This window comes from Tachypleus tridentatus, chromosome 13 (genome assembly GCF_004210375.1).
Source record: "Tachypleus tridentatus isolate NWPU-2018 chromosome 13, ASM421037v1, whole genome shotgun sequence".
NCBI lineage: Eukaryota > Metazoa > Arthropoda > Merostomata > Xiphosura > Limulidae > Tachypleus > Tachypleus tridentatus.
This window is the reverse complement of record NC_134837.1, coordinates 223,936,125-224,451,146: the sequence shown is the minus strand read 5'-3', so window position 1 is coordinate 224,451,146 and position 515,022 is coordinate 223,936,125. Positions and strand designations below refer to the sequence as shown.

At 33.1% G+C, this 515,022-nt stretch overlaps 5 protein-coding genes, 1 long non-coding RNA gene and 3 other non-coding genes across 35 annotated transcripts; 5 read left to right on the top strand and 4 right to left on the bottom strand.

Annotated features, from left to right (window-relative positions):
- Nucleotides 1–463: 463 nt before the first annotated feature.
- Nucleotides 464–536, top strand: TRNAV-UAC (transfer RNA valine (anticodon UAC)). Its single transcript has one exon. It is a non-coding gene; the product is annotated as a tRNA-Val (tRNA).
- Nucleotides 537–2,395: 1,859 nt separating this feature from the next.
- TRNAV-UAC (transfer RNA valine (anticodon UAC)) lies at nucleotides 2,396–2,468 on the top strand. The gene has a single exon. It is a non-coding gene; the product is annotated as a tRNA-Val (tRNA).
- A 41,154-nt stretch (nucleotides 2,469–43,622) lies between these two features.
- On the top strand, nucleotides 43,623–43,695 carry TRNAV-UAC (transfer RNA valine (anticodon UAC)). The gene has a single exon. It is a non-coding gene; the product is annotated as a tRNA-Val (tRNA).
- On the top strand, nucleotides 43,683–106,267 carry LOC143238524 (uncharacterized). 4 transcript variants are annotated; one of them, XR_013020623.1, is made up of 5 exons: nucleotides 43,683–44,627; nucleotides 70,394–70,446; nucleotides 70,550–70,711; nucleotides 94,490–94,675; nucleotides 105,280–106,266. It is a non-coding gene; the product is annotated as an uncharacterized LOC143238524 (long non-coding RNA). The 4 variants fall into 4 exon arrangements; XR_013020625.1 differs by having other exon boundaries at nucleotides 43,683–44,607; nucleotides 105,280–106,265; XR_013020622.1 differs by lacking the exon at nucleotides 70,550–70,711 and having other exon boundaries at nucleotides 43,683–44,607; nucleotides 105,280–106,267.
- LOC143238522 (uncharacterized) lies at nucleotides 46,948–74,224 on the bottom strand. Of its 3 annotated transcripts, XM_076478815.1 has the most exons (5): nucleotides 73,953–74,030; nucleotides 71,907–71,970; nucleotides 57,928–58,255; nucleotides 49,256–49,487; nucleotides 46,948–49,079 (listed from the first exon to the last, which is right to left on the bottom strand). In XM_076478815.1, exons 3-5 carry the CDS (start codon nucleotides 58,169–58,171, stop codon nucleotides 47,078–47,080), a joined length of 2,478 nt encoding a protein of 825 aa, XP_076334930.1. In that variant the 5' UTR covers nucleotides 58,172–58,255; nucleotides 71,907–71,970; nucleotides 73,953–74,030; the 3' UTR covers nucleotides 46,948–47,077. The 3 variants fall into 3 exon arrangements, with proteins under 3 accessions (XP_076334930.1, XP_076334931.1, XP_076334929.1); XM_076478816.1 differs by lacking the exon at nucleotides 71,907–71,970 and having other exon boundaries at nucleotides 73,949–74,224; XM_076478814.1 differs by lacking the exon at nucleotides 71,907–71,970 and having other exon boundaries at nucleotides 73,953–74,224.
- Nucleotides 90,054–166,352, bottom strand: Pgi (glucose-6-phosphate isomerase). Its single transcript, XM_076478817.1, has 17 exons — nucleotides 165,915–166,352; nucleotides 161,998–162,091; nucleotides 161,017–161,154; nucleotides 159,831–159,965; nucleotides 137,587–137,730; nucleotides 135,029–135,100; nucleotides 130,508–130,552; nucleotides 129,269–129,322; nucleotides 126,813–126,873; nucleotides 126,154–126,233; nucleotides 125,836–125,919; nucleotides 124,483–124,645; nucleotides 113,080–113,156; nucleotides 104,125–104,253; nucleotides 97,146–97,221; nucleotides 95,734–95,800; nucleotides 90,054–90,951 (listed from the first exon to the last, which is right to left on the bottom strand). Exons 1-17 carry the CDS (start codon nucleotides 166,052–166,054, stop codon nucleotides 90,831–90,833), a joined length of 1,680 nt encoding a protein of 559 aa, XP_076334932.1. The 5' UTR covers nucleotides 166,055–166,352; the 3' UTR covers nucleotides 90,054–90,830.
- An 11,661-nt stretch (nucleotides 166,353–178,013) lies between these two features.
- Tango6 (transport and golgi organization 6) lies at nucleotides 178,014–289,580 on the bottom strand. Of its 5 annotated transcripts, none has more exons than XM_076478809.1 (19): nucleotides 289,422–289,579; nucleotides 277,806–278,410; nucleotides 264,685–264,796; nucleotides 258,081–258,241; nucleotides 255,792–255,957; nucleotides 242,316–242,342; nucleotides 228,163–228,296; nucleotides 218,429–218,591; nucleotides 209,424–209,503; nucleotides 208,822–208,934; nucleotides 206,583–206,774; nucleotides 196,884–196,998; nucleotides 195,399–195,620; nucleotides 193,363–193,485; nucleotides 188,523–189,116; nucleotides 186,470–186,665; nucleotides 184,684–184,835; nucleotides 179,778–179,891; nucleotides 178,014–178,344 (listed from the first exon to the last, which is right to left on the bottom strand). In XM_076478809.1, the coding sequence occupies exons 1-19, from the start codon at nucleotides 289,498–289,500 to the stop codon at nucleotides 178,195–178,197; spliced, it is 3,498 nt and encodes a 1,165-aa protein (XP_076334924.1). In that variant the 5' UTR covers nucleotides 289,501–289,579; the 3' UTR covers nucleotides 178,014–178,194. The 5 variants fall into 5 exon arrangements, 4 of the variants coding, with proteins under 4 accessions (XP_076334924.1, XP_076334925.1, XP_076334926.1 ...); XM_076478810.1 differs by lacking the exon at nucleotides 289,422–289,579 and adding an exon at nucleotides 279,729–280,609; XM_076478811.1 differs by lacking the exon at nucleotides 242,316–242,342.
- Nucleotides 289,581–313,376: 23,796 nt separating this feature from the next.
- On the bottom strand, nucleotides 313,377–385,188 carry LOC143240860 (uncharacterized). Of its 12 annotated transcripts, none has more exons than XM_076484058.1 (13): nucleotides 385,021–385,067; nucleotides 384,752–384,822; nucleotides 371,495–371,968; nucleotides 364,416–365,687; nucleotides 355,940–356,078; nucleotides 338,665–338,819; nucleotides 329,117–329,233; nucleotides 328,196–328,319; nucleotides 327,680–327,844; nucleotides 325,014–325,209; nucleotides 321,619–321,806; nucleotides 321,090–321,232; nucleotides 313,377–313,685 (listed from the first exon to the last, which is right to left on the bottom strand). In XM_076484058.1, the coding sequence occupies exons 4-13, from the start codon at nucleotides 365,653–365,655 to the stop codon at nucleotides 313,609–313,611; spliced, it is 2,544 nt and encodes an 847-aa protein (XP_076340173.1). In that variant the 5' UTR covers nucleotides 365,656–365,687; nucleotides 371,495–371,968; nucleotides 384,752–384,822; nucleotides 385,021–385,067; the 3' UTR covers nucleotides 313,377–313,608. The 12 variants fall into 12 exon arrangements, with proteins under 12 accessions (XP_076340173.1, XP_076340174.1, XP_076340166.1 ...); XM_076484059.1 differs by lacking the exon at nucleotides 371,495–371,968 and adding an exon at nucleotides 382,361–382,498 and having other exon boundaries at nucleotides 384,988–385,022; XM_076484051.1 differs by lacking the exon at nucleotides 371,495–371,968 and having other exon boundaries at nucleotides 385,021–385,188.
- Nucleotides 385,189–420,690: 35,502 nt separating this feature from the next.
- Wwox (WW domain-containing oxidoreductase) lies at nucleotides 420,691–460,435 on the top strand. 7 transcript variants are annotated; one of them, XM_076483559.1, is made up of 10 exons: nucleotides 420,691–420,926; nucleotides 433,173–433,313; nucleotides 433,583–433,647; nucleotides 441,054–441,111; nucleotides 444,006–444,184; nucleotides 451,518–451,624; nucleotides 451,806–451,894; nucleotides 455,410–455,595; nucleotides 459,212–459,473; nucleotides 460,185–460,435. In XM_076483559.1, exons 2-10 carry the CDS (start codon nucleotides 433,219–433,221, stop codon nucleotides 460,392–460,394), a joined length of 1,251 nt encoding a protein of 416 aa, XP_076339674.1. In that variant the 5' UTR covers nucleotides 420,691–420,926; nucleotides 433,173–433,218; the 3' UTR covers nucleotides 460,395–460,435. The 7 variants fall into 7 exon arrangements, with proteins under 7 accessions (XP_076339674.1, XP_076339672.1, XP_076339673.1 ...); XM_076483557.1 differs by having other exon boundaries at nucleotides 420,773–420,926; nucleotides 433,195–433,313; XM_076483558.1 differs by lacking the exon at nucleotides 420,691–420,926 and adding an exon at nucleotides 421,235–421,386 and having other exon boundaries at nucleotides 433,195–433,313.
- Nucleotides 460,436–515,022: the final 54,587 nt, after the last annotated feature.

Sequence of the window (515,022 nt, the reverse complement as noted above, 5' to 3'; positions counted from 1 at the left end):
GAGACATCACCCAGAGTGCGATCATCTAATTGGTCGCAAGATAAGAAATATGAAATATTTTTCGCAGGAATCCATAAGCATATTGAAGGATTTAAAAGACGTATTAAATCGCTTATTACGTTTTCGTGTAATAATTGTGATAAAAAAATTAAAGTTATGAAATTCTTCTGTTCAGTTTCTACTAGAAAGAGAAAAGAACGAGTAAATTAAATTGCACGTTTAAAGGCAATTGAGAGAGGGGTGAAAACGTTGAATACTGTAGGCTCGATGATGTCGTTTGAAGACACGTTAGCACATTATGAAATTACTTTTGGCTTTCGTAGACAAGGAAGAGTGTTATTTTATTTACGGTTATATGTAAAGCTGTCATTATATTTGTGTTTGTTTAGTTTGCGAAATGAGATATTTGAAACGTTAATGATTTATTTTGAAAACAGTAAAAAGGAAGAAAACAGGAAGTGACGTGCTTGTGGTGTAGTGGTTATCACATCCGCTTTACACGCGGAAGGTCCCAGGTTCGAACCCTGGCAGGCACATATTTAAATCGTTTCTTTCCTTTTAATTCAGTTGGGAAGAACGTGGAACGAAATTTTCATCATAAATTCAGTGTCAGAGCGTGAGACGGTTCTGAGATGTCACAGGATTTACACACTTTTTTTTCCTTTTCTTGTAACCACCTTCCGAAATTCGTATAAATGTTGTTTAATAAACCGAAAAAGAATCGCTATTGGTTTTGCATATAATGCGTGCACGGCTGCGAAATTTCACGTTTTCAATTGGCCTTCGTATTATCATATAACATTCGACGAAGCATCTGACCAGCAATTTAGAACTCCTGTTCCATGGAAAGGGTTCCTCTATGTTCTTTTTTCCAATTCAAATGCGTGAAGAGTTTGAAATGTCGATTCACGCGACCTTATTTTAAGTTTAGGTAACGTACCTTCTCAGTTGTACAGGTAATGTTTAAAGATCACGATTCCGTCAGTTTTTGTTGAGAACAACTATTCAAGCTGTGACAGCTGATCAACCTATATGTTTCGTTCTTTAACCTTTTGCTTTAAATAGCGGTTAGAACTATTGCATGGATATGCGAGTTATCATCTGCAACTTACTAGTGACGGAAAAGAGTTAAGGCAATTCTTCAAAGTCGTTCACCACCGACTGTTTGATGTACTTTATTTTTACCGATCGGTGGAATTGGCGATAATATCGTAAATTCCACTACGTCTGACAATGCATACATGTTATTTGATTGGAATTGGAAATAAACGAACCTCAGATAGCGACTCAAAGGTTCTAAACGCCATGTCTTGCCACTCTTACAGGGAAGAGAAGCGACCGCCTATAGAGATCATTGTTTTCTTGAAGACTCCTTGTTCTGTTTATCAATTTTTGTCTGATTTCTTTATTTTTCCAGAATGTCTTCACTTAGTAAAGGCTATTTGCGATGCTTAATATCTTATTGTTGTTATCGAATCTTTTGTTTTACGTACTTATTTAAAAATTGTATTTCTTTCACTTGAATATAGTGAAGATTAAAAAGGTACGAGGAAATTACGATGCCACGACAGCAGAATATACATTATTCTGAAGTGTTTCCTGCTTCCAGGTGCAGCTGGTTCTGGTAAACGTTTTTGTTGAACAAGATTCTATGTTTTGGTAAAGTCATTTTCAACGAGAACAACGATATATAACCTTGAGAGACGACGTTAGTCGCCAAGAGTAGATGGTTTTTGAAGAGAGTGTTTTCAAAACAGATGAGACCTCTTCTGCACATTAGACGTTTTCCCACCGATGTGATATCCTACAACCCGCGACTGTCAACGTACTGTTAAAACAAGAGCGCCTTTACAAAATTATCATTTTAGGAGCTTGAGAGTCACCATGAAACTTTGTCGTATTGAACACCTTGAAGAAGTTGGGTGCGAGAACGAGACATCACCCAGAGTGCGATAATCTAATTGGTCGCAAGATAAGAAATATGAAATATTTTTCGCAGGAATCCATAAGCATATTGAAGGATTTAAAAGACGTATTAAATCGCTTATTACGTTTTCGTGTAATAATTGTGATAAAAAAATTAAAGTTATGAAATTCTTCTGTTCAGTTTCTACTAGAAAGAGAAAAGAACGAGTAAATTAAATTGCACGTTTAAAGGCAATTGAGAGAGGGGTGAAAACGTTGAATACTGTAGGCTCGATGATGTCGTTTGAAGACACGTTAGCACATTATGAAATTACTTTTGGCTTTCGTAGACAAGGAAGAGTGTTATTTTATTTACGGTTATATGTAAAGCTGTCATTATATTTGTGTTTGTTTAGTTTGCGAAATGAGATATTTGAAACGTTAATGATTAATTTTGAAAACAGTAAAAAGGAAGAAAACAGGAAGTGACGTGCTTGTGGTGTAGTGGTTATCACATCCGCTTTACACGCGGAAGGTCCCAGGTTCGAACCCTGGCAGGCACATATTTAAATCGTTTCTTTCCTTTTAATTCAGTTGGGAAGAACGTGGAACGAAATTTTCATCATAAATTCAGTGTCAGAGCGTGAGACGGTTCTGAGATGTCACAGGATTTACACACTTTTTTCCTTTTCTTGTAACCACCTTCCGAAATTCGTATAAATGTTGTTTAATAAACAGAAAAAGAATCGCTATTGGTTTTGGATATAATGCGTGCACGGCTGCGAAATTTCACGTTTTCAATAGGCCTTCGTGTAATCATATAACATTCGACGAAGAATCTGACCAGCAATTTAGAACTCCTGTTCCATGGAAAGGGTTCCTCTATGTTCTTTTTTCCAATTCAAATGCGTGAAGAGTTTGAAATGTCGATTCACGCGACCTTATTTTAAGTTTAGGTAACGTACCTTCTCAGTTGTACAGGTAATGTTTAAAGATCACGATTCCGTCAGTTTTTGTTGAGAACAACTATTCAAGCTGTGACAGCTGATCAACCTATATGTTTCGTTCTTTAACCTTTTGCTTTAAATAGCGGTTAGAACTATTGCATGGATATGCGAGTTATCATCTGCAACTTACTAGTGACGGAAAAGAGTTAAGGCAATTCTTCAAAGTCGTTCACCACCGACTGTTTGATGTACTTTATTTTTACCGATCGGTGGAATTGGCGATAATATCGTAAATTCCACTACGTCTGACAATGCATACATGTTATTTGATTGGAATTGGAAATAAACGAACCTCAGATAGCGACTCAAAGGTCCTAAACGCCATGTCTTGCCACTCTTACAGGGAAGAGAAGCGACCGCCTATAGAGATCATTGTTTTCTTGAAGACTCCTTGTTCTGTTTATCAATTTTGTCTGATTTCTTTATTTTTCCAGAATGTCTTCACTTAGTAAAGGCTATTTGCGATGCTTAATATCTTATTGTTGTTATCGAATCTCCTGTTTTACGTACTTATTTAAAAATTGTATTTCTTTCACTTGAATATAGTGAAGATTAAAAAGGTACGAGGAAATTACGATGCCACGACAGCAGAATATACATTATTCTGAAGTGTTTCCTGCTTCCAGGTGCAGCTGGTTCTGGTAAACGTTTTTGTTGAACAAGATTCTATGTTTTGGTAAAGTCATTTTCAACGAGAACAACGATATATAACCTTGAGAGACGACGTTAGTCGCCAAGAGTAGATGGTTTTTGAAGAGAGTGTTTTCAAAACAGATGAGACCTCTTCTGCACATTAGACGTTTTCCCACCGATGTGATATCCTACAACCCGCGACTGTCAACGTACTGTTAAAACAAGAGCGCCTTTACAAAATTATCATTTTAGGAGCTTGAGAGTCACCATGAAACTTTGTCGTATTGAACACCTTGAAGAAGTTGAGTGCGAGAACGAGACATCACCCAGAGTGCGATAATCTAATTGGTCGCAAGATAAGAAATATGAAATATTTTTCGCAGGAATCCATAAGCATATTGAAGGATTTAAAAGACGTATTAAATCGCTTATTACGTTTTCGTGTAATAATTGTGATAAAAAAATTAAAGTTATTAAATTCGTCTGTTCAGTTTCTACTAGAAAGAGAAAAGAACGAGTAAATTAAATTGCACGTTTAAAGGCAATTGAGAGAGGGGTGAAAACGTTGAATACTGTAGGCTCGATGATGTCGTTTGAAGACACGTTAGCACATTATGAAATTACTTTTGGCTTTCGTAGACAAGGAAGAGTGTTATTTTATTTACGGTTATATGTAAAGCTGTCATTATATTTGTGTTTGTTTAGTTTGCGAAATGAGATATTTGAAACGTTAATGATTTATTTTGAAAACAGTAAAAAGGAAGAAAACAGGAAGTGACGTGTAGTGGTTATCACATCCGCTTTACACGCGGAAGGTCCCAGGTTCGAACCCTGGCAGGCACATATTTAAATCGTTTCTTTCATTTTAATTCAGTTGGGAAGAACGTGGAACGAAATTTTCATCATAAATTCAGTGTCAGAGCGTGAGACGGTTCTGAGATGTCACAGGATTTACACACTTTTTTCCTTTTCTTGTAACCACCTTCCGAAATTCGTATAAATGTTGTTTAATAAACAGAAAAAGAATCGCTATTGGTTTTGGATATAATGCGTGCACGGCTGCGAAATTTCACGTTTTCAATAGGCCTTCGTGTAATCATATAACATTCGACGAAGAATCTGACCAGCAATTTAGAACTCCTGTTCCATGGAAAGGGTTCCTCTATGTTTTTTTTTCTACTTCAAATGCGTGAAGAGTTTGAAATGTCGATTCACGCGACCTTATTTTAAGTTTGGGTAACGTACCTTCTTAGTTGTACAGGTAATGTTTAAAGATCACGACTCCGTCAGTGTTTGTTGAGAACAACTATTCAAGCTGTGACAGCTAATCAACCTATATGTTTCGTTCTTTAACCTTTTGTTTTAAATAGCGGTTAGAACTATTGCATGGATATGCGAGTTATCATCTGCAACTTACTAGTGACGGAAAAGAGTTAAGGCAATTCTTCAAAGTCGTTCACCACCGACTGTTTGATGTACTTTATTTTTACCGATCGGTGGAATTGGCGATAATATCGTAAATTCCACTACGTCTGACAATGCATACATGTTATTTGATTGGAATTGGAAATAAGCGAACCACAGATAGCAACTCAAAGGTCCTAAACGCCATGTCTTGCCACTCTTACAGGGAAGAGAAGCGACCGCCTATAGAGATCATTGTTTTCTTGAAGACTCCTTGTTCTGTTTATCAATTTTTGTCTGATTTCTTTATTTTTCCAGAATGTCTTCACTTAGTAAAGGCTATTTGCGATGCTTAATATCTTATTGTTGTTATCGAATCTCCTGTTTTACGTACTTATTTAAAATTGTATTTCTTTCACCTGAATATAGTGAAGATTAAAAAGGTACGAGGAAATTACGATGCCACGACAGCAGAATATACATTATTCTGAAGTGTTTCCTGCTTCCAGGTGCAGCTGGTTCTGGTAAACGTTTTTGTTGAACAAGATTCTATGTTTTGGTAAAGTCATTTTCAACGAGAACAACGATATATAACCTTGAGAGACGACGTTAGTCGCCAAGAGTAGATGGTTTTTGAAGAGAGTGTTTTCAAAACAGATGAGACCTCTTCTGCACATTAGACGTTTTCCCACCGATGTGATATCCTACAACCCGCGACTGTCAACGTACTGTTAAAACAAGAGCGCCTTTACAAAATTATCATTTTAGGAGCTTGAGAGTCACCATGAAACTTTGTCGTATTGAACACCTTGAAGAAGATGGGTGCGAGAACGAGACATCAGCCAGAGTGCGATAATCTAATTGGTCGCAAGATAAGAAATATGAAATATTTCTGGGAGGATCCACAAGCATATTGAAGGATTTAAAAGACGTATTAAATCGTTTATTACGTTTTCGTGTAATAATTGTGATAAAAAAATTAAAGTTATGAAATTCTTCTGTTCAGTTTCTGCTAGAAAGAGAAAAGAATGAGTAAATTAAATTGCACGTTTAAGGGCAATTGAGCGAGGTGTGAAAACGTTGAATACTGTAGGCTCGAGGATGTCGTTTGAAGACACGTTAGCACATTATCAAATTACTTTTGGCTTTGGTAGACAAGGTAGAGTGTTTTTTTTATTTACGGTTATATGTAAAGCTGTCATTATATTTGAGTTTGTTTAGTTTGCGAAATTAGATATTTTGAAACGTTGATGATTAATTTTGAAAACAGTAAAAAGGAAGAAAACAGGAAGTGACGTGCTTGTGGTGTAGTGGTTATCACACCCGCTTAACACGCGGAAGGTCCCACGTTCGATCCCTGGCAGGTACATATTATTTGTTGGACAGCGCCGGTTCTCGTCAACGAGTACAGACGTGTTTTCGAGCTCTAATTGCCTTAGTGTAAATTTAACAGCTAAGCCTAGTGAGCGTGTAGTTCTTTTTTTGCTAGATTTTTTATTTTTCCAAGTTGTTTGACGATGTCTTCATCAACTAAGAAGGTCATGGAAGTTATGCGTCGTACAGTTTTTGTGGAAACGACAACTTCAAGCCATGGGGACGTTATCCATTCTGTTATTTCTACGTTTGGTGCTGCTTCGGTCACTGCTGTAGTTCCTCGCCCGGGTGGATATGAGGTAACTTTTGTTCTTCCCGACGATGTGGACCTGGCTATAGATGCCGGTCGAACTGTAAATGGTGTGCACTGTTCGGCTAATGGTGTAAATAAACGTACTATTACTGTGTCATTTATGGACGTACCCGAATATATCGACGATGATATTATACTAAATAAACTTAAAGATTATGATTGTGAAGTGAAAAGCCCTATTGTGTGGAAGAGGGACCAGGGCATATACTTAGGTATACGCCATGTTCGTGTGTGTTTTAGTGAGAAGTGTATCTCTTTGCCGTACGTAGTAAAAGTTTTTGATCCTTTGGGCAAGGCGGTAATGGTAAAAGTGAAGCATGATCGCCAGTCAAAAGTATGTAATTTATGTTTGGGGGCGGATCATCTATATCGCGATTGCCCCCAGTTTATATGCCGACATTGTCATATGAAGGGTCACGTCCGTCAACGTTGTCCCAAGCTTGTTGTTCCTCGAACTTCCTCTAGTGACGACGCTTAAGTGGCCACGCCTACTACTTCTCGTGACGCCGCTGAAGTAGACACGGCTGCTCCCTCTCGTGCAGTGCCTCATGATGTTGACACCATTTCTGTTTGTCCACGCGTTGATTCGGAGGTTCCCCTTTCAAAGAAGGCTGCAGCTACCCATCGGGTGGTGGACGATGTTTCTGCCCGACGATCGACGGTTTCTGGTGGGGCCAAACTAAACTAAACTAACGTGGCAGGGGTTCAGTTTAGAGAGAGAAAATCCGAAGAGTTCTCTCTCAACTGGGGTGTTCAGGAACTTTGTAGTTCCTTTCGTGGATTGTTATTAGGATTAAGTGGTGGTTTGTTTTTTTTATTATTATTTTAATAAATTAATTATCGTTATTATTCTTGACTTTTTGGGTGGGGAATGTCTCATTAAATGGTCTTTTGGGTGGAGGCAAAGGTAGCAGTGGAAAGAAGGAAAGGTCGGGACCTGTCTCGAAAAGAAAAAGTTGGGTAGATGTGAACATGAATGTAATTCATTCAAGTTCAGATCAAATCAAACGGTCCGATTCTGGGTCTGGCAAAAAGGTTGCCTTGGCTGGGATCTAGAAATCCAATGCCTGAAGATTTTGATGCGGGGAAACAGGAGTACCCCGAGAAACCCACTTTCACGACGGGCGCCGAAAGTTTTGCCTGTCGTGTGCCCTGTACCTGAAAAAAAAAAGGAATTCATGTTAATAACATAGTTTTTATGTATTTAAACTCTTTGTTGAGTGGATTGTGATTCTTGAAATATGTTGTATGGTGATATGTATTTTGTTGGTGCACTTGATAATTTGTGTAGTGATGCCGTTAGTTTGTTTCTGTTTTCTGCTTTTCGATAATATTTCAGAGAAAGTTCTGTTATTCTATCTCTTATAGTTGGTAAATTACTAATTTGGTGTAGATAATTTGTTGGTGTAAAGATGGTAAACTGAATGCGGATTTTAATATTTTGTTTTGTTGCACTTGGATTTTTTTGGAGTGTGTTGTTTGACATGTTGTATGTTACTTGACATCCGTACTCTATTAGTGGACGGATGTAAGCCTATTATATTTGTATAATGGTGTTCGGTGCGCATTTTGATTGTTTACCAGTTATAGTCTTTAGATATGAAATCCTTTTCTTATTGATGAGTGTATATTGTTTATGTGTTTTTCCATGTTAGTTTTGTGTCGAAAGTGACGCCAAGGAATGTGATGTTTTGCTCATGTTGATGGTTGTGTTTCCAAGTGATAGATTTATTTTTCTAGATTTTTTCTTTGCTTCTTTAGTTTTCTATAGAAGGTGATTGCTTGTGTTTTTGTCGGATTTAACACGACCCTCCACTTGTTGCTCCATGTTGAGACGTTGTTTAGTGATTCTTGTACGCGAGACATGGCCATTACTGGGTTTCTGGAGGTGCTCCAGATTGCGATGTCATCTGCGTATTGTGAATTGTGTGTGTATGTTAGATTTGGAAAAGGTATGTCACTGACGAAAATTATGTAAAGAAGTGGAGAGGACTGATCCTTGGGGCACTCCTGCCGTTATATTAAACAATTTGGATATGGTTTTATTGACTTTTACTTGTGCTGTTCTATTGGTTAAAAAATTTGAAATCCATTTGACTATCGTAGGATTTATTTGTAGGTGGTTTAGTTTGTATATGATGGCATTGTGCCAAACGCTGTCGAATGCTTTTTTTGACATCTAGGAATACCCCGATGGTTACTTGATTGTTGTTGTAAGCTTTGTATATTGATTCGGTGAGTCGTGTGAGGTGATCTGTTGTTTGTCTATTTTTTCTGGAGGCATTTTGAGATTCTGGAAGGATGTTGTTTGATTCGCAAAAATGGAGAAGACGGTTGGAGATAATTCTCTCCATCAGTTTGCCAAGGCAGCTTAACAGACTGATGGGGCGGAAATTATCTGGATTTGTTCTGTTAGTTTGTTTCTTGGGGATCGTTGTTATGATGGCTTTTTTCCACGTGTCAGGGTAATACCCTGTCGCTAATGAAATGTTCATGATGTTTGTGAGGTGTTGTAGTAGGAGAGTGGAACTTTTTTTGAGAATAATATTTGGTCATGTCCGGGGGAAGTGTTCTTCAAGTTTTTGATATTAATCTTTAGTTCGGTTATGGTTATTTTTCTATCGATTGAATTTGAGTATGCTTCTAGTGTCTCTCCGGGAAATCCTGGTGAGAATGAAGCTTGGTTTGCATTTATGTAGTTGTTGACATGGTGTTGGTGTTGTGTGTCGAAATCTACTGAGTTTAAATCGCTAAAAGCGGATTTGTAATAGTCAGCTAATAAGTCAGCTTTCTCTTCGTCCGTCCTTGCGATTTTATTGTTGTGTGTGATGTGTTGTAACATGTGATTTGTGTTTTGTCTGACGCAATACTCTTGAATTTTTCCAGAATTCTTTTGGATTTTTCTTGGTTTTCTAAGTTCTTGCAGAAGTTATGCCAATTGTTTTCTCTGACTTTTTTAATTTCTTGTTTAATTTTTGTATTTGTTCTATTGATTTCTGTTTTAATGTGTGGATCACGTGTGATGTAGTGTATTCGTCGTAATTGTCTACGTTTGATTATTAGTGCGTGAATTTCTGGTGTTAGAGTCCATTGAATAAGTGATTGTTTTCTTTTTGATTTAGGAATTGTGTTTCTTGTGGCTTTCTTTATGGCTTCTGTAATTTGATCAACATATTTGTCTAGTTCTGTTTTGTTGTTTACATGTTCGATTGGGTGGGGTAGGTATGAGTGCAGAGAGGCATTAAAAGTGAGCCAGTCTGTTTCAGTGTAGGTGTATGCGGAAGGAGTCACGTACGCCACAGCCGGGTGGCGCGGATGAATCATACATGACACGGGGAAGTGGTCACTGGTGATTTCATCATGCACTTTAAAGTTAGATATTCTATTAACCATGTCCTTGGGTGCGATGATGAAATCGAGTACATCATATGAGCCGTTATCGGCTGAGAAGTGTGTAGGTGTATTGTCATTAATTAAGTGCATTTTATTGCTAGAAATAAAATTTTTTATGCAGGATCCTCTGCGTGTGTCTCTGTTACCCCTTAATTCTGTGTGCGGTGAATTAAAGTCTCCAATAATAATTGGTTTGGGTTTTCGATTAACACATTTTTGAAGGAAGTTAATGTCGATATTTTTGGTTGGTGAGCAATATATGGCTAGAATCGGAATAGTTAGCCGGTTGTTAAAGTGTATATTACAAAAAATGGTCTCATTAATGTCAGATTTAAATGAATCTTCTATCGAGATTAGATGCGATATTTTGTACTAAAGTAAGTTATTATACCTCTGTTGTTTTCTGAGTGAGGTATGTTGTGTGAGATGAATCCGGGATTGTGGTGTTTTGTTTCTCTGTGCAAAGTGTTTCTGAAATGATGATTATGTTGGCGTTTATATGTTTGTTTATGTTGTATATTTCTATCCTTTTGTCTTTAAGATTTCCTTGGCAGTTGATGTGTAAGATTTTAATGTGTTGTATCATTGTGTTGTTTTATTTCCCTCGCGTGAATTTTGAGTGAAAGATGGTGTGGTTTCAGGTGAGGGAGGTTAAAATAGTGACTTGCAAGGCTGCAAACAGCCTTGAGTGACTCGTGCCTCGATTCGAATGAAGGAGATCACTCAATTCTATCAGCATTGCTAGCAAGTTTGTGGTGAAATCTGTTGGGTTAAATGCTTGTGTTGTTTTGGGCGTGTTACGTCCGCGTAAGTACGTGTTGGTTGAGGTTGAGCGTGTTTGATTTGTGAGTCGGTTGGAGTTGGTAGTAAAGGTTGTTTGGTGTTGTTTTGGTAGCCGTGGGTTTGATTATTGTTGTTCGTGGTTTTGAAAAGGAATCTGTTACGTATTTGGGGCAGCCTTTGTAACTGGCTGCGTGGGGTTCTGACAGTTGGCGCATCTAACTTGGTTACGCTCGTTAGGACACTGAGCGACCTCGTGAGATCCGCCACATCTGACACATCTATCCTTGGCCATACAATTAGTTTTGTGTGTCCGAACCGTTGACATTTGTAGCATTGGATTATTGGTTTTTGGTGTGTCTTTTGAAAAATAAAAAGCAACCGTTTTTTAATAATTTGTCCTGATCGTCTTTTTTGTTGACGGTTACCTTGATCAGTGGCGTTTTTTGTTTCGTTCTGAATGAGATGATTCTGTTCGATGATGCAATGTCAAAGCCTTGAGTTGTTAATTCTTCAGTGATTTCATGATCTTCAATGTCGAAATCGACACCTCTGATTATGACTGTTAGTTTTGGTGTGTTTGTTTTGGTGTTGTGATAGTGGCTTGAACACCGAAGGCATCCTTGGGCCAGTGGGCCAAAATATGAGCAAACTCTTGAGGTTCGGTACATTTAATCATGATTCTTCCATTAGGAAGACGTTTGATGTCTTTAAACTGAATGCCCGGGTAATAGGACCTCAGTTGATTGACAATCTGTGGAATGCGTGTTGTTTTGTTTACTCCTTCGATGAACAGAGTTGGGATTCTGTAGTTAGGAGAATTGTGTGTTTGTGTGACAGTGATGGTGTTCTCAGAATTAGTGGCGATGGTGGTGTTGTTTGTATTCAAGTAATTATTGTTAGAGCAAGTGGCTTTGTCTTCGTTAACATGGGTTATGTTATTAATACTTTGATTTTTAGAACTATTATTAGCGTCGTTAAGGTTAGGGTTAGTAGAATAGTCAGAAACTATACTTACCATGTCCTTTTTCTTCTTCTTCTTCAGCCTCCTCTTGTTTGATGTCTCGTTTGTTTCATGGGATTCTGGTCTTCGTGATTCTTCAGCTCCTGAGTTTTCACCTTCGGAACTCTCAGTCGAACTACTCAGTGATTCAGAGGCTGGTCCTTCAATAGCTCTATTCAGCATATCCATGATCTCGTCGTTGGAAAGGGCTTTTCCGTTGGATCTTGTCACTATCTTCTTTCTCTTCATACTGTTTTACTAGTCCTGATAAGGACTAAGGAATAACCTTTTTTAGTAAAACTTTATGCACTTCACAGGATAATTTAGTCTTCAATGCACTTGTCTCGCAGCTCTTGACTTGCACGTCTGCTCTGCTTGACGGCGACCTTGAAACTCCACCGACCGCCACTTCCGGTTAGTGGTGAGAGTACCGCCGGCGATGTGGAGGTGCCTCTTCCTCGTCGTTGGAGGTATGCTAGTGTGGTGGCAATGTCTCCTGGTGACACTTCTAAGAAAAGTGGACGAAAACGGGTGTCGGACGTGCCAATACTACGGATATCTCGGGCGAAGGCGGTGTCTCAGCCTTAAATGAGTTTGTTGTGCCAGTTTGTTTGTTTCAGTTAGTGTAAGACTGTCATTTATTGTTATTTGTACTTTGTGCATATGTGCTTAGATCTTTACATTTATTCTTGTTATTTTTTGGTGTGTGACAGTTTCCTTTCAATTCTTCTACCTTTACTTTCTCTTTAGCATGTACATTTACTAAGGGTGGGAGTTTTGAATAGTAATAGGTTGCGTAATATTAGTAAGCTGGCTTATTACCTGGATTACTTTGTTACTAATTTTGATGTTGTTTGTTTACAGGAAACGTTTTCACTGATAATTTTATGATGTCGTTCTGAAATTTTGGCCAGGTGAAGTTTTTTTAATAATTCTACTTCTGGCCGACAAGGGGTTGCCATCTTGATACAGCAGTTTTGTGTGATAATGTTACATTCGTTTCTTCTGATGGGGTGGGTAGGGTTCTGACAGTCAAATTCAGTTTCGAGTCTTTGTCTTATCTGTTATCATCTGTGTACGCTCCTCGCGTTATCTCCGAGCGACGGGAATTTTTCCAAAACTTGGAGTATTGTTTGGATGGATGCACGGGATTGCTTGTTGTGGGAGATTTTAATTGTGTGGTGGATGTGGCACGCGATCGATTTCCGGTCCGTTTCTACCGTGACGCCAGCCGTTCGGCTTTGTCCAGTTTCTTAATAGGTTTGATTTGCTTGATGCGCATTCACTCATATCGCCGACTACACCTGGTTTCACATGGAAGCGTTTTGTTAATGGTGAAATGATGTCGTCTCGTATTGACAGGGTTTTGCTTTCTTCTACCTTGCAGGGGACTGTCCAACGTTTCCGTACGTTGTGGTTTCCTGCTACAGATCACGCTTTATTGGGCTTCGACCTTACTCTGCGACCAATTGTCAGAGGTCCTAATTTCTGGCACTTCAATAACCAGTTATTGAGGGATGCCGAATATGTGAAAGCCATTAAGCTGTTGATCGCCAGAAGTCGTAGTTGGTCAGTCTATGGGACTGATAAAATTAAGTGGTATGAACAATTGAAATGCGCGTTCCGTTTACTTACCGAGCGTTATTCGATTCTTCGTGCGCGGGCATCCCGTTCTCGCAAATGTCAGCTTGAGTCGTCCATCAATCGTGAGCTTCGAAAACTGTCCCGTTTCCTGGTAGGTCTAAGGTCAAATTGTATGAACTTGAAGATGCATTGGAGACTTTGGATCACGATACCATAGAGGGGGCGAGGATTCGATCTCATATTCGTTGGTTTGAGGAGGGTGAGAGATCTACGTCTTACTTTCTTCGTATGGAAAAGGTCCGTCAAAGCAGAATTGAGTTTCGATCCATGCTCACTGATAGGGGTGTGGAGGTGTCCGGTGTGGAAGATATCGCTATGGTTTTACATCGGTATTATTCCGCACTGTACTCTAAGGATATCGTTCTGCAGGCAGACATAAATTTAGTTCTCTCATTTGTTGATCGAACTCTTTCCAGTGAACAAGCTAATATTTGTGATGCTCCATTCACGGTTCCGGAAGTTATCGCTGCTTTAAACAGTTTACCGCTGGGCAAATCTCCTGGTTTGGATGGGTTTACCTCCGAATTTTACAAATATTTTCTTCCTCTTTTTGTTGACGACTTTTTATCTGTCTTGTCTCAACTGTTCCACTCTCCACAGTTGCTCCGTACAATGTGTTCTGGGGTAATTGTTCCTATCCCGAAAGGAGGGGGATCGACGGTTGGCGGCTAACAGTCGGCCTTTGACATTGCTTTGTACTGACTATAAGCTTTTGGCCAAAGTGCTGGCTCGTCGCCTTTCGTCTGTGATCTCCAGTTTAGTTTCAGATGACCAATCCGGGTGTATACCTGGACGGGACGTTGCTGATACTCCGTTAACACTCGTTTTGCTATTGCAGTCTTTAGCACGTACCGGCCAGGGTGGAATCTTTTTTGAAGCTCGATCAGATGCAAGCCTTTAATCGGGTGGCCTATGACTATCTATTTCAACTTCTTCTGCGTATGGGTTTTGGTTCTACTTTTGTTCATTGGGTTCGTCTTTGCTATACTTCTATTTCTAGTTGTGTAAAGTTTAATGAATTTCTCACTAATGATTTTGCTATTACTCGGGGTATTCGTCAAGGATGCCCAATGTCTGCTCTACTTTACGTTCTCAGTGTCGAACCGTTACGAAATATGTTAGTCCATAATGTACATATTACTGGTATTGGTGGTGATGTGCTACTCACCACGCCTTCACTTACTTATCAGCATGCTGATGATACCACCTTAACCTTTCGAGACGCCGAATCTTTGCCGCATGTGTTGGATGTCTGCCAAACTTTGGCAAAGCTACTGGTGGGAAGATCAACTGGACCAAGAGTCAGGGTTTGTGGGTTGGGTGTTTGGCCTCTTCTGCAGACTTCGTCCTTGGTGAGTTGAGAATTTCCCAGGATCCTATTCGGATTTTGGGAATAGTTTTCCACTCTAATTTCGATGTCATGCTGCAAGATACGTGGCAGGGTGTATTGCGCAGGGTATCTCGTGTCTTGGTGTCGTGGCGATTTCGTTCTTTGTCGCTAAAGGGTAAATCTCTTGTGGTGAACTCCTTGGTGGCATCGGTGTTATGGTACCCGTTGAATATACTCCCGTTGCCAAGACAGTTTGAGGCTCGATTTCGCAAATGTATACTGGATTTTATTTGGCGGGGAGGTATACATAAAGTGGCATACGGTATTCTGATTCGGAGTTATGATTGTGGAGGTATCAACTTGGTTGATGTTAACACTCGTAAACTCGCATTCCGTTTGAAGTTGTTGCAGCGTTGTTTGGATGCTTCTTGTCCTTCCACCTTGCGACAACTTCTTTCTGGATTTTTTCTTGTTATGGTAATCTCTCTTTAAGCTTTCGGATTCTTCAATGCCGTATTTTGCCACGTTTTGTGAAATCGTTACCTTTCTATATTCAGGAAATGTTTCATGCCTGGAAGGTTCTTCTTGGGGATAAAGGATTGTCCCAGCTCCTCTTTCCCCAAATTTTGATGAACCTTTGTTTTTCAATCCGGCTATTGTTGATGTTCGCCACCGAACATTTCATTTTCCTGAATTTATTAATGCAGGTTTGGTTCAGGTCCGCCATATAATGTACGAGGTGCTCCCTGCTTTTCTTCCGGTGGGGGCAGTGATTGAAATGTGTACGGACGCTGACCCGTTGGCCAATGCCCGCACAATTTTTTCACATTTTCATATGCTCAAGGAGGCGTTGCCTGTGGAGTGGTTGCCGATTTTGTCTACCCAGCCGGCTCCTCTTCCGTCGTCCACATGTGTTGTGGATTTATATTTTCTGGACCACTCCGATAATCGAGTTCATTTTCAAGGTTTATCTGTGCGGCAACTGGTGGGATATTTACAGTTTTCACTCGCTACTAATTTCCCTGCTCCATTCTACTGGGGGGATATTGTTCCTCCTGGAGACTGGAAACGCATTCGTAAAAACGCTTATTCTTCTTTTGTGGGTTTTTTTGTTTGTGATGTGGATTATTTACTCTGGTTGCGGGCGATTACCACAAATGTCAAGCTGATACATATGGACAGACATCCCACAGGGTTGTGCACTTTCTGTTCCCAGGCGCCGGAAACCATAGACCATCTGTTTTTCCAATGTCCTTTGTACAGCCCTTGTGGTCATATGTATATAAATTATTGGCATTTTATTTTGGATGTCCCATATCAAACTGGGTATGGAGGAGATGCCTCTTAGTGGGATCTCATCCTTCGTTACCCAGGAGATGCTGGAACATATTCCGTTTAATTACAAGTTTGGCACGTCAGGTTATATGTTCTGCTCGTTCAGTTTCTTTGGCACGAAATCGCGTCATTCATTTAATTTCCATGCTTAAAGTGCGTGTACGGAGACATATATATCTTCATTATCATAGATCTTTGTTACATAACTCATTAAATGTTTTTTTATTCTGTGTATTCTTATGTTGGTAGCTTGGTAACCCAAGGTGCCCAAGGTTATTTCTTGTGTACGTTGTTAAGATAAGTTGTTATTTCATTATATTTTTGTTACCAATGCAAGATCCATTGATTTCTTTTTTGTTAATGTTCATTATAATGTTTGTTGGATTACCTGCTGTTCCAATTACCTCTTTTATTTCTTTTTCCTTAATTTTATTAACTTTGTGGTAATTTTCAGCATGGTAATCTATAGAGCTATTGTTACATGCTAATTCATTAACTTGTGTTTTATTTGTTGTATTTCTGTGTATACCCCCTCGTTGAGGTGGGATAAATAAAGAGAAAAAAAAAAACATCCGCTTTACAGGCGGAATGTCCCAGGTTCGATCCCTGGCAGGCATACATTTATTATTTAAATCGTTTGTTTCCTTTAATTTAGCTGGTAATAACGTGGAACGAAATTTTCATCATTAATTCAGTGTCAGAACGTTAGACGGCTGTAAGATGTCACAGGATTCACACACTTTTTTCCTATACTTGTAACCACCTTCCGAAATTCGTATAAATGTTGTTTAATAAACCGAAAAAGAATCGCTATTGGTTTTGGATACAATGCGTGCACGGCTGCGAAATTTCACGTTTTCAATAGGCCTTCGTCTAATCGTATAACATTCGACGAAGAATCTGACCAGCAATTTAGAACTCCTGTTGCATGGAAAGGGTTCCTTTATGTTTTTTTTTCTATATCAAATGCGTGATGAGTTTGAAATGTCGATTCACGCGACCTTATTTTAAGTTTAGGTAACGTACCTTCTTAGTTGTACAGGTAATGTTTAAAGATCACGACTCCGTCAGTGTTTGTTAAGAACAACTATTCAAAATGTGACAGATAATCAACCTACATGTTTCGTTCTTTAACCTTTTGTTTTAAATAGCGGTTAGAACTATTGCATGGATATGCGAGTTCTCATCTGCAACTTACTAGTGACGGAAAAGAGTTAAGGCAATTCTTCAAAGTCGTTCATCACCGACTGTTTGATGTACTTTATTTTTACCGATCGGTGGAATTGGCGATAATATCGTAACTTCCCCTACTTCTGACAATGCATACATGTTATTTGATTGGAATTGGAAATAAACGAACCACAGATAGCGACTAAAGGTCCTAAACGCCATGTCTTGCCACTCTTACAGGGAAGAGAAGCGACAAGCTATAGAGATCATTCTTTTCTTGAAGACTCCTTGTTTTGTTTATCAATTTTTGTCTGATTTCTTTATTTTTCCAGAATGTCTTCACTTAGTAAAGGCTCTTTGCGATGCTTAATATCTCATTGTTCTTATCGAATCTCCTGTTTTACGTACTTATTTAAAAATTGTATTTCTTTTACTTGAATATAGTGAAGATTAAATAGGTACGAGGAAATTACGATGCCACGAGAGCAGAATATTCATTATTCTGAAGTGTTTCCTGCTTCCAGGTGCAGCTGGTTCTTGTAAACGTTTTTGTTGAACAAGATTCTATGTTTTGGTAAAGTCATTTTCAACGAGAACAACGATATATAACCTTGAGATACGACGTAAGTCGCCAAGAGTGGAATGTTTTTGAAGAGAGTGTTTTTAAAACTTTTGAGACCTCTTCTGCACATTAGACGTTTTCCCACCGATGTGATATCCTACAACCCGCGACTGTCAACGTACTGTTAAAAAAAAGAGGGCCTTTACAAAATTATCATTTTAGGAGCTTGAAAGTCACCATGAAACTTTGTCGTATTGAACACCTTGAAGAAGTTGTGTGCGAGAACGAGACATCAGCCAGAGTGCGATCATCTAATTGGTCGCAAGATAAGAAATATGAAATATTTTTCGGAGGATCCATAAGCATATTGAAGGATTTAAAAGACGTATTAAATCGCTTATTACGTTTTCGTTTAATAATTGTGATAAAAAAATTAAAGTTATGAAATTCTTCTGTTCAGTTTCTGCTAGAAAGAGAAAAGAATGAGTAAATTAAATTGCACGTTTAAGGGCAATTGCCCCCAGTTTATATGCCGACATTGTCATATGCAGGGACACGTCCGTCAACGTTGTCCCAAGCTTGTTGCTCCTCGAACTTCCTCTGGTAACGACGCTGAAGTGGCCACGCCTACTACTTCTCGTGACGCCGCTGAAGTAGACACGGCTGCTCCCTCTCGTGCAGTGCTTCATGATGTTGACACCATTTCTGTTTGTCCACGCGTTGATTCGGAGGTTCCCCTTTCAGAGGAGGCTGCAGCTACCCATCGGGTGGTGGACGATGTTTCTGCCCGACGATCGACGGTTTCTGGTGGGGCCAGGGAACGGGCTAGTAGTCACCCCCCTGCTGCAGGACGCAATTTTGATCGTCACTTCCCTACACTTCCGGTTAGTGGTGAGAGTATCGCCGGCGATGTGGAGGTGCCTCTTCCTCGTCGTTGGGAGGTATGCTAGTGTGGTGGCAATGTCTCCTGGTGACACTTCTAAAAGGGCAGTGGACGAAAGCGGGTGTCGGACGTGCCAATACTACGGATATCTCGGGCGAAGGCGAAGGCGGTGTCGCAGCCTTAAATGTGTTTTTTGTGACAGTTTGTTTGTTTCAGTTCGTGTAAGACTGTCATTTATTGTTATTTGTACTTTGTGAATAGTTGCTTAGATCTTTACATTTATTCTTGTTATTTTGTGTTTTGTGCCAGTTTCCTTCAATTCTTTTACCTTTACTTTCTCTTTAGCATGGACATTTACAAAGGGTGGGAGTTTTGAATTGTAATGGGTTGCGTAATGTTAGTAAGCTGGCTTATTATCTGGATTACTTTGTTACTAATTTTGATGTTGTTTGTTTACAGGAAACGTTTTTTACTGATGATTTTCATGATGTCGTACTGAAATTTTGGCCAAGTGTAGCTTTTTTTAATAATTCTTCTTCTGGCCGACAAGGGGTTGCCATCTTGTTACAGCAGTTTTTGTGTGATAATGTTACATTCGTTTCTTCTGATGGGGTGGGTAGGGTTCTGACAGTCAAATTCAGTTTCGAGTCTTTGTCTTATCTGTTATCATCTGTGTACGCTCCTCGCGATATCTCCGAGCGACGGGAATTTTTCCAAAACTTGGAGTATTGTTTGGATGGTTGCACGAGATTGCTTGTTGTGGGAGATTTTAATTGTGTGGTGGATGTGGCACGCGATCGATTTCCGGTCCGTTTCTACCGTGACGCCAGCCGTTCGGCTTTTGTCCAGTTTCTTAAAATAGGTTCGATTTACTTGATGCGCATTCACTCATATCGCCGACTACACCTGGTTTCACATGGAAGCGTTTTGTTAATGGTGAGATGATGTCGTCTCGTATTGACAGGGTTTTGCTTTCTTCTACCTTGCAGGGGACTGTCCAACGTTTCCGTACGTTGTGGTTTCCTGCGACAGATCACACTTTATTGGGCTTCGACCTTACTCTGCGGCCCGTTGTCAGAGGTCCTAATTTCTGGCACTTCAATAACCAGTTATTGAGGGATGCCGAATATGTCAAAGCCATTAAGCTGTTGATCGCCAGAAGTCGTAGTTGGTCAGTCTATGGGACTGATAAAATTAAGTGGTATGAACAATTGAAATGCGCGTTCCGTTTACTTACCGAGCGTTATTCGATTCTTCGTGCGCGGGCATCCCGTTTTCGCAAATGTCAGCTTGAGTCGTCCATCAATCGTGAGCTTCGAAAACTGTCCCGTTTCCCTGGTAGGTCTAAGGTCAAATTGTATGAACTTGAAGATGCATTGGAGACTTTGGATCACGATACCATAGAGGGAGCGAGGATTCGATCTCATATTCGTTGGTTTGAGGAGGGTGAGAGATCTACGTCTTACTTTCTTCGTATGGAAAAGGTTCGTCAAAGCAGAATTGAGTTTCGATCCATGCTCACTGATAGGGGTGTGGAGGTGTCCGGTGTGGAAGATATCGCTGCTGTTTTACATCAGTATTATTCCGCACTGTACTCTATGGATATCGTTCTGCAGGCAGACATAGATTTCGTTATCTCATTTGTTGATCGAACTCTTTCCCGTAAACAAGCTCATATTTGTGATGCTCCATTCACGGTTCCGGAAGTTATCGCAGCTCTAGACAGTTTACCGCTGGGCAAATCTCCTGGTTTGGATGGTTTTACCTCCGAATTCTACAAATATTTTCTCTCTCTCTTTTTGTTGACGACTTTTTATCTGTCTTGTCGAAACTGTTCCACTCTCCACAATTGCTCCGTACAATGTGTTCTGGGGTAATTGTTCCTATCCCGAAAGGCGGGGATCGACGGTTGGCGGCTAACAGTCGGCCTTTGACATTGCTTTGTACTGACTATAAGCTTTTGGCCAAAGTGCTGGCTCGTCGCCTTTCGTCTGTGATCTCCAGTTTAGTTTCAGATGACCAATCCGGGTGTATACCTGGACGGGGACGTTGCTGATACTCCGTTAACACTCGTTTTGCTATTGCAGTCTTTAGCACGTACCGGCCAGGGTGGAATCTTTTTGAAGCTCGATCAGATGCAAGCCTTTAATCGGGTGGCCTATGACTATCTATTTCAACTTCTTCTGCGTATGGGTTTTGGTTCTACTTTTGTTCATTGGGTTCGTCTTTGCTATACTTCTATTTCTAGTTGTGTAAAGTTTAATGAATTTCTCACTAATGATTTTGCTATTACTCGGGGTATTCGTCAAGGATGCCCAATGTCTGCTCTACTTTACGTTCTCAGTGTCGAACCGTTACGAAATATGTTAGTCCATAATGTACATATTACTGGTATTGGTGGTGATGTGCTACTCACCACGCCTTCACTTACTTATCAGCATGCTGATGATACCACCTTAACCTTTCGAGACGCCGAATCTTTGCCGCATGTGTTGGATGTCTGCCAAACTTTTGGCAAAGCTACTGGTGGGAAGATCAACTGGACCAAGAGTCAGGGTTTGTGGGTTGGGTGTTTGGCCTCTTCTGCAGACTTCGTCCTTGGTGAGTTGAGAATTTCCCAGGATCCTATTCGGATTTTGGGAATAGTTTTCCACTCTAATTTCGATGTCATGCTGCAAGATACGTGGCAGGGTGTATTGCGCAGGGTATCTCGTGTCTTGGTGTCGTGGCGATTTCGTTCTTTGTCGCTAAAGGGTAAATCTCTTGTGGTGAACTCCTTGGTGGCATCGGTGTTATGGTACCCGTTGAATATACTCCCGTTGCCAAGACAGTTTGAGGCTCGATTTCGCAAATGTATACTGGATTTTATTTGGCGGGGAGGTATACATAAAGTGGCATACGGTATTCTGATTCGGAGTTATGATTGTGGAGGTATCAACTTGGTTGATGTTAACACTCGTAAACTCGCATTCCGTTTGAAGTTGTTGCAGCGTTGTTTGGATGCTTCTTGTCCTTCCACCTTGCGACAACTTCTTTCTGGATTTTTTTCTTGTTATGGTAATCTCTCTTTAAGCTTTCGGATTCTTCAATGCCGTATTTTGCCACGTTTTGTGAAATCGTTACCTTTCTATATTCAGGAAATGTTTCATGCCTGGAAGGTTCTTCTTGGGGATAAAGGATTGTCCCAGCTCCTCTTTCCCCCCAAATTTTTGATGAACCTTTGTTTTTCAATCCGGCTATTGTTGATGTTCGCCACCGAACATTTCATTTTCCTGAATTTATTAATGCAGGTTTGGTTCAGGTCCGCCATATAATGTACGAGGTGCTCCCTGCTTTTCTTCCGGTGGGGGCAGTGATTGAAATGTGTACGGACGCTGACCCGTTGGCCAATGCCCGCACAATTTTTTTCACATTTTCATATGCTCAAGGAGGCGTTGCCTGTGGAGTGGTTGCCGATTTTGTCTACCCAGCCGGCTCCTCTTCCGTCGTCCACATGTGTTGTGGATTTATATTTTCTGGACCACTCCGATAATCGAGTTCATTTTCAAGGTTTATCTGTGCGGCAACTGGTGGGATATTTACAGTTTTCACTCGCTACTAATTTCCTGCTCCATTCTACTGGGGGGATATTGTTCCTCCTGGAGACTGGAAACGCATTCGTAAAAACGCTTATTCTTCTTTTGTGGATTTTTATGTTTGTGATGTGGATTATTTACTGTGGTTGCGGGCGATTACCACTAATGTCAAGCTGATACATATGGACAGACATCCCACAGGGTTGTGCACTTTCTGTTCCCAGGCGCGGGAAACCATAGACCATCTATTTTTCCAATGTCCTTTTGTACAGCCCTTGTGGTCATATGTATATAAATTATTGGCATTTTATTTTGGATGTCCCATATCAAACTGGGTATGGAGGAGATGCCTCTTAGTGGGATCTCATCCTTCGTTACCCAGGAGATGCTGGAACATATTCCGTTTGTTTACTTGTTTGGCACGTCAGGTTATATGTTCTGCTTGTTCAGTTTCTTTGGCACGAAATCGCGTCATTCATTTCATTTCCATGTTTAAAATGCGTGTACGGAGACATCTTCATCTTCATTATCATAGATCTTTGTTACATAATCCATTAAATGTATTTTATTCTGTGTATTCTTATGTTGGTAGCTTGGTAACCAAAGGTGCCCAAGGTTATTTCTTGTGTACGTTGTTAAGATAAGTTGTTATTTCATTATAATTTTGTTACCAATGAAAGATCCATTGATTTCTTGTTTGTTAATGTTCAATATAATGTTTATTGGATTACCTGCTGTTCCAATTACCTCTTTTATTTCTTTTTCCTTAATTTTATTAACTTTGTGGTAATTTTCAGCATGGTAATCTATAGAGTTATTGTTACATGCTAATTCATTAACTTGTGTTTTATTTGTTGTATTTCTGTGTATACCCCCTCGTTGAGGTGGGATAAATAAAGAGAAAAAAAAACAAAAAAACATCCGCTTAACACGCGGAAGGTCCCAGGTTCGATACCTGGCAGGCACATATTTATTATATAAATCGTTTTTTTCCTTTTAATTCAGTTGGTAAGAACGTGGAACGAAATTTTCATCATAAATTCAGTGTTAGAGAGTGAGACGGCTGTGAGTTGTTACAGGATTTACACACTTTTTTCCTATACTTGTAACCACCTTCCGAAATTCGTATAAATGTTGTTTATTAAACCGAAAAAGAATCGCTATTGGTTTTGGATATAATGCGTGCAAGGCTGCGAAATTTCACGTTTTCAATAGGCCTTCGTTTAATCGTATAACGTTCGACGAAGAATCTGACCAGCAATTTTGAACTCCTGTTCCATGGAAAGGGTTCATGAGGTTTTCTTTCTATTTCAAATGCGTGAAGAGTGTGAAACGTCGATTCACGCAACCTTATTTTAAGTTTAGGTAACGTACCTTCTTAGTTGTACAGGTAATGTTTAAAGATCACGACTCCGTCAGTGCTTGTTGAGAACAACTATTCAAGCTGTGACAGCTAATCAACCTATATGTTTCGTTCTTTAACCTTTTGTTTTAAATAGCGGTTAGAACTATTGCATGGATATGCGAGTTATCATCTGCAACTTACTAGTGACGGAAAAGAGTTAAGGCAATTCTTCAAAGTCGTTCACCACCGACTGTTTGATGTACTTTATTTTTACCGATCGGTGGAATTGGCGATAATATCGTAAATTCCACTACGTCTCACAATGCATACATGTTATTTGATTGGAATTGGAAATAAACGAACCTCAGATAGCGACTTAAAGGTCCTAAACGCCATGTCTTGCCACTCTTACAGGGAAGAGAAGCGACCGCCTATATAGATCATTGTTTTCTTGAAGACTCCTTGTTCTGTTTATCAATTTTTGTCTGATTTCTTTATTTTTCCAGAATGTCTTCACTTAGTAAAGGCTATTTGCGATGCTTAATATCTTATTGTTGTTATCGAATCTCCTGTTTTACGTACTTATTTAAAAATTGTATTTCTTTCACTTGAATATAGTGAAGATTAAAAAGGTACGAGGAAATTACGATGCCACGACAGCAGAATATACATTATTCTGAAGTGTTTCCTGCTTCCAGGTGCAGCTGGTTCTGGTAAACGTTTTTGTTGAACAAGATTCTATGTTTTGGTAAAGTCATTTTCAACGAGAACAACGATATATAACCTTGAGAGACGACGTTAGTCGCCAAGAGTAGATGGTTTTTGAAGAGAGTGTTTTCAAAACAGATGAGACCTCTTCTGCACATTAGACGTTTTCCCACCGATGTGATATCCTACAATCCGCGACTGTCAACGTACTGTTAAAACAAGAGCGCCTTTACAAAATTATCATTTTAGGAGCTTGAGAGTCACCATGAAACTTTGTCGTATTGAACACCTTGAAGAAGTTGAGTGCGAGAACGAGACATCACCCAGAGTGCGATAATCTAATTGGTCGCAAGATAAGAAATATGAAATATTTTTCGCAGGAATCCATAAGCATATTGAAGGATTTAAAAGACGTATTAAATCGCTTATTACGTTTTCGTGTAATAATTGTGATAAAAAAATTAAAGTTATTAAATTCGTCTGTTCAGTTTCTACTAGAAAGAGAAAAGAACGAGTAAATTAAATTGCACGTTTAAAGGCAATTGAGGGAGGGGTGAAAACGTTGAATACTGTAGGCTCGATGATGACGTTTGAAGACACGTTAGCACATTATGAAATTACTTTTGGCTTTCGTAGACAAGGAAGAGTGTTATTTTATTTACGGTTATATGTAAAGCTGTCATTATATTTGTGTTTGTTTAGTTTGCGAAATGAGATATTTGAAACGTTAATGATTTATTTTGAAAACAGTAAAAAGGAAGAAAAAAGGGAATGACGTGTAGTGAGTTATCACATCCGCTTTACACGCGGAAGGTCCCAGGTTCGAACCCTGGCAGGCACATATTTAAATCGTTTCTTTCATTTTAATTCAGTTGGGAAGAACGTGGAACGAAATTTTCATCATAAATTCAGTGTCAGAGCGTGAGACGGTTCTGAGATGTCACAGGATTTACACACTTTTTTCCTTTTCTTGTAACCACCTTCCGAAATTCGTATAAATGTTGTTTAATAAACAGAAAAAGAATCGCTATTGGTTTTGGATATAATGCGTGCACGGCTGCGAAATTTCACGTTTTCAAAAGGCCTTCGTGTAATCATATAACATTCGACGAAGAATCTGACCAGCAATTTAGAACTCCTGTTCCATGGAAAGGGTTCCTCTATGTTTTTTTTTCTACTTCAAATGCGTGAAGAGTTTGAAATGTCGATTCACGCGACCCTATTTTAAGTTTGGGTAACGTACCTTCTTAGTTGTACAGGTAATGTTTAAAGATCACGACTCCGTCAGTGTTTGTTGAGAACAACTATTCAAGCTGTGACAGCTAATCAACCTATATGTTTCGTTCTTTAACCTTTTGTTTTAAATAGCGGTTAGAACTATTGCATGGATATGCGAGTTATCATCTGCAACTTACTAGTGACGGAAAAGAGTTAAGGCAATTCTTCAAAGTCGTTCACCACCGACTGTTTGATGTACTTTATTTTTACCGATCGGTGGAATTGGCGATAATATCGTAAATTCCACTACGTCTGACAATGCATACATGTTATTTGATTGGAATTGGAAATAAGCGAACCACAGATAGCAACTCAAAGGTCCTAAACGCCATGTCTTGCCACTCTTACAGGGAAGAGAAGCGACCGCCTATAGAGATCATTGTTTTCTTGAAGACTCCTTGTTCTGTTTATCAATTTTTGTCTGATTTCTTTATTTTTCCAGAATGTCTTCACTTAGTAAAGGCTATTTGCGATGCTTAATATCTTATTGTTGTTATCGAATCTCCTGTTTTACGTACTTATTTAAAAATTGTATTTCTTTCACCTGAATATAGTGAAGATTAAAAAGGTACGAGGAAATTACGATGCCACGACAGCAGAATATACATTATTCTGAAGTGTTTCCTGCTTCCAGGTGCAGCTGGTTCTGGTAAACGTTTTGTTGAACAAGATTCTATGTTTTGGTAAAGTCATTTTCAACGAGAACAACGATATATAACCTTGAGAGACGACGTTAGTCGCCAAGAGTAGATGGTTTTTGAAGAGAGTGTTTTCAAAACAGATGAGACCTCTTCTGCACATTAGACGTTTTCCCACCGATGTGATATCCTACAACCCGCGACTGTCAACGTACTGTTAAAACAAGAGCGCCTTTACAAAATTATCATTTTAGGAGCTTGAGAGTCACCATGAAACTTTGTCGTATTGAACACCTTGAAGAAGATGGGTGCGAGAACGAGACATCAGCCAGAGTGCGATAATCTAATTGGTCGCAAGATAAGAAATATGAAATATTTCTGGGAGGATCCACAAGCATATTGAAGGATTTAAAAGACGTATTAAATCGTTTATTACGTTTTCGTGTAATAATTGTGATAAAAAAATTAAAGTTATGAAATTCTTCTGTTCAGTTTCTGCTAGAAAGAGAAAAGAATGAGTAAATTAAATTGCACGTTTAAGGGCAATTGAGCGAGGTGTGAAAACGTTGAATACTGTAGGCTCGAGGATGTCGTTTGAAGACACGTTAGCACATTATCAAATTACTTTTGGCTTTGGTAGACAAGGTAGAGTGTTTTTTTTATTTACGGTTATATGTAAAGCTGTCATTATATTTGAGTTTGTTTAGTTTGCGAAATTAGATATTTTGAAACGTTGATGATTAATTTTGAAAACAGTAAAAAGGAAGAAAACAGGAAGTGACGTGCTTGTGGTGTAGTGGTTATCACACCCGCTTAACACGCGGAAGGTCCCACGTTCGATCCCTGGCAGGTACATATTATTTGTTGGACAGCGCCGGTTCTCGTCAACGAGTACAGACGTGTTTTTCGAGCTCCTAATTGCCTTAGTGTAAATTTAACAGCTAAGCCTAGTGAGCGTGTAGTTCTTTTTTTGCTAGATTTTTTATTTTTCCAAGTTGTTTGACGATGTCTTCATCAACTAAGAAGGTCATGGAAGTTATGCGTCGTACAGTTTTTGTGGAAACGACAACTTCAAGCCATGGGGACGTTATCCATTCTGTTATTTCTACGTTTGGTGCTGCTTCGGTCACTGCTGTAGTTCCTCGCCCGGGTGGATATGAGGTAACTTTGTTCTTCCCGACGATGTGGACCTGGCTATAGATGCCGGTCGAACTGTAAATGGTGTGCACTGTTCGGCTAATGGTGTAAATAAACGTACTATTACTGTGTCATTTATGGACGTACCCGAATATATCGACGATGATATTATACTAAATAAACTTAAAGATTATGATTGTGAAGTGAAAAGCCCTATTGTGTGGAAGAGGGACCAGGGCATATACTTAGGTATACGCCATGTTCGTGTGTGTTTTAGTGAGAAGTGTATCTCTTTGCCGTACGTAGTAAAAAGTTTTTGATCCTTTGGGCAAGGCGGTAATGGTAAAAGTGAAGCATGATCGCCAGTCAAAAGTATGTAATTTATGTTTGGGGGCGGATCATCTATATCGCGATTGCCCCCAGTTTATATGCCGACATTGTCATATGAAGGGTCACGTCCGTCAACGTTGTCCCAAGCTTGTTGTTCCTCGAACTTCCTCTAGTGACGACGCTTAAGTGGCCACGCCTACTACTTCTCGTGACGCCGCTGAAGTAGACACGGCTGCTCCCTCTCGTGCAGTGCCTCATGATGTTGACACCATTTCTGTTTGTCCACGCGTTGATTCGGAGGTTCCCCTTTCAAAGAAGGCTGCAGCTACCCATCGGGTGGTGGACGATGTTTCTGCCCGACGATCGACGGTTTCTGGTGGGGCCAAACTAAACTAAACTAACGTGGCAGGGGTTCAGTTTAGAGAGAGAGAAATCCGAAGAGTTCTCTCTCCAACTGGGGTGTTCAGGAACTTTGTAGTTCCTCTTCGTCCCCTTTCGTGGATTGTTATTAGGATTAAGTGGTGGTTTGTTTTTTTTATTATTATTTTAATAAATTAATTATCGTTATTATTCTTGACTTTTTGGGTGGGGAATGTCTCATTAAATGGTCTTTTGGGTGGAGGCAAAGGTAGCAGTGGAAAGAAGGAAAGGTCGGGACCTGTCTCGAAAAGAAAAAGTTGGGTAGATGTGAACATGAATGTAATTCATTCAAGTTCAGATCAAATCAAACGGTCCGATTCTGGGTCTGGCAAAAAGGTTGCCTTGGCTGGGATCTAGAAATCCAATGCCTGAAGATTTTGATGCGGGGGGAAACGGGAGTACCCCGAGAAAACCCACTTTCACACGACGGGCGCCGAAAGTTTTGCCTGTCGTGTGCCCTGTACCTGAAAAAAAAAGGAATTCATGTTAATAACATAGTTTTTATGTATTTAAACTCTTTGTTGAGTGGATTGTGATTCTTGAAATATGTTGTATGGTGATATGTATTTTGTTGGTGCACTTGATAATTTGTGTAGTGATGCCGTTAGTTTGTTTCTGTTTTCTGCTTTTCGATAATATTTCAGAGAAAGTTCTGTTATTCTATCTCTTATAGTTGGTAAATTACTAATTTGGTGTAGATAATTTGTTGGTGTAAAAGATGGTAAACTGAATGCGGATTTTAATATTTTGTTTTGTTGCACTTGGATTTTTTGGAGTGTGTTGTTTGACATGTTGTATGTTACTTGACATCCGTACTCTATTAGTGGACGGATGTAAGCCTGGTATATTTGTATAATGGTGTTCGGTGCGCATTTTGATTGTTTACCAGTTATAGTCTTTAGATATGAAATCCTTTTTCTTATTGATGAGTGTATATTGTTTATGTGTTTTTTCCATGTTAGTTTTGTGTCGAAAGTGACGCCAAGGAATGTGATGTTTTTGCTCATGTTGATGGTTGTGTTTCCAAGTGATAGATTTATTTTTTCTAGATTTTTTCTTTGCTTCTTTAGTTTTCTATAGAAGGTGATTGCTTGTGTTTTTGTCGGATTTAACACGACCCTCCACTTGTTGCTCCATGTTGAGACGTTGTTTAGTGATTCTTGTACGCGAGACATGGCCATTACTGGGTTTCTGGAGGTGCTCCAGATTGCGATGTCATCTGCGTATTGTGAATTGTGTGTGTATGTTAGATTTGGAAAAGGTATGTCACTGACGAAAATTATGTAAAGAAGTGGAGAGGACTGATCCTTGGGGCACTCCTGCCGTTATATTAAACAATTTGGATATGGTTTTATTGACTTTTACTTGTGCTGTTCTATTGGTTAAAAAATTTGAAATCCATTTGACTATCGTAGGATTTATTTGTAGGTGGTTTAGTTTGTATATGATGGCATTGTGCCAAACGCTGTCGAATGCTTTTTTGACATCTAGGAATACCCCGATGGTTACTTGATTGTTGTTGTAAGCTTTGTATATTGATTCGGTGAGTCGTGTGAGGTGATCTGTTGTTTGTCTATTTTTCTGGAGGCATTTTGAGATTCTGGAAGGATGTTGTTTGATTCGCAAAAATGGAGAAGACGGTTGAGATAATTCTCTCCATCAGTTTGCCAAGGCAGCTTAACAGACTGATGGGGCGGAAATTATCTGGATTTGTTCTGTTAGTTTGTTTCTTGGGGATCGTTGTTATGATGGCTTTTTTCCACGTGTCAGGGTAATACCCTGTCGCTAATGAAATGTTCATGATGTTTGTGAGGTGTTGTAGTAGGAGAGTGGAACTTTTTTGAGAATAATATTTGGTATTTGGTCATGTCCGGGGAAGTGTTCTTCAAGTTTTGATATTAATCTTTAGTTCGGTTATGGTTATTTTTCTATCGATTGAATTTGAGTATGCTTCTAGTGTCTCTCCGGGAAATCCTGGTGAGAATGAAGCTTGGTTTGCATTTATGTAGTTGTTGACATGGTGTTGGTGTTGTGTGTCGAAATCTACTGAGTTTAAATCGCTAAAAGCGGATTTGTAATAGTCAGCTAATAAGTCAGCTTTCTCTTCGTCCGTCCTTGCGATTTTATTGTTGTGTGTGATGTGTTGTAACATGTGATTTGTGTTTTGTCTGACGCAATACTCTTGAATTTTTCCAGAATTCTTTTGGATTTTTCTTGGTTTTTCTAAGTTCTTGCAGAAGTTATGCCAATTGTTTTCTCTGACTTTTTAATTTCTTGTTTAATTTTGTATTTGTTCTATTGATTTCTGTTTTAATGTGTGGATCACGTGTGATGTAGTGTATTCGTCGTAATTGTCTACGTTTGATTATTAGTGCGTGAATTTCTGGTGTTAGAGTCCATTGAATAAGTGATTGTTTTCTTTTTGATTTAGGAATTGTGTTTCTTGTGGCTTTCTTTATGGCTTCTGTAATTTGATCAACATATTTGTCTAGTTCTGTTTTGTTGTTTACATGTTCGATTGGGTGGGGTAGGTATGAGTGCAGAGAGGCATTAAAAGTGAGCCAGTCTGTTTCAGTGTAGGTGTATGCGGAAGGAGTCACGTACGCCACAGCCGGGTGGCGCGGATGAATCATACATGACACGGGAAGTGGTCACTGGTGATTTCATCATGCACTTTAAAGTTAGATATTCTATTAACCATGTCCTTGGGTGCGATGATGAAATCGAGTACATCATATGAGCCGTTATCGGCTGAGAAGTGTGTAGGTGTATTGTCATTAATTAAGTGCATTTTATTGCTAGAAATAAAATTTTTTATGCAGGATCCTCTGCGTGTGTCTCTGTTACCCCTTAATTCTGTGTGCGGTGAATTAAAGTCTCCAATAATAATTGGTTTGGGTTTTCGATTAACACATTTTGAAGGAAGTTAATGTCGATATTTTTGGTTGGTGAGCAATATATGGCTAGAATCGGAATAGTTAGCCGGTTGTTAAAGTGTATATTACAAAAAATGGTCTCATTAATGTCAGATTTAAATGAATCTTCTATCGAGATTAGATGCGATATTTTTGTACTAAAGTAAGTTATTATACCTCTGTTGTTTTCTGAGTGAGGTATGTTGTGTGAGATGAACTGGGATTGTGGTGTTTTGTTTCTCTGTGCAAAGTGTTTCTGAAATGATGATTATGTTGGCGTTTATATGTTTGTTTATGTTGTATATTTCTATCCTTTTGTCTTTAAGATTTCCTTGGCAGTTGATGTGTAAGATTTTAATGTGTTGTATCATTGTGTTGTTTTATTTCCCTCGCGTGAATTTTGAGTGAAAGATGGTGTGGTTTCAGGTGAGGGAGGTTAAAATAGTGACTTGCAAGGCTGCAAACAGCCTTGAGTGACTCGTGCCTCGATTCGAATGAAGGGAGATCACTCAATTCTATCAGCATTGCTAGCAAGTTTGTGGTGAAATCTGTTGGGTTAAATGCTTGTGTTGTTTTTGGGCGTGTTACGTCCGCGTAAGTACGTGTTGGTTGAGGTTGAGCGTGTTTGATTTGTGAGTCGGTTGGAGTTGGTAGTAAAGGTTGTTTGGTGTTGTTTTGGTAGCCGTGGGTTTGATTATTGTTGTTCGTGGTTTTGAAAAGGAATCTGTTACGTATTTGGGGCAGCCTTTGTAACTGGCTGCGTGGGGTTTCTGACAGTTGGCGCATCTAACTTGGTTACGCTCGTTAGGACACTGAGCGACCTCGTGAGATCCGCCACATCTGACACATCTATCCTTGGCCATACAATTAGTTTTTGTGTGTCCGAACCGTTGACATTTGTAGCATTGGATTATTGGTTTTTGGTGTGTCTTTTGAAAAATAAAAAGCAACCGTTTTTTAATAATTTGTCCTGATCGTCTTTTTTGTTGACGGTTACCTTGATCAGTGGCGTTTTTGTTTCGTTCTGAATGAGATGATTCTGTTCGATGATGCAATGTCAAAGCCTTGAGTTGTTAATTCTTCAGTGATTTCATGATCTTCAATGTCGAAATCGACACCTCTGATTATGACTGTTAGTTTTGGTGTGTTTGTTTTTGGTGTTGTGATAGTGGCTTGAACACCGAAGGCATCCTTGGGCCAGTGGGCCAAAATATGAGCAAACTCTTGAGGTTCGGTACATTTAATCATGATTCTTCCATTAGGAAGACGTTTGATGTCTTTAAACTGAATGCCCGGGTAATAGGACCTCAGTTGATTGACAATCTGTGGAATGCGTGTTGTTTTGTTTACTCCTTCGATGAACAGAGTTGGGATTCTGTAGTTAGGAGAATTGTGTGTTTGTGTGACAGTGATGGTGTTCTCAGAATTAGTGGCGATGGTGGTGTTGTTTGTATTCAAGTAATTATTGTTAGAGCAAGTGGCTTTGTCTTCGTTAACATGGGTTATGTTATTAATACTTTGATTTTAGAACTATTATTAGCGTCGTTAAGGTTAGGGTTAGTAGAATAGTCAGAAACTATACTTACCATGTCCTTTTCTTCTTCTTCTTCAGCCTCCTCTTGTTTGATGTCTCGTTTGTTTCATGGGATTCTGGTCTTCGTGATTCTTCAGCTCCTGAGTTTTCACCTTCGGAACTCTCAGTCGAACTACTCAGTGATTCAGAGGCTGGTCCTTCAATAGCTCTATTCAGCATATCCATGATCTCGTCGTTGGAAAGGGCTTTTCCGTTGGATCTTGTCACTATCTTCTTTCTCTTCATACTGTTTTACTAGTCCTGATAAGGACTAAGGAATAACCTTTTAGTAAAACTTTATGCACTTCACAGGATAATTTAGTCTTCAATGCACTTGTCTCGCAGCTCTTGACTTGCACGTCTGCTCTGCTTGACGGCGACCTTGAAACTCCACCGACCGCCACTTCCGGTTAGTGGTGAGAGTACCGCCGGCGATGTGGAGGTGCCTCTTCCTCGTCGTTGGAGGTATGCTAGTGTGGTGGCAATGTCTCCTGGTGACACTTCTAAGAAAAGTGGACGAAAACGGGTGTCGGACGTGCCAATACTACGGATATCTCGGGCGAAGGCGGTGTCTCAGCCTTAAATGAGTTTGTTGTGCCAGTTTGTTTGTTTCAGTTAGTGTAAGACTGTCATTTATTGTTATTTGTACTTTGTGCATATGTGCTTAGATCTTTACATTTATTCTTGTTATTTTTTGGTGTGTGACAGTTTCCTTTCAATTCTTCTACCTTTACTTTCTCTTTAGCATGTACATTTACTAAGGGTGGGAGTTTTGAATAGTAATAGGTTGCGTAATATTAGTAAGCTGGCTTATTACCTGGATTACTTTGTTACTAATTTTGATGTTGTTTGTTTACAGGAAACGTTTTTCACTGATAATTTTTTATGATGTCGTTCTGAAATTTTGGCCAGGTGAAGTTTTTTTTAATAATTCTACTTCTGGCCGACAAGGGGTTGCCATCTTGATACAGCAGTTTTTGTGTGATAATGTTACATTCGTTTCTTCTGATGGGGTGGGTAGGGTTCTGACAGTCAAATTCAGTTTCGAGTCTTTGTCTTATCTGTTATCATCTGTGTACGCTCCTCGCGTTATCTCCGAGCGACGGGAATTTTTCCAAAACTTGGAGTATTGTTTGGATGGATGCACGGGATTGCTTGTTGTGGGAGATTTTAATTGTGTGGTGGATGTGGCACGCGATCGATTTCCGGTCCGTTTCTACCGTGACGCCAGCCGTTCGGCTTTTTTGTCCAGTTTCTTAATAGGTTTGATTTGCTTGATGCGCATTCACTCATATCGCCGACTACACCTGGTTTCACATGGAAGCGTTTTGTTAATGGTGAAATGATGTCGTCTCGTATTGACAGGGTTTTGCTTTCTTCTACCTTGCAGGGGACTGTCCAACGTTTCCGTACGTTGTGGTTTCCTGCTACAGATCACGCTTTATTGGGCTTCGACCTTACTCTGCGACCAATTGTCAGAGGTCCTAATTTCTGGCACTTCAATAACCAGTTATTGAGGGATGCCGAATATGTGAAAGCCATTAAGCTGTTGATCGCCAGAAGTCGTAGTTGGTCAGTCTATGGGACTGATAAAATTAAGTGGTATGAACAATTGAAATGCGCGTTCCGTTTACTTACCGAGCGTTATTCGATTCTTCGTGCGCGGGCATCCCGTTCTCGCAAATGTCAGCTTGAGTCGTCCATCAATCGTGAGCTTCGAAAACTGTCCCGTTTCCCTGGTAGGTCTAAGGTCAAATTGTATGAACTTGAAGATGCATTGGAGACTTTGGATCACGATACCATAGAGGGGGCGAGGATTCGATCTCATATTCGTTGGTTTGAGGAGGGTGAGAGATCTACGTCTTACTTTCTTCGTATGGAAAAGGTCCGTCAAAGCAGAATTGAGTTTCGATCCATGCTCACTGATAGGGGTGTGGAGGTGTCCGGTGTGGAAGATATCGCTATGGTTTTACATCGGTATTATTCCGCACTGTACTCTAAGGATATCGTTCTGCAGGCAGACATAAATTTAGTTCTCTCATTTGTTGATCGAACTCTTTCCAGTGAACAAGCTAATATTTGTGATGCTCCATTCACGGTTCCGGAAGTTATCGCTGCTTTAAACAGTTTACCGCTGGGCAAATCTCCTGGTTTGGATGGGTTTACCTCCGAATTTTACAAATATTTTCTTCCTCTTTTTGTTGACGACTTTTTTATCTGTCTTGTCTCAACTGTTCCACTCTCCACAGTTGCTCCGTACAATGTGTTCTGGGGTAATTGTTCCTATCCCGAAAGGAGGGGATCGACGGTTGGCGGCTAACAGTCGGCCTTTGACATTGCTTTGTACTGACTATAAGCTTTTGGCCAAAGTGCTGGCTCGTCGCCTTTCGTCTGTGATCTCCAGTTTAGTTTCAGATGACCAATCCGGGTGTATACCTGGACGGGACGTTGCTGATACTCCATTAACACTCGTTTTGCTATTGCAATCTTTAGCACGTACCGGCCAGGGTGGAATCTTTTTGAAGCTCGATCAGATGCAAGCTTTTGATCGGGTGGCCTATGACTATCTATTTCAACTTCTTCTGCGTATGGGTTTTGGTTCTACTTTTGTTCATTGGGTTCGTCTTTGCTATACTTCTATTTCTAGTTGTGTAAAGTTTAATGGATTTCTCACTAATGATTTTGCTATTACTCGGGGTATTCGTCAAGGATGCCCCATGTCTGCTCTACTTTACGTTCTCAGTGTCGAACCGTTACGAAATATGTTAGTCCATAATGTACATATTACTGGTATTGGTGGTGATGTGCTACTCCCCACGCCTTCACTTACTTATCAGCATGCTGATGATACCACCTTAACCTTACGAGACGCCGAATCTTTGCCGCATGTGTTGGATGTCTGCCGAACTTTGGCAAAGCTACTGGTGGAAGATCAACTGGACCAAGAGTCAGGGTTTGTGGGTTGGGTGTTTGGCCTCTTCTGCAGACTTCGTCCTTGGTGAGTTGAGAATTTCCCAGGATCCTATTCGGATTTTGGGAATAGTTTTCCACTCTAATTTCGATGTCATGCTGCAAGATACGTGGCAGGGTGTATTGCGCAGGGTATCTCGTGTCTTGGTGTCGTGGCGATTTCGTTCTTTGTCGCTAAAGGGTAAATCTCTTGTGGTGAACTCCTTGGTGGCATCGGTGTTATGGTACCCGTTGAATATACTCCCGTTGCCAAGACAGTTTGAGGCTAGATTTCGCAAATGTATACTGGATTTTATTTGGCGGGAGGTATACATAAAGTGGCATACGGTATTCTGATTCGGAGTTATGATTGTGGAGGTATCAACTTGGTTGATGTTCACACTCGTAAACTCGCATTCCGTTTGAAGTTGTTGCAGCGTTGTTTGGATGCTTCTTGTCCTTCCACCTTGCGACAACTTCTTTCTGGATTTTTTCTTGTTATGGCAATCTCTCTTTAAGCTTTCGGATTCTTCAATGCCGTATTTTGCCACGTTTTGTGAAATCGTTACCTTTCTATATTCAGGAAATGTTTCATGCCTGGAAGGTTCTTCTTGGGGATAAAGGATTGTCCCAGCTCCTCTTTCCCCAAATTTTGATGAACCTTTGTTTTTCAATCCGGCTATTGTTGATGTTCGCCACCGAACATTTCATTTTCCTGAATTTATTAACGCAGGTTTGGTTCAGGTCCGTCATTTAATGTACGAGGTGCTCCTGCTTTTCTTCCGGTGGGGGCAGTGATTGAAATGTGTACGGACGCTGACCCGTTGGCCAATGCCCGCACAATTTTTTCACATTTTCATATGCTCAAGGAGGCGTTGCCTGTGGAGTGGTTGCCGATTTTGTCTACCCAGCCGGCTCCTCCTCCGTCGTCCACATGTGTTATGGATTTATATTTTCTGGACCACTCCGATAATCGAGTTCATTTTCAAGGTTTATCTCTGCGGCAACTGGTGGGATATATACAGTTTTCACTCGCTAATAACTTCCCTGCTCCATTCTACTGGGGATATTGTTCCTCCTGGAGACTGGAAACGCATTCGTAAAACGCTTATTCTTCTTTTGTTGGTTTTTTGTTTGTGATGTGGATTATTTACTCTGGTTGCGGGCGATTACCACAAATGTCAAGCTGATACATATGGACAGACATCCCACAGGGTTGTGCACTTTCTGTTCCCAGGCGCCAGAAACCATAGACCATCTGTTTTTCCAATGTCCTTTTGTACAGCCATTGTGGTCATATGTATATAAATTATTGGCATTTTATTTTGATGTCCCATATCAAACTGGGTATGGAGGAGATGCCTCTTAGTGGGATCTCATCCTTCGTTACCCAGGAGATGCTGGAACATATTCCGTTTAATTACAAGTTTGGCACGTCAGGTTATATGTTCTGCTCGTTCAGTTTCTTTGGCACGAAATCGCGTCATTCATTTAATTTCCATGTTTAAAGTGCGTGTACGGAGACATATATATCTTCATTATCATAGATCTTTGTTACATAACTCATTAAATGTTTTTTATTCTGTGTATTCTTATGTTGGTAGCTTGGTAACCCAAGGTGCCCAAGGTTATTTCTTGTGTACGTTGTTAAGATAAGTTGTTATTTCATTATATTTTTGTTACCAATGCAAGATCCATTGATTTCTTGTTTGTTAATGTTCATTATAATGTTTGTTGGATTACCTGCTGTTCCAATTACCTCTTTTATTTCTTTTTTCCTTAATTTTATTAACTTTGTGGTAATTTTCAGCATGGTAATCTACAGAGTTATTGTTACATGCTAATTCATTAACTTGTGTTTTATTTGTTGTATTTCTGTGTATACCCCCTCGTTGAGGTGGGATAAATAAAGAGAAAAAAAAAAAAAAAAAAACATCCGCTTTACACGCGGAAGGTCCCAGGTTCGAACCCTGGCAGGCACATATTTAAATCGTTTGTTTCCTTTTAATTCAGTTGGTAAGAACGTGGAACGAAATTTTCATCATAAATTCAGTGTCAGAGCGTGAGACGGTTCTGAGATGTCACAGGATATACACACTTTTTTCCTTTTTTTGTAACCACCTTCCGAAATTCGTATAAATGTTGTTTAATAAACCGAAAAAGAATCGCTATTGGTTTTGGATATAATGCGTGCACGGCTGCGAAATTTCACGTTTTCTATAGGCCTTCGTGTAATCATATAACATTCGACGAAGAATCTGACCAGCAATTTAGAACTCCTGTTCCATGGAAAGGGTTTCATTATGGGTTTTTTTCTATTTCAAATGCGTGAAGAGTTTAAAATGTCGATTCACGCGACCTTATTTTAAGTTTAGGTAACGTACCTTCTTAGTTGTACAGGTAATGTTTAAAGATCACGACTCCGTCAGTGTTTGTTGAGAACAACTATTCTAGCTGTGACAGCTAATCAACCTATATGTTTCGTTCTTTAACCTTTTGTTTTAAATAGCGGTTAGAACTATTGCATGGATATGCGAGTTATCATCTGCAACTTACTAGTGACGGAAAAGAGTTAAGGCAATTCTTCAAAGTCGTTCAACACCGACTGTTTGATGTACTTTATTTTTACCGATCGGTGGAATTGGCGATAATATCGTAAATTCCACTACGTCTGACAATGCATACATGTTATTTGATTGGAATTGGAAATAAACGAACCACAGATAGCGACTCAAAGGTCCTAAACGCCATGTCTTGCCCCTCTTACAGGGAAGAGAAGCGACAAGCTATAGAGATCATTGTTTTCTTGAAGACTCCTTGTTCTGTTTATCAATTTTTGTCTGATTTCTTTATTTTTCCAGAATGTCTTCACTTAGTAAAGGCTTTTTGCCGTGCTTAATATCTTATTGCTCTTATCGAATCTCCTCTTTTACGTACTTATTTAAAAAATTGTATTTGTTTCACTTGAATATAGTGAAGATTAAATAGGTACGAGGGAATTACGATGCCACGACTGCAGAATATACTTCATTCTGAAGTGTTTCCTGCTTCCAGGTGCAGCTGGTTCTTGTAAACGTTTTTGTTGAACAAGATTCTGTGTTTTGGTAAAGTCATTTTCAACGAGAACAACGATATATAACCTTGAAAGACGACGTTAGTCGCCAAGAGTAGATGGTTTTTGAAGAGAGTGTTTTCAAAACAGTTGAGACCTCTTCTGCACATTAGACGTTTTCCCACCGATGTGATATCCTACAACCCGCGACTGTCAACGTACTGTTAAAACAAGAGCGCCTTTACAAAATTATCATTTTGGGAGCTTGAGAGTCACCATGAAACTTTGTCGTATTGAACACCTTGAAGAAGTTGGGTGCGAGAACGAGACATCAGCCAGAGTGCGATCATCTAATTGGTCGCAAGATAAGAAATATGAAATATTTTTCGCAGGAATCCATAAGCATATTGAAGGACTTAAAAGACGTATTAAATCGCTTATTACGTTTTCGTGTAATAATTGTGATAAAAAAATTAAAGTTATGAAATTCTTCTGTTCAGTTTCTACTAGAAAGAGAAAAGAACGAGTAAATTAAATTGCACGTTTAAGGGCAATTGAGCGAGGTGTGAAAACGTTGAATACCGTAGGCTCGTTGATGTCGTTTGAAGACACGTTAGCACATTGTGAAATTACTTTTGGCTTTCGTAGACAAGGAAAAGGGTTATATTATTTACGGTTATATGTAAAGCTGTCATTATATTTGTGTTTGTTTAGTTTGCGAAATGAGATATTTGAAACGTTAATGATTAATTTTGAAAACAGTAAAAAGGAAGAAAACAGGAAGTGACGTGCTACTTTTTCCTTTCGGGACAGGTCCCGGCCTTTCTTTCCACTGCAGCCTTTGCCTCCACCCAAAAGAACATTTAGTGAGACATTCCCCACCCAAAAAGTCAAGAATAATAACGATAATTAATTTATTAAAATAATAATAAAAAAAACAAAAAACCCACCACTTAATCTTAATAACAATCCACGAAAGGGGACGAAGAGGAACTACAAAGTTCCTGAACACCCCGGTTGGAGAGAGAACTCTTCTGATTTCTCTCTCTCTAAACTGAACCCCTGCCACGTTAGTTTAGTTTAGTTTAGTGTTAGCGACGGGCTTGTGGTGTAGTGCTTATCACATCCGCTATACACGCGGAAGGTCCCAGGTTCGAACCATGGCAGGCACATATTTATTATTTAAATCGTTTGTTTCCTTTTAATTCAGTTGGTAAGAACGTGGAACGAAATTTTCATCATAAATTCAGTGTCAGAGCGTGAGACGGTTCTGAGATGTCACAGGATATACACACTTTTTTTCCTTTTCTTGTAACCACCTTCCGAAATTCGTATAAATGTTGTTTAATAAACCGAAAAAGAATCGCTATTGGATTTGGATATAATGCGTGCACGGCTGCGAAATTTCACGTTTTCAATAGGCCTTCGTGTAATCATATAACATTCGACGAAGAATCTGACCAGCAATTTAGAACTCCTGTTCCATGGAAAGGGTTTCATTATGGGTTTTTTTCTATTTCAAATGCGTGAAGAGTTTAAAATGTCGATTCACGCGACCTTATTTTAAGTTTAGGTAACGTACCTTCTTTGTTGTACAGGTAATGTTTAAAGATCACGACTCCGTCAGTGTTTGTTAAGAACAACTATTCAAAATGTGACAGATAATCAACCTATATGTTTCGTTCTTTAACCTTTTGTTTTAAATAGCGGTTAGAACTATTGCATGGATATGCGAGTTATCATCTGCAACTTACTAGTGACGGAAAAGAGTTAAGGCAATTCTTCAAAGTCGTTCAACACCGACTGTTTGATGTACTTTATTTTTACCGATCGGTGGAATTGGCGATAATATCGTAAATTCCACTACGTCTGACAATGCATACATGTTATTTGATTGGAATTGGAAATAAACGAACCACAGATAGCGACTCAAAGGTCCTAAACGCCATGTCTTGCCACTCTTACAGGGAAGAGAAGCGACAAGCTATAGAGATCATTGTTTTCTTGAAGACTCCTTGTTCTGTTTATCAATTTTTGTCTGATTTCTTTATTTTTCCAGAATGTCTTCACTTAGTAAAGGCTATTTGCGATGCTTAATATCTTATTGTTGTTATCGAATCTCCTCTTTTACGTACTTATTTAAAAATTGTATTTATTTCACTTGAATATAGTTAAGATTAAATAGGTACGAGGAAATTACGATGCCACGACAGCAGAATATACATTATTCTGAAATGTTTCCTGCTTCTAGGTGCAGCTGGTTCTGGTAAACGTTTTTTTTGAACAAGATTCTATGTTTTGGTAAAGTCATTTTCAACGAGAACAACGATATATAACCTTGAAAGACGACGTTAGTCGCCAAGAGTAGATGGTTTTTGAAGAGAGTGTTTTCAAAACAGTTGAGACCTCTTCTGCACATTAGACGTTTTCCCACCGATGTGATATCCTACAACCTGCGACTGTCAACGTACTGTTAAAACAAGAGCGCCTTTACAAAATTATCATTTTAGGAGCTTGATAGTCACCATGAAACTTTGTCGTATTGAACACCTTGAAGAAGTTGGGTGCGAGAACGAGACATCAGCCAGAGTGCGATCATCTAATTGGTCGCAAGATAAGAAATATGAAATATTTTTCGCAGGAATCCATAAGCATATTGAAGGATTTAAAAGACGTATTAAATCGCTTATTACATTTTCGTGTAATAATTGTTATAAAAAAATTAAAGTTATGAAATTCTTCTGTTCAGTTTCTACTAGAAAGAGAAAAGAACGAGTAAATTAAATTGCACGTTTAAAGGCAATTGAGCGAGGGGTGAAAACTTTGAATACTGTAGGCTCGATTATGTCGTTTGAAGACACGTTAGCACATTATGAAATTACTTTTGGCTTTCGTAGACAAGGAAGAGCGTTATTTTATTTACGGTTATATGTAAAGCTGTCATTATATTTGTGTTTGTTTAGTTTGCGAAATGAGATATTTGAAACGTTAATGATTAATTTTGAAAACAGTAAAAAGGAAGAAAACAGGAAGTGACGTACTTGTGGTGTAGTGGTTATCATATCCGCTTTACACTCAGAAGGTCCCAGGTTCGAACCATAGTAGGCACATATTTAAATCGTTTGTTTCCTTTTAATTCAGTTGGTAAGAACGTGGAACGAAATTTTCATCATAAATTCAGGGTCAGAGCGTGAGACGGTTCTGAGATGTCACAGGATTTACACACTTTTTTCCTTTTCTTGTAACCACCTTCCGAAATTCGTATAAATGTTGTTTAATAAACCGAAAAAGAATCGCTATTGGTTTTGGATATAATGCGTGTACGGCTGCGAAATTTCACGTTTTCAATAGGCCTTCGTGTAATCATATAACATTCGACAAAGAATCTGACCAGCAATTTAGAACTCCTGTTCCATGGAAAGGGTTCCTTTATGTTTTTTTTCTATTTCAAATGCGTGAAGAGTTTGAAATGTCGATTCACGCGACCTTAATTTAAGTTTAGGTAACGTACCTTCTTTGTTGTACAGGTAATGTTTAAAGATCACGACTCCGTCAGTGTTTGTTAAGAACAACTATTCAAAATGTGACAGATAATCAACCTATATGTTTCGTTCTTTAACCTTTTGTTTTAAATAGCTGTTAGAACTATTGCATGGATATGCGAGTTATCATCTGCAACTTACTAGTGACGGAAAAGAGTTAAGGCAATTCTTCAAAGTCGTTCAACACCGACTGTTTGATGTACTTTATTTTTACCGATCGGTGGAATTGGCGATAATATCGTAAATTCCACTACGTCTGACAATGCATACATGTTATTTGATTGGAATTGGAAATAAACGAACCACAGATAGCGACTCAAAAGGTCCTAAACGCCATGTCTTACCACTCTTACAGGGAAGAGAAGCGACCGCCTAGAGAGATCATTGTTTTCTTGAAGACTCCTTGTTCTGTTTATCAATTTTTGTCTGATTTCTTTATTTTTCCAGAATGTCTTCACTTAGTAAAGGCTATTTGCGATGCTTAATATCTTATTGTTGTTATCGAATCTCCTCTTTTACGTACTTATTTAAAAATTGTATTTATTTCACTTGAATATAGTTAAGATTAAATAGGTACGAGGAAATTACGATGCCACGACAGCAGAATATACATTATTCTGAAATGTTTCCTGCTTCTAGGTGCAGCTGGTTCTGGTAAACGTTTTTTTTGAACAAGATTCTATGTTTTGGTAAAGTCATTTTCAACGAGAACAACGATATATAACCTTGAGAGACGACGTTAGTCGCCAAGAGTAGATGGTTTCTGAAGAGAGTGTTTTCAAAACAGATGAGACCTCTTCTGCACATTAGACGTTTTCCCACCGATGTGATATCCTACAACCCGCGACTGTCAACGTATTGTTAAAACAAGAGCGCCTTTACAAAATTATCATTTTAGGAGCTTGATAGTCACCATGAAACTTTGTCGTATTGAACACCTTGAAGAAGTTGGGTGCGAGAACGAGACATCAGCCAGAGTGCGATCATCTAATTGGTCGCAAGATAAGAAATATGAAATATTTTTCGCAGGAATCCATAAGCATATTGAAGGATTTAAAAGACGTATTAAATCGCTTATTACATTTTCGTGTAATAATTGTTATAAAAAAATTAAAGTTATGAAATTCTTCTGTTCAGTTTCTACTAGAAAGAGAAAAGAACGAGTAAATTAAATTGCACGTTTAAGGGCAATTGAGCGAGGTGTGAAAACGTTGAATACCGTAGGCTCGATGATGTCGTTTGAAGACACGTTAGCACATTATGAAATTACTTTTGGCTTTCGTAGACAAGGAAGAGTGTTATTTTATTTACGGTTATATGTAAAGCTGTCATTATATTTGTGTTTGTTTAGTTTGCGAAATGAGATATTTGAAACGTTAATGATTAATTTTGAAAAGAGTAAAAGGAAAAAAACAGGTAGTGACGTGCTTGTGGTGTAGTGGTTATCACATCCGCTTTACACGCGGAAGGTCCCAGGTTCGATTCCTGGCAGGCACATATTTATTATTTAAATCGTTTGTTTCCTTTTAATTCAGTTGGTAAGAACGTGGAACGAAATTTTCATCATAAAATCAGTGTCAGAGCGTGAGACGGTTCTGAGATGTCACAGGATTTACACACTTTTTTCCTTTTCTTGTAACCACCTTCCGAAATTCGTATAAATGTTGTTTAATAAACCGAAAAAGAATCGCTATTGGTTTTGGATATAATGCGTTCACGGCTGCGAAATTTCACGTTTTCAATAGGCCTTCGTGTAATTATATAAAGATTCTTCGACGAAGAATCTGACCAAAAATTTAGAACTCCTGTTCCATTGAAAGGGTTCATGAGGTTTTTTTTCTATTTCAAATGTGTGAAGAGTGTGAAACATCGATTCACGCGACCTTATTTTAAGTTTAGGTAACGTACCTTCTTAGTTGTACAGGTAATGTTTAAAGATCACGACTCCGTCAGTGTTTGTTGAGAACAACTATTCAATCTGTGACAGCTGATCACCCTATGTTACAGTTAAATGGTTTGGATTGGTAATATGTCTTGAAGAATCATAATTCATTAAAATCTCAATTTCAAAAAATGTGTGTGGTAAAAAGTCAATTAATTTGGAATTATTTGAATTGAATGTAATATTTTATTGTTGTTTTTTACTGGATTTTGAAGAGGTTATAGCTCTGTGTCTCTTGTTTCTGGAGTAAAATAAAAAATCATAGAAAAGGTAAATATGTATAGGTGTCACTCTGATTTTTTTAAGGACATTTTTGTTGATTTGTATAATTTTGTTAAACCCTTAAATTTCTTTGTTTATACTGTAATGCAATTTTTGTTTTATTATGTTTTTACCACAAAGGAGAAAAGTTATTATTCAAAATTTTATCATCCAGCAATAGAAGCATGGCTGAAGAAGAGAGTGAGGTAATGGTAGTGGAGGAAGTGTAAGACAATTTATTTTTTTTTTACTGAACCTCAACATGTGTATTTTTATCATATAGAGAAATAATGTGTTTAAGCTTTTTACCGTACATATTCAGAACATAGCATAGTTTCTTTGTACGTCTTTTACTTTGAAAATAGTTTAATACCAATTAATGTCTTTTCCAGCTCAATTAAGAAAACATTGAAATTATTTCAATTTTAATCATTTTACTGTTATGTGTTAATAGTATTTAAAAAAACAGAAATCAATCACTGTTCATCTAAAAATGTACAGTTTGTTACATGAAGTTTGTATAAAGCATCTTAAAGATAACATACTTTATTGAGAAATAACTATTACCTTCTCTATAATAAGATCATCTTGTAGTTGAAAATAAGTCAACACAAGTGTGTTTGTGCTTTAGAACTTTATTGAGTTTTTGAACCATTATTCATGTATAAAAAATAATGTTAAACATATAAGTAATAAATTTTAAAAAATCCAAATAATGAAAGAGAGCCAAACATTGTATAGTTAAATAAGTAGCTTAAGAAAATAATGAATTTTAGAGAATATTTAAATAGTATTTGTAATTTAAAATAATCAAAAATTAAAAGTACTCCAAACATGTATGAGATTTGTTTCTCTAGTATGTTTCTAATCTTTACATGAAACATAAATGTAGAGATTTCTGATTGATGACAAACCTATATTAATAAAACTACTTGAAAATTGCCACAGTTAAAGTTCATGTACAGCTATGAAATTGAATTTTTATTTGGTCTATTGTTCACCATTTATGATACATGGGGAGCTTTAGATAGATACTGGTTTAAACATAACATTTTAAAAACATGGAAAATGAAAAATATATATATGATTAACACAATATCTTAGCAAGAATCCGATTGAGCTACTACATATCTATGGAATGAGAAAATACATTTGTGTGTTAAGTCTGTTGTTAACATAACCAACTTTACCTGCATAAAAGGTATTCTAAAATATTATCAATTCATCCTCAACAGAATTTTGATGCACTGAATAAAATCAAGTTATTGCCAAAGAAGTGAATTTTTCAGTAAATATTTTAAGAATGTAAAATTGGTATTAAAGTGCTACTTCTATATATCAGTTCAGTGTATTTAGAAAGACTTATTTGAGACATTTACTGCACGAATTATGTGGATATCCCTTGTTGCTTAGTATGTAGATAAGAGGCTAAGTAGTTGTTTCTAGTTGCTTAGTCTCTTAAATTTTGGTACATTTTTTTGAATACTGATGAATTCTGTTGCATTGTAGTTATTACTGGAAGGTTTAGCCAGCCATAATCTTGTGAAATTATATATATTTGTTATAAAATGATCAGTTTCAATTCATTTTCTGAAAGCACAGAATGAGAAAAAACATGGTAAGAAGACATGTTATGTAAAGTTGCAGTAAACCTCTGAAGTAGATTCTTAGCAAAGACCTTTTTCATTAAAATTTTACAAAATAGGTAAATTAAATATCGTAATAATTTTTTGATGTATAAGATGCCATTTTCAAACATATGTTTCACTTGAAATACTTATAAACAACCTGTACAGAGTTTATACAAGAAAAACACTGTGATATAGCTGAAATTAATTTAAAAGAAAATAACTTATTTTAAGAGTAATGTATTAAATTTGGTTTAAAAGATTGCCAACCAAAACTAAAAAAGTATAACAGTATAATTAAAATAAAGATAAAAAGTATAAAGAAGTTTACCTAGCTTTCAGTATAAGACGGATTTCCAGACTGTCATTCACCAGAACATTGTATTTTTTTTAGTTGTCTTAAAATATTTGAATGTTTATTTTGAACTTTGTAATTTTCTCATTTGTAGTGATATATCTGTGTTAATATTGACACATAATGTGTGTTTTATTATTTTGAAGTTGGATTTGGTGAAGTTCTATGTAATGGGACATTTTTATAAATCAAAGTGTTTTCACTCATCTCAAGCATTCAAGAAATATATTATTAGGATAATAATTTGAAATTTCAGATTGATGACATTATGAAATAATATGACTAATCTTTATTAGGAAAGATTTAATAAGCACTTTTTTACATATGAAGACCCTATAACTATATTAAGAATTGATCTTGGAAAAATATAAAATTTGAAAGAGTTCGAATTTTTTAATATTATTCCCCTGGATCTCAACATATTTCTAAAATTTAATCTCTGAGAATGGCATAAATGCTCCATAATTTATTCTTATTATTGAGGTAGACTTAACAACACATTTTGAAAAACTGATAATTTTTTACTTAAAATGTAAATGGGTAATCGTAATTCTTTCTTTGAATGTTCTCAAGTACCTTTTAAATTTATTATATGAACTTCTTGAATTTCACATATTAAAACTGTTTTAGTTTATTACTAAGATGTACTGTCTTTGCTTCTAGTGGAGGTGAAGTTTGCAAAGTATTGATTACTCATTTCATTGCTATATATCCATTTTCATCTGGTTGATCTTGACGTCTGCTATTAGACCAAGAATCGGTGTGTTTACTTTTGGCTGTATAAAGGTATGTGACCTTGTAATTTTCAACTAATGGAAGCATGTAACAATAGTCCTGATTAGCTACAAGACTTGAATAATTTGAAAATCCACCAATAGGCTCACCTGGACCCTCTGGAGATGAGACAAATTGATTCATTTTAACTGTTGGAAGATTGTGAAAGATATTAGACTGTGTTTTAACAAAGACTTCTGAAGAATTCTTGTCTAGCATATGCTTGTGAGCTTTGTTTGACAGTGTTCCACAGGAGGGCCAATTTTGGTTTTGAAGAAATTTACCTAAATCTTTATGCTTTGGTTCCAGACAGTCTAACTCTGATAAAAGGGATGGCACCAATTGAATTTGTTGGACTTTAGGTGAAGTGTTAAAACGTGGACGAAAATAAAAAGGCCAAGAATTTTCTTTACAAAGCTCTCTCTCCTGTGCCTCTTGTGATTTGCATTTGTTTGAGGCATGCACAGAATTATAACTTGGCAGCATTGAAAATTGTAAATTGTTACATTGACACTTTTCAACTGCTGAACTTATATCTCCCTCTGAAAAATGATTTTTGAATGATAACAACTTAAAGTGATCTTTTTCTAGATGGTGAATGTTTGATTTTCCATTTCCATTACTGTCTGATGTACCTTTTCTTTTTTTATGAGTGTCTAGTTTTATTTTGTTGGGCAAAATGTTACATTTAGGAATTGTTGCATTCATCATAGCTTCTTCCATTTCAGTTTTGGAACTGTTGCCCCAAATAGATTCTGGAACAATAACTTCTTGACAAAATGAAATGCCATTTCCTGTATTTGAGCAATCATTTCTAGAAATTACCTTGGGTGGTAGAGGAGGTTTTTCAATATCAACATTATCTTTATCTGATAGTCTGTTGAACAGCTCTTCTCTCAATTCTTCTAGGTCCTCATAAATTCCCTCTTTTGCAATGCTAGGACGTTTTGATGATAACCCTGATCCAATTTCTGCATATGTGTGAGAACTTTGGGAAACTAAAGACGTCCTTCTAGACCAGTCTGGGTCTACAAAAGCAGATGTTGTCAAGAAGCTCTGATTTTCTTCTAAAGATGACTCTGAAAGTGCTCTTTGTAGTTCATTTGATGGGAAAGAATATCTGCTGTGATTAAGAAAAATGTTTTCATATGACCTCTGTCTCTTAAGTTCACAATAAACTTTAAATTTTTCTGTAAAATACTTATTTTGGATGTTGGTATTGAGATTATATGTTGGATGTGTAATATTCATTTTGGTTTTAGAATTTCCATATAGAAAATTGTTTGTGTTTTGTTGTTCTTTACTAAATAAATCAGCTATTCCCAGCTGACTATTTGTTGCTTTGATGTCATGAAAAATATTTTTCATTAAAACATCTTCTGATGACTCGTGAAAGATATCTTCTGGTATAACTGGTATAGAAGAAATACTAGAGGACTCACTGCTGTAATCCTCATTATCATAATGTTCACTTAGAAGTGAAGTTAAACTGCAGTTCAAGATTTCTGGAAATTTTTGTTCAGTTGTGTGATTAGAAGAAAGGCTCCAACCTAGTTGATCTGAGCAACCTGAAATTCCAGAATCTGAGTATGTTGACAGAGATATCCAAGATAATGTGTTAGGTCTGTCCTTACTGTGGGTTCTCAAACTGTTTTCCTTAAAGGTGTGGTCAGTAGGTGTGAGTGACTTGTTGAAAATAAAATTAGGACAATCTAAAATGCTGCGTGTTACAGAATTGGGTCTCCTGTAGTAATCTTCAGCTTCCCATGTTTGAACTATTCCTTGAAGATCTTGACTGTCTTTTGTTTTCTCTGTGATTGATCTTTCCAATTGTTGCTGAATAACAGTATTAACTTTTTGAAGAATCTCTTTCGCTTGAGTACTGTAGAAAAACATTCGACCACTACCAGTGGAACTTTCTCTAAAAGTGTTACAGTATAACTTAATTAGTCATAAAATAATAATAATTAGTATTAGGTCTCAATTAGTAAAATACTGTGAAAAGGTTAGTAAGCAAATCTATCATATAAATGTACATTTTAGATGATACAACTCTTCACAATTTGATAACTTTTCCACAAAAAAGGTTCTACTTACTTGTTCATATCTATGGAAAATATTTTCCCTGTGTCATCTTTCTGTCCTTGATCCACCAGTGCAAAGCGATGTAAGGTGTTAAAGTACCATTCCTGGATCACATCACCTGTTTTTGGATTTGTCAACACAAGCTTTTTGTCAGTGACTGCAAGATAACCAAAGGCTCCAAGTAGGCCTGCTCTGTGTGCATACTCATCATCAATGACTGATACTTCATATTTGGTCGATAGAGCTGAAATAGAATAAAGAAAGAACATTAGATTAACTGAAAAGGATTTAATTGTCAGAAGTTAATATTAATTCTTAAATACTAGTTTTACTGGGTTTTTTTCAAAAATTATACTTGATAATATTGCAGTGGTCTGATGAAGCTGGATCTTGTCATGTTTGAAAGCCACAAAATTGGAACTAATTGAATATTTCTGATTTATTTACCAATATTAAATTAAGCAATAAAATTACATGAACCAATGATATCACACAATACTATTTATCAATGCTTTTGACAGTTATTGTGAAAATGAACAAATATAATTATATTGGAAAACTGTACAAAACATTTTAACAATATTACAGATACTTAAATAACTTGAACTGTACTATCTTTAAATTGTGTACCTTTAGCATTGTTATTTTGTATTATAAATTTACTTTCAAGATTACTTTGATTAATTATTAGTGTCTATGTACATGCCTGTATTTTCATTTTGGTATGCTTTAAACTGATATTGTTACTTTTCCTGAATGTTCTTAACTTTCATTATCAGACCTTAGAAATTGTTATTCATAACTATAAGTAAAGGGAATGGATTTTATCTGAGAGCTCTGGACTGGTTTACTTTTTAAAGGAGTCTAGTAGTAAAAATGTGTAATTTAAATATTGGATATGCAATTTGGAGGAGAAGGTTGAGATTATTCCAAATAGAAGCAATAAATAAAAAGAAGGACAAACTGTGGGAAGTAGCAAAAGGATTTGAAAGGAACTCAGCTTTTGCTTGTGAAAGATTCAGTAGTTACTAATAGTTGTTAGAAACAGTATCATTATGGCTAGCAATAGAGAATCTAATTGTATTAAGGAGATGAGAGACTGAGAGAGAGAAGACAGACAAAAATGGAAGTATAAAGAGGAGAATTATAAAAATATTATAATTAGAAGTAATTCTTTAATATGGAGGGTATACAGAATAGGCTGTGGTGCAAAGAAGCAGCAAAAAAAGTTGCATTAATCTATTCAGGTACAGTAGTAAAAAATATAACTCACAGAGCAAGTGACATACTAGTGATGCCATCTTTATAGTGAAAATAGGGGCTAATGATATATGAAAGGGTAAGTCAGAAGAGATAACTGATGAGCATAAGAAATTGATAAATCCTTTTTATAGAAAAGAACTTGAATAATTTAAGTCTTTCAGGTCTATTACTAATATTTAACTGTGGGGTTTAAATTATAAGTAGGTCATTAAAGCTAAAATGTTAGATTAAGGTTATGAAAGCACTTTCTTAGCTATTTCAAAGCCATTAATCCTGGGTCTCAGCTTGTGAATTATTTATCTATTCAGAATTTTTTATCATCATTTGTCCAATCAAAATGGACAATAATGTCACATTTTGCTGGTCCCAGGGCATTTTCAAATACATCTGGCTTAATAGGGGATCTTAGATTAGCATGATCTTTTACTTGCATTAACAATTTTCTTTCATGAGAACTGATATAATCTTGGTGACAGCAAAAAGAATAAAATTATTAACTACAAATCCTGGCTGTAAAATTCTATCATTAAATCTAAAATAAAACATAGGCGACAATTAGTTTTAAATACGCATCTCAACTGCATTTGTGGATACACTCTTCTAATTACATTTTAAACTGATTTGTTATAATGAACACCTTTGACAACAGAATACTTAGAAGACTTAAGTATACATGATGTTCTAATACTTAGCTTATTTATTTATTATTCAGGAATGCTGAAAGATTACATTTAACATTTAAAAAAGTAAATTGCATATCATTTTTCTCTATGACTGTAAATGTTTAAAATTCTTTCATTGACTAAAAATTCATAGCTCTTTAGTTTTTTCACTATATACAGTGTAATAAAACTGGAACATTTAATTTTGACATTACCCAAAAACCAGTTACTTAAATCTTTTTCAAGACAGGCCATGGAGGCACTTAAGTTATTGGAGAACCAAGTACGTTGTTTGGATTTTGTACACTTGACTTTACAAGTTACAAAATACAATATTCTTTTTATGATTGTTTGTTTGCTGGAGGTTAAGCACAAAACTACACAACAGGCTATCTATTCTGTGTTTGCTACAAGTATTGAAGCCTGGTTTTTACTTCTAAAGATTAAAGAAAAATAACATTAAGTTGAACAGTTCAAGCAACAGTTAGGTAGAAATTCATTCATATAAATACATGATAATGCTATTTTCAATCATTTGGATTTATGTTGAAAAGAGTTTTTGCTCATGGTTTGAAATTTAACACTCATTATAAGCATAAGTTTGAGAATAACTTTCTACAGTTTGGATAGTACTTGTAGCTGTTGTCATATCAACATACTTGGTTAAACCTAATCAATGTTGTTATAGAATACTGGTACTCAGATCATTATCATAGCTGTTATTGCTTTAAATAATTTTAAGCGTGATTATAAAAGAAAGCTGTTAATTTAAGTCCTGAGGTTTTACAGTTTTAAATAGTTTAAGTAAAAATGAAAGTGTTCTCATTTCAAGTCTCATAAAGAAACAGCATTGTAATATTAGAAAAAGACAAATGTATAAATAAAGCTGAAGATATTTTAATGGAAGTTAAGTTGTAAAGAAAACCAATGAAATTTAAGAACTAAAATATTCTTAAAGAAAGATGGTATTTTAACATTAGAAGAACAGGTAATCATTCAGAATGTTTTTATGTACTACCAAAAATTCATAAAAAAGGATATCTGTTGTGACCTATACTTTTTAATATTGGAATGTATAAACATACTTTAGCTGGTTTTTCAGTCAAATTTCTGAAGACATTTACCACCAGTAATGGACCTTAGAGGATATCATTAAATTATTTCATGAAATACAGCAGTTAAGTCTGAAGGCTAACACTTCTAAAAACGTTTTAATCCTCGTTGTGGGCACAGCACAAATAGCACAATGTATAGCTTTGTGCATTACAACTAATAATAGCAGATGAAGTTTTATAGTTACATGCATTGTGCTAATTTTGGTGTTTTATCATTATATAAGAATATACATTTAAAAAAGATCATACAGTAGGGCTAGTTTGGTTTACAACAATATTTTCAATAATTTGACTTCCTAAATCAGTTTTTCTGAATTTAATGAACTTAGCCACTCTTGAATTTCACTTTCTTTTGAAAGGAAATCTTTATAGTTGGATTGATGGTGTTGCTATGGCTACAAGATTGGCACCTTGTGCTTTCAAGAAAAATGATGGTTACAAAAATGCCCATAGATATGTTGATGATAATTTATCATCTTTAATAATTCTGATCAAGCTTCCCAATTTCTTCAATATTTGCATGGTAGACATTAGAATATAATGGTTAGAAAGACAATAAACTTTCATTACTTTAAATGTTAGTCACAATAATGGTAACTTAAAATGTGAAATTAACCAAGAAGTTGCAGTTTTGGTTCTGTACTTTAATGTTGGAAATTTTATTCCTAATTTGTTATTAGAAAGGTGTATCCACAGGTAAGGTTGAAATATGTGTTTAAAACTAATTGTTGCCTGCAATTTTTATCCTTTAACTTTTTTTTTTTTTAATTAGTATTGTTATTTTTATAGATGAGGAAACAGATGTGGGTATGATGTATCTAGATTTTTCAGAAAGCACTTTAAGAGGTGCCACATAAAAAGCTTGTTCAAAATTATTCATAGGTATGGAAGAAAGCAGTGTTGTTATATATGTAGTTTAGTCAAACTGTATTAATATGACAAGTGGAGAACTTCAATAGACTATGTAAATTTGCTGATGATATTAAAGTTTTGGGTGATTCTGACTGTAAGCATTATTTGGTGAGTTGGCCAAATAAGTGGTAGATGGCTATTAATTAGGCAAAGTAATACATGTAGTATATCGTAATCTGAAGTATGAATATAATTATGTTGGGAAAACCTTTAACAGTTTTAAATTATATACATAAGAATAAAATTGAGGTGTACTAAGTTTTTTATCATAGCAACAGAGATTGAACTGTCAGAAATAGTTCACAAGAAGGCCACTATAATGATTCTTGGAATGAAGAGATTGTTGTACAAGGACCAGATAACATTTGTGTAAGTGTTCTCTCAAAGAAACAAAAGAGAAGATTGGAGTGAATGTAACTGAGGTGCTTAATATTAAGGAAATTGACTGTGTTCTTGCATCATCTGTTTTTTTTCCTTTGGTAGAATAATATAACTAGTGGACATAAATATAAATTTTGGCAAAGTAAGAGTCATCTTTAGCTAAGAAAGCTTTGTTTCTAATTGGATAGCTGATCGTTTGAATGGGTTACCTTCAAATGTGGTGCATGCAGTTAACTTAAATAGTTTCAGGGAAGGCTTGAAAGATATTTGAATAATAAGGGTAGGCTTTAGTTTAGTTCAGTAGTTGGGACTATAGAAAAGGACAAAATGCTCTCTGTACTAACGAAGTGTCTTTTATTAGCTTTTGTATTTTACACAAGTTGGCTCAGTGTATTACAATAGTTAATATAAATTGCATATCAATTAGGGACACATATTTGAGAAACTAGATGTAAATCTAGAAACTATTGTAATCCTTCATGTATGTATGCAAAATATTTTGCCTATATATTATGTGGTTTGCTCTACAAAATGTTCCATATACCTATACTGAATTTACAACTACCTTGTCCTTTAAGGAGTAAATAAGTAAATGATGTTTTGAAAACAAAATATTCCTAAATACTAGTGTGTGTGTGTGTGTATATATATATATATATATTAAGAGCACATACACTTTTTAATGTACAGTCGTATGAAAAAATTAGGACACCCTATGAAAGCCTGTGTATGTTTATAACAATTTTTGATAAATGGATATATAAACTCAATTGTAACAATACTGAGAGATTAAAGTAATATAACTAAACAATTAAAACTGAAGAAAAGACTTTTCAAGATCTACTGTAAAATGTAATTCTAAAAAAATGCATATTCTAACTGAGGAAAAAGTTAGGACATTCCCACATTTATACCCACTTAAAATGGCTCAACTCCCACACAGGTGTATTACACCAGGTGCACATGATTAGAAGATCATTACTCAGCATTGTGAATGAGGCTTGCTTGCTTGCAGACATTTAATTTGGTGTGATCCTGACTGTTGAAGTGAGAGTAAGCAACATGGTGAGAGCAAAAGAGCTGTCTGAGGCCTTCAGAAAGAAAATTGTAGCAGCTTATGAATCTAGTAAGGGATTTAAAAAGATCTCAAAAGATTTTGAAATCAGCCATTCCACTGTCTGGAAAATAGTCAACATGCCCAGGTCTGGTTGTCCAAGCAAGTTCACTGTGAGAGCAGACTGCAAGATGCTTAAAGAGGTCTCCAAAGACCCTAAAATGTCATCATGAGACCTACAGCAGGCTCTGGCTACTGTTGATGTGAAAGTGCATGCCTCTACAATCAGAAAAAGACTGCACAAGTTTAACTTGCATGGGAGGTGTGCAAGGAGGAAACCTTTGCTCTCTAAGAGAAACATCAAGGACAGACTAAGTTTGCCAGAGAGAATGTAGACAAAGACCAGGACTTCTGGAATAATGTTCTTTGGACAGATGAGTCCAAAACTGAATTATTTTGACACCAGAACAGAGGACATGTTTGGCATAAACCAAATACAGCATTCCAGGAAAAGAACCTCATACCAACTGTGAAGCATGGAGGTGGAAGTGTCATGGTTTGGGGCTGCTTTGCTACAACAGGACCTGGACAGCTCACAATCATAGAATCCATCATGAATTCTACTGTGTATCAGATGGTGCTTGAGGAACATGTGAGTCCATCTGTAAGAAAATTAAAGCTGAAGTAGAACTGGACCCTGCAACACAACAATGACCCAAAACATACCAGTAAATCCACCAAGGACTGGCTGAAAACTAAGAAATGGAGAGTCCTGGAATGGCTGAGTTAAAGCCCAGATCTTTATTCCATTGAGATGCTGTGTGGTGACTTGAAACAGGCTGTACATGCAAGAAACCCCTCAAACATCTCACAGCTGAAAGAATTCTGCATTGAGGAGTGAAGCATACTTTCTTCAGACCAATGTCAGAGACTGGTAGATGGCTACAAGAAGTATCTCACTGCAATTATCTCAGCCAAAGGGGGTAACACTAGCGATAAGGGGGTAGGGTGTCCTAACTTTTTTCTCAGTTAGAATATGCATTTTTGTAGAATTACATTTACAGAAGATCTTGAAAAGTCTTTTCTTCAGTTTTAATTGTTTAATTATATTCCTATAATCTCCCAGTATTGTTAAACTTGAGATCAAATATCTATATATCCAACATTGTTACAAAACACACAGGCTTTCATAGGGTGTCCTAATTTTTCATTGTGACTGTAAATGAATGCCACTTTTTTTTAAATTTCAACTCGGGCAGTATTAAAATGTAGTATGCAGGCATACCATGTGTTTATATCTTCTTATTTTAATGTAGAATTTTTCAAAATCTGTCATTTATTCTAAATATATGCAGTTTTCATATAAGACTTGGTGCAGAAAGTCATTAAGTTGTTTTTGTTCCAGCTACATTTGTTCATTTATTATTTGATATTACCTGCTCTGTTCATTGTGGGTATTGTTGTAACACTGTAGATTTAGAACAGGTTAGATAAGTTCACTGCCTGGTCAAGTGATATGTCGAGGTTACAGCTTATTCTATATTAAATGAGAATAACCAATTATGTAGTTTGCAATAGTCACTATGGGTAAAACTGAAGTTTCTTTTCAAGCTAAAATCATTAGATTTAAGCAGTTTGTGTAGCATCTTTGGAGAATAATCTTTTTTTAAAACTAATTCACAAGTTTAGTAAAAGATCTTCATCTTGCATCCAGTGCAAGTATGCAATTATTTTGTGTCTTTATAAAGTGGACCCACCTAAAAATACTGTAATAGCCCATGCTACAGGGATAATGAAATTATACAGTTTTATCACATCAGCAGTTTGTATTTCTATTAACAACAAAGCAATAATTATAAAAGCACAACTGAATTTAGCACTTAACACAAAAGTTTACACAAAGAATAACCTTAAATGTCATTGCACAACAATGTGTGTGTGTGTGTTTATATTTGTAACACTGGTTGTATGCACTATTAAGGCTCATTGCACATACACTCACTCACACACACAAATTTTGGAATACCGCTTTTAATAGTTATAAACAACAACAACTGAAAGAGAGTATGCATGCCATTATGAAAACTGTGATTATTGACTACTAGTGACTGAAGATGAAATGATCAGATAGATTTGATTCCTTTAATAACATTTAGTATTTCACTGTGTCCAACCATCCCATGTAAAAAAAACAACAACAAAATTACAGTAACTGTCATGGACCAGCTGAAAATTAGTTCAAAAGTTACATAAAGAGGAAAACGCTTTTTCTTTGGTACTTGGAACTCAAACTGTGTATGATGAATGGCTGGAAGCATGCAGTAGCCTAATGAATCATTTCTCCATTTTAATTTACTGTGGTAGAGTGAAAAAAATAATTTGAGGCATTTAGCCTTTTTTATACTGTTCACACAATGCAGGCTTCTAAAAGTGGTGCAATAAGTGTTAAAAACGTTTTTGTGGCAGAAATTGGGTATTTTTATAGCTTTAGAAAGGTAAAATTTTCAACTATTTTATTGCCCATTCCCTAATGCTACTTTTCCACTATGATAAACAAGGGATTTTTTATTGTAATAGTGCTAAATATCTCGTGCATATTAGAATTGGTTTGAAAGATACAGCAATCTCATTGGCTATCTTCTTGGTCAACATAACTAATAGATCTCAGTCTAATTAGGAATCTATGGAATTAGTTTGAACATTGCATTCCTTATGGTTATCCTCAGTTGAGACCTGAGAACTATTCCTCTATGAATGAATTGCAATTAAAGAAGGTACAGCTTGTCATTTCATAGAATCTATAACACACATAGCAAAGTCTAAGTTTTTGTCATGGTGAAGAGTGGTTGAGCACATGGGAATCCCATTAAAGAGGGGTTTTTGATATAAAGTAATTGTATAATTACTTGACATGTTTGCAAGTATACTGAACAATCATCATAAAGTTCAATGGGTCTTTATTTTTCAGGATATTTAAGTTTATCCTTGAAGAAGAAAGGCCCATGTTTCAAAAGCACTTTGGTTGAAGAATTTCATATCTTTGTATTAAATTGATTTCTTCAATCTACGTGTTTTCCTAACATCATGTTTATAAAGTTTGGCTTATTTTTAGGTAAATATTCCACCACAAAACAATTAAAGGTAATTAAATCTTAGAAAACAAAAAATATTAATTTAAAACAATATTTGTCATAGTTTCTTTAACCATCTTGATTTAACTAAGCTCTGAAAAGAATAAAGCAATGAAAATGTCAACCTAAAGGAAACCAATTAATTTTACAGACAAATTTTACACACCTGCTTCTAATTCAAATATAGGTGAGTGTGGCCACAGAGATGCCCTTAAGGTAGCCATCCATGTTTGACTTTCAGTTTCACTATTTCCAGCTAAGTGAAGTAGAGGTTTATCATGTTTGGACACAACGAAAGCATATTTATGGGTTCGAGAGTGACATCTGAACACTACAGTATCCTCTGATGTTAGTTCTAAGTACAAGTTAGACTTCTCTGATGTGCCGTGAATCCATGGGCCTGCCACCATTAACACCTGAATATAAACTTTTAGAGATTCTTTATCTTCAGGTTGTAAACTGGAACTAAGTCGCACCAATCGATGTCGCCAAGGCTATAAATTGTGATTTATACACGTATTAAAAAGGAAGAAATTTGTAGAATCTTCAATTACTATAATTAAATGTAGCAACAATGATTCAAATCTCAACTATTAAGATAAATGAATCTAAATGCATCACTAGAGTTTACATTTTCTGCAATAATAGCATTACTACTACTATGGTATTAGTAAAAAAAAAGTAATAGAGTACATTAAAGTGTTTATCTACACAAGTGATGTATGTGAAATATGTTGGACTCTTCCACTGCAGTAGCCTTCATCAGTAAACAAAATTGATGAATTTTATCTGTTTTATTTCAAATACATACATGTATAACAGTTTATTTCAGAATTCATTTGGTAGAAAATCAGAAATTTCTAAATGCCGAAGGAGCCTCAGAAGTAGAGTAAGTATTCAGTGGTATACATACACACACATTTATTACTCACATAAGAGTAAGTATATTCAGTGATATACATACAGTCATGTGAAAAAGTTAGGACACCCTATGAAAGCCTGTGTATATTTGTAATATTTTTGGATATATAGATATTTGATTTCAATTTTAACAATACTGATAGATTATAGGAATATAACTAAACAATTACAACTGAAGAAAAGACTTTTCAAGATCTTCTGTAAATGTAATGCTACAAAATTGCATATTCTAACTGAGGAAAAAGTTAGGACACCCTACCCCCTAATAGCTAGTGTTACCCCCTTTGGCTGAAATAACTGCAGTGAGATACTTCTTGTAGCCATCCACCAGGCTCTGACATCAGTCTGAAGAGAGTTTGCCCCATTCCTCAATGCAGAATTCATTCAGCTGTGAGATGTTTGAGGGGTTTCTTGCATGTACAGCCTGTTTCAAGTCACCACACAGCATCTCAATGGGATTAAGATCTGGGCTTTAACTCAGCCATTCCAGGACTCTCCATTTCTTAGTTTTCAGCCAGTCCTTGGTGGATTTACTGGTATGTTTTGGGTCATTGTCGTGTTGCAGAGTCCAGTTCCGCTTCAGCTTTAATTTTATTACAGATGGACTCGCATGTTCCTCAAGCACCCTCTGATACACAATAGAATTCATGATGGATTCTATGATTGTGAGCTGTCCAGGTCCTGCTGCAGCAAAGCAGCCCCAAACCATGACACTTCCACCTCCATGCTTCACAGTTGGTATGAGGTTCTTTTCCTGGAATACTGTATTTGGTTTACACCAAACATGTCCTCTGTTCTGGTGTTCAAATAATTCAATTTTGGACTCATCTGTCCAAAGAACATTATTCCAGAAGTCCTGGTCTTTGTCTACATTCTCTCTGGCAAACTTCAGTCTGGCCTTGATGTTTCTCTTAGAGAGCAAAGGTTTCCTCCTTGCACACCTCCCATGCGAGTTAAACTTGTGCAGTCTCTTTCTGATTGTAGAGGCATGCACTTTCACACCAACAGTACCCAGAGCCTGCTGTAGGTCCTGTGATGACATTTTAGGGTGTTTGGAGACCTCTTTTTGCATCTTGCAGTCTGCTCTCGGGGTGAACTTGCTTGGATGACCAGACCTGGGCATGTTGGCAGCTGTTTTGAAAGCCATCCACTTGTTGACTATTTTCCAGACAGTGGAATGGCTAATTTCAAAATCTTTTGAGATATTTTTAAATCCCTTACCAGACTCATAAGCTTCTACAATTTTCTTTTTGAAGGCCTCAGACAGCTCTTTTGCACTCATTTTGAATTTATTCACAACAAAGAAAACAGGACAGAAAGGCAAGACGTGAAATATAAACAAGGAAAAAAAAACATTAATATGTACAAAAGAAAAAAACATGAAATATATACAAACATGAATATTTACAAATGAAAAAAACCCAACAAGAAAAAACACAAGCTAGAGTGGAGGCACCATTGCACAAAGGGGTGAGACGTCTGGCTGCCAGAAATGGTAAAATGTTCCACAACCCAGGCGCTGATAATATGCCTCCAGATGGAGTAACAGCCGATATCTGGCCCTGCCCAGTATTGAAAAGTATGACCCTGGAGCCTGCTCGAAGACCCAGTTGTTCCGAGCAAGCCAGATGACGTACTTGAAGATGGTAATAGTGTACTGAAAGGTAGAGGCCAGGTGGCTGGGAACAGGGACAGGTACAGGATGGTCTCCGCCGAGAGCGACTGGACCTGGAAAAGGCCCGCAACCCTTTCCCAGATCTCGGCCGATGTCGGACAGAGGACTAACCTGTGCAAGACAGACTCCACCTGGGTGTGACATATGGGACACAACTCAATTGTACTTCATCCGTGATGTAATGGAACAAGCCCCTGAGAAGCACCAGATTTTGTTAGATACTTCTGCCCCGCACGCCACAAGTCTGAGTACAGCAGACCAACGAAGGCATTACCACACCCAAACGGGCACACAGGACCTTAGAAATGATCTTTGCATCGACGTTCAGGAGAGAAATGGGTCGCCACGAGGAAAGATCTTCAGACTGGCTGGGGTCCTTACAGATAAGTGTAATTAGCACGTCTAGCGTTCCCGGCGGCAGAGACCCCGCAGCCAGACAGTTGTCAAAAAGTCGGACAAAGGAGGGCAAAAACCGAGTAATGTCGTCCTACAACCCCTCGTCCACGGGTGAAGCCGAAAACAAACGGCGATAATAGCCGAGGCACGGGTCCAGAATGTCGGAGATGTCAGATGACGATTGACCATTCTCCAACACCAGACTGGAGATGTGTCTGGTCTTAGCCATCTCCCGTGCCTTGCACAACGGAATTCTGGTGGCACTTCTGGGATCGAGTGACTCGATAATACTAGAGACGCTCGCCGCACAGAACGGTTTGGAATAATCTAAATCAATTTCCCGACGGAGTGTCTCAATGTTCGAGAGAACGCAGCGATCCGTCAGTCCGCCACGAAGCAAGGCAGCCAAGGTGTCCTCCTTGCCCTGCAAGGCCAGGCGGCGGGCCCGTAAAAGCCGCATACCAGCTTTCCTCAGCAAGGAGGCACAGGCTTCCTTGACACCCGCCCACCAAGACCCGGTGACAGACTCGACAGAACAGAGCTCCAGAACAATGGCAAGCAAAGCGTCTCCCAACCTCATCCTCGGCAAGGAGGGAGACGTTGAGCTTCCACACACCAGGGCCCCGAAAAACGGGGACAAAATCCCGGAATGTGGTGAGAAACGCCAGATGGTCAGACACGTAAAAATCTGGGCGGGCGAGACGCGATCCTCCTCAGGGGACCGCGACACACCCTCCCCGGACAAGCGCCCCCTCGAGGACCCCACCCATAGTCACTGCAGACAATGCAGGAGGAGGAGCTGTCGCCCCCGCCCTCTTCGCCCTTACCCTTTTGGGGCCACGCAACCGACGGCGGCCCCACAGCCACCATGGCATATGTCGCCACACGCCTCGGGCATCGCGAGGGCATGTGGCCACCACTACAAATACTGTATGATACTGCATGTATCTTCAACATGTCCATACACCAGACATATCCCGCATTGCGGGGACTGGCACTGTGCCAGAAGGTGGCCCTCCAGGTCACAGTGGCGATACAGACAACGCATGCCCGGGTAATTACACGTCACTCGGAAACCATTTACTACACTGAAGTTAGGGACCGGCGTCCGCATGTCCATATAGTCACGCCTGTTCCCTGTGCACACCTTGGGTCGATACTGCTGCGCCTCGTGTTCGATTTTGCGTATAGTCCCATACGCTGACAATACGTCCTTGACGACGTCATGGGACATTTCATGAGGGGCCGACCAGAGGGTGATCAACGTAATGTTTTGCCTGGCCGGCTCAACAGGCACATGCTGGTCCCCCAAGGAAAAGTCTCCCTGGTCCAACAAGCGACGTTCACGGCGTCTATAACCGCCGAAGGTAGCGTGGCCGCGGGCACCACGAAGCGGATAGACCGCGGCCGAATAGAGTATGGCCGATGGCCATACAGACCTACACTGCACAGCATACACACACTCACGAAACGGCTGCCAAACAGCGCCGACACAACACAACGACTCGAAGTGATGCACACTCTCACTTCAACAGTCAGGAGCACAACAAACGAAATATCTGAGGTTTAAATAGGGCAAGCCTCATTCAAAATGCTGAGTAACGATCTTCTAATCATGTGCACCTGGTGTGATACACCTGTGTGTGAGTTGAGCCATTTTATGTGGGAATAAATGTGGGGGTGTCCCAACTTTTTCTTCAGTTAGAATATGCATTTTTGTAGAATTACTTTTACAGAAGATCTTGAAAAGTCGTTTCTTTAGTTTTAATTGTTTAGTTATATTCCTATAATCTCTCAGTATTGTTAAAATTGCAATTACATATCTATATATCCAAAAATGTTACAAAACTACACAGGCTTTCATAGGGTGTCCTAACTTTTTCACATGACTGTACATATATATATTCATTGTTCATATATATGTCATCTAAGTCAGTGGTTCCTGACATTTTCCTCCTGCATAGCCCCCAGTCAGATGTTTGATTCAGTGGCATGCCCCCGAGGTTTATAATTTATTAACAAAACGTAAGAATGGTTTATGTTTAAAATAAAAATATAAAGAAATAATTTGAGGATGAGTGAACAATATGGTAATTTTGGATGTTGGTTAATGAAATATGTTTGTAACTCACAAAGTCCATCTCTCAGTTTTGGTGTATGGGGTCATTTTCTTGTTAATGCTTTTCAAAGGTCTCTGTGTTGTGTTGGTTATCACTGGTTAAGAGTTAGAGTCACAAAAAATAGTAACAATGATGATATCCAATTAATGAATCAATGCATTCTAATCATTATAAATTAGCTATATTGCAGAGCTAATGTTTGGTTTTCATTTACATGAGTGATCATAAATTAACAATATTTATTATATAAGTTATGCTATCAAAGTTATTTCTGTAAACAGAGATAATTTGTAGTAAAAGTATTGTCTCTCAAAATCTTATATAGTCAAGGACTTGCTCAAGTATGTAAGATGCTTAAAGAATCAACAGACCTATTATTACATATTTTTTGACAAGTTGTTTGTCACTGTTGCCTCTTATTTTTATTCTTTACAAGGATTCAGTTGTATATGTAAACAAGGAGTCCTACACCAAACATTCAATAATTTTTTTTTCATCATGACATGTTAAATGTGAAACAATTAAGGTAGGTGGTTCATTCTGATAGAAACCCCATATAAAGTTTAGGTAATGCAACAGATTAAAAACAATTAACACCATGTTTAAAACTCAGATGCATGTGGTGTCTCAAAGTCCATCCTCATGGCCATTGTAATAGTTATAACTGTTTTTTTTTTTTAGTTAGTTTTTAGAAAAATGAAAATATTTATAATGGATGAGTAGAGTGTGTATACAAGGGGATAGCATGCAATTTGAATAATTGCTAAAATAAAAGGTTACAGTGGATTTTTCCTATGAGTACAGAACTTTGAGACATTCTGTATTTGTCTCAAGCCATATAAGATATTTTGTTTTAGGAAATAAATCCTGGATTTTATCATCATAAATCCATAAACTTACCACTGATCTTAAAATGGTTAAGAGTGATAAAGTTGTTTATCAATTATTTCTTAAAGTATCTCATAGTCATGTTTTGTGGATTGTTGAACACTAAGAACTATCTTTCTAATAATGAAATAATTCATTCAGTTATTTCTCTCATGTAAGTTTGAGACTGAATAAATATATATATATATATATATATATATATGCATGTTTGTTTATTTTTAGGGCAATATAATTTTTACTTTTTATAATAATTTCAGACAGTCACAAAATTAAAAATATTTGCTAGAGTTGTTTTTATGTCAAAACTTGTAGTGAAACTAGATGGATATGAAATTCACTGTTGCATTGAATTAAGATATTTGTACAAGTTAATATTTAAAATGATGTTACTTCTTCAAAGCAATTAATTATATTTCTTTCATTACCATATGAATTTATGGAAGCCCTCGTTGGCTCAGCAGTAAGTATGAAAACATTTGCTAAAAACCAGGTTTTGATACCTGTGGTAGGCAGAACACAGCTTGCTTATCATGTAGTTTTTTGTTTAACAACAAACAAATAAAACAATCATGTATCTCAGAATGGCTGGTATGGGTATTAAAACTTTCATTGATAAGGAGAGAACAATGTTTCAACCTTCCTAGATCATCTTAACCTGAAGATGATCTAGGAAGGTTTGATTGTTCTCTCCATATCAAGTGTTGATACCCATACTAGTCATTCTGAGACACATTTTTATTTCAAGTTAAGTTTCTGGTCATCAAGAAATAAAACAATTAATATAAAACATTGTAAAAATATTTTAGATTATTGTATATTTGAATTTCACATTGAAATGTAATGGAACAGAAGTAAGATATAAAATTGGTTTAAATCAAGGTAAAATTGTTTTGATAATGCAAGAAAAAGAGATTTTAAGATTTGTGGTGTGAAACCCACCTGAAGTAACAATGTATCTCAAGATGGCTGGTATGGGTATTAAAACTTTTATTAAAATAAAGTAGAGAACAATATTTTGAAGGCTGAAATGTTGTTTTATACTTTATTTTCATAAAAGTTTTAATACCCATACTGGCTGTTTGAGATACAGATTTTAAGATTAATAATTGTCACATATATTCGGATTTATTTGAATAACAAATGATGAAACACTTTCAAGCACTATTCTTCAGGACAAAATTAAGGGTAGGTGTGTGGTCTATTTAATCTCCACCTGTTACCACTACTGCTCACCTACTACTTTAGGGGCTACTTGGATTATTTCAATTACACTACTCTTTCATGTTATTTTCCAATGTCATGTCTTCATGCAAGTGTTGATGATTATGACTATTAATTTTTTTCAGTTCCAGATGTTCTTCAACAATTTTGTGTAGTTATTCAAGGCTCCTAATCATTTTGAGAATGTATCAAACATGTGTATTTTTTTTATTTCCTTTGCTTATCTTTCCTTCTATCTTATTGTTTGTTACTATGTGCTGCTTGCTTTTGTTCATCACATGGTCTATGAACTCAGCTTGTCTCTTTTTTTATCGTTTAGATAATGTTGTTGTTGTATAGTTTGTACCAGTTCTTGTTCATTACTTTTCTTCCTAGTCCATGCTACTTGCAGCATTCTTCTTCAGAACCATGTTTTGGTTACTTCAAGTTTTCTCTCTACTTGTATACATAAATATATGTTTGATGTAACATTATTAGTTATTTTTCCTTACTCCTACTGGTATATTTTTGTTTGTCAGTATAGCTTTGTTAATTTGTAAGATATTCATATTCTTCTTTTATCCCCTTCTTTGCATTACTGTCTGATATTATTGATGAGCCTAGATTGTTAAAACGGTGAATTTTATTTTTGTCCCACCAATTGTAATTATACATTTTATGATATTATTTCAGTTCTCTTGTTGTTGAATGTTAGTACTTTTGTCTTACATTCACCAGTAACTCTACTTAACATTTCTTGAAGCTCTTTTTTTCACTTTTAGCAGTTAACACTATCATTTGCATATAAATCTAGTTGTTGATGTTGTGTCCTCTAACTTTAAGTCCTATTTTCTAATCCTCTGAAATCATTTTTCATTATTGATGGTCCTTCCATATTTCTCTGTATTATTGATTTTTACTTCTGCCATCACCATCAGTAATATGCAAAGAACATTAAAAGGGCAGAGGCTAATTGACAGGATAGGCACTTTTCAAATATAACAAGGCATGACCTTCGAGGGTGGTGGAATGGGAGTTCAGGAGGATTATGGTGCCAATGGTACATAAAGAGTAATCATTCATGTGTTTTTGTACTTTTGTGCATTTTGCATGACTCAGAAAAGGGTACTTTGAGATATAAAAGTAGAAAGGCAGAGACTCAATTCCACCCATCCACTAGCTTGTACAAGTCATTGATGTATTAATGTATTCTGGCCATCTTTCTAAGACTTTTGGTTTTTCATAACAATGCTTATGCTCCTCCATTTAAAGAGCATGACATTTTTCCAGTCACGTCTCTTATCCTTTTATGCATGCTTTTTATGTCTTGTTTATATTTAAACATAATTTCAGTATATTGTGTTATAAGCCATTCTTTCTTTGCTTATTGCATTTAACTCTGTCTCCTTGTCAACTTTTTTATACTTTTATTATTAGCCTTTGCTTGTCGTCTTCTTGCCACCATGTCTTTCTTCTTTGTTAAACATTTATTTCTACATTTTTCTTTTCTTTTCTTTTTTTGCAGTGGTTTCTTGTGTTTACTTAGAGATTGAAACTTTTGATTGTTCTCATTGAGATTCTAATTGTTTTATATTTCACAAAACAAGTACATGGTTTGAACCTATTTTTACTTCTGCCATCATCATCAAATAAGTGGTTTGAACTACTTTTCCTTTTATGATTGTCAGATTATAATAGGTCCATATCTAAATAAGCTTTTACTGCTTATGTTTTTTCAGTTTCACTTGAAATGTATCACATACTAGTATGTGATCACTTTTACATTTAACACTTCAATACATTTCTGAACCTCTTGTTTATTACAATGTAATAAATGTTATTTCTAGTACAATCACCTGGGCTTTTCTGTGTTCACAAACTCCTTTAATACTACTGGAACCATGTATTTCCAATTGTCATCTCTTGGGTATTTGCCTATTTTATCATACTTCCCCTTTTATATTTCTGGTCCTATGATATCATTTACTAAACCTTTTTCAACAATTATATTTAAGCTTTCTTTTATAATTATAATGTTTAGATTTACAATAAGATTGACTTATTCTAGTTCTGAATAAGATATTTCATGATCTTCTTGTGGTCAATGTGTTGTTGATGCATAAAACTGTATGATGTTGACACTAATTGGCATATTCTTTAATTTCAGAAACAAAATTCGATTGGAGATAGTCCAGTATTCTAGTATATATTTTACTCTACCTTGATTCAAGGTTACATCAACTCCCCTTTCATGCTTATCTCTGCCAAAGAATATGATTTTGTTTGTTTTGTTATTAATCCTGCTCCAGCTCATGTCAGTTATTCCCAGTATTTTTATTTTTAAACTTTACATTTCTTGTTCCATACTAACAATTTTCTTTTTGAAACATCTTTCTTATATTTTATGTCACTATTTTAATTTTGGTGTTAATGGAAACGGTAGCTTTATGAAACTGGTTATCACCTGTTGCAACTAACAGCACATCCTTTACACTGCTACATTTATGATCTTCATGACAAACACAATGGTGTTTTTCCATTAGGTTTATTTAAGTTTTACTCCAGCATGGCCAGTTGATCAGGGCATTCAACTTATAATCCTAGGGTTGCAAGTTTGAATCCCCGTTACACCAAACAGTGGGTGGGTAATGACAAACTGCCTTCCCTCTATTCTTTCACTGCTAAATTAAGGATGGCTAGTGTGGATAGCCCTTGTGTGGCTTTATGCAAAATTTGAAACAAACAAACCATTACTGCCGTTAAATATGATGTCATGTTACAAAAAATTAATGATAGCTCCAAAAGTTGTTATCAGAGGACGTGTCATTAGGGGCGCATTGCTAGGCAACCATGATGTATGATCACGTAATAATTCCATAAGTATATGGTATAACATACAGTTATCATGTCAATATTTAATCATTAATTCACTTAAAATTAAATTATCATTAAAATGGACAGTAAATGTTAATTCATTTGTTCTATCTAACAAAGGATGTTAAACATTAATTAATTAAATAATTTATAATTAGTTAATTAAGTCACTTACAATTAATCATCCTTGTATAGCTTTGTGTGAAATTCAGAAAACAAATTAATAAACCTTCTTTTCTTGTCACATTACTCATATTCCATGGTGTGGTTGGAGTTTGTTGGTGGTGTTTTTTTTTAATGAATATGCTACACTAGCAAGCTAGCTCAATTGAGAAAACAACAATTTATAATAGAAGGTACCATAGGAGGCATATCAGGGTTAATTCAAAATTATGTCTAAAGGGATTGAATTGAACAATAAATGCCAAGTTATTTATTTTATTGCTTATTTAAAAGGACCAACTTCATTTACATTAAGCAATCTTCCGATCGAGAACAATAACAGCTATCAGACATTAGTAGCTACTCTATCAAACAGAATTGGAGTGTCACAAGACATTAATAAAATTTGCTGAAATTGTGGAAAGACTTGTTCAGTTATCTTATTTTGATGTTCCACATGAAATAATGGATTTGTTGGCATATAGCATATTCATAAATGCTGCAGTAAATGGGGATATTTAAGTTAGGCTAAAGCAAGGTAGGTGCACATCTTTAAAGTAAGTTTTCCAATTTGTCAATGGAATTTTAATCAGTTAAAGCCACAGTTAAACAACTGAAGATACTCTTTAGGGACAATGAATGTATTGCAGAATATAATGTGAAAATATCAATTCTATCTAGAAGAATTTGAAGGATTAGTTAGACAACTGATTACTCACAATGAATAAAGTAAACCATAGGACAGAAGTGGTTTCAATTGCACATGAAAAGAACGTATAACTCAGAATTGCAGACAAAATTGTTTAGGAAAGAAAAACCACTAACAGAAGATGATAGGAAAATGTTACTGGCATGAAAAACGAACATTCTATTTGAGACTGTGATGAATCAACTGTTAACAATAAACAAAGGATATAATATCTTGGGAATGAGATTACTTTAACTGTCCTGTAACTTACTGTATGCTACTCAATCATTAAAACATCAGAGAATTAAATTTTAGTAACAAGTATGGAAACAAAATTAGAAAACCAATCTATAAGGCAACAGAGCAGAATCTAGAAAAAAAATAGTAGTATAAATCACAGGTCACCATAATTGTCTTCAGAAATATTCTGGCAGGAGAACATAAAAATGATTAGTTTTAGAGAAGACCACCAAAAGTAAATCTACCTGCTAAAAAGTTACCTTTTTTTAATTACAAAACTCCAAGTTTAATGTACTGTGGTTTTCTTTGAGTAATAGAAGTGTTAAAGGATACCACAATTCATAGAGGGGCAGTATAGTAAGCTATGATTTTTAATTTAGACAGGTCTTTTTGGGGGTGGAACTAAAAGTAGTTTTTATATCACATGATGAGCATGTAGCTTAATGACTAGAGCTTTCTGGAAAGTGTAGGAAATGAGCTAAATTATACAAACTAGCCTGTTGATGAAATAGTTCACACTTATTGGGATTCAGCTTAACGTTCTCTTTCCTCAAACAATACAGAAATTTCCTTAGCTTATCATAAACAATATCAAAGATCTTCTCGTGTTATTACGCCATTTAAGTAGATGAATACAACATCCCACCATAGTTTCGAGAGATCACATTACACTAATTGTTCAAATGTAACAGGTACATCACATAATTTAAGAGGTAACATAATAAATTGCCACGATTCATTTCGTGCAGTAAAAGTTGTATTTTCTATAGTTGTTTTTTGACTTGCAGTATCCAAGGGTCTTAACCATTTTGTTTCAGATGAATCATCTATAGTGGAGTTAATCCTTAGCATTCAATGTAAAATTATTCTTGATAAGTCCTGGTATGATGATTTCACTTCTTTGTGGTATAGTAACTGCCATTTTTGTTATCAATGAAAACTTTGCCTCTACCTTATAGTGTATATATGGATTTCCTCTTCAAAGACTGTGAAGCTTTTTGAAGCTAATCTCATATTTCACACATTTTTCCACTTGAAGTTAGTTCTAATTATTCACTATTTCTTAGTGTCAATTACTGCACATTATATGGTGTGTAGAAGCTTTCTACAGTAAGTGTATCTTTTACCATTTATTTTGCTGGAGCTATAACATGTCAATTTACCAGCCTTTATTACCAAATTGGGTTAAACAGGTGTAGCTGTAGAACCAGCATCAGTCAACATACTGCAGTGCTTTAAGTCAATATATCCATTGGCTAATGGATTGGTTCCTTTAAATAATGAGCTTATCAACTTATCTGGGGCAGATGAAATAATATAAACCGAATATTTTCTCACAATTTCACTTAATTACTTTTTCCAATGCCTTTGTTTTTTCTGGTTTGGTAGTACTCAAAGATTCATTAACAGCTGATGATTCTTCACAGCCATTTTCTCAGATTTCTAATAGTTCTTTTTTTTTTTTCAGAGAACCATTGGGAGGAAGTTTTTTTCCCTGCAGGCTTTTGTCTACTGTTCCTGGTAATATATTCAGATAAAGTCTAAAGCATGATTATGTGTGTGTGTGTTTATGTGTGTGTATTTATATATATTGAATTAATAAAAAAAGAAGTATGTTTGTCAGTCTATAAGGTGCAATTGCCCCCTACTCTGTGCACACCGATGTCTCTAAGGTTATCTGGCTCAGACTTGGAAGGCTCTTTCAGTAGAATGAGAAATAATATTCTAAATGAGAAGGGCTAATAGAAAAACCACCACTTTCTCTGTTATGGAGGCTCCAGTAGAGGTAAGAAGCTAGGGATTCCCTTGCTCATGTATATTGTTATTTCTTTAAAATTTGTTTTATATATCACACTGTATATACTTTGTATAGATGTAAATAAGTGTACATTTCCTTTATCATAATTTATACATGTGTCATATATGTGTTGTATATAATGTGAACACTTTTATACATATGTATAGAATTAATTAATGGTTATTTTATGTGATGTTTTTATGGTTGGTTTGTATTTTTTTTAAAAGGGCTATTTTTTGTGTTGTGTATTTTAGTTTTTATCCAATATTTGTTACTAAAGGGCTAAGTTTTGGACTTTTTGTTTTATATTTTACAAAACTCCAAATTTTATATTTATTTAAATTCTATAACCACAGCATACAGATTCACCTTGTGTACTGTCACTGATATAAATTCAAAATAATTTTCTTTTTTTTACCATCCTACAATTACAAACAAATCGACTTTTTCATTTTTTAAACTCGCTAATTAATATGTAGATGTTTTCAAAAATTCCATCCATGTTGTATTGAACATGTGTTCATAACATAAAAAGTCCCTTGTTACTCACAAAGATAAGTCATAGAGTTTAAGTATCATATTAAAATAAACGTGGAAAGGTTTTTGTATTATATTGCATAGTGTAAAGAAGGCTACACTCTAATCTTTTCCACTAGAAAGTAAGGTAATGCTTCAGGGATACAAAATCTTTTGTTTTGTAATGAGAATCAGTCATGTGAGTGATGTTTCATCCTTATATAAAAAAACAAAAACACACACACACACACACACAAATCGGTATTATCGTTTTCCTGTATAAGTGTCATGTATTCTCAGTCTGGAACAAATTATTGGGAGTAACATTGTTCTGATTAATGCAGATAGTGATGTAATGTACAAAAAGAAATCTAATAAAGATAGCAAAATACATTTGTTCTTAAAAGTTTTGACTGTTGTTTTTGAGCATTTGAATAAAGATTGTTTCAATGTATGGTATATTGCACTCAGTCTTCTCTGTTCCTTACTCTGTCAAGGTTAAAATAATTCAGATTTTATCCCATAAAAGAACTTATGACAAACTTGGTTATTCCTATCCAGTTACTCTCTGAGATGGTTTAAATCTGAAAATACCACAAAAGTATAGAAATGAAGTTTTTTTAATATACACACAGATAGTGTGTGTGTTTTTTTATAGCAAACTTACCTCAGGCTATCTGCTTTATCCAGCAAGGGGAATCGAACCCCTGAAAGAGTCTCTTACTGCTGTCCTTCGAGGGACCAGACAGAAAGTGAGAGAGTTAGATCCAGAAGATTATTTGATGACAACAACAATGTAGAAACTGATCATTAAGCTAGAAATAACTTCCTAATTGAAACACTATACTCTTAGATATTTCATTTACTGCCAACAAGCATGCGTCATTCTACAAACAAAATTATAATTTTAATTGCAGAGTATCAAACATTAAATTTTAGTAGTATAAGTTCTTAAACTTATCACTCCCCGACAGATTTTTAATTATACTCATTAGTAAATTACTCGAAACTACTTTATACCACAATCGTATTTATGGTGATAACCAAGAAAATATTTGTACTCAGATTAATTCTTTAATTTTGCCAGTTTGTCAATCAAAAACGAGAACAAGCCAGTTATAAACATACATTAGATTCCAAACAACAACAGCAAGGAATTTAAGAATCATTTACAAACTGCAATGCATTTTTGTTTAACGTCATCTGCTGTTATTTTCGAAGTCGAGAATATCATTTTTTCTACAATAAAGCATGTAAGAAACTTAAGTCGGATCAACTAAGGTACCACCCTGAACTGGACAAAATATGTTATCTAGATTTTGAAAACTTAATGCATCAATTTTCAAAACTAAAAAAAATATTGAAAGAAAACAGTTTTATCAGTAATTGTAACACTGTAAAATACTTCTGGCATATTTCACCGTTATTTTTTAATGGTTCATGTAGTTATTATTATTGAAGAACGTCTGTTGTTATTTTTTACATTTCCTTTTTTTTTGTTGTTGTTTTTGAAAAACTTTTGTGGATATCGGAAGGATTTAGACGTTTCTACGATGTCTTTTACTCCTCAGAAAGTAAATGTGTTTTTAACTTTGTTGCCAAAATTTATTTGTTTTGTCATCAATAGCGCGAAGCTGCACAATATGCAACTAAGATTCAAAACTAGATATTCAAAGTGAAAACTACACAGGCGAACTGTTGGGCTAGTGGAAACTATTTATACAATTAAAAATCATTCGAATTCAAAGGACCCTGCATTTCGAACAACAAATATCCAGTATTTTAAAGTGATACAATAATGACAATTTTATTTACAATTACTTAACTTCATGTACAATCCTCCTTTAAAACAGAGAACAGTTGTGGGTGAGCACCGTATATATTTTATTTAAGTAACAGCATTATCGACGTCATTTCTAAATCCTAACACAAAAATTATAACTCTTCAGTTTCAAATTTATAAAGTGGGTAAATTAATGACACAATATAACAATTATATTTTTATTATATATTCAGTATTGAAGAAGCTACTAAGATCTATAACTCTATTGTGCTCAGCAGGGCCAGGTGGTTAAGACACTCGACTCGTAATCTGAGGATCGTGAGTTCGAATCCCCGTCATACCACACATGCTCTTTCAGGTGTGGGGACGTTATATTGTACGGTCAATCCCACTATTCGTTGGTAAAAGAGTTGGCGGTGGGTGGTGATGACTGACTGTCTTCCCTCTAGTCTTACACTGCAAAATTAGGGATGGCTAGTGCAGGTAGCCCGCGTGTAGCTTTGCACGAAATTCAAAAAACCAAACAAGCTATAACTATTGTAGTTGAAACCCGTATTATAAATACACCATGATTATAATTCACTACATTGTATTTTAGCTTGATTTAACGACATGTATTGTTTCCATAATTACCTTTGCATTTGTTGCAGTATTTTTTTTATTAGTTATTGTTACGTTTTAGATTGATGAGAACCACAAAAGTGGAGTTAGCAACTTGTTTACTATATTTATTGATATGAAAATGAAAACTGAACAATTCGTGTTTTTTTATCGTTGTCAAATTTTACATTAACATTTCCATTATATATTTATGTTACCTTTTTTGTTTAATTTTCGATAGGCGTTTCGGGCTTTTATATTTGGACTTTTATATTGCAGTTTTCCTACTTCTTGCACTTATTTACATTCTATCGTTACTAACTTACTTACTTTGAAAGGAGTAAATCCACGGTCTTTAGCAGGGATCTTAACATCCAAGTAACCTTCACGAATCATCATTGCCAAGTCTATTCTGTCAACTACTTTGTTTTCTTGAATTGGAATTTAACTGATACGTTAGAACAAATAAATATTTTCATCTAACATTGATCACACCGAACAATGTTATTCTACAATTATCACCAACCTTTGAGCGAAAGATACAGTTTTGTTAAATTATCAAAAATGCACAAAGCACCTATTGTTTTCAGTTTACTTCATCGTGAGCGCAACATGAACTTTAACATTGTACAAAAAATGTACAAGCCACATGCAGAAAACAATTACTATATTGCCAGTGAAGTCAAACTTTGTTCTGTTATTTAAAATCAAACAGCGGAATACAGACAGAAGGAAAACAATGTTGTGCTAATCATGATTTATATTTTATGTTCAAAAGATATGATCGAAGAAGGAAAAGTCATTATTGCATCTCTATAAATATAGTAGTACTGTCAGTTTTATGTCCATGTAACTGCTTCAATGGGTGTAGATGAACCTTCACCAAAGGGTACATACAAATTTTCAGTTTTGTGTTTTGCGCTATTACTTCACTTCCTGTAGATGAATCTTCGGTTTGGTTGGTTTTTTGAATTTCGCACAAAGCTACTCGAGGGCTATCTGTGCTAGCCGTCCCTAATTTTGCAGTGTAAGACTAGAAGGAAGGCAGCTAGTCATCATCACCCACCGCCAACTCTGGGGCTACTCTTTTACCAACGAATAGTGGGATTGACCGTAACATTATAACGCCCCCACGGCTGGGAGGGCGAGCATGTTTGGCGCGAACCCGCGACCTTCGGATTACGAGTCGCACGTCTTACGCGCTTGGCTATGCCAGGCCCAGATGGATCTTCCCCAAATTTGTCATAGTTGTTGAATAGGTTGTTGAAAACATAAATACAAACTTTTATTCTTGCGTTTTGTGGTTTTTATCAGTGATTTCGCGTTTTTACCATTACTTCGTCTGCTGTTAATAGATCTTTACCAAATTTGCATGAACATGTTAAGATAGTGCAAATTTGCGGTTTTACATTTTGTGTTTAGCAATTTTTATAGACATTTTTACAATTACATATAAGAGAAGCAACTTTTTGTGTCCTAAGATAAACTTTTATTAATCATGAATTTATATTTCATTCTTTTTATTTTATACAAATTCGTTTAAATTTATAGTAAATCTCAAAATGCTTAAGTGAAGAGCCTAATTAGCAAATTCAAACGTTTTTCGAACACAAAAAGGTAGTCGTAAAGTTATTTAGAGAACTCGCGAGATCATAAAAATATTGTGATAACGGATATTTTAAAATAAGTTATAGACTAAAATAGTTAATGTGGGGGGGGGGCAAAAACGTTTGTAAACCCCTAAGCTACCTGATTCCTCAGTTGTTGTCTCTTTCTGAAATCACATAGATTTCACAGCTTAATGTTTCTAATACTCTAGCAAACGCCCGAGCGTAACACACTTTTGTTTCACCGGCATATTTAATATAGTCCTGAATTTATTCACTGTTAGTAATATTAATATTTATTAACTATTTCATACCTTAACTTTATAAAATTATTAAATTTATGATTTTCTAATCATGATTATGCATTACTTGACTTAAATTGGTTGTTATTCTATCTGTTTCAGTATGTTTATGACTAACTAAGAAATTTAGATTTATTGACAAATATAATGCAATTTATATTTAAATTATGTAAGTTTGACAGTTACATTAAAGTGATGATGTATATGACTTACTTGTATTGATTTTTATAATGAATATGTAATAGCTTCCTGATTGTTCATTAGTAAATATTTAGACTTGTAATGCTCAAATTTGGATTTTGATCTCTTCAGTGGTCACAGAATGCATAACACTATGTACCACAAACTTTGTTCCCAGATAGTTTGTATTATTTCTTAATTGCTTATGTTGTAAAAGTACAGAAAATGCCATTATTCCTTTAAAACTTTGCTTTTGTGATCGGGATACTGAAATTTAGAAATATTATTTTCTGTGTAAAAATGGGCAAATTTGCACATTTTCATTTACATAAGGTGTGGATAAAACAACATATGAATCAAGATTTACATGTATTCATACTAAAGTTATACAAAAATGTTTAGAAGTGAGAAGTTTTTCGAGATTTGCGGCTGTAATGTAAATCGCTTTCATGTATCAGCCTCCAAATGTAGTCTCCCATCATGTTTTCGTCATACGCTCCTTGGTAACGGAGTTCAAATTCCAGTATATCTTGATGGAAGCGCTTGCCTTACTCCTCTGAGTATGCTCTCATGTTCTACTTGAACTTATCAAGATGAGTGTCAAGGATATGGACTTTCAGGGACAACCTGCAGCTCATTTTTCTGTAGTTCTTCGCCAAAGCCTTAACCAGTTCCACATAATTTTCGGCCTTGTGATTGCCCAAGAAGCCCTGAAGCACTGCAACAAAGCTTTCCCAAGCTATTTTTCCCTTCCTACTGAGCTTCTTGGGAAATTTTGTGCACTCCAGGGCCTTCTTTATTTGTGGTTCAACGAAGACACCAGCTTTGACCTTTGTCTCAGACAGCTTAAGGAAGAGGTCTCGAAGGTACTTGAAGGCTGCAGATTCCTTGTTAGGAGCTGTGACAAATTGTTTCATAAGGCCCATTTTTATGGGCAATAGTGGGAACAACAATTTCTGGAGGTCCACTAGTGGCTTACACTTAACATTGTGCCTCCCCACAGAGAACTTGGTCTGTTGTGACCAGTGTTTCCTGTTTTAGTGCGCTGCGGTGTCCAGAAAAGAGACGGTGTTATAAGCTATATTCATAATGTTGTAATTTGTTTAATTTAGATATAAATTAGTGGGCTCATGACGTTAAGGCTCAGCAAGTCTTAGAATTACGATTTCAAGTATTTCTAAAATAAGTGTAGATTATAAATACAAAGTTTCCTGGAAAGAGAGCTGAAGAGATTTTTTGACAAGATAGTATGTAAGCTTGGAGAGTGAACCGGTCAGTGAGTTTCTTTGTTTGATCTTTATTAATGAGCTGCCTTTCCTTTAGTCTTACACTAAATTAGGGACAGCTAGCGCAGATAGCCTTCGTGTAGCTTTGCGCGAAATTCAAAAACAAAAACAAAAATCTAGTTCCTTTGTGTAATCAAGTTGGTATGTTTTATGCCAGTTAATGTTTTGCAACGTAGGCCTATAGCAATTTACAATAATGTACAACATTGCGGAAGTGTTAAAGAAATAAATAAACTTGTTCTTTGCAGTTTACGTGGGCTTGGTTTTGAATTATTTTTATCAAAAATAACGTCGCAAACAAAATGCAGAACTATTCACATAGGTCACAAATTAAAAATAATTTGTGCAGATTTTCAATTACAGTCCAACTTTTATTACATTTATTACTCCTCGCAAAATAGTATGAATCCATATGACCACGAAATTACATTAACTAAGTCGAATTCACACAAAAAGGATTTTAAAAATTAAGTAACCGTTCATCACTCATCTGTGTTACAGGAAACTGGGCCTGGGTGCCTGATTAAACAGCATTTTAAAATTATTGTGTTTTTTTTCCTTCAAAGTTGGTCGATCCGGAATTTTCCTGGTGTCGTGACAATCTAATCATAGTGGGGTAGTGGGAGCTAGGCTAATATTGATTGGCTGCCTTTCTCTTTGGTCGGTAATCCAAAATTAGGAGCGATGGCAGGCAGCCTTAGTAGCGTTTTCATAAATACAAAATACCAATACCAGATAAACTTGCTTGTTTCATTACTAACAAACTTTAGTGTTTTTGTTTTTCTCCTTCAATTTATTAATTGTTCTCAAAATGAGCGCTAGATTACCTTTTCTTAAGACTTAGCTTTCATTAAATACTTCATTTCATTTTTAATACTTTAAATTCAGCAATTACCCAAGGGTCATATTTCACATTCTGCCTTATTCTAATCTTCAACAATGTTGGATCTTGTAACGCGTTATTTCTTAACTTAGTTGCAAGTTTGCGATAAAACTTACGTAAACTACAGATTTTTTCTTCCATTTCCTTTTAATTCGTTTATTTTGGATTCAAAATCAGAGGCATGTATATGTAAAAAAATCAAGCATGATAAAAAGATAGATCTGAAACGCTATCATAACACGCTTTTGAGTTTGGATATGAACTTGACAAATGAAAAGGAATGTAAGAAAAAAAGAGACGTGCACTCAGAGGGATTTTTATAACAAATTTCAGGTCTATGGTTTTTAGTGCTTCGCCAGTTTTGGACCTTTAAACCGAAAAATAAAAGGTTAGTTTTCAAACTTAAGTTATTTATATTTTTTATGAAGAAAGATGTGGGAGTAAATTTCAGTAAAAAATCTATTTGTCAGCCTTTGGTCTATAATACTTCGTATTTTACAAAATTCATGTACTACGTTATTGTCTCCAGTTTTTAACTAACTATTTTATACGCTTGCAACGACATTTTACTGAGTTACTTACTACCAAAAAACTTCGATGTTATTATGACTGTCAGTTCTTCAGAGGATATAATCTCAAAACTCAATATGCGAATTTCGACTATTGTTTGTTTGTTTTAGTGCAAAACTATTTGCTACGCAATAGGCTATGTGCGATCTGTGCTAACCAGGAATTTTAAAAGTCTGTAAGCTTACAGATGGCTAACTACAGAATGAATTTCAACGACAAATATAATAAAACGTAAGGTTGATAAACGATTAATGTTTTTACATCAAGGCTTTTATTGCCCCTGATGGAGTTATATTCATGTGATTGTCAGTATATGTGTTAGTCATTTAAATGATTTGGATAATAATAGAAAAAGCAAGTGTCAAGCAGTAAGCATATAACTACTTTTTAGTAAAATTAAGCAAGGGATCAATCTTATAAAAATAAAAATTAATATTTCCATCAAGATTTTTTGTATTATATCCTCTTGTTTACGTTCTATTATTGTTTGTGTAAATAGTATGCCATAAGTATTTTTCAGTGTTTTTTACTGCAACATATAGCTTATCTTTAAAGATATACAAACATATTTATTTGTAAACAAGTTTCACTGATAATTCGTTTATTGGGTAAAAATTATCTGTCGTAGCTTAACTTACTGCATTCACTTGTAAACAAGTTCGTGTATCTAATGCACATTAGGATCTTATGTATAATATTTGTACAATTTACTGATTCAGTGGTTCATAATTTCTGGGTATTGCCTAATGCAAGATGCTGTTTATTGGAGTAAATCCTTCTAGAAGTATAGCTATTTGTATAATGAAGATATTATTAAAACTAGAGGCTGAATTCTTTACAGTAAGAGTCTGTGATTTGTTGGTAATAAATTTCAACAATAAACAAACAGTACACAGCTCACTTGTTTTAAAATAGTATATCAGAACAAGTTAAAGGTACGTACAAATGTGTTACACTGTTGGCTATTAAAATTGTATCCAGAGCTTTAAATAATTGTCACTTTTCGATTCAGTTACTTTAGAACACACTACGACGAGAAAAATAATTTATTTCAACTCTCTTATTACAATATAGTCTGTGATACTTTCACTTTAAAGAAGTTAAGCTTTTACTTAGTACATAACCGATACTGCTAAAAGTACCATAGCTGATTTATTTCAAAATAAATTAAAAAATAAATCATTTTATGAATGTTTCACTAAAGTAATGTTTATGTACTAGGTAAAAATGTTTGCTCTTTTCCTCTAACAAATAGTTTTTTCTCTAAAAACTAACAAATACCTCAGATAGTAGCGTCTTCGTATTTTTATTGTATTATGATTAATTTTTACAAGGTTTTTGCCTGATGTTTTTGTAAAATTTGTTTTGTTATTCATACACTTGTGTGTATGTGACGCCTTTTTCCGCCCACTGCTAGTGCGGCGGTAAATCTACGGATTTACAACACTAAAATCAGGAGTTCGATTCCCCTCGGTGGGCTTAGCAGATAGCCCAATGTGGCTTTGCTATAAAAACACACACGCGCTTTTCATTTTATATTTTTTGTGTGTGCAGAGCTTCATGTATGTTTTCTGAAAGTTCTTCACATTCTTGAAGACTTGTATACAATTCTATATATCAGTTTATATAACTTACATATTTTTGCAGTTTTTTTATGCATTTATGCGTACGGTTCCCTCTTAAGTGTGCATTTTGTAAAATGAAAATATATTTATATAGTTATGTGAAATATGTGTATGTAGATTTGCATTCATTTATAACTTCTGTGTACAACATTATGTATGTATTTTGGAAAGTTGATCACATTTTTTAACAGTTTTGTATATAATTTGTTGAAGGAAGTGAACAATTTTCTCTAATTTTACATTTGTTTCAGTTTTTGAATGTGCATTTTGAGTAAATATTTGGATACATTTATATACACGAGTTTTACCACTTTTACGGTATCTTTCTAAGTAGAAGTTGTAAAGTTTCTAATGATTCATCATTTTGTTTTATTTTTTATTGGTTTAGATAATTACAAAAACAAAAGCTCAGTATGTCTAACTGCATAGCCAACAAAATACAAATCTAATTGTGATGCCAATATTTTGCAAATTACACTGATAATTAAATTACCGACTTTTACCGTACAGTACATATAAATGCTAAAATGTTAGTTATTTTTCTTAAAACATAGACTAATAAATATAAATTATATCGAAAAACTGATTTTAGTACCTTTACGAAGTTACAGTGATAAAAACTATTTTCCTCTCTTGTTAGATATAAAATACCGAGTTTGTATATACTTTTGCAAACGTAAATATTTACACTATAATTTTTAATACAATAAATATATAATCACAAGTTTGATAGAATTTTAGGAAACATTACAAGTCCTTCGTATACAAGAAATCAGATTTTTTAAATGTAGTATTTTTACTAAAGATTTTTTGTGAATATAATGAGTCTGTTTCGTTACTAGTTCGGGTAAACAGTGATTTTTCATGTTATGATTAAAAATACTTCTTCACTCCATAAATCTAAAATTTAATTTATTCAATCTCAAAAGCCTCTTAGATAAGTATTAAACTTGTTCTGTTTTTATGGTTAAACTATATATTTTTTATGTTATTACATTAACTGTAATGTTATACTTGATTGTGCAGCCTCTAGACGAGTCATCAAAATATAATAGAAAAAAAATTGTAAAACTTTTGTTTGTTTGTTTTGGAATTTCGCACAAAGCTACTCGAGGGCTATCTGTGCTAGCCATCCCTAATTTAGCAGTGTAAGACTAGAGGGAAGGCAGCTAGTCATCACCACCCACCGCCAACTCTTGGGCTACTCTTTTACCAACAAATAGTGGGATTGACCGTAACATTATACACCCCCACGGCTGGGAGGGCGAGCATGTTTAGCGCGACGCGGGCGCGAACCCGCAACCCTCAGATTACGAGTCGCACGCCTTACGCGCTTGGCCATGCCAGGCCTTGTAAAACTTAAGATAAAATGAGTAGCTTTGTCCAATAATCTTTGTTGTTCCCTTTTTCGATACAATCTGTCAAACAGTTCCATAAAATCTGAAGCAGTGTGTGTTTCTGCATAAGTTATTTCACGAAAACGTTAATATTCTTTTTTTAATGATAGTGAGAAATTATTCTATTGTTATAGAATTTACTACTTTGAATAGACCTTTACTCTTCTGTTATTGTTACTTTACTGGGTCTATAAAATTTACTTTACAAATTTAAATACAGGCCTTGTATTCAGAAGTTATCTCTTTTGCTATAAAATTTTTATTGATAACGATTTGTTTATTTGTATTATTCCGCAAAAAAGAATTGAATCCCAGTCCATTTAATGATAACAGAAGCGTATATTCCTTCAACTTTGTGTTCTATAAGACTGCATAACATTCCGTGATAGATTTCAGAGTAGATAATAATGTAATAGTTTTTCTAATTTTGATTTTTAGTTTAATTAGATTATTTATTCATTGTGGTAGTGGGTAGACAAAAGTCACCAACATGAATCGCCTCACCAGTTAGTGAAATAGCAAAACCTCGGGGAAACGATTCACTACCGTGTAAGAGGTATATACCCTCTCCAAAAAGAGAGGTTGCTGACTGCCAAATCTGCCGTCACAGGTAAGAGGCTGTTGGTTGGTGAAAGCACCTTCAATTCCGTATTGTTAGAAGACGAGCCAAAAAGCCTCTGCCAAAGATTCTGCCGACTGATTAGTCAGAACACCTCTCCAAAAAGAGATTTTACAGGCTATCTTACAGACAAGAAAGAAGGTGTCACCAGCAGACAAAGCCTGCTTGAGCAATTTGTGTCATTGTGTGGCAATACAGTATGTGTTACCCCCTTATGAAGTGGAGGAGAATTCACAAGCTGCTGCACAATCAAGGAAACTGAGGAGGGATTTTGAAGAATCTACTGATGGGACATACTTGGTATCTCACTATTTAGCCACTCTGAGATCTCTAGTCAATGTTTATCTGAAGGCATAGCTCCTAAATCCTGAGAACATAACTTGCCATAAAGTTAAATTGTTTAGTATGAGATGAATCAAGAGGCATTAAACAAAAAGACACATCTAAGCCATGCAAACACATCATGGGTCATTGTTTGTAGGACTCTGAGTTTGATTCAACTACGGAGTCAATGAAAAGGGACATATTTACTTCTGCAATTGTTGGCTGAGTGTCAACTCAAACATCCTGATTGTTTGTTTGAGATAACGAGCCAGTGAGAACAGCTGATTATCTGAGAGTTCTGATGACTGAAAGGGAGTTGCACATCCTTGCTTTTGGATATAGAGTATCCGTGTTATTATACAAGTAAAAATCATCACCCTTCTCAGTGTAGTGGTGGGTTCTTTCAAATGTTCTGCATGATTTCTCTTGAATGGATATAAACAAAGATGATCAGGGAGAGTATCTTAGTGGGCTCCCTCTGGTACTTAGACATGTTGACTTTCTGAATCGTAGTATATAGTGTTCATGTATTCTGTAATCATATGGTATAAATGATCCTCTAACTCTATGATAAAACATGATGAGTTTGAGATCGAGACTGCACACCAGTTGGGACAGTCATGTAGTTGAAGAGGGTGTCGTGAACCTTACTTTCTGAGCCCCTGAATGGAAAAAATGTATAAACAAATGTCTGTAGTTGCCATTCTTGTAACAGCTAAGATAGTCATTGGTTGTTCTATTGATGACTGAAAGGGCTTAGAAACCTACGTTTTGTGAGCTTCTAAGTGGTAAAATAACACCTTCTCCGTTATCACATAATAGCTAGAACAGCTGTTTGGTTGAGACACTAATAAATGAAAATTGTGTTGCCCCCATTTTTATTCCAATAACCTGGCGATTTTCTGCATAAAGATCGTCACTGTTATCCGAGTAACAGCAGTTCGTCTGAATAAACTCCTGGATCCTCCAGAAGGTGAAAGCTGTACTGTATGTCACTCTTACATACAAATCAAAGGTGCTGTGTTCTTTGCAATCACAGCTTTAAAGTAGGTGATAGGTTAAATGGAATAGGTTTCTTTTCATTGAAGTTACCACTGCACTATGCTACGGTGCCAGCTAAAAGTGGATGAACATATGTAAAGCCTTACTATATCCCATTGGTCTGTAATTAGTGGTTTGTGCAAACAGCAACTGAACATTAGCTGTTGGCAATCGTAATTAGAAAGTGTGTTGATGTGCAATGTAGAACACCTCGAAATGTTAGTTGAAAAGTAGTTCAGCTAAATTATAATAGGACATTTGAAAAGTTGGGAAAATCTATTGATTCTCACCCTCGCAGTTGACAGCGTTTTGCCAAAATATAACTATTTGCTAAAAGTGTATTGAATTAACTTAAGGTGTTCATTTTGGTAAAGGTGCATATGGCCGAAGCAATCTGTCAGATGCTACTAATGTATGAAATACTATATGAGTAAGTTGAATGCTTATGTGTACGAGAGTATATACATTTGTGTGTGTAAGGTGTGACACATGTATATGAAACTATAAAACGTCATTCATATTTGTTCTTCAACATACTGAGAATGTGACTTGAGGCCAACCATTTTTTTGGAATACCAGAGTTTGTTCAGGATCTTAAGACTATGAAATATGATCTTAGAATAGTTGTCTGTGATACTGCTAGTTTCAGTAACGGAAGAATGAGATGTTTCAGTTTATAGATTGAAATGTCTCACATGTAGTGAATTTTGTCAGCAGAGATAAAAATAACTTGGGTTCACGCAACACATCTATAACACCACATTTTTAAAAGTTTGACTAGTAGTATTTTAGTCAAGCTCAACTGAAGTGTAAGAGATCAAGACGAAATTACCTGTAAAAAAACATGAATAATATATCTTACATGATGAATGTAAAGTTGTGGTGACCCATTATTTTATTTGTTATTCAAAAATATTTTGATAATGCAGACTGAAATATTTTCCGGAACACAGTCTTTTGAATATTATTCTCAAGATATATCAGTGCAACCCCAGTTCTGCATGAAAATATTCGGTATGACATTGGAGGTGAAATATTAGTCTCTAGTGGCGATACTCTCAGACCCCCATTTTTTCCCACCAATTCTGGGCCATATTTTTCAACAATCAGGTGGTAGGAGGAATAACTATAGACCATTGTTATACCTCTGACGACCTCCTAGAGTAAGAACTATAGTCAATTTCTAGACTCTAGATTGCCTGCATCGACTGCAGTCCACAGGTAGTAGGGATTTTGTTCTAAGGGATGGATATATGCGAGTACACATAATATGCAGATACGGAGGTCGTCCACAGCGAAACTATGGATTTTTTGTTCTTTATCCTTGTCTTAAATTAGCGACGGCTAGCGCAGGTAGCCCTTGAGTAGCTTTGCACGAAATTAAAAAAACAAACGACATAATTTTCATTCCACTTATTTCATCTGTATGCGAGTAATGCTTGATTAGTTTTTGTAGTTCCAAAAAGAATTGGCTCGGCATGGCCAGGCGGTTAAGGCACTCGACTCGTAATCCGAGGGTTGCGGGTTCGAATCCTCGTCACACCAAATATGCTCCACATTTTAAACGTGTGGGCGTTATAATGTAACGGTCAATCCCAATAGTCGTTGTTAAAAGAGTAACCCAAAGTTGGCGGTGGGTGGTGATGACTAGCTGTTTTCCCTCTAGTTTTACACTACTACATTAAAGACGGCTAGCGCAGAAAGTCTGATTTTCTTTAGGCAACTGGCCTAAAAGCAAGAAAGCATTGTCATCTGATGGCCATAATGAACTCCAAACACTATTGGACCACTCTGGTGCTCTGCTAGAACCTAAGGGTTTCAACATTGCAGCTGATATTTGCCAAGCTGACTTACACGAGATACTGCTCAAAGCCACAAGGTTTGCCAAATCAGATGAGTCCCTGGCTAGTTGTGCAAGTGGATTGTGGCCTACAAATGCCTTCAGATTTGACAAGCATTAAATTCATCCTGTACATGGACATACTCTTGGCATTTCTGCCTGTTTTGACATCCCTTAAGCCTCAAAATGCAAGACAATTCTGCTACTGTGAACATTGTTTCTGACAAACTCGCTGTTTGCAAAGAGAAGCTGTGCAATCTGAATCATGTTGAGAGATCCCAGAAAATTGTTAAAGAGCTCACAACGTGAACAAACTGACAAGTGGTTACTTAGAGGAAAGGTGATTGCTATTAGTGGTCAGACAAGGGCCAGAGGCTCAAAAAGTACCACAAAAGAGACAGTTGCACAGCTTGTGGCTGAAGAAACTGCCATCTTCATAAATAAAATTGTCACATATCTGAATGAGAGATTTGAAGAATTTGATAAGGACTTTATTGGTGCCTTTCAAATTTTTGAACCAAGCAACTGGCCTAAAAGCAAGGAAGCATTGTCATCTTATGGCCATAATGAACTCCAAACACTATTGGACCACTTTGGTGCTCTGCTAGAAGCTAAGGGTTTCAACATTGCAGCTGATATTTGCCAAGCTCACTTACACGAGATACTGCTCAAAGCCACAAGGTTTGCCAAATCAGATGAGTCCCTGGCTAGTTGTGCAAGTGGATTGTGGCCTACATGTTAAGTCAAATTACTGTTGAGGACGGTAAACCTTTCCCTGGATCAACAGTGTTGGCCTTGGTATGCCTCATGCAGGTGATTTCCGTGTCATCTGCTGAACCAGAACATGGATTTTCCCAGATGGCAGTTACTAAAGATGACTGACTGTCCAAACTAATAAATTATTCTCTTAATGACTTGATGACAATAAAATTAGTTAAGAATAAGACCTGTGATCTTGCAAGCACAGAATTACTGTGCAAGTCTGTAGAATCCTGGTGGAAGGACAGTAAAAAAAAAAAAAAAAAACAGACGATTTGCGAGTCCACATGGAACTCGCACGCGTAGAGACAATGGAGATACTGAGTCTACATCAGCTGATGTCTTAGTGCTGGATGACTAAATCTATGAGTTTGAATGATGTGTCATTTTTAATGGATACAAGGCTTGTTGCCACTTGCTTTGAAATAATGTTTCAGTGCCATAAATAAAATGATTCTGTTTTATATAATTGTCTCTACTTGATTTCTTGTTTTCGGTAATGTCCGGTGACAATTTTGAGGTGTCCTGCTAAAATTTCAAATGTCTGGCAAATTTCACTGTCCAGCAGGACACGTGTCCTGCTGAAAATTTAGAATATTTCTACCCCTGGATGCATCGGAAGGGCAAACGTCACCAAGTATTTAGTCTGACTGTTTGAACAAGCAGACTTTGGTTTCTTTTATTCAAAAGCACCTCCTTGTTTGTTTGTTTTTTAATGTTGGTCACTTATCAGACTTGTTTCAGCATGGTCAATCTCATGCCTATAGTGTATTGCAACAGGATGCATGCAGCCTTTTCTTTCCATTTTGTGGTAAGTGCAATTTGTTTCAAGTAAAATGTATAATATTGACAATTTTATTACTTATTTGGACTTCAATAAGAAATTATAAATACAGATTTTATAAATTAACATCATAAATGTATTTGAAACATTTTAAGAGCCATCAAAATGTCATCAGTAAATAAACCTTACTAGATCCCTCTTCCAATTGCTTCTTTCCAACTACAATCTACTATACAAGTTCTGTTTCCAGTGAATTTGCTTTATTAAACTTACATGTTCAAAATTCAGTCATTATTCTTTTACCACCATATATTTTACCTTACACTACACCTATTGCTGCTTTCATCTGATCACTTTTCAACTTAAGCTCACATACATTTATTCTTAGTGATCTTAAATCCAAACGTCAGGATTTAAACTACAGAACAAATAATGATAATGTTATTTGTATCACACTTGTAAATCATGACATCCTTTTAGCTCTTAACAACTACACTTTCACTGACACTCACTATAATGGTTACCGAAACGTTATAATCTTAGCTATATAACCCCTACTGTCATTTATCTTACCTCTAATTTTGCAGTACCAGTATCTAACAAGTATAACAATTTCATGCTTAAAAAATAACATCAGGCAAGAATGTTTCAGTCACAGCATATGATCATTGCTCTGACTTCTTGCATTGTCTTAAGCATTTAGAATTTGTACAATCTTGCTGATTCAAAGGCAGTGGAACGTGGAGGAATGTAGTTGAAAACTTCTAATAGTTTTACAGTAACCTGGAGGAAAATGATCACGTGTGGCACTAAGAATAACAGTAATGTTTAGTTTGATACAAATGACATCTCTGATTGGAGTTTTTTGTTTGACATTTATCTGTGTAGTCACAATTACATACTTCAGATATATACCATATGAAGTACACACTTCATACAACATATTACTTTTTAGCCATGACTAAAGAAAAAGACTGACAACATATTTTCTGTATAAGCCTTTCAAACCAATCAGTAAGATGTGATAAAATTACTGCTCAAGTGTTTTGCTTTCAATGAATAAGAAGTTTCAAATCTGTTGACTGCTAAGTAGGTGTATGTAAGTTTATTGCACATTTGTTCAGTGGTTAATTTTTGTATTTTGTATACTTGCATCACAAAACACAAGGCTTAAAAACCTCGTAATATGAAAAATGATGTAACTCAATACTTATGCATAAAAATTCTTTATAACAAAATACCCAGTACCATCCTTTAATTACTATCACTATTTAATAACCTACTTCATAATGATAAACGTGCTGAAGACAAATTGTTTAAAGCTGACATTCACAGATACAAATTAGAAAAAGATTACCTTAAACCAAGCAAAGTGTATAAGTGGCCTTGTTGTAAATATGCACATGGTTGTTCCATTATAGCTGAAACAACTAACATAGTAAATGTTTTTTTGGTCATTACAAGTATTATAACTTCTTACATAATAGACCCTTGTTCTCTGTATTACTACAAACATCTTTGCAAGAATTAAACAAATTTATTTTGTCAAGTTACTTTTGTCAGTATACGGATATTCCTTTAGTATTACACACAGTGAAGTTTATTTTATATTGAACTAAAACCTGTTAAGATCAGCAAAATACATGAACATAATACATAAAATATATATTTCTTTAGCCCAAAGATCCTACAACTTAGATATTTTCATTGTTAAATATGATACATATTAATATAACTTACAAATACTTTAAACAATATGCTAACCAGTGTTGTTTATGTTAAAGTTGTTTCTTAGTAAAATTACTTGAGTATTAGTTTTTGAAACATTTCAACAAAATTTAATTTTTGTGCATTCTTTTTAAATAAATATATATAATTTCATGTCTCTTTCGAGCAAGTCTTCCAGGAATTTGTTTTAAATATTCATCCGAGACTATACAAAGGCTTTATTAAATTATGAGCCAACAAACTGAAGGAAAGGAAGCTAATAAATAGCATCTACTACCAACTTATAAGCTACTATAAATGAATAATAAGACTTCATTATCACTCTCATTCAACACCTACCCCAAAGTGCAATTTTCTGGCATCAGGGGGTACTAATCATAGACTCTTGTATCCATAGTCCTGCACACAAGCCATTAGGCCACGCTTTGTTTTGTTCACTTTCAGATAGAGAATATTCATGTTAAAGGTTTTTTGCAATCATCAGATTTATGAAATATGCTCATAACAGTACTGTTAATGAAGGACAAAACATTTTTAAATGTTTATTTCATGTACTAAAAGATTTTTGTTGTCCATATGGCTTTCTGGAGATTATATGAATCAATTATGTGAAAAACAGATTACAGGCAATGAAACTTTTAACACAGTTTCTCAGCAAAACATAAACCCAGCAGCCCCCACTATTTTAAATATTTATATACTTTCATGTATTTTTACCTTTTTTTGTACTACAGATATCTCAAATTTAATCTAGTTAGCAGCAATGGTTATAACCTTTAACAAACATGTACATGCACTTTTCGTCACCAAAATGTACAATTTCAGTGAAGAAAACAAACAATAAGTGGTATGGAGGCCTAATCTATTCTTTGATTTGCTATTCTACCTGCAGCAGACTATTTTTTGTCAAATTCACAGCTCATTAGTGCTGCTTGGATGAAATAAGCAAATAAATATTAGGCCTTATATTATAGTAAAATGTAAACAACTAAGTTTTGATGGAATAGTCATTACCCACCACTAATAACCTAAAACATTTTATATGTTTGAATAACATTTAACTATACTGTCATATTAAATTATTAATTTTTCAGTGAACTAGCTGAATTTTTTTTCTTTACCAAACTGTGTAATTCTTTACTAAAATTACACAATTTGGTGAAAAATTAACAATTTAGAAATAAAATATCAGTTGGTCTGGTGAATAACTAATTGCAATGGTTTGGTTACTTTTATTTAAACACCTAATGTTTCTTAGATTATTTGTGGTGACTAAAGAATATATAAAAACCTACATCATAAGAAGTTAATCCTACATATAAATGTATTTTAAACCCAGGCTTCTATTTTGTGTCTATACTTTATGGATTGTACTTTCACACTGCTAGTAAATCAAAATTCAATCATAAAAACATTGTTGCATTAAATTGAATACTTAACATGGTCATTTGTTCTGGACAAATGCAAAAACACAAAAACCAATATGTCATATTCTGCAATGTATTTATTCACTTTATAACCAGTTTTTTTAAACAACATTAAAACAGAGAAAAACCATGAAACTTAACTTGATACAGGCAATATCAATTGATAACATCCGTTTATTACATCTTGGATAAAATTAGAAAGAAAAAGTCAAAACAAATGTATGGAAAACTTCAATTAAAAGGGGTATTTTTACAACAATTTTTTTACTAGACATGTTTAAAACAGTTTGATTAATTAAAAATAACAGGTTTTTAACAATATTTTTTTAGATGTAGAAATGGAACTTAAGGAACTTCATAATAAATTATTTAAAGCACACGTGAACTTCATATAGGTAGAAGGAAACTAAGAATACCAAAGATGGAAAATAAATTGAGTAATAAAGAAGTCATAAAGTCATGCCAAAATTTAAATACTAACAAATAATGTCTTTTTTTTTTTAAAAAAATTATAGTAAACCTCAATTTCAAACATTTAATGGAACAATCATACCAATGTTAGTAAAATAACATATTTTAGATAAACACTAACAATTTGATTCCTATAAGGTTTCTGAATGGTTTAGTTTCAAGTAAGTCTAGCTTAATGATAATCTATAATTATTAAGCAACTAAATGACAAGAATACTGACAATATTCACTTCTTTTTACATTATTACTGGGGTGTTCATAATTATCAGCAGTACATTTTTCAAACTTTCCACTTTGTATTTTGGACAATATGTATCCTAACCATTCACCTGTTTCTCTCTATAAGCAGGAAAGTTAGTAACTTATTAGTTGAAACTTTTGATGAAATTTATAAGACCATTTGTTGATGAATCATGTGTTGACACAGGGTCTTTCCCCTTCAGTTCAGGATGTATCACCTTAGCCAGCTGCTTTCCAAGCTCCACACTGATGGAATATATGGTTGTAAAATTATTTATATATTTGAATGCACTACTCTAAAACTACTGTTCATTTATGGAAATGTGTACTAATTTATCAAATTGAGGGGGAGGAAAGACATAGAAACAGCATATTTACTTCTGTAAATATGCTAATCCTATAACAATCTAAAATCTTATTGTGACTGGTGTAAAGGTAACTAATTTAAAAATAATACAGAACTACTTGTAAAACTGTAAATCACAGTTGTAAACATAATGATTAGTATCACCAAAAAACATGACAAGTAACCTGAAGATTACCAATGTAGGAAATCACAGTAGAAAGATCAAGTTGTATTTCCTTTTAAACCCATGAACACAGATCGGGGTGAGAGGGCACATCAACACATTTATAGATATATTCAAAATTTTATTTAACCATTTTATAAATGATTGTCAATAAATCTGACATCCAATTGTAGATTATAATTTAAATTTTAATATTATATATTAGTTAATTTCTTAGTTTGAAAGTAAGCAGTAAAAAAAGAAAGAGAGGTTAACTATTGATTTCTGTATAATTTAGACAATTTTTGTTGTAAATACTGTAATGTAAAGAAGCTAATAAATTCTACCCCACTGTGTTCTTGGAGCTTGGATTTCAATAGACTGTAGGAAACATCCTCTTATCAACTTAATGGATTGGCCTGCACTTTCTAAAGTCATGACAAAAATTTTACGATATCCACAATACAGTGACTACAGTTCCTTGCAACCTAAAAACACAAATTTCCGATGCTGACTGCTAGAAAATAAAATAAGAACTCGCACTTTTCCATTTGCCGAGATATTTTAAAACTTAGTGAATACACCACATTGGTTGCATCCACCACTTCATTTGAGAACACTTGTACTTTTGCATACCAATACGTTTATAGTCAATGGAAAACTCTACATTTCTTTAATGTAATTCTGTCACTCTTCCAAAGTTATTTAGGAGAAAAAAAGCTTTTATATCATTGAAAAACTTGAAGTATTGCAATCAAAGTTATTTACTGAACAGAAATTGGATGTTTTTTAAAACCCAGATGCTATTTAATTAGGAAGCCTGGTAAATTACAGTGAAGTTTTGGGGTATTGGTATAGTATTTTATAATTGTTTAGTATTGCAAAATGAATATACAAATTCTACAAAATTTTTTTTTTTTTCCAATTGCACATGTGAGTTTCGACAAGTGTTAGTAAGTATGATTTAAGTACAAATAAGTACCTTGTAACATTGTAAGTAGTAAAGATCGTTATTTTCCAAATCTTTTTTATTTACCATTATATGTTTTAAGAAAATAACTGACATTTAAGTATTTATTTGAAAATAGTAATAATATATATGCATATAAATCCCAATCACCCAGGAGGCTAACTAATGCCTAAATACTTAACATATTTATTGGATTGTATACAAATTTGTACACAGCCATATCAAATATTTTCTCTCACTTCTATAAAGTAATTTAGAATTCTTGTTGCAACAACTGTACTGTAAAGAAGCTGATATATTCTACCTCACTGTGTGCTCAGAGCTCTTAACAATACAATTACAATAGAAAATAAGTGTGAAAAGGTGAGAACCCTAAACTCTGACCATAAGTTTTTGAAACTATGTGAACACTATACATTTCATTTTGCACTTTGAAACTTTTATTTTCTTTATACTTTGATTACTTGTCTTACAACCTTGAGAATCAAGTTTAATGTTACAATACAGAAAATGAGATAAAATACGAAACTTTACTGAAAAATGTTTGATATATAATTATTAGATTTTTATCTTTCATTTATTTTATTTATTATAAAAGTAACTAAATTGTAAAAACAAATAAGAGCATATTATGTAAGATAACAAAAAATAAAATAAATATCTTAATAAGGTATACTAGCAAGCAGCTTGTGCATTACACTATTCAATACAGTAATGTAATGCACCATGTAAATTTCAACTTTTTTGGAGTATTTCTTGTCATACACAGTTCAGAGGGCAATAAAACAAAAAATTAATAAATATAAATAGATGTATACTGTTATGAAATTAAGCTATTTAGAATAAACATTTGTGATTTTTTTATTACCATTTTAAGTTATTGTAGAACAAAAGAAAGGATAATTTACATTTCCTACTCTTGTGTTAATTATTATGAGGTATATCCTTGATTTGCAATACTTAAGCGTGCTGAAACAAAATTTGGTAACAGTATCAAAACTGTATACATATCCAAGACGTACTTTCACTGGCTCTGCCATATGCTGAAGACTATGGGTCTTAGTTGCATATCCAGTTTATGTTCTTTTAATAAACCATACAATTCTGGAATGTGAATATTATATGATATAAATTCATCTAAAAGCTTCACATGGATGTTAGATGTTTTTTTTTACAAGTTCACTTACAATCTCTTTAGTTTTCATCTCAATTTTCTCTGGGTATTCTTCTTTTTTAGGTGATCAATTATTTTTTGTATGTAAAGGTTTTTGCTAATAACTACAAAACCTTTATATTTGTTCAGTTCTTTAATGATGATGTTATCTTTTTCAAGCTTTTTATGGGCTAATTATTTTTGGGAATGTAAGTTAGGCTTTCCTATTCTTCTTTCTCACATCACAAGACTTTCAAAACATTGTGGTCTACACTTGTGTCTCCACAACAGGTAGTTGCCTTCTATTCTATGAAATTTTATCACAAATACTCTGCCTAAATAATCTATCAACGTACAAAACTTCAAATGGTTTAAGTAATAAATTCTAATCGAATATATAGTGTGCAATCCTACAACACGTGTTTCACATATTAAGTATTAAAAATTATTATTCAAATAGTTGTATTGTTAGAATATTTATCCCTATAGTGCCTGTCACTATTTTTAAATTTCTTTCTGCATATTGTACTATGTTACATTCAAAAATTAATTAAATAACTTTACCATCAATATATGTCAATGAAATTAACATTATAATGTATGTTAAAATTTGAATTTTCTTGTCCAAGTTTGTTACTTTGTTTCAAAAGAAAATGTAAATAAAGTGCTTAAACTGTAGTTTTCATATCACATGATTTATAAGCTATAAAAAATTTCCACTTTAGGAGTAGTCCACTCTCAGCTTCATAAGCTGGTAATGCCAATAAACATCTAGATGCTAATATACTTTGCCTTGAGGTCTACAACACACAAGTTATCTAACACACACACGAGAAATAGCTTAATTTATGCTATACTCCACAGATGATTAATTTGAAATCTGCACACATTTTTTGTATTGAAGTAAATTCCATTAGTATTGTTTTCTGCTTGATTGACTGAAGAATGTATGTGGTTTCTTACCTAATTATACTTTTTGTAAAGAGACAGTTAAATTGGTATTTAGGTCTTACTTTTACATCTCAGTTATGTATTGTGTGTGTTTTACAAATCATATTTGAACAGTTTAATGATTTTTATAAGTGTAACTTGTCACCTGGATTGTAAAAAGTTATAAACAAGATGACACTTGTACATTCTATCTTGTTTAAGCAACACATCTCCCAGGGGAATCTACTGAAGCAACTTCATAAAGCCCCATGGACATCAGTTGATGTATTAGCATCAAAGAAAAATTTACAAGGAAATTTAAAAGTTAAATTGAAAAGATAAAGAAGCAAAATTACTCATATAAGGAAAATATGACTATTTCAGTGGATTTCTACAAAGAGTTGAAAGGTATATACATATTTCCATTTGTTAATTTTAAACATTTCATTGCATTGTATGTTGATGAGGATAGATAGCAATATCATAGAGAAAATGCAAAATGAAGTATAAACATTAATCTAAATTTAAAAATTTTTGATATTCATTTATGAGGTCCTACAAATTATGCAAATGAAATGTGAAAACTATAAGATTAAAAATAGTATTTTTATACTTAATATAAAAATCTCCTTGGAGTGAACTATTCAGAGTCCAAGTGCAAATAACTAAATGAAATTATAAATTTTTATTAAAAATAGTAAAGAAAAAGGAGTAAAAAGTAAGTTTTTTTTAAAACTAGATTATTTTGGGAAAGTTTTGTCAAATTTCAAACAATTTCACCCATTAGTTTTAATTTTGTAATGAAATGTGATGAGAGGAATGTTACCTTTTCTCTGACAGTAAATTCAGGCACATAGAGCTAATTCCTACAAAAATTCTATCCAGGTTACAAACTGAGATAAGAAAAGATAAAATAATTAAAATTGTAGGCACCATCCTTTGTCCTTATTCATCTGTGATTGTAGTTGTTTGAAGAAAAGAGCTTTATTGAAATATATTTATTGTGATAAATCATTATAAAACAAAACGAATAGATTATTAAGGCTGTGGTTTATAATTCGTGGTTAATGTGTTTGTTTAAAACTGCACATAACATTTTTCAATATTTTCTTTAATTTTATACTTGTTTTATGTTTTTAGCATTATAACTAGGTAAATACTAAATTTTCTGCCATTTTGATTTGTTACTTAAAAGTTTAAAATATCTTCCTCCTGACAAACAGAAGTTCGGTTACTTTTCTGCCATTAGCTATTGTGTATTTATGGTTAAAATTCAGGCAAATGCTTTTAAATAACTGTTGAGGAGTAATAACTTCTTATGACCATTGGGTCATTCTTGTTGGAGGTCATGGTACCATTTTACAAAACAACTGAATCTTTTTTAATTGTGCCATTTTTACTAGCAAAATAAAATGCTAAAAGATGTGATGTGTTCTTAATGAACAAACAAAAAGTAACACACTTACCCCCATTGATCAAATGAATTGATGTCCCAGATAATTCCTTGAGTGAAAATTTTTTGTTCATACATTGCTGTTTAAGGAAACACAAAGAACAATCATGAGAAAAAAATGTTTTTACACAACTGACATTTTCTTAACTTCAAGCTGTTTGAAGTGTTAATGTAATTCTTACAAATAATCTGAGAAACTAAGCAATAATTAAAAAATTAATTAAAATACATCATGAGAAGTTTGAAATTCTTTACAATGAAAAAGAAATCAAGAAAACATCCTTTTGCACAGATTTATTTACTAATATATCACCATTATTCATTTCAATATGGATACAACTGAACTATAATCTTATCCAAAATAAGGAATTGACATATCTGAAAACTATAATTAATTATGAGTTCAGTAGGTTAAATTTTTGGGATTTTTTTAACCAATGTGAGAGACAGTTTTCAACATTAAATGAAGAAAATTTGACAGTTTCATTCTGAGTTTACTTACTAATTGCAAGTATTATTGTTTTTACAGTTAGAAAGGATATCTAAAACAAGTACAGTCTCTCGATTACTGATGAAATCATTCTCAAGAACAAATTTTAATGATAAAGAAGGTTTTAGTATTTGAATCTATGTTCAATGACTTCAAATGTCAAAACTTTCTTTACTGATAATAATCTCACCAGTGATCAAAAAATTGTACTTATTTTAAATATAATCTTCCTTACTGTAAAAGCTGTAACTTGTACTAAAATTGTTCGAACAATTTTCCTAACTTGAAATTACATTTTTTTTACTACTAGTTCAAAAATAATTCTCAATTTCATGCTTCTTCTACATATGGAAATGGGTATTAGTGTCTTGATGATCTATCCAACGTATTTTATGAGCATTATGATATTAAGCTGAAATTACTTGGGTGTTATTAAATATACACACAGAAAAATAACTTGTAGCTACAGAAGCCTGACTATAACACAGCTGTAGGGAATGTTATTTTTCTAACACTAAGCAGATATCAAATTAATTTCATTCTTAATTTTTTGACATTAAAAAAATATAATTTTAACATTTGAATAACTTTATAGTCATTTTAAGTTACAATATATTCTTCTAATTTACCAAAAATATTTTCAATGTGATGAAAAATCTCAACACACTTAAAGAATTATAACCCAATTAGTCAATGAGCTTGAATAATGAGAAAAGGGCCTTTTGAAAAGCAATGTAAAATATATATGCATGTAGTTGAAATACTAAATTCGTGTTGGACCTAAAAACTTGTCATTTCATAAAATCTCATTTGGTGAAAGAGTGATATTGTCAACAAAGAATGAATGAGTCAATAACAACTTACTAAACAATATCTTCTAATAGTTAAATAGGTAAAGAAAAAATTAAACTTTAAATAAACATTTCATTTCTTACCAATAAGAGCACCAAGATTAAATGGAGTTAGGCTTGGAATCACAATTGAGTTAGTGGGCTTGTTTCCTTCAAAAACCTAAGAAAAATTCAGAAAGTCAAAAATTTGCAGATGAGAGAAATACAATGTTTTTAGGAAAAACATTTTTCTATGGCTTTGGCAATTATCAAACAGCAGAAATCAACAAAATACATGTTACATTGGGAAGAGTGAACATTCACCAACTCAACATGTGTAGAATTAAACAGCACTACTTTTTATAAAAGTATAATTCTAAAATAATTTCTAGATGTGTAAAATTAAATTAACAATACCATTACTACTTACATGTAATATACTTCTAACAGAATATCTAGATATATAAAATTAAATTCAGCAGCACTAATACTAGAAACCATACAATTAATAATGCAAGTCTTCAAAGGTAAGCAAATACTCACATTTATCAATTATATGCACACTTCATGTGTCCTGTTGTGAAAGTGCATGGCTATTTACATGCACTATGCACCTACTACACACATTAAGAAATGAGGTTACTAAAAACATGAAGAATCAGGAGAGAAATAAACCATAAATCTGTGGTTTACTTCTCTCCTGCTTTCACTGACATAAGTATTCATATGAATTGCATGAAATTTTGTAGATGTTTCCACTGTTTTTATTTTCTGTGGGGTAACCATCAATAACCATGTGCTAAATTTCAGTACCTAGTTTTTATATGATTATTGATGTTGTGTTTCTTCACAAGTCATTTTCGTAACTGAATTGGAAGTTTTCTGATGTGTTCGATATAATTAATTGTAATGTTAATAAAGCTGAAGTTATTTCATCTTTTTCACTTTCTACTGGAGTATTGATTATCGTTTTAACAACTTCTAGAAAGACGTTTCCTTGAATAAAGATTTCAGAAAGTATTTGTTGCTCATTGTCTACACTGTTTACAGAGCCTAAACTCAGTGCTGTTTTCCAAATACTCTTCAAATTTTTAGTTTCTGTTGTACAGAGACCAATTAACTTTATGGAAACATGTGACCAGTCTTCTTATGGGCATGGATGAAAGGCTGTGTCATTGCAATCACAGACTTATTTTTATAATATAATATAATAAATATAATATAATATATAATATATATAATATAATATAATACATGTCATTAAGTTTGATATCAAAATGTTGATTATAATTCAAATTTCAGTATTATACAGTAGGTACTTTCTTAAATTAAAGATAAATATAAAAACAAATCTTAAATATCAATTACCATGTGTCACATGGTATATTCAATGCATCATTGGTTCAAATGAGATATTTGCTGCATCCAAATACAAAGTTGATAGTTTCTTACAAATTATAAACTCAAATTACCAATCCTGAAAGGTGAGAATACAAGATAAGAAATTCCTATCTCTTCATTTTCTGAGATATTAACTTTATTTAATGAATCAACCAAGGTACCTCTCCCAACCTTTCATTTTTGAAAATACTTGTTTACATACAACTAATTCACCCAATGATATGCACGTAAAACCAACTGAAAGTTCAGAATGTCATCCTTTTGGTTTCTCAGGATCTCCAAAGTACTTTCATGGCAAGCTCTTTATTTTTGTGCTAAAATTCATGTGATAATGCAAAATGTTACTGAGCTAGAAAAAATCATATTTTTGAGACCTAAATACAGCTTATTTACTAAGCCTGACAAATTACAGTGGAATTATATGGTATTCACATAGTAATTCATGATTTTTTGTTATTTCAAAATGCATATATAAAACAAAAAAATTATTTTATTTTACATCTTCCACCTGCAAATTTGATAAGGCTTAGGAAATTATGGCAAGCAGTAAACATGTACAAAGTTTGTAGCTCTAGAAGATAACTGTTCTCCATACGTTTTTATTTGCTGTTCTATGTTTCAAGAAAAATAATTGAAATTTAAGTTATTATTAGTGAATAGTAATAATGTATATACATATACAAGGTATTACAACTGAAACAGCCAGACAGGTCACTTTGTAAATGCCAGTTTTATATTTTTGGATATGGGTGTCATAAGTTATTCAATTTCTGTAATGTTAGGCAAACACTGTTGAAAGGTCAATATAATAAAAATAATAAATATACATGTATAATGTTGATAATTAACCCTTAAACAGCAGCCATCATTAACTGATGCTGTTACCTATAACATTGCTGTTGTTTAAGGGTTAAATTATAATTTTAGTCATTTTTCTTTATGTTTTTTTAGTGGTTACAAAGTCAGTCAAACCCATACAGGCATACAACAGTAAAAATAACATATTACATAGAAAGTTCCCTCCCCTCCCCCAAAAAAACATGTTTGATAATTACATTAAGGTCATTAGAAGGTTCCAGACACTTTGTATGCAAAATTTGACAACTTTGATGCATAAAGGTATTTTTAATCTTAAAATCAAAATTACTTTGCACGTTGGATAATTAACATTCAAAAATAAAAAATGCACGAGTAAATAATTAACTGAAAAATGTTGAAACTTAATTTAAAATTCTTATACTTTGTGTACAAATTCCTTGTAATGGTTACTAATAATATTCAAAATTTTGTGAAGACACTTATAAATTTCAAAAAGTTGCAATATAACTGTTTTATAGCTTCTTTGGGAATACAAGTTGGGTGGAATCTACCCAGTGGTATTAGGAGGGTTAAGGTACTCTTCCAAGTTTCTTACTTTTCTATGAAAAATCCTGTTGTTATTTTTATTATGATGGAAATTTTTAAAACTAACAAAGAAATATCCTTTGTTTTCAATTCTGAAACAACTTGATGAAATCTGAGATTTTTGTTTTAAAAGCTAAAACCACAGAAAATGTTGATATATTTCTACAAGGGGCTTAGAGATTGCTGTGTTTAAAGTTTTCTATTCAAGCTGAATTAAATTTTTTTCAGCAATACTTGGAGATGTTAAAAAAAAAGCAAAGATCCTTTAAAACAGTCCTTAAGTCTGGGGTTAATTCTTCTCCTGGTTTTACAGTTATCTAAGTAAATGCTAAAGAGATATCCCCCCTTTCCAAATTTGAATTAATATTTTGTCAGTTTCATTCTAATAAAAAGCCAATTTAGTGCCACATCAAAATACAGTAGTGTACTACTCAAACAAACTAACTTGGAGGAGACACTGTATGTTATTAACAGGAGCAACAGTTTTAGCAATTTTCCACTTTTTGTAGCTCAGACTGAAAATTCAAACTATCACATATTTTCAGTGGATACACTGTTTTGGACTTTTACTTTAGATACCAAATGTAAAGACAATCCCACTGAGAAATGTATGAGATACATTAACTTTGATTTTTTAACCCCTTTCAACAAAAGTATAAGAATTTTATTTGATGTAAAAACATCTTTCAGTGTACAAAATTTGAAAAAGATCCATGAAAGATCTTTCAGCCCACAATCAGGTGTCAAATTTGGTCTAAATGTAAGTAAGATGTGCAAAGTTTTTCACCAAAATCTGCTCAATTCTAATTGAAAGTTTTGTTCACACCAAGCAAAAAGTCACATGAGCTATCAGTTTGAAATTTTACTACAGCTTCACCTATGATAAAGGTGAACAGTTATTAGGCTTTTGTCATTCAGCACAAAGATGGTTGATCTAGAACAAAAAAACTATAGAGTGAAAGCATATCCAGATATATAAATATTGGTTAGACCAAACAAACTTGGTTAGCAGTTTGTTGCTGAAGTTCTCAAAAAAATCATACAGATAAACAGTTATTATTCATTGCAAACTTTAAAGCACAAATCTGTTAAATCTTATGAAAATTCTTCTATTAAAGAGTGTTTAGCTTTAAGTGATATTAGTTTAAGTAATTAGCATAAATAATGATGCTTGATAGGACTGTACCAAGTGTATTCAGTCGATAACAAGAAACTGCATTTTAGTTTCCATGGCATCACTATGAACAAACTTAATAACACTGTTTTAGACAGGAAAAACTACCCCCAATATATTTTAATGGCTCTACACTTCTCAAATTAACATCAAAAATGGATATGTATATCATTAGTCAGTTTGTGCTTGTATAAGTATTGTACAATGGTGGTTTCTTGTAAATATATTAAGTTACATTTAACATTATAATGGGGTTGTGTTCCTAATGTTAATGTTGATTACTATCAAGTGTCACTTTCTTACATACTATGGTTTGTTTGTATGTTTTGAGAAAAAATTATATATTATCAAAAACACCACTGGTGTGAAAAAAAAAAGTCAGACCAAAAAGAATATTCAGTGTGCAACTTAAGGGAAGGAAATCAAAACTGGTGTCCAAGCTTGTAGCTACACTTATAGCATTGATAAACATTTTACAGTAAATATTCATTCATTAGTTGTCCAGGTCAAGTTTTTGTTCAACATGGGGCACAATGGTGGTTAAAATAAAAGTGGCCACACTCAATCTTTTTTGGCCACATCTAAGTTTTTTTTATTGGAAAGGAACTCATCCTCTCTATCATGAGTCTGCATTTTATTATGGACTTTAAATGCTCTTTGAACATAACTTTTACCTGATGATGACCCAATACAAATAAGCCAAGATATTAACAATAAAATCAGAACTTACCTACTGTAAAATGAGTAATTTTATATTAATTCCTTCAACACAGGGTCAGTCTATGCTACTGACCATGACCTCTTTGTACTCGTTTAAAGTCTTTGTAGGTTCAATACTTCTAACTTTCAATATTGTGTGTATATCTTCACAAAATTTGGTAGTATTTCACTAATATCATAAGTCTTTAACATTCAAAAAATTATATTTTTTAGTAAAGTATTTCTAATAAAATAAAATAAAGATTTGTCTGTAAATATATTGAGTATTTGTTCTGAATAGGCTATGTACAAAATAATTTTCATGTTAAAATTAAAAATACTTTTCCTTTTCTCAAAAATTTGAACTTCTTTGTAATCCCAAAGATCTCCTAAAAACATTTCAAGCATTTTTTTCCAGTAAAACTTGATAGTTTACATGTTATTTTCTCTAACGTAACTCAAAACAGCTATGGTAAGTCTGACTGGCCTCCTAACCATAAAAACACAAAATAGATCTAAATATCTTTTTTTCTTTCTAGAATGACTTCATATTTTAGGATAAACAAAAGTAATTTTATATTAAGTGTCTCTAAGTTTATAAAAGTATACATCTATTTTTAATTAAATTTTATTACCCTTTGAACCATCACTAACTACTGTCCACATGCTTATAGGTAGTAAATCATTTGAGGAATGTGCAGCTCATGTTATACTATTGAATTACATTACCCACAAGCTACCACAACTAGCACAAGCACCTCTCATGCATGCCTTGTGAAACATTTTAATTTTATTATAATTAGTTATTTTACTTAATCTTTAGTTAGGTTACATATAGGTTGCTTTTATAATTATATATAAAGAATACAGATGAAAAAAAAATAAATACTTCTCATTTTTTTCTTGCTTTTGGTTGTCAAAGAGAGTCAACCCTAATTTTTTTTGTACTACTCATAGTATTGCAATTAATTTTTATTTAATCAAATAATGCTCTAAACAATATAGAATAATGATATACAAAAAGTAGACAACTTATCTTAACTCTCAAATATTTTCTCACTTTCTAACTCTGTGAAAACAGTCGTTACAAATTCATCCAAGCTAGTTATTAACTTTTTCATGGGAATGCTGTTTGTGCTAGGAGTGAAATTGACATTTAACTATTCAGAACATAATGTTATACAGCATGTCATTTGAGAAATGAAAGCCTCGACTCTCTACTGATTATAAGTAATATATAATTAAACATAATAGTAAACTATTAACAAATTATGAAAGAGGATGTGATAGGTTGGTGTGGCAATATGAGTCTGATTTTCAATTCAATAGCTCTGAATTTTTAATCTATGAGTTGCATTTCCCAAAGAGAAGTTTTCATGAATCTGAGATGAACACACCGGTACACCATGATATCAATAAAACCAGGGTATATGGGAGCAATGTGGTTACTTTCAAGAACTTTTTCAGGACCTCTTGATAAAATACAAACACTTCCAGTACTGATACTTTAGTAATAAAATTCCATGACTTGTGTAAACCTTGCTAGTCACCATTTCAGGTGCAGATTATCTCTTTTAGTTATACCAGCAATTTTCAATGTAATTTATTTGATTTACTTTTATCTAAATACAGTTCTTCCTTTCTTTCTATTTTAATTACAAACAACAACAACAATCTTCTACTTCTGAACAAATGGCTGTTTTCTCAACCATCCTTTGTTTTTTTTACCTTCACACTGAGTCTTGTCGTTTAACCGATGACACCTTACTTCCATGTGCTAAGAATCATTCTTTTGGTCATCAGGTAACTATGCTCTGCCATTTTGAACCTTCAAATTCCACACTCTTTTACTGATAAACAGGTTCAGATCTTAAGGTTTACAAACAAATAAGGTGCTTAATATAATATTGCTTGTCCACAAGAATCACATTTACTTCAACAATATATTTAATTGGGATTTGACCATCTAACTGTGTGACCTTTCATGGGTACATTCAGAGCAGATTTTATCCTTATGCAGAAATTACCCATGTCATACTTCCAGGATAATGATGAAATACACTGAACAAGAAACCATGCAAGTCTTGGTGACCATACTTACTAAACCACCATGAACATCCGTGTCAGAGAATCATCACAAGAAATTAATGGTAAAAAAATTTGCATTACATACTTTGGCTGCTCACTAATGCAAAATGTGCATCATATTTGTTTTTGCCAAGTTTATTGTTTCAGACTAGTTGATAAAGTTACAATAATTTTACTTTAATAATGAAATATGAAACTTAACTTTCTTAAAATACAACCTCACAGTAACCTACAGCCTAAAATAATGTCTAGTATTAAGCAACCAGACTTTTAATGAAAATTAATTAAAAATACAGATATTAATAACTGATACTGTACTTTGTGTGGAAGAATCTTCTGAAGTTGTTCTCCATGTAGTCCAGCCTTGGTAAGTTCAATCTCAGCTTCTTCCTTGGTCTTTCCCCTCATTAGAGCTTCTGTTTGTGCCAAAAAGTTAGCTAGAAGAATCTGACAAACAATAAAAATTATAAACAAATTTTTCCACTGAACAATAAAAACAAACAAATACTTTTAAAATTAAAAGAACTCATAGATTAATATATTTAAATAATTCTGAGACTAACTGAATGTGTGGCAAATAAAAATTTCCAGCAAAACACTGCCTATTATCTCAGAAAACTAACTTATTTTTGTTGAGAGTACAAACATTATGCAGCAATAAGCAAGAAAAATAAACACTAATTATGATTTTTTAAAAACTTAATATTAATTATTATGGCTAAGTAGGTTTAAGTTTGAACTATTGTCATTAATGATAAAATAGTTGTAGAGTTCCCAACTTAAAAAATAGGAAAGATGAACAATTTGGCAATTTGATCACTTTATGGATTGTTATACTAGCAATGGTTTCTTGTCTTGTTTTGGGGCTGGTTTGGTATAGGAACAAATGAAAGCAAGAGAGAATCATCTTTAAAAGTAAAACCCTGTCACTTTTGACAGCTTAGCATACATATTTGAGTTGTGTCTATTGAGTACCTTTGGCCATCCCTATATATAGCCTATTAAACTCTACAATACATTCAAAAATCAAATATATTTATTCATATAATTGAGTTTATGATAACAGCTCTAATTTAATACAAATATAGGACTTATGACATTAATGCTAAATTTTGATTTTTTTATCACTAGCACTTGCAGATTTTTTTTCTTTTTTGGGTTTTTCTCTATACTCAATATTTAAACATTTTTAGTTTATTTTACGTTTTTCATGTTCTTTGAATCTGGTTATTTTCATATCTATTTTTCCTATACAGAAACTTCATAGTCTAAACATTCTATTTGATGCACTGTGCCATTGCTATATTTTTATTAATACAACTTTGGGAAGAAAACTTTTAATATTACTTCCTGATTTAGTTATGATTCTAGTTTTTACAATTACTTAATTTGTATCATAAGTTGACTAATTTGTAACTAACAACACTTATAAGTGGTACTGATCTATAAATACATTTATTTTCTTTTTCTTAGTGTTATTAACTGAGATGGTCAGGGAATTCTGCAAAGATGTTACTTTTATCTATTTGATCTACAATGAAAATATAGAATTGGAAGCACTCATTCACAGATATAAGAGAATGTGATTATTGAATGTAAGGAAAGAAAGTATAATTTGATATTGTCAGGGGTGCTGCCATGAGTTAATTGTGTTTTGTCTATGGCAAAGCTACTAAGGCTATTTTCTACTGATCCTAATTTTGAATTGCTGACAAGAATGAAGGAAACTGGTTGGGAGTACCCACTATAACTCAAGGCTAATTGTTCAGTGAATAGTTGGAATGGCCATCACATTACAGTACCTACACAGCAGAACAGATAAGCATGTTTGGCACTGAATTTCAATCCTGTGGCCAGAACAGTTGAGCACTTTAACCACCAGGCCATGCAGGTCTATGAAGTTAAATACACACATGAAGACTGTAGTATGGAATAGTTTGGATGGATGGATCTTATGAATCAGTTAGTTTAGGAAAAGAAGCACCTTGAAATGAATAGGACATAACATTTTTATTATACAGATAGCTTAAAATAAATATTAAGCAGTGATGAAGATTTGATGTTAATATGAACTACAGTGATCAAACAGTAGGTTAGAAAAGCTGTTGGGTGGAAGTATGTGGACAATAAGTGAGAAACAAATGCACAATTGCAATAAATATTATGACATTTCCACAGCACGTTTTGCCTCCTTCAAGAAAAAAATAGATGTGCTTTGTCTGAGCACACAAAAAATTTTTCCAAAAACTGGGAGACTATATTCACAATGGTTCTTCTCTTTGTAACTGACTGATTAGAAACAAATAACAAGCACCTCTGCTTCATGCAACAGAAATAAAAAACATTTATATTCCAGGTAAAGTAGAATACAATCTCAATTATTCTTTCAAACAGTCAATGTATCTTGTTACCAGACTAACTATAGAAAGTAATGCCTAAGGCTAAATGTAGCACATCAATTTGTTCCAAATCATAACTCAGAAGAATTTGAAAATTTCATTAATGTGAAATATATACTATGAGAGAAAGTTACATACATAGTACTTGCACATAAAACAGCCTGATAGCCTACTTGATCATACAGAATATACTGGAAACTTCTGAATGAGGTCACAAATGTTTCTTATGAGATAAATTTTCATGGGAAACTAATCTTAATCATGCTTATTGACAGTTTTTGGGGTCTAACAAGTAGGGCGAGTTGTTTTCGAAACATTTTCTTCACAGTATAGTTAAAGGAACAACTAGAGAATGTTGTGCTCAACTTATTGTTAATGTCTATTTAGAACATAATTACTGGTAATTAGATGGTTGGTTTGGTGTTTTATGGCACAAGGCAACTAAGCTATCTGTGCAAAACATCCAGTAAAAAGTTTAAATTAAAGTAAAACAAAAAAAAAGTTTAATTTTTGAATTACAAACCTAAATAGCATTAAATCCAATTTTTATATTTAGTTTACAGCAATAGGAGAAAAACTACAGTAATACAAGATGTAAAGAACTTTCTGTAGCATAACTAATTATCATAACTCACCAGAATGACTAATGGGTAAGTTCAAAAATCAGCAATAGTAACCTGAAGTTGGCCTTTCCAGTCCTGGTTTCGAGTTATTTGACATTACAGCAGTTTTCAGAAAGTAAAGTAATATAAGTTGTAAAGGACTTTCTGCAGCACAATTGTAATTATCATTACTCGCCAAGTTGACTAATGAGTAGTCCAAACATCAGCATCAGACACCTGAAGTTGGCCTTTCCAGTTATTTGACATTACAGCTATTTTATAATTTCATATTGAACCAGATGTACTTTAATTCTCAAAAGGGAATCGCATTAATAACGGTCTAATGTATGAATCAAAAAAACTTAAATAGCATTAAAATGATTAATGGATTTTAAAAAATTAAAAACATTTGTAAAGTGGACAGTGTCACCATCACCAATGACACTGTCTAATGTTATGGATAAACCATGGGACAAAACACGTTTAAAATAGTGTCACTGTTGAGTCATAATGACAGCAAGACAGTAAAATGTAGCTTTTTGTGACCCGAGTGTCACATAGACAACACACTGGTGCATCAGCCCCAGATAAAAGAAAACAACAGTTAAAAAATTGTGACCAATGAGTAGTCTAATTAGAACAACTTCCTCTCTTTGATCCTTATGGAAGCAAGGTGGCCAAAGTCTAATAGAGGGTTTTATTTGGAAAAATCTTTTTTTCACAATGTTCACCCCAAGACAGCTGCCAACTAACACTGAGCTGAGCCTTGAATGCAGGACCATAGTCCATGTATGGAACAGGCACAGCAGTGATAGTGCCAGAGCAGAAAGATTTAGCTGCAGTGTTGGCGAGCTTGTTCCCACATACCAAAGAGACCTGGTATCTAGAAAAACTGGATAGAAGTAGATGTTAAAGAGAAACAGGCAAGTCAGTTTTGAATATCAGTGAGAACTAACATGACATGATTCCAGGGCCAGTAGAGAACTAAGCAAGTCAGTATAAATAGTTCAATTTGAGTTCTGCTTAGTTACTATGTGATCCAGGACAAGAGAACAGGCATACAGCTCAGCAGTGAACACAGAAACTGTAGGGGAGATTCTGTGCACAACCACTGAACCACAACAAACCACGGCAGAGCCCACAGAGTCACCTGATTTCACACCATCTGTATAAATAGGAATGGAAGGATGTTTCAAAAGACGTTCAGCAAATAACAGATAATACTTAAAATTGAAAGTATCTGCTTTTCTCAAATGACTTAAAAGAAAGGTCATATTTGGGGATTGTAATAAGCCATGGTGGGATGGGATCACCAATGAATACAGCAATGTTGTCCATGGAGTGACCCAAATCATCCAACTGCACCTGGATTAAAAGGCCAAAAGGTAGAATGGCAAATCATCTGTTCTGAAAAGGCATGACCCACCAAGGAAGGAAAACACAACCCCAAGTGGAATGTTTTGGTAAGGATCGAAGTTTTGAAGCACAGAGTAAAGACAGGTGCAAATGGCAGAGGTGTATAGGACATTCAAGAGACTGTGTATAAGCTCTGGACTGGAGAAGTGCAGAAACATTTCTCCATAAGATATGGAACCAATATGTTGACTGCTCCAAATGCAAAGTAATTCTCATGCTAAGATTAAAAACACTATTCTTCATCTGAAACTTTTCAAATTTATGTGATTTATAAAAACCTCCTGGATAAATTTCAAATGTTTTCTTTCAGTAAAACTTTGTATATGATATTTTCTCCACACTATCATCAAACTAATTTGGTCAAATGACCTTGTTACCAGTATAAAAAAAATATGAATATAATCTAAATTATCCTTTTCTCTCTTTCCACAATGACTGCAAATTGTAATAGAAAACTACATTTTTCATCCTAAACAGAATAAAGCCCATAGCAGTATACATCTTTTTACACATACATTTTATTGTTTTAAAACCCTTTGAACTGTGTCTAACTAATAATCCTGACATATGAATTGCAACTTACTCTGCAAACATGCAGCCAACATTAATCTGCTGAATTATGTAATGCACAAGGTACAACTGAGAATGCCTCTTGAAAAATGTTTGTTATTATTTTTCTTTACCTTATTCAACCTAATATGTTTCTCATTTTTCACATTTTAGTTACCATTATTATAATAAAGAATACACATGAAGAACACACAAGAAATGCAGTACACATACGAGTCTTATTTTGTGCTGTCAATGAAGCTTAACACATACTATAAAAATCGTGCATTGCCTGAGTAATATTATAATGAGTAACTTAGGTTAAATTCCATACTTCTCAAATGAGTAGTACAGAAATTAAAGATGGAACCTCCTAGAGAGCATGTGTCACAATTTTCAAATTAAAGCACTTCAAGAAATTTTTAAACATTTCCTTATAAAATTAAAAACTTAGGATTTAATAATATTAAAAACTGATTTATTAACTATTTTGATACCACACTTACTCATATATCATGATAAAATTTGAATGCAATTAAAAGTCATAACATGCACTTTAACCTGCCCTTGGCAAGAGGGTCGAACAACTTTATCATCAATATGTGCCAATAAACTTGGCATCAAAACTTAATTTGTAAATCCTATTTTTTTTTTATATTACCTTAGTTTTAATTTCTTATTTTAAAAATTCTCAATCAAGAGTTCTCTGTCATACAGCTTTTCAGTGTTCAACTAATTAGATACATAAATTTTACATACTAGTTGCAACACATCAATCTCTTCAGTATTTCTAGTTATACTATGTGTTAGATATACACAACTATTTTAAGTTAATGCGAGTGTTATGATTTATAGTTATAGAACACAAATGGGAAATTTAGTCATTTTTAGAAGTGATAGTTTATCACAGGTTTGTTTATGTAACTCTCTTCAAATTATACATTGTGTAATAGTTCATTAGTTGGTGACTGTTGTATCATTCAGTCTTGTTACTAGAACCTTCAAAGTTTTCCTTGTAGTTTTCATTGAGTATTATTGAAGCATGATATCTCGTAGCGTGTAGAAGATTCTAGGCCTCGGTCAGGCTATAAATACATGAAATGTAGTTTGAGAGATAGACATATCTGGACTGAATGATTTATTTTTGCCATAAAAGCATATAGTGGCAATTTCAAAAGAGAAATAAGCATACCTTGTATTGCAATAACAGTGTAGAGAAAAATAATTTGCCTTGTTAATTGTGTTTTAAAGTAAGTGAACCAGACTGTGTGGATTTTGATGCAAACGAAACAATCATTTAAATCTAGCCCATATATAAAAACCTGACATGTATAATTTCATGGTTACAAGGTAAGTCAAACTGACCAAACCCATACACAGAAAGTTCATGCAATTGTGACATAGACATGCTATTTTGTTTTTATTTTTTTTCATTTTTGCAGCATTCTTGTCTACTTTAGACTTCATTTGTGATCCTTGCAAAAATTAATATTTTTAAGATAATATCAACTGATAAAACCACCAACTGCAACTCAGCAAATCTCAAAAGCAGAGTTATATTTAGTAACTATTCTTTCCATTCACATTCAAAAACAAATGCGTACTATAATATGAGACCACCTGATTTTGTTTGATTGTTCGACAAAAACAGTATTCATCCAATATGGCCCATAAAAAAAAAAAAAAAGATGATGTGGCACATCATTAGCCTCAGATAAAATCCAAATAAGCCTCTATTAATTCTCTTAACAAGGACTTAGTCAAATTCCCCAAACATGTGACCACTTTGTACTTTTTATAGTTTAGATACTACTTGTTTCTAATATAGTATGTGTATCTCACATTCTCAAAAAACATTACAATTCTTTCACTTAGAAAAATTACAATTGTTTATCTTAAGTAGCTTTAAACTTTTAACATTATACATTTATATATACACTTAAAGTTTATTGTTTTATTGCCCTTTGGACCATGTACAACTGCTATTCATGCCTTAATAAACTGTAAATCACTTGAAGAACACTCTGCTCACATTAAACTATCAAATTACATCACCCATAAGTTACTCTATGCTACTTACATGTGTGTTTTATGAATATATTTTACTACATTTTAGATACTTTTATCATAATACACATGAAAAACAAGTAAAATACTTACCTAGTCCATTTTTTTTCTCTGTTGATTATCAATGACACTCAACCCTAACTTTTTTTATTTTATACTAATAGTAGCAGTGCACCAAATTTGTATTTAATTAAATAATGCACCAAAGAACACACAATATTAACAAAAAAACATATCTCATAAATATTGCAGTTTTTCTGGCTTTCGAATTATGCAACAAGAATCATTAGAAATTCATTAAAGCTAGTCAATCTGTTTCCTGTGGGAATTAAGCTTGTACTGACAGAGAAATTGATGGTGCTTTGCACAGAAAATGTAAAATATGTCATTTCATAAATGAAAACTTGAGCTTTCTAATGTTTATAAATAATATTGTATTAAACGTAACAGAAAACTATTGATAACTTCTGAAAGAAAGAACATAACAGGTGGATGTGGCAAGAGAGGTTGTATTTTGTATTTGATGGCACTGTAACCTAACATGAATTAAAGGCTGTGAAAATTATGCTTTACCTAAATTCTAATAATAATAGAGTAATTTATACTAAATTATGTAATTACTGGAGGAGTGGTAAATAAAATACAGAGGAGGAGATGTTCAAAGAAAAAATGTCATTTCCTTACACTTGAGAAAATTCAGAATTTTTCTTTTGATATTATCTTATAAAATTAAGAGCTCAAAAGTCATATACTACTAAAATATAAATTATTAGCTACAATTCTGTATTAGATGAATAAAATGTAATTTAATTAACTTTTGAATGCAACTCACTGAAAACTTTGTTACATGCACAGTGAAAGATACCAGTGTATATTCACAACATTTGGCAGACTTAGTATACAATTCTTTTGTACACAAAAAATCTTTTTTTTTTTTTATAATGAAACATTTTTACTAAAGTTTGTCCACGAATATATATACATATATAGTTTGTTTTTTTTTCACTATTCCAAGTGCAAAGTGATTTCCACATTTAAAATTAAAAATACTTTTCTTCATCCCAAAAACCTAAAATATTACTTGTGTAATCTCTACAACTTCCTAAATAAATTTCAGATGTTTTTCAAGTAAAACTATATTTTGTTATTTTCTCTACCTTAACTCTACACAAGATTAGTCAATTTGACCAACTTAATAATCACCATAAAAAAAAAGAAAAATTTAAATTACTCCTTTTCTCTTTTCAGAATGACTTTAAATTATACAGGGTGTTCAGAAAATCACTGTGCAGTTTTGTAATTATATTTTATTCAGTCTATTTCAAGCCAGCAACTGATAGCGGTGTTCACAAAATAAGAAAGGTTTCAGGCCTTAATGATGCCAACAGAGGGTTAATTTCAATATTGTTTATAATTGTCATTCATATTTACCTCCTGTATTCTATATGGAAACATGTCTGTTAATAAATATACAAGTGCACAGTGACTTTCCGAACACCCTGTAATATGAATGTACTTTTATTTATCCTAAGTAAATTCAAACTTGTAATAGTATACATTTATTTATACTTCTATTTTATTGTTTTATCACCTTTTGAACTGTCTAACTATTATTCACACCATTATAAATTGTAAATCACTTGGCTAATGTGCAGCTTACATTATACTATAAAATTATGTTACACACAAGCTACTCATGAGCATTCTTTGTGAAATGTTTTTTTATTATTATTTTTCTATTCAATAAATATACACAGGAAAACCAAGAAATGCTATATTTAATTACATACCACAAAAAGTAATTAAATTTTGAATGTAACTCACTAAAACCTCATCACATGCATAAAAAAAATGCCTTTGAAGAAAGAGTTAAGCAAATAGCTGAAGTAACATAGTGCTGAATATTCCCTGTTTCACTATGTTCATTGGTGAAATTAAGAACTGATGTTAATGAAAATTTGTGTGTAACCACATGGTTAATAGAATCTATGTATAAAGGAGTACAAGTTTTAAAGTAGTAAAAACTTTTTTCTTGTTTCAAATATTGCTCTGGTTTAAAGAACTAATACTTTAATGATGTCTAGTGGTCTGTCACCACACTTACTGGTCTTGATCACATATAACTTTGCATAATATTTATCTCACATAAAGTACAATATTTTTGTGTAAAATCTACACTCACATGATCACTAAAAGTAAAGCTATTTTGATTAAATTAAAGAAAACCAGCTCACACTAACCTCATGATGGATTCCATCACTGATACGATTCAGTGTCTTAACAGGAGCAATGAAATCACATGGAATCAGCCTGGTGCCTGAAAAGTAAAACAGAAAAAATATAAAAATGATTCTACATTAATTTTAGGATTGGTAGAGGATAAGAAATTACATCACATAATGGTAACTTATATTTTTTGTAAATATAAAAACATTTTTATATGCAAAACCGGCTCGTTTGGGTTGAGAAAATATTTTACATAGAAGAGCGAACAACGTTTCGACCTTCTTCGGTCATCGTCAGGTTCACAAAGAAAGAGGTAACTGACCGGAAGCTGACCACATGTTTGAAAGGGGTTGTGTAACTGTGTGTCGAAATGTAGAGGGCGGTATTAGATGTTTGAATATATAATTTTATTTATTTTATTATATTAATATAGGTATAAAGACATTCCTTTATATTGGTTTATTTTGGGTTTAAGTTGTTGTATAAGTAAGGCTTCTTTAATTTTGCATTTGTTTATGTTTGTTTCTTTATTTAGTATTTGAGTGTTTTCCATGGTTATGTTGTGTTTATTTGACTTGCAGTGTTCAAAACGTGTGAAGGTGACTTTTATGTTCTTTGAATCTGGTTTCCATTTTTCTACTTGTTTCTCCAATATAGAAGTCGTGGCAATTATCACATTGTATTTTATAAATAATATTGGTGTGGTGTTTGTCAGTGTAGTTTTACATAGTATAGACCTCAGTTTTGTGCGGGTTTTGAATAAATTTGGTATTAACTGGAATGTCATATTTTGTTACTAATTTTGCCAAATGTTGGTTATTTGTTTGCTGATGTCAGGAATATATGGTATACAGCAGTATATGGTTTCGTGGTTTTTTTGATTCAGTGAGCTGTATTTACTTTAGTTGGTTGATTTTGCTTTCTGTCTAGGTGTGTGCGTATAATGTTTTCTACGGTTTGTGGAGGAAACTTATTGATGTTGATGAAGTATTGTTTTATTTTGTCTAATTCATCGTTAATTTTATCTGGTGAGCATAGTTTTATGGCTGTGTTTATTTGGTTTCTTAGTATGTTGAGTTTTGTTTTGTTTCATGTGCTGAGTCCCAAGGAATGTATAGTCCAGTATGGGTGATTTTTCGATGGATTTCTGTTTTGAATTGTGTGTCAGTTCTTGTAATTTTGAGGTTAAGAAATGATATTTGATTGCTTTCTTCCTGTTCACATGTGAAGTTAATGTTGGGATGTATAGAGTTAATGTGATTGAAAAAATTAAGTATGTGTTCTGTAGATTTGAATCCAAGAACCGTGTCATCTACATATCTGTACCAGTATAGTGGTGGATGTAATGCTGTGTTAATTGCTTGTGTTTCAACTTGTGTCATAAAAATATTGGCTAGAACTGGTGATACTGGGTTGCCCATGCTTAGGCCATTTGTTTTTATATAGTTTTGGTTGTTGAACATGAAGTTTGTCTTTATCGTGGTGAATTCTATGAGGGTTGCTAACTGGTTACTGGGAATTTCTATAGTTGGGTTAGGGTCTCGAATATAGAGTTCTAAGGCTATCTTGCAGGCTTCAGTGGTTGGAACTTCTGTAAAGAGGGATATAACATCGAAACTGGCCATTAAGGCTTTATGATTAAGTTGATTTAGATTAGACTTGAAATTAAAAGAGTCTTTGATGAATGAGCTGGCTGATGTTACATATTTGGAGAATGCCCATGCTATGTATTTACCAAGATTGTAATTAAACGATTCATATGTGGACATTATTCTGACCACAGAAACTTCGATTTCAACAGCAGGAGCATAAAAAGCATTGTTACATGCTGGCAAAGGTGTGTTAAAGCAAACGGTGCTTACTTTGATTAAAGCATGTTTTACAACATTGGTTTATACTTTCCAAACTTTGCAGTTCAAAAACAGCATTTATTTCTGGACAAACTAATACAATCTCTGTAAATATCTATCACTATTCAAAATTTTAATGAATAAGAATTAATTTGTAATATCAAATTATAACACTGCTTTTTAAACTTTCATATGAAAATTGTAATACTACTACAATCTGAAAATGAATTTAAGATTAATTTTTTGTGTAATCTCATTGATAAAAAGGGAAAAATTAAAAGTTGACTATGTACTGAATTATTGTAATGAGTTTGAAATACCTACACATAATAGTTTTACATATATACTAACATGACTAAAATAATTTTGTATTAAGATAATCCAGCAGAAACTAAATTAATTCTAATCACAATAAAAACTAATCCATTAGTATATAAATAGTTGTGTTTGTCTAAACTATTTTACTGGCCAATATATCAAGGTTAAGTTTGTATTCTACTGAAACTATCTCATTAATTAATTCACTGGTCGCTAGTACTATATACATATACAATATAAATAACTGTACTGTGACTTTACATTACAGAATACTAGTATACTGAAACACAGCCAAGACAGTCACTTTGTAAAGACCAAAGGTCAGTTTTTTATAACTAGATACAGTAATACAAGTGAATGTGTGATATATCATTATAACTTCTGTATTGTTAACAAGGCACAGCTGGAAGGTCAATATAATAAAAATAATGTGTGTGTGTGTGTGTGTGTGTATATTAGTTTGTTATAACCAAAAACAAGCCAAAACAAAAAGAAAAACACTGCATTAACTGAAAGGATTCCAAGGTACAAAATATAATGTGGTATATATAAAATATACCCAAGGTTTTGGAGGTGACTAAAGAAGTAGGACCCACTTTGTGGTGGAGGTACACCATCTGTCAGTCTTAACCTCAATTCATCAGTCTCACAAAAAGAAATAAAATAAAGTATATGAATAGCAATAGAAAGTAAAATAATAGATACACAAATAGAAATTAGGAGAGCAAAATGTGAGTGCTCAAGTTCACAACATCCCACATCTATGCCATCCTTCACTGCCTCCAGATAGTTGTGGGAAGGTGACTGCTCTCCAAAGTAAAGAAGAAAATTGTGTGTGTGTGCATTGTTATGAGATTTAAGTTATTCAGCCTAAACATTTATGTTTAAGTTATAATCTGTTGTCATTCTAGAATGAAGAAATATTATTTATTTATTTATTTATTTATTTATTTACTCTTTGTTTTTATAGTGGTTACAAGACTGGTCAAATCAACCAAACATGTACAGAGATTCATTAGTGAAAACAGCAGACAAAGTATAAAGTTTTCTTGAAACATTTGATAACCACTAGGACATTACAAAGATTTCACACACAAATTCTGAAAACTTTCTGATGCATAAGAATATTTTTTGATCTTAAAATAAAAATTACTTTGCATGTTGGATAGGTAACATAGAAAAAGAAAAACATTGCTTAACAAACTTTTAAAACTTAATCCAAAAAAATGTCATTTTGTATATGAAAGCATTGTAATGTTTACTGATAATCTGACAAATTTTGTTAACATACACTTACTAATTTAAAAATTATGGCATAAAAACTATAACAAGCACAAAATAGTTATGAAGTTGGTCCAAGGAACCAAGCTCATGCTGAAAGAGTTGAAGCTAATTAATCAAAGTGAAGTTTGTATTCTACTGAAACTATTTCACAAGTAATTCCCTGTTACTGAATTTTTCATGGATTAGACAACTTTTTATTGCTTAAAGCATTTCAATTATTCATACACTATGTTCATTTCCTGTGCCACCTGCATAATAAGTATCTGTAGGTCTGTCATGTAACTCCTCTTAAACCACTGGTTGCACAGAATTCTAACTGGTACCAAACAAATTGTTTTGGTCATGAGGTTTGGAAAAATGCAAAATTTTTCATCCCACTCCTTGAAAAACTTAGGAAATCCCCCAAATTCCTACTCCTAAACTTCTAGACTCTACAACTTCTATATAGTGCCAAATGAATTGTCTCAATTTCACAAAAATAAAACTTCTTACCAAACTCCTTAACGAATCCAGATATTTTGCAAAAATACTGTCCCAGAGATTCCCTTAAAGCAGACCCCAAATTTAGCACTGATTTACATTATAGCACATAAATAAGTAGGCTACTAATCACCATTCCTGACTGAGTTAAAAATAATTTAACTTGTATTATAACAATCATTGTTAAACTGTGTCAGGGTTTTTTATGTATATGCAAAAATAGTGTCCCAGAGATTCCCTTAAAGCAGACCCCAAATTTAGCACTGATTTACATTATAGCACATAAATAAGTAGGCTACTAATTACCATTCCTGACTGAGTTAAAAATAATTTAACTTGTATTATAACAATCATTGTTAAACTGTGTCAGGGTTTTTTATGTATATGCAAAAATAGTGTCCCAGAGATTCCCTTAAAGCAGACCAAATTTAGCACTGATTTACATTATAGCACATAAATAAGTAGGCTACTAATTACCATTCCTGACTGAGTTAAAAATAATTTAACTTGTATTATAACAATCATTGTTAAACTGTGTCAGGGTTTTTTTATGTATATAAGTGAGCCGAGATTTTCTGACTGAGCTTGACTTTTTCTCTACTTTCTCTATTTAAATTGTACTCGTGAGCTATCTCTAAGGCTTTGAATGTTGGACAAACTGCATAAGCAGAGCTGTAATGCAAAAATATTCAGTTAAGGTAACAAGAAATACCAAAGATTTGAGTAACGTAACACAAACAACATTAGTCAAGCCTAGAAAACAATGTAATTGCGAGCACAGCATATAATTCTTGCTGAGTTATGAAACAAAAATTGTCAACTAACACATTTTAAAATAAATCATCTTAAACACTTCTGTCTTAAAAACTAAACAATCAATAAATATCAAGTTACAAAATAAACCAAATAATAACAAAACACAGTCTTCTATACCCAACACACTGAAAAAGTGCAAAATAGTAGTTCAAGCATTACCACTTGCATTATAACAGCCCTATAAACAGCCCATAGACCCAAGAGTTTGATAGTTAGTTTATAGGTTACAGCTTTCAAACTATTCAATGTATCAAAAATGAAATACAATTTTTATTAGAGGCATTCATTAGTTATTGTAATATTTGCCTTATAACAAAATTAATTTGCTAAATAAACATATTTTACTCAACAATTAGGCTATCTTTGGCTTATTCTTTATTGCCAGTTTATCTTGTCACTTTTTAGTTGAGGTAATAAATATTCTATATATGCAGCTTTTTATGTGAGGTGTGAAGAGACTTGAATGTTTTTGTTGTTGACATTACCTAAAAACCATTATATTTATATGTTTACAAAGTTAAATTCCAAAACACAAAAAAAACCTAATTTAGATTTTTGTCACCATGGTTTAATTTCCCACTTCATGTTTCATCTGCAGTTTAACTTCTTCCAAGGAGATTTTCTTAAACTACTCTACTATTTTCACTCCTTTTAGAGAATTCCCTACTTTTTATTCAACTTACTTTTGATGAGTTTCTCTCATAAGACTGTTAAACTATTCTCACTCCTGTCAGGGAGTTTCCTCTTTCAAAACTTTATGATATATTATTCTTCTAAGCCTAATTTCAGAAATGAACATTTTCTTGCATGAAAATGTATTTCCAATAGGTACTTTACCTCACTCACCCAAAGCTATTTCAATCTTAATTTGTCTTTAAAGCACTGTTAAAAATTTTGTTGCTAATAGTGTACCAGTCTATTATACCACTTTATTTTCACACCATTTCAGAACATGTACATTTCTCCATCGACTCTCCATCAATCACACTGCACCATCCACACTAGTGCCTTCCTCAACTATTCTATCACAATCCTTACTTCTAAGAATTGGCAGTTACAAACTTAAACACTGGCATTACAATGGAAGGAAGGGTGGGAAGTTGAGGAAAGGATGTAAACACTTACTAGAAACACATTTTCAGTGTAGTAAATGTTAACTTCTGAAACAGTACTATCTCCTCTCACCTAAAGATAGAACCACAAGATTGAATAGATGGAGGGGACAATGACAACATGACAGTATTCAAATAAACATAAAACAACTGCCTGAAAAGAACAGCTGTGCCAGAAAAAGAAAAAAAGGCATACTTCTGGAGTATAACTATACTTCCAGAAAATATATGCTCCAAACCAAGTAACAAAACAGTAATATGTACAGGGTGGAATGTATGAAGTACATACTTAAGTACATACTTAAGAAAAATATGTCAGTGCAATATAACTGACATTAATCAGCATAGAGTGGAGATATGAAATGTCCAGCAGGTAATCTGAAAACAGACCCAAAGAATTATGTGTCAAGGGATGAGTCATGAGACACATTGGTACAAGTCCACTAATTTTATGTCAAGGATATTGACAGCAACAAGAGCAATCTTCCTCTTGAAAAATAAAATAAAAATACCAGGAGAAGCATCATAGTACCATGATGAAATTTTGTCTGATAATTCAGAATCGCCTTACTGTCAGCAGAGAGTGCAATATTCATCCACAAACATAATCGGTCACAATATGTTTTATAGATTGAAGTAGTTAGGGTTAAAGGACTGTAAACTGTGTATAAATAGGCCAAGTACAGTCCACCTGGGGAAAAACATCCAGGGGAAGCTCCTTGAGAAATGTCAAATTATGCTAAGTTCAGTCCATCTGAAGCAGAAGCACCTTGCACAACATTTTGAATATCAACAAGTGCAGGCCAGCAGGTGAAGCACCTTGGGTATATAATACGATGGTCAAGCGAGGTCTGCCCATGCAAAAAATATCAAGGGTAAGCACCATGAGATTCTATTCAGTAAGTCAAGAGCAGTCCAACTGGGCAGAAACATCCAGTGAAAGCACCTTGCAGAAGCATGTATATTATAATGAACAAGTGCAATCAGCCCAGGACAACACATCTGGGAAGAGCACCTTGGATCCAGAATAGTATGTTATTGCCTATTTAATAAATATAGCAATGACAGTCCTCTTCTCACTGAGTGAGTTACGAGTTTAATTTCATTCATTGTACAATCCCCTTCAGCAGGAAACCTTCATGGTCCATCACTCCAGTGACTGGAGAACAGAGAGGTAAGGACTACAATGCTCCACTGCACAAAAGGGGGGAAAATACATGTAGGGAAGTCCTCAGGAACAACACAATGGTGACTCTGTATTGGGTGTCTGAAATTCCCTATTTTCAAAAGCAGAAAAATCTAGAAAGTAAGAATCACAATCAGTGCAGATAGAGAAAAATTCCCATCTGCTTTACTAATGAAATCCATGATTGATGGTCCATTGTCTATGTAGGTAAAATAGTAATGTCTGTTGTCTGTCTGTGTAATTGCTTAGCAAGGTGTGAATGGATCTTCACCAAAATTGGTATTGAGGTTCATTAGGTCCATACAAATTTTTAGTATTGCATTACACAGTTATTATGCATTTTGTTACACCTACTTTGCTCCCTGTAGTTGAATCTTTACCAAATTTGGTAAGGGGGACACTGGGTCCATGGGGAGATACTTACAATTTTTTCTGTTTTTTTTTCTTTTGTGGTTTAAGGTTTATTTCCATTTTTTACCACTACTTTGCTCTCTGTTGATGAAACTTCACCTAATTAGGCATAAAGGTGTATTTGGTTTATGCAGAGATACATACAAATTTATGGTTTTAAATTTTATGTTTTGAAGCTTTTATTGATATTTTTCACAATTAGATACAAGGGAAGCAACTTTTCTCGTCTGGACATAGCCTTTCGTTAATCATGAACTTGCACGACTTACTCCAAAGGTCGACAGATTTCAGCAGCAAAAGACTTTGTTAATCCTATCATGACAGGCATTCTTCACTACATACCATGAAATTTCAGTAACTTTCATTAAAATTTTATTAATTACATTATATTCTGCCATTAAGTTGTTGTTTGACATTATATGGCACAAAGCAACTGGGCTATCTGCACCAAAGAACTGGTAAAAAATATGAAATAGCAGTGGAAATATTACAAAGTGTAAATGAAAATTAAATTAAAACAAAAATAGTGGCCCTTTGTCAGATAAAATCTTAAATAGAATTTTAAAAAGGCTAAAGGTCCTTAAAAATTAAAAAAAGATTTGTAAGGTGGACAGTATCACCATCACCAATAAGACTGTCATTGTCAAGTGTAAATCCATGTCTAAAATGGTGCCTTTGCTCAAAGTTGTGATGATGGCATAATAGTAAAATGTAAGATATTGTGACTTGACTATTACATAGACCACACATTGGTGCAACCAGAGATAAAAGAAAATGAAGAGTTAACAAACTGTGACCAATACGTAGTCTAGTTAGGACAACTTCCTCCTTCCAATCATTATAGAAACAAGACGGCCAAAGTCTAATGAAAGGTTTTATTTAGAAAAGCTTGTTATTGAGTTGCTCACTCCAAGTCAACTACCAATTGGTGAGGAGCTGAACCTTTAATACAGGGCCAGAGTCCATCAATGGAACAGGTAGCCAGACTTAGCTGTAGTGTCAGCGAACTCGTTTCCATGAATACCAATGTGGCTTGGTATCCATAAAACCTGGATAGAAGTAGATGATAAAGAGAAATGGGCCAGTTGGTTTTGAATATTGGTGAGAATAGGATGAAAACTAATGTGAAGTGATTCCAGGTCCAGTAGAGAGTTAAGCAAGTTAGTATTAGTAGTACAGTTCATGTACTTCATAGCTTCTGCATGATCCAGGGCAAGAGAAATGGTGTACAATTCGACAATGAATCCAGAAATTGTAGAGTGGATCCTGTGTGAAACCACTGAATCACAACAAAACATGACAAAGACAAGAAATTCATCTGATTTCAAACCACCTGTATAAAAGGAAATGGAAGGATAGTTCAAAAGATATTTGGGAAATAGAAGATGGTACTCCAATCAGGAGTATTCACCTTCTTCAGATGACTCAAAGAAAGGTCACTCTTTAGTATGGTAATAAGCCATGGTGGGATGGGTTGACCTGTGGAGACAGCATCATCATCAAAGGACAGACCCAATTTAACCAACTGCATTTGGATACAAAGAACAAAAAGAACAATGGCAGACCATCTATTCTGAAAAAGCATGGTCAACTGAGAAAGGAAAACATAACCCCAGGTGGGATGTGGTAGTAAGGATAGAAGTTTTGAAGCATATAATAAAGACAGTTGCAAATGTCAGACATGTAAAGGAGGTTTATGAGGCTCAGTGTACAAACACTGGACAAGAAAAGTGCATAAACCCCCCTATGCAGAGCTGAAGTCCCAGATGGTAGATGGTGAGAGGGATCCAACACTTTCAAGGTTGATGTCCTGGCAGAGCCATAAACCAGAGACCCATAGTCCAGTTTTGATCGAATGAGGGCACAATAGATCTTAAGCATAGAACATCGATCCACTTCCCAAGAGGTGGAAGAGAGGACACAGAGCATGTTCAGTTCCCTTTTACACTTGATGCATAGCTGCTTGATGTGTGGAATGAAAGTGAGCTTACAGTCAAATATAAGGCCTGAAAACATTACCTCAGGGACCACAGGAAGCTCTAGATCAGGGTGAATACCGTATTAGCAGCAAAAATGCATGCAGACAGTTTTAGAGAGAGAAAAAATAAAAGCGTATTCTGTGGTCCACTTTAATAAACAATGGAGGGCAGTCTGTAACAGCTGTTCAATAAACCTCATGATCAATGACTGACTTGAGATGTGGAAGTCATCGACATAGAGTTCATTTGCAACTGTAGGGGGAGTTATCTAGTAATGGCATTAATCTTTTGAATGAAAAATAGACACTCAAAACACAGCCCTGAGGGACTCCAAGTTCTTGTGAGAAAGAAGAAATTGGAATTACTGGTCCATTAAAAAATGTTGATAAAAATGGGCAAATGGCCACACATGTAAAAGTTTAAGCTCCTCTTGAAGTCCTGTTGTCATTTTCCACACTTTATACTTCCCTTTATCGACTTCCTCAACTTTAGGACAGTCTCCAATCTGCAAACTATATATATATAAATTGAACATCCTCACTCCTAGCTTCCTTAGAAGTGCACAGTACTCTAGAGTTCCCAAATAAAACCCGTTCGTTGCACCTACCATACCTAACAAACTGGGAATGCATGGTGACGAAAACTGGGAATTTAACCATTGTATTACTTGTAAAAATAAAATAAACACTCAATTATATGATTAAATACCAGTAGCCTGTTGTTAACACTATTAAGCCTACATTTGACAATTAACTGGTTTTCAGACTATTTGTTAAATAAAAAATAGTATTTAATTTGTCTTACAATCTCACTGTAAGTTGAATTATAACCAAGTCTAAAATAGTATTTTTTTAGTAGTTTCCTTGATCAGTTGGTGAAGAAATCCATCTCGAACATATAGGCCTACGACTATTAAACCTAAATTAAAAGTTTATATCTATTATTTTAGTCCCCAAATTTCTAAAGATTAAAATAAAACCAAATAACATTAAAAAATGCACAATATTATAATAATTTAGCTTTCTAACATCTTTTTAAATTATGGAAGAATTCTTTGAAAAATATAAACAAAAATTCAAAAGCAAACTCTTAGTTTAAACTGATGAACGACTGAAATGCAATCAGAACAAAAAAGCAAGCACATGGAACAAAGTAAACATACGTCTATACAACAATGTCAATCCAGAAAGTAGTGAGTGAGCTAAAATAGTTCAAGGAGCTACCTGCCCCAGTAGAGATGGTGCAGTATGATTGGTGGTGGGTAGTCACATGATATGCACATTCTGAAATGGCACAAAAGTAAAGGGGTATAATTGACTAGTATACTATCAGTGATAAAGTTTTTAACAATGCATAGAGGGCAAATCAAGGTCAAGAAAGCTTTGGAACTCTGATGTTTGAAACTTGCCTTGTTTTTTTGTTTTTTTCAACATTAGGCTCCACATTACCCATTAAGGTTAACTAAACTTGTAAGAATGATACTCCAGGTCTCATGTTGTTATCCATCCTCGATCATGCTTAGTCTGATGAGAATGATTACACACTAATCAAATAGTTTCCACTAAATGAAACATGATGTTATATCAAAGGAACAAACAACTAGGGCATTTTTAACAAAATCATGTTAGTGTTGTACCTTGTAAAATTCTTAATTTTATTATAAAACATTGATTTAAGAAGAAAAGTGATCAAAACAATCTAATATTTATGAAGTAGTTTTCTGTACGTGTTTTTCAAAGAACAAACTAAAATCACTGCTTAATGAAACAGTCACTGAGACAATTAAATAAAAAACAAACTAACACAAATTGTTAATTTACACTTGCCTACAGTGAAGTTCAAAATTAATTAGATAAAGATAATATCAAAAAATCATGTCATACATAAATTTTAACCTAATAAAATAATCTCATTACACCAGACATACACTATTCCTGACAGATTAGTTGATAAGAGACATGTTGTTTAACTATAAACTCACCTTGATGGATTAGTTGGTAAAATGCATGTTGCCCATTTGTTCCTGGTTCACCCCATACAATAGGGCCTGTAGTGTAGTTCACTTTCGCACCACTACGAGTTACATACTTTCCATTAGATTCCATGTCACCTTGTTGGAAGTAGGCAGCAAACCTGTGAAGGTACTGGCCAGTAGTAGGAAAAGATGTTATTGAATGCCTAAATTATGAAATACTAACACAGTATAGTTACAACAAAAATATTCTGCTTATATAGTACTTACAAAAGTGTTAGGACAAGGGCATGTCATAAGGGTTCTGCTTGAATAAACATACTAATCAAACTTAGAGTCTGAAATAGTTGTCATGGTACCCCATGCAGTATCTTAACTATACAAAAAGAAGCTAGCAAATGGCACCTGTATGTGCTAGTGAGGCATTGCTAAGTATGTGGGTGCTCTGCATGATTAAATGTAGCAACAAACAGAGAAAGATGCCATACAAGTAAACATTTTACAAAAATAACGTTTAGAAAATAAGAATATTTAAAAGAAACATATCGATAAACATGTTGCCTTGTGAGTGATCTGAAAGTGCAGTGTAAGTAAACATATTTTTTAAAGCAATAATGTTTACAGACAAAACAACGATATCTCAAGCAAACATGGAGAGACGTGTCACAGTACAATTAACCTGTTGATGAATAACTGATTGCTACCAAAGATCAAACAAATAGAGGCATCACTTATAACATTACTTCAGAGATACACACCAAGGGACTTCAGTTATGTGTTTAGATTGAACAAATAGGCACTCTCAGAGTTAGAGGAGGTTACTGAAACTATAAACTAAAATTGAGGGAATGTCTAATGAATGTTGGACTAAATAAGCAGACATCAGTGAGCTTGTAAGGGAGATATACAAACTTAGATGTTGAACCTCAAGACTTCAATTAATGAGATGATGCTATAATCAGATCATTGTTCTTGGATGGTGGAGGTAATACTTTACATGTATACAGAAGAGGCCATGTGGTCAGTTAAATCAACCAAGTCAAGTGACTAAGAAAATACATAATAAATCCCAGTAAAATCTCAGAATTATAAGATGGTTAAGTCATATGATAAAGAATATACATAGCACATTCCAGTGAAAATTCTTGGCATTATCAGATGATTAGCCACATAACAGAGAATGTACATGATAAATCTCAGTAAAAACTTAGCATTATCACATGGTGAGTAACATAATGAATAATGTACATGATCAATCAGCTAATGTTTTACCAAAATGTGAAACTTATGTGGTGGAAAAAGATGTTTAAAAATTCACAAATATTTATCATTGCAATATTCAATATACACTTCTGGGCTTACTTGATCATAAGGTAGAAGTGCATGGGTTTCAGCTCCAAAGAAGTTGCTATACCAAATTCCTAATAAGGCCAGTAACACAGGAACCTGAAAGTAATATTTTTTTACCAAAATATTAGTTTCCTGATATTTTTAATAGCTATAGATAATCACCAGTGAAAATTCCTATGACTTTGTTCACAATCTTTTCAAACAAAGGGCAAGTATTATTCATCATGGTAAAAATGATAAATATAACTTAAGTCATCAGCTCTGCTCTAAAAACTGAACAAATAAACACTAGTTTTAGTTGTTAAGTAAAAGTACACATTGATAACTTACATTTCTTTCCAGAGGCATATTTTTGAAATGTTGATCCATGAAGTGAGCTCCTGTGAGAAGTTGTTCAAAATTGTCCATTCCTAAAGAAAATACAACAGTTCACACAAACCCTTCTTGTTGCATATATGCAAAAATTAACTTTAACATTGTAATGATTTTTTCTGCCACATTTTTATGCATTTAAGTTTCACAACGTATGCAGGTATATCAATAAAATTAACTTTTGGATGGAACATCCATTATTAGTTTAAGAATTTATAAATAGTAACAAACATGAATGCCCAAATTCTTATAGTTTGGTAGAGCTTGCTTTCCTGAAATATACACCAGAAAATAAAAGAACAGGAATACTAAATGACACTTCACATGCGACTTTTTGACATTTTTCATAATATACTTAAGAAGTAGTTTACCTTTTTTCAATCCATACAAAAGTGTGCTTCATAATGTAAATTTCTTACATGCAACTGCATGAATATAAAAGACTTGGTTTTTGCACATATATAATAAACTTAAGGAATAAGAGTGTAATACATCTTTCAAATATTATTAACAAAATTAAATTAAAGTTGAAACATTGTTTTATATGGTTTCTGGTATTTTGCTTTAGAGTAGTCTTTTTACAAGTGCAAATGATTTGGTTAAATACTTTAACTTACCAATATGCAAAGCAATGGACAAGCCAATTGCTGACCACAAAGAGTACCTTCCTCCAACCCACTGTAACCAGAAAGGTCATTATTATGATCTGCTTCTGAATAAATGTGATTTTCTTTTTCACTTCAATTATTAAATTTTGCAAACTTGTTAAAAACTTTCTATACTTTTAATATATGTTTAAGACCAACATTTTTTAGTCCAACATTTTCAGTTACCAATAGTTCTAAGTTCAGTTTTTTACTCATCATTAATTAAAATTCTCTGATGTATTTAGTCCAATGTATCATACAGTACATTGTTAGGTCTGTTTCATCACTTACAAAAATAATCCTTTATTTCAAGATTTAGTTCAACACTACTGTCTTAATTTTCATTAATCTAGAAACCATGAATTTATATTATCACAGACTTTCAACCTGTTTTAATTACTGTCACTCCAAAAGTCCTTATCACTAATCAAAGTCTTGTCTTCTCACTAATTTTAAAATTTTGAATTTTACAGCTAATCAAAGAACAGTCTTAATTATCCTGTTTGTTCAATAAATCTTCCATTTTTATTTAAATTACGTCTAATCCAGTAGTTAGCCAGCAGTTAGGTATTTAAAATACTAGTCAAACTGTCCTGTATTTTAATAATCACTAATCAAACAGTCATGTGTATATTTTATTTTTTATTGGAATAGTCCAAGTCCAACATTTCCACTCCACATCTCAATTTTGCTGACTTTTAATAACCTAAAGTCCAGTAGTCTTGTAGTTTCACTAGCCAGTAGCCCTAGTTTAACAGAATATAATGGTCCTGAACTTCAGTAAACACTAATCAAAATAACACAAACATAATATTAGCACTAATAGTTCTGTATTTTATTAATCACTAATGTATTATTCCTATACCTGATTATTCTTAGTTAAGAATCCATGCTGTAATGGTCTTTAATTCATTAGTTATAATTTAAATATGGATAGTCAAATTATCCTTTAACTTAACAAGTATTAACTCACTGATACTGTTTTATTTTTAGTTTAAACCTAATCTCTTCTAACATTCTTTGATAGATTGTATAGGCAGAGTATTCATGATGAAACTTTTTAGAATGGACAGCAACTGCTTGTTGTGGAGACACAAGTGTAAAGGACGATGATTTGAAAGTCTTCCGCCTTTTGTCTTCAAGTCAATGTGCTAGTAGATGTTGTCAGTCTTTTATGGTGTCCTGGTGGATTGCGGAGAGCATGTTATGATTGGTTGGATTATCACTGTTTCTGATTGGAGGAAAGACTTCCTGTAGATTCAACTAACGGCAGCCACAGGATACTCACCTCTAATCTGAAATCTGTTTAGTGAAGATTTAATAGTATTAATATAAAATGATTCTTTGATTTTTCTTGTCTTTCTGAATTTGTCTGTGTTGATGATTTTAGTTTTCTCCCAGTTTCTTGTGTCCAGTTGATGTGGAGTGCTCTGCAATGGCTGAATTTTGTGTTTTCATGAGTATTGTACTATCTTTGTGTTCTTTTATTCTTGTTACAAGTTTTCTTCCCATTTCTCCAATGTATGTATCAGAAACAGTGATAATCCAACCAATCATGCCATGCCCTCCACAATCCACTAGGACACTATAAAAGACTGACAACACCTGTATACACACAGACTTGAAGACGAAAGGCTGAAGTCTTTCAAAACGTCATCCTCTACACTTGCGTCTCCACAACAGGCAGTTGCCGTCCATTCTACAAAGTTTCATCATGTTCTAACATCATTTGACTCCTCTTGGATATTCAATGTCATTAACTGAACAGCCATGAACAATTTTACATTTTAAAGAGCTGTATTCATTTCAATCATGTCTGAAGTTAATTAAAATGTATGTATCCCAAAATCCTTTATTACTCCCAGGTACACAACCTGTATACCCTTGAACAAGTGATCTTATACTGGAGCCACAATAAAGTATTGGGGAAGGGGGGGGACATAGCAAATGTACAGAAGCCTGTTAAGATACTTTATATGTATAAATTCAATAGGTAGAAAGCCTCAGTCAGGATATAGAATATTGTAGGAACCTTGTTCTGAGAAGGTTTGATTGCCAGTGCTCTTCAGGTTCATGAAGAAAGAAGAGGGAAGACTGATAATCTGAACATCAGGGGTAAAACTAAAAAATGCTTTTATGATGCAATAGACATGTACTTTCATCTAAAAACAACATGATGGTTTCATGAAGAGAAATCTGGATATATTTTATTATTTAAGGGGATGGAAACAAGTCTGACAAGTATCTTTTTGTTCCTTTGAGGATTTATAAGAAATTACTGTATTTTGAATAGCTGTACTTTTACTTCAGCACTTTTAATGCAGAGTGAAGATTCAAAATACATGTTTAAAAAAACTGCTTGCTTTCATGAAACTCGTACCAAAATGTACATACTACAAGGCAAATGTTTTATTAAAACTACTTACATCCCAAAACTCAAACATGTTCTTTTCATCAATCCCAAATTCTTTCACCTTTTGCTGAATATAAAAAAAAAGATGTACATCCTTTAACCAATCACTTTTTCTTGTTCTCAAAATCATATTACACACACAAAAAATATTATTAACAAGAGAGATTGTTAAAATAAGTTAAGCTTCTTGTAACTGAGTCATTTTCAACAAAGTGCTACATGAAATAAAACAGTTTAGTTAAAGTAAAAATAAACTGCTCAAGTTAGTAATCTTCAAAAAATAAAATAAAAACTTCATTAATAGCATATAATATCCTTTAGTTTAAATGTTTGGTAAACGTATACATTGATTTTTCTTGTCATGCAATTACTTAATATTTTAAATAATGAATATCAAATGAATTGCCAATTCAACTTTCAAAGGAATTATTTAATAACTTTAATGAAAAATATGTATGACAATTTTAGGAGTTGTACGTTCTTTATAAAAAAAAAAAACTATTTCCATAGAATATTATGCACAAATTAGGAGTAAAAAAGAATTTTTTACCTATTTGTATTTCTTACATGTTTATTTAACGCATCTATACTGGATCAAATCAAAATATTTTTTTTTGAAACTTCAGATATCAGCTGGTTCTGTACATTTTATTTTATATTGTAATATAAACAATTAAATAAACAATTTTTGTTTACAGTAATATTCAAAAATCTTAAATGCTATTATAGTTGATATTTCAGTTACAAAATAATTTGTGTAATTCCATTCAAAATGTGAAATTAAATAAAGTTTGAAATGACTTATCATAAAAAAGTAAAGTAAAAATGACTTATTATAGCTTCAACTTAATAACATTTCATGTAAATAAAAACTATAGCTGAGCAGAGTATTTTTGTCTGCCTTTATCTTGCCAGAAAATTATTTTCAAGAATACTATGGTATTTGTTACACAACTTATTAATTTTATTTATAGAATTAACACATTTATATATCTGAGTATAACTATATATTTTTGATGCTTCCTAATACACAATACTGAAGATTAAAACATATAAATTAAATTACAAAAGTCTGCCGCTTTGAAGTTCGCATTTTTATTTCACGAGTTTATAATATTTGGATAAAATTAAAGAAACAAATTTAATAATGTGAATGCTTTTTCTTTCATAAAAATAAGCACTTGAATACCTTTAAACATCCTAAATCACTGATAATCACTTAAACAAAGAAAACAAATCACATTTGACTTACTTCATTGGTTGACAAAGCAACAAAATGCTTAGCTACTGCAGTGTCCTACAATTAAAACATAACATATCATAACAGTACTGAGCTACTGTAATATTACAAAGCACAAACAATAAGATACATAAATACTTTAATACCATAATGCTTTCAATAAAGAACAGCTTAATAACTAGCAACTACAGTGTCCTATAATATAGCAATGTATTAAGTTGAAATTATTGAATAACATGTCCTGGGCATTTTTTCTTTACCACTGCAGTTATCATTTTGTGACAACTTTCCTAATCTAATTCCTACAGTACATGATATGAAAGCATAACACTATTCTTACAGAGAGAGCAATTACTGTAATAAATTAATCAGGGCTTGTACTTATGTTATTTTAGTAGCTAGCAAAACCACCTAGACATGTCTTTATGGTCTCCAGACAGCAGTTTAGGTGGCCAATGCATGTTTTTTTTTTTTTAGTTCTTAATGAAGCAACCCTTAAATAAATGAATCATACTATGACTTGTAGATCCTTCTTAACTGTAGTACTAACAAAATTTCTTTGAAAGATAAAATATCAAAAAAGAATTTAAATAAGAAAGTAAAATCCTACTAAAAAAGGAATGAGAAATAAATAATATTGCAAAATGGTGTTGACATCTAGTATGTTACATATAGAGGTGTAAAATGAGTTTGGTTGTTCAGTTTCATCAAATAAATACAATGAAAACGTATGATCTATTGATGACAGCTGCATACAAATAATCAAAGGCAGCAAGTACATTATTTTTTTTTCAGTCTTTCAGCATAAAAACTGTCATCTCACACCTGGCAAGTCCAAAGCTTCCATTATAGAAGAAATTGCAAAAAACAAAACCAACAAGTTACAAAGTCCTAGCCATGTACTTATAATAAAACAGAAGTTTGGAATTACAATCAATGGAAGACAATACAGTGTAACACTCAAAGTTAGCCGAGGTCATTCGGTGCTGGATAAGGTACAAATATTTTTTTTTATAATAAATGAAAAACTATACAGAATGTTTTACTACAAAACCATAAACTCCTTTAACCCTGTTATTACAATGTCATTTTTAAACCCCTTGTGTACATGTTACTGAGTTGCATTCATATTTAATTAAACCACCTTAATATGAATGTATTTTAATGAAATTACTATTATCAAATATGTTGTAACTTAAAGTTTGATATTATTTGAGTTATATTCCTTTATTTTAAAAAGAAACATTTTAAACCTGCAGGTTTTGTTAACATGTGATACACTTGTGGTTACTAGTCTAAACTTTATGAGCTATTATACACAATACTGTGAGGAATAGAAAAAGAGACTCTCAACATACAAGGTCAAATTAAAGTTCAACCTGTCTTTTGTTAAAATCTGAAAAATTTCAGAGAATTTATTGATTGGGGTTTAACATTCTAATACCTCTAAGCTCAAGATCAGCCATGCTCACTTGCAAAGTCACAACTCAGTTGCCAGAGGACAGTTTAAAGTTAAATGAAATGCTTAAAACCAATAAAAAGAGGAGATTTCACACTATTCATTTATAGCCTGAAGAAATATCCATCAGTGTATTTGTATCATGAGAAGGGAAAACAAGCTGAGTCCATTGTTGTGTTGAAGTGTACTTAGTGCTTGGCAAGTGTTTCTACACTTAGATGTATTACTTTGTTAAATAGTTAAACTGCATTTAGTTTTCCTTTATATTTTAATTAGTTATGTATCATTTGTGTTTCTAAATCCACACACACACTAAAAGGCCACAGAACAAACAAAGACCAATAGTGACAACCCATGTAATAAACCAGGATAATCCACAGATTAATGCTCCGATGATTCAAATAATTCAGACTCCATCTGAGTGAACAGTCATGGTCCTGATGACATATGTGGAAAGTGGTTAGCACTTTGATATGTTTTGTAATTTTTCTTTCTTTTTTTCCACATTAATACCAGATTTTTTAACTTATTTATTTGTCATATCTATAGTCTTCATTTTCCAAACCATGCCCTACTATGAATACCCTTGGATCCACATGTCCTTTACTGATTTTCATACCACCAAAACACAAATTCAAAATCTTGCTTTATCCAACACTCCTCATACACACACACACACACACACACACACACCTAAGTTAGGGGCCAGTGGTACCTACATATATGCCTGTGCCTAAATTTCAGAACAATCCCTTTCCCTTGAAAAACCATAAATTTTTTTATTCTCCTTTTGTGGACTTTTTCAAGTTATTTAAAAATCTTACTCATTATGAATAGATTCTGACAATTTCAAGGCCCTTTTGTTCAATTTCTCAGGAACAGGACTTTAAATATTCTTGTTTGCAACATTTTTTGGGATTAGATGATTTGCAAAATATACACCTTTTTACCCAATAATATCAAAAAGTGCTTGCAGCCATTCAGAGACTGGAGTGTGGTCAGGATCCATCACATACATCTTACTATGTGCAACTGAAGTTTCATTGGTGTTTGCAAAGTTCACAGCACATACTTCAAACACACTGGAAGATATACAGTATACAGTTGGAGCTGGGCTGAGTGCGAGCTCCAATAAGGTCTCAGTCCCCACTCATCACTGCTAATATGTCCAATCCTTTAGATAACAGAGCAAAAGTCACTCATTATTTGAGAATAACATTGCAAATAATATTCAGGATAACTTTGATGTTCTCAAACTTGTCTTATGACATAACCATTATTTATCTTGTAGAGAAAATAATTGGTAATTTTCAAGTACACATGCACTCACCCACAAAAATCTTTGGGATGGTCCACTGGCATTTTTTATGACCAATGGTAAATGGACCACTATTAATTCCAAGCTGTGTTAAAACCTAGCTAATACAGCATTTCTACAGTAAGGTAGAACAAATATATAATGCTGTTACTTAAGTACTGTAGTCTTATCGTGTTCTAAAATAAAGTACAACAAATACATAACACTGTTACTTAGCTAAGGCAGTGTTCTAGATTAAAATATAACACAGCACTGTTGTTTAGATATTCTGATTAAAATTTAAAAGAGATAACAAATTGGATAGGTTTCTTTCGTTGTTTTCTGTTAAAAAGCAATATTTATATTCACATAATTTAGAATTTTTTGTTAAACACAAAGAAGATATGATTACAAAAACTTTAATTTACTGGAAACCTGAAGAAAAAAATTTTATGAAACCACAACTACCAAACACAAATGTCTGGAAGTATCAAACAAATAATGGTACTAAATAAATCATTGACAAAGATGTTAATAGCAGTTACATATTTTCACTTTCTTTACATACCATTTATCAAGATTATTAACAAATAAACAACACAGAATGTTCATTAACTTGTTTCAAACAAACATGTCCAAATTAAAATAACATATACAATGGGTTTTTTTACATTCTTGACATTCCTGAAGCAAATAACAGAGTAAACTATAGATAAAAAGAAACATAACAATATAAAGATGTAATAATGAGGAATTAAATTTAAAAAGACATGATTATTATCAATACAGAAAGCTATAATAAATATAATATATGAGAACAGAATAATGACACTGATATAAATATCAAGGTCACATTTGGGCAAGACATCTTAATAAAAATAAATTATGCATTATAATTAGGAGGAATATCAATGATGCAACATAAAGTCAGATTTCTATCTCAATAGAATCTTTTAATGAATATGAGTTCAAGATAAAATATGATCATGGACATGCATGGTAATCTGAACACACATATAATAATAGAGAAATTAAAAATGCATCTCAAGAGGGCTGGGTATGCGTATTAAAACTTTTATTAAAATAAAGTAGAGAGCAATGTTTCAACCTTATTAAGTCATCTTCAGGTTAACTATACTTATATTTTAATTTCATTACAGCTTCAAACCTGTCTATAAGGCATTATGGGAACAACTGTGCATCAAATATAAAGTCTCGAAGTTTTTTTTTTGACTACATCAACCATTCCTGCCCATACTGTTGGTTGTAAGCAGGAATTCAGCCAAATAAAGAGGGTGAAGAATGACTGAGAAACAGATTAAGGACTGATGTCTAAATCAGCACTCTCATGATTCTACTGGGATAAAGAGTTGGACCCTACGCACAGCACAGCAAAGTAAAGGCACACATTTCCAAAGAGCCAATGAGGACCAAAAACGTCCTCCCTCAAACAAAAACAAAAAAAAGTGTTGATCTTAAATACCTGATCTCAATCAGATATTTCGTATAACCTTGTTAATCATGTGCTTGTCAGGTGCATGTATCCTGACATTTTTGTTTGTTTGTTTACTTGTGAAAGGAAAACCTCTTTTATGCAGCAGTCTGATTAATGACTGTCCATTGAACAATCATTCAAAATGCCTTAAACTTGTCCACTGAAACTAATTAGCTCATATAGTGTTCTGATGGCAATTTAAATATCCTAAAATAAACTAGAATGAATCAATTAAAATTAAGAAATTTAAAAAAGCATGAATAATAAAAAAAGAATACTTACATCCTTGGCATGCTGTAAGAACCAAGTTTTAGCTGATTGTGCATTGGTAATAGTTTCCTGCGTTGTAAATGTCTGTAGGTAAGAGGCAGAATACTAAGTTTAGTGGAAAAATTCAACTGTAAAAATGAAGTAAGATGTCAAGCAGCATACATATTAAATACCTGTAATAGGAACAAAAATCATAAATTAACCATTTGCTTAACAAAAATAAGCTTAGAGTTGGAATATTATTTGAGTATTATATATTTTGTTTGCAAACCATTTCTACTGACTGATTGACAGGAATCAAGTACAAAGTTACACAATGAGTTATCTGTACTCTGCCCACCACAGGTATCAAAAAGCTGGTTTCTATAGGTGTGATTGGTTTGTTTTGAATTTCACGCTAAACTATATGAGGGCTATCTGTGCTAGCCATCCCCAATTAGCAGTATAAGATTAGAGAGAAGGCAGCTAGTCATCACCACCTACCGCCAACTCTTGGGCTACTCTTTTACCAATAAATAGTGGGACTGACCGTCACATTATAATGCCCCCACAGCTAAAAGGGCAAGTATGTTTGGTGTGACCAGGATTCGAACCCGCAACCCTCAGATTACAAGTCAAGTGCCTTAACCACCTGGCCATGCCAGGCCCTATAGGTGTGAATCTACAAACATACCAATGTGCTGCTTTTATTATCCACAATGTTTCTGCAGGTTTACTCACTGTTGTCTAGTTTAATACTGGTGCATGAATAAATTAAAATTTGATTCCTTTTCTATTTACTATTTGATACTTATTGTTTGTGACATGGTTATTTTATTCAATTACTCTAATCAATTAGGACCATACCATAACTTTTCATGGATATTATTTAGTCTGAAATAACAATAGAGCTATTTTCATCATGTATATCCTTTATTCAGAAATAATAATATAACTATATGTTTTACTTAAAGATCATAACAACACTATATTTCTCCACACGTTCTCTTAGATGACAAGGCTAATTTTTCAGGCAGAAGTTGAACAAGATAACCCCAAAGTGCACTAAGAAAATGGTATGCTAAGTAAAACAATTTTAAGATGTTTTTACTTACTTAGCTCACTTTAGAGAGTTAAAAAAAGATTAAGTAAAACTACTTTCATTTCTAATGCAATTATAGACAACAAACTTATTCTTTGTAACACTTGTTAAAACTGAATTTAATTAAATAAAATCTGTGTATTTATTAATTATAATTTATTTTAAGGCACCAAATCATACTTAATCACAAACACATCTGTCTTTAGTTAAACATTTTGCATTTTTTAATATATTTAAAACTTTTGAAAATCCTAGTTGTTTTTTGTACTTTGGGCAAATGCAAACAAAGATGAAACATACTGTTAGAATGGAGATAATAAATTTCATTATTTACATTTATTATCTGATGACTTATTTATTTGATTAGAAATTCATATAATGCTCTAAAACTTAATTTTCTTTAAAGATGATTATAGTAGTTGAAAATACTTTTTCAACATCATCAGACAGATATATTGTACTTCAAAAACTACAGTAACCACCAGAAATTTATTTAATTCAGTAACATATGCATTTATAACTTAGATCATTGGCTGTAAAAGCTTTTTAGTCCAGTTTTCAAAAGCAATAATGCACATGCCAAAGTATCTATGATGTGTATTTTTGGAGTTATTTTGGTATATTCAACTACCTCTTTTATGCACCAAATAAATGGAATCTCTCAATTTTGCCGAGATCAATTTTATAGGCATGTGACTTTCATTAATTCTGTTGTAGCACAATCAAAAGGGCTTTAAAAATGTTGTTCACTGAATTTAAGAAATGCCAAGTTCATTTTATGAAATGTTCACATACATGCAAGACGCACTGACATTAAATTTCATAACCATGTACTAGATTTTGTTCAAAGTCCAAACCAACAAAAAACAAGCTTAATTAAAATTGAAAATTGACTTACTGACATTGGCATGTAGTTTTTAGAGCTGTTTGTTTCATGAAATTTATGCTAATAGTTTTCATTCAATTTCAAAAATATTACTTCATTTAACCATTTAAAATAAAATTCTACAAAGTAGTAGAACTCTTAATATTTATATTTCTAAACTGGAATTTAAATTTCAATAAAGTAAATACCAAAAAGTGAGATTTGGGTTCCATCAATTGTACAACTTGTTTTCCAATTTATGTAAAACAAAATTCTTGGTACTAAATTGCAAAATAAGTAACTATATATAACCTTGAATTATATTTTTTGCATATAGCTGAAATATTCATTATCAGGCTTTTACTATGAAAGAACCACCAAGTGTTGAGTGTTCTGCATTATCCCTTTCCAGTGCATAAATGGTTAAGGTGCACCTTACTTCATTACTGTACCCCTCTCTAATTTTTGTATGTCCTATGAATGCAATATGAGTTTTCCTCCAATTATATTTCTTTTGTATCTATGATGCAAATCTTCACATTTTTTTGACTACTGTTTGATCACACAAAAATAAAAACTCCTTAGATCAGAGAACTTATTCAAAAATAAATTAAAATTCACTACCTTAGAGGCAATAATAAAAAGAGAAGTTTCTGGGTTCAGACGTTTCAATGTTTCTGCTAAGTGAGTACCATCAATATTTGAAACAAAATGAACATTTGGCCCACAGCGATATGCCTTCAGTGCTTCAGTCACCATCAAAGGTCCCTAAATGGATACCAGTAGTATATACCATCATTATTCAAAACAAAGTGCACAAAGTACAACAACAGCAATAAGTTTTAAATGCTTCTGTTACAAACAAAGGTTCCTCTGTGTATTAGTAATGAATGCTACCAATATTTGGAACAGCACATTTAAATTCTCAAAATTAACAACAGCATAGAGCAAAGTAACAGCATTTATGATAAATGTCAAGAACAATGACAAAAAAAATTCTTGAAAAAGCCCTCAATCTTCAAATATCTTGAGAAACAACTTCAATAATTATGATTTTATTAAAAATTAAATAAAACTGCTGGCAAATAATTAAAATATTTAATGATACAAACATCTCTCCTTGCCTATTTTGAGATTTCAGTTACAACTAAATATAAAGAACTGTTGCTATAATAGGAAACCCTAAAACAGTTTAATTCAGAAGTTTCATGATACTGTATTATAACCAAAAGTAAAAAAAAAAATTTCAGTTAAGCCTTACATCAAGTTTATGTATTAGATTTAATGCTTAAATTAGACTACAAATAAACCTATTATTACTAATGTTATAGAGTCAGTGTGCAAGTTCTTTTTAGTGGTGAATAAATGTTAATAAATATTTTTTGGTATTTTAACACACATTTAATAGGTACTTGCCCTTAAAATATAAATAAAAATGATTATTGCTACTAAAAATCTTTTATCCTTTCTACATTCAACAAAGTTGAAAATTTATGTTGGGATGTCCCCATTATATTTTCTACTTCCTGACCTACAATACAGAGAAAAGGTTCAAGAGTGCAATTTAAATCTCTTTCAGAGTGCACACGTACTTTTGTTCACATGTCATTTTTCTGCTTAGTTTTTACTAACAATGTGGTGATTAAAGAATTATTTCAAGACTGATAAAAAGAATGAACATACCCATCAAACTGGGGCATGCAAATGGCAGCAACCCCTGAAAATCTGCTAAACATGCTGCCCCAACCAGCAAATCGATTAAACAAATACTTTTGACAAATCCATTTCTCCACATTATTCTTCAGGATATAGACAGAAACAAGATTAATTATGCAAGACTGTGACATTCAACTTTTCAGCTTACTCAAGGCAGAAAATGATATTTCAGCAATACATGTAGTTACTGGGGCCACACAGTGATTTTGAGCATGGGGAAAACTGAAGAACATTATTGGTCATAATGGACAAGCTGGTTTATGAGGTTTGGGGATGCCGTATATTTGTGGTGTGCGAGTCGGTTTGACGTAGGTAGGAATAAAGTGTTTGTGAAATTGTGTTGGCTTTTTTCATTTGTAGTAGTAATTTGTTCAGTTGCGTCTTGTGCATCTTTGTTGGATTTGTGTGTATTGGTTTAAATTTGTTCGTGTCTGATAGGATGTTCTTCATTTTTTGGGTGTATTCATTCGTGTTCATTATGACTATAGTGTTACCTTTATCTGCTTTTAGAATTTTTATGTTTTTGTCTTGTTTTAGGTTTTTAATGGAATTAATGTCTCTTTTTGTAAGGTTGTTTTTTAGTTTACTGTTTTGTGAAATTATGTTGATAGTTTTGTGAGAAAATTCTTTGAAAAAATAATTTAAGATGTTGTTTTTAGGTGTTTCTAGAAAATATAAATTTGTAATTTTACCTGGGAAGTTTGAATGTTGGATGTCAATAAAATTATCTAAGTTGTCTTCCTTCTGTTGGTTGTTTCCTTGTTTTTGTTTTCTGTAGAAAGTATCACAAGTATCCTGGCTAGATCTTCTAAACATGTTTTGATTTCTATGGTTGGAATGTACCTAGGTGCTATTGCGAAGTTGAGTCCTTTGTTAAGTAAATGTATCTCGTCTGTGTTTAATTGTCGGTCGGATCTGTTAATTATGAGGTTAGTCAATGGTTTGTCACGTTGATGTCTTTTCTGTTGTTTGCATCTTAATTTTTCTAGTTTTTTGTTGTGGCAGATCTTTTTGTCTCTGTTGTTCTTAGTATTGATTTGGTTTATGTTTTGTTGTATAAGTCCGTAAATCTCTGGTTTAATGCAGCATGCCAGTTGATGGTCTAGGTTCATTTTTTGTAAGTCATGTAGTTCTTGTATTTTGTGTTCAACATGGCTTTAAGTAGTTTTTTATGTAAATTTTGAATAATGTTTGTGTATTTATTAAAATTTTTTGAAGGTTTTACATTTACAAAATTAGGGGTTAGTTGTTCCTTTCTACATTGTTGAATAAAATAGATGTCATTTCTTCTATTGATAATTCGTTGGTTTAATTTACTTAGTTTCTTAACGATCGTGTGAGGGTGTACTGTTAATAGTGGTGTACGGTATGCTAGTTCAGACATAATGGTAACAGGTAAGTACAAATACACTGAGAAAAACACAAAGACTTACACTTCTCTTACAATCGCTGTGATGAAATAATAATCAGTGATTATTATCATAAACCAGATTGTCGATTACGACCAATAATGTCCACATATGAATCATTTAATTACAATCTTGGTAAATACATAGCATGGGCATTCTCCAAATATGTAGCATCAGCCAGCTCATTCATTTCAAGTCTAATCTAAATCAACTTAATCAAAAAGCCTTAATGGCCAGTTTCGATGTTATATCCCTCTTTACAGAAGTTCCAACCACTGAAGCCTGCAAGATAGCCTTAGAACTCTACATCCGAGACCCTAACCCAACTATAGACATACCCAGTAACCAATTAGCAACCCTCATAGAATTCACCACGATAAAGACAAACTTCATGTTCAACGACCAAAACTATATAAAAAACAAATGGCCTAAGCATGGGCAACCCAGTATCACCAGTTCTAGCCAATATTTTTATGACACAAGTTGAAACACAAGCAATTAACACAGCATTACATCCACCACTATACTGGTATAGATATGTAGATGACACGGTTGTGGGATTCAAATCTGCAGAACACATAATTTTTTCAATCACATTAACTCTATACATCCCAACATTAACTTCACATGTGAACAGGAAGAAAGCAATCAAATATCATTTCTTAACCTCAAAATTACAAGAACTGACACACAATTCAAAACAGAAATCCACCGAAAAATCACCCATACTGGACTATACATTTCTTGGGACTCAGCACATGAAACAAAACAAAAACTCAACATACTAAGAAACCAAATAAACACAGCCATAAAACTATGCTCACCAGATAAAATTAACAATGAATTAGACAAAATAAAACAATACTTCATCAACATCAATAAGCTTCCTCCACAAACCATAGAAAACATTATATGCACACACCTAGACAGAAAGCAAAATCAACCAACTAAAGTAAATACATCTCACCAATCAAAAAATCACGAAACCATATACTGCTGCATACCATATATTCTCGACATCAGCAGAAAAATAACCAACATTTGGCAAAAACTAGTAACAAAATATGACATTCCAGTTAATACCAAATTATTCAAAAACCAGGCACAAAACTAAGGTCTATACTATGTAAAGACTACACTGACAAACACCACACCAACATTGTTTATAAAATACAATGTGATAACTGCCATGACTTCTGTATTGGAGAAACAAGTAGAAAAATGGAAACCAGATTCAAAGAACATAAAAAGTCACCTTCACACGTTTTCGAACACTGCAAGTCAAACACAACATAACCATAGAAAACACTCAAATACTAAATAAAGAAACAAACATAAACTCAAAATTAAAGGAGCCTTACTTATACAACTTAAACCCAAAATAAACCAATATAAAGGAACGCCTTTATACCTATATTAATATAATAAAATAAATAAAATTATATATTCAAACATCTAACACTGACCTCTACATTCCAACACTCAGTTACACAACCCCTTTCAAACATGTGGTCAGCTTCCGGTCAGTTACCTCTTTCTTTGTGAACCTGACGATGACCGAAGAAGGTCAAAACGTTGTTTGCTCTTCTATGTAAAATATTTTCTCAACCCAAACGAGCTGTTTTTGCATATATATTTCCCAACTTTGTATCTCAGTATTTTCTATGGTTATGTTGTGTTTATTTGAGTTACAGTGTTCAAAAATGTGTAAAAGTGTTTTTTTTTTGTTCTTTGAATCTAGTTTCCATTTTTCTACTTGCTTCTCCAATATAGAAGTTGTGGCAGTTGTTCATTGTATTTTACAAATTATGGTGGTGGTGTGTTTGTCAGTGTAGTTTTTACATAGTTTGACTTTAGTTTTGTACCTGGTTTTTGAATAAATTTGGTGTTTACTAGAATGTTGTGTTTTGTTACAAGTTTTTCAAAATGTTGGTTATGTTTTCAATGATGTTCTTGGGATTTATTATTGTTTGTTTGTTGTTGGTCTAGGTGTGTGTGTACAATGTTTTCAATTGTTTTTGGAGAAAATTTGTTGATGTTCATGAAGTGTTGTTTCATTTTCTTGATTGCAACATTAATTTTATCAGGTGAGCATAGTTTTGTGGCTGTGTTTATTTGGTTTCTTAATGAGTTTTTGTTTTGTTTCATGTGCTGAGTCCCAGGGAATGTATAATCCAGTATGGGTGATTTTTCTGTGGATTTCTGTTTTGAATTGTTTATCAGTTCCAGTGATCTTGAGGTTAAGAAATGTTATGTGGTTAGTTTTTTTCTGTTCACAGGTGAACTTAATGTTGGTGTGTACAGAGTTAACATGGTTGAAAAAACTAAGTGTTCTGTAGATGTGAATCCAGCAACTGAATAATCAACATACATGTGCCAGTATAGTGATGGGTGTAAAGCTGAATTGATTCTGCAAGATTCAATCTGTGTCACAAAAATGTTGGTAAGAACTGGTGACACAAGATTTCCCATATTTAGGCCATTTATTTGTAGGCAGTTTTGGTTACTGAACATGAAGTTAGTTGTGGTGAATTCTATAAGGGTTGCTAATTGGTTGCTGGGGGTGTTTATACTCTCGTCCCTAAGATGTGCTCGGCAACAGTGGGTTGCAAACTCTTTCTTTGTTGACATGAAGATGATCTAGGAAGGTCAAAATGTTGTTCTCTGCTCTATTAGTAAAAGTGTTAATACCCATACATACCAGTAAAACCTATCCAACACTTGGTAAAATAAAACAGCAAAAACCAACTTACAAAAAGCAAAAGTTTTCAAAGAGCAATTAAAAAAAACAATTAAATCATGATGAACCAGATATGAACACCCATTGTTTTCACACAGTAAATCAGTGCATTAAGTAAAATAAACACATTTATACTTACTCCCAAATTTCTTTGTGGATTCTATTAACCATCAAAATTCAGAACAAACAAATAACCTTTTGGCAAATTCAATTACAAAAATAATAATAGTTATATCCATAAAAAATATGAAAAACAAAAAAAAAGGTGAAGTTAACACACAAGCTATTCTTGACATCCAAAAGACACCCAGAAATTGATAATCTAACAGCATTATTTAGCCAACCCCTAAATTCATGTTATATCTCAGCCTGTTGAAAGCAAAGAATTGTTATTATGTTTCTAATGGAAGAAAAACCAGTGAACAAACCAGGAACCCACAGACCAATCACTTTAAAAAGCTGTAATAAACAAAATTTTGGAAAGAATAATTAGCAAAAGACTTAACATTCCTAGACATAACATCAAAGTTACCTTAAGTGCAAAATGATTTTAGAAAATTCTGGAAAACTAAATATCAGTTAGTTAGGCTAACTAACACCATAACAGATAGCTTTAACAAATAACTATGCACTGTCACCTGTTTTCTCAATACAGAGTAAGCATTTGACACTGTATAGCACATAGGACTTCTGTAGATATTGAATGATAAAGAAACTATTTACAGGTATTATTCATTGGTTATTTCTAACATTTTAGATAACAGAGAAAAAAGTGTGAAAGTGGAGAAAACCTACTCTGAATACTTTACTCCCAAAGCAGGTATCCCCCAAGGAGAGGTAGTTAGCCCTATCCTTTTCATTAGGTGGCATACGAGGGCTGTTCAAAAAAATATGCGGACTGACGTCATAAAACAAAATGTACTTTATTTAGAAGTTACAGGTCTGGGACCCCTTCAAAGTATTCTCCTCCCCAACGCACACACTTATCCCAACGGTTTTTCCACTTGTTGAAACAGTCCTGGTATGCTTCTTTTGTAATGTCCTCCAGCACCTTCGTCGCATTTGCCTTAATCTCGGGAATCGTCTCAAATCGTCTTCCTTTCAAGGGTCTTTTGAGTTTGGGGAACAAGAAAAAATCGCGAGGAGCAAGATCAGGTGAGTAGGGGGGTGGGGAAAAACAGTGATCGAGTGTTTGGCCCAAAACTCACGAGTTCTGAGGCACAAATTTCGCAGCAACGCAGTGCATCTTCAATTTTTCGGTCAAAATCTCGTAACAAGATCCAACTGATATCCCACACTCTTCAGCAAGCTCCCTGACAGTCAGACGTCGATTTGCCCACGCCAGGGTGTTGATTTTGTAGAAAGGGGGGATCGTCAGTAGACGTGGAAGGACGTCCAGGACGCTCATCATCTTCAATGGACTGTCGACCATCCTTAAAACGTTCATGCCACTTGAAACATGCCGTACACTTCATAGCAACATCACCGTAAGCCGTGTTAAGCATAGAAAAAGTTTCAATCGCAGATTTTCCAAGTTTAACACAAAATTTCACAGCAAGTCGTTGCTCCTTCAGGTCATTCATTCTGAAATCCACCAAACAAAACAATCACACTTCACTTAAAACCACGTAGCTAATACACAAATAAAGATATCTGCAATCGGGAATTGGCGTTGTAATCAGCTGATCTATGCAAACCTAGCGACACCAAGCGGATTCCCCTGGAACCAACTGGAGCCACGTAATTCAAACAGTCCGCGTATTTTTTTAACAGACCTCGTACATTAACAGATCCAAATGTTTGTGTAACATCTCAATTTGCAGATGATGTGGTGATGCAAAATGTTCCACAACCCCCTCAATAGCAGCCCCAATTCACAATTAGTTCTAAATCAAATAGTGGAATATTGCCAGAAACACAAATTAAAATAAACAAACCAAAGACAAGTATGGTAGTATTATATAGAGAAAAAAATATAAGAATGCACAGGCATAAACCAGAACTACATCTATACTAACCTCTTCCAAAAACTGCCCCATTGGCAAAATAACTTGGTCAAACATGATTTGAAATTAGTATATAAAAATCATATTAACAAATTTACAAATAAGGTATGGCAATTAGTAAACTATACACTGGAAAATGTCTTTCTTTTGGTTAAGTAACAAATATAAATAGAGAACTGCAGAAACATCAACTGCATTCAAGATCACAATGCTTTGATAGATTGATTAGGTAGAATATTCATGATGAAACTGTGTAGAATGGACAGCAACTAGGACACTTACAGTCTCCACAATAGGCAGCTGCTGTCCATTCTAAAGTTTCATCACAATGCTCCTGTTGATAAAAACCTGTACCAACTGCTTTGTTAAGAAAAAGTAATTACATTATCAGGATGAGGTGCTTATATACAGCTTCTAGATACAGAACACATTGAAGTTGGTGTAGAAATTTACAAATTATAATTTGCCTGAGGCATTTGAGTTGGGTACAAAAGACTGGAGCAAGTGTTCTCAAGGGCCAGACAGGCAAAGAGTGGAATTCCTGGAGGTCAAGAAATAGCTATGGTGTTAGCAGATTGTATATTTTTGAATTCAAGGAATTTACAAGAACATTCCTTAATCTACATCTAAAGTAAATGAAAAAGAACAAGTCTTAACAGTGAGTCTCAAGGTACTCTCACTTGTGATATTACTCCAATTTGACTTAACTACATTTACAGTCCTCTTCTTTCTTTCAACCAGTTTCTGATCCAACAAAATTATCCCCCAAAACTAGAAATTAAGCCTTCTTTTAGGTACCTTATAAAATGCTTTATAAAAATTCAGATATACAAAATCCACACATCATTTTAGAGCATTTTTTTCATATTTACATGTCAACTGTTTCCCTTTTTACAAACAGTTTAATTTCATGGTTTTATAACCTGGTTCATGTTTACCAATGTAAAGAGCAAACCTTTTAAACTAAAAATGTCAGATGATTAGAAAGACAAGATTTTCAAATAGTGAAACTATGTTGATCACCCAACTCTGCTAACACTTTCTTAATGGGTTGGCCATTTTGCATGACCTTGCATGTTAGATACTATAAGCATTCTGAATTTACTCACTGTACCTTCTAGAAATGTAGCAAGCTTTCAATAAATATAACAAATATGCTGCATGCAGACAGTTAGTAATGATCTTTATGCCTATTTATGAAGCTCTTATCAACTCAATATGAGTGGAAGGTGATTTTGCATGCTAAAAATAATGATTCCATTTTACAGTTTTAAAATTCATTTGCATTACCTCCTAAATGAATAACAAGTTTTCTAAAGTAGAACTTTATACTTTATCTGTTATTTCCTCTACCCTAACACTAACTGTAGATAAGTCATCAATGTGTGATAAAAACAAAATTTTGTAAATTATAAAATAAAATGAACAATACCACTTTATTTCAATCACATCCATCATATCAGAATTTTTTTACATTCACATGTAAACCTTTTCCCTTTTACAAACAGCTTATTTTAATTTTATGGTTTTCTTCCCTGGTTTACAACCCATACAATTTATTTAACCCGTAATCACAACACAAATGCATGAGCAGATTCTCATTCACCAGTATGGTATGGTGTGAAACTGTGCATTCAAACACAGCTAAAATTTGTGAAGTTTCCACATAAGCAATTTAGAATACAAACACACAACTCACTAAAATAATGTTTAAAAACAGCTATACGTTAACTAGATTTCTAACAATGTAATAAGTAGGTTTAAAGATATCATTAACACTATGAGCATTAGCTTTGCTCATTCAAATACACACACATACATCAATCACTGCTTATGGATTTATGACTAATTCCATCAAATTCAAAGTAGAAAACAAGTTCTATCTAATGGTTATAAACATATGTACAAAATAAAAAATAGACAGATTTCAAAACTATCTTGAAAGTTAAGGATAGATGGATGTGCTTCTGTTGCAAGCTGGTCAAATTTATTGATATCTCAGCAAATGGAGAAGCTGAGGTACGACCTTTTCAATATTTGGAGGTTGTGTTTAGATTACTTACAATATTAATTTTATACTATCAAAATTATACAAACTAAAAAAAGGAAAACGATACCCAATGTATATTACTTAATGAAAGTAAAGACAGCTTAAAATATTCTTTTGAAATTGTAAAATTAAAATTTAAGAAAATAAATAAAAATTTAAATTATAAACTACATTCTGATTTTATTGACATGCATTGATAACAAAGTTTTGAATTAAATTCCGAATATAACAAACATTATGACACATGCAAAAGGGTTAAATGACTTTGCATAGCATTTTTTAGCATTTTCAAAAGGTTTTCTTACCATTGATGTAAGCCTAATAGATCTAGCTATAAATAATGAGATGTTTTTATCACCTTCCTTGAAATGAGAAGTTACATTAATCAATTTTCAATTTTTTGACACCTACCTACTATTCAACAACTTACAAAAAAGCACTAACAGCTGGCTTACAGTCACACTCAACTGCATAAATATTGAACAATGCTTTGAACTGGAGTAATGATTACTATACTACTAATTTTTTATTTATAGATAACCTTTTCATAAAAGTATGAACATTAGAGGTAAAGGGAAAATAAATTAAAATGGGTTGATTTTTATAATTCTGTATTAATTTGGATAATATTAGTATTCTTCCTAAAATAAGAAAATTAACTAATATACAAAAAAATTTGATTTTTGAAACAATTATGCAAAGCATTATTTTTAGATGTCATAAAATATTGATAAAAGTCAATGGTATCTCAAGTTTTGAAAAAGAGAAACTGCAAGTTAACCCATCTTTGGTATTTTAAGCAAAGTTTCAATGACTTGCAGATTTCTATAATTATTCACAATCTACAAAAATATTTTCTCATAAAAACTTAAAGCCTATCCTTACTTATAAATATGAAATTCCAATTGGTCCACTATTATATAATTATAAAAGTTGTTTTTTACCAACCTAAATGTTGATGAAGTTAATAACTGACCTTTTGAGTGTGAAAATAGTTTAATTATTGATACTTTTCATAAACATGTTGTTGCTGGTAACTTGGAAATTATAAAAGATAAACTACACGTGAAATACTTAAAAAAGGATCTAAATACAGAAGAGAGACAAAATGTCATAAGCAAAATGTTATAAAATCTATTGAAAACAATACTGATTAATATATTTTGAAATTTAACTATATTACATCCTATCCATCTAGATGTTTTTATGGATGGAGGTTTCAGGTATTTAAAAAAATAAAATTATCCCTTATAAAATTAGATACACTATCATTTCATCAATTAAGAAACAAAATCAAGAATTACAAGAAAAATATGATACAGTTCCCATTGATAAAGATAACTATAATTTTTAGGTACTTGCATATTAATAGGGAGCCTTTTTTTATTATCAGATTTATTATAAATGTGATTAAATTTAACATAAATTTTTTTTTAATTATCTAGTTAAGCCACATTTTATCCTCACCCCAAAGATAATGAAAGTTTGCAATCTACCCAAAAATGAAGAAAAAAGTCTATTTTGTGCAAGGCAAAAGAATTCTCCCTGTTAAACATACATGTAAAAAATGTCAAAAGATGAAGATATACTATGAGGAAAGATTCAATGGTGCTATAATATTAGAAATTGCTGTACTAAAATAAACATGCACATGGTAACTAGTTTGTGAGATCACAACTTCCTTCTGTAACAAGTCTTCATTTTATTTACTGCTGGACATTTGAAATTACTTTGATAGATTAGTGCCATCAATAATTAGACATGATGAACAAAACTCCTAAAGATTGGAATAATTACTTCAGAAGTATGTGCACATGTTCTACTAGTTCAGTCTCCTAAGAAAATTGGAGGTCATAACTTAATTGTAGAGATCATCAAAAGCCTGTTAAGTAAATGAAAGAATAATGCCAGCTGTCAACTTCCATAGCAATGGATATTTAGAGGCATTTGTCTTTAAATTAACAAATGCTTTCTAGTTCAATTTCCTGATCTTACTTCTACTACTATAATGGAAGCTATACAAAAAAATATCCCTCAGGGATCAATAATTTACTCAGATTCATGACTGTCATACAATTCAGAACTTCTACTGGAGTCAGGATTTCAACACTTTAAAGTTGACCACAAGTACAATTTCACCGACCCAGAAACTGGTACACAACAGATAATGTTCTGGGGATCAGCTAAGTGGAGAAATAAAAAGCATTAAGGCACTGCACATCATCATCTAATCATATTTAGCTGAATTTATGTGGAGACAGATGCTACATGATCAAGATCCATTCAATTCTATTCTCAATGCAATCAAAAAGTTTTGGTCTCCAGAAAAAATTTTCTTCTGAGTAGTATGTACAAGTCTAATGTGAAGTTGTTGTTGTTGTTGTTGTTGTTGTTGTGAAAAACAAAAACAAATTAAATACACCATATACATTTAATACTGTATTAGTGTTTTAAATTTCTCATACATTTAAGTGATTTTAATGCCCCCCCAACACTATGCAAGTACCAATTTTCATTTCATTTGTAAAAGATTTTATGTATTAATTATGATAACAGAAATTATTAATACACAAACATTTAAACATGTTAACCAATCTGAGGATATAGTAAATAATAATTTAATTAAAGCTTATAAAAAACTTTATCCTAAGCCAAATTCATATGTAGATTTACCTTTTATATATGCTATTCCTTAATTTGACATCTCTGACTAACCCTTTCACTACAGGCTCAATATAATATACATATTTGTCTACACATCTGCAAATGCTATGTATTTGCACTATAACATTTGATAAAGCAGGCTTATCTTTAAAAATCTGGTAGAATTTTAGTGAAGCTTACAAGTATATTGTATATTTTAATGACATTTTTTCTAAACATTTGTTTGTGAAAATAGTCTATTTTATTAGTAGTCTGAGTGCAAAGTAATTTCATGTTATGGTTAAAAAATATTCTTAATCCCAAGAATCTCAATTATTATTTTTTGTAATCTATAAAACTTCCTAAATACATTTTAGAATATTTTCTATATTCCAACTATGTGGGGTCTGTCACTTGATCAAACTTGTAAACGTAACAAAATTAGGAAATATAAATTATGTTCTTTTCATACTAGAATGACTACAAATTATAATACAAAATTACAAATATTTTGTCTTAGCAGCTTAAGTCTCAAAATGCTATATATTTACAGATATATTCATTATTTTTTATTATATTGACCTTCAAGTTATACCTAGCTAATATTACATAACCTGCATTGATGTGGTCCAGGTGTATACATGTTACATATCCAGTATTATAAAACTGACCTTTAGTCCTCCCTGTCTTGGCAATGTTTCAGTGGACTAGTATTTTGTAAAATACAGTCACATTTCAATTATTATACATTATGTATATGTATATAGATTATCAGTATTTAGAATTAAATTATTAAACTTATTTTTCTTATAATATAGAACAATAATTTAAGAAGTAAAGCAAACAATTATCTTTTCTCACTGTAACCTTTGTACTCAGTTGTTGTTGGACATAGGTTGCTAAGCCTTTTAAAATTTCGCACATGAAGGATATCAATTTTTTTTAGGTTTTATATATATATAGATGAATTGTCAAAAAGGAACCATAAATAACTAAACTGATACCACAGAGTTCCACCATAATTTATCGATTTTAGTAACTCAGATGTATTTACATTTCAAAAAATAAGAAACTTTACATTAAACACAACCTACCTCATTGAAATCTAGGATCAAAAGAATATGGTGGCATTTTCAAAGATTACAATAGCTGAAAAAAAACACTCTGAGAGCATTCTAAGCTGTTGATTGGTTATTCACACATCATAAGTTGAGGTAAATGTATATAACAAACCATTTCCAAAACAGGACCAATGTGTTTGATTCAGTATGTAACCCATATCTCAGCAAAGTATATAGATATGAGGTTCTTATTTTATATTCTAGCTTGATAAAATATTAGTAGTTTGAGTTCCTAAATTATACAAAACCACAAACTTATGATTTTGACATCACAAATATCTAATTTGAACCAGTGCTACATTCAACATACCACATGGTTCACTAAAATCTATATTTGGATGTGTTCTTCTTAATTTTTATTTTTAATTTAAAAAATTAACTCATATATAATATCAAAGTTTATAATCCACAATTTTGTATTCCAAACTTGTTGACATGTAATCATAAAATAGTAGTTCAATAAAATTTTGAATGCAAGTCAACAAACATGATGACATGGTCTTTGACCTGTGACTCAAAAGCATTAAATTTAGATTTATTTCTAGCTCAATAAGAAAATTTATTAAATAACCAGCCATTTTATTAGATAAATTAATCAAATTATTTGATAAAATTAAAAATGTAGGTGTTAATAATAAAAAACGTATTTTTGGATAATAGAAAATAATCAATCCATTTTAGAATATCTAAGAAATTTTGAACAAGTAAATAATATTCAAACATTTCATTTGAACACATGTACACTACAATTCATTAAAAGACAATCTTGTTACAAATTCATTAATAAAAGAGTTCTTATATCCTTTAACAGAACTGGAAGAAAATTTAGCTCCAAAAACAGAGATCAAGTTTGTGCATTTATAATAATTACAAATTTTTAATAAATAGGTTTTTAAACAAGAAATTGGAGTTCCAATGGGAGCTACTTATTCTACTTGTATTGCAAATTTATATCTTTATTCTTATGAGAAGAGGTTTATTAAAAATTACATGTTATTGTTTGGCCTTTTATGGTGCAAAGCAACTGGGCTATATGCACCAAACTGGTATAAAAAAACAAAAAACAGTAAAATTATAATAAAGTGTATAAGGAAATTAAGTGAAAACAAAAACAGCTGGATAAAAACTTAAATACAATTAAAAAGGCCAAATTCCTTAAAGAATTACAAACATTTGTAAGGTGCACAGTGTCACAATTGCCAATGACACTGTCCAATATCAAGGGTAAAGCTGCAATAAAAACACGTCTAAAATAGTGCAGTCAAAGTTATAACAACAGCACTACAGTAAACTGGGGCTATTGCAACTTGAGTGTCACACAGACCACACATTGGTGCATCAGTCCCAGCTGTAAGAAAATGATGAGTTTAAAAACTGACCAATGGGTAGCCTAGTTAGAACAACTTCATCCTTCCAATCCTCTCACGAAAAGACAGTAAAAGTCAAATGAAAGGTTTTATCTAGAAAAGCTTGTTATCACATTGCTAACTCCAAGTCAACTGCCAACTGGTGTGAAACCAAGCACTGAATGCAGGGCCATAGTCCATGTGTAGAACATCCAAGCTGTGATAGCACAACAACAGACAGACTTAGCTGCAGTATCAGTGAGCTCATTCCCATGAATATCAATTTGACCTGGTATCCAGAAGAACTGGATAGATGTAGATGTTAAATGGAAATGGGCCAGTTGGTTTTGAATACTGGTGAGATCGGGTGAGAACTATCATGAAGCAATTTCAGAACCAGTAGGGAGCTTAACGACTCAGTTTAAATAGTACAATTCATGTGCTGCATAGCTTCTATGTGATACAGAGCAAAATAAATCGAGTACGATTCAGCAGTGAATGCAAAAACTGTAGAGGGGAGCCTGTGAGCAACCACCAAATGACAACAAACCTGATTTCAGACAATCCAAATAAATGGAAACAGAAGGATGGTTTGAAAGATGTTCAGCAAATAGAAGACAATACTTTCAATCTGAAGTATCCACCTTCTTCAGGTGATTTAAAGAAAGGTAATAAGCCAAGGTGGGATACGCTGTGGAGACAGTAATGTCATCAAAGGACAGACCTAATTCAGCCAATTACACCTGGATGCAAAAGCCAAAAGGAACAGTGGCAGACAACCTATTCTGAAAAAGCATAACCCACTGAGGAAGGAAAACACAACCCTAGGTGGGATGCTGTGGTAAGGACCACAGTTTTGAAGTATGCAGTAAAGACAGCTGCAAAAAGTGGGGGTGTAAAGGAGACTCACGAGACTCAGTGTACAAACTATGAACATGAGATGTGCAGAAAGCCCCCATGCAGAGCCAAAGCCCCAGATGGTAGACAGGGTCCAACATCTTGAAGGCTGAAGTTCTGGCAGAGCCATAGATTACAGACCCATAGCCCAGTTTCGACTGAATGAATACATGATAGATCTTCAGCACAGAACATTGATCTGCTCCCAGAAAGGTGGAAGAGAAGACAAGGAGTATGTTAAGTGCCCTTATACAATTGACACAGTTGTTTGATATGTGAAATAAAGGTCAGCTTGTGGTTAAAGAACTTTGCCTCAGGAACCAGTGGAAGCACAACTTCACCAAGACAGAGTTCAGAGTAAGGGTGAATACCCCATTATTAGCAAATGTGCATGCAAACAGTTTTAGGAAGAGAAAAGATAAAACCATTTGCTGTGATCCCCTTCAGTAAACTGATGGCAGTCGGTAGCTGCCGTTCAATAAACCTGCTGCTCAACAACTGACATGAGATGTGGAAGTCATCAATATAACAGTCCATTTCAAAATGTAGTAGAGAGTTGTCCAGTAATGACATTAATCTTTATAATGAAAAGTGTGACACTGACAACACAGCCCTGAGGAACTACTAGTTTCTGCAGGAAAGAATGGAAAAGTATCAAACCCACACAAACTTGGAATCAACAGTCAATTAAAATTTTTTTACAAAAATCGGAAAATGCCATACCTCCACATAGTATCATGTAAAAAAAAGGAAACAAGATGTTGCTTGAGAATGGATTTTCTGATTGACATTTCAAGTTGAATCACATTGTCCACAGTGAAGTGCTATCATCAAAACCCAAACTGGGTGGGCAAGAGAAGGTTGTTGGATTTGAGGAGCAAAACAAGATGAGCATTAATCATACTCTCTAAGATTTTACAGAGACAGCTCATCAAAGCAAGTGAACAGTAGTTTGAAGGAATCTTGGGATCTTTCCTAGGCTTAGATAAAGGGAGGACAACAGCTTGGTGCCATGCATCAGGAAAAGCATTCTTCTGTCAGATCCAGTTACAGAAGAATAGCAAGAGAAGGAGAGAGAGCAGCATCTTATAATGTATATCATCAGAACTGACCAATGTACTGCCAGACTGATGAAGAGCAAGCTCGAGTTCCACCAGTGTAAAGGGGTGATTATAGCCATAGACACAATAAGCCTGAAAGGAAAGAGGTGATAGCTCTGCCCGAGTCTTAATGGCTAAGAAAGTGAAGGATGAAGCATAAGTGCTAGATACCCAGCAAAAGCTTTCATAAAGAGTATCAGTGATGCTCTGGGCATCAGATCTTATCCCATATGACTTTGGAACTGGTGGTAGAAGAGATGCTGGTTGTGAATTTAATCCAAGATTCCTTCTGGTTTTAACATCTTACCTGCCAAGCATGTGCACATGCCCACTGAAAAGTGATGCTGTTCAAAAGAGTGGGATACATACAAAAGGCATCCCAAGCCCATTTTTGAGCCTTCCATGCCATGTGGGAGGTAAATTCCACCAAGGACAAGGATACCATGGAAAACATGTCAAGATTATAGGAATACATTGAGCAGCTGCCTTGAGAATACAGTCAGTCACTGATTCCACAGTCATCTATCTATAGATGGGTTGCAGACAATGGAAAGAGCAAGTTCTGAGAGAGCAGTGGAAGAGGGACAGTTGGCCTAGTCCAGCTTCCGTCAAGACATGTGGGTTGGGTAGCATCAACCATCGCAAGTCTCTCTCAAAATGATAGGAAAATGATCACTGCCTAAGTGGTCACTGTCAACCCTCTATGAAAAGAGGAAGGGAGCAAATAGAGAGATCAATAGCAGTAAAAGATTGACTAGGTGCATGAAAATAATTATAAGAACCATTACTGAAAAGAGAAAGGTTGTGATCCAAGAGCATACACTCTATGGAACAACCCCTCCCAGGAATAAAAAGAGAGATGGTAACTGTTAAATGAGGACATCAAGGTCTTATTAATTATAGGTCTCTACAGGAGATATGTACAGTGAACAAATAGTGACGGTAAGACTCAGGAAACACAGACAGCTATGGCCTCCAAGGCTGTATCAAGTGGCAAAGACAGGGCAGGCACAAACAAATTGGCTAGCAGTGCCACACCTCTATGCACTCATCCATCACACAACCTATCATTTCTATACAAAGGGAACTGCCAAAGGGTGACTGCATTGCCAGGCTTCAGAAACTTTACCTGTAAAGGGAGAAACACAAAATGATGGGAATCAATGAAATCCTTAATGTCATCTATATCTGAAAACCTCGACAGTTCAACTGTATCAAAGTGTTCATTTTTATTTAGATAGGGGAGATTTGGGCAAAGAGCCTTTCTCTTTTCTACCACATTTTTTTTCTTTATATTGACCTCCACAGATCCTGCCCCAGGTCATGTAGGATTCTGTCTGTGGACAAAGGTTCCAGCAACTGAGGGCATGAGAACAATTGTTCTGAACCTTAGATCCAGAAAAGAAGATGGACCTGAGGAAATGCCTGAACCTGGAACCATAAAAAATGGACCAGGGAAGCCACCAGAAGGAGTGTCAGGGACAGAGATGGGAGTAGACATAGACTCATCAATTCTTTTAACCATGGAGGGCAAAAAATTCTTCAGATGCTTTGCAAATGACTCTGATGGAGGCATGGAGATATTCGTCTGCAATCCCACTGTAGCAGTGGAACAGAGTGCATCAGTATATGACCTAGATGATGTAGGAGACAATAACTTCCAAGCCTCTGAGTAGAATAAAAGCAGGATAATTCTGTCTTTACAAGTGGAGATTCAGCACACTGCAGAAACACCCTGGTTGGAAAAAAAAAATCAGTGAGGATCTCCAACTCTGGAATTTTCTTCAAATCCCTCTCAACACTAGCTCCTCATGAGGAACTCAGAGTAGCATGGAGAGTAACCCTTGTAGGTATATCCCCAACGTTCTTTGAATTCAAGAGGAGTTTTAGTCTCCAGAATGTAACTTTCTTACTGACTTAGGGAGCCAGCAAGCCCTTCTAATCTTTTTCAAATAAAAAAGGAAGCCATCTGTCCAAAGATTTTCAGATAATTGCAAAATGAGAAAGCTAGTTACAGAAACAGACTCTGATGCTAACTGCTGAACAAAGTTATCCATTAGTGGCCATTTACCAATTATCATTTTCTTTAAACAATTTTTATTCATTTTTTCATGAATGGGGGTATCCACAATCAAATAAGAACTATTCAGTGCCCACTGTCCCAACCCATCACAGAGTCCTACAAGAGAACACACTGCAATGCCAAAGAAAGACACTACAGCAATTCCATGGTTTTGTGAGCACTCTACCCAAACACCAGCATCAGACACAATGTTCACAACACCTTCTGAAAATGTCTAACATTGGTACTTGGTTGACCCTAGCCCACCTGTTTACAGGAATTCAAAGCCAAAGTGGTATGCTAGGCTCAGATTCCTCAACCACCAGAGTCCTATCCTCTCCTTATAGGTCTCCACACACAGCAAATACATAGGAGGCTCTTCAGATCTTAGAGGAAGTAAACTGAAAGAACCTTCTCTGGGAGGTCCCCTCATCACATACAGGAATCCACCTCGAGATGAAAAATAACATAAACCCAAATATTTTTGCTTTAACTTAGATATATATATGATTTAGTTGTTATAAATAATGCAGAAATAAATAATGTTATTAACATTTTTTATTCAGTAGAACTAGAAATTGAAATTACTTCAATATCTAATGTAGAGACACATTCTTTAAATTTAAAAATTAAACTGACGATGATATCAATATAAATATTTTTAATAAAAAAATTTTGCATTTCCAATACAAGGTTTACCCTCTTTTACTAATAATGCACCATACCCATCTGTCATAAACATTAAAGTACAATTTGTAATAAATTACAATATTTTATTATTAAATGTAGTAATATTGATACAAAAATTAATATTTAATGGATTTAACAAAGAAACTTTAAATAAAATTATTAAAATATTCTGTGACAAATATAAAAATGTATTAAATAAATAAAAAGAAGTGAAAATTAAAGAAATTTTATTAAAATCTCTAGTAACCATTTTCAGTTGTAAATAAGGCAATTTAAACACCACTTTATGATGATAAACACCTTAATGCATATAAAGACTTGTTTATTGATATTTGATAGTCACAGTAGATTTCATGGGTGGTGGTTGGGATTCTTCATACTAGTATAATTCATCTACTGAGCTATTAATTAGTGCCTTACCACCATAATGGGAGCTGTAATGCCAACTTCAGGTGGTAAGTTTATTTAATTTACTTACCCCAAGTAGTAGAACATTATAATTATCAGTTTTTATTTAATTCTTCTTTAATTTTTTTTATTTTCTCATTTCTTATTTTACTTGACTTTGGAGAGTAACCACCTTCCCACAACTGTCTGCAAGCAGTGAAGGGTGATATAAATATGGGACATTATGGCTTGAGCATCCACATCTCACTCTCCCAGTTTCTATTTCTATTTCTTTCATTATTTTATTATTTTATTATTCTTTGTGTGAGTCTTATAGGCAGTGTATCCCTAGTGCAATGGAGTTTCTACTTCTTCAGTCACCCCCAAAACCTAGGATATATTTTATAATCCCTCATTGTAGCTTGTACCTTAGGATCTTTTTAAAAAATGCAGCATATTTTGTTTAATTTTGTCTTAAAAATTTATGATTATAATATGATTAATCAGAGGTTGGGATTTGCTATTTTTAACACAGTCCTTCCTAATGATTTTGTTTACTTATTTAATTTCATTTAAATGTAATTATTTAATTTTAATAAAATATACACATTAATTGTTTGGTCCTTCACTCCAAAAAAGACAACTAAAACTATGTGCCATTCAAAGTATTTTCAGCTGGCCCAAGACAATTGCACCATTATCCATGAAAACCACAGAATGAGCACTGAAAATGATAAAATACTTCAACCAGCCAGTAGTTTATACACCCAAAGAAACTGTCCCAGCCCTATAAAATGTCAGTGACAGACCCAAGTACACGTACTTAAATGTAAACAAAGGTTAATCATTATTTTGATTCAATAGTTACAATTATATCATTTTATTCAGAAATTTAGAACAACTGAAACTATGCTTGTCTTCATGTAACAAAACAACAGTCTGGCAATGTATTACCACTCACATTATTTTATTTACCTGTCCATCAAATTAGCTTTTCTGACAGCAGTTATTAGCTCCACTACATTAAAGTTCAGTCTTATTCATGGTTAAATCCTAATTTTCATGTTTCTCACAAATTTTAGTACAATTTATAAAAGAACTATCAAGAAAACAAGTGGAATTCATATACCACTCAAACAGGCTTACTGACTGACCAAGTACTGAATTGTGAAGCATGCTGTTCCACTGTTGGGACCACATCAATACCAGCACTGCTACATTTTGCAAACAATCTTCCATAACATAAAACTATTTCACAGTATAATTGTTATAATTATAAAAGCAATGATTACCTTAATTACAATTAAGTACCTTAATTAAATAAGTTTCCAGTTATTCCAAAAATTGGTCAATCAAAATTACAAACAAACTGAAAGACAAAAATAATCATTTGATATTAGGGGTTATGATTATTGCTACTTTTTACTATTTCAAGTACTCAAAATGTGTTGTTTGTTGTTAAGCACAAAGCTCTACAATGGAGTATCTGTACTCTACCAATTTTAGCCTTTAACTTTTTTCTGTACTTCAAGTTTTTTTTTTTGTTTTTTTTGTTGTTTTTTTTTTTTGGGGGTTAATCATTAAGAAGTTTTGAATTCATTTCCCATCCAGTGCCACCAGACTTTAGCACCCTGTCTTTGTTTGTTATGACAAAGATACTAAAATTAACTGCTAGCATCACTACTTTTAAACTGCTGACTAGAGCAAATGTAAAAGGCTAGAGCACCAACCACCAACCTTTTTCTCTTGCTATATATCATGGTTTAAGGAATACTGCACTATTAAACTAGCAAAAATCATTAATCACCAAGATCTCCTTCATATTATTTTGTTTAATCTTAATCAAATGTTTAAAAAAATTGTAGATTAAAAAAAGGCTCAACCAGATACATGACACGTAGTGAAGAAATAATGGTTATAGAGAAATGATAAAGTGTTGATAAGAAAAAAGAAGTTGTAAAGAATGTGACAAAACAAACTGGTACATTATTACATTAATCTCATTAAGAAAACAGTTTTAGTCATCACTGAGAACCTGTGCACATAACTGGTACAAATTATAAAACAATAACAAGAACTAGTTTACGTTATCACGTTCAATCATGGTCAAAAATGTAAGGAAAAAAGTATTTAATTAAGTCCATTGAATAAAACCAACACCAGATCATCTAGATAAGAGACCTAAAAGCCAACAGGCGATATCTGCAAGTTTTATGTCCTACTTTCCACAAAGTTTCACTAGAAACACAACAAGCAAGAAGGAATGAGGGAACAAGTTCTTGAAAAATAAACCTGTCCTGTCAGAAAAATGAATAAACTCACTACTGCAAATAATATACATTTATTCAGTTAAACCGAACATTGATAGGAGTATTACTAATTTATAAATTTCTAAAATATTTTATTTACAATTCATAAATTCACAATAAATAATCTTCATAACTACACAGTTTACAATATCTTCAATAACTAAAGAACTCTAGTCACCATTGTAAAAGAATGACTAATGGCTGGTCTATGAAGTGTTACATTCATGTTTAAAATATACAAGCTATCATAATTAAAAATAATAATTTTGTTTTGTGCATAGTTGTATAAATTTAACCATCGATTAAGTGCTAAGCAAACCGTACTTAACAAGATTAACAGAAAACAGAGCATCATTATCTAAACTAATATCAGTATTCTCTTCATGATTTACCAGATCAGAGCCTCCAATTCCAATGTTGACAACATCAGTGATTGGTTTTCCAGTATATCCTTTCCATTCTCCTTTCCTAACAAGATCCGTAAAATCCCGCATGTGGTTAAGGACTCTCATAACACCTGGCATTACCTACCACATGAAAAAGACATTAACGTAATAATATGAAACATTTGAATAAAGCACATTTGTTCATAATCAATTATAAACTACTTCCACACTTAAAAATTGTGATGTATTTTAGTTGCATTATTCATTCAGGAAAACGAGTCTTTAAATATATGAAAATTGAGTTATCTTTAATTTAAATATTAAATAATTCAGTCATATTGAAATCATTAGTTGAATAGTCTTATAAGGTTGAATATATCAAAATGGTTCTAAATTTACAAATCAGCAATTTGCATCATAAACACAGCCAACATAAAGTCACAGTGGAATAGCAGGTATCAGAGCTTAAAGTTTCATAGGTAGTGTGATAGCACCAAAAACTGATCACTTTTTGGAAAAGTATGTAACAACTTTTTCAATGCACAATATTCATAAACACAGATCGTAAAGATGTCTTCAGATCACAGATTTACAATTTCCAACACAGGTATATCCTTTGTATGTGATGACATTAGAAAACAAGTGAAATTGGATCAACTCAAGGCACCAACATCACACAGTAAAAAGACCTGCAACAGGTTGTACTCCAGTCATGGTAACCAAATATAATACAACTTCATACAACACATTTAAAATGATCAACAAAATCTCCTTCTTTCATCTTATTTCCAAATTTCCTCACAGCTTCTCCTGGTCTTGAAATAATTCTATTAGCTAAGCCAATATCAAGATTATTTTCCCTCATTATCTAAAATTCTCCCAAATCAGATGTTAATCTTAAATCACATGGTAGGGTAAAGAAAAACTGAAGTTCCTGGCCACCCCTTGTTATATTTCATTCCCCATATAGGAATGAAATATATATTAACAGCAGCTCCCACCATATATGGCTTAGATTAGAATATAAAGTCCCCTTATATCAGCTGTGGTTTTTCAAGTGACTTCAAGAGTTGCATGTATGACATTGCTTTAATAAAACATTTAACCCATTGTGTATATAATCATTTCAGTTTAAGAATATACATTCATCTCAATTTTACTTGAATTATTTTAAGAAGTTTAAGTGACTTACATCTTGACCATCTACAATAATTGAAGTGCCTGCCATATTTCTAAGAGCAATGTGTAGTACAGCACGATTCTCAGTGAAGTTTATTATTTCTCCTGAAAACATGGCATCTCTTGCAGCTTCAACTTTTCGAGACTTCGCCTATAAATACAGAAGTAAATTTAACAACTATATAAACACTAATAAAGATGCTAAAAAATCAATAACTTATCCAAACAATTTATTAAAACTAACTTCATATTTTCAACAATATCCTGAGCTGGCCTCACTTGACTTTAATCAATCTTTGGTTGCTTTGGAATAACTGCTATTTAGAGTATATACTTAATGTTCATATGTCCATTTTCTTGTTTTTACAATTTCCAAAAATATTCAAGACAGATCCATGTCCTTGCAATTTTTCATCAAGTTTTGAGAATCATTATTATTCACTTTAAAAAAAAAAAGTGACAGCTCATTAGAATTATGTAGTTCTAAATACAAAAAATAACTTTGCAGCTAAGAAATACTGTCTCAAATACTTTATTTTTTAATCAGTAATATTCAAACCAAAAACTATTTGAAATAGAAACATTACACAATTTGGGCATCAGATTATAATCCTGTCACAGCAAAAATTTAAAAAATGTAGGCATGTATATGATAGTCACAACACAAAAGAACTTAGTTACTATGAGGCACAATCCCAAAATATTTGCTAAACACAGATATGTAGTAAAAAATCATAATAAAGACACAAAATGTTAATATCTCATACACCAATTATTGAATTACTTATCACAACTAAAATGAAGAAGTTTCTGTCACACATTGCTAACTACAGCAACAATCATCAACTTCAGTGATAATTGTTCTATTACAGTTACCACAATAGCATCAAAAAAGGTATTAATTACTACATATGCATTATACTGTCACAAATTCAGACTTTACATTACATAAGCACAAGTTACAAGAACAAGAAATACACTTTCAAATTCTTACCAATTCTAAAAGTAACTGTAGAACTTCATCATTGATCAAATTCTTGGAAAAGTCAAACAAAATCTCTTCTCCCATAGCAGTCTTAACATTGAGGCTTAAAGTATAGAAAAATTAACTTTCAAAACAAACTTAAGGAAACAAGTTAAACCACATATTTCACTACATGCATAAACATACACAAATGTTTTCACAACTACATCTTGCTGATCCCTGTATAGTATACTGTATGGACATTAACTTATTTTCATAAGTTACAAAAGTTTTTAGATGAATTATAGGAATTACTTTCTCAAAGCTTAAAAAAATATATTCCTCTTTTCATGTGTTATGGTAGAACTTAATCAGACACAAATGATACTACACAAACCCAAAATGAAATATTAAAATTTAATGACTTGCATGAAAAGATAAAGTAGTTGTTATGTACAAAAAAGGCACTAAAAGTGTGATATCTTACAAGCTCTGAATAGATTCTTCCTTTAGACAAAAAGTGCTTTAAAATTAATGCTTAACATTAAGTCGATATAACTGTTAAATCACTTCAGGCTATAAAAAGCAACAAAAAAGGCTACCCACTTCTGTTATTAGCTCAATGTACTATTTCATTTCTGTAGATAACTTGAAACATGCATTTTTGAAATTACTAAAACCTAAACAATCCAACAAACAACCTTCTAGATATACAAGTAGAATTAATTTTTTTAGTGATCACCTTATTATTTTTCCATTTTATTAGAGAACAGTAGTATTTTGACTAAGTTTGTCTAGTTGCAAGTGCCAAAGTCTCCCTATGTTTTACACATTGTGCACCTGTTTGAATTATAATTAACTGTATCATATTGAACAGATCTTCACTTAGTATTTACATACTCAAACACTCGTAACTGATCATGTTAACAATTGTGGTTATAAATTTCTGTTTTAATACAATTCTGCACTGTAATAAGGTTAATGAATTCAAGTAAATAAACTTAATGTAACAATAGTTTTCCTTTAGGAACACAAAAATTGTATGTTTCCTACCATCTTGAATTTTATTGATCAAAAAACAATAACTAATCCAACAAAATGTAGCCTACCTATTTCTGTGAATATTATACATACCCATATGATGTATAACATTCAGTGAAGAATCATATGAAAGGATATATTAACACTAAGTAAAGCTGAACAACATGCAAGTTGAAATTGGTCTAAATTATGAAGTAGTTTTGTATTACAAATTTATTTAACATCCTCATCTATATTCAACTTCAATGTTCATGACATGTACCTTTCAAATCAAGCACCAAACCTTAATCCTAAACCACTAATTAACTGGTACACAAGTGGGAGGGCATATGAAGTCATGTAATGAGGAAGAAAGGATTCTTGAAATGATTCAGGATGGTTTTCCATACTACATTATCAGGGTGCTAGCTACAGGGTATATAATTCTAGATTTGTTGTTAACTAAATAAATAGTTTAGAGAGTAAAAACCTGGGAACATCCAAGTGTAAATGATCATTGGTCAATTAGGTTTGATGTTTTATGGCATTTGCAGGTCAGGAATGATGATATTTTGGTTAAAGATTTTGCAAAAACAAATTTTGAAAGGATGCAACAAGAATTATCTGTCATTTGCCAACTAAAATAATAAACTCTTCTACGTCAGCTGGTTGGAATTCAGGAAATAAACAAATTATGCTTTTATTGTTCTACAATAAATTATGACAAATTATAGCATGAAACCACAAAGTTTTAAACAAAATACATTCATCTCAATTTTACTTGGATAATTTCAAAACGTTTAAGGGACTTACATCTTGACCATCTACAATATTCGAAGCTAGCTATATAAATACACTGAATAATGATGTTATTTCTCTTAAAAATATGACATCTCTTGCAGCATGATACCATAGCAAACTTACCAAAAAAAAGCAATAACTTTGAGCTTAATAATTTGGACTGATTGAAGTTTGCACTTCACTTCATGAAGTGAAGTAGATGTCCAGTAAAACTGATACAAAGTTATGTAGTTATATACCTGTTGGTATACAGTATTTTTTAGGTCAAATATATACATCTTGAAATAAAAAAATCTTATATTAGTGTATCAATATCACAGAATACCACTATAATTTATCAGGCTTAGTAACAAAGTACACTTGGGTCCAAGAAACATGATTTTTCAAACTTCATAATGTCTTATCACTTGGATTCTAGCATAAAAAGAAAGTGTTTTCTTAGTAAACATTTTGCAGAGCCTGAGAAAATCACATGGAAGAATATTCTGAACTATATATGTGTATATATATATAACAGGTCTTCACAGTTCTTAATATTTCTCCTGTTTTAAAAGGGGTATTAAGAGTTGAGCTGGAAATTATAGAACAGCTAACACAGCTAACTAAAAAAAAAATCTTGCCTAAATATTCTGCTAACTTTCACTTTCTTTCTAAAAATGTTACCTGTTAACTGGATGGTAGGTATGTAGAATTGATGTACTCTGATTTTCAAAAAGCTTTCAATAATGTGTCACAAAAAAAATTAGCAATAGAAAATGAAGAAAAACTAGTTAAAAGAACTGAAGGTTAGACAGATGAAATAATGCAATATGTTATTAATGAAGTCCAGTCAAAATGGACCCTTTTTATTAGTGAAGTACCTCATAGGTCAGTGCTTTTACCTTTTATTTTTTTTCCATTAATGATACAGATAGTAACACAATTAATACATTTGTAATGTTTGCTTATGACATGCACTACAGTTTTGAATATTTCTGGTCCTATTGATGAAGTACTAAAGAATGACTCAAATTACTTATTACATGTGAAAAATGACTTATAGTAAGTGTAATATAGTACAAAGGGTCATAATAAATTGGATCACATGTTTTATATATTTGAAAAACAACTCAACATTACTGAAAAAAATGGATCATGGTCAACTAGTATGTTGACTTGCTAAATTAGTTACCATTAATGGAAATGGAGACTAGTACCTTATAGTAGGTTAGAAAAATAAGAAATTGTGATTTCTTGAAAACTTAAGAGGTTGGTTTAACGTTTTGCTTTTCTAAAAGGTTGGTTTATAACTGCCTTGAAGAAGAGAATGGTTCCTTATTGTCTGTCAGTTATGTTATAAATATCGAAGGCCGTTAACCCATTTAGTGATGTCGAGAAACCCACTTGTAGAGAAATTTATATTTTGTGAACCTGACGATGACCGAAGAAGGTCGAAACGTTGTTCGCTCTTCTATGTAAAATATTTTCGTTAACCCATTTGCTATGGTCAAAAGCCATGTTATCTCTTTTGTTGACTTGCATTTAAAATGTTATTGAACTACTATTTTATGAATACATTTTAATGTTTGGAATTAAACTGTACACTATAATTACAATTTTTATATTATATACGAGTTAATTTCATTTTTATATTTTATAGAAAATACGCGTGCAATAAGCATGTTTGAACACGTTATAGGTTTACGACATGATTTTCTTATATTTCATTTATAAATTCAATGTTTTAATGAGTTCTGAGAATTATGTTACTAAGTGCAAAAACTTTTGGAGACAGTGTTGTAAAGTCGTTCTACTATTAATAGGTGCTTTAAAAAAAAGGAAAAAAGGAGAGACAGACGAATAGTTTAAACCTTTGAAAGTTATGTTGAGTATGCAGAGTAATTAGTAACAACATTTCTGGGGACAGTTTTTAAGTTTTAAAATAACTTTTGAAAAGAACATATCTTACTTGACCAAATATTTTATTTTTGTAGTTAGATAATAATGCAAATTAAGCGAAATACCACAACTCTAAAATATTTAGCAGAATTTTGACACATTATTCGAGTAGACAAACGTTGAATGCTTGAAGGTCACACAAAGGACACAAATAATTATTTCTTTTGCTGCATGTAGATTTTTCTTACCTAAACTTCTTAAATCGGTCTGGGTCCTCATTGAACATTTGCAACATACTGATTTTAGATCCATTTTTGTCATAATAATCTTGTAATTTTTTAAATGCTGGATCATCTCGTAACAAACAATCTTGCTGAAACGAAGCCATTCTATGATTCACGTTCTATCCTTCCAAGTATCAACAGTAAACTGACCACTTTAACCGTTCCGCACCGGCAACCGGTTCTTGTTAATACCAGAGGGCAAATTAGTTCTGAAATTGTGCCACGCATTGTTACGAAGAACACCAGTGAAAATTAAAAGAAAACATGTACGGTTCGTTTTATCATTTCATTTATCTTTTGAAAATTAGAAATTATTCGTTATCTTATCTTGTTGTATTTAGAGATCATATAAATAGAAAAACTGATCAAATGTAACAGACGTTATATTTATTCCAATGTGTGCTACAGGAATTGCTTTTCACGATCCCCGCTTGGTACTGCTCACAGCAGGGAGGAGGTCTCACAGTTAAGTTTAATTAACTTTAACTTAATATACAATAGTTCGTCAATCAAGTGGCTAAATTATGTCATACGAGTGCCATTCAGATAACAGAGGTTAAAAGATATCATTGGAAAGCTCTGCTATTGAGTTCATATTTGTTATTAGCATTTCCGCTCCCGCGTCACTCACATATGAGTCATGCACAATATGTTGTTAAATCCACGTCACAAAAATTTAACTCACAATTTGTTTGTTTTTTGAATTTCGCACAAAGTTACTCGAGAACTATCTGTTCTAGCCGTCCCTAATTTAGCATTGTAAGACCAGAGAGAGGCAGCTAGTCATCACCACCCACCGCCAACTCTTGGGCTACTCTTTTACCAACAAATAGTGGGATTGATCGTATGATTATAACGTCCCCACGGCTGAAAGGTGGAGCATGTTTAGTGCGACAGGGATTCGAACCCGCGACCCTCAGATTACGAGTCGAACGCCTTAACCCACCTGGCCATACCAGGCCATTGACTCACAATAATTTTAATTTGTAAAGGGCTATTTGAATCTGCTTCATAAGGCTTATTATTGAGCTTTTGTTATGGTTTTAAAATAATATTTACGCAGAAAAACACAAACTTGTATAAACATGTATTAGATCACAATACAAAAAGTGATTAGTTATTTGTGAGAATACAAAAATGGTGAGAATATGAGATATTACACAGAAACAAAGTAAGCATACATATTTAAAGGAAGCTCTGCAGTTGGCAATGTAACTTGAATTAAAGTTTCAGATAAATAACCAAAGACAATATTTAGAAGGTATGGTATCATAAGATTAACTGGTACTGATCACCAATCGCATGGTGGTGATAGTTTAGAATGACTGAAAGGAGTATTGGCAAAACCAGTTATAAATTCACAAACCTGTGTGAACACCCCATAATACCAGCTTGTATCTATCCCACTGAACTGATTTCCACATATTACCTTGACAGTATTTTTCAACCCCTAGTACACATCACCCCAACATTTGTTAAGGATAATACTCATGTCCTTAATCTCTTAAACAAGTTTGTTGTCGTTTGATTGGTTTGGTTTGTTTTGAATTTCGCGCAAAGCTACATGAGAGCTATTTGCACTAGCCGTCCTTAATGTAGTTGTGTAAAACTAGAGGGAAAACAGCTAGTCATCACCACCCACTGCCAACTTTGGGCTACTCTTTTACCAACGAATAGTGGGATTCACCGTTACATTATAATGGCACTTGCCTCGTAATCCGAAGGTTGCAGGTTCGAACCCCCGTCACACCAAATATGCAACAACTCGGATTACGAGTCAAGTGCCTTAACCACCTGGCCATACTGGGCATCATTTGGATGTATGTATGTATGTATATATATATTACAAAACTAACATTTTAATTTCAAATCCTTGTTGAAAATAATTTTTTTTTTTTTTTCACAACTGGGTTATTTATTACAAAAACAAAATATATCTTTCGTTAGAACAAAAGGGGTGTGAGTGTGTGTTCTTATAGCGGAACTTCATCGGGCTATCTGTTATGTCCAATGAGGGGAATCGAAGCCCTAATTTTAGCGTTGTAAATCCTTAGACTTGCCGCTGCCCTGGCGGGGGACACGATGTAAGTGACATAGTCCTAGAAGTAAATGGATTTTTATAAAGGCCCACATCACTCATTTTTGGAAATTAACAAAAACCATATATATACACCTAAAAAGACCAAATTTGACAAATACATTACTTTTCGGTATTAAAAAAAATGAAGTTGACCCAAAGCGAAATTCCAGAAATATGACCTTGGGAATGAACGTGTTAAGATCTATAAAGGAAGTTGAAGATGGTTGGCCGTCATTTTTCAATGAAACTACCAGAATTTGACATTATATAGTGAATTATGTACTTATATTTACCATTTAATAGCGTGAAAATGACATCAAATCTCATTAACTATAAGTAGCTTTGTTTGCAAATCAATCTGTTTCAGAATAGTTATGATTTTGTTAATTTTTATTGAAGAAATTTTCTTCACTTATATGTGTTTAAAATCTAAAATCAATAAACTGTTATTGAAAGTTATATACTTCAATCGTTACAACAAAATTTAAAACCAAAACATATTTTACCTTATTTTGGGCATTAATTTTGTTTTCTGAAACATAGCTCCAAAAATTGTTCATGTTTTGATCAAATTTCAATGACACTCATTTCCAGATTGAACAAGCGATTAATATGCAATTTCTGAATGTTTAGTTTGTGTCTTCTGGAGTCAAATATGGAATGTCCCAATAAGCAATATATAATTCACACCTATAATTTTCATCCAAATACATAATGTATGAAAGCAATTTATATAAATTAATGTTCTTGTGTGTTTCAGTTAACTGGTGAGGACAAGAGACATGTAATTTCTCTTTCAGTGTTAAAATCTTTGGTTTCGTCTTGCGTCACTCTGACGTCTTCAGATTGTAGTGGCTTATAGAGATTTGTGCACTTCAAGCTGTTGACAATACATGAACAAATAGGAATGATACATGACCGTTTGCAGTGACAAGCCATCAAGTCCAAAACTGTACCTAGAGCAGGTGACCCATCCATCAAAATGAAGCGGGTCTGTCATTACCTTCATCTATTTTCCGGCTGTGACCAGTTGATTAAGGTACACAAGAATGGTTTATAAAACTTCTCTTCCAATTTGCTTGGAACACTTTCTTTAGCAGTCCATCGTCACAAAGTGGCACAAAACAAGCGATACTGCAGTTCGTGATTCATGAATACAGTCAGCATGTGAAGATTTAAAGTTGGTTGAATAACGATGTTAATACGGTCCATTATTTTCCCAGGTCATTTTATGCTTGCTGAAATTCTTTCGAATACTGGCTTTCCTTGACCCGTCAAAGTGCTTACTCAGTCACAGACAGTGAAAGCATGCATATCAGTGAGATATATTCATACAGTCACCAATTATATTGACTAGTTTTGTTACGTTAATATATTTTACTTTTGCTTTGGTGCCACTTTTGATGCATATAAAAGCATCTATGTTTGTGAAGAAAGCCAAATAAAGACAGTGTCACTGACTACAAGTAAGATATATCAGTATCTAGTACTCGTGGCTTAAGTCGTGTGCAGAATGAGACGAATATTGACTTCTTCTTGTACGTAACTGAGTTCTTCCTGGCTGATCAGATGTCAATTGTTCCTGATTGTAACATACATGATTTTGTCTTTCAACTTGTATTTGTATATAGGTTTCTTCCATTCCTGTGCTAGAAACTGGATGAAACTTGTGTTGTTGGGTGTTAAGAAGAGGAATGTTCTCCCTTGCACAAATTCCCGCTAGGCTGTGATATTTTTTCTATTGGATATACTTTATTGAAGCAGATTTGGTTTCTTTTTCAACATCTTTTATTGAGTGACAATATCCAATCGAGATGAACAAGAAGCTTCATTCACGACCTTTGAGAGGATGAGAGATGTTATATCATTATATCTTTCGTGATCTATATTTACATTTGCTATCCCATCGATCATACATGCAGGACTCTGAGACATTTTGTCCATCAAAGTCATATTATTCTTTAGTTCTTTTACAAGGGTTGATTTACTTGTTTTTCGCAGTAAGTCTTAATGAGTAGCGTAATCAAGCTTCTCAACAGATGACTCACACGTCCTGCAGTCTGTCTTGTTTATGCCATCATCAACATATTGCCAAACAAGCTATTTGTTGTGCTAAAAATCACCTCTTCGCCACTAGATTTGACTTTTGTTTTCCTGGTTGTATTGGCTAATATTTTCAAATTCAGTTGAGAGTCGATCATGAAATTCTATGAGTGGTGGGTCTGTTTTCAATCATGTTTTTTTAACGTCTCATATGCCGAATCGCCTTGTATTTTACGTCTCTGCTACGTTGGGTGGAGCAATTGCAGCGCCTCAAATGTTGAGAAGATCTGAGTCTTTGAATGGATTGACAAGATCTTTCATCACAAAGGCTATAACTGATACCACTTTCTTATCTTGGAGAACAAGTTATTTTTGAAGCCCAATGAGAACCACATTCGTTTGTCAGAAGTATACCTCGAAAAAATCGGATGTAGTGCTCCAATACTCTTCTTCCATATGTCACAATGATGACATTCAAGGTGAATCTTTGTTTACTGTTTTCTAAGTTGTCTGGTCAAGTTATATTCTCCGACTAAATGTATTAGTGGATCCAAGTTGTACAGAAAACTGCTCTTAGAAATGGTGGTGGATTGTTGGTCACTCCTCTGGAAATGGTGACATCTCAGTATAATATACACTTGCATAGCAAAGGTAATTTATCATTTCATATACTAAGCACCATCGTATACAGTGTCGGACACAAGCCAAATGTAACTCCCAGTTTTCTTCTCTCTGTACACGAGAAAAGTAACTGAAAAAAAATAGCTGTTTAATTAAGTATACTAATTATAGAATTTGAAATTATGGGCATTGAGAACAGATTGGATTGAACTCAGGCTATTTATCTAAAATGAACCTGATGCTCTCTTTGCTTGTTTGTTTTGAATTTCGTGCAAAGTTACACCAGGGCTATCTGCGCTAGCCATCCCTAATTTAACAGTGAGCCACTCTTTCACCAATGAATAGTGAGATTGACCGTGACTGAATAATGGCCCCACAATTGAAAGAACGAGCATGTTTGGTGTGACAAGAATTCGAACTCGCGATTCTCAGATTACGAGTTGACCGTCCTAACCACCTGGCCATACCTCATCCCTGTTGCTCTTCAATACATTATATTTTTTATCTAAGAAATGTTAGGGTTTGAGTATTAATACACATAATCACTTTGAACTATTCTTATGACACCTACTGTTTTTTTTTTCTGGCTTATTCCTTAAAACCTCCCTCAACTTGATGCAGTCAGTGTTAAATCTCTGCGAAACATTTTCATTAATGCAAGTTAACAGTGCACAATGGAGATATACACTCTACCAAATTGTTAATTATCTGGAACTCGTTGATCTAGAAACAAAACCAATCATAACATGATTTGATGTCATTTTCGTGCTCCAAAATCTTACGTACATTGTTCACTAAATAGTATCAAATGCTGGTAATTTTATTGAAAAATGTGAGCTAACCTCCTGAGAAGTTTAAGGTGCTGAACTGATACTTCCCAACAAAAATTAACTCCCCAATATATAGTTCAAATTATACAACTGAACTTTTTCCATCCTGAATCGTATCGACCGTTCTGTTCTCTCTGCCTGAAAGACTATAATGGGTGTGGGGACAAAACTGAAACTGCTTCGTTCTTGAGCTGAAGTTGAAACTTGAATACGTATTTCCGTTTTCCAAATCTTAATTTAAAGTACATTATTAGCGTTAAACAAGTAAAATATGCAAAAAGTCTTCGTACTAATTATTCTATGTATGTACAATGTCGAACTGGTAGATTTAAACTGGCAGAAGGTCAAACTGTCTAAAATTTTAAAATGATTTTTTGTTCTTAAAGTTTGCACAAAGTAACACGAGGGCTTTGTATTATACTGTAATTGAAGCAAGTGGAAAAGCAGTATTTCCAACTAATAAAATAATTATACAAATTCAGCAAGAAAAGGAAAGAGCAATTAAATTCTTGTCCTGAGTAGTTTCTATTTTTATATCATTAGAATTACTTTCCCTCTCTGACATTTTGTCTTTTTATATTTGCTTAAAAATATAACCATCTCAGGCAGTGGTTCACAACCTGTTTTATGCCCCGCACCCCTAAAAAAATTTAATATGTTCTCGCACCCCTCACAGTAATTATTTATTTAGGAATAAACGTGAAGGTGGCCAAAACAAATGTTATCTCGCACTCCAAGGTTGGGAACCGCTGATCTAAGGTTAGATTTAATGGACAAAAGTATCATGTGTCAGACTTAATACATCTTATTGCCATTGTTACCTCAGTCACCTTCGGTAGCGAAGGTTATGTTTTCATTGCTGGGTGTGACAGTTGTTTGTCTGAAATATTTCTAAAAAATAACTGAATGGATTCGGATGAAAATTGGTATACACTTTGCTGTTACCAAACTTAGAAGTGATTAGCGTTATGGAACGCGAAGGCCAAAGTCACTAAAATAATAAAAAAAAAACTTATCTGTTACCATAGGGACCGATTTTCCACTCAATATATGCTCTGCAACTCAGTGAAAAATGACCGAATTTTGTTTAAACTTAGGAATAATAGTTTATCTCACTGTCCTGTAAAAAAATGGTTCGTGCCTATCGGTAACGAGGATCACATGGACATGTTTTTAGGGTCGAATATCATTAATGCTCATAGCGAAGGTATGCGCTCTAGTGGATTACTTTTTTAACTGCATAGAATACTCACAAATCTGTATGCAAGCGCTTTGTTTTCAAGCGTTATGACCCGGCATGGCCAGGTGGGTTGAGACGTTCGTCTCGTAATCTGCGGGTCGCGGGTTCGAATTACGGTTGCACCAAACATGCTCGCCCTTTCAGCCGCGGTGGCGTTATAATGTACGGTCAATTCTACTATTCGTTGGTAAAAGAGTAGCACAAGAGTCGGCGGTGAGTGGTGATGACTAGCTGCCCTCCCTCTAGTCTTACACTGCAAAATTAGGGATGGTTAGCGCAGATTAGCCCTCGTAGCTTTGCGCGAAATTTAAAAAAACAAAAACAATTCAAGCGTTATTTCCAGTAGATCATGAAGTTGGTAATAAACACCTAGTTTATCTTTAAATATTATACAAATTATGTGCAATTAAAAAGAGAAACCATTAAATTTGACATTAAGATATTATGTCTGAAACTAGATTTGATATATGAATATTTTGTTCCGTAAAGAGAATTTTTACATTGTAGAGTAACTGTGCGACGTCCAGAACTTTCATTTGTTTGTTTTCGCTCACAAAGCTACATAATGGTGTATCTGCACTGTTCCAACAACGAATATTGAAACTCGGTTTTTAGAATTATAAACCATCAGACTTTTGCTGGGGGACAATCATTTCATGAAAATTTAAGTTTTTGGGAGTCAAGAATTTTCGAGATGTAGAAGAACGCTAGACTAAACGAATTAGGATAGTTAACCAGTTTAGTGCCAGTTAGAGAGTTTAGGTGAATTAGACAATGAGAGTTTGTAATACTGATTCTGTGCTTGTCTATTATCCAGTAAGCAATGTGTTTGTTATTGAGAGATCAATGACGAATTTGTGCAGGTACGTAAGTTACGTGAGCTAAATATGCGAGTTGGTCAGACATTAATTTTTGATTTCTTGTTGAAAAGTGTTTGTGAAGTTGGACTTACCAATGAGCTTAGCCCGTATAAAATATTACTGAAAAAGAAACAACAAAAATGACTGAACTTTGTATTAAGTTACCGAATAAACCAAAAGGAATTAGCCAACAATCGAATACGTTACAATAATTATATCGTAAGTGGAATTACTTTCACAGAAATCAAGTCGAACTTTGAATAAACCTTGAGATTACAATACCAATATAAATCAAATTTGATAATTTACTGGAGATAATGAAACAGGGCAAATAAGAACAAATAAAAATGAAATTAAAAGAATATTAAGAAGAAACAAACGTAAAATTAAGTAAGAACAAGAAGAGAGAGAGAAATCTGAGAGGCAAGAAAAAAAAGGAATTTGAGAGAGAAGTTAAAAGATAATACTAGTTAAAAAATAAATTAAGAACAAAAATAAATTTCAAGACAAGGTTAATAAAGCTATTGGATATTTGCAAAGGGATCGAAGACACAATATTAAAGAAGTACAGAAAGACTGATGACAAAACTGAAGCTCAAAAAGAAATCAACGAAGTACAGAAAAATCATATCAAGAACACTGAAGTACAATCGAATGTAAATGGTGAAATAAAACAGTCAGAAAATGATTTAGTGAATTAAAAAAATCAAACCAGCCACACTTCTTTCTATTTTTGCCCTTAAAGTCAAACCTAAAATATCATTTTTTGTAGAATATGAGATTGTAGACACTACTTGGTGTACACCTTTACCACAACTACTGTACCATCTGTGACTAAAGAATCTTCCTAGAGTACTCTAGCTGTACAGCCACCTATTCTATTTTCAAAACTTTAACTGGCCTGTTCAATAACACCACTCAATCAAAAGCTAATGGATTATGGTGAAAAGGTATACTGCAGGCATATCAAGCTCACTTTGAAATGCTTTCTAACGTAAAAAAGATGAAGTAGCAAACAAACTATTAATTAAACTGCCCATTTAAAAGGGCCAGCTTCAATGAAATTTACTAAACAACCACATGGATTACAGCCATAACAACTCCTAAGAATTGGTAGCTGCTTCATCAAACAGATTTGGTAGAAATAAGTTTACAACATATTTTAAGAGCAGAGTACCTCTGTCCAAGCAAAATATTTGGAATTGATTGTCCAATTATCTTATCTAGATGCTCCATGCAAAATGTTAGACTCATTGGCAAATCACTAATTCACAAAAGCCAAAAATGGTGAGGATATGAGATATTACACAGAAACAAAGTAAGCATACATATTTACAGGAAGCTCTGCAGTTGGCAATGTAACTTGAATTAAAGTTTCAGATAAATAACCAAAGACAATATTTAGAAGGTATGGTATCATAAGATTAACTGGTACTGATCACCAATCGCATGGTGGTGATAGTTTAGAATGACTGAAAGGAGTATTGGCAAAACTAGTTATAAATTCACAAACCTGTGTGAACACCCCATAATACCAGCTTGTATCTATCCCACTGAACTGATTTCCACATACTACCTTGACAGTATTTTTCAACCCCTAGTACACATCACCCCAACATTTGTTAAGGATAATACTCATGTCCTTAATCTCTTAAACAAGTTTGTTGTCGTTTGATTGGTTTGGTTTGTTTTGAATTTCGCGCAAAGCTACATGAGAGCTATTTGCACTAGCCGTCCTTAATGTAGTTGTGTAAAACTAGAGGGAAAACAGCTAGTCATCACCACCCACTGCCAACTTTGGGCTACTCTTTTACCAACGAATAGTGGGATTCACCGTTACATTATAATGCTCACACGTCTAAAAGGGAGAGCATATTTGGTGTGACGGAGGTTCGAACCTGCAACCCTCGGATAACCACCTGGCCATACTGGGCCTCATTTGTGTGTATGTATGTGTATATATATTACAAAACTAACATTTTAATTTCAAATCCTTGTTGAAAATAATTTATTTTTTTTTATTTCGCAACTGGATTATTTATTACAAAAACAAAATATATCTTTCGTTAGAACAAAAAGGGTGCGAGTGTGTGTTCTTATAATGGAACTTCATTGGGCTATCTGCTGTGTCCCCTGAAGGGAATCGAACCCCTGATTTTAGCGTTGTAAATCCTTAGACTTACCGCTGTCCTAGCAGGGGACACGATGTGAGTGACGTAGTTCTAGAAATAAATGCATTTTTATAACGGCCCAGAACCCCATAATGATAAAGCTCCTTCAGTTCTTACATACCATCTTTTAACCTGACAGATCAGGAGAATTGTCCAATGCAACTTTACCTTACTAACAAGAGACAACACATCTCATGACATTTTTACCACTTCACCTTTAACTTCTTTCAGACATGAGAAATTTGAAAGGCTGTCTATTATATATCAAATTATAGACTGATTCATCTATCTTTATGTGCACAAATTAAATGAACTCCTCCTTACATATGATTATATCATGAACTTACTGGCTCTGTCAAGTTCTACTTCTACCTATCAGATAAAAGGCCATCTTACCCGTACATCAGAGTGCATTATGTATTGTATTTGCTGGGTTAAATGCAAACAACTCTACACTAGGGAAAATATATCCAGATAAGGTGACAGAGGATATCTGACTTATAAGCAACAGCAGCATCAACCAAACAGTTCGCAAAGACTTCAATTCCCTGGATCATAACGGAATTAATGATGAGTGTTATTATTTTATTACACGCCCCATAACAAGTATGGTCATGAAAGCCTACAACATAGACTTATATTTAAAATCAATTCTCTTTCACCACACAGAGTTAACTTTTTCGGTGCCATAAATTATTATTTTTAACTAATGATGATTGCCACATTCTTTATCCCTGTTAGTACTGAATAGGGGTGCATTACATAAAATTTTTATAACCTCATTGCAAATGAACATATAAAAATGAAGTTTTTAGAGTTTGTTTGCAACATGCATAGTTGGGTAGCCAGTTCTGTCCAAACATCTCCATTTCTTCCAGAGTTTCCCGCTGTCACTGTGTATCCTGTTCTGAACTGGTTGACAGTTTGGGTTCAGGTGGAGATGGGATTTACCAGTGGTGAAGTTTCTGAACTGCTTCCTTGGACCCTTCCTCAAACTGCAGTTGCTCTTCTCCATGATTTCGCTGACCTTCCCCTGGTAGTGGAACTACACCCCCTCGAAGTTTTATATATGCCTATTCCCTTGGTTGCTTCCTATTTGCTTTGTGTGTTTGGTTTACTTTCTTCATCATTGTCTTCCAAGCTTTCACACTCAAAACATTCACTCCCCGAGTTCAATTCTTGCTGTATTATTTCGAAAAATTGAGCTGCAGTGAATGATAAACGTCTGCACAAAGCTATCTTGGAAACTTTGTTAAATTCTTACCTTTTTTCGTGCCCCGGAAATGGTACTAATCACGTGACCAGGTTTATGAATATGTAAATAGTTCAAGATAAACATCTAAGACTTATGAATATTAAGATGGAGCTTTGTATATGCCTGTAAAGTGCTGCTATCTACTGAATAAAGAAGACACTATAAAAATTTGACTACAGTCACAAATGGCATAAAGCCGTAGGATCAACTATAGATGAAGCTCCACAGGTCTGTGGTAAGTGGTTTAAGATTGGAACTGTGTTCTCAACTTTGTACACTGAGTGTTTATTAAGGTGGGTGGGTGTAATGCTTATTTGTTAATGGTAGATGGCTAGAGGTTAAATATGGGTTCACCAATATGCATACTGCTTATTTGAACATGAGCTTGGAACTATGTTGCATTATTTGCACTTTAACTTATTTGTTAAGGTAGATGGGTTGAGGATGAAATTGTATTGTACACTATGTATAATTACTTGCTATGTGAGGTGGCTTAAGACTTAAATTGTGTTCTACAACATACAAAGATTACTCATTATGGCAGAAGGTCTGACATTGGAAATGTTTTATCCACTTTATACATTGCATATTTATTATGGTAGTTGGCTCAATACTGGAATTATATTTTCCACTATGTGTACTGTAACTTGAGGAAGAAACTGTGTTCTTTACTTTGCACTCTTGTTTTTTACTTCAGGTTGGGTATTTATTTTTCAACTGTATGTTACTTTCTTGTTGTGATAAATGGCTTGAGGGAAGAATTGTCTTTTCAACTGTGTGTAATACTTGTTTTTAAAAAGTGTTCCAAGGCTCAATAAATACTTGTTCAGAATAATGCATCTCATATTTATAAATATTCCACATTGTGTGTGCTTTATAGTTTATAAATCTATACCTATTAAGCAGCACCTGCTAATTCAATATGATTTTTGAATTGCTTCAAATATTAAACACATTAAACTATTACTTATAAAATGTACAATTTAATTTCTTGCAATTCTTTACATTTATCAGTATTTTAAACTAACTTCAGAATATCACATTTTTCAGTGTCCTGATTTTATGGTGAATTATAAAAAGTTTAGTTTTATATACAATGACATTAAGACATCTGTAAATTATTGAAGAATTCTTAGTTCTTTTGTTAGAGTTTGTTGTGGAGAAAATATTTGCGAGTAACTTCATCGACTTCTTCTAATGCCAGTTGTGCATGTAACTTTGTAACTTCATCCTGCTCCGTGTGATAGATATGTCTCAAGTGTCTGTAAAGATCTCTCATTTCAGACCCTAATATCTGTAAAAGTAACAGAAATTGATATAGTCATCTATCATTGATTATGCTTTTAAATATAAACATTGTTACTGATTGTAAAAAGAATAATCATATTCCACTGTTTATAAATATATTCTTCATTAAAATAATATAAAAATAATTTTGTACTACAGACGAAGCTTTTATTAACTCTTTCTTTATGGTGGTCAGTCAATGTGACCAACCTTGTAACCTCAAAGTAACCACCAGTTTTCATATTATAAATTTCAATATTTTTTTATTTCATGAATTTTGGTAAACTTTCAGTGAACATTACAAATATTTTTGTACAAGTAAAATGGGGTTTTTAAGCAAGTATTTTTACTAAATTTCTTCTTTCACAGAGTTTATATCCTAAAATTCCAGGTTATTTTAATAATTTCAGTTTCTCTTTAGAATTTTGCATAATGATATTTTGGATCTATTAACTTTTTTTTCCTGTGGGTCACTAGGAGTTTTGGAGCATTGTAAAGGGTGTGTCATGGAGGATAAAGATCATGTTCACATATTATTTTTTAAAAAAACAGACACATTACTGTTTTATTACAGGTAAGTATTGTTTCATTTGAAAATTTCATTAACTTGCATACTTAAAGATAACATTAATATTTTTATACAATGAAAGATCAGCTTTTGCAGATAAATTTATTTAAATCAAAGGGTTTGTACAATTTACTTTGGATTGTGAAACTTCCACACATTGACCTACCAAACATGAGACTGTCTCTGGTTTGTAAAAAGGTCTATTGGAAACACAAGTTAATGTGGACCACATGTAATATTCATAAAACTGTTCATTTCCTTTATTTTCAGTATTTCATGCATCTAGTTCATCAGAATGTTGGTTAATTTTCAAAACTATGCATAAAATCTTTACAAGATATAACAATAATGCAAGGCAGCCACAGTGTAACTTAACTTTGAAAAGTAATCAATCTTTTGTGTTAATGTTAACATAATTTCTTAAGTATGATTTAATAAACGGGATATGATTTCTTGTAGGTTTTCAGTGTTAATATAACATTTTCTAAAGAAATAAATATCAAACTAGAAGCTTTGGAAATATGCATCTTTATCAAGTGGCAAGATATTTTAGTAAAGTGTCCTGAAAGTAAACCTTCTGTGGATTATCATATTAGTTACTGTGGTAATTTTGCTGCTTGTTTATACAGTCTATTTATGATATATAAGCACTTCATTCTTCATAAAATAAACTGTTGTAATAGCAATTACCCTAATCTTTGACAAACCGATGTTCTCTAAGAAGGTCATGCTTGAAACACATAACACAGTAACCAGCAGAATGACTCTTAACTCAGTCTATAGTATATTCAAAATCAGTAAAGAACACAATTATTTCAGATTTCAAAATCTGACTTCTAAGAAAAGGTATCACTAAAATAAAAGTAGCTTACTTCAAATGATTCTTTTCCAAATCCTTGTAAAAGGAGAAATATCACTAGCACAGCTGCTCGTCTAGCTTCCTTTGACTTGTCTGTTTGTATCACACTTCTCAGGCAGAAAAAGACCTACATTTATAACCATATGAGGGAATCAAGCATGCACTTTAAAGACATATAATGACATTTCCTATGTTCAGATCTGTAACATTTCTAACAATACATATAAACAGCCACAAACTGTAAAATGTACTGTGGGCTTTGTTAAACTCCAACCTTTTGGCTATGATTTTACAATTACTTAATTCTCCCTGTATTCTAAACAATAGCAATGTCAATTATTTTATTCTTATCAAATAACAGCTTAAGAAAATAATCAGGTCAGTATTTTATTTTATGACAAAATTCATCTTATCCACCAACAACAGAGAAATGAGGACTAACTAAATATTAAAATTTAGTTGTATCCCTAGTTATCTAAGTGAAGTTGCACACAGAACTGCATCACTGTCAGTCTTGCATATAAGTTGAAGTACAAAGTAACAATAAAAAATGCCAAGTAGTAATTAGCTAGTATTCAATTCATGAACTTTTAACAATAAAATTTCACTTCACAGCACAATGCCTACAGATCTCCTTATTTATTCAAAAATCTAAACAAATAATTATAACTTAATATAGATAATATCTCATGTATACAACTCTTAAGCTCAGGAAACAGTCATTTTAAAGAAAAAAACAGACTAAAGAAATAGGCTATAACATGAAAAATTTAAGTTTTTATAGGTTCAATGGTTAGAAAAGTATGGTTTTCTGCCTAATTTCTTTGGCAAAAACACTTTTCCAGTTGGAACCACTGAAAAATCATAATGTTATTTAGATTAAAACCAGTTTGCTTATATTTTCTCAAATAATACCTACCAAGTTAACAGCCTTTTGTTATAGGTTTTGTTTACTGTTACAGTGAAGAACTTTATCCTTTTTTCCAAAGATATATTTCTAACATGTTGGCTGCTGCAATGTTATAAATTTGTTATTACAGCTGTGCCATCAGCATTATAAAGCAATTAGGCTTACATACTTTAATTTTGTGGTCTTATGTGATACTTTTTGACTACCCTAGACTTTTAGTATATATATATATTTATACTGTGACCTGCCAGCAGGTCATGCTGAAATTCATCATATATTTTCTATAGCAGTTTCATCAACTCACTGTTCGTTTCTTTTTAGATTGCAACATCTAATAGAATATATGAAAACTGAATTCTCAATGAACACATGAAGAACCTCATTTAAATCTAATTCATTTTATGGATTATCTTCTTAACAAGGTTCAGAGTCATTTAGTTCTTTTTCAGATACAGTAAGTTATGCACCATCTAAACCTGACTCTAATAAATTCACTATGTCAAATGATCATAGTCAATTCTCAGTTATGTCAGATGCCTACAGTCAAATGGAATCTCCTAGTCATAGTGACAATACTGACAACAAAAGTGATGATGCCACACTCCCTACCAATGCTTGGCACAAACAGATGGAAAACATCACAAAAGCTTTCCTTTCATGGGCAACCCAAGCATACCAGGAATATTCCATTTAAAAGATATGATGAGAAAATTACAAGTGGTAAAAGATGAGACATTCCTGATGTTCTGTATGACATTGGAAATGATTTCACACTACATGCCAATGAGAAAATTAGAACTGAAATTAGCAGGTGGTGTGGCCTGTGAATGGGTTACATGGCACATCATTGCAAATTTGGTGTGACCCACTGGCAAGTCACACAGCAGCCATGTTAAATTTATGAAAACATAAAAATACATGTATTGTGCAGGTCATTTAAAAGTATAAGTTTATATCATGTTATTTTCACAACAAATAGAACTACTTTTAAAATATGGGTTCTAAGAATTGTTTAGCTAACTGACAGGCCTGAAAAAAATATAAATTTAATATCAACAGAATTTAACTCATGCTTCATACTATTCTTGATAAATAGGAAAACAGTAAATGTTTTTTTTTTTGTTTTGTTTTTACTTTTAATCACAAGTCAGGCTTGTGACTAATCTTCTAAAAAGAAAAGTTTTAAACTAAATCTATGGTGGATAACAAAACATGCACTAGAGCAGTTTTTCTATTTTCTATTTAAAATATCCTATGTCTCTTATTCTGTATGAAATCTTAATGACAGGAACTGCTGTACTTTATCAAGAACTAAGGATCATCAGGGTTGGTGATATCTCAACTGGTACCATGGGAAGAAATTAACAATGCACCTCTATATACACTGGAGATCCCAAAAAGTTGCTACTCTAGGCAGTCACTTATTATGCCCAGTGCTGAGGATAATGGCCATACAGATATTTTCAATAAATACTAATAAAAATGTTCAGAAATAATTACTGAAGTTTATTTCTGTTCTCTACTTTATTTCATTTGAAAATGTAGTAGTAACAAGCACAGGTGTCTTTAAAATAGTCAAGATTGAAAGGGCTTTTCAATTTTAGAAACAAAAAATGTTTACTGAATACTTCACTTCTGATATATAAGAGTTTACATGCTTGAGATTCAACTGGGTATATACAAGATCAACTATTCGAAAGTTCTGCATTCAAATACAGGAAGAGTGTAATACTAAAACCAGCAATACTAGTAGTATTACCAGTTACTGTCTAAAGTAATATGATGCTGTTTTTACTTCCTGTTCTCTACACATCATTCTCCATTCCTAGGAAAAATTCCCTCAAAGAATACTAGAATCTAATCAAAAATACCTTAAAAAAGGATTCAGAATGTTGTTTAAAGGAATGAAACCAAAACTACACTTGTAGCATCAATAAGAATTTTTCAGTAAAATATTCATTCATAAGTTAGCCAGGTCCATTTTTTTTTTTGTTCAATTGTGGTCATGATGGTGTGTAAAACAAAATACATGGCCTGGCTAACTAATGAATGAATATTTGCTGTGGAGCTACCAGTTTCACTGATATTTTTTATTTCATTACATTAAATTTCATGCTGAATCTTTTTAGGCTGCACTTTTTTTTTCATACTCAAGGTGTTTTTGATTAGGTATCATGACTTTCTGACAATATATAATAGTGATACTCGATAGTAACCTCTATTACTTTTAGGACTGCAACCTTATTATTCAGATCAGACTTCTACTTCACAGAATCAACCAGTTTCTTTAAAATATATGGTGGTAGTTTCTTCTTTCTAAAACAGTGTTAGTAGCTTTCTTTATGCTAATGCAATGGAATTTAGATTAACATTAACAGTTTTTTTTTGTTATCACCTCCATTCAATCAGTACAACCATATCAAGCATCATTATATATGCTAATTGCTTAAGCTAGTATCATGTAATGCTAAACTCTTTAATTAAGATAATTTGTTAACATTTTAAAATTGTGCTTAAAAGGTGGCAATGAATAATGAATAATAACCATCTACCTGTATGATTCTTTCAAAAACTTGAGCAATAAACTGCCAGTTTGCTTGGCCTAACCCATACTTACATATTTGCATGTCCTTTCACCTCTTAGTTTTTTGCTCGAAATAATCTGTCTTGAAACCAAAAGACAAAAACTAAAAATTGCCTGCTTTTTCTGTTAGGTAAAACTGTACTAAAAACATTAAACCAATTGCTCATTTGATTTTCTGAATACATGTGTTCAAAAAAATTTCTTTAAGTTTGAGTGGTTTTTGTTGAATAGCTTTGCACACCTGACTTATATTTAAAACAAATGAGATTCCTAACTGTAGGTTGTAAAGATCTATCACTGTCCCATATTTGAAAAAAATCCATAAAAAATAAGTATGTTTTTCTATCAAATATAATTTCCATACTGTTAGTGACAAAAAACAAAACTGAATCAAAATTCAATATGTTATATCTAAGATATTTCTTAATGAATTGCTTTGAAATTTTGTATTTTAAGCAAGAGTCCAGTATAACACATCCACTAAAAATATGTGATAGTTTCACTTACTACAGTCCAAGTTAATAACACACAATTTGTCCTGGTGTTTTTGTCCTTTTTTGCATGTAGGACAAACCTCTTATCTAGAAGACGTGAATACTACAATTACATCTTTAACCGTGAAAATGTAAAGAAAGTAAATAACACAAAATTTAATTTTTGAATGTAAGGTAGACCAACAACTGGTAATCATATGATAATAATCATGTTTATCTAGTAACTGAAGATCAAGTACATTAAATGTTCAATGGCATCAAGTCTGAAATAAAGCATTAACCTAAAAGTCATGGTGCTTTGTAAGTTGTACTAAATAAAAAAGAAAAAGAGGATGTAAGGAATAAAGAAATATATTAACAGTAGGTGGGTTATCACACATTACTGTACAAAATTATAAAAACTTATTTACATTACAATAACGTACCTCCTGTGTATAAGTGGGTTATCACACAGTACTGTACAAAATTATAACTTATTTACATTACAATAACGTACCTCATGTGTATAAGTGGGTTATCACACAGTACTGTACAAAATTATAACTTATTTACATTACAATAACGTACCTCCTGTGTATAAGTGGGTTATCACACAGTACTGTACAAAATTATAACTTATTTATATTACAATAAGGTACCTCCTGTGTATATGTGGGTTATCACACAGTACTGTACAAAATTATAACTTATTTACATTACAATAACGTACCTCCTGTGTATAAGTGGGTTATCACACAGTACTGTACAAAATTATAACAACTTATTTATATTACAATAAGGTACTTCCTGTGTATATGTGGGTTATCACGCAGTACTGTACAAAATTATAACAACTTATTTATATTACAATAACGTACCTCCTGTGTATAAGTGGGTTATCACACAGTATTGTACAAAATTATAACAACTTATTTACATTACAATAACATACCTCCTGTGTATAAGGTCCCAGGGAAAACTTCAGCAACTTACAGATCTCCCCTAGGTTAGATAAACAGGATGTTCTCAACAGATAATCTGGACTGCGAACTCCGATCAGGAACGTGGGGAGAAGGGTATCTCGATATTTGGGAGCAACAGTTCCTGAGAGAAACATACACCATGATTAATGAGTAGTTTCATGATGATGAGAAAAACCCACTTGGAGTTAAAATGTATTCTAAAGACAGCTAGTATGGGTATTAAAACTTTAATTAAAATAAAATATAGAACAATGTTTCAACCTTCTTAGTTCATCTTCAGGTTAATAAAAGTAGTTTTTTGAGGTTAGAGACATAAAGCAACAAGAGTTTGTAAATAAAAGCAATATAAAGAAATAATCATTTGATATTTTTCAAAATGACTTAGTGCTACCTGTATATAGAGAGAATGTGTGTGTGTCTGTCTATATATAAGAGTGAAATTAAATAATTATATCTAAATGAAGTTAAATGAATGAACAAATTCATGAGAAAGGACTGTGTTAAACACAGCAAATCCCAACCTCTGATTAATTATATTATAATCATAAATTTTTAAAGTTATAAACCAAAACACATTAACATGAAATTTTTAAAAATATGCTGCACATTTTTAAAAAAGGGATCCTAGGGTACAAGCTACAATGTGGGATTAAAACACGTATCTTAGGTTTTGGAGGTGACTGTGGAAGTAGGACCCACATTGCAGTGGGGATATACCACCTATCAGTCTTAGCCTCCAATTTTCTAGTCTCATATAAGAAAATTAGAAATTAGGAGAGTGAGATGTGAGTGCTTCAAGCCTACAACATCCTACGTCTATATCACCCTTCACTGTCTACAGACAGTTGTGGGAAAGTGACTGCTCTCCCAAGTTAAAATACGAATAAAAAAAAAGATGAAAAATAATAAATAAAAAATGAAAATAAGGTACTACTATTTGGGAGTAAGTAAGATAAAACTTACCTTTTGAAGTTAGCATTCCTGTCCCCAATATATATACACACAAACAGATATATGTATGTAAATATCAAAATAAGGTAGAGTATAATAATTAGCAAAGTTTTTTTGTTTTTTTTTTCATTTTCTGCTTGAAAGGAGTCTTCCAAACCTCATTAGTGAAAGATTCACAGTGACATCATGTCCAGCAGTGTATTTAGTAAAGAGTGCAGGTCTTGATGTTAGGTGGGTTTATCCTTGTGTACTTTGGTGCTTTGAAGGGATTTTGTATGCTTGCTGCATTTCTTGCAATAAACCTAGATGTATTAATTCTATTGTCAAATAAAGTATCTAAACCAACCTTCACTTTAACAAGACCAGGTTCTGTAACAGCAGTAAATCTAATAAACAATTATCTTTATTGAAAGAAATGCAATGAGTGCACAAAATCTCTTTTTGAACACCATAATAGACAAGGGTAAATTCACTTATAACATCTGTAGCTGTGGGAAGAGATGTGCCCTTGTAAAAAAATACTGCTGGAAATGGTGTTGCTGTAAAGATGCTACTAATAAGAGCTGGAAGACTCTTTTTAAGCAGAAAAAGAAACATTTAGCTAGTTATTGTACTGCACCTTATTTTTTAAAATATATGATAAATAATAGTTCTTGAATAATACTGTTCCACTGTTTTCAAAGTATTAAAATATATCAGATTTTTTCTTAACTTTTTGAAGTGTAAATTATAAAGAGGACAGTAAATATGTATATTACAAAATAAGCACCACTATGAATAAAAAAATATGATCACTCTACTTACCCAGGTTTTTGCACACATTTGTTAACACTTCACCCAAAATAACTGTGGTATGAACTGGATGAATAGATGTATTGATGCTGTTCAAGAACTCTCTGGTGAGAACCGGAAGGATGTTATCTGTGTCATGAATCACCAGAGCAGCAAGGCCTTGTACAGCAGATAAATAAATATAGGTATCATCATTTCTTAGATGCTCCTATAATGCAATGAAAATATTATATCATCTTTATTTTTTGTGTATATTATATTGTATAATTAAGACAGATAAGACAAAAGGACACAAAAAATAATTTTGGTTAGAATTTCTTTTACTGCAATTTTTAGTGAAACTTACAATGAGGTTATAAGACATTCTGATCTACAAGATCAAGTTTTCTATCATTATTTACAGGATGTAAAACATTTTTTGATGCATCAGACATAACAAAATGAATTAGACCTAAATAAAATTCTGCTAGCTCTACAATTTTCTTTCACTTTAATGACTAAATTATTACACATTGCAAATATATATCTATATTCACTGGAATAACTTCTTCCATAGCATATGCAATGCAGATGTAAAATACATGGGTAGATTAATCAGTGTATGTATGTAATAGAACAGCATTTCCAATGTATTGAAAATGACACAATTTCATTCAGAATATATAAAAACCTAAAATTCTCTGAAAACGTTATTCAGTACACATATAAGACACAACCATAACAACTACACAACAGTCCAATATTTAGAACATCATGCCTTCTCCTATTGTACCAAGGAAAAATCTGCAGAATTCAGAGTGGACAGTCCAAGTCATTTTGCTCAATCACAGCTGTTTCACTTTGAATAATAAAATTTTCCATTAAAAAGAACTATCCTAATTCCAGCAAAAAATTAATCTCATAGATTAAAAATGTTATAAATACAAAATGAAATAACTCTACATATAAGTCAGTAAGTGAGTTATGTATATTTGTTTCCATATCAGCTAGCCTATTCTATTATTCATGTTGTATGTTTGTTTGTTGGTCTGTAATCTTTAACAGTTTTGTTTTGGAGTTAGCACAACCAAGTGTGGCAGATAGACCTTGTGTGCTCAAAGAGACAATGAAGAAGCTTAATAGGTATATTGAGGACTATGAATAATGAGGGGGGAGGGTCTTTGAATTCTGCAGCATAATGTGGGAATTTTATGCAATTCATACATAAACACACTAACAATTTTACAAAACTACTGATTTTAGGAGGTATTTGATGATTTGAAAGAAAAACTAACAATAGTTAGATTTTCTGTAAATTTGAATAATTATCTATAAAGCTGTATTTTAGGAACATGCATATATTTCATGACATCAGAAACACTAGCTCTAGGCTAGTACATACACAATTTATGGTATTCTAAACTCAAATGTGGTGGACTTGGAAATTAGTCTAGCAGACTTTTACATTTCTGGACTTGGTTTGATAGATGTTTTATATCAAAATGAGAGCAAAAAAATTACCAACTATATTTTACATAATATACATATGATAACCTCAAACTTTTAAGTTCAAGAAATGTTGCTTCTTATGTAATAAGCTCAACAACTTGAAATCTTAATGGCAGATAATTGATTAAGCTACTTTAAGACCATATTCAGAACAATTTCTTAGCATATTTAAACAAGAATTAATCACATCAAATCAAATACCAGTTTGTAAGGTTAATTAGCTTAATTTTGAAAAATCTAGTTTAATAACAAAGTCATTTTGAAAAACTGCAAATTTTTTTACTCCATTTTAGAATACTCTATGCTATCATATTTTTAAAAAAATCCATAAACAAAACACAAAAATATTATGTAATATCTTTGCAATATTAGATTGCTATAACAGAAACAAGTTTTCTAGCAACTGCTCCTTCATATCTTTGAAAGGTTAACAAATGTATTGAAATGCTCATAATGCATAAGAACAGAAACTTTTTTGTTTAAAATGAATACATTTAAAAAATAAAAACAAAATAAGAGAATAATAATAGTTATGAGATCTTAATGTTATACATGTAGAACCAAAGCAAAACTGTACCTGGAACTGTCCAAGAAGTTTTTCTTTATTTTCCAGTGTCTCAGGGTCTTTACTAAGAATGAGATTTTTCAATGTTATTAATGAGTGGCCAATGACAGGCAATAAAGGATCATGAAGTTCTTGCCATGCTCTCTTAAAAGGTGTTAAGCTGTTGTTTTGACTTTTTGTCTCTCTGACACCACACAACACTTCACCATGCAGCCAACTGTTATTATTAACACCAGAATACTTTGCATCTGAAACATACTGCTTCTTCTCATTGTCACCACAAAAGCCTGGGTTTTCAAACCCAACAGTTATAATATTCTCTTTCAAATCACTATTTTGCTTTGAATTATCTGTAAGTACACATTGGTCTCTCTTATTTTCTGAATCATTATGAAATATATCTTTCTGGTCTTTTCTACCCGCAATTATTTTCTGTGAATACTGACTTTTCTTCCCACAGATGGGCAACCCTGCTGCTCCATGAGTTCCAATATTTATATTCAATTCCTCAGCTAACTTTTGGATATGCTCCACTGGATGATGCTCTGCTATTTTCTGTAAATTGTGTTGACATTTCTTGAGTGTAGCCCAGTCTTCTGTTTTTAACTATAATGCAATTTATACACAAAACATAAAAGGGAGTTACAGGATTTCAATAACTGTAATTTACCTATAGAGAATCCATTACAAACTGAAATAAAAACTCGAAATAAAGTGAAATGGCAATTAATGTGATATTCATTTCCTTTGTTATAACAACAAATTTTTGAAAAAACAAAACAAATATTTATACTAGTGGAAGGATGCCACTTTGTAAAATATGGAACAAACTGATCTTGCCAGATTAGATACAACAATGAATCATTATTAAGTGTAGAGTTGCTTATGACAAAAAAGAACACATCTAGTATTTATTTAGTAATTTTGACATTTTGAAACATAATCAAAAACCAGATTTCTAAAATACATAATAAAGAGTTATAAAATCATAAACAGTACAACTTGTAAATAAATGTAAACAACTACAAACAACCACACAATTACTGGTTCTGCACAATGACTAAGAACCAATAGGAATTGTTAAATCATCTATTCAAGTCAGATGTCACAATACCTTTCACACTTTTAATTAGACTGCAAAATATAAAGCTTATTTAAAATTTTCAGAGCTATACTTAAAAACCATGAATATGTCATAATACATCAAATAGCACCCTGCTTGTGATGCTTCAAGTCCAGTTGTTGCTAAATGTGTGGAAAGGAAAATTGACCTATGTGGAATAGTAATACAGTTGAATAATAGGAAACCACTTCTTTCATAGCTATCAATATCACAAGACTTTAGAAAGAACTTCCATTGTTCATCCCAATGTCTTACAACTCTTATTTAATCATTTCTTAACAAGGCGACTTGACTTTTTGATGCATATGTTTCAAAGTTCTTTTGTTTAATGCAGTTGAAACAAGAAATAAATTTTGTTAACCCCAACAAGTGTCATGCCCACCTTCTATAGTTAACTTTGAGCTTTAGAAGTTACATCTACTTTCAACACGTGTTTATAGTCATTAGGAAAACTTCATCTTACACTATAGTCAAACAACAGTTATTTTGAAATTGATACCAAGTTGTTTTCATTGGGTAGGTCAACTGCTTGTATTTTTGTTGGCTGCTTTGTTCATGATAGCACTAGTTGTTTCATATGTAAATATGTTATAGTTAGTGAGATAATTAAATGTATTTAGGTTTTACTTTTATATTTTAGTCATTTATTCATTATTTGCATTTTAAAATTCAAAATTGAAAAGTTTAATAGTTTTCTGAATATCTTCTAATGTAACCTTTGATCCATGTCTCAGAATACAAAGTGTATTCAAATCAGTTTTACTGGAGGCTGATGTTGCTCTGCCATTCATACCATTCCATCACCCATTAATGTTCATAAACATAAAAAACTAATAGTAAACAACAGAAAAGGAAAATATAACATTAAAATTAGAATATTAGTAGAAAAGTAAACACATGAAATTACACATAGGTAGGAGGACATTGAAAAATTAAACTTTTAAAGATTTCTGAAAGTTATTTAATATGTATATAATTTGCAGTAAACTGAGTTATATAGCACAATAATAACTGGATATAGTAATTGTGGTGAATAAAAGTAAGATGGTAAATGTTTTAACTTAAAGTTTAGTGGTGTAAATTTGACTACTGCATTGAAATAAGCTTAGTACAGGTAATGGTACTTTAGGATATGTATATTTCAACCAAATTTCAAACCATAAAGCAGATACACTGTTTTGTTAAATAAATACAATCTAAAACTATTTTATTGTCTCTTAGCATTTTAAATTCAACTTATACCATTGTAACACAAAAGTAGGTTATAAATCAGGCTAAATACACTTTATTATTAAAGTTACATATATTGTTAGTTTTAATAAATTATTAAGTTCTGTTTCTAAGTTCCATATAATGAAAGATAAACTTTAGTATGAAACAAAGTAATGTTTAGAAAATTAATATTATTGGTTCTTAAGTGTTAGGCTCAACAGTATAAAAGTATCAACAAATGCCTACAGGTATTTGGTATAAAGTATTTATTTTCAAGCTGTAAGTATAAATACAATGGTTAAGACTAATGTAGAAGTTAAGCATTCACAGTTTATTACATGTAATGTGCAGTGAGTTAATTTTATTTAGGAAACCAGGACTACCATGTACTTTAAAGGAATGTAGTAATGAAGATGTGCAATTTTTATGCAGATTTTGTAGTTTGGAAGAGAAGTTAGAAGCTATCCTAATTAAAGTAGAGACAAGATATAAAGAGAAACATAGACTGAGAAACAGCAACAGGTTTTAAGGAGGAGCTTAAGCATTTACATACAAATGATATGTCTGCTAACAATGACATTCAGGAAGTTAGAAAGAGTACTTTTAGAGAAAAAGTAGTGAATTAAATTATAATGAGCCTATTCTGATGAGCAACAAATTTTAGCCCTTGACTTCTGCAGATGAGGGAATTATTGGAGGAAAGAAAAACAGAAGAGTCAAAGAAGGATGTATATGACACAGAGGTTATAGTTACAAGTGATTCCTTGACAAGGCATGTGGATGAAGTTATAAGCAGGCCATTAGGTTAGTATGTAAAGATGAGAAGATAAGCTGGTTGGACTTGAGGGATCAATTCAGCAGAAGAAAACAACTGTTTGGAATGGATGGTTTACATTTAAATAGGGCAAGGGCTGACTTGTTTGTTAAAGCTATTAACTCAGTTGTAAGGTAAGTTTTAGTCTAGGAGTAGACAGTTGTGTAGATCAGGAAGAACTAAATGGAAAAAGAATAACAGGAAGAGAAAAGTTTAGCACAGGAAATGAGTATAGAAGTAGTTTTAAGAGTAGGCTTAATTGTTGCTATTCTAATACAAGAAGTATAATATATAAAACAGATGACTTTAGATCATCAGTATTAATGGAGGATTTTGATGACAATTTCTTTTTAAATACAGGGTTAAAGACTATTGAATAGAGATAGAATATTAAGAGGAGAGAGGAGTGGCATTATATGTAAAATGTGTGTTACATCCTATTGAAGTTGAGAATATCAAAGATAATAAGAAGATTTAATCTATTTGTATTTCTATCAGTGAATATAAAAGAAAAATGCTTTTTGGGAATTTGTGAAGGACCACCAAATGATGATGAAATTAGTGAGTAACTTTATAATGAGATTAAGATTTCACCTGTTAATTATGAATGATTTTAATTTCAGACATACAGACTGGAAGATGCTAAAGTTAAACCACAAGGGAGAAAGATTATTCAAAACTGTTCAGGATGGCTTCTTTTAACAATTAATCAAAGAAACAACTACAAACAACACTACTTTAGGGTAGAAACTGGGAAACACGTGGGTGCAAGTTATTGTATAATTTTGTATAAGGTATGATGTTTTGCTGCATATGGAGATAAACAATGATATTTCGGTCTATGTGATGGCAAATAACGAAACTGTATCCAATTAATTCAAAACATGTTGTCAGAACATCTAGATTCATAGTGAATTCAGTAAATTAAAGCTTCTCTTTTTACTGATAAATAATCCAATAACAAATGTCAAAGAGAATTACTGACATTTTTTGAAATGTTAATAATACAAGGAGTGTGGCAAGTGAGTTTCACTTTAATGTTTCTGTCTCAACAAAGCAAAAAGACTGAAGGCTATAGATTTGCATCATTGCTTAACAATATCTATGCTGAGTGTGTGTAATTTGTGCAAAACTCAAGAGATCATATAAAGGTAGACTGAGAATCTAAAATGGGCAACTCTGATCAAGGAAGTGTTATGTGAAAGAAAAAATAAAGATTATGAACTTATTTAAATACTTCCTTTTAATACAAAGAAAACAAAAACTTCTATAATATCTAAGCTTGAATTATAAATTATATTTTGATGATAAATTCATTGAAAATACATTTGTTTGTTTAAATTTTGAATTTAACTCTGTAGTAAGGTCATGACATGTAACTTCTACTTCCCTGCCATAAGGTTACTATTATTAATAGACTATAAGATAAAGTAACAATGATTAAATTATCCTTTTGTACTCTAAATATGGCTGATACAAGTACTGCATTTTAATTAAAATAATGTACAAAACAACATTTTGACCTTCTCATGTTATCTTCAGATTAACAAAGATATAGCATAAGGCCAAAATGCTGTTCTGCACTTTATTTTAATTAAAGTTTTAATACCCATATAATATAATTTTACTTTAAATATGTTTCTCATAATCATAAAGAATTAACCCTTTTTTTAATATGTAAAATTATAAAAATACAAAGTTACCTGTTCTGGATGGTCTACTAACATTGCTAGAGCTCCCAGTGCCATCACAATACTTTCCATTTCCAGCTCTTTATCTTCTTTTCTTTCCATTAAATGAAACTGAGCACTGTGTTCTAGAATAACCTGAAGTCCACAAACAAAAACCTTTTGGTTATCTTAAGTAGGTTAAAATCACTTGTAGCATTTATTTTGATATAAATATAAGTTATACTGCAGCAAATGTTTATCAAAATTGTGTGTATATATCATAAACAGTTAGTGCAAACTTTGGCTTAGCCATTCCAGGACATTCACATTCTTCTTTTTAAAACTATTTTGGTGTGACTTAGGCTTTGTGCTTCTGGTCATTGTTCTGCCAAAATGCGAGTTTTCAACCCAGTTTTAGATTTTTGCCTGACTCAAGCAAGTTTCCCTCTAGGATTTGCCTGTAGTTTGCACCACCCACCTCCCCTCAATCCTGACAAGTTTCCCAGTCCCTGCTGATGATAAGCATCCCCATAACATGATGCTGCCACTGCCATGCTTGATGGTTGAGTGGTGTTGACTGGGTGATGTGCTTGTCACAGATGCAATGCTTTGAATTTAGACCAAAAAAAGCTCAATTTTTGTCTCATCTTACCATAAAACCTTTTGCCACATGTCTGCAGTATCACTAACATGCTTTATTGTAAACTCCATACGAGATTTAAGATGATTGTTTTTTAATAATGGCTTCTTCCTTGCCACTACTCCAAACATTTGGAGGGGTGAACTCTGAAAATCTTTCAAACTCACTGCTAGTTTCAAAATGGCATTCCCAAACATTTTCTTGCTTGTCCACCTACTAATTTGGAAAAGCAATCTGATTTGGGTAGTGACTAGATGGTGTGAAGCACATTCTACTTCTTACTGATGGACTTCATCATATTCAAAAGGATAATCACTGATTTTGAAATTTTCCTGTAACCTTCTCCTGATCTGTACTTCTGTACCATTTTACTCCTGATTTGTTTGGAAAACTCCTCTGTCTTCATGGTTAGTTTGCAGTATCACTATGCGAGTTGTGGCTTGAACAGATGCATTTACTGTGAAGTCAAGTTAAACCACACTGATTACACACAGACAGAGACTATTACACTAATTTTGTTACCTTTAAAAACAATAATTGAACACTGATGCAATTGGGAATGTTTTAAATTTCTTTAACAATCTTACTTACACAATATCAGCATTTCCTTAGCTTTCTTAGTTTGTTGCAGATTGTGTAGATTCTAAATATAAAGTCCAATTTCAAAGTTTCAATATTGGAAGCTCAAAAGGGCAACAAAATGTGAAGACTTTGCAGGGGGTAAATATTTTTGCAAAGCACTGTATATAAAGAAACTACACCCAACACATTTTGTTGATAGATGAAAGCATGCATAAACACAGTTTAAGAAATGTGAGAATGGGGGTGAGAAAGGATGATAAATATGCCAATATCAATTCAGACTTTTTCTTTAAATACAAAAAACTAATTTAAACATACTATGCTACTGTTGTGCTACAATATGGTTTTTACAGTTTCCATACAAACAATCAGTTCAAAAATCTTTAATATTTCAAAATTACAAACACACACAGTTATCTCTTGATACTATAACAAACAGTTTTTAATTATGTTGATGACTGTGTTTTTTCATGCTTTTCTTGTATGTTCACAAGGTATATGCTTAGATACAGAATTACTTTCTTTCTCCATGAAGTACATTTTCATCTCAAAAGAAGTTTAACATGTTATTTTTGTGACTTTTATTTGGTTTATCAAAACATATTTCAGAGAACATGACTTCCTTGTTGGCCAATGAGTTTACTTTCTTCTGTAGAAGATTAAAAATAAATAAGGTTAATTAAAAGAAAACTGAAAAATAAGAGAGATGCTGCTGGTACTTTCAAATTTACACCAAGATATCTAATCATTTGAATAAGGAGTAATTATCTCTAAAAATTTAGAAATTCTAATGGGTAATACCAAAATGTCAGAACATTCCAACAGAGTAGGAGGTCTTGTTACAAACCTTTACAAATTCTATAACTTGACTTCGATTTTCTAAAAGATGATCACCAACACTTTCTATTAGTCCTTGAAGAAGTTGTAGTAGAATAAGGCTGTTACGAAACCTTTGTGTGTCTACTTTATTCTGTTCTTCAGTTTCTAAGAGAACTTTAGAGATACTGTTATCTTTTTTCTCCACATAAGCTTTTTTTTGTGTATTATGTTCAACAACTTCAATCAGTTTCTGTAAAAATCAAAAACTGTTACTAACAGTAATTAGAAAACCTGAAAAATTCACAATTGCAAGTAGAAATTATCACAAAAACTAAAGATATTATCTGCAATTTCACTTCATTAAGCAGTTTAAATTCTGTATAAAGTTATATTTTTGTAATTTTTCAATTAATTCCAGATTCTTTCAGCAATTAGAAAAGTATGATTAAACTATTTATATACTTTTCAGACTTTAAATGATTGAACTATGGTACAAAGTTCAGATTTAAAAAAAAAGTGATACAATTTTTACACAGTCTCACATTTTCCAAAACCCATGCAAAACAAGTAGATAAAACTTTTAATTTTTACACTTAAATTAAAAATTCTATGTTATTATTAATTCAAGGACATAAGGAAAGGTAAGGTAGCCAAATGTTTAATAATCATGACACATGGAATACATTCATACATTATTTCTTCAAAATAATAACATTTTACAAAAGAATTCCTTTAAATATAAAGATATAAACAAACAAAATAAATTATCAATATGTATCAAAATACAATAACAAATTGAACTTGTCAACAACAAAAACAATAAAATGCTAACAACTATAACTAAAAATATGATGACAGATTTCTAAATTGTTTTAATATAAAATATTCAAAATATAATATATTACAATCACAGAATAAATTTAAAAATTTGTTAAAATGAAAGAAAATGTAAAAATTTGATAAAAAAAATTAAAGAACTAATTCTGGAAACAAAAGAACCATGACACTAAAAAAAATCTCAGTTCTTCTTAAGAACTGCATTAAAAATGCTACAATTAATTTTTCATATAAAAATCAAAGTTGTAGGTAATAAAAATACAATACTTTCAGTAAATTTTCATGACCTACCAAAAAAAAATCACAAACCTATCATAAAATAGTTAACAATCTATTACAGAAACAGAGGCTATTTGCAAGCACAAAATAAAATCAAGTGTCATTAAAAAAATTAATGTATGAAATAATATACACAGAAAGAGAAAATCACTTTTACAATTCATGAGTGGAATACATAATATTAAATAACAATGAGGTATTTTTATTTCACAAATGTGTTTTTTATTGTTTAATACATTTAACAGGTGTATCTAAACAACTGTTGCTCCTTAGTCACAAACATTAGAAGAAATGCATCTTACAAAAAATATTATTAAATACATATAACTTAGTGACAAAAATGCATTTTGATATAAGTATAAATCCTAGCAACATTAAATGTGAATGGTATACCAACCTCAAGTAAACTCAGAAAGAACTGAACTTCAAGAGTCTTGTTATCCAATTTTTCCAGTACTCCCAAAATGCACTGAACTTTATTTTGATCACTGATCAACCAGGTATCCAAATCACTGTTAAATATGTGTTTACAGCTTATTGAAAAATATACTTGTCAAAAAGGAATAAGACAACCAACATCTAATAAAAAAAAATTCTTATTTGTTAAGGAATTGTATACTGGATCAAAAGTGTAAAGTTTCTAATCATAGACAAAGATAAGAATTTCTTTTTGTGGTTAGGTATTTTTTCTCATTTCCAAAATTTAATCCTATAATTAACATTGTATCCTAACACACTTTTAATAAGAAGCTTAATTGGATTCTTAAACTTTTCACCCTCTGTTTTCATCTCCATATAAAATATTTTAAAACTGACCATGAACAAGTTATAATTCATATAATTTTCATTTGATTCATAAATCTAAATATTACTAACATTAAAGGCTGAACAACAATTAAACTTTTCTTGGAAAAAATTAGTCTAAACTTACAATTCTTTTATATTCAATTTTTCTTTTGGTTTTTAAACTATAAAATATTTAGATAACTAAACTGTATACACAATAAGTATACAAAGTGTGTAACCCAAAACATGAAGGGTAATAAAAGTAAAAAAGAAATCACAACAAAGAGTGTTTTTGTTTTTTATCAATGTGAACTGTAATTTCCAATTTAACACAACATTGTTGACAACTTCCAATGGTGATCATGTATCTCTGACAGACATCTCTTCTACATAATAGCTTTCCTTAATTTGTGCTGCACTCTATACATACAATTTTCATTTTCCACTAATCTTGAAGCACCCACTCAACTTCACATAATTACATGTGGTATAGTTGCATTGTAGCATGCAAAAACCCTCCATCAACAGGAGTGTGACACACTCTCCTAGTGCAGATGACTCTATATTACAGATCTCACTCATCACTTCAAGATCAGACAAGAAAAAAAGTATTGGAAGTGAAGAGAATAGGTGGGATGGGAATTACAAGTGAACTACTTATCAGAAATAATTTTTTTTCAGTTGGAAAATGTTAACTTCCGATACAATACCTTACTTCCAATCACACATATATAACTAGAATCCTACACTGACGTGATGGAGGGACTGATGCATAATCTACCTATATGAGCTCCCTTTAAAGGCACTTGAACAGAAACTATGAAGTGTGACATCCAAAAACACATCGGGTCACACCCATGAAAGAATACATTTGATCTGCACCAGGATATACAAAAGTACATGTTACCACACTGGGAGGAAAGGATGCAAATCCTCTTTTGGAAATGGATGCATTAGAGCAAAGTAGCTAGGGTGCATCAAACATACTCAATAGGTCAACTCCAGTCCTAAACTAGGTAGCACTGAGTATGTGTCTCCTGGTCCACAGTACAAAGAGAGTTCTAATTATCTTCATCTGAAGACCAGGAAGCAGAAGGGAAAAGCAACTTCTGTTCCAGCAATGTTGGCAACATACATGTAGGCAAACATAGAATATACTAATGTCTGACCTGCAGTGCAGATTGAAATTGGGAGGTTCTCAAAGATGAATAGTCCAAATTGTTGAGGGACTTCACCTGAGGAGAGCCTGTTTCCCATTACATTAGTGGGTGTCACTCTCTCATGCTTTTTCCAATTTTTTTATTACTCTCAATACTGTTATTAGAACTGTTAAAAAAAAAGAGTTTGGAATGTAATGGAAACACCTAAACACAGATGTGATGTCAGGAAGAAAAGAATGCTAAAATATAGCAATGTTACAGATTACTAGTCTACCACTCCTTCATTTTATCTACCTTGGCTTTCTTCAATATTTTCCACAGAAAACTTCCTAATTATCATTTGCTTCCTGCATTTCAATGATAATACTGATTATCTATCTAGAACTAATGCTACTTATGATAAACTCTTCAAAGTCAGGCCTGTGCTCAGTTGTCTACTAACAGTTTTTCCAGCTCACTAAAACCATTTTAGGTGACTATTTATTTATGAATAAATGCTGGGAACAAAGGACAAACTTGTATGAAAACAATATCTACCTACTAAGTGAGGAATCAAATAATGGGTTTTGGCCATAACCATGATTGGATAGAGCCTAAATTTTTTAGTATACTTTGATAAAGAGAGATCTGTACTTTTTAACCTTTTGACAGCTCACACAGTTGTAACAACTCAGGTTTAAAGTATCTTGGACGGTAACATTCTTTCTTCACTGATAACTTTTAATCTTCTCTAATTTTGTTTGATAAGTTGCTTTAACTTGACACTTATGCTTAGGGCACTTGTAGGAAGACAGAGCATACTTCCCAGATATGGTCTTACGTAAATTAAAAACAAAAAAGCTCAGTTTTTAGCTGTATCTCAATGACTGTTGTGAAGTGGAATGATAAAAAAAATAAAAAGATATTTATGATCCTTTTACAGTGCACAGTATCATAGTAATGTAAGTGAGAAGAAGACAGGGTAGTGCGATTAGCAAGCCGCTAATCATGGCTTACAACAAGTTCATGGGAGGAGTTGATCTGACCCTAAGATGACCTAAGAAGATCAAAACGTTGTTCTGTATCCTATTTAAAGTTTTTAATACCCATACCAACCATCTTGAGAATACAGAAAAATAATATAGCATGATTTTTGGTGCTACAGGAAAATAATAGTCACATACTTTCCTTGAAGTTATTTTCAAAAGTGATATGACAAAGGACTATGGTTCTAAATTAAATATAGTCTCAAAATAAAATTGTAAGTTTTATAATAAACACCACACATTTTCTATTTTAAAATACAGCACACAATATTTTGCCATATTCTTTGCTTAACATCATGTGATTTGCCAAATGTGAAATACAGTGTAATGAATGAGATGGTACTGAAATTAACATCCTATATAACTAGGACTGATAAAAAATTTTATGACTAAGGTTAAACTTACCCAAAAACACTGTTTGATGAAGAAAAAACCCTAGAACAATTTTAAATACTGATCATAAATTGGCAGAGCAAATGCAAAGGATATTTATAAAATATTTTAACCTTAGAGGGAGCTTATTTTCAGTTTAAACTTACTGTGGAACTTTTGTTTGTTAAATTTGTCTTCAAACTTCACAGGTTCAATAATGGTACACATATGGTGCTGCCTCATACATGAGGACATAAGAGATGTAAGAAGAACAGCAATAAAGTTGGAAATAAAATTCAACAGTCAAAACTAACCACCTTACAGCTTCATAGTAGACTGGTAAATGATGACTGAAGGGAGGCAAAAACAAGAGGCACATATAATACCCAATAATTTAAGTAATATAAGATGAATAAGTTAGGTGTAGTCCACATACCAGCTTGTAAGTTATCCTCTTAAAGGTTGGTGGCAAAAAGGAAATAAAAAGGTAGTGATACACTGAACCTGTTGGGATTTTAAATGAAAAAGTGTATGGTTAGACTCATCCAAAGAGGAAAATAATAGTTAAATCAAAGCAGGGGAGACATGAGATGAGGAGTCATGCCCTAATAAAAACAGATGATGGCAGTTTCTAGGAAAAGGGGCAGTTGAAGGAAGATAGTAATGTACAGTCCAAACAAGACAGAAAAGATGATAAGAATAAGAAAATTACAGATTATGAAAACAGAATGAAAGGAGATGGGATAAAGCATTAAATCTTCCAAGTCTTAGGAATGAGAAATCAGTCATGAGACAACAACAGCTGATCACTCTTATATATAGTACAGGAGATGACTAAGGCATAAATATCTGAACAACAAGGACCATAAGCAAGGAGAAGAAATAAATGTTTTATGAAATTGACCCAAAAACAGAAGGCCAATGGCTCAAAAGGAAAGCATGTAAGAACCCAAAGGACCACACCAAAGCCTCATTTGGGATGAGAGAGTAAAAGAAGAGTAAGATGGAAAAAAAAAAGGCTTCAAGTAGGTATGTGAAAATAGGCAAAAGGAAAGGATTAGAGCCTGGTAAGAGGTTGAAAATTGTGGACAATGCTATTCAGTAACCCACAGTAGTTGGAACAGACAGACCATTCTAAAAAAGCCAGGTAAAAAAGGAAATAAGATGTGAAAGAGTTGGACAACCTGGTGGAAGAAAACAACAGAAGGACCAGTGGTATTAGACAATCCATGTATGTTAATAGACGATGAGAAGGTCAACAATAATCAGAGAGAAAACAGACTACCCTGAAGAAAATTCCAATTAATTTCATACACACACTGAACAAACCTCACTTGCTTAGACAGAGAACAACATAGGTTGGAGAAGGAGGGACCCCCAAAGAAGAAGAGAAAAGATTCTTCAGGGGTTAAAAGTCAAGCAAAAATGGAAACTACAAATGAGCCAGCCACAAAGAAATATTCAGAAAACTTTGCAATGGGTGTTTCAAATGATAGAGAGAAGCTAGGAAAAAAAGGTAACAAGGAAAATAGGTATAAAGAAAGCAGTAGGATCAATCTTGGTTAAAGATTGAACTGAAGACAGGTGACCAAAAAGGGAGAAGTTTTGATTGAGAAGAGTCACAAAAACATCAGTGAGTGAGTTCCAGAAATAGCGCCAAATCCACTGAAAAACTTAAGAATGCAAGGACCACACTATCAGATAGATCCTATCCAGTCAGACAACTGACTCACCACCAGAGTCAAAACTTCCAGGTCATGACATACTGCAAACTGAATAATATAATAATCATAAACTCAATAAAGAATTCCATATGAAATTACCAAAAGGTTGGAATGCTGTTAAAATGAGGCCTGGAGAAGCTAGTCATCCCTACAGTAATGGAAATAAAGGTCCAGAAGATAAATGCACCATGCAAAGGATCTCATGATTTAGTTATAAACAAAGCAAAGAGCATGTAAGTGAACTATTCAAAATCCCGAGGAAATGATATGATATGGGGCAAATAAGATTGTGAATGATGGCATCCCAAACATCTACCTTGATCATCTACAGTCTGGAAGAGAGGGCCCAATTCAGACTCAGAAAGTGATCCCTTCAGAGTCAAGGAAAAACAAGAAAAAGACTAAGAGATAACAGTTCGATGACAGTTGCCCATACTTTCAACCTTTGTGGGGATGGTGAAGAGTTAGAAATAAAAGCCCCTATGTATGGTGACAGAAAGGTTCTATAGCTTCTAATGCCAATATAGAAATCATCATATCCTGAAGACACTGATATTGTAGAGGATTGGAGGAAAAATATTAGAAAAGAGTAGGTGAAGTATAATGCCATAGTATAGAGAAACAGACCATGAGAGAAGGGAGACAACAGGCGAGAAAAGTGAGAGAGAGGAGCATCAATAGAACCAGAGCACATGATCAGCTCCAAACAAGCTATTGCTGACAGCTGTGGCAGCTAGCTCTATAGGAGGAGGGGGCAGAGAACAGTAGAGACTTAATAAAGCAAAAGAAAGGAGTTAACCCAATGTGACTTATGATGATAGGTACAAGATTAAGGTACCTGAGAGTAAGGAGTCAGTGACATCCCTAAAGAAAATGGTCAAGACAAAGATCATGGAAATAAGGGAGAAGAGCACCTAAAAGAAAAGCATCCTAACAGAGGAGATTGCAAAAAAAACAAGAAGAAGAAAAGGTCAAAAGAGAAAGATATTAGAGGAAGAAATAAAAGCCCCAGTGGCAAACATATAACAAAAGATGTCCCCAGTAAATTAATTAAAGCACTGGTGATGAGGAAAAGGGTGAATATGTACTGAAGAAACTGGGTAAAGGTAACATGAAGATAGTATAGATTTTTGGAAAGAAACAAACAAAGGAGAAGCACCCCAAATGCAGAGAAGAGACTGGAGTTCCTGAAAAATAAAAAGGTCAGGACCATAGGCTATATCAAAAGTGTCACAAATTGGATAAGAAAGATATTGATCAATGAGAAGATTGGACAGAGAGGCCTTAGTTTAGGCACAAATGTTGGAGGGATTACCTGATGAAAGTCCATGAAGGAATCAAAGAGCCTTCAGGATTTAAAGGTGAAAAGTATGTAAAATGTCATATACCCGAGTAATAAATATAGCAAATAATGAGGGACAAGGCACCTGTTCATTAGCAAAAGAACCAGATGCAAAGGTTTGAGGAAGAAAAAAAAAACCTGGTTAAAATCATCCAAAGACAAGGCATACATTACAGCAGATAATGAAACAGAAGAATGAGGGCCAGAACAGAAGAAGAATCATGCAGAAAAACTTTCCACCTGGTCTACAATAGATTATGTGCCTTCAGTGAGAGGGAACATCAAAACTTTGTCATAAAAGCAACATGGATTTGAAAATTCATAATAAGGAGGTGATATGAAAAGCATTTTATTTTGTTTTGTTTTATATAGTGGAAAAAAAAAACAATATGGTAACCCAAAAACAAATAAAAGTGCAATCAGGTGGCTGTAACAAAATTGCAAATAGTACCAAAACAGCTACAGCTAGCAAAACTAAACACACAAGAAAAACATGCCTGAATACAAATATTGCTGTGGAAAAAATGAGCCATTGATAATTTGTTCGTGTTCACAAGGATTACTGCACATGAAGATTGTGACATTCTTCTGCTGGAAGAGGACTACAGCATTATGATAGTTGGTACAAGATTTACAATATTCACAGGAAATTCCACAGCAGTTGCACATGAGGCAATAGCTCTTATTAAAACAAATACTTTACCTACTTTAGGGCATTGAAATGCAGTTTGAATCATTAACCTTTCTGGGCCTAAAGGGTGTCTCTGATAATCTTTGCTTTCCACTTCTCACAATGGAATTATTTAACCAAAGTGCATAAAACTTATATCAAACTTACTAAATATTAATTAGTTTCAGTTAAAAAAATTTATATAATTTGATTTAACTTTTCCATAATACTTGGCTTGGAATGGCCAGGTGGTTAAGGCACTCAACTCGTAATCCTAGGGTCATGAGTTTGAGTCCTTGTCACGCCAAACATGCTCGCCCTTTCAGCTGTGGGGGCATTATAATGTGGAATGGTCAATCCCACTATTCATTGGTAAAATAGTAGCCCAAGAGTTGGCAGGGGGTGGTGATGACTAGCTGCCTTTCTTCTCGTCTTACACTGCTAAATTAGGGACAGCTACTGCAGATAGCTCTTGAGTAGCTTTGCGCAAAATTCAAAAAACAAACCACAATACTTTAGATTGTGAAATTTCAAAATTTTGTTGTTATACTGTTTTGAAAAAAACAACAACAAAAAACATTAAAAGTACTTCATCTTAGAATTTCAATTTTTATCATTATAAATCAGGAAATTCCATTTTATCTAATCCATCAGTTGCAACTTGATTGACATTCATCAACAATTTTTTATATTTATTTTTCCAACTGTAATAGTCACAAAATCAAGATAAAATCAAACATGTACAGCCAATCTGACAAACATTTATCAGTGAGATAGAACATGATTTTTCAAAATTATATTATAACTATTAACTTTTTCAGCAGGACAGAAACATTTTTAGTCTTGGTTACATTATATCTAATAAAGTTCAGTTATTTTCCATAAAAAATAAATTCTTATTTTAATGTACACTGTTAAATTTTGATAAACTTAACAATATTAAATACTAACAAAATTTATAAAACAAAGTGCAATAATTGTCCAAAATTCTACATGGGAGAAACCAGAAGAAAATTGAAAACCAAATTCGCCAAACATTATAATAAACCCTCCCGTGTTTACCACCACTGCAACAAAAAAACAACAACAACAAAAAATTACATCTAAACAAAACACTCTAATTTTAAAGACTCTATCAAACATCACTAAAAGCAAACAGAGAAAGCTAATTTAATTAAACAAAACAGTCCTACCCTAAACCAATACTTTGGAGTGTTAGGATACCTTTAATAAGCTGTTAATTCTATCACAATAAAGTCAGTTGATTCAATTAATCTCATAATCATTTTGGCCTTGTTATAGTTTCCATATTATAACTTTTTATACACTAGATGTATCTTTACAAAATTGGACAGATTCTAAGTAAACATTGCCAGTCTTTCTTACGCAAAAGATCAGATTTTTTTAATGAAGTATTTTTACTACACACACACACTTTTTTTATTACTAGCCCAAGTGCAGTGATTTCCACATTATGATTAAAAATGCATTTCTTTGTCCCAAAAATTTCAAATTTTGTTTGTGTAATCACTAAAACATCCTAAATAAGTTTCAGATATTTTTTTCAGTAAAACTTTTATCCAAGTTCCTTTACCACAACTCTATACAAGGTTGTTAAATTTAAATGAGTTCATAACTATTAAAAAAATAACCTCAAATTTTAATATGAAACTACGTTCATTTATTCTAAATAACATTATATTTGTAACAATATACACCAAAATGTATACTTAAATTTTGTTGTTTTATTTCCCTTTGAACCATACCTATCTACTGTTCATGCCATTATAAATTTCAAATCACTTGGCAAATGTGCAGCTCATGTTATTCTGTGGAATTACATTTAGCATGAACTACTCATGAACATACCTTGTGAAAAATGTTTATTTATTTCTCCTAATTTAACCTTAACTTACCTGAAAAGTTTTCTATTCCTGCATTTTACAATAGTAAGTAAATAATACACATGAAAAACAGGAAATAAAGTATTTACATGAATCTTCAGTTTTCAGTTAATGACACTTAACCCTGCTTTTTTCATACTAATGGTACTACTGCACTAAATAATTTTTATTTAATTAAATAATGTTCCAAAGAACACAGAATAATAACATACAAAAAGCAGAATTTGTCTCATAACTGACAAAATTTTTATGGCTTTCTAACCATGCAACAAACTCATTGATGTGTTTCTCATGGGAATAAAACTTGAATATCAGAGATAATTACTGGCAGTTTCTGTAAAGATGTTATAGGTGGGCATGGCAAGAAGGGTTTGACTTTCTCTTTAATGGCTCTGTAACTAAATAAGGCTGAAGACTATAAAATTATGCTTTGCTTTACTAGTGAAAACATTATAATGAGCAATTTACATTAAATTTTGTACTTCTTTAAGAGGTGATAAATAAGTTAGAGAAGAGGGGATGTCTAGAAGAAAATATCAAAATTCTTATACTAAGGAAAATTCAGGTTTGTTTTTAATATTGACTTATAAAATTAAGAACTTAAAAGTAAAAAAAATAATTAAAATATAGATAATTGGCTATGTTTTTATGTTACATTTATTGGAATATGATGATAAAAAAGTTTTAATTAAATTTCAAATGAAGCTCACTAAAACCCGTGATATGCACACAAAAGGATGCTTGTGATGAGAGGGTCAAGTAATCTCCAGTTATATTACCTCTGTTTTTTCCATACTGTGTATGTATTCATGTATTTCTGTATGTAAATTACTTGTACCTGATTATGAAATATTCTTGTTTAAATGTACATTTATGATAAATTTTTTTACCACCCATTCAAGCTGCCTCCAAACTTTTTGTTAATACCTGTATTATGCGAAGCACACAAACAAAGATATTGATATTCAGTAGTAAAAAGGGGATGAAGATCAAAATACTATATCAACCAAAAATGATCAGTAAAGATTAACAACATTTATCACTAACTATAACAAATGAACACAATAATACAACAAATTTCAAAACTTAGTAATTCAATACAGAGCATCTTACATTTTTTGATTACTGACGTATTCTTCTTCATCATGAATAACCATTATTCCTCCTTCTGGTGCATTCACAAACCTCAGCTTCTTATCCATGAAGAAAGCTTCTGATTCAAAAACATAAGTATGAAGTAGTCTTACACTCACAGATGATTCATTCCACTTGAAAATATTGAGCATGAGATCTTCAGTTTTTGATCTACAAATTTGCAGTTACAGGATAAAATAGTTGAGGCAAAATATTTTAATAATAAAAAATTAAACAAAAATTATTAAGGCAAAAAAAAAGGTGTATCAAGTTTCCTCCTATAACAACTTCTTTCCTTTTTGTTTCTTTCAGTTCTATTCTTACATAATTACAACACCATCTTGTACTGGCTATGTAATGTTAAGACAGAATGTTTAAACTTGGGAGTATAATAATCTTACTCAGACAATATGTGATGGTTGACATCATAAAATTTTGTAACATAGGTCTCTTTATTAGTGTATAGAAGTAAAAAAAAGTATTAAAATTTCAATATATAATACATCATATTGTCCTCATAACTCATTCCTCTGAATCATCCTCTGTTCTGTCTTTGAGATAATTATGTTTTAAATGCTTATTTCATCAATATGTCAGTAACACTACTGTTTCTCTGATCAGAAAATTTGTATAAAGCAGGAACAATCATGTGCAAAACAACGTATAATTTATTTACGTACAAGTTCTTTTGAGAATAAATAATTGTTAAATTGTTAACCCAATGCCTTACTATATGTTCCTTAAAATTTTGATTAATTTATACTATTGTTTGCAAATAATGAACAACTCATAATACATAATGCAAAATGATAGGTTGTATGTACTCAAAATGGCTAGGCACAACTTTTAAAATAGGTTTAACAAATGATATAAATTTGTATTGATATGAAAGATATTGAAACATATAAACATATGTACTATGACTTAACATTTTTCATATTCCCATAGACTGGAACTTTTGATTCATTTTGCAGCATACACTTTAAATTATCTGGAGGGGATTTTACTTCGACAGGATTAGGTGAGATATTTCTCGGCAAGTATCTCCAAAAAACTGCCTGTAGCATCATAGGTGTCTCACCCTTTGGTCTTCCCTGTCTGCTGTATACTGATATGTATAATTTCTAACATTTATTCACTTATGGCTACACAGAAACCATTGACAAATAGAACTTCTTACAGTCACTTTCTTGTACAAAACATATGAATTTCACAATGTCTCATCTAAGAGATAAAATATGAGTTTCATGTACACTTTACTATTATGAATGAATAGAGCTGTTGCTCCATAACAATTCCATTCGTGTTATTGTTATAATCCAGGAAGGTCTTTGGTTTTAAAACAGGCTTTTTGGTCTTTCAGTTGACATATTCTGTATCAGTCAGGTCTGCATCACTGTCATTATGGACACCACAGATTACTTACCAACCCATGTTACTATTATCCTGTTATGGCTATAACATACAGCATAGTCACCTTTCTTCAAATTTTGTTTTCAAAAATCATCAGGAATGTTCTTCATATTTAGTCTAACTGTTCCAAGTGCATTTTGTGTTTTGATGAGCACTCTCAAGAAATGGGATGTTGATATGTAGCAGTTATTCACAAGAAGACTATAACTTTGATCAAGTCAAAAATTATTTAATCATGAGACAAAAAATCTCGATCACTGACTTTTCGACCAGTGAAAATTTGAAACTAAAGAATGATGTGTAAAACTTGTAAAATTTTACTTCAAATCTTGCTTGTTTTAAAATACTTTTTCTATAAATGCCAACTTTTCTCAACTTTTCATCAAACATTCATTAATAGCTATGCCCTTCTTCAGAGTGTATAGATGAAACAACATGACAAATGTCCTAAAGTGTGCATTCTCTCATCTGAGGCTTAAATTAAGTGATTACCTCATGGCTTTAGTAACTTGAGGCCTGTGATGTTATTTGTAGTCACAGGAATGCATTAATATACAAAATCATCAAATCAATGTTGAGATAAGGCAAATAAGTGTAGTACTAAACCACTGATTCAATAACAAGGTAATGCAATGGTTTAACAAAAAGCATTATAATCACTGAAACTCTGACATTTTCTCTTTTTTGTTATACTTTATTTCATCACAAGCCATGAAAACATTGCACTATAACTTCTACAAAATAGACTTAATAGTACTTCAATACATTAAGACATAAAGTAAGCAAATAATACTGTTTGTCTTACCTTATATGTGATATACCATTTTGTGATGAGCACATTAGTTGAAAAAGTGGGAGAAAAATGACTAACAGTTCCTTCTTTAGGACCTCACTTACAACAGGACCACAAACATACAACTGCAAAACAAAATTTAGCAAAATTAATACAAATATTTTATTTAATTATTTTTACAATCATATTTGATATGTTTTCAGAGTTAAACAAAAATTTAATAACTCTGCACTGATACAAATTACACTCATAAAGAAATTCTTTAGTCTTGCACTATCCTCATAAAAACAGTATAAAATAATTATGTTAATAAAATATTCCACTAAAGTTCCTCAAAAGTCGAAACAAAACAAAAGCAGAAATCACAGAAAACAGTTAAAAATATTTAAATGGTGAATGTATGAGTTTTTAATGTTAAGGTTATAATTTTGAAGTATGATACATCTAGCTTCCCACAGAACAGAAAACTACTTATTATAAAAGCATGAAACAAGGAACTTCAAAATGTCAAAGAGTAAAAGAAAGCAGTGACTGAAACACACAGTATAGATTCCAGGGCTGAAACATTATGTGATTCACATAATAATGATAACTGAACTAAACTTCATAGTTACTTTGTAAAGTTGTTCCACACAATCTTCTACTTCACTTTCAGGAACAATAACATTGTCATTTAATTTCAATTGTTCCCTGTCTAAATGTTAAAACAAGAGCCAATTACAATAACATAGTTGTAATATACATCATAATCTTAAAGAAGTAAATGAAAAATAGGAATTAAAAAAAAAGGTTTAATCACAAGATAAGTCATTCTTTAAGTGTCAAGCACACTAAGAAAATTATAAGTAATGTCAAAAGGTAATGATAACACAACTGAATTTTAAAACTAAAATTTCACACACTTTATACTAACTTTAATTACAGAATCATTTAAACATCAGTTTAAGTCTAACACAATACCTAGTTAAAAAAAAATCTAAAGATATAACCAGTTTCAAAAATCAGGTATTTTAATCATACAAGTTTCATATCTAAATGCCCAAATAAGTATATAATTACTAATAATTTCAAGTTGAAATTATATACCCTACAAAATGCTTTAGATGGTAAATACTCCTTGAATGTTAAGCAATGGCTATATAAAACATCAATTTGTCTTGTGAAAGATATCCTTAAATCTTTTCCCCTTAATAGCAATAAAAACTCAGATTTGCATTACTACTATCTGAGACTGTTTGAAATAACAGATATAACTACTACTATTTGGCTACAGAAATTGTGTACTGAACCTGGTGATTTAAATGCCTGTGCCACAGACTGTAGTTCTTTCACCATGACATAGCAACTTATATTTTGAAAAACACTCACTGCTCTGTTGTAAATAAATAGAAAAGAGAATAAGAATTCAAACTGAGAATAAAGAAAAGGAGAGGCAGAAAATAGAGAGAATAAGTGCACAAGAAAAGAAAGAAGTTGAAACTGGAAATACAGAGAGAGAATAAGATCACAAACTGAGATAGCCAAGAAAGATGAAAGACCCAAAAATGATAACAGGGTCAAGGCCAGACAACTCAAGAATCCCCAAGTCTAATGAACAAAAAGACAATACAAATGCTTTTCTGGATAGGTAAAAAAGATTTGTCCAAAATAAAACTGGGCAATCTGTTTCAGTCCATATCTCACAAATAAAAGTCTACAGGTGCATATAGGCATGACTGCAGAAGATCACCTGGACTATGACAAGTTAAAGGTGGCCTTGCTAAAATGCTATGAACTCATTGAGGATGGTTTTCACTGAAAGTTTAGAGAAGTCAATCTTGACACTGGAAAAACTGTATTTAGTGTGGCACATCCATGGCAAAAGGTGGACTGACTAAGCCAAGTGTTTTGAAAAACTGAAAGATCTACTAATATATGAACAATTCATGATCACATACTTCATTTATATTTCACTGTTACTAAAACAGTGAGTATCAAAGGATGTGAATGAGATGGTCAAGCTGGCAAAACAGTATATTAAAGCACACAGAGGAAATATAACTGGCAAGTCCAAAATAATCAGTTAAACCGGAAGGTGACAAGAATCAACAGATGCTATTCTTGTTATAAAATGAGGCACATTCAGAGTGAGTGTGAATCTGTTACCAACAAGGAATTATAAAAATCTCAACATAAAACAGCTGCAGCTAACTATAAAGATGATGCTAGCAAGAAACAAAAAAAAAGGAGTTTCACCACAGATGCTATTGCTAGAAGAAACAGAATATAAATAATTCATTAAATTTACCACAAGAATGAAGTGTTACCACCATGATTAAACAGTGTATTATTGAAAGTTGGCTCAAATTATCAAGCAGGCAAACAGTACTAGTGATGATTGGAACAAGTGACAAATATGAAGAGGTATAAAAAAACTACAACATGCCAGTAGGTGAAGGCTATATTGTCAGAGACCAGAATGTTCTACAAGATATTGGGTAAAATAATGAAAATGTTTAGCGTCTGATGACCAGATGACAAACAAGGTATTCTTTCATGCACTGATTGATGGAACAGTGAGAAAGTTTCCCCTAGCAAGAATGAAACTGGACACTCCATACTAGGTGTGAAACCTCAAGGCTAACTGTATGAAGGCATTCATGTATGACACGATTACTGGCAATATACCAAGTTCTAAAAGATTGGATGAACCATGCAGAATCAAAACTTGTGAGGCATTTGCAGTCACTACAAGAGATCAATAGAAGAAGGGTAAGTAAGACATCAAGCCTATGCCATTCTTGAAAACTTACAACTTGAATGTGTGTTTATGAGAACTGAAGGAAGCACAGAAACTTGGGAACAGTGCTTGAGAGAAAGCTCAGGGGGACAGAGAGAACAGAGGAGCAGAGGGGAGTATTGTAAAAGATCCATCAAGATAGTTCTATGGAGGAAATTAAACAACTCATAGTACCAACAGAATACCAGACTCATATAATGAAGTTGGCTCACAAGTCAATTATGAGAAGACATTTCGGAGCAAAAAAGACAGCAGACAGAATCACCAACAGCTTCCACTTTCTCAGGGGCCATTGGAGATGTGCTTAGATTTCTAGAGGGAAGGTAAGCAATGTGCTGCTGCATAAGATGCCTCTAACAGAAGAACTATTCAGCAGATTAGCTGTGGACTTGATCAGACCACTAGCACCTGCATCCAACAAAGGTAACTGGTATGTGCTGATAGCAGTAGACCATGCAACATGTTATCCAGAAGCTACAGTATTGACAAAGACAAAGATGGAAAGAGTTTTGCTAATTAGACTTATGATAAGAAGTCTTGAGTGAGAGAAGGGCTCAGTTTACATCAGAACTGCTGCAAGATTTGTGCAGATTGTATGAGCAGACTTTGTGAATGAACTGAAAAGAGTCTTTGTATATTCTAAAAATGTTGTAAATCTTACTGTTAGATATACATGACTATTTCTGTTTAAGTACAGTGCAATTGTTAAATTTAGTTGTTTTTTACAAATGATAATTTATTGCAGAATTGTTTATGTATGACTCGTACACTGTGGTTCAACTGTTGTGACTTGGCACTTTTTGTATTGTTGTGTCATGTTACTAGAACCTTCTAAGTATTCTCATTTCAATTGAGTATTATTGCATTATGTTATTTCTAGTGCGTAGAATATTCTTGGCCTTTGTCAGTCTGTAAATATGTGTACAAAATGTAGTTCAAATATGATACACCATCAGACTGCTAGAGCGAGAGTGTGTGTTTGTGAGTTTAGCCATAAAAAGCATATAGTAGTGCTTTTTTTAAAAGCAAAATTATCATAGACTGTATTGTAACAATAGAGTAAAGAAAAATAATTTGGCTTGTCATTTGTGTTCTAAAGTAACTGAACAAACCTGCATCGACTTTAAACAAAAAAAGAAAATTATTTAAATATTTGGATATAACAGTGGTAACCAAACAATAGTGTAACATACGTCAAATTACCACTAACTGTATTGTAGCAACAGAGAAGAGAAGAATAATTTATCTTGTCAATTGTGCTCTAAAATAACTGAAACAACCTGTGTGGCTTTCAATAAAAAAAGAGACAAGAAGAAATAAATGGGCTGTGAATGCATTAGAGAGCCCAAAAGAACATTAACTCTCATAACAATGCAATAAGAGGTCACAAAACCTTATTTTGTAAAGCAGACCACACCAATTTATTCAATTAAGGCATGATAGGGATGGGCAAACTGTACTCTTCAGCTTTACCCATGAAGCCTATGGGTTGTATGGTTTGGGATAGACCAACTTATAAAGCAAATATTGTGAAGTTATTCATCTACAAGTGATCTTGTAAAACACCCCATCTCATAGGAGAGAGTGCACAGCCACTGAAAGGAAAGAATTAGTCAACCTGACATACAGTGTGTGGACTTAAAGAGTTAAATAATACCTGGTTAAGCACCATTTACCACAAAGCAGGAACAAAAATCTGATATACATCCACAGGTGGAAGCTAGAGGATGCCAAAACCATGATAAGAGATGAACATGTTGGGGTCTGATGAGAGGTAATGCAAGACAAAGGACATGGGAAAGGGACAAGGAGAAATGATGAACCAGCTTGGCAATGGTAAAAGGGGAAGAGATCTCTAGACAAAAAGAAAAATTTACCCTCATGTGCTACCAAGGATTTTGGAAAGAAAAAATGATCAAGATAAAGAAGAAGATAGGTATGGTGGTAAAGTGTGCATGTAATGTCATTAGTGAAGAAATCAGAGTGCCAACACCCACAGACTAAAAGGAAAAGAAAATATGCTTTACACAACAGATAAAGAATATGAGGAAATATGTTCAAATGAAGGCAAAGTTAGCGAATGGAGGACACATTAATGTCTCAATCTGAAATGGCAGGTCATCAAGTAGGTCAATGAATTCAAATGGAATATAATAACATAGTAATTATAGGTGAGAGAAAAACCTTGTGATAATATGAAAGATGAAAGGTATGGGATAAAGCTGCCCAATAACCAGATATCAAGGAAGTTGAAGATTCATGGACAAAAAACCACCTGTGAAACTCAAAGACACAAGCAACAGTAAGATTAGCAGCAGGAAATCTCCAAGCTTGGACACATATGTGAAATACCTTCCATTTTCCATGAAACATTTAATTGGAGGAAGGATGGATCAACTGAACCAAATCAAAAGGTACATGATGGGAAGAACCAAATTTCCTTGCAAAGGATTGGATGAATGCCAGGCAAGAAGTGCAGAATGCAAACCAGTGAATGGGTTGACAAAGGAGATTGGGAAGTGTTACAAGAGAGAATTATTGGAGTAAATGAGGCAACCATGGTTGAGCTGGGTAGTAGGGAGCTACAGAATGATCCAGAATGGAATAAGATGGATAAGGGAAACTACCTAATAAAGCAATCAGAGAGGAGGATAAACATATAGGAGTTTATGTGGCCAATCCTGACTGAAAGCATCTACACCAAAAGACTGAGGATGGAGTATCAGGGACCAAAAGGAGGGTAATTTGTGATTTAGGGTGGTGGTAAATGTATCAATATAAATAAAACCATATACACTGAGAAGCTACTGAAAATGAGAGAATGGAGGGACCACTCCATTTGATAAATCTTGTCAGGGTGGGAAAAACAACCTGCCACAAGGTTGAAAGCACCTGGGGGGTGAACAAATTAAGTGAGGTAGGACAGACTGATGACTGATTTCCAGTTCATGGTCTTTATGGGAACCACAAACAGAAGGGGAAAAAAACCTCAGTAAATGAAGTGGAACAGATTTCATAGCCTGTTGAATGATAAAGTCTTGTACCACCTATGATAGATGCTGGAAAATTATGGAGTTCTAAGGAGAAAGGAAGAAAATAGTATGTGGGGCAAGAAATAAAATTATGATGCTCTCTGACAAAACCTAAAAGACCCAAACATCTGTGATGATGCCACCAACAAATGAAGATTGCAAGTCAAGCTCCTACCAAGCCTGAACCCATCAGGTAGCCTCTGGAACTTTAGGCAGTGTACTGTGTCAAGAAAAACAAATATCTGTGGCACTGAGAGAAGGGACAGATAAGGGTTAAGAAGGGAGAAGACAGAAAACCAGAACTGGCACCACACTCAGCTCTGGCTGAGATAAACTGGCTACTAGATGGGAAAGAGTAGATTGTTGCTGGACAGATGCCATCCAAAACTCCAAGGGTTGTGGGATCATATCAAAGACAAAAAGTCTTAAAAATAGAGCTATACACAAATCCTGAAAATAATGAGCAGATAAATGGGTTCTAGATAAACCAGCATCATGACCTAAAAGGTTCCAATGACAGAAAAAAATCACATTAGTAAAACAAGAGCCAAAAATGACAAAAGAGACAATATAAGGAGGTATAAAGGGAAAGGATATACCCAGAAAACCCCTTAGGATTTCAGACAAGAGATAGATTGTGAAAAGGTACTAAAAAAAGAGTTGTGAAGGTGAGATGAAGGTGGAAAATATGAACATGAATGAGACTAATAGGAAATTTGGGGCCCACCCACAAAACAAGTAAAATGAAACCCAAAATGTGTTGGCCAAGATATGGACTGTCAGCCATATGATATGTGAGAGCAGATTGACCCAAATCCCATGAAAAGCAAGCATACTAGCATATTATTAAGCATGGACTCAAAATGTCAGAGGAAAATGAAATAGGGTTGAAAAATATACTCATGCAGTAATGAAGGATACAGATCATAAGATACAACAGCAAGAGATAAAACATTACATACCTGAGAAATAAAGTAAAAAAAGCAACAACCATGAAAGGGTATGGAAAAGCATGGTAAATTCAGGAGGTGGAAACAGGAGATGAATGTCTGCATCAGTCTGCCCAGGATCCACATGGAATAAATGAAGACATCTACCAACAGGTTGCCAGCAACTGAGGCTTGTGGATAAGCACCTGTCTAATGTGCGACACCTGAGTTGGTGACATTAGCTTTGGAATTCATGTTTTATCACTCAGAAAAAGAGTTTGAAATAAAAAACAAATGAAATTGAATAAAGATAATTGATCCTCAATCTTTAAAAAAAGAAAGGAAAAAAGGAGTATATCATATTAAAAACCAATCAAGATAAAAAGAAAAAAGAAAGAAAGATGTCTGGTACAAGCACTGCCAAACTAGAAGCGATTATCTGATAGAGGCACATGCATCTTGTGAATGTCCAATGCTGCTGTTTGTAGAGAAGTTATGCTTGATAATTTGTACAAGAAACTCACTGGAATCAATTGATTCTATTAGGGGGGTACTGATAGTTTGTAGCATGCATAATAAAGAAATTGTCATATAGAGGGCACTAATGAATGTGAATTGCTAATTTTGAGAAGAGAGAAGTACTGTACCAGAAAGCAATTTTAAGCTGAGAACTATCCACTCCAGTGAGATAAATAAATATTTTTGTTTTTCGTAATGTTTCTATACTATAGTTTGAGCTCTTCTTAATTTCAAAAACATTTTCTTAATTTGTTTTTATACATTTATGATTTACAGCTTGTGTCAACTAAACCTGCAATAACTTATTTTTTAACCCATATCTAATTCTAAGTTTTTGTATTTTTATTTTAAAACTTGATTATTCGTATGTACACACACACATTATTTTATAATTCTCTCATAGCACGTTGGACTTACAAAACTGTTCAGTTTAAGAGGTACTATTCAGTTCATTTCAAGCCTTTGTAAACATTATTATACACATTTCCTTCTTATAATATCATGCAGTCTTTGAAATATAATGCTTTATTTACAGATCTACTATACAGCTACAAATAGTTGAAGAAGGGCAGTGTCTATTTTGTGAAGAAAAGCATATGTCAAAAATCTGAAATTTACACCCTGGTGTATTCATTGGTTTAAATTAAAATATAGTCCTTGCTTCAAAATTTACAAAATTCTGAATGTAACGCCTATAGTTTTAGAGATACAGCTTACAGACAGTGTTCTTAAAATGTAAGAAATACACCTAAAGAACATATAATGTTCACTATAGTCAAAATAGAACTACAACATAACATTATGTTACGGACAATGAGGGATCTATTGGTCCATATACGCTGTCCCATCCTCTAAACTGAAACTATTAAATAATCAAAAAACAAAAGAAACAACTCAAAGCCAGCCTTTATCATTCATATTGTTTACTATCAAGCTTTCTCTTAAACTCAGTTAAATTTACTGCCTTCACAACATCTATAGGCTACCCATTACAAAGGCCAATCAACCTGCTACAGCTTAAAGGTAAAGCCCTATGACTACACATAACTAAAATGTAGCATCCTCTCTCGTCAACATACGATTAAAATTTAAAACATAGATACTACTAAGTATACAACTTAAATGTAACATTCTATAGAGTCAATACACAGTTGAAATATATCTTCTAATAATAGTATAAAATTGAAATTTAACAGATGTAGTATCACAAAAATAAAACACAACCCTTTTCAAAAGTCTGTACAGTTAAATCTAAGAATGTCAAAAAGCAATACAGAGATGAATGTAGCATCACAAATGTCAGGTGTGCAGCTTATGTATAACAACCTCTTGCAGCCTTATACATCTGAAAAGTAATATACCTACATGTAATATTTAAACCCAGGCATATACAAGTTGAATTTGTGAAGTACAAAAATTCAAAATAATGAGTCCTTTTAAAAATACAGAAATAAAATATTGTACATGGTAGAAGAGAACAATTAACGTACCACACATTAATATCAATATATAATTAAAATCCAGCATAATTTAGTTATGTGTATAAAACTGGTTTTGCATCTCTTTGTAAAAAGCATACACACCTGAAAATTGGTTTAATATAATCACTAGATTTTAAGCTTTCGCTAATTAAGACACCTTTATAGGAACAGGACTGGACTATTTTACTTTAGTTAATAATACTGCTAAATCTTGTTAGTCTATCACTGAAATTAAACAAGTGCCTTTATATAAAAACAACCATGATATTCAAAAATTTAAAAAAAAAATAAGTAGACAGCTGATAATGTTCAAATTTGATGATTTGATCTTTATAGTTTTGAGAAAGTAAACAATGGTATAGCTCTCTTCTTTGGCATAACATTGCCTATTTGTTAATTTCGTATCTTACCTTCTCACATTTTTTGTTTCAACATAAAAAAATACTTTCAATTTAATGAAAAATTCACTAGTTTTCCTATTCTTGAATGAATACTTCTTTCTTTCAGAGAATGAAAATTAATTTTCCTCTTATACCTTTTGTATCTTTTCCTTTTATGATCATCATTAAAATACTTTTTCATTCCCTATACATTTTTTCACAATAAATGACCAACTTATAATTATAGTTAGCACACACACTGACAGCACATGCACATTAATTAATTTTGATTGTTGGCTACTTCAGTAATGGATTTGGGTACATCATCTAACAAATTATAAATGATGTAAAACTGAAGCTTAACATTATCATACAAGTAAAATATCAGACATTAATAAGCAATATACAACTGGGAATACAAAATTACAATACATGAAACCTTATATACAATATTAATTTAAGCTAAGATAAACTTGAAAAAATAGTATTTCTCACATACCTGGATAATGCAGAATCTTCAAAAAAGGTTTAAAAATATAACTGAGAATATAGTTAGAAGAAAGGTCATGTCTCCTCAATGTCAGCTGGGACATTGTACTGCTTGCCACATACAGCATTAGCATGCTCTTGTCCTTGTCTGAATCTTTCAACAAATGCAGAACCTTTGCATAAAAATATATAAATGTTAAGGATATATACAAGTTTCAAATCAGATATATAACCTCTGAAATACTGAAAGACCTTCCTTGTCAAATTTAAACATGTTTACAACAAAGTGTCAACAAAAATTTTCAAATTTTCTTAATACATTAAAGAGCATGTATCACTTATACATAATTCTCCACTCTCCCACTATAAACATGACTTATTGTATAGATGTCAAGGGATCTTACATAAGCTCTGTTTTCCTGTCATAATGTACATTTTCTTGTTGACCACCATGCTGTTAACTCTTCTGCAGCATTCTTTATGATACACTTTTTCTGCCACTGTTAATATTTCCAGAACACAACTGAAGCCTTACCTATATCATGTAGGGAAAAACTGTAGCTGCAATGTAATCTTTGCAGGTTCAACACTTGTACGGTGCAGATTGTACTGACAATTTGTGCAACATGCAACATTTGCTTTTGTTTCTGATGAAGGCAGATATTTTAATTAGGCTTACTTGCCTTCACTGTTAAATCTGTCTACTACAGTGCTAGCTCTAATACTGATAACACTTCTGCTGGCCTCATTTCTTTTTTTTTTTAGTCATGTGTTAAAATATTCAATACTAAATCTATTTCTTTTATGCCTAAGAGTGAAGTGAGATGATCTTAGTTCTTGAGTTATTTTTTCCTCTCCCTTTTTGATTTTATGATTCTAAATACTTTCTGAAACTAGCTCCACACTTCACATTCCCCTTCTATTTTCCCTCTCAATTTTCTGTCCTTTAGTTTGGTTATAGAGTGAGTGTGGAGTGTAGGGTTTGTTTCCCTGTCTGTTTTTTCTTTGACCCATTAAAGGTTTTTTACCCTGCAGAGGAATCACAAACTCATATTTCTGGATATTCTGATAAACAATAATAATGGACAATTCAAATATGAAGTTTGTCATAAAAATACTTTCACTGGATTGTATTTTAATTTTGAGTTTTATTCCCACTGTTTCTAAAGAGAATTTAGTTTAATATACTTTTTCATCATGCCTATGAAATATCTAGCATATATGATAGTTTGCACAACAAATTTGTAAACATCAAGGAATTCTTATGTAAAAATGACTTTCAAAGTTGTTGACAAAATACTTATCTGAATAAGCACAGAATATTGACATCTTGAGTTCAAGATGTATCTAAGAATAATGTATGTTGTCATTAGTTTATCTTATATTGGCAGATAATTGTTGATTATTAAGTCAACTAAAGAACACCTTACAGAGGGTATAGCTGGAAATGTTGCTGAAGCGAATTTTTAAACCTAGTTGTTGCACTAGTTATTTTTCAAACTTCAAGACAGAATTCCACCTCTTCAATCTTTTTTATTATATGAACTTATTTGTCCTTGTTGTCAGCAATGTGGTATTACTTCCACAAAAAGAAAGTTTATAACTCATATTAAAGAACATGCTAATGTTAAATCTTTAAGTTTAAAATACTCATACATACCTTATGTGAATGTGACATTCCTGTCAAAACTCATTTGTTTAGGATCTTAGCCAGAGTCAACAACTAATAAAGTCTCAATATCAAGTAATCTATGCTGATTTATAAATTGAGGCTTGAAATTCACTTTTTCAATTGGGCTTGTAACTTATTACTAAAGCTCTAAAATGTTATTTTTGTATTTCTTTTTTAATCTTTTTCTTTTGTTTTTTAAATTTTGGTTTTCACTTGAAGACAGCTTGTACTCATATCAGATTAATTTTACTAAAATAGATTTTAGGATATAGGAGATTTTAGTTTTTCTCTTCTTGCATGTGTGTATTTTCTGTTGTCTTTTTTGATGGAAAAGGTTTTAGATTATAGCTTATTTTGTACTTAATTTTATTTGATTGTAATTATTTTTCTTAATCATTATGATGCAACTTTGTTATTGAGGTTGTTTTTGTTTTACCTATTTGTTTTTGTTTGTATTGTGATTCTAATTTCCCTTTTCGTTTTTTTTTTCTTTGCAGATCAATGTTGTTACACCTGAGGACCCTACCTTTCTGCATGAAATTTAATGTCAAAAGTAAAATATTTTTCTGTGAAATTTGAAATTTTTGGTATAAATTTTATTAATAGTGATTATAATATTATCTTATTTATCATTTGTCATTATGAGAGTGATATAAATTTTATTAATACATAAGTTTTTACTCTTAAGGTTGCTTTGTAATAAATCATTTTCTGAAGTTACCAAATAGAAATCCTAAAAAATTTTGTGTGTGATCTTCAAAGAATAAACTTCACCAGTATTTCTTAAATGAATGTAAACACTTATAGGTTTTCCTAATTTATCAATTTGAAAAGTCTCTATACCACAATTTCATCATTCTAAACAAGAAAGTCATTCGAAATTTTGAAATAAGGAAAAGAATAAAGCATTTACATCCTTAAATAAACATCAAAAATAGTCTTTTAAATAAACTGTACTGATTTTGTATATTCAAAACAGTTTACTGACATTCATAATAACAACATTTCAGTAAAAACGTAAAAACAAACTGGAAAACGTGAATAATTTGAGGCAACTATCAGGTATCTTTTTTTAAATACCAGTAAAGTAACGTTTAATAACTACAACTATTTATCAAGTTTAAGTACAAAAGAATTAGAAACTTTAAAAGATCTTAGTAAAAACAACAGCATTGTTATTTCAAAACTTGATAAAAGGAATGGTATTGTTCTCTTAGGTAAAGATGAATATTTAAGAAAATCTGGTGAAATCTTAAATGACTGTTAAATTTTTAAATTGAAATGTGATCTTACATATAAAAAGAAAGACTATGTTACAATGCTGTCTCAGGAAGTTATCAATGAATTTTTTCATCAGTTACAAAAATTCATAAAGAAGGATGTCCTTTACAACCCATAATACCTAATATTGTAACCTACAATTGTCTTAGGTGGGTTTTTAATAGACTTTTTCTAAAATAATTCACTACAAACAAATAGACCTTAAAAACAGTTTTTAGTTTGGTCAAGAAATTTCACAAATGAAGTCTGATAGCAGTGTTTACTGTGCTAGTTTTGATACTAAACTGCTCTATACTAATATATAACTAAGACTATACAGCTATGTACTGATCTACATTACAACAGTAACTGCTATGAAATTTATATTCTTAAAGATGTTTTTTGAAGTTAACCAACTTTGCTGTCAAAAAAACTCACTTCATACTGAATGGGAAGTGATGTGATCAGATTTATGGTGTCACTGAGGGTTCATGATTTGCTCCATCTCTTGCCCATCTGTGTTTGTTTTTATGAAAAGTAATGGCTGAGAAATTGTCCATGATAATTCAAAACTCGCTACTATTTGCCCCAGGTCTGATGATATCTTTACTACTTTTTAGACTTCTGATCAGATTCCTAAGTTTTTACAACACTTGAACACTAAATATGTTAGTGCTGTGATCTGTTTTTTCACCATCATTAATTATTCTTATCCCCCTCATTAATTTAATCAGGATTGAATATTAATTTTGATGTCCTCTTTACCCATGGGACTCTGCTGTTGACTCGATTATCACATGGCTCTCACATTTCTTTGACAGTGCCATCAGTTGAGCAGCATCACAAGGTAATTGTCTTTTGACCACCTGAAACATGATTTAATCAGCACAAACACATATAGAAAAATGCATTCAGGGGAACTTTGTCAGTAAGAGCTGATTAAGTTTTCGGCATCTACTTTAGCTTGTGGTCATCATTCTCTTCTGAAGTCTAGTGTGTAAATATTCATCAATGTTTCCCATCTCCTAGTGTGTTCTATCATCTTCGTTAGCAAGAAGAGTTTTCTTCCCTTTTAAGAACATATGAGTGAAAGCCAAATAGGATATAAGACAGAGTAGTGGTTTATACACTATACAAACTTCATCAATTTTCAAGAACAACTGTAATGTTGTGAACTAAACTAAGCAATGATTTGTAATTATTAATTTTATTTAAGTCATTTAAAAACTAGATTTTTAAATAAAAGTTAACAATATACCATTATTTATTTTTATTTTTAGTGCTGAATATTTATTCATTTTAAGCTGTTATTCTTACTTTATTTCAAATACTTTACAAATATTCACAAGAACTGGCAAAACAGTTCAAATATTGCTATGTTCTTGCAGTATATCAATCTTATTGATCACATTTCAGAGATTATATCCACAGTTTGGTTTGTTGTATTTCTCCAACTAGTTAATATCCTGCATCTTTTTTTTTAATCCTTTTGTGTGTGTACCTCTTAGATGATTGGGAAATTCACTGCTTCTACTACAGGCTACGGAGCTGCATTCACAACAACCTTCAGTTACCACAGATGTCATGCTTCTATATCACCCCTAATTTATTTTCAAGTTCTTTTATTTTATTTTTTGAACTGTATCCTTAGATTGCTCTCAATGAAATTTATGCCTGATCTTCAGGTGTCTAGCTTCTCCTTTTCAATCATTTGTAAAATGTTCATTCTACCTTTTTTCCCTGAAAAAAAAAAAATTGTTATTTGCTTTAGTGACTTTCAGACCTTTTATGCCAGTGATACTACTCATACTGTTTTATTTTTCTCAGAAAGATGCTATACTCACATCCTGACAAAGCCTCCCTACCAAGGCATTGGGAGACATTATTTTCTCTCTTAATATCTTTCCTACTATGACTGAACTTTATTCTCCCACTGCTTAACATTTTCTTATCTAGTCAGGATTGTTTGTTGCTATTTAGCAAGAAGAGCATCTTTATTGAGAAAATAAACATCTGGTATTTATACCGTGGTTCCCAAACTGTGCAGTGATGCACCACGGCTAACTCACAGGGGTGTCACCAGATATTTCAAATTTTCAAGGAAAACACAATGATATTGACATCAGTTTTAGATCATGCTACATTCCTTTCTATGATGTTCTCAAATATTTGAGATATGCTTTTGTTTATCTGTACTTTCAGCTATGCCAGTAACTTCTTGAATTTTCTCATTTCTTACACTTTTGTACAGAAATATCTGTCAACTCTCCAGGTCTGTCAGTAATCAAAATAACTGAAGGGTGTTGTGATCAAGTGTCTGTGAGGTCTAGCAAAGTTCAGCAAATTATTTTGCTGATTTTACTCCTTATGCATAAAAATGGAAATATTTTTGAACGTTAATGAAAAGTTTAGGAGTGAAGAAAAGAATGGTGAACTACAAACTGGTGGCAAAGTTGTGAAGAAACGGAAATATCAGAAATATGACAATAATTATCTATATTTAGGTTTTACTTTGGAAGATGTCAATCATAAAGAGTGTCCGTAATGTGCATTATATCTAAAATTTTGGCTCCAGAGTGCAGGCTTTTAAGTAAACGAAAATGCCACTTAGAGACCAATCATTGTAGCATGGCTAGTAAATCCCATGATTATTTTACCAGAAAGTTAAACGAATTGGAAGAACATAAAGGTACATTTTTGAAACAAGCATCAATACTAAGCAATGCTTAGATAGCATCCTACAAAGTGGCTTACAGAGTTGCAAAATGTAAAAGGCATCACACCATCTAAAAAAAAACTGATTTTACAAGTTGCAGTGAATATGGTGAACATTATGGTTGGTGAATCTGCAGGAAGGCTGCTTTCAAAGAAGCCTTTATCCAACAATACTATCAGTCATAGAATCCAACACATGGCTGAAGACCTCAATGATCAGCTAGTGGAAAAAATTAAAGGGAAGGAATTTGGTTTACACCTAGATGAGGTGACAGATAGTAACAAGGATGCTCATTTAATTTACAAAACTTGGTTCATGGATGGTCACAAAATTTTGGAAGAAGTTCTCTTTTGTAAAACTCTCACTGAAGGTACAAAGGCTCAAAGACTTGTTTGAGATCCTTGACACTTTTAACTGAAAACAACTTGGAGTGGACTAAGTGTGTTGGCGTCTGTTCCAATGTTTGTTGCTTTATGTCTGGCTGTTATGGAGGATTGCAGGCACTCATATGAAGCAAAGTTCTTGATGCACTATGGACCCACTGCATAATCCATAGGGAAGCCCTTGCTTCAAAGCACACGAATCTTCCACTTAACCTTGTCCTGGAAAATGTGTTGAAAGTGGTGAACTTTATAAAAGCTTGGCCAGAGAAGGTGAGGTTTTTTAAAAACTATGTGAGGATATGGGATATAAGCACACATCTTTGTTGCACTATTGTAGCTCACGATGGCTCTCCCATGGGAATATACTGTCCCGTGTGTTCAAATTACGACAGGAACTCTACTCTTATCTCGATGAAGAGCACGAATGTGCTAAAAACTTCTTGGATACTGATTTTTTTGTCAAAATTAGCATACCTATGTGACCTCTTCAAAAAACTGAATGCTCTGAATCTCTCTCTGCAGACTGTTTCCCCCTGTTGCAGCAGTTTGTTACATCCAATGAAGCTGATTTGACCCATAAACTAAAATCTGTTTTTGAGGAGCACCTAACACATCTCAGTGACTGGTTTGAAAATTACTTTCCAGAAGATATTAAGAAGTTGGCATGGATCCAAGACTCTTTCAAGGCTAAGGCCCCATGTGAATTTCCTCTGCAGAAAATCTTATTGAGCTGTCTTGTGACAAGACTTTGAAAACAAAATTTGGAAGCATGGAACTAACTGAGTTTTGGATATCATTAAAATGTGAATATCTGCTGCTAACTCCTAAGGCTCAGCAAATCCTATTTCCATTTGTGACGTCACATCTTTGTGAGAATCAATGTGGAACAGGAAATGAGAGTGGCAGTGTCCAATATGATTCCAAGGTTTGAGAAGCTTTGCACTGTCCAACAGGCACACACATCCAATTAGCAATTCTCGTTATTTAAAGACCAAATAAAATTATTGTTTTTACAGTCGATTTATGTATATTATTCTTTCAAATAGCTACTAAATTGTTAGAACATAAATAATTCTTAAGTATTAAGTTGTTTGAAACTAACTATTTAATAAACTGAACTGTTAGGTTTTTTCATTTTGCCTAGGGTGCCGTGAACTGAGAATGTTTGGGATATGCTGCCTTGCGGTGATTCTTGTTACACAGATCTAGTTTGATTCACACTGATGAGCTGGTTTATGATGATATTCCTGACCACCTTTAGTGTGCAGTTCAGGTTACGTCTCATTCCATTTGCCACATTTGTCCATACTCCCATGGTTTCCATATCCTTTAGCAGACATATTTGGATCTTTAATGTTATGATTCTGTTTGCCATTTGTAATAATTCTCCATACTCAATGGAATCTATTTCTATGAGCTTCTGTATATTCTGCATAACACCCATTGTTAACCATTTCCAATGTGTCTGGTATTGTGAATAAAATGATTTCAAAACAAGCAATACAAAACAAGATGGAATAACTTAATACAGCCTACTCTTAAATATTAAATCTGTATTTTCATCAATTCATCCACTCAGAACTCTTGTATGTTCTTTAACCTCTGTGTTTATCTTATGCAACTCAAATATTTCTATATCAGCAAATACATCTGATCACAAAACAAGAGGCATAGAAGGTTGGGGAATTTTGTTAAATCTTTCTGCACGTCATGAGGTTTCAGTGCCTTACATTCAAAATTTTATAAAACTACTTTTTATTTATGTTATACCAATTAGTATAGGATAAAATCTTAGCTAATAATCCATTTTAATAGTATAAAATTTTTAAGTTCTTAATTCTACAAAGTAATATTTGAAAAAAACACCTGAATTTCCTTTAGTATAACACATTTTCTCAAGGAGTCCTTTTTCTCTGTTTTACCACCACCACATCAAAAAGTACAAAATTAAATGAACATTTCTCACTATATCATCATCATTGTTTAGACATACCATAATTTTATAGCCTTCAAATTTGTTTGGTTACGGAGTTACTGAATAGAAAATCAAACTCCTCTCACCACATCCCTCTCTTTAGGGTTTGTTAACATTTTTCTTATGCCAAATTCTATATTCTGTATAACCAATAGAAAAAATAGGTTTTCACCTATCAAATGATAATCAAATTACTCTGTTAGTACAAGCTTCATTCCATGGGAGAGATAACTAGTTTGATTGAATTTGAAACAACTCTTGTCACAAAGCTAGAAAAATTGTGATAAATAGGGGAAATTAACTGCTTTTTGCAAATTATTATTTTATACTATTTGGTACTTTATTTAATCAAATAAAAATTATTTAGTGCACTACTATCATTAGTATACCAAAGAAAGGTCAAGTATCATCAACAGTCAACAAAAAGAAAAGACCAGAGTAAGTACTTCGATTTTTGTTTTTCATGTTCATTCTTTATTTCTTATTATAAAATTAACTAAAATGTAGAAATGGGGATCTTTTTTGTTATTTAAGGTTAGATTAGGTAAAGTAAATAATAATATAATAAAAATGTTTCCTGAAGCACACTCGGGAACAGCTTGTAGGCAATGTAATTTAATAGTATAATGCAAGTTTAATGTTCCCCAAGTAATTTTTACAACTTGCAATGGCATGAATAGTAGATAGACATGGTTCAAATATAGCAGTCAAAGGGCAATGAAACAATAATATTTTAGGTATAAATACAAGTATAGTGTTACGAGTTTAAAGTTACTTAGGATAAATAAATGTAGTAGCTATACATGACTGTTTACGTTAATGCAAGTGTTATGATTTAGACAGTTTAAGCACAGTCTAAGTGTTAAATTGAGTTATTTTAGAAGTGACAGTTTATTGCAGGTTTGTTAATGTAACTACGACTGAATCATATGCACCATGTTACTAGAGTCTAAGTTTTTCTCATTGATTTAATTGAGTTTTATTACATCATATTATCTTGTAGTGTGTGGAATGTTCTAGGTTTCTGTTAGGTCATAAGTATGCATCCAAAAAGTTGTTTGAATTAGACATATTTAGTTAGACACACAAAAATATCTAGACTGTGTGATTGTGAGTTTAGCCATAAAGAGTAAATAGTGTTGATTTTAAAAGTGAAATTATTAGTGATGATAAACTTATTGTAATGAATCATGGGTCAAAGACATTTGTTGATTTTCATTCAAAATGTTATTGAACTACTATTTTATGAATTTATATCAATAACTTCAGTATCAAATTATAGATTATAATTCAAATTTAAGTATTATATATCAGTTACTTTCTTAAAAATAAATATTAAAAGAACATGTGTAAATATCGATTTTTCTGAGTCACATGGTACTTTGAATGCATCATTGTTTTTCATGTCAAAATACAAAGTCTAGTTTCATGTGAATTAAGAACTAAAATTACCAACAGTGAAAAGCTAGAATATAAAATAAAAATCCCAAAACTTTTCTATATACTGAGATATGACTTATGTACTAAATCTTCAATATTTTCTTCAGTTACCATTGATCATTTTCACTGTAACCAATTCACAGTTCTTTTTTATTGTATGATTATATCAGTGTTCTTCTGATCCAATAATTCCCTTTTTTGTTTCATTTTATTATTATTGATTACATTTCTAGAAACTTTCCAATTCAATAAACTTACTGGTCTCTTTCTAACCTAAATATTAATTCTATTCTCCTACCTGTTGACCAATATTCTGGTAATAATCTTCAACAGATGTAGCCTGAAGAGGTAAATGAGCAACCAGATTAGCAACTGCTTCACACTTCATCCAATCATAATTGTTTACACTTTCTGCTGAACTGAAGCCTGGATCTGTGCTAGTAAAGAAAATGCTTATTTGTAGGTTTCAATTACATTGGTCTTTCTTAATTTTAGTTTGGTATTGGCATACTTGTAAAGGTAATATTTTCCAACAATGAAAATATATTTTCAATAGATACCTCCTAAACTCAAGTGTTTCCACATAATATTGCTAAGTTTTGCATGCAAATGAGCATCTAGCCACCCTCCACCAGTAGAAATGCAACACCACCTTGAAGAGCATTAGAAGTGGGAATGAAGGGTGAGTGGAGATGAGTATCTATTGAATATATGTTTTTACTTTGGAAAATGTTAACTTCTGATATGATATGAAACCTCTTCTCACATCTAACTAGAATTCTAAATTGAACTTGTGGAGAGACCAGTGCAAAAGTTCACTTAGGTGAGCTCCCTTTGGGAAGTGTCTAAACAGAATCTATGGAGTGCAAAACACAATTTAAAACAGTATAGGGGCACACTCATAGGAGACAACACCTCTTCAGTACTGGAGAGCACTTTTTGTCCAGAAAGGAAGGCATATGTCACAAAGACATGCAGAAGATACAAGCACTGTCCAAACCTGCATCAGGCTTTCAGAGGTGTTATATGTGTAGTACAGCTAGGGTGCATAATTCATACATAGTGAATCAATTCTTGTTCAAAATCAGGCAGCATTGGGAACTCAGCTTCTAGACTACAGTAAGAAGAGGATCCCCACCATTTTCACTTCAAGCCCAGTGAGGTAAAATGGGAAAGTAACATCTGTCCAGCAACTGAGTAAGGACTTATATTGGCTTGTCTAGCAACAATCCAACACTAATCCACCTGGAAATTTAACTTCATAGCAGCAATGTGATTGAAGAGAGCAGGTCAGAGGTGTAAACTGTGCTACAAGGAGAGAAAACCATCACCCTAACCTCTACTGACTGGAATTAATCACATGCTCAAGAGGCATCCAATATGACCCATCATTCTAGAGGTTAGGAACTGGTGAATTCATGTTCCACTAGAATTAAGAAAAGGGTATAAAAGTGCATTGGAAAGTCCAGAGGAGCATATCACTATAAGACTGTTCAAAGGGTGATCACAAACACCCTTTTTTAAAAACAGGTTTTGAACTAGAGTTGGAAGGAGGAAATAAATCCTCTACCTGCTTTACTCATGGGCTATGCATGAGTGAGTATGATTTGGATCAAGCATTTTTTAGGGGAAAAATGAGCACCTTGTGCCCTATACCATGTAAAATTTGGTTAAGAACATTCTGGTAGGTAGCACTTCCAACTAAACTGATCCCGTAAGGAACTAGAGGGCTCTGTAAAGAACAGTATAAGAATAAAAAGAGAGACTTATCCATTCAAAGATGTTATGGTGTGTGAAGAATAGTGACTGAAGGCAATCTACAACCCAATGAGGAAGAAATGGCTAGATGATGGAGATAGTGTACAACAAGAAGTGTGCAACCAGTGAGTGAGCAGGGTAATGAATCTGATGGGTGGATAACTTGGAAATGCTAATATTTCTCCAACCAAAGAAAAATTTGTTAAACAGTTAAGTTGTTGGACTCATCTAGTAAGAGAAACAGGAGAAAAATCATGGGTGGATGAAGTATTCCACAGAAAAAAAGAGATGGAAGAAGGATGGGAACAGGAAATAAAGAGGAAGAGGTGAAAAACAAGGAGTAAAGCCACCAAAAACCAATGCTGGAGAAATGAGTCAGCTAAAAGTCCTTGAGATAAGAGGAAGAAAAATGTACTTGGGCAAAAATGATGCCTCTCTCAAACTATTCTCAGTAACAGAGTAACCAAGTGAGAAGGAACAAAATTGAGAATAAAAAAAGATGCCAAAATAGAAAAAGAAAGAAAATATGTGCCTGTCAAAAACTCTTTGCTTCCAAAAGAAGATGGATAGAGAACAGATAACTTAAAAGGGTAAGGAAAAAGTTTAAAAACTGTGGAAAAGAACCACAAGTCTGAAGAAGAGATTCCAGAATTTGGAAGTTAAAGAAAAGGAGTTCAGATCAACTGTAAGACAAGACATGTGTGCAACCAGTGGAGAAAGATAAGGCATACAAGCACTAGACAAAAGTAAAGAATAATAAGAAACAGGAGAGAGTGAAAGAAGGTAACATTCCAAAGAAATGTCAAGTAAAGATGCACTGGAAGAATTGTTTGGAATTTTAGTAGATGGGAAAAAACGGCCTAAAACCCATGCTATCACAGATGAGGATTATAGGAAGAGAGAAGTTCATAGAAAGGCCTGAAAAAAAGCCCAGATCTTGTGCAAAACTACACCACTTGCTGCACAATACCCTTGACAATGTAACCCCCAATACTAAAGTCCAGCTGTTCAACACTAGGCAGCATGGGAACAGCCCATTCTCTGTAATTCATGCTGTGAAAAATAAGAATTGCAAAGTCTACAAAGGCAGAATTATTTGAATATTAAAACAAACAATATTTCCACAAGAGCTGGTTTTGTGGATTCTTCAATTAAATGTTGATAAATCTTGCACAAGTGAAAAAAAAAGACATCTTAACACATGACAGCCAGAGAAGTCAGATGTGCTTACTTCTATTAGCAGTGACTCACTTCTATTAGCATAGGATTTTAGTATGCTTATTTGCATACAATAATGTAGCACTATCACTTGGAAATGCAAGATTAGTTGGAAACCTCTAGGCTAATGACAACTGAAAAAATTTGCATACAGAAAACAGCAGTGAATCAGGAAAGCCAGATGTGATCAGAAATTGCATATCATTTCTGAAATTCTAACTTTACAAATAAATATGTTTCAAATAAATCTGTACAGCTAGAGCATTTACAAAATATTTTTCTTCCTGAGTTTGGTTTGTTTCAGAAAGTTGCATAAATCTACACAAAGACTATGTACACAACTTGTTCCAAACTTTAAACTGAAAGTTAGTCAACAGTACTTACTACGTACTGTTGGCTTACTGTATTTAAATAATGTGATTTAACTTTCACTTTTACAATACAGCTACAGCCACAAAATACAGAGTTCCACTGTTTGTTTGTTTTTTTCGGCAGTGCAATACAACATCAACTCTTATCCTTGAACTACTTCTTTATTCTGTAAGCCAAATTTTTTATTTAACACCATAGCTCTCTTCTTAAACTGTAACATGAGCTAACAATGTAAGTAAACAAAACAATGTTATACAGAAATTAAAACTAGCTTGGAATTTGGTGACATGTTAATTTTTTGTGTAATGTTTTGGAAATAACATGCTTATATTTCTATAAATATCCACTGTAAATTATGTTGCTGCAAAACTAATTTTACACCTTGCACAATAATACACGACAAAAACTTAGAATGAAAGGATAATGGAAAAAAAAAACATTATTAAAAGTTTATCCATTTAAGCTATCTTTAAAATTTATTGTTTAAAAATGGGTTTCTTGTCATCAAATAATAATAATAAATGCTCAACTTTGGCATATAATTATCATGAGGAAAACCACAGCATAAACAGATCACAAACTATAATTTGCCAAAACATCTTAGGGTTTTTTAATTAACTTAAATAAAATTTCAGAAGCTATGAAAAATATGATACATCACCTTCCTAGTTTTCTTTTAAATCTGGTATACTATGGACAAGGTTATGCAAATAAAATCAAGTTTACATACATAAAAATATTAAAAATAATATATCTAAGCTCTGTACAAAAGCTGAAAAAAATGTATGAACATGAAGCAATGAACATATTATAGTTTGTGAATAAGGCTATTAAAAATATTACTAAGAATACTTCATGTGAATAAGACTATTAAAAATATTACTAAGAATGCTTCATTCTTTGTAAAATACTTAAAATTCTTAATAAAATCAGCTACAAATTACTGTTACCACATGCATTCCTCTTTAACAATCACTATAAAATTTTAACCTTCAGATATTTCTTGTGAAGTAATGGTATTATCCTTTTAAACAGTTCCTCTGTTATGCTTAGATGGCACATTGGATCAGTTACTGTGTATGTATGCATATATAATAAATAGCTTCAATACTATTAAGTACAATAATCACTGAGAAGTGATTAAAATTAGCACAAAAACACTAATGAACTAAACATAAAATACATATTGAAAACTTTTTTAACAGTTTCCATTGTCAGTTCAAGATGTCACCTTAAAATGACTCTGAAATGCAAGGGGGATAGCATATCTACCAGACAAATTTCAAAAGCTGATGTTAAACTAGTCAGCAAACATGGAAAATCAATTAAGGATATGGAGTTGAATCCTTACATCCACAATGTCTCACCTCCACCTCCTCTTCACTTCATGCAGCTAATTGTGGTAGGGCATTTACCCTTAAAAGTTCTTATAGTCCCTAAAGCAGAAATGAAACTATCCTAAAATTTCCTCAGTATAAAACTCCCAACCATCAGCCTTACCAAAGAAATAAAACTAAATGATCTTAAATATAACTATAACCCTACTTTAATAGTTCTTGCATAGTTCATATATTCCAAACATCATTCCTTTCCTTTGAAAAATTTTGAAGTATTACCAAAGATAAGCCCAGGTGTTTATGGTGCAAAGTCTCTCAATGAAAGAAAATGTTGAAGGTGGTTTCAGAAGTTCAGATCAGGTAATTACAGCTTAAGTGATGCGCCACATTTAGGTAGTCCTGTTGAGTTTAATGATGGGCTTGCTGCTGGCTCCACTTGATGAAGATTGTGCTGTAAGAGTTGAAAAACTAGCACTGAGGCTTAATTCAACCCATTCAACAGTTCACTGTCATCTTCAACAGCTTGGAAAGATGTCAAAACTTGGAAAATGAGTTCTCCATGATTTGACAGAAGCTAACTGTAGATCAAGAGTAGACTTTTGCACTTCTCTGCACTCTCGTGAATGTAACTCATTTTTTGGACAGGTTAGTGGCTGGAGATAATAAATGGATATATTATAAAAATTTTAAGTGCTGCAGACAATGGCTCAGTGCAGGTAAACTGGCTAAAGCACAGCCCAAAATTGTCAAGCATTTTGTGGAATATTGTTGGTGTGACCCACTTTGAGTTGCACTCAATGTAATGATTACATCAGACTTCTATTGTCAACAGTTAGAGCACTTGAACGTTGCACTGAAAGAAAAGAGACTTGCTTTGATCAATCGTAAAGGTGTTGTTTTACTCCAGGATAATGTAAGGCCCCATACAGCCAGGATCACATCTGTAAAAATTGTGGAGCCAGACTGGGAAAACATCCACATCCTCCAGATCTTGCCCCATCTGATTATCATCTACTCTGAAGTTTGCAGAACTATCTTGATGGAAAAGAGCTTGGACCACATGAAAATGTCAAAACTACCCTCTCTACATTCTTTTCTCCAAACCCCAATAATTTTATAAAAGTGGCATTCAGAAGCTTGTGAATCCTTGGCAGGAAGTAATTAATAATAATGGAACATACATAACTGACTAAATAACATTAAAAGCATTTGAAATCCTTTCTCTTTTCCTAAACCTAAAATCAGACATTACTTAAGAGATAACCTGATATATTAGCTGGCTGAATTTCATAAGATTAATTCAATGGAAAACAAGAAAGCTTTATGAAATGGATGGTTTACATTTAAACAGGATAGGGGACTATAATCTAGACTGTAAGGGCAGTTTTAAACTAGGACAAAATAGTGGTAAGTGGTAAGTTATAAAACTAGAAAAAATAAAACACATCAACCATTTTCATACCAGAGATGAGACCACTGCCTAACTAAACTGTTATGGACAACTAAAAAAAACATACAGTGAAAACCATTACAACACATACATGAATATTCTATTAGATTTTGTTTGTTTTTCATAAAATTCAAAAGGCCAACAAAGTAGCTGTAATGGACCAGTACTGGTGGTTGAAAAACACTGCTTTAGAGCATTGATTGGAAAAATATGGTTTGGATGTAAGTAAATTAGAATGGTTACATGTATAACATTTTGATGGTAAAAATTTCTTTGATATACAGTTATAGATTGATTATGGACAGAGTACTAAAAAAAAGAGGTAAACAAGTTTCTTCATGTATGAAATGAAAGGTTGCATCCTGTTCAAACTGAGGATATCAGAGCTAATAATTGTTTCACTTATGTTAGTGAATATAAAAGAAAATAGCTTTTAATTGAAATCTATTAGAGATCATCAGATGAAAATGGTATTCTTTACTGCACATGACAAAGTTTTAAGTCTTATATCCAAATTTTTATTAAACTACTTTTTATGTTATAACAATTAGTATAGCATAATATCTTAGCTAATAATCCATTTTAACAGTATATAAGTTTCAAGTTCTTATTTCTACAAGGCAACATTTTAAAAAATCCAGAATTTCCCTTAGTGTGACACATTTTCTTTAGACCACTTTGCTATTATCCACCATTCCAACAAAAAGTATGAAACCAAACATAAATTACTCATTATAAAGTTTTCACTGCTCAGACAAACCTTAACTTTTATAGCCTTCAATTTTTTTGGTTACAGAGCTTTCAAAAGAAAATCGGACCCATCTTGCCACATCCACCTATTACATCCTCTCTTTCAGGATTTGTTAACAGTTCTCTCTTATATCTAATTATATGTTACCTGTAACCAGTAGAAGGTCAATATTTTCATTTATAAGACGACATACTTTATTACTTTATATTTTGAATAGGTAAGTGCCAATTTCACTTGTAATACAACTTCAGTTCCCATGGGAATCACAATGGCTAGCTTGGACAAATTTGTATGGCTCTTGTTACACAGTTAAAAAGCCAGAAAAATTGTGATTGTTAGAGGAAATTGTCTGCTTTTGGCATGCTATTATTCTATTTTCTTTGGTGAATTATTCAGCTAAATATAACTTATTTCATGCATTACTACCATTAGTATAAAAAAGTAGGCTTAAATGTCCTTGATAATTGAAAGCAGAAAAAAGAAGATTGGGCAAGTACTTTATTTCTATTTTTTTCATGCTTATTCTTTATTATTATAAAAATAAAAAGATTAGTTAAAATTAGATAAATAAATCATAAAAAATATTCCATGAAACATATATGCAAGGAGCTTGTAGTAAAATTCATGGGTGATGTAATTTGATAATGAGATGCAAGCTGCATATGCATCAACTAACTTACAAGTTATATTGCCATGAACAGTAGTTAGACAGTTCAATGTGCAAAAAAATGGCAATAAACAATAAAAAATAATTCTAAACAGATGTATACTGTTAGAAGCTCAGAACTACTTAGGATAAATTAATGTAGTTTTATGTTATAATTTGAAGTGATTCAAGAAAGATATAAAAAGAGTAATTTAGATTAATTTGTTTCTGGTGGTTACAAAGTCAGTCAAATTGATCAATCCTGTTTTGAGATAGGTTAGTGAAATTAACAGATAAAATATAAAGTTTAAAAAAAAAACATGAAATATAGTAAGAACATTTTATGAATTATATAAAGGAATTTTGAAACTTTTGAGATGCAAAGTATGTTCAATCTTAACGTGAAAATTACTTTGCAAAAGGACTTATCCAACACATAATATATTCATGGACAAATCTTTATTTTAGTTTATTAAAAACACTTCACTAAAAATATTATTCTTTGTATATGAAGGACTTATAACATTAATTGAAAGACTGCAAAGTTTTGTAAAGATATACACATTATATTGAAAGTTAAAAGTATTAAATGAGGTACAAATTAGAAAAGGTCATATGGTCAGTCAAATTGACCAGCCCAATATTGAGAGAGTTAATTCTACAGCAAGATCAAGAATTTACCTCTAAATGATATTATGTTGGAAGATTTAAAATTCAGACATAGATAAGAAATGTTTATCTCAAATTATGAGGCATAGGTTTATAGGAACTATCTAGAAACAATAATGTTTTAGATTTGTTGTTAACTTCTAACACAAAAATGGTTGACACGGTACAGATGGGAGTAACTGGGTACAAGTGGTAATTTTTTTCAATTAATTTTGATGTTTTTCAATTTACAGAGAAAAGAAATAATTAAATTTTGGTTTCAAATTTCAAAAAGCAAACTTTGAAAAGATGAGACAAAGTACCTTCTATGAATTGAGTAACTCAGTTGACAGGAAAAGCTAATGAAATGTGTAAAAACATTTTAAAGTAAATTTTTATGCATTCAAGATAGGTGCATTCCTTATAGACAACAAAAAAGTTCAGTCATAAAAAGTATAAAAGATAAAATAAAAGAAAAGGATTGTAAATTTACAAAGTCTAAACTGAATGCAATGATGGGATATTTTAAAGGTTATAAGAGCTTAAGAGAAATGGTCAAATGAGATATTAGAATATCAAAAATGAATAAAAGGTTGGATGAAAATGTTAACTTTCATTAATAAGGATTTCTTTAAACAGATTAAGGGTATACAAAATGTTATGAAGGGAGTACCTCTTTTGAAGAATAATACAGGAAAAATAATATTTGATAATCATGGGTTGGTTGGGTTATTAAATTCTAATTGTTTCAATTTTTCTGATGAAGATTTTGCTAAACTTTCTCTTCCTCAACTGTTGCTAGATTGACCAAGATGATCACATTAATTCTGAGCTTGTGAGGAAAACTGGGAAGTTCAAAGCTCCTGTTTCAGATAATATTTAGCCAATGGCTTTGATAGGGTTAAAGACTGGATGTTTGAGCAAGTAGCTAACACATTTTCAAAGTTCTTGAAATGTGAGCAGACACTATTAGGGACTTGTAAGTCTTACACCAGTGGTAGGAAAAATCTCTGAAAGTCTGATGAAAGAAGTTCAGTAACATCATTTATCAAAGTTTAAAATTATATTAGTTAGTCAGCATGGTTTCACTGGGGGAAAATCTTGTCCTGCTAACTTTTTGATATTCTGCTTATATAGATTAGGGTATGGATGTGGATTTGGTACATTTGAATTTTCAGAAATCATAGAAGGGTTGTCAAAAGGTTATCTCTGTATGTGTGGGGGATAGGTTGACTCACAGGACAGAAAACTGGTTTGATGAAAGAAAGCATAAAATTATTACAAAAGGAGTTCAGCCAAACTGGATTAGCATCAATAGTGGGATACCACAAGACTCATTGTTAAGACCTTTTCTCTTTCTAAGTTGCATTACTATACATACGAAATAATGGACAATATACTATTTAAATTTGCTAAAGATGTTTGCTGGATTGTTTGGTGAGTAAATGGCAGATGGTTTTTCATAAAAATATATACAAATGAAATGTCACAAAGAGTCATGAATATAATTTTGATGGGAATCACCTTAAATATGTTATGGAGGAAATATAACTTGGTGTCTTGATTGATTGGTTTCTTAAGCCATACAAGTAACATATTGTTGCAGGGCAAGTGAGTAAGATTTTAGGTTGTATCTACAGACATTTTGAATAGTCTAAAGAGGTTATAATGCCATTGCTAAAGGTGTTGGTCAGGCTGCATTTGGAGTACTGTGTTCAGTTTTGTGTTTCTTACTTTATAAAGGGCAGTGAAATGTTGGATAGGGCTTAAAGGAGTGCTACTAGGATGTTACCTGGATTAGAAAGGTTGTCATATGATGACAGCTTTAGATCTTTGAACTGTTTTCTCTTGAAAAAAAAAAAGTTAGAGGGGATTAGGTTGAGGTATTTAACATTGTTAATGGAACTGATAGTGTTAATGCATCATCCTTCTTTGCACTTAATGGTGAGTTAGGTAAAACTAGAGAACACAAATATAAACTTTGGTAGGGATGGGATTATTTCCAGTTAAGATAGCTTTATTTTACTAAGAGGTTGGTTAGCTTTTGAACAGAATTGCCTTCTGATTTTGTATATGCTGTTAATTTAAAGAGGTTTAAGGAAATGTTTGAAAAATATTCAAATGATAAGGGTTGGCTTTCAGTGTTTTATTTTTAGAGTTTAGTATAATGGATGAAATGGCCTAGGTTGACCACCAGGTCTCTTTCTGTCCTACATTACAAGTATATAAGAAATTGGATCAAATGAAAGAATTTAGCACTGCACTCAGTATGTAACATCCTTGTTCTCATCTCCCTTTAATTAATATCTAGAAATATGGAAGTCAGGAAGTGTATATTTACCTATAAACAATCACATTCTCAAGTATGGTCATATATGGTGGCATAACAAGTCATTAGTGTCAGGTTGCAATGCATTGTTCTGCAAGTGTTGCAGACAATTCTCAATGAAGTAAATCAGCGATAGCTAAAGACTAGACATTATCCTGAGACTAAGGTCCTCTACATCCATCCAATAAGGCTGGCAAAGAGAAGTAGACACAAGTAGACAAGAAGTTTCAGATGAATGGAATAGTGGGCAGCAGTATTTTAAGATGTACAAGACCATCCTAGTAAATATGATGAATTAATTATGTAAACTAATTTGCTAAATTAGATAGAGCAACATCTGAACAGCCTAATTCATTATTAGGTATAAAAACCTTTTCCAGGACCTTTTGAATAATTCAATACATACTGGATAACAACTAGACTCTGATAAGACAAACATTCTTTTGAACAATACTCATGATAAATCAAAAAACAAACACATGAAAAACAGTGGTTACTTTGTCTTGCAGGAAGAAATGACCAATGTACATATATGAGGTTTTCCAATGAAAGAACATATCAAAAGCATCAGACAGATTGCCCACTCTATGGGGAAAAGACAATGGTCTCATAAAAACAGTAAACATGACAGGTATAAAGATAAACATGTTGAAAATGAAGCCAAAGAAGAAAAGAAAGCATAGCAAAACAAAGGTTACAAAAAGAATTACTGCACTGGTTATTAGTGTAAATTACGACAGTAGAATGATTTGTGTTAACAAAGACAGAAAGGTGGTAAGGTTCTAAGATGTTGATGTGAGTCGGTGAATCAAGTACTTAATTGGTGATAATCCCAGGAGTTTTGCTGACATTATGAGGTAGAAAAGTTTCTTTATTAATCTTACCAGAAGCCTTTTTAGCTTTATGCTGTTCTATAGATTTTCCATCTTTTGCTTTTCTTAGCAAAACTATATGGTACTTTTATTTATGCCAGTATTCTCATTTCTTTATAATGTTGATAAAAACTTTCCATGGTTGCTACTACTTTCACCTTTCTCATCCTCCCAGTAGAGTTGTACTGGATTTGAGAAAAGAACTATAAATATGTCAGCTTTCTCATTTAGATTTACTCCTGCAAGACCTAACACATAAATCCAGGTAATAGTCTTACCATGCAGTTGCTTTACTTTCTATCATCCATTTGAGATTTGATCATTTTGAATTTTATGTAGTACTGAATATGAATCACTGAAAAATTTTATGTTAGAGGCACTGTCTATTTGCAGTTAATGACTTTCGACAATCCACAGAACTTGCTTAACACTTTTCTTATTGGCATCTCTTTCTGTGCATAAGGATTCAGTGAGTTGCATTCGAGATTTAATCAATCTATTTTCTTATTATTGTATACAAATAAACATCACATAAAAACATAGCTAACAATTCAAATTTTAACAAAGGTTCTAAGTTCCTAATTTTACAAGGCAATATCACAAAAAATACTGAATTTCTTCTAGTATAAATGTTGTTACATTTTCTCTCCAGTTATTTTCTGTTCTCTAGCCTATTTATCACTCCTCCAAAAAATATAAAATTTAACATAACTTACTTAGTACAATGCTATTATCTCTCAGCTCAAGCAAAACATTATTTTTATAACTTTCAACTTATTTGAATACAGAGCCATTAAATAGAAAATCAGACCCCTTTTGCCATGTCAATTTGTCAAATTCTTTCATTCATAACTTGCTAACAGTTCTCTTTGATATTTAATACTATATTACTTATAACCAATAAAAAAACCAAGATTTTAATACATGAAATAATGTGCTATATTATGTTGGTTTCCATACAGACAATTTTTTGCATCACTTCCAGTTCAACTTTTATTCCCACAGAAAACAAGTCAACAAGCTTAGTTGAATTTTTGATGGCTCTTGTCATATAGTTTGAAAACAAGAAATATTGGGATAGTTATGGGACATTTATCTGCTTTTTGTATGTTACTATACTGTGTTTTTTTATGCCTTATTTAATTAAATAAAAGATTATTTAGTAAAACAATACTATTAATATAAAAAAGTAGGTTTAAGTTTCATTGATAATCGACAGCAACAAAGAAAAACCTAGATAAGTACTTTATTTCTTGTCTTTGATGAGTATTCTTTACCTATTACCAAAAAAGTGACTAAAATGTAAAAATTAGGAGTTTTTATGCAAGATAAGGTTAGATGAGGTAAAACAAAGAATAGCAATTTTTCCTGAGTTACACTCATAAACAACATCAACTAATTCTAAAAAAAAAAAATGTAACTTAGATCTATCTCAAATTTTTTTGAGATTAAGAGGATGATGAAATCAACAAATTAATAGAGTTATGAAAGAGAAAAGAACAGGTAAAATATAATGTTTTACAGAAAAAATGTTTGAAATATATTTAGGAGATTTTACAGATTATGCAAATGAAATGTGAGATTTTTTAGATGAAATATTTTTAATCTTAACATGAAAATTTGAAATTTGAGTAAAAATCTCATTTTTTTAATTTAGAAATTACTTAATTATTACTGAAGATATTATTCATGAAGATACACAAAACACATAAGAAGTTTTAGTTTGGAAATGTTAAAGGTCAATTTGGAATCATGAACTTGACAGATTCAACGTAGGCTGTAGTGAGAGATTTAATGGCTTCCACCTCTATCAGCATCATGCAGATTGCTGTTGCTCTGCAAGATTATAATAATCAATCACCTTTTTTACTATCTTTGATGATAGATGACTGTCCACCAGTCTTTAAAAAGGTACTAAAAGATATTCTGTGCTTCATTCTCTGAAATCTCCAATTTCCACAGATTCCAGACACACATTATGTTTATTCCACAGAGCTAGTATTGCTAAACTACCTCAGTAGTGGTTCTGCTGTGTTTGTCCATCCACAACTATCACCTGAAGTACATTTTAAGCAATTCCCTGCTTAGTTGCTGCCTGTGTATTTCCAGTTGAAAAAAGGCATTGACATTAATGAAATGCATGGTTTTTACACTATAAGACCCTAATGAAGAATTCTGCTTTTGGTGTTATGTAATTCTGCTCCTAGATGGGAGATGTAATAAAGTTTTGATGGAGGTAGTAGAGATACACCACATCTTAGTTTTAAACATATGTTTAGTATCGTTTTGACCTTATCTAGTTATTCATACTGATTATTTGTATTACATAATCCATAATGAAGCAAAGAAAACTTCACTTTTACTTCCTGCTATAATTTTTAGTGCATTAATGTCTTTGGTAGCTATGTTATCACAGTGTTAACGTGGCTGGTGAAGATGAGCTGTCAACTAAAAGATAACTTTGAGTACTTTTTCCAAAGGGATAGCAGTTCACATAAAGGATATGTATGATTGTACTCCATCAGCATATCTATTTTTGAGTAAAAAGAACATGGCTGTGGCTTTGACAGACACTTCATGTGAGACACCAACAAATATTACATTGTTGACACTCTCTATGTATAGTTCAGTGATTAAACTGCTGTTATCACAAAAATGGTCCTTCATTAACTTGGGTTAGGGTTTAATTAAAACATCTGTCTATACTTCAGGAATTCTTTCTACCTGTTATCTAACTAGGTTAGTATTTCAGCACCAACTTTAACTGGATGGCTTCTTAAAGATGTAAATTCTTACATCTGAACTCTTTTAATGTACAAATAGTCCTGTGTATCTTATCTAAGCTAAAAATGGCTTCCATATCTGCATGAATTTCTAGCTCAGATTACTTTATTGAATTATGTATAACAAGTTATCCACAAGCATACTAGTTAAAAATTTTAATTATTTTTTTCTTTAACTTACCTAATATAACATTATCAGATTAATAAATTTATAATTTTTACACATTAGTTATTTTACTAATAATACATAAAAAATACAAACAGAAGACAAGAAACAGAGTACTTACTTGGATCTTCTAGTTTTTTGTTGTCAGCTGTTGATGAAATGATCTTACATTTTATACTAATGGCACTACTTCAATAAATAACTTTTATTTAATTTTAAATGAATCTAAAAACACACAATAACAACATGTAAAAAAGGTAATGCCCCATAACTATCACAATCTTTCAGGTTTTCTAACTATGCTACAAGATATTCTAAAACTTAGTTAAGCTTGTTGATGAGATTCATATAGGAATAAAGTTTGAACTGAAAGCAATATTCACAATTCTCTGTACAAAAAATAAGTTTTACATAATAGTGTTAATAACAAGTAACAATACTGTAATGGTTAAATGTAAATTTTACTCTTTTTAGTATTGAAATTAATGCCTGATCAGAATCCTTGGCAAAATTAATATGATTGATTTTCAATGGATATTCCTGAACTATAGAAAAATTATTGGGTTTTCGGAATGCTCCTGACTTTAGCCTAGAAACATATAAAGTGCTGAAACTTCCTGGAATGTAGATTGGAGGTCAGTGAAATTACTAGAATCAAACTTATAAGAGAGGATGTGATGACATTTATGTGCAGAAGTTTTAACGGTCTAGAAATTTCTAGAGTTCTATGTATATAAATGCTGCCAAGGAAGGTGTGAAGTTAGTACCTTCTGCAGATATCAAACCAAATGCTGAAAATCATCCATCTTGAGCATTTAGAAAACTTGGAATTGGGTGTGGCAGTTAGAAAAAAGCTGGAATTTGTTATGATGAAGTTGGACTTGTAAAGAAATACTGTATTAAAAAAATCTAGATTCTGACGAAGTCAATTAATTTTTAGCATTTTTGTGATTGTGTTGATATTCCTTTATAATTGTGTAAATATTCTTGATGTAAAATTATTTTTGTGATTAATAAATTTGTGAATAATTATTATACTATACTGGCTCTGTCTTGTTTGTTTATTTCATGATTGGTAATTTCTACCATAACAAAATGTAGTATAATACATTATTGATAGATCAAACCCTTGACTTTCTATTGGTTATAAATAATATAGTATTAGACATCAGAGAGAACTATTGGCAATTTCTGAAAGAAAGAATGTGACAGTTGAGTGTGGTAAAATGAGGTTGATTTTCTATGTAATGGCTCCATAACCAACTGAGATTGAAAGATATAAAAATAATGAGTAATTTAGGTTAAATTTTATATTTTTCAGAGAGTGGTAAATAAGTTAGAGAAAAAGATAACTAGAGAGCAAATGAGATAATTCTGTGTACTAAGATAAATTTTCTTGTATCTTCTTACACATTTAAGATCTTTATTCATATGACATGATAATAAAGTAGTTTAATTAACTTTTAAATGTAACCCTCAAAAAATTCTGTCATGAGCATTTTAACTTGCTCATGAGTTACTAACTTTAATTTTCCTTATTTAGTTAACTCTTTCCATACAGGTAGGGTTCAGAGAGAATGCCATCACATTTGTAGACTTGCATTCAAACTTTTATTAAATTACTGTTTAATAAATGAGTGTCAATAAATTTAACATCAAATTGTAGTTTATAAGTTAAATACTAGACTTAAACATTATTTAATTTTTTTTAAGTTAAAAGTAAATATCAAAATAACTAAATACTGATTTTTGTATGTCATGTGGAATATTATCTTCTGCTTTTATGATACAATACAATGTCTATAGCTTTTTGCAATTAGAAACTCAAATTACCAATATTGATATAGCTAGAATATACAACAGAAAACTCCTGTTTTTCTATATGCTGATATATCATTATATTTAGCAAATTCATCAAACTGGATCTTCCTATTTTGATAACTACATTATTCTCTTGATCATCCTAAAGCATTTATGTGGGTAAATTGTTATTACCACTGCAAAATTTAAAAAAAAAATGATTAGGCAGTATGCAAATAGAAAATGAAGTTTTGTAGACCAATTTACAGCTTAGTTACAAAGTCTGATAGACTACAGTGGAACTTTATGGTATCAGTAAAGTTATCTATAATTTTTGTTATTTCAAAATGCATACAGAAAACCTACAAAAATTATTTCTTTATCTCCATGTGGGAAATTCAATGAGCCTCAGCAAGTACAAAGAAACTTTGTAACATATAAGTAATAGAGATTATTGTTTTCTATATATTTTCATTTTACTGTCCTATGTTTAAGAGAAATAACTAAAACTTAAGAATTTATTTGTAAATGGTAATTTTATGTAGATATATATGTGCATATGAAGTGAATGGTAACAGAAGTCACTTTTTTTTATACAAAATACTAGTATGCTAGTACTAAGAAAAGTAAAATATATGTGCCTCTTGAAAGACCAGTTTTATGCTATCCCATGGTAACACGAGTTGCAAACTCGCTCCTTAATTTACAACTCGTGTGGCAGTGTTATTAGTTAAACATGGCTCAAAGGGCAATAAAACAAAAAAACTAATAAATACAAATAGATGTACACTGCTGTTATGAGATTTATGCTATTTAGAATAATAATATATGATCATATTGTGGATTTTTTAATGTTATTTGGTTTTATTTTTTATTTTGAAAAATTAGATTTGAATAACAAAAAGAATAAGATTTAGTAAGATTGGGGATTAAAAATAGTAAGTACAAGTCTTTATCTTTTACTAGTGTTACACATAGTACAACTTAAATTAGGCATAGTATGCATAATGGTTCTTTAGGCTTACTTATAATTCAACTTGCAGTGAAATTGTAAGACAAATTAAATACATTGTTTAACATAATAAAAATAGTCTAAAAACTAGTTAATTGTCAGACTTAGTCTACTGGTATTTAGTCAAAGTATTGAGTGTTTATTTTAGTCCCACAAATAATATTGTTAAGACTAGTTAAAGGGTTAAGTGTTCCCAGTTCGTTAGGTGACAGATGCAAAGAATGGGTTTGATTTGGGAACGCTGGACTACTATGCACTTTTAAGGAAGCTAGTAGTGAAAATGTCCAAATTTATATGTAGAGTTTGCAGGTAGGAAGAAATGTTGGAAGCTTCCCTTACTAAAGTTGGAGAAACAGATAAAGAGAAGTATAAACTGTGGGAAATGACAGCAGAACTTCAAGAGGACATTAAGCTTTTATATGCAAGGAAGCATCATCTAAGATTTACAATGCATTCAGGAAACTAGAAAGTGTAGTATCAGGGTTAAAAGTAGTGAAATTAAGTGTAAAGATCCCATTCTATGTAAAGAAGGAACTACTGAATGGAGGGAAAGCAAGAGGATCAGAGAAGGATACAGATTATGAACTAAAAGAGGTACTATGAAATTTGATTCCTTGATACAGTATGTGGGGTAGATAAGGAGAAAAAAAGAGTTAGATTACCTGGGGCACAGATGGAAGACGTAAACAACAGAGCAAGGGTGCTGGCAACAATGCACAAAGGAGCTAATGATATAGGGTTGAGTAAGTCAGAGGAGTTGATTAATAAGCACGAGGGATTAATAAAAGCATTACAAAACAAAGGTCATACATTAATTGTATCAGGAAAAGTGCTAAGAATTAATTGGGGAGATGAAATTTTGAGGTCACTAGAGCTAAATGCTGAAATTAACATGTAAGAATGAGCAGGTTAGCTGGTTGGATTTGTGGGATCAGTTCAGTGGTATTGGTAGAAATAAAAGGTTTTTGATATAATGGGAATAAGTGAAACATGGTTACATGTAGATGATTTTGATAACAAAGTTCTTTGAAATACATAGATATAGGTTACTTAATAGGAGCAGAGTAGTAAAAGAAGGGGAGGAGTGTCTATGTATGTATGTATGTGTGTGTGTGTATATACACACACACACACATACATAAAGAGTGAGTTACGTCCTATTGAAGGTGAGGATATTAAGAATAATAGCAAGAAGACTGAATCCATTTGGGTTTCTGTTAGTGTACCATTAAAGGGGAAAAGCTATCTGTAGGAATTTGTTACAGACCAACAGATGAATCTTATAAAATTGATGAGAAACTTTACAGTAAGACTGAGATTTCAGCTGTTAATGAAGTCATAATTATAGTTGGTTTTAAGTTCAGATGCACTCACTAGGAAAGATCAGGTCAAATCATATGGGAGAGAGGTTTCTAGAAATTGTTGAAGTTGGATTTCTTCACCAACTGGTCAAGGAACCTACCAGAAATGCTATTTTAGATTAGGCATAAGTGATTATAGCTCTATTAAAAGTTCAATGTTTTGCTGTATATGAAAATTTGGAATAATGATATTTTGATTCCAAATTTCAAAAATGCATATTTTGAAGGGATGCAACAAGAATTACCTGTTGTGAATTGGACAGCTGAGTTACTTAGAGACATTGCAAATGTTAAAAATTTTTAAAGGAAAATTTTCAATATCCAAAATAAATACATCCCTTATAGAAAGAAAAGGTTAGTTGTAAGTAAAAAACCAGGTTGGATCACAAAGGGTGTAAAGAAAAAAATTAAAGAAAAGCATCACAAATTGAAGAAATTTTAATTGACTGATATTATAAAAAATTCAGAATATCAATGAAATTGGTCAAACAGGAAATTAGGACATCCAAAAGAACGTATAAAAGCAAATTTGTCTGAAAACATAAAAATTAACATTAAGGGTTTTTAAAGTAGCAGTAAATGAAATGATATGATGGGGATAGAATCCTTGTGGGATGATAAAAGAAGGTTTGCATCAAGATGATTATAAAATAGCTAGGTTATTAAATTCTAATTTTTCTTCAGTCTTCACTGATGAATACTTAAGCAGTATTTCTCATTTTGAATAAATGGTAAATGAAAACGAAGTTGAAAAAGATAAATGCATAAATTCTGAACTTGTTAAAATAAAACTGAAAAGTTTAAAGAATAATAAGTTTTCTTGCCCAGATAATATTTCTCAATGGGTTTTAAAGGAGGTCCAAGGATTGGTTATTGAGCAACTTACCACAGGTTTTTGTAAGTCTTTGAATAGTGGAGAAAGACCTACAGATTGGTAATTAGCTAATGTCCTATCTTCAAGAGAGGTAATAGAAGTTGTTCCAGTAATTATAGGCCTATTAGTCTTGCATCAATTGTGGGAAAAGTTTTGGAAAGTCTGATAAAAATATACTGTGCACAGTCCTTTAACAAAGATTAGAATTTTATTGGATAATTAATGTGGTTTCACTAAAATTAAATCTTGCCTTACAAATCTTTTGACATGCATTGAAAATGCTGCTGCATAGACAGACGAGGGGGTAAGGATGTAGATTTGGTATACCTGTATTTTCTGAAAGCATTTGACAAAGTGCCATATAAAAGGCTTGTAAAGAAACTTATCTCTATAGATGTAAGAGATAAGTTAATCAGAAGTGTGGCTTGATGGAAGAAAGCATAGGATTGTTATAAAGAGTTCAGTCAAACTGGATTAATGTTGCAAGTGGTGTATGTCAGGGCTCAGCATAAGAACCATTGATCTTTTTGATATGCAATAATAACATAGATAAAATAATGGTCAATAAATTACTTACATCTTCTGTTGATAAAGTCTTGGGTATTGCTGGCTGTGAAGAGGATGCTGATACTTCACAAAAGGATTTAAATCATATGGTGAATTGAATAAATAACTGGCAGATGGGAAGAATAAAGATAAATGCAAGATATTGCATGCAGGTTATCATAATTTGAATGGGAATAACCTTACGAGTGCCATGAAAGAAAAAGATCTTGGTGTAATGATTGATCAATTTTCCTAAGCTATCCAAGCAGTTGCTAGTGGAGGGATAAATAGGATTTTAGGTTGTATTTACAGAAACATGGAATACAAGTCTAAAAAGGTCAGGCCATATTTGGAGTATTGTGTTCAGTCTTGGGCTCCTTACCTTAGGAAAGACACTAAACTGATGGAAAAGGTTCAGAGGAGGGTTACTAAAATGGTACCTAGAATGGAGAGATAGTCATACGAAAAGAGATTAAGATACTTGAAATTGCTTCCTCGTGGAAAAAGAAAATTTAGCAGAGATCTGATTGAAATATTTATGATTGTAAAAGGAATTCATAACGTTGATGCATCAACATTTTTCATACTTAACACTGAGAACTATAAAACTATGGGACACAAATATAGATTTAAGCAAGGTACAAGCTGTCTTCAACTTTTATTTTTCAAATAGTTTGGTTGGCTTATGAAATGGGCTGCCTTCACATATTGTGGAGGCAGTAAATTTGAGCGAGCTTAAAAGAAAGCTTGATAGATATACAAATGATAAGTACTGGCTTTAAGTTCTTATTTTTTTAATAGTTTTAATTTGGCTTAGAGGACGGGTTGGGTGTTTGGTGTTTTATGGCGCAAATCAACTGGGCTAGCTGTGCCAAACAAGCGGTAAAAAATTAAAAATTAAATTATTAAAAGTTGTAAAGATGAATCATTTTAAAAACCAAAATTTTAATTTCTAAATTAACAACTTAAATAGTGTTAAAAAGGCCTACAGCCCTTAAAAAATTAAAAAAATTTGTAAGATGTACAGTGTCACCATTGCCAATGACGCTGTTCAGCATCAGGGGTAAACCTGTGGGCAAAACATGTCTAAAAATGGTGCTGTTGCTCAGAGTTATAACAAAGGGTACAACAGTAAAATGTAGACTGTTGTGACTTGGGTGTGACACAGATCACACATTAGTGCATCAGTCCCAGATAAAAGAAAACAATGAGTTAAAAAACTGTGACCAATGTGTAGTCTAGTTAGAACAACTTCCTCCTTCTGATCCTTATGGAAACAAGAGAGCCAAAGTCCAACAGAGTCTGGAAAAGCTTGTTATTACATTGTTTACTCCAACTCGATTGCTGACTGGTGCAGAGCTGAACTGTTAATACAGTACAATAATCCATGTATGGAACAGCCATGGTAGTGATAGCATCAGAGCAGACAGACTAAGCTATGGTGTCAGTGAGCTCACTTCGTGAATATTAATATGGCCTAGTATCCAGAAGAACTGGATAGAAGTAGACATTAAAGGGAAATGGGCCAGTTGATTTTGAATATCGGTGAGAAAAGGGTGAGAGCTATCATGAAGCAATTCCAGGGCCAGTAGACAGCTAAGTGAGGTGGTATAAATAGAACAATTCAAGTGTTGCTTAGCATCTATGTGATCCAGGGCAAGAGAAACTGGCATACAATTTAGCAGTGAACACAGAAACTGTAGTGGGGATTCTGTGTGCATCCACTGAACCACAACAAACCATGGCAGAGCTTACAGAGTCACCAAACTTCAAAACATCCATATAAATGGGAATGAAAGGATGGTTTGAAAGATATTTAACAAACAAAAGACAGTATTTCCAATCAGGAGTATCTGCCTTCCTCAGATGACTTAAAGAAGGTCATACTTGGGGATGGTAATAAGCCATGGTGGGATGGGCTGATCAGTGGATATTGATGTCATTCAATGACAGACCCAATTAATCCAACTGTGTCTAGATATGAAGGTCAAAAGGAACAATGGCAGACTGTCTGCTCTGAAAAGCATGATCCACTAAGAAAGGAATACACACAACCCCAGGTGGGGTGCTATGGACAGTTGCTAATGACAGAGGTGTAGAGAAGGTTCATGAGACTTTGTGTATAAGCTCTGGACTGGTAAAGTGCAGAAAGCCCCCATGCAAAGCCAAAGCTGATGGTAAACAGGGTCCAGTGATGCTCTTAGCAGAACAGAAACCAAAAATGTATGGTCAAGATTTACTGAATGAGGGAGTGATAAATCTTTAGCATAGAACATCGATCCTTCTCTCCAAGCAGTAGAAGAGAGAACATGGAGGATGTTCAGTGCCCATGAACCCTAAGAACTTTGCCTCAAGGACCACTGGAAGCACAATTTAACTGACAAGATTGAAGTGAACACCCCATTAGTGGCAAGAGTGCATGCAGATGGCTTTAGAGAAAGAAAAGGTAAAACTGTTTGCTGTGGTCTACTTCAGTAAACAACTGATGGTAGTCTGTAGCTGCCACTCAATAAATCTCAGGATGACTGACAGGAGATGTGAAAGTCATTGACTTAGAGCCTGTAGGAGAGAGTTGTTCAGTGATCACACTAATCTTTATACTGAAAAGTGTGACACTCAAAACATAGCTCTGAAAGACTCCAAGTTTCTGTAGAAAAAACAGGAGAGTATCAAACCCACATGAACTTGGAATCTCTGGCTCATTAAACATTTTAATGGGCAAATGGAGACAGCTCAGCAAAACAATTGGATAGTAGTCTGAAGGAATCTTGGGATCCTTCCCAGGCTTAGAAAAAAGATAGGACAATTGCCTGGCACTAAGCATCACAAAAAGCATTCTCCTGACAGATCTGATCCAGTTAAAAACAACAAGAAGAATAGCAAGAGAAGTAGGAGAGAGATAGTGCAGCATCTTGTAGTGTATATCATCAGATCTAACCAATGTACTGCCAGACCAATGAAGAGCAAGCTTGAGATTCACCAGTGTAAAAGGGTGATTATAGTTAGAGACAATCAGTCCAAAAAGAAAGAGGCAATTACTCTGCTCAAGTCTTGATAGCTAAGAAAGTGAAGGATGAAGCAGAAATGCTAGATACCTGGCAAAAGCTTTTATTGAGAGTATCAGTGATGCTCTTGGCATTAGCAACTTCCTGGTCATCAGAATAAAAAGATCAAAAGTGGAAAAGAAGTATACTGCTTCCTGACCTTCCAATCTTGTCCTGTATGACTTTGAAACTGGTGGTAGAAGAGATGCTGCTTGTTAATTTAATCCAAGATTCCTTCTGGTTTTGACGTCTTACCTGTTAGGTGCACAGGCCCACTGAAAAGCGATGAGGTTTGAAAATGTGGTGTACCTACAAAAGGTAGGCCAGTTCTGTTTTTGAACTTTCTATGCCATGTGGCAGGCAGGATTCCACCAAGGACAAGGATACTGTAAAAAACATGTTGAGGTTTTAGGAATACAATGAGCAGCTGCCTGAATAATACAGTCAGTCACTGCTGCCATGCAGTTGTCTATCGGTGGCTTACAGATGACGGCAGGATCAAGTTCTAAGAGAGCAGTGAGAGAGGACCAGTTAGCTTGGTCCAGTTTCCACTGGGGCATGCAGATCAGGTGGTATCAACCACAGCCAGTTTCTCTCAAAATGATAGAAAAAAGATCACTGTCCCAAGGGTTACTGTCAACCCTCTTTGAAAAGTAAATGGAAGCAGATCAAGAGATCAACAGCAGACTAGGTTAATGAAAATAAGTAAAAACACCAGTATTGAAGAGAGAAAGGTTCTGACCTGAGAGCATATGCTCTACGGAGCATTCCCTTCCACCAATATCAGCATCTCTCCCAAGATGATTGTGCCCATTCAAGTCCCCCAGGATTAAAAGGGGAGACAGCAACAGTTCAATGAGAGCATCAAGGTCTGACTGATCATAGGTCTTTCTATGAGAGAGCTATGGCCTCCAAGAGTGTGTTGAGTGGCAAAGACAGGATGGGCACATGCTGATCAACCAGCAGTGCCACCTCTTCATGCACTTGTCCACCACACAACCTGCCATTTCTGTACAGAAGAACTGCCAAAAGGTGACTATATTGGCAGGTTTCAGAAATGTTTCCTGTGAGGAAAGACATAGAGGATGGTAAGAATCAATCATTTCTTGGATATCATCTAGATTAGAACACAAACCTAGGTGAATTGCATGAAGAGCCTTTCTGTTTTTGATCACTTCTTTCTTTATTCTCTTTATTAGAAGGAGGTCTATCAACCATCATAGATCCTGCCCTGGGTCGAGAGGGTAGGTCTCTATCACTGGAAGAAGATTACAACAAAAGAGGGCGTGATTGAATAATCATTCTGCATATTGGGGCCAGAGTAGAAGATGGAACTGTAGAAATGTCAGAACCTGGAACCAGAGGAAGTGGATCCAGGGAGCCACCGGAAGGAGTGATGGGGACAGAAATAGGAGTAGATGTTGACTCATCAACTCTCTAAATCATGGAATGCAAAAGACTTTTTTGTGATCTGTCTGCACTCCCACTGTAGGAGTGGAATGTAGTGTAGTAGCATATATCCAAGATGTAGTGAGGACAATAATTTCTAAGCCTTTGGATAAGAGATATTGTTTAGTCTTCAAACATTGTACCTCTTTCTCCTCCACCCACTTATGACAAGAACAAAAGTGTGAGGGATGTGTACCACTACAGTTGAGACAGTGTGGTTGAGGTTCGCATTCATAGACATCACGGTCTTTGTCACCACAACAAGCACACATTAAAGATTCACTACTTGGCAATGTGAAAGTCAAAATAATTATATTTGTAGGTAGCATTATTCTGTTTGTGTGAGTGGAGATTCAGCACACCACAAAAACACTTTGGGTAGAGAAACCAGTGAGGATCTCAGGAATGTTCTTTAAATCCCTCTCAACTATAACTCTTCTGGAAGAATTCAAAGTTGCATGGGGAGTAACCTTGCTGGGTGCATCCCTGATGCTCTTTGAATTCAGGAGGAGTTTAGTATATTGTGGTGAAGATGTTTCCACCAAAATGTCTCCAAATCGCAACTTCCTTACTAACTTGGGAGAGCCATCAAGCCCCTCTAACTCCTTTTGAATAAAAAATGGGGGACATTTGCCCTCAGGATTTCTTGGATAAGGAATGCATAATTAAAACTTAGTGTAGAATCTGACTGTACAACAGTCATCCAGGCATGGTCGTTTTCAAATAATCTGTTCTTTACCCAATTTTTTCATTTTTATTTTTATATTTTTCATGGATGGGGGTATCTGTAAACTATTGTGAACATACTCAAAAAAGTACAGTATGACTACTTTAGTGGATATGAGTTGGGTGCATTGTTCATAGTTTATAGTCCAAGAGGTGGAATCTTCTTCAGCTCTTTTTCAGTCATGCACTGAAAAAATACATGATTATTTGCCCAGTAACTTATGTATCACTGCATATTATATTATAGTATCTTGCTTATTTGTACTGTAAAATGTATATAAACCTGTGTCTAGTTGCTTCCTTTGTGAGTGAACTATATATCCAAGAACCTTCTATTCTAAGCTCTCTCAATAAGTGTTTGGTTATTTTGACTGACAATTGTATCCATGAAGTAACCATTAAAATATCCATACTATACCATTCGTGTATCTTCATGAAATTTGGCAAGGTTTTAGTAAACACTGCAAGTCTTCTGCACACAAAATAGATTTATAAGACATTTCTCCTAAGATCTGTTCATAAATATATGGAATCTGAGAGCTGACTAGTCTAAGTGCAAGGTGATTTTCATGTTAGGATTAAAAATACTTTTTTCACTCAACAGTTTTCATATTTCATTTGTATAATCTCTAAAACCCACTAAATGAAAATCAAAATTTGTTTTTCTGTAAAAGTTTACAATTTATCTGTTATTTTCTTTACCATTACACTATATGGACTCAGTCAATTTAACTAACTTATAACAACAACAACAAAAAAAAAAAATAAATCTAAATTACTCTCTTTTCTTTCTAGGACAACTGCATATTATAGCATAAAATTACAGTTATTTATCCTAAACAGATTAAGCCTCATAACACTTTGTATCCTTTTTATTTAATTTTATTGTTTTCTGAGTTGTCTAACTAATACTCCCAACATATATGCTTTAAATATGTAGCTCAAGCTACCATACTGAATGATGTAGCACAAGAGACACATTCCAGAATACAAAGTAGTTTTTTTCAGTATCTAACCTAATAATTTTCTAATTTTTATGTTTTAATTGATTTTAGAACAATTAATGAAAAACAAAAAAAAGAAATTTTGTACTGACATTTGGCCTCTTGAAATAATAATCAGTGATGTCGAGAAACCCACTTGTTGAGAAATTTATATGCAAAAACGGCTCGTTTGGGTTGAGAAAATATTTTACATTTTACAGGTTCACAAAGAACCTGACGATGACCAAAGAAGGTCGAAACGTTGTTCGCTCTTCTATGTAAAATATTTTCTCAACCCAAACGAGCCGTTTTTGCATATAAATTTGGCCTCTTGGTTTTTGGTGTCAGCCTAATAAAGAAACTTAAGCCAACTTTTTTTCACTAATGGTACTAATACATTACACAGTATTTTAAATATGTAATTAAAAACAAAATAACAATCCTGTAACTTATAATTTAACTAGCTTTCCACCTAAGGCACAAATGTTTTAAAATAATTCACTTAACTTTCAATCTTTCAGCAAAATATTTAAAAAACCTTTACTAAGAACACGGTAGTATTATACATCATTTGGCAAATTGAAACTTTGTATTTTGTCTGTTATTTTCTATACCCTAAATATATGGGGCCTGTCAATTTGACCAACCTCACAACCACCAGAGAAATTAGGAAATAAATATAAATTATGCTTTTTCCGTTCTAGAACGACTGCAAAATATACCATCAAAAGACACATGTTTACTCTAAATAGTTCAAATCTCATATTATTATTATATAAATATATAATATTAAATATATATATATATATTTATTATTTTTATTATATAGAGCCTCTAATAAATTAGTTGCACCTAGTATTAAAACTCAGATAAACCCTAACCCTATTTCAATAATGTGTTAAAACAAAACAATAAAGTGACTTCATTTCATGGCTTTAATATTACATTTAGACACTTAGGTTAAATAGCATTTTTTGTATCTTTCTTTTTAATGAAACTAAATATAAAAGGTTTTCAAATTTACATTATCAAATCACATAAAATTTTGCTACTTAATGATAACTTTGGATAATAGTTGATTTATGTTTTAATAAACAAGAAACTCACTTAAACCTGAATAATGGCCCAAATACGCATGATGAATCAAATATTAGATTTGTTGGCTGTTTTAAAGTATTGTACATATGAAAATTAAAGTAAAACAAATATAACAATGTTTCTAGTGAAATAACCAAACCACACCCAGTTTATTTTCAAGTAAATTCACCTTTAGTTAAATACAATTTCATTTCTTATCCATTCATTCATTTTTACTTAACTTTACATCTGACACAATAATCTGACCATCTGTACAACCAGTCAATTTTTAGTTTCTTCTTCTTCAATAAATAAAGAGTTTGTTTTATTTTAATACTATATCTTGTCTCTCTCTCACTCATGTACAAAAATTAACTACACCTGTCCTGCACACTAGGTTGTCAAAACATCAGCAATTGCAAAGATCAGATAAATGTAGAATAATTGTAATCCATGTAATGTAATGTAGAATGTAATCCATGAAAAAGAGTGAAAGTCTTAAGCACACTAGACAGTACATTAGTTTAGGAGAGAAGAATAATAAAAGAATTGCAACTCTGGAGATTTAAAAAGTGGGCAACAACAATGATGTACCAAGCAATCACAGATCATTCAGTATATCTATGGTGTTACAATGTAAAAGTATATCTACTTAAATAAGACTACAAATCAGTGTGCAATATATATAAATTTAGTAGAAATACACAATATTTTAAATAGTTTACCTGTTGAGATTGTATTTACAAAACACTTGCCTGAACATGTCTCCAATACTCCAGTAATTACGGTAAGAAGTCCTTGTGGCTTCATTAACAGATTAGTAAGAATCAACCCACATGTTGACTGCAGCCACTTAGAGGCCTTATGCAAGGGCCTTTTCACTGATTTTTTCTAAAATAAAATTATTTATAAAATAGCTACATGGTAATAAAAATATCTTAAGTTTTACGAGTTTTATAAATGGAAATTACATACATTTTTTTAACATCATATGTTTACTGTTTGTCAATAAAAACAATGCACTTTTTACAGATTACATAGCTTATTAAAGCAAAATATTTTTGTACATGATACACATATGAATTATGATTTTTGGAAATTTGAAAATAAGTTTTTGAGAAATGTTTTTATGTTTTTAAAGAAGCAATTAAATATGATTACCTTTGTTGTTCACCTCAATTACACATTTTTGTCTTCCCATATTTTGTAAAACCTTTTTATAACATTTTTATTATACAAGACTAACTTTGTTTTGATTCAAAAAATACTGCACAGTTTATCTGTATTTATGAGCACTAATGTACAATAAAAATAAATTTTTACCACACCAAATTACAACCAAACTGACTTTTTAAATTATTAATCAAAAGTTTCATTTAATATATATTACAATTTTTATATTTATTGAAATAATGAAATTTACCACCTTTCCTTTGTTGATTTTATATACTCATTCAAACAGTTATTTAGCCTGATAAAGCCTAATGTAAAGATGGGGAAACAAACAGTGGCTTTGTTAGCAGAGCAAAACTTGGTTCAGTCAAGTAAAAAATGATGTAACTAAATCTAACAATTCTTAACTTGAACTTGTTCTTTTGTGCAGAGCATAGTTAACCAAAAAATCAAAATTTACCAAAAAAAAAAAAGATATAAAATTAAATGAACAAACCTTTATATCAAATAAATTTAAACTCTGAAGTATACAAGAAATGTATATAAAAATGACTGCAATTTTATATTTTACTACATATATAGTAATTCAGTGATGCTATTGTGCCTTTGGGCAATGAGTAAACCTTACTAGGTGCCATAGGGTTAATCTGACAGAAAATTACAGAAACAAGATTGGTTTATGTCCAGTACTTAACACTACTATCCTTACATAATAAATAAATTACAGTGCTACTTGTTTTCAACACAAAACACAAACCCACACAGTCTTTTTTTTTACTTGTTTCCTTTTTTTTTTATAACTAACAAAGGCTAATCTCAGAAATGAAAAAAACACCACCTCCCAAAAAACAGGGTAAAAAATACATTTGTTTACAGTATATTTATGCTTAGTTGCACCTTCCAATTTCAGAAAGTAAAAACATATTACTTTAACAGAATAGGAACACCATGATAAGGTGTTCTGTACAAAAGGTATTAATATGAAGCTTAACACTTCCTATTTTATCATACACTAAGCACCTTCTTTTTTCATGGCTATAGTCTACAATATTTTTGAAAAACTGCATGTTTAAATAAATCTTAAAACTTAACAGATAAATTTATGGATCTTACTGGTTTTTGGTAAATTAATTTCCAATGTTTTGTTGAAGTACTACGTCTAGTTATGGACGTGCATATATAAAAGTAGAAAAAAAGGAGTGAAGTAAAGACAAATATTAAGTGAAATAAAATGAGTTCAGTCAAATCAATAATATTTATAAATTGATCAATAATACTGCAAGTTCTAGGTCTTATTTTCTGGAAACTGATATAATATTTTCTATATTAAGTATGTGGAGTTACATCTGGCCTTTGTGTGTGTGTGTGGGGGGGGGCTTTGGGAGGCTAATAATGCTATTTTAAGGCAAATCATGGCCATCCCTATATATATTTACTAAGCACAACTTGTAAAATTTCTCTATTTTCACACTGACACACTGTGTTAATTGTTAAACTATAAAACAATAAAATTACAAATATTCTATAATTTTATAAAGTAGATAAATTTAAAAGGTGCAAACAGAACTTCCATTTCTTAAATAAATTTAAACTACATAAAATTTCAATCACAACATACAAAAACATGTACCACAGAGGTATAAAGACCTCATTTTAGACAAAATTAAATGCAAGAAATTAAAGGTCTCAGATTAATAATTTGACTTTCAAAAGCCATCTGCAAGTCATTTCCATTTCATTCAAACATATTTTCTCTTTTTTCTCACTATATGTAGATATGTTTGTGTGTGGGTTTGTGATTTCAGTTTTAACCCTAGCTTTTTTGTTTTTTTAAAGCTTACTTCTAGTGATGAATGAGAAGGTGCTCCCTGAAGGAGAATCAGTTCTCGTACCAACAGTGGTGGGTACATCCTGTTCATTACTACATAAAGCTTGGGCTTTAACAAACGGCGATCTTCCCACATCTCAAGAATAAGGTGTTCATCTGACTGAGGAGCAGGACCTAAAAAATATATCACTGTACTTTGTAATAAAACACATACATGAAAAATCATGTTTGTTTTTTAAGTTACTATGAAAATAAAAGGTTAATAGATTGAAATTATTATAAACTTAAACATAGTAACTTAGCTAAAGGAAAGAAAATATAGAAACTAGATCTAGACAGTTACTTACATTAAACCTGCAGGAATTAACTATTAAAACAGGAAAAGCCCATTACAATTGATTTTATATAAAATACATTTTCAAAAATTTTCTTTGAGTGAGTTGAATTTAAAGAAATACTCCAAACAACCAAGTCAAAGTGGAAGAAGTCTAAATTTTACATTTGTAGAATTAAAACAATTTTCAAATAGGTACTTATCTCTGAAGTACAAAAGGGCTTTACTTACCAAGTTATTCTCATGCTTTCAACGAATGTGTAACTGGTTCTGAGCATGTGTTAACTTACCCAGAGTTCTTTATTCTCTCACCTTCCATGTGACACACATACATTCTGCATTTCTGCCATAATCCAGGTTTCACAGATGCAATAGTGATGGAAAAATTAATTTCTTCCAATTGTGGGGAGGTGAGTGAGAGTTAATTACCTATTTATTTATTTTAAAATTGATTTTACTTCTAAAAATAAACTTCAAGACAGTTTTACCTCAGAAATATGAAAAGTCAGAACACTTACACCGAAATAAAGTACATAACCAAAGAGAGTCACAAGGCTCTTAATCAAAAAGGTAAAAAAACTTGACAACAACAGCTGAAAGATGCAATCAAGTAGAATTTGAGAATCCAGAACAAAAGTAAAATTCAATGAACTAATTAATAGGAGAATAGAATGGAAAGGATAAAGCTCAAAAGAGACTAAATCAAATAAGAGATATAAAACTTTACTCTAAGCAGGATATCTCACAGCCTTAGACACTTTAAATACCTTATCATAGGGGAACGGGAAGCACGTAAAGCTATTTGCACTTTCAAGTGTGGTGACAGATTTCAGTGTTACAGGTAGTCACGGTCACAGGAAAACAGTAATAGCTATCAACTGAACACATGCCTTTCACTAAAACCCTCCACATCCAGGTTTAAAAAATTCACCAACTCACAATACCATTTAGTCAGCATGTATCCATGAAGAACTGAAAGGATCCAGACTTAGGTCAGCTTGGAAATTCTAGAGCACTGCAACTAGAACATCAGATATATTAAGAAAAGATAAAAACATACATCAAAAAAGGTATTCCCATCATGGTTGGGGCTATGAAACATTGTATGGACAATGATCCTCGTAACTCCAATGTAGTGAATGCTATATTAAGATGTGCAAAGAGAAGTGGGAGAGATACTTGTAAAAGCATTATCAATTACCAAATGTCATTCTTTGTCCAGTTTTAGAAAGCATCACCCTCTCATTGAGCACTAGTAGAAAGGGCAGAATTTTATCTGGGATAATAACAGAGGTATGTGTAACATGCAAGATTACATACTGAATGAATTCATTCAAACACACTCACACATTATAAAGAACAGCTTTTTCTTGTTGTTTATTTTTTAATTGAATGACTGCACAATCCCAAATACCCCTGTAAATGTTAATAGGGGTTTGAGGAAGTATGTGTTTGATGGGTTACCATGTACAACATCAATGTGAATCCAAGTGATAACTGAGAAGATAATAGAGAATCACTCACCTACTAGGATTACATCTGGCTTGAGGAATCAAAGTTGAAGCAAATGGAACTCCCAAAACTCATGAGAGAGCAATGCAATGTAAATTAAACTTTAATGACCTATTTTAATTTGTTCATGTACCAGTCAGCAAAATATTCTCAAAAGGATACTATGGCCTTCTTGCCAAACACATTATTAAATGGTAAACTAGGTAAGATGTAACCTAAACTTTACTTGTAACATAGTTCGAGTACACTAAAGTAAAAAAAGATAGATGAATTTCATTAGTTAACTTCTTAATTTACCAAAAGCAGAATCCAAAAAGCATCATTCATTATAATTTATTAACACCCTTTTTCTAAGATCTCTTGAAGGTTTTCAGTATGTGAGAGATAACAATAAACAGCCCTTAAAAAAAAACATTCCCCCAAAGAAAAATCAGGTTTAGTTGCAGCAGATAACCCAGAAGATAAGAAACAGTGCTTACTTTTAAATTACACATAGGAAGGCTTGATCTGAAAGTAAGGCCTTGCAAGTAAATAAATGACATAAAGAAAAGATGTCAGAACACATCTCCTGTCTAGTGCAAACAATAAAAGAAAATATGACTCAAGGGAAGATGATTAAAAATGGATAGATAAATGTGGTTTATTGACAAAAAGCAACATGACTATACGTGCCAAACCACAGGCTAGTTGGTGGTTTATGGCTAAAAGTAACAAGGCTTTTGCACCAAAAAAGTGGTAAAAAAGTAAAAGTAAAATTTTATAAATTGTTAAAATAAATCGAGTTAAAAACTAAACAATGTTCTAAGGTTAAATAAATGAAACAAAAAGTTAAAAAGGCCAATAGTAAATAAAAATTAAAAAAACAATTAAGTTGAACAGTATTACCATTGCCAATGCCACTGTCTAATGTCAGGAGTAAGCACATAGAAAAGACATTCTAAAATGGTTCTGCCACTCATAGTTATAATGACGACATGACTGTATAATGTGGGCTATTGTGACTTAGGTGTCACAAAGGCCATACATTGGAGGAACAAACCCAGATAAAATAAAACAATAAGTTAAAACTGTGACCACCTAGCCATGACAACTTCCTCCTTCCTCCTTTCAATCTTTTCAAAATCAAGACAGCCAAAGAGCAAAAGTTTGTTTTCACATTGCTCACTCCAAATTGACTGACAATTGGCACAAAGCTGAGCCTTGAATACAGGACTGAATTCCATATATGGGACAGCCACAGCTGTGACAACACCAGAGCAGAAGGACTTAGCTGTAGTGTCAGCAAGCTCATTCCTGCAGATACCGATATGGTCAGGTATCCAGAAAAACTTCATAGCAACTGAATATTAAGAAAAATGGGCCAGTCATTTTTTAATATTAATGAGAACTGGGTGAGAACTAGCAATTTCAAGGTCGGTAAATAGCTAAGAGAGTCAGTATAATTGGTATAATCTGTGTGCTGCACAGCTTACATGATCCAAGGCAAGAAAAATGGCATACAACTTAGCAGTGAGCACAGAAACTGAAGAGAATCCTGTGGGAAACCATCAAGCCATAACAAACCATGGCAGAGTTCAATAGTCCCCTGATTTTGAGCCACCACTATAAATGAGAATAAAAGAATGATTCAAAAGACGTTCAGTAGAGAGAAGACAGTAATTCCAATTGAGAGTATCCACCTTCCAGAGATGACTCAAAGAATGGTCACAGGTGAGGATTTTAATAAGGCATGGAGATATGGGCTGATCAGTGGAGACAGCAACGTCATCCAGCGATAAACCCAATATAGTCAGCTGTGCCTGGATATGAAAACCTAAAGGAAGAATAGTAGATCATCTATTTCAAAAGAGCATAGCCTACTGATGAAGGAAGTCACAACTACAGGTGGGATGCTGTGGTAAGTTTGTTTGTTTGTTTTTTTGAATTTCGCACAAAGCTACTCGAGGGCTATCTGTGCTAGCCATCCCTAATTTAGCAGTGTAAGACTAGAGGGAAGGCAGCTAGTCATCACCGCCCACCGCCAACTCTTGGGCTACTCTTTTACCAATGAATAGTGGGATAAACCGTCACATTATAATGCCCCAACGGCTGAAAGGGTGAGCATGTTTGGCTGTGGTAAGAATCAAAGTTTAGTAGCATACTGCAAAGAGAGTTGCAAATAGAAGTGGTTAAGAAGAGGTTTGTAGGACACAGTGTACAAATTCTGAACTGGAGAGTGTGGATAGACCCTGTGCAAAGCCAAAGCCCCAGAGGGTGAATGGAGTCCAGCATCTTTAAGGCTGAGATCCTGATATAACTATAGACCAGAAACTCAGTCCAGTTAGGAACAAATTACAGCATGATAGATCTTAAGGACAGAACATAGATCTGCAACCCTAAAAGTGAAAGAGAGGGCATGGAGGATGTTCAGTACCTTTGTACAGTTAACATGTAGTTGCTTTATATGAGGAATGAAAGTAAACTTACAGTCAAAGATAAGTCGCAAAAAACTTTGTTTCAGGGATCACAGGAAGAACAACATCACAGAGATGGAGTTTCTGACTGGTGTGTAGACCTTGTTGGTAGCAAAAATGCATGCAAGTAGTTTTGAAAAAAGAAAAGTTGAAACCATTTGCTGTAGTCCACTTCAACAAGTGACTGAGGGCAGAATGATGCTGCCTTTCAATAAATCTTGTATTCAATGATCAATACAAGATGTGGAAGCCATCAAGTAGAGCCCATTTGCAACAGGAGAGGAAGCTGTATAGTGATAGCATTGATACAGCCCTAAGGGATTGCAAGTTCCTGTGTGAAAAAATGGGAAAGAGTGAAACCTACAAACTTGGAATTGCTTGTCTAATAAAAAAATTACAAAATGGGCAAATACTACACAACATATACGTATGGAGGCCCTGCAAAATGCTGTACTTCCATGTAGTGTCATAAGCCTTCTCAAGATTGAAGAAAACAGAAAAAAATGTTCTCTCTTAAGAAAAGCTTCCCTGATTGATGTTTTAAGCTAATTCAGGTGATCCATAGTGGAGCACTGTTGACAAAACTCACACTGGGTGGGTGAGAGAAGATATTGTTTGATTCAAGAAACCATACAAGACAAACGTTAACCATCCTCTCTATAATTATAAGAAGACAGCTCATCAAAGCAATTAGACAATAATCAGAAGGAATCTTGGGATACTTCCCAGGCTCAATAAAAGGTAAAATGATGTGCCAAGCATCAGGTAAAAAACATGTTCTCCTGCCAGATCCAGTAAAAAAGAACCACAAAAGAGCAAAAGATAGAAAAGATAAATGGTGCAGCAGCATCTCATAGTGAAAATAATCAGATCCAATCAATGAAGAGCATGCTTCAGTTCCACCAGTATAATGGGGCAATTATAGTTGTAGAGATGATCAGCCTGAAAGGAAAGAGGTGATTACCTGATTGAGACTTGATACTCAAGAAAGCAGGGGCAGAAGCAGAACTGCTGGAAAGATGAGAAAAGCTTTTAGTGAGTGTATCAGAAATGCTCCATACAGCAGTAACTTCCTGGCCAATGGAGAGCAAGATGGTAAGCATACTTCCTGTTGACCTTCTGAATCTTGTCCCATATCATTTTAGAACTGGTGGTATAAGAGATGCTAGTTGTAAATTTAATCCAAAATTCCTTGTGGTTTTAACATTTGACATGCCAAGCATGGACACAAGTCCACTAGAAAGAAACATTGTTAGAAAAAGTGAGATGCCCAGAAAAGATATCTCAGGCCTGTTTCTGAGCCTTCCATGCCTGTGGCTGGCTGGAGACCACCATAGATGAGGATACCATGGGAAACGTGTCAAAGTTTTAGGTATAGAATAAAAAAGCTTCTTCACTGATACAGTCATTAATAGAAGGAAGATATGCAATAGCAGGGTCAAGTTTTGATAGAGAAGTGAATGAGAGTCAGTCACCTTGGTCCAATTCCCATCATAGCACATCCAAGAAAATAGAGAGAAAATTAAAGGGAAGCAGATAGATCAATAGTAGTAAAAGACTGGCTAGGTGCAGAAAACTATGTTAAAAAACCAGTATTGAAGAGAAACCAGCTGTAATCTGAGAGAAGACACTCTACAAAATGACCCTTCCAATCAATATCAGCACCATCCCAAAGGGGATTGTGTCCATTAAAGTCTCCCAGGATGAAGAAGGGAGATGGCGATTGTTTGATAAGAGCATCAATGTCTGGCTGATAATAAGACTTCCCAGGACACATGTAAAAGAGAACAAACACTGATAGTATGACCCAGGGATATACACAGAGCAACATCACAGAGAATCACATGTAAAGTAGTCTAACTACAATGTAAAAAGCAATCCTGATTACAAAAATCAGGAATATGAGTGTAGCTTATGTGTAATAACATAAAATTACTGTGAAGACGAGTCTGAAAATTAAACAATTTCATAGCATGCAGGCAAAAACTTAATGGGTAAAAGTAGAAACATTTGCAGCAGTAGATACCATTCACTTCAGAATTCATAGTGAGTGAAGTAAGCTATCAGCACCACTGTCAACAAGAAAGTCATAGCAGAAAAACACATCTTATGTATGTTCTCCTGACAAATGTGCAATAAGTAGAAAACTCTGGCTAGATGATACATGTTCTGAAAAGCATTCAGAACCTAAAGTCACAAAACTGCTAACAGCATGAGAACAACTTAAAAAGAAATAATTTTTATTATTTTAAGGGTGTGTATATATATCTGATTTAAATTAAAACATGCTAACTCTTTGTATAGATAAAATTGCTTACCAGATACTTTCTCAAGAACTTGAAGAATAGTTGAAAACTTAATATCATAACTGCTCCCATCAAGTTTACTTCCATGGTTTTCTAAATCAGCTTCACCAAATGTATCTGAAAGCTGAATATAAAAATATATTCATTAGAATAATCAACTACTAAGTAAATAAATTGTCATAGCCATACCTTTGTAAAATTGTGGATGATTCAAACTAAATGTCATAAAGGCAATCATCTCTTTTTCTCTTTGGAAGCATAATGTCTAATTCAATGTACATGGCATTATTATATTGATAAACTGGTATTTCAAATAGTTCTTCTCTTCCAAAAGTTAATGTCAATGTCTTACAAGAGTATTAAAAATTATAAATTTTAAAATCAAGTACAAATCCTGGAAGGAAAAATACCATAATTCATAATGCTTAAAACTTTTGTTTATTTTTTATGTTATACTTGTATAAGCAGGGCTCACGCTGTCGCTTGCCATATTCGCCAATGGCTATTATTTTTGTTTTTTGGCAAAGAAAAATTGTATTTGGTAAATATACCAGTGAAACACTGTTTGTTTACAAAATGCTAGGCTGGTTCACTACATCAACATGTTTTTAATGCAAATATGTGGTAAGCAGATAAAAATCAATAACCCATCTGCATTCATGCAAGGTCATGGTCAGGATTGACAAACATGTGAAAAATTGTTCAATCAACAGCGACCTAACGGGTTGACACGAATAACTCATGTGGTTGATTAGCGGCACTATAATTAAAAGATGACCACGAGATTGTGATGGCTTTCACATGTGTAATTACATTATCTAATGGCGCATGGCTTGGCCGGTAAGTTTAATTAAAAGCGGTTACTGGATCAGTACCATAATAAACAAGTACTTGTAAAAAACAATGTTAATTAATGGAAAGATTCTCTATAAATTGAGCCAATATGCAGCGAATTCATCAGATCTCAGAATGGCTTCTTCGCAGGCCAAACGCCCCTTAGACAGTGAAAGTTGTCTAATACCTCCATCAAAAAAATCCAAATCTGAAACTGACAGTTCACGATCATTCCAAGAAAAATGGTTGAATGAATTTAACTGGCTCAAATATGAAGCCTCTACAAAGCAAATGTTTTGCACAATGTGCATTAAAGTACAGAATTCAAACACTTTCACAACTGGTTGTGCAGTGATGAAAAAAGACAACCTAACCAAGCATCAGAAAACAAAAGGTATTTATTGACTGAGTAAATGTTGAGACTTATTTGGACAGTTAAACTCATAAAATTATTAAATATAATAAAAAAAATATGCCCATGTAAATTTATTTCCTAATACTTTAGCAATGTTATTACATTAAAAAGATGTTGTGATGCATGAGGTAATTCATTTTTTTATCATTTATTTCAGACCACAGAGATGAAATGGGGGCGTCCAAGCTGTCTACAGCGATGACTAAGGCCACAGTCTCAGCCACAAACAAAAGTGAGACTGCCATCAGAGCTGCAATGCACAATGTTTACTTTGCAGCAAAGCATGACCTACCAAGTTCCCTAATTCCAGATCTAAACAGACTATGTATGATGCAGGTAAGTTATGTATACAATACAGTTTTTCTGTTCTTGTCGCAAGTGGATTTTATTTGTTGTTCTCAATGAAAGATTTGTTATAGTTACTGATTTACGTATTCATGTTCCACAATTACTAATCTCACAAATTATTTATTATGTATATAATACAGTTTTTATGTTCTTAAATTGTCGAAGGATTATCAGCTAATGTTTTACAAGTGGAATTTCTCCGTTGTTCTTGATGAAATTTGTTACTGATTTATGTATTCGTGTTCTAGAGTTACTACTTCCACAAATTATTTATTTATGTATTTATTCTTTTTGTTTTAAATCCAGGGTGCAACACAGCTCCAGCATCTGGTAGTAGACCAACATACTACCACAACACTAGTATTAGTGACTTACAAGATTGTATGGCAGAAGTGTTGAGAGACAAATTAAAAAAACAAACTAGTCAAAAATGGAAAATCAAGCATCATGATTGATTAAAGTACAGACATTTCAGTAAAGCAGAACCATGTCAGCTACATCCGTGTACTAGAGATGGATCAGTTTGGTATAGTGACACCACAGACCTATTTCCTTGGAATCTGTGAAGTTTACAAAGCTAATGCTGAGAACATTTTTACAAAAGTCAATAGTATGCTATCAGAGAAGGGTATTGAAGTGAAAAATTTATGTAGTGTCAGCTCTGATGGTGCTGCTGTGATGATTGGGTCAAAGTCTGGAGTAGTTACTAGACTAAAGCAATTTGTACCAGGTGTCCCAGCCACACACTGTATCCCACACAGACTAGCTTTGAGTTGTGCCACAGGAGCTGACAGCATACCATATCTTGTCAAGTACCAGGATATTATGAATTCCATCTTTAAATTTTTAAGTACTCGCAAAAAAATATGGCAACTTTGACTGCAGTGCAGAGCATTATCAATGCAGAAGAAAAGAGGTTTAAACAGATCTTTCACACCAGGTGGTTAAATTTTGAAGGTGCAGTAGATGCACTGCTTTCCAACTACTCCAGCCTTGTGTCTGTATTTATGGAAGAGACCTCTGGTGAAGCTCTTAGCTTGTATAAACCCATCACTTCATTCAAATTTCTGTATGTGTCACATTACTTGGCTGATTGTTTGAAGCCATTAGCCATTTTGTCAAAAACATTTCAGAGGAAAAATCTTAATTTCTATGAAGTTCACCCACTGCTTGCTTCAACTATTGAGTGTCTAGAGGAAATGAAACAAAGCAAATCTGGTGAAATGCTGTCAAAATTTCTGAACGAGGTGCCAGCTGAACCTCAGTTAGATTCAGATGGACTGTACACTTTTCAGTTTGGTGGGCATACCATAAGAGACAGTGCAGTTCAAAGGTCTGAGGCAGAAAACATATGTAATAAGTTCACAGAAAATATGATAAGTCTAAATGACAGGTTTTCAGATAATGATGATGCAGCTATTTTGACTTCCCTTACAAATTTCTTCAACCCACTGCTCAAAGACACAGACATTTCAGCAGACATTGACACAATCAATGATTATTTGTCAACCTTTGGCAACGAGGGAACAAAACAAGAATTGAAATCATTTTCAAAATTTGCTAGATCTACTTTTGAAAGTGGAAGCAAGTCTGTAACAGATATTAAAAGTTTCTGCAATTTTGCAGTAAAATACAGAGTCCTTTCCTGCAAGTGCAGAACTGGCAGAGAGACTACTGGTAGCTCCAGTTTCAACAGCTAATTGTGAGAGAGGTTTTAGTAAGCAGAATTTGATAAAAACATGTCTGAGGAATTCAAGGAGTACTAGAAACCTGGAAAATATCATGTGTCTGTCAATAGATGGTCCAAACACTGGAAATTTTGATTTTAAACGTGCCTTTAAGATCTGGAGTACAAAAACGAACAGACGTATTCTAATGTAATCATTGAAACAAAGGCACCAGTTGTAACTGTAAATGAGTAGTAAGGCACAACAAAATGACATGCTTCAAGGCATGTATATATTTTTTCATTTTGTCATGAATTTGTGTTCAGATTTTCAGCATAAATGTTACTGAAACTTGTCAAGTTTAGTTTGGTGATGTTTGAGTGATTTTATTAAGCAGGGGTCTCACTAGAGAGACTTGGGAGAAGTGGTCTCTCAAAACAGACCAAACCTCACCCTTCGTAAGCTCAAGGAAAAGTCATCTTATACAGATTATATTATAGAAGAAAAGAATGCTATTGACTGTAAACTTTTCCATAATTTTGTAAAATTAAAGCAAAACTTCTCCCTGGTTTGCAAGTCTAGAGAGACCCCTGTTTAGCAGCATGTAATAACAGTTACTTTTAATTTAGTGACTCGTCTTCCCATGTCATTATTGTAATGATTTGTGTGTGAAAAACATTGAACTTTGTAACTGTGAAACTGTTGTTTTATAATAAATTTGATAAATGATAAATTCATTGAAATAAAATGTATGATAAGATCTTAGTTGTCATTTATTCTTTGACTGTCTTATCGTATCTGACTGGCTGGAGGGTTGGATATGGATCAAACCTATCTGGCTAAAACACTGGCTGGCTACCAAAAAATCATTTGGCTAATAGCCTGGCTACAGAAAACTTTAGTCCAGGGTAAGCCCTGATAAGGTATATATTTTACCTTCAGAAACTGTCTTATGTCCATCCATCAGTATGCAGTGCCAGCTATCGGTTTGAATACATACATACATGCATGATACATTTACAATTTATATTATACCTATATACATAAATATATATAGGAGTCTATGTGTAATTTTTTAATCAGAGTATCAATGGAACCATATTGTAAAAATAACTGAAACATTAAGTCCACAATCCAAAAACCAGTCAAGTCAGTTTGAGTAATCTTATGGTGACAGTCTAAGCCATCTAAGCATGAATCCTGCTGACATGATCAGGTAGATAGGTTGCAGATGAAAAAGTTGCCCATTTAAAAATATTTGAATTGATGTACAAAAAATGTTAGCAATCTTTTGACCATATTACTGGTATATATTCATATAATATATTGTAACTGATACTTTAAATGGTTGGTTTTTACTTAGAAATTCATTAGTTTTTTTTTTTTTGGTTCATGAATTGTTTGGGATCCTTATTGATCCCTACTATTAATTACTAACATACTTAAAATGTACCTTTTGAAACAGTGTTTCTTAATCAAATGTTGCTTATCAATAAACACTCTATACAAACACTTATAAAACATTCTAGATTAATCTTATAAAACAATGTATGTTATTCACATTGAATTATTGTTCACAAGCAATATAGAAACCACCCATTATTCAGAATTAACAGTTCCTAGTCCTGTCCATCCTAACAGGGCATACAAATGGAATTGGACAAATAACATATTGCAATGGGGTTACCAGTGTTAAGGTAAATACATACTGGCCTATAGGGTATTATGACATCCTCCCACCATTGATGCATCTCCATAGCATCGGGTCAGCCTTGCTTAAAACTGATAACTAGACACCTCCATGTTATTTACAACTCTGGTAACACCATGAATGGCAAAGGGCCTCTGCTTCATGATCATTCAATCTATCCAGTTTATATGGCACTATCTAATATAGGTTCAAGATTTAAGTTGTGCTGGTCACTTATCCCATATAAAAAAATTCATCTACCCTAATGTAGCACACAACTAATCTACAGATGGTTAACACTAAAACTAATCTTACTAACAAATGGTTCCTGAATGCATACTAAAATAAAACAAACTCTAATACTACAGATAATTCATTACTTACTATAATTCACTATAATGTAATAACCTGAACACTAAAGTTATAATCAAACTTCAGTGGAATTATGATAAGCATATAAATGAAAACATGGTAATGCTGTGAGAAACAACACACACAGCAACTTTGCACATGAACTAAACCAAATAATGTGCCCTGAATACACATAAACATTTATATGCACTGTAATTAACAAAATACATGGCACATGTACTTAGGCAAACAAAGAAGCAGTGGGTAACAGTGTATTGAATCTGTTTTATTATTTGTTGATTGTTTTGAATTTCACGCAAAACTACACGAAGGCTATATGTGCTAGCCGTCTTTAATTTTGCAGTGTAAGACTAGAGGAAAGGCAGCTAGTCACCACCACCAACTTTTGGACTACTCTTTTACCAACAAATAGTGGGATTTCAATTTTATTATAGTTTTGAAATAGTGATTTCAACAATTGTACTGAACATTAGTTGGCCACTAAGTTATAATATTCATACCAGAATGGAAGTCTAGAAGGAGTTCCAGCACTTATCATAACGAGGCAAGTGACAAAAAAGTACTGCCTACACTTCTGTTGTTTTTTATTTGCTTTCTTACATCCAAAATGTATTAAGTTATTATTATTTATGCTCTTGTAATATACACTTATTAGTACAGTAATACTGTAATAGTAACAGTGGTAAAAAACATTTCTAAAACTCTCTTATAAATAGAAACCATAGTTTTCAATGTCACTAGTTTTTAAAGAAAACCTTTATTGTTAACCCACACAAGACTGACTCATGCACACCACAATTATATGGCACCCGTAAACCTCACAAACCCGATTGTTCAATACGATCCATTATGTCAACCTACGAATCATTCAACTACAACCTTGGTAAATATATAGTGTAGACATTTTCTAAATATGTAACATTGACCAGCTCCTTTTTTCAAAAACTCTTTTAACTTTACATCCATTCTTGACCAACTAAACCATAAAGCCTATATAGCCAGTTTTGATGTAATCTCCCTCTTCACAGAAGTCCCAACTACTGAAGCCTGCAAGATAGCTTTAGAACTTTATATCCAAGACTCTAACCCACAAATACACATTCCTAGCAACCAATTAGCAACAGTTTTAGAATTCACTACCTACAAATAAATGACTTAAATATGGACAATCTTTTGTCACCAATTCTAGCCAACATTTTCATGACACAGATTATCTCAAGCGATCAATTCAGTCTTGCACGCACCACAATACTGGTACAGGTATGTTGACGATATAATTACTGGATTCACATTTACAGAACACACTTTTTCCAATCACGTTAACTCAATACATCCCAACATTAAGTTCACCTGTGAACACAAAAAATCTAATCAAACAGCGTTTCTCAACTTCAAGATCACAAGAACCCATATACAATTCAAAACAGAAATCCACAGAAGAATCACTCATACTGGATTTTACATTCCCTGGAACTCAGCACATGAAATAAAACAAAAACTATATTTACCTAATAAAATTAAAGATGAATTCAACAAAATCAAACAGCATTTCATCAACATCAAATTTCTTCCAAAAACCATTGAAAATATTATACACACACACACACATCAACAACAACAACAATAAATCCCAAGAAACAACAAACTACAAAACTTTACACTGCTGCATACCACATATTCTCAATATCAGTAAAAAAATAACCAATATTTGGAAAAAAACTTACAACATACCAGTAAACACCAGGTACAAAACTAAAGTCCATACTATGTAAAAACTACACTGACAAACACAACATCAACATTATTTATAAAATACAATGCAACAACTGCCATGACATCTATGTTGAAGAAACAAGCAGAAAAATGGAAACTAGTTTCAAAGAACAAAAAAAAAAAACACTTTAACATGATTTTGAACACTGCAACTCAAATAAACAAAACATGACCATAGTAAATACCCAAATACTAAGTAGAGAAATAAACAAAAACAAATGTAAAATCAAAGTTCTACTTGTACAACAACTAAAGCCAAAATTATATCAATACAAAGGACAGCCTTTATACCTATATTAATTAATAGGCCTAACATATACTATAAAGCCCCCAACAATCCTGTTCCCATTTACATTCTCGTTCCTAAGACGTGCCTGGCAATGATAAGCTGCCAACTCTCTTTGTTAACCAGAAGATGACTTTAGAAGGTTCAAACATTTTTCTCTATTTTAATAAAAGTTTTAATACCCATACCAGCCATCTTGAGATACATTTTTCTGTCTTGGTTTCTATTATACTAACTTACACCTTACACATTTAATTTTCTAGTTTTGGTACATTTTTTTTTGCTCGTTGTTTGAAGTGATATAATACATTCTGGCATTTCATTTTTAGAGCTTGAAAACTACCTTGAAGTTAGTAGGAAGCAACATCTGTTTGGAAAGAGAAGAATCAAACATGAAATAAAGATGGCCCAAAACAAGTTCATATGAAAGTGACAATACAGAAAACTACAAGCAGGAATGAAGAGTCATGTAATGCAAAATGAAGACCATTCTAGGATGGATGCAGGAGTTCAAGCACAATCGAAAGCAGTCCCTAGCATGGTAAACTAGTTACCTCAGGTTTTAATATCTCAGAATTTTAACAATAACTTCATATATATATATATATATATATATATATAAAAGGACATAAAAAGAAAATGTAATAGATGAAACATTTTTCACTATATAGTGCTGGAGCATGGACTAAAAAAAATGCTTGATTGGTGGAAATTCCAAATATTGAACTATTTTTCCCCTAAAGTTAACTGCAAAAGTGATACAGTAATAACAATTCTATTTAGTAAATGCAGGACATAATTTTCTGTGTTTTGTGATCAATTTGTCCTAACATGCAAGAGGCTTTTACCATATATGAAGCAATACAGAGAATGTGTTAAGTATTTAAAGTAATTAAACTGCATGTGTTCATGCTAATACCACAATAAATGTTCAAAATATTACAAGACTTGTAATTATATATTGCTTCTAAACAATTTCATTCACTTCTTCTAAACACTTTTACCATTACTGTCTGTAGAACTCTTAATAGACTTATTCTGCAATGTGTACACAGTTCTGAATATGACTCTTGAAAAAATAAAACAAAGCTATCACTGCTGAAAGAAGGGTCAATACAACATTCAGATGCCAACATAAAATATTGACAAATTAACAGCTTCTCAGTAAATGTAAGCTGATATTTTGTTTGTAAAGCACAATATTAATATATGCATAAATTATTTAATCCAACAGTCAAGGTATCAGCATGATATATTTCAAAATATCATTTATTTGATGCAAGCCAAACATTCAATAACAGTGCAAGTTTGTATCCTGTAAGTAACAGCGAGTGTATAGTTCATAAGCTATTTTCTGTCTTTATCAGGTTTGTTTAAAATTATGCTATCTTTAAAGTATCGATCAGAATTACCATGTTTGCTCATTAAGAAAAATTAATGATTATTTTTCATTTACAGGACTTTACCTTGTGCACCATGTATTACATCAAAAAATAAAATATCCATAAGCATGTGTTGTGCTCGTAGATGTAACAACAGTCATTATAATTTCCCTATACTGAAAATATTTCTGAAAGGTACTTCTCTCCCATAAATAGCTATTCTTGTTCAATGCTGCCCTCTATATGCAAAAATGCATGCCACAAGCCTTGATTCAACTGTTTTTCTCATGTAAGTCATTATGCAACAATCTTCCACCACTGACAAACCCTCCTGATGCATTCAACTTTCTCTTTGATTTTATAAAATTAACTCTGAGTTTTCACAGAAAAAGGAAGCACTGGTTTTCAATGGAGAGGAAAGGTGGGAAGTGTGAGAAAGGTTAAGTACCTATTGGAAATCCATATTCAAAGCAAGACCATTACAACTCCTGATAAAGTACCTTGTTGAATAGGCAGAGGGACAGGTGTGAGAAAAAGACAAAAGCATTCTTTAAAAGCATCTGAAGAACACACTAAGAAGAGGGGATTCTTGCAATAGTGGATCATATGGGAGGGACCACACCACTTTTGTACCCAGAGATCCTCACAAACAAAATTAATTGTAAGAAGTATAAAATATGATTAATTATAAAAATGAAAAAAATAATGTAAAATTAAATAAGTGTATATTAATCAACAAAACATTTAGTAGGCATTATTTGTTTAAGACACAATCTATTTGACCAAATTAAAAATTTGTCTAGTAAGATGAATGACAGGTAAGCCTAAAATAAAAAAGATATAGCTGAAAATCTCTCAGCAGATCAAGGGCTCATCAGGTATATACTTCTTGAAGATGTAAACTTAAAGATTTTTCAATTGTTTTGGAGTATATAGTCGATTTTCTGCTGATGAAATGAATGAAAGAATGAACATTGCCTCAGTCCATATCAATGTTGAAATAGGAAGAATTGAGAATCATCACACTCTGAATGGAGTTGTGTTTTATAGCCTACCTTATATTTCTGGACACATTACAAAAGTAAATATGTGTTTTACAAACTTTTTGCCACTTTTCTTATTTCCAGGATAGAGCTAAAAGTAAAAATGTAATCTAACTGGCAGAGTTTTGTAAAAGTCAACTGCACCAAATAATGTGTTCTAGAACACAGTTATGGTTGGGAATGTTACATTTACAAAATGTACATATGGATTTTACATGTCTTTGAAGTGACCATAATATGCTCTCATATGTTTCAAGTGTTTTCTTTTCTTGAATGTTGTAATTGTGTACCTGTATTTGATACTTACCAAAAGTTTAAAAATTTGATTCTATGTATGAAAATTGCTTCTTGATTTAACATTGGTACTATCACTCTTACATGTGTGAACATCAGATGTTTACTACAAGCAACCCTTGTATCACTAATATGTTCCTCTTTAAAAATGCATATGTTAATTATTTTTCAGAGAATTCCTTCATCTGAGCAATGCCAAGTTTTGTTTTCTCAACAAAAGTCTTTAATTTGGTGAAAATTAGTGTCAAGTAGAAGTCATAAGTCACTATGCCATTCTGCATTCTCCTATAGAAACATCATATCTTCAAACATTGAATCATTTGTCACTTTCATGTCAATAACACAATTGCTGTCACTTGTTTTCACATTTTCTGACTGATCAACACAAAAGCACTTGATATTAATGCAGCTTTTCCACTACTAACACTTTCACTGTTTGCTTTTTATAAGTCTTTCTCATATTTGACATTAAAACAAATCAAATCCTTTAGGCTATAACTGATCAACTAGTGAAACAGTTCACTGTAACCATTTTTACATAAACAATGAAACCCTAAGAAATGAGGGCATCATTCTGGAAATTTGATAATTCATGAGATTAGGAAAGATTACTAAAGACATATAGTGTGAAACTAGTGTACTGAGAGTGCTTCCAATATCAAAGGGCTTTGTGCACCTTATACCATCATCCTTCATAGGTAGTGATGCTTCACAGTTGCATACAGCAGTACATTGTTGTTTATTCACCTGACAAAAAGTTGACACTGCATTTCTGGAACTCACAAGTTAGTTACTAAAGTGTTCAGCAGCAGATGTGATAATCAATATAATAAACTATCTATGAGAATTACATCTTACTGAGACCTTCTCTTCTACCACACAGTACTGTCTGAGTCACTAATTAATTATGTCATAACCATAATGACTTGTGATGAAAACATGAGCTTTTCTTTCCATATGTATCTGACTATAAGAGGAAAAGGGATATTAATTAGGAAAAGTCCACATTTTGTCAACATTAGATTATGCAGATTCACAATACTAAAAGTTCAAGATTTAATTTTATATAAAGTTGACTACTCAGAAATTGAACTATGCTACAAAAGCAATAGATACTACACAAGTTTTTCTATAATTTTACAAAGTTCCATTAAATGTAGAAATACACTAGATAAAAAGTATTTCAAGAAAATTACCTAGAGGAAAGAAAACAAATTCTTAAAGGTCTTTTAGAATGATAAATGTTCTTAAAGTTGAAAAAAAACAGACAAGGAAAATCTTGACTGATATCAGACATGCAAAGAGAACTTCAGGGGATGGATAAGCATAAGAGAGTGAAATGCTAATTATGACTAATGTTGTATTGAGACTGACAAAATTTGTTTAAAAATCTTAAAAAAGCAAATGATTAAAAGGCCATTTTAAAATATATATACATAAAACTGACCTGCTATCAAAATAATAATCTTCAAGTAAAAGAACAGTCAAACAATATCCCTGGATTCATAAAACTACATTATATGCATGAGCAACCCTTAGCAACTGAAATACAAAGTTTCATAAATGCTTCAACAAAAAATAAATTTTGTAATGATAAAACATCATTTAATAACACTAAAATCAACACGTAAAACCACTCTAGGAACATTCTAAGCTATGGATTGGTTATTCACACATCATATATTGTAGTAAGAGTATCTAAAGGACCATTTCAAAAAATGAAGAGTTGAATAGAGACACTATATTTGATTCAGTACATAACCTGTATCTCAGCACAATAAAAATTATAAGAGGTTCTTATTTTATATTTGAGCTTGTCAATATTAGTAATTTGAGTTCCTAATTTGTTCAAAACTACAGACTTAGTATTTTGACATAACAAACATCTAATTTTAAAAAGTGCTTCATTCAACATGCCACATGAATTACTAAAATCTATATTTAGATGTGTTCTTTCAATATTTATTTTTAAACTAAGAAATTAACTCATTTATAATATAAAAGTATGAATTATAATCTACAACTGGATTCCAAATTTATTTACATAAATTCATAAAATGTGATAACATGGCTTTTAACCTGTCACCAAAGGGTTAAACATTTCTAGAAATTTGAAGTTAAACACAGCTCTAAAATTAATTGCACTTATTATAAGATATTAATATGTTGCCTATTATGTTTTTTAAAAATGCATTCTTCATCTAGAGAGCTTGGAAAAGATGTTCTCACCACAATAATTATTGTAACAAAGGGCTTACATAAATAGTGTTATAATCTACTGTTCTGTGTCCCAGCCAACCTGCTGAACTCTGAACTGACTGAAATGAGCCATTGGCAACAGACATGGCAAATACAGTATGGTTGTTGAGATAGTATTGTTAAATGCTCTTCTAATTCTTGAACATTCCTGAGGGACTAAAGAATGCAGTGTTAAAAATATAATAGGCCAAATACTAGTGTCTGATGACAAAATAATAATTAGTTATAATCATGCTTTATTATTTTTGAAGAGCATTCACACTGTAGCTGATATAAAATGTTGTACATTAATGTCTACAAATGATGCTATACTTCTCTAACAACAGCACTAGAACTGATGTACAATTAATCCATTTATTTGTACACAGCAGTGCAATAATTCTTACTTCAACTAACTTACAACTTAACTGACTCTAAATGTTAAAAATACAAAATGTTGTATTTATACATTCAAAAGTATTTAACACTTTATGTTCACACATCTTTAGTTTTCCAGAAGTTCTACACCTTCCTTAACTTCTCTTAACTTAATGTTATAATTATCTTCCACAGCTTCGTCTACACACAAACAAATTATAAAATTAAAACTATATATCTCACAATAGTATGTACCTAGGACATTTTTCAAAATAAAAAAATACTCCTTTATACAATCTGCCATTTAATTTTCCTTTTATTGTATCTTAACTAAAGTATTGATATTTTTAAGAAAACAAAAACTCTGCAGTTTTATGTAAGAGCAACAATAAATATATTAAATAATTTGATACCTTTTTGATTGGTGCATAACACAACTGAATGAGTGCAGCAAGAAGATCAGCAGCATGTTGGCTCAAAATCATAGGACCCAAAGCCGAGTTACTTAAACAATCTATTAATACGATGACGCAAGCAACTAAACGTCTATGTTTCTTCCATGGTGGCCAAACCTCTGTGGATTCTACAAGAAGCTGGCTAAATCCTGTTCTTCTCTCTAAAGGGATTCCTACACCTTTGAGAAGGCTTGGTATTATTCCCAATCCACATATGAACTGGACACATCGAGCAACAGTTTTATGTTGGCTAACGCTTAAGATATCACAAGGAACACATGAAACATTCTTTTGGTTCTCTGAAGACTTGAAACTGCTGGTTGTTTTGAAATCTTTCTTTGATGCTGCATTTAATTCTCTTTGAAGAAGCTTGATAAAAATGAGACAGCAAGAGAGAAATCTCCATTTAATTGGAATTGTTTGAATACCATGAAAAATGTTAAATGGAAACTGCTGGATTATATCTGTAAATGTATTAATTTTCTTTAAGTGCTCATGAAGCTGTTGTATCTTATTATTTAAGACTTCATTAAACTGACTTTCTTCTACTCCAGAGCTTCCATCTGAAAAAAATCAATGTGGTCATATTTTAGGCTTTTAATAAAAAACAGAAATACTTGACTAAAGATGGATGTATAAGCTAACAAACTGTAAAGACTACAAACAAGTTTTAAAACCTAAATGTATGCTTTAACAGACAAAGGTACACTTACTGATCTGCATATACAATTTGAAATATACACAATACAACTGAAAAGTTTAAATAGTGAATGCCTAAGCTAAACAATTAATCTTTCCAGTAAGGCAGAATTACAAAATAGGCATAAGTTAAAAACAGCATGGAAACTTCAAAACATTGGACAACCATATAACATTGATATTTAATGATAGGAAATTTTTCACACTACATCACATAAATTCAGAGAAAAAACAGCTTAGTATTTACAAGAAATTATGCAGTAGTCTACTACAAGTGAAAAATTACAAAACATTACATATGATAATTACATTTGCAGTTCAGATTTATTAACTAAAATATATTTATTACACAAATTTCAAATATTGAAAAAGATTATTTATTTAACATGAAAAAATGCATAAGCTGTGTATATGAAAGAAGTAAAATAAAACAGATATGATTCACTAAATCAAGTCACTCAAACTCCTAATAAACTTTGTTAAATGCACTTGAGAAATGTTCAAATTTTGTAAACTAATAATTACATTTGACAAGTATTTTATTATTGTTATTTTGAATGAATTACGTTTACAATCTACCTTTAACTCAAAATAGTTACAACTGTAAAGAAATGTAGATTTTGACCAGGAAGTTTCAGAACACATTACCAAAGTTCAGACTAATGCTTAGAAGGGAAAAGAAGAAATCCTGGTGGTCATGCAATGGCTGTAAGTTGAGTTGAGGTAAATATTATTAGAAATGCATTTTCAAGTTAGGGAAATATAAACTTTGAAAACATGCATAAATGTTTTACTTCACTTCTATGGATTACTTATAAAATAAAATGATTTTCAATGAACTATAAATTAATAGTTATGCTAATGTCATCAGTGAGTCATGCAAATTAGTATTGTTGAAGGTTTGATTTTTCCTTCCTTGCTTTAGCTATTTATACCTCACTCAACTGCTCTTGGCAATAGCTCTCTCATAAGACTTTACACCTATGTCAATACACCCTCTCATCCTGGTACTATATATAAGCACCTCATTTAGATAATTTTATCACTTTTAATAGACTACTACCATCCCAGTCTTTAACATCAGCTCTTAATGAGGAAGAGCAGTAGAGTGCCAGTGGAGGTAAAAATTATTGGAAATAGATTTTTGATTTGGGAAAATGTTAACTTCCAAAGCATACTTACCTCTTCTGCCCCATGTAGCTTGAATCCCATATTGTAAAGATGGATGGGTCAGCAAAGGCATTATTCATGTAGAAAGCATCTCCACAGATCACTGGTGTACCAAAATAAAGTGGTACCTGAGTAGAGAAGCTGTACTATATCCAGATCAGGTATGCTCTTCACCCTGAACTTAGTTACTCTGTCAAGGATGGAACAGTATGAGTAATCATCACTAGAGGCCAACCCCAACCAGGTACTTGAAGTTTCATTACTGAGAGCTGTAATTAAGAGGTTTTGGCCCCTATATTCCATGTTGGTGGGTAGATCAACTTTACCACAATGTAATATACAGATATAATTCTGACTGGATCTCAGCCTGTAATCATAGAGTGATGCAATATAAACAACCTGAGTCATGATGAAAAAGAGTAAGTAACAACAAAGTGGACAAACCTTCTCCTTCATCTGAAGAAGCCTGGAAAGCAGCACTCCAGGCTCAGAAGGGCAGGATCATGTATCTCTTACTCAACTAAAAGAACAGAACTCATCCAGTATGGAATTATGAGCATTTATACACTTGCCCCCTGAATTAAATGGAGGATATGAAACAAATGTGCTCAACTAAGGAATCAGAATGGGACAACACTGCATATGGAATTACAAGAAGAAAGAGAACCTTCTTCCATGAACAACATACTAAACCAGTACTGATCAAAAAGAAAGGCCATGCACACCCTGATCAGAGAACAAAGTATCAAATCTGAACCAGTATTATAAATAAGCTTCACGAAGGCTGGTGCCTCTCCTACTGACATCTGGGAAAACAAAAACCATTCAGGAAATTGTGCAAGAGAGCTCCAAACTTTGTCCATTTCTCCAAAAGTTGTGGAATTCACTCTAATACTCTGGAGATAAAGCCTTTGTCCACCAACCATCCACTAGTAGAATCTGGAGAAAAATACACACTGGGGAGTCCTGAAGAACAGTACAATAGGTGCACCAAGTTCCCTACATTTTTAAAGGCAAACCAATTCCAATTTATTCAATCTGATGACTGTCAAGGACAGGCAAAATACCCTTTAGCTTTACTCATGATAGTCCACGAGTGGCAGCCAACCATTATGGTATGATAATACCACCTGAGGAACTCCCAAATGGACTTAAGGAACACCTCATTTCTACAGAGCCTGTTGCCATCAATAGCAATTACAGTGAAATAGTGGTTGCTATCACAGAATTGGTTTGATAAAAACACATATGCCTGGACAACACTCACAACAGCATCGGATCTTGTAAAAATAAGGTAAGGAACTCTTGAAAGATAAAAAACAATACTCATCCCTCTGGATGATCTTGTAGAAATAATTAAGATAGCACTATAGGGGGTAGGGCAAAAACCCTCTGAAGAAGAAATTGCCAGATCAGGCAAATAATGTGAGATAAGTTATTAGGGATGGTCCACATACCACTCCACATAGTGACTTCCAATGGGCAATTTGACTGAGCTGCAAGGGCATAGAAAAAGAGAAACCTGATTAGATGTGACTCACTGAAGATATGTCACCTTCAAATAAAGCCCAGAATAAAATAATGTCTGGTATCTCTAAAGGTACAAGTGGAGGCAACAAAACCTTCAAGACCCTGATTGAGCAAGACCATGATCAAAATCTGACTGATATAGAAAGAATGAGCAGATGAATCAGAGAAATGGATATAATTCATTTCCTGTCTGACAGAGAGCTGGGTAAAAAGAACTGATCTGAAGACACAGAAAGAATGAGAAAGTGGTCTGTTTATAAACAGTGCAAGTCATTTTGACTGGCATGTCCATACGTCAGCTGCCATAAAACTGCAGGTAAAGGGGATGCATGGCATACAACACTTAGATCACAAACAGGTGTAGAGAATGAACACACAACCTGAATCTACTTGTTAGATAGCTGGAATGATCATTTGTGATCAATTACCCAAAATGATGTGAAGAATATGGAAATTACTGGGGACTTAAAAAAGTGTAGTTGCAATACTCAAATGGGAGTCAATAAGGTTGCTGTAAACAATGGCAATTGTGAAAGATGCAAAAAAATCTGTCATAGAGCCAAGTCAAAAAACAAGTTACAACTGACACCACTGATTGAAAAGGGTCCAACCCCCTCTCAATACAACATTGCTGATATGTATGCCATAACCTTTCAGAAAAATGACTTTAAGACTAAGAAGGAACTAAGCCAGATACATATCAATCTCAGATATAAAACACCAATGCAGTGTGAAATACAACACAACCTTAATCATAGAATCTTGAACTTCTAGATAGCTGGGTGTACCATATGCAATTATGGCTACCTCCACAAAGTTTAAAAAGAAGAAGAATTAGAAACACCAAGACACCCAGGTGTATCTGCTGATTCAATGTGATCATCAGGATCTAACACTGGGTTGAAACAACTAATATTTCATACCCTAGGGTACATGTGAAGTAAAAAGGTTTAGAGTTGTAATCCCTTCCTGTCCAGAAGGAAAATGTATATTACCAAGGCCCAAAGATGAGGTACTGGAGACCAACCTGCCAGCAATTGGGTGATCCCATGATAGGCTGGCCCACCAATTAGGAGTTACAAAGTGAGAGAGAATCAAATTGAACTTTGTGATGCAACATCATTGCATTTGAAATTAAATAATAGACATGCTACCACAGGCATCACCCATAAAACATGGCAAGCGAGAAGGGTGACAAGACTAGTCCCATAAAACTAGGTCCATAATTGAAAATAAGGAACCCCAAACCACATACTTTTTTGATGATAAATCATTAGGCTTCTCAAATACCTTGCTACAGGGATGGGGCACATATACCAACAGCCAAGAATTTCAGAATCTGTGGACAGATAATCAGGATTCCACACTTGGTATTTTCATCCATCTTGCTCTTTGAAAGACAAGGAAATTTTGAATGAGGTGGTAGTAGAGCAACTCAAATTGTAGTAGCATCCTAACTTAACTCTCTTAAAACTGAAAAATAATTCTGACTACAGAAACTAGGAAAAACCAAGAAAGTGTATGATCTCAAATCACTTAAAGACAAATAAAAGGATTGCTTGTGTTCTTATATCAAAAGCATAAAGTATTTAGGTTATGCACACATTTCCAGAAAATAAAGAACAATCTGTGCAGTGAGAGAAGGAGAGGTAAAAGCGTGGTGTTCTATTCTATAGCATTAAGCAGGATAAGAGACAGTTGAGCCCAACTAAAGAATAAGATGGAAAAGTATAAAAATACTCAGATTGAAGGCATTTTGATTTCGAACAAGAATAGATGTTGCAGTCTCAAAAGAGAAGCCTGCTTGTTTTGTATCTGATCATATAATCATAATATGATAGTCCAACAATTGATGTTTCCAACAGTAGCCAATCATTCATGGAATGGTATATGCACAGTACAATGGAATGAATAGCACAAGAAGACTCATATAATACAGCAGATCCCATATTAAGATCATGTGAAACTGAAGGAAAAAATCCAAAACTGCAGTACCTCACCCTTGTGCATCACAAATGCTTATAGTTGTGGGAATCCACCAAGGCAAAGTGCATATAGGATCCAACTAAACTAAGTTGGACATCTAAACTCCCAGTAAAAATCAACACAGATTGAGGGATGAATAACTTGTGAACCTTGGAGAATATAGGTATTGATAGAGACAAGGAACACTGACTGGACATCAATCTTCTATTTTCACAGGTCCAACAACAGGAATAAAAACTCTGAAGAACTGGCCAACTTTCTCACTACACCTAGACCCCAACCAAATACAAATTACCTTATAACTAAGTTCCAAATCCTGAGGAACTGTGGGGTAATAGAAACCCTACAGGTTGGGTAAGTAATAGAGAGAAAGATAGCTTAACCACTAATTCTGACCCGAGGACAAACAGAGCTTCTGAACCAGTAGTACCATACACATAGAAAGTTTTGGAATTAAGCCCTCACAGTTCCTGAAGGTATATAATAAATCACCAATGCTGCTGGTGATCTGACTAAGCAGTAGAAACCTAGGATATTGATAGAACCTATTCTAATTAACAATATACTGAGGAGCTGATGTTTGGTATCAGTACTCACTAGTATGGGTAGATCTATGCCTACCCACTGTAACAGCCAACAGAATTTAAGATTCCAGCAACTTCCGGGGAGAAATGTAGGAACTGAAAATTGAACCAATGTGCAAGCTAACAATGGATCGAGCTCATCCTCAATGAAACTGGTGACACTGAGAGTCTTCTAACAAAGTGAAGTGAAAGGTAAAAAAATGTTCAATTTGAATTGTAAGTCTGTAGACTTCCTCTATCCCATTGTGGGACATAGACCTATGTAGATGAACTAACAAACTCCACTATAGAAACCTGAAATTTTAGGAGCAGATATTATTTGAGATTAGGAAAAATGCCTCCATGTGGTGGTGATAGACAAAGTTTCAATAACATGTCTGATAAGACCCAACTGTCCCTTCATGTAACTAATAAGTAAACCTTCCAGCATGAATTACATTTTCCATGTATGGAGAAAAAAATAAAAATTGGTCACAGACCTTTCAGCCATCAATTAAGAAGCAAGCTCGAAAGCTACCAAGAAAAGCCCAAAACATCACACACTTTAAGAACCAACAGAAGAAAAACAAATCAAAGACAGCTTACTCCAAAATGGCCTCATTTTAATTTTTCATTGGTCATTCAAAGAATATCTTAAAAGTAATTTTGTTAGAGAAAAGCAACTGTGTGCCATCTACTATGTCCACCCTAGGTAATTGAACCTTTGTGTTGAGAGTTCAGAATCTTACCACGGACCCACAATGAAGGTGAAAATCCAACAGATGAAACTAAGATACATGAAAAACTGAAACTAAAGACTCTCCAAAATATCAAGAATCAACATATTGAGGAGGGCATATTGGTTGGTTAATTTTGTGTTTTATGACACAAAGCAGCTAGGCTACCTGTGCCAAACATCTGGTAAAAAGGTAAAATGAAAGTTAATGTAGTAAAATTCATAAAAGGAAATTAAGGTAAAACAAAACAGAGTTAAAAAACATAAATAACATAAAACCAATGTTTACATCTAGTCCTTGATGATGAAAGGGGTCCAGCATCTTTAAGGCCGAGAGTCTGGTAGAGCCATATACCAGTGATCCATAGTCGAGTTTAGATCATATAAAACCATGATATATCTTTAGCATAGAACATCAATCTGCTCCCCAAGTGGTGGTAGAGAGGACATGGAGGAAGTTCAGTGATCTTGTACATTTGACCCATAGCTACTTAATGTGTGGTGTAAAGGTCAGCTTATGGTCAAAGATAACCCCCAAGAACTTTATCGCAGGGACCATAGGCAGCACAACTTCACCAATACGATCAGGGTGAATATCCCATTGGTGGCAAAAGTGCATGCAAACAGTTTTAGAGAAAGAAATGAAAGCTGTTTGCTGTGGTCCACTTCAGTAAATGATTGAAAGCAGTCTGTAGCTGCTGCTCAATATACCTCATGTTCAATGACTGACATGAGATGTGAAAGTCAACATAGAGCCTGTTTGCAACAGTGAGAGGAAGTTGTTCAGTGATAGCATTAATTTTTATATTGAAAAGTGTACCACTCAAAACAGTCCTGAGGGATTCCAAGTTCCTCTAGAAAAGAACGGGAAAGTGTCGAACCCATACGAACTTGGAATCTCCTGTCCATTAAAAAATTTTTAATAAAAATGGGCAAATGGCCACGTAACCCATAGATATGGAGGTCTCACAAAATGCCATACCTCCATGTTGTGTCATGAGCCTTCTTAATGTCAAAGAATATTGATACAAGATGTTGTTTTTGAGAAAGGCTTCTCTGATTGACGTTTCAAGTCGAATCAGGTGGCCCATGGTGGAGTGCTGTCATCAGAACCCACACTGGATGGGTGAGAGGAGGTTGTTTGATTCAAGGAACCAAACAAGATGAGCATTAACCATCCTCTCTAAGGTCTTACAGAGACAGCTCATCAAAGCAATCGGATGGTAGTTTGAAGGAATCTTGGGATCCCTCCCAGGCTTTGAGAAAGGTAGGACAATAGCTTGATGCCAGGCATCAGGAAAAAACATTCTCCTGCCAGATCCGGTTAAAAACAATTAGAAGAATAGCAAGAGAAGCAGGAGATAGATGGTACAGCATGTCATAGTGTACATCATCAAGTCCAACCAATGTACTGCCAGACCGATGAAGAGCCAGTTTGAGTTCCACCAGTGTAAAGGGATGATTATAATCATAGAGACAATCAGCTTCAAAGGAAAGAAGTGATCCCTCTGCCCAAATCTTGATGGCTAAGAAAGTGGAGGAAGAAGCAGAAGTGCTAGCTACCCAGCAAAAGCTTTCACTTACATTACCAGCGATGCTTCAGGTATCAGCTACTTCCTGGCCTTCAGAGAGTAAGATTGAGAGGGGGACAGAATTGTATTGCCACTGACCTTTTCGAATCTTGTCCCTATATGACTCTGGAACTAGTGGTAGAAGATATGCCAGTTGTGAACTTAATCCAAGATTCCTTCTGGTTTTAATGTCTTACTCACCAAGCATGTGTATGGGCCTGCTGGAAAGTGATGCAGTTTGAGAGTGTGGGATATCTACAGAAAGTATCCCTGGCCCAATTTTGAGCCTTCTGTGTCGTGTGGCAGGAAGAATTCCACCACGGACGAGGATATGTTAGAAGATGTGTCAAGGGTTTAGGAATACATTGAGCAACTGCTTATATAATGCAGTGAGTTACTGCTGCCACATAGTCATCTACTGATGGCTGGATCAAGTTCTGGGAGAGCAGTGAAAGAGGGCCAGTTTGCCTGATCCAGCTTCCACTGGGGCACATGGGTTGGGTGGCATTGATTACAGCCAGTCTCTCTCAAAATTACATGAAAATGATTACTGACTCGTGGATTATTGTCAACCCTCCAAGAAAAATAAGTAGAAGAGCCGGTATTGAAAAGAGAAAGGTTGTGATCAGAAAGCATATGCTGTACAGAGCAACCCCTCCTATCAATATCAGCACTTCCCTAGATCGGATGATGCCCATTAAAGTCCCCAAGAATTAAAAAGGGACTCCATGGGGACGCACTACAATGCCAAGCAAGGATACTGCAGCAACGACAGGTTTTTCGTGAGCACTATACCCAAATACCAGCATTAGATACAATGTCCACAACACCTGTTGAGAACTTCTAATACTGGTACTTGGTTGACCCTAGCCCAAGTGGACCAGCTGATTGACCCCAAGGCCACACGTTTTCTGCAAGAATTCAAGGCCAAAGTGGTATGTTAGGATTGGACCCCTCAACCACCAGGATTCTCTCCTCCCCTTCATGGGTCACCATGTGCAGAAAACATGTGAAATGTTCAGATCCCAGAGAAAATAAAGTTAAAGAACAGAACTTTCAACACATCATCCAATATGATTTATACATCTTCCATAAAATTTGGCAAACCTTTAGTTAACATTATTAGTCTTTTGTAAAGAAAAAAATTCAGAATTTCTAGTAAAGTAATTTTGCTAAAAGTTAATAATTCAATAAAGGAAAATGAGTATTGCATACTACATGTTGCTTTCATTTCTTTTCTCACAAATATAGCAAGTAATGTAAATTAACAATAACAAACTACAAATAGCAACTTTTTTTTATTCTCTTGCCAGTTGCCATTTAATTGATCAAAACTGAAAACTTGAAAAAGCACTTTAAAATGTAAAGTACTTATAAAAGACAATGTTAGTAATATAGATAATAAATTACAGACAAAATTGTCAAATGTTGTAACAAACCATTGGCTAAACTTCTTTATCTAGATACCTATCATATCACAGCATCAATATCTAGATAAGTATCATATTGACAACACAAGCAAAATGTAGTTGAATATATAAAGTTAGTTAGATCTAAACTGCATGAGCGTGAGATTTACTATAAAGAGTAATTGTGGCAACTTGTAAAGTGAATTATCACTGATTGTATTGTAATAACAAAGTAGAGAAGAAATATGTCTTGTCAATTAAGTTTCAAAGTTACTAAACCAGTCTGTGCAGATTTCAATGAAAAAAAAACCAAATATTCAATGCTTTGGATACAACTGTGAAAATCAGCAGTGTAATAAACATTTGTATATACACTTGACTTCTTTCAATATATTATTTTGAAACAAGTGGACTGTGTGCTCTTTATTTATTGTTGACATTTATCACAAATAAGCTACAGATACCTAATGTAAAGAATTCTACCCATCTTTTCATAGAATCCAGACACTGGCAAGTCAGCCAGGATTTACAGTGCTAAATGGTAGTAGACAAACAACACAGATAAACACAACACAAACAGGTAAAGTAGGCCTAGAAATGCACAGCTTCAGTTGGTAACGAAGATATTTTAAATATGCTCCACAAATATATCAACTGACTTTGATAAGTGGATAGAGAGCAATGAGAAACTTGGCCTCAAAATGGTGATCTACAAGAGAGAACCGTCTGAACAGAAAAGAGAATAAGAATATAAAAAGAGAAAAAAGAAAGATAAACTGTAAACAGAGAGAATAAGACACAAAAAGAATGAGAAAATGACTGGAAAGAGAGAAAATAAGAGCACAGATCAAAATTGCCAAACTTATTCAACAGAAGAAATACTCAAAAATGGCAATGGGATCAAAAACAGCTGATCCAAGCTGAACAAATTTGACAAGAAAGACAATATCACTGCTTTCCTGAAAAGGTATGAAAGATTAACCCAAGGTCAGAACTTGGACAGATGTGACTGGGCAGCATATATCAGCTCTCTTCTTATACAAAAAGACTTACAAGAAGATGCCAAGTTAAAGTAGTCTTGATGAAATGCTATGAATTTTCAAATTTGAGAGAAGTCAAACCTGACACAAGAGAACCTGTATTTCAGTTTGTGGCATGTTTATTCCACACAGTGGACTGACATGGTCATATGTAAAGACAGTTTTGAAGGACTGGAAGATTTACTAGTACATTGATAATCATGTGCTATACTGATATGTCACTATTCCTAAAAGAGAGACAACCATGAGATGTAGAAAAAATTATCAAGCTGGCAGAACAGTATATGGAAGCCCAAGGACGCTACATAAATGGCAAGCCTAAAAATAACCAATCAGATAAAATCAAGGGTGGTGGACCAGAAACAGGATGCCACCAAAGGTGGAAAGAAGTCAAAAGACAAAAGGAATGAGAGAAAGTATGCTTGCTATAAAATGGCATGTGTTACCAATAAGAAACTACAGAAATCTCAATATTAAGCAGCTGGAGCAACCTACAAAGATGGTGCTAAAAAGAAACAAGAAAATATTAAGTGTCATCACAGATGCCGCTGCCATAAAACACAGAACAGAAACAACTCACTGGATCACCTCAAGGAAGGAATACTTGTGCTTGCTTTGTTTACGTATGGGGTATTTATTTTGCAGTGCGTATTTTGCACCCAGGAGGTTAAATCTTAGTATAATAAGTTTTGTCTTGTAATCAGGTGCATAAGAAAAGTTTTTTTTAAAACATAAACAGAATCTGAACCTGACGATGACCAAAGAAGGTCGAAACGTTGTTCGCTCTTCGATGTAAAATATTTTCTCAACCCAAACGAGCCGTTTTTGCATATAAATAAACAGAATCTGAGTCACCATCAAGTATCATACCTTTAGAAATGACACATCCTACTTGAGTGTGTTCTAGCAATATTTCCAGACATGCACAAATATCTTTCACCAAAGTCATAATTTTTAATTACTGATCTCAAATACTACACAATCAGCACTAACACATAACGCTGGTTCAACAACAGAATACAACGACCTCTATCACGATGTCCTCCCACATCACGACTTTACAGAAATTATTAGACAAAATTTTATTAAGTAGTTGCACCACATTAAAACGTAATGTTTTACGAGAATCACAACTGAATAATAATAATAATTTAACAATAACATAACATTTTGGCCATTTATGAAACATATTTGTCTCTATATAAAAATGCAGTTTATAAAAAGAACGTATGAAAAACAAGAAAATTGTACATTTCACAAATATATTACACCACGTAACACAAATTTTGTTCCTGAATCATATGTGTTATTTCTTAATTGCTTATGTTGTAAAAGTACAGAAAATGGCCATTATTTTCTTCAAACTTTGCTTTTGTGACCTGGATAATTAAATTTAGAAATTAACCTATTTTCTATGTAAAAACGGGCACATTTGCACATTTTCATTTACATAAGGTCTGAATAAAACAACATATGAATCAACATTTACATGTATTTATACTAAAGTTGTACAAAAATGAACAAAAATGTTTAGATGTGAGTAGCTTTTCAAGATTTGCGACTGTAATGTAAATCACTTTCACATATCAGCCCCCATATATAGTCTCGGCATTCGACTTTGTTAGACCAAGATCTCTGGTCAAGTCATTGAGATCTCTTTGGTTGGAGTAGTATGGGTTTCTCTCACCAGCTGCACCTCTGAAATTGTAATCTGGATCTTCAACGTCTACCTCTTCTTCGGATTTGCTGATCTCTTTTGAGGACGGCTACTTTCTCTCTGGTGGAGTGGGTGCAGGAATCTCAAGGCAGTGTGGCACCGGGGCGATGGATGATGGAAGGTCTGGATACATGATAGCAGATGAATTTTTGCTAGCCCGACGTTTGGAAGGGTTTACCATGTAAAAGTAGCAATTGCTTGAGTGATCAGTGAGTTCACGTTAAATTCTTGGAATAGCAAACTTGATGGCTTTCTTTTCCCCTCTGTACCATCCTGCAAAATAGCAAAATAAAATTATTACGAAGAATAAATTTATTTCATCCACAACTAATGTCTAAGAGGTTCATGCAAAATATTTTGTATGTGATATTTTTCTATACTATTGGTTATTAAAAAATAAAAGATATTTAAATTTTAAAAGGTCTAAAATTTGTATAATATAAAATCTTACTATTCAAGCAAGCAAAAATCGTCCGTCTTACCTTCTAGAATTTCTTTTCTGTGCTCGCAGGTAAAATGAGGGGCCCAGGGTTTGTCTTGGTCCCCGACAGGCATGCCGAAATATGCCTTGTAGGCTTCACACATATTAGCAGATGCTGTCACAGAGTACTTTTTTGCTCTTGTCTTGATAAATTGGCCACATATATGGCAGAATGCGTCTGTAGAATGCTTGCAGCTTCTTGATGCCATCTCTGATAAAATCAGATAGGTCTATGTGTTCACTTAGGCAGCTAGAACTAAACTGAAGTGGTGAGCCCTTGTATATATATTACTATGGAAAGTTCTAGAAAGTTCTAAAAGGTTGTTGAAAATTCTCATAAGTTCTACAACATTCCAGAAAGTTCTTGAAAATTCTTGTAAGTTCGAGAAAATTCTCTATCAGCTACTTAGCTACTTCCAATCTGCCTGGAATGTTCTGGAAAATGGGTAAATTTGAAAATTTCATTATCCAGGTCACAAAAGCAAAGTTTGAAGAGAAAAATAGGTCTTTTCCATTTACTTTAGGCATAAGCAATTGGAAAATAACACTTTCTGTTCAGGAACAACAAAAAGTAAAAATTTTGTTACATAGTGTTATTTATTCATGACGATGGTTTCGCTTGGTTAGAAATATTCTTACAAATTCAAAACCTAGCTCAAGAATTTCAAGCAATAAACAAACTCTGAAATTTTTTGATTTTATAAGGAAAATGTAAGTTATAAGAAATATGTTCTATTATCAAAATTAATTGTCCTAGAAAAATATGTAGTTTCTTATTCCCAAAAACACCTTAACATGTACATCAATTACTCAATAAATGTTTTTAATTTTGTTTGAATATTTGAGGTTACTATGAATTTATTAGATTCTATAGGTATTTTTAATTACATGTAATGATACCAAAAACGATACAAGACTAAATTGTCACTTTACAGAATACCAACTGCACTCTTTAGAGACATATCTACAGTCGTGGACATGAAATTTGAAATTTTATACAAACTTTTCAAATGTCTTTTTTTTTTTTCAAAACAAAATCATATAACAGTCACAAATCTATGAGTTTTTTAAGCCAACGTATATTCGGCGCACATGAGGCTAAGGCGATCTTACAATTCATTAAACTGTTTCTAGAATCCTAGATTTTCGTAATTTAAGAATCGCCAAAGAAGTTCATTTTCGCTTTTCAAATACGTTTTTCGAAACTATTTGTTTCTCCAATAAAGTTTGATTCCTCGCGATAACACAGTAGATATACAATATAACTTTACTCTAAAGCAAACAAATAAAGAATCTAAACTATTTATGAATCTAATTGCTTGTGAAGCCATAACTTTTACAGTTACAATATTCCTAATAACAAACGAGACACACAAAATTTAAACAAAATACGGTTTGTATAAAATTAATTCCGTTAATTTTAGATAGAACCAAGTAGTGATGACATTAATGTAACTTCAATTGACATTTTCTGGGCCATGTATTTTTATAATTACAGTAAGGAAACTAACTAAATAACCTCAAACTTTTAACATTTCTTTATCATTTAAAGTAGTTAAAATCCTTTTGATATGCTTTTATACCACACTTAATTATCAAAAAATGTTATTCAGTGGAAGCTGATATTAGATTATGACTATGTTTATTTCTGCTACCAGTATTGCTGTAATGCTATTTTAGATGATACTACAGAAATTTATGTAATTTGCTGTGATTTTGAAAGTCTTCTCGCTGGAATATACTTATTTAGAATAATAGTTGACCTAGGTACTTTAAGGATTTTGTGATACCATAATAGGCCCTGGTTTGACTTGAAAGTGTGATATTTCTTTATATGTTATTGCTTTGATTGTCACGTTGAAAGGGCATTCCTGGAAACTTTCTCTTTGTCTCAAGGCCAGCAGCCAGTTTGAGTTCAGCCATTACAATAATTGTGAAATAATTAAAAAGAAAATACTATTGTAAATAAACATATTGGTTCATTGTTTTTTGTGTGTTGTTTTTGTTCATTTTCGAAATTACTCTCTGTTTAGCATTTCTGGAAACTTCATTTTGCAGATTTTTGTACCACGAGGCCACCATCTAAGTTTTACATCGAAAATAAGTGACTTAACAACTTTTCTTGTTGTTGTTGTTTCTCTGGGAGCGGAGTTCTTGTACTGTAGCATTCAAAAACATGTCAGTACTCAATATTATTCAATAAATTGATCTTTTCGGTAGCAAAAGGTATAAAAAGCGTGTCTGGTTTTGGTACAAAGCTAAGGATGGTCTGTCTGTGCTATCTATGAACATGTTGTTCTATTCACTGCTGAAAAAAAAAACTGGTGAGATAGAAGTATTACTTCCAATGACTGGATTCAAACAACAGTCATTTCATTGAACATGCTTGCAGTTACAGTTACAGAGCTTTTATAATTGATACTTAAATTCACTCTTCATTAATGAAAAAATATCCCAAGAATTGGTGGTAGAAAATGTTGACTAGGGATTATTAGTACAGATTGTCCTTGAGTAGCTTTATGTTAAATTTAGCAAAACTAACAAATGTTACAATTGTCGCATATTTACGTATCCTTACTAATAAAAGTATACTTGAGCAGCAAAATAATGAAAGTGTTCTGTATCTGATAAGATGACTCAGTTTCTTTAAGTGTGAAATAATGAGAATGGAAAAAAAAATCTTAAAAAATGAACAAGCTCTTTATTATGACAAATAAATAGAAAGCACAGCGTGGCACTTCCATAGGCTGAATCACAGTCGATTCTACTGTAGTATGTTTAGTTCCAGATATTTATTATTTCAGGATTAATCTCCGTAAAACTAAAACACGATGATTATAAAGGATGTATTTACTTGATAATTTCCTGGTAGAACTGTTTCAAGAAAGTGCATATTAATTGAACAGATAAAAATGTTTACTTTTTCCAGTCGACAGTGTCACCTCGATAATTTTGTTGTTTCACAATTTCGTTGGTTTTGTCATTCAGATTATGTTATTTCAGCCAGTAAGGTATATTAAAGTACTAATACTTTCAACATGAATTTCATATGGCACTGCATTATCCTTTTGGGCAGAAGTGACATCACCTACTATAGAGAAAAATGAAACAAAGTTACCAGAACAAGGTAATCTCATTGACTTTATGGACCGTTGGTTGCTATCATTACATTTTTCATACTAAATAACTAAAACAATTTTCAAATTTCTGTTCAACTAGACCAGGGGTGTGCAACAGGCGGCCCGCGGGCCACAACCCGGCCCGCCAAGCCATTTAGTGTGACCCTAGTTGTTGTAATCTAACCATGTGGCCTGATCTGTAATCCAACGCAAATGGAATATTTTTAAAAGCATCGATCCTACGGGATTCCCAGGCTTCGACTCGACAAACTTCTAAAATTATCTTTGCTAGAGAGGAGCAGGCCGAATTCGATTGGTCGGCCTCCTTAGGGCATGAATAGGTGACGTGCACTAGCACTATTGTCTACGACTCAACGTCATGTCCTGAACCTCGCCTTCGCCCGCTGGCGACAATTTTCCCTAACCTCTGCTGTCCGTCATTCATTATTGGTGAAAATTTTATTACCTTTTACAGTTACTACAAGAGATTGAAGGTAAATTGATTATTATTTAGCATACTGTTGTGACTTTACTGAATTTATTAAAATTTTTGCTTTCAGATGCATCTGATTCTATGTACAGTGTGACCTCGTTATTCGCGGGGGTTACGTTCTTTACCCTCCCGCGAATAGCGAAAAACCGCGAATATTGGATGCAGTTTTAAAACGTATATGTAGGCGATTATATACTATATGAAATGCTTCCCAAACACTAATGATACTTATACTCATTGATGCAGTAATAATGTAGCAATATTGCATACTATTATGTATTTCACTAAATTGTACCGTGCGTTACCGGGCTGTGCTTTGCCGTTTGCGTTGTTGGGGAAGCTGAGGCAGTCAGCCAATAGCAGTCCAATCTTGTTTGGTGAAGACGACAATTGATAAAAACGGCTTGATTGAGTAAATACAACAGAAATCTCCTCGAAAAGCCTTTCAGTCTCTGTGACCTACAAAAACGTAGTTCGCGCATAACCCGCGAATATGCGGGGCCGCGAACGGCGAACCGCGAATAGGCGAGGTCACACTGTATTTTGCTATTCTCAATTAATTTAAGTACCGGAAGGCTATGATCGGGATGCCAATTTAGAAACATGTGTTTCTGTCCATAAGAGGTTCCATGTGTAAATAAATTCTATGTTTTTTCTACTTTGCTATTTTCGTGAGAATAATTTTTGTTTTGATTTCAGGGCTAGTAAAATGTCAGCAGTTAAGAAACGAAAATTGATGATGAGGGAAGGTTATTCAACAGTGAATGGTGCACAAAATATCTTGTTGTCCCACATAATCAAGGTGTTGTCTGCCTCGTCTGTCAAACTACAATTGCAGTCATGAAAGAGTACAATATTAAGCGACATTACGCAACTAAGCACCTCCCAGTTTGATGAAATTGTTGGTCAGGCACGAAAGGACAAAATTGAACATTTAAAACATCCATTGAAAAGCAACAAGGTGTTTTTACCACTTTCAAGAAAAATTCAGAACTGGTGACAAAACTGAGTTTTAAACTTTGTGAATGTATGGCAGAAAAGGGAAAGCCTTTCAGTGATGGAGAATTTATTAAAATTGTTTAACAATATTCACAGAATATGCATGTCCAGAGAAAAAATATTTGGTGGAGCAAACTAGCCTTTCCCGCTTTACTGTCTCACGCAGGACAAAAGATCTTTCAGAGGACATCAAAGAAACTTTGAAAGAGAGATTGAATTCGTGTGAAGCTTTCAGTCTGGCTTTGGATGAAAGCACTGATATCAATGACACATCCCAACTTGTCATTTTCATCAGAGCTGTTACTGCAGGCTTTGATGTTTTCGAAGAGTTTTAGATATGGCAAGCCTTTCCTCCACAACCACAGGACAGGATATTTGTGAACAAGTGCTTAAGGTTGTAGAAAAGTTTGAACTGAATCCTTATAAATTATGTGGTGTTACAACAGATGGTGCTCCTTCCATGACAGGTAGGACAAATGGATTCACCAAGAAATTTCTAACTGCAATTGGAGCACAAGACGTAGTTGTAAGCCATTGCATTATTCACCAAGAGAGCTTGTGCACCAAAGTTCTGGATTTTGCAGAAGTCATGAAAAATGTCGTCCAATGCGTAAATTATATTCGAACACGAGGATTAAATCATCGACAATTTAAAACTTTTTAGATGAGCTGGACAGTGAGTATTCAGATGTTTTGTACTTCTCTGCTGTACGTTGGCTTAGTAGAGCTGCTACTTTGAAGAGATTCTGGAATCTGCGAAAGGAGATTAAGTTCTTCATGGAGAGCAAACGTCAGAATGTGGACTTCTTGAGCAATGAGAACTGGCTGAATGACTTAGCATTCCTCACAGACATTACACAGCATCTGTCTGATTTAAACTTAAAACTACAAGGAAAAGTCAACTTGTGAATAAGTTGTTTGAGCATATTTGTGCTTTTGAGAAGAAATTGGAACTTTTCAGGTTCAGTTGAGAAGAGCCATATTGACTCATTTTACATGTCTTGCAACCAGGAAACTGGAATTTCCTAATCTGGATTGCACCAAATATGGAACCAGTGTACAAAAGCTGCGTGATGAGTTTGCAAACAGATTTCCAGATTTCAGACCAACTGAAATTAGATTGAAATTGTTCGCTCAACCTTTTGATTTGGCAGTGGAAGACAGTCCTGATGATTGCCAAATGGAACTCATTGAACTGCAGGCTGACATGGACACTAAAAGGAAATTCTCTGAAAACAGTTTGCTAGACTTTTACAAACTCTGTGTACGTGAAAAGTTTCCCAATTTGTCCCGTCATGCACAAAGAATTGCCTCCCTTTTTGGTAGCACCTACTGCTGTGAGCAATTTTTCTCCAAAATGAAGCTCATCAAAACCAAATGTAGAAGTCAGCTGACTGATGAACATTTGACCAGTCAGTTAAGAGTGGCAACCACTTCTGTCAAAGCTGATATTGACAAGCTCTGCAAGGACTCTAAATTTCAAGTGTCGCACTAAAATGATCACTCATGCAAAATATAAAATATTATTGCTTGCATTTTGAGAATTTTTTTTAATTTATTGTGCATGTACACGAATAAGCTTTTTTTTAAGTGGCCCCGCTTGATTGATGAAGTTGGTTATATGGCCCACCGACGAAAAATGTTGCACACCCCTGAACTAGACCATGCAGAAAAAATGTTGTATTTTCTCCTCTCATTTCTCCTTCTGCTTATTCTCAAGCTGACAATTGTAATTATTTTTTAAATCAATAACCTTTAATCTCGAGAACTGATCACGAAGTATGTTAACTTTACTCTTAATAACACAGTTGGTACAGCGGTAAGTCTACAGATTTACAACGCTAAAATCAGGGGTTCGATTCCCTCTGGTGGACTCAGCACATAGCTCGGTGGGCCCGTCTTGGCCAGGTGGGTTAAGGAGTTCGAACACCCGTCACACCAAACATGCAGTGGACCATCTTTCATTGAAGAGGCTAACCAACTTTAAAAAGCTGAAAAGAATGATTGAATGTTCTATAACAGCATTGCAGAAGAAACTGTTGTGCTACATTGTCTGGGCTGCAACAAAGAAACAGTAATGAATTATCTCAATATATGGATGAGATAATGTCCATTCATTGAATGTCTTTATATTGGGCACAGTTTGGGAGTTCAAGTCATTTCTGTCACACAGTGGTGAATTCCATTACTCACTGAACATCATGATAAAAGACCCAGAACTGTCATGGATGCTTCTTCCCATGAAGCATAGCCATTGCAACTTTAGAGATATAGCTTTCTCACACATACACACATGATATGTGACACTTATATAAGTAGCTACAAGTGCAGTACTGTTGTTATCTAACATTAAAATGAAATTCTACACTTGTGTTGCAGTTAGTGATTCTCAGGGGTTCTGAAGCAGGAAATTATTTGGACTTTTCATAAAAGCAAGGACTAAAGGGCACCAAGGTGCTACACGCATTTGTGCTTAGTCGGTAGTTTTACTGGTAATATTCTGGTCGAATATAAAATACAATGTCATGAAAAGGATAAACTCAGGGAGAAAATTAGTTTTTTTTTTTTTTTCATACTGAATAGTTCTGGGCATTGCTAGTCTTGTCCTAGAGAATGAAAATGGTAATTTGTATATTCTAGTCATTGTATATTACTTCATTAAGTGGGCCAAAGCTTATCTATTAGTCAATATTTCAGCACAGACCATCACCGATGGGTTGGTAAAATAATGAACTACCATACCTGGCATATTTGAAAATATTCACAACTGTTACAGATTAATTTCAACACGCAGCTGATCTCTGAGTTGTGTTAAAGACTTTCATTTCATAAGATCACCCCACTCTCATGGCTTGACAGAGAAAGTAATACAAACTATCATAAAAATGCTTGCAGAGATTATTGATCTTGAATAACCTGATTATTATGAACTTTTGTTTATGTTATGACAGCAGACAGCGAAAAAAATAGAGATTAACTAGTTGTTTGCTGAAAATGCTTATCTGGTTGTGAAATACAGTGGGAATTATGCAAGATCGTGGGAATTAAAAGAATGTGTGGAGTGTATAAAGTTTGGGTTAGCTGACGTGCACAAGCTTATGAACAATATCTTGGAAAAGCATATATCACATGGTACACGTAAGAGAAGGTTTGAATTTTATGTTACCGCTGAATCTTTAATCCCCTGTTTTGATTTGGATTCATTTGTCGAAAATTATGATTCAGAGGATAATAAAAGTATTCTTTTGTGTTATTTCAGTTCAGTTGAAATTATATATTTCACTCCGCAAGATACTCAGAGGAGGAAGTATCTGAAGAAGTGATGCAGATAACTCTAGTGGTAAGCTATGGCACTGATACCAACATCTTGATTACTAATATTGGGATTTACTGTCGAACCAATAGCTAGTGATGTCATTTATTGCAAGTTCAATGAATGAAATGTCGTAGTGTTCCTTACTTTCTGAGCTACTATGTAAAAATTCATGATGAACTGCATTCACAACATTTTGTAATTACCGCTTGGTTGTAACCAAAAATCGGATGTTGATTTTTATCACGAGATGAATGGAACAGAAGAATATTATGTTTCTTACTTTCTGAGCTATCGAGTAGGTTAATAAAAAAGATACTTGCATGAGTTAGTATGATAGCTGCTCAATTAATACATAGTTAGGACGGTTGATTGTTAATAGATGTAATACTCAGAACATTAAAAGTTTGTATGATGTTATGTATTACAATTTCAAATTACCCTAAAACTGAGTTAAGTTGTAATTTATACATATAAGTTAAATAAATGCCGATATGTATCAAATTTATACTCGCAAACAAGGTTGATATGCACAGTTTTCTTTTTTTGATATATAAACAATAATACAATAACAGTAGCGGTTATTACAAATTATGATCTGTGTACAAAAGTTTTACAAACTTAGAAACAATATCAACTCTTCTTTTCTGGTCTGAAACTTCCTTGATATCTCATCGATGGTTCATGATGAGCAAGTTAATTTTGAGTTGATGTAGGTATAATTTACTTTACAGGAAACTAGCTAGCTCTGTGTTCTTCATTGATTAGACATCGAGATTTTTACCGCTAAAGTTATAGAACGTCTTCGTGAAAATACTAATGTCCGTTGTGAATCCGCTGAAGTTAAACAGTTTGCAATGTTTGAAATTTATAAACATTCCTGGTCAAATATCTAAATATCCTGATTGATGTGTGTGTTTTCTTATAGCAAAGCCACGTTGGGCTATCTGCTGTGTCCATCGAAGGGAATCAAACCACTAATTTTAGCGTTGTAAATTCGGAGACATACCGCTGTACTAGCGGGGGACAAGATTTATAGTACACCAATTACAGCAAACCAGTAATATATGGCCCAGTATGGCCGGGTGGTTAAGGCATTCGACTCGTAATCCGAGGGTCGTGGGTTCAAATCCCCGTCACACCAAACTTGCTCACCTTTTCAGCCGTGGGGTCTTTATAATGTGACGATCAATTCTACTATTCGTTGGTAAAAGAATAGCCCAAGAGTTGATGGTGGGTAGTGATGACTAGCTACCTTCCCTCTAATGTTACAATGCTAAATTAGGAACAGCTAGCGCAGATAGCCCTCGTGTAGCTTTGCGAGAAATTCAAAACAAACAAACCAATAATATATACTGTTTCTTGTTGCGTCGCGATGGTTACATATACAGGCGTGAGGAGATTTTCTAGGCAATACCCAAATGTTTATGTACACACATATATTGTTGGTTCTTACACTCGAAAATCTACAATTTAGTGAATAGGTGGTAATTTCCTAATACAGATTTAACACTGTCAGTTATGCACATTTCTAAATATCAATTTAATGTAAACAAATATCGATATTAAAATAAATATATCATAGTAAATCCATCACAACAACCAAGAATGATCACTAGAAGTTGAAAAGCTCAACTGATAGAGCATTGCAACCCTTAAACTTCAAGCTATTAAGTGCGCTTCTATGTCAAAATGGTCATCGGAAATTTTATAAGGACTATTCATCCTGTCTAACTGAGTAGTTGAAGTTCTATGAAGCAGAACTTACAAAACACTTTAGAATCTACAATCTAAGAAATATCAAATTTAAAGTCTGATAGATTATCTCGGCTTGATTATTTCAAGATCTCTCGTATAGTAAACACAACTATCCTGTTTCTGTGAATAAACATTGTTTACTTGTATTTTATATTATATCCAGTCGCTTTCTTTTAGCAATTCAGGTACACAGCTGTTAAGTACTATTTTCTCATAAATAACTTGTAAAACCTCTTGTTTTTTAAGCAGACATATCCTACTGCTGTCAAGTTTGATCAGTTTTACTTGAATATATCTCAGGATTTGAGTTATTTCTCAGAACAAAGTAAATACGATTGTTGTAGATCTGAATGGGGCACTCTCTGCTTCACTGGATTTGTCTATTTTTACTTTTCTGTGGCTGGCCATTCTTACTTAAACTTTAGAGAAGTAATAACCTTAAAGCATCACCTGACCAACAATTAGAAAACGCTGCACGATGTGCAACATTAAAACCATACATTCCATGAGCAAACAAGGTTTTACTTTAATGACAGAGAATAAAGGTAGATAGAATGCAACTGTTTTGGTAACCTTCTTGACCATATATTATATTAAAGCTGTACATACAAAGAAAACCTGATAAAATTTGAATAATATTGTACGAAATCAATGACGTAGTAATCACCTGGTATTCTTGTATACCACGAAACATACAACAATATATACATCATTAGTAATTTAAACCTTTATGTTTGAAAGTCATAACAAGATTAATGATAAATTAGTTCAATATGTTTTGTAGAATGAGAAGAATACACAATGGTGGAGCGGTAAGTTCATAGGGCATCATCTGGAAAGGTTTATCAGTGCTAGTATATTTTATTATGTGCATTAATTATTGTTTGTGGATCATACTGCAACTCTTATCATTTCACTATTTAACAGGATAAACTGTATTTTCATTATAATAATAAGTGCCAAATAAACATTACAAGTTCAAAACAATTCCAGTAATTATTAATTAAGTAATAATTCCAAAGGAAATCTTTGACTCAAGTATGTGTGCCCTAGACCTGTGACTAGATACTTGAACAAAAAACATTTACATTGAGCAATATCAACTTCAAAACATGTATAATTGTTTGCGGAGTTATGTTTTTGTTTAGGTTTATAATATAAATAATTTTAAAAGCGTTATCTTTTTATTATAGAAAATGATTTATATTTCTAGGAATATACATGTTGATGTACTGCACTATATTTATGTTAGGTTTACAAAAATTAAAACTCGCAGGCAAATATATTAATATCAATTTTGTAATTTCTGGTTGGAAACCAATATTGCACTTCTGACTGAAGAAGTGGAATTAAGAAAGATCCATACAATCTAGGACACTGATTTCAGAGTAAAATGTCTTGTTTTCTTATCAAATGTTTAGTTTGTGTGAGCAACGCTCTTTGTTCAAATATATTAATGTTTCGTAACCTCTCCATGTGTTACCGCGTATATCTGCCCTTGCTCTTCACTATTATTTAAAAATGTAGATCTGGATAAAAGCCAATAATTCAAATTATTACCATATACATAAAGCTCTGCGTTGTTTACTAATACGTTAAATAATAATGTGTGTAATCCACTGGGTGTATTTATTATCCACGCATTTAAATTTTTGATTCACAGGAATGTAATTTGGGTTAAATATGACCCTCCTAGGAGATACAAGTTTTCCAGTGCTTTTTACAACTCAAATTAATAAAAAAATCATGTTTTCAATCTAAATTTCCAACGAACTTACTAAATAATGTTTATTTTTTTATCAAGCAATCCTTGGTATATGTGCTTTCATATTTATTTAAACGTTTAGAACAATTTTATTTGATAAGGTAGATCTTAGGGACAAATAACAACATATAAGATTCTGTCAAAAATTTGTAACCCATAGTTTAAATAAAAACAAAATATATTTATTTTCCTTTTACTTTCAGGTTATCTCTAAATTAAAAATTTGATAAGTTAAAACGTCTCATGCATCGGTCAAGAAAATTTACTCTCACCCCCTTGCGAAGCACTACACAATACCTACATGTATGAGAAACAACTGTGAAAACAAAGTCACTGTTGCAACGTGTTCTTTCATTGGACCAGTTCTTTTAAATTATTTTCAGAAAATAATATTAAATCAATTTCACATAATGATAAGTTTGTGTATTTCTTCCTTAACATTTGTTACAAATTACTGTTACTTGTGTACTTGAGCTTACAACTATACACGAGTAACAGTAATTTGTAAAAAAAAATTAAGGAAGAAATATACAAACTTATCAAACAAAAAATTACTTGCTTATATTACAACCACTGCATGTAATAAAAATTATTTCAATTCTTATTGAAAAAGTAATTGATTGTAGCACCTAACCCTGTTTTAAATGCTTCACTAACTTCTCAATTACTGAAGGACTTGAAATTAAATACTCCACTGAATGACTGACTCTTTACACCTAAATTATTATTCGTATTTATACCTTTGTCCTGGTTTCTCGATATCGCTTACTCTGTCCTAATTTATTGATGTTATGCAAATTCTCTTGATCATTAAGTCATTAGTATTATCAGTTCTCTTTAGCTATCATCTAAGTCAAAATATAGTGAATATAGCTTACAACGCTGTCTCTTTCTGGATTAGAAGTCACTTGTAAAATATTAATACAAAAATAAAAACACTCTACTAAGCTGTCAATGCACTAAGTCTTTTCCGTAGTTTTTCTTCCATAGCCCATGATATACGTTTAAGAAAACCTTTTGTTCCTTATTGTCACTGGCAGTGCTATCACTAGAGAATGTTTCCTAGGTAGGCGGCTATGTGAATTCTTATTAATCCTCTAGAAGTATCTTCAATAGAAAACCCTTGGTTCTTAAACAGGCCAATATTATGCTTGCAAATTCTTCTGTGAAGTCATTTGGTCTTTTTTAAACTAGCATACCTTCAAATATGATCAAAGTGAATGATTTTGACATGCACTATTTGCTTTCTGGATTCTGTAATCCACATTGTTGATTCTTTTTAGCATAATACATTACTCTTCAAAACAGCTATTTTTCTTTGGAGTTTGTCCTTTCTTAGGATAAGAACTGTTCAGCCATACCATGTTACCTTGAGAAAATTCAGTTTTATCAGCACTAAATCGTAACAACTTTTCGTTTTATCCTTCATATCCATAAGAATTCTTCTAAACATAAATTCCTCAGCATGCCAGAATATTTGTTTCCACTAGATCTCAGTTACTAGATGTAAAGTTATTACTCATAAGTTCTGATACTAGTATTATTTCACTTCTTGGAGGTACAATAACCACCCTCCCTGTTGTCATTGTAAGTTCAGTCTTTTGTGTAACAATTGTCATGTAGTACACAGGGATTTATTGGTCATATATTGTGAAGTTTGTCTAGTCTGGTATTCGTGTATCACAATAGAAAGTCAATACCCAACGTGCATTTTTCCTCGATGTCCATTACCACATATCATGGTTTGGTTTGTTTTGAATTTCGCGCAAAGGTGCAGGGCAATCTACGCTAGCCGTCCCTAATTTAGCACTGTAAGACTAGAGAGAAGGTTGGTGGTGATGACTTTACTGACACTGGTTCTACAGTTGCAGTTGTTTGACCCAATTTGTTAATTAAAGGTAAGAAAGTGTATCCAAATGAAGAAAGGAAGTGATTTAATGTTAAAAGCAGACAGACACAAGGTTTCAGCAAAGGGAAGTTGTACACCTCATGATATGTGGTGGCTTGGCATGGCCAGGTGGTTAAGGCACTCGACTCGTAATCCGAGGTACGCAGGTTCGAATCTCCGTCACACCAAACATGCTCGCCCTTTTAGCCGTAGGGGCGTTATAATGTGACAGACAATCCACTATCCGTTGGTAAAAGAGTAGCCCAAGAGTTGGAGGTTGGTGATGATGACTAGCTGCCTTCCCCAATTTAGCACTGTAAGACCAGAGTGCCTTAACCACCTGGTCATGCCAAGCCACCACATATTATGAAGTGTACAACTTCCCTTTTCTGAAACCTTGTGTCTGTCTGCTTTTAACTTTAGGAATTTTTGTTCTTCTTTGTGCAAGAAAGTTAAAAACGAGGCCAACAGATTGGAGTTACACAATTTTTCAAAAGTTACAGTTTTGAGAGGAAAATATTTTATAGTATTGTTTAAAAATGTTCTCTGCAATTAGTAATATCTAATTTTGAATTAACGGACTGGAATGTGTTTCTCAAATTTTTCTAATATCATTTATTCCTGTAAGATTTAACAACAGCTCATTCACCCTAGTTCGAAAAACAACAAAGTACAAAACTGACACACTACGGACTGGTCACGAGTTTACTCGTGTTTCGTGCAGAGCGTAAAAACATTAAATCGAACGCGTTGTATTTTGTTTCAGAAGGTTATTATTTTTGTTACAATACCTATTTTTTAAAAATAGTTTTTCGCAGAAAACGTAACACGATGAGTGAAGATGAGGTAATTACTGAACTATTTCATAACTTGTCAAATCTTCCACGTGAAGATTCTTACGTGGATATGTAATCCATATGTTAAACCTACAAAGATACATGGAGTTGATAGTAGAGATATAAATAATACCAGTTAAGCAACCAACAACGATCATTTTCCTATCGTTTTGAGGGAGATTGGTCATGGTCGTTGCCACCCGACCTGAATACCTTGGTGAAAGTTAGAGCAAGCTAACTTCACTTCTCTTTTAATCTTTCTGTCATTAGTTTCAACTGGTAATGAATCATAAAGTAATGATGATTCTTCATATGTTCCTGTTAGTGATTTATTTTCCCGTTATGAGAATGACAGTTGGTTAGAGAGATATTCTATCAAACTTGGAAATATTTGAAGGAAATCCAGCGGTTATTATAACTCCATCAAAATTTGAAAGTATTGCCGCTGTGACAAAAATAATGTTTGGTGGTGATTTAAAAAAATATAGCAGAGAAACATAGAATGCCATCTAATAAACTTCAATGGTCTGAAGTTACACTTGCAGATATGAGAAAATTTCTCGGCCTTATTCTACTAACAGGACAGGAAGGAAATATAACTGTAAAGATTATACTATGTAACAAAATTTTTACTTTTTCTTGTTCCTGGGCAAAAAAAGTGTTATTTTCCAATTGCTTATGCCTAAAGTAAATGGAAAAGACCTATTTTCTCTTCAAACTTTGCTTTTGTGACCTGTGTAATGAAATTTTCAATTTTTCCCATTTTCCAGAACATTCCAGGTAGATTCAGTGCTGAGTAGCTGATAGAGGATTTTCTCGAGCTTACAAGAATTTTTTAGAATGTTGTAGAACTTAAGAAAATTTTCAAATTTTCAAGAACCTCTTATAACCTCTACTTCTGCCACAATGTACCCGGTCTGTGCAAGACAATTGGAATTGCCTGTAGCCCAAACGATTGGCGTCTCTTCATTGATAGCTCATCCAGAAGCCTCAAAGCTGTGCTGCTCTATAACTGGAATAAGTATCCGTCTATTCCCCTGGCTCATTCGGTGCACATCAAGGAGGAATACAACGGCGTCAAGACCTTTCTAGAAGCCTTGAAGTATGATGAGTATGGCTGGGATGTTATTGGAGACTTCAAAATGGGGGCATTCCTGATGGGTCTCCTAGGAGGCTTTACCAAGTTTCCCTGTTATCTTTGCCTTTGGAACAGCAGAAACAAAGCAGCGCACTTCAACAGCAAGCACTGGCTGCAAGAGTTCTCTGGGAAGGAACAATGTCAAGTGTGAGCCACTAGTGGACCTCCAGAACCAGAAAGTGTTGTTCCCACCATTGCCCATAAAATTGGGCCTTATGAAGCAATTTGTCACAGCTCTTGAAAAGGAGTCTGCAGCCTTCAAGTACCTTCGGCATTTCTTTTCTAAGCCGTCTGAGACAAAGGTCAAAGCTGGTGTCTTCGTTGGACTAAAAATAAATAAGATCCTGAAGTGCATAGAATTCCCCACGAAGCTCAGTAGGAAGGAAAAAACTTTGAGAAGCGTTGTCGCAGTGGTTTGGGGCTTCTGACAATCACAAGGCTGAAAATTATGTGGAACAGGTTGAGGCTCTGGTGAAGAACTACGGCAAAATTGGCTGCAGGATGTCCCTGAAAGTCCATATCCTTGACGCTCATCTTCATAAATTCAAGGAGAACATGGAAGCATACTCAGAGAACCAAGGCAAGCGCTTGCACTAAAATATACTAGACTTTGGACGCTGCTACCAAGGAGCGTATAACTAAAACATGATCGAAGACAATCTGGGGGCTCATACGTGAAAATGATTTACATTACAGTCGCAAATTTCGAAAAACTGTTAACTTCTAAACATTTTTGTATAACTTTAGTATAAATACATGTAAATCTTGATTCATGTGTTGTTTTATTCAGACCTTATGTAAATGAAAATGTGCAAATTTGCTCATTTTTACATAGAAATTAGGTTAATTTCTAAATTTCATTGTCCAGGTCCAGTTTGAAAAGAATAATGGCTATTTTCTATACTTTTACAACAAGCAATTAAGAAATAACACATACTACCCAGGAGCAAAATTTGTGTTACATAGTGTTATTGGCCAACAGATATTTTTTTGATTAGCCCAATATATTCGCAGACAATGAGCCAAAACAGATTTGAACATTTTGTACTTCTACAGTTACGACAGAAAGTGTTCTTACCCTTGCGTCATGAGTAGTTTTTTCCATATAACTTAAAACGTATCACGATTAGGATAATGAAAGTATGGTATATTATAAATGTTATACGAACAACACACCTACATAAATTTTTATGTAAATTGAACAACAAACAAACTACTTATAAACAAATAACCAAACATAGAAGGGGCAGAAAGTGTTCGTGTGTCTACTTTAATGGTCAGTTGTGTAGCCTTTCACGTGAATTACTTGGCGCAATCTCTCCTCATAGCCATCCATGATCGTTTGACAGTCTCCACTGGTATTTTCTTACATTCTTCTTTACAGAAAGCCTCCAAATCTTGCAAGTTTTTCGGATGACGCTGATGAACCCTGGCCTTCAACTCATGCCAAACGTTTTCAATTGGGTTGAGATCGGGTGACTGCGATGGCCACTCCAGAACGCTTATATGGTTCCTCTGCAACCAGGATCGCACATATTTCGATGTGTGCTTAGGGTCATTGTCGTGCTGGAAGATCCGACGACGCCCAAGCCGCAAGTTCCGAGCATCATTCTTGATACAAGTGTCTAATATATCAACGTACTCTTCTTTTTTCACTATTCCGTTGACGCGGTGAAGCCTGCCTACACCAGAAGAGCTGAAGGAACCTCATAGCATAATCGAGCTACCTCTGTGTTTAACTGTAGGGACGGTGTTCTTTAGAAGATTTCGTTCCCCCTTTTTACGGAAAATATAGCGAACATCATTGTGGCTGAAAAACTCGATTTTAGTCTCGTCTGACCAAAGAATACTCTTCCAAAAGGTAAAGGGTTTATCTACATGTTTTCTCGCATACCTCAATCGTGCTTCTAAATGAACATGCTTCAAATATGGAGTTCTACGAGGACGGCATGCTTTGAACACAGAAGAGCGTAACATATTCGTAACTGTAGAGGTGCTTACTTCAACCCCAGTTTCCGTTACCAGTTTCTGTATATAATTACGTGTTAAACGAGGGCTCCTACTAACTTCTCTGAGAACCTTCCACTTGCTCCTCTCTGGAATTATGGTGGGGCGTCTGGAACGAGGGAGGTTAGCAGTTGATCCTGTAAGCTTAAACTTGACAATTATGCTTTGAACAGTAGATTTCGGCACATTAACTTGTGTAGCAATACCGGAAAGAGACACACAAGACTTGTACGTTACAATAATTGTTTTTTTTAAAATCACTGGATGGTTGTTTCCTGTTCGCTATGATGACCAAGCAGATAATAACGGAGAGGGCGTTAAATTGCCGGAAATAACTTTTTTACTGGCTAAATTCCAATAATTATGAACTCAGTGTCTAGTTCTGAAATGGTGTAATGTAGTTTTTCGCCAAACTAAACAAAATTTTACGGGAATATCAGTTTTTTTACACGTTTAGAAATGTACGAACACTTCCTGCTCCTCTTATTTTTGGTTATTTGTTTATAAACAGTTTATTTGTCGTTTAATTTACATAAAAATTTATGTAGATGTGTGTTAGTATAATATTTATAATACAGCATATGTCTATTAGCGTAGTCGTGATACTTTTTAAGTTATGAGCAAAAAACTATTCGGGATTAGGGGGTACGAACACTTTCTGTCGTAAGTGTGTATGACAATTAGATAATGGATGAGTCTTCAGGCAGGCTCTTCAAAATTCAACCAATACTGGATTTTTTCCTCATTAAGTTCAGTGGACAGTGGAGAGGACGTCTACGAGTTCAAAACATAAAACCCTGCAAAAATAGTAAAATATAACCTGCTGGTGAGAATGGTGTGACAGTGAAACAGGCTATATTTACAGTATGGAGATTTATACATTGGAGAGTAAAAAAAATTACAGGAAATTATTCTAACGGCACTTCCATTACAAACCTGTTCCTGGAACATAAAACAAGAGTCTGCGGAACAATCAAAGCGAATAGAGAGTTGCCGCCAAGCCTGAAGTTTTAACAATGAAAATGGGTGAAACACCTTTCCATAGGAACAATAATGTTCTTGTTTTTATATGGAAAGACAAAGGACAAGAGAGAATTTTTGAGTCATTCTAACACAGGAGAAACAAAACAAAACAACTGGAGAAGAAATAAAAACCTGTGTGCGTTCTCCGCATTAAAAGTATTGATCATGCAAATCAGTAGCTCTCTTACTACACTATTCTCAGTAAAACGCAAAATTATTTATTATGACTTAATTGTACACCAAACTACAAATAAAATAAATAATAATAACTAATGATTTATTTCACTCTTGAATTTATTGTATAATTTATAATACTCACTCACCTTGACATTTACCTCGATTTCAAAAGTAATGGACTAGATGATGGACAGTTAACTGTTCGCACCCGGTACCAATCTTGTTTAAGCAAATTATGTTTAAGTGCGATTTGGTCGCCTCTCTGTTTTGTTGAGCAAGAAGTCACGAACCCTTGAATTTACATTCTGAGCATACTAAGCAGTAGGTCACGCCCATATTTTTATAGTGGAATATATTTTTAAAAGAAATCGGAAATGGTCTTGGACGAAATTTTGAGACAGTTAAGTATAGCTTTACAGTAGTATTTTATTTAAAATTGACTTATTTGTGGTTATAGCCCACACAGTTAGAAGTAAATCAATGTTATTTCCAACTGGGCCTTTAGTCCAGGAGAATTTCGTTGAATTGTAATTGTATAAGAATATTAGTGCTACTTAATGCTTCTTTTTCTTGTATAGTAACAACATGAAGCAATAATTAACTCAGCAGAGTGAACAACCACAGGACCAGTGGTTCATAACAGCTGATGTGTGGACCACTGCCAGTCTTATAAGAAAATTTAAACTGGTCCACTGAACAATGATAATGAAAAACACAAGTGTTTTAAAACAGAGCAACTGAGTTATAATGTTGTACTATGTAATGTAAAACCTTAATATTGTACAAAGAGGTACATAAAATTGTGGGATCAGAATTAGCTCAACTCCACTTAAATCTGAGAGTCGCGTAAAACCTAGACATCCAAGAAACTTATTGGGATCAAATGTCACACCAAAAATACTAGAAAAAAAAGCAAAATACCTACTTTAATAAATTTAGAACATCGGCTCATTTGCAATGAGTGTTAATAGCATTTATGAACATTCCTAGTTTTGTGCTAATTGGAACTTGTTTCATCGTCAATCACACCCTAAGGTCTTCAAATTCATACACAACTTCCACATAACAAGCTACAACAATTGTATTGAGCCAAGACAGAAAACTTGTTAACTTTAAAATCCTAGTTTACCAGCTTGTCAGGGATGCTACTTTTATTGTGACCTCTTTTATTTGGGGGTAAGTTATTCTATATAAACACAGTCTTCACTTTGCAAATGAAGGTATTGTTGCTTAACGTGTGTGTGTGTTTTCTTATAGCAAAGGCACATCGGACTATCTGCTGCGCCTACCGAGGGGAATCGAGCCCCTGATTTTAGCGTTGTAAATCTGTAGACTTACCGTTGTACTAGCGGGGTCTGCTGCTTAACAATCTCGTTTTAAAATTATTTCTTACAGAGGGGGTTTTTATATGAATTTTCCAGCAATAAATTCGTCTAAAATGGTATTGCACTGTCATATACTGAGGAATTCCAAATGAACTACATATACAGATACCAAACAAGTCGTTTGAAGGATGTAATGGCTTTCATCTGTAGCAACACGCCATTAAATTAGAATACGTAAGTGTAATTAACCTTCTTGTGTATTCTATTTTAGATTTACTGCCAGTTTGTTTGTTTTTGGAATTTCGCACAAAGCTACTCGAGGGCTATCTGTGCTATCCGTCCCTAATTTAGCAGTGCAAGACTAGAGGGAAGGCAGCTAGTCATCACCGCCAACTCTTGGGCTACTCTTTTACCAACGAAAAGTGGGATTAACCGTAACATTATAACGCCCCCACGGCTGGGAGGGCGAGCATGTTTGGCGCGAACCCGCGACCCTCAGATTACGAAGCGCACGTCTTAACGCGCTAGGCCATTTACTGCCAGAAGTACCTCATTTATTTTTCTCTACTATTTAAAATACTCATCATTAAAAAGTCAGTAAGAAAGAAATCAGTGAAATGAATAAACATATGTATCTACAGCACGATTACACCAACTAGTTCTAGTGAAATAGAATATAGCTTGTTTCTCATATGTTGTATCCAGGGGCGTAGATTTTTTACACCCGATGAGGGGGGGGGGATAATTTTTGCAACCAATTATGTGGACTGTTCAATTTGCAAATTGGTAATCTCTGATTACGTGAACCTGAAAGCTGTAAACATGCAGTCACAGAGTAATCTTGTTGCCACGATACTTGCATGTATACTTAGGCCTACTGACTGATACTTGAACTATCGCTTAGATCGAAAAGTTGCCTTCCCTCTAGTCTTACACTGCTAAATTAGGGACGGCTAGCACAGATAGCCCTCGAGTAGCTTTGTGCGAAATTCCCAAAACAAACAAAATTTCGGCTACTGAAAAAGCCTACATCTAGGCCTAATTACGTAATTCGATTCGTAAGAACACGAGAACAAACACACAATTTGTAGGCCAGTTATGCAATAAAACAATTCAACAGACCAAACTGTAGGGAGGGGCATGATTGTATGCACCATACCCCCCCACACCTAAAATGAAGGGGGAATGTATCCCCCAGGATCTACGCCCCTGGTTGTATCCATTTTCAGTGTTACTGATTTATATTATCGAAAAAATTAAATATATTGATAAAATTATAATCTCCACCAATTATGCCTTTATTACAGCCATAAAATATTCTGATCAAACTTGCCAATGTTTGAAAAAAGAACATTTAATTCGACTTTGCTCTCTTTGAAGATACGTAGTAGAATTTTAATTAACCCTAGATATTTGATTTTGTATGCATCTAAATTTTAACAACTTACACTTACTACTGGTTAAATTCATGCTTTAAGCGACCCAAATTGCGTTTCGCAAGACTATTTTCGGGGGATTGTTTGTAATTAAGCACAAAACTACAGAAAGAGCTATTTGTGCTCTGCCCACTATAAGTATCTCAACCAATTTTTTAACAGACATATAGCTGCACCATTTTGGATCCGGAAAGATCACAAATATATTGCGATAGCAGGATATTTCAAAGCATATACAGAAATCAACTCTTAGCTTTGTGTGTGTGTGTGTGTGAAGAGGTGCGGTTATCACTACTTGAAATATTTGAAAGGCAAGACTAGCAAAATTATTACACAATGGATTACACGCACTATAAAGACGCATTTGGAAAGACTTTGAAGTATTAAATTTACAATACATTTTCTAATCTTATTCTGAATCATGAAGGCTTATTTGAAAATTAACAAATTACACTTAGTAATTTTAAGTCTTCTTACTTTGAAATGTAAACAAGTAAAACAGAAGCAGTATTTTCTAGCTATTTAGAAATGTATAAAAAATAATGTGATAACTAATAAAAGTGTGTTTATCCGCTATAAATATATCTTTCAAAACCATCCTTGTTAAGATCTTACCATTCTCTGTAATATATTTCAATTTGTACTTTAAAGACACTATCCTATACACAAACGTGAAAAAAAATTCTTCTCAACATAAAAAACACGTAATTTGCAACTTTATTTCACTATCAGTCAAGTTATAATGGGTCTAATACGACGGGCAACAACTTCTTTCTCTATATATCTACTAGATCTATAAATAACTGAATTTTAGAAATTGCCTACTTAGTCTAGTAGGCAATATAAATTTTCCTTGGATATAACGAGTATGGTAAAGAGCCCACAATCTGCGATAAAATCACGTTAGTTGCAGATGTTTTTTCTTCAGTGGACAATCAAAGATGAAAACCAGAGATGTAAAAAAATAGCATTTCTCACCCTTGTTTCCTACAATTTACTGCTCTTTCATATATGGACTGTATGATTTTAAAATGCATGGGTGAAACATATCTTTACACTTATAATCTCATCAATTGCACTTTGTTTCAAACAAAGTGCATTTAACTGAAAAGGTTACTAGTTTTAACTCATTAGAAAAAAGGAATTTAATTTTTTTTTGTGAAAAGAAACTATCAACAAGTTAAAGATTGTATTTAAAGACTTAGCTGAAATGATTTCTGTATTGTTTACTGCATCCTTGTTCTCTTCTTGGTATAAACTACACATCTGTAGTATGTTTTTGGCTATTTGTATTTCAAGTGCTTAAATTTTCTATCCACAATAAATGACCACAAAACAAAGAAAACAAAATTATGTACAATATTTTATTTATATATCCATTACACATATATAAATACTTATTACAATGAAAAATACAGTAATTTTGTTTTTACATTCAGTTTCATAATTCAAATTTAAACTTTCCTTTTAAACATTAAAAAAAAACCTTGAAACATTTTTTTCTCAATACAGAGCACAGAATCATTTGGACTAGGATCAGTAAGAAGCAAAAATCTGTAGATCATACCAGTACCTACCTGATTTATTTGTGTTTTAAAGCAGGAGTGAAACGGACAAGGAAGTTTGGGCGGATCTGAAGAGATAATTCACCTTTGCCCGCTAAAAAAAAATGATTGCCACTTATTAAACTAGAAAAAATTTACATAACCCTCCATTAATACATTAAAAGCTACCTATTCTAAACATACGTTGAATACCTAGAAGCAAGAGAGACTGCAAAAAAACATATCATATTTACTCCATTAAGATTAATTTATAGCACATAAACTGTTTGGTTGTATGTTGCAGTATTTTTTGCATAATTTACATATTACAAAATAAAGTGAATTTGTAATCACAGTAAAGTAAGGTAGAGGTTAGTATTACCAAATTTACAGCTTTTCACCTGGTTTGTTTCTTATTGAATAACAAGGAGTCTCCTGTCCTGACAGATTTATTTGCTGTCAACTCTTCAAAAATTTTATTTCATAAAAAAAAGAAATGTTAAACTGCTGTTGATGATAGAATTTCATCTAACACCTTATATGTTATTTTTTAGGTACGAGTTGAAATTTTAAATGATTTCTGCAATATCGGCAGTTTTACTGTGAACACCTTCAAGCTGTTCCTCAGATACTAATTATTTTGGTAAAAAACACAACAAAAAACAAGGTCCTATTGTTATTTAAATTAACTGCAGAGTTACCAGATACACTAGGAATAAATTTGTAACTGTTATTGAAAAATGTACAAATTACAAAAATGCTATCAGCACTGATAAAAAGAATATTTAATTACCTTTTCACTTAGGCGACAGACATACAAAACTTGGCAAAATTCTATTTATAAATTTCAGAGTATCTGATTAAATTTTGGGATAAATGCAACACAATGTCAATGCAGCTATAGAATTACATTTAAAATTGAATTTTATTTAGTCAATACTTCTAAATATACTTCAATCATTTTGTAGTAAAGCTACTTAAAAATAAAGTGAATATATATTATCACTGTTATATCAAAACTGTGTTAAAAAAAACTGAATTCAGAAGACAATAATTTTGAAACTGAAAGTTGGTTGGATCTGGGTGGGAGTTTTGTGGACACCAAGTATTTAGTGTTTTCATTTTTTCTTCACAGATTTTAAAAAACGAGTGACTAGTATTTGTTTATAATATAGTGGGTTTTCTAAGTACCCTAAAATGTTACAACCCAAAATGTGTTTGTTATGTATAGTGTGATTGGTTTCAAGATTGCATTAAAGAATAAAGTTAGAACACTGTATTAGACATGATAATTTTTATCTAGTTTATTTATTAATAAGCACAAAAAAGTAAATTATTAGTTACACAGATGTAGAAGGAAACAACATTCTATTAATTATAAATTTTATTTTCATATTAACCTAAGTAGTTGAGTATAAAAAGTCACTGGAAAATTTATGTGGCAAATATTTATTTTGGGAAATAAATTACCAATGACATTGGTGAACTGTCACAGCAAATAATCATTTCTTCAAGTCTCTCTATAGCCACTGTATTCAGTATTTCTTTCACACAATTGCTGTAGGTCAACCCTGTCTGCTAATGACTTACACAGGTATAGACAGAACATGTTTTTCTGCAGAAAATACTTGAATGGAGTCACCTCACACAAGTTAGACATTATGTTGTGCAAGAATCCAAACAAGTCAATACAGAATAAAATCTTCCATTTTATTCATTGATTTCTTTAATTTATATTCTGTTTGAAACCCCACATCCACTTAAGGCAAACTGCTTTGTAAACTGGAAGTAGCTTAATTGAAAGTACATATGTTTGATCCATTAAAAAATCAGATGAGTTAGAAAGGTATTTGTACTCAAGTTATGCCTATGAAATGACAATGTCACTCTGATCTAGATTCTGTGAAATCAGAGTGCAGAGTGAAAAATAAAAAAATATTTTTATTCGTTATATACTTTGCATATTGCATCACATCTTGGGCCTCTAAAATGCATATCTACAGTTTTTCAGTGTGTGGTATTTATTATGAACTGTCATTATATCAACAGTGCAGGGTAAAATGAACAGTTGAAAGCTACTCTGACATCAAATAAATAATACCATGCTGAATGGTGCTACGTAACAGGGTTAACTCTTTACCTGGCAAAGTTTTAGTGTCTTACATTCAAAATTTTATTAAACTGTTAGTATAGCATATATTTGTTAACAATCCATATTTTTAATAGTATACAAGTTTTACCTTCCTAATTTTACAAAGATATATTTTTGGGGTCCTGTTCCAGCATGTATGTCCAAAACTCAATTTTATAGATTCAGAGACACGTAATTTTGAAACTAGTATTTTCCCTAGTACGGCACACAAAACATTTTTTTCTAGGCATCTTGGTTTTTTTTTTTATTATTATTAAACCACTCTTTGAAAGAGTAAGAAATTATACATAAATTATTATTGCTAAAAAAACCATAATTTGTATAGCCTTCAATATTTTTGGTTAAAACGCTATCAAAAGAAAACCAAACCCTTCCTGCCATATTCTCTGTTCATTGTTTTCTCTAACATTTAATTATATATTACATATAATTAATAAAAAGTCAAGGTTTTCATGTATCAAACAAAGTATTGCATAATACTATATGCTGAACAGATAATAATCAATTTCACTTAAACTACACGTAATATTCCAGTGAGAAACTTGCAACTAGCTTGAACAAATTTGTAGCAGCTTTTATCACATAGTTAGAAAGCCAGAAAAACTGAGCTAGGAGAAATTGTCTACTTTTTGCATTATTTTGTTATTATTCTATGTTCTTTGGTGCATTATTTAATTAAACAAAAATTATTTGGTGCACTATTGGAATTAGTATAAAAGAGTAGGCTTAAATGTCCTCAACAATTGATGGCAAGAAAAGAAGACTGTGTAATACTTTACTACTTCTTTCATGTTCATTCTTTATTTATTGTTATAAAATTTGGGTTCTTAATTTTAGATCAGCTAAAATAAATAATAATAATGTTTCATGAGGTGCAAGGAAGGCATGCAAGTAGCATGTGTCCCAAGTGACTTACAACTTATAATAATGTAGATAATAATTCCATATACTTCAAAGGGCAATCAAAATGATAATAAAACGAAATAATAACAAATAGGCTTAGAAGCTAAAGATAAATGAATGTAATTCGAAGTCATTTATATATATAAAAAAGTTTATTTAGATTTACTTTGATATTTTTTGGCAGTTGTGATGTTGATCAAATTTACCAATCCCATTTTGAGTTAAGGTAAAGAATATTAAAGATGAAATACAAATAAGTAAAAAATGTAACAACCTAGGTACTTTTAAAAGTGGACCTTTTTTCTTCATGGGAAAATTAGAAATAAATTATAAAAGTGTTACTACAAAAACAAATGTTTGAAATGTATTTAGGAGGTTCTTAAGGATTACACAAAGGAAATTCACACTGAAGAGATAGTACAAGCTATAAAAAAGTTTTCCTTTTCAGATTATACTATGAATATTCTGTGAACGATATACAATTCACAAATTACAATTATCTTAACAGTATAGTTATTTAAATTGTATTAACCTTATCATGCATCACACACAAAAAATATCAAAACACTGTAAGCTTATCAAAACTTTTCTATACACAAAACACTATTCTTACTACAAACAATGCATACACTGTACCCTCAAAATAGACAGCAAAGTCACTATAATCTCAACAGAGATTATCTGGGTAATATTTTCTATATAAACTACCCACAAAATGTTATGATATTACAAACCACACTTAGATATTTTTACTATATACTACTATATATTATTTTCACTACAAGTATTCTAGGCATTGACATCTCACTACTAACTACCCATGCATTATTTTTACTATAGTCAGCCAATCTAAACACTGTAATCCCAAATTAACAGCATAGTCATTGTCTCACCACAAACTAGTTACATTTTATTTTTACTACAAAGTATTCTCAAAATGTAATCTTACCACAAACCATCTAACATTATTTTCACTTAGGCACTTACTACACATTTATCTACCATTTTTATTATACTCTATCCAAGCACTGTTGTAATTATTAATTATTCAAAAGTAATTTCTGGATAAATTACCCAAACACTACTTTCACTCATAAATTATGATCACACAGGCTATTCAGCACAATTCTCACTGCACAAATTGCCAATAATTCTCTCTGACATTTAAAACATTATTTAAAACCGACAGAAAGCCAAAGTTTTGATGTATCAAAGGAAGAATTACATTATACTGTTTTCTCTAAAGGATTCTCAATGTTGATTTCAATTCCAATTTTAGACCTGTGGGAAATGCATTGGCAAACTAAGTTCTTAGAGATCATGCAACATACTTAGAAAGTCAGAAAAACTGCAATAGTTATGAGACATTGATTGCTTTTGGCATTTTATTATCATGTGTGTTTTAGTGCATTATTTAATTAAATAAAAACATTAGTGCAGTAGTACTATTAGTATAAAAATTAGTAGGGTTAACCTCTTCAAAAAGGACTTCAGTAGTTTTCAGGAATCTATTATGTACAGTAATTTATCTCAGACAAGTCTCAGATATATTTTGTTATGTTTGTTACATATTATGATTTCAAATACCAGGAAATTTTAATTTTAAAGGTAAATGAACTTTGACATGTATCATATTTACAGTATTTGGTAACAAGATTGATACACACAATTTTCTTTAACACAAATATATTTTAATATACAAACAATAATGCTATTTAGAATAATGGTTATTACAAATATTGGTTTATATAGAAGTTTTACAAAAACTCACAAACTCAACTAAGTCTTTTATCTGGTCTAGACCTGAAAATTTTATTGATGGTTCAGGTCCACAATGAAAAAATTAATTAATTACTTAATATTGTTATACCTTACTTAAGCTAGCTAGCTTGGTTGGCCTCATGCTGCTTATAAGCTGCCTTTTTTAATTGACGAAGATATTTAATGTCCAAAATTAATTCACAGAAGTTGAACGTTTGTAATGTTCAAAATCTATAAATGTTATTGGTAAAATTCTGTAGTTTTCCAACTAATAAGCATTAATCATAATTATAGCTTCTGAGCTTATATAACATATATCAATTGTAGCTAAACAACATAAAACTGTCTCTTGGACTGTCAGTTTATATATTTATTAGGCAAGATTTTTGATTGTTCAACAACATTTGAAGATACACTAATATTTTCACAAAAACATTTTGTTGATTCTTGCTCTTGAAAATCTTCTACAAGTTTGAAAGCAGGTGGCAATTACACAATACACATTCAACAATATACGTTACATGCACCAAACTGTAACAAATATAGGTATTAAAGTAAATGTATAACAATACATATGGTAACTCTGAGATTTCTTAACATATACTCAGGAAAACTAGTAAGATTTTATTAAAGATTACACACACACACACACACACACACACACACACAAAGAACAGCATTATTTTAATTAAGTCTTTCTACAGAAAAGATGGTATATATTTATTTTCATTGTATTCTGAATGGCTGTAGTGCAGGGTAATCTTCATTTTAAGTACAAAAATACTTTTTTTTTCCATCTCATCATAACCTTTAGAATGTTCTAAATGAACTTCAAAGTTTTTTAGATTTCATTTTTCTCTAGCACATCACTAACTGTACATATTACCATAAACACACAGTGCAATGAAATGTTTAAAATTAAGAGACAGAAAAATATACATACCTTTTAATTTATTGCAAAATGTCTTACCAAACATTTTTTTGATATTTGCAATCTCAGATCTTTTCCTTTTCCAACCTACTTAATTTTTAATGTTTTACTTTCCTTTCCTGTTCTTTATTGTTTGTTATTCATATCAACATAAGTCAAACAACACTTCTGTGGCATATCACAGTATCTCTGAGAGATGCACAGGCCTTAAGATTGGGGGGGGGGGTAATGTTTGAGATGTGTAAAAAATGTTTAAGCCTTTCAACTATCCATTTCAAAACACAAATATCAGATAATAAATTAAGATATAAAAATAAATATTAAATACAGTTTAACTGTCTTTATAACTGTGATAAATTTAAATAAGAAATAACTGCTATCATGGATAAAGCATTCAGCAATACTACTACAATTACATTTACTCAATGACAACAACTATTGTTGGATTGTTGTGTAAAATAAGCTCTTATAATGACTATATACATGTTTTTCAAGTAATTATATGGGACTCGTAAAGCTCAAGGAATAATATAGAAAGTGGGTGTGGCACCTGTAAGGGGATAGAAAAATTTCTCTAGTTCCAACAGAATTCATCCTGCTCAAGGAATATTATAGAAAGTGGGTGTGGCACCTTTTGAAAAACAAACAAACTACGAATCAAATAACACAAAACTTCAAATTACATTATAATGTTAATTTCACTGACATAACACAAAACTTCAAATTACATTATAATGCTGATAGTAAAGTTTTAAATTAAATTTTGAATGCAACTCAGTGACTTATGTAGAAGGGATTTTAAATGGATACCCAACAACAAAAGGATTAAAATGTTGTTAATGGTTAAAAGCACAGGAAAAAAACAAACAAAAAAGTGGGTAGCAAATTTCTTGTTTTTGTATGTGTATTTTTTATTTATTATAATAAAAGAACTCAAGATGTAAATATTAGGAACATTGTAGGTTATATAAGGTAAAATAAGGAATAAAAACAATAATTTTTCAAGAGATTTCATTTCAATACTGTAATATGAGCTGCATATTTGACACATAATGTATAACTTGTATGGTATGAATCTCAGTTAGACATGGCACAAAGGGCAATAAAACAATATAATTTAACTGTTTCTGCATAAAAAAGTTTAACACTTTTTTGAGGATAAAGAAATGTAGTTTCATGTCACAATTTAAAGTTTTTGTTTTTTTAAAGGAGGAAATTAGACTTATTTCAATTTGTTTTTAGTGATTATGAGGTGGGTCAAATTGACTAATCTTTCATAGATTCATAATAAAGTTTGGGTGGAGAAAATAACAGTTGAAATAAAAAGTTTTACTTCAAAACAATATTTGAAATTTATTTAGGAGGTTTTAAAGATAAAGACTACTGAAAAGAAATTTAAGATTCTTGAGAAGAATAAAAGCATTTTAAATTTTGGTGTGGAAATCACTTTGCACTTGGATAAGTCTAAAAATAAACTATATATAAGAATTATAATGTTTAATAACAGTCTACTGTTATTAAAAAGATACATATAGTGTATTAAGAATTACAATATGAGAACTGTAAGGATTACAAAAACAGTCTACTTGATCGACCTCATAATTACAAAGCTAAAATAATTTTCAACAATGATTTTATTATGCAAGAAACAACAGCAGGTCTTTTTAATAAAATGAAAACTTAGAAAAAACTCAAAATATTCTGATCTCTAAAGATATATTATTAACCTTAATTCACAGAATTCCACAAGGTGCAATGTATAGTAAGGTTACCTTTTGTTTCCTGCACTGATCCAGGTGCTTCTTTCTTGCTATGATCTTCAAGAGATATATAACTAGGTAAACTGGGAAGTTTGCTTGGGGGATGAATTCCTTCATCCTCTGTTTCTTTAACAGAGTTTTTACTTTCTGAAATACTATAGAAATACAGATAAAACAATCATTTTATCATTAATTTCATATGTTACATATTGCAACCAAATATTCAGCAAGTATGACAAACTTCTGTAACATTAATAGTTAAAATTAGAGAAGATGAAAAAAATCAAAGTACTATATAAAAAACTGCACATACCCTAATTCAATAATTGATTTGTGCTAGGTGTTTGATAAGTTGTTACTTTTTATCCCACTTAAACACAGATAACTTTTCTTTCAATAGTGAAAATATATTTTCAGTAATTAAGCCCAATTTTCAAGAATGAGTTTTTATCCCTGGTGTTCTGACAGACTCACTGACTAAATTCATTAACTCTTCAAAGTCAAGACGTATTGTTGTAACAAAATACAACACTAGAATTACCTTTCTTGACAATGCTTTATCTCTTTCTCGACTTGGATTAGCATGGGCATTTCTTCTTTTTGAGGTATGGATGGCCAAGTACTCTTCACGTTTGATTTCACTGGATGAGAAAGAAGGCAACTGCTACCTTTAAGGCACTGTCCAGTCTTCTTAAACTCAGGACAAGATAGTATATGCTGCTTTTTACACTGACAAGTTTAAAATAATTTAATTTCTTTTTTAGTAACTTTTCCATGATATCATTTTACCACAGTTATTCAACCAATAATTTAATTATTTATTATTCTAACTGAATCAACAAAAAATTATTAAAACACAGACAGGTTTCAGTACTGTCAAACAAGTAAGTAAATGTACAGATAAATTTAATATGTTCTATCTGTCACATATGCTGGATTCAAAGGAAATTACACAGCAAACTATATTTCACACTAACATATGATTTTCTATGTCCATTAACCCTATCAACATGAGTTTTCTAGTCAGGAGTCAAAGGGCAGGTCATAACATTTGGTATTACACTGCATATTCTAATTAAAAATTTGAGAATTATACATCAGTTGACATCTTAAAAGTAAATATTAAAAAAAATCCTAAGTATCAAATTTTGTACGTCACATGATATGTTGAATGCAACTTTGATTCAAATTAGATGTCTGTGATGTTCAAATACAAAGTTGATAGTTTCTTATGGATCAGAAACGTAAATTACCAAAACTTGTGTAATATACTGTAACTGTAAATGTGAGTATATTCTACAAAATACTGGTCCATGAGAACAGAGCCAAGACAGGTCACTTTGTAAATGCCAGTTTTATACTGTTGGATATGGTAACATGAGTACGTGTTTGCTGCACCGTTACAATTTTTGTAATGTTAAGAAGACATAGCTGAAAGGTCAATAGAATAAAAATATTAAATAGATATGGATATATGGTGTTACGAGATTTAACCTGTCTAGACTAAACACTTTTGAGTATTTTATACTTTGTAATCATTATCAATATACTTTTTAATTGTTTGTTAGTTACAAACAGAGATACAATAGTGAAAATAACACATAATATATAAAATTGTTTTCTACAAAAAGGTTTAATAATTATCTGGAGGATTTCAAGATTTTGCATGTGAAATATGACAATTTTCTGATGCATAAAAGTATTTTTAATCTTAAAAGCAAAATTACTTTACATGCTGGAGAGTCAACACTTGAAAATATAAGATGCACAAGGAAATGTAAACTTAATTCTTTCAACACAGATATCCTTTGCTATGCATGACAGAAAGTTTTAGTGTCTCATATTTAAAATTTTATTAAACTACTCTGTGTTTATGTTATAGAAATTAGTATAGCATAAAATTTTAGCTAGCAATCCATATTTTACTAGTATGTAAATTCCTAATTCTACAAGTCCAATATGATTTACTACTTATAATGGCATGAATAATAGTTAGATCTTGTTCAGAGAAAATAAAACAATAAATTTTAATTATAAATAGATAGATGTATACAGTCACAAACTTAAAGTTACTTCAGAAAAATGAATGTAGTTTCATGTTACAATCTGAAGTCAATTTAGAAAGGAGGAAAGGCTAATCTAGATTTATTTTGATTTTTGGGGGGTTGCAGAGTTGGTCAAATTGACCAATTCTGTTTTGGGTTACGATAGACAAAAGAACAGATAAAATATTAAGCTGTAGCAAAACAACAAAACAAAAATGTTTGAAATGTATTTAGGAGGTATCAGGGATTATACAAAGGAAATTTGGAATTTTTGAAAAGAGAAAAAGTATCTTTAATCTAAACACGAAAATTACTTTGCACAGACTCAATACATTCTAGAACAAATCTTTATTTTATTTAAAATATTTCTCTTAAAAAAAAGGTTTTTCTATGTGAAAGATTTATTATGATTACATAATGACTGCCAAATTTTGTGAAGATATACACACTACTTTGAAAGTAAGTATTATTTCTATAAAGATTTTAAATTAGTACAATGGGGTCACATGGTCAGTCAAATTGCTTGAGCCAGTTTTGAAAGAGTTAATAAAAACAATCTGTTATTTTGTGTACACAAGCCTTGTTTATTGACACAAAATCTGCCAAACATCATGAAGGTATGCAATTCTGTACTAAAAGTTATGGTATAAAAACTACAACAAGTACAAACTGGTTATAAGGAAAGTCCCTGGGAGTGAGTTAAAACTCAGTTTTGCTCTTTCACCATTTTTAAGATGTAATAGTACACTCAACAGAAATTTATTCTTTCTTTTTTTAAGTTTATAAACCTTAATGCATTTTCTTTCTAGTTTACACAAGATACATACATACATACAGTCACGTGAAAAAGTTAGGACACCCTATAAAAACCTATTGCTCTCTAAGAGAAACATCAAGGCCAGGCTGAAGTTTGCCAGAGAGAATATAGACAAAGACCTGAACTTTTGGAATGATGTCCTTTGGACAGATGAGTCCAAAACTGAATTATTTGGACACCAGAACAGAGGACATGTTTGGCGTAAACCAAATACAGCATTCCAGGAAAAGAACCTCATACCAACTGTGAAGCATGGAGGTGAAAGTGTCATGGTTTGGGGCTGCTTTGCTGCAGTAGGACCTGGACAGCTCACAATCACAGAATCCACCATGAATTCTACTGTGTATCAAAGGGTGCTTGAGGAACATGCAAGTCCATCTGTAATAAAATTAAAGCTGAAGCGGAACTAGACCCTGCAACACGCCAATGACCCAAAACATACCAGTAAATCTACCAAAGACTGGCTAAAAACTAAGAAATGGAGAGTCCTGGAATGGCCGAGCCAAAGCCCAGATCTTAATCCCACTAAGATGCTGTGGGGGTGACTGGTAATGGGCTGTACATGCAAGAAACCCTTCAAACATCTCACAGCTGAAAGAATTCTGCATTGAAGAGTGGGGCAAACTTTCTTCAGACCGATGTCAGAGACTGGTAGATGGCTACAAGAAGCATCTCACTGCAGTTATTTTAGCCAAAGGGTGTAACACTAGCTATTAGGGAGTAGGGTGTCCTAACTTTTTCCTCAGTTAAAATATGTATTTTTATAGAATTACATTTACAGAAGATCTTGAAAAGTCTTTTCTTCAGTTTTAATTGTTTAGTTATATTCCTGTAATCTCTCAGTATTGTTAAAATTGAGATTAAATATCTATATATCCAAAAATGTTAGAAAAATACACAGGCTTTCATAAGGTGCCCTAACTTTTTCACATGACTGTATATATTTGTAGTACAGATCTTTAAATTGTTTTCTTGACAACTCTGTACAAGGATTCTGGACATGAGGTACTCAAAGGAAGGAGGGGAATAAAAGAATTCCCTAAAATTGTTCAAAATAAGACTCTTCAATCTTACCTGATCTCTGGCTGGACAGTAACCTTTCAAGAAGTCTCTACAAATCTCAGCATTTGGGTTGACATTTACATGGCGGTATGGGCACTTGTCATGATTACAACGGCCTTGAAGAAAGAAAGAACATACAGACATTTTATCTGGAGAGATTTGATGGGAAAATAGGCAGTCCACAACCTTACACGTTCCTCGCAAAAACCTGCAAGATGAAGGAATAATAATATTTCAAGGTGAATGAGCAATTTTATAGGATTCACTGAAAGTAATATAAAACAGTCATGCTTTATACAAATTTTTAATAAAAAGCTATTGGAAATATGACAGTAAATGATGGGGAAAAATGTGATTTTGCTGCAAGTTTAAGATTTGTTTGTTTGTTTTGAATTTCAAGCACAACTACACAAGGGCTATCTGCAATAGCCATCCCTAATTTAGCAGTGTAAGACTAGAGGAAAGGCAGCTAGTCATCACCACCCATTGCCAACTCTTGGGCTACTCTTTTACCAATGAATAATAGGATTGATTGTTACCTATAATGTCCCCACAGCTGAAAAGGTGAGCATGTTTGGTGTGACGGAGAATCGAACCTGCAACCCTCAGATTATGAGTAGAGCAAGTTTAAGAAATGGATATGACAAAATAGTGAGAACACAATGGTGAATGGTATCGTTAAAGTGATAAATCTGATATTGGCTGTAAAACTGTAGAGTAATATGTCTAGTTAAGCTTATGATAACAAAATTGTGTCTGACAAATACTCTAGCTCAATAGATGAAAACTTGCACAAAGTCAGAACATTCTATTCAATATATTCTTAACAAATTCAACACTAAAATTTTATACAATTTTTGCCCTATGCATTCGAGTGAATCAGAGCATGCATGTCACAATCTTTTTAAGAGTTAAATTCAAAACTTAATTAACAACTTTACTATCAAATTGTTGCAAAAAAGTGCATTAAATGTAATTTACAATTCAACTTCTTATATTATCTGTTTTAATTTCTTAATTTCAAAACAAAATATCAAAATAAATTCTTAATCTCCATTTCTTTGTCTTGTGTATGGCATCAGGTTCTCTGAATCCTCCTTTATATATTTTATTTATATGGGCTTCACAGCATCAAACAAAGCAAAACCATAAACTACAGACAATGGAAGATCAAAGTACAAAATCTGGGACTCCTACCTTTTGATCTTTTATGCTATCATTACATTTGTCAAATCACACACACACACACACACACAAAAAAAACTCTTTTCATCTTATTACACCCTTAGGGCTGTGTTCTAAACCAGCTGAACTTATCTGATGAGAATGTTTATAACCAGTAGATAATAATTATTGTAATGTACAAGAATCTTGCATTATTCACTCCTTGGCAGTCAGAGTCAGTAGTTAAAAAAAACCAACAACAACAACAAAAAAAAACAAAACATTGAGACATTGCACCAAGTACTAATGAAATATAAAATACAGTTTAGGTTGTGAGATAAATTATGGTAGTTTCCAGACATTTTATTTCGGTGTCTGATATATTTCTTTGTTTGTAAAAATGCATATTTGAAAGTTTACTGAATTATTTTTGGACATATGAAAAAGAAAGAAAAAGTATAATAACTAAAACACAGCATGAGTGCAATTGGTCTAACACTTAAATAAAAGTAACCTTTGTTTTACCAATTTTTACTTATAATGTAAATTTTAAACAAAATTAACTACAATGGAAAAATTGAAAAATTACTAGGTTAGATCATAAAACTCAAATTCAGAAATTGCACAAAATCAGTTCATGCACAGCTCTGTGACTATAATTTGATTATTTGTTTATACCTAGCTATCCTTTACTATGATTTATTGCTTTTCCCTAATGAGAAAGTGTATAAGTAACAAACTAAAACAAAACAGATATAAACAAGTCAGAAGCTGAGGCTGTTACAATAAATAATAGTATCTGTTTAAAATCTGAATTCATTCTAGAAAAAATTTATTAATTTTATTTTATATTTTTCATTACTCAGTACAATAATGACTTTGCTCAATAAGTATTAGGGTAGAAAAAATAAGAGAAAGTATATTTTTATGGAGAGCTTTTGATATTAATCTGGAAGTCCTAAAGGTTAGGCAACAATAAGATGAAAAGAAGTTTTTTTATTTTCAGGATGAAAAGCATCTTTCTTTCATTTGACTGAGTAATAGCTTCATAAAGTCTCGGATAAATTTTTAGTAAGACACTTTATTCAATGCTATGATTTTTCTGGGTAAAACAGATTTGTAATTTTTACTAAGAGTTGTAAATTTTATAAGATACACCTAGCACAATCAGTTATAGTATGTACAGTTTCATGGTTACATAGTGGTAAGTGAAATCACAAAGCCCTTATGCATAGAGTAAATGAAATCATAAAGCCCTTATGCATAGAGTTAATAAAACCGAGTATAATAAGGTATGCTAATCATAAACTAACATTCATACTTATTAATACTGATTTTCATTGACTGTAATATTAAAAATCCTTTACAGAAATACTTAAAACTCAAGAAATAAGTGAAATCAGAAGATTGGTGACATAATTCTTGAGAAAAACATAAAACAAGACATGATAAATATTACTGTGGAATTTACTAAATGTAAAAATGTGTTTACAATTTCTGAAAGTAGCACCTACCTGGTACACACAGCTACTTTTTCAGGATCATGAATGTATGGACAAGTATTTCTTTTGTGACACTTGCCAAAGCGATTGAAAAACATACAATACTGGTTTGTCTTTCTTTTAGTCTTCTTTTGAGAAGCTTCCAACACACATTTAATACTACGAGATACTGCCTGACTATTAACAGAAAAATAAAGAGAAGCTATATTCCCAAACTTACAAAACATATTCATATTTGATACAACCAAAACATTTTTGAGAAATAATAACATCAGTATTATTTCTATAAATATAGTTCATCACTGCAATGTTATTAATAGTATGTCATAAAACTAAAATGTATTATCTGTCTTAACTTTTCAATCCCCAAAGTTCAGCTATTTGAGTAACCAAGCAATTGCAAAATATTTAATTTTTTTCTTAAAAACACACACAAATGAAAGACTTTGTGTGTGATTTTTTTATTAACAGAATAACTGATATAAGTGTCTTACAGTACTTTTTACCATGTACTATATACCAGTATACCTGGCAAAAGTTCTGGCTTCACAGAACCCTGTTTTAGTAAGAACACCAGGTTTAGTCTGAACATATGTGGCCCTACCAAGGTCAATTCTTTTCAGTACACTGCTACTGCTCTCCTTTGTCCATGCTGAAATTTAAAAAAATAAGTTCATATGGTGACATAAATATTTGTTTTTTTTTAAAAAAACTTTGTTTGGGAGTGAAAACAAAAATACCTTTTTTGAAACTTAGGGTAAAAAATCTTGCATAAAAAAATCAAATGTAGTATTTATGTTCCACTCCAACACAACTCAAACACTCACTTATATAACAGTTTATTAACATACAGATAAGATTCTTTAAATCCTTTTATCAGCAAAGTATAATTGAAAGAAAAATGATATGGAAGAACATGAAAAATAAAATACTTATATAACTACATATTATATGATTTTTAAGTTTTAATAAGCAATTTTTAAAAACATGCCAAGTTAAAAAGTTAACAGTCCAAACATTCTACTTTACAATGTTTTTTCTTATTATTATTCAAAACACAAAAATTACTAATCTAAATGTAAAATTAAAGCACAAAAACATTTAGCAATGGCAAACAGGAAAGTAAAAGAAGTAGCTTCCAGAAAGTTGAAATTTAAACCTTAATGAATTAATACAGTGTTTAAGAATCAAGCTTTTTTTTTCAATATGACTAATGCTGAATTCTTATGCTTAAATGGTTGTAGTCCCCACCAATGAGGACACACTAAACTGGAAATGACCATATTGCAGGACTTCAGAGAAATTTGAATTTTTACTTTTTGAAAACAGATTCTTAACTAGCAAAATAATAAATTTACAATTCTACAGATTCATGTTTTTTTTCTTTATTTACCTTTACAAACACAATGCCTTAATAACAGAGAATATCAATTTTATTTTTCAATGTACCTTTATCTTCTGAATTCATGTTTGAGATTTTTTGCAAGGTTCTACCACTGGGATCCATTTGATACCTAACTCCCCTCACAATCACCACCTGCACCTGTGGCTTGGAGTGTTTTCCTCCTAATAACAAGTCCAAAATACACTGATCTTTTAAGATTTGTTATCTATGTCTTATAAATATATCTTATCTTACAAACAAAAACAAGCATCTTAAACTAAAAATCTGTAAACAAAACACATACACATCTGAGTACTTAAAATTAAATGGAGGAATTAAATGATTAATCAATTAACTATAAGCAGCAGTAAACCTATTAGTTATGAAACAAATTTAACATCATAAAAATGATTGAATGTACAATCAACTGGTTGCTCAAAAATAATCACTTAATTAAAATTACAGTTTCTAATTATTAACAGTTTTTGATTATTCTAATTATTAAAGTAATCAATATTGCCATTATATATGTTGTTGAGTGCAAAGCTACACAAGTATGGGGGTAAGGAAGAACCAACTGATCAGACAGCATTAGGTTTGATTCCCATTGCCACTCAGCTTGTTTGCCCTGTATTTGTTGTAACAAAGCTACTAAAGCTACATGTCAATATCACTTATTTTGACCTGATGGCTGTGAGAAGGGCAACTAATTTGCACTGCCCACTTACAGAGATAAATAAAGTGTAAATGTGCTGTTTCTTAACATTGCATTATATTTCTAAAAAGCTGAGGTACCTGTTCTTTAGCTGGGTTACGAAACTTTAAAAAAAATGTCTGAGTGGAGGCTATGATAAACAACACAAAGCTCCTAATTTTAATGTAATTTATATATAACAGTATTCATTATTACCTCACCAAACATTTTGTGCAGGCTTTAATGATTCAATACATACTTAAAACATGGTATACAGTGTGTGAGGTGGTCAGGGTAACTTTGTAGGAAGACATACGAGCCAAAGTAGTGGTAGCAAGGGTGCTATCTGTTACCTGATTAGAACACCCACCTCTTAATGTCCTTCCATTGTGTTTTACACATGAATAATCAGTTGACCATCACTGGCTGCAGAAATGTATATTAGGCCAAAGTTGAAAGATCACAGCTTAAAATTGGAAGTAAGTATAACTCAATAGATGGAGTACATACTTCAGCTGAGTTTATGTATTACTGCAATAGTGGTGACCATTTGTTTTTTATTTTTTAAATACTGCAATTCTCTGTGAAGAGACATGCATGATGTTTATATGTCCTTTCACCACACTGCATGTTGGTTATAAAAAGTTTAATAAACATTTTTTTGTTTTGGTATAAGGATGTGCTGCCACTTATGGATGAAGCTAATGTTAGCTTGTGTTAAATATAATAAATGCACAATAACAGCAGTGGTGGAGGGTGGAGAAGATATGAATCCCCCCATCATTCCAAACTATGATTAGACAAAGTGTTTAGGGTTGGTAGTAGAAGGGAGAGTTTCTAGCCAGAGAGGCAAAACTGCAAAATGAAGGAAAAAATCTGCTCCAGAGCAGCAGCATCTGGAATAAAATATTCAGACCTACAGAGGAAGATATTCACACCTTCTACATAGGTAGAACTCCATCACCTTATTCTCAAATGAGTGGGATTATGCACATACAAAAAGATTCCTCTATGATCCAACATCCCAGCAGCTAGGATTTGGGATGTGTTAAGGACTCACATGTTCCATTGGAAAAAAAAAGGGGGAAAGAAGTGCGCTGAAGAGTCTGAAGGAATGTATCACTGAAAAGTGTAGCAGGTGAACATGTAAACCTATTCTGAACAGCAGACTGTTCACAAACCCAGTAATTTAAGCAACATTATAAATGGGCAGCAATCTCATTCTGCTTTACTCATGTTAGTCCATGAGTGTATGGTCCAGTATGAACATATACCAAGAAGAAGAACTTGCAAATGGTCTTGTGCAGCATTCCATCTCAACAGTAAGTGTGATAGACTTCACAGGTCTCATGGTGCAGATCGTGGATATTAATATACCTGTACAAGCACTACTCACCATACAGTGCAATCCATAACTTGTGAAGGAGGTCCCTGATAAAACAAAAATAACTCATTGACTCAGAGTTGTATCAACCAGAGAATGGCTACAAGGTGAAGACAATATCCAGCTACACAAGAAACAGCCAAGGAGTATAAGTAACATGACACCAAAGTATGGGGAGTGGTCTACATGCCGGCCGAGATTATCTCCTCCAAAAAAAAACAATGGTAAATGTCGGATATACAAGATTGTTTACCTTAATAGCTATTTTTCAGTTTATTTAGTGATTTTATATTCAATGATTATTTAGGTTTCATAACAAAAGTGTCATAGGTTAATTATTTTAAAAGTAATAGTTAAAAGTTTGTTATGTAACTGTATGAAACATGTTGTGTATGCAATTTGACTGCTGTTACTAGGGCTTTAGTAATATTGTTGATATCATCTTACTTGAAGCTTCTAATTTTCTCAAGATATGCATGGTACTGTTGCTACTAAGGTGCTAGATAGTTCTAGATTATTCTGTCACTTATTATAAATGTGTCCAAATAGAAAAAGGCAAGTTAACTGAGAAATAATTAGATAAATGTAGACTGTATGATGGACAGTTTCGCCATGGTGGAAGATTTTTGAAGTTAGGAAAGAAGAAGTAAGAAAGTTAATTCAAAAAGCATTAAGTTAAAGTTAGCTTAGCTGAAATGGGCAATATTTTAAGATGAGCTTCACAGTTTAACAGAGATAAGGAGAATAAATTTGTCTTGTCCAAGGGTGATAATAAGAAATTGAACCCACCTGTAAGGATGTTAATGAAAAGGAGACAATTAGTTAAAGTTCAGGAAACAGATGTAGTTATCCATGGCATAACGTACTTGAATTTATTACAGATCATATAGAGAGAAAATTTGTTTTGTCAACTATATTCTACTGGGACTGAATCAGCCTCTGTCGACTTTTGACAAGAAAAGAGAGTTATTTAAGAGTTTTAGATACAACTGTGACATCCTACAATATAAAAAAATTCTGTACAGACATTTGACTTGTTTTAAATATATTATTTTTAAATAAGTGGATTATTTGCTGTCCATTTATTGTTTGAATTTATTGCCAACAAGTTGCAGACACTTACTGTAAAGATTACAATTCATATACAAAAACTCTGACAGTAATAAGCATAAACGATACGATATGATACTGGGAGGTGATGGATCAGATGGGACAATACACAGAAAAATTGGCATGATTCATGAGAAAGGGAGAAATACACACACTACTGATAACCTGATGAACCCAGTTGATGAGAAGGATAAGATAATATCATAAGAAATGTACAGACTCCAATGGATAAGCAAACAGGAGCAAGAAGGATACTGTGCATAACACAACACTTAAAAAAAATATAAAAATTGCAGTCTGGACATACAAGACAATCCAGATAAAAGTGGGATTATGAACTGTACAAGAAAGGAAGGGAAATAACTGGAGAGAAAAATACATAGCAAATTAAAAGGGAAATGACAGGGCTGCCCAAAAGCCGATGATGGTTGAAGAAGAAGACTTATATTAATCAATCATGTAAAACAGGTATCCGAGGAAAGGGAACAAGAGTAATGGGGGGAATCAGTGCCAGAATATTCTCCACTTATGATGATGCACAGATATGTATGAAGAATGGAACAGAGTGAGAAAACAGTGATGCTACACGTGGATATTCGTGAACTCTTTGCAAGTGAAGACAAAAGCTACATGTGAAGCCAGAGTGTGGGAATAGGGGATGAAGCACCATTAAGCAAGGGTGCTAGAGGAAAAACAAGGAAAGAGGGAGAGGTAATATGGTTCCTGGAGAAAGGACAGAAACCACAGTTGAGCCAGCTAGAAAGAAGCCACAAAAGAACCTGACACAGAGTGAACTGGATGAGAGATATTACTCAGTGTAATAAACACAACCAATGTCAAAGGATGTGAAACTGAAAACCAAAACAGAGGAAGCTAGGTACAAAATCATGCACTAAGTCTTAATTCTGTTGTGTCAAATCAAAACATTCTGTTTTCAATTGCACAGAGGAAGTCAGCTGCAACAGAAGGGTATGTTATACTCCTAGGAATTGACTGAGGGATGTCACATGTTAATTTGCATGTTTAAATGCAACTAAAGCATGTGGAATTCAGTTGGACTTAAAGGCTAGTGGTGTGTGAAAATTTATATGCTAGAGGACAGTAAATAAAAAACACCAGTAACTGCATCAGAATCGCTGCATTATAATCTCAGTTAATCCAAAATATTGTATTATGTGGGGAGTCTGTTCTTTTGTGCAAAAAATGATGAACACATAATTACAGTGTTACACAGCTAACTGGTATACCATTACAGTAAAAATGAAAAATTACTGGTGAATATGGACAAGTTAAATATTGTTACTTATTAACACAGTAATACTGTGTTACCTGAATATACTTGGCAATTTTATTCTTAATCATTATAACAGTCAAATGTTTTATTTTACAAAATAAATTGATATCAGTTTATGTTGTTTTACTTTAAATATAAGCTCCATGAATAATGTAAAAAAAATATTAGTTTTTACTTCATGTATTTGTTTACCTAATACATAACTATTCATTTCCTTTGGTAAATTACACAGCACTTGGGTCGCTATGTAGTTATAAATTTAACCATTAAGGCCCAATTATTATAGTAACCACATTTATAAACATGTAAAACAATACTGACATGAATACAATAACAAATCTGGAAAAGTATTCATAGAACTGTTAGGACAGGTGATTGATAAGTGAATAATTTGTCATTGTTTCTAAATGTTAAACAGTACCATAATGTGAACTGCATGTTTGTGAAGCGACTTGAAACTTATATGGAATGAATAATAGTTAGACATGGTTCAAATGGCAATAAAAGTAAAATTTAAGTATAAATAGATGTATATTGTTTCAAACTTTAGGCTGTTTAGAATAAACAATTGTGGTTTTCTGTTACAATTTGCAGTCAGTTGTTTTACTAATAAAATAGGGGTAATTTATAATTATTTCCTTATTTTGAATAGTGGTCATGGTGTCAGTCAGTTCACTCGACGTAATAGAGAGTTAGGATAGAGAAGAGAAAAGATAAAATAGTTTTTCTGAAAAAACAAAATAATGTTTTGACCTGAAGACGACCTTGGAAGGTCGAAACATTGTTCTCTGCTTATCAATAAAAGTGTTAATACCCATACCAACCGTTCTGAGATACATTTTTATTTCAAGTGGGTTTCTTGTCATCAAGAATAAAGCATTTTATATTTATTTAGGGGGTTTTAGGGGTTGCACAAGGACATATTTGAAAATTTCAAGATGAAAAAAGTTTCATCTTATGAAAATTTGCACTCATAAAGGGAAATAAAATACAGTGTAAATTGTAAATAAAGGTTTTCATTGACACTGAAGTGTTTTTCTCCCTTTATTAAATGCTACATATGGGACCTTCAAAAAAAAAAAAAAAGAGACCCCAGGACCTTTCACTGTGGAACTAGTAAGAACCCCAGAAACAATAACTCAGTAGTCAAATCTCTGTAACAAAAGCTGACAAGTTAGAATAAAATGTACATACAATGGATAAATGAAGTAATCTAAGTTCAAAGCAGACTACTAGATTTGTAAAACAATAGTTTGTTCAAAATATCTATGATTTATTATAAATATTAATATACACAGAACACTATTCACTAAACATATTCTTCCTAACTTGAAACAGCAGTCAAACAACTAACATTTATTACTTTTTTAGAGCAAAAAATTTTTGTGGTTTTGTAATCTGCACTACAGAATTGATTTTGCAATTAAAAAACATTAATAATGGTATTACCTAATTAACAGTATGTATAAACATGTAAATACATATTCTCAGGAATCAATAATAACGTTTGCATGAAAAAAACAACAACAAAAGAAAACACTGTCTGAAAAACTTAACAGGTTGTACCTCTAGAATCTGATATTTATTTGACTCTTTTGTTACAAATCATAAGTTAAAGGCCATGTCATCGTATTTATTGATTTGCAAACAAAATATTATTGAAATACTGTTTTATGAATTTATGTCAATAAGTTAGGAATTAAATTGTAGATTATAATTCAAATTTTAATATTATATACGAGTTAATTTCTTAATTTAAAAGAAATATTAAAAGAACTTGCCTAAATATACATTTTAGTGAGTCACCTGGTATGTTGAATACAACACTGTTTAAAATTAGATGTTTGTGATGGCAAAATACTAAGTCTATAATTTCATACAAATTAGGAACTCAAATTAACAAGCTAAGATATAATACAAGAATTTCATCTATTTCTTTTTTGAAAATGGTCCCTTATATACTCTTACTTCATTCAATATATGATATAAGTTTTATGCATTAACTGTGATAAAAGAAATCAATAGCACACAAACATTTAAAGTTGTTAACCAATCCAAAGATACAGCAATTAATAATTTCATTAAAGCCTATAATAAACTTTATTCTACACAAAATTCTTATGTAGATTTAACATTTCTTTATACTATTCCCCAACTACATAAATCTCCAATTAAATTTAAGATTTATATCCAGTTCAATAAGAACAATTATCAAACAACTGGCTATATTATTACATAAATTATTCAATATTTTACTTGATAAAATAAAAAAATGTAAGTGTCAATAATAAAAAACATACTTTTTGGGTTATAAAAAAATAACCTATTTTAAAATATTTTAAAAAGTGTGAACAAATAAATAATATTCAAACATTTGATTTCACCACATTGTACACTACAATTCCATTAAAAGATTTAATCTTTGTTTTAAATTCATTAATAGAATAGTTCTGTTATCTTTTTATAGAACTGGAAGAAAGAAAATTTAGCTCCAAAAACAAAAGAAATATTAAGTTTCTGTATTTATAGTAATTATATATTTTTTCAATTAACAGATTTTTTAAACAAGTAATAGAAGTTCCAATGGAAACTAACTATTCATCTTCTACAGTAAATTTATATCTTTACTATTATTATAACAGATTTATTGAAAACTACACAAATCCATAAATTCTTATGTTAACTTATAGACATATTGATGATTTAATTAGTATAAATAATGTTATTAACATTATTTATTTGGCAGAATTAGAAATTGAAAATAATTGATAAGGATGTAAATATAAATATTTCTGCTAAAATAAAATATTTTGCATTTTCAATTTGTGGTTCACATTCTTTTAATAGTAATGCACCATATCCTTCTAAGCATTATAACTTTGAATTAATTCAGATATTGTAAAATTTGCAATAAATTACAATATTTTTAGTAATGTTGAAATATTGATACAAAAATTAATTACCATATTAAATAAAAAAATTTAAATAAAATTATTAAACTATTTTGTAACAAATATAAGAATGTATTAAATAAAACACAATTAGAGAAATTTTACTTAAATTTTCTAATAACTATTTTTAGTTGTGAATAAGGCCATTTAGCAACTTGGCACTACTTTATGTAAATGTACGTCTTGCCACATATACAGGCTTATTTAGAACATGATAGTCACAGTAGACTTGGTAAATGGGTGGTGGTTGGGAGCTACGCTAGTTTGTTTGGATAGCTGGATGGAACTCTTCATCCTGGTAATGTTCATTTTCTGTGCTCTCAATTAGTGCCTTTCTACCATATTGGAAGCTGGAATGCTAACTTAAAGAGGTAAGTCTTCAAATTTTTATTTAAATTAATTTTTCTTCTTTACTTGGGAGAGCAGTTACCTTCCCACAACTGTCTGATGGCAGTGAAGGCTGATACAGATGTGGGCTTGAGCATCCACATCTTGCTCTCCTAATTTCTATATCTATCGCTACCATTTTATTTCCCCTGGCAAGTGGAGGTAAAGACTGATAGATGGCAAATCTCCACCTCAATGTGGGTCTCCAAAACTTAGGGTACTTTTTATAATCCTACATTATAGTTTGTATCCTGGGGTATTTTCAATTAGTGTAGCATTTTTTGTTTATTTGTGTTTCAGCTTGTTTTTTTAAATTGAAACTAATATACATATATAGCATTATGAGACTTAAGCTACTTAAACTAAACATTTTTATTTTCATTTTATAATATGTAGTCATTCTTAGTATGAAGAAAAGTATAATTTATATTTTCAAGTTCTTTTTTATGATGGTTACAAGGTTTGTCAAGTGGCAGACTCTACATAGAGTACAAAAAATAATAATATATAGTCTCACTAAAAATAAATGTTTGAAATGTAATTAGGAGGTTTTAGAGATTATGCAAATAATATTTGAAATTTTGTAGATGAAGAACAGTTTTTCTAAAATCATAGCAAGAGATTACTTTTCACTTAGATTAGTCAGGAAACAGACTATTTTCACAAACAAATCTTTAATAAAAACATTTCATTAAAAAACCTGATTTTTTGTGTACAAAAATGTAATCTTTACTAAAAGTCAAACAAAGTTTGTGAAGATACATATGCTGTATCAAAGTTATAATGCAAATGTGTAGTTGAACTCTTGTATTTTATAGCAAGCCCTTCGTGAAAGGGTTAAATACAGTTCTAACCTTCAGAATATATCTTGCTGCCAATACAAGTAGAAAAATATGTGAAAGTAGCTTTTTCTAGTTCCTATACTTTTACCCCTATATTGATGTACATGCCAAGGTGTGATACAACTTGTGTATCATGAAGCACCTGGCACCTGAACAGCCTTGCAATCCAACAAAGTAGGCCAAACTGAATGTTGAACAGCTTTTTTCAGCTCTCTACATTTACAATCACAAAGATCTAAGCTAACACTTGTATGAACAATGGCCACAGTGAACAGATAATGTCCCTGAATGGCCATTTCAAGAGTACACACATTTGTGTTTTCTTCAATCTCATTGGTATACATACCCTCAAAGAATTATTGTTCCATAACAAATAATATTAATGTTATTGAATGATTTCTGAATATGCCAAAAATATGCCCTATATGCTACATTTGGCATAAATAAAAATATTCTCATTAATAAATGAAAAAATCTAAAACTGTGTAGTGAAACAAAACTGCATAGAGGTTTGATTAACAATGATCCTACTTTCTACAAAGAAAAGTGCCCTTCTTTACAGTTTTTCAATTCTAACTAGTGGTTGGGAACTGATTATTGTGGAGCCAGTCATTCATTGTTAGTTCAAAGTGATGGGATAACAAAACTATTTATTTTAATTAAAAATTTATCAAGTATTTTGTTTATTTTAAAAAGTAATTTAAAATCAAAATAACACCATTTTATCTACAGAAGCTTCTTAAAAATAATATTTCACAAGTGGTTACATAAAATCACTTACTCTATTCCTTTAGAAAAGAAATTTTATTATGAATTGAAGATTAGATACATAACCAATATGTAAATTTTCTTCTATTAAAATAGAATCAGAGAAACAATTTAAAAATAAATTATCACAGTCAGAAGCAGCAACACAGCCAGTGTTTCCATTATATCTTTTCTGTCACTTACTTTGTGGTAATTTATATGTTTTGTGGCCCAGTTTCTTATTTTCATTAGGTTTCACTGCCATAGAAAGCTTCATGTTAGATGCTCTGTACATTAAGCCACCAATAATTACCATTTTTGTGTGGTTTTTTCTTGAAATCTGTTGGTAATCTGGTTTTCTATATATGAAACAGAAACATAATACAATATTTATAATTATATATGTGCACATACATATGAAAAGACTAAATTTAAAAGAATGAACAAAAAACAAAGATACTACTTTTTTACAAACAAAAGTGTCTTCCTTTACAGTTTGTAAATTAAAATTAGTAGGTGGGAACAATGATGAATATGGAACTAGTCCTTCATTGTTAGTTCAAAGTAACGGGACAGCAAAACTATTTATTTTAATAATGCCTTCTTTTGTTTATTTTTCACTACAGTGAACAATAGATATTTTTATCATTCAATAATGCAGTATAAAAACTTATGGATTTCAGCACAAGTTATTTTCAACATAAATGGCAAGGTCAGATATCCCTCATGTACTGGCATAACAATTCATAATTTAAAACTGCTGATCTAAGAAAGGGCAGTTATTCAGCAACCTATGCCACCTACAACGTTACTCTTAAGCACATAGCAATATTTGCCATTAATTATAGTGCCATTGCAGATGAAAGAGTAAAGAATACTCAGAAGCACATAATGGCTTGAATTTTGAACTTTCAGAGCACAAGTATGTTAAATGCAAGGCTATGCCCATTTATTTTATGGAATTCACAATTGCTAAACAAGTGTTAAAATTATTATACTTAACTCAATAAAAGTACTGTTAAGGTGAATTTACTTATCACTTCTGTATTTAGTTACTGGTTGGTCAGTAGCCTTATTTTACAAAAGAAACTTTTTGGTGAGAAAGTCGATAAGTTGCCCTTCTTTTTCCTAAAGATATATTAATATTCTTATTTTAACAGTTAATAAAATCATAACTACTAAATTTAATTTTCCATTCTTCCATAAAGCTCAACTTTTATTAATCAACGCTAGCCAGATATTCCCAAGAAAGAAAATTATATTGTAATTAATGATTATTTACCCAAGAAACTTTTCAACTTAGGTTAATGATATTTTAATCAGTGTTCACCTTTCTGTTAAATGACAATGTTTCATCAAAGATGTTTTATGAGACAACTTGCTGCTACAAATTTGCTCAATATGTCTGATACCAACTCACATTTGGGGCTGTCATGATTTAGTGAAAGCATGCTCTGGCAAACCTTTTTAAAGTTACTGTTTATATAAGGAATGTGTTTAAAGAGATTCATCAATACACTTACATATTACTATGTTGTATAACTGCTGTATGCTTATCAACATAGGCTCTATTTGATACACTGTGTGTACTTCAGAAATGTTTTGGCTGCAACAATGAACTGATTCCAACTGTACAGTTTAAATACAACCAGAGTTAATACAGACGTTCAGCATTTGCCATTTCTTCCAAACAAACTGTATACTTCAAGATCAAAAATGTGGAAACAAATCTTAACTTTAAAATGTCCAATGAAACCTATAATTCATGGTTTCAACCACCAAGTTGATTTCAGATGAGTTTTTAAACTCACATCACACATACAGGATTTTTCCATAGTAAAGACCTTCTCTCACTTTCTCTTTGCATATATATTTACATGTGTGGAGTCTGTAAGGTTTAGAATATTGGTAAAATAAAATGCCATATACTAGTTACAGCCAATGAACAAATGAAAATTTCCATAAAAACTCAAAGAAGTTGAGTAACTTCCGTGTTTCCTGTACAGGCCAACACAGTACAAAAATTTGGAATTAACACTAATCTGGAATTGCTGAATAACATGTAGTCTTCTTCTATAGTGCACAATTTTAAATGTGTATGGTATTTTTGTTTGTTGCTCCTTCACTTTCTACGCGTTTTAATTTTGATTAAATAATCAATATTGCAGCAATGCATTTTAGTTATTTACTTATGAATGATGTAATTCTTTTATTTGGCTTCAGATACTGATGATGGAATCTGTAGAATTTTGAAATGTTTACCTTTATCCCTTTTTTGTTATAAATAATGTTTATCTTAAGTATCATTATTTTCTTTACTAGTCTTGATGTAATAGCACGTTACACCATGACCTTGTATAGCAACTAACTTTAAAACTTTTTTTTTTCTGGTCAATACACAGGGGTGGCATGACTAGTTTCAAGTAGCTGGGCTTGTCTCAGATTGCCCATGATATACTTGTACAAGTCTTCAAGAAAAGGGAGGAAACTGGCAATTTAATAACTATTAGGGTAGGGTGTTTAGTTCTATTTAACATCATTTTATAAGTAAAATGTTGAAGGATGAGTGTTTTACCTTGTAGAACTTTTAGCATGGTTTCATTTCTACTTTAAGGTTACATCTAAGTATGAAGGGTAACTGCCATCACACAATTAGCTGCAGACAGTAGGAGTTGAAACATTGTGGGTGTAAGCACTCAATTCGTGATCCTTAACTGATTTTTAATAGCTGATAGGTAGTTCAATATCAGTGTTTGGATTTTGTCTGACTGATAGAATAAAGCATTTGGGTGATATTACCACAGACATTATCCATTTGGACTTAATGTTGACAACCAGAAATAATAAAAAAAAAATTGTTTAATTTTAGTTCTGTTATAAAGTTTATATTTTTATATTAAATTCATTATTGTTTTATAATGCTGATTGAACTGCCTATTGACAATTAATATAACTAATAGTACAAAAGCTGTTTATTTATATACACATATATATCTATCATGATACATAAGTATCCAAGTAACAATTTTAACATATTTGAAAAACACCACATTCAACATGGCACTATGTATTTGATGTCAGTTATTAGCTATTCATTTCATACTGCACTGAGGATTTAGTTACAGTTCTTAGTAGGAGAAAGTAAATGCTCAGTACAACATATGGGGACACAGAAAAAAAAAACTGTAGACATACATTTCAATATCTTGAAGTGTTGAGGATTACTTCAACCAGTGATAAGTACCACAGCCATCAACACAAACTCTAGAAAGACTGGCTTTAGGATTGACATTGAATGCCTTTTCTTTCAATGATTTATAAAAAAAAAATAAAGGATTTAGCCAGAAGTACCAAGATGGGACCATCATTTATCAAACTGTTTGTAGACTGCATAGAATAAAACATTTTTCAAACTTATGATTGACCCATGTCTATTATATACCAACATTACATCGATGACTTAATTGAAATCTTAATTTCCAGCATAGACAAACTCCATAATTTTATCAAGCATCATCATCCAGTTTTTCATTACACAATCAATGTTTCAAACCATTCAGTAAACTTCCTTGACATCACTCTTACCTTAAGAACATAAAATACTATTTCAACATCCATCATTTATAAACCTACCAAAACTCCCAATCTTTATCCAACTACAAATCCACCCACCTTACACCTGCTAAAAATGCCATTACAAAATCAGTTTCACCATCTATGTAGCTTAAACAATTCCATATCTGTTTTAAACCAGAAAATAGACAAAATTTCAGTGTTGTCTTTTTTAAATAAGATTAAGCTACTACCTCCTTTACAGGTGTTCGAAGACTACCCAAAGGAGATATTGCAATCAAATCAATTCATCCAAGACACTATATAACACTCCTCAAGCCCTGGCAAACAACTGCTTTTGAAGGAGCAAAGATCTCTGTTCATGTTCCAGGTGCAACACCAGCTTAAGAGTCATTCTCTAAAAATAATCAACTTGCCTCATAAAACTGATGCTAAGATTACTCTCAAGAATGCAGTAAAACTTTAAGATAAAAAAGAATGGTTATAAAAATTAAATTCCTTAGAGACTGAGATATCACCCACAAAGCATACAGGTTTCTAAAATAACCAAAACCAATCTTGGGATACTTCAAAATGAGAAAACATTTGAGGATAAACTTATATAATTTTACATCAACATGGAAAAACCTAAAAATACATTAATTTGTGCATGACTGAAAACACCAAAAAAAGTCACCAATCTTCAATGTGGTACAGGTTGCTTTAGAAGTTCAGTTCCATTAACACTAGTTCTTCTATATCTTGACCCAACTTACATACACAATCAAACAGTTGTTCAACTGTGCATCCATGTGCTTAATTTACAGCATTACTTTTCATACTGTGGAGAAGAAACTGGAGAAGAAACAGATAAGACATTGAAATTGTCTTATTTCAAGTGGGTTTCTTGTCATCAAGAATAAAGCATTTTATATTTATTTAGGGGGTTTTAGGGGTTGCACAAGGACATATTTGAAAATTTCCAGATGAAAAAAGTATTTTTCATCTGATGAAAATTTGCACTCATAAAGGGAAATAAAATACAGTGTAAATTGTAAATAAAGGTTTTCATTGACACTGAAGTGTTTTTCTCCCTTTATTAAATGCTACATATGGGACCTTCAAAAAATAAAAAATGAGACCCAGGACCTTTCACTGTGGAACTAGTAAGAACCCCAGAAACAATAATTCAGTAGTCAAATGTCTGTAACAAAGCTGACAAGTTGGAATAAAATGTACATACAATGGATAAATGAAGTAATCTAAGTTCAAAGCAGACTACTAGATTTGTAAAACAATAGTTTGTTCAAAATATCTATGATTTATTATAAATATTAATATACGCAGAACACTATTCACTAAACATATTCTTCCTAACTTGAAACAGTAGTCAAACAACTAACATTTATTACTTTTTTAGAGCAAAAAATTTTTGTGGTGTTGTAATCTGCACTACAGAATTGATTTTGCAATTAAAAAACATTAATAATGGTATTACCTAATTAACAGTATGTATAAACATGTAAATACATATTCTCAGGAATCAATAATAACGTTTACATGAAAAAAACAACAACAAAAGAAAACACTGCCTGAAAAACTTAACAGGTTGTACCTCTAGAATCTGATATTTATTTGACCCTTTTGTTACAAATCATAAGTTAAAGGCCATGTCATCGTATTTATTGATTTGCAAACAAAATATTATTGAAATACTGTTTTATGAATTTATGTCAATAAGTTAGGAATTAAATTGTAGATTATAATTCAAATTTTAATATTATATACGAGTTAATTTCTTAATTTAAAAGAAATATTAAAAGAACTTGCCTAAATATACATTTTAGTGAGTCACCTGGTATGTTGAATACAACACTGTTTAAAATTAGATGTTTGTGATGGCAAAATACTAAGTCTATAATTTCATACAAATTAGGAACTCAAATTAACAAGCTAAGATATAATACAAGAATTTCATCTATTTCTTTTTTGAAAATGGTCCCTTATATACTCTTACTTCATTCAATATATGATATGATATAAGTTTTATGCATTAACTGTGATAAAAGAAATCAATAGCACACAAACATTTAAAGTTGTTAACCAATCCAAAGATACAGCAATTTATAATTTCATTAAAGCTTATAATAAACTTTATTCTACACAAAATTCTTATGTAGATTTAACATTTCTTTATACTATTCCCCAACTACATAAATCTCCAATTAAATTTAAGATTTATATCCAGTTCAATAAGAACAATTATCAAACAACTGGCTATATTATTACATAAATTATTCAATATTTTACTTGATAAAATAAAAAATATAAGTGTCAATAATAAAAAAACATACTTTTTGGGTTATAAAAAAATAACCTATTTTAAAATATTTTAAAAAGTGTGAACAAATAAATAATATTCAAACATTTGATTTCACCACATTGTACACTACAATTCCATTAAAAGATTTAATCTTTGTTTTAAATTCATTAATAGAATAGTTCTGTTATCTTTTTATAGAACTGGAAGAAAGAAAATTTAGCTCCAAAAACAAAAGAAATATTAAGTTTCTGTATTTATAGTAATTATATATTTTTCAATTAACAGATTTTTTAAACAAGTAATAGAAGTTCCAATGGAAACTAACTATTCATCTTCTACAGTAAATTTATATCTTTACTATTATTATAACAGATTTATTGAAAACTACACAAATCCATAAATTCTTATGTTAACTTATAGACATATTGATGATTTAATTAGTATAAATAATGTTATTAACATTATTTATTTGGCAGAATTAGAAATTGAAAATACTTCAATATCTAACACACAAATATATTATTTACATTTAGAAATTAAAATAATTAATAAGGATGTCAATGTAAATATTTCTGCTAAAATAAAATATTTTGCATTTTCAATTTGTGGTTCACATTCTTTTAATAGTAATGCACCATATCCTTCTAAGCATTATAACTTTGCAATAATTCAGATATTGTAAAATTTGCAATAAATTACAATATTTTTAGTAATGTTGAAATATTGATACAAAAATTAATTACCATATTAAATAAAAAAATTTAAATAAAATTATTAAACTATTTTGTAACAAATATACGAATGTATTAAATAAAACACAATTAGAGAAATTTTACTTAAGTTTTCTAATAACTATTTTTAGTTGTGAATAAGGCCATTTAGCAACTTGGCACTACTTTATGTAAATGTATGTCTTGCCACATATACAGGCTTACTTAGAACATGATAGTCACAGTAGCCTTGGTAAATGGGTGGTGGTTGGGAGCTACGCTAGTTTGTTTGGATAGCTGGATGGAACACTTCATCCTGGTAATGTTCAGTTTCTGTGCTCTCAATTAGTGCCTTTCTACCATATTGGAAGCTGGAATGCTACCTTAAAGAGGTAAGTCTTCAAATTTTTATTTAAATTAATTTTCCTTCTTTACTTGGGAGAGCAGTTACCTTCCCACAACTGTCTGACGGCAGTGAAGGCTGATACAGATGTGGGCCTTCATGTAAAGAGCATGTGAAATGTTCATAACATTCCAAATCATGACCAAGAAAAATATGTGGCTAAACATTTCACTGATAATGATTATACCATTAAAATGCATCTCAGGAAGGCGGGTATGAGTACTGACATTTTTTCTAATAAAGCAGAGAATGTTTTGACCTTCTTAGGTCATCTTCAGGTAAGAAGGTCAAAACGTTGTTTTCTGCTTTATTAGCGAAAGAGTCAATATCTATCCTGAGATACACATTTACTAATGAATTAATCAGGCTCATTAACCATTTAAAGCACAACTGAAAAGTGTATATTACGGTTATGTACAAAATTTAATTAAACAACTTTATCATTAATCAATAAACTTAAATTTATCAATAAACTTGATATCAAAATGTAATTCACAATAACATTTTTATATTATCCAAATTTCAATTTCTTAATTTCAAAAGGAAATAAAAGACTCAATCTTCATTGTAATGTGTCATAGTATTTGTGCTTTTCAAATTTCATAACAGGCATTCTTTGATATAAACCAATGCCTAAACAAGGGAGCAGAAAACATTTGTGATGAGACATCCACAGAAGAAGAATGCCAAAAGATTGCAGAGAGTTTTAAACAGAATGGTTACACCTTCTCCTTCATCAAAAACTCCTTGAAAAAGACCATGACAGAAATTAAAAATCAGTAAGTCACCACTACTACCACCATTTACCTACCATACCTACATTTTAGTGAAAAACTCTAATGCATAGCCAAAATATTCAACATAGAAATGTGGTGGAAATCCTACAATACCTTCAGGTCCATTCTGGTAAAAACCAAACAGAACCTCAAAAATGTCATCTATGAAATTCTGTGTTCCTGCAATGATACATACATTGGAGAAATGGGAAGAAAACTCTCGACAAGAATAAAAGAACATAAAGATAGTACAAGACTCATAAGAACACAAAATTCAGCCATTGCAGAGCACTCCACATCAAATGGACACAGAATAAACTGGGAGAAAACTAGAATGACTGGCAAATGTGAAGTAACTTACTGATCACATAATTTCTGGGGACCTAGAGACAATTCCATCAGATCAATTTTGTTCAAACAGGAAAGATATTTCATAATAAGATTGAAACACCATGTATATGACGAGCAAGGAGATGAATATTACACATACAAACTCAAAAAAGGATATCCAATGTTTGATCACAAAGGGAACAAGAATGGGTGCCTACCTGGTGATTAATATACAACATTACTGTAGAATTGTAGAAATGGATTGTAATCAGACAATTACTGGCAAAATAAATAAAGTGCTCAAACCCATGATGTATGACAAAAAGCTTTAGAACACTGATGTGGTAAGATCACTTAGTTGGAAACCACTGACCTGAAGCAAGTTGTTGCTTGACTCATGCCCCGCCCCCATCTGTAAAGTGAAGCATAGGTGATTACATGTAAATCTGTACAAGGGGAAAGAAGTGGAACACAAAATGAAGTGTGAGATTTGTTCAACCACCAATGGAGATCACCTACACAGAAAGAAGAAAGGATAATAAGAACATCCAAGGGACCCAGTGTAAAGTTCCATTTGTTGTGGAAAGTACAATGAAGAGATTTTACACGAGCACAACCTATGGGGATAAGTGCCATCACAGAAGACCAAATCCCCCAAAAAAGATAGGAACTCAAGAGTAGAAATGAAGGGCCAGCTCCACTGAATGGAATCAAAGAGGATAAGGTTGGACTTCTCCAACTTGATTAACCAACCAACACGAGCTGCCTCCAGTTTGGAATGAACCAACAGTTTTCAGTCATTTAAATAATAGTGTAAGTGCAACCCTCAAGTGTGAATATGTCCAGCAAAAGCTTTAACTACTTGATAAAAGACATAAGGTGCCAAAGCAAGCCCAAAAGATAGAATCTTAGCAGAGAACTTATGGGAATATGGTGATAAGTATTTGGGAGATCTACCTTGGTCATCCATAAACTTGGATAAAAAGCCCACCTAAGGTGAGAAACAACTCCATGATAAAGTAAAGTAGCACCATGAAACAACTTGGGAACCACAAATTGCTAGGAATAAAACCCACGAGAAGGTTGAGAAACAGAATCTGACATGAGGTAGGATCTCAAGGCAATGGAAATGAAATAGGTATCCTAGATAAAAGGGAAGGGGAGAAATAATTGATGACAAGTTCCTCAAATGAAATCTGAAGAACTCAGAGATCTTTGGCAAACTCCTACCACAGAAGAACAAATAAGTCCTCACCAGATTGGAAACCACAGGATAGTCACCAATATGGTCAGTGGTGTGACACTATGCCTCAAATCAAAATGATGATGGGAGGTTATCTAGAGGAAAGAACAGGTAAAGGATAGGAAGAATTGGAACATCAAATAAAAATGGAATGGTGGAATCTTAGAGCAAGACAAATGATCAACCAATGAGGTAAAAGTCATTTATTGTCTCACTGCTTCCATTCTGGATTCCACAGTTGCTGGAAGATCTCCAGATACAGACCTAGAGAGAAAAGGGGTCAGGTGTAAGTCTCTGAAATACATAGGAATCAAAATGCACCTTAGATAATATTGTGTCTCTTCTCAAAAGATTTCAACAACAGAAGAACCACATGTGCAAAAAAGAGCTGAAGCTGAAAAACATATCAAAGTGGATGTAATGAAGGCAAATGAATATGCCAAAAATACCCTCACGATCTTGGTGGATTGGAGACAAGTAAAGTAGAACAGATTTAAGAGTAAGATGAAGGCAAGAAAACTGGGTATGGGATAAAGGAACAGGATAATCATCCCCCAAAATGAGTCAATCTTACAATTTCTGGGAGCTGAGGATCAAGGAAAGGAAATCAGCCTGTTGGCAGGCTAAAGAAACTTAGCAGAAGTGAGCAGAGGGAAAGGCTTACTAGCATTCTCATACAACTGAGAAACAAAACACTCAGCATGAACCCCAATATTAACAGAAGAACTATCATGTAATAAGGAATAGAGATGATTATAGGGAATCAAGGAAAGAGATTGAATGGAACAAATCTATGAAATAATGTACAAAAAAGCTGTTTGAGACCTGGTTCATCCCACAGTATTAACTTACAAAGATATGGCAAATTCAGTTGGAAGAAAGGCTGTTAAAAGCTTCATCATCCCAAAGAGAAAAAATGGTTATTTCAAATAATTATTGATCTGTTGATGAATAATTGCAAATAATTCCATAGTTCCAAAGTTGTAAAACATTTATGTATAAACTGTTATTTGTAATAACTGTTATGATAAACTGTATTGTTATTTTTATATTAAAGTACATTTGTATTAAGAAAGTAAACTGTATGTATCAATATTGTTGGCAAATATCATAAATTTGATACATTTAATTAACTTCTAAATGTAAATTACAATTTAACTCAGATTCAGGCTATTTGAAATCACAGTACATAACAAAACCAATAACCAAACACAAATGCACTGGGAAACACTAGGGAAAAGTTTGTAATTGATGATCAAGTTCCGTAACTGGGTAGAAATATAAAATGATTACCCTTCAGAATATCTTAGAAATGAGTACTACTGAATAAGAAAGAGTAACTTCAATATGAAGATAAAAAAACTTGGAGTTCAAACTACAAACATGAGCATTATCAAACAAAAAGTGATAGTCATGATTATTTATTGCTTATTTTGAATTTTGCACAAAGCTACACAAGAGCTATCTGCGCTAGCCATTCCTAATTTACCAGTGCAAGACTAGAGGAAAGGCAGCTAGTAATCACCACCCATCGCCAACTCTTGGACTATTCTTTTACCAATGAATAGTGGGACTGACCATCACATTATAACATCCCCATGGCTGAAAGGATGAGCATGTTTGGTGTGACAAAGATTCGAACCCTCAAACTTAAGATTACGAGTCAAGTGTCTTAACCACCTGGCCATGCCAGACCGAAGGAGTCACGAGTTACACAAGTGTGTGGGATTTCTGCTGGAGGTTTGTCACATGATAGTTTACACGTGTCAATCAGTTAAGCCACATGAATCAAGAGGCACATGGCGAGATTGAAAGAGTTGTGAAATGTTTAAAGAATTTTGTAAATAAAGAGATAGCACTAAATGAGAATAGATATGTATGCAAGTGGGAGTAAAGTACCTTGTCAAAAACACTTCCATTTTTGTTTCATTTGCATCATCCACAGAACATTCTATAGGGTTTTTTTCTCTTACTTTCTCTACCCTAGCACTCACAGTAGCAAAATCCTTAATGTACACTAAAATGAAAAGTTGATAAATATGAAATAAAATGAACATTTTATATCTTCTATGAATGCATCATTCATTGCTAGATCTTGAATTAAGATCAAAATTTCAACTGTAAATCTTTCAACACCTGTTTTAATTTTATTGTTTTATTGCTCACTTTTGTTTTCACTGTACATGTTAAAAGTCAGAGCAAGATGTTAATAGGAAGTTTATGAAACAGTTCATTTTGAAAGTGAGCTAGTGTCAACTTTCATGTACACTTGTACTCAACACAATGTAATAATATGAAAGGTTTATAATTTTTACATTTTATTGTTATTAATAAGTCAATCAGATAAGTAAGTTTGATGTACATAACTCATTTAAAATGTATCAAAAATTGGGAAGAGACTTTTGTGGTTGGTTTTCAGGCATCGCTAATTTTAATACCTCGAATAAGTATGCCTAATAAAACAATGATAATTATAGAACGATGATGATTCTAGAAAACATGTTGAAAAACTTTTTGCTGCATGTTTAGTCTGTAGTGAGTTGATACTATCAAGGTCAGTAAAGGGGTTATGCAAGCTGTAGATGATGCATTAACAAGTGGAACCAGGAAGAAACTTTGACAGCTTGACACTGCTACAGTATGGGACAAAGTTACAAATGATTGATAACTAACAAGCTTAAAACTTCCTGAAATGGAAGCCAGCTGGCTTTTTGATCAAATATCGATAACAACAACAATGTAATTATATTTACAAGGAAAGAGGCTGGTGATTCACCATCTCTATTTGTGATCAATGGATTAGCAGATATGTTTTAGTTGTTAGCTGTTGTACAAGATCATAATAGAATTGACCAATTAAGTATTGGAAGAACATGCAGGTAGTTGTGCATACCATTTGGTAGATCATGAGAATACCAGGAAGAATTCAGATAAGACATTGTGTAACAGATGAAGAGCAGGGCTCTCTACCCAGAAGAAAAAACTGCCTCTACTTCTACATGATTCTTATTCATCATGTCTTTTACTGTAATGGAACATCAGACCGTTTCTTGTCTGAACTAAGTATTTTAATGTCATTAGTCCTAAGCATCAGTTATCATCTTAAGTATTACAGAATTAATAAATGTTTAGCAAAAGTGTTATTGAAATAGTCAAAGTTAATATCCTTAAGAAAATGTCTGTTGATTGCAACTATTAAGTATATAAAAAGTTAATTAGTATTATTGAAATCTTAGTCTGACTTCCTTGCTTTAACTGTAAAGCCTTAAGTTAGTGTCTGTGTGCTCCATTCACCTACTGCATCCTCACCTTAAAATAAATAAATTGTGTAACAATAGGCAGTATTAGTTGAAACTCCAACAGCTAAGCCAAACCAACTACTCAGTATGCCTAGTGTTACAGTCTGACAAATTTCTTTATCTTAGCAAAAACTGAAAAGATGGGAAGATAAAATTTTATATTTTTGCTTGTCAATGTGTGAAGTTTGCATTTCTAACTGGTTGTAAACCTGAACATCCTATTCCCAACCTCAGAAAATTCTTTAAAAAAGAAACAAGCTCAAATGCATGATATATGGATAAAGATTCAGAATTTTTAAAATGTTTCTTTGATGTTAAGAAAAAAACAAAACCTTAGATAATATTAAAAGTTGAGTTATTAAATACAATATGATGCCAGGTTTGTTGACATGCATTACAATTAAAATAGTAATAATCAAATACCCTAATTCCTATTAATTAATTATTTTTGCAACATTAATTGATTTAATTGTAATTTTGATTTGTCAGTACTCATAACACCCCTAATTTTTCAAAAGACAGACTTTTTTTCATCGAGACAAATATGGTAAAATGGTTAAGTAAATTAAAGTGTGAGAAAAAGTGGTGAGACATCACAGTAGGTTGCTAGAACAATCTAGAAGTCTTTTGATGAGTTTTCAAAGAACTGTTCCAGATTCAATTAATTTCAACTGTGTAAAACAACAAAATTAAAAATGTTAGATATAAAATGGTTAAAAAAAGATGTTTTTAAAAAAACAATGGCAATAGAAATTATAACATTTATTGAGAAAGGAAAATAAAGATATGATATGACCGTGATCTAATGAGGAAATTTTTTTAAGTAGATAGTATTAAATAAATAAAACAAACATAGTAAATAATCATAAGCATATAACAAGTATTAAAAAAAATTATGGGAAAAATAAGGAATGTACAACACACACTAGAAATAGAAAACAATATTTGCCAGACAGAGGTGTGATCAATGGTCAAAGATCACTGATTACATGATCTAGATTTATCCCACAAGGTTGAATGCTGTTGAAATGTGGCAATCTAAAAAGATTTGTTTTCAAACAAAATCTAACCCTTTCATATCTACCATTCTCACTTCCTGTTACATTACACAAGAGATTAATCACACCTGCAACTATCCTGTGATAGCTATTAATAACACTTTCAGGTTATCATGGTGGTCTACCAAGTTGCTACTCTGACTTTTCTCACTTCACTTTAATTAGACATTCCTAGTTCATCCATAATAAAAAAAAGTCCACTTTCTGAAAGCACTTGGGGGTAACAGTTTCATATTTTTGTCTATAGCAGATTGTTTTTAACCTACACATCATCTTAACATCATGAATCAATGACACTGATCAATTTTTCAGCTCTATTAACAGGTCAAACTTATCTTTGAGGATTATTTTTAATGTTCTTGCTTTACTGTAGTTCTTTCTCCAGTGACTCAAACTGAAATAACATACCATAAAGCAGAGGCATGTAAAATTTATCATCCAATATCTGAAACAAGTTTTAGTGTTCTACTTTACTCAAAAGACAAATTGTTTTTTGTTTTTTTACACTGTTCATTCTATTCCCAGGAACACACATTAGGTAGATTTCTAAAAAAAGCATGCATGTTCCTGAAAGTTCTGAATGGCACACAAACTTTTAAAAAATGTACACTTCTAATCCTCAAACCAAAACTACACACACAAATATACATATATATTTGTGTAATCAGTGATTTTTGACCATTGATCACACCTTTAATTCACAAACACTCAGTTAAAAACAAACTATTAACATGTTTAAACCAATGTCAAACCAAATATGAATAATAATAATAATAATAAAAACCATCAACAACTGTAATAATTTCCTACTGGCATGTAGGATATGTGTAAACACCTTAAGGTAGCACTGACCCTTAAACTGGGCAAATATACCTGTCAATTACACACTGTTAAAAACTTATTTTCCATATCATCTGGTAAGTTTTACACATTAACAATTGTTTGATGTGATTCCTTTACCTAGTTATTGTTTAACACGTATTCTACATTTCTTGTTTTTCTTACTTCTATTTATAGTTTAGATTCCTTTCTCTACACACTTTTTTTTCTGTGCTTTTGACAGCTATCTGTAGTTTTCTGCAAGTGATTCGACATGTTTTGTATTTGTGTTTATTTTGGGTCTCAAAACACTTTGCATAGTTGACCATTGGTTTACATGTTTTGTATATTGTTTGATATGTCTTATAAAACTAACTATAATTTGATGAGATTTCCATGTACAGCTGTCATATGATGTGGTTTCTATATAACTTGATACTTTTTTTTATCCTTTTCCTAGTTTCTTTACAGACTAACACTTTCATGTTTTCTATATGCTTTTTTGTTTGTTTTCAACAGCTATTTAATGTTTTCCATTTTTCTACTTGACTTGGTATGTTTTGTACTTGGGTCCATTTGATATTCACCAAAAAGTATTTTTTTAAATATTTACTAGAGCTAATTATCAATTTACGTGTTTTCTGTATTGTTTTGTGAGTTTTCAATAACATTTGGCTTGTTTTCTAAAATAAATTTTAAATGTCTTGTATATTGTTTGGTATGGTTTATACAAGCTGATGTGATTTCTGTATCTTGCTACAATTTATTTTTCTTACTGCTATTTATCATTTCACTTTCTTTCTCTACACACTAATATTTTTATTTTTTCTGTGCTCTTGTTTGTTTTTGACAGCTATCTAATGTTTTCCTTTTTTTTTTTAAAGTGGTATGGTATGTTTAAAACAATTTTTTTATGTTTTATATAAGAGTTTTAAAATAATAAATTACTATATCAATATCTCAGAATTCCACTATAATTTATCAAACTTAGTAGCTTAGGGTCTAAAAAATAAGATTTTTTAAGCTCACTAATGTCTTACCTTAGTGCTGGTAAGACTAATCTTGAAATCTAAGATGAAAGAAAAAAGTTTCCCACACAAATACTTCACAAAGACTGAAAAAACCTACTTGGGGTATATTCTGAGCTTTTGACTGGTTATCCAGACATTACTGAGCAAAGCAGGTGTAAGAAAGTATTTTCAAAAACAGAAGAGGTGGGTGGGGCAGCCTTGCCTAATTCAATAAATATCTTGAAAACAGAAAAGGTAGGAGTTTATCTTATATTCCAGCTTGTCAATATCTGTAATTTGGGTATCTAATTCATAAAAACTACAGACTTCATATTTGGACATCGCAAACACATAATTTGAGCCAATGCTGCACTCAATGTATCATATGACTTACAAAAATCAATATTTACGATTATTTTTTAATACTTACTTTTAAATTAATACATTAACTAATGTACAATACTAAACTTTGAATTATTTACAATTTGATGCCAAGCCATACATTCATCAAATATGTTAATAAAATTTTGAATGTGGGTCTATAAACAAGATGGCATAGCCTAGGACTTGTCTTAGTATGATTATGCATTGTAACATACCAACTCAGACTAGGCCTAACCAGCCTAATATTCAACATAAATGGTAGTAAAATGTGAGAACAACACATCCCTCACTGATCACATATCTAATGATTCCACTGCAGTAAGCCATAATGATGTAATTTATATTAATCATACTTATTACATCCTGAAAGATTTCTGAGACAGAAAGGTCCAATCTGGAATGATTCAGGGCCAACTGCATGATAATCAACAATATCACTAGTCGACAGACAACTCAGTAACAACCCATTTGTGGACAATATTATCAACTGTTTGGCAACATTGCAGCTATTTTTACTGTATAAATCATTATTGAGTCATTTTTAGATTTTGATATAAGACATCTATAATTCATTAATTTTCAATATTGTTTATATTCGTTTCTTACCAAGTTCATTTTTGGAGTATAAATCCAATACTTTGCAAACTTTTTTAATCTCTGTCAAATCATTGTATTTTGTGTTAATCTATTTAAAATGCAACAAATGACTCATATGTTGTAAACCTGATTTATGTACATGTAAACATTTGTGCATTCCCCTTAGTAAATGTTAATATTATAATAAATCCACATCATGACCCAACTGTTAACAGTCTGTTGTCCACAAGTTGATTTTTTGACTAGTTGTCTTTTGACAACTTGTCCATTCGACGACCTGTCTTTTGACATAATTTACTGCCGCCCAATCAGCTGTTGCTGAATTGTCCTGTTGCCCAAATGTTACCACATGTCTGGGACATATGGTTACCATTCTCAAAAAGAACGGAGGAACCACCAGTACTGTTTAGACTGTTAAGTAAAAACAAAAACCCAATTTTTAAAAATTATTTATTATTTAGTTGTAGAAGGGACAAAAGGAATTTTTGTGAGAAGCAGATTTTTCTAGAATTTTGTACTTTGGACAAAACGTTTTTCAGAAGTTATACTAATGAAGACCCTTCAACATCTAAACTAACTAATCAGTTGATGCTACCTTTTGTCATATACAATCTTACTCCATTTTTCAATCAGTTGTTAGTAATATATTTCAAAGCCTATAAACTTGACATGCCTCTTCTTTATTATTACTATTTTAAAGATAATTCACAAAAAAATTGTAGGTTACAGTTTGCCAACAAAATGTTCACAGTCAAAATTTATAAACTGTAGTTGCATTTTAAAACCAGTATTTATAATTTTGATGCTTATATTTTCTAATGATCAATCAGATAAGTCACAGGTATAATAAAGCACATTATACTATAAAAATGGATAGCCATAATACTTCAAAATGATGACACAGTGCTAAAGAAAGTAGAATATACATGAACAAAAATATTTTTTTCTTATATTATACTGCATTGGAAAACATACCTGATGAATTTATTTCTCAAAAACACATTACGTTTTTTGGATACATGTTTGCTAGCTGGCTTGAGTATATGATGATGAGCTTGGCATGTCCAATTCCTGTACGTAAAGGAATTTTTGTTCCAGTTCCATGTTGAACCTCCTGAAATATTATGAAGAGAATTTTCAAAATTCAAAGTAGTATCACTACATCTATTTATCTATAGTTTACCATATGTATATAATATGCAAATAGATACTTTAATACTTTACAGAAAACAGGCATCAGTTAGATGGGTGCATGTGTATATTGTAATATCTGTTTACAACTTCAAAGCATTTCTGGATAGGCTTATTATCAAACATTCTTTGACCCATGACCACAAGATGACTTACCTTGGTAGGGTTATGCATTGTAACATACCAACTAAGTCTTAGCTTCACAGCAACTGTTACCTAATTTTAATTTGTTCTACCTAACTGACCATAAAGTAGAGGAATTTAAGTTATTTCTTTCTACATATGAGATAACAAGTTTTACTGTTATACTTTACTCAATAAACAATTTTTTTTTACATTGTTCATTCAACTCCAAGAAACACACACTAGACAGATTTCTAAAAATCCACACCTGTTTCACATGTTCTTTTAACTTTACACAGTCAATTATTGTACATTTTAAATGAAGTTCTTACTTATTTTAGGAAATATAATTGTTTAAGTTTTTTCATAGTTTCTGTAAATGTTCGTTTTACTTTATTTTTGTTTATGAATTGTGAAAATGTGTGTGTAAAATTATATCCTTTTGAAAGCTACAACAGGTTTTTCTTTCTTTTTTTCTTTCTCAAAAAAGACAGACGCTTTAATATACAGTTTACAGATAGGGTTAATGTGCAACAAAGAAAACTATTACCATTCTGAGACAGTAATAAATGTACAATACTTGAAGATATCTCTGTTTTGTTTTTCATTTATATATACAAGTTTTATTGAGTTACAATATTTATAAACAGGAGCTTTTGTATTATATTTACCAAATCAAACTCATCATAATATGAGATAAGTTTAGTTACATTTACTGTTTAGTGAAGAAGATAAATGACTGCAGAACATTCTGATGACTAAAATCTTTATGAATAAGGTGTTTACATTTTTCATATTCAAACAATGTACACAAACAAATGATATAACTGGTCAATTATTTTTAACTGCAGTTGTAATAACTTTAAATAAAAATATTACACTTACCAGAGATGAGAGAAAATTAATAACAAAAATACATTTTACTATCAATTCCTTTAACTTACAGAAGATCACTATGGAACATAATGGTGACAACAGGGTGGTATTTAAATGACATTACTCAATTCATTTGGAAAGTATAAAATGTCCAAATTATCTTTAAGAAATGTATATGGCAAAAATATTTTCTTTTGATAAAAATATGTTCTTAACCAAAAAATACTAAAACCATGACAGAATAATGCAGCATTTGAAAAAGTTTAGAAATTAGTAAATCCCTGTTTTTCTTTTCTGTGTATGAGTAGGAGGAGTCTACTCACCAGTTAAAGAGACTGTTGATTTACCTACTAGCAACTACCTCTAAATTGTCAAGTTTTATATGTATATAACTGATTTTGATATTTACTCTCTCAACTATTTAGATCCAAACCTAGGTCTATATTCATATCTAGGCTCCTGTACTAAACTTTACACTTCAGTTAGGTGGTGGTAACTTGCCAATGTCAGAAAGCCATTAAACAAACGAGAAGGCCTCTTTAGTGAGGTAGTATATATGGGTAACAGCAATACTATTGTGACAGTACCAGACTGAAGTTAGCTGTGATAATATTGGGTATTTACATGCATTTAATGAAGAAAACAAAGAACCTCACAATAAATGGGTCATTAAAATCCTTTTTGCTGCACTCAAGATTCTGGATGATTGTACCAGGTAGCATTTCAAAAAGCTACTTTTACACTTTCATAAAAAGCCAACTCTTATTTTAAAAAATTAATTTTATTCATTTTAAAAAAACAACAAACAACAGTCTGAAACAGTTAAATTATGTCAGTATTTTAAATATCAAAATATTAATACTTGTACAGTTTGATGAATGAAATTTAAGTCCAATATAAATAAATGTAATTATCTAACTAATTAAAATTTCATCGAAATCGGATCTCTTCACTGGTCTGTCCACTCTTTTAAAATAAGTCCTGATCACATCCACTTGTTGCTAATTATACAAAACACTATAATGAAGATAAAATAGTCATAATAATCATGATAAAAAGCTTTGATTAGAATAATGGAGAATGTATAACAATTCCACCATAATAAAAATAATTGGTTCAATTTTTTAATTAATATAAACCAACATAATTCAACTGTTTTATTACACAATAGTAAAAATTAATACTGGAAAAAAAAGGTTTGGAAAGTCTATAGAGACTTATGTAACCATGATAGTCCCACTTATTTTATCCATGAAAAATCTGCATCTGTGATAGGACATATGCTTTCAGAACTAACTGTAGATTAATGACATTACTTATGCAAGTTGTAGGAATTTCTGAAGCTTATTTATGTTTTCTTATGCTATATCTCTAAAAATGAGTCAACACCATTACAGTTAGTATATTTTAAACCATGTACAGATGTACAGTTTTGAACTCTGGGTTCATTAACATATTTTAAGACAATGACTAAAGTCTGTCAGTGTTCTCTAAATACTGTTACCAATTATTAAGTAACATCATTCACTAAAGAAATTCCTCAAACTATAACTGAAAATACAAGTTTTTGAAATTGTCATAAAATTAATTTAAATAAAAATATGACCAAACCTGACAGGTTGTTTACATGAAAGGTTACACACATGAAACTATTCATCCTATTAGATTTACAAATCAGCTAAACGTTAGAAATTAAGTAGAAGTCAAACATATATTAGAAAGTTACACATCAGAACAACTTGTAAATCTCTTCTCTTCAACCCAACAAAAATACCACTGATGCTACTAAAACAAGACAAATAAATTTACCAATTCAATTATTTTCATTATGATGAGGATGGGCTAAAATTTCCCTCCCATCTATAAGTCACAAAGAGAAACACTTGCAGTCTTAATCCATACATAAGATATTACCCTAAACAACAGAGTAGATATATATCTAATATGTTAACAGAAACAGAATATTTTTCAGTTTCATCTGGAATATCACTAGTAATGTGTCTGCTTGTTATAAGTTCTATTGAGAGTTTTCCTTATTGTTACAACTAACAATTTCTACAACACTAAAATGGCTTGAATGCAAAATAGTGGACTTCATCAACCCTTTCTACACATTTGCACATGTTAAGTATTTGCATGTGTATCTTCACAAAATTTGGTAGATTTTTAGTAAAGATTACAATTTTTCATACACAAAATAATTAGATTTTTTAATTGATATATTTTTATTAAAAATCTGTTTGTGAAATTGAGAGACTATTTTGTTACTACCCTGAGTGCAAAGTAATTTCATGTTATGATTAAAAAAAGCTATTCTTAATTCCAAAGTTCTCAAATATTATTTGTATAATCTATAAAACCTTCTAAACACATTTCAAATGTTTGTTTTCAACAACTTTATATTTTATATATCCTAACTATGTGAAGTCTGTCAATTTACCAACCTCATAACCATCATAAAAAAATAGGAAGTAATTATAAATTATGCTTTTTTCATGTTAAATTAATACACATAACTGAGAATACAAATGTTTAGTCTAGGTAGCTTAATTCTCATAATGCTACATATTTACATATATATGTAATTTTTTTTTTATTATATTGACCTTCTAGTCATGTCTAATATTACATAACTCACACTGACACAGTACACATGTATTCATGTTACATATCCAGTAACATAAAACGACCTTTAAGCCTTCCCTCTCTTGGCTGTATTTTATAATATACAGTCACATTTTTATTATTATACATTATATATGTATATAGATCATTATTATTTGGAAATAAATTGATTTTTTTAAAACACATAATAATATATAAAGAAATAAAGCAAACAATTATCTTTTCTAGCAATGGCTTCTGAACTCAGTTACTGCTTGACATAGGTTACTAGGCCTTTTTTTTTTTGATATCCCAAACAAACTTTTGGGTTTTACACATACAGTTGAATAATAAAAAATTCATAAATAATGGTGCTGATACCACAGAATTCCATCATAATTTATTAAGCTTAGTAACTACGATGTATTTAGGTATAAAAAAATTGACACTTTGAGCAGACTGAAGACACTTTATACTTTTTTGAACTCTTGGTTCGAAATAACATGGTAGCCTTTTCACAGCATTAAAAATAGCTGAGAAATCCCATGAAGGGACATTCTAAGCCGTCAATTGGTTATTCACATTTCATATACTGAAGTGCATATAAAGGACCATTTTCAAAAATAGAAAGAGGTGAATGGGACCACTGTTTGATTCAGTACTTAAGCCATATCTTAGCAAAATAAAAAGGTATGAGATTTTTATTTCATATTCTATCTTGTCAATATTAGCAATTTGAGTTCCTAATTTGTATAAACGTATAGACTTAGTACTTTGACATTACAAACACCTAATTTTAAAGTGCTACATTCAACATACCACATGACTTAATAAAATATATATTTAGACATGTTTTTTTCAATATTTACTTTTAAGTTAAATTAACAAATATACGATATTAATGTTTGAATTATAATCTACAATTTCATTCCATACTTACTGACATAAATTCATAAAATAGTAGTTCAATAAAAATATTTAATGCAAGTCAACAAATGTGATGACATGGACTTTTACCCTTGACCTGTCATGAAAGGGTTAAATCAAAATTCTGGTTTGACTCTAGGCCACTTACACTAGAAACTAATCCACTATCTTTTTAGATCAAATCAGCTAAAAAAAATGATACAATATTCAATATCTTACAAACTTGTCATATTCCACAGTTTTTTATACAGGCTTATCACTGCACCTTTTTTATCTGAAGATTATGAAACTCAATTAAAAACAATAAACAACAAAACAATAAAGTTAATCAACACACTGTTTAAAAAATTAAAATCTATATACCTGTATACTGCACCAAATGTTAAAAAAACCAATAATAAATGGTTTAAGATATGCTACATTCACAAATTAAATAACTAAATAATTAAAGAAATCTACACATCTGTCTTCTACTGTACAAACAACTCTACGTAAAATGTTATTCAACAACAAAGAGAAAATCTACAATACAACAACAGAGGTGTTAACCAATTAACATATTAAGACTACAACAGTGTTTCATAAAAACAAGGATTAAATGATATTTTAGGATCTGTAAATTAAGAAAAATGTAATCAATCTTTGCACCCACCTTATTGAATCAAAATACCAATTTGATCCAGAAAAAAACAAACAAAAAAAAAACAGCAAAATATTACATATCTGTGAAAAAGGTAAGAATTAAATAGCCTGGAAATTTTAGAAGATTAAAAACAAGTCTCACAAAAAGTTCTAAAGTTTTAATTTTCCTACACTGAACATTCATTTCCTTTAGGTACTCACCTTTTCTCACATAAATAGCTATTATTGTTCAATACTGCCCTCTAATATGTTAATTTTTTTATTACATGCCATAAGCCTTAAGCTCCCCCATACCCCAAATTAATGATTCAACTGCATCTCACATGAAAATCTTCATGTGACAACCCTTCACCAACAGGAGCGCAACACATCCTCCTGATGCATGTGATCCCTTTATTCAATTCTATCAAACTATCTCTTCTGAGTTTTGATGGAAAATAGAAGCACCACTTTTCTGTGGGGAATAAGGGTGGGAAGAGGCAAGTTCCTGTTTGAAATATATTTTTAGTATAGCAAAATTATAACTTTCAATTTGGTACATTACCTTCTCTCACACTGAATAGGTGGAGGAACCAGTGTGAGGGAAAAAAAAAAGATCCCAAAGGATACCCTTAAAGAGTAGATCCTCACAGCAAACGATTACATGTAGGAAGCTGCACCACTTCTGTACAAGGTATACTATCCCTTAAATGTGAAAAAAGGTGTTGTAGACATAGGCAGAACTTGGGAGGAGCAAGTCCAAAAGGGGGGAGAACAATGATTAGACAGGGATCTGAACCACACTATATTGGAATCCCAATTCCATAGAGTACATCAATGTGGGTGAGAGTAAAAGGATGTATTTCTAGATGTAAAGCAACTTGGGTGCAACAGACCATACAAGGCAAATCAACAATGCCCAAAACCTCGCCACCAGAACTGACATCCACATGGGAGTAGCATGAGGATCATACTGTCAGTAAATCATCTAAAATCCAACACCCATCCACCAGGAAGAGATAATCAGTTGGGGCAGGAAAGAGGATCATACCAATGGTACGTCAACTACAATCCAAAACCATGCTATATGGTGGGGGTAGGAGAAAGGATCATATATGAATGGGCATATGAGAGCAATAAACAGTACAGTAAAAATGTGTATGTAACTTAAACCATCTCCAGTGCTACAACATCCTTGGCATAAGAAAATCAAGGACGGATAGCATAAAAGGAAGAACCATATTAACCCTATCACCATGGGTGTTCATTGTTGCATGACACAGTTTTAGTGTCCTACATTCAAAATTTTATTAAACTACTTTTTGTTTACGTTATAAGAATTAGTACAGCATAAAATCTTAACTAATACCTATATGGCAATATTTAAATAAATCCTGTATTTCCACTAGTGTAACACATTCCTCTAAGTATCTTTTCAAATTATATCCAACATCCCTCCAGTAACTATGCAATTAATTATACATTACTCAATTTAAAATCATCTTTGCTTAGACAAACTGTAATTTTCATAGCCTTCAATTTTGTTTGGTGACAGATATATCAAATAAATCAAGACTCATCCTGCCGCATCCTATCTTTAAAAATTTGTTAATAGTTTCTCTTATGTTTAATTCTACATTACCTGTAACAAATATAAAGTCAAGGTTTTCACCTATCAAGTAACATATATTACATTGTGTTCTGAAGATATAACTGTCAACTGAGGGTAAGGGGTGAAAAATCAATCCAAAACAAAAAAGACAGATCGAGCTGAAGCAGCTGAGAAAACCAGATCTGTGTTGGCCATGGGCAAAGAGACAATTAAGCAACTGAAAAAAAAAATCCTAATTAAAAGTGGAAGTCAAATGAACTTGGTACAAGGCTGTTCCAGTGATTCGTGATGACGAAAAACCAACTTGAAGTAAAAATGAATCTCCAGATGGCTGGTATGGGTATTAAAACTTTTTCTACAATAGATAACAACAAAAAAGCCAAAGATGGTAACTGCCCCAACATGGAGGTAAGGAGGAGGAAGGTTCCCCACAAAAATCTTAAAGAAATACACAGAACATGTAAGGAAGGTGTTCAACAGCTACTATATCATTAAGAGGCATTATTGGAAAATGAAAGATGGAAAATTTGGCTAGGGAGAAAGCGATAAAATTAACAGATTCTGTCACCCATGCAGGAAACAGATATCCAACATGCAAAAAAAGAAGAAAACAAAAAAGCAATCTGGCTGATGGTAAGTTAAGGCAAAATGAACCAAAGCCCACAAAGAATGAAGCATGTCAGCACCATCTCTTAAAACCCAACATAAATTAAATGTCTGGAAAAGGAGAGGAAAAACAACAAAATAAACAACAGTGAAATGAGTATAAAAAGGACTGAGAGGTAGGTCTAGTAGACTCTGCAGCAGAGGACTGGGAAGGCCAATACTTAATCAGGTGGAAGAATATTGTCAAAATCAACCTGAACAAGTAAGCAACAGTGGGAGAAGGCTGGGCAGTGAAATTAATTGTAAGTATAAAATATAGAGTTAAGGAAATGAAGAAATTATTATACTGTAATATTAAGTATGTGTATACTGATAACAAAAATTTAGTAGAGTAGTACTGAGTACCACTTCCTGAATTCTACATAATTGTTTTGGAAGTGAAAACATCTCCAAATTAGGAACTTAATCTTCAATTAAAAAAAAAAAATGTGAAGAGCAATAAAGGTAAGTTATTGTGTAAAATAGGTAGAGTAGAAAGAATTAGAAAATATTTTCACTTCCTGTGATATTTTAAAAAGGGAGGAGAGAAAGTAAAAATTAAAAATAAAATCTTGACACTAGTACTGCCAAACGAGAATTGATAGTTCAGTAGAATTGAATAGGAGGAGTTCCATGTGTGAGGAAAATGCATTGCACTCCCACACGTGGAGAGTTGTTGCATGATGATTTGAATGTGTGACAGTTGAACTTTGCTGATTTTGAGGTACATGGGTGCTCAAGGCTTGTGGCATGTAAAAAAACATTTGCATAAACTAATAGCTTGATTCAAGATGCTCACAAAGAAAACAAACAAAACAAAACAAAACAAAACAAAACAAAACAAATGTTTACCAGTAAGATGCAACTTGTTCTTCTTACTCCTTACAGCTGGCTTGTAGTCACATTTGCTTTTCTCTACAGGTGCCAACATTTTCCTATTCTGAAAGCTTGTCTTCCCTTGCTGGACTTTCTTATTTATCACTTTGTACTTTGACTTCACAATTTTAATTAATGGTGTTCTAACCAGTTTTGTTGTTTTATCTGATAACTTGTATCTTCTTATCAATCTTGTTTGTGTAACACGTTCTCTAGAAGTATTTAGTTGTACTACAGATGCTCTGTTAGTGACTGGTTGTTTAACAAATGTTCTTGAAGCTTTAAACTGCTTAGCTCTTTTTCTATTCAATGAACTAAGCAAATTGGGGTAGTACTCCTGTTTCGTATCCTTATGGAATTTTTCATTAAGGAAATGGTTTTCCTTAGAAGAAACAGCCGTTTGCAACAAATTTGAAAAACATCTCAAGTCCTTTGGATCATCATAACTTGACTTATCTTTTACAAGCATAGTATTTTTCAACTGAGTTTTAATACTATTTGTTTTCTTACAAACAGATTTAGTCATAATAGTAGATGGAGCTTTACCAGATTTTGATAAAGCAGTACTTCTTCTATGACATTTGGTGATATCTTTAACATCTGTTAAACAACTATCTTTCCTAAATGTTAATGTTTTCATCACAGGTACAGATGTATTTCTATTATAATCATTAATAACTGAAGCTAGATGATGTTTTCTCTGCAACATTGGACTTCTTATCATGAAAGATGGTTCAGCTTGGCTTTTAGCTTCTTGATATTCTTTTTTGACAACATAAGCTGATGATAAAACTGAATTACTATTTATCAAAGACATTTTGGATGCTTTCTCAGCAACAGAAGTGCTGTTGTTAGATACCAAGAGAGAAGGTACAGTTGACTGTTCTTTTACTTTTGTTTCAGATGCAAGTTTATGTCTTTGTATAGTAATAGGTGCTAATGATGCAACCGAAGAAGATGGTGGCCTAACCAATTTAAATCTACTTTTGGCAATAATTTCAGATGACCTTAAAGACCTGTTACAGGATGTTCCATGATCAGCTTTCAGATTCACAGTTCTATAAGGATAAGGAAGATACCGATGTTCTTTTTTGTGGTAATATGAAGAGAGATTTGAGTTTAATTTTCTATGGATACACTTACTATTACCAGGTATTATCCAATTTTTAACTCTTTGTTCATTACAGCGCACATCAGTGGAAGGATTGCATGGCATCGTAGATGACTTGGTATGATTTTGTATCAAACCTAAAGAAAAATAATCAATGAATAAACGCATTCATAAAATGTTAGTGTTTTCATTACATGATAAAATGAGAGCACATTAAGAAATACACCAGCATGTAAATATATCTATGCCAAAACTACAATTCTGGGTTTTTTCTTAATTTTTATTACTTTAGATTTGTTTGATAACAACTAATACAGAGTATGTGAAATTACAACAATCTATTACAAATTTACTTCACTAGTCTATATGTTAGTGCTAGTTTGTTCATGACTACCCTCCACAAAGCACAAATGCATAAAAATTAAGTTTATTAGTTGTTTTCAAAAAAATACTTATGATGTCCATTATTTATGTCCTTTAGTTAATATTTGTGAAAGACTGTAATTGTTAGCATTTAATGGTAATTATCAAGTAAATCAGTTTTAAGGGTTCTTGATGGAACAAGTAGCCTTGTGTAATCTGTTAGGTTCTTAACTTTTTGCAACAGGTCAGGGTTCAAAGGCTATGTCATCATATTTGTTGACTTGCATTCAAAACTTTATTGAACCACTATTTTATGAATTTGTCACTAAGTTTAGAATCAAATTGTAGATTATAATTCAAATGTTAATATGAGTTAATTTCTTAATTTAAAAATAAATATTAAATAAATACACCTATATATAGATTTTAGTAAGTCACATGGTATGTTGAATGCAGCACCATTTAGAATAAGATGATTGTGATGTCAAAATACTAAGCCTAGAGTGTCTTTAATCTGCTCGAAGTTTAATATTTTTTAAAATCTAAATAAGTCTTAGTTGCTAAGCTTGATAAATTATAGCAGAATTCTATGGTATTAGTGTAGTTATTTATGATTTTTTGGTTACTGAACTGATATGTAAAATGTTAAATATTTTGTTTGATATCCTCCACGTGCCAAATTTTAAAAGGCTTAGCAACCTACATCCAGCAACAACTGAGTGCAAAGGTCATAGGGAGAAGTGATAATTGCTTGCTTTACTTCTTGATTTATTGTTCTATATTTTAAGAAAAACAAGCTTAATAATTTCTTTCTAAATAGTAGTAATCTATATACATATATAACGTATAATAACTGAAATGTGACTGTATACTACAAAATATTAATCCATTAAAACACACTCAAGTCAGGGAAGACTAAAGGTCAAAATTATAATACAAGTTATACTATGTTAGCTGGGCAAGATTGGGAGGTCAGTATTATAATGCAAGTTACAAAATAATAAATATACATATTTAAATATGTAGCATTATGAGACTTAAGCTACTTAGACTAAACATTTGTTATACGTATGTAGTCATTCTAGCATGAAAAAAGGAAAATTTATATTTCCTAATTCTTTTATGATGGTTATTACATTGGTTAAGTGACAGACTCCACACATTAAGAGTATATAAAATAACAAAATATAAAGTATTAATAAAAACAAAAGTTTGAGATGTATTCAGGTTTTAGAGATTATGCAAATAGTATTTGAAATTTTTGGGACAAAGAATAGTTTTTTAATCATAATATAAAATCATTTAGCCTTCAGATTAGTAACAAACAAGTCTATTTTCACAAATCTTTAGTAAAAATATTTTCTTAAAATTTTCATTTATTGTTCACAAAATACTCGTAATCTTTACTAAAATTATACCAAATTTTGTGAAGATACACATGTTGTATGAAGAGTTAGTGTAAATTGTTAACATATGTAAATATGTAGATGAACTTGTGTATATTATACCAAGTCCATAGCAAAAGGGTTAAGTAAAGCAGTGTTCCTTCTGTCACCACCAAATTTTTCATTTAAAAACATTAATTTACACCAATGGTGCACAAACTTTTGAGTCAGGGGCTACAAAAAAGAAGATTAAAATCATCCCACAGTTGTTTCACACAAGATAAACATCACATTTAAGAACACAAATAATTATTACATCAGAGAGTTTGCACATTATTCTAAGAAATGTTATGATACATCAACTGTCACAAAGTCAGTGCAATGGTTGGTGCTGCATGTCATCTATGAGATTAGAAATGTCCGGCTTGATGTTTGATGTTGAAAGACACAAGACTGCTTCCAGATGATCATCAGTCAGCTGATTGCAAGTGTTGTTTTTGTTCAGTTTCATATGTGAGAAAGCCTGTTTGCAGCAGTATGTGCTGCCTAAAATGCTGGTGTGGAAAAGTGTGTCCTTTTCAGATTAGCAAATGTATCAGGCAACATTTTGTAGAAGTCAAGCAAACTGTTTTCTCAGTAAATAGCACGCAGTTCATCAGATGCCTGGAGATCAGTAAGTTTGAGCTGATATTCTGCTGACAAGTCATCCACTGACACACTGAACAGATCAGCAAAAAGTTTCATTAACAATTTGCATTGGTCAAAGTCATGAAACTGTGAGCTGATGGATTGAATCAAGGAATCTAACTTCCCAACATAAACTTGTGTGTCAATGTCCTGATTCTTCTGTAGCTGTGACTGAAAAGTGGGAAAGTGCACAAAGTTGCCTGATGCTGCTTGCTGCTGGACCAACTGCAACTTTGTCCTGAAAGCTGAGATGTGATTTGCAAGCTGATAGACAAGCTGATTTTTGCCTTGCAACTTAAAATTCAGATAATTCAAATGTTGTGTCATGTCTACCAGAAAGGTCAAATCAGCTTGCCATGCTGGATCAGTGATGGAAATCACTTCTGTGTCTTTGTTCTTGCTTCTGAGGAATTCTATCACCTCATCAATCAGCTTCCAGAATCTTCTGAGCACCTTCCCTCGACTCAACCAACGTACTTCACAGTGATACACAAGGTCACCATAATCTGAATCAATTTCTTCAAGAAGCCTACGAAACTGACGGTGATTGAACCCTTGTGATTTGATGAAATTAATGGTTTTTGTCACTAATGCCATCAGTGCCTGAAAACCAAGTTCTTTACTGCACAGGTTCTGTTGGTGAATAATACAGTGCAACTTCACCAACCACCTGTTCTGCTTTCTTCGATGCTTCATCAACAGTGCTACCAGCTTGCTACTTTCTCTGGTCATGGCTGGTGCTCCACCAATTGTCACACTTACCAGTTTCGTGAAATCCAATGAAATACCACTACACAGTCATACTGTCTCCTCAAATAGAGCAGACCCAGTTGTCTGACCTTTCATGGAACCCATGCTGATTAGTTCCTCTGTGATATCAAATGATATCATGAACAAAAACTAGTAACTGTGCTGTTGAACTGATGTCAGTCAACTCATCTGCTGCCAAAGAAAAGTAGACAAAGTTGGCTGCTTTATTTGTAAGCTGCCTTGTTACATCTGCTGAGAGGTGTGAAATTCTTCATTGAACTGTCATACGATTCAAAGCCACCATCTGTAGCTTGCGAACTGCTTCCGGACACAAGTTTTTCGATGCAGTAATCATACATTGCTTGACAAAATTGCCATCAGTGAACAGTTGGCCAGATTTCGCTATCACCTGCTGCACCAAAATCTGCTGACTGCTTTGAGAAAACGTTCTGCTGGTGATTCAGTGACCACTGCAGAGATTCAATTCAAGCTGTTCATTCATCACCAACAAAGTTGTGGAAATCTTTATGCTTTGACTCATAATGACACTTTATATTGGATACCTTCGCCACTGCTACTGTTAAATGAGACAGCAGACAAATCACGTTCTTCTGTTGTTGAACAAACAGTAATGTGCAGCCCAATCATCATGAAACTGCCGGTTTTCGTCGTCAGCTTTTCTTTTATGATTAGCTGCCATTTTTGTTACAAAATAGTATCAAAATAGGGCTTATAAGTAAATCTTAAAGAACAATTGGAAGGCGAGATTACGCCAATGATTAAATGCCTATGCATTAACGAGATTTGCTTATTAAATTTTCTTTATTGCTCGACACAAATATGGAGCATCCAGTATCTAATTTAATGCATATTATTCTACAGTGCTTAATCTTTGCACAGGCATGAACTCTAAGCGCACAAACTCTCTATGTTTGACTTTCCGTTGGACATCGCGGGCCACTCGGTGACTCATCATGGGCCGTACTTTGTGCACCACTGATTTACACTATATATCAAATATACTGTTGGTGTGAACCTTCTTTGGTGTCACTATGACAAAAAAACTATACACTGGTTAGATGAAATGAAGAAGTATCACTGGCTACTATGCAGAAAATTGTTTAATTTTGAAGTTTAAGTTCAAGAGAGGTCCAGTTCAATCTAAACTTTGAACAGTGTGTACTGTTGGGTAACCCTGTAGAGTTAAGTGGATCTCCCTTGAACTTAGTCATGAAAATTAAAACAGTTTTCAAAACATTAAGTTTATTTATTATATTTGCTATCTTGCAGCAATATTATGTGAAGAACTCAATAGTGGCCAATAACATTTCACCTATCTAGTGTCTAAGTTTTTCACATAGTGACTACAAAGCTTGTTCACACCAACAGTAAGTTTGACACTTTCCACAAGCCTAGCTTCTCTTCCCAAAAGTACACACTGATCACAATGTAGATTGAACTGGACCTCCTTTGGAATAACAAGTTTACTTATTATATCTGCTATTTTGCAGCTATATAATGTGAAGAACTGAATAGTGGCTAAAGACACATTTTCTTCACTATGTTTATTACTTGTTAACACTACATATTTCTTCGCAACCAGTGCAAGAAATGAATTCAATATCTTGGACTTCTGGTATTAAATGCTTAAGAACACAGTGAATGGATCATTTAGGATAACCTTCATATCATGTAGCATGTTTAGCTACATACAACTGCAGTACATCTGTAACTACATGCTGGTATATTGAGCAAGATAACATTTTGCAAGTCCCACACATTCTAAATATTATCAAACAGATAAAACAGGAGGATTGAAATTTTAGCTTTAACTATACTACAGACACTTTTATACTATTTATAATGATTTATTACTACAAGGCCAAAAATGGAAGTGCTTCTAGTAACCTGGCTGGCCTAATTTTTTAGAAAGAATCAAAAGTTATTTACTCTTCCTAAAAAAAAATACTTCAGTGAAGTGACTGAAAATATTATACAGAATTATAGACAAAATGAATTAACTGAGTCTACTTGTCAAATAAAATCATAAAGAAATGAAAAAGCTGTCAATCTAATGAATCTACTTTTATTGATAGAGAATATTGATATTCATGTAGTGCATGACATAAAATTATATTAACTTAACGAAAAGCTATCAGGAAGATTACATTTCCTCATAAATTGTTCTTTCTTTAATCCATGCAATATGTTCACATCCTTTGGTCATTTCTAAAGGAATACAGAATTGTTTAGGAATTCCCTAAACAAAGTTAACTTCCTCAGGAATGTGGGAATGTAATATTTTGATCTCTGTGTACATTATACAATACTGACTACAAATGTTGTATTAATGAACTAAATTTAGTCTTAACACAAAAGTAAGAGAAAACTCTGTAACCAATGAAAGTAAACAATTTCTTAAATCCATTTGTATTTCCAGTAATACCCCTACTTTCACATTTATAGCTATTACTTGACTGCCAGGGTTTCTTCCTTTGCCCATCTAAGAACCAGCCAATGTTTTTCTTCCTTAGTCCAATGTTTTATATACTGTTCAATTGTCACTGACAATATTTATCTTGGTACTGTATATAAGTATCTCATTAACACAATGCTATCACTTTTTTGAGACTGACTCAACCGGCAGTCTAACATTGGCCCTTAGTAGGGAGGAAGGGTGGAAAAGTGTGAAAGGGGATGAGTATTATACAAAATACATTTTAAATTTAAGAAAATGTTAACTTCCAAAACATACATACATCTGCTGTCACTTAGAGCAAAAATTCCCACATTTCTCAGGTACGTGGTCCAGTGAGGGCATTATCCATACAGAAAGCACCTGCATAGATCAGGGGTATGTCAAAAGAAGATTGGTTCCTAGTGGGAGAACAGCATTACATCTTGAACAGGTATGTTCTTCACCTAAAATGTAATTCCCGTATTGTGGGTAGAACTTATGATTTATCATCATGGGCCAAGCTCCAACCACTGATTGGGGTTACAATTATGGGGCTATAGACCCTATATTCCACATTGCTTGCTAGGGTAACTGGACACATGCATTCATGATTGGATCCCGACCTGTAGTCACGTAGTGACTATTTCCATGCCATAATAATCATAACAAGAAAATAGTCAACACCGGAGTGGACAAAACTTCTCCTCAACCTGAATAAGTCTTACAGGCAACACTCCAGGCTTGGAATGACAGAATTTTGCATTCCTAACTCAACCTGAGGAAAGAGAACTTAAGATTTTAATTATGGATAAATGGAACAAATTTTTGATTTAACAAATGTGCCTAATTATTATTAAAGCATAATGGATAATTTTGAATACAAATATCATTATGAAGATAAAATTTGTTATTGATAAGAAAGCAGTAGTAAAATATGTATACAACATTCAAGATATAGACAATAACATATGATACTCTAATGGTTATATATGTCCAGAATTAAAGTTTATGAAACAAAATGATCCCTCAATTGGAACACATAACGTAGCACTTGTCAATACAGGACATTTTTATAAGAAATGAAGAAATCAAATTTCCGTGTCCAGGGCTCAAAATTAGAGGGGAAGCTTGAGAGCCAGTGGCACTCAAAAAGGTCAAGAGGCTCATAAAAAGTGTCTGCTAGGTAGCCCGTACAACTCCTTAAAATCAAATGAGCCATTAAAAGTTTGAATTAACATCTAAGTGTTTCTTAACTGTGTGGAAAAACTACCTAACTGCATGTACATTTTTTTTTTTAAATATATAAATGTATGCATGTTAAGTCAAACACTTTTGAATCCAACTTTGCAGACTGCACTAGCCAAAAGCAAAATACACACATACCACATTATATATATATGATATTACTGTTTATCTGATCATGCCACAATCAGAAACTACTGATTGTTGGTTATTATAGTGCACAATCAGCCAAATTCTAATTACATCATCGTATTGACAGTTTAACTTTACAATTTGTAACAACTACAAAGAATGTACTTTTAAAGTTTCATTAAATCTGAAATGATTGAAGTTATCAATAAATGTGCATTGAAAAAAAGAAGAAAAGAAACATGACAAATAAAAGTTAGGAATAACCTTTTGGCTAGCACATGTTCAACACAATGTTGTTTGTGTGGCCATCATGAAAAACAAATTTTTTGAGATTCACTGCCTATATTCATCATTCACTTCAGATATAAGTTTGAAGACTTTTTCTATCACTCTAAGCATTTTGAGCTAAAACACTTTCTAAACCAAATCAAGTATTCCAATGAAAGAACAAATAACTTGACAGCATTTGAAACTGGTTTCTGAAAGGCTTTTGCTTTTAAGTTAGCATTATTAAAAAGTGCTTCTATTTGTATCTTTAATGTGTATGTAATGATCAAATATACAATCTTAAAAAAAGAAATGATTGTTTTTTTGCATTTTTTTTTAAATTCCACACAAAGCTGCATGAGAGCTATCTGCACTAACCATCTCTAAAACTAGAGGGAAGGCAGTTAGTCATCACCACCCACTGCCAACTTTTAGGCTACTCTTTTAGTAATGAATAGTGGGAATGACTGCCACATTATAATGCCTCCACAGCTAAAATGACGAACATGTTTGGTACAATGGGGATTCAAACCCATAATCCTCAGATTATGAGTCAAGTGTCTTAATCACCTGACCATGCCAGGCCAAGAAAAAGAAATGCATGATGATAAAAACCCACATCATATTGGCTGACTTATTTTAAATTTATCACCTTCCAGTTGACACAAATGATACCATTGAATGTGTTTCAAACCTCAGCACTTATATTGAATCACTCCTGACATTTGTCAAAAATCACAAAATATTAGCTTGTACTGTTAATAAAGACATACACACTTCCGTTAATTACAGTTGCAATGGGCAACTGCCCTACCATTGTGATTCTTGTTTTTCAATCATTTGATTCTTACTTGGAAAAGCCAAAATATCTAGTTTTTCTCATCCAAAAGCTATCCAACCAAACAGCAATCATGTTTGTCAAGCCTCAACTAACTTTAAGGTGACTTCCTGGAACTATGTATATTCATAAATAATGGGACTGTCAACTGATTAAATTGGAATGTTCCATAGCTGCCCAACAGGGTAGTTATTTTGTAAATACTTTTGTTTTCTCAAGGTAGGTCAAGTGACTTAAATTCTCTTGAAGAAAACCTCAGGGGACAACCAGGGTCAACCAGTGGAAACTGTTACACTTACTTCAATATATAAAATGTGAATAACCAGCTTACAACTTAGAATGTCCCCTAGTGGCTTTCACAGCCATTTTAATCTGTAAAAAAGCTATGTCATTTTTTGATCCAAAATTTCAATATGATAGGTTATTTGTTTAGTCTGCTTGCAGTTTCATATTTTTTTAAACCTAAATACAGATTTCTTTTTAAGCTTAATACATTATAGTGGAATTCTATGGTATCAGTATAGTTATGATTTTTTGGTTATTAAACTGTAAATATAAAACCTTAAAGTTTGTTCAATATCATCCACTTGTAAAATTTAAAAGGTTTAGCAACCTATGTCCAGCAGCAATTGAGTTAAAGGTTGCAGCTAGAAGAGATAATTGTTTGCTTTATTTTTTTATTCATTGTTCTATATCAAGAAAAATAAGTTTCATAACTTATTTCTAAACAGCAATAATATATATACATATATAATTCATAATAACTGAAATGTGTTTAAACATTACAAAATATTTATCCACTTAAACACAGCCAAGACAGAGAAAACTAAAAGTCCATTTTATACTAAGTACACCACATCAATGAAAGTTATGCAATGTTGGTTACACACGACTGGAAGATTGATATAATAAATATATAACTTTACAAGACTTAAGGTACTTAGACTAAACATTTTAATTTTGTATTATAATATGAATAGCATGAAAAACAGCACAGAAGTTTTAGAAGTTGCACAAATAATATCCGAGATTTTTAGGATGAAGTTTTTTTTTAATCATAACATGAAATCACTTTGCACTCAGACAAGTAATGAAACAAACTCAATATTGTTACAAACAATCCAATTTTTGTGTAAAAAAGAATTTTAATCTTTACTAAAATTTTACCAAATTTTGTGAAGATACACATGCTGTGTCAAAAGTTATATTGCAAATAGTTAACATGTGCAAATGTGCAAAAGAACTAGTGTATATTATACTGAACCTGTTGCAAAAGGGTCAAACTAAAGTGGTACTGAATTAGCATGAAGAAAAAGGGAGTTTTAGGCATGGGAGTCATTATAATTGCTCAGCTAGTGGAGCAGCAATTTGTACATGGATAAGAGGCATTTGAAGGATTCTAGTTGGCTTAATGTGGTTCTTCCTTGATTCAAGTCTTCATCTTTGCTTGTAGTGAAGGGGCAACAAAAGTTAGAGCAGGGATCAGGGATCATCTGTATCGGTGTGGTGTTGCAGAGGTAATCATCTGCAGGAGAACTAGAGTCAGGTGGGAGGTAGTCAGTGGAATAATTGAGAAGAAAAGGTGGGAAGGGTACACTTTCAACTCATAGTGATATCTATGACAGTTACATGTGTAATTCACACAACTGACAAAAATTCCTACTGGAAAGTAATGGAACACTTCCCATTACTCTGTTGTTATATGCTCTTCTGCAACCTCTCCAAACAGTAAGGCACTAATGGGGAGCCACATGGTACATCACACTGAGAACTTCTGGGGAAGTCTGTATAAATCTCTGGCCAGCACACAGTGGACATTAGCTCTGTGTATTGGGTGCTCTTACTGACCATTTACTGATGTACAGTGTGTTTCACAATGAGTGAGGCATTCTTTAAGTTTTCTTTCTCTAGTGCATAAACTTATGTAAATAAATGAGAAACAGATAGAGACTTTTATATGCAAAAACGGCTCGTTTGGGTTGAGAAAATATTTTACATAGAAGAGCGAACAACGTTTCGACCTTCTTCGGTCATCGTCAGGTTCACAAAGAAAGAGGTAACTGACCGGAAGCTGACCACATGTTTGAAAGGGGTTGTGTAACTGAGTGTCGGAATGTAGAGGGCGGTATTAGATGTTTGAATATATAATTTTATTTATTTTATTATATTAATATAGGTATAAAGGCATTCCTTTATATTGGTTTATTTTGGGTTTAAGTTGTTGTATAAGTAAGGCTTCTTTAATTTTGCATTTTATGTTTGTTTCTTTATTTAGTATTTGAGTGTTTTCTATGGTTATGTTGTGTTTATTTGACTTGCAGTGTTCGAAAACGTGTGAAGGTGACTTTTTATGTTCTTTGAATCTGGTTTCCATTTTTCTACTTGTTTCTCCAATATAGAAGTCGTGGCAGTTATCACATTGTATTTTTAGATATAGACTGTTTTAACTGATAATATTTTATTGTATGGTGAAAAATGTTTTGCATTTTGTATAAAAAACAAACTACAGGGTTGTTATTTGAAGCATACTTGTACATCAGAAGATTTCTGTTGTGAATAAAGTGGTCTTATTTATGTTATTTCTAATTTCTTGGTAATAAATTTTCTGTGATAAGGAAATTCAAAAAATTCTTATGATTTCAAATGTTGCCTGAATATGTAATGACTCATCCAATTCCAACTGCTGAACCAATTATTGGTAAAACATTGTGTAATATGAAATAACTATGCAATTCTCATGGTGGGCTCTGACCCATTTTCCACATCCATTTCATTACTTAATGTTACCAGGTATAGAAAAAAATGCTAGCCATGGACTTTGAAGATAAGGAGGTGATGATCTAAACTCTGTGGCATCTTTGATATACTGTTGTCTTTACCAGTCAGCTCTGCTGAGGTACAGAGAGGATTCAGCAAGATGAGGATGATCAAGACTAATCTTAGATCTTGTCTGAGAGCCAACAGGATCACTTATCAGCTTATGGTCATGCTAAGCTCACCTTCAATAAGTGACTTTGATCACATAACAGCAATCTCTCTTAGGAACTCAGTATCACTTCACACAAGAAGGTCAAATACTGACAGGGCCCAAACTGAAAAAGCAAGATGCAGAAGAATTATGAAGATGATGATGAAGGAAGAAGCCAAGAAATTAATGTTAAGAACCACACTGAATATCAACTCTGATGCATACTAGATTTCCCTTCATTATTTATTCTGATTAGGAAAAACACTAATTTAAGTTTAATATATTGGTTTTACTTAACTGTGGTTTTGATTTAGTCTGTTACAGATATATAGAACTCCACAATGTTTCCTTATTTATACTACCATGTGAAAATCAAAAAATTAATTTATCATCATTAAAGAGCTTTCATACTTTCAAGCCTTTTATTATAAACATTGTTTATCCTTTTTCTTTTTCAGAGTTGTCATAATTAAACACCCAATTTCCATACTGAAATTATTTAATTTGGCTGCTAACAAACTTGATTAACAATTGGAATAATCCAATTCTCCATCTTTAAACAAAACATTGTAATCTTTAGGGAAATACTTTTCATTATTGATAACAACCATGTTCTTCTTATATCAAAACTCATGTTTTCATTTTGATTAATTTTCTTGTATTAAATCGGGAGAACAATGCAAGTATTTCCAATTTCATTGCTTTTAGTATTTACAGTATATATACTGCTTGATCTGCAACTCCATTTCCTTTCAACATCAGCTTCAAGATTTAGGGTAAAACTACCATATTAAGATTGTTGTTCCAGATATTTTAATCTGAGGTAACTACATTAAAAAATTGCTTATAATAACTTTAGAGTGTGCATTAGTTACATCAATAAGTCTTTTGTACAGAAAAAAGTCAATTTTTAATAAAAGTATTTTTGCTAAAAATTAATGATTCAGTAGAGAAAGATGAGTATTGAGTACTACATGTTTTCACTTCTTTTATCAGAAACATTACCTGCAAAATTACGCAAATTAACAATTACAAAATAGATAACAAATGTGTCTTTTGCTTTTCTTGCTAGCTGCCATTTAGTTGATCAAACTTGAAACTTTTGTGAAGTACTCAAATAAATAAATATTAGTAGTAAAAATAACAAATTACAGAAAAGATTTTCAAGATTTGTAATAAACCATTGGTAAAACATTTGTATTTAGATATGTATTATATTGACTACTATGATGAGATATGCACCCATGATATTAACCCTTTCTGCATGGGTTAGGTCTCGTAACCATTTTGTACTTGTTATAGTTTTCATGCTATTACTTTTAAATTATTAAATGTATGTTCATGAAATTTGACAGATTATTAGTAAACATTACAGTGTTTTCATACAAAAAATATACAATTTTTTTTTTATATTAAGCTTTAAGAGTTGTTAAGCAATGTTTTTCTCATGCCTTTATATTTTCACATGTTGCTTATTCCAATATGCAAAGTAATTTTCATTTTAAGATTAAAAATACTTTTATGCATCAGAAAATTTTCAAATTTCACATTAAATCCTTATAATATCCAGATAGTTTTACCAAATGTTGCTTAAGAATAAATTTTATATTTTATGTTAATTTTGCCAACAAATCTCTACAGATTCAGGTGACTTGACTGATCTGGTAACCACCACATAAAAGTAGTAATATAAATTATGCCTTCTTCATTCTAAAATGACTAGAGATTATAAAACAAAAACAAATGTTTAAACCAAATAGCTTAAATCTCATAACACACACAGTGTATAGATTATTTTTATTATGACTTTTCAGGCATGCCTAGCTAACATTACAGAAATTACAATGATGTGGGGCATGTGTACTCATGTTACTGAATCTAATAATATAAAACTGACCTTTAGTTTTTACAAAGTGATCTATCTTGACTGTATTTTGTAAAATAGTCACATTTCAATAATTATGCATTGTATATGTATATAGATTATTATTATTATTTACAAACAAGTTATTTTTTTAAATATAGAACAGTAGATAAAAAATAAAGCAAACAACTTTCTCTTCCAGTTACAGCATTTGTACTCAGTTGCTGCTTGTTATAACTTGTCAAGCCTTATGAAATTTCGCACATGAAGGATATGAAACCAATTTTTTTGCAAGTTTTACATATACAAGTGAATAACCAAAAAAAAAAAATCAAATTATTTTACTGATTGATACCACAGAATTCCATAATAATTTACCAAGTTTAATAATTAAGTTGTATTTGTATCTAGAAAAAATTCAAAATTTTGAAGAGGTTAAAGACAACTTACCAGCACAAAGATTTATTTCAAAAGAAAGAGAGGATGCCATTATATTTGAAAATGACTAAGACAGTCACTAAGGGGATGTTCTGAGCTTCCAATTCATTATTTATATCATACATAAATAAGTGTATATAAGGGACTGATTCCAAAAATGGAAAGAGGCAAGAAGAGAAAAACTGTTTGATTCACAGAATGTAGCAATAGATCAGCAAACAGAAATAATAAAAGGTTTTATTTTATATTCTATTTTGTCAAGATTGATAATATGAGTTCCTAATTTAGACAAAACTATAAGCTTTGTATTTTGACATCACAAAAATATAATCTGAATCAGTGCTGCATTCAACATACCATGTGACATGCATAAATACTTGTTAGGCATTTTTTCTATTATTTAATTTTAAATTAAGAAATTACATAATGTAAAATATAAAAACTTGAACTATAATTAACAGTTTGATACCAAACTTAAAGAGATAAATTCATAAAATAGAAGTTCAATAAAATTTTGAATGCAAGTCAGCAAACACAATGACATGGACTTAGAAATGGCCTTTTATGAGAGGGTCAAAATATAACAGAAATCCAAAATAATACTTTAATACAACTCAAACATTATCACTTTTAAAAACAAAAGTCATTGAATACACAACTGCCCAGGTCTAGGTACATGTATTAATAAACTATACAACATAAATTACAATGTTATTAATTTGAATAAGTAAACTAGGAAAATAAAAACCTTAATTAAATACAGCAATGTTCCACAATTAAACCATTTCACAAGATTTTATTAATTGCTGATCTTGAGAAGCATTTACATCTCAAGTGACTGGCTATTAGTATTAATCCACATAATCTTTTGTAATACTAATACTTCTATGTCACTCCTATGGGAAGCTTATGTACCATGTACCATATTATTTCAAATTTAATACTTTTTTTTTCACATTTTCCCAAACTGAAAATTTGGGGTTCATCTTAAATTCAAGGTATTTTTGACTCTTTGAAAGTAGCAAAAATATCATTTTCCTTGAACAAAGGTTTTTGAAAAATATCATGCATTAACAAAGAGACTGGACTATATTTTAAAAAGAACTTAGCTTAGAAGACTAAAACAAACACGTACAAAACATCAGATTTGCTGATGTCTGCACTTTTAGAAGTGTAGTTGGATATCACCGTCCTCAGTCTTTGACTGACTTTCCTGTTGTTTAGATGCTATTTTATTTTTTTGTTTTTTTTACCAATGGAAAGCATTTTACATACAATGCCGAATTTAAAAAAAGTTGTGCTGTACACCAAAAAGATTATAGATCATGTAGCCAGTAAAATTATACAGTGAGTAAGGCAAATGTACATCATTGATATGGTATGAAAACCAAGTTGTTTTCTTGCAAGAAACATACAAAAAGTCATTTTCTGTCCCATGAAAAGGAAGACATCTTGAAATTGATGTACAAAACATCAGATTTGCTGATGTCATGTTCATGTGGAACCATCATACCCTTCAAATGGAGGACAGTGCAATGATTGAAAATTTTAATAAATGCCACTTTTACAATATTTTCTTGTTGATTTTGAGCTAATGTTGCAAGATTTTTGTGAATTTTTTAATGTTTTGGTTAATTGTTTAACATTTTGTATTTGTTTTAATTTGTTGACTTTTCAGTAGCACAGAACCATTGTTAAAAATGTATACTTGCATTTTCTAGTCATTATTCTCATCATTAAGTATAAATAAAGGATATGTCAATCTACTTAATGATCTTAAATATCTCAAACCAATCCTCTCTTTCTTTTTCTAGAGAAAAGAATTTCAGAAATCATGAAAGCCTCTCTGTCCTTGATACTCCCTGATACCATCCTAGTTGCCTCCTCCTAAATCTTCTTTAACAATTCAATGTCCTCACTAAAATATGAAGCCCAAGACTGAACACCTGTATTAAATATTTTTGTAGATACAACCTATTATTCTGTTTATCCCTCCATTAGCAACAGAACATTACTTGGATAGCTTTAGAGAATGATCGGCTTTACACCAAGATCCCTTTCTCTCATGACACTGTTAAGGTTATTACAATCTGAATTATAACTCATATTGTAACTCCTATGCAATTCTTGCATTTATCATAATTAAAACCCATCTGCCTTTACTTGGCCAACTCACTAAGTGATCTAAATCCTTTTGTAAAGCAACAGCACCCTCTTATTGGCCAACAACATGCAATACCTTGATACAATATGCAAATTTAAGTAGTATATTGATTATTTATTCCTTTATCTATGTTATTAATGAAAATCAAAAAGACCAATTGTCCTAAAACCGAGTCCTGAGGTGCAACATTAATTCAGTTTGACTGAACTCAATTTATAACAGTCCTCTGCTTTCTTCTGTTAAGCTACATTTCTATACAATTAGTTAACTTATCCCTCACACTTACAGAGAAGTTTCTTTAAAAGCCTTCTATGGCCCCTTATCAAATGCTTTCTGAAAATCGAGATACATCAAATTGTTACCCTAACCCTCATCTACATAAGCAGCAACCTTTTCAAAGAATGTCAAAAGATTAGTAAAGCAAGATTTTCCCTTAGTAAAATCATGCTGACAACCCAATAAGATTATAAACTTTGTTAAATAACTTTACAAAGCATCTTTTAACAAACTCCCCAAACTTTTCCCACAATTGATCCAAGACTAATAGTTTTCACATTTGGCAACATCCAAAACTTTAATGCTATCAGCAAATTCAAATCATCTATTGATTAAACTTTTAACAAGTCTCTTATGTGGCACCTTGTCTGATGCTTTCTGAAAATCTAGATACAAATCCACATATATAACTTCATTTATATAAGCAGTAGCTTCTTCGAAAGGTTTAAATATTAGTAATACTGGATTTTCTTGTAGTTAAATCATTTTGACTATCAAATACATTTAAAAAACATTTTATCAAATTTTCAAAACTCTTCCATCACTGACGTACAATTAATCTTGTGTACATAGTGAACCATGGTATTTGTTCATACCTTTGCCCGTCTCCTGTTTATGGCAAATGCTTCCTGTACTGCATTTGAAAGGATGTGAATGCAGGCAAAGCTCAACAACTACTTTCGAAACGATGAGACAACAGGTATGAATATTGTTGATGCCAAATTTTATTTTGCAAACAGGATATTCCATATTAAATTGTTAGGAATTAATCACATTTGAAATGTAACAAACCTTAAAAGAATGAAAATGTAAATTTACCATATGTTACTGCTGAGCAGCTCATTTCATTCAGCACGAATGAAATGCTCAATAATTATATTTTGCTGTAGGTAGTATAAGCAGCTAAGAGCTTTGGCTTTGAGTGAAACTAAGAATGCAAAATATTCAACCTTTTCAAAGCCAAAGAAAAAAACTTACATTTTTCCCATTACCGGGGGTAGGTACTTTTGCTTGTAAGGCTATAATTACTAGGGTAGTCTTTTAACACTTCCCATAAAAAGATGTATAATATTAGCCAGTTTCCAGTCTTCTGTTACCTTCTCACTGTTCAAGGGCCTGGAAATAATAACAGCAATTGGCTCACATATCCAGTTCTTAACCTGTTTCAAAGCATTGGGTAGATATTATGTAGCCCAGGAGTTTTGTCATTTGTTAAATTTCCCTTTTTTTCTTCTTAAAAAGTTAATCAATATCACCATTTTGTTTTATCTTGGGTCCATACGGCAACTGTTTAAGATGAGAAATATTGTTTAAATATGTATTTGTAAAAATTTAATAACTCATCTCATAATCATCACTCAAAATGCTACTTCCATCCTAGCATTTTGCTTATCCTTAATGTATTTAAAGAATTCTTACTATTAATGTTTACATTTCCAACCAATTTTTTTCATATTGTATTTTTTATTTCCTGTTTGACTAACCCTCCTGATATTTCTCTAAATCTCCTATCATAACAATCAATTTAAAATTCTCATGTTTATAGTGTTCTTCTTTAATGTTATACGTCATACAATGTATGACCCAACCCACTTGCAGACAACACCCTTTGTTTTCCATAAGAGAAAAATACTTCAAGTATTTCAATATTTACTTTTAAACTTTTTCTACATTTGATCCATCTCTCAAATCAATTCCGTACCTCAATTCATAACAGATAATTCTGTTGCATACATGCCAATTAATCAGCATATCCAAATTTTAGTGTAGTGTAACAAAAAAAAAAGCCTATTAATTTTTCTTACTATATCAATATATCTCACTAAGTTATAAATTATTTGTTTCTCAAACATTACATTGTATTCTGTTCATGCACCTTTCACGTAATAACTCTATCACTGTTTTACATTAAATTTTCCAATACCACAAAGGTTACTTGATATATACTATTTAACTATTTTAGAAAAAAATGGAGAGAACATTTAAATTATGCGAGGTATAAATTACTACTATTACACATCTAAATGCAAGACACTTGTAATAACTTAAAAAACTCAACCTCTAGCCCAAAACACACTATTATCATACTATACCTATTATACAGTTCATATAATAATAAACAATAAAAAGCTCACAACACATACATCATCCAAAAATCTCTGACCTCAAAAGTTTATGATAATCTAAGCTGACAAAACTCATCAATGTTAACAATTTAAGCACTGGACTGAGTCAACAATATAAAATGGGTGATTTTATTAACTATCTTCTAGCAAGTCGAATGGTTCTTCACCAGTGGATTCAACTGTTCCTTAAATCCATTTAAACTTAAAGAGTACATATCAAGATATATTCATGATCATAAATAACCTTGCAAGTAATAATGAAATTTTGTTTTCATCCCACCATACACAATGTTATTTCTTGTTGTAGTAACATATTACACCAATATTTTAAATAAACATTATGTTATTTCAGTGAAACTTTATGTGAAGTAAATATAGTAGGTTGAGAACTTGAATGAAGAAAGAAGCTATTTGTTGAATGAAGATGGTATACTTGTCTTCAGACCTAAAGATGGATGCAGTATCAAACTAAAAAAATTCTTCCCTTTTCATTAAACAGGCAATTGCAATGCATTAAAAGTCCTTACATTTAAAATATGTTATCATCTTTATAATTTATACTTGGAATATTACACGAGGGCTGACATTTCTGTAATGCAAAGTAGTTTTGAAATAACTCTGATATCAATTAAATATTCAATTTAATATTTTCAATGGTTTTTCCAAACATTTGTTTAATGTTTGTAATATAGTTAAGTAGAATAATATACAACAAAAATGGAAAACTAAATACCTTTGCTGTTATTTTTGATGTTATGGTACTTGTTGGATGTTCCAAAGAAAACCGTTACTTTATTCTTTAGCTATATCTACAAGTTTACTTAGATTTTAAATGTGTCTATATCTTTCAGAAAAAGTCCGAATTAAATTTAAAAAGGTCAAACTTAAAGTCTGATGACAAACAAGAGTCACTCAAATATTAATACCTCGCTACGGTGACAATTTAGAAATATGAAACTGGAGACGGAAGGCTTTCGAAACGTAGTCCTCTGCACTTGAATGTTTTACAATACGCGGTTGCCGTCCGTTCCAATTTTTAATTTACTAATCATGAAACTTAAAAGTTAAGCCTACCATACAGGCTTACTGTTACCTTAAGGGTACTTGCCTTTCATTAACCAACTGAGAGTAATAACCTAAGTTTAATTTACTGATATTATTAAGCTATTAAAATTTTTCAAACTAACTATGATCCTTAAAACTTTTTCACACATATATAAATTGTTCATGGTAAACATCTTACGTGACAGGAACTCTATTTCTTGTTTCAAATTTCTTTGCTCGTCGTCCGCCATTTTCTTTCTTTCCACTTTACTAGAAATAAATTGTAAAATGCGTGATGGAACATATAATTAAAACATACGTGCAACTGAGCTTTCATATAACAATAATAATAAAAAAAAATTATCAAACCAAACGCGCCGTTTTTACATATATATTTCTCTACAAGTGGGTTTTCTCGACATCACTGATTAATACCTAATACAGCTGATTTCTTTAACCATAAAATACCTCTTTTGTTGCTTAATACGTGATGCAATCATCAACTTCATCACTTCTTTGGCTAAGAAAAATTATTTGAATTTAACAACTTAAATTAAAATTACATATTCTCTGAATCAGCAAAAAATAAGATGACAATTTAAATTACAGTTGTTGTAGAATGTTGAATACTCAGGTAAAGTGAATCTAATAAAAAAACCTTAGATTGAAAAATTATGCTGCCAAAAAACCACTGAGCGTACAACTTATATTAATCAAATCAAAATTGGCGTCCATGGTAGTAGCTGTATTTACATCATAGATAAGTTTTGCAGAAAAAAAAATCATTCATTAGTTAGGTAGGCCCCCTTTTTTGTTGTTGTTCATTTTAGTGCATGATTGTGAATAAAACAAATTATGCGGCTTACCTAAATACAAATGAATATTTGTTGTAAACTTCTAACCAATGCTGTCAGAGTAACTACCAGTTTGGCCGCTAATTTTAATTTTATTCCTTCAAGTCGCACGCTAGTCCTTTTTTTTTTTTTTGGCCACCTTTTTTCAGACCACAGGTATTTCTGTTTAGATATCATGACTTTTCATCACGATATACACATTGAAAAATCACAACAAGTAAGCAAATGACACTTGATAGTAACCAACATTATCTTTAGATTTACAACCCCATTATTCGGAACAGACCTATACTTTAGAAGAACCAACTAGATTCTTTAAAACAAATGATTGCATTTATTTCTGCCTAGAACAGCTGTATTTAGTCCGAATGAGAATAAACTAAAATCTATTCACTTTTAATCCCAGATGAAAGTGTGGTAAAATGTTTGGGTTAAAATTGAGCTCTTTTTTGCAGAATAACTTATATTTAGACCAGTTTAACACCTAATCGTGAGTTCTAAACGTCTAAGAGTGTACCAAGTTTTAAAAAAATCCATTATATTTAAGTATGTTTATTTTTTTGTATGTACGTAAAATAACTTTTCAGTGTGATCGTACGAAGAAAAAATCCAATAAAAATTGGAGATTTCATATCTGTGTATGAAATACAGGTTCACAAGAGAACATCACTGAAAGTATGGGATAGTTTGGATTACCATAGTCTGAGCTACAGTAAATAGAAAGTTGTTAAAATATCACTCCTGTCTTAATAGTATACACAGTTTGTCACGGTGTTGTTTTCGTTGTACGACACTCTACCGCTTGTTTTGATATCAGTTTGGGTTTCAAAGGATACGGCAGCTAAATTACAATAGTGGCTTATAATGCTTAAAACCAGATTTCAATAGGCGTGGTGGGCACAACACAGGTAGCCTACTGAATTGCTATATGCTTAACTACAAACGTAGCTCTGATTCGTATGCAGAATGTTTGAAAGGGGTTTTCTAATTTGTAAGATCAAAAATCAACAGATATTGTGTGATGCACAATCAGCATACATAGCATGTTAATACTAGACGGGAGTCTTAGGAGGATGCCCAGACCAGAAATTTGTAAAAATATAAGTGCTGTGTCACTAAATCTGGAAGCATTTTTGCATGAAATATAGCTTAAACAATTGCAGAGTTGTTCACACAAAATCCATAATAATTTAATAAAAAAATTCAACAAATCATCATTCTGTTATAACATTGCATGGGATGCGAGACTAAAATTAGCATAAATACGTATGGTTTATTATAGAAAGTACTATCCTGTCTACATGCATAGTAGTCATTAACTGTTAATTAAGTTATATTACAATTTAAAACAACTTTGTAAAATGATAGTATAATAGCTATCGCAACCATTGGCTATCATATATGTGCATATATGTATATATGCACTTCTAAAACAATGTCGATAGCAGTGTTACGATGATTACGTATTAAAGTTAGGGCACTAAGCCTCTCTTCGGATTGTGTGCACCTCGACTGACGGAGAGCAGATTCCAAGTGTTCACACGAACATGAACTTAGCTGTAGTGTGGCAAAGAGTTTCAGTATCATAAAGATATTTGGTAAACTGAAGCACGCTTTTAAGCAATCAACCATTATCGAGGGCTTGTCCAGAAGAGATCGAGAATTCAATCTTCTCTTCAACCCATGAAGTTCTTCATAAAAAAATCTGTCACCAAATCTGTCAACATCTGCACACAGTTTGCTGCAAAACGTTCACCTCGGCGACGGTAAACACGGGTCCTTCCATCCTGCCTGCGAAGCATAAAACGTGATTCATCGCTGAAAAAAATATGCCTCCATCGTCGGTGAGGCCATACCCGATATGCCCAAGTCCACTGCAGCCGTGCTTGACGATGTTGCTGGGTGAGGATGACACCTCTGACTGGACGTCGAGGTCGGATTCCTGCATCTCGTAGACGGTTGCGTACGGTCTGATCGGAAATCCTACGCAGCCCTGGTATGGTCGAGGCAGTAGACGTTGCAGTGGTGGTTCTATCTCGAAGGTGACGTAACCGGATGTAGCGATCTTGTGCGGGCGTGGTCACACGAGGTCTGCCAGATCGTGGACGGTCACGAGTTGATCCATGTTGTTGGTGACGATTCCATAGCCTTGTGATGGTGCTTGGGTAGAAATTCACAGCTCTGGCAACATCTGATCGAGATTCGCCTGCTTCCAAGCAACCAATGGCGTTGTTGCGTTGTGCTTCAGTTAGTCTTGGCGTAACTGTATTCCGTGTCGGTGGCTTAACACTGAGCTATGGAAACCGAAAACCCGTCACTTTTATAGGGATTTTGCACATGTTGCACTTGCAGAACATGCAGATCTCTCAAACAAATTTATTGGACACGCATGCGTTTTGGCGAAAAATCCGATGTTTTCCTGCACAACTTTTATTGTCATTTTGATCTGACAATCAGTGCCTTAACACGTGTAACATCACATACTCTGAGCTTGTAACGTTATTACATATATTTCTCTTTAAAATAACAAAAATATCCCTTTTGCGTTTCTTGTTTTGAAGAGTATATATTCTCCACTCGCCTGTTGAGATTGTCGTTGATCGTTTTTTTTTTTTTAATTTCGTGCAAAGCTACACAAGGGCTAGCTGCGCTAGCCGTCCCTAATTTAGCAATGTAAGAGTAGAGGGAAGGCAGCTAGTCCTCACCACCCACCACCCACCGCCAACTCTGGGGCTACTCTTTTACCAAGGAATAGTGTTTGTTTTGGAATTTCGCACAAAGCTACTCGAGGGCTATCTGTGCTAGCCGTCCCTAATTTAGCAGTGTAAGACTAGAGGGAAGGCAGCTAGTCATCACCACCCACCGCCAACTCTTGAGCTACTCTTTTACTAACGAAAAGTGGGATTGACCGTCACATTATAACGCCCCCACGGCTGGGAGGGCGAGCATGTTTGGCGCGACGCGGGCGCGAACCCGTGACCCTCGGATTACGAGTCGCGCGCCTTCCGCGCTTGGCCATGCCGGGCCCCATGAATAGTGGGATTGACCGTAACATTTTAACGACCCCACGGCTAAAAGGGCGAGCATGTTTGGTGCGACGGGGATTCGAACCCGCATCCCTCATATTACAAGTGGAACGCCTTAACCCACCTTGCCATGCTGAGCCTGGTTGTCGTTGAATAACTCGTTGTATGCTAACATTAATTTTAAATTGTTTACAATATTACTGTTGTGCTGGAAGATACAGTTTGAATAGCCATCTCCTTTCACTCTTAGTGAAGTCAGTTTTTTACTCTATTGTTCTGTTAAGGAAATATCAGAAACAATGTCTTTGGCGTGGGTGTTGCAAATTTACAAAAGTTTTTTCAAGTAATAAATTCTTCCTTAATTTCGCAGTTGTCATCAACAAAGCGGAGACATATTGGTAAGTGTTCCATTTTTGTGAGTTGGGAGATAAATATGTAGTATTTATTTTTGTTTCATATAATACAAATCAGTTTTCAGTATTTTATCATTTCCAGCATAGTGTTTCATCAAGGTCAGAAAATTGTTAGGATTTTTTTACTATCTCCACGAAATTCCAAGCCTTGTTTCCTTTAAAAATTACAGGAAAAACGTGATGAAAAACATGCTTATCCTGAGTTATACGTGAGTGAAAAGCAGTGTTGGTAATAATATCAATTCTACTGATGATGGATTTTAAGTGGAAGTCTTCAAAGTACCAGCAATCTGAACAGAATCACGATGATAGAGGAGCTTAGAATAACTGCTTAAAGTATTATTAATTTTTACCCACATGTTAAATGATTTGTTGACAAGTACCACTTTATCACAATGATTACGCACTGGAAGATGGATAGCACAAAGACCACAAAAAATTCCATTCGATTTTAGGCTGTGTATGGATATTTTTGAATCCAAGCTATTTTAAATTTTCGGCTATACCTCTGAGAGAAGTTGATTGGAATTACGTTTGGTGGTTCCACATGTTTGCAACGATAAAAATATTTTTCAGCATGTTATAGATTGCTAATAGCTTGACATTTTTCATCAAGTGATTTTTGGATGTTAATAAATTGTCAATGTACGACTCAGTAACTACAAAAATACCATGACAAATCTCTGATAAATCCATATTTATATTGTGTAGTACAATTATGATGATCCAGAAAGGGTGGAATTGTCAATGCTTGAAGCACTTTGAAGTTCAGTTGCCACAAGAATATAGCTCAATAATATCAACCTCACAAACCTGACTTTTATAAATGGCAAACAGAGAAACTGAACTTGTGATTATGTTGTGTTTGTATCAGAAATGTCTGAAAACAAAATATATACAGCAATTTCAAAGAGGCGATCAGATTTAATATAACTCTTTAATTTACATGATACATAATATTTATTATAAAGATTGTTGTTGTACTCATCTATATGTAGATGAATTATAATATAATGTATAGGTATTCATGGATTAAACACAAGCTTTGTAGTTTAAAACATGAGACATATGCATAGCACAAACAAATTAGCTATTCTAATTGCAAGTCAAAAGCATATTAGCTACGCAATACTGTACCTTGATCATCGTGCGCCAGTTATTTTCCAATGTTGTCAAAAACATTCATACATCACTGCAATCAGCTTCAGTAGGCACTTTATTCTGTTCAGTAAGTGTCAAAGGACTAGCTTATATATTGTATACTATGTAGTTCGCGAGGCAGACTGCTACTCTTATAGCAAGTAATTCTCAAATGTGTTTAAGATTAATACAGTTCTCAGCTTATTTCATGTGCAAAATAAAACCTACAAAATGCTTAAATTTCAAAACTCGCAATCACTTTATAGCTCTATTTCCGTGACGCAACGAAGTTTCATGTGCTCAAAACCACTATTAACATGGCCACATGGTTAGAGAGGTTGACTCAGAATATGCGGCTATTGGGTTTGAATCTCCTCGCACAAAACATGCTATCTTATAAAAGGAGGCATTATAATATGACAGTCAGTACTATTATTCATTGATAATAAAGTTGCCCAAGAAATGGCAATGTAGTATTTCTAGTACTCTAGTATTTCACTGCTAATTTAAGGACAGCTGAAGCAGATAACCCTCTTGCAGCATTGCTCGAAATTTAAACCAAACCATTTCACCAATGTTTCAGTTTAAGCTTAAAGCAAGCATTATGAATTTGATAGTTTATATAGCATATTTAATCATTCTTGAAACGAGAGTTTGTGGCTAATTCGTTTACGTAATTGTTTACGAATTACACGTTGTGTAGAGTGTAAATTCAATTGCTATGAGTTATCAATTGTTATATTTTTGCATCATGTTATTACAACTTTCTGATTTTTTCATTATTCTAATTAATTGTTATTGTGTAGAATGTTCTAGACTTTTGTCAGCGTGAAAATATTCGTTGAAATATTATTACTTAGATCTAGACAGCTTGATGTGAGTTTAATAGTAAAGAGCATATAGTGGCGATTGTTATAATAAAATTATCACAGAGTGTATTACAATAATAGAGCAGAAAAGAATAATTCGTCTATCATCTGTGTTGTAAAATAATTGAACTAGCATGTGTGAACTTTGATAAGAAAGAGTTTTGTTTGTTTGTTTTTTAATTTCGCACAAAGCTACTCGAGGGCTATCTGTGCTAACCGTCCCTAATTTAGCAGTGTAAGACCAGAGGGAAGGTAGCTAATCATCACCACCCACCGCCAACTCTGGGGCTACTCTTTTATCAACGAATAGTGGGATTGACCGTAACATTATAACCCCCACGGCTGAAAGGGCGAGCATGTTTGGCGCGATGGGGATGCGAACCCGCGATCCTCGGATTACGAGTCGCACGCCTTAACACGCTTGGCCATGCCGGGCCATTTAAAATATTGATCATGAAATTTTCAACCCGTGAATTTACAAATATGGTTTCTTTAGCAAGAATCTTTCAAAGTTTATTAGTGTTAGTGAGGTGGAGTTTGTCCACGATTAGATATAGATGACGGAAAATATACCGTCACGTTATAACGCCCCCAGGGCTGAAAGGGCAAGCATGTTTGGGGCGACGGGGATGAGAACCCGCGACCTTTACATTACGAGTCGCACGCCTTAACGTGCTTGGCCACGCCGGGCCGATAAGAAAGAGACAGTTATTTAAAGTTCTGGATACCACTGTGACAACCAATGATGTAACAAATATTTGTATATGTTGTTTTAATGTATTATTTTTAAAACAGTGGATTGTGTTACATGTTTGTCTATTATTAAAATTTATTGCAAATAAGTCACTTTTGTTTTGTTTGTTTGTTTGTTTGGGAATTTCGCACAAAGCTACTCGAGGGCTATCTGTGCTAGCCGTCCCTAATTTAGGAGTGTAAGACTAGAGGGAAGGCAGCTAGTCATCACCACCCACCGCCAACTCTTGGGCTACTCTTTACCAACGAATAGTGGGATTGACCGTCACATTATACACCCCCACGGCTGGGAGGGCGAGCATGTTTAGCGCGACGCGGGCGCGAACCCGCGACCCTCGGATTACGAGTCGCACGCCTTACGCGCTAGGCCATGCCGGGCCCAATCTATTATTAAAATTTATTGCAAATAAGTCACAGGCACCTATTATAAAGAATCTCGCGTACAGAACCTGATAGTAGCAATAAGGCTTTGAAATTCGAATTACAAAATATCAACAGAAGCCATTGCGTGCGACATTCACAAAAATGCTAATGTTTCATTATAAAAATGTATACTATGTAGAAAACATTCAATACTATAAGCAGCTGCACCATAGCTATATGAACATATCTTTTTACACCACAAAAATAAGGAGTTTGGGCGAGCCTCCTCCGTATATTTCAAATTAAACTTTCAAATCCAAGTCTACTTATATTGGAATAAACATGGTATTTAACCAGTAACACACGCAATATCACGTGACTAGTCATTCTCATGAGTCATACTATTCTCTGTTGCTGTTTCTATACCAATAGACAGCAGGTTAACTGTAAAACAAGACTGTAGATATTGCCAACAAAAGCATTCAAAACTTCTGCTATTCACATCCTATATAATGTCACAGTAAAGAATGTTTTTCAAGGGTAGTAACAAGTATTACCAACTTCGATGATAATAAAGAAACAAGGGTAACTTTATATAATATCAACTTAATAGTTTTATTGACACTTGTTATCTGAAACCTACACATAATTAGAACAAAGAACGAATTCAGAACAAACTATGAAAACATAGAAGCATTTTATCATCATATACCACACTTTTCTGTCTTCCCTACCTCACACTTGTCCCAAGCCACCAATTAACTTCAGTTTAAATCAAGAAACTTTAACTTTGTGATGTTCAACAAAATACTTATACATTGCACAAATGTTACAAATCTTGAACAAATAAAAATACAAGTAAAGAATGAAAATGTCCACATAATCAGTTTTAGTAAAATGTCTTTTAACAACGAATACATAAACCAGAAACGAATCCTTTGCAAGGAAACTGTATATAATACACAAATAAACCTTTTAACGATGAAAAATACTGAATAAAATAATAAAATATCTCACCTCATACTCTTTAGCTTTGATACTAATCCATTTTAAATTCTCTAATAATGAATTTAAAAATGCATAAAATAAAGATAAACTTTATAAAATATAAATATACATATGAATCATTCCATTTATAATCAATAACATAAAAATACAAGTAAACTCTTTAACTGTTAAAAATACAAAATATAAACCCCTTGTCCCAAAATTGAAATATGTACCAGTGACTAAAACATCTTATCAAACTCTTTTGCAAATATGAAAATGAAAAATTTAGCAACAACATTTCAAAAAATTAGTCTCCATCGCGATCATGTAAAACCAAGAACAAGCTTTTCTATACATACACAGCAAAATATTTACACACACACACATATATACAAAAATTGCATTAACTTAATAATGTAAAAAATATATGCATCACTTTTAGAGACAAATCAGTTCATTCAGTCAATTGTCTGTAGCTTTCTATTCTATTATAGGTCTTGAAAAAAATTTTTAATTGCTATCAACTCGTTAGAAGTCGAGTGAGATTGGTTAGTAGCCACAACAGTCGTTTTCGGTCACTTTCTTCTCAATGAAAGACACCTCATGTGGTCTGTTAGGTTATTAGACTAGAATTACAGAAACTGAAGCTACTTTTCTTCTACATCTTTATCTTCCATTACTAATTGTATCATTAGATGGAATATCGTTATTGGTGTATACTGTTACGTCTTATAATTTATATCGGACGGGTCTCCGGTTTATTATATTACCTAAGTTAATTAAATATTAATAAGTATCACATTTATGACATTTGCCAACAAAATTGATAGAACCAATTTTCTTTTTTAACACAAATATATTATAATATACAAACAACAATACAATTGATATTAATGTTGATTACAAATATTACCTCTCCTAAGACATTTCCAGTATATGTTTGCACCCACCTTAAGCTGATTCGTGTAATCCAACATTGGAATTCATGAGTTTTGGAATAAAATAATCTTATTGAAGGTAAAAATGCATCTGGTGATGTCGCATCCTCCAGTTGGATCTTTGTGCTCATCGCTGAATCTTCTATAGAAGAAGTACCAGTTTCTCCAGAGTCAATAGGAACTTCTGCTGCAATAAAAGCTGCATAGGCACTGAAGACTGCAGGGATAACCTGAAGAAGGCAGATGCTGTGACTCTTCCACATAAGATATGTCAGCAAGTAATACTTCTTTATCAACAGGCTTAGCCATGGTGAACATTAGGTCAGCCACAAGCATCCTAGATTCGATGGGTGTATTGATTTTTTCGATGAGGAAGAAGTCTTGCATATTCTGCAGAAACTAGATGGTTTCATAGGGTGATAAACTTGATAAGTTCTTACTTTAAACAAGATCACTCTTTACAAATAGGAATCACAGGAAAAAAGCAGAATAATTACTAGTTTGTTGCAGAAAGGGAATAACCATGACTATAATTTAATTTAAACACCAAAAATCTAGATTTAAATGCAAGTTAGAAGGTTGAAACATTCTAATTGGTCAAAAGTTCAGTAGAATACATAAGATGAAATGGCCATAATTCACAGTTACGTCCATGAGATTTTACACAAGGTGTTGGTCAAATGGCATTTCTGCAGCCTTCACATGCACACACAGACTTTATAACATAGAAAAAATATTCTCAGAACCTGAGAAGTTCCAGGTCCACATGGTTTTCAGATTGACAAACTATCTGTAACTGTATGTCTCTCTGTTGTTCATATTGGTCAACTAAAATGCAAATCACACTTTCCAATCCAGCCTAATACTTCTTTCTACCATCTTATTCCCATGTAGACAATATGGGTGAAGGCTGAAACTGACTTCTGGAAATACTAACCAGTCACCTTTAATATTGACCTTCACCAATGATTTTACTGTTTTTTCTTAAAAAGATTCTTCCATTAATTAGATGTATAATAGATATGGGTGCAACAAACCATGTTTTTACTGTGTGATTATTACTTTCTCCCGCCATCTAGTCCACGTATACTGTATTTTCAAGCTTTAATACTGCATCTTGTAATAGGTTAATGTTAAGAAAATATTTAATTAAACTGTTAATGAAAGTATTTACATCTTTATTTTTTCTATCCAAACTATATAATACAGTGGGCATACCAAGTTTACATCAAAATTTCTTAATCAAAAGTCTATTCCGGGACTGACATTTATGCTGTACTACCATTTCACAATAAACATTTAAAGATAATCAGCTCAGTCATATTTTGAGCTTGGATTTTTTCTAAGTAAATATATGAAAATCTAGTGAATACTAGATATGCTCTGTATACTTTACTTATTCAAAACCATGGATGATGTTTTACATAAAACAAATCATTCAGTGACACAGAAAGCAAGAGCTGCAACACCCTTTTAATTGTTGATTTTTTAATCATGTGACTAGGATGATCTAATTATGATATAAGACGATTTAATTGTAGTTACAAAATGCATCCAGTGAATTCTGCTGGTCAACACTATCCTGCAACAATATCTTTCAGCTGAATTTTAGAGCTCTTAGCTCATATTCTCAGTTGTACAAACTGTTGGTATCTTTTCATTCCAGCTGTTGTAATTTTTGCTGACTAAGAAGTAACAATACAGTTTGGTACATACACAGTATTTCACGAGACAAAGGTTGCGAGATTCTTTACTTCACTGACTTTTCAATCACATGGTTGCCTCCCTTGTTGATGACCAAATTATAATTTTACAAGTAGGATATATACTGCGTCTTGATACCACTCAGTAGATCAGAAACTAAGTGTCGTAAAGCGTTTTCTTTACCAAACAACATTTTTATTGGAAATCATATGGTTTAGGGTATAAATTTCAGTGTGGATTACTTGATAGCTTAGAAAGCAAGGAATGCTACTTGATTTCATTCAGAAGATAATTGACCTAACAATCATCTTAGATTCCAGCTAAATAGTAAATACACGACCTAATATGTGAAAGGTGTCTTATGGGAACAACTGGGACAAAGAAAACAATTTTTGTTACACTCTCGGTTAACAGTCTTTGGCTATCTGACCATTTTAACTTTTAGTAGCCAATAATCCCTTATATCAATCAAGTAATCTACTTCAGTGATTCGACAACTTCTCAGATGATTTGCAATGAACTGACAGATATGCCTTTTGAGCTCTTTTTCTTTCGTCAGGTGAGTTAACATAGCTTAAAATGACATCTTTGTCCTTCCTTGATCATTAATTTCATTTTTTAGATTCATAGCCAAGCTAAGGCAAGTATAAACGAATGTTTCTTATGAACATGTTTTGTTTCATGTGCTTTTGTTTGCTTCATGTTAATGAAACAATTTGTCAACATTTCAAGCACTGAATCCAACTGAATCAATGCTGTTCCCATGCTGTTGGCGTGTACCATGGTCAGATCCAGTCTCAACACTGAAACATCTGTATGTTTATTGCTTGATCGCAGCACTTCTGTCATCAAGGAAACTTGTCTAATTTTTACTGGGTGAACTTATATTTGTTGACTTTAGCCATTTCACACATTTTTATGGAAATCAAAAGATGTCCTCTAGGTGTTTGAAGTTTAAGCAAAAACATTTTTGAATAATAGCCAGTTGAATCCTCTTCTATTGCTTTATATACAGTAATAATGTGTTTGCTCATTCCAGTAAATTCTTCCATTATTAACTAAAACGCTTTGCAAACGTTTACTTCGTAGTTTTTATTAGTAGTTTTGTCAAACTGTTATAACGAGGACGATAAGGTGAAGTTTGTGTTTTCACCACTTCCTCTTAACACTTTACACAGCTCCAGAATAAAATGGCTGTTGAAATTAAAAACTTAATCATTTCTATTTTCTTTCAGTACTCCAAACCAAGCAATTTAATTTTTGACCCACACATTCAGTGATTCACTATGCTAATATATTGATTAATGGATATTAATCAACACATTTCCTCGTAATGAATGACCTTTCACAGTCTCTATGAATGAGCTAACAATTATTAAGGTCTATTCTTTGTGGAAGATATCCAACAATTATATTGGAATTTGTCCTATCTCAGTAGTTCCTTCCGTGGGCTACATTTATCATTACCAGGCATCTTGACTCATATTCAGTCAGAAGAAGAGCTATCAAATGTTGCCACAATACCTTGATATCTTCCAGTCTTTTTTTTATCTAAAGTCTAAAGATTTTGCTGTTATAGAGCTCTGGAAACCACAGTTTCCAACACAATCAAGAAAACATGACTTATTGGTTTATAGTGATGATAGAGCACATTTTTTCTGCATTTATAACTGATAATACAAGTGCTACGGGTTATATGCTTTTCTACTATACTGTTATATTAGTGGCAGTTGGGTTGCTCCTTACTGCACTATAGTTAATACCCAACCTATATCAGGACCTTTCAGTTGTTTTTGTTTGCATAACTCCTGAAGTGCTGTTCGTGTCATCCATGCGCAAGCAGAATCTCCAAGTTCAAAACTTTTTGATATGGCAGAAACGGCTGTGTAATCACCTCTCACCTGATGTACAAAATCAGAAAGTTTCATGAATTGACAAATGTATCACCATGTAGCAAGATAGTCTATCCAAATGACTGTTGTTCAGGTCCGTATGATGAGCTATGAAAGAGTCATAGTTTTTCAATGTTGTAATCAAATGTGGTATCATACCTTCTGAATTTTTAAAGCTTAATATCCACTTCAGTAAATCATGGCCCACCTACTGTATAAATACTGATTATAGCATTTTGTGAAAACTACTGCTGTAAGAACCTCTCGCTTTATGATGCAGTATGAGTGTTTGGAATCCATAACATAACAGCTTGTGTATAAGATTGTATGAATGTTTCTGTCAGCTTTAGTGTTTAATAGAAACTAACATTGTTATCATGGATTGGAATGATTTGTCATAATCTTTGTTCCATCTGAAGTGCATCTCTATTTCCTGAGAGCATTGAACAGTGGCTTTATCATGAAGACATTGTCCACAAATCATCAGTAATATGGGATGTAAATAAAGAAACTGCGTACTTCTGACTTTGTCACATGTTGCAACTAACTTCTTACCAAGGTTAATTTAGTCAGATTGGAAGAACCTTATCTCTCCCTACAATGTGATCAGAACTGCAAGCTGAATAGCTTATCGCTCATAATTGCATAACAATGCAGAGACTTCACCCCTCATTGGACAGATGACTGTCTGAGCCAATGCTGCTTGTTTTCTGGAAATAAGTTTAATTTATGCATTTTTTCTATGACCACATTAAACGATACAAAAAGACATTTTGTCTACAGTAAGTAATGGAATGCCGCTTTTATATACAGATACATTAATTATTACCCTCATGATATACATTTGTGTAATACACTATTCCAGGGCTTATTCTAGTTAGCATTAATGTTCCTTTTTTTGATATATCACCTTACCTGTTGCAAAGGTGAATTTGGCAGATAATTTTTACAGTAAACCTATTTCAACGATACCAATACCTGGCCCAAGGTTAGATATAACTATTTTGGATATCTAAAGGACATTACATAAAAACAATCAAATGAGTGAATATCTTGTATATCTAGTTAATCACCATTCACCAGTACAAATTCAGTACCCACTAGCCAGAGTGGTAGCTTAACTGGAGGTCATGAAAGGTTCCAAGGACAACTAGTGTTGCCATTGGTCCCATCTCAGTCTCTCACCTGTACTTCTTAAGTTCCATCCAGCCTTTAAAAAGCTGGACTACTTGCTAAACTTTTCATTGCAAGCAGTCTGTGTTTCTTGGAGTATTTTTCACTGTTTCCACCACTTATTGCTGATTGTCCCGAACTTGTTGATCTGGTACTAGCGCTGATAAAATTGCTTACTCTGCTTCTCAGTAACGTATTTTCATATGCTGAGCACTGGCTAAAAATAATCTCTCTGCCATTTTTGCTGTTCAGCAAAGTAGGGAAGCTCATTTACCATTATCCAACCAGTCCACAAACAAAGAAGACACTTTGCTCTTCTCATTTATGATAATGTCTAGGCAGAGATAACTATACTTGCTACACATTTATTCCATAGATGATATGTGAATACGACTTCAGTGTAGGTTTTCTATGCAATTGGCACAGCTTGTCCAAGTAGGCTGCTGAATTTTGGTACACGATTCTTCCAAGCCTTCAACTCAATTCAAGAATCATTCTATTGTCTATTTGGTCAAGTCAGAACTGCAGCTTGCAGATGTCTGCCTCTCAGTTCTCTTACTTTTCCTTGCTCAGTGTCCAAAGTAGAATTATTCAAACTCAGGATTAGCCATTGAAGTGTCTGTCCCTGATTCTAACCATACCAACTAGTTACCTGCAGGAAATTCATTAGTAAATGGATGAGGTTCTATTTTACTGTTTTCTTAAACACTGGAGCAAAGTTTATTTTGCTTCACTCACAGAGGTCTGTACTGTGGGTTTTAAAGGTCCTTTGCCAATGCATGATTTAAATCCATCTTTGTCATAGATGCAAATCAACAGTCACAGTCAGGATCCATTATATTAAAGGTAACCAGTCTATGGTACAGGGTGGCAAGTTGCTTACATCAGATTTTTATACAGCACTGCTCAATCTCAAGTGTTGTTGTAAGGCATGATTGTGAGGCATCGCTAGATATCAAGATGCCTCGAAGAATTATTTTTAATAAACAGGAAGTAACGAAGTATAAAAAATATGTGTATGAAGTAATGATGTTTATAGAAAAATGAAAGTTCCAAGAACGTACCAAGAATGCTGTCACCGTATGATAAAATAATATATAGTTTATGAAGAACTGACGCTGTCAAAGACAACAGAGGAGTTATTTGAAACAGAGATTCAGAGAAAGCTGCTGAAAAACATCCTCTATTTGTTTAGATTGAAATAGATAGACGCTATCGAGGTTAAAATGGTTATTCACGCTATAAAATGAAGATGAGAAACTGTCCATTGTATGTTTGAGTTGAAGTGAATTGACGCTATCGAGGTTAAAAGGGGTTACGAAAAATTAGACGTTTAAACCAAGAAGAACCTTGGATAGCGGAACGACGTGACAGTGTGGGTTACGGTGATTGATTAATCAATGTAACCCACGAGTTTGGAGTTCATAAACAAGAGGAAATTCTAACTGCTTGACGACGTTTCAGTATAAGTTATGAATTTAAGAAATTACAAACAGAAAGTCAACTGACACCATGATACTATGATTAGGCCATCATTCCCCCCTCCTCCCATCAACTAGTATAAAAGGTTCTATAACAGACGCCAAAATACTCAAAAATCTAACAAACACTCCGAACTGATCTGATCATTGAAGAGGAAAGAGAGAAGATGTTTCTTACCGTTAGTAGAAACGCCATTTATCGCCAAAGTTCTTTGTAGGTATTTAATGCCATTCTTTCTTAAAGATCAGCCATCATGTAAATAGAGTTAAAATGATTGCCTATGATAAACATGAATAAAGATATATATATGTGTTGTTAAATATTGTTTGATGACATAAATAAAAAGTGTTATTGGAAATCCTAGTCTCAAGTCTCTCCGCTTTGTTTTAACTGTAAACCCTCGAATTAGTATCTGTGTGCTCCATTCGCCCACTGCATCCTCACTTCAAATAAGTATTTCATGTAACAACAGGTAGTATTAGCTGAAACTCCAACGACCAAGGCGAAACAATCCACTTGGCCTGCCTGCAAGTCAGCCTACGACCACGTTACTCTTGACACCACAGGGTACTTTCAGTTCAGACTTTAATAAAGGTTCTTCACATTTATAGTTTCACACATGCTCATGGGACACTTGTCTTCAGTATTATTTTGCTTTGTCTTGTATCATTTTGTTTTAGTTTTGTTAAGTATTTGTTGTTTCTTCATTGGCCGTGTGTATCTTTTCTAGCTTGGTTTGTTTTGTTGCAAATCAGGGAGAAATTATATTCAACTTCCCATATTTTAGAGCATCTCATTTACAAGTAAACCTAACTACTGACTGAGAAGCGCATTCATGAGCTGGAGAATAACACAATGTAGTAAGAAAGTATGAATTTTGGTGCCATTAATAAATAATATCATGCCTTTATAGTCTGTAGCATCCTCGAGAAGGTGTATGATTTAGAACAATCACTTATTTAGCAAAGTGTTTGGTCTAGTCCATAACAGGACAAAATGTTTGAAGTTTCTTTGAGTTTGCATCGTATTATTAATATTTATTGACCAATTTTTCCAAAATTATTACATCAATGTAATAATTAAAGCAGGGGCGTAGATATTTTACACCCGATGGGGGGGGATGATTTTTGCAACCACTTATGTGGACTGTTCAATTTGCAAATTGGTAATCTCTGATTACGTGAACCTGAAAGCTGTAAACATGCAGTCACAGAGTAATCTTGTTGCCGCGATACTTCAAGGTTTCCATGTAGGTTTGTATAAGTAAGGTGTTGTGAACAGTTTACAAAATATTAATAGAATAAAGACAAATTAACTGCCACATGAATTTATTCCTGCACACTGCACAGTATAAAAGATCACCATTATACTTGACAAGGCTACTAATAACTTTCATTGCATGAATTACGTTTTCAAATATCGATAAAATTAGTAATTACCCTTGATAAGTTTATATCTACTGAAAAACTGTTCATGTCGTTTGATAAAAATAATTAAAATGTCTTTGTGAACTCTTGAAAATTACATATCGATACAATGTAGCACATAATTATTCATACTTTTCATTGAAGTAAGATTCATTTAGTCCTTTAGTCTACATGTTCCCAAACGTAGACCTCCTTTGTGATGATCTGTTTATGAATTCTTTTATAAGCTCTTCTATATTTATCTTGTCGACCTCATCTTTGTGAGTGTGACAAACTGCCACATGGTTGAGGCGGCACTGAGACATAGTTGATCTTAACCGCGTCTTCAACCGTCTCAATGAAGAAAAGCTGCGTTTACATTCGCAGCTGGATAGTGGATATACAAGCAAAATTTTTATGAGAAGAAACACTTCACTAAACATCTGCTGGCTTGTTTCATGCATTTTACAGTAAGCATCCTTCGCACCTTTCAGAGATGCTGCTTTTGTTGTTCCTTTTAACACGGGCAACTGAAACTCGAGCTGTTGTGCAGAGATTTCTGGATAGAAGTTTATAACCGAGTTGTTAATCTTGCCAGATGTGATCATGTTCTCAAGTGCCAGATATTGCCTCAAGTCATTGTTGTCTGCATTGAATCTAGTGGTCAGATGTTCTATGACTGTGTCCACAAATTCAAAATATTGGCTTCTGTTGTAATCTCTAGCTGTTGCATAATGGTGTGCTAAGCCATCACCTGTGATCCTTCTGGGGGTCAACAAATGCGTGGTAGTTCAATAGGCACCGGATCTAGGGAAGTTACCTTTTTCTCAATAGCACATGTAATTGCAGATAGGCGGCACAATCAGCGTGTTGGATACAGTGGGCGGATGTATTTAATTGGACCATTGTGGCTGTCTGACGATACAATATTTTCAAAGATTGTCTTGTATTTGCCAGACCTCTGAAGCAAGACATCAAGTTCATGTACCCACTTGATAGAATCTCTAACACATTCACAAGCTTCAACTGCATGTTGCATTATTAAATTAACCTTGTGTGCTCCGTAGTGAAAACACAAAGCTGACGGTTGCTTCTCTTTTATTTTTGCCTGGCATCCACTGTACGCACCACTCATGTTAACCGCTCCATCACAAGTTTGTGCTCTTAATCCTGACAGTGGTAAATTGAGTCTAGTCAGTACATCAAGTATAGTCGAGGATATTGCTTCACCAGTTGTATTGGAAGCACTGTACAAACCAAGAAATGTCTCATGGACGTCGAGATTCTCATCTACGTATCGTACACATATTGGTTCCTGTTCGGCACCTGTAATATCTTAAGAGCCATCAACCATTAATGCAAAGATTTTACTTTGCTGCACTTCGTGTGCTATATTCTTTAGTACTTGATGGCTGAACATCTCCATTATTTCATTCTGAGCCTGAGATGATGTGAATGTGGTTTTCTTTGACAAGTAGGCCGTCAACTCAGGATTTTCCTCTTCCAGGAGATTCATTAACTGCAGGAAGTTCCCCTCTGTATCAGTTTGTCCACGTAATGCTAAACTTTGACGCAGTAAGAAACGTAAACTTCTGAATATTTTGGCTAGACTTCTTTTGCTGCTTCTTTTTTCCATCATGTAGCTGGAGAGTCACTGGAGTTACATCAAGTGAACCTTCTGGAGATATAGCGAACCTGTGCTGAGAGGAGGATTGGTGTTCGTTGAATATCTGTTTTCCCTTTTTCCAGTTGCAAAAACCGGTGGTTATGAAGGTATACTCCACTGGCCTCTCCAATTTCCCTGTAAAAAGGACACTATTTTCCGCCTTGGCACAATGAAAGCATATAACTTTTTGAGTCCGATTGTTGAAGTGCAGCCATGGGAACTCATCAAACCACTTGCCCTGGCAGTTGATATTTTGATATTTTGCTGGTGGTATTAGTTGTGCGTCTGGATGATATGGTTTTCCACACTGTATCTGAAGAATGTCAGATTTTTTCATTACTGCACAAACTTGTTTCACAACTATCTGGTGGTTCATGATGTGCAATAGTTGCACAAGTATTTTCACATTCGTCCTCTGATGAACATGATATTTCCTCTGTATGGCAAATTTCTATTCCTTTGCTTGAGGTTGTTGGATTATCTGCATCTGCATTGTCACTTGTCGTACTAGTAACTGGCTTGCAGAACTGTCTAATATCGGAAAGTTTCAGACGCTTGTTTGTCATGATTGGAATCTGTTTCCCAGATGACTCAACAGGCTAAAATACAGTCCTTATTGAAAACTCTAACGTACAATGAACGAAGATAGAATAGAATGGAAGTAGGACTGAACTGTACAATGTATTTAAGTCGAACGCGCGAACCTCACAGTGACTACTCAGCTGACTGACCGCTTGGGCATCGCTGGGACAATAATGTGTGCTAGTTACAACACAAGTAATTGCAAGTTTCTCGAAAAACACTTAAACAATCACAAATATATTATATTCCTGTTAAAGCTAATCAGAAGGCAAACACGTTGTGATATAATGTCTACAAGCACGTCTATTAAATAAAAACACCTAAACAAAAACTAGCAATACAATTCAAGTAGAGGCTTCAGGCCGTTGAAATCGCTCCTTTGTGTTCTAATTATACAAGAAAATATAATATTTTTACTATCTATGATAAGAATATATGTTGTTATTTTATCATAAAGCACCAGCACTTTATTAGAGGGCGGTGATAATCTGAAATTTCATGGATTAATGAGGGCCACAAACACAGGTTTAATGAGCCCTGTTGTAAAATCGAGGCTCAGACCAAAGGGAGTGAAGGGGGGCGATGTATGGAACGTCTGGATCCGAGCGGCTCGAACCTGTCGTTAACTGTACAATAAACGTATACTATGGTCAGCGATTTCGACAGCTGAGGAGAGTAAGGCGTTCAACAATAAAACCGGCTAGACATGCATAAGAACAAATGGCATTAGAAAACCGCACAATATACACATAAGACTGATGCAGCTACAAGCTACAAATGGCCTGCCAATTCTAGATCACAGGAGTTTACGCTCTGGAGTAATATTTTCGAATTTCATGCTTTGTTCAATCTGTTGTGATGAAAATTTTACTTAATCTTACACTACGTACAAGATGTAGGTAGATTCTGTGATAGTGCTTGCGAGTCTTGCATGTATACTTAGGCCTACTAAGTGATACGTACGAACTATCGCTTAGATCAGGGGTGTGCAACAGGCGGCCCGCGGGCCACAACCCGGCCCGCCAAGCCATTTAGTGTGGCCCTAGTTGTTGTAATCTAACCATGTGGCCTGATCTGTAATCCAACGCAAATGGAATATTTTTAAAAGCATCGATCCTACGGGATTTCCAGGCTTCGACTCGACAAACTTCTAAAATTATCTTTGCTAGAGAGGAGCAGGCCGAATTCGATTGGTCGGCCTCCTTAGGGCATGAATAGGTGACGTGCACTAGCACTATTGTCTACGACTCAACGTCATGTCCTGAACCTCGCCTTCGCCCGCTGGCGACAATTTTCCCTAACCTCTGCTGTCCGTCATTCATTATTGGTGAAAATTTTATTACCTTTTACAGTTACTACAAGAGATTGAAGGTAAATTGATTATTATTTAGTATATTGTTGTGACTTTACTGAATTTATTAAAATTTTTGCTTTCAGATGCATCTGATTCTATGTACAGTGTGACCTCGTTATTCGCGGGGGTTACGTTCTTTACCCTCCCGCGAATAGCGAAAACCGCGAATATTGGACGCAGTTTTAAAACGTATATGTATGCGATTATATACTATATGAAATGCTTCCCAAACACTAATGATACTTATACTCATTGATGCAGTAATAATGTATCAATATTGCATACTGTTATGTATTTCACTAAATTGTACCGTGCGTTACCGGGCTGTGCTTTGCCGTTTGCGTTGTTGGGGAAGCTGAGGCAGTCAGCCAATAGCAGTCCAATCTTGTTTGGTGAAGACGACAATTGATAAAAACGGCTTGATTGAGTAAATACAACAGAAATCTCCTCGAAAAGCCCTTTCAGTCTCTGTGACCTACAAAACGCAGTTCGCGCATAACCCGCGAATATGCGGGGCCGCGAATGGCGAACCGCGAATAGGCGAGGTCACACTGTATTTTGCTATTCTCAATTAATTTAAGTACCGGAAGGCTATGATCGGGATGCCAATTTAGAAACATGTGTTTCTGTCCATAAGAGGTTCCATGTGTAAATAAATTCTATGTTTTTTCTACTTTGCTATTTTCGTGAGAATAATTTTTGTTTTGATTTCAGGGCTAGTAAAATGTCAGCAGTTAAGAAACGAAAATTGATGATGAGGGAAGGTTATTCAACAGTGAATGGTGCACAAAATATCTTGTTGTCCCACATAATCAAGGTGTTGTCTGCCTCGTCTGTCAAACTACAATTGCAGTCATGAAAGAGTACAATATTAAGCGACATTACGCAACTAAGCACTCTCCCAGTTTGATGAAATTGTTGGTCAGGCACGAAAGGACAAAATTGAACATTTAAAACATCCATTGAAAAGCAACAAGGTGTTTTTACCACTTTCAAGAAAAATTCAGAACTGGTGACAAAACTGAGTTTTAAGCTTTGTGAATGTATGGCAGAAAAGGGAAAGCCTTTCAGTGATGGAGAATTTATTAAAATTGTTTAACAATATTCACAGAATATGCATGTCCAGAGAAAAATATTTGGTGGAGCAAACTAGCCTTTCCAGCTTTACTGTCTCACGCAGGACAAAAGATCTTTCAGAGGACATCAAAGAAACTTTGAAAGAGAGATTGAATTCGTGTGAAGCTTTCAGTCTGGCTTTGGATGAAAGCACTGATATCAATGACACATCCCAACTTGTCATTTTCATCAGAGCTGTTACTGCAGGCTTTGATGTTTTCGAAGAGTTTTAGATATGGCAAGCCTTTCCTCCACAACCACAGGACAGGATATTTGTGAACAAGTGCTTAAGGTTGTAGAAAAGTTTGAACTGAATCCTTATAAATTATGTGGTGTTACAACAGATGGTGCTCCTTCCATGACAGGTAGGACAAATGGATTCACCAAGAAATTTCTAATTGCAATTGGAGCACAAGACGTAGTTGTAAGCCATCGCATTATTCACCAAGAGAGCTTGTGCACCAAAGTTCTGGATTTTGCAGAAGTCATGAAAAATGTCGTCCAATGCGTAAATTATATTCGAACACGAGGATTAAATCATCGACAATTTAAAACTTTTTTAGATGAGCTGGACAGTGAGTATTCAGATGTTTTGTACTTCTCTGCTGTACGTTGGCTTAGTAGACCTTCTACTTTGAAGAGATTCTGGAATCTGCGAGAGGAGATTAAGTTCTTCATGGAGAGCAAACGTCAGAATGTGGACTTCTTGAGCAATGAGAACTGGCTGAATGACTTAGCATTCCTCACAGACATTACACAGCATCTGTCTGATTTAAACTTAAAACTACAAGGGAAAAGTCAACTTGTGAATAAGTTGTTTGAGCATATTTGGGCTTTTGAGAAGAAATTGGAACTTTTCCAGGTTCAGTTGAGAAGAGCCATATTGACCCATTTTACATGTCTTGCAACCAGGAAACTGGAATTTCATAATCTGGATTGCACCAAATATGGAACCAGTGTACAAAAGCTGCGTGATGAGTTTGCAAACAGATTTCCAGATTTCAGACAAACTGAAATTAGATTGAAATTGTTCGCTCAACCTTTTGATTTGGCAGTGGAAGACAGTCCTGATGATTGCCAAATGGAACTCATTGAACTGCAGGCTGACATGGACACTAAAAGGAAATTCTCTGAAAACAGTTTGCTAGACTTTTTACAAACTCTGTGTACGTGAAAAGTTTCCCAATTTGTCCCGTCATGCACAAAGAATTGCCTCCCTTTTTGGTAGCACCTACTGCTGTGAGCAATTTTTCTCCAAAATGAAGCTCATCAAAACCAAATGTAGAAGTCAGCTGACTGATGAGCATTTGACCAGTCAGTTAAGAGTGGCAACCACTTCTGTCAAAGCTGATATTGACAAGCTCTGCAAGGACTCTAAATTTCAAGTGTCGCACTAAAATGATCACTCATGCAAAAATATAAAATATTATTGCTTGCATTTTGAGAATTTTTTTTAATTTATTGTGCATGTACACGAATAAGCTTGTTTTTTAAGTGGCCCCGCTTGATTGATGAAGTTGGTTATATGGCCCACCGACGAAAAATGTTGCACACCCCTGGCTTAGATCGAAAAGCTTAGAAGCACGCCTGTATTAAAGATGTACATTTCGGCTACTAAAAAAGCCTACATCTAGGCCAAATTATGTAATTCGATTGGTAAGAACACGAGAATCACAAGAACAAACACACAATTTGTAGGCCTGTGGTGCAATAAAACAATTCAACAGACCAAACTGTAGGGGGGGGATGATTGTATGCATCATACCCCCAACCTGAATTAAAGGCACCCTTACTATAATTAATACACAAATACACATACATAACATAATAATCTATAATCTTACATTACAAAGAGAATATCTTTTGGCATTGAAGGAAATAAAACACACCAATATTAGCAATAGGAGACAAACCTTTACGCATTATTTACATATGTGGTACACTCAGATAAAATGGAATTAACCTTCAAGCAGTTAGGTATGTCCTCTTAATAACTGAAAAGTTAGTCAAGATATTGATTACAAAATAATTCTAGTTATCTGGATAGCTAATTCGTGATATAATGTAATAATGAAAGTGGACACAAGGAAATACGAAATAAGCAACATTTAGCACAATACTAAACATTATTCATAATTAAGACTAATTATTTTTTGTAATTTTAATGAAGATTTATAGCGGTTCTTTCAGTGAAATATAGTAGATAATCTTATGTTTTATTGTATTTGTACAGCCTAAGTCATTATGATGACTAGAAAGTATCTTTTACCATTTCATGAAAAATATTATGATTCCTGACAATTTTGGCCATATACTTTTTGTTTCACTTTTTTGCATATATACATGTACGTGGTGAGTGTGTGTGTGAGAGAGTGCACGTATGAGGTGTTGATGAGAAGTTATGTACAGGCATAACTTTAAACCAGAAAAGTTCTTTAACCAAACTCATCTAATCTCACAGATAACCAAGTCTAGTGGGCACACTTTCATGTTTAATGCACCCAAAAGGCACTTATATCTTTTCAGGTTGTTGTGAGACCTCCACAGCTCTGATCAAACAGTTCTTGTAAGTGAGATTAAAAACCTTTTTCATATACGCAAGTGGTATCAGACTTCCCATATTTTGTCTCGAGGATATTCACTTCTAATGTTCTGTATGGCTTCATATCTTGTACTGTTCTGCCAGGATTAACTTAGATTTCACGATTTGTTGTGTTCATGGCTCTGATTATGACCTTACTCTTCATACCCCAAAAAGTTCTTCCAATTAATAGTTCTTGAAGATAAGTTTGAATATTTGGCCCATGCCTCGGTTATTAGGTCCGAATTTACTTCTAACAATGTATCTCATGGCGGCTGATATGGGTATTAACACTTTTACTAATAAAGCAGAGAACAACGTTTTAACCTTCTTAGGTTATCTTCAGGTTAACATTTTTACTTCTAAAAAGTTCTGATATAAGCATTTTACTTCTTGGTAGTATAATAATTTCTCTTCTTATTGTCACTGTATGTTTTACCACTGGTACTCTTACTGTCGTATAATGCACGGAGACTTCTTGGTCATAGACTATGAAACTGTTTAAAGCACATCTATGTTCCCACATAAGCCTCGATGTCAGTTACCCCACATGATGTGAAGCAGATAAGATTCGCAATGATTTTCTTGCTGAAACTTTATGTCCATTTGCTTTTTTTGTTAATCAAATTTCATTCTTCCTCTCTTGATGCATACTCGCTATATAGATAGTCTATATGTTCCAATGTTTATAATGCTGTTTGATTATTTTATTTGTATTTACATAAGTACACTTTTAATACACTATATGATAAAACAATGATATGATGAATTAAATATGTGTAGCCAGGCCGGCAGGGCAAATTTCCCAAATGGAGTGTTAGTACCCAAACCTCTCCGAAAAAGTAACATCATATCTTTGTTATTAATAATAAAAAAAACGTAAACATAAAATTTCAGTATCTTGATTGCTCCGAAAAAGTAACAACATATGTTTGCTTTTAAGAATAAAAAACGGTAATCATAAAGTTTAAATTGCAGCTAGTGTTTTTATTTTCCTAACGCATATAACATAAGACATAACATAAAATATAACATAAGAATATAACATATTCTGTTTACATATATTTATATACACTGCTGGCCAACATCTTAAGGCCAATGAACACAAAGAAAAAATATGCATTTTGCATTGTTGGATTCAACCACTTATTTGAGTAGAGCTTCAAAAGATGAAAATAAAAAGTGATAAAATAAAAATATAAAACCTTTTTAGCATTTAATAGGGAAAATGTGAACACCATGAAATTAGCCTAAATACTAGCTGGTCAAAAGTTTAAGACCATACTGAAACGAAGCGTTAATCGGTAAACACGTAACGAAATTTAGCCATTTGTGTTCAAGCATTAGCGTTGTCAACATCTCCTGTATTACATTGCTTAGAAACATGGGAAAGGCTAAAAAGTTGACAGAGTTTGAACGTGGCAGAATTGTCAAGCTGCAAAAGCAAGGTCTCTCTCAATGTGTCATCTCTGGGGAGATGGGGCGTAGTAAAACTGCTGTTGCAAATTTTTAAAAGACCCTGAAGGATACGGAACGAGAATTTCAAGTGGTCGACTCAAGAAAATTTCGCCGTCGTTGAGCAGGAGGTTGTCCGGCAAGACACCAGCCGATCGTCAAACCAGATTATGGCCCTTACGGACGCAGAATGCAGCTCAAGAACATTAAGACGGAATTTACGGGAGAAAGGCTTTAAAAACCTTAAACGTTTCAAAGGCCACACCTCTTTCACACCAAATAAGCACCAAATATAGGACGTAGAAAAGTGGACGAAAGTTTTGTTTTCTGATGAGAAAAATTTAACCTGAATGGTACAGATGGTTTCCAACATTACTGGCACGATAAGGATATTCCACCGTAGACATTTTCTACACGACACAATGCAGAAGGTTCCATAATGATCTGGGGTGCTTTCTCTTTCCATGGAACAATGGAGCTTTTGGTTATACAGGGGCGTCAAACAGCAGCTTGTTATATTGCCATGTGGGAGAGAACTTTCTTATTGACTGAAGGCCATCGCTTGTGTGGAAATGACTGAATCTTTCAGTAGGACAACGCTGCAATCCACAATGTCCGCAGGACAAAGAACTTTTTCATGGCGAATAACGTAATTCTTTTTGACCATTCAGGATGTTTGCCCGAACTGAACCACATTGAAAATGTTTTGGGGTGGAAGGCAATCAGGGTCGTAGATATTTTACACCCGATGTGGGGGATGATTTTTGCAACCACTTATGTGAACTGTTGAATTTGCAAGTTGGTAATCTCTGATTACGTGAACCTGAAAGCTGTAAACATGCAATCGCAGAGTAATCTTCTTGCCACGATACTTGCATGTATACTTAGGCCTACTGGTTGATACTTACGAACTATCACTCAGATCGAAAAGCTTAGAAGCACGCTTATATTAAAGATGTACATTTCGGCTACTGAAAAAGCCTATATCTAGGCCTAATTATGTTATTCAATTGGTAAGAACACGAGAATCACAAAAATAAACACACAATTTGTAGGCCTGTGATGCAATAAAACAATTCAAAAGACCAAACTGTAGAGGGGGAACGATTGTATGCACCATACCCCCCACCTAAAATGAAGGGGGGATGTATACCCCATCCTCCCAGGATCTACGTCCCTGATGGCAATGGAAGTCTATAGAAATGGACGTCAATTCCAAACAGTGCATGATCTTTCTTCACCACCTGGAAAAACATTTCAGCCAGCCTTCTGCAAACGCTTATATCGACCATGCCAAAGCGAATATTTGCAGTTATTTGCAATGACGGCCGTGCAACTCACTACTGAGACCTCTTGTTGGCCATTTCCTACCCTGTTTAGGACTTCTTTCTGGAATGGTCTTAAACTTTTGACAAGCTAGTATTTTGGCTAATTTCATAGTGTTCACGTTTTCCCTATTAAATGCTAAAAAGTTTTTTTTATTTTTACTTTCCCTTTTCTTATTTTCCTCTTTCGAAGCTCTACTCAAATAAGTGGTTGAATCTAACAATGCAAAATGCATATTTTTCTTTATGTGCATTGGCCTTAGAATTTTGGCCAGCAGTATATTTATCTTATAAATATTAATTAGAAATCAGAAATAATATCTATATATTTATTATTCAACCATAACGAGGCGTAAAAGAAAAAAATTGATACAGAATTACGTTGGTCGTTGCATCATCTCCCTTAACCTACTGCTCAATAGCTTACTGGCATGCATACACTCGCACTCCAACGGTAAGGAAAAGAGTGAAGAAAAAGCAAAAGTCAAATCTTAATACTGATATTTCTTGTGTTGATTTTTTGTCTCTATCTGATCCATACTTCTTCCCTATTTTACTTCCTTTTTTCTTTTCCTCTCGTTTTTTTTCTTTTCTTCTCCCTTTTTCATTTTTCTTTTTCTTTTTTCTCTAATCTCCCACCGAGTGTATGGTTTTCTCCGAAGTGGGGGGCCTGGCATGGCCAGGTGGTTAAGGCACTCGACTCATGATTCGAATCCACATCACACCAAACATGCTCGCCCTTTCACTTGTGTGGCATAATAATGTGACGGTCAATGCCACTGTTTGTTGGTAAAAAGTAGCCCAAGAGTTGGCGGTGGGGGGTGATGACTAGCTGCCTTTCCTGTAGTCTTGCACTGCTAAATTACGGACAGTTAGCGCAGATAGCCCTTGTGTAGCTTTGCGCGAAATTAAAAAAAAAACACCTAAGTGGGGATAAAATGTCCCCACCGACATCCCTTGCATGGGTCTAGCAACAGGTGGCATAATACTAAACCTATGGTTCATATTTAAGGGTGAGAGGTATTTAGACTGATTTTCATCATGTATGATACAACGATCTTATGCGCGCAACATTTTGTTGTTTGTTAAGTTTTTCTGAAAAGTAGGTGAATGGAGTGGTTATATGGTTGCATATTTGCGTAGGAATTTAGAATTTGTTGAGCGGGGAACTTGATAGGTGTAAGTGAGTATTGCATTTTATTGTTTTTGTAGCTTGATTTTAATTTTATTAGGTGCGACATTGATCAATACTGGGCAAGTTGTCTGTATTGTTTGTATATATTTAATGTATTAGTTGGTGCTGTCCTTGTATTATTTCCTGATAGACTTCAAATTTGATTTATTCTTAGTAAGATTTTGTTTGAGATTTCATTCATTTGCTTTTGGTTTGGTTTGTTTTGAATTTCGTGCAAAGCTTTGTTTGTTTTTGAATTTCGCGTAAAGCTACTCGAGGGCTATCTGCGCTAGCCGTCCGTAATTCAGCAGTGTAAGATTAGAGGGAAGGCAGCTAGTCATCACCACCAACCGCCAACTCTTGGGCTACTCTTTTACCAACGAATAGTGGGATTGACCATCACATTATAATGCCCCCACGGAAGAAAGGGCCAGTATGTTTGGTGTGACGGGGATTTGAACTGCGACCCTCAGATTAGGAGTCGAATGCCTTAACTACCTGACCATGCCGGGCCCTATATTTTTTTGCTAGCTTAACTTTGTATCGTAAGTAAGCCCAAGAAATTTTGCTGATGTAGCTGTTCGGAGATGTATTCCGTTAAGTTAGAGTTTGGGGTTAATTTTAATTAGTTTCTTTTGTTTTACCTGTACTAAGATTTGTGTTTTTAGTGTATTAATTTTTATTCGTTTCTTAGAACAGTATTCTGCGATGTTACTTAGTGAGAGCTGTAAATTCGTGGCCGCTGTTGTTGGTGTTTCGGAATTCTTCCAAATAGCTAGATTCTCTGTAGATTATGAAATGAAACAGTAATTTAAGTTGAAATATATCTATTTATTTCAAAACGGTTGGTATGGGTATTAACACTTTCACTAATAAAGGAGAGAACAACGTTTCGACCTTCCTAGGTTATCTTCAGGTTAACAACGAGAGAGTTTGCAACTGACAGTTGCCTGACACACGATTAAACAGGTACGGTATTGTAGGGGGCGTTGCAGTCAGATGTCAGGTTATTTATTAGTACAGGTATAAAGTTGTTTCTTAATATGGGTTTAATTTTGGTTTTAGTTGTTGTATAAGTAGGGCTTCTTTCATTTTGCGTTTATTTATGTTTGTTTCCCTACTTAGTATCTGAGTATTTTCTATGGTTATGTTGTGTTTATTTGATTTTCAGTGTTCAAAAACGTGTGAAGGTGTTTTTTTGTGTTCTTTGAATCTGGTTTTCATTTTTCTGCTTGTTTCTCCAATATAGAAGTCGTAACAGTTATCACATTGTATTTTGTAAATAATGTTGGTGTTGTGCTTATCATTTTATTCGTTAATGTCATGTCGCTTACATACATGATGAAGACTATGGGGTTATTTATCCTTCTTTGAGGTATTCCTGCCTCAGAAGTAAAATACTTCGAGTAGGTTCCCTTAACATTTACCCGCCATTTTCTAGAAAGTTAAAAAAGTCCTAAATTTTAGAACCTTAGAGCTGAGTACTAGATTGTATCGATAGCCTTTTCTGAATGGTGAAGAAAAACAATCGTATACTCTCTTTTGTTAAAACTATATATTACGGTTTCGGTCAATCTAACTAAATGATTTATTGTTTGCCGAAATTTTCTAAAACCATTCTGTACTTCCGGCAATTTAAAATTGTGTTCTAGGCAAAGATTTAATCTTTCACTTATTATTATTGTTTCTAAAATTTTTCGTACGCAGCTGTTGTTGTTGTTTTGAATTAAGCACAAAGCTCACCATGGGTATCGAAACTCGGTTTTAGCGTTGAAAGTACTCAGATATACCGCTGAGCCACTGGGGACTCCTACACAGCTGGTCAGGCTGATTCATCTATAATTTTGTGGCTTATTTAATGGTTTTCCTTCTTTTAAAAACATGAGAATATTCGCTTTCTTCTAAGAGACGGGGATATATCCTGTTTTGAGAGAGAGGTTTAAGAGTGCCTTGAAATGTTCAAGTAATAACAGTTCACTTTTTAAGTAATATTACTGGTATGTTGTCTGCACCTGGTGCTTTATTTTTAGTGTGTTTTATAGCTAGATATGTGTCATTGTTAATCTTCTGGTCATGTATTCTTCCAGGTGTCGGTGATTGTTTCTGAAGGCTGTAAAGCTGGCAAGAATGGTGTAAAGATATTAATGTTTTGTTGAATTTTATTGTTTACTTGGTTTTTATAATAGTTATTCGTATCTGGATCAATTTTTGTTTGAAATATACTTTGTAGGTTTTCTTTAACAAGTAGTTACGCTTTTTGCGTGTCAGTATATGTTGTTTTCTTACCTAGGACCAATGTTTTGTGTGTGTTTTTTAGATGATTTCAGAATGTTTATTGGTTATGTTCTTCGTTTGAGGTATTGCAATAAATATCCCAGTTTTCTCGTTTTAGTGAGTTTATTTCATTTCTAATATTGTTACCTGATGCATTTATTTGTGGTTTCGAAGTTACATCTTTAGTGTTTATGTATCACCTTCATAATTTGCGTCTTGCTTTAATCATATTTATTATGTTTTCGCAGCGTGTCCCAAACTTTCTCAGTTCACGACATCTTTCGTGTCTCAACAAATTTTTCACGGCGCCCCTAGGCAAAGAGAAAAACCTAACAGTTCCGTTTTCTAAGCAGTTAGGTCCAAACAACTTAATACTTAAGAAGTATTTATGTCCTAACAACTTAGTAGCCGTTTGAAAAAATAATACACGTAAAATGAAAGTAAAAAAATATTTATATTTCAGTTTTAAATAACCATAATTACTAATGGGATGTGTGCACCTGTTGGGCACTGCACAGTTTCTCAAACCTTAGAATTAGGTTGGACACACCGTCACCCTCATTTCCTGTTCCACATTGATTTTCGCGCAGTGCTTACTTTTTATCACAGAAACCGCTGAAAACGCAGCTTGGAAGCAGAGATATAACGTCGCAGATGGAATTAGGATTTGCTAAGCTTCAGCACTTAGTAGCAGATATTTATTCATCTTTTACTGATATCCAAAACTCAGTTAGTTCCATGCTGCCAAATTTTGTTTTTAAAGTTTTGTTACAAGACAGCTCAATAAGATTTTCTTCTTCTGCAGAAGTAAATTCAGATGATGCCTTAGCCTTGAATAGGTCTTGGATTCATGCTAACTTCTTCATATATTCTGAAGTCCCTCGCTGGTACAGCGGTAAGTCCACGGATTTAATACGTTTAAATCAGGGATTCGATTTCCCTCGGTGGATTTAGCAGATAGCCTGATAAGGCTTTGCTATAAGAAACAGACACACACATATTTTCTGGAAAGAAATTTTCAAACCAATCACTGAGCTGTGTTAGGTGCTCGTAAAAAACAGATTTTAGTTCGTAGGTTAAATCAACTTCATTGGATGTAATCAACTGTTGCAACAGGGGAACAATCTTTGCCATCATGTTCATTCATTTTCTTCTCTAGAGTAGTAACTTTTTTTAAAGGCTGAAATCTTCTCTGTGAGTTTCAGAATAAAGTGAATGTTGCTTCCCTGCAGAGAGAGATTCATCGCATTTAGTTTTTGATGAGATCGCACAGGTATGGTAATTTTGACAAAAAAAATCAGTATCCAAAAAGTTTTTAGCACATTTGTGTTCTTCTTCGTCGAGATAAGAGTAGAGTTCCTGCTGTAATTCGAACACACGGGACAGCCATCGAGAGTTACAGTAGTGCAACAAAGACGTGTGCTTATATCCCATTTCCTCACACAGTTTGTTAAAAACTCGCCTCCTCTGATCGAGTTTTTACAACGTTCACCACTGTCAACACATTTTCCAGGACTAGGCTCAGTGGAGGAGTCAGGTGCTTTGACGCAAAGGCTTCCCTATAGATTATGCAATAGGCCCACAGTGCATCAAGAGATTTGCTTCGTACATGTGCCTGCAATCCTCCATAACAGCTGGACATAGATCGGCAAACATCGGTACAGACCCCAACACACGTAATCTAGTCCAAGTTGTTTTCACAGGTAAATATGTGAAAAATCTCAAACAAGTGTTGAGCCTGTGTACCTGCAGTGATAGTTTTACAAAAGAGAAGGTCTTCCACAATTTTTTGACCGTCCATGAACCAAGTTTAGCTAATTAAATGAACATCCTTGTTACTATCTGTCGCCTCATCTAGATGTAACCCGAATTCCTTCCCTTCAATTTCTTCCATTCGCTGATTGATGAAGTCTTCGTTGGATTCTACGACTGATAGTATTGTTGGATAAAGGAACCTTTGAAAGCAGTCTTCCTGCAGATTCACCAACCATAATGTAGCCTGTAAAATCAGTTCTTCTGCGACGATGTGACGCCTTTTACATTTTTCTACTCTATATGCCACCTTGTAGGATGCTAGCAAAGCATTGCTTTGTACTGATGCTTGTTTCAAAAATGTACCTTTTTGTTCTTTCAATTCGTTTAACTTTCTGGTAAAATAATCATGGGATTTACTAGCCATGTTAAGATTATTGGTCTCTAAGAGGCGGTTTAATTTACTTGAAAGCATGCACTTTGGAGCCAAAACTTTTAGACATAATACACACTGCAGACACTCTTCATGATTGTCATCTACCAAAGTAAAACCACCAGTCTGTGGTTCGCCATTCTTATCTTCACTCCTACACTTTTCATTAATGTTCAAAAATATTTCCATTTTTATGCACAAGAACTAAAATCAACAAAATAATACACTGAACTTTGCTAGACCTCACAGACACTTGATCACAACACTTCAGTTATTTCGATTACTGATGGGCGCGGAGAGCCGACAGGTATGTACATACAAAATATAAGAAACGAGGAATTTCGAGAAATTACTCGCGTAGCCGAAAATACAAGTAAACAAAAACATATATAAAATATTCGAAAACGTCATAGAAAGGAATGTAGCGCGATCTAATGTTAAAAGTTTGAACTACTTCGACTAGTAGTTCGCGCGGTGTCTGACAGATGTCGATTTCGGTGTGTTTCCCTCGAAAATTTCAAATATCTAAAGTCACACAGTTTGGGAACGACTGTGTTTTTGTATGGTTCCATCCACGCATGTATTATTGTGTTATTCTGTTGTTTTGCAATAGCTCTTTTTGCTGCATTCAGTTATTACTTGACAATAATCATCTATGTCTTCTGGACACTTATTATCTATGAAACTGGTATAATTTGTCTGGTTCAGTTTTCTGTCGTTGCTAATATGCTTTATTATAGTTAAAATTTGTTTGAAGTATTGGTTTTTTCTGGCGGGGGGGGGAAGAGAGATCGAAATTACACCAAATAAGAAAATAGTTACTGTCTGTGTCTTATTCAACATGCAACTCTAAACATTTTAAACTTAAATCAGAGAAGGCTATACATAGATTTAATATTTCTCCCGAACGTGTGTGTATGCGCCAGTGAATTGACGTTAAACCATTTAAAGATACAGAGTCTGTATTATTTATTAATTGTAGTAAACGAGATCTATTTGACATTGTCCTTCGACATCCAAAATTTGTGTTTAATATAGAGATTCCCTATCACAATATAATTTTGTACTATATTATTTAACAATTTTGTATCTAGGATTCTACTGGGTGCACAGAAGATTCCTGCAATTGTAATTTTGAAGTTATTTGTCATAATTACATCTACGCCTATGCACTCATTTGTGCTTTTGAAGTTTATAATAGAGGTTGCCAATGTTGATTTATATATTATGGCTGTTACGGTCTCTATTGTGTCTCCTATCTATACTAATGGTTGTGCAGCCGCTAAAGTTTAAAGATGATACATTTGTGATAAGGGTCTCGGTTACACACATAATATCAGCATCTAATAACTTAAATTGTTCTTCGACCTTGTGTCTCTTGGAAGCAAGACCATCTTGGATATTCACATGAAAGACCGTGAATTTATGTGTTAGCGTTTTTCACAAATGTCTCTCTTATTTACAGTAGAATTGGTAGTAAGTGTTTGGTTGCTAGTATTACAAATTGGGTTATGTAGTTTGAGCTATTATTAGGTTTTTGTATTTCGACCACGAAGAATATTACATTATTTGTGATGGCTGTGATAATGTGCCGATTATTGTTTTTCTGCAGTATTTGTTCTTTTCTTGTTTGATTTTACCAATGCTGTAGTTATATTTGTTTTATCTTATTTTTGACTTGAGTCTATCGTGACTACTTCGGCTTATGTTTTTGAGGCACTTTGTCCTTAAGTATGTGCTGATGGAAAGGATTTATTTAGAGTATTTATTGGTGGAGGAGGTTTATTTTGTGTCTGTTGGTGGTGTTTGTGTGATGTGTGTGTTGTTTCGGACATTGAATTTTTATTGCTTGTATTTTTGACAGTTTTGTAGTTAATTAGCTGTATGTGCTTCATTGCAATTACAGCATTTCGGTGTGGTATTTTTTTTCGTACATTTGATATGTCAGATATTCCCTTCCACAGCTCACAAATCGTGGTTGTGATTTGCAAGCAGCCGACACGTGTCCGTATCTGTGGTAATTGAAGCGTTAGTTAGTTAGATAGTTATCACCATTAGATTCCATCCAGGAACATAGGGCCGCAATCGCTTGCGGATTCTTCAACAAATATTTAAGTGAGTAGGTTGTTAGCCCACTGCACCGAGCCGTCCCTTATTTAGCAGTGTAAGACTAGAGGGAAGGCAGCTAGTCATCACCACCCACAGCCAACTCTTGGGCTACTCTTTTACCAACGAATAGTGGGATTGACCGTCACATTATAACGTCCCCACGGCTGGGAGGGCAAGCATGTTTGGTGCGACGCGGGCGCGAACCCGCGACCCTCGGATTACGAGTCGCACGCCTTACGCGCTTGACCATGCCAGGCCCAATTGAAGTATTGTGCGACTGTAATTGCTAGTGTTTTTGCTCCCTCTACTTCGTATCTTTGATATTATAAGGTGATCTCATTTTAGATTTGTTGGTTTGGTTTGAATTTCGCGCAAAGCTACACGAGGGATATCTGCGCTAGCCGTCCTTAATTTTGCAATGTAAGACTAGAGGGAAGGCAGCTAGTCATCATAACCCACCGCCAATTCTTAGATTACTCTTTACCAATGAATAGGGCCCGGCATGGCCTAGCGCGTTAAGGCGTGCGCTTTATAATCTGAGGGTCGCGGGTTCGCGCCCGAGTCGCGCCAAACATGCTCGCCCTCCCAGCCGTGGGGGCGTTATAATGTGACGGTCAATCCCACTATTCGTTGGTAAAAGAGTAGCCCAAGAGTTAGCGGTGGGTGGTGATGACTAGCTGCCTTCCCTCTAGTCTTACACTGCTAAATTAGGGACGGCTAGCACAGATAGCCCTCGAGTAGCTTTGTGCGAAATTCCAAAACAAACAAACAAACCAATGAATAGTGGGATTGACTGTAACATTATAACGCCCCCACGGCTAAAAGGGCGAGTATGCTTGTTGTGACGGGGATTCGAACCCGCAACTCTCGGATTACGAGTCAAGTGCCTTAAACCACATGGCCATGCCAGGCCTCCTATTTTAAATGAGGTCAGTTATATGTTCATTTTTGTTTAATGTGATTTTGATAAGACTGGTTGGTTTTTGGGTTCTAGCTGATATTATTCTTTCTGCTTTATTAAATTTTATTTTTTGTTTTTAATTCTTCGTTTTGTTTTCTTTGTTTGAACTTCGCACAAAGCTACACAAGGGTTATCCGCGCTAGCCGTCCCTAAATTTGCAGTGTAAGACTAGAGGGAAGGCAGCTAGTCATCATCACCCACCGCCAACTCTAGGGCTACTCTTTTATCAGCGAATAGTGGGATTGACCGTTACATTATAACGCCCCTACAGCTGAAAGGGGTAGCATGTCTGGTGCGACGGGGATTCGAACCTATGACCCTCGGATTACGAGTCGAACGCAGGATTATGTGTTCGATGATTATATTGATGTTCACATGTGTTACTATTATTGCTTTGTATTATAGTTTTGCTCTTAGTAGTGTAATCTGTATGTTTCCGGGTATAAAGACGCCCTTCGGCTGTTCTTGTAGCTGGGTATCAACCGTTTGGGGGCAGCGCCTTGAATTAAGTCATCTTTCTGATTAATCGTTTAAATGCAATTATCTGTAGTTTGCAGCGTGTGATTTCCGCTGTAATTAGGGATGCCATGTAAGAACCTGGTATTGTAGTTATGATTTTAGAGGGTTTCGGATTATTACTTTGAGTGTTATTTATGTTGTTACTTTCTGTTATTTTTGGTTTATTTGTCTTATTACGCTGTTTTTCTTTTGGACTGTTAAAAATCCTTCACTATCTTGTATAATATCCAATGTAGTGTTATTACTTACCCTTAGCATTACTTTGATAAAATATAGATTTTATTAAGTTTTCTTTAAATCATATTTGCCGTCCTTTTTTTTCCTCTGATATATGCTTCTAATAAACAACTTGCTGATGTTTTTATACATTCTTTCCTCACGTTGCAGCTAAGCATTACGAAAATTTCCAAACAGATTACAATTATGTTATACCAAAACTCTCACGAACAAGCTTTACAAATACGTCTTAATTAAAATATTAAAAGGACACTCTCGTTATTAAAATATGAAAGGCTACTCTACAGCAATAAGTATTTCTTTTTTTTTGTGTGTGTAATTTTATTGTACGTTTGTAACCAGTGTTAATCCCTTCTTAACATTTATAATGTTACAACACTTAAATAAAAAAGATATGTCAGCATTTTCTTTTTTGCTCTTTAGTTTATCTTCAGTTATTATTTTGTAAACTGGCTTTATCTTGTTTTCCTATTTGGTTTTAGATTTAGCTTATGTGGTTTTCGGAAGCTAAATGTGCAGTGAAATTACCCTTATGTGTAACTGTTGTGGTGTCACTCCCTTAGTCTTAGAATATGATTTTAGAAAGTTACGAATTTGTAAATTAACTGGTAAATATGTTCTCTTAAATTTTAACTTTGTAGGACTGGGCCTAGAAAGATCTTGCAATAAAAAGGAAGATAGTGTGACAATCTGAATGATCTTTTGACCAGTAGTGAATATCTTTTTTTTTTTCTTTTTGTATATATTCAGATCATTGTTTAATTTTTGTTCAGGTACATTACGTTTTGTTAGAAATTTCTAGTCCACAGGATATGTGAAGGTTAGTAAACTTGAACTCATTCTCTAACTTGGAAAAAGGGTATATTATTCTGTAATGCTTATACTTACTTTACCATGTTTATGCCATACAGTATTCTTCCCTGAAGTGAAGCATTACTCATTCCAAGAGGTGGTTTATACTTGCACAGATAACATGAGTTGCAAATTTCTCTCCTTTTTAATGTTTAATAGAAATGATGCTCAATGAATGTTAGTAAAGGAATTGTGTAATACCACACTAGTACTGTAGTGGGATTTAAGAGTATGGTATTATTTTGATTTATCTCTGTCTGTATCTGACAGATAATTTACTTATTTTACAAATGTTGCATTTATAATGCCATCAGTCTGGAGAAATTTCACCTGAATCAGGTGAAATAGGTGGACAGTACTTGTGCATTTTATAGAAGTGCACAATGAATTGCTGGTAATAATACAGAAATACTTCTAAGGGTAGGAAAAAATTGTTACTGTTGGCTGTTGTAATGTTAGAAGTAAAACAGATTGTTAGAGCACTAATCAGAAGGGAAGATTTTCATATAATGGGAATAAGTGAAACCTGCTTAAAAGTAGGCAGTTTTGATGATAATAATGTTTTTGAAATAGAGAAATATAGGTTAATTAATAGGAGACAAAAATACAAAATTCTATAACCTAAGTACTTCCAAGTTTGTGCCCGAAGAAGAAAAGTTCACCTTTCAAGAGCACTTGTGTTATAGAGAATTGTATTTTTTGTGTTAAATATAATTTATTGAGCCTTCATCATTCCTAACATAATGAATGGTTACTTAATACAGATAGGACACTGAAGTCATAGGGAAGGGATGCTATATATGTGAAATGTGTTGCATCCTTTAAAAGCTGAAGGTATTAAAGATTAATAACAAAGGCTTTAAGTGGAACTCGTATATAATTATATAACATTGAAGAATAAAGCTATGAACTTCTAAAAATTTGAGGTTGGGTGCCTAACCTAGATCTGTGCCTACTTACAGAAAATTAAAGAATATAGTTATACAATATAAATTAGAAACTTGAAACAATGTAAAAAACAGTCATTTTCATTTTATCTAATAGTTAAATTGTACAAGAGTATATGGTGGGTGATGCTGGCAAGCTGCTTTCCTACTAGTCAGCAGTTCAAAATTAGTGGTAGTGGCAGGTAGCCTTAGCAATAGTAGCTTTGTCATAAGAAAAACAGGGCAAGCAAGTTAAGTGGCAATGGGAATAAAACCCAAAATCCTCAGATTATGAGGTACTTCTCTCCTTCTGAATTACCAGGTAATGCTGGTTCACAACTAAACAAACTTTGATGTAAAAAAAACAAATTTATGGTGCACAAAATCTAATTTGATATTCCCAATGGGCAGAGAACAGATATCCAGTTATGTATCTCTGCACTTAACAACAAGCATTATGGAAGTGCTTTGATTACTTGAATAGTTGGAATAGTTGAAAATATTAATAAGCAAAAACTTTACTTTTGATTATTTTTTTATAACACTTAGTTTTAAAACAACTAATTAAGGTTAGTTGATTTTAATGTGATTTTGGTTGATTATATATTTAAAAATATATAACCAGACCTTCTTCAGGTTGAACCTGACAATGACTGAAGAAGGTCAAAATGTTGTTTGCTCCTCTATTAATACCTTCTCTACCCATACCAGCCATTTTTAAATATATAATTATTTTTATAAGTGGTTTTCTCATCATCACGGATTATTTTAATTGATTGATTGCTGGAATAATTGAAAATAGTAATAATCAAAAATTTCTATTCTTTGAATATATTTATGAATTTAACTGATGTAATTTTTATTAACACATTAGTGGCTTAGCAATTTTCCTATGTTGGTTTGAATATCCAAACATTTTTCTTTCTTACCATTTGGCATCTCAGACAATAATATCTATGTTTATTAGGAGAAGAAATCTTTCTTTAATTTTCTTAGGCATTTCTCCAGTCTTTGTTTTTCTCATCTTTTTTCCATTACCTTTAAATGCCTAACATAACATTGGAAGAATAATTCCTTCAGAAGTAATTATAACACTTGTTGCTTAAACACATTAGCTCCCAAGCCTATTTTGCCAATACTTTCTCGGGTCTCCTTAGCTAGTTTACAATAACTTTTTAGGAAGAGTGTATATGTAGCTGTTGTGTTCCAGCCAATAAGTGGCCTTTTAAAAATATAATAGAGCACAACTTACCAGTGGGTTGTGTGGGATTTATTGCAAGATTATCATAAAACACTGGTGTATTTTGTGGGAGCCAACTTGTTAAACCATGTTACCTTCTACTCTGTAGGATAACTATAGAGAAGTATCTTGTGATTGTGGTTTTAAAATAACTTGATTCTATATAACATCTATTTGGGTGTCATACAAACATTGTTATTTCTAAATTTCACATTATGGTGATGTTCTAAAAATAAGATTATCTGGAATAACTTAACATTATAGAAATTGTGAAATTATTGTATAATGTGTAACAAATGTTTGTAAATCTCAGCCCTTTATATAACCATGCTGTCTTATCAAAAAGTGTATACGTTGTAATTGTTTAGTAACCTCACACAGCCGGATTGGTCCAGTCATACTCCAAGGAAAATATTAAAACACATAGAAATTTTTTAAGAGTTGAATAGAGCAAATGTGCATGATTTTAGTAGTGTGGTAAATCTAGAATTGCTGTAAAATTGGATGATATAACCACAGATTAGAGAGTTAAGAAAAAAAAAGCATCAGGTATGAATAAAATCTATACAAAAATGTTAATGGCAGGAGGAAAAATTATGAAATATTTGAAAATGTTTTGTAATAGCATGGCTCAAAGAAAAATCTGTAAAGAACTGGAGAAATATAGTATTATTATTTCCTTCCCAAGGAAAGGTGATTTGAGCCAGTGTTCAAACTGGACAGGCATTTGCCTACTTTAATGCCTTGTAAAGTGATATTAAGAATTCTGCTGAGCTAGATGAAAGAAGCTGTAGATATGAAGCTGAGACCAAACAAGCATGATTGTTATGAACAGAATTTTATATTACAACATATAATTGAGAAATTTCTTATATGACAATAATTTAGTAATTTAATTATGAATTAACTGTAGAAAGGCTTTTGAGATTGTTCATTGGAAATCAGAGGAGCACTGCCAGGAGTGTAGTTATGGTATATATAAAAGCATAGTAAATGTAAGCATTTATACATTTGTATAAGCATAAGCTTATACAAAGGCAGTTACAAATGAGTGGAATAGGGGAGTGATTTAATTATCACACGTTAGGCAGTGCAACATTTTATCACTGTTGTTGTTTACCATTACAATTGACTTGGAGGTGAAGGACCTCATGATTGGAAACACTTAGTCGACCAATGACAGAAGTAAAATGGACAAATGATAACTACTTACATGAGTTGAAGTTTGTAGGTGATATTACTGTAGTGGATTCATCCTTAATAGGCATATCAGAAAAAAATGGCAAACATAGAAACAGTGAATATTAATGTAGAGAAAACAACAGTTATGAAAGCTGCAATATGTTTGGATGAAACAAGAATTTTGGAAGGTGAATCATTTGAACAGATTTAGGAGTTATGTTAAAGATGTTGCATCAGTTGATGGCAAATGCAACGGCAATTATAATGGAAATAAATAAAATTTTGCATTGGGAAGCCTTAATATTTGGAGAATTAAGATATTCAATTTCAGAACTAAAGTGAGGTTGGATCAAACTGTTGTATTATCTGTAATGCTAAGCAGATGTAAAACTTTGGCATTAGATGTGATAAATTCAAGAAAGCTATAAGCGGTCTACCATGATGGTTAACCCTTTCACAATTGGTTAGAGTTCAAAGGCCAAGTCATCATGTTTGTTGACTTACATTCAAAATTTTATTGAAATACTACTTTATGTAATTATGTCAATAAGTCTGGAATCAAAATGTAGATTATAATTCAAAATTTAATACTGTATATGAATTAATTTCTTAAAAGTAAATATGAAAAGAACACATTTAAATATAGATTTTAGTGAGCCTTGTGGTATGTTGAATGCAGAGCTGTTTAAAATTAAATGTTTGTCGAAATACTAAGTCTATACTTTTGTACAAATTAGGAACTAAAATTACTAATATCATGAAGGTGGAATATAAAATGAGAACCTTGTATCTTTTTATTTTGCTGAGATATAGCTTGTATATTATATCAAACACAGTGGCCCTGTTCACCTCTTTCAATTTTTGGAAATGGTCCCTTATATACACTTACTTTAATATGTGACATGAATAACCTATCAACAGCTTAGAATGTCCCCAGAGTAGTCTTCCTCACCAATTTAATCTTTGAAAATGCTATAGTGTTTTTTCAGTCCAAGATTTCAGTGAGGTAAGTGTTGTCTGCTTGAAGTTTCATATTTTTTAAAATATAAATAAATCTTAGTTACTGAGCTTAAGAAATTATAGTGGAATTTTACAGTATATGTACTTATGATTTTTTTGGTTATTCACCTGTGTATCTATCTATATATCTATATATATATATATATACATAAAACTCCTTCTCCCCAAAAAATGTTTTTTAATCTTCCACTAGCAAAATTTTAAAAGGCTTAGCAACCTGTGTCCAGTAGCAACTAAGTTTGAAGGTTCTAGCTTGAAGAGATGATTGTTTCTTTTCTTCTTGATTTATAGTTCAGTATTCTAAGAAAAATAAGTTTAATAATTTATTTCTAAATAGTAATAATCAAAATACACACATATAATGTATAATAATTGAAATGACTGTATATTACAAAATACCAGTCCAATAAAACACATAAGATAGGAAAGGCTTAAGATCAGTTTTATGCTACTGGATACATAACATGAGTGCACATAGACTGCATCAATGCAAGTTATGTAATGTTAGCTAGGCATGAATGGAAGATCAGTACATGATAAATAATATATATATATAAAGTTATCAGACTTAAGCTATTTAGACTAAACATTTGTATTTTCATATTATACTTTGTAGCATGAAAAAAATCATTTTCATTTATTTCTTAATTCTTTTATGATGGTTATGAGGTATATCAAATTAACAGATCCTACATAGGTAAGAGAAAATGACAGACAAAATATAACGTCTTTCTGAAAACAAACATTTCCAATGTATTTAGGAAGCTTTAGAGATTATATGAATAAAACAAGATTTTTTTAGACAAAGAATAGTTTATAATCCTAACAAAAATCACACTTGGAGACTTAACTAAACAGACTAGGTATTTTTATAAATCTTTAGTAAATATACTTCACTTAAAAAGATAAATTTTTTTATACAAAAAACTTGTAATCCTTAGTAAAAGTCTACCAAATTTTGTGCATGTATACATAATACATCAAAAGTTATAGTATAAATACTTGACATGTGCAAATTATACTAAGCCTGTTGTGAAAGGGATAAATGAAAGTGTGGACCAAAGCTACATTATGCAGCAAAAATATCCTGTTTACCAAACTAAATAAAATATACTTCCAGTTAAGGCTATTAAGAAATCAGAAGGAAATGTAATAACTTGTGTTGGAAATAACAAGATAAGATATAGTTGTTTCTCAAGAAAAGTTTGATAACTATCTGGATATTATAAATAATGTGCCTGTGAGATATGAACTTTTCCTGATGCATGAAAGTATTTTTAATCTTAAAATGAAAATTACTTTGCATGTTGGATTGGCAATGTTAAAAGAAAACTACATGAAAAAAATTGCTTAACAAGCTTTAAGACTTAATGAAAAAAAAAAAGAAAAAGATAGTTTTCTTATGAAAGCATTGTAATGTTTACTGATAATCTGCCAGTTGTTGTGAGCATATGCTTACTAATATAAAAGTTATAGCATGAAAACTATAACAAGCATGGAATGGTCATGTGATGGGTTCCAGGGACCAAGCCCATGTTGAGAGAGTTGAGCTGGTGATTAAAAACTGTTTTAAAATTTATAATAAGATGTGTGTGTACATGTAGAAGATAGTAACCAGTAAGAAAAATTGAAATTGTTAAAGTATTATAAATTTATTGCAATAATTATGCTTATTGATTAACAAAAATATCAAACAATTTTCAGTTGAAAGAGATCGTGACAATGTTTTAGCTTAACAAAATCATGCTTAACTTAACAGTTAGCACCATTATTTTAAACAAGCATATCTAGTTTTCTATGCAAATCTACTGAGGTATGAGAAACAGCCCAAAAAGTTTACATTGAGCTTATAAATATGTTTAGTGATTGTTCTGGTAGTACTAAATATACAAACAGTTTTATTTTCAACATGAAAGGAATTAACAATTGATTTAATTTCAAAATAGCCTATAGACAGTGATAAATGTAAAATACTCCACTGTTTTGTTTATACCATTGTGATCTAGAAGTATATCCATGGCTGACTAATGAGTTTCAACACAAGGAATACTACAAAATTAGAAATTAGAACACTGATTATTTAAAAATTGACAGCCTTTTAAGTTTTTGTTCCTTATATTATTTGTATATATTCACCTGAAGAAGGATGTTTATGTTAGGAACGTTGTTTGATTAATAATAATGATGCAGTTTTTTATTATAAATATATTATTGCATTAGTTTTACCTTTGTTCAAATGCCATAATGTTGACATGAAATAGGTGATTTACATTTACAATAAAATTATGACAAAGTAGCAGTTAAAAAGTGTGATTGAAATTGAAGTTATAATAAGTAAGATATTTTTTAATTAAAATAAGCATTTAAATAAAATTACATTTATTTAAAAAGAGGATTATATGGATGTTAAAAACACATGGTAAATATTGGAAAACTGCTTTAACAAGATCCCGTCCTTAAATACCCTGCAATTTTTTTTCATTAGATACTTGTTTTTACTTCTTGCAGTTCCCCACAAATATATAAGCTATGGCTTGGTTTTACACAGTGCTTATACTTTTAGAATCACTCACTGCATGAAAATGTAACCGATAAGTCATTTTATCATTTGCAGTTGTAGTTGCTGCTTAATAAGAGACTAGTTAGCTTTATATTTAATTCCTGATGTTGTCATCAAAATGTTTAATCTCACTCCAAGATATTATGCAAGTGCCATTTTTATGATAAAATACAAGATGTTTCATTAATCCAGGTGTCACAAGAACCTACATTTTAAGTTACAATTGTTTTTTTTACTTAATGCAATGAGAAAATTGTTGTAAGCATGCTCTTTAGTTAAAGCTTTGGATGTATATATCAAAAAGCAATCAGGCCAAATTTTGCTTGTTTTTTCAGTTGTCAAAGTATTATAATATGATGGCCAGTTCCATTATTAGATGGTTGGGAGTTCAAAATAAGAGACTGTGGCATATAGCCCTAATAGCTGTGCAAAAAAAAGTCAAATTCTTTTCTTATTCTTTAAAAGTTTTCAATCTTTGTAATATAAAATTATAACTATTAGAATTTGGTGCTGATATGGTGTAGCAGTTTTGGAAAAAAACTGGCCACAAACTGCCAGCAATATGAAGAGAAATTTAAAAACTTGCAAATCTCTTATCACAGGTTGAAGGCAATCTTTTAGGAAGTACTATGTGACCAAGAAATTCCATTTTCTGGGTATTATTTTCAAGCTTACTTTTTATTTATTTATTGGAATACCATTTTCAAGTTCTCAACCACAAATACCAATATGTTGGTAATAGATTAAATACTTCTCTCTCTTGATCTGTTGAAACCTTTGCAGGGTAAACTTTACCATACAATTGGCACAGGTCAACCATATAAATGGTTAAACTTTCTATGGTAACCTTCTTCTAACCCTTGAATATGATTCCTTAGATTGCTATTTTCCACCACATTGGCTCACTGGCAGAGTTTAGTAGTGACTGTCTCACTGTTACAAATTGTATTTTGCCATGCCATTAAATTTAAATGGAATGGTCTGTTTTGTATTACTTTTGGGGAACTTTTATTTTCAGCAACACTTTCCTTTTCAATCATCATCTGACCATAATTAATGCCTTTGAGATTGATGAGCATTGGGTCAGTTATTCAGGATGAGCTAAACCTCTGTATGTCAGTTTGCTTGACCCAAAGCTTCTCCTTGGGCTATGTTCACATCTGAAGTATATCTCTTAGCTTGAGAAGGATTACCATTGTCACAAACATAAAACCTGTTCACTTCATCTTTTGAAATTTGCCATCTCATCAGCTAACAGGTTAGTTTTGGTTAGCTTTTATTGGGGTTTTCTGCAGTGTTCTTAAGTGCTTTGATGAGAGATAAGATTGAATTGCTCTGGCTTGTATTAAGTGTAAGAGTTCTGTACAGACTACCCTATCTGGTTTCAGGCTCATCAGATGGTAAACTGCTTTGAAGATACTTAGTCTGTGTTCCCATGCAAGAGGTCAATCTGTTTGCATCAGATTCTGTTGGTTCTCTTTTTAGTTCTGTTTTAGCAATAAAAAATAATTAATGGAATTTTGCAACTTTAGTGAATTATTCTACTGCTTGTTTGTATGCTCTTCTTGTTCTCAAAAATACCCTTCTAACTGAGAAAGTGTTTACATTTACTGAACAAGAGTTCAAGTAAAAGGGAAGCACTTACTTTAACAAATATATCAAACTCTCCAATAAAATCTTGTGATCATGACACCTATCTGCTCTTTAGTATATACAGAGGAAACTAAATTAACTGGGGAGTTGTGTGAGATAGATCTGCTAGATAACAGGAGCTTTGCTAAAGGTATTAATTATGGTTATCTTATAATGAAGCTTACATGTCCAAAACTTGGATCTCCGAAACTACTGCACTGATCATCACCAATCACAACTGGGTAATATTTTTATAAGCAGTCAGTATGTTTGCAGCTGAGCAATGAATAAAACAATTGAATTTCTACAAAAATGATATGTTTCAGGTTTAATTGCTAAAAAATTCAAAACAGGAGTAAGTTTTAAATAGAAAACAATCAAAAAACAAACTTGAAAAAAAATTTTTAATGAAAATTTTCATGAGTGTCATAACAGAAAAGTAAGGTACTTTCATTGATAATTGCATCTAGAAAGAAATTCTTCAATGAAATCTACTCTGTGATGTAATGCTATGATGATGGCTTATTTTTAAACTAAAATTTCAAGTCTTTTTTTTTCCCATGGATGATGAGCATTATTGAATGTAAAGTATGAGTACATTGTTGTAGAAGGCTGTAGGCCCATTAGTTTTCTACAGAACCAGCAGTTATACTTGCCCAGAAATGAGTATTTCTGTAAAATATTACTAAATCTCTTACCTGCTAGGTTGATGTAAAATGAAGTAACAAAATTGGGCATGAAATGTGTAAAATGAAATGCACAGTATTAATTAGATAAATGCAACGTGTGTATCTGATGTAGTATGAAACATGTTGGACTGTCACTCTTCCTAGTTACTCTCTGATGTTCTAAACTGTGTTTTCTGCAGGTATAACATTTCTTGCTACTCATAAAACTTCTTAATTGTTTTGTCTCTCATGTTTTATGTGAAACTTGCACATATACAGAAAAAGAATAATTCAGAGTAAATATTAGTGTGAAAAAAAAGATACAAATGCATGGTATTTTCAAGTACCACATAGGTTAAGAGGAAGGATACAAGTCTGATAATTTGCAGAATGAAAGGGTTGTCTTATGGGGAAAAAGAGGTTAAAGATGCAGCTATAAACTTGTACTATTCCTTTAGAGGACAGATTGTATATTGTGTATGATATTCTTCTTTCTGCCATGCGACAAACTGTTAGCCATTGTACCCTGTCTGTTTAAATTTGGATTCATTTGTTTAAAGCACAGATCTCCACTTTTTTTGGTGCATTCCCCTTTTCAACCTACTTGTTTATCTCTTGTCATCAGTTTTAGGTTTTTTTTGTTGTTGTTAGCAGCTACACATTCGTTGAGATCACCTTGTTGTAAGGTATAATAAAATATCTTATTGTTATCAAAGTAAAATTCACACCTGAACTAAAAATAACATATATTTGACCAATTTTTACTTTATAAAGTGTGGTTTTGTTATTGTTTACTGTAGACCATTGAATTATTAACAGTGCCAGTATCATATATCCCCCATTAGTCTTTTATATAGTTCCTACAGAAACATGTTCTTGTTGCAGTTCTTTGCATGGAGTATTCTTGAACCAGCCATATCTTTGATTTATAGATGATTTTTATGTAGTATTTCAGTTCTGAGAGCAGTAACTGGATTCACATAAAATACTACTGCTGAGCTTAGTTTGACTGCTTGTACTTTATAATAAACTTCATAATTGTGTAGTGTTAACCTATTATTAGCTGCTGAAGAGCATACAAAATGAGCAATTTAACTTAAGCAGTGTTAATGATTAGAAAGTGAATACGTTTCATTATTACAACAATATATGTAATTTCAAAAATTAAATTAATTAATGTTATATTTTAATACATCATACATAAATATGTGAAGGGAAATTATTCAACATAGTAAACTGAAGTTGTGCATATTTTCAAAAAACAAAACTCAAGTTCAGCAACTGACTATTTATTCATTTTCATTTACATATTTTACCAAACTCCTCTTTGAAATGTAGAAATAAAATTCTAAATTTTGTAATTATCTTGAATTTTTCCATTTTCAAAATTAAACTTGTTTAAATAACTCTTTGTATGAGCATCATATCCAATATAAATTTTGAAATAAATTGAATGTCATACTTGTTCTAGAATTTGATTGGTACTGTGTGTCTTTTGAAAGGTAGATAAATTTCCCATTATAGTTTACTGTATTCAAGGTTTTAAGGTAATAAGCTTCCTATAAACTTTTCCAAAACATTTTCTTGATTAAAATGTAAGAAAATCTTATTTAAGAAATTGAGTAGCCTTTCTTAAGTATTTATTTTTCTCCAATATTGGTATTGGAAAAAAAAAAAAATACAAAACTGTTTTCTCAATCATAAGATTCTCATTGGAAGTTACTTCAAAAGTTATTTTTGTTTCAACCTTCACATTGCAGACAATTTAAGTATATACAAACCTTTGGTTTTTAATTTGAAGTTTAATAAATTTTGATAGTTTTACCCATCTTAAGAAAAGTTTTGTTTTTGTTTAATTTTATAAATTCCAACATCCTCATCCTTTCAGGATCACCACCCTTTGATTTGCCAGCTTTCATTATATAAAAAAAGAAGTTTAATTTTTGATTGATGAAATATTGAAGTTTCCATTAGGTTGAGATATCTTATTTTTAAACAGAATATAATTATATCTTCATAAGGCTGGTGACATAAACATTCTTCGTATGGCATCATTTTTACCAGAAACTGATAGCGAAGATGAACTTCCACCTGGCTGGGAAGAACGAGTCACGTTGGATGGGAAAGTGTTTTATGTCAAGTAAGAGATGCCTATATATTTTGGTTTAAGACAGTGTAAAGTAGTTAGAATAGGAACTGTTTGTACAACTAGGAGTGCTTGCTGGGAATTAGAATGTTGAAGGTTTTAAAATTTGTAAGTATATTGGGCATGTAAATCTAAAATATTTATTATAGCTAAGTAGGACAAATTTTGAATTGTAGGTGCTGAGTTGTAGTTGTTTTGATAATAAAAATACTGTTTCCTAAAAATCTATTTCTAAAATGATAGTATATCTTTTTGTTTTGTAGTCATGAAACAAAAAGCACACAGTGGATGCATCCTTCTTCTGGAAAAAAGAAAAAAGTTTCTGGAGGTAATGTTAAGAGTTTTTGGAATAATACAGTATCATGACTATAAATAAAACTTGTAACCAGTATAAAATCCTAAAGTATATTAAACTGTTCTCGGAGTTTCATTTAGTGTGATTTACATAACTTTTATTTCAGTCATTTTAACCTTCTTACTATGGACAAGTCAAAGAGAAGTCACAATGTGTTACTTATGTTCAATAGTTAATTAAACAACTTTATTAATAAAGTATGTAAATAAAGTTGGCATCAAAACATTGCTTATAATTACATATTTCGTATGTTCTAATTTCTTAATTAAAATCAAAATTCTAAATATTGTTCATTTGTGTGTCATATGGCATGCCCTCTTATCTAATTATCAGAGTAACCATTCCAGGTAAATTATTTTGGAAGCTCATGGTCATTCCTGAAAAGAATAAAAGAGTACTACTCACATTATTTCACATTGATTTAGAGTTTATTCATTGATAAAATTCATGTAGGAAAAAGTTAGAGAAAATAACATATGAAATATAAAATCGTAGTAAAAATGAATGTGGTATTTATTGAAGAGGTTCTAGAAATTATGCAAATAAAGTATAACTTTTAAATGAAGAAAAGTATTTTTTAATCTTAAATTGTAAGTCAACACTGATTTTATATATTCATGGGCAACCTTTTACAAAAAATACTAAATTAAAAATTCTTATTTTTTTGTCTACGAAAGAATGCTTGGTAAAAGCTTGAAAAATTGCCTTAAGAGACACAAAAGAAGTTGAAAGTTGTACTGTGAAAACTAATGGTTACTTTGTGGTTACAAAATAAGTTACATTGCCTGACCCCTTATGAAAATAGTTAAACAGAAAGAAATAATCTCATTCATTTTGTTAAAGTAATTGTATGAAATGAGTTATGAATACTTTCAAATGAAAAGCAGCTGTTCAGAGCAATTGGAACATTTGCAAAAGTTTGTGAAACTTGTTTAAAATCATTAATGTAAGATTAACCTGATATGCAAAGGAAGCTGTTTCTTGTGGGAAGTGACATCATATACCATAATACAGTGGTTCCCAAACTTTTTCACTGATGACACCTTGGCACACGTTGATTTATGTGACACCCCTGCTGTCATATAATAATTTTTGTGGAGGTTTATTTTTATGTTCTTAATTATTCTTTGGTGAAATTCTCACAACACCTCTAACAACTTGCTGTGACATTCTAGTGTGTTGTGACACATAGTTTGGTAACCAGTTAGGCTGACTGAAAAATATACAACAACCAAAATGCAAAAAATTTACCATGGCAATATTTAACTGATGCTCACATTTTTGTATTCTTTAGAAATAATTAGGCCATAATCACATTGTTGTGGATTCTGGCTGTGTTAACTTCAGAAAAACTGAAAAAAAAACAGACAAAATAAAGATGATAATTAACAGACCATTAAAATAAAAACATTGACACTTAATGTTTCTTTTGGATACTATTGATATTTTTAAAATTAATTTCTGAAAACAGTAGAGGTGGTTTAGACTCCATAGATCTGTGCTTGCTTATACAACATGACATCATACAGTTATGAATTTAAGAAGAAAAAATAGATGGGATGGGGGTTTCCATTTCTTTGTACCCTTCCATAAATCTGTACTTGCTTGTACAATATTAAATAATATAGTTATTAATATCAGTTTTTACCTCTTGGACTTCTGTGATTGCTTTTACAACATTAAAGGATACAGTTCATGATGACTAGAAACCCACTTGAAATGAATTTATATTGTGAACCATGAATCATGAAGCTAGTAATAGATGAACATAGATGACTGGAACATGTATGTACTCAGTGCTGTGTACAATGTACAATTGATGTCTATGTGGAGCCAATCTCCACATTATGTATTTAGTGAAGGTATAAAAATTTCAGTACACATGATATTAAACTTTATTGCTTTATTACCTTAAATGACACAAGCTTATTCAAAGGCTGCTTTTTTACAAGTAAAATTTTATGCATACTGAGGGAGGGTTGTGTCCTAGTCTGGACATATATTTACCCATTACTATGCATTATGTATAGAGAATTTAGTTACATACAAACTATAAATGCTCACAATATTTTCAAACAATTCTCCGTGACAGCCTCTAGCAACAGCTTAACAATGTGATCAGGGGTGAATTCCTACCTTAAGTTTACATTTTTTGTACATTTGAAAGTTGCTTTACAATTATTGAATATAGCCCCTCAGTGTGGAATCCTGTACGTGGTGAGGCGACCTCCCAGGGAAGGTTCTGTTCTTTCAGTTTACCCCTTCTGGGATCTAAACATCCCATGTGTTTTCTGTGCATGGTGACCCATGGAGGGGAGGAGAAGATCCTAGTGGTTGAGGGGTCGAACCATAACATGCCACTTTGGCCTTGAATTCCTGTAGACGAAATGGTCTACTTGGCTAGCATCAACCAAGTACCAGTGTTGGATGTTCTCAACAGGTGTTGTAGACATTGTATCTGATGCTGGTGTTTGGATATAGTGCTCAGGAAATTGTGGCATTGCTGCAGTGTCCTTGTTTGGCATTGTAGTGCATCCCCTTCTAGAGCTCCATGGTGGGTGGGGTCAGGGGGCACCAAAATATTCCTTTTTTATTATAGACTCTACAAATAAAAACTTAAATAAAATAGTAAAAAAACAGTACATAGGTAAACAACCATGTCCTGAAGATTCTAAGCAGCAATCTTCAACACCTGTAACACCTGTTGTACCTCAATTTTTATACTACATTCTCTTTCAGACAAATCTCTAGGGCAATTGTCTCCCATTTTCATTCAGAAGTGACTAGAGGGACTTGCTGACTCTCCAAAGTCAGTAAAGAATCTTCAATCTGGTGATATATTGGTGGAAACATCCACATCTCAACATAGTGAACTCCTCTTACATTCAAAGGTGATTGGGGATATACCTATTGAGGTTACACCTCATGCTACTTTGAATTCGTCACAAGGAGTTATTGTTGAGAGGGATTTGAAGAACATCCCCAAGTCAGAGATTCTTGTTGGTTTCTGCAGTGAGGCATATCTCCACTCTTAAAGATGGAATTATGATGCCTACCAATGTCCTCATTTTGACATTTACATCACCACGTCCACCTGTCACCACCAAGGCAGGGTATCTTAATTGCAAGGTTTGGCCATACGTTACAGATCCTCTCAGATGTTTCCATTTTCAGTAGTTCAGTCACTTAAAGACATCATGTCGTGGTTTCTTGACATGCTTGTTGCGGTGGCAAGGACCACAATGCTTATGAGTGTGAAATGGACCCTCATTGTGTCAAGTGCAATGGCTTTCACCCATCCTACTTTCGTTCTTGCCCTAAATGGTTAGAAGAAAAGAAGTGCAGCATTTGAAAACGATTCACAACATTACTTTCCCTGAGGATCGAAAGTTGCTGTCCACCATTTCATCTTGGACTTATGCAACTGCACTTCATTCCACTACTGCAGTGGGAGTGCAGATGGATCTCTTTGTGCCTCCTTAATAATCGTTTCCAAACCAAATGAAAAGTCTTTTGACCTCCATGGTTAAAAAAGTTGATGAATCAACTTCAACACTTATCTCTTTTCCTAACATACATTCCAGCAAATGCTCGGTGGGTAAGACATCAAATCCAGAAGGAATCTTGGATTAAGTTCACAACCAGCATATCTTCTACGACCAGTTCCATAGTCATATGGGACAAGATTCAAAAGGTCAGGGGGCAATATAATTCTGTCTCCCTCTCAATCTTGCTCTCTGATGACCAAGAAGTAGCTGATATCTGGAGCATTGCCAATACTCTAGGTGAAAACTTTTGCCAAGGTATCCAGCACTTCTGCTTCTTCCTCCACCTTCTTAGCCACCAAGACTTGGGCAGAATGATCACCTCTTTCCTTTCGAGCTGATTGTCTCTAAAGCTGTAATTGTACCTTTATACTGGTAGAACTCAAACTGGCTCTTTATCAGTCTGGCAGTACATTGGTCAGACCTGATGATGTACACTATAAAATGGTGCATCTTTTATCTCCTGCTTCTCTTGCTATTCGTCTGATTGATTTTAAGTAGATTTGGCAGGATAATATTTTTCTGATGGCTGGTGCCGGGCTATTGTCCTACCCTTATCTACATCATGGAAGTATGGCATTTTGCGAGACCTTCATATGTATATATGGGTTAAGTGGCCATTTGCCCATTTTTATTAGAAACTTTTTAATGGACAGGCAATTCCAACTTTATGTGGGTTTGACACTTTTCTGTTCTTTTCTACAGGAACTTGGAGTCCCTTAGAACTGTGTCTTGACTGTCACACTTTTCAGTATAAAGATTAGTGCCATCACTGAACAACTCCTTCTTACTGTTGCAAATGGGCTCTGTGTCGACAACTTTCACATCTCATGTCAGTCGTTGAACATGAGGTATATTGAGTGGCAGCTACGGACTGCCCTGAATCGTTTACTGAAGTGGACCACAGCAAACAGCTTTCATTTCTCTCTCTAAAACCGTTTGCATGCACTTTTGTTGCCAGTAGGGTATTCACCCTGATCCTGAACTCCGTATCGGTGAAGTTTTGCTGCCTGTGGTGCCTGAGACAAAGTTGTTGGGGCTTATCTTTTACTGTAAGCTGACCTTTATACCACACATCAAGCAGCTGCAGGTCAAATGTAAAGTGCTCTGAACATCTTCCGTGTCCTCTCTTCCACCACTTGAGGAGCACATCAATGTTCTATGCTAAAGATATATCATGCTCTTATTTGATCGAAACTCGGTTATGGATCACTGGTCTATGGCTCTGTCAGAACCTTGAACTCAAAGATGCTGGACCTCATTCATTATCAAGGACTTCAACTCTGCACCAGAGCTTTCCTGACTTCGCTGGTTCAGAGCTTGTACATAGTCTCATGAACCTTCATGCCGTTTGCAATTGTCTTTACTATATGCTTCAAAACTTTGTTCCTTACCAAAGCATCCCACTTGGGGTTGTGGTTTTCTTCCTTGGTGGTCCATACTTTTTCAGAACAGATGATCTGCCATTGCTCCTTTTGGCTTTCATATACAGGTGCAGTTGGATGAATTGAGTCTGTCTTTGGATAACATTGCTTTATCCACTGGTCAGCCCATCCCACCATGGCTTATTATAATACCCCAATGTGACCTTTCTTTTAGTCATCTGAGAAAAGCAGATACTCCAAATTGGAAGTACTGTCTGTTATTTGCTGAACATCTTTTAAACCATCCTTTGATTCCTATTTATATGTGGGTTGAAATCAGGTGACTCTATGGGCTCTGCCATGGTTTGTTGTGGTTCAGTGGTTCATGCAGAATCCCCTCTACAGCTTCTGTGTTCACTGCTGAACTGTATGCCATTTATCTTGCTGTGGATCACATAGAAGCTAAGCAGTACTCACATTACACTATTTATACTAACACACTTAGTTATTTACTGACCCTGGAATCACTTCACATTAGTTCTCACCCTGTTCTCACCAATATTCAAAACCAACTAGCCCATTTCTGTTTAACATCTACTTCTATCAAGTTTTTCTGGATACCAAAAAAATCTTCAAAATGGCTATTATGAAAGTTAGAAGGACTAGTAAGGTCAGGAACTTAGATTAAGAAATAAATTATTTTTAACGTGAACAATTTCTTTATGTAGCTCATTTCAAAACATTTAGGGATTTCAGATAAAAGATTTTTATTTTGACAATCTACTTGGCTTATAAGTAATTTCTCTGTTAAGTTTATTGTTTTTTAAAGTTATTGGAAATAAAGGTTGGAAGTAATGTTGATAATATCTAATTTATCCAACCAGTACGTATGAATATAACTAATCTTTATTTATTTAGACTAATCAAGTTCTCTTGTAGATCTTGCAAAATCGTAACTTTAAAAAGGAACGTGACGATAACCAAAGAAGGTCGAAACGTTGTTTGCTCCTCTACATAAAAAATTTTCTCAACCCAAAGGAGCCGTTTTTACATATATATTTTTTTTACAGTTGGGTTTTCTCGAAATCACTGATAACTTTTATGATTGTTTGGATACTTCTGATAGAGCAATGTATTTACTACTTTAGTATTTTGGAAGTTATTTGATTAACAGCAAGCTATCATGCAAATATTTTACTAATTTTGCTATTATATACAGTGAAGATGTATAACAACAAATGTTTGAAACAAACTTTTATTGTACCAGTTCTTGTGTATGCATCAGAATGTTGAACAATATCACCAAGTGTAGAGAAGAGAATAAAAGCAATTCAGTAGTGTGTCTTAATACACATTTTGAAGATATGTTGGAAAAGTCACGCCTCGGATAGAGGTACGTTATCAAGAACAGGTTACACGAGAAGCTACTAAGTTTTTCAGATTCATTATACGGGCAGAAGAAATTGAAAGTCTGATCATGACTGCAAAGATTGAAGAAAGAAAATACTATGGAAGGCAGTGGTTGACTTATGTCAAGAATTTAGCTGAAGTGGTAAATGCATCAGTATTGGAAATTTTTTGTACTGCAGGGAGAAGAGATCTGTGGAGGACCATGGTATGGTTATCAGCGTCTTGTTCAGATATGAAAGAGAGATGGATTGAAAAGAGAGTAATATCACTTAAATGAAGTTTAAAAATTTAAAGATTTGATATATGATGTTGAGCACTTAAATGAATACACATAGAAAAATAAGTCTGGTTACTATTTTAGTTTGGTGTTTACTTAGGTTGAATAAACTTTTTTTAATCAGTTCATTCATTACTTAACCAACCTGAGCTTAAAATTAAATAATTGTAGCAGTAAAGGGAGTCAAAGGTGCTTGTTAGTTTTGCTTGAAGCAACTGAACATCTCTAAATGAACATTTTTAACTGATACATTATTTTTTAAATAAGATAATTTAGTGATGCAATAACATAGATAACCTTTGAGCATGAGAACCTTGGCATACATTATGAGTCTGGAATGAGCATTTTATAGCTTGGAATTAACAGGTTTGATTATTCCCTGAATTTAAATTTTAACAAAATAACTATTTTAATACTAATGTAATGTTTTTTTTTGTAAATATAAATATTTTAGAAAATTACAAAATTTCTTAGTTTTAAGTATTTTATTTGACAAAAGTATATGAATAACTTTTTAGAAATTTAATTTTTATTTTTAAGAAGAATAAAGGAGAAATTAGCATAAAATATTTAGTACATTTGTTTCAATTTAAAAATGTGTAACTTGTTATGTATACAATGTTTAGTGTGTTATTGTTAAATTGTAATTCTTTTATAATTTTATTCCTAATTTAACAAAAGTGTTACATGTCACTAGAATAAATAACTTTGTTTCAGAAATCTTGTTTGGTACACATGCATTGTAATAATTTTTATGTTTGTTGGTTCTTGTACATATTTCAGAACTACCTTATGGATGGGAAAGGCAAGTTACAAATGATGGTCATGTTTTTTATGTGGAGTAAGTCCAACACTTTTCTAAAGATAGTGCTATTATGTGTATAAATTCACACTGATAATTACTTTCTCACACTTTTCTTTTAATTCTTTTTCAAGCAGAGGATTTCTCTAGCTCAATGATAATTACAGAAAATTATTTACTTATACAGAAAATTAAAAAAAACAAATAAAAAAAGGGGTCTAGCTTAGATTCAGTATTTTTACTGAAACGATATTTAGTTTTCAGAAAGAAATGGTGTTTCAGGAAGAAAATGAAGGACATAAAATTGCAGTAAAACTTTACTTTTTTCTTGTTTTTTCTTCATGATTTTCAGTGTATTTTAGTGTTTTTTCTGCACTCAAAATCATTTTTCAGTTTAATTCTAGCATTGTATTTATTAATACTTTGAATTTTTTTGTCCATAAAATTTATTTTTATTCATTTGTTAACCTTTTTTAACTTTTATTTCTTAGAAAAATAAAGTTGTCTTAATGTAAGATGACCCCTATCATGCCAAAATTTATAGTTGTGTCTTTTAATCTTATCTTTATCATCATTTTATGTAATAAAAAAATGATGCATCAACACTATTGTTTCCCTTAACAATGTTAACCTGTTAATGTAATTGTTTCTAACTATTCATGTTTCAAGAGAAAACAAGTTCAAATACATTAACCTATTCTGATGTGACAACCTTTCCATCCCAGTTACCATTCATTGAACCTTTTCCAAAAATTCAGTGTCTTTTCTAATGTAAAGAGTCAAAGACTGAACACAATACTCCAAGTGTGGCTTAATCAATGGTCTGTACAATGGCATTATAATTTCTTTAGACTCGTATTTAATCTTTTTGTAGATACAATCTAAAATCCTGTTTTTCCTGCCACTAGCAAAAGGTCCATTGCTTGGATGGCTTAAGAGACTGATGAACAAGAAAACTAAGATTTTTTTCTTTCTTTCATAATACTGTTAAAGTTATTCCCATCAAAATTATACTCATAATCCACATTTTGATATCTTACATATATTAACTTACCACTGTTATAACTACAATTCATCTGTCATTGATTTGTCCAATTCATGGAATAATCTAAACCCTTTTATAAAGTAGTAGCATGCTCCTCACAACCAACAACACCCAAAATATTAATGCCATCAACAAATTTGAATAATCTATTGATATCAGTTTTTTGTGTATGGATGGGCAGGAATTTTTAGAGTAGCTCTCTGTGACTTGGTGATAAATTTGAACAATAAACAAATAGTACAAAGTCCATTTGTTTTAAAATAATATATTAAAACAAGTCAAATGTATATGCAAATATTTGTCATACAGTTAATCACCATGCTTATATCCAGAGCTGTAAATAGTCTCTCTTCATCAAAAGTTCACACACATTTGTTCAATTACTTTAGAACACAGATGACAAGATAAATTCATCTTCTCTACTCTGTTGTTACAATACAATCTGTGATAATTTATTTTTAATATAAAAGCACCAGTATCTTTTGTTTATGGCTAATTTACAAATGCACAGTTTAGCTCTATCTATTTATCTTTGTCTTAGTTACTTGTGAACTATATTGTGTGTATGTATTTATAGCGTGACTGAGGCCTAGAACGTTTTTACACTATGAGATTTAATGTAATAATACTCTTATCAAAATGAGGAAAATTTCCAAGGTTCTTGTGATATGATGCAAAAATACAATTCAATTTAACACTTGTGCTATTCTTAAATAGAAAAAGTCTTATATCTTATAACTTAGCTCACTGATCTAAATCAAAAAGAGTACTGAGGCCTGAGGTACCCATCGCATGACATTAAACCAGTGTGAATTAATTCAGGACAACTTTTTCATTTTTATATTTATTTAATTTGCTTTCTCACTCCACCTACAATGGTATAATTTTTAACATTTATATCCTCATCTGTATAAGCAGTAACATCTTTAAAGAATTTAAAAGGACTAATATGTTTAGAATATATTTTTCCACATATTTGTGTAGTCCATGATGCTGTGGGAGGGCATCACCTGATTACCAATCAACAGCTTAATGCTGATTGGCCAGTGCATTGTAGTTTGACAACGTGGCTTATCACAACCATAGGACCCTTTATGATAAACTAATAAGGACATGACCTATTGGAACTGCTGGTGAGAATTTACTGTTGACAAGCATACATCAACAACATGGAAAACACAAGTCTTCTCAGTTTATGTCTCCATAATTTTTTTTGTAGATTGAGTATTAGGATAAAAAACAAATTTCTTGGTATATGAGATGAAAGAACAAACAGTAAAAGTTTTGGCAACCCTTTCTGAAAACAAACATTTCCAATGTATTTAGGAAGTTTTAGTGATTACACAAATAATATACAAGATTTTTTGGGAAAAAGAATACTTTTTAATCATAACATAAAATCACACTTGGACTAGTAACTGAACAGACTAGGTATTTTTATAAATCTTTAGTTAATATACTTCATTTAAGATCAACATTTTTTTGTATAAAAAAACTTGTAATCCTTAGTAAAAGTCTACCAAATTTTGTGCATATATGCATAATTCATCCAAAGTTATAGTATAAATATTCAACATGTGCAACTGTGTATATAGACTCGTGTATATTGTACCGAACCTGTTGCAAAAGGGTTAAATGAAAGTTTAGCCCAGAGCTACATTATGCAGCAAAAATATCCTGTTTATAAAACTGAATAACATACTTCCAGTTAAGGCTATTAAGAAATCGGCAGGAAATGTAATAATTTGTGTTGCTAGTTTGTAATTATATGAAAAAAACTTTGTTACATGAACAATGCCCATTTATATTAATACATTTATTATATTATGTCAAGGTTTAACATTTTTAAGGTTATAACTGTTTAAAACTATTTATTGTTTATTTTCAGCCATGTGAATGAGAAAACAACATATACTGATCCAAGATTAGCTTTTTCTGTAGAAGAGAAGGATTCTGTAAATGATTTCAGACAACGATTTGATGGTAGCAGCACTGCTTTACAAGTTTTACATGGAAGAGACTTGAGTGGTAAAGTTGCTATAGTGACAGGTAGTAACAGTGGAATTGGTGAGTTCAGTTGTAGAAATAATCGATACTTTTGTGGATGCTTGTTATTAAAAATTAAGGACTTTACATACACATCAAAATATTTACTGTAAAAACTAAATTGCTGACCTATTTTACTCTTTGAGTTTTTTATCTGTGGTAGGCAGAGCACAGATAGTCCATTGTGTAGCTCTGTGCTTTAATTACAAACAAACTTTAAGTTACTACTTTCCAGGATCTTTGTAAAGAAATATTTTAGTTATATTTGATTTTAACCATTAAAATGTTTACCACCAGTTTGGCAAATATACTTTTAAAAGAAAAATTGGGTTTAATATATAAAATGCATGAAGTTAAAAAAATCCATTTAATCAGATAACAGTGAAATACATTTTAATCCTAAGGATTTTGTAACTCCATGTAACCGTGTGTGTGTATCTATATATATACACACACTTTATCTTTACAAGTTTGGTAAGCTTTGAGTCAGTACTAAAAGTATGTGGTATACAAAAGTCAGAATATTTGTTCTAAAGATTTGTCTCAATTTCCTTTATCCAGTCTGACTTTGAATAGTTTGAGTGTAAGGCTATTTTTGTGTAAAGATTAAAAATACTTGTTTGGTCTTACAATTTTTAAATTTCATTTGCATAATTTTTCCCAGTAAAACTTTTACCTCTTATTTTCTATTCTCTAATACATGGGCATATTGTGTGGTTTGAATTTATTGTATGATATTAATTAACAAAACTCTTTATGTTCTATATTACAACAAACTTGAAGGATTATCAAAATTAAATATTCAAAGTCAACAGTAATCATGATGAAAATTGTCTGAGATTAACTTCCTCAGTTTTAACTATTTATTTTCAATTTTGTGAGAAGTATATAACTGTAAGACTTATAAAAATATTAATAGCATTAACAGAGAAATCAATAAACTGTAATTATCGAAAGGTAACAGTTGTCATAATCAAAAGTATTTGAGACTGGCTTCTTCACAATGAACTTTTGTTGTATCATCATATACCTCATTTTCTGCTGTTGTATCATCAGTCTATATCTGTACCATCTAAGTCAAACTCTTCTTGCAGTTAGTACTTCATTTTCAAAGTTGCATACACTTACTTTTTGTATTTTATTTCATGACCTATATGGATCTCTGTAAGGCAACTTTGATCTGGTGCCAGTTGATCTCCATAGGTGAAAGACTGGTTTAGAATCATACTGTTTTACACTTGTTTTATGTAACTTTATCCTCATAAGGTCTTATACAGCCTGGTTGAAGCTCATTCTGCAAATCTGTATGCACTATTTTATATAAGCTGAATTCTTGCTATAATTCTACACTATATGTTTGAGTATAAGATCAATGAGTGTAAGAAAGTGCTCCTCTCCACATTGCTGCCATATTTCCTACCAAACTGTTGCATTGTCAACTCTCTGATTTATGTTTTTTGTCTGACAAGCCACACACTGGATAACAAATTTCTTTATGATGGTCCATTCATTCATAACTGCATCTGGACTAAATAATGTGCATTCACTGAGTGGCTCTTAAAATGATCTGAGAGCACCTGGATCTTTGTATCATCAAACATTATCAAGAGCTCTTTGTTATTTAATGGCCATGTATTCATATTGCATACTGAAAATGCCAATTAATGTGGGTCATTCAAGTCTCCAAACTTCTTTTTGAAATGAGAAATTAAGGCACTTAGAAGAATCATTTCCTTATCTGTGCCAAAACTATTTGAAATTCTGCAATGTCATGATACCTTAGTGAAATGTGAAATCCTCTTACTTGCTTTCCTTGATTAAGCCACGAAGAGCTGGTCCATCACATTTTTTTGTATATTTGCAACAATTCTAGAGTTGCATTTAAGGTCTCAGAAACATCCTTTAGGATACATTTCTGCTTCTGCATTATTTCAGAATAATCTCTCAAGGATGATGTGATGTCTAATATTAGATAAAGATAAATAAAAAATTTTCTTGATCTTAGATATTTCAAAAACCTTTTACTTTATCTTCGGGGGCTGCAGATGCACTCTGACAATTGAAAACATAATTAAAGTGTGCAATCAATGCTGGGTATACCTTGAGTAAGTTTTCCTATTGCTATATTTTGTGTTGCATCTAACATGTGTTTCCTACTTGTTTAGTGAGCCTTTTCTCATGTTTTTCAACTTTCTTGATTTCATCATCCCTGCTTTGATTACTAAGGAAATGTGCTTTGTAATTTTCTTCTATGTCTGCATCTTTGATAGCCAGTTCTACTCTATGAGCTACATAGTGTATTGGGATGATCAGAATTGCTTTCTGTTTCAACTCTATTGCAGTGCCTATCCAGACCCCAAAATCTGATTTCAGCCTCATTTGCAGCAGAACTAACAATATGTAGGTAAAAATGCTCCTCTACAGTCTTCAGTTCTTTTAGTTCTTCTAAAATTATTCTCAGAATACTTGCAGAATTTGGATGGTTTGTAACCTTGAAGTCAAAAAGAATTTCCATAATCACCCCTTATTTTGTAACATACAAGCAAGCATGTATTCTCTGGAAATCTTAGATTATTGATCTTTCATCAAGATGCAATGAGCATAAACATGTTCAAGCTTCTTCATATACACCAGGCTTTGGTTTGTTTCCTACCTTCAGTACAAGGCAAATTGTTCTTGGACCATTCCATCAATTTGCCTGTTGTTTCATAAATCAATCAACAATGTATTATCTGTTCACATTCACTTTGTTTCCTAACATTGGAGCTCCTGTTCTGGCCACTTTCATTTTGCACATGCTTAGCTGCATGCCTTGTTCAAGGTGCATTTTATCTCGTTATTTTTTCATCCTGTACAGGATCCTTCCCTTATTGTGATCATCAATTCCTAAGTTATGCAGTCACGGAGATGCTGTACCTCTGGACACTTTTACTAAACTTATCTTCTTTTTTTTTGTTGTTGTTCTTGTTTCCAGTTTCTCATACTTTGGCCTTAGGTGTAGATTTTTTTGGTGTGAATTGGACCAACATTTATTATTATACCTCACCTCCTATCTATCTCCTTTCCAGGTTTCTACCTATCATCCAGTCCACCTCTTGTCAATCTCCTTCTGAGAGCACTTTTCTGCCCACCTCACACTTCATTCCCACTTCTTATCCACCTTCTGACACCACCTCCATTACTACTTCCTCTTTCCCATATTTTCCGTTATCAATTTCAGTCATTTTTATTTTATTCTGAAATTACCAGACTTCAACTTCCTGCATGGCAGTTGTTTAGTCCACAACTTAGACTATCCACACATGTAGCTTCGTTTCTTTTCCATTCTATGTGTATTTTTCGCTCAAGGTATGTCAGAGAAATTTGAGTCTAACTTCTTGTTGGTTGCTGCACTTTGATTATTTTCCTATTGGTTCAGTTGTTCCTTCTGTGCCTGACTTTTGCTTACTTGACTGTTCAACTCTGGCTTTTCAGTATCTACTATTTCTGGATATTAAGCAGTCCTTATCCAGCACCATCTATTTTTTTTTTTCTCTACCACAGGGTATTTTCCTCTCCAACAATTTCCCTTTTGTTGTGATCCTTTCAGATCCTTTTTGTTCCTCATCCTATTATCTATCCAACTTTTCATCTTACACAAAACCCATTTGAACCATTGGCTACTTCATACTTTTACCATTTGTCCCTCAAAACCTATTTCCTTTCCCCCCCCCTTTTTGCCTGTGATCATCATAAGTTAAATGTTTTTCCATTGACATGTATTCCTACCAATATGCTTATTTTCTCCAGTTTGTGGATCATAATTTTCTATCTGACATGTTAAAGAGTCATGAAAGAAAAGTCTCCTTTATACAGACTTACCTGTCTTCTGTTTTTCTCTTGTGTTCCTGTTCTAGATTCAGGTAGACGTCTTTGTGAGATTTCATGTGTAACATTGTCTGCACAGCTTCCTTCCATGGTTCTTGTTCCCATTTATTCTTTTCATGAAACTATTAATCTCAGAGAGATATTTCACCTTACACCACTCAAGGTAGCATTTGACAACTTATTTTAGTTCTCCTTGTTCTAGATTCTTTTTTTTTTGCTCTGTCTTTTCATCTCACTCGTCCTTTGGAATACATCATCCAGGCTTGACATATGGACCATGTTGACCATACTCATCTTTCCTTACCTTCATCAGTTCAATTGTGAGTGGACAAGTGTTTTATATTTTTATGTTTCCCTTTCAGCATCATGACACTTTCTATATTGGATCCTGTGCTATGGTAGATGGTGCATGTTCTGGTATATTGATTGTTAAATATTGTGCTGTATGGCATTTAAGATGTCTGCTACACTCACTTTTGAGATGGGGTGTTTTGCAAGATTGCTTATAGGTCCTTCCTACAGACTACATTCAAGGACTAGCATGAGTAAAGCAGAAGGGGATTGCTACCTGTTCCTGCCACTCATTCAATTATAAATTATAAAAGGTCTGCTTTTAAAATGGGGTTTATTGGTCACCCCTTGTACTTTATTTGGTGCTGCATTCTTTCAGACTCTCCAACACATTTATCCCTCTTCTTCCAGTAGAGTATGAGAGTCCTTAATGCTTAACAGGTTTTAATCTCTAGGTTGGCAGACCATAGAGGCTTCCTCCTGAGACTGGTCAATCTGACTCAGTTGAAACAGCACTTTAATGTTCTGCAAGTGTACATGGTTTTGCAGTTTTCTCCGACATCCAGCTGATGTACATTTTGAGATTTTGTATGGTTTTGGACTAAATGAATCCACAGAAACATAGTTCACTTCTTTGGCTGAGAGCCCATATCCTAATTCCACTTGGATGTCAATTTCTGTGTGGTATGGTATTGGATTCAAGCTGGACCAACCATTGTAAGTTCTCACATGTGAATGGGCTGGGATAATCTTCCTGTTGTGGACTGCATGATGCGTTCCCAGTGCTACATGGTTTTGAATTAGATTGAAAATCCAAATTATGTTTTCATCTTCCTATTGTCATCCAAATGTCTGTTCCCAGATTGACAAGTGTTAGTTGTATTGGATATCCATATGTGATGATTTGAGCTCTTGAAATGGATGGAATGATAAAAGACCCCCTTCTTTCAGTGAGTTGGATGATTGTTTTCTAGTTCCAGTGCTTTTGGGTTGAACTGATCTCCCAACTATGGTCCCACATGCCCTAACCATTCTACACCATTAGCTTGTCTGATTTCAGTTGGTTGAAGACCTCCTTCTTCAGGAGACTAGGGGGACCCTTCTGGGATTGTATGGTTTTGGACAAGAGTCAATTTCCTGTTTACAGTTTGAATATGAATGGTTGAAGACCATCCTTTCAGATGTATTCTAAAGGGAGCTCATTCAGTTAATTTTCTCTGGTCCTTCTATCAGATGAATGTAGGATTCTAGCTATTATGTGAGAAGAGGTAAAGTATTGTATCAGAAGTTATAATTTTCCCTCACATATAATGTGTTTCTGATATATATTTATCTCTCCTCACCTTTCATCCCCACTTCTGATGCTTCTTTTGTGCCTAATCTTGAAGTAATGATTAAATTAACCTGTTCATAGAGGGAGCAAATTGCATCAATTGTGTTGAATTCCTATTGGTGGAGGGTTGCGTATGCTTATTTGATAGCAAAAATTCAGTATCACAACCTTAAATGTGGGGTAGGTGGGGATTTAAAAGCTAATGGCCTGCAAAAACATGTATGTGGAGGGTAGTACTGAACAAGAAAGTGTGTAAATGTTGAGTATTTATTAGAAATGTGTTTCCTGTGTAGGAAAATTATAAAATTTCTTAATCAGCATTTCAGTTTATTTTAATACCTATCATGCAAAGTAAGAACGTTTTCTGATTTAAAAAAACTCACCTATTGCTCATTTAGTTTACATCTTATTTTCTATAATTACATTAAAAAATATATAATTTGTGAAATAATACAGCATTCTTTCACATTCAGTCACACAAATATAAATGCTGTACTTCCTTTCAAAGTATAATCATAACTTAAGCTAACTATGATTTTCAAGTGTGAAGTTTAAGAACTGGGGAACCTTTGGGTATCTAAACATCACTATAACTATTGAATAGACCAGATCAGATAGACACTTATGATGCACTTTGAACTGCATGAAAAACTAAAAAGGAAAAAATGTAATTTCAAATCAGAAAAAGCCACAAGGTAAATTTTTTTCATGAATAGAGATGTACTAGCAAACCCATGGTCCTATGGCCCACAGTTATAGGTCTGTTGTAGTCGACAAATTTAATGTTTGAACAACTATATTTCGCTTTTTCAGTTTAATAATCATTGCTACTGTAATGCAAATTTAACTTCTTTAAACATGTTACAAATAGAAATTAGTAGGTTTACTTACTTAAGTGTTCTAATATAAACAAATGCCACATTTTTGGTCTGCTTTTGGAGAAACCCCAATAAAAGTATTTTTTAGAAAATCTCTGGGTTTCCCATTGTGAAAATCTTAGGACTGAGACTGTTTTGTATCATTTAGAAGTCAGAGTGTGATCACCACTTTAGGAGGAGTTATGTAGCACACAGACACCAAATCTTATTGTATAGATATGTAAATCAAGCTAGCATCTGAAACTTCAAAAAATATGTAGTGGTAACAAAGAAGTGATCTTAATTGACTACAATGTGACAAATTATAACTTATCTCAAACATAAAAAAAAAGTATAATCAGAGAAAAAAGGCAGTCATTTAAAATGGCATAAGAAAAAACTTCAAGAAATGCTAAAAATATTATTCTCAAATGTTCATATAATCTTGCTAAAAAATTGATTATTTATTGAGAACTGTAAATACTTTATATAATACAGAATATTTTAATAAGCAGGAAATTTTAAACCTAAGATATAATAAGAGTTTTCTGTTTTTTACCCCTTAGTTATTAATATTGTGGGTGCTCCAAAATTTGTATTTACTTAAAAAAACAAGTTCCCACATGAGTTTTGAAAATAAATGTTTAATCTTTAGATGATGAAGTGAGTCCTGTGCTTACATGATTCTCTACATTATGATTAAGGAAAACATAATGTTTCATCTTGACACATAGAGTCATATTTTTAAATATATCCAGCTACTGTAATCCTCCTGCTGATGATATGATCATTGTAAATTCACATCTAAGTTCTCTTTCCATATACTAGTTTCAGCAGTTGATCAGCATATGGTGTAACTTCAGGAATAAAAAAAGTACAAAGCTGTTCTGATGCAAGATGTGGAAATGAATATTTAATCTCTAGGCTTGAGTTGTGAAATGATCCTATAGTTACATGCATATAGTGTTGTGACTTTAGGCTACTGACAATTTTGTATTATTTAAAGGATTTGAAACAGCAAGGTCATTTGCATTTCATGGAGCTGAGGTAGTTTTAGCTTGTCGAAATGAAGCTAAGGCCCAACAAGCCATTGAAGACATTAAAACAGAGAGGGTAAGTGATGAAAAACTATTCAAAGTAAAAAGCAGAAGTTTTTATTTTACTAACTTTGAATTTATATTTCATAACATTTCTGAAGCAAAGTTAGGTATTTTTTAATTGTATATTTAGTATTACATATCAAAATATTATGAGGGTAATATACTGTTAAGTTTTTTTTTAATCACTTATTCAGCCTCAAGCAAAGCTCCATTATCTTCATCTTGACTTGGCTAGCCTGAAAAGTGTTCAAGTGTTTTCTCAGCAATTTCAGTTTTTAGGGCTGTAAGTACAGTTACTGTAACACAATCCTTAGAATTATTTAAATTTGAATGAGTAACAAACAACAAAATACTTAAAAGTGCTCAACAGTTATAGAAAAACTGAACTGTGACCTGTAAAATTTGAGACATTAATTAATATTGATAAACAAATTTATTAATATTTACAAGTGGGATAAGCACTAGCTGTTTTAAATTTAAATTGTATCAGTTGAACAATTGAAGGTGTATTAGGTAAATAATTTGCTAGCTAGTGTATACATATGTATGTGTGTTATTAGCCCTTGAATTATTGGGTGGTTCCTATGAATTCTATTAGCTTTTCTAAGCTGGATCATTCCATGCAAACACACACAGAGCTTCCCAGTTCATGTCATAGATTTCCTTGAAAAACATTTAAGCAAAAGCTTCATTTTGATTTATTCGGTCATGCAGTACAGCTTTAGGATTTTGCATAGCTGAGTAAATCAAAATGAAGTTTTTGCTTGAATGTTTTTGAGAAAATATATGACATGAACTGGGAAAAGTTCTTTTTTTCTGGGTGAGTTAGCATGGAATGACTCAGCTGTTTATTTGGCAAGTTACTTGAGAGTCTTTGGCTTTGCTGTTTACAAGGTCTCCAAGAACATGAGTCACATAAAACAATTTAAACAAAAAATAACAATATTACAAGGACTCCCTATATATTTACATAAAATATGAGAGATTTCATCCATTTTTTTGTCATTTTTTTACATTGAATTTTTCAATATCATATAATATGTGACACTCCTTCCCTTTTCTGGTAATTTATTTGGAAGTTAACCAACCCATTGACAGGTATTTACTTAGGGAATGTTTATGGTATGGATAAAAAATTTGAATAACAAAACTATTAATTTTTAACATTTTTAAAAGAAGGACTTACATAGTTACTACATCTGTTTTCTCACTTGTTGATGAAATTACACTCTTTGAGTTTTATTCTGGGATCATTCCTAATCACCACCTACCAGTTTAGTAAGACACATTATATAAACGTTTTATTTTATCAGCCTTGAAATGTAGGTAAATTAACATTTGTAATTATATGCAGAATTTTCTCTAAATTTAAATACTTTTATATGTGAACTTTTGACCTTCTTGAAATTTTCATTGTTTTCCAAAGAAGTATCCAGTAAAAGGACCAAAAGCTTTTAAATAAAATTATTTTAACAAAAAGAAAAGTCCATGTATAATTCAACATATAAATGTTTTCTTGTGTATACTTAAGCCTGAATCATTAATTAACTTCTGAAAGTAGGAAGTTTAATTAAATAAACAATTTGCTGATGAATCATTGCAAGTAATTTTTCAATGTATTTGTAAATGGTAATGTTATACATTACATTGTTACATAAATAAGTGTAGGTGTGTATTGCCTCTAAAGATGTGACCTCTGCTAAGGTGGTTATCACTTTCTTATTATAATATCTGTGACTAGAAAGTGTTACATAGAAAAGTAAATATATATCGGAATATTTTTGAATGTAGCAAATCATATATGTTGTTTTAATCTCAAAATGTGCACAGTTATACGATTTTAATCAAAATAATAAAAATGATATGCTTCATACTAAAATGTATGGGGTGGGGATTATTAGCTACCAAGTTCTCAAATAATTTATTTTATCAAACAGTTTGCTGATAAAGTAAGTAAATAAAATATACATTGTCCTTTAAGAGTAGCAAGTTTACCAGTTTTCTTATGTACACTACACAAGACTCTTGGCTGAATTTGATGTTTTGTAAGAAATAGTTCATTAGTGTAAGGTGGGTGTGCATTTAACCAAATAACTGCCACTGTAATTCCAAACTAAATGCAAGCTCTATGAAATGCTCAAGTGCAGCATATACATTGGGCACCCCTTGACATCCAGTCCTTGGATTTTCCTAAGCTTCAGTCTTGTTACTAATGCAAGCTTTATTTGGTAGTATGTACTGTCGATGTAAACTTCCAAGTTTGTTGCCATATTACTGGTTGTAATTTGATTATTTGCTATGTTACTGGCAAAACCACTTCCATCTCATTTTGCACTATTTAAAAGATTTTTGTTTTGCTGTGCAGTACTATTTTAAGAACCATTGAAAGACCTTGCTGTTTTTTCTTCTGCTTAGTAAAAAAAAATGAACATCTGCTCAGATAAATTTTGAGAAATCAGTCACACCATGGTAATAAAGAAAATGCTTTCCACCACATTTTGAACACCTAGCCCATCCAAGTATAAACTTGCCTGCTAACCAGTTATACAAACCAAAGAATAATTAACATTTTTTAAGAAACACTTAGGGAACTGGTAGTGTGCTTTTGCTCAGAAATGGCCATGGGGCTTCTGTGTTTTATGTATCTTCTTGTTCATATCTTTGTTTTCGTTGAGCTTCTGTTACACCTTTTCACCAAAATACATCATACACACACACACACACACACACACACAGTAACAAATACTATAGTTTTGTATTTTTGTGCTTGTACAAGTAATGTTAATACTGTTGTACTTGTCAAAGGTGAAACTGATTCTCACTCTTCAAGTTTATTTGCATTCAAGAAGCACATATCTTAATGTTATTAATCTCAATTTGGAAAACAAAAATCATGTAAAATGCAATTACCACATTTTCTAAGCTAGATGAACATTGGTGTCTTTTCTGTGAACTGGCTGTTAAATAAGTTAGCATGATTAATGAAACATGCTTTGATTTATCAAGATATTAGAAATATATTCAAAACTTCACATTGTTAATTTGTAACAAAGGCATGTATATATAATTTATTAATAGTTCATGTATTTTGGTTTCTTTGATAAGAATACTAGAGCACCAGGAGAGGAGTGTGGATCATACTTAAAAAACAAAAAAGCATAAATTATAATAAACTAACAGGAAATTTTACCAGTTGGGTAATATAATATAGAATTTTGCCATTCTCATGCTAGTCAATAAAACTTTAGCCTGCTTTAACTTACCACTCTCAAAAAATACAGTAAATTGCATTTTTAGCATAATATTCTAAAATGCTTAGTTTTTTTTATTTCAAAATTAATATTTACCAAAATTTGCTGAATATTCTCAAAGTTTTTTTTTTTTCAGTTTCAGGCTAAACATTTAAATGTTTTAAATTTAAATTTACACACTCAAATTTTATACAATACAGAGTAGTGAACAACATAAAATGAAAGAGTAAGGAAAAATATTCATTGTGTTATTTAAATGATAAATTGACTTCTTATTTGAATTTTTATTTATAAGTAAGTTTTTTATAAACTTTTATGAAAGTTCTGTACTTTATTCATGTTTTGTAGTAGTTTTGATGTGCTAAAAGCTTTAGTATTCTATATAGTATTTGTAATTTGTAACTCTGATTTTTCTATGTGAGAAATAAATTAATTTCATAACATTTTACTAAAACTGCAATAATCGAGTTATTTGTGGTGATTTTAGTTAACTCGCATGATTAACTTATTGTTGGCAGCAAGTTTAGCAAAATTATCTACTTCACAGTCCTCTTCACATCTTGGTACTAAATGCTGGAGTGTTTGGTCTGCCTCATTCTTTGACTGAAGATGAATTAGAGATAACATTTCAAGTTAACTACTTAGGACATTTCTATCTAGTGCAACTACTGGAGCCTATTCTAGTAAAATCAGCTCCAGCTAAAGTTGTAGTTCTCTCATCAGAAAGTCACAGGTAAGCCAATGAATTCTAAATGTTTTAATTATGTGTACTAAAGAAATCTATAATAATTTAAAATTTGAATGTATTTTTGTGATTTAGTTACTGTGTCAAACCTTCCAGTATAAAACTCTTGGATGGATACATCAGAACCAATCATCTGTTGTTAAGTTTCAAAGCACAATAGCTGTAACTTTTAACCAAAATATGAAATCAGGTTTTATAGAAGCTTGTGTTTGAAAAAAATAAAGATGAGTTGAAAATCACTTTGTGAATGACTTACTCTGACAGTTTTAGTGTCATAGATGATTAATTTCAAACAATTTTAATATTTAGACATATTAAATTCTCAAAGACTATTAATTGATTATTTTGCCAACCCACCAATTTTAAATAGTGTAGTGAGATATTTGTAATATATTCTTTGTGAATGAAGAAGATAAATTGGTTTAAACATATTATGGTTAATTTGTCTGTATTGTGTTCAAACCTGAATAGAAATATCCAGATCTACAAATTAAGTCACAAGCATTGATTATTATCCCAAGTAAACATATTTTTAGATATAGTGCACCTTTACTGCAACCACCATTTCATAACTTCACCTCATTGCCAAGAAATAGGCTTAACTTTTCCACCTTCAGCATTTTCCATCCTCTCTGCATAACTTTGGATAAAAGTTATCTTTTTGCAAAATATCTTCATGTGGCTCTATTTCCAACTGTTCATTTCCTCAGTAATTTTTTACTATCAGATATTCACATTTTTTAATACTAATATCTATTCATACCATGTTGCCTTTATCATCCTATGAAAGGATTTGGAACTTAGGTGAATTTTTTGCTTGTATTCTTGCTTTTCAGGAATTATTTTGATTATAAATTTGGAAATTTTTGTTATTAATAATCATAAGGATTTTAGTCATTCCTTAAAAGATTTATCACAGGACATTACTATTTACAATTTTCCGAAAAATTTCTTCCTCATGATAGATGTTTAATTAATGATTTTTTTGTTTCCCTTTCTTGTTGCAACTCTTCCACCTCCTAAGCTCGGTGATAAGTCTGGAGGCTAACAATGCTGTAAAACAGACTTTGATAGAAGTAAAGAAATTATGTCAGACAAGTGACTAATATTATTAAACAATTTGATATTAGGTCTTCTTTTTTTGTGTGTGTGAAATTCTACCATAATACAGTCTTAGGGCTATTGGCCTTTTTAAGTTTTCCTAACACGTTCAAGTGTAGTCATAAATGTCAACATTTGCAGTTGACATACCATGTTCTCTTAAATTTAGAAATTATATTTTATTAATAAAGCTTTGATTAATATTGACAGAAATTTCATTCACATCATTTACAGGCCTTAAAGTTAACCTTTCATGATGACTAGAAACCCATTTGAAATAAAAATGTATTTCACGACAGCTGGTATTAGTACTAACACTTTTACCAAAATAAAGCAGATAACAATGTTTAAACCTTCATAGGTCATTCTCAGGTTAACATGAAGGTGACCTTAGAAGGTTGAAACATTGTTCTATGCTTTATTTTGGTAAAAGTGTTTGTACCCATACCAGCTGTTCTGAGATACAATGTAGACCTTTGTCCTTTACCTGTTTTCTTCAGTACCTAATACAAATTAAACTAAGCATACAGTAACTTTCAATGACTATGTAACATAGCATTCTAACCTACTGGATCTATTTCATGATATTAATGCAAGTGTGTTGACAAACTTAGTTTCACCAATAAATTTCTTTTCTGCATGGCATATTTTGCAAATATGAATGCATTTTTTGTAATCAAATAGCAGACCAAAGTATTGTCAGAGTTTTGAAACAGATTCTTTGGGTGCATTGTTGTAAGAAAGTTTTTGCTGCAGTATGTCTTTTTGTGCAGATGATATTTTAGACATGGATACCATTGTCACCAGAAAAAAGTTTAGTTATAGTTTTTATGTTTAACAAATAAATAATTAAATATAATGAGAAATGAGAAAATGTAGCATTTTAAATCTATTTTATGAGAAGTATGAGATATATTTCAGGATGGTTTGATAAGAGATACAAAATAATATTACAAAACTGCTACCATGTTTGAGTGTTATATGCTTTAAAAATAGATCTGTATTGCTGAAATGGGATATTTGACAAATTGCATTATGATAAGAAAGGTAATTATTAGATATACATAAAAAATTAATGGTTTGTTGATAATTCTTGAAATACATTAAGTTTTGAAATATGCAATTGAAATTTTGTTATATCATAATACAGCTGATATAGCAATGTTTTAGTGTAGCATTACAATACTATTCTCCTAATAGACTACTCAGACACTAATTTCTTTATAAGCTATCCAAACACTATTCTTATTAAAGATTACCAATACCAGATTTTTACTATTTATTATAATATATCCATAATAATCTTGACTATGTTACTCCCAGATACTATTCTCATTTTAAACTATCCACATACTATAATTACTACAGACATTATATAAATATTTTCACTGCATATTAAGTATAAATTTTTGTCTATAGAATACCCACATATAATAATCACATTAAAGATTATTCTACTACAAACTCTTCATATGTTGTAATCTCACCATCAAAACACATTTCTTTCCACAGACCTCCCAGTTACTATTCTTGCAACTGACTTCACTGACACTATTGTTATATATTCTATCCAAAAAGTATTATAACTACAGATTACCCAGGTAGTATTTTCACTGTAAACTATTTAAATGTTATTCTTATGTTATGCCATCCAGACACTGTTTTTATTATAGATTACTCAAAGCTGTTCTCACTACAGACAACTCCTTTACTGTTCTCATTATGACCACGCAGACACTTTTTCATCATAAACTATTCAAACATTTTAGTTGCACTACAGACTGCCTAGACACTGATGTTACTATAAACCACTCAGTCACTGTTTCTCACCACAGGTCTACCAAAATACTATTATCATTATAAATCATCCAAATTCTGTCCACACTGTAAACCACTAAGATAACATTTTCACTACATATTACCTAAACTGTTTTAGTACAGACCACTCAAGATGGTACTTTTATTAAATGCTACTCAGATGCTGTTTTCACTGAAGACTAACCATACATTGTAAACTTATAATGACCTGTTTATTAATTATAATGTCACTGCAGAATTCACATAGACCTTACTTGTGTTTTTCTGTCACTAAAGCATCTTAATCTTTGGCTGTTTTGATGCTTTAGTTTTACCATGGACTGCTTAGTTGCAGTGATTAGATTATTGATTCATGATACATTTTAATTGTGACTAATCTTGAGGCATTTTATTCTGTATTTAATGATACTGATTTCATTACTAATTAGTGAAACATTGTAATTTAATTTCTAATTACCAAAGCTGTAATTTGAGACATAGTGACTGTAACACTAGTTCAGTGTTTGACTACTGAGATATGTACAAGTAAATATGTACCAACTAAAATTAACCTCATAAACTGCTAAGAAACTGTGTTAAAAGATCTGAATAAGATATCTAAAATATAAAACAGTTGTTATGCTTAAAAACTTTTATTTAAACGTGTGAATTTCTATAGATTTCTTTATTTTTGTACTTTTTTCAGATTTTCCCTACTTTCTAAAGATAAACTCTCTGAAGAAAAACTCTCACCATCTGTTAGCACTAATTTTGTTTCAATGATAGCTTACAATAACTCTAAACTTTGTAATATCCTTTTTTCCAATGAACTCAATCGAAGACTTTCATCTAAAGGAGTCCTTAGCAATGCTGTTCATCCTGGAAATCTTGTTTCCAGTAATTTATCACATAATTGGTGGTGCTATAGATTATTGTTTACTTTAGTGAGGCCTTTTACTAAGTCTTTGGTAAGTAATCTTATTCACCTGTTAAATAAACTTACATTTTTATTTGATAAGTACATTTCATCATTATTACTTGTTTTTATTTATTTTTATATTTTTGCAATGTTCTAGTTTGTAATTTCATATTTTTTGCTTATGGAAATTAGATGTTTCTTAAGGTTTGTAACAATGTATCTTCTTAAATTATTATGAATGAATTAAGGTCAACTATGAGATGATTTATATGCTGACATGAAATCTCTACTTTACTTTTTATGTTTTATTAAGTTCAAAATAGACTACTTAACCTGTGCTTGACATTTTAAATGTAAGTGGCCAATTCCATGAAACAATAATGTGTGGAAATTTTTTTTCAAATTAGTGCAGCTAATGTTATAGATTTACAAGTGAAAGAAACAGTGGATATAGCACTACTAAAAGCTTCAACTTACTGGGAACCTTAAATTTTAATTGTATTTTTTGTTTTATGGTGGATTAACTTGTTAACTAACAACGAAATTATCTTATCATAGACGATGCTTTTTTTTTTGGTAGGGCAAAAAATACTTGAATTTTGGTGCTATCCTTAAAAACTGGATACCATCAAATAATATTACCTAAGATATTATTATGATGTAAATACTTTACCTAACTACTGTAATAAAATCAATTAGTTTAATAACTTTATCAGTGCTTTATAAACTACTCCAGTACTGAATACAGTTTCTTCTCTAGCAACAGGCTGCAGCCACTAGTGTGTACTGTGCAACAGCCCCAGAGTTGGATGATGTTGGAGGGATGTATTTTAACAACTGCTGTAGATGCCAGCCCTCCAAAAGTGCTGACGATGCAGATTTTGCTAAAGAACTATGGACCTTAAGTGATAACATGATCAGAGTTGTTCTACAGAAAACTATATCTTGTATTGATAAAGTGAAAGTTTAAATTAATCAAATAAAAGCTGTACTTCATTCTTTCAAGAGAAAGATTAATGCTTCTTAGCAAATTTGTTAAAAGTTCCTTTTCCACCACAAGCATAAGTCCAATGAAACATCCCAACATCTAGTGGTATTTTCTAACACTTGATTCATTACAGGCTTATGATTTTTTTGTACCAAACACCTTAATTTTCCATGTAAAACTTGCAATGAAATCACTGAAAGGAAATCACACAATTATAAATTCACATGGGGTTTATTTTTTTTATGTAATCTGCCAAAAGAAATTTGGAGCTAAATATACATTATCAATAAAAATTGTTTTGAAAAGTGATAACAAGGGACCTTTCAGTCTCTCTGGGTCATCCTTTCAAATAAATTAAATCATGACAAATCTCAAAGCCAATCCTTGTCACTCAACTATTCATCAAGCTTTCCCTTAAACTCTTAAATTAACTACATCTTCCACATCCAAACATAACCTATTTTAAAGGCCAGTCACTCTATTAAAAAATAAAGCCTAGCTGAAAATTATTCCTACCCTGCCAAAATTATAATTATGTCTCTTAGTCTTACTATTAAATGTGGATAAAGATGAAGCATCAACACTATACATTTCCTTAACAGTCTTAGACATATATAAAAAAAATCCTATGTAACTCTTTTTTTTCAAATAATAACAAATTCAGATATCTTTACCTATCTTTGTATTACAATCTTTCTTTTCAGGGTATCCTATTAGCCCTCTACTAAACCCTTTCCAACAATTCAACGTTCTTTCTAAAGTAAGGGGTCAAAGACTGAATGCACTATTTCAATAACCTATATGAATCAAATAATACCATCTTTAGACTTTATTCAGTATTTATATTTTATACAGATATAACATGAAATTTTGTTTGTTTTGCCACTACCAACAGTGCATTGCTTGAATGCTTTCTGTAACATTGTTAAGGTTATTCCCATTGAGTTGTGATATCCCTCAAGCATAACAGTATATTTTTCTGACAGGTGATAGTGCTACCTATGTAGGGATGGTGCAGATTGTTCATTGGAAAGGTATTTTAAATATCTCCCTAACAGATAATGATCATAAGAAGTTTACAATACCATACAGTTTCCTTTTATAACAATAAATACGTAATGACTGAGTCATATGTTCTGACAATGTCTGTAAAAAAGTTTGAATTTCTTGTTATCTTTCTGCTGCTGTTTCTTTATTACATGACAGCTCAAGAATGAAAACAGTGGTCTCAATTTCACTGAGATGATATGGTTTTAAATGGAATACTTGCTTTTAAAATTGTAGTGTAAACAATGCTATTGTTACCCCTTCAAGTTAGCTTTTATACAGAAATTTGTGATTCCTTTAAAAAGCTTCAATACAGGATGAAACAAGAATTACTAGCCAACAATAAATATTACAGTTGAGACCTCGTTATGTTTAGAACTTGGTGCTAAATACAGCATTCCAATATCTATTGAAACTAAATAATAAAAAAAAGCAATCAAGTTATGGAAAACTTTTCAAAAATGGAAGTCAATATAGGAATGGCTAATATCAATCTTTCAGAAACAATGCAAACTAGACAGGAAGGGTGGCATTTGTATCATCCAAACATACTTGCACAGGTACACATTGTAGAAGAATGTTAACAGATAAGAAGTAGAATAAATTAAGCTTAGTTGTGATTGAATCATTATATATATTGCCATGTATTAATCATGGCCTGTGCCATTATGCAGGAATGATACAAGTGCCATCTGTATTATTTTTGAAGAATTGATTTTAGTCATCCCTACATTTACTTTCTTTTTTGAAAAGTTTTTTCTTTACTTGTTATAAAAAAACTGTTTACTATTTTTGTTGCTACTTAAATCATTTAAATACTTTTGTAAAGTAATAACATGCTCCTTACAGCCATCAACACCCAACATTTTCAATGTCATCAACAAATTTAAATAATTTATTAACTGTTCATTCATCTGTGACATTATAGTAAATAGGGCATAGATCCTAGTACTGATACCTGAGGTGTTCTACTTATGACATTAATCTATGATTCAAGGTATTGGAAAAAACTTGCATATCCAATATCTGACTTATTTTAAAACCCTGGGTTGAATATTATCTGCTCCAAGAGTTTTATTGTTCTTTAATCTTCCCTCTGCTTTTCCCAACTTTATTGTCCTCCATATGAGCAAATTTTTCCTCGTCCACTAGCTTTGATACTCCCACCTACCTTCACATGCTTTAGTAATTCAATGAGATAACATGCAATGACTTTCCACCATTAGAGGCATGGTATAACTTTTAGCACAGCTGACTCTTTCTATGCAACTTTTATTCTTGATTGGCACTCGTTGTGTTGAGACAACATTCCTTTAGCGAATTTTCAATCAGTTTCTTATTTTTGAAAGAGAACTGTTTTTCTTCACATTTAGCTACACTAGTGTTCTGAAATTTTTGTTATTACATATTAGAATTATGTAACTTTTATTATAATACGTGATTTTCTGGAGTTCCACTATTTGTTGAAATGAATTATGAGTTGCGCGTTACAGCAGTTACTACTGCTGTTCCTCTTACTGTTAACCTATTGGTAGGAGATGTGATTATATTTTTTGGGAGTTGACTTTCTTCATGTGGGTTTCTGATTAACACGTGGATTTTCCTCTTTTGCAATTCTGGGATACCTAAATGCAAGGACGTGGATTTCAATATTTTTTTTTATTTCCATTTCCAGTGGCATTGCCTGACCTTTTTCTTCGTGGAGTTAATAAACCAGGTTTTCTCTTTGTTTCCTTATTTCCTTTTAAGTGAAAACCTTTGGGCCATTACACTATGTAACACAAATTTTGTTCCTGGATAGTATGTATTACTTCTTAATTGCTTATGTTGTATGGCCATTATTCCCTTCAAACCTTGCTTTTGTGACCTGGACAATGAAATTTAGAAATTAACCTATTTTCTATGTAAAAACGGGCACATTTTCATTTACATAAGGTCTGAATAAAACAACATACGAATCAAGATTTACATGTATTTATACTAAAGTTATACAAGAATGTTTAGAAGTGAATAGTTTTTTGAGATTTGCGACTGTAATGTAAATCACTTTCATGTATCAGCCCCCGAATAAAGTCCCCCATCATGTTTTCATTATACACTCCCAGGTCATAAAAGCAAAGTTTGAAGAGAAAAATAGGGCGTTTCCATTTACTTTAGGCATACGCAATTGGGAAATAACACTTTCTTCCCAGGAACAAGAAAAAGTAAAAATTTTGTTACATAGTGTTATCTTGTTCTTCCATACCTCTCCAGATACTGGGGCTCATTCCATTATGTTTGGTATAAGAATACCTTAACTCCCATGTTACTATGGCTTACCATAGGTCTGAGATTTTTCTTTTTTGGACACCCAGCTGTTGGATTATATTTTTACTCTGTAGGGTTCTGATCCCACTATTTGGATGACATTTTCCCAACCTCAATGGTCCCAGCATGGCTAAGTGGTTAAGGCACTAGACTTGTAATCCGCGGGTCGGGGGTTCGAATTCCCATCACACCAAACATGCCTTTTCAGCATTGAGGGCGTTATAATGTGGCTGTCAATCCCATTATTCGTTGGTAAAAGAGTTGGCGATGGGTGGTGATGACTAGCTGCCTTCTCTCAAGTCTCACCCTGATAAATTAGGGACTACTAGTGCAAATAGCCCTCGAGTAGTTTAGTGCAAAATTCAAAAACAAACCCAACCTCAACGTTTCTACCTCATATTATCCACTATTCTTGGTGGGGCCATGATTTTGAACTTTGCTACCATTTTAGAGTTTTTCACCACAGACTCTGGGTTGTTTCCAAAGGCTTGTTTTTCATTTCAGTTCCCTGTCCCCATATCCTTCCCCATTTCTCGAGGTTTCATTTCTAGCCAGAATTTTTCCAAGAGAGTACTGGATCTTCTTCACCAGGGTGCTATAAAACAGGAAAACCCTCAATCAGATTTGTATTTCTGTTTGTTCATAGTGCCCAAGAAGATCAAGGCCTGACACCTTGTCATCTACCACAGTTCCTTGAACTGCTTCCTAGACCTTCCTCGATCTGCCATGGAATCCTACCCATCTCTTTAATGGTCTTTGTATGACAAAGTTAGATGTTTTGGAAGCCCACCTCCACATTCCCATTTTCTCAGCAACCCGGTTTTCTTCATTTTATCCATCATGTTTTTATCAAGGCCTTTGTCCATCTTTTCCAATCCATAAGCCTTCGTTTCCACCATTATATGGATGACTGCCTGCTTCTAGCTCTTTCCCATACCATATCTTCCCCTCACTTTCAATTTCTCCAAGTGACTGCACAGGTAGGTTGGCTGGTTGAGATGGTGAAGTATTTTATCCCCCCAATTCAATACATTGATCATATAATGGTATTTTTAATTTCCCTCCAAGCTAGTCACACCCTACTCCCCTTCACCTGCAATATATGAAGCTTCTGCTTTTCTTCTCCAACTGCAACAGAAATTTTGTTTTTTTTTGGTGCTTAGGCTTCCTTATAGGCCCTAATTCTCTTCAGTCAAACTAACAGGCGACCTCTTCATTGAGCTTTGCTATATCAGTGAAACATCATTCTGGATCTCTTAGACACCCTTATCCACTTCTATCCTTCCCTTCATGTAGACATTCCTGGTGTTGTGCAGAGACAACAACACCGTAGGTTTTTTTCTTCTTTCTCCTTCACCTGGGGTGCATCTCTTCAAGGATGCTTTTATTTCGGGTTGGGGTGAATATCTAGATATGCAGAAGCTTTTGGGCTATTTGTCCATTGCAAATGTCTGCATATGTATCTTTGAAATTGCACACTGTCCATTAGTTTTAGTTCACTTTCCTCTGACTCTCTGGAACTGATCGTTTATGTTCCATTCTGACAATTCAACAGTTTCCTTCAATAAGTTAATGCATCTGTTTATATTCTCTGAATCTCTTGTTTTGGACATATAGCCATCACATTAGTTTTTTGGCATATTATGTGCCGAGTGCCCAGAATCTCCTTACAATTTGTTTATTATATCCTAATAAGATACTTCTCATAGAATGAAACCTAGATATGCCATTGTTCAGTAGGCTGTGTTTGCGGTGGGTTTCCCTGGAAAGGTATGCATTTATCACATGGCCCAGCACGACCAGGTGGGTTGAGGCGTTCTACTCGTAATCTGAGGATCGCGGGTTCTAATCCCTGTTGCACTAAATATGCTTGGTCATTCCCACCATTCGTTGGTAAAATAGTCGACCATGAATTGGCGGCGGGTGGTGATAACTAGCTGCCTTCCCTCTAGTCTTACACTGCTAAATGAGGGACGGCTAGTGCAGATAGCCCTCGTGTAACTTTGTGTGAATTTCAAAACAAACAAACCTACTAACGTATCCTCTCACCTCAGGCATCCACATTCATGCATGTTACATTCTTCCATTCCAACACTCCATCTTCACTTATGGCTTTTGTCCAATACCTTTGCAAGATGGGAGGGACTTTCTTTGTATGTCGCTACCCTAATTTTCCAGTCTGTTTCCCTTCTTCTATGTCAGTTTACCTATATAAGTAGTATGTTTACTACAATCAGTCTTCTTATCTTAGTTTCACTTCCACCCTTTGTTACACTCCCACACCTAATTATCTTCACTAACTAACTTTTCGACAAGGGAGTTTCGGTATTCACCTTCACTCCCATTTCAATCCTCACCATTTCTCACTTTTATCATCTTTACGAACTAAATTACCTATTTTGTCCTGTTTTCTTTTCTGCTGTTATATAGTTTGCATTTACCCCTTCTGTGGTTCCCATTTCCGTTTGTTCTTTCAATGAAACCCTTTCTTTTCTTTTGCTTTTGATTCGTTGTTTGAATGATATGTTATGTTTTATATATGTTACTATAATTTTGTGGTAAATTCGAATTATTCTATACCTTATGTTCTTAATAATTATTTTGCATTTGTTCTTTTTATGATGTGATATGTTTATATTTGTGTCCACTGTTTTTCGAATTTTGAATATCGTGTTCTTTTTTTTCGATTTCTCTAAATCCAAGTATTCGTTTAAGTGTTTTCTGTTACGTTTCCTGTATTTTCTACAGTTTTAGTGGCTTTATCTCTCTTTGTCACTGCGTAATAAAACTGCTATATATATTTTGCTGGCCAAAATCTTAAAGCCAATAAACATAAAGAAAAATGCACTTTGCATATTCGAAAGAGGAAAATAAGAAAAGGGAAAATAAAAATAAAAAACGTTTTTAGCATTTAATAAGTAAATGTGAATACCATAAAATTAGTCTAAATACTAGCTGGTCAAAAGTTTAAGACCATACCAAAAAAAAGTCCTAAAGAAGGTAGAAAATGCCCAACAAGAGGCCGTTATTACGAATAACTTCAAACATTCGCTTTGGCATGGTCGATACAAGCATTCGCAAAAGGCTGGCTGGAATGTTATTCCAAGTGGTGAAGATGACTTCACAAAGATCATGCACTGTTTGGCGTGGCCTTTAAAGACGTTTACGGTTTTTAAAGCTTTCCTCTCGTAGAGACCCGGCATGGCCTAGCGCGTAAGTCGTGCGACTCGTAATCCGAGGGTCGCGGGTTCGCGCCCGCGTCGCGCTAAACATGCTCGCTCTCCCAGCCGTGGGGGTGTATAATGTGACGGTCAATTCCACTATTCGTTGGTAAAAGAGTAGCCCAAGAGTTGGCGGTGGGTGGTGATGACTAGCTGCCTTCCCTCTAGTCTTATACTGCTAAATTAGGGACGGCTAGCACACATAGCCCTCGAGTAGCTTTGTGCGAAATTCCAAAACAAACAAACAAACAAACCTCTCGTAGATGCCGTCTTATTGTTCTTGATCTGCATTCTACTTCTGTAAGGGCCTTAATCTGGTTCGCCGATCAGCTGGTGTCTTGCCGGACAACCCGTCGAATTCTCCTGTTCAAAGCTGGCGAAATTGTCTTGGGCCGACCACTTGAAATCCTCGTTCCGTACCCCTCAGGGTCTTTTAAGAAATTTACAACATCAGTTTTACTTCGCCCAATCTCACCAGCGATGACACGTTGAGAGAGACCTTACTTATGCAGCTCGACAATTCTGCCACGTTCAAACACTGTCAGCTTTTTAGCCTTTGCCATGTTTTTATCCAATGTAACACAGGAGATGTTGAAAACGCTAATGCTTGAACACAAATGACTAAATTTCGTTACGTGTTTACTGATTAACGCTTCGTTTTAGCATGATCTTAAACTTTTGACCAGCTAGTATTTAGGCTAATTTCATAGTGTTCACATTTTCTCTATTAAATGCCTAAAAGGTTTTTATTTTCTCTTTTCTTATTTTCATCTTTTGAAGCTCTATTCAAATAAACGATTGAGTCTAACAACGCAAAATGCATACTTTTTCTTTATGTTCGTTGGCCTTAAGATTTTGGCCAGCAGTGTATGTACTGTCTTTGTTTCCATTATCAAAAGTCATTTCGAATACAAGTGCAGTTTTACTCACCATATCTGCTGTGGTTATAATCAGTCCCTTATCTGTCAGCATTAGAAGTGATTATACTTAATAATATATGTGTGACGTTTTTATGGGGAAAAAAAGGAGTGAATAAGAATAATATATTTCTATTTTGGTTTACTTCATGGAATGAACAGTGTCCTAACACATGTTTAATGGTTAGATTCTATTTAATGGAAGAAACTACACATGCCGCATTCACTGAATGGCTTGTCATAGTCCATGAATAAATTACATTCATTTTTTCTGTATGCTTAAACAATGTGCCCTTTAACATACTATGTTTGATGTTCCGATTGAATTTGCTTCGTGCCACTGAATAAATGAAACACACTGCCCCAGTGTTTACCTGTGTCTTTGACAAAGTACACTTTTTGCCCCAAATGGCTTAACCAGATACTGATTAATTTACACCCTTGTGTTCCTGAATACACTACACTTGTTGCCGCAAGTAGCTTACCATTATCTTTCTGAATAAGCTACAAAGCTCTACGTGGCTTATCTTTGTCTTCGTGTCTCTGAATAAGCTACACTTACATAATTGTTTAAGTAGTGTTTCAATATATATACCATAGTACTGTTCTTAATTGCTTAGCATTTTCTGCTGTCCTGAGTGGTTAATTATAGAGAAAAATTATTGTTTAGAGTGACTTTGTATCCGCTAATAAACGACATTTATTGTCCAGAATTGTATACACTTGTTTCCCAAAGTAAACTACATTTATTTTCTTGACTGTTTTGCCATTATGTTGAATATTTGTTACCTGTTGGCCAGAGTTACTTATCATTGTGTCCCAGAATAAACTATACTTATTTTCCAGAGACATTTACCTATAAATTTGTGAATAAAGTACACTTATTGCTATGAATAGTTTACCACGATATCCATAAATAAATTACACTTGTTCCTCTGAATGGTTTACACAATAAATTAATCAACTACACTTTCCAAGAGAGACGTATACTAGAGTCTAAATACTTATTGTAGTGGGTATTTACTCTTATGTCCTGACTAAGTTATACTCTCTGTTTCGAGTATCTTACCATTGTGCTCATGAATAAAGTATACTTGTTATCTCACAGTGCTTACAGGTAATTTCTAAACAAGAGGCCCGGCATGGCCAGGTGGTTAAGGCACTCAACTCGTAATCCGAGGGTCGCCGGTTCGAATTCCCGTCAAACCAAATATGCTGGCCCTTTCAGCCGTGGGGGCGTTATAATGCGCCAGTCAATCCCAGTTTTCGTTGGTAAAGAATATACCAAGAGTTGGGGTGGATGGTGATGGATAGCTGCCTTCCTTCTAATCTTACACTGAAAAATTAGGGACAGGTAGCGCGCAGATAGCCCTCGTGTGGCTTTGCGCGAAATAATAAAAACCAACCAAACCAACCTAAATAAAATAAATAAATAAAATGCATTTTTGTTCCGAGCTTCTTATTATTATGTTTCTAAGGTTGAATGATTAATTATTTGGAATCAAGCACATAGCCTCACAATGGGCTATCTGTGTTCTGCTCACCACGGGTATCGAAATCTGGTTTCTAGCAGTGTGAATCCGCAGACACATTGCTGTGCTACTGGGGGGCATCTCTAAGGAAATTACACATTTTCTTTAATGACGTTCATAATATCTCATTAAATTGCACTTTTTGCCTGAGTAATTTAATCTTATGGCCCAAAATACATTACGCTTGTTTTTCTTAACGACTTATAGTATAGAGTCAATGAAAGTATCCTTACTGACACAAATGACTTTTAATTATGCCCGTAAATAAATTAACCTTATTGCCCTGAGTGGCTTACCATTATGTCCCTTAGCATTATTATAAAATATACTAGTTGCCTTGAATTGCTTTTTATCATAGTGTTTGAATAAATCATAGTTATCACATCATTGTCTTATTATTGTGTTTCTCAATAAGCCATATTAGTTGCATCAGTCGGACATCGTTGTTTCTTTGAATAAACTACAATTCTTGACCGAATTATTTACCACAGTGCGAGCATAAGCCACATTTATTACCTCGAGTGACTTACTATAGTATCTCAATAAGCAGTACTTGTTATTGTAAAATATTTTACATTGTGTTCCTTAATAAGCTACACTTATTTATCGATGTTTTTTACCCCGAAAAACTAAACCATACCTATTGCCACGAATGACTTAGTTTTTTTATCGCTGAACAAATAACATTTATTGTCCCAAGTGGCTTATATATAGTCTGAATAAAACGCATTTATTGTTCTGAATGACTTATCATAGTGACTTTGAACAAAGTACACTTTTTGCCCCAAGTGGTTTGCTCTTGTATTCCTGATAAAACTACATTTGTTGCCTTTAAATACTTGTATAGTAAGTGTCAAAAAACATACTTATTGCCCAGAGTGACTAACTTTCTTATCTCCATATAAAATACGTATGATTTATAATGCAGTCTAAATAAGTTACACATGTTGTTTTCAGTGGCTTATCATTGTTTTCGTGAATAAACTATATTTATTGCCTCGAATGTTTTTTAAATAAGTTATTCCTGTTAATACTTAGTGTCTTAATACATTAAAGTTGTTGCCATCAATGGCATATCACTGCAACATGAATAAATACACTTACTAACGTGAATGGTTTACCCTAGTATTTAAATAAAATACGCTCATTGTGCCAAATGGCTTATTGAATTGCCCTTGTATTAAATACACTTGTTCACCCACTAGCTAAAACACAGTTTAAATAATGCATTAGTGACTAAACAGTGTGTCCCAAGATAGGATACATTTTATTAAACAACACATGTTGGCCTGGGCCCGGCATGGCCAAGTGGTTAAGGCACTCAACTCGTAATCCAAGGGTCGCGGGTTCGAATCCCCGTCACACTAAACATGCTCACCCTTTCAGCCGTGGGGGCGTTATAATGTGACGGTCAATCACACTGTTCGTTGGTAAAAGAGTAGCCCAAGAGTTGGCTGGTGGGTAGTAATGACTAGCTGCCTTCCCTCTAGTCTTACACTGCTAAAGGAGGGACGGCTAGCGCAGATAGCCCTAGTGTAATTAGAGGAAATTCAAAACAAACCAAAATAACATGTTGACTCAAATAGATTATAACACTGCCTAAATAAATTTCACTCGTTTTCTCGAATACACCGTACATATTACCTTGACTGGTTTACATTATTGTTCACGAATAAACTACACGTATTTCCTGAATTACCATTTCTTCCCTAAATAAACTTCACTTTTTTACTCCAAGTAGTTAACCTTGGTATCCGTGAATAAATTATACTTGTTTGTCTGAGGGATTTACATAGTGTCTCAATAAACTGCACTTACTGTCCTAAGGGTTTTACCGTGATGATTCTAAAAACTACAATTACTGATATGACTGACTCACCATTGTGTATATAAATTGTACTTGTGCTAGGTGACTTTTTATTGCATCTAAACAAACCACATTTATTATCTAATTTCTAACTCATAATGGTTTACAGAGTTTCTGAAAACTAAAACAGCTTATGATGTTTTGATGAAATCCATTGTGTGCTGTGGCTAAAGAGCAGCTAGTTTTAACCACATATGCAAGAAAGATACTTATGTACGAAGAAAAAAAACAACTAAATCGTTCAGTTGACATCAGTAAGTCAATAAAAAACTCCTATTTTCCGACACAACCCGCATAACTTACGAAATTATGCATTAATAATCCATTTTTCATGATTTGGAGATTCTTCAAACAATACAGTAGCACAGCGGTATGTCTGCGGACTTACACACTAAAAACCGGGTTTCGAACCTGTGGTGGGCAGAGCACACATAGTCAATTATGTAACTTTGTGCTTAATTCTAAAACACACAATATTAAACAACCATTAGCTCTTCGGATGAATGTTATCCGCAACTAACAAAACTATTTTAGGTCATGTCTGTTATACGTCCTTGCTTATGTTTTTAAATAATTTATTAACGTTTCTAAAATAAATTTATTAAAATAAAGAGTTTTACATCCTAATTTAAAGCAGACATGTTAATTGCTATAATTCTTATATAGTGAGAGTCAGGCCTGTTTGGCAAAACTACATCATTAACTGGATGAATGTACAAGGAAATTATGACATTTTTTACAAATTATTCAGTTACTAAAACTAGCCTTTCTGTTACTTTATCTTATACTACGAAAATTTCAGGCCATATTAAATCCATGATTAATCTGAGAACCAGATTCGTCGCATCTCTGGCTTTGCAAGCAACTAAACGTAAAATTGACCGATTTCGCCTAGTCGGTTACAAGTAAAGCCGTTGCGAAGATCATTAGCTCTAATTCAGGCAATTGCTTTCAATGCATCGCCCAATTTACTTCATTTCGAGACCGGGAACTCTTCCCCATTGGCTCCCATCGTTGCATTTAGCAAACCTCTCGAACTCAGTGAGCTAGAAAAATGCTGTCTTGAGACAAAAGAGGTGGCCGCCAAAAATTGGATGTACACAAATTAACTAATCTGAGTACTCTAGAGCCAGGGGCTTGCCCAGGCAGTGTGTGTGTTTCTCTATCGGAACACCCGTAACTGATTATAAGTCTTATGACCGCTAAAACGAGAGAATCGTCCTCTGCTCATCAGTAGAATGAACCGTAACTCTTTTATCCGTAATTGAGTAACGCCGGAAACGCAGATACACAAAAAAACTAATGCAATTAGTTCCACAAACTAGAGTTCTGTCATCTAGTGGTTCAATTGGAAGGTTACTGGGGGTCCATTAAGAGCTAGAGCAGATCTTATGTGCCTCGTGGACAGGCTCCAGTTTTTCAAGACACTTAAAGAACAGTAGCGACGGATGATTGATATATCCACACTAACTAACTTCTCGACAGCCAGATAAAGCTAAAATAATGATGATTGAAAAATTTAATAGCCAATATATATCTTATGTCTTTATCTGGAAATTTTATTCTTGAAATTATACTGTTTTAAGAGTATTTATGTTATGTAATCCCTGTTACGAGATAAAATTAGTTTCAAACTGAAAGTTGTTTACCATAGTTCTCAATGATAGTTTATCTACGGCATTAATATATATAAACTATTCAAATAATCATTATTAAATGTTATTAAAGAGAGCTCTGATCAATAAATTGAAACAAATTATGAAAATGATATTTATTATTTAAACTTTCAAAGTTAACCTTCATATCTATGAACACGTGTTTATTGAGTATATGTATAAAACACCTATATTAATCCCAAACACTATAAATGAATCACACGCACAAGAGCATCAAGTCGATTTTAGGCCAATGTTTCTTAACTAATTTATACATAAAAAATTAATAAATTAAAAACAGTTCTTTTAAACTTTAAAATTATACCAAATTCATAGATTTTACTCATGGAACAACAATTTTATAAGACGTCACAAAGAAAGATTCAAAGCATAATGATTTATAATACAGTCTTCGGAGAGAGTTAAGGTGCACGACATCAGTGAAATTATATACTTTAAACATTATGAATAACTAAAAAAAACAGGTAAAACATATGGAGGTTTTTTTATTAAAATGTACAAACTGAGTTTATTTAATTCTTCAACTGAAATGCAAAATTGCCTGTGAAATGAGCTCAAAGGATTAATTAATAGTATAGTAAAAATTATAATTAATTACTATAATAACCATCACAGCTAAAAATATACGTTGAGAATTCCCATGAATAACTTTTTCTTGTTCATTATATGTCAAGTTATTGAGAACTCAAATAGTATGATTATTAAAGAAATTACTGTAATATTTGAGTGATTATTTCAACATACGATAAAAGTATTCCAAACACAAATTAAACACCCTAAGCAACAAATGATTGTTAGGAATTAATTACGTAATGAACTATCTGTTATCTATCCACCAGGAGTATCGAAAGTCAGTTTCTAGAAGCGTGAGTCCACAGACATGCTGCTGTACCATTGGGGGAAGAAGTAAATTTTAAGTAACCTCTTTTGATTTTTAAATATTATTCAACAGGATTAAAATCTATCATCGGTTTTAGCATATTCCAATCTATTAAGAGATTTAGGAAGTCAATTACATTATTAGCTTGGTGGAAAAGGTTTCTTAGCGTTCATAATCGATATTCATCTCATTTCGTGATAAATGTGATGCAGAAGTGTGAATCGTTGGATATCATAACTCAGTATAATGAACTTTGAACAAACACCAAAATAATACTCATTATAAAACTAATTATAACTAGTTCCGCAATTTATTAATCAGGCAACTAAGAATAGTTTGTAAAGCATGTCAGAGTTAGGGGGTGTCTGGGGCATGCCTACCAGGAAAAGTTTTAAAAATAGGTGTTCTGAGATTGAAAGTGTACATACCTCATTTGCAAGCACCTCTTCATGATTCACAAAAATAGGTGCTCACTGGTACTTAGTTTCACCATGTACACTTGCAGGTTACACGTAATTTATTATGCGTTGTTATACTGATTCATACCTATTACTATAAGTCTATCTATTAATCTAGAAAGAGTTTTGAAATGCATATTATAGTTTTAAAAGCCTATAAATTACAGTGACAAAATGCTGGTCCAACTATTGCCCTGTCCGTTCCGATGCACGTGTTACCTATTTAGATTGAAACACACGACTTTTACTGAATATACATACCCAGGAGATGAGTTAGACCATTTAACCAATATGAAGAAACATCACCCAAAGTGTCATTAAAAAAACTATAATATAAAAGATATATCATGTAACAGCAAAATGTGAAGATATCTTGAAGAAGAAGTTAATGATCGCTCATTATGTACTTGAGATACAAGTTAGTTAACTGAAGACTACATGATATAGGTCTTTTTTAGTCTTCCTGGTGTCATTTCACGTACACAGACTTTATGTAATAATTCAGTGCATTATTCACCACTTTTTGAATTTCAGTGCTTACAAGTATGCTGTGGTCCAGCAAACTGTTCATTTGACACTATGGTCATCAGTAAAGTTCAGTCTGATAAAAAAGAAAGCGTCCACTCCCCTTTTTTTCTTTCAATTGTGTTTTGATCAAGCCAGTAGTTAGCCTTAATGTTCACAGAATAAAGTATATTGGAATTTTACGACCTAGAATTAGTAAGACTTTATGGCACATGTTTCACTGACACTGTCTGAAGTGTGTGCGCATGGAATGTTGATAAATAACAACTTTTTATTCAATATATCACTGTGAAACTAAGGGCGTTTTATACGGGAAGTATTATATAGCCTTATACTGAGTGGGGAACGGTGTGAAATGCAGAACTTCCTTGTTTAGGCCATTAGGCTCCATCTCCTAATACTGGACATCATGTTCCGACAAGAAACAGCGACCTCCTCCTCTTCACATCGGTAATTGGGCTGCTCTCTTCAAAATCTCAAGGATTTCAGAAATTTATAGAACCATACAAGTTCAAGAAAAACGGATTAAGACGTGTGTAGTGACAACGTTAACATTATTAACTGCGCAAAAAAACCTTCGTCGAATTCTGTACTGAGGAACAGGTTTCACATTTATAGAATACTCGGAGTTTAAAATGCAGGTAACAAATGGACACTCATGTGAACAAGAACGCGAACATTTGTTTTGCAAAGTATATTTGAAAAGAGAAAAATGGACGTATGTGCAGAAGACACATTCAACAACTACTTATAACATTGAAACATGGTATTATGAAAATATGTAAGACAAACCAACCATTCTACATTTTATTTTATCTTATTGTTGACCACAGACCCATGACACAACGATCAGTAAATAAAAACATTGGTACCTTGCATTCAATATTTCGAAGTATCTTTAAATAGATGCCTTTCCCCATTCTTGATTTTGTCTCCACAAAATATCATTTAAAGGTCCATTTTATTAATTAATATTGATGAGATTTCACTATTCGTTTTTATTAACAAACATAGTTTATGTTCTAAAATCAAACACAATTTCTACAGATTTGATTTACTCTTCATTTTTATCTTTTTGACAATTAAAGAAAAAGTGATTAAGATGAAGATGTGGAAATTAACACCAAGCACATTGGCTTTACTTCATGCTTTCATCACAGTGAAGGTTAAGTAAATAGTAGAACAAGAAAAGAACGACCTCTTGTTGATGACGGATGGATTATTATTGTAACAGATTTACCGTTATACGTTTATTCTGATACCTACGTTTGTTTAAGTACAGTTTATTTTTATGCATGTGACGTATATCGTTGGATGCGTATTGCGAAAGACTCGCCTGTCTCTAAGTTTGTAGAAGATTCTCGAGAGCAGAAATCAACAATATTTGTTGTACGAAACAAAAGCGTGTTTTAGAATATTTTTGAAAGTTCGAGAATCTCGCGCGATTGGTATATAAAACCGACATGCTGAAGGACAATTATTATTACTGGTCACCTACAATCCCGATATTATAAGCCCCGGAAACTATAATTGTGTTAAACACTTATTAATCGAAAAAAATAACTACCAAATGGACGTTATTATTTCTATGAGGATATTAAATATTCTCGCCGGAAAAATTCAGTTTGTAAGTAGTGTGAGGCCAACCAAGCTAACTAGCTTAATCAAAGTGTGACTGTATCAACTCAGAATTAAATTTCTCTTCGTGTACCTGAATCGTCGATAAAATATTCAGTTCTAGATGGATATAAGAATCAGTATTGTTTGTCAGCTTGTAAAACTGTTGTATATAAATCATTATTACTAAAAACTGTTTGTTATTATAAATTGTTTTTTTTGTTTGCATATTAAAACATATTTGTATTAAGAAAGAAAACTGAGTATCGGTCTTGTTGGCAGATATCATAAAGTTAATACATATTAACATCTAATTAACTTCAGCATTAAAATTTTCGGCTATTTGAAATATTAATACGTAGTATACGTAACATAATAAATCTGAGACTCGATCGAGATTAATTATAATGCGTAACAATCTTTAAAAAGTGGGCTTTCAGGTATTTAACCAATCTGCGCTAGCCTTACAGAGATTAGAGGCAAAGTAGAAAGCCAGCAGCAACTGCCAAAAAACATAGACTCCTGTGTTTGTAGCTGTCAATATTTGAACACAACCACTGCCCCAGAATGTAGGGTGCAATTGCTTTTTTCTTCTTCTTCTCGGTAACGGGGCATGAACACAAAACCCATATATTTAGGGTGCGGAACTTGAAACACTAGACCATATTCGGCCTAAACGACGATGGTCAGAATAACATTTAGATAAAACAAGTTATTCTAGAGAGCATTAAAAGAGGAAAGAAAACTGTATTTAAGCAGTTTAGAAAGCAAACTGTTATTGAGAATGTTCGTATAATAAAAATAATTTTTAAACAACCTAGGAAAAGTTATTAAGAGCATTTGTTCAAATAAAGATCTTGGTAGTTTTAGTCATTTTGATGGTCATGTAGAGTAGTTTCTTATGTAAAATGTTTCGTGCTAGGGCTGTCGTGTTAAAATCACAACACTGCTCACTACATGCTTTCTATGATACAGCTAGTGTACGCAAATAACGTTTACCGAGCACTCTTTCTGATCGACCAATCACAAAGACACTACATTTGGCCACTTGAAATATCCATGTTATTTTTAAGCTGTTTCAGATATGCGCCTTAGTGTCTTAATGAATTATGTCTTATTAGAAGATTTCGAAATTTCCTTACCTTTACTGAGGAAGCCTACTGGTTTCTTTTTTACATGGTATCCTCATTTGACCCATATTCCTTTTTCTTCCCACTGTTATTAAAGTACATATGATGTTCCCATCTTGGAATTTTTTAATCTAAGATCGAAAGAATTCATTATGGTCTATACATGCGAATATTTTAATTGAAAAATATAATTACATACCTTTTTCAAAAGCTATCAATGTTTGGTTGTATCACACTACTAAAGAACGTTGAAATATGAAAAATTGAAGTTCTGATAATGCAGTTCTCGTGTAACTTCATATCAGATGTAGCTGTCACATAATATGCTGCTTTCCATATTCAAAACAATTTTAAAATAACGTAGAGTCAGAATGGTGTGTTTGAATCAATTAGAAATCAAGCAAGATACGGTTTAAAACATTTAGATAAACAAAATACGAACACTGGTGAAACTACAAAATAGTGGTGAAAACGTTTACAAGTTCAACAATAAAGAGCATCAGCATAGGCCTGGCATGGCCAAGCGCGTAAAACGTGCGACTCGTAATCCGAGGGTCGCGTGTTCGCGCCCGCGTCGCGCTAAACATGCGCCGTGGGGGCGTATAAAGTTACGGTCAATCCCACTATTCGTTGGTAAAAGAGTAGCACAAGAGTTGGCGGTGGGTGGTGATGACTAGCTGCCTTCCATCTAGTCTTACACTGCTAAATTAGGGACGGCTAGCACTGAGAGCCCTCGAGTAGCTTTGTGCGAAATTCTAAAACAAACAAACAAAAGCATCAGCATAACAAATTAATTTTGAAGGCGTTTGAACCAATAAAACACTAAACTGCAATTCGAAACCATTTGATTAAACAGAATAACAAATTACAATTAGATAGAAGTCAGTGCTCAAGAATTATGTTTAGACAAGTCTTTCAGATAGAAAGTTAATATTAATGGTGTTCAGTCAAATAGAACAACGAATCTCATCTAGACAGAAAGTTGAAAACGTACAAACTAAAATTAACAATAGGAAACATGTCAAAAGTGATATAAACCATATCAAATTCATTTATAATAGAAATCGTACTTAGTTAAGAATTAATTGTGAAAATCATAACAAAAGGCTAATTTTTCTCTATATATAAATATATTTCTACATCTTGTGGGTGTGAAATTTCAAAAACACGAGAAAAATATAGTGTTGAGGAATATAACAAGGCAATTTAAAGCTTTATCACAAATATACTTATGACCTTTCTTGTGGAATGTGTAAAGGTGGCTTACACACTATAACAATTATTGCTTGTTGGAAAAAGCGTATTATAGTATAGATCGTATATATAGTATATAACAAATATATATTATAAAATGTATCTTAATACAATGATAATTGATAAACAGAGAAAACCGCTAAAACCATCAGAAATACAGCAAATCTAAAATAAAACTCTTTAATTCATACTTTGATATCTAGAATACGAAAAGAGAAAGCTCGATGTTTAAAACATACAAAACAATAGACACGAATACAAAACAGTAAATCATTTAAATAACGAATCATAAGTAATACAAAAGACAATACAAGAAAGGTCGAGGTAAACAATCTCCAAAATAATAGAAACAAGTATAGAACAAAAGTATATTTAAAAAGAAATAATCCAAAAATATGAAAAAGACTATAAACATGCACAAACTATAATTCATAATATGTAACACGTCAGGCATTGACTGTAAAAAATCATAAAGAACGCATTAGTTTCGATACACTAATATCGTTCTGCAACTTGAGACTTACTATTTCGAAATATACAAAAAAGAACGTCGTATTGATAAAAGTAATAAGGATTTCTTTAATGTTTTCTGCAACACTAAAATAAGGGGTTCGATTCCCATCGGTGGACTCAGCAGATAGACCAATGTGGCTTTGCTGTAGGAGAGATAAACACACATGCAGTTATAAACTTTTTTCTAGAGGTTCTTCCAAAAAGTTCATATTCAATGTTCTTCAATACAAAAACAACAGAGAAAAACCATTGAAGGTGTACGAAATACCCCAAATCTAAAAAAATAAATTAAACCGACAATGAGAATATGATAGAACCACAAATTAGAGCTCAATGTTAAGAATCCACAAAACAATACATACGAGAATAAAGTGTATCAATCATTGAAAGAACGAATCAAACGTATTACAGAAGACGATAAGAGAAAAGTCGGTATGAATATTCCACAAAAGAAAAAATAGCAGGAAAAACTTAACAAAACATTCAAAAAGGAAAACAAACTTATACATAATACGACAAACATGCACAAACACAATAACGAACAAATCATACATAACAAAAACTAACTGACAATAGACAACAAAACGACAAAATTAAAAAAAAAACGATAAAAGAAAACTCGATATTCTGCAAACCAATAGATACGATCGTCAAATATCAAATAAGGACGAATGTTTGTTCCGTAAAACAACAAATACAACAATAATACACCAATTTATTTGTCTCTATACACATCACTAGCACTGCATTTTGTGAGCCTTGAAATTTGGAAACACTACAAACAGAATTAAATGTTGAGAAATGTAATAAGACTATTTTCATTTTATTTTCTAATTTGTAGTTTTAACCTTCCTTGTGGAGTGTATAATAGTGACTTACAAACTATAACAGCAATGGTTGTTGCAAACAGCTCATACAGGATTTACAATAAAAAGACAAACATAGAGAAAAAACATTGAAACTGTAAGACATATAACAAATGTAACTTAAACAGATACTCGGATATAGAAAAACGTCAAAGAGAAATATCGATATTCAAAATTCGGAAAACAATAGACATTAACTTCAAATGTGAACAGGAAGGAAGCAATCAAATATCATTTCTTAACCTCAAAATTACAAGAACCGATACACAGTTTAAAACAGAAATCCACCGAAAAATCACCCATACTGGACTATACATTCCTTGGGACTCAGCACATGAAACAAAACAAAAACTCAACATACTAAGAAACCAAATAAACACAGCCATAAAACTATGCTCACCAGATAAAACTAACGACGAATTAGACAAAATAAGACAATACTTCATCAACATCAATAAGTTTCCTCCACAAACCATAGAAAATATTCATACACACACACCTAGACAAAAAGCAAAATCAACCAACAAAAATAAATATATCCTACGATTTAAAAAATCACGAAACCATATACTGCTGCATACCATATGTTCCCGACATCAGCAGAAAAATAACATTTGGCAGAAACTAGTAACAAAATATGACATTCCAGTTAATACCAAATTTATTTGAAAACCAATCACAAAACTGAGGTCTATACTATGTAAAAACTACACTAACAAACACAACACCAACATTATTTATAAAATACAATGTGATAACTGCCACGACTTCTATATTGGAGAAACAGGTAAAAAAAAATGGAAATTACACTCAACGAACATAAAAAGTCACCTTCACACGTTTTCGAACACTGCAAATCAAATAAACACAACACAACAATAGAAAACACTCAAATACTAAATAAAGAAACAAACATAAACAAACGCAAAATTAAAGAAGCCTTACTTATACAACAACTCAAGCCGAAAATAAACCAGTACAAAGGAACACCTTTATACCTATATTAATAAATATAATCCAACATCTAAGCACGCCCTATACATTCCTACACTTAATTATACAACCGCCTTCAAACATGTAGTCAGCTATCGGTCAGTTACCTCTTTCTTTCTTTATGAACCTGATGATGACCGAAGAAAGTTAAGAGAAAGTTTGTTTCGCAAAACAATAGATACCAGTATAAAACACCAAACGAAAACAAATCTCATTAGTCTCTATACTCATAAATCGTACTGCATCTTGTGACTCTTCAGATTTCGAAATCACTAAATATAGAATGCAGTGTTGAGAAGTTTGATAACAAACGTTAAGTTTTAATCCTTGTGAAGTGTGTAAACCCTATAACAGCAATGATGATTGGAAACAGCTTGTATACAGGATGTTCAAAACAATAGAAAACTGAAAAAAACAACAACAAAATTCTAGGACATACAGCAAATTTTAAAGAAAACTCTTTAATCGATACCTGGATATAGAAAATACGAAAAGACAAAGCCAGATATTTAATAAACACGAAATAATTGATACGAGTGTAAAACATAAAAGCTCACTAAACGAACAAATCGAAAGCAATACAAAAACTTTACTAGAAAGATGGAGGTTAATATTCTGCCAAACCATAGAAACGAGTAGATAACATATCATTTTAAAAAAGAATCCAAAATTATACAAGAGATAATAAACATGCCCAAATAATAATTAACCACAAGGGACACGTTAACGTAATATACAGAACATGCATAACAGGCATCATTTGGCAATAGACACGATTGTCAAACAAATAATTCAAAGAACGAATCTAAAATAATAAAAAAATCTCGATGTGAATAATGCAATAAACAATAAAAACTAATATGAAACAAATTGAATGATTCAAATCTCGTCACCAACATTAACAAAGAAATTAAAAAGAAATGATCATTTATTTTTAAAAAAGTAAAAGTCATTTTGCATCTTTTGTCTTACTATATCAATAACATTACACAAACAGTCTAAGTGTTAATCAAAGTAGTAGGGTTTCTCTAATATGTAAGTATAAACTTTCTTCCAAATAGTCTATATAAAATGTTTCCCAATGCAAGAATAAACAAAGAAAAAAACCAATAAAGATGTAGGAAATACACCAAACCTGAAGAAAGACACTTAAATCGAAACACTGATTTTAAATGGACAATAAAAAACTGATTTTTAAAGATCCATAAAACAATGTACGTGTATAAAACTGAACAATCAATGGGAAAACGAATCAAAAGAGATACAGAAGATGGTAAGACAATGGTTGATGTGAGTATTACGCAAAATAAAACAGGTAAAAAACATAACAAGTCATTCGATGAAGGAATCCATATTTATAGATATGACGAGAAACACGCACAAACTATAATATATTTTATGTAACCGTTTTAAAAGCCATACACGACAATACTTTTCTGACGATAAACATGAGAATCGAACTGAAGAAATTAAAATGGTTATAAAAAATAAACTCGACCACAATAATCCACAGGAAAATGTTCATGAAACATATTATCAAAATGAACGTTTATTTCGCTAAAACTATATTCCAGTATCAAAGTCGAATTTTCCTTATTCTTTATACACATAAATTGTTCTGCATCTTGTGATACTTCAGATTTCAAAAACAGTATCAATTAGAAAATAGTTTCAGAAATGTCATAAAGTTTTTAAAATGTCTTTTCTCATATATGGTTATAACCTTCTTTGTGTAGTGAGTAATAATGGTTTTCAAACTATTTCAACGATTGTTGTTGCTAATAGTGTTCGTACCCCTGCGTCCCGAGTAGTTTTTGCTCATAACTTAAAAAGTATCACGATTACGCTAATAGACGTATGCTGTATTATAAATATTATACTAACACACATCTACATACATTTTTATGTAAACTAAACGACAAATAAACTGTTTATAAACAAATAACCAAAAATAGGAGGCGCAGAAAGTGTTCGTACATTTCAGAACGTGTGAAAAAACTGATATTCCCGTAAAAAATTTTGTTTAGTTTGGCGAATAAACTACATTATACCATTTCAGAAGTAGACACTGGGTTCATAATTATTGGAATTTAGCCAGCAAAAAATGTACTTCCGGCAATTTAGCGCCGTCTCCGTCATTATCTGCTTGGTCATCATGGCGAACAGGAAACAATTGTCCAGTGATTAAAAAAAAACCGAATTATTGTAAAATACAAGTCTCTTGTGTCTCTTTCCAGTATTGCTACACAACTTAATGTGCCAAAATTTACTGTTCAAAGCATAATTGTTTAAGCTTACAGGATCAACTGCTAACCTCCCTCGTTCCAGACGCCCCACCAAAATTCCAGAGAGAACCAAGAGGAAGGTTCTCAGAGAATTTAGTAGGAACCCTCGTTTAACACGTAATGACATACAGAAACTGGTAACGGAAACTGGGATTGAAGTAAGCACCTCTACAGTTACGAACATGTTATGCTCTTCTGGGTTCAAAGCATGCCGTCCTCGAAGAACTCCATATTTAAAGCACGTTCATTTAGAAGCACGATTGAGGTATGCAAGAAAGCATGTAGATAAACTCTTTACCTATTGGAAGAGTATTCTTTGGTCAGACGAGACTAAAATCGAGCTTTTTGGCCACAATGATGTTCGCTATATTTTCCGTAAGAAGGGAGAACGAAATCTTCCAAAGAACACCGTCCCTACAGTTAAACACGGAGGTGGCTCGATCATGCTATGGGGTTCCTTCAGCTCTTCTGGTGTAGGCAGCCTTCACCGTCTCAATGGAATCATGAAAAAAGAAGAGTACGTTGATATATTAGACACTTGTATCAAGAATGATGCTCGGAACTTGCGGCTTGGGTGTCGTCGGATCTTCCAGCACGACAATGACCCTAAGCACACATCGAAATATGTGCGATCCTGGTTGCAGAGGAACCATATAAGCGTTCTGGAGTGGCCATCGCAGTCACCCGATCTCAACCCAATTGAAAACGTTTGGCATGAGTTGAAGACCAGGGTTCATCAGCGTCATCCGAAAAACTTGCAAGATTTGGAGGCTTTCTGTAAAGAAGAATGTAAGAAAATACCAGTCGAGTACTGTCAAACGATCATGGATGGCTATGAGGAGAGATTGCGCCAAGTAATTCACGTGAAAGGCTACAAAACTGACCATTAAAGTAGACACACGAACACTTTCTGCCCCTCCTATGTTTGGTTATTTGTTTATAAGTAGTTTGTTTGTTGTTCAATTTACATAAACATTTATGTATACGTGTGTTAGTATAATATTTATAATATACTTTCATTATCCTAATCGTGATACTTTTTAAGTTATAAGGAAAAAACTACTCCCGACGCAGGGGTACGAACACTTTGTGTCGTAACTGAAAAGGATTTTCAATACAATGATAAATAAATAGAGAAGCCCTAAAACTGTTGGAAATACAGAAAAAGCTCAAAATCACGGTATTCAAAATTTGGAAAACAATTGTCACGAGTTTAAAACATAAGAGATCACTCAAAAAACGAATCGAAAGTAATACAAAAAAGATAAGCCATCGGTCAATGCAAAATTTCCGCAAAACTATAGAAACAAAAATGGAACATAACATATACAAATAAGGAGTCAAAAATAAGAGTAAAGATGATAAAAAACCCTCGATGTGAATAATGTGATCAATAATATAAACTAGCGTAAAACATATTCACTCATCCAAAATACTAATTTAGACCTAGTAACACATACACTGTGAAAATCAGTACTAACACTTATACACAATAATATTGTTCTGTATATTTTGAATATTGATATTCCAAAATTACTGCATGAGAAATATAGTATCGTTCCATGTAAGTTATTTTTAAATATATTTTGGCATATATAATTATAAGTTTTCTCCTAAACGTTCTAAAGGTTTTGAGCAGCGGGAAACCACTAAAAGTGAAAAAATAAACAAAACTAAAAATAATATACTTAAACCGACGCGTGGATTTTGATAGAACTATAAGTCAAAAATAGATATTAATAATTCGCAATCCAATACATACTACTATAAAACATAACAATCCTTGAAACAACGAATTCAAAGAAATACAGAAGACGATAAGACAAACGATGATGTCTATATTCTGCAAAACAATAGGCACCTCTAAAATCAATTTAACAACTTATTCAAGGACGAAATAAACAGTTTTAGATAAAACGATAAACACGCACAAAATATAATACAAAATATGTAATATGTCAAAAATCTTCAAGTCATACATGACAAGTAGTTTCTGACAATAGATAGGAGGATGAAAGTTGAAAAAAAATTCAAATTTTCATAAAAAAAACTCAACGAGGAAAATCTGCAACACAACGATCATCATATACGATAGTATTATCGGGACGAAGGTTTGTTTCACTGGAATAAATATATATACGATTATAAATTATTAAATAAAAACCAACGTTATTTGGTACTTTATACACATCTTGTGATTCTTTAGACCTCAACATCGGTACAAATAGAATGTAGGTGTTTAGAAATGTAATAAAGTTTTTAAATGTCCTTTCTCAATTACAGTTATAGCTTCTTTGGGGACTCTGTAATAATGGTTTAGGAGCATAACAACGATGGTTGCTGCAAACAACTCGTATATATTGCAGTTTTATTACGCAGTGACAAATAGAGAGAAAACCACTAAAACTGTAGGAAATACAGGAAATGTAATAGAAAACATTTAAATGGATAATTGGAAGTAGAAAAATCGAAAAAAAATACGATATTCAAAATTCGGAAAACAGTATATATGAGCGTAAACATATCGGATCATAAAAAGAACAAATCCAAAATAATTAACAAGAACATAAGGTATAGGTCAATTCGAATTTACCTCAAAATTATAGTAACATATATAAAACATAACATATCATTCAAACAATGAATCAAAAGCAAAAGAAAAGACGATAAAAGAACCCTTGATTTTTATTACGTTATAAATAATACAGACTAGTATAAAACATATTCAAACATCCAAAATACTAGCCCGTACTTAGTCGCCCATAAGCTGTGAAAATCTTAACGAACTCCCATATTCAGTAATATTGTTCTGTATCTTATAAATTTTGATATTTCAAAATCACTACATGAGGAATATAATGTTGATCAATGTAATAATTTTTAAAGGTATTTTGGCATATGTAGTTATAAGATTTCTTCTAAAAGTTCTAAATGTTTTCAGGAGAGGAAACCACTAAAAGTGTAAGAAATGATAAAAACCTAAAAGAATACACTTAAACCGACACTTGGATTTTGATAGAACAATAAGTGAAAGATAGATATTAAGAATTCGCAATACAATACATACTACTATAAAACAAAACAATCGTTGAAACAACGAATCCAAAGAAATACAGAAGACGATAAGACAAACGATGATGTCAATATTCGGCAAAATATTAGACACCAGATAAAGGAATTTAACAATTCATTCATGTTAAAAATCAACAGTTTTAGATAAAACAATAAACACGCAAAACTATGATGCAAAATACGTAGTATGTTAAAGTTCTACAAACCATACATAACAAGAAGCTTCTGATGATAGACAGCAGTAAAAAATTTGAAGAAAAATTCAAATGGTCACAAAAAGAATTCGACGAGGAAAATCCGCAACGCAACGATCATCAAATATACTATCCGGACGAACGTTCGTTTCACTGGAAAATATATACCAGTATAAAATATTATATCAAGACCACCGTTCGTTTGTCTTTTATACACATAAATTGCTCTATAGCTTGTGATTCTTTAGACTTCAAAATCGGTACAAATAGAATGTAAGTGTTTAAAAATGTAATAAAGTTTTAAATGTCCTTTATCAATTATAGTTATAACTTTTTTGGGCACTCTGTAATAATGGTTTACAAACATAACAATGATGGTTGCTGCAAACAGCTTTTACACTATGCAATTTGCGGTGTTAGACTCAATCACTTATTTGAGTAGAGCTTCAAAAAATGAAAATAAGAAAGGGGAAAATAATAAATAAAAGCTTTTTATAGCATTTAATAGGGAAAATGTGAACACTATGAAATTAGCCTGAATACTAGCTGTTCAAAAGTTTAAGACCATACAAGAAAAAAGACCTAAACATTGAAAATGCCCAACAAGAGGTCTCAGTAGTGAGTTGTATGGCTGTCATTGCTAATAACTTCAAACATTCGCTTTGGCATGGTGGATGTAAGCGATTACAGAAGGCTGGCTGGAATGTTATCCCAGGTGGTGAAGATAGCTTTACGAAGATCATGCACTGTTTGGAATTGACGTCCATTTTATAGACTTTCCTTGTCATCCACCCCCATACATTTTCAATGGGGTTCAGTTCGGGTGAACACCCTGGATGGTCTAAAAGAAACATTATTCACCATGAAAAAGTCCTTTGTCCTGTGGGCATTGTAGATTGCAGTGTTGTCCTGTTGAAAGATCCAGTCATTTTCACACAAGCGAGGGCCTTCAGTCAATAAGGAAGTTCTCTCCTACATGCCAATGTAACCAGCTGCTGTTTGACGCCCCTGTATAACCTGAAGCTCCATTGTTTCCATCGAAGGAGAAAGCACCTCAGATCACAATGGAACCTCCTCCACTGTGTCTTGTAGTGGATGCCTCCGGTGCCATATCGTGCCAGTAACGTTGGAAGCCATCTGGACCATAAAGTTAATTTTTTCTCATCAGAGAACAAAACTTTCGTTCACTTTTCTCATGTTTGGTGCTTCTCATCAAAGTTTAACCGAGTTGTTTCGTGATGTGGAAGGAAGTGTGGCCTTTGAAGACGTTTACAGTTTTTTTAAAGCTTTTCTCTCGTAGATGCTGTCTTATTGTTTTTGAGCTGCATTCTGCGTCCGTAAGGGCCTTAATCTGGTTCGACGATCGGCTGTGTCTTGCCAGGAAACCCGTAGAATCCTCCTGCTCAACGGCGGCGAAATTTTCTCTGGTCGATCAATTGAAATTCTCGTTCCATATCCTTCAGGGTCTTTTAAAAAATTTGCAACATCAGTTTTACTACGCCCAATCTTACCAGCGATGGCACGTTGAGAAAAACCTTACTTATGCAGCTTGACAATTCTGCCACGTTCAAACTCTGTCAACTTTTTAGCCTTTGCCATGTTTTTACCCAATGTAACACAGGAGATGTTGACAACGCTAATGCCTGAACACAAATGACTAAATTTCGTTATGTGTTTACCAATTAACGCTTCGTTTCAGTACGGTATTAAACTTTTGACCAGCTAGTATTCAAACTAGTTTCATAGTGTTCACATTTTTCCTATTAAATGCTAAAAAGGTTTTTTATTTTTATTTTCCCTCTTCTTATTTTCATCTTTGAAAGCTCTACTCAAATAGGTGGTTGAGTCTAACAACGCAAAAATGCATATTTTTTCTTTAGGTTCATTGGCCTTAAGATTTTGGCCAGTAGTGTATATAGTACATATGAACAGAACAAACTCAATATTGTGTAATTTTAGCCTATTATCATACCACATTTTTTTTCTTCTAGCCTGAAGTGATTTCTTTGAATGTGATAGTTCTTAGCATTACAATTCGTTTTTTTTTTTATTCTAATGATACATTCTAAAATAAGAGCTGGATTTATATTTCTAAACAAAGGACGCGGAATATGAGGTCATCAGAATTATGATTTATATCATCAGACCAGTTTATGTCTCATAAACCGCTCTGTTCTTTAATCTATTCATACCAGACTAAGTATAATTTTTATTAGTTTAACAATGTACAATTTGAACAGAACAAATGAAATGACAAAACTTTCCCGAATAATACGGGAGAAGAGGTTAATTTGCAACTGTACGTTTAAATTTCGTTGGGTAGCGACATCTTGTCATAACCATTAAAAACACTCGACATGACGAGATTCCCGCTTGAAGTAAAAATGTATTTCAAGACGGCTGGTATGGGTATCAACATTTTTACCAGCCGTCCCGAAATACTTTAAAAACACTATTTCGTGTTTATCAGTTTTAGATAATTTTACAAAAGTAATAAAATATTCTATATAGAATTGCAAAAAATATTAAAATAATCCTTTTTGTTGGTGAAAAATAACAGAAAAATACTAACCTCATTCTGATTGATTTTGAACGCAATGTTTCAACACACTACAACAGTTTCAATTATATTCAATATTTAAAGAACCCCTAGTCATAATTTTTAAACTACATTTTGTCATTGACCTTTGACCTGTGTTCATTCGAAACTAATAGGTTTTTCATTACTGAAAACTTAAATTTTCTCTATTTCTTTAAATAAGATTCTTCATCACTTACGGAAACTTATGTAAATGAGAATACCAACATTAGACTAAAATTAAACTCTTTAGCTGAGAAAGAAACACGTTCGTGATTTTAAAGAGTACCAGAATTTATTACTAAAATGATTTTACTTGGATAACGAAAAGCATTGTTGAACTTCAATATTTACAACATTAGTTTTATTATTCCCTAAAATTTTCTGGATTTTTTTCATATTACTGAATATTTTTATTAACACCTTAATATTCTATAACTGTAGATTTAATTTTGCACACATTACAACTTTCAATTTTTTTTAAATACTACTTTAAATAGCGTAGAAAGAAAAACTGCCTCGTGTTTCGATAAAAGTGATAACATTGCGAAGAACTAATTCGGAGGAGATAGTAAACCTATATGAAATTTAGACGGAAGTATTAAAACTTTCTAAACTTCAAACAGAGGAAACATAAAACTACTTAACTCTGGTAAAAAGGAGGGGAATATTAAACACTCTACTGTTAGGTGGAAAAAGTGGGTCAAAAGTTAGGAGCTGCAGAGGAAGATCAAATAAAATTGTTTTATGCTGGAGAGCTTATATATATATATTTTTTATTTCGCGCAAAGCTACTCGAGGGCTATCTACGTTAGCCGTCCTTAATGTAGCAGTGTAAGACTAGAGGGAAGGCAGCTAGTCATCACCACCTACCGCCAACTCTTGGGCTACTCTTTTACCAACGAATAGTGGGATTGACCGTCACCTTATAACGCTCCCACGGTTGAGATGGCGAGCATGTTTGGTGTGACGGGGATTCAAACCGGCGAACCTCAGATTACGAGTCAAGTGTCTTAACCACCTATCCATGCTGGGCCTTGCTGGAGAAAATGACGTGATAAATCTGCATGTAACTGAGGAGAAGGAGATGTTAATTTTATTTGGGCGTAGGTGAAAGTAAATGTCTTAATAAAGTACAGGTACAAAAGCAATCTAGAATTAGTGAGGTTGGAAACTTCCAATGATCAAATTATTTGGATTCAGCAACGTTGATGAAACATTTGTAAACAAGTGAATTAGTCGTAAACTATTTGAAGAAATGGAATTATTTAGGTTTAAAAGGAATGCAAGTGTTTTGGGAACCGGATGAGGGCATAAGAAACGTACTGGGTATTTGAGGGGACTAAAAAACGTTCCACAGTTAATGAGGTATTTATTGAAATAATGCTTAGAGCTACCAGAAATATATAAAAATTGTTAGGTTAGCAAGTTCGTTGCAAAGCTAATAAAAAAATGTCTGGAGGCTGTAGTATGACTTCTTATGCTTAAAAGTATATTAGAGCGAAAACATTTAAATTATCTTAGTCTTAATCAGCATCTAACCAAGGTCAAAGTTAAAATTTTTATTATGTTTCCGAGTTAGTGGACGCAGCAGGTCTGTCACAACTACTCACGAAAAAAAAAATAGCTCAATGAAGTGATCATCCAGACTGCTTGTACGTCGACACACTGATTTTTTATGGAGCTGATAATCAAGAGAACAAAAGTATTTAGTATCTAGAAAAACAAATATAAACAAACGCAAAATCAAAGAAGCCCTACGTATACAGCAACTAAAACCAAAATTAAACCAATATAAAAGAACATCTCTATACCTATACTAATTAATAACCTAACATCCAACTGCAACACTCCTAGCAATCCCGTACCTGTTTATACTCTCGTCCCTAAGACATGTGTCCGGCAACGGTCACTTGCAAACTCTCTCTTTCTCAGCCTGAAGATTACCTAGGAAGATCAAAACTTTGTTCTCTCCTTATCAATAAAAGTGTTAATAGCTATAATAGCCATTCTGAGATACGTTTTTATTTTAAGTGGGTTTCTCGTCATCAAGAATAATGAAACGAACTTTTGTACATACTCTTGACTTTCAATATATTCTTTAAAAACAAGTAGATTGTGTGCTGTGCTGTCCATTTATTGTTGAAATTTACAGCCAACAAGTCTGTAAAAAATCTGAATTTTATAAAAACTTGTTAGTCATGATATATTTCATTGCTTAAAAGTAAAACATGAATAATATCCTGTCTACTTATATATTAACATGAAGAATATCTCTTATTTTATATTTAAGAAATTTCACAACAATGATGTATAGTAAAAGGTTTTGATGTTATAATTTGATTGATTATCAGTAAAACAACTTATCAATACTTGTGGAGTACACATTACCAAACTTGCTTAGCAATTCCCACCATTACAATAACTATCGTCAATACAAACGTAAATAAGTTTGAGAATTATTAGTGGTGTGGTCAAATGTAACTGTGAAGTAACGAATCACATGCTAGATGGTGTGTTTAACTCATTTTTATATGTATCTAACGAATCACATGCTAGATGGTGTGTTTAACATTTTTATATGTATCTAACGAATCACATGCTAGATGGTGTGTTTAACTCATTTTTATATTATCAGCAGTGTTTTACATATTAAGGCAGAATTTTGAAAATTATATACCATTGTAATAAATATTGAAACAAGAAAATATTTTAGACAAGAGAATAAATAAAATTGATCAACTATATTGTCTAGCTTTCTGTAAATATGTAAAAAACATCTGGATGATAGCCATAGACTTCCATACGTATCCTAAAATAGCGAACAATCAGAAGCTATGAAGCAGAAAGTATATTTAAATGGCACATAATAACCCCAAAGGCGAAAGAGGATAAAAGGAACACGGTTTTAGTTCAGATTTCCAGTCCCAATAGTTTTATTGACAAAAATTCTTTTAGACAAAAAAAGAAAATCTGTGGACCTGATTAACTACTAAACCGATTTGTCTTAATTAGGTATGTAATTTCACATTAAAATCTAGAAGTATGTATAAATAAAAAGACCCTTTACTGGAACAAAAGAATATTATTATATATAATTGTACTTTTACAAACAATTTGTAAAGAGAAAAAATATATAAACATATATAAAAACAAGATCTGGTGTTTCGTTTCTAAAAATGAAAATACTGTGAGTATGGATATTTTAGAGAAGACGATAAGGAATCACATATACAAAAGGTTGAGTAAGTAACTTTAATGTAAAATTTTCAAATTAAAAATCAGCAAGTCACAAAAGAGGCATAATCGATATAAAGGAACATAAATCAACTTGGGTACCATTCAAAAACAGACTCCCAGTAAGTCGTGCTTTAGCTATGGTAAGCAAAGTGTGGCATTTTGTAACTAGGGAGAATCCACCAACAGAAAATCCAGTGCAAAAGCCTTCAAGTACCATAAAGCAATAGTGTGCAACATAATTAAGAAAAATGTCAGAGTAACATGTACATAAATCTATTCCACGATTTATTTTTGCAATATAAGACAGCTCGAAAATAAGTATTCATGCTATTCCGTATGAAGACATAATGGTCAAGTTACCTACTTCAAAACCTATGGATTGTTAAAACAAATACAAGAAAACTGTCATCTTCGTACAGTTGATGGATTACGAAAACATGCAGGGATAGGGAAGGTGATTTGGACACGACAATTATACAACAGCTCCTTATGTGATTACAATGAAAATATGTTGCAGAGGATTGTCAAGAAGTATAGTCATAAAATAGACCATAACTGGACGTGGAAACATGAACTGTAATGACGTGGTGAGACTCAAAAATATTCTTAACGTAGCATACTGACACCTCATAATATTTCACAGCTCTTTGGGGTTTCAATAAAACATAAATAACACTTAAGATTTGTTATTAAAAGCCTTTATGGAACGAAGAAAAGTTATTAAGTTAATTTTAAAATACGTGTTACAACAGCAAACAATTGTTTTTTTTAATGTTTAGCTGACAAGATATTCAGTCTTATTTCTTTAATGACAAAATGGTGGGAAAAAAGAAAGTTTGTGATGGTCTATTAGAAAGGCTGGTATAATTAAGCCAAGGTTACAGGACCTTTCTTGTATCATATGTCAGTTGTTAGCAATCTGCCTTAAGCTTTAAAAACAAGAATTATAAGACTAATATAAAAAAGTAATAAAAATTTTGTCTAAGTTTCGGTTCAAAGTTAATATTTTTATATTAAAGTTTTTTTTTACATTATTGAAAAGCTTTTATTACCCGTTGTTCAAACCGATAAAATTACATGTTTTAGTAATTCGGTGTTTTTAATCTTAACGCTAAAAATGTCCTCTAGTGTGTTTTTACTTATGAGTATAGGGTGAGCCCAAAAAATAAATAAATTTCAGTTAAAAATGGTAAGAGAATAACGAATATAAATTGCACGTTAAGGCACTAACTTTGTTGCTACGTTGCATTATACGTATACATAACGTAAAAAATTGCTCTTTGAATAACTAAGGGTTACTGGAAATTGTATCACAAGTTGTTCAGCTACCATTCGTTTTCCGCCGAAAGATCCAATATAAGAAACTAGTGAAAGTACTAGTAACTTAGATACATACAAATAAGCAGATTATGAATGATTTTTTTTGTAAACTGCTATTCTCTACCATCAGTTTATACGCCCCATATTTCCTAACATCCGACAAATGGCTATAATTTTAACTGTTTCGTGATCCTTAATATTTTTGTATGTTTTTACCATCAAATATTTCAGAAAATGCAAAACCCCTAAGTTTGACTATAACAAATTATATCAATAATAAATTTATATTTGAAAGAATTGTTTCTTTAAAATTAAGCACAAAGCTACACAATAAGCTATCGGTGCTCTGCCCACCACGGGTATAAAAACCCGGTTTTTAGCGGTGTGTGTCTGCAGATATGCACACCACTGTACGACTGAGTGTGTATAAGAAACTATAATAATGGTTACACCCTAGCTTCTAAACAATAAACAGTTCAGAAAACACTAAATTGTTTAAAGTGTTGATCAAATGGTTTGAATGTACTTCTAAGATATATTTTTATTTTAATATTATCTTAAATATCACTTTAGAAATGCTGTTTTGGAAAATTTGCATTACCTTCATCGTATTCTGACGAAAATAATATAAACCAGTGTATCGAAATGTCATTCCGATTTCATCTACCTAATAAGCACAAGTTTACTGAAAATCATTTCTAAACTAATCACGCTTATGAAAGAAAACACAAGTCTGCCAAAACATTGTTTTTGAGAATTGGGATTAAAAGAGGTAAATACAAAAGTGTCGAAAAGTTTGTTTTTTTAAAACTAACCCATATTCTCCGTTAAGTGGAAACTATGAGTCAACTGCTTTCTAAAAGAATCTTTTAGAATGCAGTTGAATATATATAATCCTGAAATTCTCAAGAAATATCTTACATGAATAAAGGATCTCAATTTGTATAAAAGAATAAAATATTGTCACACTTTATTTCACAAACTTTTACCAAAGAAGCTAATTGAGTTTCTCGAACGCCTTATTTTCAAATACTCATAAAATTAAAATTGAATTAACATACACATGACTGTGGTAAAGTTGTGGACTTTCAACCCTGGGAAGCCGAGTTTAAATCCAGGTAACACTACAAAATATTTCTACTACTTTAAGTTGCAGTTGCGTCATAAGAGTGATATTCAATCCCTGAGAGTGGACTGTATTTAGAAGGGTGCTGCTTACTTGCTTTCTTCATCTTGTCGATAAATAAAAATTAGAATTGGCGATATACAGCTTTAGTATCTTTGTGGTAAACACAAAATACACGTGTGAAAGTTTAATAGCTAAGTTAACGTTGAACACTAAATCAGTGTTATTCCACGCTACAATGATGAAGCTTTAAAGTTTCAACATTTCTGAATCTGGTAATTCTCAATAAACCTATTGTGACAAACAAGCTACAAGCGTTATTAATGAACATTTAAAGCTTCTTTTGTGGTTGAATTGAACATTACAAGTGAGATAAAATTAAGTTTAGAAATTAAACTACCAATAAGTACCTCTTTACAAAGTGTTGGCTGCACATACTTACATTCATTCCTATCGACCTTTAATCAGTAAACGAGATCTTGCCCTGTTTGTTGCCAGTTCTTCACTAGACAATTGCACAAATTAGATTGTACTGGGCTTCTATTTGCTGTTCAAGGAAACAGTCAATCCCTTTCTCCTCTTTCTGTTAGTGTTGCAATGACTACTCCATTAGTTGACCAGACTGAATGTTGTTACATGATTGATTCCCGAGCTTCAAATGTCATTTTTGGACAAACAAACTGTGAGGTTTGGTAGTCAGAACTCCAGTAGGAAAAGTCTGAAGGAGAATGATAGAAAATAGAAACACATTTGATAAATTAAAAGCAGAAAAGATAGTTTTCTTTTTTTGTTTATTTCTAGGCGAAAACAAAATTTTGAACTCATTTATGCCTTATTAAAGAAAGAAGCGCTCACTTAAAGCGTTGCCATTAAACATTAAGATACTCAATGGTTCAGTTTTAATCACGTTAAAACAAAAGAGAGAACCATCCGACTAACCCAATAATATATGGCTGACAATCACTCGTCATACATTTGAAATATTTTAAGTGAACATTTAATTCCATTTCTGAGGTTGTGGAGATCGGAAGAGAAGATAATGAAATACATATGTTAACTAGTGAGGGTTGACACGGATAAATTAATATATAACTCTTAAATACTGTAAAATAATACTAAGCCTGTCACTTCATAGGGAGGAGGGGATTGGGGAGGAGAAAAGGGAGTGATATCATCAGTGATGACAACGTCATAGTTCCTATGTCAGGGACGCGTTGCTAGGCAGCCATGACTTATACAATACATATCTCAACATATCGATTATAAATTCATTAATTTGTCCTAAAAAATGACGCTTAACACTAATTCATTTATAATTAATTTGTCCTAGAAAGGATGTTTAACTAATTCATTTATAATTAATCCACTAAATCAATTACAATTAATTCTTCATAAAAAGGACACTTAATGCTAATTCATTAGTAAATTAAACTTCCTGTCCTAAAAGGATATGTCTTAATCAAGTGATTATTAGATTTTCAGTGCAATAAAAATGTCAATAATAATATTTAATTTAACAATATCACTGTTATATACATTTTTATCATGCACACAATACATGTCTGTATATTTAAAATTCCCTAAAAAAACGATATTGTACAATAATTAAAACTTATACTTCATACAATATTTCACATCGTCAATAAAACGTTTACTATGCAATAAAACTTTCACTAATTTGTGATAAAATAATTTATACAGGTTTTACAAAGGTGGACTTTCACAACACTTAATAACCATAATTACTGTAGGGTTTTAACAAATACACTGTAACAGTACAAGTAGAGAATATCTACAGTTCATTATGCTAAACCTATTATCTCTAGTGAAAATAATAAATGATTGACTTAATTCGTCTATTTTGTATATACCCATTGATCATGGATATATATATGTGGATACATTGTATACAAAATTTGTGAAATGCATAATTTATTTCAATGTTTCGTAAGACACCTAATGTTTTACAAATCATGTATAACCAATACTCGCCATAAAACTAATTCAGCAAGATACTGGTAACAAATATTAGAAATACCAAAACTTTCAGATTGTCTATCACGAAACACACATACAAATTCTTACATCTCATTTCCATTATAAGTTCATAAAACTAACAAATCAAAGAAAAAATGAAAACTATATTTGCTAGTTTCAATTTATTAAATGCAATCATGATTTCTATTCTTCTTCTTCAGACTTTCCTTACTTGTGTTCTGACTACTAAGGCTCACAATGTATTTTCCAAAAGATTTGTTTGTTTGTTTTGGAATTTTGCACAAAGCTACTCGAGGGCTATCTGTGCTAGCCGTCCCTAATTTAGCAGTGTAAGACTAGAGGGAAGGCAGCTAGTCATCACCACCCACCGCCAACTCTTGGGCTACTCTTTTACCAACGAATAGTGGGATTGACCGTCACATTATACACCCCCACGGCTGGGAGGGCGAGCATGTTTAGCGCGACGCGGGCGCGAACCCGCGACCCTCGGATTACGAGTCGCACGCCTTACGCGCTCGGCTTTTCCAAAAGAAGTCGAACTATAATGTGCACGAAGACAGTTATTTATGACAACATGTGATCAGATGTAAAGCTTTTTTCTACATCAAAGAATTCGATAATCAAACTGACATGGACTTTTCCCATGAAAAAGAGGTTTTTTGATCGATAATGTAATTCTATACATGTTGGAAACAGTTTCGACAAATTAAGACAATTATGTCTAATTAATGAATTGAAACATTGTACAAGTGACGACCTTAAAATGTGTTTTGACTTTCTTTCCGTCAAAACATTACAGCAAGTAGCTTCTCTTTCCCATGATTACACTTTAACACATAAACCACTTTTCATAAAAGGAAATTCTTGCCATCTCAGCAAAAACCAGTGTCTGTTCAGTCCACTAAAATTGAGGATTCTTATAGAAAATCCAGCTCTTCTAGTTCGAAGTCTTATATACAGATGGGATAAAACTTCATCAAAGCCTGTCTGCCATTTCTATGAGAAAGTTGATCATGTTATGTCCGAGTTTTGGAGTTTGAAAAATAAAAAAATAAAGAGAGGCAACATCCAGTGCATTTGTGTCCATATACGAACATAGTTTCATCAGATCACCCAATGTTGTTTATTTGGCCACTGATAAAAAGGCTGATGTAATTAGAGAGGAATTTAGACCTTCTGTGCCTGTTGATTCTGTTTCTTTGACAAATGACAATGCTAGTCCCATAACAATATGTATTTTAAATGACACTGAGCGACTGAGGTATACTGCCTTTAGATTTGAGTTCTACCATTGATGGGGCTCAGGGTATTGAGGGTGGCTTTGTAAATGTTCTTCTTCATAACATTTAGTTAACATCACACCTAGTTTTGGGAACAGTTGTGGTTGGAGTAACACCTACTCTGCCAATTATGAGTGTATCATTATTGTTTGGAAACATGGTTAGCGAGCTGATCATTTCATCTAAGGATGATATTATTGTTAAGGAGAATTCATAAGTGTTTAACTCGTATGCTGTGACTCGATCTCAGGCTAAAACATTAGGCCAGAAACAAATGATATAGACGTGCTCAGAGAATGATATTATGAATTTGTCTCAGACATTTTTGGACCCGACGAGGATGTTGTGAATAACTGTCCTCTTGACAATATATTGGTGAGTGATAATGATGAAAGTGGAGGATGTAATTCGGTTGTGGAAGTTTCGTTTGCTAGAAGCAAACTGATCGATGAGCAAGAAAAGGATCCATTGATCTCTTCACTATTTAAATATGCACTCACAAAAAATGAAGTAGAAAAAGTTCCAAATGATTACATTTTTCAAAAATGGTGCGCTGATGAAAAATAGAGACGAAATGTATCAGTTTCAGACAACTGGGCTGTAGTTTATTAAATTATTGTTCCAAGTGTATCGTTGTGATGTATTGAAAGTGGCCCATTAACTCCCTATAGGAGGTCATTTATAAGTCAAGAAGACATGTGCCAAAATTGAGACATTTCATTTGGCCAAATATTAGACAAGATGTTTCCCAGTTTTGTAACACTTGTCATGTATGTCAGTTGGCTGAAAAATCTAATAAGAAAATATATGTTACTTCTTTAAGACCTATCCCAACTCTTGAAGACACCTCAGTCATGTGATTATTTATTAAGCCAAAAAGATAACACTTGTGTTTAAGCACTTTCACTTGTTATATAACTTTATTATTACAAGGTTATATGTATTAATTGTGTTATATATTGTCATAATTTTTGAAATTGCATAATTCTTTGACAGTGTAATGTATCCTATAGATTGTTATCGATATGTATCTTATAGATTGTTATCGATATATATCTATATAGATGTAATATCTTAGTTAAAAATTATCTAACGCCAATTTTTTATTGTCTAAAGAGGGAGGTGTAACGGATTTACCGTTATATGTTTATTTTTATACCTTCGCTAGTTTCAGTGTAGTTTTTTTTTGCATGTGACGTATATTATTGACTGCTTATTGCGCAAGTCTCTCCTGTTCTCCAAATTTGTAAACAATTCTTGAGAGTAAGAATCAATAATATTTGTTTTAAGAACACGCGCCAGCGTTTTCGAACATTGTTGAAAATTTTTAAAAAACTCGCTTGATTCATATAAAAGCAGTTAACCGAGAAACAGAAGAAGGTTATTATTAGTCAGCTACAGCTAGTGTTCGGAAGCTACAATTGTCATTAACGCCTATTAATTGGGAAACTACAGAATTTGACCAGGAACGTTTATAGATTTCGAACATTACGAACCGTTCAACTTCAGTGAATTAACTTCGAATGTTAATATTTCTACGAGAATATTAAATATTATCGCCAGTTGATACTTACAGGTGTTTCAAGCTTAGTTCCAAGAAGTGTATAGGTGTATCAACAAAGAATTAATTTGCTCTCCGTGAACTTCGATAACAGATTTAGTTCCAAGACTCAATATTGTTTATAAGTTTGTGAACCTGTTGTACATAAATCATCATTTGTAATAACTATTAGTAATAACCATTATTATATATTGTACTGTTTTTGTTTGAATGTTAAAACATATTTGTGTTAAAAACGAAAATTGTATGTACCCATTTTGTTGGAAAATACAATAAGTTTAATACATATTAACAATTAAGTAACTTCTAAACTCAAATTTCCGGTTATTTGAAATAGTAAATAGTAAATCGGAGACTCCTCTGAGATAAATTATAATACGTAATAACATCTATATAATTTAGGTACAAAATCACAAAGTTCACCAAGTGGTTGCACATACACACACAAAGTACACAAACTCACTACAAAAATACTGTCGTCATTATCGTCTACACTTCAAACACCTTGAGAAGGGAGAATGATCACAATCTGAAATGTTTGATATTCAAAGCCTCTGACTGTCTTGATAAAAAAAATATAGAAAATTAGTAAAAAGTGCAGGATTGTAATGACCAAGTCCATTTGGCTAGCTAGTCCAAAGACCAATTGATTAAAGTTTTTGTAAGATGAATTATACAATTCATTGTTTGTCATATATTGCGTACAAAAAATCAATTACTACAATTACTATACAAATTTAATAAGAAACTAAATAATATACGCCGTGCACTTCACTTACAGCGGACAATCTGACCTCCAATATGCAAGGACTTGGAATAAAATCCCTTAAGATTATTTTACAACACTACACAGTTAGTCCATAAATCAAGTAAGTAAAGTTTTGATAATAATTCAGTGTTTGTAACTCAGCTACTATAATCATTTTATTATAATAAACTCCAATTAATATTCACCTTACACAATTAATAAAAGTTTTATTTATTTTAGACATTATGTAAAACACCTGAAAACTTATAGAACTCGCATATTTGTTGTTTAACTATAACACTCAAAGTTAGATACCATTTAAAAAACGTAATGAAATATCGGCATCATATATCTTGTAGTTGTTATCTGACAGCATAATGTTGATAACTTCTAAATATCACTCTTGTAATATGCTGCTATATATGACAAAGTCTACGTAAGTAAATGTTTAACGTTTTAAAGATAACACAAAAAACATGTTGTGTTCTAAATAAGCATTTATAATTAAATTATCATCAATCTGTATTGTACAACCATTAAACAGTTTTCTTAGTAAATAGATTTGTGGTTTACGTTCATCACATGCTTTATCGCATATATATTAGTTAATCTAAATAACAGGCTCACTAACTGGTAGAAGATCGTTCGAATATAATTCGGAAGACTTAAAAGTAAAGTTCATATTATCTTTAGAGTATTCCGGTATTTATCGAGGATGGTCAGAAGCCTGGTACTTTCTCTTCTTATTCTTGCAATTAGACCAATAAACGAGTATTTTTTCTTATTTTCATACCTTTTTTTTTTTTTCAACCTGATTTTTGTTCAAGACTAGTGCTTGTAATGCTTCGTCGACCTCATTTGCTATCTCATGTTGGCTCTACCTACGATAAATCACGCTAGCTCGAATCTCGAATGACGACCATTTTTCATGCATACTCGGCTTAGGCCTAGTTCAAGCGTGTAACGTATGGGCGAATTTTCATTGGATGACATCGAACAAGCAGAGAATGGTTTGTAGAGTTGAATATGCCACAAGAAATACTCTGGGTACCAAAGAAATTACGTTGGAGTTCGGTACTTTGCTCACTTGGTGACAAATGGCGTGTAAACGAGGCCTGTGTAAAGGAAAGTTTTAGTAAATAAATTTGTGTTTAAAGTTTTACTCTTAAAGGTAAAATGCACAAACTTTGCAATAGAGTTTTCTTCAATTGCGCTAATTATTTATTTTTTTGAAATGCTTAATTAAATATTCCCTGGTATAGCTTTATTTAAAATCGCTAATTTACTTGTATATCAAGAGTGGACATATTCAATTATTTAGAGCGAATGTAATGTATTGTCACTTTATTGGAATTTGAAATTTATCGATTTTTATACTCTGAATTAGATGTAAGAATAAATAAACAAGAGTATTTGACATAATTAGCAAGTAATCCTCAGATAATTGAAAATAAAATATTTAATATCACAGTCACAAATGTTGAGTGAGGGGGAAAGTGAGCTAAAAACAAAACGATATATATACATGTATGTATAATTTGTACATTTGTTTCGATTGACTACAAATAATAACACTAAATAAAACTTCTCAACTAGTTTTAAGTGTCGAAAAATTTCGTTTTTTTTTTCCAAATAAATAAATTGCAGACTTGGATGACTACGCTCTTACATAATTTTAAGTATGAAAGGTAAGAGGGCCCGGCATGGCCAAGCGTATTAAGGCGTGCGACTCCTAATCTGAGAGTCGCGGGTTCGCATCTCCGTCGCGCCAAATATGCTTCCTCCTTTTAGCCGTGGGGGCGTTATAATGTGCGGCCAATCCCACTATTCATTGGTAAAAGAGTAGCCCAAAAGTTGGCGGTGAGTGGTGATGACTTCCCTCTAGTCTTACACTGCTAAATTAGGGACGACTAGCAGAGATAGCTCTCGAGTAGCTTTGTGCGAAATTTAAAAAAAAGAAGGGTAAAGATTTTTTGTTATTTTACTTATTTGCAAGTATTGTGCTGAATTTGAGAATGATAACCGAAAAATAGAGATTGTTCAATCGAAAAAAAAACACAGAACAACTATAAAGGCCAGAAAGTGAAACAATTGTTTTTAACTTTGCACAAAGCTACTCAACGGCTATCTGCGCTAACCGTCCCTAATTTAGAAGGAATATGTGTTTGTGTGTGTTTTTCTTATAGCAAAGCCACATCGGGCTATCTGCTCAGCCCACCAAGGGGAATCGAACCCCTGATTTTAGCGTTGTAAATCCGGAGACATACTGCTGTACTGGCGGGGGGCGTTAGAAGGAATAAAAAGATCAGATTGCAAGAAATTATTTTAGTAAAAAGTGGTGTTAATTTTAAGAACAGAAACTGGATCAAAATAATAATGTTCAACACAACAACAACAAAAAATTCTAATCCCCGTCACAATAAACATGCTCGCCCTTTCAGCCGTGGGGGTGTTATAATGTTTCGATCGATCCCACTATCCTTTGGTAAAAGTGTAGCTCAAGAGTTGGCGGTGGGTGGTGATGACCAGCTGCCTCTCCTCTAGTCTTACACTGCTAAATTAGGGACGACCAATGCAGATAGCCGTCGCGTAGCTTTGCGCGAAATTCAAAATAAACTAAACTAAATAAATTATAAAAATTAAGAAACTTTGGTTAATTTATTCGTAATTTCAACAAGACGTAAGAATTAGAGAGAGAGAGAAAGAAAAAAGAGAAATCATTATGCGAGACTGTCATAATGGATACATAGTAGAAGACAATGAAAATTTAATGACAATAACAACTGAACAATCATATAAAGACCATGATTTAACTGAGTTTAAAATTAGGGACAACGAATTCATATAGTTCTTGTGTGTTTTTTTACAAAATAAATCAAAACACTTTTTAATATTATATCTGTATAACAATAGTGAAAATGTTAAGCAATTTTAAAAGTTTTGAAAGTGTGGTGACATAATTTTTTATTTGTATGTTTATTGTTAAGTAAAGTTATGCAGGTATAAAAACACGAATTTTACGTTATATTCCCTCAGCGCCATTTATGAGATTGTGACTGTTTTAGTATAAATCAACCAATCAAAAACATTCTACAATATCATAATATGAAACTTTTACGACTTTCAAACAATTTTAATATTCTTGAGAAATCATGTTCTTAAAGCAAGTAGTATTATAATGAAAACCTTATAGCAATAATAAGGATGGTATGATTTTCCATTTACTACAAATTAATTGTCACATCATTGCAATATTGGATCTACTGCACTATAATAGCACTAATTTACAATGTATAAAAGCAAACAAACAAATATCAAGACAATGTTGAAACAAGAATAACAATCACAAAAATTATGTGACATTAGAACTACGCCAAGAGTCATTGCAATATCATGACATTCGAACGACAACATCACAGCAGTATAATAGCGTGGGAACTACAAAAATAATAATATTATTATTTTTTTTTTGTTTTTTTAATTTCGTGCAAAGCTACGCGAGGGCTATCTGCGTCCCTAATTTAGCAATGTAAGGCTAGAGGGAAGGCAGCTAGTCATCACCACCCACCTCCAACTCTTGGGCTACTCATTTACCAACGAATAGTAGAATTGACCAAACATTATAACGCCCCCTAAGCTGAAAAGGCGAGCTTGTTTGGTGTGACGGGGATTATTATTATTATTAATGTGGATCAACAGTAATCACAGCATTATTATTATGACGTTGTGCTAACAGTCATATCAATAACTTGACACTAGACCTGTAACAATAGTTATACAGTTACAATATACTCGGAACTACAACAACGTTCACGGAGATATAATACAGATAAATACGCTTCAACAATCACACAAGCATAATGAAGTTGAAACTACAGAAACATTGATTACCAATATTATTAAGCTGGAACCAAAATGCAATAGAATTACATTAGATTACAACAACAACCATAACAATATCGTGACGCTGTAATTACAGTAATACTTATAGCAATAAATTAAAGCTAGGGGTACAACAACAGTCCAAATAATATCATGACATCAGAACTACAACAGTAATCACACCAATATAATGAAGTTAGGTGTATAAAAACATTCACAGCACTGTTATACCATTGAAAATACAGCGCCATTCAAAACGATATAATAATGTTAGAACTACAACAACTATCATAGTAAAGTTATATTGTTTGAACTATTAAATATATATATATACACGACTCTTCATTTTAAGTTTAATACATGAGTGATATTTAGTTTATATTTTGCGAGTATTAAAGTAAGTTTTAAGATGGTTATGACAAGCTTGCTTACATAACAGTTTACAGACTTATATCATTTGTTGTGAAGTTAAGTTGTTGTGAATTCAAATCAAATTACACGAACCTTCTGAATTTTTCTCGTTGCCTAAAGTGAGCATTGTAACATCATAACGTACTGTATTTTGTATTAGGTTGAGGAATAATTCGTGAGCGTTTTTAAATAATTTCATTCAAGCATTACATGCAAGACTATACAATACTTCAATGCATGAACACATTACACCCAAAACATTTATTATGGTACTTTATTTCATGTAATACCTAGGTATATAGTATGCATTGTTTTAAACGAAATTGCAAGAAATTAAATGCGAAAAGCAGATGGTGTCGAAAATGCTCGATTTTTGTCCACTTGACATTCCATTTAATGAGCTGAAAATGAAACCAAAAATTAAAGACATATGAAAATCAAACACACCATCTACTAGAGCACAAAATTATCTACCAAATGACATGAAATATTTTGCGAAAGCGTTTCATTTATGAATATATTTTTTTAACTTGAAAAAACGCTCACGAATTATTCCTCAACCCAAAAGAACGTTTTAGGCCTCAGTTGGGCAATATAAATACATATGTATAGGCGGCCAAGTTAGTTAGTTTGTTTGTTTTGGAATTTCGCACAAAACTACTCGAGGGCTATCTGCGCTAGCCGTCCCTATTTTAGCAGTGTAAGACTAGAGGGAAGGCAGCTAGTCATCACCACCCACCGCCAACTGTTGGGCTACTCTTTTACCAACGAATAGTGGGATTGACCGTCACATTATACACCCCCACGGCTGAGAGGGCGAGCATGTTTAGCGCAACGGGGATGCGAACCCGCGACCCTCGGATTACGAGTCGCACGTCTTACGCGCTTGGCCATGCCAGGCAGGCCAAGTTAGTGCAACCAAGTTAGTGAAAGAGGAAGTGAGATGAAGTTAGTGAGAGATATGATCAAGTAGATCTAGACCAGTGGTTCTTAACCTTTTTAATCGTCTTACCCCCTGAGACTCTCCAGGGTATTACCGTGACCCTTATGATAATTTTTGTAATGGTGAACTTTGCGTAAAGGTAAAATAAAACAAAACTATATAAAGATCCTAATTTATTGAAAATGTTACAAATAAATGACCTTAAGAAATGCTACAAGTGCTAAACAAATGCAAAATCCATGGAACTACTGAACATCATACAAAACCTACATATTCACTCAGTGTGAGGGTTGATATATTATATAAATATAATGAGAAAATATACTAAATACGATGGAAACTTGATATTTAAATTTTAAATTCGATGTATTAATATTATATAGTTTATAAAAATTAGGCAATTTAAAATGTTGTAATATATGAAAAGTTTTACTAAAAATTAGACAGATGGTTGTGCAACAAGCATCTCGACGCGGTTCAACTGCCGCACTTCAGTGTGCTTCTCATTGGTGGGCAGTTACAGGCACTTGCCACAAAAACTACAAACTGCTCCGTGATTTTCCCAATAATTCCCAAACCATCCGTGACCCCGAGAAACTTCAAACGACCCCCAGGCTAAGAACCACTGATCTAGACTATGTTTGTAGTTTTAGCAATAAATATTCTATAATGGAAATTTTTAAAGTATAATATTCACAGAGTAAAGAATAATAATTCATATTATCAATTGGTTTCTAAAGAAACTGAACAAGCTTATGTGCACTCTTAACGAAAAGAAGCGGTTACTTAAAGCTCTGTAAACAACTGCGGTGATTAACTGTATAACGAACATTTGTATATACGTTTGACTTGTTTTGAATATATTATTTTAAAGCAGTTGGATTATGTATGGCTCGTTCATTGTTGAAATTTATCGCCAATAAGTCACAGACACCTACTATAGATAATACTAGTCATACAGATACAACTAAATAACCACCACAGTATTAATGGAAATAGAAAAATCAGTGAAACATCATGACGTTAATAGTTATAGTTGTACAGTATTATATTTTTGCAATTACAAATTGTTTATGTTGCTCTGATTAATATGGAAGTATAGTTGGTACACTGGCGAGGAATAGATATCCCTTTAGTAAATAATATCTTTCTGAAATGATATTTGTATTTTCCATTCTCCAAAACGTCACTGTTATTGGTAACTTATGATTTAAATTTTGATCATTTCTTCGAGATGGTCGATTGGTATTTACAAAGATTATTTGATCTATATTTGCCACTAACATGGCATCATTATTGTTCTAAACAAGGAATCACCATTTCCTTCGTAATCTGTATACATGTATAGGATCCGAACCGTATCAAACAATAAATAATTTTAAGGGAAATATATTACAATTTTCATAAATTTTTGTTGCAGAAATATTAAATATTGTACTTTTAATTTTTTCTCTTGAATGATAGCAGTTCATTTTTAATACATCCACTTTTTGAAACTTTTTTATCTTGTACACTATGAAATATATATCTAAACATATCTGATTTTTTTACTCAATAAATTCAGTTTTTTCTACATCTCATTTCTTTCTTTTATACAACAGTGTGCACTACACCAAGTAAATAAGTTATTAAATTCACTTTTGTTCATTACTTTATTATATTATAACCTTTAGTATGCATATTGTTTCAGGTTACCTGTTATACCTGTTAAACACTATCTCAGCTAGTGTTATATGACAGTTTTAACAGTTTTTATTCTTAGGTTGTTTGATACATTATTGTTTTTTTTATTGTCACCTTTGATTATTAACCACGCAGTATTTTTATGTTTTATTCTAACTCTTGACGACTCTTGTTTAATAATCGATAAACATTTGGTACTTTATTAGGACTGCTAAGTTTCTTTGTTTCCTTGTTGAACATTTAGTTTTAGGTTTCCCGCATTGACTTTCTCTCAACACTGTTAACTCAGCTCATAATTTTCTTATTTTTCCAATAATTTCCAATAGCCTTTGATTGTAATATCTCATTATTTTATCGATTATTAAATTTATTTTAGAATTACATAATTTTATTTTTATTTTTCTCCTTGCAGTGTTAATGAATATTTTTGTATCTTCTTTTCGTCACTGAAGGTATTATCTGATCATCTCCTGTCCTCGTTATCTCCAAACAACTCCTTGCCTAGTCATTGCGTTTTAGTTATTAAAAGAAAAGTGAAAGCTCATGGTTAATTAAAACATTTTTGGTATCTTGCAGCAACTTCAAAGATCACTTTCTGTAAAATGTGTATATACCACTTACAGGATTTCTGTTCAAGTTAATGTTCTTAAGGACATCATAACTGTTCAGCATTACTGCTGGCTAAGCGTATTTGTTACCATAAGAAAATAGCAGAGTAAATCATTAGTAACTTTGATACGAAGAAGAAATGAGGAAGAAACATGAGTCTAATACAAAACTCGAGTATTTCCACGTTGAATTAGATCAAAATCAAAGAGCCGGATTGCTGACAAAATATATGTTTTATAAGAACAGAGATCAACCTAACATGGCTGCTATTTAGTCTTAAGACATCAGTAGATGCGAACGTGACCGTACTGTACAACTCCCCCAGGAGGCGCAATGATTTAATGTTCATTTTTTTATTGCAATCTTTCCATCGGCTAGGATACAAAAAGAAACAATAACACCGAAAGGACTTGACGGATTCTCTCTCGGGGCCGAGCCATGATAAAATTATTTTGCTAGTGGGCTCAAAACGATGGTAAATTTCGAGCTCAACTCAATCCTTTCTACGTTTGTCAGGCGAGGCAGAAAGAAACGATTTTGTTATCGGGTTATGCATTTACTTTGATCACGGGAGTCACCGACCAGCAGCGCAGAAAGTTTCAAGTGACCGCGAGGTGCACGCGGTGCTCGATCTGTTCGCCCGCGAGCGCCAAATTTATGCGCAGCCGAGCGTGTCAAAATTGAGAAAACGCGAGAAATAAAACGGAGTTCTAGTGATCAAGGGCCGCTGTCGTGTTCATGAATATATGCAGCTGTCAGACCCTGTTACGCTGGCCATCTCTCATGAATTATAATGGGTAACCAGATTCCTGAAATACTGGGTGTACGGGGGAAGAGCTTGAGCACACTAGTATAAGAAAATTATTTAAAAGAAATTAATAACTGATTTTAATAACAATAACTTTAAGTCAACTTTTATGAAGTTACTTCTGAGATGGGTGAATAATAACTCAACAGAATTTCCATTCATCGAATAATGACCCTGAGCTCAGTTAGAATTAATAAACAAGTCTCACACTCTAGGCAGTTACTACAAAATATGGAGCTATATAAAGAATGCATAGTTTCACAGAAGCATTGATAGGTACATACATTTATATTCAAATATCAAGCACCGCGCTAGTACAGCAGTATGTCTCCGGATTTACAACGCTAAAATCAGGGGTTCGATTCCCCTCGGTGGGCTGAGCAGATAGCCCGATGTGGCTTTGCTATTAGAAAAACACCAACACATCAAATTTCTTTCAGTAGAAAAAAGAATTAATGGTGCTAAAAGACATTTTAAAAAATATTTTCTCGTACTGCAGAGAAATTTAGGATTGCTCAAATAGGAACATTTGTGTAGAAATTTTCAGCAATTTTATTATATAAACAGTTCTATTGTATCAATACTGTATTACGTGGTTTCCAATGTCTTTAAATAAACACAGTTTGTTGAACCAGTAACCATTTTGGCTCAGTCATAGTATGACGGTATGTAAAAACAATGTGTTATGATAGCATTCAGACAAGTTTGCGCTTAAAGACCCTTCTGTTAAAAAACTAATCATTATGTCTCTCACTCACGCATATCTGTCGATAATCAGTTTTTTTCCTTTTTCAGTATCCACTAAGACTCAGTCCGATCCTGACTATATGTAAATATAGTTTTATCGTTTGTTTGTTTTTGAATTTTGCACAAAGCTACTCGGGGGCTATTTGTGCTAGCCGTCCCTAATTTAGCAGTGTAAGACTAGAGGGAGGCAGTTAGTCATCACCACCCAGTGTCAACTCTTGGGCTACTCTTTTACCAACGAATAGTGGGATTGACTGTCACATTATAACGCCCCCACGGCTGAAAGGGCGAGCATGTTTGGGGCGAAGGGGGTGCGAACCCGCGACTCTCAGATTACAAGTCGCACGCCTTAACACGTTTGGCCATGCCGGACCGAGTTTTATTGTATTCGTAATCATTATGGACCTATCAAGGCTTGTCTGTATATGAACACAATGGTGTTAAATCAGCAAATACAATGAATTAGTAATAACATGTATGTATATAAACAGAGATTTTTTTCATATGAATAGTCATTATGCCTCGGTTATAGCGTGTCCATACATAAATATAATTTTGTAGTTCGAAACGTAATCTGAGGGTCACGGGTTTGAATCTCCATCGCACCAAACATGCTTGCCCTTTCAGCCATAGGAGTGTTATAATTTGACGGTCAATCCCACTATTCCTTGGTAAAAGAGTAGCCCAACAATTGGCGGTGGGTGGTGATGACTAGCTGCATTCTATCGTGTCTTACACTGCTAAATTAGGGACGGCTAGCACAGATAGCCCTCGTATAGCTTTGCGCGAAATTAAAAAAAAACAACAAATAAACAATTTTGCTGTATCAATAATAATTTTGAATAAATCACAAGAAGTTTGTAAAAACAAAGTTTTGTTAAACTACAAAGCACAGTACTGTGCAAAAGTATTAGGAGAAGGGAATATATTATCAGTCTTTCAGTTTTATGGGGATAATTCTTCCGTTCCATAGCAGAATGTAAATTTCAACAGTATGGTACTGCTTCACTGATCCCTGTTGACAACTGAGTGAGTCAAGATGATAATACTTATCATTCTGTAGAATTACCATATACTTGAACTAAAAGCATGACATAAGTAATAATTGAACATATTGATCAAATATGAGTTCTGAAATAATTGTCAAGGCACTTCATGCAGTGTCTTAACTATATAGAAAGAGGCTAGCAAGAAGTTAGCATATTGTACTGGTATATGGTATAATAAATCAATTTAATAGCATCCACAAATAAACCTTGATGAAAACAGTTTCACACTATATATCACTTTTGTTTTATACGCCACGTCCCAAAAAACATAGCAAATTGTCAGTAAAGCAGAGAACTCGTATAAAACCTTTACATGGTGCTGATTGGACTTTGACAAATTACTGCAGACGTGAAATGTGCCCCAAACACTGTTAAGTACATCTCAGATCATGGGACTAAAACACGTAAATTTGAAAATAGAAAAGGAATAGGTAGAACGCCTAAACTCAATGATACTGATGTTCAGTATCTTTGTTTATGCAGCCTTTGGGACAGAAGGAAATCTACCACTGACCTTAAGCATGAGATAAACGATTTTGTACCAAAACAGATAAGTTTCCAGAAGACTCAGAGAAAATGGAATATTTAGTTGTGTAGCAGTAAGAAATCTTTACTTCAATTACCAAATATTATCAAAGACTGAAATTTTCTTAAAAGTACATAAAACTGGACTGTTTATGATTGAAAAAGTTATGGACAGATGAGTCCAAGTTTTAAATATTTGGTTTAAATCGTAGATTGTACATCCAGCTGAAGAAAGGCGAAATATACTTATCTTAATCCATAGAACCTACCATGAAGCATGGGGGAAGCGGTGTGATAGTTTGGAGATATTTCTCTATTGAGGCCACAGGTGATATTTGTAAAATACATGAAGTAATGGACCAGCGCAAGTACCATCAGATCCGCCATGGTATACCTAATGGTTTGCGTGTTACTGGTAAAGGATTCCACTACCCAAATAATAATGACCCCAAACACTCATCCAACTTATGAAGAAACTACTTAGCTAAGAAAGTAACTATTACAATAACTCAAAATCTAGAGGTAATGATTGGTCAAAATGGTCAAATTCTGACTAAATCTTAGGAATCAGTATCATCAGATTAACCAGAATGATTTGAGTTTTGTCCTGTAACAATTTTTCCCTTGTTCAGTATAATCATTATGGATCAGTCACACACGTTTGTAGATAAACGTAGTTTTGTTATATCAATAACAATCATGGCTCCTTAACAGCATGTCTGTATATAAACACTGAATAGTTGTGTTATTAATCGTTATGGGTCACTCATAAATGTTTCTACATAAACACAGTTGTGTTGTATCAGTAATCATTATGGTTCAATAACGGCATGTCTATATATAAATATAGTTCTTGTGTAGCAGTAATATTAATGGTTCAGTTGTCTGCGTATAAACAACGTCCTTGTTTTATTAATATCAGTGTATCAGTATGACTTTTTTATAGCATGTCTGTATTCAAACACGGTTTCGTTGTTTCAGTGTCGTCACTGTATTAAATTGTTAGATCTCGTCTGTATATAATCGTAGTTCTGTAATAGAAACAATATGTAATTATGTTGTAGTATTTTATTTATAAACTCAGTTTGGTTCTGGTGAGGATATAAACGCAGAAGCAACGAACCTACTGTTACAGAAACAATAAACCTTTGTATAAAAAGTGATTTGTTGTAGACATAATAACTGTGTATCAGCCAGTTGGATCTATTTTGACATGTATTGTGATAAAAATAATATTCTTTAGAATATTAGCTGAGAATTATTTCTTTTCGATTCTGGAGGTTATTTTTATGCATCTATCTTTGTTGGTAGCAACAAATAAACAGAATAGAAGCTTTTCTTTAGATGCCCAGACTAAGAAATATGTATAATAATTCTCGCTTAATACTAGTAATTGTTTTTATTTTAAAAGAGGCTAGATTTATGAATTTGTAAACTACAATGAAAAATTACTTCAGGAAAACATTATCCCAACTTATGAATTAAAAGTATTGGTACAACTTGCTGAAGGACCAGATTCTGTATTGAAACTCCTGCGTATAATTATTAAAGAAACAATCTTTTCTCGACGTCCAACTATATCTCCAGTTGTGTCCAACTGTTGGGTGAGGTCTGTAATAAAAAAGTAGTTTTCATTCGACAACTAAAGCACATCTAAAACTTATTATATCAATCAGTTATATCTTTTGAGCAAAAGAAAGAAATAATCAAAATATTTTTTGAACTTACCATGTAACCAACAAAGTTATTTTTGTAGCAAGCATATGATACACTCCTCATGTTTTCCCACTAATGAATAACATGATATGTATTTTGTGATTTCCAGTTACTGGGTAATAATTACACTGATAACATGCAAGTCATATGTATTTTGTGTTTCGCACTACTATATAGCAACATTCATGATAAATAAATTTAATTTTTCGAATTGACATTACACTCCTATTCAAAGGTTGATTCTGAGAACTTCTAGAATTGTACCTTCATGGAGACCAAATGAATTAAACTGGGTATCTAAAGGAAGTCGAATCTCACAGCCTCCTAGAATAAAACTGTCCTGTCAGTCGCGAACGGTATTTGTATCTATTAATTTTTAGAACGTGATGTCTGACACCCTGTACTAATGTATTGTAAAAGTTAAGGTTATTTTCTAAGACATTCGGATTTCCTTTAAGAACTCATATTATGGAATTTCTAAGACGACCACTTAAATAATTAAGTAGCTTCTAGTAATAAAATATCGTTTTTTGCTCTGTCTGTTTTAGTGCAAAGCCATACAATATGCTCATTGTGGGAAATCGACTCTCAGGTGTCAGCATTATAAATCCGTAAACCTACCACTGACATAGCCAAATGCAAAAGAAATTAGAAACATACGCCTGTATAAGTGTTTTCATTATAGGAAAATGTCGGTATATGAACGAACTGTAGTTGTTTAATACACTTTCATCCACTTAAGGAATAAGAAAGAGAAATAATGAAAAACAAAAACGAAACTTAATTTGAACAATCACATATAATAATTATACATTTGATGTTTTCTTTATAACTGGAATAAAACTTAAAATGCTAAGAGGAGAAAAATAAGTTTTTCTTTTCATAATTGTTAGGAAATTATATACGTCCTAGGGTTGTGAAGGCTATGGTTATAACCCATCGGTGTAAGATTAGTTCTCTCTATGGAATACTAGTACATAACACGACCGTTCGAAATCAGTTTGGGAAGTTTTAAATCATAACAAATTCAGGAAATATCATTTTTAAACCAACACGTCGTTGTACGTTGACATGTAAACATACTTTTTTCGTCATTTGCTACAACAATATCAAAGGAGATACTATAGAGCTATATTATTTGGAATGTTTTATTTGTCCTACTTTTCTTAAATATTCTCTTAAACATTCCAAGTTTCTTCTTTCAACATTCAATAAAATTACTTATATACAGTTAAACATGCTCTTCATCTTTCGTTTCTTTCTCTTTAGGTGCTAACGAATCCTCGCGAAACAGTCCAAGTTTCTTGCAAGGAAACAGACAGAAATCATACTAGTGATTATGTTTTAATCGAGGCTCAAATTGAACTGGGCCTCATTGGAGTTGCAGTGAATGATAACGGTATTCCAAGCGTGATTCACGACCGACTTACGGCAATGTTGGTAATAAATCTGACTAGCCAGGGAGTACCAAAGCTATTCGGTAGATCTCATTGGACGGAAGCACTGACAGATGGCAGCACCATATGTCTCAAACCACAAATATGTATGTGTATATCTCCAGTACTACAACGCAAGTTTTTTTGGTAGGGTTTCTTTGTTTTGCTTTGGTTTTACGTTAACGCAAAAGTGTGATATAAATTATTCTTATCCGAATTTTAAAATACACAATTAATTTAAAAGGTTTTTGTTGTTGTTTTGAATTAAGCACAAAGCTAGCGTTGTAAGTCCGCAGACATACCGCTGAGCCACTGGGTGGCGAATTTTAAAAAAACGTATCCGTAGCACTTTACACTTCGTAAAATATATTATAAAGTTGAAAATGTTTACTCGAACGGTTCCTTTGTGAATTAGAGGAAAACTTGAAGACTTATAACGCTCAGCTTTGGGTTAGATTCCTGCAGTGATTACGACATATGCAACCTAATATACAGTTTTCAACTTAAACAACAAAAATTTTGCTTCTTTTATTAAAGTTTGAGTTATTACATGTAAGTGGATGTTTAAGCTGAAATATTTTGATAACCATGAAGTT

What these genes read in the sequence shown, in the direction of transcription:
- Wwox (XM_076483559.1), top strand. Translation starts at nt 433,219, where the DNA reads ATGGCATCATTTTTACCAGAAACTGATAGCGAAGATGAACTTCCACCT. An exon ending in AAAGAAAAAAGTTTCTGGAG is followed by an intron (nt 433,648 to 441,053) that starts GTAATGTTAAGA and finishes TACATATTTCAG; the next exon opens with AACTACCTTATGGATGGGAA. An exon ending in GGCCTTTTACTAAGTCTTTG is followed by an intron (nt 459,474 to 460,184) that starts GTAAGTAATCTT and finishes TTTCTTCTCTAG; the next exon opens with CAACAGGCTGCAGCCACTAG.
- Tango6 (XM_076478809.1), bottom strand. Translation starts at nt 289,500, where the DNA reads ATGACTTTGGTGAAAGATATTTGTGCATGTCTGGAAATATTGCTAGAA. An exon ending in CTTCTCATTCATCACTAGAA is followed by an intron (nt 255,958 to 258,080) that starts GTAAGCTTTAAA and finishes ATTTTATTTTAG; the next exon opens with AAAAAATCAGTGAAAAGGCC. An exon ending in TTGGAAAAGAATCATTTGAA is followed by an intron (nt 178,345 to 179,777) that starts GTAAGCTACTTT and finishes TTACTTTTACAG; the next exon opens with ATATTAGGGTCTGAAATGAG.
- LOC143240860 (XM_076484049.1), bottom strand. Translation starts at nt 385,061, where the DNA reads ATGAAGTTGATGATTGCATCACGTATTAAGCAACAAAAGAGGTATTTT. An exon ending in TTGAGAAATAAATTCATCAG is followed by an intron (nt 338,820 to 355,939) that starts GTATGTTTTCCA and finishes TTTCATATATAG; the next exon opens with AAAACCAGATTACCAACAGA. An exon ending in AACATATAAATTACCACAAA is followed by an intron (nt 329,234 to 338,664) that starts GTAAGTGACAGA and finishes ACTTGTTATTAG; the next exon opens with GAGGAAAACACTCCAAGCCA.
- LOC143238522 (XM_076478814.1), bottom strand. Translation starts at nt 74,021, where the DNA reads ATGATGATTCGTGAAGGTTACTTGGATGTTAAGATCCCTGCTAAAGAC. An exon ending in TATATTTGAATTAGAAGCAG is followed by an intron (nt 49,488 to 57,927) that starts GTGTGTAAAATT and finishes ATTCTATTTCAG; the next exon opens with CTCTATCGACCAAATATGAA. An exon ending in TTTTCCATAGATATGAACAA is followed by an intron (nt 49,080 to 49,255) that starts GTAAGTAGAACC and finishes TAACACTTTTAG; the next exon opens with AGAAAGTTCCACTGGTAGTG.
- Pgi (XM_076478817.1), bottom strand. Translation starts at nt 166,054, where the DNA reads ATGGCTTCGTTTCAGCAAGATTGTTTGTTACGAGATGATCCAGCATTT. An exon ending in ACATGTTTGAGTTTTGGGAT is followed by an intron (nt 126,874 to 129,268) that starts GTAAGTAGTTTT and finishes TTCTGGTTACAG; the next exon opens with TGGGTTGGAGGAAGGTACTC. An exon ending in TTACCAACTAATCCATCAAG is followed by an intron (nt 113,157 to 124,482) that starts GTGAGTTTATAG and finishes TTTACTTTTCAG; the next exon opens with GCACCAGGCTGATTCCATGT.